At 42.9% G+C, this 532,057-nt stretch overlaps 6 protein-coding genes, 3 long non-coding RNA genes, 1 other non-coding gene and 1 pseudogene across 37 annotated transcripts; 5 read left to right on the top strand and 6 right to left on the bottom strand.

The window, feature by feature from the left end:
• Positions 1 to 78,208: 78,208 nt before the first annotated feature.
• On the top strand, positions 78,209 to 97,772 carry TCP11 (t-complex 11). Of its 8 annotated transcripts, none has more exons than XR_005367603.1 (10): positions 78,537 to 78,697; positions 81,391 to 81,487; positions 86,904 to 87,024; positions 93,988 to 94,208; positions 94,937 to 95,073; positions 95,356 to 95,573; positions 95,665 to 95,846; positions 96,244 to 96,407; positions 96,907 to 97,225; positions 97,308 to 97,772. XR_005367603.1 is itself a non-coding variant. In XM_038553831.1 (9 exons), exons 2-9 carry the CDS (start codon positions 81,459 to 81,461, stop codon positions 97,569 to 97,571), a joined length of 1,305 nt encoding a protein of 434 aa, XP_038409759.1. In that variant the 5' UTR covers positions 78,209 to 78,269; positions 81,391 to 81,458; the 3' UTR covers positions 97,572 to 97,772. The 8 variants fall into 8 exon arrangements, 6 of the variants coding, with proteins under 6 accessions (XP_038409759.1, XP_038409756.1, XP_038409755.1 ...); XR_005367604.1 differs by having other exon boundaries at positions 97,339 to 97,480; XM_038553831.1 differs by lacking the exons at positions 78,537 to 78,697; positions 96,907 to 97,225 and adding an exon at positions 78,209 to 78,269 and having other exon boundaries at positions 97,339 to 97,772.
• Positions 97,773 to 110,219: 12,447 nt separating this feature from the next.
• ANKS1A (ankyrin repeat and sterile alpha motif domain containing 1A) lies at positions 110,220 to 289,295 on the bottom strand. 12 transcript variants are annotated; one of them, XM_038553806.1, is made up of 27 exons: positions 288,990 to 289,295; positions 216,384 to 216,464; positions 214,471 to 214,627; positions 212,493 to 212,555; positions 205,696 to 205,992; positions 204,850 to 204,925; positions 204,459 to 204,560; positions 204,262 to 204,363; positions 202,726 to 202,922; positions 199,369 to 199,461; positions 192,879 to 193,005; positions 177,864 to 178,127; positions 177,538 to 177,788; positions 139,826 to 139,892; positions 134,561 to 134,667; positions 121,749 to 121,847; positions 120,782 to 120,934; positions 120,561 to 120,668; positions 119,191 to 119,355; positions 117,630 to 117,755; positions 117,353 to 117,424; positions 117,081 to 117,167; positions 116,371 to 116,508; positions 115,199 to 115,369; positions 114,896 to 114,994; positions 114,288 to 114,385; positions 110,220 to 112,847 (listed from the first exon to the last, which is right to left on the bottom strand). In XM_038553806.1, the coding sequence occupies exons 1-27, from the start codon at positions 289,190 to 289,192 to the stop codon at positions 112,844 to 112,846; spliced, it is 3,507 nt and encodes a 1,168-aa protein (XP_038409734.1). In that variant the 5' UTR covers positions 289,193 to 289,295; the 3' UTR covers positions 110,220 to 112,843. The 12 variants fall into 12 exon arrangements, with proteins under 12 accessions (XP_038409734.1, XP_038409739.1, XP_038409731.1 ...); XM_038553811.1 differs by lacking the exon at positions 288,990 to 289,295 and adding exons at positions 288,033 to 288,081; positions 288,209 to 288,274 and having other exon boundaries at positions 177,538 to 178,127; XM_038553803.1 differs by having other exon boundaries at positions 177,538 to 178,127; positions 288,990 to 289,294.
• An 86-nt stretch (positions 289,296 to 289,381) lies between these two features.
• TAF11 (TATA-box binding protein associated factor 11) lies at positions 289,382 to 296,483 on the top strand. 3 transcript variants are annotated; one of them, XM_038553814.1, is made up of 6 exons: positions 289,382 to 289,615; positions 290,133 to 290,828; positions 292,843 to 292,991; positions 294,626 to 294,713; positions 295,059 to 295,155; positions 295,812 to 296,483. In XM_038553814.1, exons 2-6 carry the CDS (start codon positions 290,658 to 290,660, stop codon positions 295,940 to 295,942), a joined length of 636 nt encoding a protein of 211 aa, XP_038409742.1. In that variant the 5' UTR covers positions 289,382 to 289,615; positions 290,133 to 290,657; the 3' UTR covers positions 295,943 to 296,483. The 3 variants fall into 3 exon arrangements, with proteins under 3 accessions (XP_038409742.1, XP_038409743.1, XP_038409744.1); XM_038553815.1 differs by having other exon boundaries at positions 289,382 to 289,656; XM_038553816.1 differs by lacking the exon at positions 289,382 to 289,615 and adding an exon at positions 289,684 to 289,742.
• LOC119876869 lies at positions 290,106 to 295,980 on the bottom strand. The gene is made up of 2 exons (XR_005367601.1): positions 292,780 to 295,980; positions 290,106 to 290,947 (listed from the first exon to the last, which is right to left on the bottom strand). It is a non-coding gene; the product is annotated as an uncharacterized LOC119876869 (long non-coding RNA).
• A 214-nt stretch (positions 296,484 to 296,697) lies between the features above and the next one.
• Positions 296,698 to 360,686, bottom strand: UHRF1BP1 (UHRF1 binding protein 1). Of its 4 annotated transcripts, none has more exons than XM_038553798.1 (21): positions 360,536 to 360,686; positions 338,744 to 338,906; positions 338,605 to 338,643; positions 337,774 to 337,865; positions 325,670 to 325,859; positions 325,225 to 325,365; positions 324,619 to 324,789; positions 323,781 to 323,973; positions 316,886 to 316,972; positions 316,198 to 316,368; positions 315,421 to 315,560; positions 314,472 to 314,613; positions 314,034 to 314,227; positions 312,370 to 313,826; positions 307,578 to 307,774; positions 305,951 to 306,105; positions 305,715 to 305,865; positions 304,598 to 304,860; positions 304,021 to 304,129; positions 303,792 to 303,895; positions 296,698 to 301,730 (listed from the first exon to the last, which is right to left on the bottom strand). In XM_038553798.1, the coding sequence occupies exons 1-21, from the start codon at positions 360,577 to 360,579 to the stop codon at positions 301,605 to 301,607; spliced, it is 4,329 nt and encodes a 1,442-aa protein (XP_038409726.1). In that variant the 5' UTR covers positions 360,580 to 360,686; the 3' UTR covers positions 296,698 to 301,604. The 4 variants fall into 4 exon arrangements, with proteins under 4 accessions (XP_038409726.1, XP_038409728.1, XP_038409729.1 ...); XM_038553799.1 differs by lacking the exon at positions 360,536 to 360,686 and adding an exon at positions 357,226 to 357,367 and having other exon boundaries at positions 301,605 to 301,730; XM_038553800.1 differs by lacking the exon at positions 324,619 to 324,789.
• LOC608169 (FK506 binding protein 1A, 12kDa pseudogene) lies at positions 301,992 to 303,517 on the top strand (annotated as a pseudogene).
• A 13,150-nt stretch (positions 360,687 to 373,836) lies between the features above and the next one.
• Positions 373,837 to 388,234, bottom strand: SNRPC (small nuclear ribonucleoprotein polypeptide C). Its single transcript, NM_001313863.1, has 6 exons — positions 388,134 to 388,234; positions 387,713 to 387,755; positions 382,501 to 382,609; positions 378,670 to 378,759; positions 377,020 to 377,124; positions 373,837 to 374,184 (listed from the first exon to the last, which is right to left on the bottom strand). The coding sequence occupies exons 1-6, from the start codon at positions 388,139 to 388,141 to the stop codon at positions 374,060 to 374,062; spliced, it is 480 nt and encodes a 159-aa protein (NP_001300792.1). The 5' UTR covers positions 388,142 to 388,234; the 3' UTR covers positions 373,837 to 374,059.
• A 22-nt stretch (positions 388,235 to 388,256) lies between these two features.
• LOC119874150 lies at positions 388,257 to 403,040 on the top strand. The gene is made up of 2 exons (XR_005367599.1): positions 388,257 to 390,506; positions 402,010 to 403,040. It is a non-coding gene; the product is annotated as an uncharacterized LOC119874150 (long non-coding RNA).
• Positions 403,041 to 410,142: 7,102 nt separating this feature from the next.
• LOC111098229 lies at positions 410,143 to 429,251 on the bottom strand. Of its 4 annotated transcripts, none has more exons than XR_005367597.1 (4): positions 429,052 to 429,251; positions 428,705 to 428,823; positions 410,771 to 410,801; positions 410,143 to 410,421 (listed from the first exon to the last, which is right to left on the bottom strand). It is a non-coding gene; the product is annotated as an uncharacterized LOC111098229 (long non-coding RNA). The 4 variants fall into 4 exon arrangements; XR_005367598.1 differs by having other exon boundaries at positions 410,144 to 410,421; positions 428,711 to 428,823; XR_005367595.1 differs by lacking the exons at positions 410,143 to 410,421; positions 410,771 to 410,801 and adding an exon at positions 417,906 to 418,161.
• Positions 429,252 to 429,431: 180 nt separating this feature from the next.
• Positions 429,432 to 523,919, top strand: ILRUN (inflammation and lipid regulator with UBA-like and NBR1-like domains). Of its 2 annotated transcripts, XM_038553796.1 has the most exons (5): positions 429,432 to 429,784; positions 466,775 to 466,929; positions 473,345 to 473,542; positions 504,260 to 504,588; positions 520,645 to 523,919. In XM_038553796.1, the coding sequence occupies exons 1-5, from the start codon at positions 429,627 to 429,629 to the stop codon at positions 520,678 to 520,680; spliced, it is 876 nt and encodes a 291-aa protein (XP_038409724.1). In that variant the 5' UTR covers positions 429,432 to 429,626; the 3' UTR covers positions 520,681 to 523,919. The 2 variants fall into 2 exon arrangements, with proteins under 2 accessions (XP_038409724.1, XP_038409725.1); XM_038553797.1 differs by lacking the exon at positions 473,345 to 473,542 and having other exon boundaries at positions 429,556 to 429,784.
• Positions 498,794 to 498,901, bottom strand: LOC119874341. Its single transcript, XR_005368204.1, has one exon. It is a non-coding gene; the product is annotated as a U6 spliceosomal RNA (small nuclear RNA).
• Positions 523,920 to 532,057: the final 8,138 nt, after the last annotated feature.

Below are 532,057 nucleotides of genomic sequence, written 5' to 3'. Positions count from 1 at the left end.
TTCCTCTCTCGCTCCTTCTCCGCGTCTCGGGCTCCGTCTCTTTTTCTTCGCCTTTCTCCTCCTCCTCCTCCTCTTTCTCCTCCTCTCCTCTGCTCCTTTTCGTTTTCTTCCTCCTCCCCCCCCCCCCTCCTCCACCACCTCCTTTTTCGTGCCCCTTTTTTCTTTCAAATGGGGCCTCGGCGCGGCGGCCGCTCCCCCTGCGCGCCCGGGCGCGGCGGCCCCCTCCCCAGGCTGCCGGGCCGCTGCCTGCAGGAATTTACAATCCGGCGCTGGGGGAGCGGGCCCGGTCTCCATGGAGACGGCTTCCCCGGGAGCAGGGAGGTCAGGCGCAGACCGCGCACAATCAATGGATCAATGCAAGCCCCGCTCCGCTCCAGACCAAACAGCACCCGGCTCCGGCTCGTCCTCTCTCCCCGCCGAAAGAGCGGGGAAGCTAGGGTGCGCCCCCCGCGCTCGCACGAGCTGGGGGCCGCGCGACGCAGGTTTGCACGCACACCTCTGCCCCGAGACAAAGAGAGCTCGGGGTGTCGGGGAGGCTGGGGCGGACGGAATCGCGCTGGCACCCCGGCCCGCCGGCCGACGCGGCCGGGCACGGGAGATGCGGCCGCACAGGACCAAGAAAGACCGAGAACGGCGCCGACTTCGGGCCGAGCGACTCCCTGCCAACTCTTACCTCCACCCCCCACCCCCCACACACACCCTCTGGTCTCAGTGTTCGATCCTAGTGCCGAGTCCACTTTAATTGAGGACCAAGAAGAAAGTAGTCTTCCGTCAGCTCAAACTGCCAGCCCCAGGGCACACTCCCTTGCAGTTAAGGCCTTGGAGGTAGCCCACTGAGTCACCCTACCCCTACAGAGGTGGTTTTACGGATAAAACTCTCATGCGCTCGGCACAGGGGCCAAAGCTAATCCACGGGAATATGCCTATGCGTGTAAATGCAGACACAAAGATCGGCACAACACGCTTCTCCAAACCTGCCCTCACAGCTTCAGGATGTGGCCCCGACAGTCCATTCTGAACGCTTCATATCTCCAACTGTTCAGCAGCAGAGGAGTGATGAATGATATTTGAAAAAAAAAATATATATATATATGCAAAGGGTATAAAAGGAAGTGTCTCTGAGCCCTGGACACTGCCTCCTGGATGGATTTACAGCCTGGCATCTTCTCTCCTCTCATCACTAGAGAAAAACCCCTTGAAAAGATAGTGAGGGCTTTCTTGGAGCATGGGGCTTCGTCAGCCTGAGACCATGCCAGGTTCCAGACAGTTATTTCAAAGCCAACTTTCTGCAGCGAAAAGGCAATTGGGACCCAGACTAGCCTCACAAAGCCCTCAGGGTACCCAGGGAGGAAGGGAAATGACCAGAATCATCCTGAAAATAACTCAGTTCTCAGAACCTTGACAGTAGCAGCTCACACCAGGTAGGTGACAGGTGTGATGTGTCAGAGGTCTCCTGAGCCCCCAGGGAGAAGACTTGAGCCCTTCCTTCCCTAGGGATTGAGTAGAAGAGTAGGAGGATGAAAACAGACTCAAGCACTTGGGGTATTTGTCCTGGCTGTGTCATGGGATGAAGATTGCCTTTGGGCAAATCACATCTCAATGGGCCTCTCAGTGCTATCTAGAAAAGAAGAGGATGGATTAGCCGCTTGGCTGAAAGGAGACAATGCCCTTAGGAAGCCTCCGAGAGGAGGTCTTGAGAGCCCCTGCCTGGCATGGTATGGATGATGGTAGGGATGGAAGCACACAGATCACAGGAATGGTGTGGAGGCCACAAAAGTTTGGGTCAAGTGATCTCCCAGGTCCCTTCCTGCTCTGTCACTCTAGGACTCCCTCCCTCCTTCATTCCACTGGCAAACCCCTCCCCTTGAAGCTGCTTTGCCTGCTGCCACCAATTATGTATAGGGCTGGGGGACAAGTGCAAACTTGCCATCCTCTCTGCCCCAAACAAGAGAGTGGTTTTTTTTTTTTTTTTTTTTTTTTTTTAAAAAAAAAAAAGGAGAAGAAGAAGAGTTGGAGGTTGCCAGATGGTGCTGGATCTACATGGGGTCATAGGGAGAGAGCTGAGGAGTCCCTCCAACGCAGGGAAGGGAGACTGCACCGTGCCTTGCTTTGTCTCTGCCTTGTCTTGGACACTCGTGAGAGCTTCTCTGGGTCCCTAGGGTGGAGGGCACCGGCTCACCCTCTAGACCACAGGGGAGGTGGGAATGAAGGAGTCTGTAGGGGCAGATCTATAGGTCACCTCAGACCCTCTCTCTAGTTCGGTGGTTTCCTGGCCCCCTGAGTGTGGACCTTGCCCTATCATAGCTGCTGAGTCTCTGGGAGGTTCAGTGTCCTTTACTCTGGTTTCCTCTGCCTGCCCCCCTCCATTTTGCCAGCTTTTGCTCTGCTCCTCTAGGACCAGATGAGCTTCCTCCACAACTGGCAGAAGCACAGGTCCCTGCTCTGCTCCCCACCATCCGGTCTGGTTCCAGCCCACCCCCAGCCCTTCTGAGGATTCTGTGGGAACAGAAGCAAGGCTTCTATCACTGGGCACTGTGAATTGAGGGGCCGGTCCCACGACCCTCTGCCCTGTCCACTTCTGCAGGGACTCACAACGGGGTAATGACACAGGAAGATGACAAGGAAGAAATAATGAAATGACTCTTACGAGTGGTATTACAAAAGCAGCAGCATATGCCATACCCTCACTGGCAGGAGCAAAAACGTCCCTGGGTTCTCTGGGCCTCCCACACCCTCTCAGGCCAGGTTTCTTTCAGGTTTCCCTTTCCTTTGGGATTGCTTCTGATGTTCATTTCATTCTAATTTCCCCTGCAAATGTCTAGGGAGAGGACTGGGCTGGGGACCCAGCCTGATCCTGCTTTAGGGATACCTCTGCCAGGGCTTCATCATACTCTGGGACTTCCCCTCCCCTGTCAAGTCTCCTTCCATGAGCCTTTGCTTTTTCTCTCGGCATCTCAGCTTCCCCATCTGTAAAATGGGTCCAGTGACCCTCCTCGATAGGCAGTATATTCTGATGGAGAACACTTATGTGTCAGAATTAGACTACCCCAACGACAATGTTGGGCCCTCCCATTTTCCAGCCATCTATCTATTTCTGCTAGTTATTTCACTTCTCTGAGCCTCAGCTGCCTCATCTACAGAATGGGTATGGTCACATAACCTCAAAGGTGGGGATGCATCCCTGCCTAACTACATGGGTTTGAGAGTAAAAGAAACCCTGCGGTTCCAATCTCAGCTCTGTTGGGGCACCTGGGTGGCTCAGTTAGTTAAGCATCCGACTCTGATTTCAGCTCAGGTCATGATCTTAGGGTTGTGAGACTGAGTCCAGAGTAGGGCTCTGTGCTGGGTGTGGAGCCCGCTTAAGATTCTCTCTCTCCCTCTCCCTCTGCCCCCACTCCCACTCATGTTCTCTCTCTCTCTCAAAAAAAAGCAAATCTCAGCTCTGTTAATTTTCTAGCTGTGTGACTTCAGGTAGGTCATTTAATCTCAGTGAGCTTCAGTTTTGTCTTCTGACAAAGGGAATAGAAATGCCCACCTCGAAATTATATGGCATTAATTACATGAAGCAACGAACAGAAAGCCTCTGGCACATAGTAGGCATTCAGTAGGCGGTAGCTACTGCTGTTATTTTGACTGCTTCTCAGAAAGAACAAAGGCCACAGTGCTTGATAGTAAAGGTATCATAGTGCCTGGGAAGAAGCAGTCTTGTCCTGGGCCAGACTTTGATGCCGCTGAGCATGAGTACAACAAACTGGGCTCAGTTCTCACCACCTTCCAATAGGTTCTGTGCATTATCCTTTCTTACTGGGAGGTTTCCAGAAGTGCAGTGCATTCAAACTCACCGCACTTGTCAGCAGCATTTTCAAGTTGGAGAGTAGAAGGAAGTGCACCTGCCAGGGAGGGTAGTTCATTCCAGAATCCCGCTTTCCCTATGCCCTTGCACCTCCTACCTTGCGTGAAGAAAACCCAGACACTCAGACCAATTAGAGCTCATAGCTACTGTTTACTGAGTGCTTTTCTATGTGTGCCAGGCACTGTAGCAGGCATTCCAGCAAGCCTATCAGGCAAGAATCATTATATTCATTCTGTTGATGAGAAAAACCGAGGCTCAAGTAGGTCAACCTGCCCAGATGACCAACTAAGAAGAGAAAAAGCCAGGACTTGGGCCTGGACTTGACTCTGAAGCTTGTGTACCCCCTCCATTCTCTATGCAGCCTCCTCTGAATCCACAGAGTCCTAACACATTCTGGCCACTGTTACAGTTTAATCATTTGGGACAGGCTGAGTGAGAGTCACAGACCAGTCCCTTCACACATAAGAGGGAATAGGGCAGTCATCTTGTTCTGGAGGATCATGTAGGAGTACAACTTCAAAAGGCTTGAGCCATCGGGGCTCCTGAGTGGCACAGTCGGTTAAGCAGCTGACTCTTGGTTTGATCTCGGGGTCATGGTCTTAGGATTGTGAGATCAAGCCCTTCATCCAGCTTCATGCTCAGCGTGGAGTCTGCTTAAGACTCTCTCTCCTCTCCCACATCAAGTAAATCAATAAATCTTAAAAAAAAAAAAAAAAAGGCTTTAGCTATCACATTTGTCTGATGAGAACATAGATGTCACACAAATTTAAGAGACAAAGCTAGAAGCAGAATCCATGTCTTCCCTGACTTCTGACTCATGGATGAGTGCTCCTTAGCCTAGTACCCTCAGAGTTGCCAGTCCCACCTCTTCTAATTCTCACTCTTCCTTTTCCTGATAATTTGATCAGTCATGCATCCTTCTATCAAGTGGAATATGGTACTTATAGCATACCCTCTCCCCAATATACATTGTCCTGGGCCCTTTAAGGTGTGCAAAAGAAGTAGAAAATGTGATTCCCTACTCAAGAAGATATATCAACATCAGTGCATATCGTTCCAAACCCCTCTGCATCACATGGCAAATCCCCCAAATGCTGGAATCTCACCAGGAAGGCAAGATTTGTATACACAAAACAAAGTTATCTGAATGCAACATCAAGCAATCCAGATGGAAGTGCCATGAAAAGTCAGGAAACAGAAGTCTATCATCCAAGTAGAGACTTCATGGATGAAGAGGGATTTGAGGTGAATCTTGATGACACTTAGAGAGAAATCAATGGATAAGATAGAAATATAAACAAAAATCGGTGGTTGACAGAGAAAAAAAAAGAGAACTCTCAGAATAACAACAACCAAAGAAATGGAAGAAAGGAGGGAGGGATCATATCAGGTCACTGGACATGTTGACCCTGGTCTGTCCTTGTTTCCCACCTATCTGGGATGACTCAGGAGCCATTTGGTCATATAGGCAGAGGATAGGAAGTAATGCTCTCCAAGGTCTGTTCTGGCCCTGGGATTCTAGGACTAACTTGCTCCAAGACCCTCAGTCTTGCCTTTATAAGAGAGGTCTATTTGGGTGGGGAGGCAGTACAGCCTCGTCCAAGCTGCCCAGACCTGTTCCAGTCTCTCTCCTTGGCCCCTTGGCCCCATGTCCACCCAGTCTGTCCTCCCTGCCCACCCCCACACCTGAGTCACTTTGCCACCTGCTTCCTTCCCACCTGCTCCCTGGCTGCTTCCATGAAGGAAACAAAAATACCCAGCCTGCCAAATGGCATTGACACCAATGCCTGGTTCCAGACCCCTCCACATCACGAGGCAAGTCTCCAAACTGCCCTGCGTTTGTGCTCTGTCCCTTTCCACACAGCTGCTCTTCTAAACTTTGGTTTCCCCTCTGCCAGCCTCAGCCCCCTCACTTCTCCCATCAGTACCCTCAACTTCTGTTTCACGGAGAGGGCATTGAACATCCTGTCCCCCAGCCCCCTCTTCCTTCCATTGCTGGGAGAGGGGTCCCTCCTCTTGGCCAAGGCCAACCCCACATACACGTGCAAGGATCCCATCTTGTCTTGGCCCTACGGTGAGCTAGAGCTATCTCCTCCCTCTCCTGAATCCCTGACCTCAGCTCCTTCTCCTACAAACCCAGAACAACCCGCAGCATCCTACGGTAGCAGTAGACAACAAACTTCCCCAGACCCTGCTGCGAGCACACCTGCTCTTCATCTCCACTTCGTTGCTTCCCTTAACCCCTCACCCTAGGGCAGTCTGTCCCAGGGCTCCCAACACACACCTGCTGGGGGCCCAGTGACTTCCACGTTTCCCTATCTGGGGCTGCCTGCCAGTCGTTATCTAGCCTGACCTCCTTGCGTCATCAGAAGCCTCTGAACATTTTTCTTTTCCTTCTTGGAGCCCTTTCTCTTCCCAGATCCCCCACTGGCATCTTAAGTGTTTCCAGCTTGGATTTTTCTCAGTTCTCATACTACATGACCTCCCTGGGGACTCTCACCCAGTGACAGCGAGGGTGGCGGAAAGAATACTGGCTTTGTGGTCAGAGGGTTCTAAGTTTAAATCCCAGCCCATCAGTGGGTGAGTTTGATCAAGTTTCTTCACATCTCTGAGCTTCAACTTCTTCATCCAGCAAATGAGGAGAGGAAGATAAAATTCTGACGTTGCAGGTTGTTGGACAGTTACTGCTGATAAATCTCATGGAAGTCCCAGCACACAGTAGGTGGACAGTTTGCTCTACATTGCGGGGCCCTATGGCTCCAGCTACCACAATGTGCCAAAAGCTCCCAGATCTACATCCCTAACCCCCACTTTTCTTCTAGCTTTTATGCTAGGTGTCTGATTTTCAGATCTCTATCTCTAGCTCCTTCCTCTCTTTTCTATCTAGTCCTGTATTTCTTCCTATTTATAGTGCTTTCCAATGGCATTTTTTCAAGACCTCAAGCTGAATAGACACCCAACCAAACTCACAGTTCCTCTCAAAGCATTCCTGTGAGCTGTCCTCCTCCTGTGACCTCCACCTTGAGGTTAATGGGTCCATAACCCACTGAGCAGCCCCAGGTGGGTTTCTCCGGGACCGAAGGACTCTTTCTCTCCATCTAACAGGGCACCAGATCCTGTGAAATCTCCCTCAAATCCATCCTTTCTGCCAACCCCCATTGCCACTACCTTCGTTTGGACACTCGCTACATCTCCCGTGGACCATTGCCTGACAGGGGTAAGTTCCACACCCCTAGTATGGCATACATGGCCCTCTGTGCCAGTCCTGGACCCTTCTCCCCAATGACATCTTATGTTTGTCTTCTGATCTCACCGTCACTGTACTTAGACAACACTGTGCCTGGCATATACCATGTTCTTGCCAGCTGGAAAACCACCACTACCCTTTAAGATCCAGCTTAAATGTGTCTTGTTGCTGGCCTTGAGCTCAGTGGTCCTTGTGGTGGCCCTGGCCATACTGTACTGTGATGAGCTGTTTTCCTTTGCTCATCTTCAAAACTGTTGAGGGCAAGACCCATATTGGTCACCACCGTATCCCCAGCCCTGAGCATATAGTTGTGTGCTCAGTGAATGTTTGTTGAATGAATAAAAGAATGAAGGAATGTGAGTTCATGGGAATCCCAAGGAGATTCAAGGGAATGCCAAGGAATATCTCTTGACCTGTCTCTCTGCCTCCCACCAGAGATTGCTTTGGGTTGCTGAAAGGACTGATGGCAGCAGAGGGTTAAATGGAGAGGCAGTGCAGAGACTCCAAGATGAAGAAAAACCCCAGAGATGCTGGGGCCTATGAAGCCACTCTGGCCAGAGACTCTCAGATTCTGGAAGACATAGAAGCAGAACTGGAACCTTGCAAGCCAGAGCTCAGGATCTCTCCAAAGGCCAGGGGCCAAGGTGGATGGCCTTGGTCCACAGGCAGCTTCTGTTTGGAGGAAGCAGGCTCAGGAGGCAGAACTCTCATTATCTTTCAACCACTCCATCCAAGATCTTTCCCACCGATGCTTAAAATTCCATCATAAGAGGGTCACTCCTTGGGATCCCTGGGTGGCGCAGCGGTTTGGTGCCTGCCTTTGGCCCGGGGCGCGATCCTGGAGACCCGGGATCGAATCCCACGTCAGGCTCCCGGTGCATGGAGCCTGCTTCTCCCTCTGCCTGTGTCTGTGCCTCTCTGTCTCTCTCTGTGTGACTATCATGAATAAATAAATAAAATCTTTAAAAAAAAAAAAAAAGAGGGTCACTCCTTTGAGCTAAACCTTGTGTTCCTTGGGTCCCAAATACAAATATCTCTGTGAGACAAAGTAGCTAGATTAAGCCTTTGCCGGTTAAATCTTTAGTTATCAGTTGAAACCTTAACCGAGGTGTGGCAAAGGAGGGGCAATATAGGGGTGTTCCTATATGAACCTGGAACTTTGCTGAGAGCCAGCTCAGCTTTGTTCTGTTTCCCACTGGCTGCCCTCCCCCAAATCCCCACTGGGTTTTCTCACCAGAGGAAAAGTTGGAGAGACAGAGGGGGACCTCTCCACTTAACAGTGTAATTCCTCTGGGTACCCTGGAACAAAGAAAAGGTGGATGGAGGGACTGGGGCCAAGTTCAAGGTGTTCATGTACCAATTCATAAAGCGAATGGCTCTTTAAAAAAAACCTCAGTTCTCCAATAGCTTCTATTGTATTTTCTGAGAAGGGCTCCCATAGAACTGAGAATCCTGTTAGGAGAAGCTGAAAACTTTCAGTAAGGAAGGGGTCAGAATGTTTGCTGGCTGTGTACTTATGCTGAGCATCAATATCCATACAGAAGTTTGCCTCCCTTGTCTGGCAAGAGGCTCTCCCTTCATGCCACCTCTCTTCCTCTGTCTCAGGTGGAGAGCTGTCTGGGGCATCATGCCAGGCTGGGTTGGCAAAGCTCAAGGGCATCTCAGCTAGGTTGTTATTCCTTGGTTGTCTTACTCTGGTCCTGCAAAATTATGGGTCTGCAGGAGGCTGCAGTGCGCTGGTAGAGAACGAGCCCTGGCCCTAAGTCAGGGATGCTCCTCCCCTTGACCAGTCTAAAGCTACTGAAGAGGGAGAGGAAGTCATTGTAGTCCTCTCCTGCCGCATGGCACCCGCCGCCCCACGCCCCGGTCCAGTCCTGTTGGGATTGAGGGAAAGATTGGGTGGCTCCTCTTCGGCGGACCCAGCGCTAATGCCATCCTTCGCCAGTAGGTGCCGCCATCTAACATACCATCCTCCAGCCCTGGGCAAACGCCGGAAAGCAGACCCTCGGGAGCCAACACAAGGAGCCCAGTGCCTCACACAAATTTGCAAATGGTGAAGTTAAGATGTGGAATTAATTGTATGCGTGCCTCTGTATAACCGTAATTCAATTGTTAATGAGTTTGACATTCTTTGTGCACTCACTATGTGCCAGGAACTTAAAGGATATGGGAACTCAAAGATGACATAATTTTTGCTTTCAAGTTCGTGTAATTAAGTAGGAGAGAGAAATTTGCATCTAAATAATTAGAATATAAGGTAGAACATGGTAAATGCCCAAATACAAAAGTGCCAACATAAAATTCTAATGAGGGCACAAAGGAGACAGATTAATGCCAGCTGGAATCTTGGGGACGCCCCAGAGGGGAGGGTTTAAAGACAACCTCGAAGAATACGTAGAATTCCCAGATGTGGAGTTACATGAAGAGGGCAAGGGCCTTTCTGGGTGGGGGACATGAGGTGAGCAAGGACCCAGAGGGGGGATGGTCTTCAGGGAACTAATCATGTGGTATTCAAGGGGAGGAGTGTTAGTGTGAAGATCTGAAAGGTGAGCCAGACAATGAAGAGCTGGGTTCCCTGTGATGCTGCTGGGTTGTGCGTGGGTCTGGAACCCCTCCCTGATGTATGACTCAAAAGCGAGGTGGCAGCGTGGGCAGCTCCCATCAGGAATTGGTTTTATATACTCTGGGCCTAGGTATTCTGCAGGATTTCTTCAATGTTTAGTGGACTTATTGCATTGAAAGAGAGCAGAAGAAGGGGGAAAGACACACACACACACACACACACACACACACACAAAGAAAGTAAAAGGAAGGGAAAGAATGAACAGAAGGGAAAGAAAGATGGAGAAGGGAGCAGCGGAGGAGGAGGCGCAGCTGACCCTGCAGGGGGAGGGAGGCTCCGCTCAGGGGCTGCACTTAGGGAGCTGTTCTGGCTTTTCCAGGCCCGTGGCCTCTGGCTCCAGTCCCTGGCTGACCACAGAGGACAATGTGAGACGGGTTTGTTTGGTGATGTGTTTTCTGCTGGCCCTGTCTGTTTGTTTTCCATTTTTCTGGCAGTGTACACGTCTGGGATGGAGAAGAAGGAGGAGGTCAGGGACGTGGCCAGCATTGACAATGGCCCTGGGGCCGGGCTCTGGGCTGGCAGGATCCTGTGGCGCGGGCTTGGTGAGCATTGGAGCCAGACTTTTGACATCCCGGGAAGGGCCTCGATGTGGGTGCCCAGAGCCAGGGGGCCTGCCCAGCTTGGAGATGGGTTTGCCCCAAGCTCTTTGTCCCTGTCTTTTTTTACCCTGGCAGGAAAGAATTAGTCCTGGAGGCCTGGGCTTCTTGCCTGTGTAGCCAGGATGTCATGCTGGGCTGGGGAGCCCGTGGGGGCAGCAAGAACAGCTACTTCCAGCTCGGTGCTGGGCGCCTCAGGAGTGCTCAGGAGAGCCAGCCCCGTCCCAAGCCCCGATGATGAGTCTGGCTTTCTCTCTCCTATCCCACAGCCCTTGGAAGCCAACCTAACGAGCACCATTAAAGTTAATGAAACGCAATGAGTCCTCCGTTTGCTTAGTTACAGCTCTTTACAAGATTGTTCCCTCTTGCTGAGGAGATTCATTTGAGCTGCCAGGACTCGGCCTTTGTACCCCTAATTTTTACTGGCCCATTAATGAGATCAGATGCTCTGGGCTGACCAGGAATATCTGGTACTGTGGTCCCAACAAGCCACATTGGGTCAAGTCTCAGGTGGCCTGTTGATTCCAAATTAGCCTAAAAACAGCCCCTGTTGCCTTTCCTCTCTTTTTGCTTCCCTACCTCCAAACCCAGTTTTATAGTAGGTACAGTGGGCATATGGGAAGGCTTCAGAAGTTAGGGAGATGCTTTCCCAGCCCCGTTAGAGTGTGTCTCAACCCACTGATGGAGTAGTTTCCCTAGTAAGAACTCCAGTTCCTTTGGGTTAAGGGCTTTATTCCCCATTAAGATGGAAATACAGATCCTTGTTAGTCATTCACACGTTGGTGCGAATTAGTTCCTTCAGGATCTCCTAAATTGTCAATAAACTTTTGCCTTCAGTATTCATTTTCCCAGAGAGAGGTTTTCTACAGCTTTCTTCAAAGTTGCCATGACACAAACCACACCCCCCCCCCTCAAAAAAAAGTAAAAAAAAAACACCCTCCATAGAAATGGAAGAAGAATGGTCCATAACTGGAACACAAGACAAACTCTCTTGTCATCTGCTTGGCCAACCCCACCCCTGAGGAGGTACCAGTCTCTTCCTCCTTTGAAGACATATTCTCTAGACCTCCCATTATCAGTACAGCTCAATCATGCCTGTCCTAAACCTTTTTTTTTTTTTTTAAGATTTTATTTATTCATTCATGAGAGACACAGAGAAACAGGAAGAGACACAGGCAGAGGGAGAAGCAGGCTCCATGCAGGGAGCCCGGTGTGGGACTCGATCCCAGGACCACGGGATCACGACTCCAGCTGAAGGCAGATGCTCAACTGCTGAGCCAGCCAGGCTTCCCTGTCCTAAATCTTAAAACCAACCTCAAGTTGGGGGACTGGGACAAGAGGAGAGCCCTTAACACTATGTTGATTTTCATGGTGAGGCTGTGATGACAGGCTTGCATGCCTGTGTAAATACCCATGAGCTCTCTGTAAAGTGCCAGGCATTGAGTGCTGTCAGTGCCCAGATTCTCTGCAGCCCTGTGCAGGCCTGGCATTCGCGAGGTCAGAGAGGAGGGGAATACTGAGCTGGCAGCAGCTGTCATGATGAGATCTCGGCTGTGACCATGGAGGGAGAGGGTACAGTGTGAGCAAGTCTCTGTAATCCCTTGTCCTCTCTGACAGAGGAGGTGGCCCGTGTGCAGTGATACCTCCAAAGGGTGCCTCCTCTGCTCAGCTAGTCTGATCATGCTGATGGCTCATGGAAGGCATCGTCACCGGAAGGCCCCTGTTAAAATGCAAAGGGGCCAAAAAGTTGCCCCTGAGAGTCTCTTCACCCAGCAGCCAGAGTCATCCAAAAGCAGGTTTCACAACCTCAGCACTCTGGATATTTGTGGTGGGAGGCCTGCGCACTGTAGGACGTTCCTCGGCATCCCCTGCCATTACCCAATGCCAGTAGTATACCCTCCCAAGTTGTGACAACCAAAAAAATGTCTCTAGACATTGTCAAGTGTCCCTTCGGAGCCAGGGGCAAAATTGCACCTCCCCCACTCCAGCCCTGTTGAGAATATCTGTGATAAAGTACAAATCAAATCATGTCACCCTTTGATGAAAATCTTGCAAGTTCTTCCTATTAATCTAAGCATGAAATCTAGGTGCTTGGCATGGTCTTTGAGGCCCTTGTAGGCTAGCCTTGCCTCCCTCTCCAGCCTCACCCAAGCCCCTCTGATGCCATCACCCATTGGCCATATAAACCTTTTCGACATACCTAGACAAGCTAAGCTCTTTCTTCGACAGAGTGGAAGATGGGGAGACCTTACAGATTTGAGATATGTTCATACACAGTTATGACAATGCATAAATCTTTGACTTACTGAGTTGCTTACTTTTGCTTTTCCTGTCTCCCTCATAAGAACATAAACTCCATGAGAGCAGGAATCTTGTCTGGTTTGTTCCCTGTTGTATCCCCATCATCATCCATAGTGCCTGCCTCACAGAGTCAGTCCTTAGTAATTATCTGTGGAATGAATTTATGAGGGTGGCAGGAATTTAGAGAGAGAGGATTCTTCTAGAAGGTCAAGGGAAGATTTCTGGGACACACTGAGGCTTAAAGCTTGGATAGGGCGGGTAGAAAGCAGGAAGGACAAAATGTGTTCTGGGTCAGGGCTTAGGGGATAATAATAATAATAATAATTTATGCATTCTTAGCAAAAGCCCAGAGCAAGCACAGTGGCCCAAATGTACTGCAACCGACCCAAGGCACATGCCAGCAACAGAAACTCCTCATGGGGCAGAAGGACAAAAATGTTGTGTGAATATGGTTTTTGGTCTGAGGGGATTCAGGGGTGAAATACTCGACTCCTTTGATGAGGAAGTAGGGAGAGAACTCAGCCAGGTTGGAGTCTTGTGAAATGGGGGCCAAATAAGAGAGAAAGGTTTTGATGGCTGAAAATGGAGTCTGGACTTGGCTGAGCCCCTGAAAAGTAAAGATTATTTCTCTCATGGTATCTAATGTTGATGACTGACTCTGACTGCTCTGATTCCCTTGGGCCCGTGGAACTGATTTTGTGGCCATAAGAGAAGTCAAAGCCCAGGCCAGACAAGTGAGCCTAGACCAGTGTAGAGGGCCCTAGGACCCACACGGAAGAGTCCCGGGGCCTGGTTTCACCTTCCCTCCCTCTCTTGATGTGTGTGGCCTTGCTGCAATGGACCTCCATGTCCTTCTTTTGGAAAACAGAGTTAACAATACCTGCCCCGTTCAGAGGAGAAATGAGGTCATGTTTGTGCAGCATTGTGAGCTCAATGGAAACAATGAATGTATTCTTCTTAACAGTAACAATAATAATCATTACTGCAAATCTAACCAGTAAGTACATCTCCTCAAAGCTGGAGTTGGGCCCCTCAGTAGGATAGCAATTAAAGTTTAAAAAAAAAAAATCTCTAGATGGGGGAATTCTCTGGCCCCATTTTGATCTTTGGGGCTTGCAGAGTTGATATCGCTGTGGGAGGGAGAGAGGCCTGCAGCGATCATTCATTTCACTTCCATTCAGTTGTACTCATTGTATCTCTCTTGTCCTGGAGTTATCCCCAGTGGGTTTTGCAACTTCTCACCCCTCCTGCAGTCCAAGGAGAAAGAGGTCCCCTAGACTCTCCATCTCCACACCACCCAGTGTCCCAATCACTTATGGAAGTGGTGATCTGGCTGTTAAGAGTTCCGCATTTAGGCATCTGGCCACAAACTAGCCTGCAAAGTAGGTGGCCTGTCTGGAGTACTAGAGTCTCTTTTCTACCCATCCCACTAAGTAGGCTGATAATTCCCAAACCAGGCTGTGCATTCAAAGCCCCCAGGAGGGCCGTGGATTCCCAGATGATTCTAATGCAACCTTTTGAATTTGGGAATCACCAGGTTTAGTGAAATGTTAGTTATGAAACGTGTCTACAAGGAGCAGGATGATGCTTACACAAAGGTATTGTTGAAGGTTGGGTCAAACTGGCAGAAAAGCCTCTCTTCTGCCCCAATCCACTAAATGGCAGAAAACCTCCAGAAAAAAAAAAAAGTAACTATCACAGTGTGAAGAAACAAGAGTGAACCGTCAGCATATCAGAAATGTTGGATTCCAAGGGTGCCTGGGTGGCACAGTCGGTTAAGTGCCCGACTCTTGGTTTCAGCTCAGGTCGTGATATCGGGGTCATGGGATTGAGCCCCACATCTGGCTTTGCACTCAACATGGAACCTGCTTGGGATTCTTTCTCTCTCTCTCTCTCTCTCTCTCTCTCTCTCTTTCAAATAAATAAATAAATCTTTAAAAAAGAGAAGAAAAAGAAATGTTAGATCCCAGAAAGATAAAGAACAAATAGCATCAAAGCCCTAAAGCAATCAAACTAGAGGGAACCACATCCAAACCATGTGAAGGAGAAGACCACTGTGGAAGGAAGAATGGTTTGAGGGCTCCAAGCCTGAGACAGACTCAAAATGACCAGAGGAGGTCCCAGGAATGTTCCTTGCTGCCTTATGACCAGTTGGTAGTCATGGATTTGCCCCGAGATGCTAGGGCTAGAGAGGCAGAGTAATGCTCCCCGTAGCTTCTGACCCCTCTAAGAGAGAAATAGGGAGAAGAGCTGTCAGAGGCTGCTCATCTCACACCCACTCTCAATAACCAGTGACAGGCTACAGTGAACACAAAGCTGGCAAGTAGACGTCCTCAAACACAATGATGAGCAGAACATCAAGAACCACTAAAGAGTTAAGGAAAAATAGAATTATGGTACAGAGAAACTCTAAGCCAGTACTGTCCAATAGAACTTTCTGGAATGATGGGAGTGCTCTGTAGCCAAGCTGTCCAATATGTAGTCACACACCATATGTGGCTATTGAGCTCTTGAAATGAGGCTGTTGCAACTGAGGAACTGAATTTTTAATTATATTGTGTTTTAATAATTTAAAATCTGTTTGAAAAGATTTTAGTTTTAAGTAATCTTGATGCCCAATGTGGGGCTCAAACTCACAACTGCGAGATCAAGAGTCAAATCTTCTACTGACTGAGCCAGCCAGGTGCACCCAATAATTTAAACTTAAATAGCAAGCTGTATTGGGTAGCATAGCTCTAAGCTTAACATCTAAGAATAAATAAGGATAAGAATAAATAACAACAAAAACCAGTTTAGTTGAAGAATAATTATTATCCACAAGAGATTCCAAGTAATAACCCATTTTAAAAATCAACCGGCAGGGGTATGGGCCTGGCTCAGTTGGAGGAGCCTGTGACTCTTGATCTCAGGTTGTGAGTTTGAGCCCCCTGCTGAGTGTAGAGACTACTTAAAAATGAAATCTTTTTTTTTAAAAAAAGATTTGTATATTTGGGAGGGAGATAGCAGGGGAGAGGGGCAGCGAGAGTCCCAAGCAGAGCTTGATCTCATAACCGTGAGGTCAGGACCTGAGCGAAATCGAGATTCAGTTGCTTAACTGGGTGACCCACTCAGGCATCTTTGAAAATAAAAACTTAAAAAACAGGGCAGCCGGGGTAGCTCAGCGGTTTAGTGCCGCCTTCGGCCCAGGGCATGATCCTGGAGACCTGGGATTGAGTCCCACGTCGGGCTCCCTGCATGGAGCCTGCTTCTCCCTCTACCTGTGTCTCTACCTCTCTGTCTCTCTGTTTCTCATGAATAAATAAATAAAATCTTTAAAAAGAAAACCTTAATAAACAAAGAAACAACCAGTGGTCTTAGAAACTTAAAAATCGATAATCAGATTTTGAAACTCAGTAGATAGTCTGAGTTGAATTTAATGATCTAGTTATTAGGGGAAGCTGAGCTGAAGAAGTCTCCTTAAACACAGTGAAAAGGAGAAAAAGATGGAAAGTCTGAGGGAAAAAGGTAAGACACCTCTGTCTAATACACTTTATAGAAGGCTAGAACTTGGGCAGTCCTGGTGGCTCAGCGGTTTAGTGCCGCCTTCGGCCCAGGGCGTGATCCTGGAGACCCGGGATCGAGTCCTGCATGGGGCTTCCTGTGTGGAGCCTGCTTCTCCCTCTGCCTGTGTCTCTGCCTCTCTGTCTCTGTGTCTTTTGTGAATAAATAAATAAAATATTTGAAAAAAAAAATGACTCCAGAGAATAGAAGAGAGAAAATAATTAAGGAACTAATCAAAGAAAATTTCCCAGTTGTTGAAGAAATTGTTAGATGGAATGTTCCCAGGGGAAAAAAAAAAACCCACACTGAGACTTATTGTTGTGAAATTTCAGAACAACAATGATAAAGAAAAAAGGCCTAGCAACTTCCAGAGAAAAAGCAGGTCACTAATAAAATAGTATTAAATTGGCATCAGACTGCACGTTAAAAGACAATGGAACACTATCTACAAAGTTCCAAAGGGAAATGAAGTATTCAAGTAGGAAGGGGATGATTAAGACATTTTTTGGTTTGTAAGAAGAAAGTTTACCACCCTCAGATAACTTGAAAGAATTCTTAGAGGAGGTGCTTCAATTAAAAAAAAAATAGTGAATTCAAGAAGAGGAAGACGTGGGATGCTGAAACTATGATGAACAAAGAAACTAATAAAACTTCTAGTGAACTCTGACTAACTATTGAGGCATAATGCAAACATTTCAAAAGCAACAATATGGGGGCGGCTGGCTGGCTCAGTTGGCGGAGCACTCAACTCTCCATCCTGGAGCCATGAGTTCAAGCCCCACGTTGGGCATAGAGCTTACTTTAAAAAATAAATAAATAAAAATAATAACAGTAATATGAAACCACAATCTACTCAGATGATCTCAAGTTGGGAGGTGACAAATGGAGAAAGAGGACACTTAAGTGTGCTAAAGGAAACAGAGTTCCTGATTAGCTATAGACATTGATAGAAAAGCATAAATCAAAGAATATATGGATTCATGTTTAAGTGTAACAAACAGAAGATGGAGAATTGGAAAATCAGCTTCCAAATATTTAGAGTGAATTAAAAGTGGGTGCGGGGGAGAAAAACTAACAAAAAGTCAAAAAAAAAAAAACATAAGAAGAAAGCAAATGAAAGAGGAAGCATAAAATAAAATGACAGGTTAAGTCTAAAAAAATCATTGAGATAACATATGAAAAAAGAGAAAAATTCCTCTACTAAAGGCAAAAGACTGCTCTATGCCGTTCACACAGATGTATTTAATATCAAATGACAAGAACATTTTGAATATGAACAGATGAGAGAAATGTACCAAGCATACAATGACAAAAATTAAGCAGGTATATTAGCATCAGACAGTATGGGATCCAAAGCAAAAGCACTAACAGAAACAAAGGAGATATACAGATATAAATTATAATCTTTCAAAAAAATACATAATTTTGGGACGCCTGGGTGGCTCAGCAGGTTAGTGCCTGCCTTCAGCCCAGGGCCTGATCCTGGAGTCCTGGGATCAAGTCCCACATCAGGCTCCTTGTGTGGAGCCTGCTTCTCCCTCTACCTATGTCTTTGCCTCTCTCTCTCTCTCTCTCTCTCTGTCTGTCTCTCATGAATAAATAAATAAAATTAAAAAAAATATATATATATATAATTTCTATAGTTTTTAATCCAGTTGCAAAATATAGAAAGCAGGAATGCCTGGGTGGCTCAGTGGATGAGCGTCTGCCTTTGGCTCGGTTCATGATCCTGGGATCCTGGGATGGAGTTCCACATCAGCTCCTTGCAGGGAGCCTGATAAATAAATAAATTTAAAAACAAAACAAAACCCAAAAAACAAAACAAAAACCAAAATATATAAAGCAAATGCTGATAGAAACCCAGAAAAAATGAACAAATCTCTGGCCAAAGATAAGGCTCAGAAATCTCTAGGTCAAGCAGACAAAAGTCATAATGAGAATAATGAAGAATTTGAGTGACATGATTCAGAAGAGTTTTTAAAAATTTTTTTATTCATTCATTCATGAGACACATAGAGAGAGGCAGAGACAGGCAGAGAGAGAAGAGGCTCCCTGTGGGGAGCCTGATATGGGACTCCATCCCAGGACCCCGGGGATCACAACCACAGCCCAAGGCAGATGCTCAACTACTGAACCACCCAGGCGCCCATGATTCAGAAGTTTAACTGATGTATGTTATACCCTACAAACTGAGAACACATTTTTAGCATTCATACACAAAAAAACCTTAACAAATTCTCCAAACCCCCATACACAGCATACTATACCAACCGTTTTCTCTGTCCACGTGAGAATAAGCAATTGTCATTCAAATAGAGGGCTGGGGTGGGGCTCTGTATCTGCGGTACCTGGAAAAATAAATTCATTCACAGGGAGTTCTTTGGAACTCATGATGCCTGGCTCATCTCTGTTGCAGTCTATTCTAGTGTATACTTATGGATGTGAGTCTCACACATGAATGCCACCTGTCATGGTATCCCAACGTGGGGAGAATATTATTGTGAACTATTGCTCCTGAGTGTAAAGGCTAAATTTGAAGCCCTCCAGAACTGAACCCCAGCCTACCTGTCCTCTCTCACCTTGCGCTCTTCTCCAACATGCAAGTGCCACAGATTCTTGGCATGCTCACCATCTAATGGGTGCTCCTTGGTCCATGACACTCATCCTGTTACTTAACTGTTCCACCTGTGTACATCTCACCTCCTCTATCTGATGATGCATACCAGCAAACAAACGATGGCTCATGGACCATATCTGGCCTGGCCTCTGTTTTGTAAATAAACTTTTTTTTTTTTCTCTTTCATCTGGGATCAGGAAGTCATTTGGACTCACTCTACCTGAGTGAAAGAAGTAGTGAGTTTATGTTGTTATATATATTGTCCTTAAAATGTTGAAATAGGAGCAAAGGAAGATGAAAGTGTTTGTCCAACATAGTGCTCTGGTGAAGTTGGAATTAGTAGGCACCACCTCGTGATCTAATTCCAAATGTTTTTTTAAAAGATTTTATTTATTTTTAGAGAGAGAGAAAGAGAGAGAGAGAGAGAATGCATTGGGGAATGGGGCAGAGGGAGAAAAAGAGAGAGAAATCTCCAGCAGACTCCATGCTGCGCACAGAGCTGATGTAGGTCTCAACCCCCAACCCCAAGACCATGACCCAAGCCAAAATCAGGAGTCAGACACCTAACTGACTGAGCCAGCCAGGTGCCCCTCTAATTCTTTTTTTTCTTTCTTTTGAACATCTCCTTTACTCAACAGAAGCTTATATTGTGTTTCCCATGAGTCTAGCACTCTTGTATGTATGTGTTTTATAAATTTTAACTCAGTTGACTCTCAAGACAGTCCTCAGAGTCAGATGCCACTATTGTCATCTACCTTGTAGAGGTGAGGAAACTGAGGCAGAGGGGAAATACAACTTATGTGAGGACATATTCCCAGTATGTGGCAGAAGTGATTTGCTTCTGCAATCTATACTTACCTACTGTTCTGTGGGGCCTTTCACCCTCAAATGTGAACTGCTTTTTCCTCTAGTTTAAAAACACATCAGAGGATCCCTAATCTCCCCATTCTGTGATCAGTAGAACTTATACTCAAATTAAACATATTCCATCAGTCACCAAGGAGGGTATAAATAAAGAATGTGAGCTCCAAGAAGGTGGGCGGGGGGTCGGGGGTTATCTTGTTGACTGCATTCCCATCATCTAGAACAGTGTCTGATTCATGGAAGGTGCTCAGCAAAAAATATTTTGAATGGATAAACAATGAAATGATGAATGAATGGATAAACGTATGAATTAGATACGTATGTAAATAAAGTTTTACTGGAACCTAGCCATACCCATTCATTTCTATAATGTTTATGGCTGCTTTCCCCAGAGTTAAGTAGTTAACAACGGAGGCCATATGGCCCACAAAGCCTAAAATATTTACAGAATATTTCTCTGAACCCTAGAGTATAGACACTTTCTTCCTCTTGCTGTTATCACAAAGCCAGGGCTGGCGAGGAAGCCCCTATCACTACTGCACAGCTCAAGAATGGCCTGTATAGGGGGCACCTGGGTGGCTCAGCCAGTTAAGCATCCAACTCTTGATTTTGGCTTGGGTACTGATCTCAGGGTCATGAGATTGAGCCCCATGTTGGGCTCTATGCTGAGCGGGGCGTCTGCTCAAAATTCTCTCTCTCCCTTTCCCTCTGCAACCCCTCTCAAAAATAATGAAATAAAATAATAAAAAATAAAAATAAATTAAAATTAAAATTAAAAAAATAAAAAGAACAGCCTGAGCAGGAAATAGCAAGGATATTCTCTGTGCCTCAAGAATGCCCTTACAGAGGAAGAGGAGGCAGTGTTACAGATGGATGTCACTCTTGCAGAAATGGTTAGAAGGCAGGTTTTGGAGCTTAGACTGACTTGGGTTTGACTCCCAGCTCTGCCATTCACCAGCTGTTATGACTTCAGGCAGCTTCCAGGCTCTCTTTGTTTTTGTTTTTGTTTAATTTTATTTATTTATTTATTTATTTATTTATTTATTTATTTATTTATTTATTTATTTATTTATGAGAGACAGACAGAGAGAGAGAGAGAGAGAGAGAGGCAGAGACACAGGCAGAGGGAGAAGCAGGCTCCATGCAGGGAGCCTGATGTGGGACCCGATCCCAGGACTGGAGGATCATTCCCTGGGCAGATGCTTAACCACTGAGCCACTCAGGGATCCCTCCAAGCTCTCTTTGGACTTCAGCTTGCTTCTCTGTAAAAATGTGGATGATAAAACCTAGACTAGTTCAAGGCTCAAGCAAGATAATGTGCAGAAACTATCTAGGATCTAGGGACCCCAACAAATGATCATTCCTTTTCATTGCGGACACTGAATCTGTTTCAAGGTTGGTTTCTAATCACTACTGGCCAGCTGTCAACAAGCTTTTGTGCCCAGGTAGCCCTTCATAGAGAAGACCACCACTGCCCCCACCTCCTTCTTCCTACGGTTGCCTTCTGTAGCCTTCCAGGCTCTGCTCTAGCTCTCGTCCTGTCCCAGCCCTCCCCAATTTCTGTTCCTTTGTACCCACCTCTGCACTTAACACACTCCCTGACTCTGTTTTGCAAGTCATTATCATTCTCTGTTTTTTTTTTCTGTGAATCTATACACCTGTCCAAGCAGACCTGCCCTCACAGGGGGTCCAGCGAATCCTTGAGGGCTGGTCACTTGATTCAACAACAGTGGGCAGGGATACTGCTGAGCAGAAGCAGGCCCAGCCCAGCTCTAGGCAGAGTGAGCTCACACCCAACAGTCCCTGGGGGGTGGCATCCTCATTCCCAGGCAGGCTAGTCAGCTTCTCCTGCCTGAAATTCCTGGGCTTGAAATTTCTACCACCAGACAGGCATTCCTTTGTCATTATTCTTACCCTCAGGACATTCCTCTGTTAAAATGCAGATAATTCCTAGAGGAGATCACCTGTGTCCAGGTTCTTAAGTCACAACTTCCAAGGTCTTAACCTACCAATGGTCAACTGATTACTGAGCTGTTGCAGTCCCAAATGGATGGTCTCTCTGAAAATGATTTCAACACTGTGAAGAGAAATGTATAAGCAAAGGATTATTCTTAGTGTTAAAAGGTGTTACATCCTCTCATTTTATCACAAATGGCTTTTGAAGCTGACTCCACAGGAGTGAATCTCTAATGGTGGAATTTCAGGCTATAATTTTTTTTTTTAAATACTGAAGGTGGCAAGGGTAGGTACTTCCTCTTGCAAAGGTGGCAAGGGTAGGTACTTCCTCTTGCAAAGCCCACTGCCCAGATGGCTATGAACTCAGCTGGCCAAATTCTAGGTCAGCTGTGACCTCTGGAGTCTTGGAGTGAAGGCAAGGCCTTGTCGTTGCCAAGGCTTAGAACCCGGAAGAGTCTTGGAACCCTCATACATTACAGATGAGGAAATGAGGTCCAGAGAGAAAGTTTCTCACTCATTCAGAATTAGGGAGCCTAAGTAGGAAGGAAGCAAGAGCTGAAGGAGCTGGGATGGGGCTGGGGGCTGGGAGGGGTCAGAAGACAGGATGAAACCAAAACTGTGGTAAGGGTGAAGCCCTCTTGCCAGCGGTGATCCTTCTCAGGGCTTTCCCTGTAGACGCCCAGCACAGACAGATAGACAGATGGACAGAAGAGTCCACTCATCCCCTCCCACATTAAGTGCGACTCCTCCTTGCCTGGGGCCACCCTAGGCAGGGGAGGCCTCCTATCCCAGGCCCTCGACCCATGGAGAGAAAGTCCGAAACAATGCCTCTAAACTGAAAACATTTTTGTCTTTCTCCATGGAACAATGGCTGTTAACAGCCATGGAACTGGAGCAGAAATGGAACGCGAATCCCAGGGGCCAGGGAGCCTGGAGGGCTGTGGGAGTGGGGAGGGAATCAGGGGACAAAGGTGTGGGAGAAGCCTCTCCCTACCACCTCCCATCACCCCCCTGCACCCCCGCCCCCCTGAGGCACTTTCGGTGGCCGCTGCCTTTTCTATGTGGAACCCCACCTGACCCCCACCCTTCGGGGTCTCACAGGCTCCAGGGGGCGGCCAGGCCACCCTCCCACACACCCCAGCAGTGCTCTGGGCACTCACCACATGGCGGGAAGGCCAGCAGGGCTAGCATGAGACAGCTCAGGGCGGCCCCCGCCCCCTGGAGCCCCTGCTGGGGACCAGAGGGCCATGGGAGTGACCTTGAGGCCAGTGACTGACCTCCTAGTCCCTCATGTGGAGCCTACAGCGTGGGCTCTTTTGGGGGGTAGCTGAGACAATGCGCCCCACGGAGAGTGGGAGATGACGCATTTTTCTGTGGCCACAGGCTACTTTTGACGGGTCCGCCCCATTGAGGAGCAACCGAAACCTCATCCCACCCAGCATGGCTTTTGTCTGCACCACATATTTGTCTTATTTGGAAGATTTTTGTGGGTTTTCCCGTCTTTCTCGGGAGCTTACTGCCCTGAGGGGGCCAGAGGCTACGGTGGGGCTGCGGGAAGGGGTAAGAGGCATTCCTGGGGCACAATGCCTGGTGGTCTGCAGCATTACTGGATGGGGAGAGGGAGAAATCTGCCCCCCACAACACTGTGGGCACCCCCAGTGGGCACCCGGGACCCAGGCCACACACCTCCCCTCTGTGGACCGCCCACGGCTCCTGGGCCTTCCTGGGCCTGTTTCCCGCATCTTCTCTCAGCCCCTTCTGCTCTGGCTCCCCAGTCTCTCATTCCTTCCTTCCCGTTCCCGTGCTCCAGCCTGCTCGGCTCCTTCGGTTCCTACTTCTTGGCTGGTGCCCACACCTTTCCTCCCCTTTCCTACTGCCAGTGTGGATTCTGAAGTATCTCTCAGGGCCTGGTGCCATCTCACCAACTCCTCAGTGCCCCACCCCCCACCAACCCCCCCACCAACTCTAACCCTTGCCAGGGTCTCCTCCTTCAGAACTTCACAAGTGTGTGTTCTCTATTCCTTTGCTGATTCCAAGCACACCCTGCCTCTGTCACAGCTGCCCAGTGACATGTAGGACAGAGGCTATAGCTTTTGCTCTTTGGTTCCTCCCCCATCATGCCTTCTACAAAGCAGTTGCTCCATTAATATTTGTTTGACTGGGGCTTCTCAAGGGCTGGCCATAGACCAATTTGGAGAAGCTCAGTCAGTGAGAGAAGAGATCTAACCCAATGACCCACTCAGAACTTGAATTCCTGTCCAAAGGTGTCTGTCTTCAGCTTACATGCCTCCGGAGGGTGATGGAGATCTTACTACTTCCGGTGGTAAACCATTCCCTCTTCTAATAGCTCTGACCTTAAGAAAGTTCTTTCTCATATTGAGCTAATACCAGCCACCTTTGGCTTTCCCCACTCTACTTACAGCTAGACCACATAAATCTGTTCCAATCTTCTTGCCTCACAACTACCCTTCAGATATTTAAAGGTGGCAATCTCCTACCTCTGCAGTCTTTTCTTTTCCAGAGGGACACACCTATTATTCTCTTAACTTCCAGTGTCCCTGTGACCCAATGACCATGGACTTCAAGTGTTCTCCCCCAGCCTCCATATGGAACATCTCCCCAGAGCCCTGTTGAACTCATTCTCCTGACATCATTTTCCCTCTTTCTGGATCAAAATGAATGCCATAGCTTTCAGATGGGGCTTGCCACCATGTGGTTATTTTAGGTGTCTCAAAGGAAGGACCCACTTTCTCTCCAGGTTAAAAAGGAGAAAAGAAAAGAAAGAGATTAGAAGACATTGAGCAGCTGCTTTGTCTATTTCCCTGTTTGTTCCAGAGCAGCCCTATCCTCTCCTGAAGGGTAGCTGACAAATCTGACAAACTGATTCTACGTGTTAGTGGAGGTCTGGCTTTCCATACATCCCAAAGGCTGTCAGGTCATTTCTGTGCACTTAAAAAAAATGTATTTATTTATTTGAGAGAGAGCGAGTGAGCATATTTGGGGAGACGGGCAGAGGAAGAGGAAGAGAGAGAATCTCAAACAGACTCTGCTGAGTGCGGAGCCTAATGCAAGGCTCAATCTCAGGACCCCTCCCACCGCGAGATCATGACCTGAGCTGAAACGAGTCAGATGCTTAACCGAATAAGCCACCCAGGTGCCCCATTTCTGTGCATTTTAAGACAGATATTAAAGAGGGAATACCAAACATTTTAAGCCAAAGGGGTGACTCATGGTGGTATTTCAGTCTGGTGAGATATTTTGGGAAAAGCAAGGCTTGTGTTACCTGGCTTGCCTCTCCCCTGACCCTCTGTGGGTGATGGAGAGCCCCTAGCCCCAAGGATATTTGCATTAGGACCAGAGACTTCCCTCCAGTGCCCAGCCCCCATAATTTTTACCTGAATGCTTTACTGCCTTGTATAGTTCACTATGTTTCTTAAGTGTCTGTATCTTGTAGGAAGTGAATGACTCCCTGAGGAAAATGACAGGGATCTTAAAGGATTCGTATCAATGTGCTGTATCTTGCTGTGGTAGTGCTTACACAAATGTATGCATTTATAAAAACTCATCAAATAGGGGATCCCTGGGTGGCTCAGCAGTTCAGTGCCTGCCTTTGGCCCAGGGCGTGATCTTGGGGTCCCGGGATCGAGTTCCGGGTTGGGCTCCCAGCATGGGGCCTGCTTCTCCCTCTGCCTGTGTCTCTGCCTCTCTTTCTCTCTCTCTCTGTCTCTCATGAATAAATAAAAGAAATCTTAAAAAGAAACTCATCAAATAGGGGTGCCTGGGTGGTTCAATCGGTTGAGTGTCTGCCTTTGGTTCAGGTCATGATTCCAGGGTCCTGGGATTGAGCCTTGTGTCGGGTTCTCTGCTCACCTGGTGCCTGCTTCTCCCTCTCCCTCTGCTTGCTTCTGCTCTCTCTCTCCATAAAATAAACAAACAAATAAAATATTTTTTAAAACTCATCAGGCTGTATACCTCAAATGGTTGCACTTTATTTAATATGAATTGTACTCTGATGAAGATAGTTTTTAAAAAATGTTTTTACATCCCATACAGAGTCTAGAGTCATGCCCTGCTCATACCCGGATTCACATACATTTGTGGATTGATTTACTGAGTTAAGCTGTACCTAGAGCTATAGCCAAGAGCCATCTTTACTTCTAAACCCAACCATTAACTTGAGAAGCCTCTTCAAACATAGCTGGGACATCTGGGTGGCTCAGTGCTTAAGCACCTACCTTTGGCCCAGGGCATGATCCTGGAGTCCCCGAGTCGAGTCCCGCATTGGGCTCCCTGCATGGAACCTGCTTCTCCCTCTGCCTATGTCTCTGCCTCTCTGTGTGTGTCTCTTATGAATAAATAAATAAAACCTTAAAAAAAAAACAAAACAAAACCCATAGCTGAAATGACTCTGCATTGTCTGGCCTTGACTCCAACCTGCTCTTCCTACCCAGTGATTCAGGCCCAAACCAAGCAGACACACTTGATTCCTCACCCAGCCTATCTTGTAGGATTGTAGGACCGCTTTATTTATTTGTTTGTTTGTTTGCTTATTTAAATATTTTATTTATTTATTCATGAGAGACACACAGAGAGAGGCAGAGACACAGGAAGAGGGAGAAGCAGGCTCCCCAAGAGGAGCCCGATGTGGGACTTGATCCCAGGACCCTGGAATCACACCCTGAGCCAAAGGCAGATGCTCCACTTCTGAGCCACCCAGATGCCTCTTGTAAAGCTGCTTTAATATGGCCATTGCCATCTCTAGTACTGCTGTGATTATAGTTCCCTCATAACCCAGCTCCTTGCCCCATATTGCCAATCACCGATCTGGAGGGTTGAAGGCTCCTCCCTGAAACCCTGAATGCAGGAAGACTATGACTCAAGGTTGATTTATCAGACCATGGCTACTGCTCTGAGCTTCTTAGCCAACCTGTTCCCGAAGCCACGTGGCAGTGGTCTTCTTGCCTAATGGGCTACCACCCCTGGGACAAAGTTCTAGCCCTCTTGCCTGAGATTTGGCTTACAGTGTCTGGGCCCCTTGGATGCTGAGCCCTGTCCTTCCGCCCAAGTGCCTAGCTTCCTTGACTTGCCCTGAACTGAGGGGAGTGTCATTAAAAAAAGAAGATAGAGGTTGGCTATAGGTAGCAAGGCGGGATAATTTTAATTCATCTATTTATGGTTTCTAGTCTATTCTAATGATTCCTGAATAAGTGACTTTGTCTTCCCTACCAGACTGTAAGCTCACTGAGGGCAGGGGCTGAGTCCCCCCATCCCCCTTCATTATTTCCAACTGCTGGCAGTACGCCTAGCACACAGTTGGTATTTGATAAACATTTATAGAGTGATTCATGAGTTCAGTTTCATGAAAGCTACGGGGGAGATGCTCTGCTTCATCAGACAGTACCAGGTGCTGATGGAGAAAGACCAGAGGCTTATATACAGCTGACAGACCATGGCTTGGTCCAGCCATGGGGAGGGCTGTTTGGCAATCTCTCACCAAGTGGAAGATGCCCTCCCTAGTCTTCACTCTGCACGTGTGCAGGAATGTTCATAGCTCTGCTATATGTAATGAAGCGAAGCTGCAAGTGACCAAGATGTCCATCCACAATGGACATCGTGATAGTCACACAATCAATCACAGCTTTGCTCATCAATGTGGATGATTCCCCAAAACATGGAGCAGATCAAAAAAAAGAATGTTGCCCATGGGTATATATAGTATGATACCATCTACGTGATCTTTAAGTGCAAAACATATGGTATAGTAGACCTAATATATTATGGCCCCAGAACAGGCTGAGTGGTGACTCAGGACCCAGTTCAACCCTCTGCAAAGGGTATATGTAATATGCATACACGTTTATGTGTATATTTTACTGTGTACCCATACTGGTACTATATAAACAATATATGGTAAAATATAGAGTATGATAAACGTCAGATTCAGGTCATCTCCGTAGAGCAGGGAACAGAGAGAGATATACTTGAGTCAGGTACATAGAGGATCTTTTTCTTTTTTTTTTTTTTTTTAAGATTTTATTTATTTATTCATGAGAGACACAGAGAGAGGCAGAGACACCGGCAGAGGGAGAAGCAGGCTCCATGCAGGGAGCCCGATGTGGTACTCAATCCCAGGACTCCAGGATCACGCCCCAGGCTGGAGGCGGCGCTAAACTACTGAGCCACCCAGGGATCCCCATACATAGAGGGTCTTACCAGTATTGGCAAAATGCTATTTCCTAGGTGGGGTGGCATGGGTGTGTGGTATTTGTGATGTCATTCTCTATTCCATGGTCATTATGATTGTTGTTCCCCAGACAAATGCGGCCCCTTCTAAGTGTCAGAAAAATTGTTCTTCCTAGATCGCTGTGGTTGGGGGAAGGCTGTGACTGGTTCTGGCCAACGACTTGTGAGCTAGAGCATGAAATTGCCTTTTGAGACCCTCTGGATTTCTCTTTTGCTTCTGACAATGTTTGAGATGGTGGTTGTTTTATCAGCTTGGGTCCCTGAGTGATTTCCTGAACAGAGTCCCCTGCTCATCCTTCAAGGATATGTAGCAGAAGTAGAAGTGTGGTAAACCACTAAGATATCAGGGTTGTTTGATACTGCAGCATCATTGAGAACATTCTGACCGACATATCTTTTAGTGTGTCTAGAATATTTCGATTAAAAAATGAAATGGGGGAAAACATCATGCCCTTCAGGGCCTCAGACACCTGCAGGTCACACTTGACTTGGAATAGTCTCCAGGCTTCTGAGTCCTCCCTCCTACCCCCCTAAGCTGCAGGAACATCAGCCAGAGCAGATACTCAAGACCAGAGCAGACAGGAGGCAAAATTCTCACCTTCCTTGCCCGGCAAGAATGTGAACCTGGGCTCTTAGGAGCTTGGGGCTGGATGACTGTCATGCAATCTGGAGCCCACTGACACTCCAAACACTAGCTTCCTGCCTTCTCACCTCCAGAGGAAGTGTTCCCAGATTACCTTGACTAGAAGGAAGAAGAGAAGGACCTGCAGGTTAATACCTGGATTTCTAAGCTGCTTTTCTTAAAGCTTCAAAAGACTTTCCCTACTCTGATCTCCTGGGGCCTTCCCCAGAACCAGGGCAAGGAGAAGAAGATTCTTCCATTTGCCAGTCTAGGTGAGGAAATGGGGACCCAGAGAGGGTAAGCAAATGGCCTGTGGTCACAGAGCAAGGCAAGGAGATGATTCTGATGGGCAGAATTCTCTGTCTATAGACCCTCTCACCCCCTCTCTGGGCCTAGACCCACCCTGCTGGGCTGGCTGGCCTCTCTGTGTGAGCAGCAGCCGCTGTGCTCTTGGCTAGCCCTGCAGGGGGTGGACCAGGCTCTGAGTCTCCACTCAGCTGTCCTGGGGCCTGAGCAGAGAGGAGGAGGAGGATCCGGGAGAGACTAAGGTCAGCCCTCCCTCCCACAGAGCAGTGACGACAGGTTGGCTGTAAGCCCCACGCAGTCCCACCAACTGGGAGGTCAGGCCATGGAGGCTGCCAGAAGACCGGGGCTGAAGAGGGTCCAGATAATGCAACTGGGGTAGCCTCTGTGGGTGGAAATGACATTTCTTGGCTTTAAATAGCTCCATCTCCGGAGCCCCAGAGCCCCAGTGGGACTATTAATTCCTAGACTCCCGGGGCTGCCCAGCACTGTTTGCACAAGCTGCGTAAGATCTCAGGCATTTTTCCTGCCACCCGTGTCCCCACCTCCCTTCAATTTCTCTGTGTATTTCAACAAGGGGTTAGTTTATTTCTAGTAGCAAGCCTGGGTTTCAAGCTGCCCGCATACATATTTTGTCCCTCTTACAAGTGACACGGATCAAGTCCACGGCAAACTCCTGAGGGTTTTCTTTGTAACCTGGTGTCTCCAAAAAGAAAGGTAATGTGTGTGAGCATGAATGACAAAAATAGAGACTATACCTATGCACGTATGTGTGTGTGCATGAAGTTAACTAGTCAATTAATCCCCTAGATTTTTTTTTTTATTTTTATTGCTTACTAAGTACCAGGCACTGTGCTGGCCCTGAGCATACAGGGTAAACCATGGTCCTAACTGATCAAACAGTTGTAATCACCCCCAGACCTGCCTCTAGTGGCATCTCCTGGCCCAGCTGGGTGTCCCAGCTCTGAGTCCCACACATCTCTGAATCCTGCCTACCCTCATCAAACAGAGTATGATGAAGAGGAAAAGACAGATGGGTACGGTAGGTGTTTAGTGCAGAAAACTGACAGGTCATGGTGGCTGACCTGCTGGAGAAAGAGGATGAATCTATGACAACGCCAAGGTATTTGGCCCGCTGGCAGAGAAAGTTGGAGAACAGCTAAGACAGATACATGGACTTGGGAAGGGCAATAGGCCATGTTTCAGTTTGCTGATAACAAGGTTCAATCACAGTGGCTTAAACACCCAGGGCTTTCTTCTCTCACATAAAAGTCCACAGCTCGAGGATAGGTGAAGTTGCTTCACGGTGACTAGGATCCTCCTATCTTCCTGCAGTGTCCTCCTCAAATACTCCTCATGGCCCAAAACAGCTACTGGAGTTCCACTCCTTTCCTCAGAATTCCAGGAAGAGAGAGAGAGAGGAAAGACAAAAGGACAAAAAGGGCATGTGCACTCCTGTTCTTTTAAGGCACACACCTGGAAATCCTCTGTCACCCTCTGTTTGTGCCTTTTTGACCAAAACTTAGTCACATGGCTACACCAAGCTGCCAAGGAGGCCTGGAGATGTAGTTTTTCAGCTAGGGGAGTCACCCAGGTCTCTGTTACTACTGAAGAAGGGAAGGACTGACATTGAGAAGCAACTAGCACTTTTTGCTATGGCACTCAGTAAGCATGTGCTGATTGGCATTTATTTATTTATTTATTTATTTTTTAAGATTTTATTTTCTTATTCATGAAAGACACACAGAGAGAGGCAGAGACAGAAGCAGAGGGAGAAGCAAGCTCCCTGTGAGGAGCCTGACGCGGGACTTGATCTCAGGACCCCAGGATCACGCCTGAGCTGAAGGTAGATGCTCAATCACTGAGCCACCCAGGTGCCCCCGTTGATTGACAGACATTGAATCAGCAGGAAGGATAAGGAATTATGTTTGGGAGCATGAAGAGTTTGCAGTGATGATGAAATATCCTATTTGAGGGACGCCTGGGTGGCTCAGTCTATTAAGTGTCTGCCTTCCACTGAGGTCATGATCTCGGGGGTCCTGGGACAGAGCTGCATCAGGCTCCCTGCTCAGCAGGAAGTCTGCTTCTCCCTCTCCAACTGCTCCTCCCCCTGCTTGTGCGTGCGGCTCTCTCTCTCTGTCAAATAGATAAATAATCTTTTTCTTTTTAAAGATTTCATTTATTTATTCATGAGAGAGAGAGAGAGAGAGAGGCAGAGACACAGGCAGAGAGAGAAGCAGGCTCTATGCAGGGAGCGGGACATGGGACTTGTCCCATGATCACACCCTGGGCTGAAGGCGGTGCTAAACCGCTGAGCCGCCCAATAAATAAAATCTTAAAAAAAAAAAAAAAAGAAAAAAAAAGAAAAAAGAAAGAAAGAAAAAAGAAAAAAAGAAAGAAACGTCCTATTTGAAACAGGAGTGGAACATACATGAAGCTGGGGGCTGAATATCTAGATTCTCAGGTCAGCAGCAAAGAGATAAGAATTAAAACTGGCTCAGGTGAAAGCCCAAGGCTAAGCCTGGGTCAAGTCTACAGCATGGGGGTGGAGGGATGGGAGGAAGAGAGGCAAGAACATCTTGCAAAAGAAAAAACTTACAGACCATTGTTCATCTGTCATCACTCTGTGACTTCATGGGGGCTCACTCAGCCTCCCAGTCTGGACACTGTAGCTCCTACCTGGGCAGCTTTGGAGGGCACCTGTTAAGTACAGTATGCCCGGTTCTCTCCTGTGCCCAGGCTGAGAATTATAAGGATATCCATAGAAAAAATACCCCCTGTGCTCCTCCCTACCCAGATGTGCCTTGCTCAGACCTGGCTGACATTTAGAACATTTAGACACTCTGGGAGCTGAAGAGTGGGGGACTGCCCCATGGAGAGGGAGCAGAGGCAAGGGAGGGGTTTCTCTTCTTGCTATGTAAAGCCTCAAAAAATTTCTCCCGGGGAGGGGGGAGAATTTAGATCAGTGGTTCTCAACCACAGGCAATTTTGCCCAGCTGGGGACTTTTGGCCAGGTCTGGGAACACTTTTGATTGTTATGACTAGGGAAGTAGGGTGTGCAATTGACTTTCAGTGGGTAGAGGCCAGAGATGTTGCTAAACATCCTACAAAGCACAGGGCAGCCTCCCACAACAAAGAGGTATCCTGCCCAAAATGTGAATAGTGCCAAGGTTGCAAAATCTTGGTTTATTTGAGTATGATCACTGGACCCACAGGAAACTTAAATAATTCATTTTACCCAGAGCCATGCAATGTCGATTGAGTTCAGGCTAACCCTAGGCTTCTGATAGGCCTATTTGAAGACCAGAGGAAGGTGCCTGGGTGGCTCAGTCCCGTAGGCCTCTGATTATTGATCTCAGCTCAGGTCTTGATCTCAGGGTTGTGAGTTCAAGCCCAGCATTGGGCTCCACGCTGGGCTTGGAACCTTCTCAAAAACAACAACAACAACAAAACCACTAGAGGAAAGTCTAAACCATGCTTGTCATAATTGACCAGCACTTATTGACCATCCACTATTCCCAGGTTCTTAACATAAATTACTGCCATGCTTCCAACAACCATAAAGATGTAAGCACCACTATCATCATTATCCCCTTTTCACAGATGAGAAAACTGAGACTCAAAGAAGTTAGACAACTACCCCCTAGCACACAGCTAATATGTGGCCCCAAAGTCCACTCACTTTTCATTTCCCACATGCCTCTCCTATTTGTTAAAGCCCTATTACTACAAATATCTGCTTATGGTCTCATCTTTTGAAAGCTCATAATTGGGTGTGACAAACTAGGGAACACTCTACTAACTAGATCATTCCATTCACCCTGGCGCCTCCTCCTCCAGCTGTTTCAGGTGAAGGGGAATTTCTATGCTTAACAATATGCTTTAAGATGTATCAGGAGGATGCAGCTCCCCTGCAAAGCCAAGCCAAGTAGCCACAAAGCAGATGAAAATATGCCGAAGTTCATTAAGGGTCAAGGAAGTACAAAATTAAAGTAACAGGAGATGCCTCAGGGGGTCCCACCTGTTAAGTCACCAAGCACTTGTGCCACCTCTTGCTGCTGGGTGCAGGGGAATGGGGCATCCTCACTCCTTGTTGGTGGGGAGGGGAGGTGTTCCACCTTTTGCAAAAGCAATCTGCAGTATCTTCTAAAATTAAACTCAGGGACACCTTACCCCAGCCTTCCTACTTCTAGGCACACAAAGATACCTAAGAAGAGTTTTATCACACTCTTGCTCGAGGTAGCAGAAAGTAGGGGTGCCTGTCTCAAGGAGGTATTTTAATAAATTAATAAAGGCTCATTTTATTGTATGTAAGTAAATAATAAATAATACCGCTATTCAACCACAACAGTTCCTGTGATACAGAAAAAATATGTCTAGCAAGATGCCATGTGTATGAATTTGTGTATATGTAAATGCAGAGGAAAATATTTGTATATGCTTATAAGAACATGCAGCAAGGGACACCTGGGCCGCTCAGTGGTTGAACTTCTGCCTTCGGCTCAGGGCGTGATCCTGGGGTCCAGGGATCGAGTCTGACCGAGTCCCGAGTCCCGAGTCCCCACCCCCCCCCCCCCATCGGGCCGCTTCTCCCTCTGCCTGTGTCTCTGTCTCTCTCTGTGTCTCTCACGAATAAATAAATAAAATCTTAAAAATAAATAACATGGAGAAAAATACAAGAGTTTGTTCTAGGCTCTTGATAATGGGTTTCCTGAGAGTGGATGATACCAAGGTAGACTCAAGAGGAAAGGAAAAGGGGATCCCTGGGTGGCTCAGCAGCTGAGCGCCTGCCTTCCGTCCAGGGCGCGATCCTGGGGACCCTGGATCGAGTCCCACGTCACGCTCCCTGCGTGGAGCCCGCTTCTCCTCTGCCCATGTCTCTGCCTCTCTCTCCCTCTCCGTGTCGCTCATGAATAAATAAATAAAATCTTTAAAAAAAAAAAGAGGAAAGGAAAAAACAAAAGAAAGCACGCAGGAATGTACGCGCTTATGCAGCACCCGGAGACGCACAGGTGTCCTATCAAATCCTATCAAATTGAATTCTACACGCCGCGGCTCACAAGCGGACGGAGCCTGGGGGAGGCACCGCGGGGCGCGGGGTCCCCTGCGGCGGGCGGACGGCGGCTGCGCGCTCCCGGGCTCTGGGCTCCGGGCTCCGGGCTCGGGGGGCGCGGGCGAGTGGCCGCTGCACGCCGTCGGGGCGCGGAATCCCTCCCCTCGAGGGGACCGCGCGGGGATTTTCCAGGGGGGCCGAGGCTCCTGAAAGGCGCGTTGTCGGCGGGGGCAGGCTGGCGCGGCGGCGCGGGGACGGCGGGGACCTGGGGGCGGGGGGGACCCCGGGCGGGGGAGGGGAGGACCCCGGGGCGGGCCCCCGCCCGCCGCCTCGCCCATTCTCCAGGAGCTGGGCCAGAGCCCCGGGGCCCCTGTTGGGCGCCGAGGCGAGCGCGACGTGCACGCGCGGGGGCTGGAAGCTCGCGCCCAGGGGGTCTCGGGTCAGCCCCGGAGCGGCTGCGGCAGGGCCTCGGGGTGTCGGTGTTGGTGGCTCCCTCTCCCGGAGGCCTAGCTCCGTCAAAGAGCGTCTGCGTGGTGAATGACGAGGGCCTTTGGCAGGGGATGTCTGGGGACGTCCCCTCCGGTGGCCCCATCCTCCCTCCCGAGCCCTGGGCGGTGTTCTTGTACCATCAGAATCCCCCTTGATGGGCTCCTACATTGTTTCTCCCGACCTGTATCCTGCCCCCCCTTCCCCTCCCCTCCAGCCAGACGGGGCTGCCTTGAGGACAGAGACTGTACCCGACTCGTTTGATCACTTCCCAGAACAAAACCACAGGCAGCCCAACATAGGGTAGATATCTTTTACCAAAATTTACTCTAGCAGGGCAGAAAAAGAGGACACTTTGAGTCAAGTAGTTCTCTCCATGTCCCTTGAATAAAAATCTAATTAGGTCTTAGATAGTCTGTTGTTTGTACCAAGAGAAGAACTTAGAAATGTAGCCTGAGCCTCAGGGCCACTCAGGAGGCCTGGTGGCAGGAGGGCAGAGGTGTGACAAAAGTTGTAGCATTAAAAAAAAAAGTCAAAAAAAAAAAAAGTCAACAACAATAACAAAACAGTACAAAGTACTGTTGAGTGAAGGTGGTTGAGTGAAGGTGGCTGAGTGAAGGGTTGAGTGAAGGTGGCTGAGAAACTTCTCTTGTTCTCTTGCCCTGGGCTGTTTGCCAGAAAAGAGGGAGGAAAAAAAAGAAAAGGGAAAAAAAAGAAAGCCCAAGTAGGCATTTTTAGTGGCTCCAGGGGAAAGATTTTCTACCTGGAATTAAAGGAAGAACAGGTCTGCAAACCAAATCTAACTTCTTCTATGACCAGAAGAGTTTCAAGAGAGAAAATGTATGTGCAGGTGTATGTGTTGTGTGTAAAAACCCTGGGTTTGGGGTCAAAAGTCTGATTTCAGGATTAAAAAAAAAATTTAATTTATTTATTCATTAGAGACAGAGAGAGAAGCAGAGACACGGGCAGAGAAAGAAGCAGCCTTCTTGCAGGGAGTCTGATGTGGGACTCCATCCCAGGACCCTGGGATCACGCTCCAAGCCAAAGGCAGACACTCAACCTCCTGAGCCACCCAGGCATCCCATGATTTCAGGATTTGAGTGGTGGTCTCAGCCAATTAGATCAGCCCCTTGACTCTGGGAAAGATCCTTGGCTTCCCTGAACCTCTGTTTTCTCACCTGTAGTCTGAGGATACTAATCTCACTTTATTCACCTGATTGTCTACTAATGGCGGTGTGAATACCTATCTCAGGTCCCTACACACTGGTCCTCAGTAAAAGGCATGCCAATGTTCACTGCAGCATTATTCGAAACAGCCAAAAGGTGGAAGCCACCCAAGTGTCCATGGATAGATGGATGAATAAACAAAATGCGCTATATCCTTACAATGGAATCTGATTTGGCCATTCAGAAGGAGTGAAGTTCCATGCTACAACGTGGATGAATCTGGAAAACATTACACTAAGTGACAGGAGCCAGTCAGAAAGGGACAAATATGTGATTCTACATATGTGAGTTACCTAGAAAAGACAAATTCATAGACTCAGAAAGTAGAATAGAGGTTACCAGGGCCCAGAGGAAATGAAGGATATACTGCTTAATGGATACAGATTTTCTGTCTGGGATGATGAAAAACATTTTGGAAATAGATAGTGGTGATGCTTGCACAGCAGTGTGACTGGAGCTAATGCCACTGAATTATACACTTAAAAATGGTTAAGATGGCAAATTTTATATTATACATATATTTCTACAATAAAACATTAAAAAGGGGGGGGGGGCAGTGAGCCTGATTGTGAAAAGAAAGCCTTGTTTTTAGTAGCAGCTCTTTGGGGATTGCTCCCAACTGGAAATGGCCCAAAAGTCCATCTACAGTAGAATGGTCAAGCTGTTGTCTGTTCACACAATGAAATGCTATACAATTGTGAGAATAAATGACAACCACACACAGCAGTCCAGGTGAATCTCAGAGCTGTGATGTGGAGTGAAACAGGCCAGGCACAAACGTATACTTCATTTAGACAAAGTTCAAAAACAGTCAAAACAATCTGTGGTGTGAGAGGTCAGGATAGGGTTACCCTTGGGGAGTCATTGTTAGAAGGGGGCATGAGGGGGCTTTTGGGGGCTGGCAATTTGCAGCTTCCTGCCTGCCGCTGTTATCTGGGTGTGTTCACTTTGGGAAAATTCTCCAAGCCGCTTTACACTTGCCGTGTGTGTTCTCTTCTGTATTTATGTTTACTTCGACAAACCTTCTTTTTAAGTTCTGGTTTACGTCTTGAGTGAAGGGTATGGTGAGCTAGAGAGCAGAACTACAGAAGCTTGATTTATACGCTTAATCTGTGCCAAACCAGAGGGACTATGAAACTAGATTTATAATTCTCTACGCTGCTTGCCATTTATCCCGCGCCCCCCTGCCTTGTCCCCTGGCCTCCAGGAGCTGTTCCCAATTAGTTTTTGAACTCTGAACAGCCGACTTCCCATAGCTAGCCCAGCCGGGGGCCTGGAGGGGAATGGGGTGCACCCCCGCACCAAGGAGAGGCCCCGATCTGTGAGCTCACAGCCCCTGGAGCAGAATCCACCATTGCCCTGGGCTTGTGGGTGCACAACAGGCATCAAGCAAACTATTGTGTGTGTGGACCGTGTCCTCAACATTCTTCAAGTGCACCCCTACTTTCCCACTACCCCCATTTAGGGAAGGGTTGTTTGCAGCCTTTTGGGGATCTGTTTGCAAGGACATAGGGCTTGAGGACCTAGAGAAGAGGTGGAGGTGGCCCCTTGTCCCAGCATCAGGAGACCACCTCCCAGCTCTCCTACTGGGCACCATGGGGAGAGCTGATCTAAAACATTTGACTTGGCTCGGACTGACCCAAGGTGACTCCTGACACGAAACAACTCCGCAGTTGGGGTTAGAGGGAGGGGGCGACATATATTTTTGCTTGATGACAAACTGCTAAATAATAGATCTGGCTGGGGTTTCGGTTTCTCCCCCACTGGCTTGACCGGTGTGTTGGTCTTATTGAGTCAATCAGTGAGCTATTTTGGCCCTGTGGGGACTCAGGACTTGGTTTCTAACCCCTGGAGGCCTTCCCCCCTGTCCTGGGAGTTTGGGCTTCCCCCGTGTCCTGTTTGTTTGTCTGCCTGTCTGAGGCCCTGAGGACTGAAAAAGGCAGCATGGGCCTTTGCCAGACTCCACAACCCTGGGCCACACAGCCCTGGGGAGAAAGACTCCTGCTTGCAGGGTGTCCCCCCAGTAGCACCCGAGTCTCTGCAGCATCTATTTCCAGTAGTGCTCCCTTCCCTTTCCCTCCAGGCCTCTCCATACTTTCTCCCTCCAGCCAATAGCCGGCCACTCTCGGTTCTAATGACAGCAGTAGCAGAAACCTCATTCCTTCCCTGAGACTCGTATTTTATGGTCTATGAAGCCCCTTCACAGCATCACATCACCCGATCCCTTACTGCCCCCCAGTCTGTTTGGGGCGGAGGCTCTAGGAGGTGCTAGGACTTACCTGGTGTCAGGGACTCAGTAAAGATCAGAACTTATCTTTTGATTTTCTAGTCCTGTCTTCTGTTCTCTGACCCAAGATGCTCTCTTGCCTTTGGAGCCTGGGGCAGAGGCCACTAGCTGCAGCCCCCAGCCCATTCTTCTTCCTAGCTCAGTGACGGAACCTCCATTTTAGCATTGTGCCCAGGTAAAAGGAAGATTCCTAGCCTCACTTTGCGGCCAGTGGTTTATAAGCAAAAACTTCAGGGAAACTCCTTAAAAGGGGATGGAGGGAAGGGGGGCATGGATTTTTTTTTAACCTTCCCTCACTGCCTGGAGTTCAACAGTGAGGTGACCTTGAGTGAAAAGCCATGTTCTAGGATAGTAGAGTGGAAATACAGAAGGAGCCTGAGTCTCTGAGGACCAGAGACCCACCATACAAGCTCAGATTTCCTACCTCCAGTGAATTCTTGATTTCAGCTCAGGTCATTGTCTTGAGGTCAAGAGATCAAGCCCAGCTTTGGGCTCTGTGCTGGCAGGGAGTCTGTTTGGGGTTCTCTCTCTCTGTCTCCTTCTTTCCCCCCCGCCCCCCCCCCCCGGGTGCAAATACACACTCTCTCTCAAATAAATCAATAGGGCAATTCTATTTTTAATTTTTTGAGGAACCTCCACACTGGTTTCCACAGTGGTTGCACCAGTTTGCATTCCAAGTCTTGAAAGTATTGAAAACAACGTTAGGTCCCCAAAGAACCTTTTAATGATGCCCATTATTTTAGTATCCAGGTCTTTTTCATTTTTCAGCTATGTTCTGAGGATTCCTACGGGGCCTGGAGCATGGGACCAGGAGTCCTGCCCGTGCTTTCTGAGCTTTGCACTACCTGCTGTAAGCCTCTGATCCCATGATTCCCCTGTCTTGGCCCATTTCCTCAGTTGGAACATGGGAGGGTTCAGCCAGCAGCTGTCCCCTCCCCATTGTCAGCCCCAACTCATGTGACCTCTCTCTGCCGGGGGTTTTCCCCACTCCAACCCTTCCCCATGCCATCTGGACTTAATTTCTGAGGTCCTGTCCCTTGTGGCTTTCACCCCTCAGTTCCTGCCTTCTGGTGACTCTGCCGTTTTGAAAATGCTCTCCATCCCAGCATTGTCTGAGATTTCACCATCTCTCTAGAGAAGGGGCAGCATAAAGGTGTCTGGTCTCTACAACAGACTAGACTTGGTTTCGGATCCCACCCCCCCCCCCACCCCGGTTCAGAGCACTTTCAGTGTGCTAGGCCTTGTCCGTCACATGCTTTAACTCACATCACATCAGGAGGTAGATGCTAGCGTTGTTATCCTTGTCTCATTATTCCTGCTTTTAAAAATAAGGAGAATGAGGTGCAGAGAGGTCAAGCAACTTGCCCAAGGTCACAAAGCTGGTAAGGGGCAGGAATGAATGTTTGCCTAGGCAGTTTGGCCCAAGAGCCCATGCTCTTAACCACTGTGCTAGATGATACCTGATTTCTTAACTTGGTCTCTTCTTGGTCATGCAACCTCGGGCAAGTTATTGAACCTTGTCATTTTTGTAAATGCTGAACCATTTGAGAATTTGTTGTGGACGTCATGATACTTCACTCTAAACATTTGTGCATGTGTCTACTGAGAACAGGAAGAGATATAGGACCCAAGCACCATCATCAACTCAGGACAGTGTCAACTCAATTTTTTAAAAAGGTTTTACTTATTTATTCATGAGAGACACAGAGAGGCAGAAACATAGGCAGAGGGAGAAGCAGGCTCCCCGCAGGAGCCCAATGTGGGATTCGATCCCAGGACCCTGGGATCACGCCTTGAGCCAAAGGCAGATACTCAACCACTGAGCCACCCAGGTACCCCCAGTGTAAACTCAATTTGACATTGATACAATACTAGCATCCAATACAATGCTTATTTTCACCTGTCCCTGTCTCAATGTCTTTTGTAACTGTTTTACCCCCAATATTGAGTCCAATCAAGGACCACACTGTTGCATTTAGTTACAATGTTAAAAATATTTTTTATTGAGGTAAAATTCACAGACCATAAAATTCACCCTTTTAAGTGTACACTTCAGTGATTTTTTTTACTATATGCACAAAATTGTGCCACTATCACCACTATATAATTCCAGAACTTTCAATCACCCCAAAAGGAGCCCTGTACCTATTAGCAGTTGCTCCTCATTACCCCATCTCCCCAGTCCATTACAGTGGTTACTAATCTATTTTCTGTCTCCATAGACTTTGCCTATTCTGGACATTTTACAGGCACTGAACCCTACAATATGTGGCTTTCTGTGGCTGGCTTCTTTCACTTAGCATAAGGTTTTTAAGGTTCATCTAGGTTGTAGCATGTGTCGGTTCTTCGTTCCTTTTCATAGCTTAATAACTCATGACATGGATGTGCCACATTTTGTTTCTCTCTTCATCTGCTGATAGGCACTGGTGTTGTTTCCACTTCTTGGCTATTAGGAATAATGCCACTATGACATCAACGATTTTGGGTATGGGCTGTTATTTTGCAGACTGTTCCTCCTTTTGGCTTGTCTGATTGTTTTCCTGGTGAGAACTTTCAGGTTCGCTGCATCAACTTTCATAGCCTAACGAATGGGTTTCTCTCTGCTAAGCCCAGCCACGAGCCAACATCTCTGCCCAGCTATGTTGCTGGCAGGTGGCACAGCCTGGTGGAGACAGAGCTCTTTGCGGCCCCAACAAAGCAGTGCTGTGCTCCTTCCCACTGCCCACAGTCCCTGCCACTGCCCTCCCTGCCCTGCGGACACGGAACCTCAGAGCTATTTCAGGCCCTTCGTGGTAGACCTGGCCTGGGAAAATCTGAGGTCCTGGCTGCTGGACACAACTGCCTTCCTTAGAGGCTTGAAGGTCATCCCTGGGCTTGGCTCCCTCGTTCTGGTGGCCCAGCCCCTTGTTCCTGGTTCCCACTGACCCCCAAGCAGTACCCCCCGCCCTGGGCAACCAGAGTGAGGGAGCAGAGTACGCATCACTGGGATGGGCTTCCTGTTGACAAATGCTGGCTGGCTTGTGGCATCGGGTGTGGTTAAGGCTCAAAAGAGCATCTATCTAAAAATGGGGCCTCTCTGCTCAATGGATCTGGAGCACGTGTGTCCTTGAGTCATGCTGCTTCCTTCGTGCCGGCAAAAACAACCTTTCTTCCCCTGCTGGTTTCCTCTGCACAGCCCCCAGGAGTCCCACAGCTATGAAAACCCGGAGTCTCTTCCCTCCTGGACCTCTTCCCCAGATCAACAGCTCAGCTGGCAAAGCCGCAGGGTGGCTGGGGCTGCGGCACCATAGCTGTTTGTTTATTCAATAAAGCCGCACAAGGCAGAGCTTTTGAGTCACTTTCTGACTTGCTGTGTGGCTTTGAAGAAGCCGCTTGACCACTCTGTGCTCCTGTCCTGTCCTCCCCCGCCCCCCCCAACGCTGGAATGACAGAACGGATGATGCCATGCTTTGCAGCATTTATCCACAGACTGAGGTTTGTTTATGGGTGAGATAGTGGAGCAAATGACCAGGATGGGGTGGACCTCCTCCTTGGAAGTGCAGTCATTTGACAATAGGTCAGAGCCCCATTTGGTCATCCTGTGGCTGGAGGTGGTGTGGAAAAAGCGTGAGCTGTAGGGCCAGACATTCCCAAGGTCAAAACTTGGCTCCCTGCATCTTACCAGCTTGTGGCCTCGGGCAAATTCATCTCTCCACCCCTCTGTCCTGGGGATAACAGTAGTTCTTTTGGGAGCCGATAGAGAGATTAAAGGAGGTAGCATCTGTGAAGGGTGAAGGACAGTCTCTGGAATATTGTAGATGCCTAATAAACTAAAACCAATGAATCAGAGAAAGTACACTCAATTAGGGTAAGTGAGATCATTCCTTGGGATATACCCACATCTGTACTCCTCTCTCTTGCCGCGATTGAAGGCAGGTGATTCGGCGCTGCCAGGTAAATGCCCCGGAAGGTTCTACAGTGCTGTCTTTCCTGGAAATGAAGGCCCCTTATCTCTCATCCTCCTTAGGGCTCAGCTCAATTTTCATCTCCCTGGAAGACAGAGCCAATCCGAAATAGGCTTTACAAGGTCTCAAGTTCTGTCAAGGAAAACCGTCAGGAGGGGGGACATGCTTCAGGGCAAGGCAGCGAACCCCACCTGTGGGGCCCTGTCTTCCTGGGCGGCTTGTGGGTTCCAGCCTCCCTGGTGGCACGGCTCTGGGTGGGCCACCCAGGGGCTGAGATTTTGGGGCTGCCCAGCCACAAATCCTCCCTGTCTTGTGGGCTAATTCTTGATAGTTCTCAGAGCCCGTTGACTTAAAGCTTTGATCCCTGCTGAAGAGAGATACGCTGGGAAAAGATATCACCTAATCCTCCACAAACACGTGACTCTCTGTGTCTGTAACTGTAGCGACATTGCTGCTGGCCCCCTGTGTCTATTGCCCTATGTATTCGTTTAGTAACAGAACCCCCAAGCTCTGGCTGCCCAATTAGAGCAGGGTTTCTTGACCTTGGCGCTCTTATGCACATTGTGCTGGAGAATTCTTCCCTGTTCGGGGCGGTTCTGTGCAGTGTCAGACATTCAGCAGCGTCCCTGGGCTCTACTCTCCATGACCCACCCAGATGTGACCAAAAATGTCTCTGGACATTGCCAGGTGTCACCTGGGGGGAGAGGGTGGGTGTAGAATCTCATCAGGTTGGTAACTGTCAGGTTAGAGACCATATCTCCCAGCCTCCCTTGCAGCTAGGTGAGGCCCCAGAAGGAAGGCTGGCCAGGGGCACGTGACTTGAATACTCAGAAGTGTCAACATGAGCACCCGCCACTTACCCTTAAAGGGAGGAGTGGGCCTTCTGCTTCCTTTCTCCCCTTCCCACCGGAGGGAATGTGAACGCAGTGTCAGGAGCTGGTGGCTGAAAGCCGTGGGTCAAGGGGGCAGAATAACTACAGAGGAGCCTGGGTGCCCAATGTTGTGGAGGCACCACATCTACCCTATCCCTTATGCTTCAACTGCTCTGTGAGAGACAAATAACCTCCAACTTGTCTCTGTCACAGTGGCCAGACTATATCCTCATTTCCATAATGAGTTTATCACTACTGCTTTCCTTTTTTTAAAAAAAGATTTTATTTATGCCTGAGAGACACAGAGAAAGAGGGGCAGAGACACAGGCAGAGGGAGAAGCAGATGCGGAACTCGATCCCGGGACTCCAGGATCACACCCTGGGCCAAAGGCAGGCGCTCAACCGCTGAGCCACCCAGGTGTCCCTATCACCACCAAGCCACCCAGGCGTCCCAATCACTACTGCTTTCCTGACAGCAGAGTCTGAAACAAGTGAGGAGACGTGAATGTAAATAAAGGAGAGAAATGACTAAACCTGCCCCGAGGAGCCCCTTTACATTCCAGGCATTGTGCTAGGGGTTTGCGTAGATACTGCTTTTATTTCGTTAATTATTTGAGTAGCTCTACTGGAGAGAGACTATGATCCTTGTGTTTCCAGAAGAGAGGATCAGAGCTCCAAGAGGTCCAGGTCATCCATGTCTCACAGCCAGCCAAGGAGGGATAGAGCCAGGTGTGAGTCGGAGGCCTGAAAGACTCCACTACACCATGCTGCTCCTATGATTGAGAAACCATGCCTCATGAGGATGCCACTGCCCTTGGGATCACCTGTCACATGGAGCCCTGCTCCTGTCTCCACCCCAACACTGTCTTTGCTCCCCTCATGGCCCACATCCAACCCTGCTCATCTCCCAGTGGTCCCCAGGCTTACCTGTGCCTTCCTGCCTCTGCAACCTTTATTCAAGCAGCCCCCTTGGGCTGGGCTGCCTTTAATAGCCTTGCAAATCCTTACCCCCCTGCACCTTCTGGCTCAAAGCCCTTCTGAGGACTGCTCAGACATCTCCTCCTACGGGAAGCCTTCCCTGACTATACCCTTTTCAGTGTGAGCAGGTCCCTATCCTCTGTGCTCTCTACACATCTGTGCCACTCTGTGGGGGCACCTTCCACGCTGTGTGAGAGGTGTTGTCTACAGGAGGGAGCTCTTCTTTGTCCCTGTCTCTCCACTGATCAATGTGATGTTAAAACACAGTACTTACTCTAGGACGGGGGAGGGAGAGAGGGATGCTGGGACGCTGCCAAGGGGGAGAACCAGCTCATGATTCATTCACCCCTTTGTGTGACCTCAGTAAAAGTCCGTTGCTGGTTGCTGTGAGCAGTTTTATGGGGAGGAAATGTCCTGGGTTTGGTTTTCAAAGAGAGAAGACTCTCAGAGGAAGCTAAGAAGTCAGATCTAGAACATACAGAACAGTAAACTCTGGACACTGTGCCTGCAGGTCGTTTATAGAAGGCTTCCCCGGAGGCCCTCGGTGGGCTCTGGCCCTCTCCATCCCATCAGCCCCAGGGAACGCCACCTCATACTCACAGCAGCCTGAGCGAGACCTCGCTGGAGCAATAGTCCTCTGCCGGAAGGCCATACGCCAAGGTTCCAAGGCTGAAAAGAAGGACCAGGTGGCCAGTGCCTCCCTGCCCCAACTCACTCAGAGGGTAGGAATTACCCTTATAGCTAGTTCTGGGGGGAACCTGCTGGCATTTGGGGTACGGGGCACCCTTTCCCAGCCCCCTACTCCTGAGAAGCCTCCCCAGGGAGCCAGGAAGGGGGTTACGTCTAGGACAGAGGATTCCCTCCCTCAGGTGCTCTGGGAGCTCAGAGGGGCATGTGGAGAGCCAGGGGACAGCCTGACATCTCTGGGCACTGCAGCCAGACCTCCCCCACCCAATGTGGGGGGCTGCCTATCAGCCCAGAGTTTCCGAGGGGTGTTCCTATGGCCCTCTGACAGTGGGTTTGGACATCTGGGCAAGGAGCCCAACTACAAGTCCACCCTTGGCAAGAATGGCCTTCCTTTCTCCCCAGACAAGGGAAGGTGGGGATGTGGCCTGGCTGGCTGAATCGGCCCTGAGGGTGGTGGAGGATGACACATGTCCTGGGAATGGTGATGGCATCAGTGAGGACAGCGACCAGCCCTGGAGTACCTGTCAGGTGCTATCCTAAGCACATATTTCATCCTCACAACCACCGGGAGATTGATTCTGGCCTTGCCCTATTCATTATCCAAGTCACCTCAAAGCCCCCCTTTCCTGGGCAAAACGCTCCCACAGAAGCACCTGCCCGCTCTGCAAGGCCTTGGGGTGGGAGTTGGGAACACAGCAGCCCTGCTAGCCTCCTGGCCAACATGCACATGGGCTCGAGAACCCTGTGCTGCTATTCCTCTCCCCTCCTTTTTTTTTTTTTTTTTTTTTTAAGGATTTTATTTATTTATCTATGAGAGACACACAGAGAGAGGCAGAGGCAGAGGCAGAGGGAGAAGCAGGCTCCATGCAGGGAGCCCGATGTGGGACTCGATCCCTGGACTCCAGACTCATGCCCTGAGCCAAAGGCAGACGCTCAATCGCTGAGCCACCCTGGTACCCCGTTCCTCCCTTCCTTAGCAGGCCTGGCCCTGCACACAGGCCGGGCACCAGGGCCTGCCAGCGCTTTCCAGGGAAAGATGCCGATCCTTCCATACTTGTGGTGTCCTCTGTGTCCTCCCTCTTTTTCTCGCTGACCACGCACCATTCTGTACAGCCTGAGGATAGCCTGGCCTGTGCGGCCGAGAGCTCCCAGCACTGGTTTTGCCCCTCATTGGCTGTGTGACCTCAGGCAGATCGCTTCCCCTCTCTGGGTCTCAATTTTCTCATCTGTGAAACCAGGGGGTGGGATGGAGCTAACCCTTTGAGCCCTATCATCCTACTGTCTGGTGATCAAAGGCCAGCAGAAAGGCTAGCAGATCCAGCTTGGAAGGCCCAGCCCCAGCTCAGGTAGCCACATTAATGGCTTTGCTGAAGGGAGGCTCCGGGTCTCGGAAGCTGCTATATCAAAACCTGTCCCAGCTCACTTAGATTACACTTCACTCCACTGAACTTCCAAAGAGGGGCACAAGGGCTCCTCTGCAGACAATTGTGGGTGGAACGTCGACACAGCCAGTCGGGCTTAAAGGGGTCACCTCATTGGGCAGCCAGGTGGGCTTTTATGGGCCTGCAGCCTTTGTGGTTTCCACGTGGTTCTTGTCTCCCCCACTCTGCACATCACAGGTCCTGAAGGATGGTCCTGATGAGCCACAAAGACAGATAGACGGCCTCTCATAGGATAGAGTACAATCTGAGAAGCTGCCAGCCTGCGTGGGGAGGGAGACAACAAAGCAAGACTGTGAGTGTCATAGGTCGTGGGTGAACTGTATTAGCAGCTCTGTGTGAGGACGAGGGACATGGGTTGTAGCTGATGATGAAAGTTGTCCATGTGGTGGTGGCTTTCTGAGAAACTGAAGCTTTGGTGTTGCATTCAGAGAAATCAAGTCTGAGGTTGAAAAGTGAGACTATTAATGTCACAGTTTATGAATGCTTCCTGTACCAGACCTGAGTTGGTTATTACATGGGTTACTTCATCGTATCCTGATAATATCCAACAAAGGAAACACTCTCATGCTCTCCCCATATTTCCCACGAGCCAAGTGAAGTTCAGAGAGGTGAAGCAACTTGTCTGAGGCCACACAGCAGAGAAAAGTTGGGGGCCAGCTTCAGGTTTGGGTCTCTGCACCTGTTCTGCGCCGAAGCAACATCATGTGAAGAATAATTGACAGAGCAATGGTTTTCTGGATGTGGAGGAGTAGCAGGGTCACATTTGCCCTACGTCCAGTCTTTTGAGGGGAACCAAGGCTGAAGAGTGAAAGGAATCATCATCATCCACCCAGGACAAGGAAGACATTTCTAGTAGCCCGTGTCTGAAGACCACAGGCCCCTTTGGGAGGGGTGGTTTCTTTGACCTTGAGTGTGTCTGTGTGTAACCACCTGGCAGGGCGGCAGGCAAGTAGATTCAGTCAGGGATCGAGTGAAGGACCCTGCTGCTAACCCTGAGATTTTGGCAGATTCAAGGTCTGAGGGAAATGGGCAGGGCAGACACATCTTGGTCTCCAGCGCCCAACAAGTTCATCACATGAACAACTTCTCCTGGGGGGACTAGGAGTGTCGCACACTGGACAGCCACAGGCCAACTTGAGGACCAACCCAGCTTGGAAGAACACCGGCCTCAGGGTTGTGAGACCTGGTCTTCTGGCTTCAGCTTTCAGCTCTATGCCCTTGGGCCAGTCACGTGACTTCTTGGGAACTCAGTTTCTCTCTGTCTCTCTGTCTCTCTGTCTCTCTCTTTCTTTTAAAAGATTTTATTATTTATTTATTTATGAGAGACACAGAGAGAGGCAGAGACACAGGAAGAGGGAGAAGCAGGCTCCATGCAGGGAGCCCGATGTGGGACTCGATCCTGGGACCCCAGGATCACGATCTGAGCCAAAGGCAGATGTTCAGTCACTGAGCCGCCCAGGAGTCCTGGGACTTCAGTTCCTTTACTGGTAAAAAGGAGTTTGGATTGAATCATTTCTGTGGTCCTGAAACAGACAGCTGGTTCACAGGAGCTTGGAACGACAGGCAAGCCCTTAAATGTCTCGGGGGCAAGTGTTGGAGAAACGGAAGAAATGGAGAGAAGACTGAGGGTGGGCCCCAGGGCAGTCTTCCTAGGGAAGGAGGTCCTCTTAGGGGGGTGGGCTAACGTGGTGCCGGATTGCAGGCTCGGGTTCAGAAACTGGGCTGGTGGTCCAAATGGGGTAGCCAGTTCTTGCATTTTTATCATGCGGGAGCTGGGAGAAACACTCAGCAGACAAAAAACACCAAATTGGGTTGTTGGTGAGGGTGTGTTTTGTCTGCTGAGCCTGACACCACTGATGTGCTGCTTCCTGCACAGAGACACACAAGGCAGCTTCCAGAGGCTCTAGGTTGGGTGTGAGGCGGCGCAAGCAGGCATGCAGCTCCCAAAGGGCTTGTCCTGTCTGGAGCTTTGCAGTTAACACCTCTGACAAGCTTTGTTATTGTGAATGAGGAGGAACTCCCCCAGCGTCTGCTTTTTGAACCAAAGAAAACCCAGGTTCGAATCCCAGTTCTGCCACTCACCAGCTGGGTGGATTTGGGCAGTTCCCTTAACCTAGATGTCCATATATAACTTATCATCCAAATGGGGGGCATTTTGGAGAAAGGGGGGGGAAGCTATCATTAATTATGCTGGGACTACAGCATACACTGAGACTGTTTGGGGCAAGTTGGGACATAGGTCGCACTGCTTGCCCTATATCTACGTGGAGAAAAGGGACATTGAGGCATTAATGCACATGTTTCACACTGCTGTGCTGCAGATGCAGTGACTGGCCTGGCAGTTAGCGGGTGCTCATGCAGAAGACTCCAAGTTGCCATTCTCAGAAACACAGAGAAGTGGGGCAAACCGGGGTCCCAGAGAAGCCATGCTCAGACTTGCTTCAAATCCATGGGTTCTTCCCTGGAGGGCCTGTGCTCAAAGCCAGCTAGGATTTGGGCCTCCGTTTGGGATCTGTTTACCTTTTCATAAACACAGACGCAGGGTTTTTCTTGGCGAGGCCCCTCTGCTCACAGCTCTGGGATCGTACCTTAAAGCATTTGCTCCCAAGTGATTTGAATCAGGATCTACCAGGATGTTTGTTTTCCAAGGCCTTTAGTCAACATGTGGGTGTGGAAACACCAACTAATTTCAATGTAGAGTCAACTCTTTTTTAAAAAGGGACTTTGACATTAGACTTTTCAAAATAACATAGTATTTAAACAAAATTCCATTTCCACCTTTCCATCACCAGCAGCAGTTGCTGAAGATATTTCTGTTCTAGCCAGAGGCTTCCCCAATTTATATTTTAGCTGGTTCCTTTCCTGTGTCAGCGCCCGGACTGTGATGTCACATGCTGGGGTGTGAAATCATGCTTCCACAGATTACGGTTTACTCTCTGGCAGAAGTCAAAGGACTTCTTGGGCCAGAGTCTTATTTTGCTTCTTTCTGGTCCCTTGGTTTGTTGACTGCCTGAAACAGCAGCCTACAGCCCACACCCTCCAACATCCTCTTCTCTTCAGCTGTGGTACGATCCCAGGAGTTCCTATGCATACTTCACCACTTAAACCTCATAGCTCCCATGGCCTTTGAGGTACCAGGATCCGGCATAGCTACTTTTGACCAAGTATCACGGGTCCCAGATGTGATCACTCTGAACAGGCCTTTACTAAAACCTGCAGGTTGGCTGGGAGCATACACACCTGGCATCCTCCCGTTAGTTACCTACTTTGGTCCCTTCCCTCCCAGCTCCTTCATTCCCAGGGCCTATCCTGTATCATGCACCACCCACCCCCAACTGGGGTATCTCTCTGCCGGCTGGGAAAATCAGGCAAAGTCTGAGAAGCCCTCAACCTATTCATTGTGCACTTGGGATGTGCGCATTGCTCTCAGTGTAACACACAGTATTGCACTTCAAGAGCAGTGGTCTAGCCTGGTTGTGGGGCTGGAGGAGGAGGTGGAGAGATACAAAGAAAAGAACTGAGCCTTGCATAAGTTATCAAGTAACCCCTCTCTGCCTCAGTTCTGTCACTTGTAGAATGGGGTTGACAGCAATAGTTCTTCCTTGGACCGGTGTGAGAGCTCAGTGCATTCGCAGGTGTAAAGTGCTTAGAGCCTGTCTGACATTTAGCGAGCGCTCAATGCTCTTGGCCATTTTTATGATAAATCTTCATCGCAACCCTAGGAGATCGGGACTCTGACTATCCCCATTGGAATCGAGGAGCTGAGATTTGGAAAGGCCCAGGAGCTTGTCCAAGCCATGTGCTAGAATGATAGGCAGTCAGCATGCTTCGGGAAGTCTGACGCCCTGCTCTCTGTGACGTGAGAGTCTGGGTTAGATCCCAATTCAGTTCCTTCATGTATATTTATAGAGACCAACATGCCAGGAGCCAGGGAGCCAGCGGGGAGCGCCACCCAGTTTTTACGCAGCCCATGCAGGCAGGCTCTGGACTAGGCACAGTTAATCTTCAGCCATCCCCACTGGCTTCATCTGGCTCATTAAAACCAGACACGTTCTGAGTTTACTTAGCATCTGCAGAGAGCCTCTTTCATCTTCAAACACTTCCCGAAGCACCAACCAATTAATCCTTACAACACCCTCATCTTTGTAGACAAATATTTATCCTCATTTCATACCTAGGAAAAGTAAGGCGCAGGGAGGAGAACAGACTGGCGGGGAGGAGGAAGAGGAAGTGGCAAGAGCTCAGCTGAGATTCTGAGCCGAGGCCCCTCTGGCTGCCCAGTCCATCTGGAGGCTGCAGGGAAATTCTTCCTGTAATACCCCTCACCGCCCCCCACCCCTTTTTATATAAATGGAAGCAGAACCTTTTGCAAGTTCAGAAGAATTAGATTTCTTTAATAGTAACCTGCAGGAAACACATTAAAAACACATTCTATCGGTTACAAATCTTAATGTCACCAGCCAAGGATGAGGGAATTAATGCCGGGCCCCAAATACATATAGTCAGCAACTCTGGGGCAAGGGCAGAGACGATTTATAGAGTGTGAGGTCTGGACGTCTGGAGCAGGCAGGCTGAGCTCAGCGATGAAATTGAAACAGGGCTGTTTTCAAATGGGGGCGGAATGGGGGAAGCAGCAGAGGGCGGCTTTGATTCAATCATTCTTTCCCATTGCTTCTCAATGTGATTTTTTTTTTTAATGCTATGAAGACCAGGTTCTGATCTGTCATGAGAAGGCTGCTTTTGTTAACTTAAGCTCCCAACAAGGGCAGCTGTAAGAGAATCAACCCCCCAAAAGTACATTGCCCCACCAAAACAATCTAGTCCTGATTATCTAGCCCCCCTCCTGCCCCCACCTGGCTCAAACAAAAGGGAAATGCCATGCCTCGGCTGGGGAATCTGTGCAGCAGAGACAAAACATATGTATAATTAATGTGGTTTTAATTCTTTTAGCAGCAGAGAAAAATTTCTTTACCTTTATATTGTACAGTAAAACACAATTACAGAAAACCACACCAGAAAAGGGGGGGGTGGGCGGTGCCTTGGATGGCTCAGTCAGTTGAGCGTCTGCCTTCGGCTTGGATCGTGGTCCCTGGGTCCTGGGATCGAGCCCTGCATCGGGCTCCCTGTTCTACGGGAGCCTGCTTCTCCCTCTCCCTCTGCCTGCTGCTCCCCCTGCTTGTGCCCGCGCTCTTTCTCTCTCTGTCAAATAAATAAATAAAATATGTTTTTAAAAATGGTGTAGGGTGCCTGGGTGGCTTAGTGACTGAGAGTCTGCCTTTGGCTCAGGGCGTGATCCTGGGGTCCTGGGACCGAGTCCCACATCAGGCTTCAGCGGGGAGCCTACTTCTCCCTCTGCCTGTGTCTCGCCTCTCTCTGTGTGTCTCTCATGAATAAATAAATAAAATCCTTTTTTAAAAAATGGTTAGCTTAGTAAATTGTGGTGAGGGGCACAGTGCAGGTCTTTTAAATTGTTTTAATTTTTGGACTGAACGCTCCATAGTGCCATACTTGAATCTAACACAGCCTTGGAAAAGAAAAGTTTTGAGTCTCAGGGGTAGAATGTGCTCATTTTAGGAAGGATAGTGGCCTAAAGAGCTATGTGCATCGCTCTGCTGTTCCGAACAGCCCCATTCCCCAGCCATATGTTCGCTGCTCACAGAGAAAGGGCACAAAAAGACTCAGTGGGCCACTAGGGGCTGAGCCCCACAAGCAGAAACTTGGGTCCCCAGCATGTTCCCACTACTGGCCCCTTTTGTTGAAAACCACCCACCATCCCCCTGGAGGCTGGGCAAGTTTCTGGAAAAGTTCTTGTGGTCTTTTTTCCCTGGAGGACAAAAAAGGTGAAAAGGGGTCACATCACCCCCACCTCTTTTTACAGCTGGGAAAGCTGGGGCCACAGGGCTGATTTGAGATCAGCAGATGGTAGTAGAGCCAGGAGCAGGAGCTGGGTCACAGGACTCCCTGCTCAGTGCTCCTCTGCCACACTACGGGGCCTCTTGTGTCCTGATGCTGGGTTCTGCTTGTCAGGAACTAGTAACAACAGTCTCTCACCAGTCCTGGCACCCAGTAGGCTGACCCAGGATTGAGGTGGGGGTTCCTGGCACACAAAAGTTTTAGTGCTAAACCTGAGACAGTCTCAGGCAGACTGGGACGAGTGGGTCACCTTACTGAGCTGTGTCCTCATAACCGATGCTCCATTGGGTTGACTGATGAGCGGGCACTGAATATGTTGAGGGCAATCAAAGAGTCAGAGAGGAAGAAGGCATTCCTTGAGTGGAATGAGTTGGCTTGGAGAATAATCATCCAATAACTGGGGTTTTTAGGAGTTACTGAAAGAAAGAAGGATTTGTCCTGAATTATAACAGCTAACACTCTAAGCATGCTTTATAATAATGTTAGTGCACTTCACTTCCAGATCTTAATTATTTGGGCCCTTAAGGTAAAGATGTCTGATTAAAATAATTTTTACAAAGCGGGAAATTGAGGCACAGAGCAGCTCTCAGTGAATAGATGGGACTCGCAGAGGCCCCAGTTCTCTGACCCCTGGCCGATGCTCTTCCGCATGCCTTCTCTGCTCAGGAACCCTGGCTAGAGGCCAGACCTTGAGTTCTCTCTTTAATTGTTGGGAAGCAGGAAGCCAGAAGCTGGGGGTTTCTAAATTCAGTTCCAAGGACCTTGGATTAACACCAAAATAACTCCCTTACTGGAGACTTGCTCTCAGAAAAGCACCTTCGTGGAGACAAAGAATGATCTCCATTTGGTTCGATCAAGCAAGGTTATTTGTTTACCTTTAGCCTCCTAGATCTGAAAGCCCAGCTCCTTCAGAGAGATGGTTGGTTTGCAGGCTCTCCCTTCCCAAATGCCATTCAGACAGCCTCAGTCCTGGTCATAGCTTTCCACTCCCACTGGAGCAGCCCAACTCCTGTCTGCACTTCTTGAAATTAGAGCTGGAGGTGAAAGCTTAGCCGAGCTCTGCATTTCAATGCCTTTCTTCTTTCTTGGGCTTTAACTGCTTTTTTCTGGCCTCAGGGAATCCCTTGGAAGTTAATAAAATTTACTACATCAAAGGGCTCCACAGCCATTACCCAATTAAAACCTCACAGCACTCCTGCAGCAGGTAAGCATTATTAACCCCATTTTACAGATGGGGATACTGAGGTTAATTGGTTTGCCCCTGGCTCCTGAGGAAATGAGTGTCCCAGTTGGCAGTAGGACTGGATGATTTGTTCACATCACTCCTGGGGAGAGGGGAGGGTTGTCTCTGCTGAAATCCGTTTTCCAAAGGACCTTGATTTCTGAAAGATTTTCTTTTTCCTTTAGGAAACCGATCACTTACCAGCTGCACCAAGGATGAGGAATTTCCCCAAAGCTCGCTCCCACCTTCAACCAGGAGAGGCACCATAAAAATAGATGAAAGCTAAGAGTTCAGTGCAGTAATTTAGGAAACAATTTGGGCCTTTCAGAAATTAATGTTATTTAAAGATGCAGATTCATCCACCCCAGTGGCCTCCTGGGAGTGCTTCCTGAACCATCTGGTTCAATCAGCTCATTTTCTTTCCTCTAATCCTCCTGGCTCTTGTGTGTGTGTATGTGTATGTGTATGTACAGTGAAGGTTCCCGAGGAACTCACAGCATGAATAAAAAGCAAAGACCTTTCTCTTTCAACCAGCCACCTCTCCTCTTTTCCAAACAGCATTAAATTCCTAATCCTGTTTATTCTTAGTGGGGGTATAAAATTCATGTCCCGACAGACAGTGAGGAGATCTGTGGAAGCCTCTACCCCAGGGCTCATGTCCTCTCTGTGTGGGTCCAGCCAGGATGGCTGGGGTATCTTTACCCCATTTGCCAAGAGGACCTACAGAACCTGGTGGTGTCTGGGGATAAATTTGTCCAGGCCTGCTGAAAGAGGAAGGAAAAAAAATTTTGTTTTTGGTCTGGTTAAAGCTATCCATGAACCACAGGGAAGATTTCAAAGACTCAGGTGAGAGTTTTCAAAAGAAGGGTTTCAGCACCGTCCCAATGGTGTAAGTCCCTACTTCTTGCTGTTCAAGTCCAATTATAATCCACAAAGGCAGATGCTGTGTTTACATAAATAATTACGAGATTTTGTACAGCCAGACGTGTTGCAGCACACAAGAGGCAAGCCCATAAATTACATTGGGGAATTAAGGGTCAGAGTGATCTTATCTCTGTAAATCCGGCCAAATTCCGGCAAACTAAAGGCACATCCGATTGACTTGAGCCTTGGGAGGCACAGGTCCCAGAAACCAGTGAGCCCGAGGATGGCACTACCCACCCCCCCCCACCTCCCTTTCTGCTCCTCCTCATTCAAGTTTGCTGGCTGGCTCTGAGAGCTGCGGGGTGGCAGGAAGAAGAATTGTCCCAACTTGCTTTTTGCCCAACCTGCAAGGGAGGAAGGCAGGAGACGGGTGTAGGCACTTCACTTGCATCCTCTCTTTTTCGTCCTGGACCACACAGGATCTTGCTCCTAAAACAACAGCAACAGTACAGGAGTGATGATGGGAAACAGTAAGGCAGTGAGAGTAACAGAACAGAGCTTCTCCAGAAGTTTCCCTCCTGCGTAGGCCAGACCTGCACGTTTACATTCATTCAACAGAGATGTATTGAGTTCCTAGTAACATCCCCCCCACCATCCCCATCCCCAGTGCTATGGCACAGAGCAGGGCTGAGGGCCCAGGCTCTGAAACTAGAATGCTTGATTTTAATCCTCACTCTGCTGGCCACCCTGGGGAAATGATTAAGTGTTGGGGCCTCAGCTTCCTTATCTGAAAAGCAGGTTGGTGATAGCGCCATCCCCTTGGAGTGAGGTGAGAATTAATCGAAGTCATGCATAAAGAGCTCTTAGAACAACCACTGGCACACAGTAAGTACTCAATATGTGTTGGTTGTTGCTAGTATTATTCCTGGGCTAAGCACATGTGGGGCTCTGTTCCAAAGGTGGTGATGGGCTGGTTGAGACAGACATTCCCACGTAAACACAAAAGATATGACAAGGAGTATGGTTGATGAGGTACCAAGTGAATTGGGAAAGAATTAAGTTCCAAGGAGCAGACTGAAGGCAAGATTGCTATGGCAGGAGGAAGCCTCACAGAGGAAGGAAGGCTTAAGCTGGGTTTGAAAGATTTGCAAGATTTGGCCGGACCACAGAAAGGCATGACAGATGGGGGGAGAGCTCCAGGCAAGTGGCTAGAGCCCCAAGAATCCACAAGAATTAAGCTAGAAGTCAAAGGATTATGCAATTCTGACGATTTCAAGACTACAAGCCAAACCTCTTCAGTTAAGATTTCCAAATCAAAATGTTGGCCTCTCTTATAGAGAAAGAAATATTGATTTGTGTTAACTTCATTTGACAAAACAATGTTACAAAGTAAGGGCAACAGAGCTTATTGTGAAGAGAGCAGAAGAGGCATAGATCTACCATAAGTAGAGCTGCAATTTATAAAAGAGGAGGATAGGTATACCTGATAGAGATGCTACTGAAATAATATTGTTTGGTGAAGTAAAAAGTATTCTACCCAAAAAGTGTTCTATTCTTTCAGTCATTCTTTGAATACGTATTGAGTATTTACTGTGTGCCAGGCACCCAGGGAGACTCTCGTAGTGACAGTAAACATGGATCCTGCCATAAAGGTGTTGAGCTCAGATTTGTCACTTTCTAAAAGTTAGGAAATAGTCTAAAAGAAATAAAAGCAAGTCTACATGAAGCAAGAATTTCAAGGACATTGCTATATAGTATATTTCCAAAAATTTTTTGATCTGCCTTCATGCAATTTCGTAAATGAATTTGGTCTTCATCTGAGTAAGAATTACAAGAGTTTGTTACTGAACATGTAAAAAATTAACCCAGTCACCAACAACTGAATTTCTTTTTTTTTTTTTTTTTAAGATTGTATTTATTTATTCATGAGAGACAGGTGAGAGAGACAGAGACATAGGCAGAAGGAGAAGCAGGCTCCCTGCAGGGAGCCCGATGTGGGACTCAATCCCAGGATTTCAGGATCAGGCCCTGAGCCAAAGGCAGATGCTCAACCACTGAGCTGCCCAGGCATCTCAACAACTGAATTTCTAAACAAACTTTTCCTTGGATACCACTGCTTACAAAAATGAATTAATTCAAAATAAATTTAAAAAAATTTTTAAAATGAATTAATTCAGGAAGCCATAGATGACTGAACCAGCCACGTGCCCAGCACTGTTCTAGTTGCGACAAAGGATAAGAAAGAAGGATTTTTGCTTCCCGAACAAAATGGAGCACAGGGACTGCATTTACTCTCCTTCCTGAAACAGCCAACCAACCAACTAGACAAAATGTATGAAACAATGGTTTTCAAACCATATCAGGCAATATAGGACAGTTACTGAGAGGAAAGTAAAGCAAAGCCCTATGATTGCCCAAGCTTACTGTCTTAGGGTTTCTAGGCTGCAGCATGGGCAGAGAATCTAGATGGAGCTCAGCACATTCTTTGCATTGAGAATTCTCTGTCTGGGACAGAGCTAAAAGTCTGAGGAGATTAAGGTGGCCAGAATTTGTAGGACAGAGCACTGAAGAGGAGAAAGCTGCAGAGAGATCTGGACATCTGCAGAGGGTCTCCCTCAGGCGTTCAGCATGATAGACCCATAAGTGGGAGGAAACTACCCCAGGCCGGGGAAAGAAGCATCCGAAAGCTAGGTGTTCACACAGAGCTGGGAGCAGCGTCTGTTCCCCCCAGCCATTCGTGGAACATTGGGTAGAATACTCCATAGGTATAGCTTCAATAGTAGGAAATGAAATGATAAGCCCTGCACTAAACACTGCTCTCGTCCCATCTAACAGCTCTGAAAAGTAAGACTAAAAGGAACAAACTGTTTCCAAGCAATCCAACTGGCTCCCATAACAAAGTGCAAGAATATGGAACTGAGCCTGAGTGGCTCAGTGTTTAAGCATCAGGTCGTGATCCTGGGGTCCTGGGATCGAGTCCCACATCAGGCTCCCCACAGGGGAGTTACTGAGTCATATTTTGCATGCCTGATAATCTTTGTTTACATTCCAGACACTGTAAATTTTACCTTGGTGGGTGCTGAATATTTTGATATTTCTATAAATATTCTTGCACCTTTTAAAAATTTTTTTCTTGCACTTTTTAAAAAGATTTAATTTATTTATTCATGAGAGATGCAGAGAGAGAGGCAGAGACACATATGACTCATAATGAGGAGAAAAAGAAATCAAAATTGACCTGAACTGGGTCACCTGGATGGCTCAGTTGGGTTAAGCAGTCCACTCTTGGTTTTGGCTCAGGTCATGATCTCATGGGTGGTGAGATCAAGCTCTCCATTAGGTTCCATGCTCAGTTGGAGTTGGCTTAGAGATTTTCTTCCTCAGCTACACCCCCAACTCGTGCATGCACATACTCTCTCTCTCAATCAAATCAATAAATCTTTAAAAACAAATTGACCTGAATTGACATGGATGTTATAATTGGAAGTCCAGGATGTGAAACCAGCTATAATAACTGTTTTCCATTCGTTCAAAACCATGTATGATTTTTAAAAGATGCAAATCAAAGTTGTAGAGATAGAAACTATAAGTGAGTTGCCCAAGATTCATAGCAGATCAGAATTTGCAGAAGAACATTTCAGTGAACAGGAAGACATAACAATAGAAACTATTCAAAATTTTACAGGGAAAAAAAGTTAAAAACACAAAGAAAGCATCAGTGCACTATTGGGCAATTTTGAACAGCCCAATATATACATAATTGGAGGCCCTTGTTTAAAAAAAAAGGTGGGAATACAGAAAAATTATTTGAAGAAATAATGGCCATATTTCTTCTAAATTTGATGAAAACTGGGCAGCCCCGGTGGCTTAGTGGTTTAGTGCCACCTTCAGCCTAGGGGGTGATCCTGGAGGCCCCGGGATCGAGTCCTACGTCAGGCTCCCTGCATGGAGCCTGCTTCTCCCTCTGCCTGTGTCTTTGCCTCTCCCTCTCAGCCTCCCTCTCTCTCTCTCTCCTCTATGTGTCTCTAATAAATAAATAAAATCTTTAATAAATAATAAATAAATAAATTTGATAAAAACTGGTACACAGATCCAAGAAGCTCAGTGAGGCCCGGGTACAAGAAATCCGAAGAGAACTACACCAATGCACATATGATCCAAGTGCTCAATACTTGTGGTTAAAAGAACATCTTAGAAGTGGCTAGAGAGAAAAGACATGTTACATACAGAGAGACAAATATAAAGATAGCTGCAGATTTCTCACTAGAAATGGTGCAAATGAGAAGCCAGGGGAGCAAAATAGTTTAAATACCAAAAGGAAAAAGGAAACCCCTCAGTCTAAATCCTATACCCAGCAAAAATATCTTTAAAAATGAAGGTACCATACAGATATCTTTGGGCAGAATTCATCACCAATAGAACTAGACTCTAAGAAACGTGAAAGAAGTCCTTCAGGCAGAAGGAAGATGATATCAGATAGAACCATGAGTCTCCCCTAAGGAGTGAGGAGCACTGGAAAAGATATATGCTAAGGGAAATACACATACACATGCACACACACACACATATTTTAATTGTGTATATATCTTTTAAAGGTAATTGCTTAAACAAAAAGATTGTGGTTTAATACACACATATTAGGAAAAAGTATGACAATAGGGGCACCTGGATGGCTCAGCAGTTGAGCATCTGCCTTTGGCTCAGGGCGTCATCCAGGTCCTGGGATCGAGTCCCACGTGGGGTTCCCTACATGGAGCCTGCTTCTCCCTCTGCCTATGTCTCTGCCTCTCTCTCTCTCTCATTAATAAATAAATAAATCTTTAAAAAATATGACAACAAAAGCATACAGCCCAGGAGGGGAGAAGTGCAGATATATTATAGTGGAATTCTTATATGTGAAGTGGTATAATATCCAAGGCTGACTGTATTAAGATAGATCCTGAACCCTAAAGTGGCCACAGAGATAATAAAACAGAATTATAGTACTAGGCCCAACAGAGGAAATAAAATGGAATCATAGAAAATACTCAGTCAAAAAGAAGGTAGAAAAAGAGAAAAAAAGGAACAAAAAAAGAAATGAAACAAATGTAAAATAGCAGGACTATAGACTTCAGTTGAATCATATTAATAGTCGCTTAAAAATAAATGGTCTGCGGGGCACCTGGGTGGCTCAGCGATTGGGTGTCTACCTTCGGCTCAGGGGGTGATCCTGGAATCCCGGGATTGAGTCCCATGTCGGGATCCCCGGCAGGGAGCCTGCTTCTCCCTCTGCCTGTGTTTCTGCCTCTCTCCGTGTCTCTCATTAATAAATAAATAAAGTCTTTAAAATAAAAAAATAAATACAAATAAAAAATAAATGGTCTATACTGTATAATTTCACTTATATGAGGTTACTAGAGTAGCCAAAGTCTTAGAAATAGAAAGTACAGGGGCATCTGGGTGGCTCAGTGGTTAAGCATCTGCCTTTGGCTCAGGGCGTGATCCTGGGATGGAGTCCCACATCAGCTTCCCACAGAGAGCCTGCTTCTCCCTCTGCCTGTGTCTCTACCTCTCTCTCCATGTCTCTCATGAATCAATGAATAAAATCTTGAAAGAAAGAAGAAAGAAAGAAAGAAAGAAAGAAAGAAAGAAAGAAAGAAAGAAAGAAAGAAAGAAGAAAGAAAGAAAGAAAGAAAGGAAGAAAGGAAGAAAGGAAGAAAGAAAGAGAAAGAAAGAAAGAAAGAAAGAAAGAAGAAAGAAAGAAAGAAAGAAAGAAAGAAAGAAAGAAAGAAAGAAAGAAAGAAAGAAAGAAAGAAATAGAAAGTAGAATGATGCTTGCCAGGGGTTGGGGGAGGGGCAAAGAAGGACTTAATTGCTTATGGGTAGAGTTTCAGTTTTGCAAGATGAAAAAGTCCTAGAAATTGTTTGCGAAACAATGTGACACTGTTAACGCTACTGAACTGTATATTTAAAATGGTTAAGATGTTAAATTCTCTTTTGTGTATTTTACCACAAAACCAAACCAAATCAAACAAGAAAAAAATCCATGTATTTCTCTGAGGTGAAAACAAGTCTAAATGTTTTAATTAAAAGGCAGAGGCCAGATTGGATAAAAAAAACAAGGCCAAATTATATGGTGCTTATAAGAAACACACTTTATTTTATTTAATCACAAATGTGTCTGTATTTTTATATTTTGGTATTTGCATTTCAGTATTAGTACTCCTTTTGTAATGCAATATATTATTTAAAATAGTTCAAAGGAAGGTTCCAGGCAGGGATCCATTGTCTTTTCCAGATGCTGAGAGTATCTCTCTACACAGTGAGTTTGGAAGTTCTGCCCTATGCCTCACCTCATCCCTAGCTGGCCCTTCTTTCCTCAGATGACTCATTTCCATACTCACTCATAACAGATGTTCTGAGTGCCCACTGTGTGCCAGTCATGCTTGAGTCCCTAGAGACACAGACACATGTGCACTGACATCCACCTGGTCAGTCCCTGCCCTGATGGAGTCCTGCCTGTGGCCACCACACCCAATGCTGAAAGGGTAAGGTCATGGGGCTCAGAAAGTTTACAGTGGGGGGAATTACCTTGTCCAAAGACAGTGGGCCTTCCTGGGAAAACGAGGTTAGCAGTATGACCAAGGGGAGAAGGAGGAGATGCCTCAGCAAAAGTGGCCAGGTAAATGCCTCTGGTGGAGGAGCCCTCAGGCAGGCCTGGGTACAGGTCAGTGAGAGAGAGGGCAGGGGGCAGACAGGGGCAGGGCAGAGCAGCAGGATCATGCACATCTTGTCAGGGATTTTGTTTTTCAACCTTGGAGGTATGGGGAACATCCTAAGCAAGGGAAGACTGTGGGTTGCCATGGGATCAAGACAGTCATATCTACATTTTGAAATGATCACTATAGCAGGCAAGGAGAAGGGACTGGAGAGAGTAAGAGGGAGCAGGGAGATAAGCCAGGGGCTGTTACAGGTGGAGGGATCCAAATATGCCACTGTGGCATGAAAATTATTTTGAGCTGAAAATAGGCTTTTTCCTGAACTCCCTTAACTAAAAGCAAGGCCTCCCAAAATAACTCAGTTGTCCTAAATCCCCTTCTCAGGAGCAACCAGGGAAAGATTGGCTTTTATCACCTGATAAACCCAGACATTGTCACCAAACCATCAATAATACCTCTCATCAGTTCTCCTGTGGGTCCATTCATCTTTCCTAAATGTCATTTGTTTTCCTTGTAAGAACCTTCACCTTCTCTGCTTCCCTTATTAAGTTGGTAATAAGCTCTCAAATTCTAACTGCCTAGTACTTGAATAAAAATCTGTCTTTTTTGTTAGTCCGTCTTTTGTCAATTTAATTCATAGTCCCTAGCTACTGAAGCTAAAAGGGTAGAGGAAAAGTTTTCATTCTGCTCTGATGTAGGTATATCAGGAGAGAGATGGTCTTGAGTGCGGATAGGGTGTTGGAGATAAAGAAAAGTAGGTTCAAGACAATCTTTAGGAGATCATATATCATTGAGGTCAAGAGCATGGACTACAGGGATGGCCTGATTGAGCTCATAATCCTCGCTCCATCACTGTGTGGCATAAACTATGTGATCTTGGGTAAAGGAAATACACTTTAAATATAAAGACACAGATATGTCAAAAGTAGAAGGGTATCTCTCTCTCTCTCTCTCTCTCTCTGTCTCTCATGAATAAATAAATAAAATCTTAAAAAAAAAAAAAAAAGTAGGGCAGCCCAGGTGGCTCAGCGATTTAGCACTGCCTTCAGCCCAGGGTGTGATCCTGGAGACCCAGGATCGAGTCCCACATCAGGCTCCCTGCATGGAGCCTGCTTCTCCCTCTGCCTGTCTCTCTCTCTCTCTCTCTCTCTCTCTCTCTCTCTCTCCTGAATAAATAAATAAAATCCTAAAAAAAAAAATAGAAGGGTAGGAAAAGATATACCATGCTAACATTAATAAAAAGAAAGATGGACCTGGCAATGTAATGTACAGCATGGTGACTATAGTTAATACTACTGTACTGTATACTTGGAAGTTGCTAAGAGAGTAGATATATTTTTTTAAGATTTTACGTATTTATTCATGAGAGACAGAGAGAGAGAGAGGCAGAGACACAGGCAGAGGGAGAAGAAGGCTCCATGCAGGGAGCCCGACGTGGGACTCGATCCCGGCACCCCAGGATCAGGCCCGGCCGAAGTCGGTGCTAAACGGCTGAGCCACCCGGGCTGCCCATAAGAGAGTAGATCTTAAAAGTTCTCAGCATGAGGGGCACCTGGGTGACTCAGGTTAGGCACTGTTTAGGCATCCAACTCTTGATTTTTGTTCAGGCCATGATCTCTGGGTCATCAGGCTCTGTGCTCACCAGGGAGTCTGCTTGGGATTCCCTCTCTGCCTCTTCCTCTCCCCTCACTAACCCCCCTAAAATAAATAAATAAATCCTTTTAAAAATTTCTCAACATAAGAAAAAAATTTATAACTGTATGATGATGGATGTTAACTAGACTTAATGTGGTGACCATTTTGAATTGAATCAATATGTTATATCATGAAACTACTATAATGCTATATGTCAATTTTATCTCAAAAAAGAGATCTATGACTTGGAAATATGTCCATGATCTATTAAATTTAACATAGTTGTGCAACAAAATAAAAAGAAAAAGAAAGGAAAGAAGGAAGAAAGGAAGGGAAGAAGGCTGATTAACATCAGAAAAAGTAGGTTTCATGGGCTCCTGGGTGGCTCAGTTGGTTAAGCGTCTGCCTTCAGCTCAGGTTGTGATCCCAAGGTCCTGGGATGGAGCCCCACATCAGGTTCCCTGGTCAGCGGAGAACCTGCTTCTCCCTCCCCTCTGCCCCTAACTCATGTTTGCTCTCTCTCTCTCTCGCTCTCTCTCTCTCGTGCTATGTCTCTCAAATAAACAAATAAAATCTTTTAAAAAATGAAAGAGAAAAAGTAGATTTCAGAACAAAGAATGTTGCCAGGTATAAAGAATATCAAATATATATATATATATAATTTCATATGATAAAGGGGTCAGTTCATCAAGATTACTTAATTCTAAAAGTTTATGCACCTAGTAACAGAGTTTCAAAATACATGAAACAAAAACTGACAGAATGGCAAAGACAAATAAGCAAATCACAACTATAGTGAGAGATTTTAACAGTCCCTCTTAATAAATGATATTGACAGGTAGAACATAATCAAGGGTATAGCAGAAAAAAAAAAACATCAATCAACTTGACCTAATTGATATTTATAGAACATTCCATCCAACAAGAGCAGTATGTACATTCTTTTGAAATGCGTATGGAACATTTACCAAAATAGGCCATATTCTGGGCCATAAAACAAATCACAATAATTTTAAAAGACTCAAGTCATAAAAAATATGTCCTCTCATCATAATGGAATTAAGTTAGAAGTCAGTGACAAAAAGATTCCTGGAAAATCTCCAAATATTTTGAAACTAGACAATACCCTTCTAAATTCCCATGGTTGAATTAAAATACAAAAGGGAAACCAGAATGTATATTGAATGGAATGAAAATAAAATAAAACTCATCCTACCAAAATTGGTACTTGAAAGTTCTCAAGTCAATAATCTCAGCTTCTACCTTAAAGAACTAAAAAAAGAAAAGCAAATGAAACCTGATATGTGCAGAAGTAATGAAATAGTAAAAATCAGAGCAGAAATTAATTAATTAATTAATGAAATTGACTACAGCAAAGCAATGAAGATCAATGGAACCAAAAGATAGTTAGGTGAGAAGATCGGTAATAATTGATAAACCTTCAGCCACATGGATAAGGAAAATGGAGAGGAGACACAAATGACCAATATCAGTAATGAGGGAGATGACATCCCTACAGACTTTATAGGTTAAAAAAAGGATAAGAGAATATTTTGGACAACTTTGTCATTGTCAACAATGAACAATAAATACCAACACATAAGACAATGGACAAATTCCTTGAAAGATAAACTACTGAAACTCATTTCATAAGAATCAATAATCTGAATAATATCTAAATTGAATTTCTTTTTTTTTTTTAAGATTTTATTTAATTAGGGACGCCTAGGTGGCTCAGTGGTTGAGTGTCTGCCTTTGGCTCAGGTTGTGATCCCGGTGTACCAGGATCGAGTCCTGCATTGGACACCCTGCATGGAGCCTGCTTCTCCCTCTGCCTATGTCTCTGCCTCTCTCTGTGTGTCCCTCACAAATAAATAAATAAAATATATTTTTAAAAATTTTATTTATTTATTTGAGAACGAGAAAGCACAGAGGGAGAGGGAGAAGCAGACTCCCCACTGAGCAGAGAGCCCAACATAGGGCTTGATCCCAGGACCTCAAGATCATGACCCAAGCTGAAGGCATGTACCCAACTGACTGAGCCACTCAGGTATCTCTCTAAATTGAGTTTCTAATTTAAAACTTTTCCCTAAAGAAAACTCCAGGCTTAGACAACTTCACTGGTAAATTCAACAAATATTAAAGAAGGAAAAAAATACCAATTCCATACAAATCCAAAAGACTGAAGGGGAGAGAAACTTCCCACCTCATTTTGAGGCGAGTATTAACTCTGATACTGAAATCAGACAAACACATTTATAAGAAAACTATAGACCAACAGCCCTCATGAACATAGAAAAATTCCAAACAAAATTTTATCAAATCAAATCTAACAATATGTAAAAAGATAAAATATATCATGATCAAGTGGGGTTTATTTCAGTGGGGTTGATTTAACATTAGAAAATCAATACACTTCACAATATTAACAAAATAAGAAAAAAAAGCATACAAGCATCTTAACAGATGAAGAAAAAAAAAAACTTGACGAAAATACAACATCCAGGGGCACCTGGTGGCTCAATTGGTTAAGCATCCAATTCTTTTTTTTTTTTTTTTTTAAGCATCCAATTCTTGATTTCAGCTCAGGTCATGATCTTAGGGCCATGAGACTGAGCCCTGTGTTGAGCTCCATGCTGGGCACGGAACCTGCTTAAGATTCTCTCTCTCCCTCTTCCTCTGTTCCTCCAGCCCCAGCTTGTCCTCTCTCCTCTCTCTCAAAAAACAAAAACAAAAACAAAAAACAAAACAAAACAAAAAAAACAGAGAGAGAGAGAGAGAGAAAAGAAAAAAGAAATAGAAAAACAAACCGAATTAAAAACTCAGCAAACTAGTAATAGAAAAGAACTTCCTCAACCTGATCAGGACCATCCATGAAAAACCTATGGCTAACATCATACTTAATGGTAAGACTGAACGCTTTCCCTCTAAGATTAGGAGCAAAGAGATCCCTGGGTGGCGCAGCGGTTTGGCGCCTGCCTTTGGCCCAGGGCGTGATCTTGGAGACCCGGGATCGAATCCCATGTCGGGTTCCATGCATGGAGCCTGCTTCTCCCTCTGCCTGTGTCTCTGCCTCTCTCTCTCCCTCTCTCTCTGTGTGACTATCATGAATAAATAAATAAAATCTTAAAAAAAATAAGATGAGGAGCAAGATAAAGGATACTGCTCATATCACTTCTATTCAACATAGTTTGAACTGGTTTTAACCAGTGCAATGAGGCAAGAAAAAAAAAGGCATTTATATTGGGAAGGAAGTAGTAAAACGGTCTTTATTTAAGCCAAGCATGATTCTTAAAGAAAATTTGATAAGCCAGACTTCAAATGAAAAACTTCTCCTCTATGAAAGATGCTATTAGGAGAATAAAAAGCCAAAACACTGAGAGAAAAACATTTACAAAGCATTTAACCGATAAAGAAGTTGTAGTTGGAGCATGTAAAGAGCTCTTATAACTTAGTAATAAGAAAACAACGCAATTTTAAAACCAAGCAAAAGCTTTGAATGGACATTTCACCGAAGGAGACATGTAGGTGATAAATAAGCACATTAAAAGTTACTCAACAGGGGATCCCTGGGTGGCGCAGCGGTTTGGCACCTGCCTTTGGCCCAGGGCACGATCCTGGAGACCTGGGATCGAATCCCACATCAGGCTCCCAGTGCATGGAGCCTGCTTCTCCCTCTGCCTGTGCCTCTGCCTCTCTCTCTCTCTCTCTCTCTCTCTCTCTCTGTGACTATTGTAAATAAATAAAAATTAAAAAAAAAAAGTTACTCAACATTATTAGTCATCATGGAAATGCAAATAAAACCACAATGAGAAACCACTACACCCTAGAACAGCTTTTAGAAAAGAGAGGGATGAACAATATCAAGTATTGGTAAGGATGTGGAACAATGGAAACTTCTGTACACTGCTGGTGGAGGTATAAAATGAGACAACCACCCTGAGAAATGTTTGACAGTTTCTTATAAAATTAAACTTATTTACCATGTAATCCACCAATTCCACTCTCAGGTATTTACCCAAGGGAGAAATAAAAACATATATCCACAAAAAGACACGCTGGGATATTTATAGGAGCTTTATTCATAATAGTAAAAAAAAAAACAAAAAAAAAAAACTAGAAATAACCTAAATATCCATCATAGATAAATAGATAAACAAACTGTGGTATATTCATACAGTGGACTACTACTCTGCAATAAAAAGGAAAAAACTACCAATGAGTGCCACAAAATGGATGAATCACACAGACATTATGCTGAGTCACAGACATTAGACACAAGACTAGTGTTATGGACTGAATTGTGTCTCCAAATTCATATGTTGAAGCTCTAACCAATGTGACTGTATTTGGAGACAGGGACTTTAGGGAAGTAATTAAGGTTGAATAAGGTCATAAGGATTGTGGGACCCTAATCCAATAGGACCAGTGTCCTTAAAAAAAGAGGAAGAGACACCAGTGATGTGCCCATACAGAGAAAAGGGCATATAAGGACATAGCGAGAAGGCAGACATCTGCAAGGCAAAGAGAAAGGCCTCAGGAGAAACCACACCTGTCAACACCTTGATCTTGGTCTTCCAACCTCTAGAACAGTGAGAAAATAAAGTTCTGTTGTGTCAGCCTCCCAGTTTATGGTATTTTATGGCAGCCCCCAGGGACCTCCCCCCTCCTCACTCCCATGTGTTTCTGCCCCAGTCATTCCTTCTAGAACCTGTGTTCTCCCTTGAAAGTATATCTTCCTCACAGTGCACCCCCAAACAATTCTTTTAAATAAAGAAACATAAAAAAAAGGAGGTGGCTCAGTCGGTTGGGCGTCCGACTCTTGATTTCTACTTGGGTCATGATTCTTGGATTACCTCCTCATGGGTTCCACGGTAATACTGAGCACTTACTGCGGCGAGCCAGGCACTGTACTCAGAGGCATCACCTATATTATCTCATTTAGTCCTCTCATAAATCCCATAAATCTCAAGGTCGTGAGATGGAGCCCCAGGGCTCAGCGCTCAACAGGGAGTCTGCTTGAGACTCTCTCTCCTTCTGGCTGTCTCCTTGCTCTCGCCCACACACATTCTCTCTCTCTCTCTCAAATTAATCAATCAATCAGTCAATCAACCAATCAATCAATCTTTTAAAAAAGTATCATGGTACCTGGGTGGCTCAGTTGGTTAAGCCTTGAACTCTTGATTTGGCCTGGGGTCATGATCTTGGGGTGGTGGGATTGAGCCCTGCTTCAGGCTCCATTCTCAGCCTGGAGCCTGCTTAAGATTCTCTCTCTCTCTCTCTCTCTCTCTCTCTCTCAATATGCCCCTAACCCTCTCTGCTCGCATGCATACACTCTCTCAAAAAAAAAAAAAGGTACTTGACTAATACAATTATATAAACTACATTTATATAAAGTTTTAGAACAGGTAAACCTAATCTATAGTGACAGAAAGTAGATCAGTGGTTGCCTGGGGCCTGGGATAAAGAGATGGGTATTAACTGGAAATGGGCTCAAGGAAATTTTGGATATAATAGAAGTATTCTGACTGTGGTAGTGGTGGTGGTGGTGGTGGTGATGGTTACCTGGTATATATATTTGTCAAAACTCATTAAACTGTATAGTTAAAGTTGGTACATTTTATTCATGAAAATTATACCTCAATAAAGCTGATTTTATTTTTTAAAGATTTGTTTCTTTGAGAGAAAGAGCCCATGTGAGTGGGGGAATGGGGAGAGGGAGAGGAAGAGAATCTCAAGTAGACTCCCTCCCTGCTGAGTGCAGAGACCAACACAGGGATGAGTTTCACGACCCTGAGATCATGACCTGAGCCAAAATCAAGAGCTGGATGTTTAATTAACTGGGCTACCCAGGTATCTCTCAATAAAGTTGATTTTAAACAAAATATTATGTGAAAAGGACATGCAATGTGAGAGAGTCATGAAGTCTACCAATGCTTCATGTCTTTCATTTTGTAATTTTGGAGTTTTGCAGAGGTGTGTCTCCAGCAAAGGGATCTGCGGGTAGTCTCAGCCTATGTCCAAAGACACAGATGGAGCTCCCCATTCTAAAGGCCCATAGAGTTATAACCATGTATTTCCCATTGTTTATTCATGAAAAATAGTCAACAATAAATATTAACCAACACTCAGAGATATTTTGTACTTAAATTTATAATGTAAAATTTGGTATCTTTCTTGCCAAGTCCCCATTTCCATCCTCAACAGATGTTGGTTTTATTAACCCTGGGGATGAGTCCTTCCTGATGTCTTGTTCTCTAGCTTGGACTCGGCACCGCATCAAAGCCCCTCCAGGATGCTTGCCTAATGGAGAATGAAGGCTCCTGCTGCAGGCACCAGAGTGTGTCTGCCCTAATTAAGAGGGAAAATTACTATTAACCTAACACAGCAACTCTTGCTTCTTTTCTCATCACAGAGTAGAAAGAAGAGAGGGGTGTGTGGCTGGCTCAGTTGGTGGAGCTGGAGCTTGTGATTCTTGATCTCAAGGTTATGAGATTGAGCCCCACACTGGGTGTAGGGATTACTTAAAAATAAAAAAATCTAAAAAGAAAGAAAAGAGAGAAGACTTGGATTCAAGATTTTAAAAGTGTTTTCCAGGGACGCCTGGGTGGCTCAGCCGTTGGGCATCCGCCTTTGGCCCAGGGTGTGATCTTGTGATCCCAGATTGAGTCCCACATCGGGCTCCCTGCATGGAGCCTGCTTCTCCCTCTGCCTCTGTCTCTGCCTCTCTCTTTCTGTGTCTTTCATGAATAAACTAAAAGAACTTTTAAAAAATGTTTTCCAGCTATTTTATCATCTGAGATTCTTTCATTGCTCCTGTCACACACTCATTCAAGTACATAATGAGTTCTACCTTTGTGCTAGATGATGTAGTAAAGGCTGGGGATACAGCAGGTAAGAAGGGAGATGTGATTTATGCTCACACTGCTTACATTCCAGTGGAAGCTGGGAGCTGTCAACATCCCAAGTCTAACTGGCTTAAACAATAAATGTATTGGCTTGATGCTGAGCAATCTTAGACAGGAGGCAGGGCTTCACGGGTTCCCTGTGACCCTCTGAGGGAGAGGCTTGGTAGTGACACTGCCGCCAGGGCCAGTTCCCTGGCTATCACCCCAGCCAGACAAAGTCTGGAGGAAAGACCCTCCCTTCCAGACAGAAGCGTGATGAAGTGGACTTAGAGGGATTACTCTTAGACAAATCAGGGTGCTGCTTAAGAAATGGGGGTGGCAGGACCTGGCTGGGTTTGTCTCCCAGATCAAAAGGGAGAGTCCCTGCTTTCTTCTAGTTGGGCCAAATTAACTCAAATATGCACATTGTAAACTCAAACATGAGTTCCAGGCAGCTGATAACCCTTTAGCAACTTCCAGAATCATTGACTTCAAATACAGTTTTCAATTACAAACTAATTCAAGGGAGTAAACTTAGACAAACGTTTCAGAAATGTCTAGTGGTTTCACTCTGTGACTGTTGAGAGGCAGTCAGGAAGGACCTCTGAGTGCCTGGTCCTGAGCCTTTTTAGCTGGGTAACATCCCTTAAGCCCTTGGGACCCCCGTTTCCTCTCCTATGAAACGGGCACCTTCTTCATGGGATTTGTGAGCGGACAAAATGCGATGACAGAGGTGATGCCTCTGAGGACAGTGCCTGGCTCACAGGAAGCGCTCAGTATCGCTGTGGAGCCAGTGCAGAGCCAGACCAGTTGACAGCATCACTAGATACACCTGGATGCTTCTCAGTTTGTTTCTGACCCACATCTTCATCTTCTCAGAATCTGATTTTAGGTCACAGTCAATCAAGAATAGAGAGTACTACTTACAGGTATTTGTCAAAGTTCTGTCTTTCACCTGCATTGCTATTCTCTTGGGTTCCTCCCCCTCCCCTTTTAGGAGGTGTGAAAGACTGGTCCAGGGGCGCCTGGTGGCTCAGTGGGTTGAGCATCTGCCTTCCACTCAGGTCAAGATCTCAGGGTCCTGGGATGAGTCCTGTCTTAAGTTCCTCACTCAGCTAGGAGTCTCCTCCTCCCTTTGCCCCTCCCCTCCCCCTGCTCGTTCTTTCTCAAATAAATAAATAAAACCTTAACAAACAAACAACTGATCAAAGGCTCTGAGGTTAGACTCACCAAGTTCAAGTCCCTGTCTTGCTACCACTTATTCCTTGTGTGACCTTGAGCAGGATACTAAAGCTTTCCTCATCTGTAAAGCAGGTGTAAAAATAAATCTTTTAACAACCTCATACGGGTGTTGTGAGAATGGTAATAGCACATGCATGTGAAGGGCTCCCCAAGGTCCTGGCACATGCTAAGCATTTGATTTGTTTCTGGTATTATTAAGACTATTTCATCTATTAACCATCTCTCTGGACTCTGTTCTTGTTATCCATTTGTTTCAATCTCTCTCCCTAATTCCAGCTGCTTAGTCCTGCCTACCTGTTGAACATTTTCTCATAAAGATCCAACCAAAACTTTATTCTCAACCTGTCCTACAATATACCCATCCACTGTTCTCTTTACCGAAATTTCCTCCTCTACCTCCCTGCAGCCATACTTCCATGAATGTCAGCGCCAATGAGAAACAATGGATTTGGATTCCTATTTTGAGAATTCCAGATATCAGGAAGCCTTGTTTCTCTCTCTTATCACAAATTCTCATAGTTGGAGGGCCCTCCCACACAGCTTGAGGGAAATGAGGACAGAGCTGTAAAATTGACTTGCCCCAGGTCACCAGCAAGTGGGCAGTAGAAGGAATTCAGGCCTCCTGCTTTTGAGGTGATTCCCCTCTCTCCACCCCATAGCTGTTTCTCTGTGCCAAGAACCACTTTGCTCCAGTTGCCCTAGAGGCCCTGGCAGGCAGACTCACGGTTCCTGGAGTTAGGGAGGCAAGGCTGGGGTCCCCAAGGAGAACTTGAACCAATTGCAAATCAGATTTCCTAAGCCAAGTCTCCTCTTATCCTGGGTTGTGCATTTGGGGAAGGGGGGAGGCAGAGTTGGGGGATGTGGGGGGAAGAGAGGGGGTGGGTAAGTGCTAACTTGGAGAATTTCTAAGCATGGCCAACAAAGTAAACCTCAAACTGTAGGATGGGAATCATTCAGAGTGTGCCTCTATTGGCCACCAAAGGATCCAAGAAATGTAAATTCTGGGGGAGGGGGGGTTATGAGTGGTTTAGCCAGTGTTTTTCAATGCAAGAAATCCCAAGCATGGAGTTTGAGGATACCCAAGGGAGCCCTTATGCCTGCCCTTGCAGTCCCATCTCTCTTAGCCCTGACAGATCTCAGATGTGTGTAAGGCAGGAGTTGATGGGTGCTCAGTGGAGGCCACATGCTGCCTGCGGAGGCCAAAGCAGCCATCTACTCATCCTGTTCCTACTTCCTCAGACTATTGAAGTCAGAAAATTCTTGCCATTCCTGAGCTAGTAAGGGAGACTTAGACCCAGTGACCTCCTTTTGTTCCCACTGGGGGCTGCAGCCCCTCTGCAAGTTCCACCATCCAAGTGAACTCCTGCCGCCCGCCTGCCCAGCCCGCCGCCCCACAGCTCCTAGCCCGGGAGGTGGAGGAAAGGGGAGCAGCGAGGCAGCAATGGGAAGAGTTTATGGGGTGAAAAGAGGGTGGCCATACTTTCTCTCTTCTCCCGCCACACCACAGCACAGGAAGAAAAAGAGGCCCAAAGCAGAGCCAGAGTCTAAAACTATCCCCCTATTCATAGACCCAAAAAGTAGAATAGAGGTTATGGGGTGCTGAGAAGGACGGTTGGGAGGAGGGGCGGAAGAGTTGTTGTTTAATGGGTAGAGTTTTTTGTGGGGGATGATGAAAAATTTGGATATCAATAGTGGTGTTGGTTACACAACATTGTGAATTTAGTTTATTTAATGCAACTGAATGGTACACTTACGAATTGTTAAAACAATAAATATCATGCTGTGTATTTGGCCTCAGTAGAAAAATCTACAAGTTTTTTTTTTTTTTTTTTTTTCAAAACCCCATTCTTTGCATTTCTTTTGAAACTGACTTCAAATAGACTGGCCTTCGAATCTAAGCAGCCGGATTCTTTGTCAGGAGATCATTATACTTTGCTTTAGGCTGGTGGTTCTAGAGAATTATGGATGACAGACAGGAATGATTGAAACTGATTTACTTCTCAAGTGTTTGAGATTCCTTCATCCCTACCCAAGACTGTCTATTTAGGAAGAGCTCGTCTTTACCAAAGACAGAAAAATCAAAGAAAACGTACAGGCCTCCATCTCAAGTGGGCCTGGTTTAAGAAAATCTCCTATGTGAAATCTCTGATTTGGAAAACAAATTGGTGGCTGATGATTTGCCTTACAAAAGACTGATTCACTTAACAAAAGAGTTTACTCAAAGGTTCCTTTAAAAAGTTAGCTCCCTGGTGCATTTAATGATATTATTGGATTAAAAAAAAAAAAGCCATCCGACCATTCAAGGACACTGCACTGTAAATACGTGAATGCATTGTATTGTGTTGTAAGGGTGGGAATAAAGGAGTCAGGACTCTTTGACAAATGGACCATTTTGGCCCAAAGTAACACAAGGGGGGGGTGGGTAGCAAGACGAGTTTTCTTGGCCTCAAATCTGGGCAGCTTTCTGGGAAGGCTTTGGGAGTTTGTGATTTATTTAAGACCAGCTAAGCCCAAGGTCTGTGATGTGTCCATTTTGAGAACAAAGTTCTACCTCTGCCCGGGCTGACCCCCCATCACCTGCCCTCATCATAAAGGCTCTCAGGTGGGAGCTCAACTCTGTCCTGTGAAGGTAGGAAAACATATCTATTGCCAGAAAGTGGATTCTCTGTGGTGATGAAGAATGATCCTTATTTACGTCTGCATAGGTACATTCTGGGACCCATAAAGGTTTAATTGTCCCTCTAACTAGTTTTTTTAAAAAACCCACAAAGAGGCTGCCAGCTTTCCCCAGAGTTTAAAACCAACTGAATGCGGTTCTGTGGAAACTGCTTTAAGTGTGTAACTCTGCGCCGTGTCCTGGGGCACAAGGCAGGATTGTTTTGGGGAGTCGAAAGACGTAGCTCTTAGGAGGACTTTTAAAGTCAGTTTTTGTGGCTTTGGGCTGCTGCTGACCCTGGCTTGCTCTAGAGAGAGAGAGAGAGAGAGTCCCTCTCTCAAACCAGGAGCCTCCTTCTGGAAGTTACTCCCAGGGTGCCACTGCCCTCTACTGCCACCTTCCGGTCCAAGTTGGGGGAACCTCCCTGTCACAGGACCCTAAACACCCTTCCTTTTCTCTCAGAAGTTGTCTGAGGGTTTCAAAGATTCAAGGGCAGAGAGATGGAAAGAGAGGAAATGTGTCTGTGACATAAAAAGAAAGACATGCTGGTAACTGAAACTGGGTCCAGAGAGACACAGTTTGCCTGACTTCTCCAGCGTGTGGGGGAGCAGGGGCTCATGCTAGGTGGCCCCGCCACCCTGCCGTGCCCCTGTTTGCGCCTGCCTGTTGGTGCTACCGGTCGGGATTGGCCATCTCCCCTGTTCCAGGCAAAGCGGTAAATGGAGTGCACAGGGTCCCTACTCTCAGACAGCTTACAGTCTCGTGGCGGAGTTCAGCACTGAACAAAGGCAATCATGCCAACAAACACATAATTACAAACTGCAGTGAAGGCTATGAATGCAACGTAGGGGGTGTTGAGAGAAGCTCATGAGGTTCATAGAAGTTTCTCTGAGGAAGTCAGGCCTGGTAAGCTGGAGCTGAAGAATGAGAGGGAGTCAGTGAGGTATGAGGGGGTAGAGGAAGGGGAAGGATCCCAGAGGGAAGGGATAGCGTGTGCAAAGACCCTGAGGCAGGAAGGAGCAAGGGCCTCTTGGGTCTTGCTGGTATGGTGAAATGATGTGGCTAACGAAGTAGGATGTTTAATGCGGCTCCAGAATTTTCTTTGTCCTCTTTCCTTAAAACATTTGTAATGGCTTCCCCATCCATCACACTTCACTTTGAGCTTCAAAGGGCTATGTCCAGACTGCCCTCAGATTACCGAAACCTTTCTCACATTCCTCTTGGGTTCTATGAAGAAAACACATTTATCAAAAGACTAAAGTCAATAGTTTTGACGTGCGGTTCTGTACCATAAGGGAGGCTATAATGAAGTCAGTCCCGGTTTACATGACTCCAAATGGTTTCATTTAAATGTCCCACCCTGTATTTACGAGTCCCTGCTTTAGTTGACTGTTTATCTTCCAGTGTAGTCTACTGAACTTGCAGGCTTGGCCTCTATGTAATTCCGTCTCTTACTTTTTCCGTTCCGTGGCCTGTCATTTACATTTTTCGTTAGGAAATGTGAATATTTATTTACAGTATTAGTTTTTACTCTTGCTGAGCCCTATATGTCAGAAAGCACACAGCCTGTGATATGGGTTCTAGTCCTGAACTTTTCCATAAACTGGGGATGACCTTAGTCAAGTCATTTAACCTCACCAAGCCTAAGATACTTTGTAAAACTAGGTGTTTTTTTTTTTTTTATTTCCGTTATTTTGTTCTGTTTTAGGAAGCTAGCGGATCCATATTCAGGATTCCTCTGAAATTCTGAGGTTCTGTGCCTCTTACAGTCATCCAGTACTATTTTTCTTACATTTTTGTCTCGATCCACCCTTCTTTCAGAGTGTCTTTGAGGGTAGGACCAACTCTCTGTATAATTGCTTTAGTGTGGTAGCACACCCAGGATAGTATTTAGTAAATGAAAACACAGCATACTGTTGAGCATGGGTTAAAGCTCACATATGAGGTACACCTGGGTGGTTGAGCGTCTGCCTTCAGCCAGGGTGTGCTCCTGGAGTCCCAGGATCGAGTCCCACGTCGGGCTCCCTGCATGGAGCCTGCTTCTCCCTCAGCCTATGTTTCTGCCTCTCTCTCTCTCTGCCTCTCATGAATAAATAAATAAAATCTTAAAAAAAAAATAAAGCTCACATATGTGAGGAAGTGGCTGAGAAGCAGGGACATTCTAGCTACAGGCCTGAGATTTCTTTAGATGGCTTCTCAACCTGGGATGTATGAACCCATACGGGTATATGGAGGTGTGCCAGCGAGAAGGAAACCCTTCCTTCTGGAACAAGAATTCTACTCAAAGATTTGAGGAGCGAAAATATCGAGATGAATATGGATATATTGTGAATGGAAGATAAAAGTCATATGATATTTTAATATAAAAGAAGAACCTGGAGTTGGACAGCTTTGGCACACTGCAATGTGAGAGAAAATTGTCTTATAGGTCTTTTGAGATGTGCACACTATCAGAGTGTGAAGTAAAGGTGCAAAGTCACTCAGGAAGGGCATTCCTGATAAATAGTGGTCATGGGTGGAAAATCCAATTTCATCCATTAGGAGAGTTCAAAGAGAGTCCTGAGGTTGAGAGGGAACCAGGCTGAACAAAGAACCCATTTCCAAAACCCAAATTGGTTACATAATCTTGCTTAGTATCCTGGCTACAGGCTGGGTTCGAACTGCTCCAAACATCTAGAAGATCTCTCACCCTTTCTCTGACCTCTGCGATTATTTCACGTCTGTACCCCCAGCTCTGGTCCTGAACATACCATTTCACGTTAGTTATATTTTCTTGTTTATACAGCTTCTCAGCTAGAGTCAGGGAGGTAGGGTGAATTAAGAAAAAAAACATGTAATTGAGAGTCAAGACCTTGCTTGCCATGTGACTTTTGGTTACTTCCTGAAATCTCTCTGGTTGCCAGTTTGCTCATCTATTACAAGGTGCAAAGTAACACCCACCTTGCCCACCCAACTGGGTAGGATTGTGTGCAGAGCATATGGATTTGCAATGTAAGAGTGTTTTGTAAATCATTAAACAAAAATCAGTTATTATTAACTAAGACCCCAAAGAGAAGGAGGGCATATCTCTCACATCATCTTTCTATTCCCCTCAACTTTTAACTTTGCCTAGTTGGTTCTGATAACTATTAGTGATAAAGACCATGAACTGCTGTCCCCAGGTTGACCCTGGGAAAACTCTAGCTCTGGCTTTCTCTCCTACCCCCATCCTTTACTCCCTTTCTGGCTTCAGTCCCTACCCCCACCCACCCCCACATGCTCCCACACTGCTTTTCTTCCCACTGCCCCTTCCAGAGCATTCGGGTATTAAGAGGGCACTTAAGGAGGCTGTGTAATGTATATCAATGAACTGCTGGAGGTAATTTCAGACATCAGCAAGAAAAGCTTTATGGCAATGCCATTTTTGTGGGCAAATGAACTGGTGTTATTCTGGAAACTTTCTCCCAGAATAAAACGCCCAAACAGAGATCTGTTTTTTGTTTTGTTTTGTTTTGTTTTGTTTTGAGGAGACCCAGCCAAAATAACTCCTATGTAATAATGAAAAATCATATTTTCATTGAATTCTTTGGTGAACTCAGACAATTCCCCTCCCTTCTGAGTTTGCGGTGAAGACCTGCCTGCTTGCTTCACAGTTAACATCTCTGCGGGAAATACCAGGAAAGGTTGAGGAGGGGGTAAGGGGCAGGTTTAACATGTACAGGATTAAGAACCCTTCAGCTGAACGGTAATTTACTAGGCCGTTCCCCTCATATCTTCTTTGACCTCAGAGTGGACTTTTAAAAAAAAATATTTTATTTATTTATTCATAAGACACAGAGAGAGGCAGAGACCCAGGCAGAGGGAGAAGCAGGCTCCGTGCAGGGAGCCAGAAGCAGGACTCGATCCCAGGACTCCAGGATCACAACCTGAGCTGAAGGCAGGCGCTAAACTGCTGAGCCACCCAGGGATCCTAGAGCGGACTTTCTTATGCAGAAATGTGTGTTCAGGGACCCGCGGCTGGTTCAGTTAGTAGAGCACGCAACTCTTGATCTCTGGGGTTATGAGTTCAGACCTCATGTTAGGCATAGAGAGGAAGGCAGGCAGGCAGGCAGGAAGGAAAAAAAGTGTTCTTGGGCCTCTTCATGATCCTCTCCCTCAAAACGCGTATGTTGTGCAAGAAAAATCCACATTGCACACTAACAAGGCAAAGGTTATAATAAGAACTTGATACAGGCAATGATTTCATCTTATGTTTTAGCTTATTTATTCATGAGAGACACACAGAGAGGCAGAGACACAGGCAGAGGGAGAAGCAGGCTTCATGCAAGGAGCCCGACTCGGGACTCGATCCTGGGACTCTGGGATTACGCCCTGGGCTGAAGGCAGAATGTTTAATCACTGAGCCACTCAGTCGCTCTATTTTATTCATTTTTTTAAAAGATTTTATTTTTTTATTAGAGACACATACACACAGAGAGGCAGAGACACAGGCAGAGGGAGAAGCAGGCTCCATGCAGGGAGCCCGACGTGGGACTCGATTTGGTCTCCAGGATCATGGCCCAGGCTGAAGGCGGGGCTAAACCGCTAAGGCACCGGGGCTGCCCTATTTTATTTTTTTAAAGCAAGCTTTTGTTGTAAGAAATCAAGTCCGTTAATAAAAAGGGATAGGAGAGTACAGCGGACACTTCTTTTCGTCCCCCACCCCCCGAAGTACAGTGATCGTTGGAGGGGACAGGGGTCCTAAGTCACTCCAGGGGCAACAGCCGACTCGGGACCGAGACAGGCCCGGGACGGAGCCCGGAGTCCGGGGGGCCAGCCTGCAGGTCCAGGTGAGCCCAGCCCAGGAGTCCAGTGGACGAGCCCACGCTGCCGCCCCGCCGCCACCAACCGGGACCGGCCGGGGCTGGGTTTCCGCGCCTGCCGAGCGCCAGGTAGCGGGGCCTTGCTGGAAAGAAACGACCCTCCCGGGTGCGCTCGTTTCTCGGGTTAGCTGAGCCGCGGCCTCTCCCCTCCCTGAGTGGTTGCAGGTGATCTTTCTCGCGGCGGCCCCGAGATACCAGGCAGGGCCCGGCCGCGGAGCCCACGGCACCCCGGGCCTCAGGGGCTACGCGACACCCAGCCTGAGCCCGGCCGCCCGGGTCCCAGCCCCCGGGCGCGCGGCGGAGCGCGGGGCGGCCACGTGACCCCGCCGGTTGCCCGGGAGACGGGCGGCGCTTTGTTCCCCAAGCCCCGACTGTGCCACCCGGCGGCCCGGCGCGGCGGCGGGGGTGCGCGCGGGGTCGGCCCGGGGCCTCCGCGTCGCCGCGCGGCCCCTCGCGGCCCCTCGCGGCCGCCCGCCCCCCGCCGCCGCGCCGCGGGTGGTACGGTCCGGGCCTCCAGGCCGCGCAGCCGCCACGCCTACCCAGAGCCGGCGGCCGGTGGCCCGGGAGGAGGTGAGCGGCGCGGGGCCGGAGCGCCGAGGGCTCCCCCTGCCGCCGGAGCCGCAGCGGGCTCGAGCCGGGGGTCCCGGGCCAGGAGGGCCGCCCCCCGCGCCGCCCCTCGGGCCCCCGCACCCCGCCGCCCGGCTCCCCTGTCCCGCTGGCCCCCGAGCGGCCCCGGAGCCGCCCGCCTGCTCCCGCCGCGTGGCCAGGCCGGGCGCGCCGGGCGGGGCTCCGCACCCGCGGCGGCAGGTGGAGAGCCCCCTTCCCCGACGCCCACGGCGCGTCCTTTCTCCCCAGTCCAGATTCCATCCGCAACATGCCGGACGTCGAGGACAGAATGCCCCTGACGGACCCGGGCGACGCCGAGTGCAGGTCCTGCAGGCCCGAGACCTCCGCCCCGACCCGGGACGGCGCGAGCGGCGTGGAGGACGCCCCCGCCTGTAGGTCCCGCGCGCCCGCCCGCCGCCGCTCCAGGGCGCCAGGGGTGCGGCCGGGCGGAGGGGAGGGGCCTCGGGCCCGGGGTTCGCCCTCGGCCCCGCCCGCCTCCGCTGCCCCCGCCGGGCGTCTGCTCACGGCTCCGGCCTCCCGCTCGGCCCGCGGGGAGCAGTGACCCAGGCGGCCTTACTTGAGTCGGACGGGGTCTGGGGCCCAGTGCGTTCGCAGCCATCCTTGTCGTTTGAGTTTGCAGGTGGAACTTGAGGGTTTTTAGAGACCCCCGGTGATCCCTGATGGGAATCGCTGGGCGCTTCATGGACTCGCAAACGACTGCCCCGGGCTCTAGTATTTCAGCGTTCCTTCGGGTCCCAGGTCTCTTCCATGCTTCCGTAGGTCTGCCCTCCCCGGGACTCCGGCATCCCTCTTACAGCAGTGCCTCTCGCGAACGTAAACAGGCCTCAGTCCGAAGGCCTCTCTCCACAGGCAGAGTTGACCTCTTGAAGATTGAAACGGCAGAAAGTAGTTCAAGGTCCCGGGGCTACGAGGTTGAAGGACACCGGTTTCTCCTGTAGCCGCATGGGGTCGCTGCTGGCTAACAAAATGGCCCCAAAGTGGCACATCGGGTGCCTGAGGATTTATTTAGATGTGAATGAACCTATTGTAGGGTGAAAGCCAATTTTTTGGTAAATACGGTGTAAACGACTTAAGTTCTTAAGCGGCTGTTTAAATGAATCCATAGGCAAAACAGCCCTAAAATGAGTAACGAAATTCCCCCTTTAAATAAAAAGGAATTTGAAATTTTGTAGGTGAGGTTGACTTGGTTCAGTTACTATATATCGTGTTGAAAATTTCTTTGTTCTTGGGATATGGATTTTAGAAATCTACTTTAGTTGTATTTTACCTCTCATTTCTCTTTGGTCCCTCCCCTTCCCTGAATTTTTATAGAGTTGAATAGTACCGTTCTTGTGAGCGGCCAAACCATCTTGTCAAAGGAGGCTCTGGAGTTTGACTTATAGTTGGAAACTGTTTCTGTGGATAATTTTTCCTTCAGTCCTTCAATAAGCTGCTATATCTCAGTTTCCCGTGGAAGATTTTCTTTTATTTCTGATTAATGAAGTAATGGATTGTCTCTTTACATATTTGACTGTGTTTTGCCATTTTAGCTGAAACCAAAGGCTTCCAAGAGGCTTCAAAAACAAAGGGAACTTCAACTGTCCACTTGAGGCTCAGTTCATCTTTATTTTTACCTAAGCAAGGGCTCAGTGGCTTTTTGGTAAATTTTCAATCACTTTTTACCCATAAATTTTTATTTTAATTTCAAAATATTCAACTTTGTTGAAAAGTAAACTAATCAGTGAATGCCCACATTGTTAACATTCTGTGACATTGCACTCTCTCTCTACATATATGTATAATTTTCCTTTCTTACTGAAAGTTGGAGTCATGGCTTCAAAAATGTGATCATGTATCTCCTAAGAATAAAGGCATTCTCATGTAACCTCTTTTCAACAATAACGCTTTTTCCTTTTTTAAATCTTCTTACTTATGGACAATTTAAACATTTACAAAAGTAGACTAGCGTGAGGAACCATGTTTACTCATTACCCAGCTTCAACAATGATCAACTCCATGGTGCATCTTACTTCATCTATATCCCTTCCACATCTCGGAACCAGATACTCTTCTGTGGACAAATTATGAAGCGCTACTGAAAGAGAATGAGAAAATACAATTTACTCTGTGCAGCTTTGTTCCACATACCACGTGGTCCTTATAACTATGTTCTGCCTATTACATGAGAATGCCCTCAGCTGGGTCTTTACTAAGAACTTAAGGCAGTGGTTCCCAAATGCTAGTGCTGGTTTGTGACAAAATTCTTAGCAATATTTAGTGAAAGGAAATAAAGATGCTGTAATGAGTTTTTCCTAAAGCTAAATTGATTCAATGTAAAGGACTACTCTTTATTCTGACAACAGTCCCTTTCTGTTTGTGTGTGTGTGTGGGGGGGGGTTTTGTTTTTTTGGGCAGTTAAGTTCTTCTTTTATGAAATGATGGTAGAGTGGATTTTTTTATTTGCTTATGTGCTTGTCTCACTGTCCAAAGTTGGCAAGTTGTCGGTTGCTCAGAATCTTTTTGGAAATGTTAGTAGCCTGTGAAATTCCAACACCTGGAACTGTTTTCTGAGACCAAGTGACACTGGTGCTGTTCAGTCCCATCTGTATGGAGAATTTAGCTTTCATCAGAGGCAGGACGAGGAAAGTAGAATCAGAATAACCCTAGAGAAATGCTTATTTTTGCAACTCACAAATTATTGTTTCTTTGATGCCTTAATTATTATTTTACTTTTCAAGAGAAAAGCTTGTAATTAGTTTTTGTTATTTGTAAAAGAGATGCTCTGTCTTCCCTTACCACCACACAGCACTACTATGCATCCAGGCCAAGGACTGCTGGCTACTATGTGCTGGAGTACTCTAGGCCCAAAGTTCAGAAAATATAAATGACTAGAACAGTTGAATGAGTTTGTATAAGATCAGTTTGATGAATCTAAATTTGGGGCCTACTCAGAGGGAATCTCTGAATAAAATAGAAATTCAGAATGACTTGTGTCCACTGTAAGTTCTTTTTCTTTTTTTTAATGGAGGTAAAATTGATGTTAACATTAGTTTCAGGTGTTCACCCAAAGTTCTTTCTGTCCCAGGTCTGATAGACACGGTTGATGATGTTTCTAAGCTGAGCAACAAGGTTGGAAAGAATCGTGGTTTGCACATGGAAGAAAAGGTTTCGCCTCCAAGCAGGTACCGGCTCTTCTGATTTTCCCATTTTATTCATCCCGGCATAACTATTTAGCAATAATGGCTTTTGACCAGACTCGAAGCATTTTTATTTAATAATAGTCAAGAAAACCGGGGGGGGGGGGGGGGGGGATATGATGTTTGACTATAAAACTTAAAAGATCTCAACAACTTAAAAAATAATAGTTTTTAGTATTAGAGGGTCAAGAAGCAAATGTTATTTAATGAGTGAATAAGCCAAAGTGATTATTATTGGAATGTTCACTTTGCAGCCCCCATTAATAATAAAACATCAGTCTGATGGATTTCAGATCTTCTCTGATAGATGTGGAGGAAGTAGCCTGAGTAGCTAGCTATTGTGGCCATCAAGTTATCCCAAAACTTAGTGGCTGAAATGGTGTTCATTATTTCACGGTTTCTGTGGGTCAGAGATATGGGCATGGCTTAACGGTGTGCCTCTGGCTCTCGGTTCCCCACGAGGCTGCAGTCAACGTGTTGAGTGTTGGCCAGAGCCTCCTCAGCTCCTTGCCACACTCAGAGTGAGTGAGAGAATAAGGATGTGAGGAGATGGTGCCCAAGACAGAACCCACAGTATTTTTGTTGCCTCATCTCAGAAGTGACATCCCATCACCTTGGCTACATTCTGTTTGCCAGAAGGTAGATGCTAAACCCAGCCCACAACTCCCAGAGATGAGACTATACACCAGCGTGAATACCAGGAATCCTAGATCTTTGGGATTATCCTGTTGGCTGCCTGCCTCATAGTTCCCTCCAGTTACTCTTTTAAGTGACCATAGATGAAGCAGGCACAGATAAAATGTGAATGTTCGAATAGTAGTGTTTTCATTTCTTTTCTTTCCGACTTCATAAGTCAGTTTAATTTATGAATCAGGATCAGAACTCTGTTGATAAATAATGCTCTCCCACCTCCATCAAGCTTTGCTTTGGTTCTTAGTTATATGGAAGGTGTCACAAATAAGAACCATTTAGGAAGTATGAATTCAATGGCTGTGCTGGTTTATTGGTGGTTGAATGGGTAAATTCAGTGTCAGGTTTTAAAAACAGTTCTAATTTCCCACCAGTAGCTACATGAGGGCAGCTCGTGATCATTCGGCTTCCTTGAATGCCTTTGTTATCTGGCAGCAGTTACTAAGTGCTGTTCTCTACCACACTTCATTCCCCTCCTCTCCATGCCCTTGCCTGCTGCCAGCAGGTTGTCCATACCAAGCACAGCTTCTGTGGGACCAGGTTTTCACCTAAACCCACATCCCCTAACGTCTCTGTCACTGCTTAGGTATGTTGTTGACGGCAGGAGAGAAGAGCAAAACTAAAACCGGGAGTGAAGGTCTGCTAAAGGGGTGCTAATGAGGGAGTTGGGGGGGCAGGTAGAGGTGATGAGAGAGGGAGGAATGAACAGAGTAAATAGTACTAGTCAGAGCTGTGTTTTCACATAAGGTAATACAGAATTTAGATCAAGAAAGAGGTTGAAATAGAGTTTGACTCATTTTTGGCAATTGGCTCTCCTTTGTGCAAAGGACAGTGCTAGTGACAATTGCACACTACAAAGGGAAATCCCACATTTGAGCATTCACTCATCAGGCATATATTGAGCACTTATGTGGCGGGCAAAATGCTGGGTGCTGGGGATAGATAGAGATATAGCTATAGATAGATAAGGGACTGTCACCGCTGTCAGGAAGCTTTTGTAGGGGGACAGTTGAATAACAGAAAAAAAAATGATCAGTTCACTCATAGTTGTGTCTATAGAGTCTCATGAGAGTGCTCAATTGCTTAAGGAGGGTCAGAGAAGATCTGCCTAGAGAGGAAGACCTGAGTTGCTTATGAAGACTTGAGTTGATTTTAGAGGAGGAATAGATGCTGTCCAGATGGTCAACATGAGAAAGAATGCTCCTGGTAGAGGAAGCTATGTCAGAGGCAAGAATATGGTATGTTTTTTACAGGTACCTTGGTGTGGCTGAGCATGAAATGTGAGATAGGAGGAGATAAACCAGAGTGGGAGGCAGAGCAGTATCCAGAAGGGTCCTGTAAGTGGTTTTTGCTATGGTGAGGACTTTAAATGAGCGTGGCATCCTGATGAGAATCACACTTTAGAAGTCCTTGGTTTTAGAATGAATTGGTGGAGAACCGATTGAAAAGGGACAAGACTGAAAGCAGGGGGACCAGTGAATGGACTATGGCAGTAGTCCAGGTAAGAGATCATGGAAGGAAGGGATGGATTCCGGAGGCACTTAAGAAGCACGATTTATGAAACTTGGAGATGGATTGGATAGACAGGATGAAGAGAAGAGTTGAGAACAAGTCTAGTACACTTTAGATCATTGGGCAGATTATAGTTGGTTACCTCTGATGAGTGAAAGTGGTGTATTGGGAGAGGAACTTTGACTTTTTGTTTTATTCATCCTCATATTGCTTGTTTTTTGTTTCTTTCACAAGGAGCATGTGTTACTGCTGTATTTTTTTTTAAGGGGGATGTTTAATTCAAGAAAACCAGTAGCTACTTGGCAATGACTAGGTACAGACTTGTACTTTTCAAATGCTTCTTTTTCTTCTTACAACTCTCACCTGTAGACAAGAAACATTTTAATAAACTTTGAGAGGAAAATTCTTGTCATTTCTTTTTTTAAATTAATACACATTAAATGGGGATCCCTGGGTGGCGCAGCGGTTTGGCGCCTGCCTTTGGCCCAGGGCGCGATCCTGGAGACCCGAGATCGAATCCCACATCAGGCTCCCGGTGCATGGAGCCTGCTTCTCCCTCTGCCTATGTCTCTGCCTCTCTCTCTCTCTCTCTCTCTGTGTGACTATCATAAATAAATAAAAATTAAAAAAAAACACATTAAATGTTTAGTTTTTAAATTTTCTATTAACATATTTTCAATTTAGTTAACATATAGTGTATTATTAGTTTCAGAGGTAGAGTTTAGTGATTCATCAGTTGAGCATATAATACCCAATGCTCATTTCCTCAAGTGCTTGTCACCCAATTACCCCAATCCCCCACCCACCAGACACATTTTTAAAAGTAGTTTTGTTTTACAGAAAAATCAGAAAGTACAGAGTTCCCACACACCCCTCCCTCTGCAGCACACAGATTCCCTCATTGTTTACGTCTTGCAGTAAGTCATTTATCATAGTTGGTGATCCTAGTATTAATATGTTATTATTAACTCAAGTCCATAGTGTACATTAGAGTTCGTTTTTTGTATATTTTGTGGGTTTTTTTTACAAATGTATAATGTTATGTATTCATCATTTTTGTATCCAAAGCAGTGATTTCACTGTCCTAAAAATCTCCTGTACACCTTTTTCTTCCTGCCCCATGATTCCTCAGCAACCACTGATCTTTTTACTGTTTCCATTGATTCCCAGAATGTCCTATAATTAGAATCTTACAGTATGTAGCCTTTTCAGGTTGGCTTCTTTCATTTAGCAGTATGCATTTAAGATTCTTCTGTGTCTTTTTGGGGCTTGATGGTTCATTTCTTTTTAATGCTGAATAATATCCCATTATCCAGATATACCACAGTTTATTTACCACTCACCTACAGGATGACATCTTGGTGGCTTCCAAGTTTTGGAAATTATGAATAAAACTGGTCTAAACCTCCCTGTGCAAGTTTTTGGGTGGATATAAGTTTTCACCTCATTTGCTCAAATACAAAGGACAATTGCTAGACCATATGACAAGAGTATGTTTAATTTTCTAAGAAACTGCCAAACTGGGATGCCTGGGTGGCGCAGCGGTTGGGCACCTGTCTTAGGCTCAGGTCGTGATCCCGGGATCTAGGATTGAGTCCTGCATTGGGCTCCCTGCATGGAGCCTGCTTCTTCCTCTGCCTGTGTCTCTGCCTGTCTGTGTCTCTCATGAATGAATGAATGAATGAATGAATGAATAAATCTTTTAAAAAAAGAAAAGAAACGAAACTGCCAAACTGTCTTCCAGAGTGGCTGTACCATTTTGCATTTCCCCCAGCAATGAGTTAGAGTTCCTAGAATTGCTCCATATCCTCACCAGCATTTTGGTGGTGTCAGTATTTTGATCGGGGCAGTCTCATAGGCTTATATGGGTATGTCATTGTTATTTTAACTTGCAGTTCCCTGATGACAAGATGTTGAACATCTTTCATATGCTTATTTGCCATCTGTATGATGACTTTGGTGAAGTGTCTGTTCAGAGCTTTCCCCATTTTAAAAATTGAGTTGTTTTCTTCTTGCTGAGTCTTAAGACTCAGTATTTTGGATATTGGGTCTTTTTTTTTTTTTTTTTAAAGATCTTATTTATTTATTCATGAAAGACAGAGAGAGAGAGGCAGAGACACAGGCAGAGGGAGAAGCAGGCTCCATGCAGGGAGCCTGATGTGGGACTCCATCCCAGGTCTCCAGGATCAGGCCCTGGGCTGAAGGCGGCGCTCAATCGCTGAGCCACCCAGGCGTCCCTTGTTGTTGTATTTAAAACGTCACTGCCAAACCCAAGGTCACCTACTTTTCTCCTGTGTTGTCATCTACATTTTACATGTAGGTCTGGGATCTATCTGTGGAAGCTATAAGATACATTTTTTTTGTTTGTTTATGGAGATCCACTTGTTCTAGCACCACATGCTGAAGAGCCTATCCTGTCTAAATTGAATTGCCTTTTGCTTCTATTTTTTATTTTATTTAAAGATTTTATTTGTTCATGAGAGACACAGAGAGAGAGCAGAGACACAGAGGGAGAAGCAAGCTCCCTGCAGGGAACCCGATGCAGGACTCGATCTCAGGACCCGGGATCACCCCCTGAGCTTAAGGCAGATGCTCAACTGCCTGAGCCACCCAGGCATCACTATTTTTTTTTTTAAAGGAGAAGAGATAACATCTTTCTGGCCTCCATCACTGGCTACCTGGTAGTGCCACTACGATTGGGAATACAGGAGGGACAGGTTTGGAAGGGGAAGATACTGAATTGAGTTTTAGACCTGCTGATTTGGAAGTACCTGTGGATATTTCAGTATTAGCAAGGAAGGAGAATCCTTTTCCAGATTTTAGGACTATAAGAGAATAAAAGATCCTTTAGTTTCTTGCTGTATGTATGCATAAATGGAAACTAAGTCATGTATTATCTAGCCTAGTTGCAAAGTCGGTACTAAAGCTGGCTTGACCTCTCTTGAGGGTTCTTCCTGCTGCAGAGGGAGGGCTGCTTGGAATCATGAGAAGCCCTCTTGAGAGCTTTCACTAATGTGCTTGGCATCCAGGTCTGACCCCAGCTTGTTCAACTTTGCTGCGGCCCAAACATAGTTCCTGGCCTTTTCCTGTCAGTGTGATTGTCTTTGTCATATCAAATATGTTTATTTGGGTCTTGGGAGAGAATGACCTTATAACAGTTTTTAGAGAAAGTAATTTGCTCATTTAACCCTCTTTACAGTTTGGAAGATAAGGTCAAGGAGACCATGCACAATGCCTTTTGGAACCATCTCAAAGAGCAATTGTCAGCTACTCCCCCAGACTTCAGCTGTGCTCTTGAACTTCTGAAAGAAATTAAAGAGGTGAGTGACCGATCTTCCATCTGTAGATGTAAATTTCCTACACATCCCCAAGGTCATTGGGTGGCAGTGGCTAACAGATCCAACCTGAACACAGTCCAGGACTCAGTCAGAGTCTCATCAGTAGACAGAAATCACACAGTAGTTTCAACATAAAAATGATTATAACATGGAATCAAAGAAACAAGAGCTTTGAGCTAATAAAAAGCAAAGAAAACTCTAAAGTGTGCTAAAATATCAGAGAGGAGGAAGATACACCCTACCCCTAGGGCTGCGATAGAACACTCACAGCAGTGTTTGGGAGGGTGTGGGTGTGTTGCTTCTGCCCATCCTGCGCTGCAGGATCTGGTGCTGGGACAGCTGCCTGTGCAGGCGGAGCCTGGCACTGGACAAGTAGCCACTTGCCCTGCAGGAGCTGAACACACTGGTGAAGGTGCTCAGGCTGCAGGAGCCAGCCACAGGCAAAGCCACACACCCATTTTGCAGAACGCGAAGTGAGTATTGCAGAACCGTGAAGAGAAGCTCTTGCCTCTTCCAATGTCTTTGTAGTATGTGGTGGGCACACCCTAGGGTGACCCCCCAGTGATCCACACCTTTGTATATAGTCCGCTCTCCTTGAGTGTGGATGAGATCTATAATTTGCCTCTAACCAATATGCAAGGGTGCTGAGATGCTGCTCCTAGAAATACATTTCGCTAGGTGAGACTCTGTCTTAGCCGACTGGAGAAACTCTCTTGCTGGCCTTGAAGAAGTGGATGGGTGTATAGTGAACTGCCTCTGGAGAGGGTCATGGGGCAGGGAAATGCACGGCCTGTAGGATCTGACAGCAGCATCCATCCAGCAAGTCTGCTGTAACGAACTGTGCCATTTGAATGAGCTTGGTAGCAGAGTCCTACCCAGTCAAGCTTCCCAGTGAGAATGTACCTCAGCCAACACCTTGACAACACCTTGCGGGATGCGGGACAGAGGGCCAAGTTAAACCATGCCTGGGCTCCTGCCCCACAGAAATTGTGAGATAAATGTATGTGCTGTGGTAAACCTGTTTATTATTTTATTTTATTTTATTTTATTTTATTTTATTTTATTTTATTTTAATTTAATTTAATTTAATTTAATTTAATTTTATTTTATTTTATTATTTTATTATTTTATTTATTTTTTAACCTCTCCGTTTATAGTAATTTGTTATACAGCCCAGAAAACTACTAGTGCCCTCTACAGATTAAACTTAACCATTGTGCCACCTGGTAAAGAAAAGATATTGCAAGGGCTTCATTTTCTCAGAGCAGAGACATGAATGATGAATTTGGAATTGAGAGACAGTTGATAACTGTCACATTCCCCTCTGCTGGCTGCTCAGCTTCTGTATGCACCTGTCCACACGCATTTCAGTTTATGAAAAGATCTCTATTTCTGCCTGCTAAGATGCAGTTGTCTTTCCAGACATTTCCTCATTTTCATTCTTTCCAGAAAATGAGGAGACTCACGGTCCCAACAGTTGCTGTGTCTTTTGTTATCAAATTCAGAGTGCCACCAAATATTCTGTTACTTAAAGTCTAAATTGTACAGTTAGCTTACAACAACCAATCTGTAAAATAATAGTGGGAAGAGGAGGAGAGAAGAAAGTGGTTAACGTGTACAGATAAACCTGTGCCTGTGACAGGCAAAGAGAAAACTTGTAGTCATCATTTCTGTAATTGGTCACAAGTCTATGGTGGATATCCATGGCTTCCTTCTACTTTTTATTCCATATTTCCCTTGCCCTCAGCCCAAGCCTTAGCTGGGTTGGATGTCTTTATATGGTGAAGTGACCCAAACCTTCACTGCCAAAGAGTCTGAGTCCTTAAGCATTTTGCTGTTGTTTGTTTGCTGTGGTTTTCCATTAACTTTTGTTACTGGATGTGAAAGCACTGAAAGAAACCTAAGAGAATCATCTTGCCTTCATTGTGTAGCATCAACCTGGTTTCTCCTTCATACTCAGGATCATGTTTTTTTAAAAAGATTTTATTGACTTATTCATGAGAGACACAGAGAGAGAAGCAGAGACACAGGCAGAGGGAGAAGCAGAGCTCCATGCAGGGAGCCCAATGTGAGACTTGATCCCGGGAGCCCTGAGCCAAAGGCAGAAACCCAACCGCCAAGCCACCCAGGTGTCCCCATACTCAGGATCATTTACTCTCACCTGTAGAATAATCCCTTTTTCACCATATTGGTTCAGTGGTATAAGGAGCACAGAATGAACATATGCAGTCTCATCTTCTAATTCACTGGGACCAGTGCAAGCATTCCTCCCAAATCAGCAAAGCCTAAAGTTGGCAAGATGGGCAACAAAAATTCTGCAGAGAGGTTATTAAGTATAATAGTAAAAGGAACCAGTCCTCTTTCCACCCCTAGATTCCTAGGACCCTGTTTTCTGGCTTTGGGAAACTGTACCATGGAATGGCCTTTGATTCAAAGAATATATTGCATCTTATAAGATAGAACCTCTTCTTTTCAAGATATTGTCCCTCAACTCATGCTGTAATAGAGTCTTCAATAAGCCATTCCACTTTTCAGTTAAGGCCTGTTGATTCAAGGGGTATGAACCCATTGCTGTATTTCCTGTGTTATAAAGTGCTCTGTGATCAGGGGCAATGGTATGGGGCATGCCGAGACGGTGGATCAGGCAGTCTGTAAGTACACAGATGTTGGTGCTGATAGAAGCATTGCAGAGAGAGAAGACAAATCCATATCCAAAATATATATCTGTTACAGTGAGAGTGACTGCTGCCTCCATAGTGGTAGAAGGTCCAAAGAAGTCATCTGCCACTAGGTGGCTGGCTCATCCTTCCTGGGGAATGGCTTAGTCATTTGTGTTTTTTAGGATTTTTTAAATTGTAAACATACATAAAATTTTTACCGTTTTAATTATTATTTTCTTTTTAAAGTAGGCTCCGTGACCAACGTGGGGATTGAACTCATGACCCTGAGATCAAGAGCTTTAGGCTCTACCAATTGAGCTAGCCAGACACCCCACCATTTTAATTATTTCTCAGTGTTAAAATTCAGTGGCATTAAGTACATTCACAATGTTTTGTGACCATCATACTATCCATTTCCAGAACGTTCTTCTCTTCCCAAGCAGAAACTGTACCCATTAACAGTAACTCTTCATTCTCTTCTTCCTCCGGAGTCTGGTATCCTCCATTATACTTTTGTGTCTGTGTGCTTGACTACCCTAGGTACCTCCTATAAGGGGAATTGTATGATATTTGTCCTTTTGTATATGGCAGATTTCACTTTAGTATAATGTTTTCAAGGTTCATCCCTGTTGTCAGCATGGGTCAGAATTTCATTCCTCTTTATGACCCCATAAAATTCCATTGTATGGAGATATTCTGTGTTTTGTTTACCCATTTATCTGTTGATGGATGTTTGTGTCGTTTTCACATTTTTGCTATTGTGAGTAATACTGCTATGAATATTTGTGTGCAAGTTTTTGTTTGAACGCCTGTTTTCTGCTCTTTTGGGTATATACCAAGGGGTGCCATTGCTGAATTTGAGAAACTACAGTGGCTGCGCCGCTTTACATTCCTGCCAGCAAGGTATAAGGGTTCCAGTTTTTCCCACGTTTTCCCCAATGCTTTTTTTCTCTTATCATTATAGCCATCTTAGTGGCTATGAAGTGGAATCTCACTGTGGTTTAGGTCTGCACTTCCCTGATGGGTGGTTAATGGTGTTGAGCATCTTTCCCTGTGCTTATTGCCCAAGGTCTGCCATCTTTGGAGAAAGGTTGACTCAAGCCCTTTGTCAACCTTTTTTTTTTTTTTTTTAAGATTTTATTTATTTATTCATGAGAGACACAGAGAGAGGCAGAGACACAGAGAGGGAGAAGCAGGCTCCACACAGGGAGCCCAATGTGGGACTCGATCCAGGTCTCCAGGATTATGCCCTGAGCCAAAGGCAGTGCTAAACCACTGAGCCACCCAGGAATTCCCCCCCCCCCCCCCCCCCCCCGCCTTGTCCATTTTTAAATGAGGTTGTTTGTCTTTTGTTGAGTTGTAAGAGTTCTTTATATATTCTATTCAAGGAAAGTAGCCCCTTGTTAGGTAAGTGATTTGCAAATATATTCTCCCATTCTGTGGGTAGTCTTTTCACTCTCTTGATAGTTTCTTGGGCACAAAAGTTTTATTTCTGATGAAGCCCAGTTGATCCAGCCTGTTCCTTCTGCCTTTGGTGTCCTGTCTTACCAGATCCAGGATTATGAAGATTTATCCCTTTATTTTCTTTGAAGAGTTTTAGAATTTTAGCTCCTCTGTTTAGATCTTTGATCCATTTTGAGCTTTTTTTTTTTTTAAATTTTTATTTATTTATGATAGTCACAGAGAGAGAGAGAGAGAGAGAGGCAGAGACACAGGCAGAGGAGAAGCAGACTTTTGCACCGGGAGCCTGACGTGGGATTCCATCCCGGGTCTCCAGGATCGTGCCCTGGGCCAAAGGCAGGGGCCAAACCACTGCACCACCCAGGGATCCCCCATTTTGAGCTATTTTTTAAAATAAGATGTTAGATAAGGGTCCAACTTCAACTTTTTTTTAAGATTTTATTTATTAATTCATTCATGAAAGACACAGAGAGGGGCAGAGACACAGAGAGGGAGAAGCAGGCTCCACGCAGGGAGCCCAATGTGGGACTCGATCCCGGGTCTCCAGGATCTCGCCCTGGCACCTCCAGGCAGGTCTAAACCGCTGAACCACCCAGGGATCCCCCAACTTCAACTTTTAAAAAAATATTAATTTACTTATTTTAGAGAGTAGGGAAGGGGCAGAAGGAGGAAGAGGGGAAAAGTCTTAAGCAGACTCCATGCTTAGCACAGAGCCCAATGCTAGGCTTGATCTCATGACCCAGAGATCACAACCTGAGTTGAAGCCAACTCGCAGCTGACCCACCCGACTTCATTCTTTTGCATGGATAACTACCCAGTTTATTCACCATTTGTTGAAGATACTGTCCTTTTTCCATTGAATGGTCTTGGCATTGTTTAAAAACATTTGACCATATCTCCAGGTTTTATTTCTGGGCTTCCTATTCTGTTCTTCTGTTCTGTAGATCTGTCCTATTCCAGTATATGCTTGGTCACCTTTGGGCCATTTCATCTGGTAATAGATTGCTGTGGGCCGGGCCTAATCTTATGGTTAGGTAGGCTGGACAACACATAGTTCCTCATGGAAAGCTCAGGCCACGTGGCCACCCATGTCGTATGTGAGGTGTTTACTTCTACAGAAGCCCAGGAGCAAGCCAGAAACTATTTCTCAAAAGGCAAACCATGATTGGCAGAAAAAGGCATAGATTTGCTCTAAATTCCTAAAGGTCTTGTTGTGATGCTCTCTTTGGAACCTGCCAGAGGCTGTATTACAGCAACCTTACTTGCCGCAGACACTGTAAGTATCATTGAACCTGCTGGATTATAAAGCCCAAATGGCAGAGCCTACTTTTGCTCTGGTTCCCACTTGAAACTGGAAACCTTTTGAGTGACTCTAAATGAGTTCTGCAGGAGTAAACTCAAAGGTGGCCTATGTTGCCTCAAAAACCCAGAAAGGCCTACAAGTATTGTGCCTCTTCTTTCATGGTAGGTGGTCTGAGGTACAGCAAGTTGACTCAGCTTGGAGGGGGATAGCTTGACAAGGTGCAGACCACTGAAGCTCTGGCACCTTCACTGAGGTGAGAGGCTGCTGACATTTTGTGGGGATTATCTGCCATCCTGTAATTTGCACATTTCCCTAAGGCATCTAAGGTACTTGCTACTCGTGCTACTCATGCTCATCAGAGCCAGTGGATATATGGCCTTTGAGTCAGGCCTCACCCGTGGTACGATACGATTTTGTATCAGTCAGGGTCCGATCAGGAGAAGGAACCCACACTTTGCTTCTGAGTGAAGCAAAGCTGCAGCAGCATAGGTGGTGCCACAGAGGAGCTCACCAGAGCCCAGGCAGGGGGACCTCTCCCTTGGGCAGTTTCTCTTTAGCACCCTCTATTAACAAAACTTAACCTCATGCCAGCCAGCAAGGGAAAAACAGATGAAGGGCTTGGCTCTGTTACCATTGCGTAGGCCCTGAAGGAGGGTAGAGTTGGCACAGAGGGCCTTCGACTGCTAACCGGTGAGCTGCACCATTTTAAATAGTGCAGAGAAACTTGTATTTAAGATGAAGTGAAACAGCTGGGAATCCTGCTCTGACCACACAGTAGTCCATTCAATTAAAAACAACTGGTAACTGGACCACACCACTGCATCCCCCGGCATGGTGTTACTGAGGCACAGAAATGAATAAGAGAGTCTCTCTTCACAGGGAGCTTATGTTTTGGAGTTAAAAGGCTATTTCCAATGCCTCTTAACTGGTCCTTGGCCTATTTCATCCTTGCCATTTGAAGTAAAATAATCTTTAAAAATGCCTGCTTTGGGGCATGTGGGTGGCTCAGTCAGGTAGGCGTGTGACTCTTGCTTTCAGCTCAAGTTATGATCTCAGGTCATAAGATCAAGCCCCATGTCAAGCCCCACACTCTGCAAAGTCTGCTTGAGATTCTCACTCACTCTCTCTCTCTGCCCCCCTTCCCCTAAGCACTTGCTCTCTCAAACAAATAAATAATAAAGCAAACCCACCTTTTAAAATTAAGAGCACCTCATCACCATGTGATATGTGTATTTTATATTTGTTGTACTTTGCATTTCTTTTTTCCACATTCCTTGATTTTACTTATCTCTTCATCTCATTCTGCCTAGAAAATGATGCACTGTGGTTGTACTGACCTAAAGCCCTGAACTATCATTGGCCTCTCAACAAAGATAAATAATATTCTCGGGAAAATTTAGTGACCCTGCTTCTCGGTTCCTAAGAGACAGGCTGATGCCCTTGGCTAAAGGGGTTGTGCGTTAGAGAAGGTTTGGGGCTCCACACAGAGTGCAACTCCCTCTGACTTTCTTTCTTGGGCAGATCTTGCTCTCACTGCTGTTACCACGCCAGAGCCGCCTAAGAAGTGAGATTGAAGAAGCACTGGATACAGAGCTCCTCAATCAGAAAGCAGAACATGGAGCCCTGAATGTCCCTCATCTCTCTAAGTACATTCTCAACATGATGACTTTGCTGTGCGCACCAGTTCGAGACGAAGCAGTACAGAATCTAGAGAACATTACGGACCCTGTTCGGTTGCTGAGGTGTGAAACTTGGCTGCTGTCCTTGGAAACCTGCCTCAGCCCCTGGGCCAGGAAAAGCAGGGCCAGACACTCAATTACAACCCCTGTCTTGGCTGGCTCTTCCCTCCTGAAGACCTGAGCATTGTTCTTTGCTCTTCACTGACCTGTTAGCTTCTTTTTTTGTCCCAAAGATGGCCTTAGGTTGGTCAGGCCTCCTGTAGAACATCATATCATAAAACGTTAGAGTATGTGATCCTTCCAAGGTATTCAAATACCCTGTCCCCACATTTTCTCATTGCAGTTTATACAGCATGAGGGGACAGGGATGGGAGGCTATCCCTACTTAATAACTGTAGGAACCAAGACCCAGAAAATTAGAAGAAGGGTGGGGGGACAAGCGATTGGCCTAGAAATTGCTTCAGATACAGCATCACCTATAATCCCTCTTTCCAGACAGATTAATTAGCACGCGGGTGTGTTTCCTTTCTCTGACTCTACCTTTTAAAAAGACGATAGAATCATCCTGTGGAAAGAGAGCTAGCCTGGAGGCTTCAAGTTCCAGAGACCTCTCTGTTCCTTGCTCTGCCATCACTTACTCTGGGGCCTCGGGTCCACAGAGCCATCTTTTGTAAATTTAGGAGATGGGACTAATTTTCAAGCCCCTTCTAACCCTGGAATACAGTGATTTAATGACACTTCCCTCTCGCTGGATTTCCTTTCATGGTATATTTTATTTTCTTTTATGTCAGAGGGATCTTCCAGGTTCTGGGGCTGATGAAAATGGACATGGTGAACTACACTATCCAGAGCCTTCAGCCTCACCTGCAGGAACATTCCATCCAGCACGAACGGGCTACGTTCCAGGAACTCCTCAATAAACAGCCAAGTATGTAAATAACTTGAGGGCAGAAGTGAGAAGATGTGATCTTGTTTGGATCTGGCTTCTGTGATGTTAGAGAATACTCTGTCTCTTGGGAACAGAAAATTTCTTCCTCAGGTGGGGTTGGGGTAGGGGAGACGGAAGAGTTGTCTAAGACAAACCACTCCCCCTTCCCCCCAACCAAAGCATTTATTTATTGACCAGGAGCAGATCTTGAAAAGAACGTTAGTCTTGAAGCTTTAGGAACATGGATGCTGAAGATGCCTGCCCACCCTCTTCCTACCCTAGGTCTCCTAGATCACACCACCAAGTGGCTGACCCAAGCAGCAGCAGACCTCACCATGCCACTCCCGACTTGCCCCGACACTTTGGACTCCACCAGTATGGCCTCCTCCTCCCCGAACGAGGCAGTCAGCAGCCCAGAGCCCCTTAGCCCTACAATGGTGCTATCGCAGGGTTTCCTGAACCTCCTTCTCTGGGACCCGGAAAATGAAGAGTTCCCTGAGGTAGGCCTGTGGAGGGCATCCCCTGACAGTGTACTCGGCACTCCCTCATGACTCTCCCCTCCTGACGGCCTCTCCTTCCTGGCTTCCCCAGACACTGCTGATGGACAGGACCCGGCTGCAGGAGCTGGAGTCTCAGTTGCACCAGTTGACCATCCTGGCCTCAGTTCTGCTAGTGGCCAGTAGTTTCTCAGGCAGTGTTTTGTTTGGCTCACCTCAGTTTGTGGATAAGCTGAAACATATAACCAAAGACCTGATGGAGGAGTTTAAGTCCAGGTGAGCTGCATGGATTTTTGGTGACAGTAGGACCAATGACCATGGAAAATGTCCAAGAAAGTCTTAAAAATGTATATATACACATATATAAATAAATTCCACAGGGCTGAAGAATTGAGTGGACACCAAACTCTTACCCAGAGTTGATTTTATAATTTATCTTGTTTTCTAAGAAGTAGAACATGGTATCATATATAGAGAGTAGTCAGGATCTGGAGCATAGCAGTGAGGAGGGTGAACCTACCTACTTACAGGGACTGGGGTGAGGGCAGGGAGATGACTGAGAGTCTCCCTCAAATGGGCCCAGCTTTTGGCATGGAGCTTCCCCGGCTCTGTGGCTCTGGGTCTGTGGCATTGCCATCTGCTGGGTCCCAGCTTACTCTCCTTCATGGTCTAGGCCTGAGGAGGCTCTGCAGACTGTGAGTGAACAGGTGTCTCAGGAAATCCATCAAAGCCTCAAGAACATGGGCCTTGCTGCTCTGAGCAGTGACAACACAGCATCTCTGATAGGACAGCTCCAGAACATTGCCAAGAAGGAAAATTGTGTCCGCAGTGTCATTGGTGAGCGTGACCATGGAAGTGGTGAGAGTGTTTTGGGGAGAGGTAGATCCCATCCCTGGAAGTCAGTTACTGAACCATTTAATGATAGAAAGCATGATTACTAGACAAGTCACTTGTTTAGGCTTTAGTTTTTTCAAAATGCTGGGTTGAAAATATATTTCTTTCAGTTTATTTTTTTAAAGATTTTATTTATTTATTAGTGAGACACACAGAGAGAGAGAAAGAGAGAGAGAGAGGCAGAGACACAGGTAGAGGGAGAAGCAGGCTTTATGCAGGGAGCCCGATGTGGGACTCGATCCGGGGTCTCCAGGATCATGCCCTGGACTGAAGGCAGTGCTAAACCGCTGAGCCACCGGGGCTGCCCTGTTTCTTTCAGTTTAAAGACTGATTCTGGTTCTAAGGAATGTTTGCACCCAGGATTCATGACTTCTGGGTATGACATCCTGTTCAACCAACCTGGTTAAGTCATCCCTGGCCTTCTGGGTCATTTTCTGATTAGTCCAAGACATGACATAGCCCTCACCTACCAGCAACAAGAAACTGATGCTGAATCAGCTAGAGGACATGTTCCTGCAGCAAGGACTCATCCCTGTTGGAATGGACGGCATGAACCTGACCTTGCTCTTAACCTCAGCCATCCAAAGCATCAGTCTAAGATCCTTCATGTTAGATACTCACTCAAGATCTACTGGTGGAAGCTTAAGTCATCTTTTGACTAGTCAGGAATTTACTAGCCCACTAGTCTGTGACCTTTGCTTTGTCCTTGGGAGCTAGATAGCATCCCCCTTCTGGAGCAACACAAATTTCCTTATCTCCAGGTGAGTGGGTAGGCTAGTGAATATCTTGGTTAACTTAGAACTTGAGTGAGTGGAGTGTAGAGGCTGTGTTGCTTCCTGAAAGTTGTTTGCTCACTGTCTTATCCTGCTCATAGATCAGCGGATCCACCTGTTTCTCAAATGCTGTTTGGTCCTCGGTGTGCAGAGATCTCTCTTAGACCTCCCTGGAGGCCTCACTGTCATCGAAGCAGAACTGGCGGAACTAGGCCAAAAGTTTGTCAGCCTAACGCATCACAATCAGAAAGTGTTTGGCCCCTACTACACAGAGATCCTAAAAACCCTCGTCCCTCCAGCCCAGGCCCTGGACACAGAGGTGGAGTCCATCTGAATGCACCAGCTCAAAGCCCTGGCCCCTGGATCCCAGGAGAGAAGCTCATCGTTCTCTGGGGTGGCTGACCAGTGACCGTCAGAGCAGGAAGCCCTCCTCCCTCCTGCAGCTGGCACACCAGGGCTGTAGCAAGCAGCGTGTAAATACCCGCTGGCCCAAACTCCCTTACTAATAAACTTCTGAACCCCAGGCAAACCTCCACTCCTCCTGTGCTGTGGCTGTGTCTGGGCCCTGTGCCCTGAGCCCCCGACTAGCCGAGAAGCCAGAAGACCCCCAGTCTTCCTCCACGGGCTGGGCACTCCCTCTGGCATGTGGAGCTGAGAAGCTGAGACACCCAGGCCCTAGTGTTCTTAAGGGTAAAACATTTATCTCAGGGCTCTGAGAAGCCTGTAGAGGTATCCAAAGTGTGAGTATAAGGGCTTCTCTGAAAGCCAGAAATTCATTTTGTCCAGTTCAGCTCAGGATTGGGCATGTGAACAAAGTTTTTGGAAACTTCATTTCTAGGACCAGATTCCCCTGAAGGTTTCCAATGATGCAGCAAGAAATCAAGAAATAGTAAGAGGCTCAGCTGCTGCTTCTGTGGGTGGATCTGTGGGGAGCAAGAGCAGGGGCGCAGACTAAGGGCACAGGAATGGGTGTTGGCTGTGAGCCTGCGATTCATAGAGGGCGGGTCTTGGGGTTCCTGGGACTCCTCTCCAGCAGTCAAGGGGTGGGCTTGAACGGTTTGCTCTGTGATTGACTTCCATCATGTCTGCAGTTGGTCCTATCCTACGACTGTGCCAGTTTCCTGTTCCCTCGTCTCTAAGCTTAGACACCCCGCTCTGACAGGCCAAGTGGGCACTTAAAGGTGCTTCAGCCTCTGTCCTCCTTCCCTCTTCCAGGCTGGGACTCTGTCGGTTGGTTCTGGGGAGGGCCAGCCCTTGCCTGCTGGCACTGGAGAGATGCAGCCTACCCTCCTCCAGCTGACTGCAAACCGACCAGTCCCATCTAGGGTGGCAAGGTGAGGAACATGTTGCCCTTAGGCTTGGCCCCCTTTAAATATCAGTCAAGGGGAAATGAACATTCCCTTATGGGCTGTCAAGGTAATGTGAAGGGAACAATGTTCTTACCATTTTGAGAATGGAGGGAGCCATGTGTGACACAGAATCCAGGAAGGACGCAGAAGAGGCATCTGAGTTCCATCAGCCCCGGGTTTGTTCTTAACTGACTTCCTTTCTAGAAGGATAACCCAGAAGGGGGATGCAGCCGGGTCACCAGAGTGGCTGTGACAGGCTGGAGGGCCTGGAGAGACCCCCCTCAGGATGGGGAAGCCTAGGAAAGGGGCGTGTTTCATCAACAGCAAAACTTGCCCAGATGGGTTCTCCAATCTGCAATGATGGGTTTGAATTTCTTAAAAGCCCAGATCTTAGGGATGTCTGGGTGGCTCAGTGGTTGAGTGTCTGCCTTTGGCTCAGGCATGATCCTGGGGTCCCAGGATCGAGTCCCACATCGGGCTCCCTACAGGGAGCCTGCTTTTCCCTCTGCCTGTGTCTTTGCATCTCTCTCTCTGTTTCTCATGAATAAAATCTTTTTTAAAAAAATCCACAGTTTGGAAGCCTCTTCATAGAGCCAGAGGTGCTCTGCAGGGACATCTATGAGAAGGACTGCTGGGCGGTGGCTGCAGACACTGAGCGGACAGTGGAACCTTGCTTTATGCTTCATCGTTAAGATCTGGAATGACCCATTTCTTACAAATTTTGAGTTGATTTTCTTGTGCTTCCACACAGAGGACACAGGGATCCTGAATAAGGAAAGCTATTTTCCTAAATAACGAAAGCTAGCTCCATTTCATCTTGCCCCTGGCTTGACGGATATATATTTTTAACATTGTGGGGAAAATACACATAAAATTTACCATAGAACATTTTCATTACCTCAAAAGGAAATCAAATACCCATTAACCTCTCACTTTTTATTCTTCCCTCTTCCGAGCCTCTGGCACCCACTACTCTGCTTTTTGTTTCAATGAATTTTTTTTCTTAAAGGTTTATTTGAGAGAGAGAGAGCACATGCAGGTGCACAGGTGCACACCAGCAGGAAAGGGGCAGAGGGAGAGCGAGAATCTCAAGCAGACTCCCTGTTGACTGCAGAGCCCGACACGGGGCTTGATCCCATGCCCCTGAGATCATGACCTGAGCTGAAACCAAGAGTCTGACAACCAACTGAACCACCCAGGCAACCCTCACCTTTTGGCTTTTTGTGAATAGTGCTCCTGTGAATATTTGTGTACGGTATAAGTTTTTGTTTGAATACTTATTTTCAGTGCTTATACCCAGAAATGGAATTGGTGGGTTGTATGGTATTTCTTGGTTTACTGAGAAACTACTAACCTGTTTTACACAGTGGCTGCATCATTTTTACATTCCCACCAGCAGTGTGTGAGGGGTTCCAGTGTCTTCACATTTCCACTAACACTGATTTTTTTCTTTAAATTACAGAAATTTTGGTGGGTGTGAAGTGAAATCTCACTGTGGTTTGATTTCCATTTCCCTGATAGTTAATGATCTTGGGCATCTTTTAATGTTTTCTTGGGTGTTTGTATCTCTTCTGGGGGAAGATGTTTATTTTAGTTCCCCCCCCCTTTTTTTTTTAAGATTTTATTTATTCAGGAGAGAGAGGAAGAGATACAGGCAGAGGGAGAAGCAGGCCTCCTGTGGGGAGCCTGATGTGGGACTAGATCCTGGGACTCCAGGGATCATGCCCTAGGCAGAAGGCAGACTCTCAAACCCCTGAGCCACCCAGGCATCCCTGCCCATTTTTGAATTGGTTTTTTGTTGTTGTTGTTGGGTTGTAGGAGTTCTTTATATATTCTGGATAGTAGACGCTTGGTAGGTAAATGATTTGAAAATATATTCTCCTGTTCTGTGGATACTTTCTTTACTTTCTTTATAGTGTCCTTTGATGCACAAAAGTTTTAATTTTGATGAAGTCCAATTTATCAAGTTTCCTTTTTATGGATTGTGCTTTTGCCATCAAGCTTAGGAACTCTGTGCTTGGCCCTAGATCTTAAATATTTCCTTATTATTATTATTTTTATTTATTCATAGACACACACACACACACACACACACACACACACACACACACACAGGCAGAGGGAGAAGCAGGATCCAGGAAGCCTGATGTAGGACTCGATCTGGGGTCTCCAGGATCACACCCCAGGCTGCAGGTGGCGCTAAACCACTGCGCCACTGGTGCTGCTCAGATTTCCTTTTATGTTTTTTTGCTAAAAGTATCATTTTGTGTTTTACATTTAAGTTTATGATCCATTTAGAGTTAGTTTTCTGTAAGGCATGAGACTTGGTTGAGTTACTTTGTTTTCCCCCACTTGTCTATGGATGTCCAATTGCTCCAGTATCATTTATTGAAAAGGCTACCTTTTCTCTCTTGTTTTTGCATTTAATAAGGTTGGTGTGGGCAGACCCTGTGGTGCAGCGGTTTAGCACTGCCTGCAGCCCGGGGTGTGATCCTGGAGGCCCGGGATCGAGTCCCACGTTGGGCATGGAGTCTGCCTGTGTCTCTGCCTCTCTCTCTCTCTCTGAATAAACAAGTAAATAAATTAAAAAAAAAAAAAAGGTTGGTGTATTTGTCTGGGTCTCTTTCTGGGTTTTCTATTCCATTCCACTGATGTATGTGCCTGTCTCTCTTCCATGCAACACAGTATTGATTACTGTAACTATATAATAAGTCTTGAAATTGAGTAGAATGATTCTTCCCATTTTATTCTTTTTCAGTGTTTTTTTTTTGTTGTTGTTTTTTTAAGCAATTCTAGTTTCTTTGCCTTTCTATGGACTAATCTTGTCTATATCTACCAAAAAAATACAACCTTGCTGGAATTTTGATAGATATTATATTAAACCTGTGTATCAATTTGGGGAGAATTGACATTTTTACTAAGTTGAAAGTTCCAGTCCATGAGTATGGTATATCTCTCAAGTTATTTAGATCTTAAAGTCTTTCATCAGGACTGTGTAGATTTTTTTTTAAGTTTTATTTTTTTTTTAGTAATCTCAACACCCAGAACTTAAAATCCTGAGATCAAGAGTCACATGCTCTTCTGACTGAGCCAGCCAGGAACCCTAGGACTGTGTAGTTTTTATTATTTAAGTCTGGAACATGTTAGATTTACATCTAAGAATTTCTTTTTTGTGTGTGTGATTACAAATGGTGTTTTATTTTTAATTGTGGTGTCCACATGTTCATTTCTACAAATAGAATGGACTTCTGCATGTTTATTTTATATTCTGTGATCTTAACTCATTCTAATAATTTTCTTGTAGATTCTTTGGAATTTTCTACATAGATAATCATGTGATCTGCAGATAGGGACAGATTTATTTCTTTTTTGATATTGATGCCTATTATTTCCTTTTCTTGCCTTATTGCACTGACAGAACTCCCAGAATTTTAAGACTGATAATAGTGGAATCCCTTTCTTGTTCCTAGTTTTAAGGGGAAAACATTCAGTTTTTCACAAAGAAATATAATATTGGTTGTAGGTTTTTGTAAATGTTCTTAAGTTGAAGAAATCCCTGTCTGTGTTAAGTACCACAAATTTAATGTCTCGAGACAAGGCAAATTTATTATCTACAGTTCTGGGTGTGAGAAGTCCACAGTGAATCTTACAGGCTAAAATTAAGCTGCATGAGGCTCCAGGGAGGAATTAGTTTCCTATGGTAGCTGCAACCAATTCACACAAACTGAGTGGCTTAACAAAACCAGAAATATAGTCTTTCACAGTTCTGAAGGTCAAAAATCAAACTGTGGGGAAAGCTGTGCTACCACTGGAGACTTTAGGGGAGAATCTCTTCTTGCTTCTTCTAGCTTCTAGTGGCTGCTGGCATTCCTTGGCTTGTGGCTGCATTACTCTAATGTCTGCTGCCATGGTCACATGGAGTTACATGATCTTCTGTGTGTATCTAAACTCCCTCTGCCTCTCTCTTACAAGGATACTTATGACTGGATTTAAGGCCCATCCACATAATCCAGGGTAATCTCCCCATTACAAGATTGAATCAGATTTGCAAATTATCTTTTGCCATTTAAGGTAACATAATCATAGGTTCTGTTGACTAGGATGTGGACATCTTTAGGGAGCTATTATTCACCCTCTATTTCCATTTTCTTGAGAGTTTTTTTTTTTTTCATCATGAATAGGTACTGAATTTTGTCAGTGTTTTTCTCTGCATCAATAGTTAATGGGAATTTTTTTCTTTAGATTGTTAATATGTCAGATTATATCGACTGATCTTCAACTATTGACCAGCCTTGTATCCTCAGAATTAACTTCCTTTAGTTATAGTGTATAATTCTTGTTATATATTTGAATTCTTTTTTAGAAAAATATTTTATTGGGACACCTGGGTGGCTCAGTGGTTGAGCATCTGCCTTTGGCTCAGGTTGTGATCTTGGGGTCTGGGGATTGAGTCCCGCATCAGGCTCCCTATGGGGAGCTTGCTTCTCCCTCTCTCTGTGTTTCTGCTTCTCTCTCTCTATGTCTATCATGAAGAAATAAATAAAATCCTAAAAAAAGATTTTATTTATTTGATAGTGCACATGCATGCACAAACAGGGGGATCAGCAGGCAGAGGGAGAGGGAGAAGCAGGCTCCCTGATGAGCAGAGGCATGGGGCTCCATCCCAGGACCCTGGTATCATAACCTGAGCCAAAGGCAGATGCTTAATGGACTGAGCCACCCAGTGCCCCTATATATCTGAATTCTGTTTGCTATTATTTTGGGTTTTTAAAAAATATTTATTTATTTGTTTATTCATGAGAGACACGGGGGAGGGGGTGGCAGAGACACGGGCAGAGGCAGAAGCAGGCTCCATGCAGGGAGCCCGATGTGGGACTCGATCCCAGGTCTCCAGGATCACACCCTGGGCTGAAGGCAGACGCTCAACCGCTGAGCCACCCAGGGATCCCCTGTTTGCTACTATTTTGTTACTGATTTTTTTGTGCCTATACTCATGGGGTGTATTAATCCATAGGGCCTTTTTTTTTTTTTTTTTTTTTTTTTGTACTTTGGTTTAGTATCAGGGTAATACTAGCTCATTGAATGAATTAGGAAGTGTTCCTCCTCTTCTGTCTTCTGGAACAGATTGTGTAGTGTTGGGTGTTAATTATTCTTTAAACATTTGGTAGGAGTCTCCAGCGAATTTATCTGGTTTTGGAAATTTTTAAAAATTATAGATCCAATATTTATAATGCTATTTGAATTATCTATTTCACATTGAGTGAGTTATGGTAGTATATAATTTTTGAGGAATTGGTCTATTTTGTCTAAATTCCCAAATTTATGTGTAGGGTTGTGCAAAGTACTCACATCCTTTTGGTGTTTATAGGGTCTGTAGTGAGTCCTTGTTTCATTCTTAATATTGGTAATCTCTCTTTTTTTTTTTTTTTTTTTTTTGGTCAGTTTGGCTACAGGTTTGTCAGTTTTATTGGTCATTTCATTTAAAAACCTCTGCTTCGTTGATACTTTCCCAATTTTTGTGTTTCATTTTCATTGATTTGGGTTTTTTAAAGATTTTATTTACTTATTCATGAGAGACACACAGAGAGAAGCAGAGACAGGCAGAGGGAGAAGCAGGCTCCAGGCAGGGAACCCAGTGTGGGACTCAATCCCGGGACACCAGGATCACAACCTGAGTCGAAGGAGACATTCAACCACTAAGCCCCCCAAGCGTTTCCGTTGATTTGTTTTTATCTTTCCTTTTCTTTCCTTTTCCTTGCTTTGGCTTTATTCTCTTTTTTTCAAGGCTCTTGAGGATAGAGGCTTAGCCTATTGATTTAAGACTTTTCTTCTTTCCCAATGTATGCATTTATTTAGTGCTGTGAATTTCCCTCTTGGTACTACTTTACCTTGTTCCACAAATTTTGATTTGTGTACATTTGTGTACATTTTCATTCAGTGTAATGTATATTCTGATTTCCCTTGAGGCTTTCTTTTTGACTCATGTGTTTTGTAGAAGCGTATTTATTACAAATGTTTAGAGAACTTCCTGTTATCTTCATGTTACTGATTTTTACTTTGATTCTGTTGTTGTTCAAGAGCACATTGTGTATGATTTCTAATTCTTTTAAATTTGTTGAGGTTTGTTCTGTGGCCCAGGATCAGTTTATCTCGGTATGTGTTCCATGGGCACTTGAAAACAATGTGCAATGTGCTTTTGTGGCCAAACTGTTTTATAAATATCAGTGAGATCCTGTTGGTCGATGGTGTTGGGTTCTAATATATCCTTGACGATCTTCTCTCTAGTTGTTCTATCAGTTGTTGATAGTCTCTAGTTGAGTTGAAGTCTCCAGCTCTATTTATTGTATTCGTCTTCTCAGGCTGCCATACAAATTAACCATAGACTGGGTGGCTTAAAAAACAAAACTTTGTTTTTCACGTTTGGAAAGCTGGGAAGTCCCAGACTGGCAGGGTCAGTTTCTGACAAGGACTCACTTCCTGGCTTGTGGATGGGACGCTTCCCACTATGTCCTCCTGGGTCTTCCCACTGTGCCTGTGCCTGGAGATCTCCCTCTCCCTTCCCTGCCCTCCCCCCGCCTGCAAGGCCAGCAGTCCAACTGGACTGGGACCTCACCCCGAGGAGCTCCTTTAACCTTAATTACCTCCTAAAAGCTCTATCTTCAAGTACAGCCCCCCCCCCCCCCCCCCCCCGGGTTAGGGCTTCACCCTAGGAATTTTGGAAGGACACATTTCCACCTGCAGTGTTTATGGATCTGTCCACTTCCCTTTTCAGTTCAGTCAGGGTTTTGCTCTGTGTACTTGGCAGTCCTGGTGTTTGGCGCTCTGCCCCTGTATTGTTAGGTGACGCTCCCTCTCTCTTGTAATTTTCTCCCGCTCTGAACTCTATGAGATACTAACACCACCACGCCTGCTCTCCTTTGATTGAGGTTTGTGTTATGTCTCTTTTTCTATCCTTTTGCTCTCGGCCTGTTTATATTATTATTTGCGGTGTGTTTCTTGAGAGCATATAGTTCATATTTTTTAATTTACTCTGCCAATCTCTTTTAATTGGTGTTTTTAGACCATTTAATTAGGTGTAATTATGATGTTAGTGCTTACATGTGCCATTTTTTGTTTTCTGGCTATTCTGTTCTCATATTTGTATTTTTTTCTGACTTCCTTTGAGTTACTTGAAAAAAAGTGACACTTTTTGATTTACTCATAGCGTTTTTGAGTTTATCTCTTTGTGTAATTTTTTTGGTGTCTTCCCTAGGTATTACATGTATGCATAGCTCACCACAGTCTCCACAGTCTACTGGTCCCTTTACCTTCCCCATTTAAAAGATAATCATTTAAAATATTTCTTCTACGTATATTTAGAAACACAATAGACTGTATTTCGATTTTTGCTTCAACTATCAAACACTTTAGAAAGCTGAAGAGGAGAGGGAAAATCTTTTGGGTTTACTCGTATCTTTGTTTAACGTTTGGTCATCTTTCCAAAGCTCCAAAGCTTCCAAAGATGTTCCAAAGCTCCTTCCTACATCATTTCCTTTTTCTGTTTGGAAAGCTTTTTCATCATTCTTTTAGGGTAGGTCTGCTGGCAGCTAAGTCCTTTCTTGTCCTTCATCTGAGGATGTCTTGATTCTTCTTCATTCCTGAAGGATATCTCTGGAGGCTGTAGGACCTGGCTCGTTTTTTTCAGCACCCGAGAAATACACTACTTCCTTCTGGCTCCACAGCTCTGCTGAGAAATCCACCGTTATTCACATTACTTGTCCCTTGTAGGCAACGTAACGTGCACTCAGAAATGTTTTGTTTTTCATTTTCAGAAAGTTAAGGTTGATGTATCTTGGATATGATGTGTGATGGATTTTTTTCCAGTTTGTCTGGCTTAGGGTGTACTCAGCTTCTTGAATCTGCAGGTTGACTTCTCCCACCAAATTTGAGAAGTTTTCAGCCATTATTTTTTGGGTGCTTTTTTAACCCTCCCGCCCCCACCCCACCTTTTGGGACTCTGATGACACAAATGTTCGATCTTATGTTAAGAGTTCTGGGTCCCTGAGACTCTATATTCATTCCTCCCAGTCTATGTTCTCTTTCTGTCCAGATTGGGTCGTCTCCATTGTTCTTCTAGTGGGTGGATTCTCTTTCCTGTCCGTCCACTGGGATTTCAGTTTTGGTTATTGTATTTTTCAGGAATAGCCCTGGTACTGCTGGGCAACAGTGGGTTTCTACCAGGCCTCCTCTGGTACCATCCTGGTGGGCAAGTGGGCCCCTATGGTAACCTGGTGAGGGTAGAAAGTGAGGTCTCTGCTGGCCTCTGGTGGGCACAGCTGTTTTTCTGTCTTGTTTGGATGGAGTACAGCAGTTAGTGTCTTCATATTTTTTAAAAAGATTTTATTTATTTTATATTTATTTATGAGACACACAGAGGGAGAAGCAGGGAGCTTCTGTGGGGAGCCCAACACAGGACTCGATCCCGTGACCACGCCCTGAGCCAGAGGCAGTTGCTCAACCACTGAGGCACCTAGGTACCCAGTGTCTTCACATCTTTCTGTCCTGCCAGGCTGCCTCTCTTCTGGTCCTTTGGCTAGAGAGAGAAGACTGTTGTTTGGGCTTTGTCTGTGCCATTGTCTTGGCTGGGGCTTTTATTTGTCCTTCGCAAGAAGAATAGGGAAAAGTATGTCTACTTGATCTTCCTGGAACTAAACGTTCCAGTTTACTTTTTATTTTATTTTTTTTAAATTTTTATTTATTTATGATAGAGAGAGAGAGGCGCAGAGACACAGGCAGAGGGAGAAGCAGGCTCCATGCACCGGGAGCCTGACGTGGGATTCGATCCCGGGACTCCGGGATCACGCCCTGGGCCAAATGCAGGCGCCAAACCGCTGCGCCACCCAGGGATCCCATTAACCCAGTTACTTTTTAATAGCTATTGTCAAGTTTTGTCCTTTGTTACATGTGATAAAATATTATTTTCAAATTTTTTAAATGTGCACTGGGCTTTGCAGAAATGTTTGATTTTTATATAGTTGAATATATGAATCTTTTAAAAAATGGATTCAGAGTTCTGTAGCATGCTTGGAAAGAGCTTTGTTGTACTAAGATTATGAAAAAAGTCTCCATTTTCTTCTAGCTTTGTTGGGATTTTTTTTTTTTTCTACATTTTAAGTATGTGAGCCACCTGGAATTTATTTTGTTGTAAGTAGGCCTAGGAATCTCCCTGTACTGTCCCCACCAGCCTCATGGCCATGCAGTCGTCCCAGGCCCATGTACTGGATAACAACTATTTTGTGGTGTTAGGGAAATTCTTTTACCTGATAAAGAGTTGCTGGGATCCCTGGGTGGCGCAGTGGTTTAGCGCCTGCCTTTGGCCCAGGGCATGATCCTAGAGACCAGGGATCGAGTCCCACGTCGGGCTCCCGATGCATGGAGCCTGCTTCTCCCTCTGCCTGTGTCTCTGCCCCCCTCTCTCTCTGTGTGACTATCATAAATAAATTTTTAAAAAATTATTAAAAAAAATTATAAAAAAAAAGACTTGCTTAAAATAATGTTCCTAATAGCAGAGTCCGGAAGGACGGAATGGCAGAGGTGTAGACACGGCCCTGAGCAATGGCCAGTTTGCACCCCTGTACTCCTTGGGTGTTAGGTGATGGCAGCTGGTGCTGTGGGAGCCACACAGCTTGGACCACGTCCATTCTGAAAGTGGCCGCGTGCCAGGAGCCGGTGGGACCCGGCAGCCTGTCAGTGTAGGAGGCCAGGGGTGGCCAGGGCTGAGGGCGTTTGGAGCTGCCCTGGGACGTGCTCCGGTCCATGCAGTTCTGCTTCCTCGGTGGCCTGGCCACTGCTCGAAGGGCCACCCTGCCGCCCGGCTTCCTGGGCCACAGGGTGTCTGAGGGGAACCACTGAGGACCTGGGGGTGTGATGGCGGAGAGGGGAGGCCTGGGAGGCTCTACCTCACTCCTCGCTGAGATGACAGAGGGGGCGTGGGGGGCCTGCCAGAGACGTGTGTGTAGAGCCCTTTCTAGACGGAGGCGCGGCGAGCAGGGCGGGCAGCTCGGGGGCCGCATCCGTTCCTTTCTTGGAGCTGCCTCAACCCACTCCTCCTGCCAGCTCTACCTGTGGCCCGACGGCAGGAATCAGTCCGTCTACGCACCCGGCAGGCTCCCGAGGCACGATGAGCCCCGCAGTGCTCGGCCTGGGCGGCCCGAGTCACAGCTGTGAGGCTTCTGAATGGTGCCAAGGGGATGGAACACATCCTGCAGCCCTGTCCCCCAGAGCAACAGGGACCCCGATTATGACCAGACCTTTCTCTCCTAGCTGTAGGGTTTCTTTTGCGTAGGGAAGAGCGCCAAGGCCCGAGAGCACGGGTGTGTGTGGGGGTGCGGGGGCGGTGAACTGCCTGGGCTGGAAAGCCAGGTGGGGCCGTCCACGGCCAGGCTTCCGTCTGCCTGATGGCAGTGCGACCTGGCCTCAGCGGCTAGGACTGGTCGCCTCTCCATTAGCTGGCTGGCTGGGAAGGAGATTTCCCTGCTCTGGGCCTTGTTTTCTTCATAAATATACAACGGGATATTAGATTAAATCAGTGATTTTTGCTTTTAAAGCCCTTGACAGTATTTCACAGAAACTTATAAGCGCTCAGTGCCTGGGTGGCTCAGTCTGTTAAGCATCCAACTCTTGGTTTTGGCTCTGGTCATGGTCTCAGGGTCCTGAGATCAAACCCCAAGCCCCATGTCTGGCACTGTGCTCAGTGCAGGGTCTACTCGAGAGTCTCTCCCTCTCCCTCTGCCCTTCCCCCGAGTCTCTCACTCTAGTCAGTCCGTCCTCCTAAGTGTTCAGTGCTGGGCAGCTTGGGTGGAAGCCAGCATGGGGCGAGGGGCTCTGAGGACGCGTGAAGCCAGCTGGCCCTGGGAAGGTGCGGGACTTTCCGAGCCTCTGTTGCTTACTCTATAGAGATCACACCCAGAAAGTTGTCAGAACAAGATGGGTGCCTGCAAAGCTCCCATCTTTGGGGTTTGGGGCACCGTGGGGGGGGTTAGTCATATCATCTGTGCCTTTCTAAACCCTTGCCTTTAAATACCAGCTCAGGTGCCTGCCCCTCCTCCCCTGCCCCCTCCCACCCCGCCCCCAGCTCCGGGAGCACTCCTGCCCTTGTGGGTGCTCACAGGACCATACATCGTGGCCTCACGGTGTGGCTTTGGGCCAGTAGCTAGTTGTACGTGTGTCAAACTGAATCTCCACAATTGGATGAAGTTCCTTGAGGGGGACACTCTTCTTCCACAGCTGTCAATCCTCCACCCTGGCCTTGGAAGCAGACATTTGATACATATTTGTGGGTCCAGGAGCCCAGACCAGGACGCAGAGGAGCCACAGCCATAACCAGCATATGGCCCCTGCTTGGGATTCACATGAGATGTTCTAAGGAGGAGAAGGGGACCCACAGGGGCCTTACAGCTAAAAGAGTGAACGGGAACGGACGAGCCTTGGCAGCTTCCCCCCTGGAAGCGTGCTGGACAGAGCAGGTCCCCACACTTACCCCAGACAGTGCGGATGCTCATCAGTGAGCTGGAGCCAGCGTACAGCCTGTGCCTGTGCTTCTGCCAGAAAACTGCCAAGAAGCTAATTCAAGAACTCCCAAAAAGGAAGGCTGATTTCGTGTTGCTTCTCATTTATTATTAATCGTTCTAAGTTGTACAGTTATGAAAATAACAAAACCAAAGCCGGAAGCCCAGGAATATTTACACTCTCTCCTGTGTAGTGAGGTCAGTCTATGTCGTTGCACAGAGTGGGTATGTTTGGTACCACAAGATGTTCGTAAATCGGACAAAATCAGACTAACAATTATATGTACAGTAAAATAAAAGGGGAATTCATTCAAGTATCAAAATACAGAGACAAAGATTAAATAACAGTTTTATTACAATTCAGTCCCATTGCCACCCCATTAGCAAGCAACAACACTGTTGTGAACCGCACCTGACCAGCCTCCCGCAGGCCCAGGCATCTCAGGAGTGGGCCCGGATCAGGCTAACTCTCTCGTGTGGGACCGATTGCAGCCGTGTTTGCTGCCTATGCAGCCCGAGGCTTCTCGGGGAACTCCTGCTAGAACGTGGTGCTAGAGACCAGGGGGATGTGGGGCACTGTGAATGTGGAGCAGCGGGAAGGGTCCTACGAAAGCAGGAGAGGGGCAAGCGGAGAACCTGTGGCTGGTGAAGACACTGGGTCCCCTGAAGTCCGCCTAGAAGGGGCCTTGCACAGCTCGGAGCCCGCTCGGAACTCCGACAGGTGCAGAAGCCGAGGCTTTTCTACCTGAAGCCTGTCCTTGGAGTCACACCACTGCTGTCTAGGGAATAGGGAGTACCTGCCCCAGAGGAGAAGTAAAGAGGAAAGAAAGATCCAGTTCCTACCCTGCTTGACTATTCAGAAATAAACCAATCTCAAAAGCAAACCCAGAGCCAGAGCCACTAGCCAAGGCTTTCCAATACAAAAACACCCTGAATAAATATATAGCAGCTTCAAGGGGAGGAAACACCTACATATGATTTAAAAACAAAAAGACAGCTCGAGCAGCTCATCGTAGTGTCTACAGTTTGCTGTTTGGACCTGCCGCCTCCAGAGAGGTGCATGTAGCCGGGGCCAGGCCTCTTGCAGGGGGGAGGGAACTGTGCCAGCACCGCATGGTGGCAGCTGATGGCAGGCTCACGGGCCTTGAGAGAAGCAGGAAGCGAAGTGATGCGCAGGCATTGAGGTCCTTGTTTAGTACCGGAGAGTGGAGGGTCCCCTACCCTTGCCCAGAGAGGGGGGTGCCACCCCTGGGGTCCAGCCTCAAGTTGGCGGGGGCCAGGCTTTCCATGTCTGGCCAATCGCAGGGGTTGTGAGTGCGCCTAAGAGCACTCTCCCTGCACAGAACCCACAGGGAAGGTCAATTCACAGCCTTTGCTGGGAAAGAAGTCCCACGAAGCTGAGGATGTGGGCCCAGGGAGCAGCGTGCCCCATGCCAGTAAAGCAAGAGGACTGCTCAATTACCCACAGGAGGAAGGGCTCCCCTCTGTTCCCTACTCTGGAAGGTACCAGACAAGCAGCTGAGCCGCCTCTGCCCCTTGGCCTCACGGGAATGACCCCGGTTGCCTCTACCAACTTCAGGAGTACAGAGCAAGATTCCCAGTTAAAAAACCAAGCAAGGCAGCAGAAGGGTGGTGGCAGTGGTGCACCAGGACCCCAGCCCACCCCGAAGGCCACACTGGGGGAGACTCGAATCAACTGTCACCTTATTTAGCCTTCTCTACACTTGGAGCCAGGGATGAATCCAGCAGCTGAAATACAACAGTCAAACCAATAATTCAGAGAATCAAAGTGAGTCCTAATCACACAGACCTGATCAGACAAATCACAGATTGGCAGGTAGCAGTCTTAGCGACCTACCTGTTAATGCCCGAAACAAAGCTGCTTTTCTACTTTCTGACTGAACTCGGGCGACCCGAGGCTGCCGGGCAGCATGGGCAAGTGCCTGGCCGCCAGCAGGGCAGGCACCCAGGGGTGGCCCAGGGCTCTGGTGCCGGCTCAGACTTTGTGGCACCAGGAACTGCTCCCTCAGCTCTGGCCTCGGGGCCTGCACATTTGGAACCCCTGAAATGGGCCGGGAGCCTTTGCTTTGCCACGTGTCTCTGCGGCTGTGTTCTTACCGCAGAGGCGGTATCCAGCTCCGGACGGGCACGGGAAGTTGCGCAGCTCGTAAGGAACAGCGACAGACGTGGTTGGGTTTGAAAGGTAGACTCGAACAAACCCGCTCGATTTTGCCCACTCGTGCCTGCTTTCAGTGCACCCAGAGGCCGGCGCCTTCCTGGAACACGCCAACATCCTGTCCTAGGACAGAAGGCTTCTCAGACTGGCCTTATAGCCATGCTTGGGTCCCCTGCCCTCTGATCCGATGGCCGCCTGTCTAAAGGTTGGCAGTTTAACCTGGAGGTTTGAGCCAAGTCTTAAAAATTCATTTTATAGAAAAGTTGTTTTCTATTAAAAAATGTCTTCTGGACAAGTCACTTCTTGACTCTCTGGAGTTCAGTCTCGTCTGCTCGAGGCCTGGAGTGCGGCTTGCTCTGTAAGACCTGGTGGTGGCAGGTCCAGGCCAAGCAGCCCCAAGGGGCTGCGACAGGTAGAGGCTGGGCCTGGGTCTTCAAAGCTGCAGGTGACACAGTAGTGGTGGCGGCGGTGGCAGCGGCGGGAGCCTGTGCTCCCCACGTCTGTGTCTCCGCAGCACGGTTGGCTCCTCAGTGGCTCAGCTTGGCAGAAGCAAACACAATGGGGGGAGGAAAGGGTTAACCGTGGGGGCCTGCACAGGGTGGAGGAAACTGAAGGGAAACGTGGAAGCAGCCTGACCGTCCCGCACAGCCTCCCCCGAGCGCCCAGCGCCCACTGCGGCCTCTGCGCGGGAGGCCCCAGGACAGGCGGGCAGACAGGACACCCTCTCTGCTTCATCACCTGGGGCTTCTGCTCTGAACTCGCTGCTGGAGCTGCCCGGCTTCTCTACTGGTCTACGCTTCCTCCCGGAACCGTTGCTCCCGGTTCCTGCCTCTGAGCTGATCTGCCCTTAGGGGCGACTGTGGCTTCTTCAAAAGCCTCAGCTCCACCATCCCAGCTGGGCAGCCCGTACGGCCTCCCCTCTCAGGGGACGCAGGGGGCCGAGGGTGGCCAACCGGGGAAGGAGTGGGTGGTGGCTGCCTAGCTCTGACCCCACACCGTGGACAGGTGTCAGCCCCCAGAGGGCAATGGGCTCCCTGTCCTCGAGCGGCTCCGTTCTGGGAGGGAAGAAGGCAGACCGTGTGTGCTGGGACAGGCCTCCCTCTGGCCGGGGCCTACGGAAGGGCCTGCCCCTTGGCGAGCTGGGCCCCGGAGCCAGCCTCCTCGTGACTCGCTGGCGAAGACCTGAGGGGCCGACCGCACACCTGCCGTCCCATTCCTCGGAGCGGAAGGCCCAGCGGGACAGGAGCCCTGCTGAGGGAAGCCAGCCCGCGGGGTCCAGATGCGCAGAGCTCCAGGCTGTGGAGTCAGGCATGTGCCCGAGGCCCTTGGGCCCCTCACAGAACGCAGTCGGACCCCAGTCAGGCCACACCGCTGAGCTCGGGCTCTCCTGTGGGGAGGCCAGCACCATACAGCAGAGGACAGAGGGACAGGGCCGCAGGCCAGCGTGAGCAGAGTGCAAGGGGTTCTGGCACCAGTGGTCACAGTGGTTGGTTGTGTCAGGAAAGGTGCAAAAAGACAGTTTTCTCTGGGCAGCGGCAGCCAGCCACGGCTCGGCACAGAAGACGGGAGAGGGGAGCACACAGGCCCGCCTGCTCAGAGGGAGTGGTCACTGGCGCTGTCTGGATGCTGCTTGAAGACTGCCCACCCCTCAGGACTCACAGCACCTTCCCGCTGAGGCCTCCTGGGCACACCAGGGCACCCTCAGCCCTCGGGGCGCCCACTTCTGGGGCAACTCACCCCCCTCCCCGCCAAGCTGTTCTTGCCCAGGGGGGACTTCACAGTGTCCGGTGGTGTTGGGTACAAGCTGTGAGTGGAGAGTGTCTAGAGCTGCCGCCCGGGAGGAGAGCAGGTCCCCCCAGGACTGCGGCCTTGGTGTCAGCAGCCGGAAGGAGAGCTGAGAAGAGTAGAGGTCGGATGGCAAGGCACAGTGAGACTAGTGGAGACAGGGAGCGAGCAGTTAGAAGATAGTGGTCTCATACTTGGTGCTGAGGCTCCGCTTAGAGTCTGGCTTAGGGTCCACAACCCAGGAGACGCTGGCATGGGACTGGGTGTCCGGGTCCAGGTCGGGCGGTTCCAGCTGCCAAGAAGGAGGGCAAGGGGTCAGAGAGGGAGCGCCGGGCTGGGCCGGGCCGGGCCAGGGTGGGCCAGGGCCCAGCTGTCCCTTCCTCCTGCCGGGGCCATGCTGATGTCATGCCAGCACAGGGCACATGAGGGGCAGCCTCCGTTCTCCTTGAAGAGCAAGCTCCCTAGGGCTGGGGTGGCAGGAGTGGCACCCTCCCGGAGCTTCACAGGAGGGCTACCTCTAGGCCTCTCAGGGGCAACTTCTCAGAGCTGCTCAGGTAAAGAGCCTCATGCTCTGAGCCCCAGACCTATTCATGGAGGCAGGAAAACACCAAGCCTCCGGTTTCCTGGGCCAGGCTGAGGGCGCACCCCGGGTAGGCCTGTGCAGTGAGGACACACAGACAGACAGCTGAAGCAGATGCAGGGACAGCAGGAGGGCAGCTCAGGGAAGAGAGGCACTAGCATCTCAGGAAGCTCACAGTCACTTCGGGGAGACTGACACACAGACAGCAGGAGGTGTAAAGACCTTGACTCCGGGACTAACAGACGGCAGCGGTAGGTAGGAAGGACGATGGGTGGTGCAGGTGTGACAGTGACAACAGCGACTATCGGGGGGCAGCGGCACCTGGGGTGCAGAGCAAAGCAGACACAGACACGGGGTGGTGTTACCAGGGGTGCCCGGCGAGGGAGGGGATGGAAGCCCGTGGGGGACAGTGGGGGCTCATGGGGGAGGTGCTGGCTGCTGCGTGAGAAGCCCCTCCTGGTGCCCGCTCCACCCCAAGCCCCCAGAGCCCGCTGGGGTGGGGGGTAGGGGTCTGGGCCCACGTACTGCTGACTTCCTCGTGCCAACCCGAGGCTTAGGCACCGGCTTGGAAGATTTTGTTTCAATCGTCTCGGCAGCGGAGGCCCCTAGCGGCCGGGACTTTTGGGCCTGCAGGGCCAGCTGGTAGGCCACCTCAAACGCCTGCCCCAGCGTCAGGATGATCTCGTAGGTCAGGTTCTGGGAGGAGACAGAGCCCAGCTTCAGCACCAAGGTCGAGGAGCCACCAGACGGACCCCTTTGCCCAGACCCCCAGCCCAGCCTCACGGCCCTGAGCACAGGCTGGTGGTGGTGGTCAGGGGCGCGGGGGGTTGCTGACCGGAGCAGCTATGGACTTCTCAACCAGCAGATGTGAACAGAGCAGGGCCGGTGTTTTTATTAGGTTCCTGTTCTAATGTGCCACTGACGAAGTTTCTGAGTGTTGTGCCCCCAGCCCTGTCTCCCCACAAACCCTGCTTTTTACTAGGTGAGCTGTAGCCTTTGATCTTCAGGAGCGTGTGTACTGTGTTACAGCAGAAATGACTGGGAAATGTGAGCTCTGGGTAAAAGTGGCAGGAACTACAAGTATGGGTAGAGGACCCCCTTTACCTTCAGAACAAACCCCATGAAATTGCTCACATTATAGCCCCTTTTCAGACGCAGAGCCCAATTCTAAGACCACACAGCTAGCAAGTGGCAGAGCCAGGTGTCTGATGCCAGGCTGGAGCAAGCATGGACTTCCTGGGGCTGAGAATGCCTGGCCAGCTGTGTTCCAGAAGCCAGAGATTTGGGAACTAGCTATTCTCCCGAAGGATGGCAGAGCTCTGGAGAGGGGCCTGGGGGGAGGCCCCCCTCTCAGCACCACTGTGAAAAGGAAGCCGGCTGTCAGGAGGGCACTGCTGCCCCCCAGAGGAAGCTCCAGGGCACTTCAGGGAACCGGCCCCTGCAGGGTTGGGGGATGGGGTGGCGAGTGGACATGCAGCTGCAGGGAGGAGACCCCTGGCTGGAAGCGGGGAAAACCTGTCCCTAGAACCCCAGGTGAGCCACCCTCCACCTCTGTGCTTCAGTTCCATCACTGTCTACAGGGGCCTAGCCCAGATGGCCGCTGGGACCTCACCCTGAACCAGATGCTGGCCCAGTGCCACCCGCGTGCTGAGACAGCACGGCCCTGAGGCCCCCCCTGGCTGCGGGTCGCCACCCACCACGTCCACTGTGCTGAAAACATGGCAATAGTGGTGGCTGGTCTGCAGGTCCTTGGTGATGTAGGCAAAGGTACAGAGGTCCTCTGGGTCCTGGGCCGCACAGGAAATGTTCCGGATCTCGTGCTCCGCAATAACATTCTGCCAGGGAAAGTGGGGTCTGGAATCCTCGGCCCGAGGCACACCTCGAGCCTTCTGCACCACCACCTTTTCTTTGTTCCAGCCCAGGCTGTTAGCCCAATGCCACGACTTCTCTTATCAGTCTGTCTGGTGGTGGTGGGGGTGGTGTCTAACCTTGCCCAATTTAGGTTTAGGGGTCTCCACCCTGGACCACAGCAACCGAGGGGTAAAACGTTCACATGTGACCACCAGCTCTCCAGGGTTGGGGCAAGGTGGGGAGGGCATCAGGTGGGTGGGGTACCAGGTGTGGAGCATGGAGGGAGTCCTTTGCTCCTTAAGAGAATCACATCGCTAGGTGTGAACAGGTAAGAGGAACCCACGCTGAGGAAGACCAGGGGCACCTGTCACTTGGGCAGGGCCCCAGGATCAGGACGTGTGGCAGCTGAGAGGCAGGCACCTGGGCAAGGCAGTAGGAATACAGAGGAAGACAAAGGGCTGGGAACACACTAGGCAGGATGCCCAGCTGCCGGGGGCTGGGCACTGAGGGTAGGGAGAGGGATCCCCTCCCACCGACAGTGCTGTGAGAAGCGCACCTTGTTGGAGGCATCGATGAACTTGACACCTTTGTATGTGATGGACAGGATGATAGTGGGGATCTTCTTCATGTGCTCGGTGGATTTCTACAGGAAACGAGGAGTGGGCCTGTGAATGTCCCTTCTCAAGGCCACGCCCCTCGGGGCCCCTAGGCCCCAGCCTCCCCCCAAACCTCACATAATGTGTAAGGGCCAAGAGGCTGCAGCAGGTGCCCCTAGCGAAGCCTCCCAGCCCTGCCAGCCCCCATCCACCACACACACAGACAACCTACCCGCATCTTGGCACAGGCATCCTGTGTGGATTCTGTCCCTCGGAGATCTTTGATCAGCATGGAGCCCAGATACTGAGGGAGCAGGGCAGTAGCCAGGCTGGGACCACAGTCAGACGGTTCCCTCTCCCAACCTCCTTCCCCTAGCCTGGCTGGGAGGCCCCCGTCCCCCAGGTGCTGGGGTGTCTGGGGAGCAGAGAACAGCACTGGAGCCCTGGACCTGGCCCCAGGGGCAGGCAGCAGGGAGTCTGGCCAGGCCGGGAGGGCACGGGCAACTCACATTGGCTTCGTAACCGCAGGACTCGAAGATGAGTTTCTCTGGCTGGTGTTGCCAACTCTGCACTGGGGCGTAAGGCGCAGCCAGGCTGGGGGGCCGAAGGGTCAGTTTGGCTTCGCGCTGCTCTTCCTGTACAACGGGTGGGGTCACAGATCTGCCTACCCCCTCCAGAGGAACTCCTGGGTGCTCTGCGGGCTCCAGCACACTTGAGGGCACAGGAGCCAGCCACGGGGGTTCAAGGGTAGTGGGGGAGGGCGGGAGACAAGCCAAGCAGATGCACTGTGGCGGAGGGGAAAGGTGGAGAGGCAGGGACCTAAGCCACCTGAAGGCAGGCTCTGTGGGGAAGGCTCTGAGGTAGAGATAGGAAATGACTAAAACCAAAGAGGGGAAAATAAGTACAAAGCAGGAAGGATTCCAGATCCCTGGAAGCCCCACCTCCAAGTCAGGGCCTCTGGATCTGATTCTGGGATGGGCAAGTGTCCAGTGCTAGGGAGGCATTTTATATTGTCTCCTGAGGTGGAACCTGGTGCAGAGGAAGGGGCAGGAAGCCACCGAAATGCAGGTGCCAGCTGACGGGTGCCCTAACTAGGATACAAAGAATGGGGAGGCGGGAAAAGAGGAAATATTTATGATTTCTGTTCCTGGCACTGTGCAGAAGTCTGATATGGAACAACTGAAACTCCTGGAAAACATGCTTTTTCAAATCTTGTCAAATTCACAGCTGTGACTGTACAAAGGTGAAGGACATCCCCAGGTACTGGAGAGGAGGAGTATGAGTCAAGAGGAAAAAGCAGTGAATGGGGTGGGTGTGAGGGACAGGTGCCAATCCTGTGTCCAGCTGGCAAGATGGGGGACAAGAGACAAAGCCCGGGATCCATGTGTAGGGCAGGAGGAAGGGCAGGGAAATACAACCAGGAGCCCGAATGCAAGGCCCCGTGCGGGTGAACCAGGACTGTGGGCCGGGGCCGGCCTAGGGCAAGGGCTGCAGGGCACAATAGGGGTTGAGGGGCTTCTGTGAGGGGAGATGGCACAGCTAGATGTGCCTCCCTGTTGCACCTGACCCTTCCTGCAGAAACGCAGCAGGAAGAACGGAGTCTAACCTGGGCTGTGATTTTGCTGGGCAGGTGGGGTACAGGGTGTGGAGCTGTGGAGGGGAGAAAGCTGCTCTGGGGAATAGGAGGGCAAGCAACTGGGGACCAAGAAGCAGCTGAGAGTGGGGCAGAAATGGGACTGGTGGCCTGAGGGGCTGGAAGGTAGAGGCTGTAGTCAAAGAACAGACAGTGGATCTGAACTTCTGTGGCCACATGCAGTGACAGCTGATGACAGTCATGTTGTTATAGCCCTGGGAGTCTTGGGGCTGGATGCCAGACACAGGCTGGGTGGGGCTGAGGAGAGGAGGCGGTGGCTTCCTCCTGCTGCTGATCCTGGCACCTGGATCATAGTGGCCTCCTATCCCCCCTTCTCCCACTCAGGGTCTGCCTCAGGGGACACAAGGACAGTGAAGGGTTCTGGGGGCTCTGGCCTGGTCTGGGGACCCCCGTTCACAGCTCCCCGCCTGCCCCACCTGGACTCTGAAGCGCTCTGCTCGGGAAGGTGCTGCAGGGTCATGAAGACTGTCATGCCTCCTCTTGCCTGTGTCCCCAGGAGGCAGCAGCAGGTCAGCAGAACGGCCAGTGCAGGAGTCATTTTGGCTCAGTGGGGACGATGTCTGGGAGAGCAAATCTTGGCACTGTGGTGGGGAGAAATCCAGGTAAAACTTGGAACCCGTTCAGCCAGTCTCTAAATTGTAGATGTCAGCCAGTGCTGGGGCTACTTAGGGCCCAAGAGGGGCAGGTGTATCAGTGAGAATTGGGGTGAAGCTAAGGACCGACACCAGTGGGCACCAAATAGATGGCACGCTGGCCCACAGACCTGTGGGGAGCCTGGCCCCTGGGCCCAGCCCAGGTACAGTCAAAGCAACCAGCTCTGACCTGCCAGGAGGCCCTGGCGTCCCAGTCCTGCGGGCACACAGTCACCATGGCACCCTCACTTTACCAGCACACTCCTCGGCCTGGAGCCGTAGGGGAAGCTGCTTTTATATTCATCAAAGATAGAATCATCTGTCATAATTCACTGCAGCTTCCTGGGGCACACGACCAAATGCAAAGCATTTCCTTGAGAAAACACACAGCGCTGTCAGCACCCTGAGGTCCTGTCTCCTCAGCTTTTATAACTGAATACCAGCCCTGCATTTGCTCCTCAGACCGGGCTCCTGTGTACAAGGGGGATAAGATGACACCCACTGGGTGAGGCTGCCGGGAATGGGTGGAGGTGCAGCACCTGTCGGGCACTCTGGCTCAAGAACAGATATAGTCCCAGACCTCCGTGGGGCCCTGACTCTAACCTGCAGTCAGGGATTATCTGGCTTGAGCAACAAAGCATCTGTGAGGTTTTTAAAGTCGCTGCTTCTCTAGTCCACCCCACTGCAGGGATTTTACTTCAGAGGACCTGGGGAGGATACAAGTCCTGTCATAGATTTCCAGCTTGGTCTCGGGTTCATGTCAGACTATCTGGAAGGGGGTCCTCCTGCCCCTCACCTGAACTGCCACTCATGCCTAACAGCTGGGATTTGGATATTTGTTTTCCTACTTTTTCTAACATTTTAGTTTCTACTTATATTTCAACTTGACGCTTTATCATAGGCCCCGCCAGACTTCTCCGATGGAGATAGGAGGCACGTAATTGATAAATAATCAAGTCTTAACAACTCCTGCCCCATGCTCCTCTCAAGATGTGCACCGGGGACAGACTGGCCCCAGTGACAAGAGGTATCAGATTGTTCGCACCTCTTCTATGGAGGTCACACTGTCTCCAAAGAATTCCTCAAGAATTATTTTTAATTCCTAGCAATACGAAGAACACACATCTCTCCCTTTCCATCCCTCTCCGACTCACCCTCAGCTGGGAAAACCGTGGGGGCTTCTGGGGTGGTTCCTCATAGGGCCTGTCTGCGAGCGAGGCGATGATGCGCTTGCGATGGCCAAGGAGGTGCACCTTCAGGACCTGGACGGGGGTGGGAGGAAGGGTCAGGCTGTGCCTGCACCCACAGCTCCTCTCCCACCCCCAGTCTGCACCCTTGGGGGGCCAGGCCAGGCCCAAGCACAGGCTACACTCACGTTGACAAGCTCCAGTTCCCAGAGGTTCTTCACAGTATCAATAGAGCTGTAGCCACTCGACAGGAAGGAGTGCACATAGTCCTGCAGCCCCAGGGAGTCCAGCCAGGAGGGCACTGATGGGGGGCTGTTGCCATCATAGCCCAGAGCTTTCACCTATGTGCCGAGAAGGGGTGGAAGGACTGACATCACAGCCCTCATGGGACAAAAGCCCAGGGGCCCCTCCCTTCACACAGCCCCTTCTTCTGCTGCTCTGGTTTCGGCTCCCCTATCTGAGAGGCAGGGCTCTGAGAGCACACCAGCCTGGGGCAGACAGCCCTAGAGGGTATGGCTAGCGGGGAGGAAGGGTTTGCAGAAGGGCTCTCACTGAGCTCTGGCAAGGTCACAGACTTGGTGGCACCTGTGAAGTGGGTACTGGGCTCACTGGTGGGACTTGTTTGTACTTCCCAAGCTTGGGGTGAGTGGAACGAACAAGGGTACACTGGACTTATTAGCACCAGTGAGGTCAAGGGAGAGACCTGTGGGCCTACTGGCCCCTGGCTCTCCAGGGAAAAACTGCCTCGTCTGCTGCCCTGAGCATCCCTCTGCCTTCCTGAGGAAAGTGTGATGTTGGGGGTCAGATGCAGGCTGGCCTGGTCTTCAAAGTCAGGAAAGAACCCAAAGAGGCTCCAGGTGACAGGTCAAGCCTGTGGGTACCAGCTCCTGTGCTGGGCAGAAGCCTGGAGCCTCCCTCCGGACCCTGGACTGAGTCAACTGTCCCTAGTCTCTGCTGCCTTTCTGGGGCCTTAAGACTGGGCAACAAGGCAAACAGGCCTCTATGCTGCCTGCTGGGTCCCCCAGGATGCAGGGCAGACACCTTGCAGTAATCTGTATGCCCTGGAGCTGAGCACTTTCCCTCTTCTGGGTCCAGGGGGCATCAGGGAGGGGACCCGGCTCCAACCCAGGCTGAGGCTACAGAGCTGCCAGTCACCTTGGGCAGGGACTTTGCTGCCTGGAGAAGCTTTCGCCGGTGCTGGGGGTCAGTGATGCCAATATCCCGCAGGTCTTGCTCCTCCATCACGTTAGACCCCTGCAAGCAGAAGAGATTAACGTAAGCACCCTGCCGAACGGATGCAAGCCTAGTGGCAGCTTCCTGTGGCCCCTTAACCAAATTCTCCTCCTTCCCCAAAGGCACTAAGAGGAATGCAGACCCCAGCAACCCACAGAGGCCAGACCAGGCAACGAGAAGTCTTGTGCAGGTAGGGGGTGCGGCAAGCAGCAGACAAGTCTGCCCAGACAGCCCACTCCTGCCTGAGCAGCCCCCAGGTGAGCTCTGCAGTGCTGCGTGCCAGTGCTGATGGGGCCTTGGGGGGCACAGTGTGCCCTGGCTCACCCTGAGTGCATGTGCCTCAGGTTCACAAGCATCTGAGAGCTTCCTCACAGACATGCTTTCCTAACTTGAAGGGAAGGCTGTAGCAGCCAAGTCAGATGGGCAGCCTAGGAACCAGACTTATCCCAGGGAGGCAGGGAGCCTCAAAGCGGAGCCCTTAGAAAAAGGCGTCTGGCTGGCCAGGGAACTGGGGAATGCTAGGGCTGGGCCACTGAACGTGATGGGGAGGAGGAGGGCTGGTGCTCACAGGGCCCCAGTGCTTTGACTCGGATTACCCCATTTCACACTCATGACCTTGGGGGTTGTCTGCATCCTTATTTTGCGGATGAGGAAAAAGAGGCACAAAGGTCAGGAACGTACTGAGGCCACGCATCTCGTGGTGGAGCTAAGACCTGGCTGCTCCCTGTCTCCGGCCTCTAGGAGGATGTTACACCCCTCACAGTAGTGTTGCCTTGTAGGTTTTATCAGATTATGATCCACGAAAACTCACAGGTTCCATTCCGCTTTCAGCCCCAGCATGCCCCCAGAAGCAACTGATTGCTTTCTCGAATGTCCCTTCGGAGCCAGCTTCCCTTTCCCACGAATGGAATTCTTGTACATGTTGTTTGACACCTTATTCTTACTACTTAATACACAGGCATGCCTTGGAGATATTATGAGTTGGGTGAATATTGCAATAAAATGAGTCAAATGAAATTTTTGGTTTCTATCTCATACAATACTGCAGTCCATTGAGTATGCAATAGCAATTATGTCTTTAAAAATTATAAACATACCTTAATTGTAAAATGCTTCTAAAAAATGCTAACCACCATCTAAACTTTCAGTGAGTTATAATCACAGATCATCGTAAAAAATAATAAAAAAATTTAGAATATTGCAAGAATCACCAAAATATGACAGACACTAAATGAACAAATGCTGTTGGAAAAATGGTGCCCACAGACTTGATTGACACAGAGTTACCACAAACCTTCAATTTGCAAACAAACAAACAAACAAAAAAATGCGGTATCTTCAAAGTACAATAAAGCAAAGTGCAATAAAACAAGGTAAGCCTGGACACAGGAGATTGCTCCCTATCAGTACAGGTAAACTTGCCCCTTTTTTCCAAGCTGCATAATCATTGAGATTAGAAGCATATTGATATTATAAAGTATTTAACCAGTTCCCCACTGAAGGAGGACTATTTCCAATTTTAGCTTTTACAAGTAGTATTGTAGGAATACTTCCATATGTGCGTCATCTCAAGGATGGTTATCCAAGAGACTGCTTGGTCACAGCGTATTTAGAAGTCTAACACGTATCTATACTCCCATCAGTGATATGGGTGCTAGATTCCTTGCACTGTCAGCAGCATGGCGGAGAAATGGCTCATCACTGCTTATTTCTTATCGTAAGAGCGTCCTACTCATAGGGGCACCATGGCATCTCTCCAGGTTTTATCAATCAAGCATTTACATAACAATTACTATCCCACTCCACATTCTTGATGCTTGCTAACCCACTTAATAAAGTGGACTGTGGTTACCTCCACTTTATGCTCAGGAAGTTGAGGCCCAGAGAACATGAAGACCTTGTGGGGGTCACATATGTAAGCATGGAGCCAGGATTCGGCCAGGGGCTCCTGTCCAGATGCTCTAGGACCACACGTGTGGGAGCATCCGTAGCTCCTTTTCCAGGAATGACCCCCTGATAGCCTTTGTGTGTTTATCTCTGGAGGTGCTGATCTTTTCTGTATTGGATTTGGAGAAATTCTTTATAAAGAAAATTAATGCCTTTTATCTATGAATAAGAAACATTTATAAGACATTTGTTTTTCAACATGACTTTCATGTTGGCTTTATTTGTGCAGAAATGTTATTGGTCTGTACCTGTACCTTGTAGAGCTTCCCTCAGTGCTATCAGACTTAGAAAGAACTCTTCTCTTCCCCTCTCCAAGATTTATAAAAACAATTCTTGCATATTTTCTTGCTGTAGTTTTAATTTCATTTTTTTAAAACTAAATCTTTAATCTATCTGGATTTTTAAAAAGATTTTTATTTACTTATTCATGAGAGATACACAGAGAGAGAGAGAGAGGCAGAGACATAGGCAGAGGGAGAAGCAGGCTCCATGCAGGGAGCCCGACGTGGGACTTGATCCCTGGTCTCCAGGATCACTTCCTGGGTTGAAGGTGGTGCTAAACTGCTGAGCCACCCAGGCATCCCAAGTTGTCCATTTCTTGAAGGAGCTATCTTTTCCCTACCAATCTGAGATGACCTCTGATGTTTCCTCAATTCCTGTGTTTCTGAGATTCTTTCTGGACTACCTATTCTACTGATGTGAGTATTTCTATGCCCACTTTACAGATAAAAGAGGTTGAGTGACTCATGGCAGCTCACAGAGACCATCACCTGGTGGCCTCACCTTTGTACCTGAGCTACACTGAATGCCACTGCGGTAGCCTCCCCGGAGCCTGTGCATGGTGACAAAACCTTTGCCCCACAGAGGATACCTTCCAAGCGTTAAGCTCAAGGGAGCCCAGGTGGAGGGAGCTTTGAAGCCAGGCTGGAAGCTCCCTCTGCTCAGCCTGCAGATAGAACACACTCCTTTGCAGGGACATCAGGGAGGCCTGGGCCTACGGAAAGGCCCCTGTGAAAGGGCACCACCCCAGGTGAGGGCAGCTCCTTAGTCACCCCAAGCCCAGGAGTCAGCACCCAGAGTTCCTGTAGTCCCTCTGGGCCCAGGTTTAGCGTGTGCTGATGGGAAAGGCAGAGAGAGGCAGCTACCCGCACAGACTCTCTGCCTGATGATGAGGACACTGGTGAGTTCAGTTCCTGCACAGAACAGTGCAGTTCAGGAAGTTTCTGAAGTCCTGCTGAAGCTCCAACATTTACTCCCAACCCCTCACAAGCTTTTCAGGCAACATTAATGCTGAATTGAAGACAACCAGGAAGCCCAAATCCAGCTGGAGACAGGGCCTTCATTACCCAGTCAGGAGGCCCGGGGGCTGCATGTGGCTTTGAGGAGACACAGACAGAGGGAAACAAAATAAAAACAAAGGATGTGACAGAAAATCAAAGTGGGCAGTTGCCAAGCTCATCCTGGGGGCAGGCAGGGTCTCCTGATTTCCTGCACATGCCACATTGACATCCTCCTGGATTAGTTTATGGGGGGACTCTAAGGTGCTCCAAATCTTCAAAGGCCAGAAACATTCTAGAAGTTTCCACACCTCTTTACTAAAGGGAGAAAGGGGCCCCTGCCTTTCAGAAGCATCTTCCTGAGGAGGGCTATGGGGTAGAGACTAGAATTTCTATTTCACCTTCTACCACGAATGTTTATAACCAAGGGCTACTATGAACCAGGCACTGCGCTGAGTTCCTAATTAGGGAGCTAAGAAAGTAGAACAGCTCATTGACCTAAGCATTTCAGTGAATAGAGGTTATTTCTTAGATTAAAAAAAAAAAAGGCTTCTTAGTCTAAGAGAAATCTGAAACCCATAACTAGTTGACACTCTGCCTGGCTGGGTTCAGTTCCAAGGAAGGAGGACAGAGGTGGGACAGAGTGTCAGGGCCTCCTCATTCCAGACTCTGCTTCAGCCATTCACTGTCCTGTCACTCCGTGCTCACAACCTGGCAGGTGTTTACCCTGTTCCTCCCTTTACAGGCCAGGAACCAGGCTTCACGGCCAGTGGTGGTGCCAGGATCCTGCCATCTTGGCCACACCTGCTCTCTAGACATCTAAGGAAAAGCACAGCAAGCATTAGTCCTCAGGGTCACAAGAGTTCCCCGGGCACCGTCTGCTGGTCTTTGTGGGGGAGGTGACACACAAAGTGCCTGTGACCACGGGTCCTGACTACATCCTGACACTGTGCAAGGACTGTGCATTCATCACTTGAAAAAAAGCTCTGTCAACAAACCTTTGAAATAGGAACTGCCCAATTATACAAAGAAACTGAGGCTCAAAGAGAAGTGGCTTATCCAAGGTCACAGAGCTTTTCAGTGACAAAGGGACAGTTAAACCTCTATCTGACAAACCCTAAAGTCGTGTTCCAGGCTCTTTCTTCTTGCTTAGGTGGGGTCTGTTGTAGACAAAGCAGAGTGTGGAAGGTGCAGGGAGCAGCAGCCAGAGAACCAGAGCAGGGAATCCATCCTAGGGCCGGGGCGCACTTGGGCTCTAGCACTAATGTCCCTACCGCAGAACCTCCCTCTCACCCACCTGCTCTCCACCTCTGGGGCAGGGGCAGTGATTACTTCTTTACCGATACAGAATCCCAACTCTTAGCACTGCGTGGACCTCTGGAGGTGGGTGAGGGGAGGGCTGGCCATGGCCTCACAGTGAGGGAGAAGCAGGGTCAGGACATGGCCCAGGCCTTGGTATATGCAGCCCAAGCACCGGGCCCAGGGCCTTCAGCATCTAGGGGCCTAGAGCAGGCTGACTCAGGGAGAGGCTGACCCGTCAGAGCTCATGCAGGACAGCTTGAACCTGCTCAGTGGACTGACTCACACCACCACACAGCATCTGGGTGTCCTTCCTTGAGAATGTATAAATGAGAAATTGTGCCTGCTGTCGCAGCTGTAATTAATTTTACTTTCCATTTGAATGGTTTCTCCTTCCTGCCAGTATCCGTCATTGGGCTTCACCAGTGTGGGCACAGAAAGTTATCTCAAACGGGGCTTGTTGGTGCCGAGTGGGGATTCCAAGGCCCAGAGCCTGGGCATATAGCTCAGTGGATATGTGGAGAGGGGAACAGAGATACCTGCAGCCAGGGGCCAGGGAAGGAGCATGGACAGCAAGAAATGCCTCTGGGAGTCCAGAGGAGAGTCCTGGCAGAGGTGGAGGGAAGGGCTGTTGCAGGACCCACAGCCCTTTCTCCCTAGGTTTCCCTGGCCCTCCAGGGCTCTGGTTATCTTCAGAGTCTTCCTGACCATATAATTTTAGCAGAAGGAAACATTCTTTTGTGTCTTGAGAGGTATCTCACTTGTTGATATTTTGCTGGAAATTTCTTTAACTGTTGGGCATGTCTTCAAAAAATAGCAGAAAGGCCTAAGAACGAACATTTGGGAATGTGGCACATTGGGGTGGACCCTTCTCAGCCAAAGGGAAAAGAGGCTGAGAGGCTTGCTGAGAGGGTTCCAAGGCTGTTAGAGGCCAGAGACCTCTGCCTGTTTCACTCATAGCTTTGTCACCTACATCTAGAGCAATGCCTGGTATGTTGTCCGTATGCAATAAAAATGTTGAGTGACCAAGGGAACTTATGGTTGGAGGGGACACCACAGATATAAAAAGAAGAGTCTGAATAGTCAAAATAAGTGCTGCTGACTTTACAATTGTGACCTTTTGGAGACCTCTGTGAGGGACAAGGATGAGGACTGGGAGAGGTGGGGATGTGCTGGGGTGGGGAAGGGGAGCCTCAGGGATGTGCAGGCCTCGGGGGCAGGGTGGTGGCCGGGTCCAGGGGGGAGTTTGACATGGAGGTGGGAAGAGGGCAGAGAAGTGGGTCATGAGCCTCCCCAGCTGAGGGCACAGCACAAGCACAGGTAGCTGTGACAGAAGCCACCATTCTTGAGGGCAGTGACAAGTTGAGGGCAGTGACAAGTTGAGGGCAGTGACAAGTTCCGGGCAGTGGAAGCGGGGATGTGGGCCTGGGCTCGGGGGCTATGCCAGGGAGTTAGCTGGTCCTGCTCAGGGCAGAGGGAAGCTATCCTGTTTAGTCACAAGAAAGCTGAGGTCCAGCAAAGGACTAACTTGCCTGAGGTCACATAGCCCCGTCCCTGCCATATTCAGTTCACAGAGCTGCTTCTTTCCCATAGCCCTGAGCATGGACCTGCTGGCAGGAGCCAGGTGCTCAAGGAGTCGTCTTGTGTTTCTCTGTTCACTGCAGTCTGGCCCAGCCAATCTGTGCCTCCCGGGGGCTGTGTCACAGAACTTCCCGAACTGACACCTTCCCTCAGCTCAGTGCCCTGAGCAGCAAGAGCAGCTTATCTCAACCCCACACTCCCTGCTCTCCTAGTGATCCCCTACCCCGCTGCAGCACAGACCTGTCCTCACCTGGAGAGAGAGCTTGATGGTGACAAGTGCAGTTTCATAGAAGAGGAGGAAGAAGCACAAACATTACCAGTTCTGTTTCCGAAGCCAGAGGCCCTCTCCACCCGTCAATCTTCAAAGGGCTCCTGAGGATGGGTGCCAACAACAGCACCTCTGTTGGGCCTCACCTCCCAATTTCGTGGAAACAACACCCCTTCATGACCCTTGCTTTCCTGGTCAGGTCTTGGCATCCCCATTCTCTTCATACCAGGCACAGCATCCTGCCATCCATCTGCTACCCATTACCTCCGAACATCTGCCTTTTTGAAGCCTTAGTAGAGGTTAAGGTGCTGTATTCACCCTGCCCCCCAAATCAACAGTGGAAGTTAGCTAGGCCCAAGGCAATCTGGAGTCAAAGGGCTCAAGTTCCAAGACCGCCTCAAAGCAAGCTTTACACCATGCATCTGAGGACAAAGCCAATCTGCATCCTGCAGAGAACAACTGCTATCTGCCCTCCATTGCAAAGAACATGCCACCTTACTGCCTTATGCTAGTATGGTCATGGTTGGTCTCAGTGGCTATTCTGCATCACCACAGGGAACAGTATGTCCCCTGCAAGAGCTAATGCCCCCCTAAAATAAGCAGTCAAATGAGATGCCATGGGATGGGATTAACAGGGCAGCTGAACAACCTGTCCAAAATCTTATGGGGGTGCCTAGAGGAAAACTCAAATTTCCTGACTCCTAGTCTGGTTCTCTTACAAGTAAGTAGAACCTCAACTTTTCCTTTGAGGCTTTCTCCCCCCAGTTCAATTTAACTGTGGCCTCAGCCAGCTGCTGACCTTCGCTGAGAATGCAAAGCAGGGGCACCTACCATCACTGACCTGTGCTGGTGGGAGCTGCAGAGCCAAAGGGCTTCTGTGGGGCCCCTAGCCAAGGCCAAGAGCTTACTGGGATCTGATTCCCATGGGCTCCTTTTCCCAGCCTTCTTGGGAGTGGCCCCCAACACACAGTAGATAGATGGAATGGTCTGCCTGACTCAGATTGGCACCTGCAAGGGATGGCAGTAGCACTAGCCTAGCTCACTGGCTCACACACCAGGCCCCTTCTTTGAGGCGATACACTGGAGCACAAGGCCCAGGCATAGCATGTTCCTGGGAAAGGAGGTGTGGAGACTAGAGTGGTCAGTGGGAGACGGCTCTGGGTCCCGGAGAACTTCTAGTTACGCTCAGCCATCTGTTTGAGGAGTAACCTTGGGCAAATGACTTAATCCAAGAGTCCTCAGTGGGAGTCTATGGACCCCAAGAGTCTGCTGACGGGCTTCAGGGATGCCAGTGAACACCTGGATTTTACCTGACACTTGGTGTGTGAGGAGGTCTGTGCCTCCGATAGAGACATATGGGTCCCTGGGCCCTGCCTCGCTGGCTTCACTTTCTGCACATGCACATGGTACAGACTGGAATACATAAACACTCGGACAGTCTGAGACACCAACACAGAACCCCCTGTTGCTGTTCACATTGAGGTGTTAGCAATCAGAAGCCACGGAACAGTCCGAATCCATCTTAAAGTGTACTTAGTTAATTTCACAGCCATGAAAACAGTTCTCAATTTCTTCTACTGTAAAGGGGACAGGACAAAGCCAGAGTGGAGTTACTGGGGATGCCAGCTGATACCTCAACCCCGAAGAACTCCACATGGTCTGGCAGAGAGAAAGGAAGAAGAAGAGCAAGAGGCTTGGTCTGGAAAGGGCCCCAGAGTAAGCCTGCTTTGTCTCAAGGTTAAAGGGCCCAGCAGAGATGAGGAAGCATTTGGTGGTGTGTCAACCCTTGACCACCACCGCCTCCGCCACCCCAGAGTTAAGTGGTCACAGAAATTAGTCCAGGAGGCAGGAGCCACACTGACAGTATCCCTTTCAAAGCCCAGCTCTATGGACCCTCCAATGTCCCTAGTTGAGGAAAATTTCCCTCTTGGGTCCTGCTTCACACTGGGGCACAGAAAATTCTGACACAGCAGCCAGCAGTTAGAGTGCTATGTGGGGAGAAGACAGGGCTGGGCAGCTGGAGAGGAAGTCGGGGCAGGGAGGTGTCCAGGCAGCAGTGCCATAGCACTTCTGCCCAGGCCAAAAGAGGCCCTTTGGAGCCTGAGAGGAAGAAGGCAAAGGGAAGGAGCACAGGAAGCCAGGGTAGGAACCCAAGGGCATGGCCTCACTATGCACAGAATGCTGGCTTCCGGGGCTAAAGAGTGAGGAGATAATCTAGGGACAGAACAGAAAGAGAAGCTCCAGGGTCTGAGGACCAGGCTGGAAACAATAAAGAATGACCTCCTCCCTGAGCCTGTGCCTTTTAGCTCTTTCGGGGACTACTCCTATTTGTCAGTCATCTCTCCCCAATGCACAGGAACAAGCTGGCCATGGTCTCAGAAACAGACAGGAAAACAGTAGGAGCCTATCTTCACGTGGTAGAAACCTGTGGAGAAATAAATTGACAGGAGGAGCTAGAGGCCTCCCTGACGATGCTGTTCGAGGTGACAGGCTTGTGGCTCAGTCTGTTTCTAACCCATCCTGAGCTGGCTCAGACTCATTTCCACATTCCATTTGTCCACCCAGCGCTGCATCCACCAGTGCCCGCTCTCCACTGTGCCCTGCCATCTAAGGTGCACCCGGACTCCGGGGGCTCTCCATCTGATGAGGGCGTAACCAGAGGGCCTCCTGTAATGTGGCTGTCAAAGTCCCTCACGGTCGAGCCCAGCCCACCTCTCCTGCCTAGCCAAGGCCCCCTCCCTCACAATACTCACTCCACTGGTCTCCTTACTCACAGCAGGTCGCTCAGCCCCACACTCGCCCCTCCTCTGTGTGGTCCCTCCAAGTCCCACAGCCTCTGTAAACTCTCACAGAGCAAGCACAACCCAGAAGTTCAAAGCTGGACAGATCTGGGCTAGCATCTTGACCCTGCTACTTACTGGCAGTGCCTTCATCCTCTGGACCTTACAGCTCCATCTGAAGACTCGACCAACAGTATGCCCAGGGTTGTGAGCCAGCTCAGCACCCAGCACACGGTCCATGCTTGGGAAGGTGGGTTCTCCTCCCCTGTGCTCCTGCAGCATCTATATGCCTCACCACAGCACTTGACACCTAGCTGGTCTATTGTTTTTAATTGCTTTATGTGTCTTGTTTTCCCAGCTAGACCATCAAGTTCCTTCAGACACATGCATTATTTGCTTTTCTGACTTCTGATCCATTCATTGTAGGAAATGCAGAACAACTATTACATTCTAAAAAAGAGAGGAAGTCAACTACAATCCTCTTTAGATAACCACCGAAAATGTTTTGGCTTACACCCTTGCACCTCTCGTGCAGAGGTTTTCTTTTTTGGAAATTAAGATTGTGTCGCATATGGATTTCTGTGTCTTGATTTCTTCACTCAACATTCCGAGGTGAACGTTTCCCCTTGGTGAACGTCAGACGTTCTTCAAAAACATGTTTTTAACACCCACATGACATTCCAGCACGTGGAGCACCATCCCTGATTCAACTATCACCCTCTGAAGGAGGTCAGTTTCAGTCCCCAGATGTGGAGACCTCCTGCATCAGCATGCATTGAGCCACAAACTCGTCCACCACCAATTACCTTCCTGCCATGTTGATACAATACACTTTCACTCTTCTCCTAAGAAAGCCCCCTTCCTATGGGCAGGACTTGTGAAAAATGGACTGGCTGTGATGTGTGAGTCAGGGTTGGGGGCTGGCCAGCAGAGGTGGGAGCTACATTCCTGGCCCTGTCTCTTAGGCATCAGCTGGATCAGCCTCGGGAACACTTGGCAGCTCCTGCTGCCCTGGCCCTGACACCTGCAAATCAAAGGTGCTTTCTGCCAATAGGCAAGAGGATGTGAATAAAGTTCAAGGTACAATGTTTGCCCAGCTCAGTCCTCACATCACAGGAGGAACAGCCTGGAGTAAGAGGATGCTGGACCTAGACAAGACCAGACCCAGGGGGACAGGACAGAAAGTCTTCAATTTTCTAAAGGGCTTCAGTGTGTTCTATTTGGCCCAAAAGGTAAACCTGGGGCCAGGAGACAGAAACCACAAGGAAAGAGATCTTGGCTCAGCCTGAGCAATGCAAAGAATGAGAGGCTACTACTTTGTAAGATGGTGAATTCTGTGTCACTAGAAAGCACCAAAGCCAAGATTATCTGGAAGGGTTAAAGGCACAGATGATTAGAACATGTGATGGTAAAGTCCCTCCCACCCTGATTGGGACCCTTGTCACAGGGAAGTGATACAGCAACACCTTGTCTGTGAAACACTCTTCATGTCCAGATGACCAACATCTAGAGCCTGGCTCCCTGGCAGTTACTTGTGTATCTTGTAGAAGAGTCTCCCGGGCATTTCAGAACCGAGAAAAACATTTACAATCTACCGAAAGCCTAACTACATGGGCACATACCATAGCTAATGCGACGGAAATTATACCATATGTACCAAGAGAACGTTTCTAAATAAATATGTCCCCTTCTTGTGTATTTTTTACCCTTTTTCTGGTTGCTAAAACAATTAGTCTTCCAGTACATCTGGCAATTTACATGCAATTACCCAGGATGCTTTGCATGGCTACTTAGGCCACTCTAGGTATCAGAAGTAACATGTTCAACTGAGGTGTAATCAGCATTTCTTCCTACACAGATTCCACCTGCCAGCACCCCACCCGAAATGAGAGAGCAGTGAGGACTAACAGACTCTACCCAGGGCAATGGGAGGGGCCTAGAAGGGTCCTGGAAAGACTGAGGTACCTGCCTCCCTCAATGAGTATCCTTCCCCAAAAGAAAGAGCCGTTCTAACAGAGGCCCTATATCCTGCATGGACATTTGGTTCAGGGCCAGACTTAACCAAGATGCCCGCCTAGCTACTTTCTGGGTCTGAGCATGGGGAGGGGCAGGGAAGCGGTTTTAAAGGGAGTCTTGATGTTCAAGGGTTGGGAACCTTACCCTTTCCAAAATTAGCAGAAGGGGTGAGAAGTTAAGAGCTCAGCCTCTAAAATCCTGAAGCAAAAGGAAGGGACACTGTGAAGTCCACAGCTCCCCTCCCTTGCCTGTCTGACAGCTGGTCTGGTGAAGAGGGCGTGCTCGGAGAGGGAAGGTTCCTCAGTGCTCAGCACCAGGAACCAACTGCCCAGCTCACTGGCTGAGCCACCACCTCTATGCTGGATTTGTCAGCCTTCCCCCAGGAACATGGTGAGTCAGGGGTTAGGTTATAAGAACCATAAACATATCCAGTTTAACTTTAAAAAATTGCTATTTAAGAACCTAAGAATTTTAAAGGCTGAAAAATAACTGGCTGTCAGCTGGCTTTGGAAGGGTTGTTTGCTGCAAACTTTACTGTCTGCCCTGGAGATGGAGATGGCCCAGGTGAGGTGAGTCTGTCCTTGTCAGCGTTGCTCCCGGCAGCCCCAGACTAGCACTCGGGGCAAGCTGCTATTTGGGAAGCACCAAATGCAAGCCCATCAGTGGGAAGCCCACAGGAACCCACACTGGAGACAGGAGCTCTGGGCTGACTGGCCCTGACTCCTTTACTTTACCATTTCCTGGAGGGCCTCCAGGAGAGGGATGCTCGTGGGTACCCTGCCTGAGCTACTTTCTGGACCGAAAAAAGGAGCACTGGATTCTACGCCCAGGATCACAGCCAGCCTGTACTTCACAGGCAACCTGAGGAAAGGCACCTAGATTTTTCTTTTTCTTTGGCACCTTGTGCTGTATAAAAAGATAGTACAAAATTATACCTCGGAAAAGCAACCAATCCTTCAAACCACTAATTCAGCCTCTCCTCTGGGCCATCCCTGAGGTTATGATTCCCTGAGGTTTCATGGCCACATTTCCCAGCCCTGATGCTTGGCGTGGGGTAGGCAGGGAAGAAGCCTTTCTGTTGGACAAGGCTCCTTGCTTCAATGACTACCTGCCTGACAACAGCACTCTGGAAGGAAACTTCCAGATAAAGGAAACTTCTGGTATCCAACAAAGATGGGACAGGGAGTCATCACAGGAAACTTGGCTGTCTTGCCCTCCCAAACTCCTAGGGTCTGACCCAGAACAAGACAGCCTTGAGGCCTCACCGCACAACACTGGGTCTGAAAGCCGAGAAGGGGACCAGTGCAGGGAAAAAGTCTGCAGGCAGGGACCCTACCCCTTCAGACACAGACTGGCAAAGAGCTCTCACTACAGAACTGTTTCAGGGAGCAGAGCTGAAGGGAACAGAGTTTAGAAAGAAGGCACAAGACACTCAGGCTGACTTCCCAGATGTCGAAAGTCACTTTAGAGAACTCTACCTACTGTTTCTCACATGCCCACAGGGAGATCAGAGGCAGGGTTCCTCGGGGCTGCACCCCGCCCCTGAGGAGGCCTCTGGGCACTTACCAGGAAGCGGACATCGTCAAAGCCATTCAGAAGCAACTTGCTCTCATACTGCTGCAGCCCCACCGCCTCCAGCCACTCCCCAACGCTCTGCTCCAGCGTCCGCGAACCTGACGAGAGAGGAATCGGCAGACGCTTGAAAAGGGAAAAACCATTAAGGTGGTAGCAGCGGCACTCAGAGGAAGACAGGTGGCACTGCCACATCATAGTCATTACCATAAAGCAGCCAGACTATGTATAAGAGACCAGAGAGCAGAGGACCCGCAGCTCCTCTTCCGGGTGCAGGCCAAGGGCAGGACAGCCTGGGCTGCACACACACCCACCCCCTCTGTCCGAGCTGCTCCAGGGCCGCAGTGGCACATGCACGGTCTCTGCCCACAGATCGGGGGGACTCCGTGTCAGCGTTCACACTGAGGTATTTCAGGAAGTCTGTTCCCACGGGCACTAGAGGGGCTCAGGGGCTCCTCTCATCCATGCAACTTCTGGAGCCCCCGTGGGGCTGTGGGCGAGGGGCAAGTCCTGCAACCTGGCAGCACACACTGGTCAGGAGAGCACACACATCTTCATGCAGCTGAGGGGCACAGGCACACAGCGAGGGCTCCGAGGGCCAAGCGGTGGCGGCGGCGTTCACAGGGACCCGGCACATGCAACGCAAGCAGCACAGAACCCGGCAGTGGGGAGAAAAGAGACTTTTACTTGTTTTGCCCCAGCAGTCCCGGAATAAGCACACCATGGCCACCGGCCCTTTGTGCTCAGAGGCTCAAGGCAGAGGGGCCAGGAGTGGCGCATGGGCCAGGGGCCCGGGGGTTGGGCTCAGGTGTGGCTCGGCTGTGACGGTGACATGGCACTCCTTTGGGCTGCGTGGCCAGCGGAGGCCAGGAGCCCAGTCCCCAGCTAGACTCTGGCTGCTGGCGAGCGGGGCGTCTCCCACGCCAGGACGCTGTCTGAAGGGTTGCCTTCCCGGGCCGGGCTCTTTTGCCGGGGCTGGGCATTCATTTTCCTCTCCTGATAGTGGCTGCTCCTGTGACTCGCCTGCCTGCTCAGGTGGAAAGCCGGCAGGCAATCCAGTCCTTGGCTAAAGATGACAAAACCCAGCCCGGATGAAAGAAAGGGGAAAAGGAAGCAGTCCTCTGTCAGCTGAGCTGTGGCAGCTTAAGTCTATTCACGTTCGGCGCCGTCCTCTGTTCGGCTGAGTGATAAAGACAGCAACTGTCCTCCCTGGGTCTCCTGATCTTGACGTTCTCCTCTGAGGGCAAGTGGGGAAGGGACGACATGTATCTGCTCTGCTCACGGCGGACAGGGGCGTGTGGTGGGGTGGGGAGGAACCGAGTTCAGCCCTCCCTACAGACCTAGGCTGAGCACCTAAACCCCACCTGCTTCTCCAGTTCTCCTGGGTAAGAACGGATGAAAGAAGGGAAAAAGAGCAAGGAAGGAAAAAGAAGAACCAACTATGAAAACATCACCTCCAGAGAACTCTTGACACGGTGAAAGTCATTCTGTTGTTCCTGGCACTTTCTGCCCTTCGAGGCGGGCCAAGGCCAACTGGCCTGGTTATCTGGGAGCCCCTGGCAACCCACTGTCCTAGGCTCCCCTTCCTCTGTCCTCTGCAGAACAGCTGGTGGTCTGGGACCCGGCGGCCTCCCGATGCACGCTGCAGCAGCCCTCCGAGACGCTGGGTGCCCTGCCCTTGAGTGGGGCTGTCTGCTCCAGGGAACCTAGGCGGCAGGCTCTTGTGTGTCTATGAAGTCAAGTGTCCCCGGCTGCTGATTCATTCCTGCTTGTAATCCCCCAGCCAGGCAGCTGTGGTCCTGCTGCCGGTGGATGTGTGCCCTCACAGAACGGCAGCAGAGTGCTTTGTCTGGAGGCTCCTGGGCTCCACGCTGCCTGCTGCCGGCCCCACAGCCCTCGCTCGCTCTCATAATGTCTGGCCCTCCCCCTCTCCCCTCCCCATCACCCTCCTCCCTTCCACGCTCAGGAAAATACATCAGGGATCGGACATCGGAGCAGAAGCTGCTGCTGCCGCCACCAAGAGAGAAGGACACGGCAGCACAAGCACCAGAGCAAAATGACAGGTTCCTCAGCATCTCATGTCGGCTGACACACATGCGTATGAAAGGCGGAGATGGAGGAGACTCTACCTGCAGCTCAAGGGGCTGGAAACAGCTTATCGGGGGCAGAAGGCACATTCCTACAGTTTGGGCCATTAGCTTCTAGGACAGCCAGAGAAGGGGACAGAGGAATGACACGGCCCTGAGGGCACAGCCCACAGGTGAAGTGACCCCCCTACCCCACTCACCATGTAAGAAAGAGTGTGCCTCCCTGCCAAGAGGAAAAGCCATGGGGCATCACAAAAACGGCAATGAAATAAAGATGTTACACCTAATATTCCTCAGGTGAGCGAGCGTACTCAACAACTTGGCAAGAGACTTCTCTTGGGGCCTCTCGGAGCCCAAGGGAGAAGCACCAGGCCCAGAGCAGGCTCCTCACAACCTAGAGGAGGACATGGGAGGGGAGGTGCCAAGGTAAAGGACCAAAGCCCAAGTACAGCTGTGAAGACAGCGAAGGGAACATGTAGAAACAAAGACCCTGGGACCATAGGTCACCTCTAAACATGCTGGGGGGTACCTACAGCTCAACAGGCTGTAGATGGCCCTGGCGAAGAAGGGGGCTCTGTGTGCAGGGAGGTCAGGCTCCGGAAGGAGCCTGCATTGAACGGCTACTCAACAGCTAAAAGGCTGGCTTTAGCAAAAGAAAGCAAGTGATCTCTTCTGCTGCTCCACACACAAGCTTTTGTTGAAAGCAGCCAGGGGGCCTGGGCCAGGAGGAAGGCATCCCTTCCTGGGACTCCTGACAGCAGAATGAGTTGTGAAACCTGTCTGTTGGGGATTTGGGTAACTAGGTCCATTGCTGGCAGCTGAGGTTCCCAAGGCCCAAGACAAGAATAAGACTCCAGTTCCTCTTAGGGTCTCATCCTTCAGGACATGTCCTCTGCAAAACCAGTCACACTGAGCAATACTATGCTTGTTAATGGCTTCCTGCTGGAAGGCCTGCTCCTCTTCTTCCTAGGCTGGCAACCCCAGAGCCCAGGCCTCTTCTAGATCCAGAAATCTAAGGACAATCTGGACCCTGCTACTGACCATTCAAAATAAATAAGAATTCTGCTCTGGTCTGAGATGAAGGCTAATGCTCCCTGAGGTCCTGGGGAAAGCCTCTTCCTGACTCATCTGGTAGAAGACAGAGTTCATGGGCAGACAGTTCTACTCTCTCCATGCTTCCTGGCCTGGTAGCAGTACACACACAGTGGGCCAGGACTCTGCAGCTTGGGTGGACGCACCCTCTGTTCAGGTAGCTGTTCTTTTGTGCTTGCCCTGGACTCTCCTAAGGGGCTAGATGGAGGATAGCTCAACTCCACAGTGCTAAAACAGGACCACTGGTTGGGATCCAATGATGTAGGCAGGTAGCCAGACCAGCTCTCACCACTCATATGGGTTTGCAGGGGTAAGAACTGCTGGGTGGGACCCATGGGGCAAGGAAAGAGCTCAGTGTCACCATCTCCGAGAGGGGCTCTTCCAGAAATGTGTTTTTCAGAGGTGCTGCCCCATCTCCTGATTTATCAAAGTTGAGAGGTAATGGCCTACTCTGACCCAAACTCGCAAGCACATGCAGTCCTGGACATGCAGGGGTACAGGGAAGCAGAAAGCAGCTTCAACTGAACTGAATGCTATCTACTCCATTCTTGGCTGCCCCCAAAGCACAGCTTGGAAAACAGGCAACGGTGTTTGTCTCAGTACTGAACATCTATTCCCAACAAACACTTGACTCTTGATAAAGCCCGCATGCTACAACAGAGTGTGAGGTTGTTTGCCTGAGCATGGGGAAACAGAGCCACAAACTCTTAGCCAGCAGAGCCACCTCTGCAGACCCCAGCATGATCCAAGACCAACAGAGACAGACCAAACCCAGCTGGGCCCTCTTTGCTAGGAACCAGGGAAAGAAGGCTGCTGGAGGGAAGAGGCTCCAGGAATCCCAGGTGGAAAAGTGGTAGAGGGAGACAAGCCAGGGGAGCAGATGCCCCTCTCCTTTAGGTTTTTCAGTACAATTAAGTAATTATTTCATGGACAAAAACCAAGCAGATCTACTGTTTACCTCTTCTGCTCAAGTATTTGTATAGAGTACTCATTCCCAACAAATCCATGAGGCAGGTACTCTTATTCAAATGTTGAAGATAGAGAATTGGGGGCTTAGGGAGACTAAGTGACTCGCCCAAGACCTGTATGTAACCCATGCTCTTTCCACAAGCACTGATATACTTGTCCCCACCCCTCAGACTTCCTGACACGGCCAGAGGAATGAGAGGGGTCACAGGTCAATCCTGGATGCAGCCTCCTGAGTGAGCAGGGAATACCATCCCTTCAGTTAGAGAGGCATTTCCTCAAAGATAGGGAGAGGCCAGGCCCCATGAAGCTGTTCTCAGCAGGGGTTCTGGCAGCAGGATGGTCTACAGATGCTTAAGGATAAGGTGTGAGATTTGCTCTAGCTAAGAGGCACCTTTAGAAAGGTCACCTCACTCGAGAAAATAACACAACCACAATTCCATTATCAAAGAAAACAGCTCAGATATGGCCTCTCTAGCTGCCTGCTTCAAACAAAGGAAAATGAGGCAGGCCTCACCCCATAGGGCTTTGAAAAGAAAACAATGTCCAGAGTAGCAGTGATCTGGAGTAAAAATGATGAATGACTAAATAAATGTAAAAATGAAGAAAAAGACAAGGAGGAGCGGCAAAGCCACTCCCTCTGGGTGATACAGGCTAACAGTCTGAGCCCACTGATCCAACCCAACACTGCCACTGCCATGGAGCAGGCAAAGGAGAGCCACTTTCTCACGAAGGGCTAGTGCCAGACCTGTCTGGGAAGCTGGAGAGACCAACGCTGAGGTACACTCCAATATGGGCCAATTGAAAAAAGCCTATATTTACAGAAATAATTATGGATAAGTGACAACCTTTAAAGAGAGAGAGAGAGAGAGAGAGAAACTTTCCTAAAAGGCCCGCCAAAAATGCAATTTCCCCTCCAGTATGTAAAAAGTGTCATAGCCCTAAAGTAACAGCTCAATAGGCCATATAGACACATGAGATTCTGAACTGCAAGAGCATGATTCGGGGCTGAGGCTGACCTCTCTCTCACACACCAAATGTCTGTCTTCTGAGTCAGAGGAAAAAACCCAAGCCAGAAAAGAGTCATGGCAAGAACGGCTGCTTGGTACAATACCTGAGATCTTCTTCTGTTCCTGAGAAAAGTCAATTCCTTCTCCAATAGAGCTCATGATTTTCTCAATCTGAAACAGAAGAGGAACAAAGAGAGGCTGTCAGGTTCAGGTTAAACATTGCCAGCTCACCATCAGCGCCTGGGGCGGGGGTGGGAGGGTGGGGAAGCCCTCCAGGTCTCTTCCAGGGAATTCCAAGGTCCAGCACCAACCTGCAAGGGATCAGAACTCTGCCGCACAGACCAAGGCTGTTCTGTGACCACAGCCTAACAGGGGGGTGAAAGACACGCTCCAAAGAGAGGAAGTGGGAAACAACCTGTGCTCAGCTGCTGGAAATGCCAGAGAATCTTCCTTCCAAGGCATTTATGTATCATTCCTTGCAGCAGTTCCCCCAGCCCAGCAGAGACAGGGCACTGGGGCCAACAGCAGGCCAGACCTGGCACATTTCACTGGTCACACCAGAACTTAAATTCCATGAGTAGAGACTTCGCCAACTTGGTCTCGTGCAACACCCCCAGTGCCTAGAGCAGTGCCTGCCAAAATCCTAAGGATTCAACATATAACTGATATTGCCTGACTGCTGGCTCTGAGGTCTGACAATTTTGAGAGCTGGGACCAGCAGAGAACCTGAACACAGGAACCTCTTAGAAGTCAAAAGGAGGTAGGCATGATTTTTTGATCCCTGAAGGTACAGACACGTATCCTTCCTCTGGATCTCAGCAGAGAGAGCTGGTCTCAAAGTACACAATGTCTCCGGCATTGCCCCCTGTGTGGACCACCTGTTCCAGCCATCTGGCTTTGGTCACCCTGAGCCAGATCCAAGACCCCCCACTCCAGGAAATCTGGCCAGGGGCAGGACACAGCAGTAACAAGGAGGCCACCTTCTTTTCCTCTCCTCCCCCTCTTTTGGGTTTGCTGTGATAATGAGCTCATTTGTAGCTTTTTTTCCAAAAAAAAAAAAAAAAAAGAAAAAAAGAAACGAGAACCTTTTGTACCAGAACTTGGATGCCTTTTCCCTCAAGTGTAAGTAAGGAGCCTGGGTCTGACAATCACAACAAACAAACAAACAAACAAAAAACCCAACAACTTTCCAGCCAGCCTCCAGCTGGCAGATAAAGATGGCACATTTGACACCTAGCAGAAGAGCACAGAACAAGCACCGTTGTTCCCTTTGCAGCTGGGAGCTGAGGCTGTTTTCCTCCAGCCACAGAAATGACTGCCTACCCAGCAGTCACCTGATGGCCTGTTGACAGGCATGGTGAACTCCATCCCTGAGCTCAGCAAGAGCCAAGAGAAACACAACACATCTGACCTGTGGAGCACAGGGAGGTGTGCCTCTGCTTACTGGCCCCACAGTGCAGAGGCTGGCAGAGAAATGGGCGGTACCACAGCAGGTCTGCCCTGTCCCTGGAAGATAATGCCCTCCTCCTTCCCTTCCTACTGTATCACTTTCTTTGGCCTCCCCTGCCCCCATTTCAAGAGCTGCTTCCTTCAACGGACAGCATGGTGCAATGTCCACCCATGTGGACAGGCTAGCATGTTCACCCTTTCCCAGCCTCAGTTAAATCTACAAAAACAGGCATGGGTCTTGCCTCCGGTAAGTGGTTGTTGTATGGATTAAAAGTAGCATCTGGCCAAAGACCTGGCTTAGTAGATACCCAGTAAAAGGCTCATTTGTTTTCCACTTCCCTTCTGTTTTTCTCAGAACTCTAATCTAGTAAGACCTTGTTATTTTTAAAATGTTTTTACTTGTATGTTTTGACAAGTCCTACATCTATATGTTCAAAGTTCAAAAGGTACAAAGGTTATTCAGAGAAAAACCTCCCTATCTTTATCTCCCAGCTGTCTAGCTCTCCTCTCTGCAGAAACTGGTATAACTAGTTTCTTAAGTATGCTTCCAGATGACTGTTGCAGTCACATGTAAGTAAACATATAAAGATATTCTACTCCCATACTAAGAGGATGTCTATATATGCTGTTCTGCATCTTGTTCTCTAATAATACATTGGAATTCTTTCCACGGTTCATAAGAACATCTTTTTTTTTTTTTTTTTTTTAATGGATAAGGTATGTCTTCCAGTGTGTGGCTATTTATTTAACCAGTCCCTTGGTGGGCACATGTGTAGTTTCCAATCTTTTCGATTCTCAACAGTGCCATGACTATTCTATACACATTTGTAGAACAAACACATGTAAGGGTATCTGTAGGATAAATCCTAATTTCTCTCTTGACAGTTCTTCCAGGCACAAAATCTGGAATTTGCAGCAGGGACCCCACAAGTCATATAATCTCAACTCCAACTCCATGTCTAATTTTGCTAAGGGCCTTCTAGAGATGGGACACTTGTTATCTCTCATCAGTTTGTCCTATTTGCAGAAAGTGCCAAATTTGTAACATCTGTCTTTTTACAGATTCAAACTTTTTTTTATCCAACTTCAACCCACTGGTCTGGTTATTCCCCTAGAGCACCTCCTCTTTCACAGGGAAGGCTTAGGGATATTGGTAGACAGCTTTTAGTTTTACAGACCAAGATGCTCCCCCACACAGAGGCTGCACTGAAAAGCCTGGGTTACTCAGATCACAGAACCCTCCACACTGGGCAAAGAGCAGGTACTCTGTAGATATCTGCTGATGTGCCTTCCTTGCCCTTTTCTATATTTATAGGAGAAAATTAGGGTCCTCGGAGGGCACTTGGGTGGCTCAGTCAGTTGGGTATCCGTCTCTAGATCTCTAGATTTCGGTTCAGGTCATGATCTCAGGGTCTGGAGAGATTGAGCTCCAAATCTGGCTCCACAGGGAGCCTGCTTCCCCTCCCTCTTTCCTTTGCCCCTCCCCGCCTGCTTGTGCTCTCTCTCAAATAAATAAATAAATCTTAAAAAAAAAAAAAAAAAGTATGGTGGTCCAGGTGAGAAAACTTTTTCCTACATGGTAGTGGAGAGGGGATGATGGGTCCTTTTCCCTGGAATGGCTCCACCAGGCTATGGATCCCTCTTTCAGGCTAAAGAGGGTATAGGTGGGAAGATCACCACTGCAAGAACCATGAGGGTTAGAAGAAAGCATGTTTTACTTGCCCTTTTACTCCCTTGGCTTGGCTCTTCTTAAATAGGCAACCTACTGAATGAATGAAACAAGTAGGATGGGGGGAGTTTCCACTTACTTAGAGCCAGTAGTGAAAAAGCTGTTTTCCCAAGGCCATGCAGAGTGTCAAGGGAGAAAGAGTTGAAATAGAGGATGATCCCAAGTAGCTTTTCATATAAAGTCAAGTCACCTACAGTACATATTTCATTGTCCTCATAATCACCTGACATCCAAAGCACCTGCAGACCTAACCAATCAATGCCTCCTGGCCCAATTCATGAGATTTTGCCAAAGGGCCTTTTGAAATCACAATGAACAGAACACCCTGCTGCTTCTTTGCTCTGTTCCTTCCTGCCTGCCTGCCCCAGGAGTCACTCTCACACCAACTACAAAGGGCTAGGGACAGCCCATGTTTCCACAGCCTACCCTCTGGTGGGGGTATGCAAGGACACTCACAACTGTTTCATTGAAACTGTACACTATGCTTTGTTGTCCTGTGAACTGTAGTAGCTAAGTCAAACTGAGAAGATTCTAGTTTATAGAGGAACTAGGAGTACTCAGCAACTTATTGACAGTTTATAACCAAGCACCCCTTCCTGTCTTGGTGGAGACACAGGCCTAGGAGGAATATTGGTAGTGAAGGGGTCCTATTTGGGCAGAGACTGGCAGATGCCCACCCGGACACTAGAAGCACTGAGCTGTCTGGGGCTGTGATCCTATCCAGCCCCTCAATCTGGGCTGGGGACACAGGAAGAAGCTGCACCTCATTTTCTGTCTCTGCCATACCCTCCATGGCCTAGAACCAGTAGAGACAGAATATGGTCACTTCAGTCTAGACAAAGAGGAGCTGTCACAGAAAAGAGATTCCATTCTGATCTATATGCTTTGTGTAGTTTCACCATTTAGGCTTGAGTTTAAAACCAATCTGATTAGGCTGTTTTCCCAGAAATGTTCTGCATCTCAAGGAAGAAAGAGACAGGTGGAATGTCATGGAAAGGCACAGTTCAATGTTCTCTTTACTGGTATGTTGGCGGAGAGATAGACAATGGCCACACTTTAATATTGCACTTCACATAAGCTCTATAGGGAACTTGTTTGTGTTTGGTAAGGTAATGCCTGAAATTTATCACCATGATGGATACATGTATTTTAAAAATGCTTGGAAATATTCCATTTCAGAATGCATTCAGGATCAGACTCTTCCCTCCCACCCCCACTAGGGATGTATAATCATATTCCCCATGTGGCTGAAAAATAAGAACAAACACTAGAGATACTGCTGTTCAGGTCTGCTGACATGTGCTTGTTTAGAACACAGGATCCTGGGTGCTCAAAAGCTGGCAATGGGAGGTGATATTCTATATACAGATAAAGAGGCCTCCATACCCTATCACTATGCCCTGGCTTCCAGGAACAAGTCAGATTATACTACTCTTTTTATTGGAGTGAGGGGAGGGAGAAGACAGCTGTTGGGGACAGAAATACTTCTCCAGGCACAGGAAGTCCACAGGAGGACCACAAGCCTTGGTGCAACTTGGTGCCAAGGCCTATGTGAAACCTCCCTTCCGGAAGGTGGTACAAGTTAGAAGCAATGGGGCTCCCATTTGTGCCATAGTCAAATATCAGGACAGAGCAATTAGTCTGGTCAACATGCCCATAAGTTTGGGGCTAATGTAGAGGAGAAAGGGAAAGGAATCACCTTTCTCCTATCTTCCTTTGGGGCAAATGGGAACACAAAGGGAGGGGTTTCTGAGATTCACCAGCCACATTTGGCTCCTGATGTCAGACATTCCCTCCCAACCCTCTTTCTGCTGCCTGGGTAGTTCTCAGCTCCCTATGACTCTCCTACCAGTTGGAAAATATGTACTAGTCCCCTTGGGCCTGTACCACCAGAGCTGGAGACTCCTTCTACCTCTCCTTCTGTGCCCCAATGTTTAATATATTATTGGCTCAGGAATACACTCTTGTTTGCACTGTTACTTCCCTGATTAACTGTTCTATGATGTGTCCCAGAGACACATAGACTATAGAATCACTAATGGTAAGGACCCGTATATTGTCTCTTTTAGATTCCACATGGGGCCATGCACAGAGAGAGCTGGCCCACTGGAGGTGGCCGGTGACAAAGAACAGCTACACTGTTAAATGCCCACGTCAGGCTAGTCACCTCACTATTAGAGTAGGAAGGGAGAGGCAGCCGACACTTCTGGACCCCAGCCTCGATTCTCCAACTTCCCTGCCTTCATGTTTCTCTTTCTCCAACTTCCCCAGGTTGCTGGCACAGCAATCTCACACCCTCCAACTACCAGCTGGCCCTTTCCCTCAAAAGTCCTGCAGAGCCTCAACTCACTGCCAAGCAAACGTATTATCCCATTTTTCAGGTGAGGGAATTGGAGCTTTACTCTGCGGGCAGACTCCCAAACTCCTCATGGATGCCACAGCTCTCACTTCTGCTAAGTGCCATCAGTGGCTGAGCCTGCTCCCCCGGTGAGCTCGAGTTCCCTGAGCTGGGGTACCTAGGGGGCAGGCCTTCTCCTCCGGCCAGATGGCTTTGCTTGGACAGCGCTCCCCATTCCCAGGAGCACAGGGCTAAGGAACTGAGCCTTAACCATCTCCATCTCTCTGGCTGCTGTGTCCATGCCATCAGGTGACTGCTGACGTGCAAGTCGGCTGGCTCACTCGTCCAGCTGGGCAAGGAGCCCTAAAGATTGCTGACAGCTGCACTCCTGGGCCCAGAAACCACATAAGAATTCATCACCATCTCTGTCTTATTGCCTCTCAGCAGCAGACAGACTTGCAGCCTAGAGTGGGCTTTGATTCCACATTTGAAAAAGGGTCACTGACCAGGGTCTGAGGTTACTCTTTTCCCTCTCGCCCCACCCCTGAGCAAATTACACACGGCCTCGGGAAAGACAGAGATGGATTGAAGTAAATTATTTGTCCTGATTTTCTAACCTTGCCAACTGCTTTTAGGAGAGGGAGGCAGGAGAGGATGGGGGAGGAGAGAAGAGGGCAGGGAATGAATAAAAGTCTGCCAACAGACAGGGCTGCCTTTTGAGGCAGGGAGGAGGCAGAGGTTGTGGTGGCAGCTCCGCTAGCAATGAGACTTCTTTTCCGCAGAGCACATTGTTAGTGGAGGCTTTAATTGTCTCATCTCAGGGGGGCACACAGATTGCTGCTGTATTTATGGTTGTACCCCTACCCACACTTCCACTTGAATCCCCTTTACATTGTTACCTTCCTTCTCAATCCCTCACTTTTGACCAGGCTGGGAGACCACAGAGTGGTTCTGTTTCAGAAGTGTTTTATACTTGTGTTGCTGACCATCTCACATTAAAGCTGGTGTGCACTTGCCCCAGGCTAGGCTGGTAGAGATGGGAAAGCCAGAGACACTCCTGCTTCCCCACTGCACTTCAGTCCCCAAACCCTCTCTTCCTTCCTCATTCCTACCTTTCACACATCTCTTGGGATACTGACTGGGCCTTGCCCTCCAAAGTAGCTCCCACTCCACTTCTTCCAGCACACTCCAGACCTGGCATCTTTGACAGGGAGGAAGACCTTATGGGCCAACAAGCCTTGCCAACGACCTTCTCATTCTAGAGCAGCCTGCTACCCAGGCATTCTTTAACTCAAAAGGCCCCAAGAAGCTGCTGAAAGAAGAATAAAGTTGGGAGACCTAGATTCCAATTAACTTTATTATTGCTTACCACATAACTCTGGGTTATGTGCCAAATACTGGCTTTAATAAGTGGGATGAGAATCTGAAAGATTAATGAGGATTATGTATCTGAGTTCTATTCTAATCTTCTTTCTATTCAAGAGGAGGCTTATATTCAGGGAGTGGGGAGGAATGAGGAGGAAGTACACACACCTCAGAGACGCTGCAGTTCTCTCACATACCAGGCAACCAGCTTTGAGGACCTTCCTTGGTTTTTCTTTCACTATCACCAAGTAACTAACCTTCCCTTGCTCCCATTCTTCCATAATCGAATTTCATGATTGCATGCAGGCTGTACTGTCAGCCTGGCTATCGATTAAACCAGCCCAAGGAAAACACTCTAAATTTCCATTCAGAATGGATTTCTCCTCCCTAGTGTGGCCCGGGAAAGGATCCTACAACCACCGGCTCCTCAGATTCTGCAGGGGAACATCTGGCTCATAATATGAGGGGAGTCAGATGTAAAACTTGGAAGCACCAAATGACATACACTTAAGATGTTAAAAAAAAAAATTCATATATATTTAATACACTATATTTAATACATTTAATTCATATATATTTAATACCCATCAGCTGCCCTAGATATTATATTTTTATATTTTATAAAAAATTCATATATATTTAATACATTATATTTAATACATTTAATTCATATATATTTAATACCCATCAGCTGCCCTAGATTTTCGGCAAATCTGCAGATTTTTCTGTCTCTGATGCTACAAAATAGGAAGAAGTTAGATAAATTAAGTTGACAGAATTCTCAAAATTCATTTTAAAGCACTAGTTAAAATCCTTCAGATAAGCCTGTTAAAAAACAAAATTCAACTGAGTAAATTTAAAGGTCTAATTGGCTTTACTAAATGATTCATGAATCGAGCAGCATCCCATCTAGCAAGTAGATGAGAGCTCCAAAGAGCTACAGGAAGGGAAAGGATTTTAAAGACAGGACGAGGAAGTCAAAAAACAGAAAAAAGGATTATTTCAGGTAAGGTCACCTTCTTTGGGGGACCAAAGGGTCTTGACAGGTAGATTACCTTGTCTTTCTTTGGGGAATGTCATAGGTTAGCTTATTGGTGCTGACCAGAAAAATTCCAGACTGATCCATTAAGAGTACATTTCTAGAGGAGGTTCAAAGTGCAATTAGGTTAGGTTAATGAAGCCCCAGTCTATGGGCAGCCTGGGTGGCACAGCGGTTTAGCGCCTGCCCTCAGCCCAGGGTGTGATCCTGGAGACCTGGGATCGAGTCCTATGTCAGGCTCCCTGCATGGAGCCTGCTTCTCCCTCTGCCTGTGTGTCTCTGCCTCTCTCTCTGTCTCTGTCTCTCATGAATAAATAATTAAAAAAAAAAAAAAAAAAGCCCCAGTCTGGTGACCTGGCCCAGTGGATGCCATTTTGGGCCTGCCTGTGGTTTTGTTTTTAACAAGCCTTACACAAAAGCACACACATGCATTGATTCCATTTATAAAGTTCTAGAACAGGGAGAACTAATCTATGGAGATGGAAAAATTTCAGAAGAGTAGTTGTTGGGTGTAAGGGAGTGGTAAGGAGTACCTGGGAAGGGGCATGAGGGACTTTCTGGGTTTATGGCAATATTCTGCATCTTGGTAGGAATTTGGGCCACACAAAGATAGGTATCTATCAAAACTCAGGGAATGGTAGAGTTGCCTCTCCCCCCAAACCCTATGAACAAGTATCTCTCAAACTCTAGTTAGTGGTACACATGGTTAAACTGTTTAGGGGTGAAATGTATGACGTCTGTAAGTTACTCTAAAGTGCATCAAAAAATAGGCAATTTCTAAGTGGACTGGGGGATGGGTTGATGTGAGATAAAACAAGTATAGTAAATTGCAATTGTAGAATCTAGGCTCCGGGTGGTGGATATACAGGTATTCACTATTTGAGTCTCTTTCAAGTTTATGCAAGTTCAAAAATTTTCAGAATAAAAGACTGGGAAAAATATTTCTTTCAGGATCACATCTTTTAGAAAACAATAAATTTTAAGATCAACACTGATGTGAGTTTCATCATTTGTAATGAACTCCACTCAACATGCTAATAAGCAGAGACATTGCCCAGCAGGCAAAGGAAACAAACAGAAAGGAATGTGGGAAAGCTGACTTTACCATTATTCCGTGTCACCAGGCTTTCAGGGTGAAGGGCTCTCAGCATAGCTTCTCTGTTGTGGTGTGGCTTTCTCTATTCTGGAACCCAGGCTAACCTCAGTCTTGACAGTCTGAAAGCTCAATTATCAGTGTTCCCAAGGATGAGAGCAAACCCTGGGAAACTGGTTCATATTAATCTGACTCAAAAAGACCCTGATCCCTCCATCGTTGACTTACATCGGCATGATAAGTAGTACATTAGAATACTCAGCTAAGAGAATGCACTTGTATCCTCTATGGCCTGAATCAATAAAATGAGATCAAATCCGCCCTCAGAACACTGACAGGACAAGGGAAACGGGGGTGGATTGTGTAGAGAGCTTACTTACTAGATGATCCCTTTCCTACTTCGGGAGGTCGTCTTTCCTGAAAATCGAATTTGGGTGCTCACAGTAAGGTATCCTTTGGAAAGTGTTTTTTTTTTTTTTTTTTTTTTAAGATTTTATTTATTTATTCATGAGATACACACAGAAAGAGGCAGAGACATAGAGGGAGAAGCAGGCTCCTTGCAGGGAGCCCAATGTGGGACTTGATCCCTGGACCCAGGATCACTCCCTGAGCCGCAAAGGTAGATGCCTAACCACTGAACCATCCAGGCGTCCCTGGAAAATACTTTTGATCAACATTACCACTCGGGCCTTCTAGGGTTGTTAGGTCCCAGGGCCAGGTTCTGTCAGTGGGGGCACTCTGCTCTGAGCATTGACTAAGTACACTGCCAGTGGTTTGCTTCGTCCTGACAGTCAGCCCAGGGTAGAGCTCTCATTCTGCCCACTTTACAGAAGAGGAAACCAAATATTTAGAGAAGTTAAATAACACCCATGGTCAGAGTTCTAGAAATACAGAACCAGTGCCCAACTCATTATTTTTCTAGCTCATGCTGTCCAGCTTACTTAAGGCTTAGCTTCTGCTCTATTAAAGCTCAGGGCACAATTTCAAATACACGGGACTGGGAAACACTAAATGGGGTTTGCACAGTGGAGAAAAGAACCAAGACTTTGGAATAAAAAAAATTCTGAAGATCCTCTTAAAATCAGTTGCAGAACCTTAAGTCATTTAACTTCAATTTCCTCTTCCATTAAGTGTGGAAAAATTCCTCATATATGGGATCACCGCCACGAGCAAACTACTTGACCCCTCTTCAAGCCTCGGTTTCTTCAAAGACAACAACATGAAGATATCAGCACAGGGCCGCTTCACAGTTGCGGGACATTGTACAAGAAGTCTGGTTCCCAGGGGAAGCTGTGATGAGGAGTTCATTTATTATGATACTTGAGCAAGCTCTGCACTGTCTAAAAGAAATGGGGTCCTTGTGTGATTCATTCTTTCCCATCCTGTAGGTGAAGACAAGCTTCTTGCTACTGTAAGCACAGAAAATGAGATTGCTCCTTCTCCCAAGGCAATGTCTGTCTGCCCCTGTTACTGGGAAGCTTTGGTGTCCTTGTCCTGGGGCCATAGCAGAAACTACCAAGGAGCATTGTAAAGTTAAGTCCTTGGAAAAAATAGGGTTGAGCCTAAGAGTCATTTAGATTCCACTCTGGAACCCACTTGGCCAGATGTAAGGATTGCTTACATTGAGAAATGTCTGTGGATCTTATAAAAGCACAGATGCCAGGCAAACAGCCCAGACAGTCCTACTCTGTTGCTCATTTCAGTTTATAGAGATTAGAAGGGGTCTGCACTCATGATTCACATTCATCTGGTTCCAAAATAAGCAGAAGTCTACCTTAAAAACAAGTTAATCAAAACCCAGGTTCCTCTGTTTGTTTTGTTAAAAAAAAAAAAAAAAAAAAAAAAAGAAGGGACAAACCAGAGGGAAAGGGCTTCCTTCTGGCAGAAAATGTTTAGAACGTGCTGTGTGAACAATAGCTCACTTCCTGGACACTCAGCTGGAGGCTGCTTCTCCATTCAGGACAAAACGTTTCATGTGAGGGAGGTGCCGCTTTTCTATAAGGGAGCTCTTTGGCAAGAACACGGAGGACCCAAGACAACACTGGAAAGAGGAGAGGGAGGGAGAGGAAGCAGGGTCTCAATTCAGCCTGGCAGAGGTAGAGGTGAGGCCTAGAGGCCATGGTGCTGCCGGCATGCCCTGTGTCTCTGAGGAAGCTGGCTCCCGCAGGGCAGGGTCAGCAGGCAGTAAAGACAGGCAGATTGTGGAATCAGCAGGGCCATCTGCAACAGAACTAATGACATCTACCTCCCAGGTCCGTTAATGACCTCTACCTTGCTGACTGAAATGCACACTGGCTATTCCCCTCAGTAAACTCATGCCCACATTCCCAGCCCGCAGGATTCTCCTGAGCGCACCTGCAGGTCTTCTGCTTCTACCCACTGGGTGTACCACTTACCAAGGATCAGTTGGGATCTTTTCCTAAACTGTTTAGGACGGTTGTATATTTGTTGATGAGAACAGAAAATTTAATTAAACGTTACATAAATGATGGAATGAGCAGAGAAATAGCAGTTTCTGTGACAATCAAGTGGAAGCTTTGAAGAGACCCAACAATAGAATCATTTTTAAAAATACGCTCTTGGATTAGGCATCGTTGGAGAAATAAACTACAAAACATCCTAAAAGGATTCTATACTCCAATTGTTTCATAAATGGCTAAATTCTTGCTTTACTTTTAAGAAATTTGAGCTGGAGGTATTAACCAGTGATGTTTTAGGACTGTGATTCATGGAACAGAGTGGACAGAGAACTCCAAATTAGCAGGTCAATAGGGGAAGAAAAGTCTCCAGCTCCACATCAAAAAATGGGGACTCCCACCTATCCGTTTTGGGTTAAATTAAAATGTTTGTATTCTCTTTAAAAGTGATTTCCTCCTTTAACAGAGTTTTGTAATTACTCCCGTCCCAAGTCTCCACATAGAAAGCCTCTGTGGGGAGCCAGCAGCAGTGCCCGATAAACACTAGCGCATCATGGATACTGGGAGCCCGGACACACCGTAATTCACAAACTGCTTTCATTATCAAATAAGTCTAAACACCAGAGACCCAGAACCCCTCTCTGGCTTCTTCTTTCTGAAAAGCCTCTCCACTGAGGGCTGGTAAACAAACCTAGGTGAATCCCAGAGTACTCTCAGCCCTTCCTTCTTCCTCACTGCAGTTCCTGTTTGCACAATGCCTTATGCCTTCACTAATCACTGCCAGGGGCCAGGGCCAACCAGCTAGGGCCGTGTGAGTTACAGATCAAAGGCAATAGCAAGTCATGGCCTCTTACATTCTATCCACTCAGAGGCTATCTTAGGCAAGTCAAATTTCCAGCCACCATTCACTTGCACACAGCACTTGGTAGCAGGAATTCCTGGCAGCCCAGATCTCAAACTGGAGCTCTGAGACAGAGAGTCACCAGGCTAACTAAGATCCTTCCCCTCCACATGGTACCCTTTACCTACCCTGAGTCTTCCAAGTCTTTTACATGTTTTCTGAAGCTCAAGGGCATCTAAGGTCACCCTAAAGTAAAAACCTGAGCTAGGAACTAGTCTGTGCCCTGCCCTACCCATCAGGGAGTCCAAAAAACTATGGGAATGGCATCCTTATATCCCCCAAGTATACTCATGGGGGTAAGATATGTGGAACAACCTCATGAGGAAGAAGTCAGTCAGAGGAGCCAAGGAAAGAACTGGTTTATTAATGTTTGAGTAATACCCAGGATAATTATTGCCTTAAATATTTCCAATAACTCTCTTATCCATGAGAATAAGGACATGGAGGATGATTACTTTCTGGGTAGGAAGGCAGAATTTGAGACCAGGGACAATGGTGCACCTGGGATATCTGACCCTGGTCGGAGGCCTAATGGTGGTGTCTACCTCTTACCCCACCCTACCTACCAACCTACATCCCTGCTGCTTGAGAGATCCCAAGCCCGAGCTGGGCAGGCCTCTTCTCTCTCAATTTCTCTGTGGTCCCCAAATCCTCACCCTATGATTCTGTCCAGGACTAGCTCAAGTCATCCATGCTTATCCACATTGTGTGCAGTCTAACATAAACAAGTTTTGGGGGTCAGAGCAAGGCTCTCTCCTTGGATTGTCCCTCTGGCAAAATGCAGAACCTACCTGAACCTCGTCTATAAATTTGGATGATGACACCTGCTTCACACTAAGGTATGGGATTAAATGTGGTAACATGGGTAAGTGGCTGGCACACAGCTGGTGTTTGAAAAGCACGGTTCCCTGCCAGCACCCTTTCTGGACTAATTGCATCTAAGGTCATTGTTTTAGGATCTCTGGGCAGAGGCAGCCCAGCTATACTATACTAATGCAAACATCTCACATATAGTCTGAGGATGATCCCTGGTCCTTCAACATGTGCACGCCATGCCCCTTCAGCTCCTTCTGTATTTCCCATGGGGGTTCCTAGCCAGTACCCAGCACTGAACGGGTGTAGTCAATACCCAGTGGAAAAACAGATGAAGAGCCTTTAAAGTGGTTACATCTAACCGATTCTTAGGGAGGGATGGGTTTAGAACAATCCATCTCTCTTGGATCTGAGATTTTTTTTTCCCCAAAGAGAAAATGAGAGGAGGAAAGTGGTAGCTTTCCCAGATATGTGGAGTCTTTCCACCTAACATGCCTCCATCTGCACCCTCACTGTCTCACTGCTAAACTCCTCAGTCAACAACCTCTATTATCAGTCCTAGGCTGGCCTCCACAAGTAACTGTGTTCTTTCCTCTTGAAAAAATGAAGTATTTCTTAAATTCCAAAGGGTCTATTTTATAATATTATGATTTCAGACATCAGGAAGAAATAACTCATCCATAAGCCCACCACCCACTGTAGGAAATAGAACACGGTCACTAAACAGCATGCCTTTCCTAAGCCACTGCCTCCCTTCCATGCTCCTCTGGGCCATGGGCCTCTTGGATTAAATGCTATCACCCCCTTGGCTTTTCTTTGGAGTTTGCCATCCATGTCAGTATTCCTAAAGCATGTCAGTTGCCATCTCACTTGATATCCTTGAATTAGCCCAATAAATTCTGAGACGCTGGCTCAAGGTCAGATGCTCTCTTTGACTGCAGGGGGAGTGGGAGGCCTTGGAAAGGATCCAGCAGCTGAAGAAAGAACACTGGTAAAGGGAGAGCCATAAGCCCTTGCTTCTCAGTGGGCTGGCAGGGCAAGGTCACAGTCTTCTGGGACTCCTGAGAGAAGCTATTCCCTATATGGGCAGCAGCATGAAACTGTGTGGGCTAAACTTACATGTTCAAATATACAACCACATCATATAACCAGAAAAAACACAGCCTTTTCAAAACAGTCTCACTGAAGACTGCCTGCACCAGAAGAAGCCCTGTGGACTTGCACCCTTGGGCCTGTTACCAAGGGAGCTTTGCAATTACAGAGTGCACGAATATTCTCAGGAAGATCATCAATAAAAGTGGCATACAGGGAGAAGAAAGGCAGAAAAGATGGACATGCTGTACTCTCCACATTGCAAAACCTTTGGTCTGGGAGATCCCCAGGCCACCCACCAAAGACCATCTCTAGCCTCAGCCTGCACCGAGATTCCCGAGCAACCACAACCAACCAGGCTCAACTCTTTTGCAAGCATTTATCACTGCCAAGAACTGTTCTCTAGGGGCTTTGCATGCAGGCCCAGGAGGTAGGGAGCTATGCATAGCCTCAAGACAACAACCTCATGAGGAAGAAGTCAGTCAGAGGAGCCAAGGAAAGAACTGGTTTATTAATGTTTGAGTTAATACCCAGGATAATTATTGCCTTAAATATTTCCAATAACTTTATAACATCTCCATTGTTGGCCACTTATTGGCTATTTCTTCTGGCCTCTGAGTTTTCCATTTTTGTTACCAGCAGTAAAAAGAGGACTGTGTGGCTATTTCAGTTATAGCAAAACTGGGGAGACCCTGGAAAACTTTGTCATTTCCTCATAGAGTGCTGGAATAAGACGAGAGAGGGAAGAGACAGAGGGCAGGCCATCTAGCCTGAACAGGCGTGCCAATCCCTTAGGCCTAGAGGAGAGAATGAATGGGACAAGGAGAAGCTTGTTGAGGCCCCCAAGAGTCCCTGGCAAAAGATCAGGCAGGGGTTCCAGGAGGGGCTTCCTGGTGCTACCATCAACTGATGTACAGGATACTTTGTCATCTAAGATTCTACCTCTTATCCAATTAAAGGATTGGGCAACACATGAACTGGTGTAGAGAAAGTGTAAGTTTAGACTGAAGGAAGTGTAGTATCCACTGTAGCCATGATCAACAAGAGATTTGTTTTTCTCAAACGTCTTTGAGCTCAGGCTGTCTATGTGTGAGTGTGTGTTTCTGTGTGTGTGCACATGCATCAGAATCTCAAATATGCTCCTACACAGTTGAAAATAAACAGGATGGTTCTAGTCAAAACTGTGAAGTACAAAACTTCTACCCCTTTTTCAAAAATGCTTTGCTCCCAGAAGTGGGAATAAGTGAGTACAGCTGGTACAAGGATCAATGAATTTAGCCGTCTGGACTCATCACCATGCCAGTGGTGACAAAAGGACAGGAAGACATGGCTCTCAGTTTGGCAAGTAAGGAAACAAGGGCTTGGAGAGGCTAAGTAACCTGACCAAGGCAAGGAGATGGGCAAGACAGGGCCTACAACCTTGCTTCCTGCCTCTCTGCTGAGATACCCACTGATTTTGCAAGTTGGGGAAGTGTCAGAACATGGAGCAACCTTTGGGGAAGATACTGAAGCCCCTAGAGGCTGAACCCTGAAGGCAAAGGCCTCAGGTAGAGATGAGTGTTCTTATCCTTAAGTCTCTGCATCCCTGGACACTTGCCTCTGGAAGGAAAATGGCTTCTGGGCAGAGTGTTGCGCTGTCTCACTCCAACAAGGGACACAGGGCAGTGGTCCCTAAACTTAGCAAGTTTGTAGGCCATTTTCCCTCCTAACTGGGATCAAGGGAAAGTTATATGGTTGCCATTTTATTTCTCATGGTAAACAAGGACTTTAGAAATGAACATGATGGAAGTACAAGGGAGAGCTTTATGACAGAGCAGTTCTTATCTTGATTGTGGTGGTGGTTATTACATGAACCTACTACCTAATAAAACCATTAAGAACCATACATGCATGTGTGTGTGCACACATGAACATGTTAAACTGGTGGAATGTGGGTAAGGTGTGTGGATTATACCAATGTAATTTTTCTGGTTCTGATATTGTATGAGGGTTATGTAATATACTACCATTGCAGAGGCTGGGTGAAGGGCACTGGGTGAAGGATCTCTCTGTTATTATTTCCACAACTCCCTGTGAATCTATAATTATTTCAAAATAAAAAACTTGAATATGGGAAAAAAATTAAGTTAACATGAAAATTATCTCCTTCGTTTTATAGAAGAAAGGACAATGAAGCACAAAAAAAGAATAGACATAATCTGAATAAAGACAGCTGGTAACCAAACCCTATCAGTGCTACCATGACATTCCTCATTGTCCTTAGTTTTTTCCTTTTATCATTGACCGGTCAAAACTAGGTTAGGACTACCTCAGTAAGAGTGCAAAATTCTGGTTCCTCTATCCTCTGCAGTCTGGCAAGCAACCACAATGTGCCAACAGATCCACCCAAAGGGAGGCCTGGCACACAGCTCCCTTTCTTCTCAGCCTGGCTGGCTTCTGATCATTCTTTGTAGCCAGGAGAGACTAGAACCCAAGAGTGGGCAAGTCGAGAGTGCTGTTCAGGGTTGGGGGAAAGGGCATGTTAGGCTTTGCTGACAAGAAATTTAAGTTTCTCTTCTGCCTTCTACTCCTCTTACCTAGAATCCTCTGCTTTGCCTTTTCGTCTTTGCACAGTGCCAGACTTTTTTCATTTACTCTATCTTGCCCTCTCCCTGGCTCAGACTCTAAGATCCAGAGTATTCTCACAGCACAGTCTCCCTTCCTCCTGACACCATCCTTGGTAGCTGCTTTTAGGTCCCCTCCAGGACCGGGACCCCAGGAGCAGGTCTGTCCCAAGAAGTGCCAAGAGGGATAATGGTGGTGCTCCACAAAGACCTCCTGGGGGTGGGGAGGGGTGCATGCAAAAAAACCTGGGACCACTGATGGGTGGTGTCACAGGTACCATCAGTACTGGCCTATATTCTCTCAGCACTCATCATTTCTGAGCCTGCTTCATCAGAGAGTGTGCAACCACAAGCACCTGCAACCCTCTGTGGGTTTTCTCTGGCCACCAGAGCCCTCCAGGCCCAAATCCTGAGTAGACTGGAAGTGCCAGGGCAGTAATGTCTTGCCTCTCTTCCAACTATGGGGGCAGCTCTCACCCAGACTGACTGGAGGTAGTGAACACCCTGCCCCCTCGACCCTCCACTGGGATAACTGAAGCCATCTGTCAGAGTTTCCCAGTGGGGCTGAGCTGCAGGGTTCAGAGAGGTAACCCCGAGATCACAAACCTTTTCTTGCTTTCTTTTCTTTCTCACGACCCCAACCCCTACCAGTGCTTCTGGAGATCACCTCCCAAATAAACTATTTGCATCTAAATCCTGCTTTTGAGGGGAACTCAACCTAAGATAGATGGTCACAGGGAACTGCAACAATTGAGAAATTAGAGCTAGCTTCAAATATGAATGAGTGTTATTTCTGTGGGTGTCTGAAGGATGTAGATCTGTGTAATGAGGGAAATTGCCAACAGCATGGCCGCTATCAGATACTGGAGAAAGCTAACAGAGGGGGGGAAAAAAACTATAAAAACTTGATTTGCCTGGGTAATACTCCTAATAGCCATTTAAAAGAACTGCTTTTCATTTGCCTAATTACTGCTAGCACACTAACTACCACGGATATATTAAATGTGTCAGATAAAACTTGCACTAAATTTTATTTGATTACTAATGTTATACAACCCTACATTAGAGGAAACTCTGCCAAGACAGCTCTTGAAGCAGTGGTTGTCAAACTTCGGCACCAAGGGAATTGCCTAGAGAGGCTGTTTTTGGTTGCTGGGCTTCACCCCCAGAGGGGTCAATTCAGTAGTCCAAGATTCTCATTTCTACTACGTCCCTATGTGCGGTCTGTACTCACACCCTGAGGACCACTACTTGAAAGTGCCATAAATGAGGGAAAGAACAATGAGGAGTTAAACTTTCCATTTGGCATTTGCAACAGGAAGGGTGATCATCTGTTTCATGAAAATAGGTGTAATCTTCTATCATTCTAGATCAGTCATTGAACCAACAGATTTGGTAGGCTGACAGTTTAAACCAAAAAAGGAAAAATGAACTGTTACTCAAAATCCCAGGAGATCTGGGTGTGTTCATTTATTCAACAAGTAACAGTCCCTACTCTGTCCCAAAGATGTTGCTAGGCAACAGAGGTCTGGGCACCGTCAAAGGTCTTGCAAGACTCTGGATAGGTCGCATCCTTTGTGGGCCTCAGTTTACTAATCTGTAAGGAGAGGAACTACTATTTGGGGAACTATCTGGCTCAAACATTTTACAATGAATGAAAGCAAGCACTGGAGCTCAAAGCAAAAATGTTCTGCCCGGCTGTCTGGGCAGCATGATGAGAAATATGGATAACATCTTAGCTGCTCCAGGGGGCTGACTGTGACAGGGCAGGTGAAGCCCTCACAGCAGTCCTGGTCCTGAGATCCTTCTGGCTGGTCAGTCCAATTCAATTCAACGAATGCCCCAATTCAAGGTGCTGCCAAGGTAGGTCAGTCCTATGCCCCAAACCAACCAGGGAACGTAGAAGCACCCAGCATGAAATCCATGTTCTTAAATGGTACTCCCCTGATATAGTGTGACATTTAATCACTCCAACTGCTGAGGGGAAAACTGGAGCCTCTCACTAAATTAAGGATCCTATGATAACCTCCTCAACTGTGGTTTTAAATGAGCCTAGTGTGAACAGCTTTCCTGCTCTGAATGCAAAGCAGGATGCGAGTGGAGAGAGGTGGGGCAGCCACCTGTGAAGGGCAGCCACTGATGACACCACTATATTTCTGAGAGGCTGGGCTTTTGAACAAATCTCCTGATGTGTCCTAGGCAAAGCACTGACCTTTCAGATTCCATGGGGAGAGCCTGCCGGAAAATTCTCATTTTATTTTATTTTATAGAAGGAGAAACTGTTACTCAGAGTTGGCCATAATTTGCTCAAAATCACCAACAGATCAACTGTGAGACTGGGAAGAGAGGTGAAGTTGTCTGATCTCTGACAGACCCAGGATGGCAACCTCTAGGCCGGTAGGTAGCCAGGCTTGAGGTAGAAAGGAACTCAGCAAAACAAACAACTACCTTAAGACTCATATGTCAATGTGGCATTAAGATTAAACATGTAGAAATGGGGCCTGGCAATGGCTGCCTCAAGGAGGGGCACCTTGGAGCTGGGGCACATTTATCCACCTGTGATTTCAACAGTCCCTTGACAAGCCAACCCAAAGAAAAGATTCTTTAATGTATAAACAACTAACATTTTCTTAGTCTTACATACGACATAAATAAAAGCATATCTAGAAACGATTTTTGTTGATCTAACACATAAAACTTAAGTGAAAACAGTGAAGTATATCATTAAGACAAGCCTCTGCTTCCAATCAGACTGCTGCCTCCAAACCTTCCTTATACAAAATTCAGAAGCCACCCCTGATATCCTTCAAGAAAGTGCCCTAAGAGAAAGAGCTGTGTCCTTATCTATACCTCCTGTACCCAACACCTAGCACAATGCCTGACATGTAGTTGGCATCTTATAGCAAACTGCTGATAAAGTGTACCCTCTCAGCCAGCCTGGATGGCCACAGGCAGTGTGGCTAGGAACAGGGCTCCAGGGAGGCCAGCCCAGACTATGCCTTTTCATCTGTTACTCATGGCAAGACAGTTCCTAAGCAAACGTATTCATGAGGGTAATGAGTCCCACAGGATTACTACCACCCAGGGAACGTGAGTGGTTTCGTTGAGCTGTTCTAACACACCACCTTCAAGTTTCCACATCTGTGTTTTACCTCATTATGCTAGGATTTGGGAACGGGGCTGTGACTGGCCTCTGTAGTCCTGTGATTTTACAGGTGTCAATCACACTCTCAGCTCAGGCTTCCTTTCTTTGAATGTGGAGCCCTCACCTTTGTAGATTTGATTGCTTCTCACTAAGCTCCCCTGATTTATGATGCTGCATCCTTTCCCAGCTCAACACTGAAGAAATATAGACACAATTACCATAGTGAATAAAATTTAGCAAATGATGCAATGACCCAAGAAATGTCAAGCCTACAAAGACTTGGAAATATATTTTCATTAATCCAAGTAGGAAGCACTGTCTAAACTAAATTCAGTAAAGTGCGCAGCCCCAAACTTGGTAGAGGCACACAATGCTCCCCAAATGCAGGTGGCATTTTCCGCAAGCTGTGTCAAGACCCAGTAGATGTTGCTTTGTGTACTGACAGACCAAAGGAACTGGGGATGTTAACACCACTGATGGCTTTGAATAAAACACCGAATTAGTGGACCTCTTTCCCAGTTACAGGGTCTGAATAGGCAGCAAAATCCAGCCTGCTTGGGCCCACCCTAGCAAGCGAACCCTTTCCAGAGCACAGAGAGACGTTAACGCATCTCAGCGTGAGGGCCAATAGACTTGTTCCTCACTGAGATCAGTCTCTGTTTCCACCCTCAAGGGCCTGGGACATTATACATTGAAATCTTTGTCAGCAGTGAGACAAATGCATCCATCACTAAGCTCCGGCCTTAGAAATTGGCAGTTTTCCAGTCGTTGCCCAGGATGAATAAAGGCCAAATCTAATTGAACCTTCAGGAGGAATTTAGCACAGAGAAACAGCATTATCTGAACTGGAGCATGGCCAGATCTCTGGGTTAATACCCCAATGGGGGAGACTCATCAAAGACCTTATTTCTAAATTAGCAGCAATATTTCTGATTTTTAAAAAATGGGCGTCGGGAAATTTTCTCTTTAGCCAAATCAATTCCACCAGCATTCATATATGTCAGAAATGCTAACTTAACTCTTCTGCTCTATCGACTAAGTGCCTATAAAGTCTGTAAATGGCTTTAAACACACGGACCCAGCTAAGGATTTGTTTAGTTATGCATTCACTCCACCGCAGCGAGCCCTTCTGGAGACTTACAGGGACAGATGGAGCTACCTGGGCAGAAGCTGGTATTTTAACTGAAATATCCCATATCTGGTTTGGTTCTTTTCTGTTCTCAATCTAATTTAAAAGATGAAGGGCCAAGAACAGTCCAAACCTATTTTTGTTCTTGACTTAAATATATGCGATTTGAAAGTAGAAAGGGTTGTAACATCCACTGTGACATTTCCAAGGGGGCTTCTGTTCTCAACATTCTTTATAAATGTTAACTAGTTTATGTATGAGAGGGCAGGCAGTAAATGGAGTTAGCTTAAAACTTATACTGGCATTTAAATGTCAAATTCAACCCTCCCTTTCAAAAATCAAAATGTTTTAGTAAAACATTTTCAACTTAAATTAAGGGGGGGGAGCTAATCTATCAAACTGAGAAATCCACAAAACATTAGCAATAAATCTTTTCTGAAACCCATAAATTTCTATGCTCTCATCTGTGAAGCAAATTATATCACATATTTTCTAGAATCCCTCAGTGGTAGTACAAAAGGCCTATGATTTATTACTAGAGAATGAAAAAAAAAATTCAAAATTTAAGGGGGAGATGGAGAAGGACTTAATTATTATATTTCCCTTGAGAAGAAAAAAAAAGAGATCTATGCCCAAACACGGCAAGGTCTTTAGCAATCCAAACCTTGAGCTCTTTGGAGTGAACATGACATTTTATGGACTCAGGACCTCCAACATCTGAGGTCCTTAACCACTGGCTCACATTTCTAAGTGCCCATTCTGGGAAGGGGAACCTAAGGGCTTGTAAAAATGAACTGTGATTACTATCCTTGAAATGTCTCTGATCCCATTAGGGAGATAGGCCATGCACAAAAAAATAAGATCAGCAATGCCCATAAGTGCAAATCGGTGCCTTGAGGAGTCAACAGCCAAAGGGGATGCCTCTGCGATCTTGAGGTGCCCACGGGTGGGTTTGTAGTAGAGACTGGACCTCCTTCTCTCCATCAACTGGGCTCTCTGGTCCCTACCACTGTTCATCATCAGGCTAACTCCTTCGATCTAAACGCAGCCTACCCCACCTCTCATCCCTCACAGCACTGTGTTCTTCTTTAAGAGCATTTGTCTTCATTTGTGAAATATTTTTGTTTGTGCTGGTTTAACATCTATCTTCCCCTTGGACTGTAAGTCCCTCAAAAGCTGAGTGTTTGTTTGCTATTTCACTTCTGTACACCCAGCTCCTAAACCAATCTCTGCTGTGCAACAGGCTCTTGATAATGTGTTGAATAAATGAATGAGCGGGCCTTTAAGGAAGGGTAGAATTTCAATAAAACGTTGACAGCCATTCCAGCAGGAAAAAAAAAGGTGTAAACCAAAATGTAGAGGAAAATTGTGGGTAAAGGAATTGCCTGGAGCCAGGAAAAAATAGAGTGAAGATGAGAGAGAAAGCCAGGTATAGAAGCTGGACCCTGGGGTCATTTTCTCTGGAGTACGATGAACTCTATTTTTTTTTTTTTAATTTTTATTTATTTATGATAGTCACAGAGAGAGCGAGAGAGAGAGGCAGAGACACAGGCAGAGGGAGAAGCAGGCTCCATGCACCGGGAGCCCGATGTGGGATTCGATCCCGGGTCTCCAGGATCATGCCCTGGGCCAAAGGCAGGCGCCAAACCGCTGTGCCACCCAGGGATCCCTGGAGTACGATGAACTCTAGGCGAAGAATGTGGACTCTGTACTGCAGAAATCAGGGACCAAAGGTGGTTTCTAGGTAATACAAACTATTCAGGATTGTGAAAAGCAGCCACAAGAAAGAAGGACTAGAGCAGAAGCCCAAAGGTGAGCAGGAGAATCCCAAGGAGGCAGCTGTTGAGGGGGTACCAGGACGGTGGGTGGGAATGGGAGAGATGGCGGGGAGAAACCTGGTCACTGATACAAGAGGGAAGAAGAGGAAGAGTTTCGAGTCCAGGGAAAGTGAGGGTTTTAGACACTCTTTACAGGGCCTGCTAGGGGGTCATTTATACAACATAGGCTTTCCTAGTTCCCATCTCTCCTATTGACTTCAAGTGAAAAATTGGTACCAAAGCAGCTTTCCCTGCAAATTAAGGGTATGGGGAGTTCAACAATGCCTGAGAAAGGTTCGGGGACCGAGAGCAAGATATTCTGCCGGCAGGTGGAGAACAGTCACAAGCATTGTTCCATAATGGAGTGCCAGGAGGACCTACATTGAGTCTGCACAACAGGGGAGAGGCTCAGCTGTGTCTCACAGGCAGAAGCTTCCCAAGGCCACATGCAGCTCAGTCACTTCACAGAGCAGCTCTGTGTAAGGCATCCTGAGGAGGGTGTAGGGGCTCTGGAGAGTACCTGCGTACAGTCCTTGATTTGGGCTCACAGACACATTTATCCCCTTTAATTTTTCAGGAGGGCAGGAGGCAATCACACTCCTTGATGAGGCTTTATCAGGGGCCATGTGACAAGTAAAATCATCATACTGTATAATTAAATCTGCAATGACGTCATACAACTTCAAGAGGACCTGATGACCTGGATGCATCAACAGCCAGGACAGATGCAGTTTGAGAACAAGTCAAGTCATCTGAGGAAAAGGAGAAGGAACTGGGGTGCCTGGCAAGGAAACAAAAAGGTTTGAGAGCAGCAGGACATAACTGCAGCTTCAAATATCAAAACAGCCATTAAGCACAACAGCGTGCATGACCCTCAAGGTAGAACTAAGACTGATGGGGTGGAAAGCACAGATCTTAGTCAGAAATGAGAAAGGATTTTCTGAGATTTCACACAAGTAATGGTGGACCACAGAGGTAGTCACTTGGAGTTTCTATGGAGAAGTTTGCTTTTAGACAACACACAGGTGACTGTGTTTAAGGCAGGTGGGTGACAGAGTAACTCAGGTTTCCTTCAATCTCTTAATTTGAGAGTTTGTTTGAAATCACCACACCACTCTGCAAGTCCTACACAAAATAAAAACAAAAGCAGAAAAGATCCCAAACCTAAGTAAGAGTCCTCCATCTTGGACAGCAGGAAGGGGAAGAAATGATTCGAGCTTTAAACAGTGAAATGGAAAACTCATGTTTTCTCTCAGGAGTTCCCTCTCCCAAGTCACTTTCCTTTATATACTGACAACATTTTTGTCTGGAGTTCGGGGTGAGCAGGGAGCGGAGGGGGGCAGTAGGATAGCGCTGTAATAAGTTGGGTTGAAAAAAGAGGAATTGAAAAGTAACTGTAAATTAATGTGAAAACAATACTTTAACTCACCTCTACTTTAAATTCACTCTTATTAAGACTTAGAAGCGATAGCTCCAACTGGCCTCCCTCATTTATCAACTCTAACACCTTAAACAAGTTCTTTCAACTCTTAGAAATTTAGTTTCCTTACTTGGAAAATGGAATCAAATGGTGGGCTAGATCGAATAGTTGCTAAAAATGAGCAGGAAGTTTGGTCTTGGCAATTTTTTGGATTTGACACCAAAAGCAATAATAAAGAAATGGGAGTACATCAAACTAAAAAGCTTCTGCACAGTGAAGGAAACTATCAAGAAAACGAAAAGGCAACCTATGGAATGGGAGAAGATATTTGCAAACTACATATTTGATACTCAAAATATACAAGGAGCGCTTAAACTCAATAGCAAAAAAACAAACCCCCTCCCCCACCAAAAAACCTAACCTAAACCGAACAAACTAAAAAACACCAATTCAATTTAAAACGAGCATGGGCTAAAGAGGAGCGCCTGGATGGCTCAGTCAGTTGAGTGTCTAACTCTTGATTTCAGCTTGGGTTGTGATCTCAGGGACATGGGGTTGAGCCCCACACTGGGCTCCACATTCAGTGTGGAGTCTACTTGAGATCCTCCTTCTCCCTCTTCCTCTGCCCCTTCCCCCTTCTTACTTGCTATTTCTAAAATAAATAAGTTAATAACTTAACTTAAAATAAGATGGGCAAAAGATGTAACGAAGTATTTTTCCAAAGAAAATATACCAATGGCTAACAGGTGCATGAAAAGATGCTCCACTTCACTCAACATCAAGGAAATGCAAATCAAAACCTCAGTGAGTGATCACCTCACATATGTTAGAATGGTTATAATCAAAAGACAAGAAATAACCAACGTTGCCAAGGAAGTGGAGAAAAGGGAGCCCTGCAACCTGTTGGTGGGAATGCAAACTGGTATAGCCACTATGGAGAACAGTATGGAAGTTCCTTAAGAAATTAAAAATAGAACTACCATATGATACAGCAATTTCACTTTTGGGTATATATCCAAAGGAAATAATCAGTATTTTGAAGAGATATATGCACCCCCATGTTTACAACAGCATTATTCACGATAGCCAAAGTATGGAAACAACCCAAGTGTTCATTGATGGATAGAATAAGGAAATATAGTAATGTACATTTATGTATGCATAACTTATACAATTTATACATAATTATGCATATAGTATGTATATATACAGTGGAGTATTATTCAGCCTTAAAAAAAGAAGGAAATCGGGATCCCTGGGTGGCGCAGCGGTTTGGCGCCTGCCTTTGGCCCAGGGCGCGATCCTGGAGACCCGGGATCGAATCCCACATCGGGCTCCCAGTGCATGGAGCCTGCTTCTCCCTCTGCCTGTGTCTCTGCCTCTCTCTCTCTGTGTGACTATCATAAATAAATAAAAATTAAAAAAAAAAAAAAAAGAAGGAAATCCTGTCATTTGCTGCAACATGAATAAACCTGGAGGGTATTAAAAAAAAAAACTGGAGGATACTCTGCAAGGTGAAATAAATCAGAGAAGGATAAGAACTGTATGGTATCACTTATACGTGGAATCATAAAAAAATTAAAACAACAAAACTCCAACTTATAGAAGAAGGGGCTGTAGGGTGGGGGGGAAACAGGGAGAGGCTGTTAAAAGGGTACAAGTTTTCAGTTATAAGGTCTGAAGATCTATACATTTTACATTAGTAAAAACTGTGTGTACAGTCATACACAATGACTATAGTTGATAACAATGTATTATATAATTGAAATTTGCTGATAGAGTAGAATTTAAATGTTCTCACAAAACAGGAGGAGGAGGAGGAGGAGGAGGAGGAGGAGGAGGAGGAAAATATGTGAGATGATGGACATGTTAATTAACTCAATGAGGAGAATTCTTTCATAGTGTATACGTGTATCAAATCATCAACTTGGGGCAGCCTGGGTGGCTCAGCAGTTTAGCACTACCTTCAGCCCACGGTGTGATCCTGGAGCCCCGGGATTGAGTCCCTCGTCAGGCTCCCTGCATGGAGCCTGCTTCTCCCTCTGCCTGTGTCTCTTTCTCTCTCTCTCTCTCTTTCGTTTCTCATGAATAAATAAAATCTTTAAAACAATAAGTAAAGTTAGAAATAAAGCTAGAAAAAAGTCAACAGGATGCTTATCCTCTCTTGTATAAAAATAAATTCCAGAAAAAAACAAAAACTTAAACCTGAAACATAAAACCATGAAAGTACTAGAAGAAAATAAGAAAATTATTTTTTTAAAAATGTGAGTAGGAAAGATCCTTTTAACTAGGACACAAAATCCAGAAGTCATTAAAGAAAAGATTGATTCAACTGTACAAAATTTTAAATTTCTGTGTTAAAAAAATCCAGTGTTATATGTCAATAATAACTCAATAATAATTTTAAAAAATCCATTGAATGCCATAAACAAAGCCAAAAGACAACTCATATTCTAGATAAAGGGCTAATTTCTTCAAACATAAAGAGCTTCTATAAATTCAAAGAAAGAGGGATCCCTGGGTGGCGCAGCGGTTTGGCGCCTGCCTTTGGCCCAGGGCGCGATCCTGGAGACCCGGGATCGAATCCCACATCGGGCTCCCGGTGCATGGAGCCTGCTTCTCCCTCTGCCTGTGTCTCTGCGCCTCTCTCTCTCTGTGACTATCATAAATAAAAAAAAAAAAAAAAAATTCAAAGAAAGAGATCAAATCAACAACAGCAATTAAGAAAGAAAAGAAAGGGAATAATGAGAAAAGAAAAAGAAAAGGAGGAGGAGGGAGGAAACAGAAAGCAAAGGAACAAGCAGAGCCCAGAAAAGAAAAAGTGTTTTTTAAACATGTGAAAAGATGCTGGCCTCACTCATAATAAAAAAGACACCCACTTTAAAACTATACGAAGATGGGGCTCCTGGGTGGCTCAGTGGTTGAGCCTTGGGCTCAGGGCGTGATCCTGGGTCCTGGGATCAAGTCCTGCACCGGGCTCCCCACAGGAAGCCTGCTTCTCCCTCTTCCTATGTCTCTGCGTCTCTCATGAATAAACAAATAAAATCTTAAAAAAACCCCAAAACTATACCAAGATAACATTACCAATCTGTTAACCAAAAAGAGATTAAAAAGCTGACCACCTCCAGGTCGGTGAGGTGTCGAGAAATTTATCTTAAAAATGACTTTATATGAGGATAAGCATTGTAGTTCTACTTATAATTAGTAAAAACTGAGTAACATCTAAAATATCCATCTAGAGAAAACTTTTAAAATAAATGATTAAGTATATCTATACTGTAGAATCCTATGAAATATAAAAAAGAAAAGGAAATACTTTATGTACTTAATTAGAATGATTTTCAAAAATATACTATTTTTTTTAGTTTTTTATTTATTTATGATAGTCACAGAGAGAGAGAGGCAGAGACATAGGCAGAGGGAGAAGCAGGCTCCATGCACCGGGAGCCTGATGTGGGATTCGATCCCGGGTCTCCAGGATCGCGCCCTGGGCCAAAGGCAGGCGCCAAACCGCTGCGTCACCCAGGGATCCCAAAAATATACTATTCAATGAGAAAAGGAAGTAGAATATGGCACCACTTATCCTAAAAAGAAAAATATTTGATATGTCCAATATGCTTATAAATGCACAAATATTTCTAGAAGGATACTTAAAACTCAGGAAAGGACCTGGGTGTCTGGAGGACTGAGAGAGAGGGAAGCATTAAAACAATTATATGTTCTTTGGTACCTTTTAAATTTCAGCCATATAATACTGAGTATTATGGCTTAAAAAAAATCCCCAGTGTACAAAAATTCCATTACCAGGGTTGGCTTTGCCTGAACATCTATACGCAGTTAGATATGAAGGCTGTTTAAGATAACTATTCCCTCCCACAGCACAGGTCAACGCCTTGGGTTTTGGCAATTCCTACCCTTGAAGTACTCTCCTCTGCCACTACACCCCAAGTTGCATGGTTTTCCCTCCTATCCTCTGGGTCAGCAAAGAGGGAACAGTGAGGCCCTGGAGATAAACTTCTCCAGGGTCATTCACCTTCCAGGAGTCAGTGAGGGAAGCTCTTCCAGGACTGCACAATGACTGCATAACAGACACAAGGCACTCCTCCCGTGGGTTTTTGGGGTGGCTCTGCTGAAAATAATTAGCTCCAAGGTGGAAAAGCACCAGAACATTTACACAAACCACACCATTTCATCTGAGTTTACGATGGCTTCCTGGCCATCTAAATCAGGACAGGCAAGAACAGACTGCCAGACAAATTGTCATTTGTAGGCCCCTGGTGAGCTTGGGCAGTTTTCCACCTGTCCAGACAAATAAACATGCTGCCTTGAGTTATGGACAGGTGGGCCCTGTGGCGCCACGGACTCGGTCATTAGAGCATGTGAGCAAGACAGAACAGGATGCCTGAGAAAGACTGCTTAGCATCTTGGCCCTGTCCAGGCCACAGGCATTCTTCTTACCCACTGGCTACTCACCTGGAAGCATCAAAAGGGAACATCCATGGGAAGAAAGCAGGACAAAAAAGTAAAGGAAGTAAAGGCAGAGAGCCATCCACGAAAACACAGAACTGAAAGCAGAGAGCACATCTCGAGGGTGGTGGGATAACACCACGGTCCAGGAAAGAGCTCTGCGTTACAGGTGAGGTCCAGATTAATTGCATTCTTCCAGTCTTACGTTAATTTATTTATTCATGAGAGACACACAGAGAGAGGCAGAGACAGGCACGGGGAGAAGCAGGCTCCCAATGGGGAGCCCGATGCAGGACTCGATCCCAGGACCCCAGGATCATGGCTGGGCTGAAGGCAGGCACTAAACTACTGAGCCCCCAGGCGTCCCTAAATTTTATTTGTTTAAGCAATCTCTACACCACATGTAGGGCTCAAACTCATGATCTCAGATCAAGAGTCATATGCTCTTCTGACTGAGCCAGCCAGGTGCCCCCAAGTTTGAGAAATTCTTGTAAATTCATATTTCATTTTACTTTAGTAGCTTAATAAATATATGTATGCATGTACATACATAAATATGCACATATGTACATACACATGTATGTATAAAACATCCCCCAACACAAATTACCAGAAAAAAAAATCAGTGAGGGAGGGGGGTAAACAAGAGAAAAGAAGCAGGTGGTAGTAGTGGTTAAAAAGAAAGAAAGTTAAAAGTAAAAGTCAAGTAATAAGTTACACTTGTAAGACAACATAAGTGTAGAATAGAATTTCAAATTTGTCTGACAGGAAAATTAATCACTAACAGAGAAAGCAGCTTGGTGGCTCAGCACAGCCCGCCCTGTCCCTCCTTTTAGGAGCCCCCTCCCCCGCAACCCTACCCCCATACCACACTATCCCTCCTCTTAGCTTTATTTTTCTCATTAGCACTCTTATCACCAACTAGCATACTAGGATTTTACTTCCTGTCTTCTCTCTTTCCCCTCTAGCTTTCTAGTGTGTCAGTTACTTGAGGCAGGGGATTTTTGTATGTTTTGTTCACTGCTCATCTCCAGTGCTTGAATAATAGAATACCTGGAATTTAGCAGGTATTCAACAAATTAATTGAATGAATGAAAAATTCTAATAAAAGTATACTCCAATTTTATATTGTCAATCTTGTGAAAATACCTCTACATGATTTTCAAACACAATTGCTTAGCATGTAAGACCAACTACTATTCCTTAAATTACATAAAATCAGTCTGTATCCAACTGGATGTCATTACTAGAAAAAAAGAAGGAAGAGAGATATAAAACCAGAAGCAAAGTATATAAAAAGAATGTTTCAGAAAATGTTCCTGTGATTCTTGGCATCTGTATGCACTGGCATTAAAGATCAAATTCTTCTCAGATTCACTAACATTCACTGTCACCCATACTTTTGGTCTGGTGTTCAAAAAAAACAAAATGTAAGGAAACAAAAAGGAGCAAAGAAGGAAAGTTCTCATATTCTGGCAATTTCACAAATACCACAAAATCCCTACCCAGTCCTTTTTTTTTTTTTTAAATATTTTATTTATTTATTCATGAGAGACACAGAGAGAGAGGGAGAAGAGACACAGACAGAGGGAGAAGCAGGCTCTGTGCTCTATGCAGGGAGCCTGATGTGGGACTCGATCCCCAGACTCTGGGATCACACCCTGAGCCGAAGGCAGACGCTCAACCGCTGAGCCACCCAGGCGTCCCCCTACCCAGTCCTTGATGGTGCTGTGCTGATGAGGCTAAATGGAACCAGGTTGTTTCTGAAAGGACAGGGGGACAGACAGTGTGGATGAGTCTCCTGTGGGCAAGGAAGAGCTGATTGGTTTAACTCCACAGAGTTGCTTTTAACCCTTGAGGGTTGAATATGCTAAAAGAGTGGCCTAGATGTGAAATACACACTGGACACTGAACACTAAAACTCTGAGCACTAAAATGCTCTGTAGAATATAGAAATGAATGGATGCTGGTGAAAGGGTTAAAAAGAGAAAAGAAAAGCCCTTCAGGTGGTGAAGGCTGAGGAATGGCTATCAGAAAAGCCTCTCTTTGATGCCAGCAGGAAGGATAAGAATGAAAAGAAAAGTCAATGAGGAAAGTATGGAGGAAGAAAGTAAAAAAGACAGGAAAGAGCATAGAGGAACAGAGAGGAAAGAGTAAAGGGGAAAAAAGGAAATGAAAAGAAAGAAGCAGATGGGGTAAAAAGGTAGTAAAGCAGTCAGGAAGAAAGCTGGAGAGGACAGGAATGCTGGGAAATGAGAACAGGGAGGATAAAAGCCAGGCCCTCCAGAACCCCAGGCTAAATGAAGTGGCAGCAGCTGGGAGGGTACCCGTCTAGACTGGGTGCCAGGCCCGCCCTTCCAGCACGGCATGGTGTCCACTCAGAGGCATGATGTGATCAAGGGTGGTCCTGTGGGTTGTGGCGGGGGTCAAGCACACCAGTCCTCCCCTCACTAACTGTACAGCCAGGACTAATGCTGGCTTATTTATAACACTATGTATGGTGTTCTGTTAGCATCAAGGCCATGGAGATGTCCTTTTTAAATCAGAGCCAACCAAAATCACCTGGATTTAGCAGCTAGAAAGGCAAAACTGTTTATTCAGGAGTGCCTAAAACTAAGTGAGTTTCTTTTTAAAATACGGGGGAAGGGACGCCTGGGTGGCTCAGTGATTGAGGGTCTGCCTTTGGTTCAGGATGTGATCCTGGGGTCCTGGGATCGAGTCCCACATCGGGCTCCCCACAGGGAGCCTGCTTCTTCCTCTGCCTATGTCTCTGCCTCTTTGTATCTCTCACAAATAAATAAATATACAATAAAAATAAAATATGGGGGGGAAAACCCCCTCAATTTTACCAAGCCACTTAAAACCAAGGGAAATTTTGAGGTTCTAGGACAAAAGTTATGACTCCTGTGTATACCAGGAAACAACTAAACAGACATTCCAGGCTCCGATTTGTCTCTAGAGGTAGGAGTCACATTCTTGTCTAGCTAGAGTGGGCAGGCAATGCTCAGCCAGAAAGACCACACAGCATCCTTGTTTACATAATAAAGAACAATACAAACTGCAGGCTATGGGATGGAAATTTTAGTCATTGTCAGCAGAAACTCCAGCTCCGATCTCTTTATTTCACATCTAGGCCATTCTTCTTTTAGCATACTCAACCCTCAAGGGTTAAAAGCAACCGAAGAAAAAAAAAAAAAAAAAAAAAAAAAAAAAAAAAAAAAAGCAACCGAAGCCTCTGTGGAGTTCAACCAATCAGTTCTTCCCTTGATGACATCATGCTTCCAACTGGTGTGCCCGGAAGGGTGGGGCGGCTGGGACCCGAAGGGAAGGGTGCCCTCCCTGCTGCTGCCACTTCACTGCTCAATGAGGGATCTGAGGGCCAAGGGTTCCCTCGGCTACTATTTCAGGTGAAACCAGGGCATTCCTCAAATCCCTGGCCAGAAATTTTTCTCAGCTCGTACAAAATGCACACAAAACACATGACCTTGCTCTTCACCCATTTCCCACTTGTGAAAGCTGATTACAAAACACAAATTAAAAAAAAAAAAACAACAAAACACAAATTTATCACTTAAGCGTTCAGCCAAGTTTTCAATTACTCAAATGTTTATGCTAAGTAAACATGCAGCCTTCTGAGGTTTTGTCTCCCATAAACTTCAATCCCGTTCAAAGGCTGATATATGAGAGACCTACCTGACCCCCAAGACTATATACATCCAAGCCACAATCCAACCAGAAGGTAATTTTTGTTCTATTTAGGAGCTATGTATTTCAGACACTAATTGCTGCTGCTGCTGTGTGCACTCGGGGGCATACCACACAGCAGCGCAGCAGAGATAGGATGGAAATCCATCAGGGGATGGTGGTTCTGGGCACACCAACAACTCTGGAAAGGAGAACAGGCTTCTTCCCTACAGTCAGAGGTGGAAACATTTCAAGTTAGATGATGAACTTCTCCTGCATCCTAAGTACGCTGAATATCCACACCTCTGGCTCATCTGCAAATGAAGATTCATTCACAATTTACATGCAGGAGCCATGTTTACAGCTCCAGCACACAGCCATCTATGCTTGCTTACCCTTGACAGAAATAGTGCTACAAATGGCTGTACCACTCAGTGTCCCCTCAGGAAAAAGATGACACAAACTGGGCAACCAAAGGAGCTTAATAAAGGGATAATTTACACAGATTTGGATAGAGGAAAGAGAGAAAAAGAGAGAGCAACAAGGGAGGAGAGTGACAAGCGAGGAGAGGGAGTCATAGCCAAAAGCCCCAGGCTGGAAGTATCAAGGGGAGGGACTGGTTACCAGAACCCAGAGATAGCAGCTTTCAGGAAAGGTCCCCATAGGAGAGCAGGTCTTAAGTAGGGGGACACGGTCAACCCAAGATTCCTTGGCTTTGTGATGCAGGCCACACAGATGAACCTTCTGGGGTGCATGGGCAGGCAGAGAAAGGTAAGAAACATCCCAGGGGCAGACAGAAGATGCCCTGCAAGGTGCCTTGACACCCAACTGGAGGATAGCTTCAACAACAACAAACTAGCCTTCTGACACAGCCACATAACAGGATACTGTGCCTTTCAGAATTCAGATTTGAATCCAGATCTTATGGATGCTGCCACGGTTAGATACCCACAAAATGTAGTAATTAGGTAAGAAACACAAACTACAGTTTGGTAAATACACTAAGAGCTCAAATTTGGATATACATAAAATGTTAACAGAGGTTAACAACCTGTAGAGAGATGTAGGTGATTCTCCCGTTCCTAATCTATGTATTTTTAAAGTTATATTTGGTGGATAGCTTTCCAATTTGCCTTCTATCATGCCCCTATTCTATTGCCCATCATTAAGATAACAAGGAGTGCTTTGACTTTTGACTGGTGAACAGAGAAAAGTATCTACTGAAGCTTGGATTTAGATTTCCTCCTAGGCTGAACTCTTTTCAAAGCAAACTCTATTATTTTTTGTTACTAAGAATCTAATGGAAAATAGGGAGAATGCTAGTGTCATAATGGATACCATCTCAGAGGTTCATCTTAACCAGGCTAACTTTTCAAAGTCCTCTCATTCTGGGTTATCAACAAGGGCTGGCTGAAGCACCTGCAAGGAGCAGTCTGTATTTGGAAAAAGTGACTCCTAACCTACCAGCTGTGCAGGTTCTCCAGCTACATAACATCAGCTCCAACAAGCAACCGATCAAGCAGCCACTGCCAGCCCTTATACAGAAGACTACATCTGAAAAATAAACCACAGAGTAGGCCACAGATTTCTCTCCTACTTCTCTCTTCTCCTGGGAGTTGGCAGGAAGGCTCATTAATTTCTCAAAGAACAATGGGGGGCTGCTGCCCTACTTTCCCAGGCTGGGCAGGCCCTTCTATCTCCAGGGCGGGCCTGAGTCACGCAATAGGTCACCACGTGAGGGGCTTGAACTCCACTGCTTCCCCAGCACTCTGCCAGCACCAGACAAGCCTCCCAACATTCTGCCTTTATTTCTGGAGACACTCTGAGCCTCAGGTGCCATTCTCCCAAGCTCCAGGCATAACAATCAGAGGAAGAGCTACCATTTACTCAATACTTTATGCACAGTAGAAACTGTGTTAGGCACTTAAACACATGTCTAACTGGTCAAAATCCCTCTGAAACACAGAGCTGACTGCCTGTCTCACAGGAACTGGTAACAACGTGACGGTTTCCTGAGGCCACTCATGCGACAAGGTGGAGCTAATGGTGGAGCCGGGGCTCAAAGCTCCATCTGCTGACTCTGGAGCCTGAGTCCTGTGTATCTCCCTGCACTGCCTTCTAGGAGTAACCTGGCAGACTGGCCTGCAACTCCATCTGTGCAGGGATCACAGCTGCCTGGGCTCCACAGTGAGGAGCTGAGCGGGGACCCAAGCTCCTTCAGGGCAGCTTTCCCCAACCTCCCAGGGATCTAGGGAAGATAAAGAAAAGATCTCAAGTACAAGATAAGGCAGAGCAGCCTTCAGGCATTGGTCAGGGGTAGGGCAGGGAGCAGCCATTAACTAATGACCTGTTTTAGGAAAGTCTGCCAAGGGCTTCTCCGGTCTAGGGCCAACCCCTGCGGAGAACACTTCTGAAGTTTCTCTTTAGACAGAGGTATCCACCAAAACCAAGTATAATGTGACTCAAAAACAGCAATGAAGGATTACACATGGAGGGCCCTGCTAATATACTCTACACAAGCAAATCTCATGAGCAAATCTCAATCTTCCGAATTTTTTCCAGTAAGATCTCAGTTGCCTTAGGTTTTCAAATTTAAAGCGTAACAGTGCTTCTGGTGGTTCAGTCACATTACAAACTGGTCCAGGACATCCAGACCTCAAACAGTCCCAGGGTTCACTATAGCCACCTGCAAGCTCTACCAAGAACAGAAATGTAAACATATGAACCTCCTGTCGCTAAGGTGCCAAGGGACAACTAGCATGTTAGCCTGAACAGCCAACTTCAATTAAGCTGGGCTGTGCTTCAGTGATTTCATGTTTCTTCTCCAGGAGGAAATAGTGAGGCTATAAGCCTGCCTGGCAAAGCTGCATGTTAACAGAGCATGGAAATCCTGTGGCAAATCACCCAGCATTATTGACCTCTTGGGTGGAAGGTACATGCTCAGGAGATAGAGCCAAAAAGAAGAGGTAATTCATTCGATTGGTAAAGCTGTCTTCCAGCCCATTTGAAAGATTCTGAGATACTGCCTTGATCTCAAACCAAATACACACTCTGAGCCTCACGTTCAGACTACTCCCACTAGGTGGTCCCAATCTCACCCTCTACCCTTATTTCTTTTTCTTTTAGATTTTAATTCTTAAGTGATCTCTATATCATGGGGCTCGAATTTAAAACCCTGGGATCAAGAGTCACTGTTCCACTGACTGAGCCAGCCAGGTGATGCCCCTGTTCCTTATGCTCCCCTATGCGACCTCTACTCTCTATGGAAACCCAATGACCCAAGCTTTCCCAGCTTGATGCCTTTGCTTACACTATTCTCTCCACCAGAACTCTTTCTTCATTTCAACTAGTTGCAACCTGCTTCAGGGAAACCTGAAGCACTTGGTTTTTTAAATCCACATCAAATTCCATGTCTCTGGGATCTTTCCTGAAGCCTCCTCCCACCCTCTGTCTTCAAACTTATCTCCACCCTCCCACCCCCACTGATGTTTTTCTCCGTTGGCCCCTCCTCCCATTTTAGAGTACACTGGACTTCTCTTACTCTTAAGCTGCCTTAGCCTATATCCTTGTCTGTAAACAAGTAAAACCTCTGTTTTGAAAAAGCAAAGGTAGGGATGCCTGGGTGGCTCTGAGGTTGGGCGTCTGCCTTCCGTGCGGAGCATGATCCCAGGATTCTGGATGCGGAGCATGATCCCAGGATTCAGGATCGAGTCCCACACTGGGTTCCCTGCAGGGAGCCTGCTTCTCCCTCTGCATATGTCTCTGCCTCTCTGTCTCTGATGAATAAATAAATAAATCTTTTTAAAAAAAAGTTAAAAAAAAAAAAAGAAAGAAAAAGCAAAGGTAGAGCACACAGACTCTTGTGTGTAATCTCCCACGGGCCAGGAGCTCTGTTAACTCAAACTGATTCTCCTTAAGTGGTCTAGCGTCTGTCTAGTCCAGGCTCACTCAATCTCGGTTTCTGAACCTGTAAAAACTTTCTATTGCACAGGATCCCTCAGTCCCTGAGTCCTAAACCACATCTTATCTGGAGATAAGAGTGCCGTAGGAATTGCCCCCACTCTGTTCCCACGCTGGGAATGGGATTCGCTTTGGTTTATATAACTTTGCAGCTGCAACCTGAATAGATTTGGGTAGGGCGTTTTGTCTACAGACTGCTCAAATGGACACGGCAGCTGCACTGTTCCCCTCCAATTTGCAAGCTAAATTCATCTCCTAAGAATGTTCCTGGGAGACAGACCCAGTCCCCTTCAGAGGCAGCTCCCTTTCAGCAAGAAGCCTGCAAAGGTAGCACTTGAACATTCTCTGGGTATTTACCAATCTTTGACAAACACATTCTTGTGCCTAGTAAGACATGTCACAGGTCACTGAAAAAATATTCAGGTACATATTTCTAACTATTCTCTAACAATGGTTGTGAAAGGAACCCGGGCCTCAGACTCCAAATGTTTTCTCCTCTCTAATCTCTCCTTGTTTTTGGAACCACCTAGCCCTCTGCCTCATCAACCCGGGAATGTGGGACGGGCAGAATGTTTCTGTTGGGAGAGACGTTTGGTCTTCCAGGGGAATGCAGTATGAAAAATCATGGAGGAGTGGAGAATAGAAAAGCCCATCTGATCCCTTTTCAGCAGCTTCTCCCAAAGCTCACCCTTTTTTTTTTTTTAAAGATTTATTTATTTATTCATGAGAGACACAGACGGGGGGGGGCGGAGGGGGGGAGAGAGAGAGAGAGAGAGAGAGAGAGAGAGAGAGAGAGGCAGAGACACAGAGGGAGAAGGCTCCTCGCAGGGAGCCTGATTCAGGACTTGATCCTGGATCCCAGGATCACGACCTGAGCCAAAGGCAGGCGCCCAACCGCTGAGCCACCCAGGCATCCCAAAGCTCACCCTTCTTACCCCCTCCTAGCTGACCCTGGACCTTCCTTCTTCCTTCTGAAGACTCCTACTAGGTTTTCTAGCTCTTCTTAAGCAGCTTCAGGGTATGTATGACTCCCTGGATGGTGGCTAATGGGATCCAAATATTTCCAAACAGCGTGTCATTTCTAGGAACTGCCTCACCCTCAGACTTGCTCTGCTTGGAGCCGCCACCCTCTAGTTTTAACCATGAATGGGCCTATCCTTTGCCATCTGGACAGTAAGATCCCCTGCCCCAGCAACTTGGGCTTGCCTCATCACAGTTGTCAGAAATGCTCTAGTCACAGTATGAAGGAACCAGGGCAACCCTGGCCCACATGTCCTGGGCCCGGGAGTCAGCACACAGGGTAGCTGTGGTGGGCTGTGGCCAGCCCAGCTCCCTTTAATGTCACGTGGCCTTACCTCATCCCACTCAGAGGCAAAGGAGGGCGATTTCTCCAGCCTCTTCTTCCCGATGCTGCAGTTAGACAAGGACTCGCTCCGGCTCCCCATTGTAGTGTCCTCCGTGGGTGAGCAGGTCAGGAGATCAGAGTCAGACTTGGACAAGCTGCGGCTGAGTTTGAGTTCAGCTTTGGGTTTGCTGGTGGGAGGGGCTCGGCTCCTAGTCCCACTCCGGTCTTTTTCTTCCTCGGCACCACCAGGGTGTTGCGATGCTGTGTGAGTCAAAGTTTCGGGGTGCGATTGGCTGGTGGTGGTGGGCAGGCCGGCCGGGTAACCCACTCTCTTACCCTGGTCCAGGACACTGGGTGGGGAGGCTCCAGGAGCGTGTACACCCGTCTCCTCCAGCTGCATGCTGGCCTCGTGACAGGCGCCCTGTGCGGGGGACCCTTCTGGATGGCTCTGGCCAGTGGCAGAGAGCAGCTGGAAAGGGTCCTGCCCCACCTCACACACCGGGGAGGAGCCGTGGAGGAGACCTGAGAACTGCTCTGGGACCTGCCCGTCCTGCCCCTCCGCAGAGTCCTGGCTCCGGCTGCTGCTGCTCCGCCTGTGGTCTTGGAGTGGACGGAGAGACAGAGAAATAAAAAATTAAATGTGGCAAAAATCAACAAAGTTCCAGTGCAGCGAGTGTACGGCAGAGCTGAGGAATTCAAAAACGGGGAAAGAGAGAAAAGCTGGATGGGCTGGAGAGAGGGCAGAGGGAAAGAAGAAGAGAGAGGAAGGAAGAAAACAGTTTCATATTGTTCTTAATGTTCAATTTGTACCCAAAGTCAGAGCATTTATGAAATTCCAAACACTGGCCTGATTAATGCTAGCTGGCAGCCTTCCCTGTTGTTAAGTTTCTGTTAACATTAACGACCAGACCTTGCTATATAAGGCGAGAAGTACTAACTATATCCTACAGAAAGGACACGGGTAAGGAGACAGCAAATCTGGAGTAAAAGTGAGAAAGAGAAAGAGAGAGAGAGAGAGAGAGAGAGAGAGAGAGAGCGCCAGGGAGCAGGCAAGACTCACTCCTGGAACATCTGATACATTTCCATAAAGGCCAAAGTGTTATTTAGAGCCACCCGCCCTCCCTTCCTCTGGCAAGCAGCAACAGAGGGTGAAAAAATGGAGGTCAGGATCCACAACCTGCAACTTCTGGAATTCTTTGACTGAACGTGCAAAACAAAACAGCAGAGAAATAACTGCTTCCTTCCTCACAGGGGGGCTGCTCAGGGCTCCACGCCTCATCCTTCCTTCCTCAGGGAGCACAGACTTTTTTTTTTTTTTTTTTTTTTTTTGAGAATGTGCACATCTCACTCCTTCCAAAGCCTCCCAGCTGCTCCTATTTGCTTAAGTTTAGCCTCAGCTGATCCACTGAAAACAGGATGGTCTAATTTGTCAATGCCCAGAAACATTTGCAGTTCTCTCAAGGCCTCCTCAACATCCCAGAAATCTGACACTACCAGCTCATGAGGCCAACTACGACTGTATACTCACCCAAGATATCAAATACCCTGCCCTGGAGTGGCATAAATAATTGACCAAATCAGAGTCCAACATCAGTATCACACTAGGACACCTAAGGGACTTGCCCTGAATGAACTCAGACCCATGAGAGATTTTCACCCACATAAGCAGGATAGATGAACAACCCTGTGCCCAGCACTAGCTCATGTTCCTAAGCTGATATTCAGTGTTATTTTCTCTATAATTGGAATCTACAGTATAGATACTAAATTCCCTAGTCTGCCCAAAGTTCCTAAGTACTGTTCGTGGGTTCAGAGAATCTTAGAACCCAAAGGATCAAGTTCAATTATTTTTACAGATGAGAAATCTAAGGCCCTCAGGCCTTTAGTGGTTTGTCCAAGGTGGTGGGGGAGAAGACTTTAACCTAGGCTTTTCTGAACACCTGACTCTGGTCCTGGTTATGCTCCTCTCTAGCTGTGTGACCTCATCCTGCTGAGCTTCGGTATCTAAAATAAGTAGGATGGACTGCATAGTTGTTAAAAATCCCTTTTATGCTCCAATGGTGATGAGTATCCAAGTCTTAACCACACTGTGATGGCAAATTTCTCCCCTTTGGGGAGTGCTGCAGATCCCTGCCTAGGGGCTTCTCTCAGGAACTTCTTACATAGCACCCACTCTCCCTCAATAGCCTGCCTGCAGCCCAAGACTCCTTGAAGCTCAGTTCCACAACTGAACAGGGTCGTGAGGTGAGGAGGGGGGTGCTTTATAAACATGATGCGTTAAGACACAGTGTTTACTGCCCATGCCCAATGCCAAAGTCCCACAATGCTGGCTTTTCCAAGACCGCCTTTAAGACCGCCAACAACCAGTTCTCATATTGAGCCCATCACCCTGAGGCCTGAGCATGGACATGGTTCCACTCACCTCACTTTCTCAAGAAAATGGTTCAGTCTCCACAGTCTGTTTAGCTTTTGGTAAGCCTGCTGGGGCTTCAAGGAGGCAGCCAATTAGCTCCACTTTATGGCACTGATTACTTATCCACAGGAGTCCAGGAGTATGAACTTTGGAATCTCCTTCCTCTACACTTGACTGCTTCGGGATTTTCACACCCCTAACTCACAAACTGTATCCCCCAAAGGTCAGGTCCAGCGCACTGAACAAGCCCTGAACAACTCAAATCATTTCTCTAGGAAGAAAAAACGTTGTACACACATACATAAGAGTTCCGTCCAGCTTAACTCAGCCCCAGGAAGCCATGACTTCACAGCTATGAATTCCGCGTATGACAACTGGCAGCCTGAACAAAACTGCCCTGTAGCGTTGCAAGGTGGGGCCAGAGAGGATGACACATGACCATCTACTGGTGGTTCAGACCAACAGTGCTTCCTAGGAGAGGCTGATGGGGAGAGTCAAAATTGGTACCTCTCAGACCCTACCCAAAATGGCCAATGTCCTAGAGTTTGGCCCAAGGTGCAACGTTCCTCTGACTACATTTGAATACAAAAAGAGGACTCTGGTAGCAGGAACACAGGCTTCTAATCCTTTGTGCCAGCATCTAGCTCCTTATTTCACAATATTTTGGGGAGGGAGAGGAGTCCAACAACAAAAGAGAAACACTGGAGTCCAGAACTGGGAGTCAGCCTGGCTCATGCTGCCTGGGTGGACCTCAGAAGCCAGGCCATGGAGAATGTTCTGACTGCTGCTGTGGGAGCTGACAATGAAGGCCTTGTCTAACAGCCACCCATTCATGCTAGCCATCAATGAAGAAAGAGAGACCGATGCCAAGAGCTTAATACCAGACAGATGCCGGGGGAAGGAAGTGGGCAGAAAGAAGGAATGGAAACTTATGGAAGGAGGAAATAAGTGAAGAGGAAGAATTCCTGAGGGCCATAATCCCATTAGGGGAAACATAACCTACCAGTACTTTATGGAGTATAAGAAAGCTTGGGAAAGGATTCTTAGGATTATATGACTTACCCAGGCAATTCTCTAGGAAAGATACCTTGGTGGTTGAAAAGCTTGTCAGGATCAAAGATCTTCAGGATCTTAATAAGCTAGTGATCTCTTCCCCATAGAAAACCATATCCAAGACTAAGCTAGATATCCTGGCAAATTGTAGGTAGGAAAAGAACTACTCAGTGATCCTTTCCTTCTGCAAAGTCAGGATAATATTAGGTCTCTTAGGAACAAGGTGGCAACAATATAATGTACTGATCATGAACCAGATCTTGAGCAAATTACTTAACTTCTCTGTGCCCAGAATTCTCATCTATAATTTTGGGATCACCACAGCACTGACTTCATAGAATTGTTGTGAGAATTAAATTATACATGTCAAGAACCACACCTGGCACATGCCAGCTCTCAAGAGATGTTAACAATTATTATTATTCTCCACACCAGATCCATTACAATATACTTTGCTCACAGATCAGACCAACAACTAGTCTGTTGCTCATAGGTCTGTCGAAAAGATCACCAAAGACAGTATACATGATGTGTGAGAGTATCCATTGCCTTCATTATCCTTACAGCTCTGGACAGCAGAAGGAGGAGATAGAAGATAATACAGTGAGAAGGCTGAAGTGGGAAATGGGCCCCAGAACTGTGGCTGGGCATGTGCAAAATGTTTGCCTTCAGGGAGCACCTAGGAGCTAAAAAGATGAAGACTCTGAGTTTCCCCAATGGGCTTACCAGCTATCAGAAGAAATGACTAGAATTCAACGCCAAAATTAATAGATGCTTTTAGAAAAGTATAAACCAAAAACACAGTGAGCAGGAGGGAGAGTGATTACTTTCAACCAGAAGGATTCTCAGAAGAGTATCAGCTGGGTGCTGAAGGACAAGTAAGACCTTGACAGGCTTCCAGTTTGGCAGAAACACATTAGAAAAATCAGGGATGTGAACCTCGTGTGTGGGCACTCCTGGGACTCCCAGACTTGCAGAAGAGGACCATCAGGCCTGAGGCTCTCCCTCTTACTGGGAATCACTGCACTCCCACCTCAGAACTATGCAGCTTCTGATCCTCCTCCTGAGCTGCCCTCAGCAGTCCCACAGCCTGCCCTTCTAGGAGAGAAACAATGGGCCGGGACACAAGGACAGCTGTTTCCTTACTCTCCCCACATATCAAGGCCAGCTGCTCTACTGAATGGCACACACCAGCATGCTAATTACCAGCCCCTTCAACTTTCAATCTTTATTCATTCTGAACATTCATTTTCCTTTTACCCTGTGAACTGCTGAAGCAAGGGGTCTTCTGTGTTGCATTCTAATTATGATGATGATCCATGGGGATCTCAAGGGCTTCTGAATAATAACATTTTAACATTTACACATTTTCAGTCACCCCCCTGTCTGTTTAGATTAAGGTTAAAAAAATGTGGCTTGTATGAGAACTTGCTAAGTCAAATCAACCCTCCAACCTGAAGAAGGTTACCCCAGTTACCCAGACTGCTCCACTTTCTTTATTCCATTAGGATTGGAACCCTCTAAATGCCCAGTCACGGCAGTGGGAACCAGAAAGTGTGTGTGTCCAGGAAAATGCCCAAGTACAGGGCTACTTATGGAAGGTCACTGTGTTTTCCTCAGAAGGAAGGTGCTAACTAGGTTATGCAGACACTTGCCAGCCACTGTGATCTGATAAGACAAGTAGACCTAAAGTCCATTTTCTGGTCCACGGCAACCAGAGAAACAGAAAGAGGTCTGGACTGGGATTCAGGAGGTCCAAATTATAGTCCAAGCTCTGTGATTTTTTTTCTCCCTCTCTGGGAAGGGAGGGAGGGAGAGAGGGAAGGAAAGAAGGAAAGAAGGGAAGAAGAAGAAGGAAGGAAGGAAGGAAGGAAGGAAGGAAGGAAGGAAGGAAGGAAGGAAGGAAGGAAGGAAGGAAGGAAGGAAGGAAGGAAAAAGAGAGGGAGAGAGAGAGAAAAAAAAGGGAAAGAGAGAAAGAAAGGCTGGGATGCATTTCTCTAGGGCTGTGAGAGTTAGTAAGATTTGATTTTTATTAGATGAACTAATCTTCCAGTTCTAGGACTTTAAGAATGTGTATAGCAGCAGGGCCCTGGATGAAAATGGTTTAACCTCATGGCTAAACAGGCTTTGGATTCAGCCAGACTAGGGCTGAAGACCCAGCTCTAACGTTGAACTTCTTCCTCATCTATTGCACAGTGATAAAAATAGCCCCCACCCGGAAGATTTGTCATGAGATACACAATGACCTAATCAGTGTAGACGGGCTCAGCACATGGGTGTCCCTGAGAAGCACTCATTAAGTGGTAGCTACAATCATTATCATCATTCTTCATTTACAACCATTTCCGAACTGCTCTTCACACTAACACTGCACACAGAGGCTGGTTTCCTTTCTCCCAACTCTGCAAAGGAGGCTGGTTTCTTCTCTGTGGGCCCTGTGAACTAGACAGAATAAGACTCCACTGATGGGGACTGTCCAATAGTCTTGCAAGTTTAGTGCAGGGTGACGTGTAGCAGCACAGTGGGGAATGTTCAGGTCAGGACCCATCTCTACCCACTGCAACACCCATAGGTACAGCCCAGTTTGGGGACTCAGGACTGTCCTGCCTTGACTCGGTCCTGATTACCTTACAGCTCCCCCATTTCCTTCAGCTCCTCTTGGGCAGTCTGTTCACTCCTGCTGGGGGACCTCTGGCCCCTGAACCTCCCCCACCCCCGCCCCAGTATACCAGCTCTGCTTGGATCGGTTTCCAACCAGCCATGATACTTAACCGTGCCTAATTTAACAGCACACTTGACATCTCTGTCCCCTTGATCTTCTGCCAGTTCCAACACTGGGTATCGTGACCATTTGCCTTCTCTTCTCCAGTTGCTGGAATGTTGAGCCCCACTGAATACTCAAGAAACAACTGACTGAGTCCTCTACCAATTTCTTTAGCTCAGCCAGCGTTCAACAGCTACATGGTGTTAGGTACTAGTTATTCTATGCTGGACACCCGGCTAAGCCTTTTCTTAATATTCACAGCAACCATGAGGTAAGAATCTGTATCCCTACCTTACATGTAGAAAGTCAGGCTCACACAGGTTAAACGGCTTCCTCAGGCCATAGAGCAAGGATCCAAGTGGACTAGCAGGCCTACCCACTCTTGTATCTATCTCTGGAAAACTGTGCTGTCACTGTAGGATGAATTCCTCATCTCCCCCACTTTGTTCAGATTGTCATCTTTCCCACAGCACCTCCACTCTTGGATAGAATCACACCAATTTCCTGAGAAGACTCTGACCAGAGAAACCTCCTTAACTACTGTCAATAACACGTTAAAACCTGGGGACAGATTGATCTTTTCCCACGTACCTCCGAGAAGTATCTCCCCATCCTGAATTTACCAATGGCCTTCTAACTGCTGAACCCTTTTGCTAGTCTTCATTCGCCTAGTTCTTTCTGTATCATTTGACACAGTTTACCAGTTATCCCTGGTACTCTCTCTCTCCTTCTTTCTGGGTCATGGGATTTTTTTAGATTGGCTCACAGCCACTTATATTGAAGACTACATTTCCCAGCTTCTTTGTAGGTGGGTATAGTCACATAACCAAATTCTGGCCTATGAGTTATAAGTGAAAGTGGTGTGTGCAATTTTTGAGAACTTTAAAGCACCCTCCTTTCTCCCCTTCCTTCCTTCCTGTGCTGACAGTATGAACCTGAATAGTCACCTTGAACCATGAGATGGCAGAAAAAGACTGGTTCCTTGACCACCATGAATTGCCATGCTAGCCCTGGATTCCTTGTTTATGGACTTCTATCTTGTTTAAACAACAGTTATTTTGGGGTTCCATCTTTTTCAGCCTCAGCTCGAAGGCACTGCATTATCCTGGTTATCTTCCTGTGTTTCTTTACCCTTGTGATTCTAAATATAGGTTGTATTCTTGACTTCTTCACTCTTTCTAGTTTTTCTCTCAGCAACTGATTATCTTTTACATTAACCATCACCTCAATTTGGATGATCAGTGAATCTGCATTTCTAACCTTTCTATCTCTCCTGAAAACTAGACTCACATTTCTAAGTGTTTATGGAGTGTCTTTAGCTGGATGTTCTCCTAGGACCTGAAACCCTCAAACTCAAAACTGAACTTGACATCTTCCTTCAAGCATATCCCTCCTCAATCCCCCATTTGTTAGCTGCACATTATTTTCCCAGGCTCAAAACCTCAGAATCATCCTTAATACCCTCTCTTCCTGATTCTCCCATATTTGATTGTTGGACCCTAATTTCCTTCAAGAGATTCCTTGAAGTCTCTTGACTTCAAAGTATTCCTGCCTCTAGTCTCCCCCAACTGCAATCTAAGATTCCACAATGATAAAAGCATGGCTTCTATCTTGCCATCTCACTCAAAAAGCTTCAACAACACTGCACTGTCTTTGGAATAATGACTGACATTTGAGATCCAATACTCTACAACCAGTTCTTTGTTCCAGCTGAACTGGATTACTTACCATTTTCTAAACATGAGCTCTATCATCTCCCAACACCTTACCGTTGTTTATGCCACTCCCTCTGGCTGGAATGGCCTCTTCTTCCTCCTTACTTCTGCCTAGCAAGAAGAATTCTCTATTTTGGGGTTAAGCTCAAATGCTATTTCCTTCACAAAGCCATCCCTGATCTCCTGCACTAACATAATTTATTCCTATTTTGAACTCCAAAATTACTTTGTACCACTTTATAGAATTTTAACATATTCTGCCCTTTTATGTATTTTACATATGTCTCATGTATACATATGTATATAAATGGTTGTCAATACATTTCATGGGAGAAAATATGAATGTACAGTTCACAAGGTTTGGACTTTCCATGTTCCACAATGGAAAGAAAAGCAACTATTTCAACTCAGAAATATAAATTGATAAGAGCAAGACAGTTATACTGTAGGGCTTTTGGCAGGAGTTCCTCTAATGCACAAAGGTGAGAGAAGAGGAAGCTGCTGAAGATAAGGCTTAATTATTAAACTGTGTCATTTAATGTTTTTTTTGCTTTTGGGAAAAGCATCCAAACTTATTCCTTGGAATAGATCATGAGAATCTGGCCTGGGCTTCCAGGTGAGGATGGTAGATTGAACACTTATCTGGCCTTCTTCCTGAAGTCTTACTAAACCAAATGTAAAAATGGGGCTGCACATGGATGTACACCTAAGAATCCCAAGCTGGCAAAAGGAAAAGCCAAGGCTTACACTATAGATTTCCCTATAGGCTCGGGATTGGCAGCACTCTGGATGTGGGAGTAGAGGAAGAAGCGAAGAGAACATTTTCCTCCCCTCCAAAACGATAGACGTCTTCATCATGCTCATGCACAAACTTCACTTAGGTCTAAATGCATGGCTCTCAGGAATATTGACTTACTTGCTTCTTAAAAACCTCAGAATGTAGCTGTGTGCCAAAGAGTCCACATGTATCACTGTCCTCAGCTAAGTAACCACTTCACCGGGACCTAAGCACTATTAGTGGATGCTGCAAAAGAGCATCACAGAGAACAACGATTTTTAGAGCTCTTGGCTACTTTCCCATTTGCTATCAAACCTGGAAAGTTGTCTACTGTTTCTCTGAACAGTATGTCCAGAATGTCCAGTGGGCAAAGAGTTAAATGCCAAAGGGAAATTAATGACTATGCCACATGAAACTGGAGAAACACTGCTTTCATTGCTAATTATGCTAGCCCTGAATAATATATTTCAGAAGACTTCTATGTTGGAAATCATTTAAATAACAGAGGAATACCTCATTGGAAAAAACTATCATAAAACCATCTGGGCCTAGTACCTTTCTGGAGGAATGAGTTTTCTACTTCATGGGCTGCTTTCTCCTTCTGTCAATTTTTGTTATATCTACTGACATAAACAGCAATCCAGCAATTGTGGAATTAGCATAGATAGTGCAAGATGCTTAGTCACTGAGCACTAAATGCCACCAGAAACTCTACTGCAATTGGTCATTGTGATGGACGAGTAAGTCTCCTAGACAATTCATCCTGGAGGATGGCAGCAACTCAAACTAAGCACAAAAATTTATTTCTATAAAGTCTTACTATTAATTTTTAAAATCTCTAAATTGTTTGTATGTGTTCATTATGTTATTCCTCCATGTTGTGTTTTTTCCCCTCTTTTCTTGATTAAATAATCAAAAAAAATTTTTAAGCAAACAAGTTTTCATTATAATGGTCAAATCTACTGGTTTGTTTTTTTTTTTTACTTTATTATTTCTGCTTTTATTTTCTTCTTTATTTTTTCTTTAACTAAATGAGGTGTAACATGCACACCATAAAGTATGCTTTTATCTTTATTAATTCCTCTCTGCTACTTTCTTTTGGTTAAGTTTTAGTTTGTTTGTTTGTTTATTGGTTGGTTGTTGGGCACAGAGTCCATTACAGGGCTTAAACTCACGACCCTGAAATCAAGAGTTGAGCTGAAATCGAGAGTCAGATGCTTAACCAACTGAGCCACCCAAGTAACTCTGGTCTTTCTTGATTTATAACAAATAAATTTAAGGATATAAACTTTCTTCTGAGTATCACTTTGGCCAAATATTATCAGAACATGAACTGTTTCCACCACCATTAATTACTTTTCTAAGTATAAAAATAGGAAAAAAAGATAGATAACTCACAGACTACCTAACACTAATGACCAAGATGCTCAATTTCACTGGGGATCAGGCAGAGACCAATTACAAAAGACATTTCTTTGGCTTATCATGGTAAAAAAACCATTAAAGAGTGCTAATATGCCATGTTGGTGAAGGAATGGGAGAGTGTATTCTCCTTTACCATCTAGAGAGGGCAATTCAGCTTCACCAGTTAGACCTAGACATGTACCTAAACTCTGACTAGCTAATTCTACTTCCTATCAATGTCTTTTAAGAAATACTCTTGAGGTGCCTGGGTGGCTCAGATGATTAAGTAAGTGCCTGTCTTTGGCTCAGGTCATGATTCCGGGGTCTTGGGATTGGCTCCTTGCTCAGCGGGGAGTCTGCTTCTCCTTCTGCTCCTCCCCCTACTCATGCTCACTTGCTCTAACAAAGAAAATAAAATCTTTAAAAAAAATTTTTTTTTTAATTTTTTATTTATTTATGATAGTCACAGAGAGAGAGAGAGGCAGAGACACAGGCAGAGGGAGAAGCAGGCTCCATGTACCGGGAGCCCGATGTGGGATTCGATCCCGGGTCTCCAGGATCGCGCCCTGGGCCAAAGGCAGGTGCCAAACCGCTGTGCCACCCAGGGATCCCTAAAAAACTTTTTTAAAAAAGGAAATACATTTGGAAGCATGTAAGAATATGTGTATAGAAAGCCCATAGCAGTTTCATTTAAAACAGAGAAATACTGGAGGAAATGTAAACATCCATCTACTAGAGAATGGAAAAATTAGTCACGGGATAGTTAACGACCATTTGAAAAGAATAAGGTAGATCTTTAAGAACTAAAAATTGTACCCATGATCTATAGACAAGGTAAATTAAAAAAACAAAACAAGAATGCAAAACAGTTCATTAAATATGGTCCTATTTTAGGTTAAAAACAAAATGATCTCACATAGTCACTTTTTGAAAAATAAAGATAGCAAAAGGCCTGAAGCAGACACTACACTTTCAAACTATGGTCACCTCTACCAACTGTGAGTAGCCAAGTGGTGACAAGACTTGACCATTTTACTTGTATTCACTTCTATATTGTTTGAATTTTCTTTTTCCTGTGAGCTAATACAAATATACTTTTTAAACTTACTTTAAACAATCTCCCATCCTACTCCTAACCTTAAGTTCTTGAATTATAGTAAGGAGGGCTGAAAGCTCTAGTAATCTTATTAACACGGCCTTTTGAGAATTGATGAATTAATTCATAAAAGCTGCTTAAGATAATGACATTAGTGGAAGAGCAGATAAGATTGACTGTGTACTAATCTATAATATCATCTGCTGACTGGCTCAGTTATCAACTCTAGCAGGCATTTCTTCCAGGCTACTGAGAAACTGGCAGAGCCTATTTTCATATTTAATGTCTCAACTCCTTTGTCTAAAAGCTCTTTGAGTGATCCAACAGCTTGCCTGGGGGCAGGCACACCCCACATGCTGTGGTCCAATTAAATCTGCTTCCTGCACCACTACTTTTAACAGTTAGCCCAGTATTGCCACGCTGGAAGGAACCAAAGCAAAGGAGGAGGAGATGTGAGGCCTTAAGTCCTCTGTGGCAGTTCCCTCCTTAACCTGGAGATCTCTTGACTTGAGGATTGAAAGTTCCTGGAGGGGCATCCCAGGTGGCTCAGTGGTTTAGAGCCGCCTTCAGCCCAGGGTGTGATCCTGGAGACCTGGTATCGAGTCCCATGTTGGGCTCCCTGCATGGGGCCTGCTTCTCCCTCTGCCTGTGTCTCTGCCTCTCTCTCTCTCTCTCTCTCTCTCTCTGTCTTCTCTCTCTCTGTCTCTCATGAATAAATAAAATCTTAAAAAAAAAAAAAAAGAAAGTTCCTGGAGTTGGCAGCCAAGGAGACCAGCCTTATGTATGAAGTTTGTCTGACTTTCTCTTTTTCATCCTTCCAAATGCTGAGCCAGCTATCTTATAGTGGGTCCAGAATAAGCCTTTGAAAGAGAGAAAGAATCATAATCTACTTCCTCCTTGATGCTAAAAATTCTTCCCTAAGAACAGCTTTCAAATAGAGCATTACATTAACTAGGTACTTGTTATTTAAGGGTTAATTTCAGTATGATTTATTCTTAAACAACTAGAGAATGCATTGGTGCTCTACTACACTCTCTCTAAATGTTTCTTTTTTTTTTTTTTTAAAGATTTTATTTATTTATTCATAGAGACAGAGAGAGGGGCGGGGCGGGGGGGGCAGAGGCACAGCCAGAGGGAGAAGCAGGCTCCATACAGGCAGCCCGATGTAGGACTCGATCCAGGGTTCCCAGGATCACACCCCAGGCTGCAGGCGGTGCTAAACCGCTGCACCACTGGGGCTGTCCTCTCTAAATGTTTCAATTAAAAGCCTACCAATATGATTAGAAGACTCACTACAGTTAAGATAGCTCTCCAAATTGCTATACAGATCCAACACAATCCCAATAAAAATCCAGCAGGACTTTTTATAGAAATCAACCAGCTCATTCTAAATTTTTGTATGGAAAGATAAAGGAAATAGAATATCTAAAACAATTCTGAAAAAGAATAGCAAAGTGACCAAGGCAAGAAAAGGATGGTCTTTGACAGATCATTCAAACAATTGGCTATCCATATGCAAAAAATGAATCTCTACCTATACCACATATCACATTAAAAAATTACCTCAAAATGGGTCACACACCTAAATATATACTTGAACCTACAAAATTTCTAGAAGGAAATATAGGAAAAAATATTTATGATCTTATCCAAAAGAAAGAATAAAACAATAGAAAAGGTACATGGAATGTCATCAAAATTAAGAACCTCTGCTCTTCAAAAGACACTGTTAAGGGAATAGAGACAAATCACAGACTAGGAGAAAGTTACATATCTGATAATGTCCAAAATATATAAAGAACTCTTGCAACTCAATAATCAGAACACAAACAACTCAATTTTTAAAAATGAGTAAAAGAGTTCAACAGACACTTCACTAGCTATATGGATGTCAAATGATCACATTAATAGATGTTCACATCATAAGTCATTAGGGGAATACAAATTAAATCCACAATGAAATAGTACTACACACTCACTAGAATGACTACAATTTTTAAAAAACTGACAATATCAAGTGCTAGGGAGGACACTAGCAACTGTAACTCTGATGGAAAAGCAAAATGGTATAACCACTCTGGAAAATGGTGTGGCAGTTACTTTCTTTTTCTTTTTCCTTCCTTCCTTCCTTCCTTCCTTCCTTCCTTCCTTCCTTCCTCCCTCCCTCCCTCCCTCCCTCTCTCCCTCTCTTATTTCTTTTCCTTTCTTTCTTTCTTTCTTTCTTTCTTTCTTTCTTTCTTTCTTTCTTTCTTTCTTTCTTTCTTTCCTTTCTCTCTTCCTTTCTTCTTCTTCCCTTTCCTTCCCTCACTTCCTTTGCTTCCTTCCTTCCTTCCTTCCTTCCTTCCTTCCTTCCTTCCTTCCTTCCTTCCTTCCTTCTTTTCCTTTCCTTTCCTTTCCTTTCCTTTCCTTTCCTTTCCTTTCCTTTCCTTTCCTTTCCTTTCCTTTCCAAGATTTTTATTTATTCATGAGAGACACAGAGAGAGGCAGAGAGAGAGGCAGAGGGAGAAGTAGGCTCCCTGCAAGGAGCCCGATGCGGGACTCGATCCCAGGACCTCAGGATCATGACCTGGCAGTCTCTTATAAAGTGTGACATATAGTTACCTAGGACCTATGGTTACCTAGGACCCAGCAATCCCAACTTTAGTGTTTTTCCAAGAGGTGTGAAACAATGTTCACATAAAACCCTGCAAATGTTTATAGTTTTATTTGTAATTGCTAAGAACTATAAATGACCCAAATGCCCCTCAACTAGAGGATGGATAAACTGTGCTACATCCACACAGCAGAGTACTACTTGGCAATGAAAAATAACAAATTACTGATATACACAACAACATGGATGAATTTTCAGTGAATTATGCTAAGTGCAAGGTACCTGACTCAAAGAGTACATACTGCACTATTCCCATTTATAGGACATTCTGGAAAAGGCAAAATTATTGGGATTGACATAAAAACAGTGGTTGCCAGAGGTAAGGGAAGGGTGTAGGACCAATTATAGAAGGACACAAGAGAATTTTTGGTATGATAAAACCATTCTATATTTTGACTGGGGTGGTAGTTATATAACTGTACTTGTCACAACTCACGGAACTGTACACAAAAAGGGTAAATGTTACTGTATTTAAATTATAACTTTTTAGAGAAAGCTCCAAATGGAAACCTAAAAAAACCAAACCAAAACAACTACTATAAAAATGACCACAAAGTTTCTGTGTGCTGGAAGAGAAACCTTTTAAACCCGATCGTTAAAAAGAATATCTACAATGTCATACACATACTATGCACATGTTCTCTTTGTCACCCCCTACCCTCCGACAGGCCCAGTAAAAGGTGGTTCCAAAGAAACCATTGCACCCCCCATTCTTACCAAACAGTGACTGTCAGGATTGAGGGGAGGCGCCAAATAATACCCCATGGAGGACCTAGTACCTGGAAGCTATAAAGAGCTGGAAGAGGCCACAGTAGTTCCTTCAAAGTGCAGTGGGAATGGCACTGCCCCTTGTTCTTTCTGAGAACAGAGGCTGTCGCCCATCCTCCGGTAGGGCAGCATGCTCACCTCTGTTGTGACTGCGTTTAGGTCGGTGGCCTGGCTCTCGGTCCTGCAGCACTCACTCCCTCACAGAGGAAACAGATTTTTGCAGAGGCAATAAAAGTAGGCCAAGGCGACAGAGCATTCTAGTTACCGGATGGCAGCCAATCACAGGCCCCTCCCCAGGAGCATCTCACTCTGAGGTCAGGACTCAAAGCAGAGCCTGTGCTGTCAGCCTAAACCCAAAGGGACCGACTTGTTGGGCTGGTTTTTCCACAGCATTCACTTGAGGGTTTCTGACTTGAGACCCCAAATCAATCTTTGTAACACTGTGGTCCATCTCTCCTTCCACAGGGACCACCTGGTCTGTCTGACCTAACACCACCTCCTTCCTTTGCGTGCTAAAGGGGGGCAAGCCAACTCTGACACGGGGTATTAAAATGAAAGGTCATAATATACCTGCCACCTCCAACGCTGTGACACCCAACTTCCCCATCTCAAGGACTGTCACCCTCTCCTTCCCACCCAGGATCACACATTTAAAAAATCCTGTTGAGGTTGCTTCTGTTGGGAGCAGGGTGGGGGAGGGGGTGTACCTTTTGGTTTTCCGTCCCCATCCATGGATCCCAGCTTCTTTGTTTCTGCTGTTAACAACAGCTCATAAGGATGCTCGTCCTCCTCCCTGGCTGCACTTCCCTGAATCCAGGGCCTCATGGCCAAGACCTAAGAGAGAAAACACCATAGAACTTCTTATGGGGTAGCTAATACCAGGACAGGTTGTGCAGAACAAATTCGAGATTATTGGCTCCTTTTTCACCAGAGAAGAAGGGAGATGGGGAGAGAAGGTAAACAGCTCCAGGGTCACAGGGAACCACATCTGCTTCTCTGGATATGCACCTGTACCTCAAATCTCAATGGCCTTTGATTAAAACACTCTCCTTTTCTTACCTCATTTTATCCTTCAAAAAGCCATTAAGAAAATCTAAGATCCACCCTTCCCTTGCTTCCTCTCCCATCATCACAGTGGTCTACACGGTCTCTTTTCAGTGGATAGTAGCTTCCAAGCAGTTTTTAGCTAGGGTGCATCACAAAGGCCTTCTCTCTCCATGATTCTTTCCTAATATGCACACATACTACTCCAAGGCTGGAATCCTTTCCACCTTCTCAAGAAGGAATCAAATGACTTCTGACTGACCCTGAATGACTGACATTTACCAGAAACAAAGTACCCTGTGTATCCTTCTCTATTTTTGTGAGCCTTTCTTCATAGGTCCCTGGGGGTTACAGGGAAGTTTCTCTCAAAAGCTGGCTTCCTACTACACTTATGGCAATACAAGTTTAAATTGATTCCACAAAACCTCTTCTTGTGCAGTTTGGCTAGGAGAAGGGATAGATTATGAACAAAGGGGTTCAGAGGAACTCGCAAGTCCACCTAACAAATAATGGTAGCCTAACAAATGTGATTCTCTGGTACATGCAGAAACCTCTTCCTTCAGATATGCCTCACAGCTCACTGGAAATGAATCGGGTTTGTGACTCATCAGGGTTTTGCTTCTGGGAGATGTAGCTCACAGTATTACAGCCTAATGAGACAACAAGGATTCTAGTGGCCTCAGACTAAATGAGAGGCTGTGGCTCCTGTTTGGTAACAAGACTGCCACTCCAAAGGCAGAATGATAGTTCCTTTCTGAAATTCTGCTAAGCACAGCAGGGACCTCCACTTACTGAAAGCCACCTGGAAGCTAAAAGCTATTTCATTACAACGAGCCATTTGCCTGTATTAGTTACTCCTTTCACCTCTTCATAGGAACACAATTAAAGGAACAAAGAGGGACCATTAAGCAGTTCATACAGTGTCAACTTAATACCACAGGCTTTACAGACAGGAATTTGTGTTCTGCAGGTTTACACACCCATAGCTATCACTTAGCCAGAGCCCTGGAAATCTGATTCCAGTAAGTGTTCTGCACACAGCAAGGGCCCTCATATAGCCCCAGGCATGCTTGTCTGAGAGGTAGTTGACAGTCTGGATACCCAGCCTATAATATCCTTTTTTCTTAAGCAGGACAGCTGATGACTTCCATCTGGAAAATCAGGTCCACTCGACCTTCATTCATTCTGTGCCTGGCTCCTTGCACAACAACTGAAGCATAGAAGCAACAAATGCTGGGAGAGACCCAAACCATTAAAATCACAGCTCAAGAGCACCTGGCTCTGTCATTTTGCAGATGCCCAAACCAGGTTCCCAGGTGGGTCTAGGGACTTGCCCAAGGTTACATAGAGAGCAACTAGCAGAAAGAACCAGGGCCATAAAATTCACTTCCCCTGATTCTGGACCAAGATGGCCTCATTTTTTCCTGGGAAATAGGACTTTCCATCCAATTTGTAACTCTTTCCCTTCTTCAGACTCTCTAGTGAGAGTCCCCTGCTCACACCCAGACAACTTCTAGGGTGATCTTTTCTGCTTTAGTCCTGGCTCCCACCAGTTATGGGGATTAAAATCTCATAATAAAGCAATAGACTGCTTTGCTTTGAGCCTTCCTAACTCCCACTCAAGAAGCCCTGTGTCACACTGAATATAGCAATAACGGATTTTCAATAGAAAGGATTCTGCTCTTTACTAGATTATTCCCTAATCTTTTCTGCCCCTTTCTTCTAGGGCTGGCAATAAATCAAAGCCAAAAAGCCATATTTTCTGCTATAAGTAAAGCAATATTTTTGCACCAGAGAGAAGCTACTACCAGTCACCACCTAACTGTAACCAACTGAGTGACTGGTCGGGGTGTGGGCAGTTTTCTGGGAAGAGATACCATAGTAGCTGCACCTTCCCATGAATGTTTAACACATCTGAACACTGAAAAGACCATGGTCAGTATGATGCAGCTGGCAGCCCATTTGGCAGGGCAAAAACATCTCAATAGCATGTGTGCACACACATGTGTGTTTAATTTCTTTAAGCCAGTTTCGTGACCTGGTCATTAATCTAATAAGCTCTCCTAGGGCCAGCCATACTCAGCTTCCTTTAATGGCTTCTCTTTCTTAAGATTTTATTTATTTATTTATTAGAGACACAGAAAAAGAGGCAGAAACATAGGCAGAGGGAGAAGCAGGGTCCCTGTGGGGAGCTTGATGCAGGACTCAATCCAGAACCCCAGGATCATGACCTGAGCCAAAGGCAGACGCTCAACCACTGAGCTGTCCAGTTGTCCCCCCTTAAAAGACTTCTACAGGTCATCTGACAATGGCAAGTCTTGGGAATAGGACACAAACACTGAAGCTGATTGCGTGCCAAATATAAAAGTCTAAACTGTGATGAGCCAGTGCTTCCTAGGATATGAGTGTTACGGTAGTAAAGCTATTAGAGTATAAGAAATCGAGACAAAGAAGACTAGAGTCAAAACAACAACAACAACAACAAAAAAAAACAAATCAAAACAAAAAAAAAACCCTTCACTTTTGGAGAAGACCTATTCATTCAAACTATAGCAAAAATAATCTATCTTGATCATTAAAAGGATAATGATGTAGACCACATCATCTCTTTATTTATGCACTTATAATCACTAAGTAAGCAAAGCCGGGGTTCTCATGGTCTTCTAACTTCTGACTGCAGTGGTCCAACTGATTCAGACTCCCAGGCTATTCAGAAATAAGTCCTATAAGTATCTCAGAGTCCCTTATCCAGAAGAGTAATATGGAGATTTCTCCATCCATCTCTTGACACTGTTTTTATTTTTTTTAAGATTTTATTTTTTTAATTTGAGAGGACGGGTAGAGAGAAGCAGACTCCCCACTGAGCAGGAAGCCTCACATGAGGCCAGATCCCAGGACCCGAGATCATGACCTGAGCTGAAGACAGATGCTCAACTGACTGAGCCACCCAGGTACCCCTCTCTTGACACTTTTTTGACAAATTTTATGCTCTGAAAAGCCTTGGGAGAACAGAAAGTCCTCATTATCTAATATTTCTTTAAGAGCCTTGCCCTTATCCTTGGACATTAGGAATTCTAATCCAAGTCATTGTTAAAGAGGTGGCATAAGCTCTGCAATCAGGCAACAAAAAGAAATAAAAGACGTTCAAATTGGCAAAGAAGAAGACAAACTCTCCCTTCACAGATGAGATGATACTGTACATAGAAAACCCAAAAGACTCCACCCCAAGATTGCTAGAACTCATACAGCAATTCGGCAGTGTGGCAGGATACAAAATCAATGCCCAGAAATCAGTGGCATTTCTATACACTAACAATGAGACTGAAGAAAGAGAAATTAAGGAGTCAATCCTATTTACAATTGCACCCAAAAGCATAAGATACCTAGGAATAAACCTAACCAAAGAGGTAAAGGATCTATACCCTAAAAACTACAGAACGCTTCTGAAAGAAATTGAGAAAGACACAAAGAGGTGAAAAACTATTCCACACTCATGGATTGGAAGAATTAATATTGTGAAAATGTCCATGCTACCCAGGGCAATTTACACATTTAATGCAATCCCTATCAAAATACCATGGACTTTCTTTAGAGAGTTGGAACATCATCTTAAGATTTGTGTGGAATCAGAAAAGACCTTGAATAGCCAGGGGAATATTAAAAAAGAAAACCATAGCTGGGGGCATCACAATGCCAGATTTAAGGTTGTACTACAAAGCTGTGGTCATCAAGACAGTGTGGTACTGGCACAAAAACAGACACATAGATCAATGGAACAGAACAGAGAATCCAGAAGTGGACCCTCAACTTTACGGTCAACTAATATTCGACAAAGCAAGAAAGACTATCCACTGGAAAAAAGACAGTCTCTTCAATAAATGGTGCTGGGAAAATTGGACATCCACACGCAGAAGAATGAAACGAGACCATTTTCATACATCCAGACACAAAGATAAACTCAAAATGGATGAAAGATCTAAATGTGAGACAAGATTCCATCAAAATCCTAGAGGAGAACACAGGCAACACCCTTTTTGAACTTGGCCACAGCAACCTCTTGCAAGATACATCCATGAAGGCAAGAGAAACAAAAGCAAAAATGAATTATTGGGACTTCATCAAGATAAAAAGCTTCTGCACAGCAAAAGAAACAGTCAACAAAACTAAAAGACAACCTACAGAATGGGAGAAGGTATTTGCAAATGACATATCAGATAAAGGGCTAGTATCCAAGATCTATAAAGAACTTATTAAACCCAACAGCAAAGAAACAAACAATCCAATCATGAAATGGACAAAAGACATGAACAGCAATTTCACAGAGGAAGACATAGACATGGCCAACAAGCACATGAGAAAATGCTCCGCATCATTGGCCATCAGGGAAATATAAATCAAAACCACAATGAGATACCACCTCACACCAATGAGAATGGGGAAAATTAACAAGACAGGAAACAACAAATGTTGGAGAGGATGTGGAGAAAGGGGAACCCTCTTGCACTGTTGGTGGAAATGTGAACTGGTGCAGCCACTCTGGAAAACTGTGTGGAGGTTCCTCAAAGAGTTAAAAATAGATCTGCCCTATGACCCAGCAATTGCACTGCTGGGGATTTACCCCAAAGATACAGATCCAGTGAAACGCCGGGACACCTGCACACCGACGTTTATAGCAGCAATGTCCACAATAGCCAAACTGTGGAAGGCGCCTCGGTGTCCATCAAAAGATGAATGGATAAAGAAGATGTGGTCTATGTATACAATGGAATATTACTCAGCCATTAGAAATGACAAATACCCACCATTTGCTCCGACGTGGGTGGACCTGGAGGGTATTATGCTGAGTGAAATAAGTCGATCAGAAAAGGACAAACATTATATGGTCTCATTCATTTGGGGAATATAAAAATTAGTGAAAGGTAATAAAGGAAAAGGAGAGAAAATGAGTGAAAATATCAGTGAGGGTGACAAAACATGAGAGACACCTAACTGGGAAATGAACAAGGGGTAGTGGAAAGGGAGGTGGGCGGGGGGTTGGAGTGACTGGGTGATGGGCACTGAGCGGGGCACTTGGGATGAGCACTGGGTGTTATGCTAAATGTTGGCAAATTGAACTCCAATATAAAAAATTGAAAAAAAATAAAAAAGAAGTGGCATAAGGCATTTATAGAGACATAGCTCCAATGAATCTGCTCCAGGTTTCTCCTTTTAAAGATTTTATTTTATTTATTCATGAGAGACAGAGAGGCAGAGACACAGGCAGAGGGAAAAGCAGGTTCCATGCAAGGAGCCCGACATGGAACTCAATCCCGGGACTCCAGGATTATGCTCTGGGCCAAAGGCAGCGCTAAACCGCTGAGCCACCCAGACATTCCCCACAGCTGATTTTTAAATTAAAGAACAATAGGCCACTGAATGAGCTGTAAAGTAACCAAATTATGTAATATTTTAAATAAATACTGAACATTTTCTGCACAGTGGGAAGTATTAAAGGAGCATTCTGAAAATGAAAGATCATAGAAGATATTTTCTTCATATAACCAAGAGGTAATATTGAACTATTGACTCTATGATAATATTTATTTTTTAAAAAAGATGGACTAGACTTCTCAAATAAACTTCTTTGATTTCTCCCACCCCCACAACTCCCACTTCTCTTCTAATTGAGTCTTTGTGACATTTTCCATATTTGTCTTGGTAGATTCTTCACGTGAAATGAAGAAGAAAAATATGAAAACAGAAATATGACACTTGGGGCAGAAGCACCAAAGCTTGCTAATGTGACATAGTCTCTACAACAGTGATTAGGGGCATAGTCTACATTTTGTGTCAAAAGATGACACAGGAAAAAAAAAAAGCAAAAAATCAAACTCTTTAGCTACTGGAGCCAGAAGAAATTAGGCATGGTTATAATTAATATGCAATGTAGATCAATAATGCCCGTCTGCTAGACAGCTCCATTAAAATTCTTTGCTTAATACTTCTGAGTGAGTTGGAAAGGTCTTGTTCCAGATTACTGACATACACAATACAAATTTACTGATCCAAAGAGGCGATAAGAAAATGAAAAAGCACAGTCGTCTTTAAGCACACATCAACGTATTTTCCAAAAAATCATATTTCAGTGATGGCAATAAACCCTCAACCCTCTACCTCAGAAGCTGTCAAGGGAAAATACTTCTTATCTATGCGCTCTTCCTCCTCTTCATCGGGTGGTGGCTTTGCAGGAGGTGGTGGACGTTCCCTCTGTAGAAGAGAAAAAGTATTTCACTACCTCTTTTTTCAAATATCTAACTTTCTGTTCTTATCTTAGCCCTTGGAAATGAAAAAGAATACTGTAAAGAACTCCCCTGAGAGACTAAACTCAAGGATCTGTATCTAAACAGATGGCTTAGTATCTGCACATATACCACCTCCTCCACACACATACACACGTAAAATTCAATCAGCACGCGCCTCGCTTTTTGATGTTTGTGGCGGAGATTGTAAACACTTCTTTCATATTCTACACCATGGTGAGAAATATTAGCACTGAAACCATGGAGCTGCATCATCAGAAAATGTCCTTCATCATATCCATAATAAAACTCTAGCCTAGGAAGGCCAATGGCTCAACTTTCTGACAATGTTAAAAAGAGGAAGTAAATCAAAAGAACCAATTTGTCTAAGTTCTAACAAACCCAAGTTATTAAGGAAGTAATGAGGAAAGTAATCAAAGATAAAAATATCAATTTCTGTTCAAACTCAAATGCTACCCCCATTTATTCATCAAAGCTCAGAACAGGTCTCTAATCCTTGGTCACCTCCTTCAATGATTACTATTATGTATCATTCATATATGAAAACCTTTCATCTCAGCTTATTTAAAAATGGAGTATTTGTCAGTTATCTGCCCTATAGCAAGGACTGGTAAGCTCTTTCTCAAAGGGCCTCTCCAAGAGAGGAAATATTTTAGGCTTTGTGGTCAACCCTGCCACTGTAGTACAATGTAGACAGAGAAGATATGTAGATGAGTGTGGCTGCATTCCAATAAAACTTTATTCACAAAAATGGGCAGCTGTCTGTGGGCCATATGTTGCCAATCCATGCCCTAGAGCAAGAAGCACCCTTAAGCAGAGATTCATGAGGTCAAGCGAGGTAGATGACTTTAGGAATACACACAACATCTGGTGGCAGAAAGCTGGAGAGGTTTGCCGTTGTACCTGCAATATCGTCAGCACTATCAACAGTCCAAAGTCCAAACCATGCTTCATAATCAACATTCCTACCACAAACCTGAACCAGAAGTTGGCTTGTAGCCTCATTCCCTGGCTTGTAGGTTAGTGTACTGTGTTGCTAGAACAGGAATATTTATAAAAGCCAGGGTGGAGGCACCTGCTGAATTATGCAAGAGCCTCAGAGAAGTCTGCAGGATGTCTCCCATGTCCCAGGAGCCACCAGGGTCAGTTAGCATTTGGTTAGCATTTGGCATCCATGATCTCTCTCTGTTAAAATATGCCTCGGCACTCAGTATTCTTGATAAATCAGCCCTTCCAATAGTTACTGGAACCAGATGGATGCCCCACGGCAACAACTTCAAAACAGATTCGTCTTTTCAAGCCAAACAAAACTATTAGATCAGATTGTCCACTCGGATCCACTTTTCCTAGCTGTCTAACTGCAGGAGTGCAGAAACAAGCTTGGTTCCTTCCAGGTGTCACCTCCACAAGGAAGGGGATGGGAAAAGCAGCAGGCCTGTAATCTACACCAGTTATCCAACCCTGGGGTAAAGATAGCTGAGGAAAAATGAAATGAAACACAACAACAGCAAAAAGGGTCCATCCCAGAAGCCTTCTCAAGACTAAAGGAGCCTAGAAAAAACAATACGAGCTCTTCTTGTGCAAGAAGTGATCACCAGGGACTCTGGAAAGAGAGAGAGAAGCAAAAGCCTCTGCTTTTCTAATGTGAAAACCCTGACCCAGGTCCTGTAAGCACCAGGCTGATTTATGCTCACCGTCCATTGCATTTGTAAGACACAGAACAGTCAGTCCCTTGGCCACAGTTAATTACCAAAGGCCAGGAAGGTAGCACAGCCACAACATAGTAAAAATAGCAAAGCACGCAAACGCCCCCCCACCACCACCCCCAAATGCGTCAGTTTTTACTTAGCAAGACCACCAGAGGATAGATTCCTGGAGTGGGACGGAACAAAGAGACTATAAATCAGCGAGCGGCTAAACCCACAGGAACTGGGTCATTCAGAGCTTACTTCAGGAACCCTGCGTTCTTCTTGTAAAGCCTCCAGCTCCCTCTAATGGACATCACCTGTAAGGACCATAAAGCGATGCTCTTCTCCACAGGTGAAAGTGAAACAAACCAGCTCTGACCACGGAAGCACCGTGCTGGTGGTGCTTGGCATGTATGTGTGCTTCCACCGCTCACGGGGGGTTTTATCAGCCCTTGATAATACCCACTATGGCGGTCTACTGCAAGACTGGTGGGCTTTGCCAAAATCCATACAGAAATGATGGGACTATTCTAGGACAAGGCACAGAGCCTAACCAAAAAAGAACATGAAGAAACATCAAGCCATCCCCAGGCACATCTGAAAAGGATCACCTGGTAGCCAAAGGGTCATCCAAATAGTCATGGGGAAGATTCAGACCAAACAGAAAGGCCAGCCTCTCCAACAGGAAGAATTAATATACACCTGAAAATATGCTGCAAGTTGGGATCACTGGGATTCTGTTAGAGCAACGGCAAGTTCGGCAAAAATGTGGTGCTCTAAGCCTGAAATTCTTGTGCCCGGCAATGCAGAAAGGAAGGTTGATGGGACTATGGATTCAGGCTTAGGCTCAGAGTAAAACCCTGAGGGAGAAAAAGAGAGTAAAACATCTTGAGAAGGATGGACAAGACTGGAAGCAGAAGCAAGTACTAGAGAAAGAAGCAGTGAGATGGGAAGGTAGACCTTGGGAAAGAAATGGCTGGAGAGATTGTAATTGGGAAAAAATGGGAATGCTGCATGCTAACACATATGATGTCTGATTAAGCCTTGCTACCGCCCTGCTGAAGGCAGAATCTGTCCAGATCCAAATGGATAATGCTCCGAGGGCAAATGGAAGGTGCAAATGCACTCCAGGTAGTCAAGAACTTACTTCACTGAGCTCTTTCACCGTGGAACTGCTCTCCAGAGAGAAAACTAACAATACACAGCAGAGACCCCAAAGACAGAAGTAGCAGATGCCAAAGGGGAATAAAATGCTTCGATCTGCTCTAAGGCCCAAAACTAACAGGACAATGCACACATATTATGCTGAAATCAGAAAAACCAAAATTCGACCTCAAGGCACTCTATACGATTTAGCCACACTAAGCAAGAGTGAGATGTGACAGTGCCCAGAGGGACACGGAAGCAGGGTGCAGGCCTCTGGAAAGCGAGCCACCCTCGGAGCACAGTCCCTCTGCCATGCCCCAGTGAAGCACAGGCTGACAACACAGTCCCCAGCTTGGTGAGGGCCCCAGGCCACATACAGGCCTCACTCCAGCAGCCTTCACTCCTGCTGCCTCAGTCTCCTTGTTCACAGAGTCTCGGTCAGACGATCGCCCACTGGCCATGCTGTCCAACGAATGGCAGGAGACGGCATTATATAGCGCCTCGTAGGGACCCTCCTCTTCAGCATTTGTGTCAAAATCAATGATCAGTTCAGTCACTGCTTTCTCCACATCACCTGAAAAGGTCAGAGAGTGAGAGTCAATGGCTGGAGAGCAGTTTCGGATTTCCAACCACTGCAACCACCCAAAGCCCCTCATCAGCCTGAATTTGATGAACAGTAGCTGAGAGCAGGAAAAGAAAATGACTGCTTTGCTCCAGGGACAGGAATCAATACAGAGAGTTTCAGTTGCTCTTTATACCCTGAGACTTAAAGAGATTTTTCTCTAATTCACTATAGCAAATCCTTGACGTCTATGAGGGATACCTCCCCAAGACCTTTATGAATTCCCAAGGACCTCAATGCCATCACAGCATAACCTTAAACCATAGAACGTAGCAAAGTATAACTGCAAACTTAAGTAATCCTTTAAATTCTGTGATGCCTTTCTGACATCTTGGAGGCTGTGCAAGGTTAAACTCACTCACCAGAGACCTAGGAACCTCAGACTACCTGGGATCTGAGTCTGCGACTCTGAAAAGTTACGGACTGTTGTGGATCAGCCATCTCCGGGTCTCTGGCAAATAGTCAAAACCGTAACTGTAAAATCCTTGAAAGCTAACATCTTAGTGAACTACTAATCCCATTACTAGTAGATTATGAGGTCAAGAAAATGTATGGGGGTGGTGGAGGAGGGGGTAGACGAGGACTCCACAGTGAAGACAGGCCGAGCACCCTCTAACCTCATCCTGCACTCCTCTGAAAAATCCCTTTCCCCTTCCAGTGTCTGGTTTTGTTCTGTTCCTCTGGCTGTCTTTACCGTGCTTTGTAAATACCTGAAGGAAGGTGTCAGTCAGTATTTTGTCTTTCTTGTTCATCATACCTGGGACCCAAAAGGCTGCTCGATAAATCTGAAATGGTGGATTTCAGGGGCTAATGATGGAGAGGCTGGACTGCCCAACCTAGTGCCCAGACTGCATTTGTTAGCCAAATGATATAGTATCAAAATCTGCCATATACTGTCTACCAACCAGATGACACTCGTTTATTATTTATTGAGGGCCAACTGTGCTTAAAGCATGATAGCGTGTGTATAGAAAAAGGTTTCCTTGAGATTTGAATTCATCTTGAGATCACCCTGTCTATGACACATCCCAAAACAGACCTCACAGAGCCAACTATAAATTAGAGAATAAGATAAAGTAGGAAAGAAGAGGTCCAAGCTCAAAGGCCTAAGGTATATCCAATAAAAAAAAGTTCATATACTAGCTGGAAACCAATACATTTGATTATGAACTTATTAAGTACTCCCAACCCCCTGAAGTTATTATTTAAATGAAGCTTTTTGCATTCTACCAAAGCCAGTTCAACTCTTCAAGGTGAGAGCCCATTGGTTGGCAGAGAAAGGCCGCCTTACCCTGAGACTTCTGGGATATGGAGTCCATATTGGAGATGAGAGGTCCCTGGGACCTGAGGGTTTTATCAACCTCTTTTGCACTTCTTTTTCCAGTCATGTGATCTACGTGGAAAGACAAAAAAAGCTTCAGCAAATACAAATTCCTTGGTTTGGCTAGTGTGTCCCCAGGCCAACCCGACAGGCAGATGAACGGGTACCTTCAATAAGTGCTGCTATCTGCTGGCTCTTTTGAGAAGGCAGTTCCCGGACAGTGTCTAGGGCAGTCAGGCCACGGTTATCTTTGATGTTGACATCGATTCCTAGAAAGGCACACCAGGTTGAACAGGGGGAGTGAGCAGTTGCAAGACAGCCTTAAAGGGGGTCCAATTCCAGGACTCCTAACGCTCCCAGTAGCACAACCAACATTTTTCATCCAAAGACATTTAATCCAGCTCTTGTAGAACAATTTGTACACTTGCAATCAACCAATGGAGACATACATACATTGGGTTGGAGGGCAGCCAGCAAAAATCCCCCTCCAGGGAGGCTAGGGAGAAACAAGCCCACCCCGGGCATGCTGTGTAGACGAGAGCGCTGCCGACCTCTCACCTGCAGCCAGCAGGATTTGCACCACATCAGTCTTGCCAAACAGAGCAGCCTCATGCAAAGCACTGCCCTTCTCCGTCTGGAAAGCAAACGAGAGCGCAGAGCAGCATGTCATCAGAACAGTGACCCAGGTTTGGTGTGGCTCCACACGACAAACGGGATATAGACAAGAAGGGGCAGGAAAATAAAATAAACCACACAAAGTCCTCTGTCATTATCTTTCCTACTTTTCTTGTCTGTATTCCGGAACCACAATTGTGGCCCAGACATGAAGTGTGTTTGAAATGCCACCATCAGGCCACACAGGAATAACTGTGTAGCAGCTCTTGGAGCCACCTATTGGTGAGAGCTCCTCAAAGCTCCCCCTTCCTGGCTGAAAGGAGTAATGAGAAGAAAAGTACCAGGGGAAAAACAAAAAACCACCTTGACGTCCCATGTGGTTTGGTCAATGCAAATCCTAAAGACAGCAGGGAAATGCCAAGTCTCCTGCTGGCAAGATCAAGTTGAGGGGACTTTGCAGGTGGCCAATGCGTGCGGTGGGAACACCTGTATAGGAAGATAATGAAACTGTTCTAATTTTGAGAGGGAGTCCGCAAGCACATCTTTTCAGGGCATAATGACTATATGTTACCCCTGAAAAGAAAAACATAAAAAATAACAATAAAACAGTAATGGACTCACTTGAGGAGTTTCCCTGAAGTTTTCACATTAAAATGAGTCAACAAATGGAAGCATTTGACACGTGGTGAGAAACGTGCTAAATGAGAACACAGCCCAGCAGCATGGTACTTGTGCCTTCCCTAGAGAGACCAGGCCCCCTGAGCCCAGGAGGTAGATGTGCCCCACTACCTGGTAGTTGCTATCCATGCCGGCGTCAAGGAGGACCTGGACCACAGCTTTGTGGCCATTCCTTGCTGCCAGGTGCAGAGGGGTGTGCTTTTTAGTGTTGCAGCTCAAGAGGTTGGGGTGTGCATTGAGGAGCATCTTCACCACCTCTAGTCTCCCGTACAGCGCGGCCAGGTCCAGAGGGGTCTCAAACTTGTTGTTGCGCATGGTGGGGTCCGTCAGCTCCTCTAAAAGGACCTTCACCACCTCTGTGTGGCCGTACTGTGCCGCACAATGCAGGGCCGTCTCGTTGTCGTTGTTCTAAAGAGTTTAACAAGCAGATCCTGTCAGAAAGGTAACTGGCAGACTGGCATATGACTTGGGATGCACACGTGGAAAACCACTGAAATTTAAATGAGAAAAATAGCAGCGATATTTGGAGGCTACTAGAAGTCGGTCAGATTCCAGATATACTCCCCAGCAAATAAGCCTGGCCACTCCCATCAGCCACACTGTGCCCCAGTACTGCCAGAGGGGAGCTGTCATCAGAGACTATCAGATTTATAGTCTCCTCCTGTGTGCCATGAAGGAAGTATCTCCTTGCAAGGAGGTGAACTGAGGGAAGGTGGCAGGCCTTGGGCCGAAGCCCTGGAACACATGAATGCCAATAGTATCACTGCCATTGACTCATTTTAAACTTCAACTGGTTTTACAGTTTATATTCAGTTAGCCCTGCAGTACTGATTCTAGATTTGTTGACCATCCACTGCCTTATATGAAAGCTTTCTTGAAAGAGTGTGTCATTTGCATAGCTTCTTGCATGCAAATCAACCAGCCAACAATCAAAGTAACAGAGTGGAGCATCATGCTCATCACGCTCATTCAGATATCAGCCACAGCCATTTCCAGGGGGAGGGAGGTACTGGAGCTCTGTCACAGAGGAACTTGGGGGAGAGGGGGGCCTGCTGTCACCCTGTGCCTACTCCCAGAGCCTGCACCAAACAATGCATGCACAAATGACAACACAGGGAAGTGTTTCTTATGTAGGAAAGATTCAATCACAATCACACACACGGGAATGTTTTGTGAGAGGTGCAAAATATTCAAAGTTGTAACAGGACCATCAATTCAAATTCACAACCCCATGGTCCTTTAATGCCAATTTTGTTTCAAAACAGGTAGAACCTGGGATGAAATAGGAGAAGTTTGTGCTTCAACCATCAGGAGCAAAATGTTAGTCATTCCAATTGTGCTCCTTCTTTTACTACTACTGCCAATGTATAATTAGAGCAGGAATAAAGTAATTTCCATGACTTCTCCCCTTTTTTAGATGCACTAATGAAAATAATTCTCCCACAAGATTTTGAGATTCCTAAGTTTAACCAGGAGTCTTCTGCCACTTTAGGGAAACAAAGCTTAGAGGGTGATGTGTCCATCAAGTCAATATTGTGCACCTTTCAGTGATCAAAAGGTAAAAATGCAATGTTTCCACAACTGCTTTAATTCTATTAATTACATTAAAAGTAAGTCCAGGAGTTACCCAAACACACATGCAATTCCATCTGCTTTCAATCTGGCATTTGACTGCATCACTTTTTCCAGCTACACCAAGTGTACCAGAAAGATCCAGAGCCACTGGGAGTGAAGCCCCCAAGGTCAGAATGATAGAAAGAAGAAATTTTAAATGAAATAAGGACAGAAAAGGTGGTAGCAGGAGCCACATGCAAAGATAAATGCACACAGATAAATAGAGGAAGCAGCACTGAGCTCAAACACAGCTCAAAGAGAACAGCAGCTGAAGTGCAGGCAGCCTTCACTGGCCACAGGACACAGCTGGTTAGCAATGGCCTCCTAGGATACAACTGGGCCCAAGGGGTGGGTTACATGTCAACCTAAAAGTCTGAAGGGAAGGGGAAACTCTGGGCAGAAAGCAGATCTTTGGGGTTCCCAGTGCCAAACCAACCACTTAAGACCCCCATTTGGAATGCCCATTTCCAATTGAACACCAGGTGCTCCCTGAGCCAACTTAGAGCTGTCACTTCATGTTCTCACCATGAAAGGCAGCTACATCAACAAAATACACAGGAGCTTTCTTTACAGTGGTTCCAGGGCAGAGCAGCAACCCAGAGAAGTTTTAAGAGGATTCTCAGGGTTTTACATCTCAAGATTAGCATGACAGCAGGGCCAAGAAAGTCAGCTTATTCTTATTAAGACTCCAATTCAGAAAAACTTGTTTACTCTGAGGCAGACACTGCTGTCTCTTTTATATCCAAGTTGTCTCCCAACAACTCGAATAATCTGTCCTCGATTTTGTTAAAAAAAAAAATAGTAGTATACCGTTAGGGCCTGAAGAACTGTAAAACTCTAAACTATCCAGCAGGAGAAAAAAAAAAAAGAAAAGAAAAGAAAAATTTTCTGTTTTTTTTTTTTTTGAGAACTAAAGCAACTACCACAAAGCTGCCTTACTGAAAGCAAAGTCTTGATCACTACCAGACAAATTTCCTGCTTCTGTTAAAAATGGCCTAACCACATCTCTGCAGAATGTTGTACTCAAATTCACAGTGTAGAAAGCATCTTTTTCATGCTTCAGTCTTTGTCAAACCTGGTCTGGTAACTATAATACTCTTGAGTTGAAGTCTGTGGTGACCCCATCTCTCGATTATTGAACACAGGCCATTATAATGAGCTCTTCCTACCTGCTCCCCTTTGAACGGGACAACTATCAGGGCAGGAAGCCACTAAGTGTTGATTCAGGGACCCAAAGGAAGGGAGGATTCCAAGGAAGTACAGATTTGTCATGACCTGGAATCTTCCTCTTTCACACCTACCAAGTCACACCACAGGTGCTCACCATATACCTCAAGAGTTCCCAGAATCATATTACTATGTATTTGGACTGAGGAAGGAGACTAAGATCAAATACCCCAATTTTCCCCAAGGTCTTTGCACAAACTCTCCATTCCTGCCCATCTTGAGGATACTCACTTTCATTTCTCCTTGCTACAGTTAGTACCTCTAAGAAAAAAGATACCAATATACTTTACATATGGAGACCCCATTTAACGTGTAAATCCGTTATATTTCTGCATTGTCTACGTCTATTTATCTAACATATGCATAAACTACAAGCAATAGAAAACTATACAGAAACATTTGGTGGCTTTTCTCGTCTTGAAACTATTCTATTTTTTTTTTTTTGAAACTATTCTAAACCATCACTTCCCAGTGCTTAGATTTTAGCCCAACTGTACTCTTGTCCACTGTTGATAAATACTTAAGTTAGAAACAACAGAGATCTCTGTAGCAGCAGAGGTATAGGTTTCAGAAATATACTAAAATTGGAACAAAAGGACAAACTGGGCCTCCTGAAATTTAGCAGACAAAGGAGAAACGTGAGAACAGAGTCCACATGGAAGAAGAGTTAGACTTACTCTGCAGTGCTCTGGAAGGCAGAACCCTAACCAACAAGATGGAATGTTTAAGAAGACAGGTATCAGTCAAGTATAAGAAACCAAAATCAGTAGAATCCAAAAAGATGCTGCCAAGTGGTAAGCCTGGTCGTTACCAAGAGAAACAACCAACCAGATGAAACAAAGGGTAGATGGCTCATCTTTCAGGTGAGAGAAGAGGATTCCTATTCCGGATGGAAAGTTGGCCTAGATCAGTAGCTCTCAAACTGGCTTCATCCTGGAATTACATGAGTGCTTAAAAGTAACTAAGTCCCCAGGCCTGCCAAGGTAGCACCTCAGAGGGTAAAGCCCAGGAAGATTGTTATTAAAATGCTTACCAACCTAGCAGGTACCAACTTGACCAAGCAATCATCTATCATGGTAAAAAGCAAGACAAACTGACATCATGTGCCTTGTGACGTGAAGGAAGGATATAACATCACTCCTGTGGCATTCCTGAATCTAAACTGTCAATGTTGGGGGTCTCTGTGGCAAATGGTTAGCGTGTTTAGCTGTTACTGAAAGGTTGGTGGTTCGGTCACAGCCAGAGACATAATGTTTGTATTTCTTAGTCATGAAACACTAAGAAGGGTGAAAGAATTGTTCCAGATTATATATGATCCTAGGTTGTATCCTGGGCCAGGAAAAAAATTGCTCTAAAGGATATTATTGGAGAAACTGGTGAAATCTGAACACAGATTCTGTATTAGATTCTAGTATTCTATCAATGTTGAATTTTCTGATTTTGATAACTGTACTGTGATTACACAAGTGAATGCCCTTGTTTTTAGGAGACACATGCTGAAGTTCCAAGGTTAAACAGTCATGATGTCATGACTAAGTATCAAACAGTTCATCATCAACTATAGCAACAATATACATATATGTTTGAGAGAGAAAACATGCATGCAAATGTGATAGAATGTTAACAACTGGTGAACCTAGGTGAAGAGTACAATGCAGTCTACTGAATCATGCTTGCAACTTTATGTAAATTGAAAATTTTTTCAAGATAAAAAGTTTTACAAAAGCTTCAGGTGCAACCAGATAAGCTCACCAGAATGTGGAGGCAATTGGTCAAGACAACTTCCAGGTCTCTTCCAGCTCTGAAACTTAATTATTTTTAAGTGTGCAGGAAAATAGATCTAAAACCAAGTTGACTATTGCTCATCTTATGATATTCAGAGTAAGTTAAAATTATTTTTAAAGGGGGCAAATAAACAATTTTAGTAGTTGCACCTTAGCTATGAATGACCTACATTTTGGACTGATTTATGCTGAGTTGCTGAAAAAGAAAAGGCTCCATATGTCAAAGAAGATGAAAGCTCATGAAAACCACCTCTGCTCCCAGAACTCCTAATTTCTACAGGTGCCTGAATGGACTTAGCACACAAAACAATTCCCAGACACAATCTAGGTCAATAAAAACCTGCAAATTAGGATAAAACCTAGTGAAGTTAGAGTCAAACTAGCTCAAGGAGAATTTGCATTTGTAGTAAAATCCAAACAACTTTATCTCTTTGTGCAGTTTGTATCATTTGGTCTTTGCGGGGTGGGAGGGAGGCAAAGGGCAGTATTTTCAGAAAGAGAAGTATGCTCTTATTCCATTTAGACCAATTTTCTTTTTTGTGTGGGAAATCAAGGGGTAAGAAAATGTGCTTTTAAGAACCAAAGGCCTACCCTTTAATCAGAGCTTTAGAAGCTAACTGAACTAACCACCGAGTGGGAAAACAATCACTTCAAGGTGCCTCCCCACAAAACAAAACCCTAAATAGACTAATTGAGCAATGTTTCATTAAGCTTCAACCCACCAGTAACAAAGAACAAATTCCAAAGTGCCGTTTCAGAAATACCACAAGGTATATACCCTTTAAAAGTCAGATTTCAAATATTACTAGTTACTAGATAGTTGTACTTAATGTACATTCTCTTATTTTTAACTTCAAATTAATCCAGCAAGGTAGACAGATAGTACACTGCACTTTACAGAAGAGGAAACTGAGGCTTACAGAAATGTAACTTATAGAAGTCAACAAAACCAGTAAGCAGTAGCACAGAATTCAAACTTAGGCCTGACTTGAAAGGCTGTGACATTTAAGAGTTTTCTCCTCTACTACACTATGTCCCAAAAAAGAAGAAAACAAAGTATCTTCCTATTTTGAATATTAGAAAACAGAATTTATAGAGAAAGGGCCAAACAAAAGCTAATGGATTCCACTATTCCCAAACTGCTTATCTGCCATTCCCATCAAGGCCAGACAGCTGAATAAATGGCCCACAGAAGCTGTGGAGATCCAGCCCACGGGGAGGTCCATTTGCTAAATCAGTATTTCTTAAGGAATATCTGCCTTGTATCTGGCAACATGCAGAAGTACCTTATGTTTCTCTTCCCTGAGGTTACTATATTCAGAGCAAGGGAAAGGAGCTAATGTGAATAATGCACTGACTCAACCAAACTCCAGACTGATGCCAAAAAGCAAACCTCAACGTGAATGGTTCAGATCAAAACCAGCAGGTGAGAGCACTGAGGAGAGAGGCTAACCATTACCAACGCACAAGCTCTGCCTCTTGATGTGGCCAAGGCCAGAGGGGCTGAGCCGTTCATCACCAGGCCTACCAGGCCACTACTCTCCCCAGCCTCACAAGGAGGGAGACTTGAGGCCAGTGCCCTGCTTGACCCTGTGACTTCCTTTTCTATTTCAGAGCCCTTCCAAGGGCCAAGAATGAGCAAGCAGTGAGAGAAGCTAATGGCTGGGGAGAAGCAACTGAGGCTTTCAAGTCCTAGGAAGAAAGGCACGAACTCTAGGAAATATGGAGGGAGTCACAAGGGACAGCTTTTAAGAGTAAAACAAGAGTCACCATATCCCTTCCCCAACATCTCCACTACCAGCTATTGAAAATTAGATTCTACGTTAAAAGAAATAAAGCAGAGGAAAAAAAAAAAAAAAAGCTAATCCAGCAAGTACAATTTAACCATTTTTCTATGCTTATTAAAAAGCTAATGTGTTTGACATTTCTTAATTGAATTTTTCTTTTTTGAATTTAAATGAATTTAGCAATCACAATGGTAAATTATGTGTATATTATGGTTCCTTCTCTTTCCCCATTTCGGCCATTTCTAAGCTCTTCAGACATTCTAGGAAAAGCACCCAACCTTTCCAGAATTAGCATGGGTTTTAAAAATAAAGCCCAAACCCACTGAAGCTGCACTTTCCCATTCCCAGACAAGCCAAAAGCAGATGGGCCGAAGCAGACAATAGCCAGGGTGATGATGAGGAGCCTGAGTGGACAAGAGTAGAAGCCAGAGAGGACCAAAGAGGGAGCGCAGCTTGGAGAAATGATGCAGAGAAATCCTGGCAGCAAAGTACACACCTTGGCATTGATATAAGGGTCAAAGGGGCCGTACTTTTTGAATTCTTTGATCTCAAGAGTATTCTATAAAAAGGAGAGGAAAAGAAAATGTGATGATAAAATGGATGAAATATATCAAAGCAATGCCCAGCTCCGAGGGGGCCCAACATGAGAACAACTCGGATCTGCCTTCTGGGTGCCTGGAAAGGAAGTTAATGGGGAAGGCAGGTTTGAGGGCACAGCACTCATCACCCCCTCTTATCCAAGCATCCAACTGGAACCACATTAATGGTTTTTAAATAGATCAATGTGGTACTACTATCTCGAGCCATTAGGTTCTTCCAGCTATTGCAAACGTCTTGCCCAGCCCCTGCCCCACCCACCTGCCTGTCAGATACTCAGAACACTGGGCTGGTGTCCCACCTATCAACAGGATACTCCAGGGGGGAGGCAGCTGTGAGCAGGACAAGCTAGCACATTCAAGTGGTTCAAAAATCCAAGCAGCTGTGTTCCAAGGCAAAAGTGAGCAAAGACAGGATTAGAAATGGTTGCCGAAAATTTCTTAAACGAGAAGGACTTAATGGGTGTTTAACACCCATTAATAGTTTGTTTAACATTGAGGAATATTAGATTAAAAGCAAACCTCCTTGTACATTTCCTCCAGATAGGAGAAATTATAATCACTTTAGCCAGGAGGAGTAAAACTGCATTTAGATTCTAAAGCTGCAATTCTAGAGACAATTTTCATTCTTAAAAACATCCTCATCAATGATCTTAAATTTCTGTGGCTTACCTATCCAGAAAAAACAGCCTGAGAGGGGAGAGGGAAGCTGATTAACAGCTACAAACACACAATCTCCAAATTGAGAGATTTGGGCACATTGCTTTAATTTTCTTAAACAACTCAGAGTAAAGCTCCCCTTCTGAGTCAGTCATGCTCTTAACAGCTCAATGAGAATGTGCATAGCCTTGCTGATAGGTGGGCTCGCAAGAGTGATTTCCTATTTTTTGAGGAATAACCTTGATCTAATCCTACAGGTAATGTAACAATCTCCTCTCAGCAAAGTCATTAGGAGAATAGTCCCGAGCTCACTGAGAAAGAGCAGCATCTCTCTCATTCAAGCAACTAAAAAAAGTACCTGCTTTAGTTCAGAGCACAGAGGAACACAGAATGGCTTGTCACACACAGAAAGCCCACCTCCTCTCAAAGGGACACATGATCTCAGATCCAAACTACAGGAAACGATATTTTATCAGAGGACTGTCTAGAACTTGCATTATGGAAGTAGAACTTTTTCCAAAGGAATCAATGTAAAAAAGAGGAAGTATGGTCTCAGAGTACCTAATCCATGGCCATTTTAAGGTATTTTTGCTCAAATGCTGTCTTTTTTATTTTCTAAGAATTATCTCTGCTTTGTCAAAGCATGGTCACTCTGAAGTTGACATGACACTCTGAAGTGTAAATGATTTTCACTCTGCTGAATTACCTCTGACCTCTGAGGTTACTCAGATGTTTTTGTGAGTTCCTTTTTCAGTCCCGGTACAAGTCTGTCCACTTCTGCCAGCTGTGATGTAGGTAAGACAACAGCATGGTCCACAGAGCACTGATACATACTGGGAGGATTGCTATTTACTGGCTAACGTTGCACTGCCATGTGAATGGTCTAAACACAATGTATAATTAATTAAGCCTGCAGGTTTGCAATGGCCTCTAGGCAATTTTCCGGGATTTGCATTATTTCCCATTTTGCATGTGAGGTATTTAGATCTTCATTATAGCATGACTCCAAACCTGCACAATGTAAATGCATGTAAAATGCATCCTTGGGGTTTAAGATCTCCCTGGTGCACTCACAAGCATAGTGCTGGGATGAGGGGAACCATTTGTAGGGCCTGGAAGAGCTGGTTCCCTGAGATCTGTGCTATGGAACTGAAACAGTGCTAGGCCCACCACGGTCGGGCTATCACCGAATGGAAGAACACTTCTCTTCCTTCCAACCTGTTCGTTGACTCTGGTGTGTGAGGGCCCTTGATGGATGAGCAACCGCACTATCTGGGCATCTCCTTTCCAGGCTGCCAAGTGCAGAGGGTAACAGCCTTTAGAATCAGCCACGTTGGTCAGCGCATCGTTCCTCAAAAGAACCTCAACCACATCCCTAGAAGGCAAAAATCAATGATGAGTTTGCAGAACAGCGCTTCACATGTGAGCAGCATGAAGCCCTTTCAGATACTAGCTCACTTGGCCCCCTTCTACCTGAGCTCATCACCCAGTCTCCTCCTTTTATTCCATGAGCTACATGTACAGCTGCTGATATGCAGCTGAAACATCTTGAGCCAAACCGATACTGCCTATCACCTCCTCATTTCTCTAGGTTTTCTAGACAATCCATCTATATTCCATTATTTTGAATATGTCTGGTCCCCTTGTCTAAACCTTGCAATGTTTCCTTGCTTGTGATGTTTAAACAGCATATGGGGATAAAATTTACATAAAGGTAGTCATGCAAAACAAGTATCATTATTCACCACATCATTCAGAGCATTTGGTTATGTGGGAGCTAAGAGCAGACAGGCAGAGCAGAATTAAAGTCGCTGCAAACATAAGCCAGACACATATGGTATCATTTGATACATCCAGAAAGAAGGGGTTGGCTTTCTTAGTGGTGACACCGCTAATGAAGCAGATACAAATGTATAATTATTTCCATGTGCATGGGGTCAAAGAAAACCCCCACTGTAAACAAAAACAGCATCTGGAGATAAACTTGGCTAACAAGCCCTAGTCACTTAAGTTCAAGATTCGCTTTAATTTGGGTGACCCCACTAGTTATTGAGTGGGTTGGGAGGGTTCACTACAGAGTCCTTGTTAGCTTTGTCGAAGATGGCCAGAGAGAAGACATAATGAGCACATCTGATATATTTCAGAAAAGTTTCATGTAGGAGGAAACAATCATCACCTCTTTTTGGCACATCAGAGTCCATTAGGCTGGGCCAAATACTGTACAAGTGATACAGAATATCACAAGGTGGCAAGCACCCTGCTCCTGGCTCAACAGAATCTAAAAGGGTTCCAATAATCCCTCCTTATAAAAATGAAACTTCTTTGTATCTCCTAGAGCATGATGCCTCAAACTCTCCTTATCACCCTCTACACTACTGCACTCTGGTTTCCATTCTTCCAAGTCCTGGCAATTCTACTCAATGTCCTCCACTACAGTGCCTGCCCTTGGGCTGAGCCATCACATTCTCTCTCATTTGGAGGACAGTGCCCTCTGGAAAAGGCTGCCAAACCATTTATACCTGTGTCATCTTCTTTTAGACTTCCTCCCAAAGCACAGCTTCTCCAGAAAACTTTCTGTAGAAATCCCACCCAACAACTACTAACCAACACCTAAGAGAATTAAATAGGCCGTATGATTTAGGTATTTTTCTCCTTAAAAATGGTCCTTTGTTTACAAGGCTAACTGTACGAGGGAAGAATGGCAAGCAAAAAGACAGAGTAAATAAATAACTACTTTAATAGGAGGGACGTTTCTTATGACCACTTAATCTATTTTCAGGTTACAAAGGTGCTGGTTACCTAAGAGATTATCCAGCACCTTTATGATCTGGCTGCCCAAATATGACCTTTATATTCAGATCATCATGTAGCCCTGCACCATTTTCCAAGTAGAAAAGGACAAACAGAAGAAAAGGTAAAACTTAGCTTTTGAAGTTTTTTAAGGGGTGGAGTAGGATGCTTAAATTATACACTAAAAGAGACTCAGAAACTCTGGTTGGACTGAATTTAGTTTTGTTTTTCCCCTGTTCCTCAACACTACTGCTTGGTAATTCTTTATAGAAACCCAAAAAGACCACCAAAAGGCCTGGGTTCTAGAGAGTAGGACAAGAATATAGCACATTAATACTTACTTATGGCCATTCAAAGCAGCATGGTGTAGAGGTGTATAGCCAGTGCTGTCAACACAGTTCACATTTGGCCCTCTCCAGATGCTATAGAGGTGGGGGGAAAAAAGACTGAAGTCACAAACCAAATTTAGAGCCAGCTAATCGCTTAGAAAATAATTCTCTGTGGTGTTTAACCAAACCAGTTACATCCACATGACTTCTGATAAAGGACAGTAGCTATTTACTACAGAAATGCACAACACCAAGGATACACAATTGTTTGCTGAACAGGGTGTCAGGTGTCAAGATAATAGTGTCATCATTTAAGAGCTTGCTCTTCGGTACCCTTCTCATCTTTTTTTTTTTTTAATTTTTAAAAAATTAAATCCATTTCTCTTCATATGTTTGAATTCTGCTCCATGACAAGCCATTGAAGTGTTACATCTTCTTTTGTGCATTTTCCTCTAAGTAAACTCTACCCACAACGTAGGGCTCAAACTCACAACCCTGAGAGGAGTCACATGCCCTCTACCAACTGAGCCAGCCAGGCACCCCATGTACCCTTCTCATTTTTAACCACATTATTCACTCAGTCTGGGACTTGTGCCTCTGAATACTCCCAGGATTGTAAAAACAGTTCATTGAAAGATCATCAAAAATAGCACAGAATCAACCATTCAGTCACAGGTATTTAATACCAAGCTCTGCACTGGTGACCGAAGACTTAAGAGAGACTTCAACACAGACCTACAGATAATCTGGATGACTTAACCAGCAAGAACCAAGATGAAAGAATCCACATTAATAAAAGCATCAGGACGTGTGTTAAGATGCAAGAGACAATGGGTCTTTCCTTTGTAAATGTCTTATTGTTAAAAAGAAGAGTAAAAAGATCTATAATTTGAATGCTTTATTTGAATCAGAAAAACTATGGGGATGCCTGGGTGGCTTAGTGGTTGAGCATCTGCCTTTGGCTCAGGGTGTGATCTCAGGGTCCCAAGATCGAGTCCTACATTGAGCTTCCTGCATGGAGCCTGCTTCTCTCTCTGCCTCTGTCTCTGTCTCTGTGTGTGTGTGTGTGTGTTTCTCTCATGAATAAATAAAATCTTAAAAAAAATACTGTACTATGAAAGCTGAAGTGTCATCTAACTTAATCCTCAAAGCCTTAATTTTTACCTCTGTTTCGCACCTTACTGCACTGCCAGAGCAGCTTTTTTTTTTTTTTTTTAAGAGGGGGGAAGGAGAGAACCTCAAGCAGGCTCCCTGCTCAGTGTGAGCCCGATGCAGGCTTGATCTCATGATGGTGAGATCAGGACCCAACCAAAATCAAGAGTCAGATGCTCAATTGACTGAGCCACCCAGAGGCCCCTTGGCCAGAATTTCCAAAATAATATTAAATAGCAGAGGACAGTCTTGTTTTGTTCTTGCTTTTAATGAATGTCTCTACTGTTGGCAGTTGGTTTGAGATACTCTGTAACATGTAAAGTAAGTATCTTATTTTTTTAAAAAAAGATTTTATTTATTCATTTGACACAGAGAGAGAGAAAGAGAGAGAGCGAGCGAGCACAAGTATAGGGGAGAAGCAGGCAGAGGAAGAGGGAGAAGCAGGGAGCAGGGAGCCCAATGTGTGGCTTGATCCCAAGACCCTGGGATCATGATTTGAATCAAAGGCAGATGCTTAACCAATTGAGCCACCCAGGCACCCCAGAAGTATCTTTTTTTTCCTTTTAAAAATGTTATTAAAAATAGTCATTTAGGGGTGCCTGGCTGACTCAGTCAGCAGAGCATGTGACTCTGGATCTCAGGGTTGTGAGTTTAAGCCCCACATAGGGTATAGAGATTACTTAAAAATAAAAAAAAAAAAAACACTTTTAAAAAAATAGTTAATTTAAATGCATTTTCTGCATCTGTAACAATAATCCCAGTTTTTCTACATTTAACCAACTAACATGTTGTTATCAATAGGTTTAATACTGAGCCATTCTTTCATTCCTCTAATTTGGCCATTATCTATTATGTCTATCTTGGTGAACTGTACTTAAGAGTGTCTACTTAAGAGTATTTTAATTAGGATTCTCACAACTGCATTCATAAATGAGGCTGATCTAAAGTTTTTGTTTGGGAGGCCCTGGGTGGCTCAGCGGTTGGGTGCCTGCCTTTGGCCCAGGGTGTGATCCTGGAATCCCAGGATAGAGTCCCGCATCGGGCTCCCTGCATGGAGCCTGCTACTCCCTCTGCCTGTGTCTCTGCCTCTCTGTGTGTGTGTGTGTGTGTGTGTGTCTTTCATGAATAAATTAATAAAATATTTAAAAAAATAAAGTTTTTGTTTCTTGTGGTATGGCTATTGGATATTAGTATTAGGTCTGGGTCACAGATCAGCTGGGCAGCCATCTACCCATTTCTATATTCAGGAATCATTATTAGCATAGAGCACCTAAATCATAAAGAATTACCAGTAAAACCATTTGGGCCCAAAGCCTTTATGCTTAGATGTAGGACACAGCATTAGTTATAACAATAAATTTTGGAAATAGCCCAAAAGTCCATCAATAGAGAAATGATTATGATAAATAACTAAGGAATATAGTAGAACATCACACTGATATCACAATTTATATTGCTATGTAATAAGAAAGAAAAGAGATTATAATATGATGTTAAGGAGAAAAAAGAAACAAAACTATTAATACCATATAGAAAGAAACTATCCGGGAAACTGACCAGGATACTGGATTCAGTACACAAGTTTACTCCATTCCTATCTAAAGTTCTATGAAGTATAGAAACAAGTCCCACCCTACACCACAGATGGATAGATGATAAGACAGACAAACAGGTAGATTCAGGCAAGAAAAAGAGAAAGACTCATCAAGTAACTGACAATGTTGAGGAATTCCTAAAAAGCAGAAATTAGACAAGGTCTGATCTACAGAGGTACAGCCTAGAAAAATGAAATTAAAATAATCACACTCTACGGCATCTGGCTGGCTCAGTCAGTAGAGCATGTGACTCTTGATCTCAGGGTTATGAGTTTGAGCCCCACACTGCGTTTAGAGATTACTTAAAATTAAAAAACTAATCACACACTGCTTTTCACCAATCAGACTGACAATAAAATGAGAATAACAGTATTTATAAAGATCAGGAAAACAAGCACTCTTATATACCACTGGTATGAGTTTGAATTGGTGAATTCCTCTGGGAAGACAATTTGGCAGCATCCGCCAAACCAAAAATAGGTATTCAGTTTGAGCCAGCATTTCCACTTCCTGGCAACTATTCAACAGAAATACTTGTACACATGCACAAAGATATTTGCTTATAAAGGACTGCTTCACTGTGAAAGCAAAAACTACAAACTTCATGTCTGTCAACAGGTGGGCAGTTATATACCAGGTATGCCCATATGATGAATTATTACATAACCATTAACAATAAGAACCACAACAAAGGGGAAAAAACAAGTTGGGACTATGTGTCCTGACACAGAAAAATTTCCCAAAACATACTGTGTTATGGGTAAGCAAAAAAAAAAAAAAAAAGTAGTCATTGTGTAGTACACAAAATATGAGTCCTTGCTTTAGAAGTATGAATGTACATACACATATAGGGTGGAGAGTGATGGGAAAAGTGGTTGCCAAGAGTTGACAGTGGTTACCAAGGGTAAGGAAATGTGTATTGGGGGACACTACAGATGGTGAAGAGAGATTCTCATGTTCTGCTCTGTATTTCAACACACTGTTTAAAACACAATGAGAAATGCATTCATGTGTTTTTATACTAATAATTTTTTAAAAGAGGGGAAAGAAACTATGCACAGGGAAAAGAGAACTGTTAATAATAAGTGGTTATATATGTGTGACCTGGGTCACTTTAATGAGCATGTCTACATTAGGTTTAAAATCTTAAGATAAATTTTAAGTGAAAAGAGAAGATACGTATGCTTTAGTATCCAGGTTATTTGTTGATTGTCAATTAAGGATGCTGGTAACAGCGTCAGGAGCCTGAGGTACATCCTGGCATCCCTATCCTCCATTGAGCTTGGATTCGTACAGCACTTTCCAAGCAAAGAATTAAAAGCAATTATATCTCTTTGTCACATGTATATGATAACCTCATTTTCTAAACCAAAAATTGTATGCCTGTACCTGACAATGAGAATGATAGAAAGTGAAATGGGTCTGGAAATCTAGGATGTATGATTTTCATACTCATACTCATTTTCAAAGTGACCCACCAGACAAAACATCGTCATTCTATTAAGAAATAGATGACACACTTAGAATCAAAAAACAAATAATTGGCCCCAAATCGGTGGCAGATCCCAAACTTCACATTTGGAGTCTGGCATTTGGCCACACAAGGACTTTATGACCTAACTGGGATGACAAGAGGACATAAAGATGTCGTAGTACAAGGCTGGAATAACAATCCAACAGCAAGATGACTGGAATAAACCAACAGGAGTTGGGAAAAAGAAAATACCAGTACTGGGTCAGGTGGTCAGGAGCACAGGTCTGTGGGCTCTGAGGACTCGTTCAGGAACCTGTTAGCTCCACAATGATCTCAGTCCAGGTCCCAAAATAACCTGAATATAAGACTTAAACTGCCCTTGCTTTTAACAGAAAGGCAGGACTGAGCAAGCTTTCTTTCACTCTCTAACACCTACCTCCATGTCTCTGGTCTAGAGGTGGTTACCCTTGTATATCCCTAAAAACAATTCCAAAGGACAAGGAAGAAAGAAAAAGACTTCCCTGCATAAAGCTGCAACATCTCCAACTAATAAGATCTTCCCCGCCTCCCCTGCTTTTTTCCCTAACTAGCATCTCCTCTGAATATCCATCTAGAAATTTGGGCGAATGGGGAATATATTAAATAACATCTAAATGAAAACAGAGAACTGAATCTCTCTGCTTAGAATTTTCGCTTCACACAGGATGGTAGTAACATCCCCCTCCACCCAAGTTTCTTCCTTTATGGCAGCCCAAGAAAGAGCTATTTACAGTCTGGGTCTTCCTCTCTATCACAGCTGTCCTATTAGGTTTTTCTGATAGTAAATACCAAAGGGTTGTTCACCAATAAACAAAAGCAAAATACAATGCACCAAGAAAATGGGTGGCGTGACAGAGGGACAGTCCAGGAGATTCTGAAACCAAGTCTAACCTGTATAGATCGTACAGAAATGCAATTGCTGCCCTTGATTTGTAAAACAAACCCTCACACTACCCTTGATGGGTCTTAGAAGAGTGCCAGTGACCCTGAATGAAGCAACTATAGTACCCAGGCTAAGAGTTGAGGCTCTGTAGTTAGCTACCTCTGCCACTTGTCAGTTGTAGGACAAGTCCCTTAATCCTTCAAATCTTGTTCTGCATCTGTTAATTCTTCTGTGATAGGCTCCCCAGGACTTAACTGGCTCATGAAAACGAGAACTGGTTTGAACCAGTTTAATAGTATTAGGGTTGAGAAGCCTAAGCTGTGTCACAGCAACCCAACCACACAGACAGCAAGTCTTGCCTTCTGGGACTCAGAAGTGCCTACATTTGGGATGGCATCTAAAGACACTGGAGAGGGCAAGGAAGAATATGGCTGATGAGAACCTGTGGCCTTTGAGTCCCACCTGAAAGGCCTCTCTCCATCCATTTACAAACTGACTACACATTGATCCATGGCAGGTGGCATGCTGGCTCTGGAAGTAGTGATGAAGAAGAACAGGCCAGCCATATAGACACAGTCCACTCTCTACAGTGGGACAGGTGCTGACGGAGGGCCTGCTCATGAGGCTACTTTGCATGTATTCAATAGATAAGTGAAGTGGGCCTCTATGTGCCGGGCCCTGTTCCATGGCCTGGAAATGCAAATGGGAAAAGACAAAGTCTCTGCCTTCATGGATCTTGAATCTAGAGGGAGGTAGAGTGAGCAAATAAACAAATAAATAGAAATATGGTGGTGGGTAATGATAAGTACCATAAAGAAACAAAGCAAAGTAAGAGAATAAAATGTGACAGGCTGACAATTTAAATAAGGCTGACAGGCTCAGGAAAGACCCCATTAAGAAGGTGAACCTCGGAGAAGAGATGTGAATGAAGGGAAGAAAGGTGCAGTGTGTGTGTTGGGGAGGACAGGTAGAGAAAACATCATATGCAAACAGCCTGAGAAGGAGCAGGCTTGATGTGTAACTGGAGAGCAAGGAGGAGCAGGGGGCTCTGAGTGCAGGGGGCTCTGAGCGCAGGGATCAGGCTCACAGAGGCCACCCAGGTGAGTTAAGGTCAGCGAAGTAACCATAAGCACCTACTATACATCAGGCTTGGGGAAAGACACAAAGTCCACACTAAAGGAGAGGGGGAGCACTTTCAAAATAAGTCCAAACCATGGGGATCAAACACAAAATCTCTAAAAGGGAATCAGAGTTCCTTCAATTTGAATTAAGAGGTCCATTGATGACACCCATATTTATTTTTTTTAAAGATTTATTTATTTATGAGAGAGAGAGAGAGAGAGAGAGAGAGAGAGGCAGAGAACACAGGAGGAGGGAGAAGCAGGCTCCATGCCGGGAACCCAATGCGGGACTCGATCCTGGGTCTTCAGGATCACGCCCTGGGCCAAAGGCAGGCACCAAACTGCTGAGCCACCCAGGGATCCCCGATGACACCCATATTTAAAGGTACATATCGCTCTTCAGACCTAGCAAAACTCAGGCAAAAACCGGAAGTCTCTGTGAAATCAAGTAAGAACAGAAAATACATGGAGACACTCTATCCAGTACAGAAAGTGGCCCATTCAAATGTGCCCTCGCCCATGACACCTTTCCTGACTGCACTGGCTGATATTAATCTCACTCACCTCAGATTTTCCAGATCATCTATGGCAGCTTCACCACGGCATTTATCATTTTTGACCTTGAACTATTGTGAATTCTTTATGCTGCTCATCTGCACCATATATATATATTTTTAAAGATTTTATTTATTCATGAGACACACACACACACACACACACACACACACACACACACACACAGAGGCAGAGACACAGGCAGAGGAAGAAGCAGGCTCCATGCAGGGAGCCTGATGTGGGACTCGATCCTGGGTCTTCAGAATCAGGCCCTGGGCTGAAGGTGGTGCTAAACCGCTGAGCCACCCGGGCTGCCCTGCACCATATATTTTAAGCTCTTTAGGGAAATCCCTCATGTTTCCAAGAGCACAGAACTATGCAGGGAATTGACTTGGGGCCACCACTATGCAACTTCTAACACTGGGTTTTTACCAACCTGCTACCTAAATAGACAAGGTCTCTTTGCAGTAACAGACTTGCTACACCTAATCATTAAAAATGGCAACAGTCTCTTGATGGGACCATAAGAATACTGCATTTGAGATGTCTGTCCATAAAGTACAGAGAGAGAAGAACCATAGTTAGCACCAAAGTACCCAGCACATTTTCATCTGTGACTACTCCATGGAATCAGGTCTCAAGACCCAATGATACCCCATAGTGGTCTCTGCTGGCAGTAAGCTTGCTTCGTGTGGCTGCCCAGCTACTTGACTGCTTACTTTACACAAATAATGGCATCTCGATGCGCCAGCAGTGTTCAATCCAGTTTAATTCAATAAATGTTTATGCACTATCTTCCATATGCCAGGGTGCTACAGAGTCTCCATCCTTGAGTAGACTGGGGAAGTCACACAAGTAAACAAATGACAATACTGAACAGTGTGTGACATTCTGGGAAGGAAGTAGCTTACATACATACGCAAAGGGCAGCTTATAGGGAAATGGAAATATGAGAGGCTTTACAGAAGAGAAGATCCTTGGACAGAGCCTTAATGTTGAGAAGGAATCTGCCAGACAGAAGAAACAAAGAGGAAACACCTCAATTCACGGTCTCCCAAGTTGCCCCAGTTTGCTGGGGCAACACAAGTAACTGGAAGTGGCCGGAGCACAGAAGTGAAAGGATGGTGAATGCAAGCATGGAGAGGCAGGCAGAGCCAGCTATGAAAGGTCACGGAAACTACTGAAGTTTTGAGGAGAATCAGATGTATGTTTTAGAGAAATCCTTCTGTTAACAGCTAGGAGATGGGAACCTCAACAGCTAACTTGCTATTTACCATGCTGTTGTGATGGTCTTATATATTTCAGAATTTGAAAAAAAAAATCATTATGCTAAGCAGTTGTGTAGATGATGGAGAGGAAGAAGTGTGTGACTAGATCCAGGGAGCCTGGCTGGAAGTTAGCAATTCAGGCATGAAGTGAGGACCTGAATGAAGGCAGTCATAAGGAGGACAGAGGAAAAAGGATAGAATCAATGAAAAGAAAATCTGGTGGCTAAATCAGGGTAGGAGCATGAGGGTGGGTGAGAAGGGAAAAATTAAGAGCCAAATGAGAGTAAATTCGGGAGGAAAACCAGGGTCACTTTGTTTTGTGATGGTGATGTTGTCAGGTAGGGGAGAAGAAAAGAGGGGAGGGAGAGAAAGTTTGAACCAGATTATTCAGGGTTGAAATGGATTTGGACTCCCACACATAGATGTCTAGTCAGCAGGTGGGTCGATGAGGGTCCCGAATGCCCTGTGTTGGTTACGTAATTAATTTAAAATGATCATGTTCAAGTGTTTACCTGCATGTGTGTTCCCCACATTTGACCCCTACAACCATATTATGGAGTACCAAAGTACAGAGTGTTATTTCCATCTTTATAGGTAAGAAAACTGAAGTTCGAATGACCTGCTAATCATCATACAGCTAATTCATGCAGCCCTGAAACAAAATCCCATGTTTGACTGTCAGTGCATGTTTTTCCCAGTTTCTCCAGGATCTTGAACTTGACTGTTGAAACAACTTGGAGCTCTGTCCACCTCCTGTGCTAATTCTCAGGAGGTCAAAGGCTCTCAGAGTGCTAAGCCAGGAAAGGGCCTTCTCTAGCACAGCTCTATGAAGAGAGAGCAATGGCAATAAACATGAGGGGTAAGAGGTTCTGAGCAGTTTTCCATACAGTTTCATGAAGTCATTAAGGTCTAAATAGCAGTTTTTCTGCCAAAGGCCTTTGCTGTTTTCCTCTTTCAGTTATCCTAGCAAAGGCATATTTCTCTCTGAACTTGAAGTGGGGCTGGCAGTTTTTCAATATAATGAAACATTATCCAAAGCCAGTCTAATTTTAAAAAGACTTCATGTTACTCAAATTTGACACATCCTCACTAAAATGCCTTCTACATACTTAACTATTAAGGTTTAAACGAAGAGGTAACAAGGAGCCCCTGAAATCATCCCCAATGTCAAAGAAGCTTGTGATCTTTGGAAAAAGACACAGCTCACCAACATGAAGCAATTAGACACATAACTCCAGAAACAGTGCAACCTCCCCTAAAATCAAGTTAAGGGTGAAAAACTGAACATGTATTTTATTTCTGCTCACTCCTGAACCCCATTAAAATGCAAGTAAAAACCAACAAGGGACAGGAGAAAGAGAACAGTGAACATAAAATGTCAACATTTTTTGGAAAATGAAAAGTATAGAAGTTAGCAGAACTGAGAAAGTGAATCCCCGTGGCCATAAAAGGGGATGCCTTTTTTGCCTTCACACATACATAGCCTGGGAAGGCTCAGGGATTAGAGATACCAGGTGGTACATGAAGCCAGGGGTAAGGAGCAGTTAAAAACAAGAACTTGATACAAATTCTGTTTATATGGAGGTGTTAGAGCATTACATCTCTGGTTACATCTAGGGCAGCCAGTAGATGGTTACTCCCTGTATCCAGGCAGGAGAAGGTAGATCTGTTCTGTGAAGAAATTGAACTAGATGAGCTCCAGAGGTGGGGACATCAGGAACAGCAGAAGGCAGAGAAGCACGGTACTGAAAACAGAAACCCTAAAAGGAAGTCTATATCCTGAAGGATGTGATCTCAGCTCTGCTCCCAGAATGCTGGCAGCCCCACTCCCATCCCCAAACAGAAACTTGGAAGAGTCTTTCCTGCAGAAGCCAAAGGACTCCCTGGAAAAATTCAACAGATCCTGACTTTGGGGGATTCCCCATCAAAGCAGGTGGGTTCCTGCCCAATCACTCTATATGATATAAAACCTATCCTTGTCAAGTTCTTCCCACCTCTATACAGACCATGCAATTGGTTCTTTAGTGACTTGCTCTTAAATGAAAATGACAACCAAAGACATTTGAGGAGGGTGTTTAACATGAAATTAAACAGCACAAAACAGAATAAAGGGACTCAAAGGAATAGAAATCAGAAAACCAAATAAAATCTCAACCCAAAACAACAGCAGCAACAACAAACTATTATCACACAAAAACAGGACCAGAAAAAAACTGCAATAATCAGTGCAAAGTTTTTGGCAACTAAAAAAGGACAGCAGAAATAAAGAGCTAGAAGATACATCTGAGTAAGTCTCACAAAAAGTGTAACCAAAGAAAAAGATGGGAAATACAAGAGAAAAGATAAGCAGATTATAAGACCAAGAGTTCCAGAGAGAAGAGAAAAGCAGAAAGGAGAATATTATCAAAGACAAAACTTGAGAGATTCTCCTAGAACTGAAGGATACGAACTTCCAGTTGAGAGTCCATCCTATGCTCAGTACAATGAATAATTTTTAAAAAGACCCATCCCCAAGGAACACTGTGAAATTTCTGAATACATTTCAGAAGTCATGGGATAAAGAGAATACATTTTCCAGGAATAAAAAACAGTTGGCACACAAAGGATCGAGTGGCATCAGAATTTTCAATAGTATCTCTGGAAGCCATAAGACAAAAGAGTGATGATTTCAAAATTCAAGAGGTGAAATGATTTCCAACCTAGAATTCTATAGCAGACAAATTATCAGACAAGTATGAGAAGAGAATAAAGTTATTTTTAGACATGCCGGGTCTCAAATTTTACCTCCCACACACCTTTTATCAGGAAGCAACTCGAGGATATGCTTTACCAAATAAATGAGCAAACCAAGAAAGGGGAAAACAGACATCCAGGAAATGGGGCAAAAAAAAAAGGCAAAGGGGATCAGCCATGCAGCAAGCCTCAAGCGTGGCTAAAGGACGCAGGGCTCCAGAGGCCTGCCTGTAGGAGAAAAAGAAACTGATAAGATCTACAGATATGTCTGCCCGGGATGTGGAAAATAGCATTTAAGGATTTAAAAAATATGGTTGTAGTTTGGGAATTAAGAATGAGCTGGGCATAGGAAACTAGAAGACTGACAAGATAGGTAGTTAGTGGACTGTATAGGAAAAAAAAATCAGATTGTAGTATGCTAATTGGGCCAGCAGGTGAATAATACTAACAGCCATTATAATATCAACATAAACATTAGTTACTGCTATAACTAAAAATTGTGAACTATCTGATGGGTGAAGAGGCAGTGGATTAACACAGTGCAAGAAGGCTAAAACCTCTTCACAACAAAGACTGACAGAGGATGCCTAAAAGTTAAAAATCCAGAAACAACAGCAATAAGCATAATAATCCAAAATATGGATGATACAGCTACAGAGGGCTATGAGCTGGAAATGGTTACCGGAAAGGAACTCAGGTGTGTGTAAATGGCCTTCTGGTAAAAACGTCAGAAACAATTCTGACACTACATGACAGATTGGATAAGCCCTAATAAACTATGAAATGTATAATTCTGGTAACTGTGGCTTTTTGTGGCCATGTGTTTTATGTTTTGAGCACAATGAGAGGCAGTGACCTTGAAGGCTTTATTCCCTCATGAGGGAGAAACACCAGCAGAAAGGCAATGCTTCCTTTTAACTTCCCAGCTGACATGACTGACACCCTCTACCTTGGAAGGATGGCCTCCTTGGTCCACAAAGCCAGCAAAGAGTGCTCCTTTGCCTTCTGCCAAGAACAACGGTGTTCAGAAGAGACACACTGGTTACGTCCAGTGTTGCTCTCTACGGCATTCTATTCGGGGCCCTTCTGCTTCTAGACCACATACACACACATGTCAGCAAGTTGCATTATGGCAGGGAGACAGTCCTTGGACATTCACTGCAAGAATGGCTACTTTCTGAGGTAAGCCTAGCACTGCCTCCAATGTCTACAGCAGGGGGCCAGAATCTGAGCTGGCAGCATGAGGGGGTGCACAATGAAACTGCTGTCTCACTGTGGACTTGGACATGACACCTAGGAGGTATGCTGCCATGAAGCGAACGCCACTAAAGGAGTTCTCTGCTGTTACTATAATGTATTCAGAAGGATTGATGTATAAATGAAATTTTTCCAAGCCATAGCTCCCCCATGGTTTACACTATTACTTTGGGGCCCTTATCTTTTATTTGATTCAATTTACCTTGACATGGCTTCTTAACACTGTTTCTGTTCCATAGCTGCAAGAAAAGTTAGTACTAAACTGCATGAAAATGACCTCTAGAGTTCAAAATTCTGATTCGAACTGGCGAATCAGTCAATGCGTTCAGTCCCCGAGCAAGACAAACAGCTGTCACACTGTATGCTCTATGACAGCAGGGACTGTGCCTGTCTCGTGCCACCTTCCCAAGCAGCAACTACATAGTATCTGGAGCCCAGAAGGAAGAAAGAGAAATGCCATTGTGCTTTTCTAGGTACCTTGCAGTAAATGAGACCAAGTCCCTGCTCTAAAGAACTTCAGAGACACAGAAACAAAAAGTATAATGCAATGTGATTTGTGTTATAAAAGAACTGTGCGGGGGATCCCTGGGTGGCTCAGGGGTTTGGCGCCTGCCTTTGGCCCAGGGCGTGATCCTGGAGTCCCCGGATTGGATCGAGTCCCACGTTGGGCTCCCGGCATGGAGCCTGCTTCTCCCTCCTCCTGTGTCTCTGCCTCTCTCTGTGTCTATCATAAAAAAAATAAATAAATAAATCTTCTAAAAAAAAATAAATAAAGAACTGTGCAAACGCTAAGGGAAGAAGGCTGGGATGAATGGCATTCCATTAGCAAGAAAAGGGATGAGCAGGATTTGCAGACAGCAGGGAGAATGTGTGATCACACTGCAGCCAAGGTGATCTTGTAAAAGCAGACACTTCATGGTTTTCTGCATTCTTCCACTCAGGGTCTCCTGTCCTAGAAGGCCAGGCTCCTTTGTCCCTCCTCTTCAACTCCCCATTCCAACTGACCTCTTTAATTCCTATCCAGCTTGAGCAAAGCTCTCCTCCTCAGGGAACTCCTTTCTTTTCTTCCCAGGCCAGGCAAGACTGGCTCTTCATGAGCTACTTATAGAGCTTCTTTTACTTTGCCCTTATTGCTCCAATTTCAGTTTGTGGAGTTCTGTATTTGTCACTATTTGACTGTCTTTCTCACTAGAATACAAACAACTATGCTTACCACTATATACTCACTGCCAAGAAAGCAGTGCACCTGCCACACGCTGCAAGCTCAAAGATTAAGAGAAATCTACATCTAATGGCATGAGGGGGGACTAGCTACTCAAAGAAAAGTATGGTAATTTTTAGATTATAGAGACTATAAGAACTCAAATATCTTCTGTCAAGTTCCTTCTTTCCTTTCTTAAATATTTTATTTATTAGAGAGAGAGAGAGAGAGAGAGAGAGAGAGACTGAGCAGGGAGGGAGAGGAAAAGCAGACTCTGAGCAGGGAGCCTGATGTGGGGGCTTGGCCCCATGACCCTGAGATCACGACCTGAGCCAAAGGCAGACACCTAACCGACTGAGCCACCTAGGCGCCCCTGCCAAGTGATTTCTTAGGTAAAAAAATACTGCACAGGGCAGCCCGGGTAACTCAGTGGTTTAGCGCCGCTTTCGGCCCAGGGTGTGATCCTGGAGACCCGGGGTCGAGTCCCACATTGGGGTCCCTCCCTGCATGGAGCCTGTTTCTCCCTCTGTCTCTGTGTGTGTGTGTGTCTCTCATGAATAAATAAATGAAATCTTAAAAAAAAAAATACTGCACAAATTTTACTACATATGCATGCAGATTCATTCCACCCTAAGATAACATGTTACCTAGAAAGAAAAAGCACTATTTCTTCTCTTGTTTAGTGAAAATGTGTGTGTGTCTGTGTCTGTGTGTGTGTCTGTGTGTGTGTCTGAATAAGTGCTTATAAGAATGATTTGCTCCCTGGCTTGTCAAAGTCCAGGGGCTTCACTGGGCTGAGGTGGGAAGGTAGGGTACCTTAATCAGTCACATTTGAGGACAAAGATGCCTTGCCTTAGAGAAATCATAAATCTTGACTTATATCTGTTGTCCCAGAATAATTATTAACAGCATCCTGACCTGGACAATAAATTATATGGTCACTTTACTCCATCCAGACTTTGAGACCCATTTCTTTAATTTTGACTCTAAAAGGCCTAGAAACAACAGCAAACATTAAATGTTTACCTTGACCCAAGTAGACTTTAATTAAGCGGATTAAATAACTATTTACTTTTCACCAGAACTCTAAAAGGGAGTCCTAGGAAACTGACAAGTTGAGAGGTAAATAACTTAACCGGGGGTATAGAGCTAGAATGGGTGACACTGGGTTTAACTCCAAAATCTTAACCACTGTGCTATATGCAACTTCTTGAAATATGCTCTCCCCACTATTTTTCTCATTCATGAATAAGATGACTCCCCCATAGCTCATACTCTCTTATTTCTGCCCTGCTTCACATTCCCTACTCCTCATTCATTCTGTCTTGCTCCTTTTCTTTCTCACCAGGGTCATAGGAAACTAATAAAAAGGGCTGAGAGAGAAAGGCACTACGTTCTAGGTAGAAAATAAGTCCCAGAGGGCAAGGAGTAGAGGCAGTTAACTGAAAGACTCTTAATAACATTTTCAGAAATCCAATTAGTGACAAACTTCATTACTTAAGGTAACTATTGAAAGTATCAACAGTATAAAGATACAAATTGACTGAATTCATTTAATCTAAAGGTATTTAAGATGACTACCGTTGTTTTAAGGAAATTAAAATGACAAAAATTTCAATATATGGAAGTTAATACCTGCAAAAGGGATGAACACCTCAAATGAAATTTATTATGAGATTCCAGGTCCTACATACACCATGTTCCTAAGGGCCCAAGCACCACAGACAAAAATAGTATTATGGATGTGGCTAACATGAAATCTTAATGTCAAAGATCTCAATTTTATTCACACATGCAACTGACCCATATGTGTAAAGCCTAGACTTCAAACAGATTAAGCTGCAAAATCTCTAGTAAATAACCTAACCCCTATGTACAGTAGAGATGTCACTTGCCCTCTCCCTAACCTGAGAGGGTTATTTTTATGGAATAAATGGGAGAATGTGGGTGAAAAACCCTGTAAACTGGTTATTTTTATGGAATAAATGAGAGAATGTGCATGAAAAAACCTGAAAAAAATATAAGGGCTTGACTCAGGATCTAAAGTGAGGCAAGGCATTCTAAAGAATGAGAACAGTCAGTATATACGTGCTGACACGAGAAAACATGCAAGATATATGATGTGGGAAATGCACCTGCATAACAGTATATAGAGTATGATCTCATTTCTGTTGGAATGGTGTATTTTTCTAATCCTTTGCTTATATATGGAAGGCTATGTACCAAACAGTTTAGACTGATGAGTTCTGGGGAGTGAGTCATGCATTACTTATGTAATAGAACACACAAATATATACACAGACGTACACACACACATACACAAACTGATAAAGACTCACTTCTCTCCTTGACCAAACTTTAGTCAGGTTCCTCTGAGTATTCTTTTCAACTAGGCCTTGACTTTGGTCCTCATCCTGTCTTTGGACTGCTGAGGTAAGTTTTAGCAAGAATCCTGTTAAGTTCAACAAGAGCTTTCCCCACCCTATCTGATACAGTTTCTCATCCCCCACCTTTGCGGTTTAAGTCCTTGGCCTGCCTTTGGCAAGAATCCAGTTAGGTCAGTTTAGCAAGAATCCCCCTACCCTGCTGCTTCCTCTTAGGAATGTTTCATCCCCTGACCCTTTACCCTCCCTGCTCCTTGGCTATAAATCCCTACTTGTCCTTGTTATATTCAGAAGGGAGCCTCATCTTTTTTCACTTGCAGTGGTCTTCAACAAACTCTTCCTTACTGTTTTATCAATAGTGAGACAATTTTTAACCCCTCCCCAAATACACGCCTACCTTTTCTTTTTTCTTTTTTTTCTTTTTTTAAGTGAAGCCAGATCTATTTCAGGGACACAAATTCTGTTTATGAGATTCTTAAGAGTTCTTTTAAGAAGGAGTATGGAGAAAATTGATTTCTGGACTTGGCCTCCTTTTTAAAAAAACCTCTTGTGGTGTTTGATTTTTCCAGCCTCTGGCGGATGAAAATCAATTATTCCCATTTGCTTCTGAATGGAGCTCTTCAATTACAGAGGCTAAGAACAAGCTTGCCCAAAAGAGGGCAGTACCAGTCCCCAGGGGAAGGGAACAAATGAGTCAGTGATTTCAAAGGCTAGTGGACTTTAGGGGATGTTGTAGGAATTGTACATAATGGCTCTTTACCTCTAGTTTAAGTGACAGTGAGGTTAGGGGAGGTGAGTGAGTCAACAGGGGGTTACCGAATCCCAGATATTCCACATCCTAAAACTGTTCACAAATTTGTCCCTTCCTCTCCACTTCCAAAATTGCTATCTTACTCCTGAAATAATCTCCAAAATGATCTTGATTGCCTTAAGTCTCTCTCTCTCAACAAAAAATAAAAAACACTTTTGGGGTGCCTGGGTGGCTCAGTCGGTTAAACGTCTGCCTTCGGCTCAGGTCATTGGGCTCCCTGTTCAGCGGAGAGTCTGCTTCTTCCCCTCCCATTCTCCTTGCTTGTGCACACTCTCTCTCTTTGTCAAATAAACAAAATCTTAAAAAAATTTTTTTTTCTACAATGTTGTCACTATTAACTTTCTAAAATACGTACACAATCAGATATTCCTCCCAAAGAGCTTTTGATGGCTCTCTCTTGCCTATGGGGAAAGCTTCGTAGTCTGCCATGCAATAAGGATCTTCCCAAGCCCTTCCCAGTTACCCAGTCACCTGACTCTACCACCTTCCACACTCTTGTACACATCCTGGACACCAGCTACGTGTCCCCTGTCTTTATGCTTGCTATTCTGACTCATCCTATTTTAAACTCTGTGAAATCTCAAACATCCTTCAAAGCCCCAGTGAAATGTCATCCCACTTTTCAGACTGAATTAACTTCACCCACAGCTTTTCTTTATAGTCCTCTATTCAAAACCTTCCAATACTCTGTTTTATTTGCTTACAACAAACCTGTCTCCTTCATCAGAGTATGAACTCCTCAAGGGCAGGGGCCTTGTTTTTATTCCTCTCTCAATCTCCAGTGCCTAAAACCATCTTGCCCAAAACTTTTAATTTAGAGACGGGAAAACTGCGGAAAAGAAAACAGCCAGTAAAAAAAAAAAAAAAAAAAAAAAAAGAAAAGAAAAGAAAACAGCCAGTAAATAGCTGAACTAGACTGAAAATGGAAGCCGCCTATCTTCCTGTGAAATGTTCTTTTTACTATACCACCTGCGAGGAGAAACCTTCCTTCCTTCCTCATATGACATTTGTCCTGAGCTCTCTCCTTCCATCACCTTCCCTGCCTTCCTTCCCTTACTTCTTCTCTTCATGAAGTGACCAAGAGGTTTGAACATTCAGTCCAGCACACAATTAAACACTCTCATTGTTAAGGCTCAGAGTCATTCTGCGAATGGGTAAATCCCAGTGTGAGGAATGGTCTGGTACTGTAAGGCCAGGTGAAAGGAAAGGAGGTGAGGTGAAGTCCATGAGGTTTGCAGATGAAGCCAGAGCACTCTGAGGGGGCTAAGGGGCAGCAAGTAATCTCTCGGCTGTGGCTAACTGTGCCCCCCCACCCCACCCCCGGCATCTGGTCCATGACCAAGACTTCTTATTCAAGTGCCACCATCTACTCTGAACCAAGAGACTCAGGATATAAGTAACTATCTCCTTCTCAGAATCACTTTACTAGTAACCCCCTCCCTGCTTTCATTCTACATAGCCAAAGTAACTTCCCCCAAGCAGATGGTTTCATATCTAAAAATCACACTCTGTTCTTAAAGAAAACAAGGCAATTATTTCTGAAAATACATACTTAACAGGTTATACAGATGAATTTTGCTGTGTTAAGCTTTTCTGATTAAACTTATTTTTAGAGGGCAGCCCGGGTGGCTCAGCGGTTTAGCGCTGCCTTCAGCCCAGGGCGTGATCCTAGAGACCAGGGATTGAGTCCCACGTCGGGCTCCCTGCGTGGAGCCTGCTTCTCCTTCTGCCTGTGTCTCTGCCTCTCTCTCTCTCCTCTCTGTGTATTCTCATAAATAAATAAATAAAATCTTTTAAAAAATAAAAATAAAAAATAAACTAATTTTTAGGGACACCTGGGTGGCTCAGTGGTTGAGCATCTGCCTTTGGCCCAGGGCGTGATCCTGGATCCCGGAATTGAGTCCGCATCGGGCTCCCTGCGTGAAGCCTGCTTCTCCCTCTGCCTGTGTCTCTGCCTCTCTCTCTCTCTATCTCTGTCTCTCACTAATAAATGAATAAAATCTTAAAAAAAAAAAAACCCCAAAAAACTAATTTTTAAAGTCATTTCTCCCTAACTTAGTAAGTGCTGTAGCCACCTAGTTGCAATTTCCATTAGTGAAAACAGCTAAACAAGGCACATTACTTTGGAAAATTAAAAACAAAACAAAACAAAACAACAACAGAACTTTTGGCTTTAACTAAGTCCACTCACTTTTTTGTCTCTATTTGTACTATGTTTCAATCTAGTTTAATCCCAGAGCCTGTCTCAGGAACTCTGCTGCGATCTGCATTTAATCAGCCTCCCAAATCTGTGCTATTTGCCCAATTCCTTTCCTACCTTTCCCCAAAAGCACCCATTACCCTGTCCTTGGAGTCTGGCCAAAAATCAGCACTCACACTGGATGACTAGGAACCATGGCAAAACACCTGACAGAAAAAGCAAGGCCATGCTGTGTCCAGTATCTACCAAATCAGAAATAAGAGACTTGACCATAAAGGCTGGAAAATAGTTTCCCAAACTGGATGGCTTTCCCACAAACAACTTTTTCTTTCTCAAATTTTAAATGTACAAGTCAAGAGGCAGCCATTTACAAAAACCAAAAACTCTCTATGGGAAGAAATACAGCTTCACATATCAATGAATAAGAGGAAAGCCCTTATCACTTCCCAAAGACCTAGAGTATGAAGAAACCCAGAGAATCTTTTTTTTTTTAACCCAGAGAATCTTTAATGAGTCTAAGATGTGTTTTAGAAATACAATAGCTGCAAACAGAGTCTACTAGGTATATATTAGACACTTTATGTTAGCTCTATTTTTCATTCTAAACAGTAAAATAAGAACTTGCGCGCTACAAGTTTTAACATGCTCAGAGAAGCGATTAGTACATAAAACTAAAGACAGGTGAAGTCACTTGCCCAGTGATACATAGCTAGCATAGGGAGCCAGCAAGCAAAGTTGTTCTCCCTGACCCACCATTCTGTTAATAATGAAAGCCTTAGTCTTATTAATGAAAGTCCTTAAAAAGTTCTAATGATATCTCTGTATTAGATCTTCATACTTATGCCTTTGTGCACACACAAATACAGCGATTACTGGCAAAAATTTAGAGACTGACTCAAAGTCAAGATTATGCCTCTTACCTATAACATGAACCAAAAATCCCGTCCTTCCAACTGGTTCTTTGAAAAGATTGATATAATTAATAAATGTCTAGCCAGGCTAATCAAGGAAAAAAAGAGAAGACACAATTACTAACATCAAAAATGAAAGAGGAGTCATTATTACTGATCCCATGGACTTTAATAGGATAATAAAAGATTATAAACAACTCTATATCCACAAATTTCATAATTTACATGAAACAGACAAATTTTGGGGGCACCTGAGTGTCTCAGTTAGTTAAGTGTCTGACTCTTGATTTTGGCTCCAGTCATGATCTCAGGATCCTGGGATAGAGCCCCATGTAGGGGGGAGGGGTCCATGCTCAGCGGGTAGTCTGCTTGAGATCCTCTCCCTTTCCCTGTGCCCCTTCCCCCTTGCTTGTGAATGCTCTCTCAAATCAATCAATCAATCTTTAAAAGGAGAGGGGGTACCTGGGTGGCTCAGTCAATTAAGTATCTGCCTTCAGCTCAGGTCATGATCGATCTCAGGGTCCTGGGATTGAGCCCCGCATCGCGTTGGGCTCCCTGCTCAGCAAAAAGTCTACTTCTCTATCTCCTTCTGCCCCTCACCCAGCTTATGTGCTCTCTCTCTCTCAAATAAATAAATACAATCTTTAAAAAGAAAAAAAGGAAATAGATGAATTCTTACCAAAATTCACACAAGAAATAGATCATCTGAATGGTCTTATATCTAGTTTAAAAACTGACATAAAAATTAATAACCTTACAAAACACAAGGCACCATGCCCAGATGGTTTCACTAATTAATTTTACCAAACATTTAAAGAAATGATACCAATTCTCTGCAATCTCTTCCAGAAAAGCAAAGCAAAGGGAAGACCTCCTAACTCATTTGAAGAGGCCAGCACTACCTTAATACCAAAACCAGACAAAGATATTACAAGAAAAGAAAATTACAGACCACTTTCTCTCATGACATAGATGCAAATATCTTCAAAAAAAGACTAGTAAATCAAACATAACAATACATGAATAGAATTATATGCCATGACTGAGTGGAATTTATTCCAGGTATACAAGAGTGGTTCAACATTTGAGAATCAATTAATGTAACCTATCATATCAACAAGGTAAAGAAGAGAAATCATATGTTCATATCAAGATATGCAGAAAAAGCATCTGACAAAAACCCAACACCCCCTCATGATAAAAATTCTCAGAAAATTAGGAATAAAGAAGAGCCTCCACATTTGATTAAGAATAAATATACCTGTAGCTAATATCATACTTAATGATGAGAAACTAGATGCTTTCCCCTAAGATCAAGAACAAAACAAGGATGTCCCCCCTTCATCACTCCTACTCAGTGTCCTAGCTAATGCAGTAAGAAAAGGAAAAACAAAGGGGTGGCTCAGATGGTTGAACATTCGACTCTTGATCTCAGCTCAGGTCTTGATCTCAGGGTCGTGAGTTAGGGTGAAGCCTACTTAAAAAAAGGAAATAAAAAGTATTCCAATTGAGGGGTGCTTGGCTGGCTCAGTCAGAGAAGTGTGCAACTCTTGATCTTAGGGTCATGAGTTTGAGCCCCATATTGGGATAGAGATTATTTTTTAAAAAAATTTTTAAGTATTCAGATTGGGAAAGAAATAAAACATAACATGCAAAATCCTGAAGAATCAAAAAATAATCCTCCTAAAACTCAGTAATTATAGTAAGGGTGCAGGACACAAACTATACAAAAGTCAATTGCTTTCCTAGATACTAGTAATGAACCACTGAAGTTGACATTAAAAACATAACACCACTTACAATAATTAGCACTGCAAAATGAAATACTTTAGTATGAATCTAACAAAATATGAACAAGATCTATATGAGGAAAATGATAAAACTCTGATGAAAGAAATCAAAGATCTAAATAGAGAGGCATTCCATGTTCATGAATAGGAAGATTCAATATTAGTAAGATATCAATTCTTACCAAACTGATCTATAGATTCAACAATCCCAATCAAAATCTCAGCAAGTTATTTTGTGGATATCAATAAACTGATTCTAAAGTTTTAATGGAAAGGCAAAAGACAGAATAGCTAACACAACATTGAAGGAGAAGAACAAGTTGGAGGACTGACAGTATCTGACTTCAAGACTTACTGAAACTGCAATTATCAAGACTGTTTGGTATTGGCAGAAACAAAAACAAACAAAAACAACACTACCACCAAACAGACAAAAGATCAATAGAACACAGAGCCCAAAAATAGTCACAGAAATATATGAATCTTTGACAAAGGAACGAAAGTAATTCAATGGAGAAAGGATAGCCTTTAAAACAAATGGTGTTGCAACAACTAGACATCCATATGCAAAAAATGAATTTAGACATAGACCTTATGTCTCTTACAAAATGAACATAAAATGGATCATAGACCTAAATGTAAAATGCAAAACTATAAAATTCTAGAAGATAATAGGAGAAAATCTAGATGAGCTTGGACTCTATGGATACAGCATCAGAAACATGAGCCATGAAGGGAAATATTAATAAGCTGGACTTCATTGAAATAAAAAAAGTCTGCTCATTGAAAAAGACTGTTAGGAGAATGAAAAGACAAGACACAGACTGGGAGAAAAACACATATCTGATAAAGGACATGTATCCAATACATACAAATAACTCTTAAAATTCAGCAATAAGAAAACAAACAATGCAACTTAAAAACAGGCAAAAGATCTGAACAGACACCTTGCCAAAGAAGACATATGGGTGGTAACAAAGCATATGAAAAGATACTCAACATCACATGTTGAATTAGGGAATTAGGGAACTGCAAATTAAACTACAATTAAATAAAATCAGAAACATAAAACAAAATATTGGTGAAGATGTGAAGCAACAAGATTCTCATTCATTGCCTGTGGGAATGCGAAGTGATCGGGAATGCGAACAATCACTTTGAAAGTTAAGTTTGGCAATTTCTTACAAAACTATAGACTTACCATATGATCTAGTAATTGCACTTGAAGTACTCAAATGAGCTGAAAATGTATGTCCATAAAAACTTGCAAATGAATGTTTATACCAGCTTTATTCATAATTGCCAAAACTTGGAAGCAACCAAGATGTCCTTCAGTAGGTGAATGGATAAACTTTGCTACACCCAGGAAATGGAATATTATTCTGCTAAAAGGAAATGAGCTATCAAGCCTAAAAGACATAGAGGAAACTTAAATGTGCATTACTAAGTGAAAGAAGCCAGTCTGGAAAGGCAACATATAGTCTAACTACAGTTGACCCTTGAACATACAGATTTGAAATGAGCAGGTCCACTTATACATGGATTTTTAAAAAATAAATACAGTACAATAATACAAATATATTTTCTCTTATGATTTTCTTAACTCTGGCTTACTTTATTGTAGTAATACAGTATACAGTACAAACAATATACAAAATATGTGTTAATCAAGTGTTTATGTTGTTAGAAAGGCTTTTGGCCTACTGTGAGAGATTAGTATAGGTTTGGGGGGAGGCAAAGGTTATATGCAGATTTTTGACTGTTAGTACCCCTAACCCCCATGTTATTCAATGGTTAACTGTATATGACATTCCAGTAGAGGCAAAACAATTAAAGACAGTAAAAGATCAGAGGTTGCCTGGGACTCAGGGGGGTGTGGAGGATAAGTAAATAGATGAAACACAGGTTATTTTTAGGTCAGTGAAATTATCTTGTATGATTATTGTAATGATGGGTATATACATTATGCATTTGTCAAAACTGTGCAACACAGAGTGAACCCTAGTAGAGTAGTTAATAATGGCATATCAATATTGGTTCATCAATTATAACAAGCGTATCACACAGTCAGAATGCTAATACCATGCATATAGCATGTTAATAATAAACTGTGGGGGTGAGGGAGTGGAAGGGGTATATAGGAATCTGTCCTTTGAGCAATTTTTTCTATAAATTTAAAAATTAAGTCTACTGAAAAAATCCCACAGTCCCTAAAAAATGAACACTAATGCCAGAAATAGCAATGTATAGTCCAAAACCTGGGAAGACAAAAATCAGCATCAGAATGAAACGGGGCATAAGCCAACAAGGGTGACACAATTTAAACACAAGCCAAGATGCTAACTTCCCACCCCTGCCTGCAATCTTCAGTTCTCAACTGAGGGATGAGTCTAAGAGAAGTGGGTGCGATTACACAAAATTGAAATATTATGGAGATAAAAGAAACTGTAGAGATCACCCATTCAGTCACTCTTTAGATTGGGAGCATGAAACCTAAATGTTTAAACTGTCTTAGCTCTGAGAAGCCAACAGATCACATCTCTTTCAAGCTACTAATCTTAAATCTAGACCATATAAACCCAAGAGTACTTGAGCTCTGGCACTTATGATGACTGTTCACAGCACATCTCCAATTACTCTGTCATGTACTGCTAAGTCACCAGTTATTCTAGAAAGAGCTGGTAAAGCAGAGAAATTTACCCTTGGAATCAGATTCCTCGAAGAAATGAAATGACCATGGTTGTGACCTAGTACTTGAAAGACACCCAAATATTTTAATTGCAGAATGGCATGAGAAATTCCACCTGGCCACTAAGACATCTCCCCAAAGGACTCTGAAAGAAAATTAGACATAATAAACTCCAAAAATTGAAAGCAGTCATAGTGCTAAAACCTCTCTGTATGCAAACTCCTCAAGGTTACAACTAGGACAATGTTCCTTAGATCCAATACTTTGTAGACTGATGATATTATTAACCCCTAATAAGGTATCACTTCTTTTCTCTCTCTCCTTCTTTTTTTTCTTAATAAAGGTATAACTTCTAACCACCAACAACTACACTGAGAACAGCTCCCAAAGTGTCGGATCTCAATTCAATTTCCTGACTCCTACACTGTGTGCTCAGCCCTATTTCCAGCCTAAGTCAGACCACGCCCCTCTCAGGTATCCTAGCCCAGGTCACACACTGCTGCTTGGTGACATCTCTGAAATGTCTTTAAAAAAGAGCAGCTGTTCATTTTAAGGACTGACTAAAGTGATACTAAGAATGTCAGGAGTGGGGATCCCTGGGTGGCGCAGCGGTTTGGCGCCTGCCTTTGGCCCAGGGCGCGATCCTGGAGACCCGGGATCGAATCCCACGTCGGGCTCCCAGTGCATGGGGCCTGCTTCTCCCTCTGCCTATGTCTCTGCCTCTCTCTCTCTCTGTGTGTGACTATCATAAATAAAAATTAAAAAAAAAAAATTAAATTAAATTAAAAAAAAAGAATGTCAGGAGTGTTGAACATCAAATCTGATGTATCTATTAACATATTAAAGAGGAAAAATCATATGTTCCTTTCATTAGATACAAAATATTTGTTGACTCAATACTCATTGGTGATTTAAAAAAATCCTTCAATTAACTAATGTCAATGTGTTAAGTAAAGAAACCCAACCTGCAAATTATGTATCATTATCAAAACAAAAATGGAATATATTTGTAAAGCATAGGAAAAAAATTTAAAATATATATATTCATAGAACTGAAAAAACTGAAGGAATAAAGAGACATTATAGATTTTTATACTGCAAATTATGTATCATTATCAAAACAAAAATGGAATATATTTGTAAAGCATAGGAAAAAAATTTAAAATATATATATTCATAGAACTGAAAAAACTGAAGGAATAAAGAGACATTATAGATTTTTATACTGACTTTTCCCATCATGAAGATGCATTATCTTAATAATTTTAAAATTATATTGTTTTAGAAAAGTTAGGATTAGTAGCATTCCTAATCTTGGCTCAATTTTATATCAAATGTATAGAAAAGACTGTCTACTAAGAATAATCAGAAAAAAGTATTTCTCAGTTATATAGACTGATACAATGTAAATCATCTCTCATTTCCATTTTTCCTCCAAATCCTCATCCTCATCGTGTATGTCACATACAGACTCCCATAGGTACCTCAAGGATAAAGGTCATACCAAGTGTATTGCCCCGAAGGCTCTGCACATTGATCAAATACATTTCTCAAGAGAAACAATGTGAAACAGCACATTCCAGACTTCTTGGATCCATCTTCAGGTCAGTGAACTATATCGGTCAGCTCAGGGTGCTCAGTGAGATAAGGAATGTATAATTAATCTTTTCAGTATCTTCTAAATTTATGGGCAGTTGTTTTCCAGAGCTCCCTTTGTGGAATCTCAACTTTAGAGACACAAAGTGCTCATTAGATGGTGCAAAATGCACTCTGTTCTTAATCCACATAACCTCTTATCTTAGGACTATTCTTGGCTCAAAAGATAAGTGAATAGTCCCTGCGAAGTCAAATCTGGAAATGAGAGCATTAGTGGCCATCTAAACAGGATCAAGCTGACTAAAACTCATTATGCTTGTACCACAGCACTTCCTTTAAAGTCTAGTCAAGCAGCTTCAGCCACCGCCCACAAGTGCTGGGAGCAGCAGTCACGTTTCTTAGATGAGCAAGACATGAAAAGGGCAGAGAAACAGAAAATACTCCTGACTGTTCAAGCTTGCTGTGGTTGACTTTTGTACTGTCATATACTTTGCAGATATTTCTTTGAAGCAGAATGAGGAAGCCATTAACAAACACTATTCAAATAAATGCAAAGCATTTATTGTCCTTAGCATATTCTTTTTATTTTTTTAAAGATTTTATTTATTTATTCATGAGAGACACACACACACACAGAGAGAGAGAGAGAGAAAGAGAGGCAGAGACACAGGCAGAGGGAGAAGCAGGCTCCGTGCAGGAAGCCCGACATGGGACTCAATCCCAGGTCTCCAGGATCACGCCCTGGACCAAAGGCGGCACTAAACCACTGAGCCATCCGGGCTGCCTTATTCTTTTTACTTCTGATTGCTTGAAAGCAAATAGCAAAAGGCAACTAAATCCTTACTTCACCATTGTGCCTATCATAATATTGCTAAGGCAAACTGGACTAATTTGTGATAACAATATTTAACAAATGCATACTGCAACCTAGATGTCCTCTCAAGCAACAAGATCTGCAAGCAAATTCCACAAATCTGATGAAACATACAGGATCAAATTAAGTGAGTTTGTTGAGAACACTTGTGAACTCAGTTCAGTGAAGCTGTGAAAGAGACTTGTATTCTCAGTCTGCAGGAAGCATGTTTTCTGATCTGTCCCATCCCAAGAAGTAAAGAGCCTGCCCTTCAGGGAATGGCTCCTGTGACACTTCTGCTAGTGATTAGTCTGTAAGCCTGTTGTCCACTTCAGATGTTAAAATGAGTGCGCTCATTTGGCTGCAGCTCAAGGCCACAACTGTCAAACACTTTTATTGGTAATAAAAGTGGTATATCTAGCTCCCCCTGTTTGTGTTCTCTCTCACTGGCTCACTCTCTCTTTCAAATAAATAAAATCTTTTAGAAAGGAAGGAAAGGAAAAGAAAAAAAGAAAGAAAGTTCAATGACAAAGGAACATGTCCATGATATATATATATATATATGACCAAATATATAATATATATAATATATATTATATGATTATATTATAAAAGTTATATATATATATATATAATATATTATATATAAAAGAGCAAATTCTAGAAGAGTACAGGCTACAAAACAACTGACTTATTTTAGGCCCTGGGACTTTGTCCTTTTTTTTTTTTTTTAAGACTTTTATTTATTTATTCATGAGAGACACAGGCAGAGGGAGAAGCAGGCTCCATGTAGGGAGCCTGACATGGGACCCAATCCTGGGTCTCCAGGATTACGCCCTGCCCCGAAGGTGGTGCTAAACCCAGGTTGCCCCCTAGCACCTTGTCCTAATTTAGTTTCCCCACGATGAACACTATAAAGATTTTTGCCAGGTTAATTTTCCTAAAGCCAGAGTCTAATCATTCCTAAGCTACTCTAAAACCTTCAGTGGCACCCCTCAGACTTCAAAATGAGGCCAAAATGACTCAGTGAAAGATTGGTTACTTGTGTGGTCCAGTCACAACTTATACTTCCCATTCTTACTTTCTTTTTCACTGCTTCATATCCCCATTGATTCAGCAAAATATCACCTTTCTCCAAATATACACTGCCTCTTCCCTTTCAATGCTTTCCTCATCTACCTCTCTCCCTATGATGCATACTTCTTGGATGCACACTACAGAGTAGGGCGTGCTGAGCACTTGAAAACAAGTTCCTAAAGCTCCCTTCCCAGTTGCTGGGGACAGGATAACTCCATCACCACTTCACGGGGGAGTTATTTTTAAAGATTTATTTATTTATTCATGAGAGACACACAGAGAGAGGTAGAGACATAGACAGAGGGAGAAGCAGGCTCCTCACAGGTAGCCTCATGCAAGACTCGATCCTAGGACCCCGGGATCAAGACCTGAGCTGAAGGCAGATGCTTAACCACTGAGCCACCCAGGTGACCCAAGTTATTTATTTTAAATAAGTAACTTGCACCTTTTTTCTTTCATGGTTCTTCTTACACAGTTGGTGGTGGCCAGAGATCTACAGGAGGTATCGATGACACTTTTTTTTTTTTTTAGATTTTATTTATGTATGAGAGAGAGAGAGAGAGAGAGAGGCAGAGACAGGCAGACGCAGAAGCAGGCTCCATGCAGGGAGCCTGACATGAGACTCGATCCGGGTCTCCAGGATCACGCCCTGGGCTGAAGGCAGCGCTGAACCGCTGAGCCACCGGGGGTTGCCCTCGATCACACTTTTAATATTAAAATGTTAATGTGGGCAGCCCCTGTGGAGCAGCGGTTTAGCGCCGCCTGCAGCCTGGGGTGTGATCCTGGATGCCCAGGATCCAGTCCCACGTCAGCCTCCCTACACGGAGCCTGCTTCTCCCTCTGCCTGTGTCTCTGCCTCCCTCTCTCTCTCTCTGTCTCTATAAATAAAAAAAAAATAAATAAATAAAAATAAAAAATAAAAAATAAAAATAAAATAAAATAAAATAAAATAAAAAAATAAAAAATAAAATAAAAAATAAAATAAAATATTAATGTGTATTTTATCCAGTGGGGCTTTTAACAACATATATTAAAGAGTTTTATGCCTCCATGATTTAGTTTTAACACAGCAGATGTCAAAAACCCCAGGAATGAGGATACCAACTTATTACTGTAAGCATTTTCCTTTCACCAATTCAAGTACAAAAAATAAAGTCCAACAATGTCAGAAAGTCCCAGCTCCACATTTAATCTTGGCAGTTTTTAATGCAAACACTAGGTAGTCTTACTTCGGATTCAGAAGATGGGCATTAAAAAATGTAAATCAGTCCATCCCCATGCATGAAAACAGGGTCAGATCTCCCAAGCATATTGAAAGGACAAAACTCAAAAAGATTTTCTTATATTAGAGTGAATGCAAATGGCCTAACATGGCCACTGCTCTAAGGGAGATAAAAACATGCGACAGAAGAAACCTGAGCAGCCTGCTCTTTGAATTAACTGGAAAAAGTGAGCCACAGCAGTCTTAATAAATTGGGAAGGAAGAAAGAGGGAACAAGTTTAAGAGAAGCGGGGTAACGGAAAGGGAGGAGAGTAGGGCAAGATTGTTTTAGCTGAGATGTAGATACTTTTTTTTCTTTAAATACCTTAGCCAAAAGAAACAGGTTTCACATGTGTAAGAGCAAGGAAGCTTGGTTCAGAGCCAACTTGTCATGAAGCCCAGTTTCCAACACTCACTAAGCGGCAAAATTGCAAGATTTTTTTTCTTCTTGTGTTAAGTCCCAAGGGAAGGAGCACAGGGAAGACCCCTGAGCTATACCCACATGCAAATGAAAACATGGACAATAACTAGACAGGGTCCTTGAATAAGGCCAAAATAATTTAAAGCTAACCAAGCTCTAGGCAAGCTCCAAAGACTTCGGTGAATAGAAGCCCATTTCACCTAGTGTTGTAAGTATCCTGGGAACTAAGATGAGAGTTTCCTTTCTCATCAACTTTCTTAAAAATGCTTCAATTTTAAGGAGAGCAAAAGAAAAAACAAAGCTTTCAATCTACCAACATACACAGTTATTTGGTTGGTTCTTCCATTCTTCTCCCTTTCTCCAGCTCATTCCTCCAGATATCACAGTATACCAGTCTAGAGCCACACTTTCTGGAATAACAAGCCATAAAATATCAGCTATTGACTGCCTTTTTTTTTTAAACCCACAATATCCTCAAATGAAAACAATGTTTGATTGCATTAATTTCCATCTAATTCATTAGTATTTTTCAAAGCCATTAGCCCTGAAAATGCTTTTGGAAGATGTCAGTCAAAGCCACAAGGAGGTGGGAAGAAATCAGGCATGGTATGCTATCAAAGGAAGTCAAATGTTTGAAGGAAGGGCAGTTGCTTCCAGAAAACTTAAAGTTTTTCCATGTATAAACACAAAACAAAACAAAAAAACAAAACAAAACAAAACAAAAAAACCCCACAAAACAACCTTCTTCCCATCACTCCATGCATGACCCTTCGGCCACCCTGCATTTAAAATCTTTTCAAGCTTCCACTTCTAATATTGACTTCAAAAAATCCATTTAACCAGTGATATTTAGTCTACCAAAGTAGTGCTGGAATGATCAGTGACACAAATTTAAATTCCACACTGCCAAAAAAAACTTTAAAAAAGGACTCACTCTTCTCACTCAACAATAAAAATAAAAATAACTAATCAGATGTGGCCAAAGGATTTTAAAAGACAGCTCTCCAAAAAAGATATACAAATGGCTAATAAGCACATGAAAAGTTGCTCAATATCATTAGCTATGAGGGAAAAGCAAATAAAAAATCACTTTATGCCCACTAGGATAGCTAAAATAAAATGTACAATAACAAATGCTAGCAAGGATAAGAAAAAACGGGCACCCTCAAACACTGATGGGACTGCAAAAACGGTGCCGTCATTTTGGAAAACAATTTATCAGGTCCTGAAAAAGGTAAAGAGAGTTACCATAGAACTCAGCAACTCACTCCAAGAGAAATGAAAGCCTATGCCCACACAAAATTTGTACATTAATGTTCAAAGTAGCATTATTCATAATGACCAAAACATGGACACAATCTAAATTTTCATCAGCTGAATGGATAAGTAAATCTGGCATCCCCATACAATGAAGTATTACTTGGCAATTTAATAAAATGAAGTACCGATACTTGCTATAATGTAGACGAACCCGGAAAACATTATGCTAAGACTCCAGGCACAATCCAGACTGTCATGGATCACTTTTTCCGCTTATTTCACACACCAGGTTGCTTGAGTTTCTTCATTCATTCATTTATAGATTTTATTTATTTGAGAGAGAGAGTGCATGGGGGCGGGGAGGGGTGGAACAGAGGGAGAGGGAACAGCAGACTCCCTGCTGAACAGGGAGCCCAATGACATAGGACTCCATCCTAGGGCCCTGGGATCATGACCTGAGCCGAAGGCAGACGCTTAACCAACAGAGCCACCCAGGTACCCCCAGGTTTCTTCTTTTATCTGTTTTTATCTTCCATTTGTATGAAATGTCCAGAATTGGCAAATCCATAGAAAAAGAAAGATAGTAGTTACCTGGGGAGATTGGAGGAAATGGGGAGTGAATTCCAATGTGTATGGGAGTTTCTTTTTGGGAATGATAAAAAATGTTCTAAAATTAAGACTATGTGATGAGGCACCTGAGTGGCTTAGTCGGTTAAGCATCTGCCTTAGGCTCAGGTTATGATCTCAGGTCCTGGAATTAAGCCCTGCATTGGGCTCTCTGCTCAGTGAGGGGGCTGCTTCTCCCTCTCTCTGCTCATGCTCTCTCTCTCCAACTAAATAAATAAAATCTTTAAGAAAAATAAAAATAAATAAGACTATGGTGATATCTGTTCAAGGCTGTGGCTATACTATAAACTACTAAACTGTATACTCTAAGTAGGTGAATTTTATAGCATGTGAAATATACCTCAATAAGCTTTAAGAAAAAGCACCACCACCACACACCATTTGGTCGATATGACCAAGTTAAAGAACAAGAATAACACACACATTATGGCCTATGAACCTGTATCTGTCTTGTCTCTAATACAAGCAGAAAGCTGCTAAGAATCAGAAGCTTTGGAGCTAGAAGGGACCCTAGGAAGCATCCAAACCAACTCCCTTATATTATATATGAAAAAAGCATGGTCAAAAGGGGAGAAATGACTCTAAGGCAGAGTTGAGGCTAGAACTGAAGGCCTAATTCCATTCCAGATCCTCAGTTTCTCTCTGTTATCTTAAACTGTGTCAGAACTACCCACAGTCATCCAACTGGCTGCTGGAAGCCTCAGCCTATAACAGTTCACCTCATCTCTTCTCCAGAAGCTATTGATTGTTTTAGGGTAACACACTCTTCTGCAATATATGTTTATTAAACTTTGAATACAGACTCAAATACAGTCAATGTTCCAAGCCTCTGATCTAAAGGGTATGCATACAGATTCTTCAGTTAGAAAGTAATACATAAAACGAAGGAAAAGATAAAGATAAGTGTACATTATCTGAAAGTGTGAGAATAGTAAAATGTTGAGTCATCATTCAACACTACCTATTCTGCATAGTGGCTATTACCATGGAATTGCAGAAATAAATACAGGTGGTTCTCCTACAGTCTCTATTTTACAAACACAACAGATTCACTCATAAAAATATATTATTGTGAAAAAGAGATCTTACAGAAAAAAAAAACTTTGATTATTAATCTTCTATTTTTTGCTTCTTACACAACCATTTCTCTACCCGTTAGCTCTTTGGAAGTGTCCAGAACATAAAGGGGTATTATTTGTCATACATTCATCTGAGTGTGGATTTTCCCAGGCTTGCATGTAGACTATAAGAGACTTTCCTAAATGAAGGAAAAAGAACTCAGCAAATTGGCTTCATCCTCAACCTAGACTGGTTGGAAGAAAAGGTACAGCAGTTCCCTCCTTCAACCATTTTAAGTCATCCAGGTTTTTATAAGATTTAAATACTTCTTAAGACTTGGTGGCTCCATGAAATAATGTCATTTGTAAGGAGCAAAAAAAGCAGAAAGGGAGGGGATACAGATTCTTTTTACAAAGATAAAACATGTTTCTGAAAAATCTCAAAGCTAAGAAAGCATGAAGGTCCAAGCCTTTATTTGAGATAAGCATAAAACCGTCCCCTATACCAAAGTACTAAGGAAGAAGGGTCACTTCTCATGGGTAGCTTACCAACTAGGAAGGGGACTTGGCTACATCTGTGGTAGCTATCAGGGTATGAAGCAAATGATACTTCTTAGAAGACATAACATTCCTAAGTTTGCAAAATTGCTGTTAATTTCCATGACAGGAAATTGTGCAAAGGCAGAGAAACTGGCTTCATTAGAGTCGAGCAGAAGAACAGGGAAGAAGGCCAAAAGAAGGGGGAAAGACAATTAGGGCCTGCCACAGTCATCTTCATCAACCCTAATGGAATTCTGTGCAGTAAACATTGACATCCCTATTTTATAGGAATCTGGGATTTAAAAGAATTCAACAGCTTGCCCGAGTCACACAGAGAATATGTGGTAAGGCTGGAGTATGAATCCTGTTTTGCTGGGCTCTGCAGCTTGCGCTTGTATTGCCTCCAGGACCATCCACTTACTTTCCTTCTCACAGAAACTTCTCTCTCCATTCCTTTCCTAAGCTTTACCTACTTCAGTTGTTGGCCTTCCAAACACAGCCTTGGAGAGATGAACCTACCACCCCTCCTCCCTTGCTAAGTCCTCCCCCTAAAAGTAATGAAAAATGAGTAATCATCCAGATATCTATCCTAGTAGAGGTAGTTTTGTTCTTTACCATTGTCATTGGAGTATTTAGCCATCTGCCAGTTTGCTTAAAATTTTTTCTTCATTTTTTTTATGCTTTTGAAATATTTTCTCTCTCTCTTTACTATAAAGATTGTATTGGTTAACCATTACTTTCATTATTTTAAAGAGGTGTTTTGTTTTGTTTGTCTTGTTCTTTGAGAAAGAGTGCACGCATGTGATGAGGGGTGGGAAGAGTTAGAATGAGAGAATCTTAAGCAGGCTTCATGCTGAGTGCAGAGCCCAATGTGGCAATCGATCTACGATCTATCCTGAGATCGTGACCCAAGCTGAAATCAAAAGTTAGACACTTAACTGACTGAGCCACCACGCACCCCAAAAAGTTTTTTTAATTGAAGTATAGATACCATACAATGCTACATTTGTTTCAGGTATATAACCATTACTTTTAGTTATGAGACCCAGAGACCTAAAAAGTCTCTATTAGGCCTCACTTTTACCTTTTTCCCATATAATTCTGGTTTACTCTCTGTGTTGCTGTTGTAGGACTTCTGAAATCCATGAAAGAGATTTTTCTTTTTTAGTTATCTGTCATTGATATCTCTCTCTCCCTCTCTATACAAAGATCTCTTATGAGGAGAGTACAGTTGTTACCCTATTTTACAGATGAGGAAACTGAGGCACAGCATGGTGAAGCCCCTTGTCCAGAGTTACACACCTAGTACTGTGGCTAGGGTTTGAATCCTGTGGGCTCAAGACCCCGCAACTGCTAAATTCTAGGCACTTTACAAAAACTGTCTTACATCTTCATGACCAGTCTTATCTTTGTTACATAGACTTAGAAGCTGAGGCTAAAAGAGGTTAAGAGACCTGCCCAAGGTTACACAGTGAATAAGGGAGCACAGCTAGTCTTCACAGCAGGTCTATAGGACTCAAAAAAGCACCCATTCCCTCTTACATTATATGTGACATTCCTAAAACAAATTCCTCTAAAAGAGGAAAGAGAAAATGCCACCTTAAAAACGATGGCCCCAGCTAACCGATGAGAGCCCAGGAGACAAGGTAACGAAGAACAGAGACCCAAGAGCTAGCCTGCCAGGATTTGAACCCCAGCCACAGTACTAGATGTGCAACTGTGGGCAAGGTGCTCGGCCATGCTGTGCCTCAGTTTCCTCATCTATAAAATAGGGTAGCAACTGTATCCTCCTCAAATGGGATTGTTGTGAAGATTCAATGAGCCAGTACCTGGAAAATATTAGAACAGTGTCTGACACAAAGCAGGGAAGGAAAAAAACAGAAAACAAAGACAAACCAAAAATCTGTTCAAAAAAGAATCACTGAAACAAAGCAAATATGGAGAAGGTCCTTAGCCCAATCCCCCCTGCTGGGATAATGCCTTTATTTGGGCTTTTGGGCTATAGCCCTGGCCTGGGGGAGGCCAGGGCCCTTCCTTATCAGAAGACTGCAGTGTCATCTCTGTGACAGAGTGCTCCTGACAGAGTGATTCCAAGCATGAAAATCTGAGACCTTTCAGACAATCCTGTGGTGCCTGGGGCTCTGCAAGTCTGCTCCCCTTCTTCCACTATGTTTCTTCCTTTGCAATCTCAAAAGCAATCATATCACCATTGGTGCCTTATCATGGTAACCGAGTTTTTTTTATAGATATTTGAAACAGCAGAAGTCTGTGGTTTGTGAAAACAGGGAAGGGGAGATAGTATCTCCAACCTCTATCAAGGTTCAGAGGCTCCCTCAGGGAAAACAGGGCTGTGGCCCAAATACCACTCAATTCTCTGAGAAGCCTGTGCTCAAGAGTATCTGGGGGAACTGGCAGTCAAGTTGAACAGTAGCCACTAAGTGCTACGGTAAGTGCCAAGTCTGGGCCATGCTTACAGCAGACCAAGTTAAGCTGAACGCCCTGAACAAGCAGGGGAAATGCTAATGTTGCCTACTGCTCCTGCATGCAAATTGCAGCCCAAAGGAAGTCCTCTCAGTTTGGGGAATGGAGCTGCTCTTAGAGTTGCTCTTGGTTGTGAGGGGTAACTACTTTCTTGTTTCTCATGAAACCTTCCCCTAACCTGCTCCTCCTTTTCATTCTCTCTCTGACCAGATTTTTACACAGCCATTCGTACAGGATGGAAGATTCAGCTCACCTCATACTTGTCTCCCCCTGTGTCTCCAACAAGCATCAAGTCCTATATGTTAGCACTACTTCAAAAGACTACCTACACCTATCCTTTCCTCTTTATTCCCATGGCTATCACTTAGTCTTGACCCAGATGAGATAATTTACAGAACAGCTTCCTAGCTGGCCTTCTGACCCTTGTCATTCTCCTTACTTCAACCCACTCTCTCAGTTTACCAGACTCATCTGTTTGAATTTCTGGGTCCTTATGTCATTCCACAGCTCAGAAATGCCTTGTGACCCAAATTGCCCCTGGTGCCCTTCTATAGTAATGAACCCTTAGAATAGTGTTAGATTTTATCAATCTCTCCCACCTCCCACACATAAAATCACATAACCCAAACTAAATTCCCATTACCTTAATGTTTCCTTATAGCTTCTAAAACACATCAAGTCCCTTCTTACCCTCATGCACAATGTTCTCTTTGCCCGACTCAAACCTACAGCTCATGTCAAGGCCCACCAATGAAACCTCTTCTGACCACATCTGCCTCAACTTACCTCCTCCTCCTCTGAATTCCTCTAGTTCCTATATTTTGTACCTCTTCATGTAAAAAAAAAAAAGTCATTGAATACTTAGTATGTGCTAGGCACCATTCCAAATATTTTATGTTAATTTAATCCTTACAACAACCTAATGGAATTATTCTCATTTTACAAATGGACAAACTGAGACAAACTTAGCCTATCTGCCTCAAAATACACAGCAGAAAGCCCTGGAGTCAGGATTCAAGCCTGGTGCCAGAGCCTGTACTCCTAATCACTATATAATAATTACACACTGCTTTATACTGCACCATGATTTTAAGTTACTCGCTAGCAGGATTCATGTCTATATGCCCTACAGCCCAACCCCAAGCTGCACACTACTAATACCTGGTTAATTGATGACAAGAAACAAGGTCAAACCCACAATCAGGGACTGGTTCTAGTGTCTAGCAGCAGCTGAAAGAGGAGATTTTCTCCTCCTGGGAGGCTGGAACCAGGGTAACAAGGCCGTCCATGAGTGAGCCATAAACTCTTTAAACTAACATCTGACTAATGTGAGTGTTCCAATATAAAAATCCACCTCAAGTACGGAGATAGAACACATTTTGTCTCCTTGTCTACACACTCTGCACCTCAAAGTCCACAGTTTTGGGATCTGGGATTCAATGGTAAGAAATACTTGTTTTAAGAATTCGAATAAGTGCTATGACACAAATTAGAAGGGAGTCACAAAACAATTCAAAAGGTTCCATTTTGGAAACTACGAATTAAATGATGATGTCTCCTTAAAGAAAGGATCTTTGGCATCATCAACATTCTCCCATCCCTGCACTAGTATAAGTCAAAGACAGAAATCACACATCTAACATCATTAGCCCCAAGAGGAATGGCTCTAAGAGGCTGAGAACACTGTACTTTCAGAAAATCCTAGAAACATTTGAGGGGCTGTCTTTCTTCCTCAAACCAATCCAATAGAAGGTTATGGATGGTCAAGGGAGGCCATGAGCCATCAAAGAAGTTTCTCAACTACCACAAGTAAGTTTCCCAAGCGGCCGTCACCCAGAGACTGCTGTGGAGAGTCCAAGACTCCAGAATGTTCTGCCACTGTTACTGATGAGCATCCCTCACCTATGTCCTCTGCAGGATAGCACACCAGTGGCTAGGAACATCAAAATTTCTTTTCTATAACTTGTAATCATCAGAAGACAAAACTACACCAGAGCGAGAAATACACAAATACAACCTTAGTCATAGTTTTGCTTCATGTTAGCCTGGACACGTTAGTGCATATAATAAGATCCGAGTGTTTTTACAGCCTCCTCTAGTCTTCCTAATTCTAATCCCTCCTGGTGAAAAGCTCTCAAGACTCTCTCTAAAGCAGGGTTTCTCAACTTTCTCACTACTGATATTTTGGCCAGATAATTCTTGGTTTGGGGTAACTGTTTTGTGTATTGTATATATTCATAGCATCCCTGGGGTAACTGTTTTGTATATTGTATATATTCATAGCATCCCACTAGATACCAGTAGCACCACTCCCCACCCCTGCATCGTTGACAACAAACATCATCAATGTCAGAGAATGGGGAGGATCATTCCTGGTTGATAATCACTGCTCTAAAGAACTAAAGACAGCTCCATTTGGTCTGAATCCCAAAGAGCACTCCCCACCCCTGAACCCAGCTTCAAGCTAAAATTACTTTTTCCTCAGTTTTCTCATTTCCAGACACAGTTCACCAGAATTCTATGAACAAAATCACCCTCAATAAAATTCTCGGGATCCCTGGGTGGCGCAGTGGTTTAGCGCCTGCCTTTGGCCCAGGGCACGATCCTGGAGACCCGGGATCGAATCCCACATCGGGCTCCTGGTGCATGGAGCCTGCTTCTTCCTCTGCCTATGTCTCTGCCTCTCTCTCTCTCTCTCTCTCTGTGTGACTATCATAAATAAATAAAAATTTAAAAAATAATAATAATAAAAATAAATAAAATTCTCTAATTCTTGGGGAAAAGGCTCTTCCTTCATGTTTTATCACTGAGGCCTCCATGGTTTCTCAGCTATTTCTCTAGAAAGGTGCTAAGTTTCTTACTCTTTTAGCCCTGGGTCCATAGGGCTATCATACACAATGTGTGAAGGCCTTTGCTCCAAGGCCTAATTACATGCTCAGTATCTGGTCATGACCAGGGACCAATGAGACTCCTTTTTCCTGCACCTTTCATGTCATCTATCATATAGGACTTCAGTAAAGCCATTCTACAGAAACTAGGAGGAGAAAAATATATTAAAAGAGGGTTTACCGAAGGCCCCAAACAAATGGATTTTATTAAGAAATAATCATTTATGGGGGACAGGAAAGAAATCAAGAGTCTGCTAAGACAGTCAAGGCTTCTGAGAAAAAGAAAAGAGTAATGTGTAACTATAATTCATACAGACTGGTAAGGTACTAAGAATTCAATGTCTCCTTGTAAATAAATGCAAGGAAGAAATATGAGAACACTTAAAAGACTAAGAGAAATAAACAAAATAGTAACTGCTGAGCACCAATTTTTAAAAATTAGTCTTCAACAACAAAGAGGCAAAAAAGATTGACATAATTAGGAAAAATAAGAATGACACTAGAGGCAATTAAGACTCTTCTAAGATCGGATAATATTGATAAATATACTAGCAGATTCTTATGCCTTTGTCTCTATCATTTTGCCTCCTCCTCCATGTCCTTGATTGTTTCACACAGATTTTCTTGAAATAGCAGGAGCCACCCATTTGGAAACCCAAAAGTCCCTTTGTCAGTGGTTGCCAAACCACATTCAGAAATAGCAGTGCTGCAGAGAAACACGAAACTTAACAACTTGCCCCCAAAGAATGTCTCCTTTAGGAAGGGTTAAAGGTTGGAAAAACAGGGAAACTGCACTTGTAGAAGCTTTTTTTAAAGCAACTATGTTCACCACTGTAGAAGCTTTCTGAAGTAAAAAATTTGTACAAATCTTCAACGACTTTATGAGGACTGTAGTGAGTACTGAGGACACAGGTCTCTGGGGCCAATAAATGCATAAGGATTTTGTTGAAAGAAAAACTAGAGGAAAACTTATCTAAAACCAAACTCTGACCAACCTCTATCAGACTTCATAGACCTGGCTGAATGGTTCATATTAACATCCATAAATACACGAGAAAAGAAAATACACACACCAAAAAAACCCTCCATTCAATGCCAAGTACAAATAGATCCTGGGAGGCTGTGGAGCCAAGCCAACATTCCTAGTGTATTCACTTTTTTTTAAACCTCCTCTAGATGTCTGAAGATCCTGCCTCCGCAAAAGGGCTTGGACCATAAAAAAAAAAAAAAAAAAAAAAAAAAGCAGACATCCTTCAGACAACTTGCAGGCTTTTTGTGTACGAAGCTATGAGGAGCATATGGAGCCTGCCACTGAGCACAGCACACGTAACTAAGAGTCAGAGAGTTAGTTAATCCGTCTTCCTCTCTCTACCAGAATTCAGGAATCCTCTCCCAGGGTCTCAAAAGAAGAAAAGCATCTCCCTTCTCAGACTCTATCTCCCCTATAATCTGCTCATTCCATCATACCCATGATGTAGCCCAGCAGACCTCAGTTTCAAACTACACAACATAGCAGCATTCTGAGTGTGGACAAGTGGCTTAACCTTATTAAATAAGAATTAATGTGACATTAAAAAAGACACAACAGGAAATATGCTTATCCAGTACCCGGCACCCAGTAAGCGTTCAATATGTGCGATTAACATTACTGTAGCAGCATCTTCAATTGCTCCCTTCCCCCAGGTTTTTCTACTGCCTTTGGATATAGTTAGAACAGAGAACCACACAGAAGAATAGAGCTTCACTGGGTTCCATGGCTCCAAAAGCCATCCTATTTCAATTCTTACTGTCCTTGCCAAACTCTGGAAGTCAGTGTTCCATATACAACAGCCTCAGAGTGGACTCCCTACACACTCGTGCACAGCCTCACAAGGCCACCATCAGCATTTCCCACTTTAATGGAACTGCACCCTCAAAGATCAGCAACTCATCTGATTTCTGTTTTCATTTTGCATGATCTCTAAAGCACTTGATACAGTTGATCAAACTTTTCCTTGGTTTCTCTGTCATGGCCTTCTGAGACTTCTCCTTTAGTTCTTGCTGGTTCCTCCTGTGGTGGCTTTTCTGGCTGCTCCCTGGAGGAACACTTGGGCCTCCGTACTCTGGACCCTCTTTCTCTGTCTTCCATTGGGGTGGGCCCCAGAGCTACAAAGGCTAACTGTGAGTGGGCCTGAGCAGTCTTATATGTGTGTAAAGGAAACTTCAGTCCTATGAGGACAGATTTCACCTCTGCAAATCTGCTGGAAAACAAAACCAGGTGTGCTGATCACAATGGGAAGGTGATGTCTGTGGCCAAAACAATGTATGAAAATAACAGCTTCAATTGGAAAGTCTACATTTCTCATGATGCCTCCAGCCCTGACAGGAACAGTGTTGTGGTTAGGAATGTGGGCCAGAGCCACATCGAATCCTGGCTCATCCATTAGCTAGCTCTCTGGCCTTAGACATGTTACTTAGCTTCTCTATGACTCAGTGTCTTCATCCATAAAATGCGGATAACAGTACCCATTCATGAGGTTTTGGGAAGATTCAATGTAAAGTGTTGGCACAGTGCTTCAAATACAGTTAAGTGTGCTTGAAATTTTAGCTGCTGTTGCCTTACCCTTACATTCAGAGGCTTAGTCAAAAAAAGAATGTCAATTACAAGGACAGAGGGGAATAATCCACACAGGAAACAGAGCAAAGAACAAGGTTTTAAATGATCTGTATGCAACAACCTAGAGGAGGGTATCGATTTATTCAAAAGATCTTAGATACGTTCTTCTGAGTCTCCCCACAAACCTCTAATGCTCATAACATTTGTTTACAAAAGTGCCTGATTCTTTCACTAGCCAACAGATGCTAACAACACTGAGTCTGCAAGTTTGACTAGATGGATCCGCGTCCCAAAAGAACTCCCCAAAGTGGCTCACGCTGTTGTGAACAACAAACATCAGTTGTCTTGATAAATAAGTCGTTACCTTCACCATCTTCTGATCAGAAAGCTTTAAGTTACACTTGGGCTTTTTGAGAAGAGAAGTCATTGCACAGGTACCTACCATTAGAAAAAAATTTTAAATAAAATTTGTTGAAGATGTTAACGTTGAAAAGATGTGAACATTTCTGAAGGACTTAAAATGAACAACAAAGATTTTCCTTTCTTCTGTATCTTCAGAGTTCTTATACAATTTCATAGCTAGAAGGAGCCTTCGATATTTTTGAAGCCAAGGCTTTCATCAGCAGCTATATTAGGAAGCTCCTCTGAGTGGTCCTTGTGTAGTCAGTTTGGGTGAGGGACTGAACAAACCAGAGGAGAAGGGGATTCCTTTAGGTGGCCATGCAAGTTGGCAGGCCTATTACACTAGAAACAGCTCAGCCCTGGGGCACTAATTAATCACCTAAGAGCATGCCATTCCCACTCTGTTGTTTTTTAATATTGCAAATAGAAAATTAAAATTTAACAATATTACAAAAGGCTGGTACTCTAATGTTTCCTGGAATAAAAAACAAACACTGTATTATTCTGATTAGCTTATCTTACCACTTAAATCATCTCTGTCCCCAGTAAACCTTAGTTTCCAAGCCCATCTGTGTTTTGTTGTCCAAAAAAAAAACATATTCAGAAGAGAGGTAGAACCTATTCTTTGACAATGGCCTATTTTGATAGAAAGTCTATAAGACTATCCTTTGGATACACTAAGTTTTTTGTACCAACCAAAGATCCAGGGGCCTAGAGGGCATGATTAGCTCTATTTTTAACTCTTGGAAAACTAAGAAATGAAACTATAAAAATAGATGATTCTCTGCTCTCTTCTCCCTAATGTTCCCAAGCTTGTTTATGTCCAAAATCTTTATCTGCTTGCAGGACAGTCTCAACGTTTTATGCTATTAAAGTACTGCAGTTGCTCAATATATGAGATCATATCCAACTCAGTATCTTCCCAACAGAATCAAGCCCTTTGATTAGTTTTGAAGTCTACTTGTACTGCTCCTTAAGAGTAGAGACAATAAGGCTCTGCAATGGTTTAACTGTGGGCTAGGGAACAATCAGACTAGGTTTAGAGCCCAACTCTGACATTTACTAAAGCTGAATGATGCTTGAGCACCTTACACAATTCTTTTTTTTTTTTTTTAAGATTTTATTTATTTATTAGAAACAGAGAGAGAGAGGCCAAGACACAGGCAGAGGGAGAAGCAGGCTCCATGCAGGGAGCCTGATGTGGGACTTGATCCCAGGCCTCCAGGATCACGCCCTGGGCCGAAAGTGGCGCTTAACCGCTAAGCCACTGGGGCTGCCCACCTTGCACAATTCTTAAATGGGTCTATTCACACCTAACTCAGAGAAGCTGAAGAAAAATTCATAAGAATGTATCTAAAGAGCCTAGCACAATAGGCTTAATAAATGTGATTTTTCATCCCCCAAATTTGATGCATCTTTAAAAACTGCCCTAATGAGGGTATAGGGAAACATTTGTACCTCTTGGCTCATGACAAAACAGGCAAGCAGACCCATTCATCAAAAATCAACAGTGGGGAGGATCTCTGGGTGGCTCAGCGGTTTGGCGCCTGCCTTTGGCCCAGGGCATGATCCTGGGGTCCCGGGATTGAGTCTCGCGTCGGGCTCCTGGCATGGAGTCTGCTTTTCCCTCTGCCTGTATCTCTGCCTCTCTCTCTCTCTCTCTCTCTCTCTCTCTCTCTCTCTCTCTATGTCTATCATGAATAAATAAATAAAATCTTAAAAAAAAAAAAAAAATCAACAGCAGGTCAGCCCAGGTGGCTCAGCAGTTTGGTGCCTGCCTTTGGCCCAGGGCGTGATCCAGGACACCGGGGGTCGAGTCCCGCATCAGGCTTCCTGCATGGAGCCTGTTTCTCCCTCTGCCTTTATCTCTGCCTCTCTCTCTCTCTCTCTATGTCTCTCATGAATAAATAAAAATCTTTTTTTTTAATCTTTTTTTATAATCTTTTTTTTATTGGAGTTCAATTTGCCAACATATACCATAACACCCAGTGCTCATCCCATCAAGTGCCCCCCTCAGTGCCTGTCACCCAGTCACCCCACCCCCTACCCACCTCCCTTTCCACCACCCCTTGTTCATTTCCCAGAGTTAGGAGTCTCTCGTATTCTATCTCCCTTTCTGATATTTCCCACTCATTTTTTCTCCTTTCCCCTTTATTCCCTTTCACTAAATAAACAAAATCTTAAAAAAAAAAAAAAATCTACAGCAGCTGGGGAGCCTGGCTGGTTTGGTTGGAAGTGTGTGCAACACTTGATCTCGGGGTCATGAGTTGAAGCCCCAAGTTGGGTGTAGGGATTAAGTAAATTAAAAAAAAAAAATCAACAGCAATTTAGGTAAGGACTCCTTTTTTAAAATACAAAAGAAGAAGAAGAAGAAGAAGAAAGCACCTACCCTAACATTTTAGAGCAGGGAGAAGAAAAAAATAATGTATACCAGGTAATGAGGATACAACTGTAGCCAAGACAGAGACCTTGAGTATCTGAAGGGGCTTGCAGTGGACAGAAACAAGACAGCAAGGAAATTACAACACTGCATGACAAATGCAACACCAGAAGTTACAGAACAGGTTCTGGGAGCACAAAGGAAAGGCTCCCTCCCCTTCACATGTAGAATTGGAAGACTTCCCGCAGGAAATATTTATGACAACAACAGCAATAATAATAGCTACCACTTGCTGAGAAGCTAATCTATGTACCTGGAACATGCTAAATGTACTATGGATCACCTCTTGTAATTATCTGAACAGTGTGAGACACTCACTACTATTACTGCCATTAAAGATGAAACAAAGAGGTTAAGAACTTTCTCCAAGGTTATACCATTTGCAAGTGGCAGAGCTAGGATTTGAATCCATGCTGTCTGACTGCAGAGTCTAGGCACTTAACCACCATAACTACTGCTTTCCCTAAGATGAGACCAGAAGCTGCAAAAATCAGACCATGAAGGTTTTAGAGGAAGAGGTGTTATGTACAGCTCTAGATGTGAGTCAGTACAGGGCCCAGGTCCAAGGGAATTGCAAATGGGCATTTAATATTTGTTAAATTAAATCATGCTGAAGCATCCAGTACAGAGCCACCAGTGGTGAGAAATGAAGAAAGAGAAATGAGCCATAAAGCACAAGCCTCACACATTAAAGAGACTGGGCTCAAGGGCAAGCCACGATCCTGAAAAGGTGCTCCAAGCCAATATTTAATGTTTTCTAGAAACAATAGTCTCCTGAGGGAACCTTTCCAAGGGACTAACTTCTAACTTCTTGCATAAAGAACTACAAACATTACAGTTTACCAATCATACCTGATATTCATTCAGGATCAAGTTTTTTAAGGTGTATATAAACTTCAAAATGAAACCGTAACGTGTCAAAGTCACATTTAATATGCAAAATTACATGGTGTTCTGTTAAAAAAAAAAACTTCTTATGCTTGCATCAATTTTTTCTTTCAATAGATCAGAAGGCAACAGAATAATTTTCGTTGGACTGTAAAATTCAGGAAACAGATTTAGTAGCCAGCTTTAAGGAGATCTTGAGACAACATGCTAACACATGTGATAGCTTTTGTGAAAGTCATCCAGAGATACCTTTTGCCACTTTCTTGTCCTCATCATAATGTTCTACATAGAAAGCACAGAGGCAGGTCGGGGATGAACCTGTTGGCAGCCACTTCAGCAGCCCCACAGCCTCACCTTGTGTAACAGTCATAAAGGTTTCATTGAATAAGCATCTACCATGTGCCAGGTGCTGTTCAAAACATCTCCATACATTAAATATTAAAGATCCTCACAAGGACACTATGAGGTAGGTAGGTACTATTAATATTCCCAATTTGGAAGTAAGAAAACCGAGGCACAGAGAGTTTAAATAACTTACTGCTATGCAGAGAGCTGGCATTTGGACCCAGGCTGAGCAGTCCCAAAATCTATATTCCTGAGCACCGTGCACACTGCCTCTCCCAAGTTATGCCTGCCTTGAAACAGAATCGCCAATCCCACTCCCCAACTGCACGGAATTCCACATCCTTTGATTCTCAACCAGAAGGTTGTTCTACAACCACAAACTCTCAAGGCTTTGAGTTCAATGCTGGCTAAACTTGGTCTCTGGAAGGAACAAGTCAGGGGCTGGTTCTAGGCACAAAACAGAGAGGGCAGAATGAGAAACAGGGAAACATTTCTGGAGTGAGCCTGAGACAGAAAATTTGAGGGGAGCAGAAAAGCCTTCTCAAGGAGAGCCAGTTGTATGTGATACCAGGTACAGGGAGCTCAGCTGGAGACCAGAGACAGCCTCTTCCTCTCTCTAAGGACTGTAGAGTCTGGGATTTCTGGAAGTTGCTTATCGGCTCCCTCCCACCCACAGCTCCACCCTCATAAACTGTTGTGACCCTCACCAGAGCGAAACACCTACAGGGAAGCCACAGGGTGGTGAGGTGGGGCCCAGCTGGGCCCAGCCTTAGGTCCAGAGAAGAGGTCAGTGAGCAAGGAGGGCATACAGAGCAGTCAGCTGTGGATTCCGTAGGGACAAAATGCCCCTTTATTCTACCCAGCTGGAAGAAAGCAAAGAACCTCTATCTCAAAGGTTTTTTCCTGCAGCACACCATCAGATTTTTTGGTTAGTTTAACAGACAAACATAGTGGGACAGGGCAGATTGCCACTTCATTTGCACTTTAATGTGAATTCTGATTTTCTAACACCAAGTCCAACCTAGCTATGTTAGAGGGGTTGTGATAGGTAATTTGGAACATTTAGAGGGGCAGGGGAACTTGGATGGATGCAAAGTAAAGAGGTCACACAAATGAAAAGGTGCAAAAGAAAACATTACTGATGTCTAAATGTACCTCAAGTGAAAGCTGCCTTTCCATAAACCACACAGGAAGAGCCTCTCCACTCAGCCAAGGACCTACTCCCGTATCTCCCTAGGCAGCCCTGCCTGCCATGCTTGGGCAAAGCAGGAGAGGCTGCTCAGCTAGCTCCTTAAACTTCTCTGTCTTCTCTCCCTTGCTCTTCATCTGCCAATGTACACGGGACACTGAGACAGCCTGCAGGGAGAGGTTCAGCAGTGGATCAAATTAAGGAATTCGCAGAAGTGTTTTATGTTGTACCCCCAAAAGAGATGCCCTTTAGAAAGTACTTTGTCTTCTAACTATAAAAAGGAAAGCCCCCTTGAACCATAGCCATTCTATTCTGTTACCCCAGGTAAGGTAGGAGGGCTGTCGAGTATACCTTTAATGAGGGACAACCACACTGCAGGCAGCAGTGATGTTGCTGCTTGCTGCCTTAAAGAATGAGAAGTGTCTGTTCACAGCTGGTGCTCAATAAATGTTGAGCCAAAGACCAAGACTGTATATACTAAATAACTTAGGAAAATTTCCCAGAACTCTGTAGTCCAGTAGTGTAGTATTTTTTTGCCCTTATTTTTATGCAATGCAATTCCCAGCTGAACCACACGGAATTATAAGACCTTCAGAGATGGGATTCTGAACATTGTGAAACTTTTTAAGTTACATGGGGGCAGAACATATTTCAGTGCCAAAGGGAAGACTCTTACAAGAGACCAAATGAGGAAAACTTTCTTTAAAACGAGACATCTGGCAAACCTGGCAATTCAGTTTTTGTTTGCTGATGAACATTTCTTGGACCTGAGTTCCTCTTTGAATCATTCTTCTTAAAATAGATGCTTTATAGAGAGCATTTTGTCTAATTATTCTTCCACGGTAGGCTCCATTGAGAACACAGAGGAAGCAGCAGTCTCAATTCAAAGTAATTTTTCATTTTCATATTAATTAACATTTTAACTCCAATTCAGCAATATTTGTTGAAAAGTGTCCTGTGATTGACTCTGGGCTCACCCTTTCATAAATCTCTGTGTCCAGATTTCCTTAATGTGTCAAAAAGTAAGATGCAGACACGATGCTCCCTTACCCTCAAATCCCTCAGAAGCTTTTAACAGACTACAAGAAGGAAAACAGCTCAGTCCTGGAACTAAATACATTCTCTGAGAAGACGAGAGTGGAGAGAATCAGGCTCTGCCTTAAGCCAAGAGTGGACCCCAAACCACTGAGGGGCTCAGAGATCAGGGCTTCAAGAATATGCCAGTCACCTCAAAACAAAACCATAGCCAGTATTTTCTTTCACTTCATTATTGCATTTTTTAAAAGAGAGTTATGTTGTTGTTGTTGTTATTGTTGTTTTAGACATTTTATTTATTTATTCATAAGAGACACAGAGAAAGGCAGAGACATAGGCAGAGGGAGAAGCAGGCTCCCTCTGGGGAGGCCAATGTGGGACTCGATCCCAGGACCCCGGGATCACGACCCAAGCTGAAGGCAGATGCTCAACCACTGAGCACCCAGGCATCCCCATTATTGCATTTTCATCAAACAAGCTGACTTAGAAGAAGAAAATCCCCCAGAAGGAAATAGGAAATCTTGGGAATACAAAAACCCAAACTGTACCTCATCAACCAAAAAAGAAAAAAAGAAAGACCTACAAAAACAAAACAAAACAAAACAAAAAAACAAAAAACAAAAAACCCCAAAACCTGCCTAGACCTGAAGTGCCCAGATGCTAACAAATATAGATCTATGCTTATTGACAGCAGGTCTACATTTTTTCTCAGATGCTACAGTACTGTGGGGACTCCTTCACTTACCAAGTATAGAAGTATCTACTAAGCTCTAGGCACTGCCATAGGGACAGGGATACTTGTTAGCAAACCAGACAGATATGGGCTTGGCCTTCATGGAATGTATATTCTGATGGGTGAGACAGACTTCAAATGATCCCAGAAATAAACATACATAAAGAGCTAGTTAATACTTCCCACTGAGGACCTTCTAGATACAGGATACTCTAAACTTTCCTTTCTAAAAAAGTTGTATTTATTTATTTTCTAAAGGATTTATTTGTTTGTTTGTTTGTTTGTTTATGAGAGACAGAGAGAGGCAGTGACAGAGGGAGAAGCAGGCTTCCCCCCGGGGAGCCTGATGTGGGACTCGTCCTGGACCCCAGGATTATGACCTGAGCTGAAAGCAGACGCTCAAACACTCAGCCACCCAGGTGCCCCAAGATCATCCCGATTTTATGGCTGAAAAAACGAGATACAATCTGTCAAGCAATCTGTCAAGATCATACAACTAAGCACCTCAGTTCAGCAAGGTCTCAAGTCCATACTCTCTGACTATACCGAGCCACCTCAGCCCTCTTACTGCTGCTGCCAGAAGCCCTCACTAAGAGCACCAGGAAAAAATAACTCTGTGACACATCCTGTTGCCATACTCAGAGCCTTCAGACAGGCCTGTGTTCAATAAACACTGTTTTCTTGGAGTCTACAATGCAATGTTTAATGCTCTTCTCTTCTCACTTCACTTGTGAGGAAATTTTCCTTCCTAAGTTCTTCAGAAACTGAAAAGAGTCAATAACACAAAGAACCCAAAGGCCTTTTTCACAGAATAAACCTCAAATGGCTATTAGACCCTGGAGGATTTCTAGCTGCGCAAGAAAATGGGCTGGCACATTACCTTACTTAGCTCTGTTTTTCTCATCCTAGCCAACTCAATATTGGCTAACCGAATTTTCAAAAACATTTCCTCCTCAATCTTAGAAGAAACCTACGATCTCCCAAACCAATTTTTTTAAAAAGATTTTATTTATTTATTCATGAGAGACACACAGAGAGAGAGGTAGAGATATAGGCAGAGGAAGAAGCAGGCTCCATTCAGGGAGCCCGATACAGGACTCGATCCTGGGACTCCAGGATCATGCCCTGGGCCGAAGGCAGGCACGAAACTGCTGAGCCACCCAGGGATCCCCTCCCAAACCAATTTAAAAATAAACTGAACAGTATCTTCCTGAAAATACATATAAATCAAAAGGTGATGACTATATCATTCTAGGCCCAGGGTGATTTACTAGGTGATGAATATTTTTGTTGAGCAAACTATGAGGTTTTTTTTTTTTTTTTTGAGTTTTTAAAATTTACTGTCTAAATTCTGAATTTTTTTTAAGATTTATTTATTTATGAGAGAGTGAGTGAGCATACTCGCACAAGCAAGAGGGATAGAAGGAGAGAGAATCCCAAGTAGACTTCACACTGAGCCCGGATCCTGATGCAGGGCTCAATTTCACAACCATGAGATCATGACCCAAGCCAAAACCAAGAACTGGACACCCAAACAACTGTGCCATCCAGGCACCCCTAAATTCTGAATGTTTTTAATTCTCAAATTTTCAAAAGTATGTCTCAATCATTTGTATGAATTTTTTAAAAATGTCTGCATAAACTTCTCGGAGAAGATGCCATCCTTCCTGACTGATTGGTTTTAGATTCAAAGACTGTTTATTTAATCTTTCCTACCTAGTGAATACTTGGGGGGTCAAGAGACCGAGGCTTCAGCTCAGCCACTATTATGATATGCAATCTTAAACAACTTGGTTCATTGCTCTGTGATTACTTATCTTTATTGTGGGTACATGAAGAGCCTTTCTGCATTTTACAGGGGTAGTTGAGGCCAAAAGAGATTACAGAGGTAAATGCAAAAGGTATTATTTAAAGTCGAGATATTTGATCATCTTTCTGTACCTAGCTCCTAGCACAGAACCTATCACAGCACAGAAAGTCAATAAATGTTTGAAGAAAGAACAAAGTTCACTTCTACAGAAGCTGATAGCATTCATCAAGTACAGGAAAGGAAATTCTAACCTTAGGGAACCAAATGGCGGGTCAGGTTAACCACAATAAAAATAGACAATACACACTCAGGCAGCAGGACCACAATAAAAGGCTCTGCATCTCACCACCAAAAACTGAACCACCCATCACTACATGCCACATAGATACACAAGGGTAGATTAAAAACATCACTCAAAACCAATTCTGTATCTCATTCCATCTAAAATGTATCATTTCTTTTCAATGAACCTCTAACCAAGATATCAAAGTATTCTTAAAAAAAAAAAAAAAGAAAAGAAAGGGCAGCCCTGGTGGCTCAGTGGTTTAGCGCTGCCTTCAGCCCAGGGTGTGATCTTGGAGATCTGGAATCGAGTCCTGCATCGGGCTCCCTGCATGAAGCCTGCTTCTCCCATTCCTCTGCCTGTGTCTCTGCCTCTCTTTCTCTCTGTGTCTCCCATGAATAAATAAATAAAATCTTAAAAAAAAAAAAAAGATTTATTTGAGAGAGAGAGCAAGAGCGCATAACCGGGGGGGGGGGGGGGGAGGGACGGTGGAGCAAAGGCAGAGTGAAGATTTCAAGCAGGCTCCACTGAACATGGAGCCAGACACGGGGCTCAATCTCACCACCCTGAGATAACGACCAGAGCCAAAATCAAGTCAGCTGCTTAACTGACTGAGCCACCCAGGTGCCCCTCACACTACTCTTGTAAGCGCACTCTTAAAACCTAAAATCAACTGTGTGGTAGAATAAGATAGTTCTATAAATAAATGTCTATTAAATCCTTACTATCTAAGTGAGAAGTTTTCAGTTATTTCAATCCTTACTCTTTAATATGTTGTCAACTCCTCTCAGATGTGAAGGAGTCTCTCACCCCAACAGAGTGTGCTCTCCTACCCCTGGGCAGGCCACTCATTCTCAGGAACTGGACCTTCAATTCTCTAAAGACCCCTGACTTTCAAAATACCTGAGATCAGGGAGATGTTGTAGGAGTTGCTCTGAGGTTGAGGTTGGTTGGGGAGAGAGAATGGGACTGAGGACAACTCTCTCCCTCCAGGGGGTTCTATAGAAGAGAATCTAGACTTCTCTGTTTTAAACACAGGGGAACCAAAGCATGCCAGTGATGAGAATCAGACTACATGAGGTATCAATGCAAAATGCTGACATTGATGCTAATTATAGATGCTGGAGAACCAACAAATTAATAAACAAGAACCTGTGAAAATTGGATTTGGCCACATAAAACTTAATACTAACTACAGCCACTTATGTGAACTGCTTATAATTACCATGCAGCACAATAATGATCATGCATATGATCAAAGGTGTTAGATTAGCATGTGATTATTAGATTTCATCAAAACACTCCACTGAAGTCACTCATAAATTGTTCCACACCTAGCATGCTTGTTCACTCTACAACTTCAAACTGCAATGAGCCTTTCTGGGTAAACAAGAACTTGTGTTGTTGTAAAAGCATTAACAGTCCCTGGGCACAACTTGTAAACTGGAATAGCGGAGCTTCATGGTGGCTCAGAACACTACATAGTGATTCCAGAGGCAAGAAATGTATCTTGCAGTTTTATTATAGAAGTCTCTGGAGCCAAACTGCCGTTTCTCTTCTGTTCATCTAAGGATTCTCTGCCCCCACACAACATCTCTTGCTCTAAGATGCCAAGAATTTATAATAGAAAATTTGGAGTTGGGGCAGGCAGATGGCTGGATTTTGGCTGACTGGAGAGAAAAGCTTCCCCTCAACATAAAGGGTGTGGTTTGGGACCATTCAGGGTTGGAACTCCAGATGCTGCCAATCACAAGGCCCAGGCAGCTTGTGTTGCCTTTTCTAGAAGTTTTCAGTCCTATGCACGTGGTCCCTGAGCTTCAGGAGGATACATTCCCATAGCTAAGGACCAGGATTGTGAGTGAGGAAGTCCTGGGCATCTAGATAATAGCCCGGTGGGTTTAAGGATCCCCCTTGCTGCTATCCTGTGCACAGAGAGGAGCTTGTTTTAGCAGGCAAAAGCAAAGACAGGGTTGGCTCTAAACTGCATAAAACCCTTAGAATCAAGTCTATACACCATTTCACAAGAGGTGCTGGTTTGGCTTTCTGCACATGTCTCAGTAAATAAATAACTGAAAATCCTGAAAGGAATAAGGTCTGCCTTTTCTTCTTTCCATATCACTGGGCTCCTTCCATTTAGGGATTTGTGGGTCTTCTCTGGAAATACCCACTTGGGATATTTAGCTTTCATTACAAGGAACAAAGGATGAATAAAACAAACCAGAAGACTAATTTATCTGTCTGATTTTTAAAAAGGTATCATACAACTGTAGGCCTCCATTTACAAACTGCTATGACCCCCAAATAAGTAATGGGGCTGTTTTAAAGCAAACAAGGTCCTTGTGCTGAGGAGGAGGAAAAGTAGGTCATTTCAGTTGTGACTTACAGAAATCCAGTCCTAAAAAAATCCATTCTCTTTACATGGTAACATCGTATTTAAATTCTATGTAGTAGTCATCAACCTCTCAATTGCAAATCAACAACTACCAAGGCCTGTTCAGGTGACCTCCTAAATATCTCTCCAATTTGGCCTCCTCTCCCTACCCATAGTTACTAGCCTTAATCGAATTGCCGTCCTACTCAATTTCAACCCCATGGATCCATTTCCCAAAAACCTGAAGTGATCTTCCAAAATTGCAAATCCATCATTACTTTCAGGACAAAACCCAGCTCCTTAAGAGGGGCATGAGGGCCTTGCCTTTGCCTGCTATCTCAGATTGTCTTTCCCTACTCCATAGCACCCCACCACTATCACTCCCACCAGGCAATTACCTGTAGTTTCCTGAATGCACCATACTCTCCATATACTCATTCCCTGAATACACCATACACTCTCACTCCAGCTAAAAGGAGCCCCCGCTTTCCCTCTTCTTTGCCTATACAACTCCTATGAGCTCTGAAACTCCACTCGAACTTCACTTCTTCTAGGAGGCACGTTTCCCTCACACCTGGAGCTGCCTCCACCCGCAACCCTGCCCTTTTAATTCTATGTGATCTCACAGCATCCCTCTGCTTCACAGGACTTATCACACTATTATCTCCGTCCCCCCTTACAAGATTAGAAGTTGGAATTGAGATTCTTTTTCTAACTCCACTGACTAGCACATGGTCTGGCATCCAGTAAATGAAGAAACTGCCATTGTTCTTTGGTTCCAAATCAGCACAACTCCCCCTACATCCAAGAGAGTTAGAAAAAAAAGCACTGAAAGGGGATTGGGTGTTAACTGCTGCTTTATGACTACCATGTAAACTACTGAAAGGAAAAAGAAAAAGGGGCGCCTGGGTGGCTCAGTTTGGGCATCTGCCTTCAGCTCATGTCATGGTTCCAGGGTCCTGGGATCGAGCCCCATGTTGGGCTCCCTGCTCAGTGGGGAGCTTGTCTCTCCCTCTCCCTCTGCAGCTCCCCCTGCTTGTGCTCTCTTGCACTCTGTTAAATGAATAAATAAAAATTTTTAAATTAAAAAATTTAAAACTATTAAAGTGACTTTACACTAATGATGATGATAATTATTATGGCAAATGTCAATTGAAGGCACAGAGCATGTTGTCATGGAAAAAGCACAGACTCTTCAGTCAGTGAGATATGGGATTGAATTTAGATAAGTAACACAAAGCCTAGGTCTGTGGTTTTATGGGAGAATTTATTTAAGCCTGGAAATCTGTCTAGTGTAGTATTTGGCACATACACACCCATCCCTGTTCCAGTTTCTCTGTACCACATGGACTTACGTATAGGGGGAGAAAAAGAAACACATTCCCAGGCAAAAACTGATGGCAAGAGAAGTCAGAATAGTGGTTTCCTCAAGGAAGGGCATTTTTGGCTGGGCAGTGACCAAGAGAGCCTTCTGAAGTCTTGGATATGTTCTATATCTTGATCTACTTGATAACTACACAGATATATACACTGATAACACTACACTGTTCTGTACACTTAATGTCCATGTACTCTGTACATAAGTTAAACCTCAAGATTTTTTTTTTTTTTAAAGAAACACACTCTCTGTGTGATGGAAGACAGCCCCAAAGACAGGGCTCTGAAGTCAAAGTATGCTTGCACACTGAAGACTCCTGGTCACCTAGAGCAGTGATTCTTAGCCTTGGGGCCAAAGTGTTACTATAAAAGGTCAGTGGACATTGTCAGGAGGCAGAATAAAGGTCTCACCCACACATATTACAATATCCTAGAGGTACAGAGAAGCTACCACACTTAATAAAACACACTTACTGCAGATTATTACTACCTTCACAGTCATTCTGTCATAATATATTTCCTCAATCAACAGATACTCAAAGTACAACCACAATCCTGTTGGGACTGAAACAATTTTTCAATCTCTCTCTCTCTCCCTCCCTCCTTCCTTCCCCCTTCCCTTTCTCCTCTTTCTTGCCCATTTCCTTTCGTACTCCCCCCCTCCCCACCTCTCTCAGGCCTAGAGCTAAAGCCTACACCTGATCAAGCCAGCATCCAAGCTGGCACTCACCCACCCTGCCACTGCCAGCCTCCCCCTCATTGGTTCCACAGGCAGTCTTCACTCTCCTGGGATGGTTTACTCACTGCTCAAACAGATCTTTCCCAATACAGTTTCTCTACCTTTGCCCCTATCTGTTCCTTTTCCTCCTCCACAGCAATCTCCCATCAGCTACAGCTTGGGCTTTCTTCAAGGGCAGGGCTCAAGTCCCACCTCCCAGGAGTCTATAGGAGGAGGGATCTCCAGGCCACTCTAGCCAGATATCCCCCTCACCATCTTCTCCTCTTCCAAAATCCTTTAGCAAACATTGTTTATATCCATGGCTACATACTGAGTACCTAAGGAGGAGGAATTATTATTACAGATGAGGGAAAAGGCAAAGAAATTAAGAAAGTCATTTAGTATCTCTCAATTGGTAAGTGGCAAAGGCAAGACTTGAACCCAGACAATAGGATTCCAGAGCCACTATCTGATACTTCGTCTATTTAGTTTTTATTTTGAAATAATTTTAGGCTTACAGAAGAATGGCAAAGATACTATGGAGTTCCTGTATACCTTTCACCCACTTTCCCCTTATGTCAACATCTTCTATATCCATGGCACACTGACCAAAACTTAAGACATTAACACTATATTGTATATGGTATATTGTAATAGTACAATATACTATTAACTAAACTGCAGACTTTATTCAGATTTCCCCAGTTTTTACACACATGCCCCTTTCCTGTTCCAAGATTGATCTATACACTTAGTTCTCATAATTTCTTACAGTTCCATAGTCTTTCCTTGTCTTTCATGACCCTGTCACTTTTAAAGAATACTAGTCAGGTATCTTGTAGGATGTCCTTCAACTTGAGTTTATCTGTTTTCTCAAGATTACACCGTGGGGACAGATTTCGGAGAACCTAAGAGGTCAAGTTACCCCCTTACCACATCCTAGTAGGGGTAAGTGATAGCAACATGACTTACCATCGCTAATGGTAACCTTGATCACTTGGTTAAGGTGGTGTCTGTCAGGTTCTTCCACTGTAAAATTACTTTTTTCCCTTTCCATGCTCTGTGATTTGGAAGCCAGTCTCTAAGTCCAGCCTACACTCAAGAGGAGGGGAATCAAACTCCACCTCCTGGAGAGAAGAGTTTCAAAGAATATGTGAGCATAGGTTGAAAGCGTAACAGCAATCAATAGATACTTTAGGGAAGATGCTTTGAGGCCATGCAAATATTGTTTCCCCTTAAACTTTTACCCACTAATTTGAGCCTCCATTGGAGATCTTGCCTGCAGCAATTATTACTGTGGTGCACTAAAGCGATTTTCTATTCATTCCCCTCATTCCTTATACATTTATTATTTGGAATTCTTATGAAAGGAAGAGCTATCTCTTCACCCTCATTTATTTATTCAAAACTTGTGGGTATTTATTTTATTCTTTGGTTTATAATCTAATACTACTGTTATTTATTTTGTTGTTCAAATTATTCCAGCTTTAGCTATTGAGAGCTCTTTTAGGTTGATTTCTGTGTCCTTTTGATGTGTCCCTGTCTTTTTTCTTTTCCCTGCCCCAGTCCTGGAATCAACCAGTTCTCTGAGAAGTTGATAGGGCCACTGTATCATTGTTTGAATCAAGCCAATTTCTTAAGGGAACTGACAAATTTTGTATTCCTAAAAATCTCCTATGTGAGTCTGCATAACATACAGTGATCAGTCACTAACCAATGTTTGTTTATGAAAGCTTCAAGGACAGGAGCAATGGCCTACTTACACACTCCCATAGACAAGGGAGGGGACAGACAGACTTCCTCCTCTCCTGACCTACCCTTCTGGACGAGGTATATGAAAGGCCTGGCCCCGTTCCCACACACAGTGAGAGGACATCAAGCCACAGTCTGACTCTGCAACTCCTTTAAGACTTGCTAACGCACCTTCCTTAGGACCCCTAGTAGGACCCAAACATCGCCTTGTTTCATGGATGAGAAAACAAAGTACAAAAACATTCCCAAGATCATTCAGCTAGAGTGTGGCTGAGGTGGTACTAGGTGGGAGGCCCTGAGGGACTACTCTCCAAGCACTCTCCCAGAGGCAGTGTGCACTTGGGAGGAGGAAGGTTCCTGGAGACAATGTTTCATGCAGATTGATTTTTCTGTGTAGCCCATGGAGAGACTAGAGGATTAAGACTAGGAGACCTATGTACTTTTCAGATCCCAGGGATCTAGAGAGGGCCTAGACCAAGCTAAAACTCTAGGGACATGAGGGCAGCCAGGGTGGCTCAGCAGTTTAGCGCTGCCTTCTGCCCAGGGCCTGATCTTGGAAACCCAGGATCAAGTCCCACGTCGGTCTCTCTGCATGGAGCCTGCTTCTTCCTCTGCCTGTCTCTGCCTCTCTCTCTCTCTCTTTCTGTGTGTGTCTCTCATGAATAAATTAATAAAATCTTTAAAAAAATAAAATAAAATAAAAATAAAACTCTAGGGACATGAAGAACTTAAAGCTTAATTTGCAGGTTTTGTCCAGGTATCTACAACAACAGATCAAAAGCTAAAATTAAAATCCATGAAGGAAGGAGAGACAAGACTTAGATTTTGCTCTACTCAAACCCAGATGGCCACACGAACCCAAAGATCAATTCTAAGTATAAATACTAAGTGTGGAATGAGAAACAAAGAGGTTAAAACAACTGTGAATCAAGGGGCATCTAAGTGGCTTAGTTGGTTGATTGGCCGGCTCTTGGTTTTGACTCAGGTCATTATTTCAGGATCATGAGACTGAGCCTTGAGTCAGGCTCCAACCTCAGTTGAAAGTCTGCTTGAGATTCTCTCCCTTTCCCTCTGCCCTTCCCCACAATTCATATGCATGCTCTCACTCTCTCTCAAATAAACAAGTAAATCTTAAAAAAGCAAAAACAAAAACAAATGTGAATCACAATCAAAACAATAATAAAAAAGCAGTCAGTTAAGCCTCTATGTGTCAATATCTCACGAGTCCCAGTACCTGGTAATGAGGAAATGTGATACCAGTCAGATTCATTATCATGATGACCCCAGTAACCTCATTATTTCATCACCAAAAGAAAATCAGATAACACCTTAGCAATAGGAAAGCATTCAAAAAAACAAAACAAAACAAAACAAATAAATACAAATATAAATATAAATATAAATATAAATATAAATATAAATATAAATATAAATAAAAATAAAAATAAAAATAATTCAGACCATTTACCACCAATTTGGTAAAATGGTGGTCATTATGTTTTTAGATAACATTCACAATTTTTTAGAGACCCAGACTGTGGTCTGAACTCACAGCTGATTTGATCCACCAAAAAATGTACTTCTATCTGGTGATTTGGCTTTTAAAGAAGTGGCTTATTGGTAAATTGGTTTTTCTGAATGATGACCAAAACCAACAATAAGGCAGTTAGAAAGCATAAATATCAAGATAAAAAACACACAAGTTATGAGCAATCAATTTTATAGATTACAGTGGGACCTCCTCTCTATCCACCCCCCCCCCACACACACACACAAAATAAATCTTGGATTTAGACCATTTTGCTAGTACCAGCAGCTTATACAAAATTTACAATTACATATGCATTCCTCTCAGGAAACATAAGTACTTTTTTTTTAAAGATTTTATTTATTTGAGAGAGAGAGAGAGAACGAGTGGGATGGAGCAGAGGGAGAGGGAGAAGTAGACTCCCTGTTGAGCGGGGATTCCCAACATGAGGCTAGAACCCAGGACTCTGGGATCATGACCTGAGCCAAAGGCATATGCTCAACTGACTGAGCCACCAGGTGCCCCGATAGATATTTTTAAATGATTATGAAAACTCACTCACAAGAATTACCTCTTCATAAACACCTGCCAATTGAATGAGCAGAAGCTAACGTATGCCTCGGCTGCCATTTTCACCAGTTCTCTCTGTAACTTAATGATATAGTAAAAGTAAAGAGTAAATATTAAAGAGAGGTAAAAAGAAGTGATGGTAACTGAAGACAATGCATCTAACAGATCATAATGGGTACAGAAAAGACATTAAAAAAAGACAGCTCTATCAATCTGATTGACAAAACATAGCAAGTAAACTTACTGGATCCTAATTTCTTATACACTCTTTCTTTTAAAAAACAAATAAGAAAAAAATAAATAAAAAATAAAAAATAAAAAACAAACAAGGATGCCTGGGTGGCTCAGTTAGGCGTCCAACTCTTGATTTCTGCTCAGGTCATGATCTCAGGGTCATTAGATCCAGCCCTACATTGAGCTCCACACTGGGCCTGGAGCCTGTTTAAGATTCTCTTCCTCTCCCTCTGCCCCTTCTCCCCACCTGTACTCTCTCTCTCAAATAAATTAAATCTTAAAAAATAAATTTAAAAAAAATAAAAATTAAAAAAATGAATCAAACAGTTCAACTTTAAAATGAAGCAGTAAGTCCTGAATCATTTACTTAAAAACCTTTTTGAAAATCTGCTCTGGGTCTGCTAATGATAGCCAAAGGACTGCTGATGAGTGACTAGCAAGAGAACTATTCTCCAGCTAGGTCTTAAATACACAATTATGGAGATAGAAATAGATTAAAAAGTAGCAAATCTGGAATCTCTGCCAATTTCAGTATCTGAGGTATTGGTATTTGTAGGTAAAAAGTAATAGAGCTCTTCTATTACTGCTAAGCGTATAGGACCCATAGGTGTTTTCAGAGCTGTTTAACTAGGATATAGAATACTACATTTTCCTTCTACTTCTACAACCTGGGAGCTCAGACGATTTTCTTTCTGGTAGCCATGATCAGACTCTAAAGGCCCAAATAGAAAGCCTCAGTCCTGGGCAAGTCACTTAACCTCTCTGAATCTCATCAGTAGAGTGGTCACTAATACCTCTACCACAGGATTGTGAAGATTAAAGCACCAAGGATTATGGAAAGTAACATCTCCTATCCCCAAATCCCAGGCTTCAAACTAGTATCAATGCTCATTTGAACTGGTCAGGTAATATTCTCTGAAAATCATTTTATGGGTAAACTAATTATTATTTGAGATACAAAATTTGGTCATAAGAGGCAGGAGGAGAGAGCTGCAAAAAAGCAGAGTGGGTAGCAAGAGTTTGAAATAACTTCAAATATACAGGCCCCTGGTTTCTTGCCAATTGTTTAGATTTACTTCCCTTGCACACACTTTGGCCTTGGTGGTACATCTGGCAGTCACGTGTCCAAAACAAATCTTTATCACTTTGAACTTGGGGAAGGAGTTGGAGGAGGCTGAATTTTCTCCCAGATGAAATTCATGAACATATTAACCTGCTTTAGAGGAAGATGGGAATTTTCTAGAAGAAAAGTTTGAAAGAAACAATATGGGAGGCTTTTTCCTCTTCATGAGCTGCGGGGCATTCCCCTATATCCTCTAAACTAATATATTATTTGGCATAAGTTTAAAGACATTCCCCTCATCTAATTTTCCTATATTCCAGGGAAATTGCCAATTTTTTTTTTTTTAAATAAGCCTTTCACTTTATGTAGTCAAAGTGTTCCAAAGGGATCTTGTGTTACATTCTTGGATAAACAGAAGAATCCCCAGTTGCATAAAAAATAAGGGCAAGGACTCCAGAGCCAGTCTGCCTGTGTTCAAAACCAAGCTCTACCACTTCCTAACTTACTACCGGGGGCAAGCTATGTGACTACTTTGTTTTCTCATCAGTTTTCTCATCAATAAAATGGCAAAGATACTAGTGCCTTTCCCAAAGAGTTGTCACGAGAACAAAAGGAGTCAATATTTGTAAATATTAGAATTTTAATAGAACCAGGGATCCCTGGGTGGCGCAGCGGTTTGGCGCCTGCCTTTGGCCCAGGGCGCAATCCTGGAGACCCGGGATCAAATCCCACGTCGGGCTCCCAGTGCATGGAGCCTGCTTCTCCCTCTGCCTGTGTCTCTGCCTCTCTCTCTCTCTCTCTCTCTCTCTGTGCGACTATCATAAATAAATAAAAATTAAAAAAAAAAAGAACCAGTTCACTGTTCTAAGAACAGTGCATGGCACAAAGTGTCATAAAAGTAACTATTAAATTTAAATAAATCCCTAATTCATCTTTTTCGGTAAGATATTACTTAAGCATAAAGTATGTGATGTTTGAATCTTACCAAAGAGATGGAATTCTCCAAGTGGTCCTGTATAGTTCTACACAAGCAACGGTTTGGAGCCAGAGAAACTCTTGGCTCTGTAACCTCTGTATAGCCCTGTGCTGGTCACTTTAACCTGTCCCTGAACCTTTGCTTCTTCATCTGCAAAATGGGAATAACAATAACTATCTACTAGGCACGTTTTAAAGGTAAACTGAGAAAATATAGATGTAAAGTTCCTGGCACAAAGTATTAATTGCTCAAGAAGTGAAACTATCCCTCTCCCCGGTACACATGTACATACTCACCTACAATACAATCTATAGCAACAACTCTGAGCTATTATGAATTCACTCGTAAGTTCACTACCCCAAATACTGTAATATGGGCTGGCTTTTGCACGTTTTATCACGACAGTGGGACGACCTCAAGAAGCAAGAAATCAGCTAGCTGGACCCAACCCAGGGAAGAGTCAACCGATGCACAGGCTTTATCAAACAGCATCAGAGGAAGAGCAGGGAACAATGCTCTGTTACAAACTAAGCCAGGACTAGGGCTCTTCTCCAGGCCCCGCAAAGAGCTACAGATCCACAAACACAAGAAAGCCTCAGAATCTTGCAATGATTCATGTAAACAGCCCTGAACCGATCTGTTTGGTAAGCTTTCCTGGTGGTTGAACTTCTTTTAAGTGGATCCTGACTATAATCCAGAAGGAAAAATAATTCGAGACACAAATTGTGTTTAGAGGAAACAAAGGGAAATCACAATGAATGCTTACTCGAGTGAAAGGAAAACAAAGTCAATAAGTTGGTTCACTCAGACAAGAGCTGTGACACAGGCAGAAATCCCCTTTAAGAAGGATCTTTTTCTGAGGTTCAATAATAAACTAGCTTGTGTTTTCTTATAATAGCTGATACCTCAAGTAACAGTACTACTTTGTCTACCTTTCACCTATAAGAATTTCTTAAAAAAAGAAAAAATCAAAATCCCTGAGATTTTAAACTTCCGCTATGACTGAGAACTACTGTAATTAGTAGATCTAATTGTATGCATTCAAAGCTGAAAGTCATAAAATGCATGACAGGATGGACAAAAAAATTTTACTTTCTCAATCCTAGTAAAGACAAGCACCTGGTAATGCCTTCCAAATGTAAAAATCAATGCTGCTAATCTAGGATCAATGCATATTCAATGAATGCTGACTACCGGTCTTATTAGTGGGATATCCATTTGGAGCTACTTTTCCAGGCACAGTAAAAAGTTTGACTCACCCCATACATCATGTCACCTCTAGTCACTACAGGCAAGGATAAGCATGCAGTGTAATCATGACAAAGGACGGACCCCATCACAGGGAGACAGAGTCACAGCCTCAGTCTTGCAAGAATCATGCACCATCCAATTCCAAGGTATTGATAACTACTTGGCACAATGAAACCGAAGTGTTTTAAGATACATTTGCCTTTCTGAGTAAAGAAGTTCAGTATATTTCTCTTACTTTTCATTTTTCATCTTAACTAATGAAAATGCTCTTTAAGGAATCTGAGAGCCCAATGTGAAAGTGCCAGGAAATCAGTCAGTATAATGGCACTGGATGCTGTCATTGTCTAATAGAGGTCAAAATCTCTCTAAAGTAGAACACAGGGATCCCTGGGTGGCGCAGCGGTTTGGCGCCTGCCTTTGGCCCAGGGCGCGATCCTGGAGACCCGGGATCGAATCCCACGTCGGGCTCCCGGTGCATGGAGCCTGCTTCTCCCTCTGCCTATGTCTCTGCCTCTCTCTCTCTCTCTCTCTCTGTGTGACTATCATAAATAAATAAAAATTAAAAAAAAATAAAATAAAGTAGAACACAGACTGTCCCAACAACTGTCAAAAATAAAAAAATAAGTGGTTCCATATGCTGCTTTTATCACTTTTAAATTGACTCTAAAATGTAGCATTTGAATGACTAGCCAATGGGGGAATCTGGGCCAATGCAGAAGGACCCAGACCCAAACCGCCCAACCTTACTCCAAATATGTAAAACCAATGAATAAAATATAACAAAAGAAATGCTTTTGTATATATTTGAGCTCCAAACTAAGCAAAGAAAATACACAGACGTCAGAACAGGAACTCAAAATCAGAGCTGTGAATGGGAATTCCCAATGCAGTAACAGAAATCAACAATAAGTACATGGAAAAATATGCTTGGTACACTTAATAAAAGATAACTCAGTGGGCTCTTCAATATTCATATAAAAAGTATAACACCATGAAATCAGAGTAACAAATGAGGCTGAATAATCTAAGTAACTCAGTTTGACACATCTAGCTTCTTATCTAGAGCCAATCCATAAAGCTGGTGGGAAAACACCATTTAAAGTTGGTCTTCCAGGGGCAAGCCCAGGTGGCTCAGCGGTTTAGCGCCGCCTTCAGCCCAGGGCCTGATCCTGGAGACCTGGGATCGAGTCCCATGTCAGGCTCCCCGCATGGAGCCTACTTCTCCTGCCTATGTCTCTGCCTCTCTCTCTCTCTCTCTCTCTCTCTCTCTCTCTGTGTGTGTGTGTGTTTCTCATGAATAAATAAATAAAATCTTTAAAAAATAAAAAATAAAGTTGCTCTTCCAAAAGTAGAAGCTAAGAAATTTGATTATTCAAGTCCCCAGAGCATCTTTTTTACGGCTTTGTCATCTATAGGGCTATCTATGACCCGCACAAAATTTAAAAGAGAAAAAAGATTGGAACCTAGCTGAACTAATCTACTCTCAAAGATAAGAACACTTGATTTGCAAATGGCCATATGAACCAGCACAAACTGGGAGACTGAGTAGAAATATCACTCAAGTAAAATACACAAACACACAACACTTCTTCCTTATAAACCAATTCAACTGCTTTTCATAGTAAAGTAAAACTGACAGTCTAAGTGTAACATTTTTAAAAGGTTATTATTGGGGGCACCTAGGTGGCTCAGTCAGTTAAGCATCCAACTCTTAATTTTGACTGAGGTCATGATCTCAGGTTGTGAGATTAAGCCCCACATCTGGCTCAACACTGCGCGTGGAGCCTGCTTAAGTTTCTCTTTCCCTTTCCCTCTGCCCCCTCCCACGCTCCACCCCAAAAAGTTTTTAAGAAGGTTATTATTGAAGCATAGATATGTTTAAATACATTTCATAATAACATTTACAAAAAACTCATTAGACACCTCTGAAGACTACTAAGTAACCAACTTGATCTGAAAACTGGCAAATAACAGAAAAGAAATAAGCATTTAACTCATCTTTCCTGAATAAACTGTACCTCCTGATAGCAGGAGGCTTCTTTACAAAGTTTCTCTCTAAAAAGTATTCCAGAGGTGCCTAGGTGGCTCAGTTTGCTAAGCATCTGACTCCTCATTTGGGCTCAGGTCTTGATCTCAGGGTCATCTGGCTCCGCACTGGGCATGGAGCCTGCTTAAGATTCTCTCTCTTCCTCTCCCTCTGCTCCTGCCCTGCTCCTGCTCAAGTTCTCTCTCTCTCCCTCTCTAAAAAATAAAAATAAATTTAAAAAATACCTTTTAATAAGTGAAGAAGGCAAAACAGAAACGAAATATCACCATTTTTCCAACTTTAATTAAATCATGGATCTAAGTAGTAGTCCCCAATGGCTGCTGACATCATGATAAAGAAAGACTGAATGAATGAAGGAGTACATGACGCCCCCAGGAAGAAATCCTACCAAAAACTTTGAACCTGAATCAGATCAAGTCTCTAGATCTGATTTCCAGCTTATAGAAAATATAAGGTACAGATAAACATGTTAAATGACACCTCAGAGATGCAATCAGCAAAACTGAGATTGTGGGAAATGGGGCAAATACCCTTTTTTCTTCAACCGATAAACTGGAGGGCAGCCCGAGTGGCTCAGTGGTTTAGCGCCACCTTCAGCCCAGGGCATGATCCCGGAGACCCAGGATTGAGTGCCACGTCAGGCTCCCTGCATGGAGCCTGCTTCTCCTCCCTCTGTCTGTGTCTCTGCGCCTCTCTCTCTCTCTCTCTCTCTCTCTCTCTCACACACACACACATAAGTAAATAAATAAAATCTTAAAAAAATAAAAAAATAAACTGGAGAAAAAATAACAAAGATGAAACCCACAGATTTAAGGAGACTAAGAGCTATACCAAGTGAATACAATGTGAATACAATGTGTAGGGGGCAGCCTGGGTGGCTCACGCCACTTTGGGCCTTGGCCATGCCGTGATCCTGGGGACCCGGGGCTGAGTCCCACGTTGGGCTCCCTGCATGGAGCCTGCTTCTCCCTCTGCCTGTGTCTCTGCCTCTGTCTCTCATAAATAAGTAAATAAAATCTTGAAAAAAAAAAAAAAAAAACAATGTGTAGACCTTGTTTGGATACAGATTTGAACAAACCAACTGTAAAATATAAAATGTTTTAGACAACATGGAAAATTTTAACTGTAACTAAACATTTGATGATTTTAAGGAATTGCCAGTTTTTAGATGTGACAACAGTATTGTGAATATTTTTTAAAGAGTCCCTATCTTTTAAGGATGTACTTAATATGATATATAGGATTCTCCTCAAAATAATTTAGTTGGAGAGATGATATAAAGTAACAAAATTGGTCATAAGCCGGTAATTGTTTGATGAGTATATATGGTACACAGGGATTCATTATTTTATTCTCTTGACTTCTTTATGTTTGAAATTTCCCCTGATAAAAGCTAGAACAACAAAAGAAAATGGCTTTTGTCTCATTTTGCTTGGAGCATACTGTTCCATGCATTTGTTATTAATGGCCCTCTTCTAAATATTAGCCTCTGAAGGAGGACCCAAGAGGTCCCAACTTGACCATTAAAAATCTAATGCCTGCACAAAGATAACTTTCTAAATATAAGTAGTGTTTAGCAGCCATAGTTCAGTACATTGCTTTCCAATCAGAAGGACCCAGGAGATTTAAGGGTCCTTAGAATGACTATAAAGTCCTCAAAATGCAAATCCATGTATGATTTTTTGCAATAGCTGAATACTCAAATTACATCTACTATCCTGTGTATAAAATGTTACAAGTATGAGTATGCACAAAATGTTAGATACAAGATGGTACATCCCAGTGCCGTTCCAATAGCAGAAAACTAAAACTCCTATCTAACAGCAGAGGAGGGATTAAACAAATTAGTTCATAACCACTATGGAATATCACATTCATTTAAAATGAGGTTGAAGAGAAAATGGTAGGAAAGTGTTTATAATATACTAAATGAAATTTTTAGACAAAGTGGGTACAGAACAACGTCATTTCTGCCAAAAAAATTGCAGGGAAGAAAGACCAAAGAATATACACCAAAACTACAACAGTTAATTCCTTTAGGTGGTGGAATTACAGATGATTTTATTTTCTTCTTTGTGCTTTTATGTGTCTAGTAATTTTTCTATAGTAAATATGGAGATCCATAATCCTTTATTTACAATCCAGATATCCAAAAATCTCTGAAAATAAATTTTTAAAAGTTTAGGTACTAAACCCGTCCTAAACTGATAAACTGCTTCATATTTATCCCCTTTAGTGTGAATATTGACAGATTTCACTTCAGTAATACAATGTTTCAGAGTGTTGACCCAGATTCCACTAGGGGCTCGCTATTCCTCTCCAACAACCCCAAAATTCTGGATACTAAATCTCAATGTTTCCAGCCAAAGATTGTGGACCTGTATCAGCTTGTAATTTGCCACTATTACCATTTTTAGGCTTCTAAAAATGGGACTACATTTGAAAAGGTTGGGAGTTTCTGCTATCAATTATTATACATTTTGAAAGGGCATCAATATAAAATATGTCCTTTAACAACAGGATTATCATTCCAGTTTATCAAGCTGTCAAGCATCGGGTTCCCAACAGATGATTTTAGCAGCCTAGGTACCAAGTCCCTGGCATGTACCAGGCATTATGTGCCTTTCATATTTCAGCTCATGTGATGCCGCTTCAGGAAGTAGCTGCTATCCCATGTCCATTATACATATGAAGACACAGATGTTCAGAGAGGTTATATAACTTGCCTAACTCACAAGACAGAGTTGGGTCAGAGCCTGACCTTCAACAGCCATGCTAAACCTCTGCCAGTTAAGCAACCCGGGGGGGCAGTTCAGCTTCCTGGACCATCTCCACCATTTTTAATAGTGGTAATAACATCACAAATGAAGCAGAGAAAATGGACTTGTTTGAAAAACTCTTTTTTGATTTGTAAACTAAACAAACTTGATCTACAAATTACTAAGAAAGGATAAATATGAAGCCATAACATATAATTTCTAGTATTACCACCATTAACTCTAACCACACCAAAGTTATTTGAAGATGTTCTATGAATTTAACAATATAATTTTCTGTACCACAAAAAAAATCTCCCAGTAATCTTTTGGAAATCAGTGTGGGGAACATTTTCTGAGAGCTGTCCAGAAGAGACCAAGTTCCTACCCACAGGAGAGCCTGACATTTCCAAGAACAAACTCTCCACTATCTACTTTTGGGGTTTCCTTGGTGTCTCTGAGCTATAAAACCCAGTGATTTACTTTCCCTGCTGAAAACTAGGGTAGAAATAGCCTCGACTTCCTTTTTGCAAACCAAAATTCACAGCTGTTTGGGGTGAACAAACCAAGAAGAAAAAAAGAATCTTCTGAAGGGATTTTTCTGGCCACCCATGCAACTTTCACTGGGACCATAATCTCCCAGGACAAGTGAACATGCTGAAGTTTACTGGATACAAATCAAATTCTTTAGACCACAAGATTGTTTCACTGTACCCAGTCTCTAATTTGTAACTAAGACAGTAAAAACTGAACTTCAATTGGAGAATTCAGAAAAAGAGATGTCTGACTTTTCAAATTTCTGTTAAATTAGCTTTTTCTACAATTACATGCCTTACTCAGTTTAAGATTAGGCACTATTTTTGCATACAAAATAATCACACAAAGTCATACTTTGCTTTAAAGAAAGCAAAAATGCACAGCAATTCCAAAATAAGGAAAAGGACTCCAATCCCAATAAATCATACTTAACAGATATATATTAGGAAGTTCTTAAAAAATCATTTTTAATGAATTAGGAAGGCTTAGTGTAAGATCTAGAAAATGGTTATCCTAATGGATAATTGTGTTTTGTTTGTTTTGTTGCATTCTCTTGGAAGAATTAGAACTTAGATCACACAAGCCCATGAGATTCTCCTTCAGGACTTGACATTCTACAATTCTTGGTCAGCACTGTCCTACTCCTTAGGATGTTAAAATCATTTTTGCTCAACTTAGGCATATTCAAAAGAAATCTGGCACCAGAGAAGGGCAAAAGTAGCAGGGCCAGCATGAGAAAACCTGTCATGTCATTATCATTTCCAAGCAACACATCCACTCGAGGGGGTGAATGAAGGACCACTGTAATGGAAGGGTTATGTTAACCATTCTTTCTTTTTTTTAAGTCTGAATTCCTGACATAAACATTAGGAATCTTTCTTAAAAACAACGAATAAGTTGTCATACATTCTGATATTGGAAGAACTTTTTATGGTTCCCAAAGTGGGGTCCATTTTTCAAAAGTTTTCATTCTTCATTCCTTATTTCAAAAAATATTTCATATTTTTGGCAAACTCGTGACTATTTCTGGATAGTCTCCCCCCATACACACCAAATGGTAGAGCAAAAACTAAAATTTATAGCCACATTTATTGCTACTGTCTATAAATTTTCCAATTTCTCCACTAAGACTCCTTGGCTTCTTTTCTTGTTCGCTCTTCTCATGCTTGAGAAATTAAGTATAGAATTCTCCTAAACCATGACACAATCTACTCCTCAATCCTAGCCTTTGGTTTTGTTTCTCTAAGCTTCTGAACCCTTGGGAATGCATTTCACTTTACATTGTTCATATATATCAGTATTTAGTTCATAATTCAATACAGTTTTAAGGTAATACATGATGTTTTCCTGTAACATTTCCTTTTGTCAGGTCTTTTGGCCCTTTAGTTGATAGAATTCACTTCTAAGTCAAATCTTACTGCCTTCTCATTTAAAATTTGCTTTCCTTTCCTGGAAATCAGTAGTCTCAGTATGACCATCAACATATCAAACTCTGCATTACACAAAAATTTGTACCCAGGGCTGAAAAATACCATGAGTTAAAAAGAAGTTTAACAAAGTGTCTGTCTCAGGGTACCAACTAAAGGCATGCATCTGTTCAACAATCAGAAAATGAGGTAATATTATATAAAGCAAAATCCATGCCATCCAGAGCCTTTCTAGGACTAGACATTATAGATAACTATGCTTTCTAAATAATCTATTGCTTGTCCTTTTAAGTAATAAAATTTTTATTTGAATCATATTGGATAAAAAAACTAAAATCTGTCTCTCCTAGTTTCATTAACATGCTACACTGAACATAATTTAATCTGTATTTGATGGCTAAGAGCCATAATAAACAGCAGTTACAGCACTAAATTACAATACAATGATGCCTGGGGCTTGGGCAAGTGTATAAGATATGCTCATCTATGTTAATAGTCTCAAATTACTGAGGTGGGAAAAATTATGATAGATTTTAATTGCTTTTTCTGTCTCTTATTTTGTCGATCTGTCACACAGACATACTGCTATAAATGCTGTAAGGAAACAGACCACGTATCAAGAGAGGGGGTAATTTTCATAAAGTTCCTACTATGCGCCAGGTCTGAGCTAAACTTTGCAGTGCATCTAGCAATCAGCCTAGCACAAAGTAGATGATGGATAAACACTAGATAAATGAACAGCACTGATGTGCCTACCTAAGCAGGCCCTCTTCTTTATTTACTGTTTCTAATCTGCCATAGTCCAGAAAACACATATCCAAATGTGAAAGAACACAATTTATAATATGTCTGGAAGAGTACTTTGCACACAGCAGGGGCAGTACAGCAAAACTGTATGTGCTGAACTGAAGATGGTTAACAGTGAGCACTTACAATGTGCCAGAACTGTGGAAATGTCTTACACACAGTATCCAAGATGATACCTATAAGGCACACAATAATGTCCCCATTTTACAGATAAAAGAAATTGAGGCTTCAAGTGGCTGAGCAATTTGTATAAACTCAAGCAGCTAGGCAGCAGTGGCAGTACTCTGTGAATTCATGCAGTCTGACTGCAAAACAAGTGGTCTTGAGCATTATACTATCTGCCTCTGAATAAACGTGCAATAAATAAGTGAAGGGCAGAAAGATATGAAGTTTGTAACAGCTTTTTTTTTCCTAGTAGAAGTTTTTGCGGACTATCTGATTCTCAGGTACGTTCTCCGTTGGTGAGGGTTACTATATGCAAACATTATACTGATAGGCCACAGCAATAAACTATGAAAGGTAGGCAGGTAAAGTATGAGCCAATAAGCTACTGTACACTAGAGATGATAGGTTCCAAAGAAGTAGAAGCCTGAGAGATCTGTATTAGGGCCATTAGGGAGGGTTAAGACCTAAGTCCAAGAAGTGTAAGAGTAAAGAAATGGGGTGAGAGAGGGAGCATTTTGTAGCTTAAGAATAAATACAAAACCTTTGTGGAACTGGGGTGGATGAACAGAAAAACACACATGTGGTTTAGAACATTTATATCCACTACAGCTGTAAGCTCCCATTCTTGCCAGCCTTACTTGGTCACTCAAACAGCTGGACAAACACAGGTTGCAGTTAGCTGCACTAGTGAGGGTAAGACATGACAGCTAATGCAAAGGCCAGATCTGAAGCTATGATTCCACAGCTTTTGTGAGGTCCTTAGAGGTGGGGAGTGTGGGCACAGGGAACCTACCCTCTACTATTTCCAAACCTAAAAAGGAAGGACATGCTGACCTGGGGACTATTTAAATACAGAGTGTCATTTGCTCAGAAATCTTTCACTAGGTTGAACCAGAATCATCTCTAATTAATGACACACCTAGTGTAACTAGCGCCTGCAGATCCTCCCTGCCCATAGGAATCACAGGGATGAGAGGCTAAGGCAGCTCTGAGGCCATCTCTACAAGAGATACAAGAGCAAGTCAGGAGTCAACTCTCTTATGCATGGAAATGGAGCCACCATCTACACTTTATGACAGAGACCGGATATATTAGCATGAGGCCAAAAGTAAAAACACTGTAGTCAACAAAGATTTCCCAATCTTGATTAACCACAGGGCAGCTAAATCTTCAGCAAAATTTCAAGTCTCTGAATGTCACCAGTAAGAGTAATCTGACCCATCCTTGAAGGTGGGAGATATGTGGAAGTTTCTCACTTCAGCAGGATATATTAAGGGTTAAGGTTATCTCTGGCAAACTTCCAAAAGTTACATTATTCATCTAATTAGAGATAGGCACCTCCAAACTTGTATAGTCTTTCTCTCATCTCTCGGACATCAGAAGTGCAGAAATATCAAAGTAATCCAAGAAAGATTCCAAACCTAATGCATGTGTTCAAAGTACATCTATTGAACACCCATGAGTTGTCAGGCACTGATCTAGGGACTGGGACTATAAACATAAGAAAAACTAAGTCACTCTAAAAGATGGAAGTGTAACCATTCATTACTATTACCCTTTATCAAGCCCAACCACTCAAGGCTCCAGCAGGAAGTTCTTCTAGTGCCCCACTAGCACCAGATAAGTTTCCTTTCCTGCTTCTGTGCCGCTGATCATGGCTTGCCAGCCTGGAATGCTCTCACTGTAACTTCACCTAATCTAAATCCTCACATCCCTCAAAGCCAGCTGAAGTACTTCTCCTGGAAGCTCTGATCTCCACCTCCCTCCCAAAGTTATGTCTCATTTCTCAGAACTACTAACAATTACTGCCAGTACCACCATGAGTCTATTTAGAAAGTTGTCATCCTTTAACTGATATTTCTATTTGTTCAATGAATCCTGAGTACCAACTGTGTGGCAACATTGTTCTAGGGGCTAGAGAAACTGTGGCAAATAGCACTGGTTTTAGCTTCCACGAAAGAACTCCTGGGGAGAGTTCTTCTCTTACACTGCTTTTTATTCACTTATTTTTTTAAAGACTATTTATTTCAGAGAAAGCGCGAGAGAGCGAGAGCGCGCGAGCATGAGTGGGCAGAGCAGGGAGCACAAGGTGGGACCGGATCCCTGGATCTTGACCTGAGCCAGAGGCAGACATCCAACCATTTGAGCCACCCAGATGCCCCTTACACGGCTACTTAAAAACCTTCCTGTGTAGACCTGGGTTTGTACTTAGTGCTTAATACCTAACATTTATTACCTCCTTAGGTTGCTTTGGTCCAAGCTCACTCGAACTGAAGTTACGTAAACTAATAGGGAACAAAAGCCAACGAAGCCATTTCTAAATGAACTTCCACTTCTTGAAAACCTCAAAAGAACAAGGAAGGAAAAGAAAACAGGCAATGAAAGTGCTGCTGACCAACACATTTTACTCACACTGACAAAGCGCCTCCAACTCCCCCTCCAATCCAGGCAAAAGTGACCTTCTTCTCTGAATCCAGATAGCTCCAGATCAAGTGTTTAACAACAAACCTCGGAAAAGTTTAAAGCACCCCTCAGTTTCCGAAATCACTCTTTCTAAAGCTTTGTCTCTTGACGAATAAACCCCTTGACGAATCCTGCGTACGCCACTCAGCAGACTAACCCAATGAGCTTCATTACAACGCACTAGAATCTAAGCTCCGAGCACAAGAGGGGCTAAAAGAACACTCGGGACGTGGTAAATCCAGACACAATTTTAACGTAAACAACAAAAGCCAGGTCCCGTGGGGCGTGGTGGAAGATTCCAAGTTCCCAAAAGAAGGAAATCATGAGAATTTCCTCCAGGGGAGCGGCGAGATTCTGCAAGGCGTGGGAGTTTCTGCACGAGGTGAGGGAGATTTAAAATGAATATTCCTTTGCTCTGAAGTGCCGTGTGAGAAGCGGCAGCTGGCACCCGAGGCGGGCGAGGTGAAGCCCGGCCGTGCCATGCGGCGGCGGAGGCTGCGCCTGGGCACTCCCACCATTCTCCACAGCCGAGTCGGGACGCCAGACGGCAGCCCGGCGCCGCGCGAACCTGCACGGGCGCCCCTCGCCCCGTGGGCCGCCCGCCCTCGGCCCGGCGTGCCGCAAGCCCACCCCGACGGCTCTCCGGAGCGCGGACCTCTCTCGACACCCAGGGGACAGGCGGGGGAGAGGGGATCCCCGGGCGGCGGTCCCGCCCCGGCGCGTCACTCACCTGAGCAGACTGGAGAGCGGATGGCTAGAGGACCCGAGGCCGAGGCCGCCGCCGCCGCCGCCGCCGCCGCTCCCGGAGGAGCCGCTGCCGCCGCCGCCGCCACCCCCGAAGCCCGAGGAAAGCCGCTTCCCCGACAGCAGCTTCTCCACGGCCGGGAGGTGCCCGGTGCGGGCCGCCTCCAGCAGCTCCTGCTCCTTCCCCATCCCCAGGGCCACCGCCCCCTGGACCCCCTTCCCAGGGCTGCGGCCGAGCCTGCTCCTGCTCCCAAACTTTCCGTCTCCGGGCAACGCACCCCCCAAACCGGCCGGGGACACCACCCCCCTCCCCCCGCCTTTTCGCCCCAGGAGCGCGTCACTTCCGGGATCTGGCGTCACGCGTCACCGCGCCCCCACGCCCCGCCCCCTTGCCCACCTAGCTGGGCGGGGCTCGGCCGGCGGGCGCAGGTGGCTTTGGGCCGCGGGAAGTGGACCCGGGAGTGCGGAGATACGCCTCCAGCGGCAAGAGGAAAGCGACTTGGAGATTCCCGCTGTACGGGTGGAAGGGGACAGACGGAGTCCACCTGTAGGCGCCTCCCGAAGTGCGCTCCTTCCCCAAAGGTTCTGGGAGCCCACAGGACAGGAAATACGGTAATTCACCCAGGCAGCGTGCAAACAAAGAGAGAAATACGGTAACGCCCACCTACATTTCCAAGTCCATTCTTTGAGCACGCATAAATTAAATCTGTGGTGTCTGTGGGGGCCTAGTGATACAGAGGTGAATAAAATGCCCCACTCTTACCTCAATCACGGGAGAGAGGAAAATTTTTAAATAAAAATCCCTCCACTTCTTGATGGTCCCAATCTCTGACATGGCTCGTTAAAGTGAAATATGCAAAGACGAGACCTCCCTTCCCAGTAGAATCCGTTTCCTCTCCTTTTGATGAGATTAACCAAACTGACCTAAGAAGTCAGGTTTGTAAAACCGACCTCGATCTTTAGGACCGGTGAATTGAAAAATCACTTATGCGGGTAGAAACTATGTGTTGTTGCTACTAGAACTGTCCCTAGCTCGAAGTAGGCGCTCAACAGTTGTGGCGTGAATAAATGGGTTGGATCAATTCTGTTCGAGCTATATGACTTTTTTTTTTTTTTTTTTTTTTTTAAGGTGCATAAGGAACCGAAGAGAAATGCTGGCGATTCACACAGGCCCACGATCGCTAACCAATTGAAATGTACGAAGCTGTGTCCCCGCCTATAAATTTACCAGGTAGCCGCATCCCACCACACCCGCGTACAATGGAATGGAGTTTTCTCCCGTCCCCAAACTTGACTCTGAGAAAAGCGGATTAAGCAGTTAACTTCGTTTTTGGAAAGGCAGAACGGAGGGGGAAAAAAGAGAAAAAAGTCCTTCAGTAAGCAACACAACTCTTCTTTCCCAGTGTGGAAAATCCACAAACTGAATTCTGTAACCTCAGTCTTCCCTCTCCAACCGTCACCGAATCAGAGTTAAAAGGGAGTCCTGAAGTACTCTAAACGTGCTTCAAACTGTCCCCTCCGAGGAGCGGTAGGAGTGATGTCATCACAGAGCGACGACAGGAAGTAAGCTTCGGGGCTGCTGTGCTCCAGTAGGTCGTGCGTGAGCTCCAGGATCTGACAGGAGGGCGATCTCTCCGCTCTTTTTCTTACCGCTATGGATAATGCCTGCGAGTCGCCCACGGAAAAAGGTGGAGAGGCAAGGGAGTCAGATGAAACGGCCCCTGCTCCCGGGGTCCCCGGGCCTACAGATACTGACGGAATCCCGGAGGAAACTGACGTGGACGGAGATGGGGACTTGAAGGAAGCCACGGCCGAAGACGGCGAGGTAGGGAGGGAAGTGTTGATGAGGCTAGAGGAGTATTCCGAGATTTTTAGTGCTCTCCCGACCGCCTTCCTGGTTGGTCCCTCCAAGCTAAGATAAAACTCTTAACTCACCATAACTCTCTAGATATGAAAAGGTGGGCGGGGAGAGGGAAGAGACAAAACTTTAATGCTGCTTCGGTTCCAGAGACCTAGCCATTGGGTTTAATACTTTTAATCCTTGCCCTTACCTGTCGAGGCTACTTATAAGGGATTTTTTTTTTTTTTTTTTTTTTTTTTACGTAAACTCTCCCCCCCCAAGGTGGGACTTGAACACGACGGTGAGATCAAGAGTGCCTCCTTCCCCACTCAGGAAGCCACCCAGGCGCCCCTCAGGGACTTTGGCATAGCCTCTTGGTTTTCCTGGTGAAGAATTGGGACCTGATGTCACACTAAGACTTTATGCAAGAGCTAGAAGCCAGGATTCTAGAACCCCTTTGACCGAAATATGGTTTCTCCTAGATGTTGCTCAAGCATAACTTTGTCATTACACGCTGCAGAATCGTTCAATGGAGACTGTGAGGGACTTACTGGGTTAGTCACATTTTTACCTCCTTCCAACATTTAACTACTGCATTGACCAAAGAGAACGTGACATCAAATCCTATGGGCTTTGGCCAATACCTTATTTACAGAAAAATTCATAGCTTTCTATATTTTTGTTAACAAACAGGAGATAAGCACCCAACTCAAGAAACGAGAAGAACAGAACAAACCAGAAATATTTGATGTTCAAGTTTAGGCCAAATAAATTTTAATGTCTAAGAAAAATGGCTCATTTTTAAGGAAAATAGAAATCACCAAAATTAAAGCACAGAGAGGTTAGAAAATGTGTATTAAATAACTAGAGAAGAAATGGAAAAGTTTTTTAAAGATATACTACCTTCACTTTCACCTGTCCCCTCATATTCCTGTATGAGTTTATGTGAGTTCCTCTTTAGGGAAAACAGATTAAATCCCATTAATGAGGTTTGTTGTGTCTTTTGATCTTACATTAAGATGGAGAGGATGAATTTGGATTTTAATTGCTATTAAACATCTAGTACAAGTAAATTTATGTTAAATGCTTATGTGGGGAGAGATTAATAAGAAATCTATCTTCAAAAAGTTTTCAGTCTAGGGGACGCCTGGGTGGCTCAGCAGTTAAACATCTGCCTTTGGCTCGGCATGATCCTGGAGACCCGGGATTGAGTCCCACATTGGGCTCCCTGCATGGAGCCTGCTCCTCCCTCTGCCTATGTCTTTGCTTTTCTCTGTGTCTCTCATGAATAAATAAATAAATAAAATCTTTTTAAAAAAAAGTTTTCAGTCTAGCAATGGGAAATAAATATTAGTATGATACAGTAGAATGAAAGATAGGAAGAGAAGAGCACTACGTGTTAGAGAAGCTCACTTTTAAGTTCCAAATCCAGGGGCGCCTGGCTGGCTCAATAGGTAGAACATGGGACTCTTGATCTCAGGGTCATGAGTTCAAGCCCTAGCTGAGGGTAGAAATTACTTTTAAAAAAATTATTAAAATTTCCAAATCCAAAGAAACACTGTTTTGATGAGAAGGTGCCTCCTTTTTAATGTTCTTTCCAGATGGAATCATCAGCAATAAAGAGTTCTATAGATTTAGAGGCAGAAGAGCTGGCTGGTTGGAGAGGACTTTTCTGACATCCCCTCTAAAGAATGAGGTCAGGAAAGTGGGCTCAAGGAGGCAGAGTGGTTTTCATGATCTTTGGCACATCGTTTCTTTTGTAAATACATACTAGAGCTATGTTCATAGCTAAACTGGAAAACTGGATTACACAGCTGAGCTATAAACTTCTCTAGGAGAGAGAGTGTGTCTTACGTATGATGGCACAGCCAGGGCTTGGGACCAAAAAACTACTGAATAATAAGTTTGTTGTGTTGTAATGTGAATGAACTCTTACCTTGCCCAAGTCTGGAATGTAGGCTTGAATATATATGTAATAGGGTTTCTTTCATCTTTTCAGCTCAAGAATCAGGACATCTCAGATTTAACAGCAGTTGAAAGGGAAGACTCCTCTTTGCTTACTCCTGCAGCCAAAAAAATAAAAATAGATACCAAAGAAAAGAAAGAGAAGAAGCAAAAAGTGGATGAAGATGAGATTCAAAAGATGCAGTAAGTCACTTTGTGATTTTTTTTCCCCATTCCAAGGCTCTACTTTGACCACACAAAGTTAATAAGTTTCTTTGGCCTTTAAATTTTTTTTACTTTTTTATATTCAAAAGAAAATAAAGCAAATATCCTATGTTACATTTTAGGAAATATAAGTAAAAAGAAAGATATCACTTTATTACCAGAGATAAACACTGTTCATATTTTGGTATATAGTCTCCAAGATATTTTCTATACATACATATCTAGAATTTTTTTCAAAGATACTACTATTTGTAACCTGTTTTTCATATTATATATGGTGAATGTTTTCCATATCAGTAATTATATATCTAGGTCATAATTTTCTTTACTTGGAAGTAGCTTCATTGTAGTGTTTTGGGGTTGTTTTCTTTTTAAGATTTTATTTTTAAGTAATCTCTACACCCAACATGGGGCTCAAACCCACAAGCCCTAGATCAAGAGTCACACACTCCCCTGGGCTGAGCCAGCCAGGCACCCCTCATTGTGTTTTCTGATTATAAAAGTAGTATGGGCTCGTTGGAAATTATTCAGAGAATACAGAAAAATGGAAAAAATAATTACCTATAATCCTACCACCCAGAGTAACCCCGGATATATATTTGATTATATACTTCTTCAGATTTGGGGGTTTTGGTTGTTGTTGTTGTTTTCAGATTTTTTTTTTTTTTTCAGATTTGTTTTTAATGTTTGATATGTGTAGCTAAATATTTTCCTGTCAGTAAATATGCCCATAAATCCTCAGTTGCAATGGCTTCGTTATATTCCATTATGCAGATAAATAACCCCTATAGTTCCTTTTTTTTCTTTTGACAACATTATGACGAGTATCTTTGAGCACATCCTTCACATACTTGTCCATCTATTTCCTAAATAAACTCCTAGAAGTGAATTGCCAGTTCAAACAGTATGAATATTTTCAAATATTCCTCATACACATTTCCAAATTCTTCTCCAGAAAGGTTGTTCACTTCACACTCTACCAGCAGGTATGAGTTTTTTTATCCTCCCATTCTTACTAATACTGTGCTTTATAATACTTGTCTGATTCATGAAAATGTTATTTTATTAATTTTAATTTCTTTAGTTAATAATGAAGGTTAATTTTTCTTCTGTATTGGCCATTGGTATTTTTGCAAATTCCCTATTCATGTCATTTGCTCGTTTTCTAAATTAATATAGCCATCTTTTCATTTATTTGAAAGTATTAATCATTTTCCATATATTTTACAAATATTTTCCCCCAAATCTAACTACTGGTTTGAATATAAATTTATGTATCAAATGTTTACCATCAATGTGTAGTAAAGGTATAGAGTTACAAGGAGAGAGCAAAGTGCTGAAAATACAATCTAGATAGTATATTATATAGTGACCCAACATTGTTATTCAAGTTTTTATGCTTAATGAAGTAGAAAGGAAGTTGTATTTTCACTTTTTTCTCAAGTTCCTTAAGAATAAAAATATTTTATCTTCATTCCTTGTATGCACAAAGCCTAATGCTATTGACCCCTTGAAAATTCACTAATTGTCCGAAACTTGCTTTTATTGATGTAATAATATATCTTAAGCATTCATTCTTGTAAGCCACTTTAATTACCTGAATCTTTGTCTAGAATCCTGGTTTCTTCTTTTTCGGAGGAGCAGCTGAACCGTTATGAAATGTATCGCCGGTCAGCTTTCCCTAAGGCAGCCATTAAAAGGGTAAGAATGGACTACCACACTTCATTTCCATCAAATATGAGAGCTGAACTAAATGCATGAGCTATGTCCATTGGCATTTTGAGTGAGGTGTTAGTCAAACGGGTGGATCATTCATGCAGGAAAATAAAAGTAACATGCCCCTCAATTATGAATTGGGAGTTTTATATTATAAGGATACGGTCTCTACATACAGAATAAGTCACTGTACACCCAAATCCTTGTTTTAATAGTCTTAATTTCAGCATCCAGCCTTTAGCACTTTTTTAGAGAAAAACTCTTAAGGGTACTGTATTCCAAAACCAGTTCTTGACTATCTTAATTCATGGTCTTTGTCCTTCTTTCAAGCTGATCCAGTCCATCACTGGAACCTCTGTGTCTCAGAATGTCGTTATTGCTATGTCTGGTATTTCCAAGGTCTTTGTCGGGGAAGTGGTAGAAGAAGGTGAGTATTATTGATACTCTGGTGGTCTTATTTTCAAGCAGATCTATACTAAGGGACCTATTAGAGTACTTGTGGGAGTCTCCATTTGCATTAGTTAGGAGTTAACCAAGTGGGGCACCTTGTATTCAGGAGGGCATGACCATTATTCCTCAAAAGTTTTAATACTCAGAGACAAGGAAGCATCTGGGAAATCTCCTTTGATTCTTGTCCTCAGCCCAGGGTGACAGAAGCAAACTTATTTTTCTCCAATGGACTTTGTTCATTTCTGATGCCAAATTAAAGACACAAGAAAAGCAATCACGGGGGCTCACCAGTGTGGTGGATGAGGTATAGTCCCCAGTGTTATGACCCATGGGAACTGCCCTCTCTCCGTCAGGAAAGAACCTGGCCACAATGTATCGCTAATCTTGTCAGAGGAATGTTTTATTTTTTCAAGCAGAAGATATGTTTTAAACTGTTGCCTATGACAAAGCCTGATATGATATATTATACTAAAGTTAACATGACCTGTTTCACAGCATTCTCTTAAGAAGGGAAAATGTCTTATTTCCTTAGCAAGCTTAAGAAGGGTTAATGGGAATTACAGGATTCAAATGGATTGTGTGATATGAAGTCTTTGTGTGACAATGAAGCTTTCTTCCTGTCCTCTTTTTTAGCACTGGATGTGTGTGAGAAGTGGGGAGAAATGCCACCACTACAACCCAAACATATGAGGGAGGCTGTTCGGAGGTTAAAGTCGAAGGGACAGATCCCCAACTCAAAGCACAAAAAAATCATCTTTTTCTAGATCAAAGCCTAGAAAGGCCTGGTACTGAAGGAGGAAGTACTGGTTCTGGACTTCCTACTACATGAGACTTTTGCACTGGTGCTTTAGTATCGCAGTCCTCCAAGGATTCCATGATGATTTTTAATGTCTTTCTCAGAACTCTGATATTCATCACATCTAAAAGGCATGCAGCCTGTTTCATACATGCTTGACTAAATATTGGGACCTCTTTGGGTATTTTGAGGCATTTAACTGTTTCTTGGCTAGTTGGAAGAAGGTACATGGGCCTTTAAGCATCTTCTAGACAGGGAAGCTACTTTCAGAGAGAAAAACCTTTCTAAGAGAGCTTTGATAGTTTCACACTGAAGCATGAAGTTGCTGACTTAGGTTGTTTCCTCCATCTGGTTTTAAGTAAATGAAACTACCAGAAGCTTTTGACACGAGATATTTTACCATGAAGAACACAGTGATAATGGAAGTAGCAGAAAAGTTTGCCCTTGTAAATGTGTAAAGTTCTCCTATGGATTTTGGTGAGTGATCATTAAACTGTTTTCCAACTTGCCATATGTGTATTCATTTTACGTCTAGTTGGTTGGAATGGGGAGAAGTTCATCATTCTTTTTTGGTGTCAGAATAAAACTGGTCTTGGCTTTTTTCGAAAATTTGAGCCCTTCCCATTTTCTACTAGAATCATTAAAATTAAAGAGTATTTAAACCCTTAAAAATAATGTAAAAGCCCATATATTTCAGGTTCCTATAAACAGAAATACCACAACCAACGTTTAGTAAGTTTAATTTGCTTTTTTCAGGCGGTTCACAGAACCAGTACGCTCAAGGTTTGATTAGATAATGCAACATTAAAACTTCCCAACACTGACCAGTATTCCAGTTCATTAGATACATTCTCATTGGTTTCCTCAAATAGGGGGGAATGGAGTGACCTTTTATTGACAGTGATTAGCAGTAATAAGGCTACTTACTGTATATAATTGGCAATCCCCAAGAATTCTTTCCTCTGTCATTCAGTGTTATAGGAAGAAGAGTTTTAAAGCTGTTCTCTTTTGATGCTTTCCTGAGCACATCTTAAAAGATGTCAATCTGTTCAGCACCCTGATGGAGGGGAAACAGCTTGGACTCACAAAGTTGAGCAAATCTGACTTTTAGTATCTTACATTAAAACCAGTCTTTAAACATACATGTAGCCAGTGAAGAAGACATTTCAGTGGGGCATTCCACAAAGAAATGCTGTAAGACTCAGGTTAAATCTTGACTGAAAACTAATAAACTGGAGAGGGGAAAGGCAGATAGTCTCTCAGCTCTAACAGGAATTTTTATTTATTTTTTTAACGATTATAAGAACTGTATCTATTGCAATTTGAGATACTGGATGAGGCTGAAATTTAAAAATAATAAGGGAGAAAGGTCACATCTCAAGTCTAGCCACCTAACAATAAGATTCTCCTAGAGTGTTTCTCCTTATGTCTGTTGTAAGATAGGGAAAATAATCCCCACTCAACAAGAGCTACCATCCATACCTATCCAGAGAATGGGAATATTCCTACTCTAGTAGAAGGTGGGGGAAGATCGAGGTGAGGGCTGTAGTCCGCTAAAGGATGTTTCAGCACACCAGCTTCTCTTGAAACAGCAATGACTATGGTAAATCGCAAGGTAATGACAGCTTTTGCAGTTCACAAATAACCAAATGTCTATTAGCACTTCAGCAATGTTCATTTGTTTCCACAGTGTTGTCACATTACTAAAACTGATTTTAGAAGTATAGGTGAGTATTAAATGATAAAAAAAACAGACCTTTAGTGTAAAGGTTTAGAATGGCAAATTCCTATATCACTATGGTAATACTTCAAACTACCTGCCTTCCACTGCCCCGGTGAACTGGGCTAAGGGGGAACTAATGTAAATGAGCTAAATGCAAGCATTTAAATTATGGGGTATGTTGAGGGGCAGTGTTTATCCCTTATATATATTCTGTACACAAAAACCATTCCTTTCAGAACCACGAAAAGGGTACATAGAATTTGAGGCCCATGGCAAAATGAGGGTCAGTTTACATAAAACAGCAAAAGCAGCCATCACAAGAATAGAACCCATTCCTTTGGACTTAAGTCAAAGAAATGAGGTTAATTATTCCAGTGAGTTGAAAACAAATTTGAGATCAATAACCACCCTGCAGCTCAGCTAAGAGATATTTAAACTAGTCCATATGCACTAACACCTATCTCCAATACACCCATGTAAACAGGAAACCTTGACAATCATAGATGATATATAGTTGTAAATGCTTCACAGCTGAAATGGTGATGTGCAGCAGCTGAGGTCTTTGAGGGATAGTGGTGCTATCACTCCAGACATTTTCTTGAGGTATTGTTATTTCTTGTTCAGAGTCTTAAAGCTCCAAGACAGAAATCATAGCAGTCCAAAGCACTACTGTTTTCCTTTCTTTTTTTTTTCCTTTACATTATATCTATCCTAAGGACTAACAACCAGATCACATTTCTTCATTATGCGTATTTCCTCCAACAAACAGGAGTATGAAATTATACAAGATATTTGTTAATAAAATGCATTGAGACAATGACCCCTACCATTTGCTGCAGGAGGATTTCAAGACACAGGGCCAAGGATGCCACATAGGAAAGTCAGAAATTCTAGAGCTCCATCTCTTCATATGGACAAGAAATCCAGAGAACCTGGAACCTGACTGAACTCTGGCCACTGAAGGGCTTCGCCTGGATGTTTGCCAGATTTGCTTGTATTGCATATCAGCAAGCACAGGCTTAAAGTGAAGATATATCAAGCAATGCCCATTAGGCATTTTCTTTGCATGGAGGGATACGAGAGGGACCAGAGGGACACTGGGGAGGTGGGGGGAGGAGGGAAGGGAAAGAGAATCAGAATGTGATTTTAAACCAATTCAGGGGGCAGCCCAGGTGGCTCAGCAGTTTAGTGCCTGCCTTCCACCCAGGGTGTGATCCTGGAGACCTTGGATTGAGTCCCATGATGGGCTCCCTGCATGGAGCCTGCTTCTCCCTCTGCCTGTGTCTGTGCCTCTCTCTCTCTCTCTCTCAATCTGTGTGTGTGTGTGTCTCAAGAATAAGTAAATAAAATCTTTTTTAATAAAATAAAAAAACCAATTCGGGTGAGTCTAAGTTTGAATGATTCTATTTTCCGGCCACTGATCTCCCTCCTCAAGGCCTCCTCTAAGAACATTAGAAAGGCCGTACCTGAGAGGACCAGTGATCATTTTGTTCAATATTATGCCTCCAAAGGAGCATTAAGGGGGAGTGCGTAGAGGAACACAGTTACCCTCTCAGTTGTGGTGTATCAAATAGCACTAGTTTTCCATGATTCCTTTGGAAGGCCACCATACAAGGATTCCTCTAAAACCTCCGCCACTCATATATAGCTCTGCCAGCATCACTTGCTGAACAATGAGCAACTTAAGTTTCTGATTTACTATGAGAAGTGCTTTCTTGTACCTAAGGCCATGAGGCTAAGCCCCAGAGCTAGTATATCAGGACTTGGTGAGCATGTCCTTCCTCTCAGCTGGATATCTGATTTCACACTACCCTCAACTTTTATCTTTCCAGAGTCAGAGCCAACATTCTACACGTGTCCTTGTGTGGAAGTATCTCCACCCCCTTATAATTTTTGCTATTCTCTGGACCTTTCCTCCCTTTACCACGTATTTTATAAATAAGGTCACTATCAGTGCACAGATAATCTAAGCCATTGAAATGGTTTTCTATGAAGCCCTATTTTCTGTGTTGTCTCTGTGAGCCCTTCCTGATAACTCATTTGGGCTTTGAGCCAGAGCAGCACATTGACCCCACCTTCTCCTCAGCAATGGTTAGGTTACTGTGCTGAGTTCTAACAGCTTGCTGCCTTGCTGATTCTTCTATTACTTTATACTTCCCTAGACTGAACCTTACCTATCCTTTTCCTGTGTTGTCACAGTTTGGCTTGTGGGCCTTCTGTGGTTTTGTTTTGTTTTTTTAATCCCTTCTGGTTTATCTTTACTGACTGCATTATAATATCCTACTTTCAGGTAATTTATAAAAACCTTAAGGTTAAACTAAGCATCAACCCACAGGAAACTTCCTCTGTTCCTCTGTTAGCATTATCTCCAGAAAGATGTTTATTCTTAAGTCTCTAAGTTGTTTCCTAAGCATGACAAAATATTCCTGTATGTCATAGTAACTGGTGTTTTTAAAGTTGCTTTAGTGAAGACCTTGACAAAAGTTCTTTACCAGTCTGAGAAAATTGTATCTTGTTCATTCTTGGATGTATGTTTCTTTTTATCCTCAAAAAACTAGAATATGCAAGTCAGGCATGATTTCCCATAAAGGAAAACATTTCTCTTTCTCCAATATGTCATGTGATTAAGACTTATGTGACACCACCGAATCACTAATTTTACCATCTTACCAATTCAAGGTAAGTTAGCTGATGAACTTCTGTCCAATAAACATAGGTTGAAGTATATTACAGAGCAGTATGGATGAAGGTAGAATGCTGGGGAAGAATCAGATAGGAAAGAAAGGGGGGAAATAGCTCTTTCATGGGGCAAGGAGAAAACCTAGGTAGGTTGAAGGGGTTTTGTTTTGTTTTTTTACTTAAGCCAAAATTACATGATTTTAAAAAGCCACAGTGATAGAGGGTTATGAGAGGCAACAAGTTGAGATGTTTACATTACAGTTTAAAACACATTTTCAGCTCCCAAACCGCCAAGTGCAAAGGAGAGTGCTGGTAGAAAGTCCCAGAACTGGGAGAGCAGATGTGCCAGGGAGCCCAGGGAGACAGAGGAAATCACTTCTGAAGTACAGCTGTGGAAGACAGAGAGCACTCCAGCAGACAACAGTGGGCTCAGGACAAGCTCCCCTAATGATTCTTACACATTATACCTTCAGCCTAGCTCGTATTTTTTTCTTGATTTAAATTTTCAAATAAATTATGTTATAGAAAGGTAAGATGACACAACTGAGCCAGTACCATAGTTTACTTTCTACCATAGCATCACAATGATATAGTATAACAAAAGAACCTTAACCCTGAAAAATGTGATTGCGGTATCAGCCAAGATGGTATAAGCTTGGCTCCTTTCCCAAAAAAGGCAGTTTCCAAGTCTCCCTTACTCCTGTGCCTCTCCTAGCCCCTGCCCTGCTGGCTATTTCCTATTCCACTCTACTACCATGGCCAAAGCTCAGGCCAGAGACTTTTCAGGTCGGCTACAGGAAGCTCTGGGACATAGAATCTTTGGTGGCTCTGTGGGTGACTGAGGAGTGGGTACTTTCTCTTGTTCGCACAGGTTGTAGAGGAAACAAATGTCTCTGCCATGAAACCAAGTGGTGAAATGGCCCTATGGTGTTGAGCAGATCCACCTAGTGTGCAAAGGGCCAAAAGGCTTTATATAGGCATGACATGATGCTTGAGCCACGTGCAAAGCTGCCCCCCATTCCTTAGAACGTAGTCGTTCTTTGCCCTGTGTTCCGCCCAGATCAGAACAGCTAGGAGGAAGGACAGCATGAGGAGTGAGTTGAGTGCTCCCCAGTCCCTCTGGCATCCTTAGCAGATTTCAGTGCTGGCTGCTGCCTTCTGTCATAGGTGGTGCTATTGCTGGTGACCTCCTCCTCTCCCCTTGGCACACATGGCTGAGCCACTGTTATCACAGCTCAAAGAGGGGATTATATTTCCTAATCTCCTGAAGCAGTCTTTCTTTATCCTGGTTGGCATTGGCCAATGCTTGTTTAGTTTCTGTAAGTTCCTTTTGTAGGGTATGCAATTCTTTCACCTGGAGAATAATAAGTAATTTACAGTTAATAAATAAAGTAACACGCTTTGCAAAAACATCTGGTAAGGGAATAAGGAGTCAGAATTCAAGCAGAAAAATCCACAAATTCGGTGATCAAGAGAACCCAACCAGAACTTTCTAAAAGCCTAATCCCGATCCCGAGGCAAGGCGAGGCGAGGCGCCGAGGGCCGAAGCAGAGCCGGGCCGCGCCGCCAGGTCCGCCGTCGGTCCACGCCGCCCGCCGCCCGCCCAGCGCCTCCCCCCCCCCCCCCCCCCCCCCCGCCGCCATGGGAGTGGTGCAGGTGGAGACCATCTCCCCCGGAGACGGACGCACCTTCCCGAAGCGCGGTCAGACCTGCGTGGTGCACTACACGGGGATGCTTGAAGATGGAAAGAAATTTGATTCCTCCCGGGACAGAAACAAGCCCTTTAAGTTTATGCTAGGCAAGCAGGAGGTGATCCGAGGCTGGGAAGAAGGGGTTGCCCAGATGAGTGTGGGTCAGAGAGCCAAACTGACTATCTCCCCAGACTACGCCTATGGTGCTACTGGGCACCCAGGCATCATCCCACCAAATGCCACTCTCGTCTTTGACGTGGAGCTTCTGAAACTGGAATAACAGGAATGGCTTCCTCCCTGAGCTCCCCATTCTTGGATGTGCCATGGAGGGATGTGGCGCCTCCAGATGCGCACACGCGAGTCCGTATGGAGCTTTTCCTGATGTTCCACTACACTCTTTGTATAAACATCGACCCCGACTGAATGTGTTCTGTCACCCAGCTTTGCTCTTTCCCTTTCTCCTCGTGTGTGTGTTGACCTAAACTATATGCCATAAACCTCAAGTTACTCATTTGATTTCGTTTTCATTTTGGGGTGAAGGTTCAGTTTCAGTCTTTTGGATCTAGGTTTCCACTTAAGTATTAGTCAAGTATTAACAGCACAAGTCATGGGTTAACTTTAGAATAGGAATTGATGTTTGGGGGGGATTACAAGAATCTTTATTTTATTTATTTATTTATTTTTGATGAAATTTTTATCTATTATATATTAAACATTCTTGCTGCTGCGCTGCAAAGCCATAGCAGATTTGAGGCACTGTTGAGGGCCGAAGTAACTCTCCCAGTTGAGAGATGTCCTTGGGTTGAATTAAAGCCCTACCTGCAACTGAAGTGGGGAGGGGGAGAGCCTCTGCCTCCACTACCCCTCCCCTGCTCTCCCCCCCCCCCCCCAATAATAAACCCTCTGCCTTTTGGAAGCAGATTGTTCTCACTGCGATATTGGACACTACAGGTATCTGTCCCCAGGCCAGCAGGGACCTCTGAAGCCTTCTTCATGGCCTGGCTCTTTGTTTTGTTTTGTTTTGTTTTCCATCCTGTGGTTTTTCTAATGGATATTCAGGACTTTTGTAATCTCATAGCTATTTGAGCTCCACTTTCCAAATTTTAAGAACTTTAATTGAAAGTTTAAATTGAAGGTGCTGTTTGTAGACACATAACACCCAATGAAAGCCCAGCCATCATGACAAACCCTTGAGTGTTGTCTTGAGAAAATGATGCTGGTCATCACAGCTTCAGTATCTCCTGGTTTTTGATGTTCGGCTCCCCCGGCTGATCTCAGAGTTTCCTGGCTTTTCCTCCTCCCCCTCTCACCCCTTTGCTGTCCTGTGTAGTGATTTGGTGAGAGAAATTATTGCTGCCTACCCCCCCACCCCCACCTGCCCGCACTACGTATGAGTTTCAAGTTTTATTATTGCAATAAAAGTGCTTTATGCTGGCTTTTCTCAAAAAAAAAAAAAAAAAAAAAAAAAAGCCTAATCCCATCTTCAGAGTTCATCAGTTGTAAGGACAGCAACAGGTGGAATATAATATGATCACTAACCATTTACCTACAGTTCCTGACTTATATCCTCTATTAAGCACTTCTAGAAGTTGCTGCTAGGTGACAGGAACCCCAACCACCCAGCTGTACACAGCATAGACAACCTTTTCAGCCCTCTGAGTTTTACCAGCTTCTGTAATTACAGCCATTAAGGGTCTGTGGGTACTGTTCAGTTAGGTCCCTACCTGCTGTCCAAAAGCTTCTGTGGGCACCAGAAACATCTGTTCTTTTGGGGGCTGGCTCTTCTCAATTTTATGGACTTCAGCCGATGGTCTGTCTTGAGGAGCAGCTGGAAAAAAGTAAAGGTTCTGAATGGCAAACTGCTGCAAACACGCAAACAGTTCCTCGTTATCACCTATTCCCTTATAGGAGAAAAAAGGCAGAGAAGCCGGGAGGTTGACAAGCCCAACTCACCGCCTATGTGGAACACACCATCATCACTCCGCTTCAACACAATATGCTCCATGGCTAGAGTGATGGGGATAGGGCCTGGAGATGTTGGATAGATGGGGGGGATATCATCCTGTAGGAAAGAAGGAAACCACATCCTGTAGGAAAGAAGCCGATGCCGCCAACCAGCTGAGAGCACTTCAGATAACAATCTATGCTTCTACCATTCAGCTTAAAGCAGCTTTATGCCATTAATTATGTATCCATACACTCTTGCAAGGTAGAGAAGCATAACTGAGTACCTCCTATTCTAGAGATGGTTAAACTGAGGACTAGATAATCTAATGGGCTTATTTACAGTCATGCTGCAAGCCAGAGACATGGTCAGGGCTAGAGACAAGGTCTCCTCACCTAAATCCAGAACATTTTGATGCAACACACATTTATGTATTATTATAACCTTCACTAACAATGCTAATATGCATTTACTCACTTGATAGTCACCATGTTGTACCATGACAAGGGAAGAAGTGAATAGCTATCACTGCCAGAATTCTTTGCCTGACAGAGTCTGAGGTAAAATCCAAAAAGCTCCTCTCACCTTTAGGGTGATCCTGGAGTGCAGGAGCTCAATCTGCATGGGAACTACCACTGGGATCTCCTCATCCTCCAAGAAGGGCCCCAGGCCATTGAGCACCGAAGTGAACAGCTCAAGGTCACAGCCTTGAAGCAAGAAATGCAGGAAGCCGTTCTGTGTGGCCAGTGAGGAATGAACAGCTGCACCAGGCCCCACCTCAAAGCGAAGGCCCACAGCTGGTCTGATGTGGTTAGTCTTCAAAGTTGAGGATTCCTGAAAACTTGTACCTTTGAGGAGAGAGACAGAAGGAAAAAATTAATTAGCAGGGACTATTCTAAGCACTTTACATATATTTAATATTCATAGCAATCCAATGCCAAAAGTATTATCATCAAGCACAAGCAGGGGAAGCAGCAGAGAGAGACGGAGAAGCAGGCTCCCCACTGAGCAGGAAGCCCAATGTGGGGCTCGATCCCAGGACCCTGGGATCATGACCTGAGCCAAAGACAGACACTTAACCCACTGAGCCACCCAGGTCTGCCATAAATAACACAAAATTCAGAATAGGGATTCTCTATGACAGGTGAGTGGTAGAGAAATATTCAAGAGAGGGGCTCCTGGGGACTTCAAAGTTAATAGTATGGTTCTGTTTATTAAACTAGGTGGTAGTGTACATGGGTTCACTGTATTTTTATTATTTCATACCTTACATATATTTTTTAAGTATTCCTTGGTATCTACCCAACATTTTAAAAAATATTTTTTAAATGCTAAGCTCAGCTCTTTCCTGTTATCTCCTAATTTACAAATATAAAAGGACTGAATATGAATGACAGAAATTCCCGGATCAGATATAGTTTGATGTCAGCAGCTACACAAATGAAGAAGTGGACAGTGGCTTCCTGTATAAGCTTAAGGAGCACCTGGGTAATGAAGATGATGAACAGCCATTGAATGCAAAGAGCTCTGGGAGGTTCCCTGCAAGAAGAAGGCATCACTAGAGTTTCTCCTCCTAACTGCTGCTGGACAGGACCATAGGCTTGGCACAAGGACAGCTAACCTTGGGACACAGTGACAGGAGCAAGAAGCTAGAGCTGCCCTAGATAAATCCCAGTTCTCCTGGAATGGCCACCATCCTTACCTGAGCACTGTCCATGCAGGAATTGCCAGAGTCCAACGGTTCCCAGCTGTTGGAGGGTCAGTTCTTCTGCCTGCAGGGCTACAGTCAGATCCTCACCACGTACCTCAATCCCCAAAGACACTTCATTCACCTTCAGGACCAGAATGGAGACCTGTAGAAGGATACTCTTTTAGATGAGCCCCTTGGAAGCTTCTAGCTACAGCCTTCCCTCTGCAAAGAAGAGTAGAGCAGCTGACCGGGTGAGGGCTGAGGCCTTCTCCACTGGGTGAGACCAAACTGTTGGCCTCTGGTGACCCCTGGCCATAACTCTCCATAACAGGGCTCCCTTGAACTCCAGCATTGTCTAAGTCATTTGGAAGAGCTCCTGGTGGAAGAAATTCTGGACCAGACTCTGCATAAGAAAGACAACAAATGAGTTTGAAAGTCAAAAATTTCTGTTCAAATTCAATCTCTAAATACAATGACAACTGTGGGAAAAAAAAAAAACACTTATGACACTTATGATGCAATTGGGAATTTGAAAACTGGTAATTTGATAAATTTAAAGAATTGCTGATTTTTAAAAATGGGATAGTGATATTTGGGCACATTTTTAAAAACTCTATAAATGAGTCCACAGAGTCCACAGACAGAGTCCACAGACAGATGAATGGATTAACAAAATATGGTATAAACATATAATAGGGTACTAGCCTTAAAGGAAGAAAATTCTGACACATACTATGAAGTGAATGAACCCTGAGGCCATTATGTTAAGTGAAACAAGCCAGTTCCAAAAGGACAAATACTGTATGATTCCACTTCTATGAAGTACCCGGAATGGTCAAATTCTGAAATACGAAGTGGAATGGTGGTTGCCAGGGGCTGGAGGAGAAGGAAATGAGGAATTATTATTTAATGGGTACATATTTTCAATTTTACGAGATGAAAAAAGTTCTGGAGATGGATAGTGATGATGGTTGCACAGTGATATGTAATGCCACTGAATTATAGCTAAAAATGGTTAAAATTGTAAAGTTTAAATAATATATATTTACCACAATTTAAATTTTTTTCAAATATTTTAAAGTCTATTTTCTAGAGATACATAATAAAAATATTTATGGATAAAACTGTATGTTTGGAATTTGCTTCAAAATAACATGAGAAGAAGAGAAATGAACAGAAGTATATATGAAATAAGAATGGCCATGAGTTCTTAATATTTGAAGCTAGATAATGGGTACATGAGGGTTCATTATTATTTGATTCCATCTACTCTTTTGCATATTTGAAACTTCCCATATTATTCCATATTCCAGAATAAAACAAAACAGAGGTACACAACACCCATCTTAAGAAACAGTGTTTTCATTTTATTTTTATTTTATTTTCACTTAGACACTCTTAAGGGACCATTTAAAAAGTCTCCAGTTCAAAAAGATGAAAAAAACCAGTGTAACTTCCAGTAGTGAGTGATTCAATTCTCAGTAGTTACTCATTGTACCAGAGACAAAAGCTCCTATTTTCCAACAATAAAATACATAGTTAAGCAAAAAAACAAAGAAACACCAGACAACAAACACACACCACTGACACCAGCCACCAAACTAATCCTACTGCCATAGCTACATGACTATAAGACTAGCACTCTCTCTTTTGGTCTGAGTCTCATTCTGTGATAAAGGTCAAGTGTTAATCAATAAACTAGAAGATGTGTAGATAAAGCCAGAGCCACAAATCCACTAAAATTTCTCTGGTTTTTGGTTTGGTTAAGAAAATGTCTATTTTATCAAATCTCAGCTCCTTTTGTATCCTGCCAGTATATAGGGAGCAGAAAGAACGCTTTCTGGACTTCAATGCCACATGGTTGCTTCCACCTACCAGACTCCAAGAACATCACAAAGCTATCACTGCCATCACTGTCCACGGAAATCCGGTCTTCAGGACCACTGTTATCCAATGAAGCGCCATCAAATGACTGCTGAGATACTGTCCTCTTCATGGAGAAAAATCGGAGTCGGGCAGCTCCTCCACTCAATGGTGCTACTGCCCCCTCATCTATTTTGGCCATGGGCTCCCTGTTTAAAAAACAAAAACCACAAACGTGGTTTAGAAGATATGTTTTGTCCCTTGCAACGCCCAACACTTTCAGCCCAAATAGTTATTTATACATAAATTTTGGTATCAATTATTATCTGCTATAAGGAGGTCATATAATTTTTCAACGGCTGGCCTTTCTGAATCTGGCATTTCAAACTGCGTAAGTGCCTCTGCCATATCAACATTAAATGCCAAACTTTCAAGGTCATCCCATATACAGAGGAGACCAACTACTTACAGCCCCAGCACAAATGAATGACACCTGAAGCCACCCACACCCATTCCACAAGTATTTACTGAGATTCTTCTGCATATAAGGCACCATACTAGGCACAGGGTGGGGGTGGGAAGTGAATAAAATAATGAATAAGGTATCCCCTGTCCTCAATGAATGTATAGTCTATCAGGAGAGAGGAAATTTAAATACAACTATCACTGTATGGGAGTAAATCACACACACCAGAAGAGAGGGACAGCAGTACCAGCCAAAGGCTAGGCCATATCAAAGAGGGGAAAGGATGACAAGAAGGATATCAGTAATGGCTTTATGGAAGGAGATGGCATTTGAGCGGGCCCTTGAAGGACTGTGAAAGAGACAGGGAAGTGGCATTTTATTGGGAAGAAACAGCATGAGCAAGGACATGGAGCTAGACAACAAAAAGTACCTTTGGAGACAGCTAGAGCTTAGGTTTTGTTGGGGAGAGCAATGGAAGATAAAGTTAGAAAGGCACAACACACTGAAAAGAAATCTTTAAAGATCTTTTGTTCTTACCTTCCCATATTATAGATGAAGAAACTGACTCAAGGTCATAGTTAAAGACGAGAATTAAGAAAAATCCAAGTCTCCTAACTTCCTGCTAAGTGTTTTTTCCTGCCACTTTCACCACACGGATTGCAGCCAGATTACAGAAAAACGTGGATAAAAGGTTATATATGAAAGTGCTTTTAAAACTATAAAGTAGAGAGGGTATATGGGAAATCTCTGTACCTTCTGTTCAATATTGCTATGAACCTAAAACTATTCTAAAAAATAATCAATTAAAAAACCATAAAGTGGGGGCACCTAGGTGGCTCAGTCAGTTAAGCATCCAACTCTTGATCCAGTTTAGGTCTTGATCTCAGGATCATGAGTTCAAGCCCCAGAATGCAGCCTACTTTAAAAACAAAGCCAAAAAGTGGTATCTATATCTATATATAGAATTTTTGGCATAATTGTGTGGCATAATTGATTATGTCACAGAAGTAGGTTCAAACTAAAACTAGAGGGTGTAAGGAAAAAGCCTGAAAGTTTTAGAATGATGAAATAACAAATCAGACCTGTGTTTTAAGAAGGTTGACCTGGCTCTTTCAAACAAGCTAATGAGGAAAAGAGCTCCAATGAGGAAATCAGTTAATAGTTTACTGAAATAGGGACGCCTGAGTGGCTCAGTGGTTGAGGGCCTGCCTTTGGCTCAGGATGTGATCCCGGATTCCTGGGTTTGAGTCCCACATCGGGCTCCTTGCATGGAGCCTGCTTCTCCCTCTGCCTGTGTCTCTGCCCCTCTCTCTCTCTCTCTCTCTCTCTGTGCCTCTCATGAATAAAGAAAATCTTTAAAAAAAAAATAGTTTACTGAAATAGTCCACATGTAGGAACAGACAGCAGAAATGGATACAAGACTCCATAAAGTAGTATTCTCAAAGTGTCACACAGGTAGGAGCATCAGCATCAACAGGGAGAAAAAAGGGGCTTAGAGAAATATATATTCTCAGGCCCCATCTCAGACCTACTAGATGAGGAACTCTGAGGTGGGGCTCAGCCGTCTGAACAAGCGCTCCAGGTGATTCTGCAACATGCTTCAGTTTGAGAACCCCTGTTCTAGAAATTACAGTCAGAGTCTGACAAATGACTGGAACAGGCAGGAGAATGATATTACTGAAAAAAGAAAGAACTGGTCTGGGAGGGATAGGGAATTTAGTTTTATGTATGTGAGGTTCGCCATATCCCTAGGAAATCCATGGGGAACCACATGCAGTAGATGGTTTTTAACGAAGAGCAGGGGAGGGGAGAAAAGTCAGAACCGAAAATACAGACTTTACAGTAGAGGAAGAGATGAATAAAATAACCTTGAGAGAAGGTATGGAAAAATGCACTGATATAAACCTTCCTGAAGTTTGGCAAATACATCAAGAACCTTAAAAATGTTTGCAGCGTTTGACCCAATAATAACCCACTTCTAGGTTTTTATTTTAAAGATTTAGATATGCATAAAGACTAATGTGCACATTGGGGCGCCTGGGTGGCTCAGTCAGTTAAGCATCTGCACTGGCACAGGTCATGATCCTGGAGTCCTAAGACTGAGCCCTGTGTCAGGCTCCTTGTTTGGCAGGGAGTCTGCTTCTCCCTCTCCCTCTGCTCCTAGCCCCTCTCGTGCTCTCTGTCTCAGTCTTACTTTCTCAAAGAAATAAATCTTTTAAAAAAGAGTTATGTTCACAAAAACAAGGGCATTTAATAGAGCTTTGGTTCTGAGAAAAACTGGAAACACACTAAAGCCCTCTCCCATAGTGAGATGAATGAATGAATTAGGATACATCCATTTGCCAGAATATAATAGAGCAATTAAAAATTATGTATTCAGATACCTAACGAATGGGAAATAATTCACAAACATTAAGTGAATAAAACTAGAAATTTTCTAGATGATAAATAATTGTATTATTGTAAAAATAATATTCGTGTAAGTGTACGTGTATACACATAAAAGCATTCACAATGGGTATCCAAATATAGGTATGAAAATTGGAAGAAAACAGATCCAGATGTGAATAGTGGCTATCTCTGCATTGTCACGAATGACTTTCTTTTCTTCTTTATTCTTTTCCTACATTGTCAACAAAACGAACAAAACTAGTTTTTATAATTTAAAACATAAAGATTGTAATAAAAGTGATGAGAATACGGACAGCCCGGTGCAATGGAGCAGTTAGGTTTATAGAACTCAAGGCAGAAGAGAGCAGCCAAGGAAGAAGGAAAGACTCCTCCTGCCCAGAAGCATGAGCGGCCACACAGGTTGATACCTGTAAGCGTTCAGAGCGACTGCAAGTACAAACGCCACAGAGAAGCCGAGGACAGGGAGGACTGCGAAGAGACCGTGGGCTGGGCAGTCAGCATGTCAAGGTTGTGAGTGAAAAAAAGGGCTTGCGTCACACACCTTTCTCTTCCCTTTATCACCTCTCTCTCCTCTTTTCCCACCTCCCTTATGCTTCTCCATTTGGAAAAAGTAGCACATTTGGTGTCTGGGACTCAAGGCTTTCAATCCTTGCCCCGCCACTCAAGAGTTATGTGACCCTAAGCAAGTTTCTTACCTCTTTGAGCTCAATTTCTTCGTCCGTAAAATGAGGACTGATATTAGTACCTGCCCTACAGGGTTGTTACAAGAATTCAATGGATTAACATTGTAAGCACTCAGGACTGTGCTTACACACACTGTAACACTCTGTAAGTGTTGCCTCATATTACTATATCATTTATCCCTGAAAGTTTTCCCTTCTCCTTCCTTCTAGGCTTTCTGCACCTAGCAAGTACTAGCACTGACATTGCTCAGACACCCACTTAGACCCACAATTCACTTAGACAAAGCTCCAAAGCCACTGTTCTTCAAACCATGGTCCCCAAAGCACAAAGAGTCCCAACAAAGATTTCCCATAATCTTCATTATCATTCCTAAAACCACAAGGCACCAATGGAAAAATCCATACCTTTTCCACTCTTCTAACTATGCATTTCTGTATTTTTCTGCTTACTCCCTACTGTTTCTTCAGTGTCTGACACAGAGCTGGGCACAAAGTAGGGGCTCCAAAATTTTTTGTTGAATGAACAGATGAAATTCTTCCTTCTCTATTACTCTGGCAGACATTGATAAGGTGTACCAGAAAGAGCAAATCCAAAGCCCCAGCTTCTCTATTTATAAGATACAACATCCATGGGCTCATCCTTTTTGAAACTTCAGTTCCCTCAGTTATAAACTGAGGATACGAATTTTTATCACTATCTCATAGGGCTGCTGTGATGATCAAACAAAATGTTATGTGAAAGGCCACTAAAAAGAATAAAATATCATGCAGATGCCAGGTATTATTATTATTATTATTCTCACAGAGCATAGCTGTATCTATAAGAGCGAATCAGTGAAAGAGAAGGGAAGATCCTATGAAGCAATAAATGTTGACTTGAAAACTGCCCAAGAATAGGCTAAGCTAAAAAAAAAAAAAAAAAAAGAATCGGCTAAGCTACATGGAGGCATGTGCAAATCCAATTTCTGGTTCTTCACCTATCACAGAATTAGATGTAGTCCTGAAAATAAGTCTCTCCAGTTGGTATACCTATATCTTCTAAGTAGCCTGAAAATTCTTCCACTGCCCTGCAGGCAGCACTGAAAACTAAAGGCTTCGCACATTAAAGAGGCCATTCTATGCATTCTCCTGGACTACATGGCACTTCCCAATCTAACAGCACACGCAGCAGAAGGCCTTAAGCCCAAAGACCAGAGCTAGGAGGAAGAGACAGGATGAACGAAGGAGGCAGAGAGCCACTCACTTGGCTGGGGGCAGTGACAGCATCTTGTGCATGGTGGAGGTCATTCGGTCTCTGCCCAGACTGAAGGCATCCTTAGTCATGGATACAGCTTCCTTGGTAAGGTCCATAGTGGCATGTATGGCCTCCTTTGTGGCATCCTTGGTCATGTGAATAGCACTTGACAATTCTCCCTCAATGTTCTTCAAGGGCTTGAGCTCTGCCTGTCCATTCACAGCGGTATCCCTACCACATGGAGGCTTCACCACAGCTGGTGAGGTGGATGTCTGGGTTCTGCTCAGTCTCTTCGCCTGTAAGGAATCGACTGCTTCATGGCCCTTCCCTGCCTCCTGCTGTGCAAGAGAATCTGAATCCTGTAGTATTTCATTGCTATGAAGAGGCACTGACCTGTCATGGGATGCATCTAAATTTTCAATGCCACTATCCTCCAGAACCTTCTCAGGGCTTGCTAGGCCCTGGTCTGAGGAGGCATCAGATTTCAGCTCCCTATCCTCTGAAGGAGACAGCTCTGAATCAATGAGACTGGTGGTATCTGAACCTGCAGAGTCAGCTTCAACAGCCCCAGGGGCAGGATGCATGAGCAGAGCCACCTCAGCACTGGGGAAGAGGACCCCAATGCAAGCTGTCTGGTCCTGCAGTGGGGAGCCAGTCATAGCCTCTGTATCCTTAGTCAGCTGTTCTTGAAGACCTTGTAGCACCTCCTTCAGGCGGAGTAGAGCCAAGTACTGGTAATGGTCAAGCCTCACACGAACATGTGCAGGGGAGTGTACAAGCATGTGGACATCTGCTGCATCCTCAAGTTCAGTCAGAGGCCCTTTGTTGTCCACACTACGGCTGTCTTCTTTCAAAACATCCATGACTTCTGTGAGGCCTGATAGGCTTTTCAAATCATGCTCAGTCTTTGACCGCTGATGGGGCACAGCATCAGAGGCAAGGGCCTCAGAATGGACAGGACTGCCAAAGCTAGCTGATGGTTTCAACCTCCCTTCTGTGGCCAAAAGGAGCTTCCGTGCCTGAGCTTGCTGCCAGCGGAGGGGTAGGCAGGCCCAAATGGACAAGGGGAAGGGGGCCACGAAATTCAAAGTATGACCTTTGAAGTTCTCTGTTCCCTCAAAGTCCAATGAGATCTGGGTGAAGTGGATGGACCACAGATCCTGGGAAGCCTTAAGCCTCTGGGGAGGGAGGGTACTGGGTTGAGGGAGTCGGGAATCCATCTGGAAAGCATGATGTAAAAAAAGCATGTGCAGAAGGCTAAAGCCACCTGGAACCTTGGGAAAGTGAACATAATTGGAATGAAAGAACTCAGCAGCCGCAAAACCTCGGAAGAGACTTTGGAGGTCTGGACAACTACAATGTGGGGCATGACGTGTATTGGTGGCAGTCATGCCCGACGCAGAAAAGACGAGGGCCTGAGGACGATGCAACCCAGCCTGCTCTCTCTTCTCCAGCGGGAAGCTAACCTTCAGAAAGAAAATGAAACCCAATTCAGAATGGATATCTGAGTAGCTCCACAACCTGTTTTTAATACACATGTAAAAGACCAACCATTTGAGCTGTTATAGTTTTTCTTATTTCTATCAAAGGGGTGAGTAGAACCCAGGATTATAGCCATGGAAGAAATGCAGCTAGGGCTGCCAACAAGGAACAAAAATCCCACTCTCCCCTACCTTCAACCAGAAGGCATCCAGTCGGATATCCAAGTGTTCATCTTTCTGGCTTGAATCTTCCAGCTTGTAGATAGCTTTGAACTGCTCTAAACTGCGATATAAATCCAGGCAGAAGAGGTTTCCCCAGAGCAAGCTGACAGGATCCATAGTAAATGTCAGACCATTTAACTGAATGTAGAGATTGGGACAGGGAACTAGAAAGCAGGAAAAAAAAAAAAAAGAATCATCATATATAGAGTAGCAAGTCAATTCCTACTTACCAGCTGATATTCATCTTATTATGAAGAAAGCAAAGATACATGTTTATAAAGGGAGAATTTTTAACAAAAGTGTGCTAAACTAACTCAAACACCTAAAATTCCTAGCAACAAATGAGAATACAAGCCATGGCCCCAAGGCTGGCTGCAAAGTAAGAAGTGACCAGATGAGATGCTTTACCTGGAAGCTCCTGATTATCGGGGAAGTAATACTCTGTGAACTCAATATGAATGGCAGAGACCTTAGTGGGTAGGTTGTGAAGCTTCCGACTGCAGGAGAGGAGTGTAGATGGCTTCTTACTTGGCTGTCCAGCTGAAGAAACCTACACAACCACACACAAGTTGCTGTTAGTACCCGTACAGCATCTATAATAGAATTTCCTCAATTTCCTCTGAGGTCATATAAAAGCCACTACAATCCTTGCAAAGTCTCTCACAGGAAACAGAGTGCTTTGCACACTTACTGCAGGCATTCTCACACCTGCCTCACATCATCTGCAAGTTTATTTTTCTCAGGGATCCCTGGGTGGCTCAACGGTTCAGCGCCTGCGTTCAGATAAGGGCGTGATCCTGGAGTTCCAGGATCAAGTCCCACATGGGGCTCCCTGCATGGAGCCTGCTTCTCCCTCTGACTGTGTCTCTGCCTCTCTCTCTCTCTTTCTCTCTTATCTATCTCATGAATAAATAAAATCTTTTTTTTTTTTTTAAGATTGCATTTATTTATTCACAGAGACACAGAGAGAGAGAGGCAAAGACACAGGCAGAGGGAGAAGCAGGCTCCATGCAGGGAGCCCGATGCAGACTCCATCCAGGGTCTCCAGGATCACGCCCTGGGCTGCAGGCGGCACTAAACCACTGAGCCACCAGGGTTGCCCGAATAAAGAAAATCTTAAAAAAAAAAGTGCATTTTTCTCAGGGGAACGGTTATAGTAGGGTATCAGAGGAAACTAGGGGAATTGCAGGTCCTGATCTCAGCAGCCATGCTCAGAAAGAAACAGACCAGTGTTATCAACCCATTCAGAAGTCAAGTAAGCAGTCCCCAAATTCCACAATCTTGTTCACACCTGTTGCCTTCCAAGTGAACTGCTCCACCCCTTTCCAACCATGTCTCCCTGCATTGGGCTTCTCACCTGGTGGATGTCCAAGTCATCCACTCGTATTACCATGCAACTAGAGCGTAAACGATTCCAGGCTGGAGGCCAAAAGGGAGCCTGTCGGCCCTGAGAGGGGCTTCTCTCAAGGGGGTTCTTTCGAGGACTGGAGAGAGAATCTAAATAAAAATAAGAAGGTAGGAAAGAGAATCAGATACATTCAACTCTCATTATTAATAGAATAAGGAAAGTAAAAATCCTAAGATCATCAAGGCTATAATTAGGAAAGACTGATTAATACCATCTAATTTTTGGAAGAAACTAAAAAATTGTATTCTCCTTAAGACCAAGGCCACAGCCTATGGAATAAAGGGGACGACAACCTCTCCTCAACATTGCGGCTAGTTCTAAAGACAGCTAGGACTCTGTAAAGAAAAAAAGTCACTGGGACACCTAGGTGGCTCAATGGTTGAGTGCCTGCTTTCAGCTCAGGTTGTGATGTCAACCAGCAGTTAAGTGTCTGCCTTAGGCTCAGGGCGTGATCCTGGAGAACCAGGATTGAGTCCCTCATCAGGCTCCCTGCAGGGAGCCTGCTTCTCCCTCTGGCTATGTCTCTGCCTCTCTCTGTATCTCTCATGAATAAATAAATAAAATCTTTTTAAAAAAAATAAAAGAAAAAGAAAAGAAGTCACTAACAACTCTCCATGGGATGAGGTTGGGATAATTAGTTAGTCCAGGGCTTTATCTTCACTGGAGAGTCAAAAGTAAATAGCAAAAGGCTAAGCTATGGGAGTCTTCCAGTTCCTTATAACCTACCTGCTTTCTTCTGGAAGGGAGACTCTACTCCCAGATGCCAAGGTGGTTTGAAACCCATCTCCTCATGCCACTTCTCCATTTTACTCTGAAACTCCATCACCAGCTTCTGGGCCCACTGGCCTCGGGTCTCCATGGCCTCACAGTGCCGTACCCAATGTTTGCAGCTGTCACCTATACAACAATAAAGCAATAAGATTTTAGTTCAAGATCATAATCCAACATTCTGATTTTTATCTTCCATTGGTATAGTCCTACTTCAGAATCTGATCCCTCACTCCAATCCAGAGTTCTCTGAGAAAAGTAAAAATCTAGTGAGAACATTCAAGTTCTTCTGGATTCCATATGTGATTTTTCCCTAAGGTTCCGAAAAAGGCCAGCAAACATGCTGTCACCATCTTTGACCATGGACTACTAGAGAGATCTAAAACTAGTGGAAGTAAGGGGCAGAACACGGAATCAAAAGCAACATCTCAAGCACTGCCTCTCCTCCTACTTCTTTCCATCACTGATAAAGAATCATCGATAGCAGACCTACAAGTTTCTTGAAGAGGGCTATTCCCAATACCTCTCTGAGCTGCAATTCCTGGTACCCTCCTGCTGGGCAGACAGGAATGAACCCATGGAATATGTCCTCAATACATAGGTACAAGGGACACACTAGAACTGCTGTCATTCAGGGCTGTCCTACCTGCCCAGTGGAAGGGGTAATAGTCAAATGCCATCTTGCGGAAAGTAAGCTGCATTGCACCACCCGTCAGTCTGTTTGCAGAGACACCTATAAAAGAAAAATAAAGGTGAACAGCAGCAGAAGAAACAAAGAAGCCTAAACACCACTTAAAGTACTTAGGTCCTCTTGAGGATCAGTTCCAAAGCCTGGGGGCGCCTGTCAGTTTAGTGACCAACTCTTGATTTTGGCTCAGGTCATGATCTCAGAGTTGTGAGATAGACCTGCATCTAGCCCTGTGCTGAGCTTGGACCTGCTTAAGATTCTCTCTCAATCCCTCTCCCTCTGCCCTTCCCCACCCCCTCCTCGCTCTCTAAAAAAAAAAAAGCCTAGTTGATACACAAGTGCAACTGCAACTGAAAGGCCATGATGTCAAGGATTTGCAAGGTTGAGGCCCTCCTCTCTTCATCTCTAACAGTCAATGGATAAGACCCAAAAAAAGTATATTCCATTATCTCTGTAAATGGCTGCCAGATTTCCAGAAAGGCAAAAGAAACTGCAAAACTCAGGATTCAGGAATTAGAATCCTAGGTAGCCTACTAATACATTCTAAAACCCTAATTGATTGGTTCCCCCCAAAACTAAAAATGCTAGGAATGCTATTCCTCGGCCCAACACTTGGAGAAGCATAAGCCAAATTCCCCCAAAACAGAACCCATATTATTTACTTTCATATTCTAGCCTCAGAGCTAATTAGATAATCATTCCATACTGTACATACACAGTACCATGAACACTAAAACACTGCACTAACAAGGACACTGTAAATGACACATATAGGATATTGTAGGTAAACTGGAATTTTTAGTGTTAAGTCAAACAATGTATTATGTTTATCTTGAATTTACATTTAATGCTTACTAAATGAATGAACTTTCCCTATTTCTACCTATCTCTCCAACTACACTCTAAGAACTGTTAGTAGAGTAGTTAGAGTAGAAACTTTCTCCTACATATGCATGAACTATATGTCTGAACTATACTGTTCTATACTTCTCTTATTAGGGTGAAGGGAAATACCATGGGATCCTCAAGGGGTAAGCTAATACATTTCTGTCTAATCTAGATTTTACCACCCCAAATTCTGGACTAATCACCATCCTACATTCACATTCCTATTTCTCAATCTTTGTATTTATTATCACTACCTCTAAGCTTGTTTAGACATTTTTTCCCCAATTGCCCCCTCTTCATGAAATTTTCATACCACAGATACACTATGTATCTGCTTATGTACTATATGCTACCTGTGCTTTATACATAAAAAGAATAAGTATGAAGTTTACTCCTTTTATTCAATGCATGGTTATGAAAGATTAAATAATTGTTTTAAATCAAAAGTTAAATTTAAGACTTAAAGCTATTGGGAAGCCTGGGTGGCTCAGCAGTTGAGTGTCTGCCTTCAGCTCAGGGCATGATCCCAGAGTCCCAGTCCTGAGATCGAGTCCCACATCAGGCTCTTTGCATAGAGCCTGCTTCTCCCTCCGCCTGTGTCTCTGCCTCTGTCATGAATAAAAAAATAAAATCTTTAAAAAATATAAATAAATAAATAAATAAAAGTTAAAGCTATTAATATTTAACAACTTTATATGTATATTTGCTGAATAACCTTTAATGAAATTTATTTTATATAAATCATAATGTATCAAATTACATATGCAAATCAGAAATACACAACAGCAATATAATCAAATTTTTAATTATTCAAAAGTATTTTTCAGCAAAAAAATGGAAAATTTAAATAAATTTCTTAAAATGAATTTTAATGAACTTTTTAAAGTAAGCTCTATGCCCAATGTGGGGCTTATTCACTACCCCGAGATCAAGGGTTCATGCTCTACCAACTGAGCCAGCCAGGTGCACCTCAGTAAACATAACTTTTAACTTTCACTTATTATGAGAAAAAATCTTTTAGCCTATGTAGCTTCTAGGTATTCATTAAGACTAGGTCATATTTTTTCTTTTCACACTTAATGATTTGCTGAATAACTTGTAGAAATAAATAATAAAATAAAAACTATTTTTATTTCTTTAAGTTCAAATCACAAAAGCACTGAGGCTCAAATATAACACCACCAACAAGGCAGTCAATGGCAACCAACAGGCATTTATGTGCAAGGCCACTCCCACTGCATGATTTTCAAATTAAGCAATCAATAGGGAAAAAGTACTCTATTCACAGCCATCTATTCACCATATCTTGTGCTTCTTCCATGAATTCAATGTCAATGCTCCTCATGTGATAACCAAGAAAACCCAATGAAAGAAATTAAATATAAGGAATAAAATTTTTTCATGCAGGGTTAAGCTTTGGAAGGGCAGAAACCATGTTATAGCTAAGACTATTTTTTGCCCCCACATCTCACCAAAGAACTCATTTTTTAATGTCCAGAATAGGCAAAATTCAAAACAGAAGGGAGATCAGTGGTTGCTTAGAGCTACAAAATGGAAAGTGACAGCTAATGGGTACATGATTTCTTTTAGGAAGGACAAAAATGTTCTTTTTTTTTTTTTTTTTTTTTTTTTTTTACAGATTTTATTTATTTATAGAGACACAGAGAGAGAATGAGAGGCAGAGACACAGGTAGAGGGAGAAGCAGGCTCCATGCAGAGAGCCTGACGCAGGACTCGATCCAGGGTCTCCAGGATCACGCCCCAGGCTGCAGGCGGCGCCAAACCGCTGCGCCACCGGGGCTGCCGGGACAAAAATGTTCTAAAATTAGATTGTAGTGATGATTGCACAACCCCATGAATGTACTAAAAAATGCTGAGTTGTATATTCTAAATGGGTGAATTGTATGCTATGTGAATTCAATCTCAATAAAGATGTTTAAAAGAGCCAATTTTTCTCTGCCGTTGGGTGATAGCATCCTAGTTAAAAATGCATGACTGGGCAGCCCGGGTGGCTCAATGGTTTAGCGCCATCGGCCCAGGGCGTGATCCTGGAGACCCAGGATAGAGTCCCACATGGGTCTCCCTACATGGAGCCTGCTTCTCCTTCTGCCTGTCTCTGCCTCTCTCTCTCTCTCTCTCTCATTCTCTCTCTGTGTCTCTCAAAAATAAATTTTTAAAAAAAATCTTTTAAAAAAATGCATGAGGGATCCCTGGGTGGCGCAGCGGTTTGGCGCCTGCCTTTGGCCCAGGGCGCGATCCTGGAGACCCGGGATCGAGTCCCACGTCGGGCTCCCGGTGCGTGGAGCCTGTTTTCCCTCTGCCTGTGTCTCTGCGCCTCTCTCTCTCTCTGTGACTATCGTAAATAAATAAAAAATTTAAAAAAAAATAAAAATAAAAAAAAAATTAAAAAAATAAAAAAAATGCATGAGTGAGACTACTGGAAGGAGAGGGTTTCACAGCAATGCTCCCCTCATTGGAGTTAGTTAGACCTAAAAGAAGAATAAACTACACAGACTGTGCATATTAAAGTAGGGTGTAGAATTAAAATCAAAATCTAATTATATTTAATTATCAATTACCAACATGGTTAATTATATGCACATAATGATATATGGGACATAAATAATAAGTAGTATCCATAAAAGACTAATTAAAATTCTCCAACGAACTGGTGGGATGAGGACCGTGTGGCCTTAAGAGGGAAAGAAAGTTTTTGGCTCACAGGCCTCATCCTAAGGAAAAAAGATTAAAGAGGCAGATGACACTCTTCCTCATCAACTGAAGGCTGGAGTATACACTGCTCCGTTTTATTTTTAGAGATAATGCTGTCCCACCTCACACTAAGCTGTCCCCGAGGACCCACCCATTTTCTAATAATTTCACTTCCAATACCAAGGGAGAGAGGTAAGAGAGAGGTAGGTTGCTCAAGGACCCAACATCCCAGCCTATGGTGTCCCCTGATGAAAAAGCAGATAGATCTAGCCTTTAACAAGCCTCTAGAGCAGCACTAGAATGTTCTGTGATGATGAAAATCTTATATGGTCTATAGATTGTACTGAACACTTGAAATGTGGCCGTTGCAAGTGAGGAACTGAATTTCTTTTTTAAAGATTTTATTTATTTATTCATGAGAGACAGACAGAGAGAGAGAGGCAGATACATAGGCAGAGGGAAAAGCAGGTTCCATGCAGGAAGCCCAATGTGGGACTTGATTCTGGGACTCCAGATCACGCCCCAAGACAAGGCAGACACTCAACCGCTGAGCCACTCAGGCGTCCCAGAACTGAATTTTTTAGTTTATTTAATTCTAATCTTAACAGCCACATGTGGCTATTGGCTACCATACTAGACAGACAGTTCTAGAGCAATGCTATCCAGTAGAAATAGAATGTAAGCCACATAAGTAATTTTAAATTATCTAGTAGCCATACAAAAAAAAGTTTTTTAAAAAAGTGAAATTAACTTTAATAATACATACTACTACTTAAATGAATATAATCAATATTTTATCATTTCAAGATATAATATGATAATTATCTATTATATCTTCAAAATCTCATGCATATATTAATTTGCAGCCCATCTCAATTTGGATCAGCCAACAATAATCACATGTGGCTCCATGTTAGATAGAACAATTCCAGAGAATTATAGAGCTCTTGCTGTGCCAGCTAGTTCTCCTTTCCCCTTTTCCCCAAATCCCAGAAGAGTCAAGTTCACAAAAACTTGTTCTGTTTCTTGCTCCTTTAAGAGTCATACACCAAAAAAAAAAAAAAAAAAAAAAAAGAGAGAGTCATATACCATACTTTGGTAAGGTAGGTTGGGAGTTATCCCCATACCTAAAAATATCTCATTCAAAAATTCCCTAAATTCCACCAAGTAGAGAAATTTAGTTTAATAAATAAATATATGAGGGCTGCAGGAGAGGCTAATCATTCATATCTTCCTTTGGATTATGGGTCCTGGCCATATGAAGAGGACAGTGCTCAATACCTCTCCATCAAGAAAGAGTATAAAACTTTTTTTTAAGATTTTATTTATTTATTCTAAGAGACACAGAGAGAGCGCCAAATACATAGGCAGAGACAGAAACAGGCTCTCTCCCGGGAGCCCAGTGTGGGACTTGATCCCAGGACTTGGGGATCACACCCTGAGCCAAAGGCAGATGCTCAACCATTGAGCCACCTATGCATCCCAAAAGGATAAAACTCTTAACAATATACTCTTAATAAAGACCTCTGAAAGGATTCAAGATAAAACAAGAGAAAAAACCCAAAGCCTTTGGAGTTACACTTGGAAAAAACAACCAAACAAAATAATAATCGTTTTAGGAAAGAACTTCCAAAATAACTGGTGGCAAACCAGTGAGCAATTTATTTCTTGTAGTCACAAAAGCAATCTATGTTGTCACTGCTTCTTTTAGCTCTCTCAGAGTGGGAGTAGATTGGGACTGAAGTCACTTCAACACCAAGGAATAGCTAAGCAAGAGAGACAATGCTGCCTGAAGCCCCAGAAAGGAAAGGTAAGATCCCCCAAGAAAATAGTATAGGTGTCATTAAGAGGCAGACATAACCTTCAGAAAGGATAAGGCAGCACAAGAAAAAAAATCTACCATATGAGAGCATCTCAAGCCAAAAGGTGGTGCAAAGGGGAGTATAAAGGGACTATAACTTGATGGGATGAGCACCGGGTATTATACTATATGTTGGCAAATTGAATTTAAATAAATAAATAAATAAATAAATAAATAAATAAAATACAGAGTATTAAAGGAACAGGCAGCAAAGGAATAATAATACCGAGTATGTGACTATAATTAGGGTCCCCCAAATTCAGTATATTATTTCAGTTGAGACCGACAACCAATGCAGTAAAGGAGTCAGATATGATTTAACTCAAGTTCACAAATGAAGAAACTCAGAGGTTAAGCAGGAGGTTAGGTGATTTTCCCAAGGTTCGTGAAAGAAAAAAATTAGTCAATTCCTTTCTCACTTTGAATAAACATATATGTGTATGTAATACTAACTGCCCTAATGAATGTAAAAGCATGAAGAGAATACAACATAACCTCTCTGCTTGGGAAGAGGGCATTTACACATAAAAAATATTTAAATTGGGGTCACCTGGGTGGCTCAGTCGGTTGAGCCTCTGCCCTCAGCTCAGGTCATGGTACTGGAGTCCTGGGGTCCTGGGATTGAGCCCTGTGTCAGGATCCCTGCTCAACAGGGAATTACTTCTCCCTCTCCCTGTCCCTTCCTCCTCCCTGTTCATTCTCTCTCTTTCTCTCTCTCTCTGTCTCTCAAATTAATAAATAAAATATTTTTAAAAAATACTTAAATTGGGGCAGTCCCAGTGGCTTAGCGGTTCGGTGCCACCTTCAGCCCAGGGCGTGATCTTGGAGACCCAGGATCGAGTCCCATGTCAGGCTCCCTGCATGGAGCCTGCTTCTCCCTCTGCCTGTGTCTCTGCCTCTCTCTCTGTGTCTCTCACAAATAAATAAATAAAATCTTTAAACAACAACAAAAAAAAAGTAAAAATAAATAAAAAATACTTAAATTGACTCAAAAACCTGAAAATCCTGGTGTTTCCTATACTTGAATTTACTTTCCTACAAGGTTAAACCAGTGTTCAGCATTGCCCAAGACACACTGGGGAGAAAAAAATGTATACACTGCTTGAGGTCTGCCCCTAAAGATTCTAACTTAGTGAAGCCTGGGAGAGTGCTGGCCTCTGTATCTCATTAAGTATTACCAGTGGTCCCACTACACCCTAAAGGCTGTAAGCACTACCTCACACCAACAGACAGAGGTGCCACAAAGACTGAGGCCCAAGGAATGCCTGGAATTAAGGGAAGCCAACTAAATTACTCCACAGCATCTTGCAAAGAGCCTTCCATCCCAAAGCTTTGTCTGGAGCTGAAGGAGCTAACAGACCAGGCAGCCCAGGCTCAGAACCGACAGGGTACCTGGCTCTCGGGACTGGCTATCATCGCAAATGTGCAGATCCAGGCGGGAGATGAGCAGATGGTAGGAAGACTCTTTCACATCAAATTTCTCAAAATACTGGCTGAGGCGACTGCTGCTGCTGTTGCTGCTGCCCTGGCCACCACTGAATGCCTGGGCCCAGGACTGCTGGGCACTGGGAGCAGGTGAGGTGATCTACATGTGACAGAGAAAAACAAGAAGTCCAAACCCAGAGAGGCTCCGCACAGGCTTTCTTAAGCTTTAGCTCAGGCTAAAGAAAGCCACAATTTAGCAATATGCCCCCCTCCTTTTCATAACTATTCACCTGATAGCTCACTTAGGTCTGTCCCACCTAAATAACCCAAACTCCAAAAAGCCTAATTATAATTAGTCTAGTAACTCAAGTCAGAGTACTGTTCTGAGGTTTGAACTGCCCCCAAGCTCTCATCCCCCAGGACTTAGCTGACTGATGCTAAGCCTGTGTAGTGAGGTCCCTCTTTTTTGTGCTCTCATGGCATAGTGTCTACCTATAACACAGCACTTACTACCTCCTATTGTAATAATTTGTGTACAGTCCATATTTTAAGACAGTGAGAGCTCCAAGGACAGGAATAAGAGGCTTATTCTACTTTTCCTTCCCAGTGGCTAGTACTATATAGTTAATACACTGGAGGTACCCAATGAACAGAATAAATGAATAAATTAGAAGCATAACAAAGCCTATCCAAATGACAAATGCCCCAAATAAAGTATCAACTCCATCTATGTTGGTATGAACATGAATTAGGTCTGGCCTACCATCTCCCTAGCCCCACCAAGGGTATCTATTTTGCCTCTAACCTGTACAGGTTCAGGGGCCAGGCTCTTTCTCTGCTGGGCTGACTTCTCCATGGCCTCACTCAGCGACTCTGCATACTTCATCATAGCTTTGAGCTGTGAGTCAGTTAGCACCCACAGCAGGTCATCCAACAGGAACATCAGCTTGGAGGCTACCACATTGCAATCTTTGGTCTGAAGGAGCCACATAAAACATGGGGTTCAACATCTGGTCTCATTCCAACTCCTCCATGTGATGATTGCCCAGTTAATTCCAGAAATGGCTTTTCAATCCCCAGAACATGAAAGGAAAGCAGCAAACACTATGGAGAGTCAATTTCTTACAAAACTACTAATGTTTTCTGGATTAACAAGAAACAACAGTAGTCAACTGCTAGGTACCTATGTCACAGTCCCTATATATGGGTAAAATTTGTGGTTTCCAAAATTCAGGTGACAAGGAGGTGCAAATGTTCACAGAAATGTTCTGTACAACACTGAATTACAGGTCTGCCCCTTTCGATGGTTATTCCTGGAGCCAATATATTCAAAAAGGAAAGAACACCAACTCCCAGGCTATCTAGGAGAATAAAAGATGGAAGTTTTCATGGAGTCAGAAAACATACTCACTCTTCTCTTGAGGGCTATTTGGATCCTGCCTTGGTTGGTAATAAGCCTTAGTGGAGTGGTAACTGGATCCTGATCACCATTGTCTGTAGCATCTGCCTCAATGCGAAGTGTTTGCCAAGTTATTTCCTTAAATGTTAAAACCTAGAAGGAAAAAAGGTAAAATCCCTTAATTCTATGGAAATTAACCAAGAAGCAGGAAGTCCAAGGGGAAAAGATGAGCAAAGCAGGAACTCCCACCATTCTCAGTTGGGATCCTACCAATAGAATAGAATGGATCAGAGATCCCTGAGAGAAGAAAAGATGTAACAGTAACGCTGGGATTCTTGGGTTCACAGGAATGGGGGACATATCTGAGGAAATCCCCAAAGCAGGAATAATATCCTTTAAAAATGAGTCCCATTTTGAATCTCCCCTTTCTCTCCTCTTGTAATACTAGGGCTGTCACCTCTCCTCGGTGGGGGTCAGTGATGCGGGTGAGGCGGAGGTCACTCTGCTGCCAATTGGGGTTGACACTGTAGCCCTGGAGCTGCCACAATTCAAAAGAAGCGTGGAAGGCCTTGGAGTGAATCTTGACGGTGATAGAATTGACGATGATGAACATCCCTTCCACCACCTTCTCAGCAAAGCCATACTCACTACAACAAATGAGGCAGACCAATGTTCAGAATCAGGTAAGACATGGTACACACTCTTTATAGTGGAAGACATCAGACAAGATTATTAACACTATCTCTCTTTGGGTACTAGGAATTGTGGGTGACTTCTTTATTTCTCTCTTCCTATTTCTACTTAAATTTTTTTAATTTTGAAAATTTTTTGTACTCTTTTTAATTGGATTTTTTGAAGAATGAAATGAAAGAAAAAAAGTTGACCTGGAAATAATCCCCCTTCTGTTAGAAAGAATAAATTGAAAAATATATTTTTAGGAATGCCTGGGTGGCTCAAGAGTTGGGCATCAGCCTTCAGCTCACGGGATCCCAGATCGAGTCCCGCATCAGGCTCCCTGCAGGAAGCCTGCTTCTCCCTCTGCCTAGGTCTCTGCTTCTCTGTGTGACTCTCATGAATAAATAAATAAATCTTAAAATATACACACATATAAATATATCTCCTCCATTATATTCAAAAAATATAAATATATATGTATTTTTAAAGATTTATTTATTTATTTGAGAGAATGAGTGGGAGGGAAAGGGAGAGGGAGAGAGAATATGAAGCAAGACTCTGCTGAGCACAGAGCCTGACTCAGGGCTCCATCCCACAACCGTGAGATCGTGACCTAGCCCAAACCAAGAGTTAGTCACTTAACCGACTGAGCCACCCAAGCATGCTGAAAAATATTCATACAGTCCACAAACTACCTAAATGTGAATGTTGTGTGAGAGGAAAGGAAATGCTAGGTCTCTATAAAATCTTCAAAGACACAAGCATACTCTGCAAAGGTAGTAGAAAGAGGAAAGAACTACAGCTAGGTGAGCAAGAGGTCAAGAACAATCCCAACTAGACCCTGTCTAGTTGACCCTGTCAAATATATCCCAAAGATTATAGCTATACTTCCACAGTGAGAGGTCAGAAATGGTGAGGAGAAGAATGAAGGCCATGTTAAAATCCTTCTGAATGTAGAAAACACAGACATTCCTGACATGTAAATGAAATCAGTTCTCATTACAAGAGAAAAAGAAGGTATGGAAATTATAAACTGGAAAAATACATATATTTGCAATTTATATCACAAAGGACTAACATCTCAAATGTATGAAGAGTTTTAGGAAACTGAAAAGAAAGAGACCTACAGGCCAATAAAAATGGGATAAAATATGGACAGTTCACAGAGAAGTAAGTGCAAATGATATTAAATATAAAAATGTTGGGATCCCTGGGTGGCTCAGCTGTTTGGTCCCTGCCTTCGGCCCAGGGCGTGATCCTGGAGTCCCAGGATCGAGTCCCACATTGGGCTCCCTGCATGAAGCCTGCTTCTCCCTCTGCCTCTGCCTCTCTCTCTCTCTCTCTCTTTGTGTCTCTCATGAATAAATAAATAAAATCTTTTAAAATATATATATATATATAAATGTTCTACCTCATTTATAAATCAAAACTAGACTGAGACACACTTAATTTATAATAAAGGTGACAGAGCAGTTGGGAAAACATGGTCTTTCAATAACAGGGCATGGTCAATTTGAAGATGCCGACAGGGAAAAAATAATATTGACTCCTATCTTACACCAAAAAAGAAAAATAATCAGTTTTAAGACTGATTGTATCTAAATGTGAAAGGTCAAACAATAAAACTTTTAGAAGAAAACAAAGGAGAATATCTTCATACCTAGGACAAGAAAAGAGCCCTTAAATAAGATACAAAAAGAGCTAATCCATAAAGAGAAAAAATAGGTATACTGTACTACATTAGAATTAATCATTTCTGGGGATCCCTGGGTGGCGCAGGGGATCCCTGGGTGGCGCAGCGGTTTGGCGCCTGCCTTTGGCCCAGGGCGTGATCCTGGAGACCCGGGATCGAATCCCACATCGGGCTTCTGGTGCATGGAGCCTGCTTCTCCCTCTGCCTATGTCTCTGCCTCTCTCTCTTTCTCTCTCTGTGACTATCATAAATAAATAAAAATTAAAAAAAAAAGAATTAATCATTTCTGTTAAAAAAAACACATTAAGAATGATATTGGTGATCCACATCACTCATCCTCAGTGAAGCAAATGAAAACCACAATGAGATATCGTCTGGCATCTGTCAGAATGGCTAGTATCAAAACACCAAGAAACAAGTGTTGGTGAAGATATGGAAAAAAGGGAACTTCTATGCACTGTTGGTGGGAATAGCAATTTGGTGCAGCCACTGTGGAAAATAGTATGGAGGTTCCTCAAAAAACTAAAAATAGAAGTATCATACGATCCAGTAATTCTACTTCTGGATATTTACTTAAGAAAAATGAAAACACTAATTTAAGAACACATCTGCACCCCTATGTTTATGGCAGCATTATTTACAGTAGCCAAGATATGGAAGCAACCCAGGGGTCTATCGACAAATGCATGGATAAATATATGTATGTATATATAAAAATGTATATATGTGTTTATATATAAATGTATATATGTATATATGTATTTATATATAAACACACACATATATATAATGAAATATTACTCAGCTATAAAAAGAATGAAATCTTGCCATTTGTGATAACATGGTTGAACCTAGAAGGTATTATGTTAAGTAAAACAAGTCAGACAAAGAAAGACAAATACCATTTCACTTAGATTGGAATTTTAAAAAACAAAATAAAACCAAACTCATATATAGAGAACAAACTGGTGGTTGCCAGAGGGAAGGGGTAGGAGAAATGGGCAAAATAGGTGAAGTGATGAAGAGGTACATACTTCAAGTAATAAATCAGGATAAAAAGTACAACATAGGGAATATAGTCAATAATACTGTAATAATATATGGTAGCTACACTTATCATGATGAGCATTACATAATGCGTAGAACTGTCAAATCACTATATTGTACATCTGAAACCAATAAAAACATTGTATATTAACTGTACTTCAATTAAAAAGAAAAAAAGGAAACACCACCAGGGATGAGCAGGTACAGAGAAAAATCCATGTGAGAAAATGCTGATGAGTCAGGTCTACAAGCCAAGGAGAGAGGCCTCAGGACCTGCTGACACCTTGATATTGGATTTCGAGCCCTAGAACTGTGAAAAAATTTTAATTTTAATTATTTTGGTGGCCCTTCTGTGGTATTATGTCATGGAGTTATAGCAAACCAATACAAATGGATACAGAGTTCCAATTTCAGAAGATGAAAAAAGCTCTAGGGATTTGCTGCAGGGTGTGAATACAGTTAACACTACTGAACGGTATGCTTAAAAATGGTTAAGATGGTAAATTTTATATTGTGTTTCTTAGCACAATTTTTAAAAATTGTTAAAAAGACATGAAATAAAGGGGCGCCTGGGTGGTGCAGTTAAGTTTCTGATTCTTGGGCAGCCCCGGTGGTGCAGCGGTTTAGTGCTGCCTGCAGCCCAGGGCGTGATCCTGGAGACTCTGGATCGAGTCCCACATCGGGCTCTCTGTATGATGCCTGCTTCTCCCTCTGTCTCTGCCTCTCTCTCTGTTTCTATGAATAAATAAATAAAATCTTTAAAAAAAAAAAAAAGTTTCTGATTCTTAGTTTCGGTTGGGTGGTGATCTAAGAGATGTGATACTGGGCCCCATGTCAGGCTCTTATGCTCAGTGCAGAGTCGGCTTGAGATTCTCTCCCTCTCTCTCCACTCCTCCCACTTGTTCTCTCTCTCTAAAAAAAATAAATAAATAAATCTTTTAAAAAGACATGAAATACAGAGGAGACAATTTACAATAATTATAATAGAGCAATTTAAAAGGGACAACAGGTGGCGCACCTGGGTGGCTCAGTGGGTTAAACATCTGCCCTCGGCTCAAGTCATAAACCTAGGGTCCTGGGATAGAGCCCCATGTCAAGCAACCTGCTCATTGGGGAGTTTGCTTCTTCCCCTCCCTCTACCCCACCCCATCAATTGTGTGTGCTTTCTCTCTCTCTCTCTCTAATAAATAAATAAAATCTTTTTTTAAAAAAGTAAAAAATAAAATAAAAGGGATAGCAGGTGTGCCTGGCTTGCTCAGTCAGTGGAGCACACAACTCTTAATCTCGGGGATTGTGGGTTTGAGCCCCATGTTGGGTGTGGAGATTACTTAAAAATAATATATTTTTTAAAAATACAATGAAATAAATAAATAATAAAAATAAAAGGGACAGTGGTAATGTATAGTGATGGATGTTGACTAGACTTATCCTGGTGGTCATTTTGCAATATATACAAATATCAAATCATTTTGCTGTACACCTGAAACTAATATCATGTTATATGTCAGTTATACCTCAATAAAAAAGAGAAGACAAAAGGAGCGACTCCAGGATATATAAAGCACTTCTACAAATTAATAAGAAAAAGACAAACCACCCAAAAGATAAATAGGAAAAATACTTATATCAATATTTTATTAAACAAGATATTCAAAATTCCAATAAACCAACCATCAAGAAAATGCAAATTAAAATCACAATGTGGGGCAGCCCAAGTGGCTTAGCGGCTTAGCGCCACCTTCAGTCCAGGGCCAAATCCTGGAGACCTGGGATCAAGTCCCACATCGGGCTCCCTGCATGGGGCCTGCTTCTCCCTCTGCCTATGTCTCTGCCTCTCTCTCTCTCTCTCTCTCTCTCTCTCTGTGACTCTCATGAATAAATAAATAAAATCTTAAAAAAAAATAAAATAAAATCACAATGTGATACAACTACATATCTATCAGATGGCTAAAATTAAAAAATAGACAATACTAAGTGCTAGCAACTGGAACTCTTATGCATTGCTAGTGGGAAAAGTGGCACAAAAACTTTGGAAAACCATCTAGCAGTATCTACTAAAGAACACACGCACAGCCTATGACCCTGCACCTCTTCTATATAAAACAGAAATGTGTACACCAAGAGATATGTACAAGAATATTCATAGTAGCATTATGTTTTCTTACATATGTTTAACTTACATACAGAAAAATTCATTCTTTATGGTGCCCAAGTCAAGGGTTTCAACAGATGCAGAGGCCACCACAGTCATGATAGAGACAGTTCCATATAGCAACAGTATACCTAATATCCAGAAACTAGAAACAAACCACATGTCCATCTACAACAGAACACACTGTGACATGCAACGTAAGAATATACAGTAATGAGGATGAATGAACTACAAATACATGTAACACGGACAACTCTCAGAAACATCACATGAAGCTAAAGTAACTAGACAGAAATGATGACATACTACATGACTACATTTATATAACTTTAAAAATAGAGAAAACTAAGGTATGATGTTTAAAAATCACAATAAATTCCCCTTGAGAGCAGATAGGACTAGAAAGGGCACAGGAGGCTTCTGGGATTCTCAAAGTCAGTAGTCTGCTTATTGATGTGTAAACTTTGTAAAAAATCACTAGGCTAGGGGCACCTGGGTGGCTCAGTCAGTTAAGTATCTGCCTTCAGCTCAGGTCATGATCCCAGAGTCCTGGGATCAAGCCTTGTGTTGGACTCCCTGCTCAGTGGAGAGCCTGCTTCTCTCTCTCCTTCTGCCCTTCCCCCTGCTTATGCTCTCTCACTCTCTCTCAAGTAAATAAAATCTTAAAAAAAAAAAAAAAAAACCAAAACAGAATCACTAGGCTATCATATACACTTATGATAAGTGATAAGGCCATTTATTGCTGCACTATTTGTAAAAGCAAACACCCTGAAAATAACTCAAACATCAATAGAGAACTGGCTATGCAAACTATGATGCCTCCCTATAATATTCTGAATATTCTATAAATTCAAAAAGGAGTAGGGGAAGTGCCTGGCTGGCTCTGTCAGTACACCAGGCAACTCTTGATTTCAGGGTCATGAGTTCAAGTCCCATATGTTGGGCATAGAGCCTACTAAAAAAAAGGGCAGGGGGGATAAGGAACATTGCTGTATATACTTCTATAGAGTGATCACCAGGACATAGTTTTTTTAAAAAAGCAATGTGGAAAGTGTTTATGATATACTACATTTTGTGTAAGAAAAGGGACAACACAAACAAACATGCATACATATACCTTGTATTATAGTTTTAACTTTGGAACTTTAGTTTTGTATCTTACATAGTTAAAATTATGGGGATCCCTGGGTGGCTCAGCGGTTTAGTGCCTGCCTTTGGCCCAGGGCGTGATCTCGGAGTCCCAGGATTGAGTCCCGTATCGAGCTCCCTGCTGGAGCCTGTTTCTCCCTCTGCCTGCTTCTCCCTCTGCCTGTCTCTCTGCCTCGCTCTCTCTCTCTCTCTCTGTCTATCTCTATCTCTGTGTGTCTATCATGAATGAATGAATGAATGAATAAATATTTTTTAAAAATAAGTTTTAAGACAATTCAAAAATTTAAAACAAACTGATATAAAAACTCCTAGAAAGGGATCCCTGGGTGGCGCAGCGGTTTGGCGCCTGCCTTTGGCCCAGGGCGCGATCCTGGAGACCCGGGATCGAATCCCATGTTGGGCTCCCGGTGCATGGAGCCTGCTTCTCCCTCTGCCTATGTCTCTGCCTCTCTCTCTCTCTCTCTCTCTCTGTGACTATCATAAATAAAAAAAAACAAAAACAAAAACAAAAACAAAAAAAACTTTAAAAAACTCCTAGAAGATAGCATAAGAGAAAACCTAGATGACATTAGGTATAGCAATGACTCTTTAGATTTAACACCAAAAGCACAATCCAGGGAAGAAATAATTGATGAACTGGACTTCATTAAAATTAAAAACTTCCCTGGGTGGCTCAGCGGTTTGGCGCCCGCCTTCAGCCCGGGGTGTGATCCTGGAGTCCCGGGATCGAGTCCCATGTCGGGCTCCCTGCATGAAGCCTGCTTCTCCCTCTGCCTGCGTCCATGCCTCTCTCTCTCTCTCTCTCTCTCTCTCCTCTCTTTTTCTCTCTCTGTCTCTCATGAATAAATGAATAAAATATTTTAAAAAATTAAAGTTGTGCTCTGCAAAGACAGTGTTAAGAGAATGAAAAGACAAGTCTCAGACTGTAAGAGTATTTTGCAGTATATCTGCAAAAGACACATCTGATAAAAGACCGTTACCCAAAATATAAAAGAACACGTATTCACAATAAGAAAACAAACAACCCAAATAAAAAATTGTACCAAAGGCCTTGAAAGACAACTCACCAAAGTAGATCTACAGATGGCAAATAAGCATATGAAAATATGCTCTAAACTATATATAAAGAAATGAAATGAAAATAATGAAATTCCACTACACACCTATTAGAATGGCCAAAATCTGGAACACTGACAACACCCAATACAGGCAAGGTTGTGGAGCTGCACTGCTGGTGGGAATGCAAAATGGTGTAGCCACTTTGGAAGACAGTTGGGTGGTTTCTTCCAAAACTAAACATACTCTAACCATATGATCCAGCAATCATCATGCTCCTCATATTCACCCAAAAAAGTTGAAAATTTATGTCCACATAAAAACCTGCACATGGATATTTACAACAGCTTTATTCATAACTGCCAGAATATGAAAGTAACCAAGCTGTCCCTCAGTAGGTAAACAGATAAACTGTGGTACATCCAGACAATGGAGTATTTTCAATTCTAAAAAGAAATGAGCTATAGAATTGCAAAAGACATGGAGGAATCTTAAATGTATATTATTAAGTGAAAAAAGCCAATCTAAAAAGATGGAATCACACTGTATGGATCCAACTATATGACATTTTGGAAAAGGAAAAATAATGGAGAATGAAAAAAGACCATTGACTTCAGGGGTTGAGGGCAAGGATAGAGATAAATAAAGGAGCACACAGAATTTTTAGGGCAGTGAAATATACTGTGATATCGTAATGGTGGATACGTGTCATTATACATTTGTCCCAATCCAGAGAATGTACAAAACCAAGAGTAAATCTTAACATAATCTATAGACTTTGGGTGACTGTGACGTCAATGTAGGTTTAACCACTGTAACAAACGTACCACACTCTGGGGGGGATGTTAACAATGGAAAAGGCTATGCATGTGTGGGGGGAAAGGGGATATGGGAAATCTGTGTACCTTCCTCTAATTTTATTGTGAGCCTAAAACTGCAAAATTCGTCTTAAAAAAAAAAAAAAGAACTACTTTGTAGTCAAATTGGTATCCCAACCGCATAAAAAATGATTTCAAGTGACTTTAAAACACAGCATTTGACCATTCTTCTCTATGAGACATATTATAAGTTTAAAACACACACACACACACACACACACACACACACACACACACAGAGAAATCTACTGTACAGTAATCTAGTTGTATTGATAGTTATAATACTGGTTTTGATATTTTTTAAACAATTTAAAAAGTAAATCATTTATTACATTATTGTTGTTAGGAACCAAGATTCAGCATGTGAACAAAAATACAAACATTAAATCTAAAAAGTTAATTTAAAATTCTCTTTTTTAATTTGAATTGAGAAATATCAGCATATTATCTTTATTCTTCTCTCTCTCTTTTTTTAAAGATTCTATTTATTTATTTATTTGACAGAGAGAGCAAGAGAGCATGAGCAGGGGGAGGGGCAGTGGGAGAGGGAGATGCAGAGTCACCCCTGCAGGGAGCCTGACACAGGACTCAATCCCATGACTCCAGGATCATGACCTGAGCTAAAAGCAGATGCTTACCCAACTGAACCACCCAGGCTCCCCTATTCTTCTCTCTCTTAAAAATAACTTTACTCTAGAACTGAACACTTAAAAGTCCTTATTCAATTACAACTCAATGAATACATTTTGCCCAGATTGTTCTCTCTAAATAGCATTTCTCACTAAAAGGAATCAGGGTTCTTTGGAGTAATGTCAGATTCCAGGTCTGAAGTAAGGATGTATATGAGAAGCCTGAAACATCTTGTTCTGTCTAAAAGAAAAAAGATTATTGGGGTCTTCTCTAAAAGACATAGGAGGTGTCTCCAAAAAGCTCTCATTGGCCAAAGATAAGGACATCTGAATATCAAGACAAATGAGGACTATAGATGTATGAAAGACAACAAATTTTTTTAAAAGTAAATGGAAGAGTAGGATGTTAGAAAATTTAAATGTAAAAAAAAAAAAAAGAAAGAAAATTTAAATGTAAAATCATGTAAAAAGAAAAAATAAATAAATAAATAAAATCATGTAAAAAGAATGTAAAATGCAAAAAGAATGTAAAATAGTAAACCACTCTAGAAAAGTTTGATTGTTTCTTAAAAAGCTAAATCTTGGGACGCCTGGGTGGCTCAGTGGTTGAGCATCTGCCTTTGGCTCAGGTTCTGATCCCAGAGTCCCAGGACTGAATCCCACACTGGGCTCCTTGCAGGGAGCCTGCTTCTCCCTCTGCCTGTGTCCCTGCCTCTTTCTGTGTGTCTCTCATGAATAAATAAATAAAATCTTAAAAAAAAAAAAAAGTTAAATCTTACCTACCATACCACCTGACCATTCCATTCCTAGGAATTTACCCAAAAGAAAAGCACATGACCACACAAAAACTTGTATATGAATGTTCATAGCAGCATTACTCACAATAGCCAAAAACTGTAAATAAAATGTCCATTAACAAGTGGATAAACAGTGATCTACCTACACAATGGAATATATTAATCAATAATAAAAGGAATGACACTCAGTAACATGGGTGAATCTCAAAGTAATTATGCTGAGTAAAAGAAGTCAGACAAAAACCAGTACATTCTATACGGTTCCATTTATATAAAATTATAGAAATTGTAAACTATAGTCACAGAAAGCCATGTTTGGGGATAGGAGAGGGTGTGAAAGGAAAGAGAAGGAATACAAAGGAGAATAGCAATATGTTTAAGGATTAATGGATATGTTCATTGTCTTCATTATGTTGATGATTTCATGGTGTATATACATATGCCAAAACTTATCAAATTGTATACTTTATATGTGTAGTCTATTTTGTATTGATTATACTTTACTAAAGCTATCCAAAAAAACCACATAAATTCAAAATGATAAGCCTCCTTCATACCCCCCACACACACCCATAAAAAATCTCCTTGGAGATTATTAGGATGTCAATTATAATTCTTACATTTGATAAATAAAAGTAAAAAATTCAGCAATTATCCTAACATTCTCATACAAACTGTACTTCAGGGTAATCAAATAGTTGGTGAAAGAAAGTTTCTTATAAAAAAATCACAGCTGGGGGATCCCTGGGTGGTGCAGCGGTTTGGCGCCTGCCTTTGGTCCAGGGCGCAATCCTGGAGACCCCGGATCGAATCCCACGTCGGGCTCCCGGTGCATGGAGCCTGCTTCTCCCTCTGCCTGTGTCTCTGCCTCTCTCTCTCTCTCTCTCTCTATGTGACTATCATAAATAAATAAAATTAAAAAAAAAAATCACAGCTGGGATGCCTGGGTGGCTCAGCGGTTCAGAGTTTGCCTTTGGCTCAGGTCATGATCCTGGGGTCCAGGAATTGAGTCCTGCATCAGGCTCTGCAGGGAGCCTGCTTCTCCCTCTGCCTATGTCTCTGCCTTCTCTCTCTGTCTCCATAAACAAAATTTTTAAAGAAAATAAAAAAATAAAAAATCATAGCTAATAAATGCAATAGAAAGAAAAGAATTATAAAATCCCTGTTTTGCACCCTACAGTGAAATAACAGATCTAGACAAATATCATCAACAGTCCTTACATCATGAGGTGAAAGGCAGATGAGGAACTTATCACAATGTACAAATCAGGCCATCACCATCTGAATCCACTGATTAATCTTAACCAAAGGAACATTTTGTGCCTCCTGATATGTTACCATAGGAAATACATGGTACAATTTCTAAAGTATTCTTACCAAGAAAACAAAAAGCATGCATTGAAATCAAGCCTTTAAATCCTACTACCAGGGATCCCTGGGTGGCGCAGCGGTTTGGCGCCTGCCTTTGGCCCAGGGCGTGATCCTGGAGACCCGGGATCGAATCCCACGTCGGGCTCCCGGTGCATGGAGCCTGCTTCTCCCTCTGCCTATGTCTCTGCCTCTCTTTCTCTCTCTCTCTGTGTGACTATCATAAATAAATAAAAATTTAAAAAAATAAAAATAAAAAATAAATCCTACTACCAGGTTAAATGAGAAACATTTAAAATATCACCTTGACACAATCAATTGAAATACAAAATGTGGGAAATTCTTTAGAAAAAACTACCTAGGGATCCCTGGGTGGTGCAGCGGTTTAGCGCCTGCCTTTGTCCCAGGGCGCGATCCTGGAGACCCGGGATCGAATCCCACGTCGGGCTTCTGGTGCGTGGAGCCTGCTTCTCCCTCTGCCTGTGTCTCTGCCTCTCTCTCTCTCTCTGATGTGACTATCATAAATAAATAAAAATTAAAAAATATATATAAAAAAAAAAAGAAAAAACTACCTAATTTCTACAAAGAATAAATGGTATATTAAAGAGTAAGGGTGGGGGATGGTTTACAATTAAAGAGCTTTGAAAGGCATATCCCCAAATGTAATATATGGAGCTCTTTGGATCCACACTGCACTGGAAAAAATATTTGAGAGACAATTCAGGAAACCTGAATATGAAATAAATATTAACAAATTCCTAGTAATTTTATTGATTGTGATAATAGTATTGTGTTTTTTCTTCCTTTCTTTACAATCCCTGTCTACTAAGATATAGTATCCAGAAGTATTTACAGATGGAATCATGTACTACCTGGGATTTGCTTTCAAATACACACATGTGTATGCACACAAACCCAGTGTTAGGGAAAAGGTGAAAACAGAATGGCAAAATGTTGATAATTGAAGTCAGATCTTGGGTGCATGGTGGTCGATTACACTATTCCCTCTACTTTTAGTGTATGTTGGAAAATTCCTGTAAGGAAAGTTTTTATTTTTCACTGAAAGTTGATATGAACAGTTAACATGTTGGAAATAATAGGGACCTAAGCAACTAACCTCTGTCCTGAAGCAAGAGCAATGGGAGACTGTCCATTCGGGGGCCGAGGCTCCTCACATGTCTTCATTTCCACCTCCACCTTATCCAGACACTGAAATAAAAGCCATAGAGAGCTAAGCAACTCCACAAAACCCCACACAGCACACACTGCATCTATTCATCCCTATGCTCTAATTCCTAGTAGAGTGCTGTGACCACAGTGGGCAAACAATAAATGTTTGTTGAATGAATGAACAAACTGAAATGCAAGGAGAGGCCTCATCTTCCCTCTTCTATGTCCATTAGCAGCAGAACTCCAGGACAAGCACGGGATTAGCTCACAGCAGAAACATAAATCCAAGTTACAGAGGTATTACTATCCCTGGGGATCCTAATCTTTGGATAAAGATATGCACTGATCTGTTCTTTTTTTTTTTTTTCCACATTACAGTGTACATTTATTGCATGCTATTTTTCTTTTCTTGAAGGGCTTTCAGCTGATCATCACTCAATAGTCAACATGAAGTAAATTTCTAATTTTTTCTCTGTCAGGATTCCAAAGAAAATCTAAAAGAACCTGGACAGCAAAATTTGTTATAAAAAACAAAGGCAAAACAACCAACTCAGGACTCCTGGGTATTGTGTCTCGGTGCTACTATACATCACAGTAATTTCAGAATAAGCCCAGACAGTGGTCACTCTGTCTCAGAGGGAAGCTCACAAGCAAGACAGCAATCACCACTCCCAAAAGGGCTAACCTATCAGGACTCTTCCCCATCCTTTCTCAGATCTATTAAAACCCCATCCCAGCCATTCCCATTTGATTACTTGCAATCAAGAAAGGTCATTACCAAGCAAATGGGGTGTGTCTTCAACTTTGTCCACTGGATCTGAAAGAGGAAAGCAAGACTCAGGGCTGTGGGAGCTGCCCCTCCAGAAAGCATGCCTGCTGGCCAAGGACAGCAACAGCACTCTGACCCCCATTCTCACCCGGATAGAGGCCCTGTTGCAGTAGACCCGAGTAATGGCTAACCAGGTGGGCAGCTCCAGCACATTCTGCAGAACCTCTTCATCCAGCTCCAGGTTGGTCAGCTGACCCTCTCCTTTCAAGGTGCTCAAATTGATTTTGTCTGGGGAAAGATTCTTGGTGAACCTGAAAAGAGTAAAGATAAGAAGCTATTATTTCCATGGAAATCCACTAAATGGTCATTATAGCCAATAACACTTTTCAATTTGGAAAAAAGAGAAAATTAAAGAAGTGCTGATTAATAACCACACTGTCTCTATGTCAGATAAGATGTTAGGTCAGACATATTATTATTATTATTGTTATTTCCTTCTAGCAACCCTTCCTTTATTCTTAAGTATTCAGGGAAGCCATATCAGCTCACAAATTCAGGTGAGGCATCCTTCAGAAGTATTAAGTCTTAAAAATAATAATTTTTGAAAATGTAAAATTAGTTTTGAAGACTGTATGTCCCTTCCTCCCCTCCCCAAAAATTATGATAAGACCCTACCTCCCTGCTTCAATTGGGAATCATGGTAGGGTGAGTCACTGTCAGAGATGAGAATAAGGACCCTTTAATATGCAGGAGAGAGGGGTGCCTGGATGGCTCAGTTGGTGAAGTGTCTGCCTTCAGTTCAGGGCATGATCCCAAGGTTCTGGGATCAAGCCCCATGTTGGACTCTCTGCTCATCGGGGAACCTGCTTCTCCTCCCTCTGCACCCCCCTTATGCCCCCACTTGTGCTCTCTGTTCTCTCTCAAACAAATATTTTTAATAATAATAATAATATGCAGAAGATAAAAGGCTGGGAATCACTAAGACAATTTACTTTTCTTTATAATAAAAACCATTTTTAAGAAAAGAAAGTAACAGGGACTTTTTCAAGTACATTCCTCTAAAAAAAATAAAAGGAACATATTTTGAATGAAACATAAGCACAGTCAATAGTAAGTTATGCCACATATTAGCACTGACATTCTCAAAATGATACTATATAAGCACCATGTATCTAATTTCTACATTGTGCTCTATGCAAAATCTATTTACAGCTCCATATAAAATATGTGTCATTTTTCAAGCCTTGAAAAAAAAAAGTATGAGATTGTGTTATATTTCAACCTAACCTTGCCAGTATATAGGGCACTGTGTCTCAAACTATGGTCCTGTGATCACATAAGCAGAATCACTTTGGTGTATGTTTGTATTAACATGCAGATTATTGGACCACACTCCAGAAACGCTGAATCACAATGGGGAAGGGAGTAAGGGATCTGCAATTTTTATTTATTTATTCATTTATTCATTTATTCATTTATTTGGGACCTGCATTTTAAACAAACTCAGGGTGATTCTTCTGTTTTCTCAAGTTTGAAAATGGTTTTAGTTTTCAGTTAACCAGCTAAGGTGATTCAAGGAAGGGAAAATGAGATGGAAAAGAGATGCACAAATCAATTCTTCAAGAGCAGAGAAGTTTTCAACTTCTATTCTTATTATGGCTTGGTGTTTAAGAGCACAGGCTTTAGAGTTAGACTTGGGCTCAAAACCTGGCTCTCTCACTGACTAATTGCTGTGACTTTAGGCAAACTGTAAAGCCAACTTCACAGGACTGCGGGGATTAACAGAGCTAACTAACATATAAATATTTGGCATTTGTTAAGTGCTCAATAAATAAATCATAATCATTATTATTTCTGGATTCCACTGCTCTCTGCCTTTAGACAAGGATTAAATTATTATCTTTTTCAAAAAGGTTTAGGAGGAAAAAAAAAAAAAAGGTTTAGGAGGCTTATATTATTATCCTGGGACTCAAGATGTCAAGAGACAACCCCTCAGCTATCTTTCTATCACAACATATGATCCCTTATTCTCAAGTATGCCTATTTCTATCCTTTCCACCCAGGTGTCTACAAATTGATATCTAGACAAGGTTAAAACTAAATTAATTTTCCCCAGAAAGCCTTTCTTTCCATTATATCCCACTCTGGCTCCAATAACAGATTTTCATCTCTTGTCTCTCTAGTACTACGGGGTCACAAGAGAACTGAGGACAGGGAACAAAATTATCAATGAAGGTAGTCAAAATCAAGTGCGTAAAGGCAAGGCCAACCAACTAAAAACAAAGGCCTACAGTTGGTAACCAGCAGAGTTATATGAATGTCATAATCATGTCATCTGGCAAATGACAGCACTGACTGCTTCAGGGTAGTTCTGTGGGGGAGAGAACACTGTGCCCACTCTATTCTGATAGAAACCAGGTGAACTGATCTTGGAAATAAGTGCAACTGTATGAACAGCAACCAGCCAGGATCACAGACTAATCTCAGTGAGGACTGCTCACCAGCATCTTGACATCCTGCTCTTCAACAGCGTTTACACGGAGGAACTAGAAAAGCACAAAACCCAGAAGAACCTGTCTTCCTACCCCAAAGTGTGATGAGGCCCCAGATGAAAAGTGATCATTCATATTTCCAGGTAAGGCACAGAAGAATAACCAAGTAAGAGGATAAATTTCCTTTTATTATATAATTTTGGCTATCAGAATAAAGAATCTCTCTAGAGATTACATGCAGGTTTGCTGGACTATAATGGCTATTCTCTCCAACAGTAATAATGATATATAATTTGCTTTTTCATATATCAATTTACTTTTAGTATTCAACAAAAGGTGGATATCATGTTATTCTCTTCTCAAAAAAGGCAATAAGAATTTCTCAACTGATTTTGACTGGATTTTACAGTAATAACAAAGAACAGGTGAAAAGGTAATCCGGGGCCTGTTGTGGAGGATTGTGGAGGTTTGTTCAAACAAGGAAACCAGATTGGAGATCTGATCTGAAACCACTTTATTTAGCACCTGTGTTCCTGATTATGAATGGTATCACTGATTCCAGGGTTGCTGAAAAGGCTAATGGAAGCTTGCTATTTATTCCATTTCAAGTATGTCACGAAACATTTTTCTAGCCATCTGTTGCTGTTACAGAGCATTGAAACTAAGATGAAATCAAGCTGGAGAAACAGATTTTGATCAGGTTTCATTTCTGCCAGGGGACTGCAATCTGCCAAAGAGACAACAGAGAAAGACTCTCAGACATCTTTGTGAAAATGTACCACAATGTTAGGAAGTGAGAATTCTTAGATTTTTGGATTTGCAGAATTTCAGAGTAGAAGGAATCTTAAATAATCATTTAGTCCAAATCTACAATTTGCAAATGGCCAGAAAGTTAAATGACTTGTCCAGCTAGCCCGTGGAAAACCTGCAACTAAGTAAATGGCAGAAATGAGATCTTACCCAGCATTCATTCAATTCTTCCACTACCCTGTACCCTGTAATTCAGTACTTTTATTGTTAGTAATACAGTCAGTAAGTTGCAATAAGCAGTCTGCTTCAGGCTCCATAGAAATTGAACCCCCACAAAAACAAAAATGACTGCAAGCACACTTTGCTTCCTTTACTACTTTTTCCCCTAAGGTGATCACAGCTCAGGCCTTGGTTTCTAAACTTTCTACCCAAAGCCATATCAAGTATTTTCACTGCTCAGCCACACCACAGGCATACCTTTTAGCAAAAAAAATAACACATCAAGCTATTGATTTAAACATAGGACCCCCAAATCATCTAAACAAAACATCTCAATCACTAAAGTAGCTATCAGTTTTTCCATTCTGGATGTGATGGAAAGTAAAGTATAAACCTCATTTTGCCTCTTTTCCCAAGATTATTTTGGCCATTCTAGGTCCTTTTCATTTCCACATAAATTGTTTAATCAGGGGATCCCTGGGTGGCGCAGCGGTTTGGCGCCTGCCTTTGGCCCAGGGCGCGATCCTGGAGATCCGGGATCGAATCCCACGTCAGGCTCCCGGTGCATGGAGCCTGCTTCTCCCTCTGCCTGTGTCTCTGCCTCTCTCTCTCTCACTGTGTGCCTATCATGAATAAATAAAAATTAAAAAAAAATTGTTTAATCAGACTGCGACTTTATAAGGGGGGGGAAGCACTTGATGAAATTCTGATTAGGATTGAATAGCTCAGTTTGTGGGGAGATCTGACATACTAACAAAACTGAGTCAGCCTATTCTTGAACACAGTATACAATCAAAGTAAGCATATTTATTTGGGTCTTTTTTAACTTCTCTAGGCAATGTTTTATAGTTCTCAGTATACATCTTTTCTTCAATTTATCTGTATATCTATCTATGTAGTAAAGGAATATTTAAAAGGAAACTTTAAAAACTTTTTCTAAATGTTTAGTGCTAGAAGACAGAAATCAAAGTGATATTTTCATATTGACCTTTTTTTTAAGATTTTATTTTTAAGTAATCTCTACACCCAACATGGGGCTCAAACTTACAACCCTCAGATCAAGAGTCATATGCTCCATTGACTGAGCCAGCCAGGTGCCCCTACATTGACTTCGTATCCTACAAACTTACTAAAAATTCCGTTATTATCTCTAGTGGTTGTTTTGTAGGTTCCTTTGGATTTTCTACGTAAAAAATTTTATCTGTGAAGAGTTTTACTTCTTCATTTCCAATCTTTTTGAAACTTGATATAAATTGATCTTGTATGTCGCAACCTTGCTAACATATCAGTTCTAGTAACTTTAAGAAGCCGCAAGATTTCTATATAGACATTCATGTTGTTGTCTGCAACATCTCTGTCAAGCTTCTGTTACCAAGGTTATGATGGACACATGTTAAACAAGATAGGAAGTGTTTCCCTTCTCTATTTCCCTAAGGAATTCGTGTTAAATGAATCTTATTTCTTACTTAAATGTTCTGGTAAGTTATTTTTTTCAAATCATTATGTACATTTCATCTAAGTTGTTCAATTTTTTTGACAAAAGATATTCATAATATCCCTCAATACCTTTTAACATCTGTAAGATCTATCTATATCCTCTCTTTCATTCCTGGTAGTATTTATGACTTTTTTTCTTGATCAGTTTCACTAAAGGTTAATTTTGATATTCAAAAAAAAACCTTTTGTCTTTATTAATTTTCTCTATTTTTGTCCTATTTTTTTTTTCCTATTTTCAATTTCAGTGATTTCTACTCTTTTTCCTTTATTCTACTTACTTGGGTTTATTTTGCTCATCTTTTTCCAACATTCTTTTTTTTTTTTTTTTTAAGATTTACTTATTTATTCATGACACAGAAAGAGGCAGAGATATAGGCAGAGGGAGATGCAGGCTCCCTGCAGGGAGCCTAATGTGGGACTCGATCCCGAGACCCTGGGATCATGACCTGAACCAAAGGCCGATGCTCAAACACTGAGCCACCCAGGGATCCCTTTTTCTATCATCTTAAGTTGGAAAGTTCAACCACTGATTTTTAAATTTTTCCCTAATAGAAGTGTTTAAAGCTACTCACTTTACTTCATCCCACAGGTTTTAATATGTTGAATTTTTATTGCCAACTAGCTAGAAATATTTTCTAATTTCTTTTATAATGTTTTTCTTTGATCATCAGTTATTTAGAAATGTTATTTTAAATATTCCAAATTTGGGGGTGCCTGGGTGGCTCAGTCAGTTAAGTGTCTGCCTTCAGCTCAGGTTGTGATCCCTGGGTCCTTGAGCCCCAAGCTGCACTCCCTGTTCAGTGTAGAGCCTGCTTCCCCCTCTCGCTGCCCCTCACTTGTGCTCTCTCTCAAATAGGTAAATAAAAACTTTAAAAATAAATAAATATTCCAAATTTGCAGCCCTTTCCAGTTATCTTATTGGTATTGATTTTTAATTAAATTCCATACTTCAGTTAGGGAATACACTATGTAACTTCTCAATATTTTGAAATGTGTTGAGACATATTTTATAGTTTAATGTATTGTCTATTTTGGTGAACATTCCCTGTACACTTGAAAAAGAACATATATTTATTCTTCAGTTGTTATGTGCAGTGTTCTATAAATGTCAATTAGGCAAGGCAATGCATGTTATTCAGATCTTCTACATCTTTTTTTAATAAACATTTTTTGTTTTGTCTTAAAGATTTTATTTATTTGAGAGAGAATAAGACAGAGAGCACAAGCAGGGGAGAGGGAAGAGGAGGAGAGAGAAAAGCAGCTTCACCACTGAGCAGAGCCCCACAAGGCTTGATCCTAGGACACTGGGATTATGACCTAAGCCAAAGGCAGATGCCTAAGCAACTGAGCCCCCCAGGCACCCCAGATCTTCTGTATCTTTATTGATATTTTTCAAGTTGTTCTATCAACTACCGAGAGAAGAGTATTAAAAACACCCAACTGTAATTGTGGCTTTGCCCTTTTCTGCTTTTAATTGTTTAATTTTGTTTCGTGTGTTATTTTTTTAACTGTTCTTTCTTAAAGATTTTATTCATTTTAGAAAGAGAGAGAGAGAGCACATGTGCAAGTGTGAGCAGGGAGTAGGGACAGAGGGAGAGGAGAGAGAATTTTAAGCAGACCCTCTCCATGAGCATAGTGCCGGATGCAGGGCTTGATCTCATGACCCTGAGACCATGACCTGAGCTGAAATCAAGAGTCAGACACTTAAACAACTGAGCCATCTAGGTGCTCCTTGTTTCATATGTATTGAAACTTTTATTAAGCTCATATACATTAATGACTGTGTTTCTAATGAAATGATCCTTTTACTGTGAAATGTTTATCTCTAGTAGTAAACTTTGTCTTGAAGTCTACTTTGTCTGATGATAATATAGCCACTCCAGCATTCTTGTGCTTACTGTTCACATGGTGGTGTACCTTTTTTCATCCTCTCACTTTCAACCTGTTTATCTTTCATCCAGTCTGACAACCTATGCCATTAAATTGGAGTGGTCAATTCACTTACACTTAATGTAATTCTTTTTACTGGCTGGATTTTGGTTTATCATTCATTCTGTTTCATTTGATTTTTTCCCCTCTATTCCTCCTTTGCTGCCTTCTTTTTAGGTTAACCTAATTATTTTTAGCATTTCATCGTAATTATTTTACATACTTTTTAGCTATACATCTTTATACATGTGTGTGAGAGAGACGGAGAGACTGCTCTAGGGATACAATATGCAAACTTAACTTATCACAATCTACTCACAGTTAATATTGTAATACTTCACATAAAAATGTAAGAACCTTTGCAACAAAATAGTTCTTTATTTCCCTTCAACTTTTGGACTATAACTGTCATATATATTACAGTAGTCCCCCTTTATCCACAAGGGCTACATCTCAAAACCTCCAGTGGATGCCTGAAATTGCAGGCATGTTGTAATTAATGCCTGAAATATACTAAATCCTATATATACTGGGGTTTTTTTCATACAGAACTATTATAAAGTTTAATTTATAAATTAGGCAAAGAGATTAACAATAATAAAATAGAACTATATACACTGTAATAAAAGTTATGTGAATGTGTTCTCTCTCTCAAAATATCTTACTGTACTCACTCTTCTTGTGATGATGTAAAATGATAAAATGGCTATGGGATGAGTTGAAGTAAGGTGACTGACATAGGTACTATGACACGTGTCAGGCTACTACTGTCCTTTTGATATGTCAGGAGGATAATCTGCTTCTAGACTGCAGTTGACCACAGAAAACTGAAACCATGGAAAGCAAAACTGTGGATAACGGGGACTACTGTACATATGTTACAGACCCACAAAATAGTGTTAGACCTAAGTCTTGACTTTTAAAGAAACTGAGAATAAAAAATATACATATAGTCTTTTACACCTACATTTCCAGCATTCTTCACTTTCCTAAAGATCCAAACTTCCCTCTGGTATCAATTCTCTTCAAAATGAAGAACTTTCTTCATTATCTCTTGTACTGCTAGGATTCTCTCAGTTTTCATATGTCTAAAAATGCCTTTACTTCCCATTTTTAAAAATCATTTAAGCTGGATATGGAATTCTAGGTTGAAAGCTTCTTTCAGCATTTTAAAGATATCATTCCATTGTCTTCTTGCCTCCGTTGTTATCAATGAGAAGTGAGCCATTAATTTAGAACACTGTTCTCCTTTATGTGATAAATCATTTTCCTTTGGCTGCTCCTAAGTTTTTCTCTTTTAGTTTTTAGCAACATGACTATGATGTGCCTGGAGTAGTCTTCATTGCATCCATCCTGCTTAGGGTTGACTGAGCTTCTTGGATTCTATAAATGTTTTTCACCAAACTTGGAACTTTTAGCTCTTATTTCTTAGTAACAGCTCTACTGAAATTCACATGCTATATACACATTTAAAATGTACAATTCAATGGCTTTTAGTATACTCACAGAGATGTGCAACCATAAGCTTAATCTATTTTAGAATGTTCTCATTACCCTCTTCCAAAAAAAAAAAAAAAACTACCCTTCAGCTATCATCCCCATTTTCCCTATTTCCCCTAATCTGGTAACCATTATTCTATTTTCTGTCTCTATATATTTTCTAATATAAATAGAATTACATAATATGTGGTCTCTTGTGACTAGCTTCTTTCATTTAGCACATTTTTAAGGTTCATCCATGTTGTAACAGGAATCAGCACTTCTTTCTTTTTTATGGTAAAAAATATTCCATTGTATGGATAGTCCACATTTTGTTTATCCATTCATCAGCTGATGGCCATATGGGTTGTTTCCACTTTGGGGATATTATGAATAACGATGCTATGAACGTGCAAGTACAAGTCCTTGTGTGGACATATGCTTTTATTTCTTTGGGGTATATATGTAGGAGTGAATTGCTGGGTAAAATGGTAACTCCATTTTACTTTTTGAGGACCTGCCCTGCTGTTTTCCTAAGTGGCCACACCAGGTTATAGCCCTATCAGCAGTGTTTGAGAGTTCCAGTTGCTCCACATCCTCACCAACATTTGTTATTATTTCTCTCTATCTTCACCAACACTATTATATTATCTTTTTTATCAGTCATCCTTGTAGCCATTTTAATTTTGATCTGCATTTCCTTGATGGCTGATAATGTTGAGTGTCTTTTCATATATTTGTGGCTATTTATGCATATTCTTTAAAGAAATGTCTATTCAGATCCTTTGCTCATTTTTAAATCTTTTTATTGCTTAGTTGTCAGCCATTGTTTCTTCAAATATTTTTGTCTTGTTTTAGTTATCTACTACAGCATAACAAATCACTCCAAACCTAGCTCCATATAACAGTAAGCATTTTATTAAGTTCACAGGCTTTATGCATTAGAAATTCATCCAAGGAACAACTGAGATAGCTTTACTCTGATTCATGAATTCTGGGGCCTCATCTGGGACACCAACGAATGACTGGCAGCTGGGATCACCTAGTGGCTTCCTCACTCACATTGTTGGTTCCTGGGCTGAAACGTCTTAAAAGCCAGGGCTATTAACTGGAGCACTTACATAAGGTTGCTCTGTGTAGCATGGATGTCATTTCCAACTAGATTCTATTGGCCAAGAGAGGAACATGTAGGATAGTAGCTACTGTTGCAGCCATCTTTGGAAAATACAGTCTGCCAGATGTCTTCTCTTTTACCACTAGGACTCCAATTATGTATATATTAATAATGCCCCACAGTCATTGTGGCTGTTTTCGTTTTTTAATCTTTTTTTCTCTTCAGAGTGGATAATTCCTGCTACTCTGTTTTCAAGTCCACCAACTCTTTCTTTAGCTATCTCCAATCTGCTGTTAAGCACATCTAATAAATTTTTCATTTCAGATATTATACTTTCAAGTTCTAGATTTTACATTTGGTTCTTTTTATAGTTCCCACTTCTCTGCTGAGATTCTCCACCTGTTCATTTATTAATACCAAGTTTAATGTTCTTGTCTGAAAATTCCAATATGAGTCACCTTGGAGTCAATTTCTATTGACAGCCATTCTCAACAATGAGTCGTATTTTCCTTCATTGCACATCTAGTCATTTATTATTGTATACTGAACATTATTAGGATTCCAAATTCTGTCTATCAGCCTCTGAAGAATGAATTTTATTCTACTGGGAAATTAACTTGGCTAGATTCATACTCCAAACTCTGTCTCCCCCACAAGGGGCAACAGCTAAATCTCAACTCAATTCATTCACCTTTCCAACTACCCCTTTTCTAGGCTCCATGAAGCCTTTCCCCATGCATGCCAAGGATTTCGACAGAATTTAAAAGCAGATTTTAGGACTCCCTTTTCTGTTGTTCCCTCCTTTCTGAGAATTCTCCCCTCATTCTCCAGTCCCTCTTTTAGTCCTAAACTCAATCCTCCAACTCCCCAAACTATAAAACTATAGACTTTTGCTTGAGTTCTAGCCACCACCCACCATGACAAACTGGGGAGTATCCTCAGGCAAAAGAATTGTACAAATGAGAAGCATGCCAGTACAATTCCCATCTTTCAAGTTTCCTATCAATTTCTGCCTGATTTGGTCACTTTCCAATGTCTTCAACTAGTTATTTTTTTACATACTGTCCAGAGTTCATAACTTTTATCTGAGAAAGAGCTAGATCAATATAAGATATACCTATATTACTAGGAGAACCCTTTCCACTAAATCTCAGTGGTATTATATCCCAAGAGGCAACCATGATGTGAGTTACCAAAAAATACATATGACTAGATGTGCACAAATGTACCATCTCAAAACAGTATGACAGACAGTAATAGAGAAATCACCGTCTTGATCTGCTGGTGAAGTGTTTACCATAAAAAAATTGAAACAATATATAAAGGTATAAAGGAAAAGATGAATTTCCAATACATGGAAGTAATTATATATCTAGATAGATATATAAAATAGAATTATTCCATACATACTCTTTTAAAACTTGTGTTTATTTTCAATAAACAATATATCTTGGGCATTTTATACTGTCAAATTTTTAAGTACTTTTTAATAATTGACAAAAATAATTGGAAAGTTATTTACAAGCAACTCCTCTGTATGGAATATCATAATTTATTTAATAAAGTCCCTACTGATTGCTCTTTTACATTAATTTCACTAAATAGCCTTCTAGGTTTTGCTCACTTGTTTGGTTCCTTCTGTAGGATGAATTCATAAAAGTAAAATTGTACATTTTACATTTTAACATATATTGCCAAATTTCTCCCTATAAGTATGATACTGATTTACACTCTCTACACTGTAACCAATTATACAAATTTCCCCACATCCACAGTAGTTATGTAGCCAATGACTTGAAGCACTGCCATTTACCCTAACTTCCCATTCCAATACTAGGCCAGTTGACGTTCTGGAGACTGTGAAGCGCGCTTTCCTTAATGCTCAACAGTAACCTGATGAACATTCTAATTCCCTTCCATAAGCCTGGAATCTTGCTAAAACTTAGCCTATTTAGCTGAAGTCCTAATACTCTGGTTTGAGCCAGTCTTTTTTTTTTTTTTTTTTTTTAAGATTTTATTTTTTTCAAAGTAATCTTTATGCTCAACATGGGACTCGAATTCACAACCCCAAAATCAAGAGTCACATGCTACACAACTGTACCAGCCATGTGTCTCAAGCCAGTCTTCTTCTGGAACTGAATACTTGGGCACCTGGGTGGCTCACTCAATTAAGTGTCTGCCTTCGGCTCAAGTCATGATCTCAGGGTCCTGGGATCAAGACCCATATCAGGCTCCCTGCTCAGTGGGGAGTCTGCTTCTCCCTCTGTCTCTCCCTCTGCCCCTTTTGTGCTCTCTTTCAAATAAAGTCTTAAAAAAAAAAAAGAAACTGTAGTTGTTAATGCTCAGAAAAGGACCGTTCTAACAGATATTGTTGGTTATTCAATACTGAATGTTAACATATTTCTTCATGGCATAGCGTCAATTATTTAGGGAAGTATGGCATATAAATTATCTGAGCTTTGGAAATTGCTCAAGGAGGAAACTGAGGAAAAAAGATTGCATACACAAGGCTGTCTTTAATTTTTGAGCAGAACTGGCCCTAACATAGCTTATTTAAGAGGCAGAGACTGCTCTGGGGCATCTAGGTGGCTCAGCTGGTTATGTATCTGACTCTTAATTTCAGATCAGGTCTTGATCTCAGGGTTGTGAGTTCAAGCCCCACACTGGGATTGAAACTGGGCATGGAGCCTACTTTTAAAAAGTGGAGGGGGGAGGGACCGGGGGGGTGCAAAGACTCCTCAAAATGAGCCATCTTTCACATCCAATGGTGAAAGAAAAGCCCTGGCAAACCTTTGAGTAGTTTCCCCTGCAGAGATCATTCAATGAACAAATACCTAAGATAGTAGCACATTCACTCACTTAAATAAATAGGTACAAATCATATAAGTAGCTGTGGAGGAAACAAAGAGCTTAAAATAAAAATGAAGGTCTCTAACTCCAAGAAGGACGATGTGTTCTTCAAAAGCTAGAACTGTTTCATTTAGATCTGTGTCTGGCACAAAGTCTAGGATAAGAATGCTTAATCAATGTTTATTGATAATACAGAGCAAATAAATGATAATTGTCGAACAGATGGAATGAACTAAAGGGCATATCCAACAATCCATCCACATTCTTTCACACACTGTAAACCAACTATAATACTCTGATAAACCAGACGTGTTAAACCAGGTTTAAGAATTGTCATATGTGGGATCCCTGGGTGGCGCAGCGGTTTGGCGCCTGCCTTTGGCCCAGGGCGCGATCCTGGAGACCCGGGATCGAATCCCACATCAGGCTCCCGGTGCATGGAGCCTGCTTCTCCCTCTGCCTATGTCTCTGCCTCTCTCTCTCTCTCTCTGTGACTATCATAAATAAATAAAAATTTAAAAAAATTTAAAAAATGATTTAAAAAAAAAGAATTGTCATATGTAAAAAAAAATAAAAAATAAAAAGAATTGTCATATGTAAACACGGAAATAAATTTATCTGTGAAGCTGAAGTAGAAGGCATACCCTTCCTGTTGGAGACAATTAGAAAGTGCAAGGTTTTTAAGGAGAGAGAGAGATTAGTATATTCTAAAAGCTCTGTCTAGAAGCTTTTATAATAAAAAAATAAACAGGAAAATGAAAAAGAAGGATGATATTTCTCTGAGAACAAAAACTATTTTTAAAATAGTAGCTAACAGGAGACAGAACATAAAGACTCCTAACTCTGGAAAACGAACTAGGGGTGGTGGAAGGGGAGGAGGGCGGGGGGTGGGGGAGAATGGGTGACAGGCACTGAGGGGGGCACTTGACGGGATGAGCACTGGGTGTTATTCTGTATGTTGGCAAATTGAACACCAATAAAAAATAAATGTATTATTTAAAAAAAATAAATAAAATAAAATAAAATAAAATAAAATAAAATAGTAGCTAACATTTAATGGTTGCTTACTTTATTCCAAACATGATCCTAATAAGTACTTTAATATACATTTTTAATTAATTTACTTCTCTCAATGACCCTATGATATAAAAGACAACTATTATCTCCATTTTATAGAGGAGAGAACTGAAGCATAGAAATGTTAAATAACTTATCCAAGATCATAGCAAGCCAGGATTCAAAATCAAGTAGCATGACTCAAGAACTTGCAGCCTTAACTACACTATACCATCTCTCTTTTTCCTCCATTTCTCTCACTTTTAACAAAGTGAACAGAATCACAGAGTTTTGGAGAAGTTTCAGTTGCCTAAGACCCAGATCAATGGGAATAGAGAACAAGCTGAGCCATATCTAGATGCCTATACATAGTTTACAGGCATCTATGATTCAGCCTCTATCTTTCCAATATTATCTCTAGCTATGTTCCACCCTCAAATCCTACATACAAGTGACACAGAACCATATGTAGTCTCTTAAAGATCCCCTAGTGTTTCTCAACTCTGTACCATTACTCATGTAACTCCCTCTGCCTGGCATCACCTTTCAGCCCCTGACTACCTGTGCCCCCCCACCAGGCTCCACAGGTACTTCTTAATGCCTTACTGGGCTGTTTACAGGTCTATTACTTTAGGCAGCGGAGTCCCTGAAAGGGAATCTTTTCTCATTTGTTTTCGAGTTGTTAGTGCTCTTACCATAAAATTAAGGTGGTCAGTAAAGTTTCCTGATAGAATCAATGAATAAATGGTCTCAGAAACAGAGTCCCCAAAGGCAGCCCAGAGTATGGGGCTATTTGGGGGAAGGCTAGACTCCCTTTGAGAATGGCTGACACACCAACTGCAGCTGACCATCCAACTATCTTGCAGCAAATCTTCCTCAAAGAGACTGAGGAAACTCTCCTGTGGGCTCAGAGAACTAAGGAGCCACAGCCAACTCCACCTGAAAGGAAGGGAGACAACGAGGACTCTGCTGAGGTTCAGGAAAAGGGTATCTCATAATACACTGCCATCCATGCCTGTAACTTCCCATCAATCTAGTAAGACATAATTCTCAAATGAAATGTATTCCTGAACTGCAGACCCTTCTTTCATAGACTTCAAAGAGAGAGAAAGAAAGAAGTAAATAAAGAGAAATAGAAAATAAAAACAGATTTCTCTTAGAAAAGGGAAATACATGTTTTCAGGTCTGCCTGAGAAAGCACTAAACCAGAGGGCTGGAAACACTCAGCTTGAATGAAATTAGCCAACTCTTATCTGGATTTTCTATATATTGGAATTCTCCAACTTTCAAAGGGCTCATACATGCCACAAATGGCTGCCCAGCCCCCTGCTCCATCCCAAATAGAATGGTTCCAATTAGAAACCATTTTTGGAAAACTAAAAGCAAACTGGGAACTTCCAGAGCATCTGTGGATTTAAAAGCTATGAAAGTAACTGTAACTTAAGAAAGCTGACCCTGTGGGACATATTCTGAATTAGAATTGGTCTAATTAGAGTAGCATTCCTGCTCCAAAAATACTATCTCCATATCCCCTGCTGACTTAGCTGAAATCATATAACCTAAAGAACTGGGAATTTTGGTGTAAAAGTGAGGAGGGCTAAGGGAAGAATTGGGGTGATGGGGTCCATGAGGAGGGCTTTAAGAGGTAGGAAAGAGACATCAAGGGAAGAGAGAGTATATCAAGAGCAAACTTCAAGTGTTGCAAAATTTAGTGTAAATTGGTGTTTCTCAACCCTAACAGATTCAATTCCACGAGCGGTGCTGCCCAGAGTAACAATATTTTCTAAAATAATGACAAACATTTGGTAAAGTTCAAAACAATTTTCCCTCATGGTAGCTGCTGTCTAGAACATTCACTATAGTTTAAAGCTTACAATATTGTGTGTTTATTACAACAGAATTAGATTCTAGGTTTACATAAACGGGTAATTCACCTATACATCAAACAAATATTCAAAATTCAAAAATGACAAAGGACAATGCTTCTTTGTGTGAGATTATTCAGCAAACTGGATATCAGCATCTCAAGCCTGCTGACTAAATGCTGGTCACACCCCTTAATCACAAGCATAAAAACTCCTTGCTGAGATAAAATGATCTCAATAATCTAAAAGATCTTACTCCAAGAAATGGGAGAGAAAAAACGTTTTTCTTCCTCTCCTTCACCTCCACCCTTCCTTCAAATGTTTCCCTAACAACCAAGACCCAGAACTCCATCTACTGAGCTGATATTATAGTTAACCCATTATGGGTTTTGCGGACTAACTTGAAACCTAGTCAACATTTAATACACTATTTCTACTGGAATACACACTCCAAATACCAAGTTTAGAATCTGAGAACATACTACATCCATAAGTAAGAGACTTAAACATACTGACTTCTCACCATCAATGTTCTATGGCAAAAAGGTACAAACAACCTATCTTTTACCTAAATTCTAATGTGTATTACTTTACACCTAAGTTTTCCCCTTTACTATAGATACTGATTGACTCTACTGGAGTATGGGGCTCCCATAAATACTGGAAAATGTTCTTCATGAAGTCCTAGTTTTTTCTGCTACATTGATGTGCCTCTCAATCAATTTTTCAAAGCAGGTAATTTCATTCTTTGTGCACCACACATTAAGCTGTTGTGTGTCAGATACATATACAAGCACTGCTTTGAATCTGTATTGCTTTTAAATGCTACCTTTTAAGATGTGAGACAACATCTTACAATAGACCCTAGAAAGGTGTAAAGATTGTAATACAAAAGCTATGAAATTCAAATTTTAGTTTCTTTAGTTTCTTTAGTAAAGATAAAAAAAATTTATGCAAATGGGGTGCCCAGCTTACAGAACTGAGTGTAACTATTTCATATCCAGGATAGTCTGCAGACCAAATATTTAACAAAAACCCAAATGCCTGAAGAATAGCACCCCCTTTTTCTTAATGTACATGACAGCTATTTTGACAGGGAACTAAGCCTCAGATCCATTCCAAGTAAGAAATGTTATGGGCTAGGGGTGCCTGTGTGGCGCAGTTGGTTAAATGCCCAACTTTTGGTTTTGGTTCAGGTGGTGATGTCATAGGTAGTGATCTCATGGGTTGTGAAATCAAGCCCCAGATCAGGCTCTGCACTCAGCATGGAGTCTGCTTGAGTTTTCTCTCCCTCTGCTCTTCTCCCCACCCCGTGAATGCTCTCTCTTTCCTCTCTGAAATGAATAAGTAAATCTCAAAAAAAAAAAAAAAAATGTTATGGGTTTGTAGTTATAAATTACCCTAATTATTTTTATTGAACCTGCTTAATTTGAACATTGCTCCAAAAAGATCTTGTTTTCAGTGTTCCGACATTTGCTTGTGACTAAAATTTACAAATAAATCAGAATTTTAAAACTAAACAGAGGCAAAAACAAAGTGGCCATCTGGTTTACTGCTGAAGTAAATAAATTTTCAAAACACATCCACCAGAATGGCTAAAATGAAACAGATGAAAAATACCAAGTGTTGGCAAGGATGAAGAGTAAGCAGAACTCTCAAACACTTTCAGTGGAAGAGCAAATTAGTATAGCCACTTTGGAAAACTGTTTAATAGTATCTATTAGGGATCCCTGGGTGGCACAGCGGTTTGGCGCCTGCCTTTGGCCCAGGGCGCGATCCTGGGGACCCGGGATCGAGTCCCACGTCAGGCTCCCGGTGCATGGAGCCTGCTTCTCCCTCTGCCTGTGTCTCTGCCTCTCTCTCTCTCTCTCTGTGACTATCATGAATAAATAAAAATAAAATCTTTAAAAAAAAATAGTATCTATTAAAATGTAACATATACATATCCTATAATCCAGAAATTCCACTCCTATGTATATTCCCAACAGATACGTGTATACTTGTTCATCAAAGAATATATACTAGAATGTTCCTAGCAGCACTATTCATGAGAGCCCTAAACTGGGAAACTAACCAAATGTCCATCAGTAGTACATTATATAAATAAATTGAGGTATATTCACATAATAGAATGCCATACAGCAATAAAAACGCAGGATCTACAACTTAATTCAACAATAGGGATTGATCTCACAAAAATAATGTTGGGCTAAAGAAGCCAGACATAGAAGCATACATACGATATGATTCCACTTATATGAAGTACAAAAACAGACAAAACTAATATGTGTTGTTAGAACTCAGGACAGTGGTCATCCCTCAGTAAAGATAATGACAGAAGAAGACACAAGAAGGCTTCATAGCTGCTGGCAATATCGTTTCTTCACATGGATGCTGGTGGCAAGAGTATATTCAGTAGATGAGAAGCAAACAGCAGCAGAGTCATAAAGAGAATTGAAGTGTTTATATATGAATCTCAGTTCCACCACTTAATAGTTATGATTTGGGGCAAGTTGCTTAACCTCTCTGTGCTTCATTTCTTCAACTATAAAGTAGGACTAGTAACTACCTCATAAGATTAGTCTGAGAGTTACATCATCATAAGACATGTAAAGTGCTTATTTGCAGTTGGTTATTATTATTTGCTAAGAAAAAAAAAGCTTTATTCTGAAGCAACACAAAAAAATGCAGAAGGGAAACAAAAACATATATGATTTGACCATCACTAGGAAATGAACAAAATAATTATTTAGGAAATGAAGGTGATAATAAATAAAGTCTAGTACAAAGAGGCATGACCTAGAAGTTGAGACTACTCCTGCAAATCTTTCCCTACACAGACCCGGGGCTAGCAGTCAGCCTCTCTGAGCCTGTAGCTCCCCTCTGTTCACTGGCAGCTGGCCATGAAGATCTCTTCAGGATGAAAAATAATAATGAAGGGAGGCACTGATCAGGAACTAAGAGGGCTGAGCTCACAGCAGGCTCTCTTATCCTCCAAGAGGACTCTGAAATATTGTATGCTTCTGGATTTCACCAAATACTTATGTCTTTAAAATATCTATCATGTCTATCAGCTGTGTTTCTGTCACTTAGAGTCACATTTCCTGCTGCTATTTAAATAATCAAGACTTCTGGTAGGTTTCTAAAAAAGCCAGTCAGGTAGGTTACTGTCAATAACACCATGGCAGTGTCCCTAACTTCTCTAGTCATGTTATAATAGCTACTCTTTATTAAACCCTACTTACATGCTACTTATATGCTATAAAGTATTATAATAAATACTTTATCCCTAATTCTCAAAAAACTTTGCTAGCTACGTAACATTCTTCCTTATTCTCATCTTTCATGGATAAGAAAACTAAGGCTCAGAAAGGCTGACCTGTTCATTAAGTGGCAGAGCTGGAGGGTGAATCAGGCTTCTCTGGCTCCAGAGTCCACACTCTTCCCATGAGCCTTAGTCCCTTGACTTACTTGACAATCAATCACATTTCTTCTTACGAAAGGTCATTAGTTAAGGTAAGCTAAAACAAGAATAATCCAACTTAGTGAAAAATCAATTTTGGCTATTTTTTAAATGATTACTTTGGTTTCTAAGCAAAGGTCTCTTCCTGGGTCTATTTAAAAGAATACTGTGCATTGCAGCTACTTGTACTACACAGTAGTCATCCAAACGATAGGTTAAAGCCCTTAAAAGATGTTTATATTTCTTCCCTGCTGAATCCCCGGTGCCCAGATCAGGGCCTGGGCCTAGTGCAGGAACTTAAAGAAAATATCTTGAAGACCACCTCCCTCCAATCTTGTTTACCAGAATACTACTAACGAAGATGCATTCCAACAAAACATTAGTAATGTCCGAAACTTCATGACCAAAATTAAACACGAGAGTCACTGGGATATCCTTCCTGCTGTTAAAACACTCTCCTCCAGGTCAAGTGGCACTATCATCATCAAGTAATTATTAAACACCTACAAATGTTTATTTAACATAGTAACTCCATATACCTTCTCTTCTCTTTCCCCATGAGATTTGGCAAGCCAAGGAAGCTATAATTCCGCCCCAGGTGGGCCAGCCTCTGTAGGTATCATAGAGACCATACAGAGATACAAATGTCATACATGATTAGGCCATTTTTCCAGGATAAACAAATAGAAAGGCCCAAAGAGTTTGACCGTCCATCTTCCAGGTCCATGTCCTACCACCTTTTCCCGGAGCCCTGATGCTGCAGCCCAAAATAACCTTCTCTTCCTCTTCCTCCTCAGTCAACCACACAACACTGAGGAAACCAGAAATTTCTCCCAAAGAAATCATATTAAAATTTTCCCTTAAAAACTCTATACTCATAGCGAATGCAGAGAATACATGTGCACTAAAGGGGAAAACATACCAGAATTAGAAACCTACGTTCTAGGGGTGCCTGGCTTAGTCGGTGGAAAGAGCAATTCGATCTCAGGTCTATGATTTCGAACCCTGGATTGGGTATAGAGATTACTTAAAAATAATAAAATCTTTAAAACAAAAAGAAAGAAAGAAAAAAAAAAAAAGCTAGGTTCTTTTTCACTACCTTACCTTCCATTGCAACTTGGGCAAGTTGTTTATCCTTTTTAGGCTTTAGTTTCTTCAGACATAAAATGAGGGAGTGGAACTAGTCGGGGGTTCTTCACCTAGTTCCAGGATGCCTTGCAGGATTCAGGCATGTAATGTTGAAGTTCAAAACTCTCCCCCAGAATTTACATAAAAAACTACCTATTTGCATATGTGGATTTTTCTGGAGAAGTCTATGGCTTATATCAAACTGTCAAACAAGTGGTAGCCCCAAAAATAACTATAGCTCCTGTTTTATTGGGCACTTTCTATGTGCTAGGCACTGTGCTAAGTCTTTACATATATTTATTCATGTAACCCTCAAAATAACACTTTGAGGGGCACCTGGGTGGCTCAGTGGGTTAAGTAAGTGCTTGCCTTCTACTCAGGTCATGATCCTGGGGTCCTGGGATCGAGCCTGAGCTGGGCTCCCTGTTCAGCAGGAAGTCTGCTTCTCCCTCTCTCTCTAGCCCTCCCCCTACTCATGTTCTATCTTTCTCAAATAAATAAATAAAAAATCTTTAAAAAAATAATAACCCTGTGAGTTAGATTATTATTATCCTCATTTTACAATTGAAGAAAGTAAACCAGAAAGAGTCTGGACTCTAAAACACAACGCTATGTTAGCTTAGATCATCTCTAAATCCTAAAATGCTCTGACTCTATTCAAATGAACAGTTTTCCTTTAAATTTTCTATACAATTTCACAATCACTAGTCCTACTTTTAAATCTTTCTACAACCAAATTCATGGAACACCCAGATGAATGCTACCTAAGAAAGAATTTATTAGATAGTCAATCAGAGTAAAGGGTCTGAAGGCACCTTCTGGCTCCAGCCTCCAATTCGCTTTTACTTTTATAGGATGGTGATTAACCAACAGGTGTATCTGAATCTAATTACTAATTAAAGTCTAAAATCAAAGCAACAGTAAATAAGCCAGAGTGTCAGCCAAAAAAGGGATGCAGTGGCAGCAAAAGTGTCTCACATATCACTCACGGAGGCAATGAGAACACCAGGAAGGCAGATTAGTGCAAGGCCCCTGTGTCCCCTGTTGACTGGCTCCAATCCCCTATTCCTACCTCAGGGAAAGCAGCGTGGACAAGGCTAGAATCACCCTCCCCTTGAGATACAAGGCTGGCTAAAAGTATTAAGGCATCTCCAACACCTGCCTGGAATAAAGAGTGGAAACGAAATGGAAGGCTTGCTTCCAATTTTTGTGGACACGGTTCTGACAACCTGCAAAATCGCACAGGAGTCAGCAGTCACCCAGGCACACCTGAAAACGGTTTTGACCGACAAAACTACTGAGAGACATAACACAGCTTAATAAATGGCTGCAGAGAAGTGGACTTGGTTAATTCTTTTCACAGGCTGTCAAAAATCCTCCACATCTTAAAGGGAAGGTTGTTGAAACTTTATGCCCAACTCTCATGACCTTTCTCCATTTAGTCTGTGTAACGAGAAGAGAAGCAAAGGAGAGAGAAAAGAGATCAGGGAACGGCCCTGGGTGTAAGGATCGTATCCACTTCAGGGGTGAAGCAACAGGGTCGGCCAAACCAAGAAGTGGAGGAGCTGGAGCTCCTCGGAGGCAGAGCACCAGTGCTGGAGTTGGAAATCCGAGCAGAAAATGGGTTATTTAGAAGGGGCCGGAGCATGAAGAGTCTGGTGCGGAGCTGGTACCAGGAAGGAGAGGAAGCAGCGGAGGGGGTGGTGGGGCGGGCAAAGAGGCGGGCAGAGGGGCCGGCGACGCGGAGAGGAAACGAGGGGGCGCGCAGCCGGGGGAGACCTCACCTCCCCGGGGCCCGTCTGGGCGTCTAGGAGGCGCGCGGCGAGGAGGGGGTGACCCAGCGCGGGAGGCGTCGGGAGGCTGCGGGAGTGGAGGGAAAGCCCGGCACCCCCGCCCCGCAAGGGCAGAGGCGCCCAGCACCGCAGGGCCGGGGCGAAGAGGGGCAGAGCGGCGCGGCGGCCGGCGGGGGGCGGGGGGCGGGGGGCGGTCCAGCTCGAGTCCCGGCTCGGGCCGGCAGGAGGGCGGACGGGGGGGGGGCGGGGCGGCGAGGGTGAGGACGGGGCCCGGGACGGCGGGGGGCCGGCGCTGGCGCTCTCACCGGGACAGGTGCTTCAGGATCTGCTTCTTAATGATCCCGGCCATGCCGGAGCCGCGGCCGCGTGGAGGGCAGGCCGGCAGCCGTGGCCTCCTCAGTCGGGAAGGGGCGGCCCGTCACCTCGCCGCGGCGCGGGGACCAGATGGCGCCGCCGCCGCCGCCGCCGCCGCCATGGTGCCCCCCCGCCCCTGCCCCGGCGCCGGGAGCTCCGCCGCGAGCCCAACCCCCGCGCGGCGCCGCGGCCGCCAGCCCGGAGCGACGCGGAGATGGCGCGCAGCCCGCCCGGCTCGCAGCGGCCCGAGGCGCGCGCGGCGACAAGGGCGCGCGCACGCGGCGAGGGGCGGGGCGGGCGGAGGGTGGGGGCGGGGCGGGGCGGGGCGGGGCGGGCGGAGGGCGGGGGCGGCTCCGGGCTGGCTCCCTGCGCTGCGTGCGCGGTCCGCCTCTCTCTCCACCCACCGAGACCAGAAAGTCTTCCCCTCTGAAGTGTGTCAGGTTCCGGCAGGTGCTTTGAAGCGTATGGGAAAGGCTGCATGTTTGTAATTTTTTGCAGGAATTCTCTAGACAATTGCGCAGTGCCCCGTCCATTTCTCATTCATTTCCTTCGCACGTTCATCATTGCTTGCTGAGCACCGACTAACTCTACTCCGGGAATCGGGCTGAGGAGTGACAAGTGGTCTCAAGAACCTCCCCGGCCCTTACAACCACCTCGGTCTGCTGCTCTGTGCGAAAGAGCTGGGGAGGGAGCACCTCACCATCTTCTCTCTGCCCCTCTTAGCCTCCGCCAGGCGAACCAATAGGCAAATGTTTACTCAATACATAAGGAACTGAACCTAGGAAAAATAGTTGAAAAACTCTGCCCAAGGCCACAACTACTTAGTGAAACTCAGGGTGAGGACTCAAGGATTCTTCCTCTGGATCCAGAGTTACGTCCATTCTATGTCGTTCATACACTTTCAAGTGTAATCCGTATGCTGGGGACACCTGTAAAACCTGTCAAAAGGTGAAAAGGTGGCAGCTTTCTGGACTTGAATCTTATGACAAAAACCTGAGTAAAATACTGAGATATGCTTATCGGAAATCTGGCCACCTATTCATTTTTGTGACTAGGTAATATATGCACATAATACAATGTTACCTGATTCCAGAGGCAGTTCAAGCATGGTCAACTATATAAATGTTAAATTTTTTAAACAATCTACAAACTTCGTGCATTCCTATGTGTATCTTATGGAAAGTTCAATTTTCCCTACAAGTTATCCCCAAATTGCTTTTTTAAACAATTTATTTAATGAGAGACACAGAGGCAGAGACAGAGTCAGGAGAATTACTTAGAGTATACTCTAACCTATAGTTTGAATGTGTTTATCTTTCCCTGCAATACTAAGACTGCAAAGCATACAAAAATAAGAGGAATTTGGGCCCAATCCGTACATTTTTTAAACTTAAAACACTTTATTTTGAGATGATTGTATATTAACTCTTAGTTGTAAGAAATAATACAAAGAGAACCTTGTGTCCTTTACTCAGTTTCCCCAAAGGGCAACATGTTGAGAACTTTTAGTATATCACAACCAGAACATTGACATTAATACACTCAGTATACAGAACATTTCTTCCTTTCTGATATGAATGCTTTTTATTTCCTTTTCTTCATCTATTAAGCAGGCCACAATTCCTGGCACTTTGTGTAGCAGAACTGGTGATAAACTGAGAACCGGTTCTGAACTCAGGTTCGGCTGCTCACCACTTGAAAATCAATACTCAGAAGACAAGTCATGGTGGGAAAGGAAAGGTTGCTTTATTCAGGAAGCTGGCCCCCTGGAAAGATGGTGGACTAACATCTCAAAGACCGAGGCTCTCCACCGAGGGGAAACTGGAGGTTTTAAAAGGAGAAGTCATGGGTAAAGGGAGGAGGGCTATGTGCAGAAGAAACAAGTGCCCAGCCAAAGGTTAGTCCTTTGTTGACATGACCCTGAACATATTTACTCCCATCAGTGGCAATTGTTTTCAAATTTAGTCAGACTTTATCTTCTGGGAAAGTTGCATCCTTCACTCAAGGCCAGTGGTCTGCAAATCTCAAGATTATGTTAGGTCTACTACAGACCAAGGGACTTCAGTCAGCAAGCAAGGGGTGCATGAACTGGAAGGAAGTTAACCCTTAAGACCAGTTGGAATGCTGTTACAGTGACAGTAGATATACTCTGTGTTCTCAATCTTAAGGGAAAAAGCACTCATTCAGTCTTTCACCATTAAGTATAAAGTATAAATGTTAATTGTACATTTTTTTGTGGATGCTCTTTATCAAATTCAGGAGGTTCTCCACTATTCCTATTTTTGAGTTTTTATCAAGAATTTAATTTTTTCAAATGCTTTTTTCTGCATTGAATGTTATGTTCATGTGACTTTTCTTCAGCTTGTTAACATGGTAGATTACATTGATGGATTTAAGATTTTATTTATTTATTCATGAGAAACACAGAGAGAGAGAGGCAGAGACACAGGCAGAGGGAGAAGCAGGCTCCATGCAGGGAGCCCGGTATGGGACTGGATCCTGGAATCCCAGGATCACACCTGAGCCGAAGGCAGACGCTTAACTGCTGAGCCATCCCGGAGTCCCGTGATGGATTTTTAAGATTTTATTTTTTATTTTTTTTAAGAATTTTATTTATATATTCATGAGAGGCACAGAGAAAGAGAGAGAGGCAGAGATATAGGCAGAGAGAAGCAGGCTCCATGCAGGGAGCCCAGTGTGGGACTCCATCCTGGGACTCCGGGATCACGCCCTGGGCTGAAGGCAAACGCTCAACCGCCGAGCCACCCAGGTATCCCTTTTTTAAGATTTTATAGATATTTATTTGAGAGAAAGAATGCAAGAGTGGAGGGGGAGGGGCCAAGGAAGAAGGAGAGCAGACTTCCTGCTGAGCAGGGCACTCAATCCTAGGACCCTGAGATCATGACCTGAGTTGAAGGCAGACATTTAACTGACTGAGCCACCCACACACTCCTACACTGATGGATTTTCAAATACTGAACCAGCCTGCATCCTTAAAATCTCATTTGGGCCTGGTGTATATTACTTTCATATATTGCTGAATTATATTTGTTAATGTTTGCTTAAGAATTTGCGTATATTTTCTTGATGGCTAATAGTGTGCAGCATCTTTTAGCTTATAGGCCATTTGTATATCTTTGGAGAAATGTCTATTCAGGTCCCTTTTAAATTGGGTTGTCTTTTTATCATTCAGCTGCAGTTTTATATTCTAGATACAAGTTCCTTGTCAGATATATTATTTGCAAAAATGCTCTCCAATTCCGTGAGTTGTCTTTTCATTTTCCTGTGTGTCCTTTTAAGTACACACAAAAAAATTTTTTTTAGTTTATGTATTTATTCAAGTAATCTCTACACCCAACATGGGGCTTAACTCACGGCCCTGAGACCAAGAGTCACATGCTCTTCTGACTGAGCCAGCCCTGAAGCACAAAATTTTTTAATTTTGATGATATCCAGTTTTTTTGTTGTTGTTGCTGTGCTCGTGGTGTTACACCTATGGAATAGTTGTGATCCAAGGTCAGGAAGATTTACATCTATGTTTTCATCTAAAAGTTGTACAGTTTTAGCTCTGACATTTAGGAATTTTATCCATGTTGAGCTAACTTTTTTGTATATGATGTGATGAATGGGACCAACTTCATTTATCTATCATGTGGATTTCTAGTTATTTTAGCATCATATGTTGAAAAGAATAATCTTTCCCATTGGAATGTCTTGGTGAAAATTAGTTGCTGATAAAAGCAATAATCCATTTCTGGATTCTCATTTCTGTTCCATTCATCTGTATCTATCCTTACACCAGTAACAGTGTTTTGATTACTGTAGCTTTGTAAGAAGTTTTGAAATAATTTTGAATCCATAATGTTTTTGTATAGCTTTGGTAACTTTTAGGTGCACAGCTTTTAGTTCTCTAGTTATTACATTATTTCTATCATAATCTGATCACAGCCTACTGTATTGCCAGTTACCAATTTAAGTGAAGTACAGAAATTTGACCTCTCTTTCGGTCTCTTTTCCTTCCCAGAAGTATAATTGCTTTAAATATTTTCTCTACATACATTTGGAGCTACATTAATCAATATTACAATCTTTTGCTTCAACCATCCAAAATAATTTAGAAAACTCAAAAAAAGTAAGGTCTATTACACTTACCCATACTTTTGCTTACTGTCCTTTCTTCCTTCCTGATGTTGTAAGATTCATTCATTTATTGTTTCCTGTTTTGAGACATTTTAGCCATTCTTTTAAAGTAGGTCTGCTGGCAATAAATTCTCTTAGTTTTCCTTCATCAGAGGACATTTGTTATTTCCCCTTCATTCCTGAAGCTCGTTTTTACTGGATATTGGACTCAGTACTTGAAAGAAGTGCTGCACTTCCCTCGGGCGTCCATAATTTTTGATGAGAAATCTGTCCTTCAAAAATGTTTTCCCTCAAGAATAAGGTGTCGTTTTCTCTGGATATTTTCTTTTTTTTTTTTTTTTTGTCTTTAGTTTTCAGAAGTTTGATTCCAACATATCTTGATGTGTGGATTTCTTTGAGTTACCCTGATTGAAGACTGCTCAGCTGGCTGAGTCAGTGAAGCCTGTGACTCTTGATCTTGGGATTGTGAGTTAGCGCCCCATACTGGGTGCAGAGGTTACTTAAAAATAAAATCTTGAAAAGTACAAGATTATCCTGATTGAGGTTTACTCAACTTCTTATATAGGTTTATGTTTCTTGCAAATCTGGGACATTTTCAACAAATATTTGTTCCAGTACCTTCTTTGGTTATTTCTTCTCCTGGGACTCTTACAACATGAATGTTAAATCTTTTTTTTTTTTTTTTTTTAATTTATGATAGTCACAGAGAGAGAGAGAGAGGCAGAGACACAGGCAGAGGGAGAAGCAGGCTCCATGCACTGGGAGCCCGACGTGGGATTCAATCCCGGGTCTCCAGGATCGCGCCCTGGGCCAAAGGCAGGCGCCAAACCGCTGTGCCACCCAGGGATCCCTGAATGTTAAATCTTTTATTTATAGTTCCACAGGCCCATGAAGATTTGCTTTTTTTTTTTTTTTTTTAGTCTATTTCCTCTCTGTTGTTCACATCAGATATTTTTAGTATTCTATCTTCAAGTTCATTGATTATTTCATGTTACTGATTGTTTGCTGTTGAGTCCATCCACTGAATTTACTTAATTTTTGGTTCCAAAAGTTCCATTTGGTTCTTCTTCACGTCTTCTATTTCTTTGCTGAGATTTTCTATTTCTTCATGTTTCAAGCATACTCATAATTGCTCATTGAAGCATTTTTATGATGGCTGCTCTAAAATCCTTGTCAAATAGTTCCAGCATCTATGCCATCTTGGCATTGATATCAATTGATTGCCTTTTTAAATTCAATTTGATTCTTCCTGATTCTTGGTATGATGAGTGATTTTAGATTGAAACCTGAACATTTTCATATTATGTTCTAAGACTTGGGATCTTATTTAAACCCTCTGTTTTGCTTTTTCTCACACTGGTCTGGCAAAAGGGGGAGGGGACCTCTTGTTATGGTCAGGTGAAAACAGAGGTCCAGGTTGACAATTAGCCTCCTTGGACACCCAGGGAAGGGTTCCTTATTACTGCTAAGATGGGAGTTCTGACTCTCTAGTAGGACTCAGCTAATTCTTTCCTAGCAAGGTATAGCAGACTGCCTTATTAATGCTTCTCACAAGGCCTCCACTGACATGGGGGTATATGCAGCCTCATTACCACTGGACATTGCTGAAAATCCTTAAAGTCCTGATTAGCCCTCTTCTGACTCTCGGGAGGGCTTGTTATTGCCTAATAGGGGATGATAATCTCAGCTCCCTATTTGGCTTTTTCTGATACCACCCTAGGAGTTTGGGGAAGGGTGGAAGAATAAGCTTCCCACGAGGATGGCATGAGTGGGAGTATGTATATTCCCTGGGTATCTATATTGTATATTCCCTGTGATGTTTGGCTGGAGCAGAGTGATTATTATCTAAAAGTTTTCTGTCTTGCTAACCTCTTTTCTAGTCCTTTGACTTCAGAAAGCAGGCTCTTCTTGGGGTGTTTTTTGTCTGTGGCCCATCACTGTTTCTTGGTTGCCAGCTCCTTCAGCAACAAGTCTGGTATATATGAAGCAAAAAGAAAATCCAGAGCTCATTTAGTTGTTCCTTGGGTCCCAAGTTCTCTAACAGATCTCACTTCTTTTCACCTTTCAGTCTTCTTATGCTTTTCATACACACACACACACACACACACACTCATTCCAGTGTTTTAGCTGTACTTAGCAGTAGGAATAGGGAAAAGTACATCATCAATTCTATCTTTCTGGAAGCATAAGTCCATGTTTCTAAAAATGTTTTAATGTTTTATTATGACTTACAGATTCACAAGAAGTTGTAAAGATAATACAGATTAGTCCTATGTACTCTTCACCCACTTTCCTGCAAGAGTTACACCTTATATAACTAGAGTACAACATAAAATTCAGGAAATGGATACAAGCGTATCTCATAGATATTGCAGGTTGAGTTTGGTTCCAGACCACCACAATAAACGAAGTATCACAAGACAAGTCAAATAAGTTTTTTGGTTTCTTAGCACATGTAAGTTAAGTTTATACTGTACTATAGTCTATTAAGTGTGTGATAGCATTATGTCCAAAAAATTATATACATACCTTATTTTTAAAAATACCTTACTGCTGGTTTGTGTGGGTGCTCAGCGTTAAAGCATGGTGACTCTCAATCTCAGGGTTGTGAGTCCCCCATGTTAGGCATGGAGCCTACTTAAAAAAAACAAACAAAAACCTTATTGCTAAGAAATGCTAACCATCCTTGTCTTTCAAAGAGTTATAATCTTTTTGATGGTGGAAAGTCTTGCCTCAACGCTGATGGCTGCTGACTGATCAAGGTGGTGGTTGTTACTGGAGGGTGGAGAGGCTGTAGCCATTTCTTAAAATAGACAACAATGAAATTTATCACATCAATTAACTCTTCCTTTCACAAATGATTTCTCTGTAGCAGGCAATGCTCTTTGATGGTGTTTTACCCATAGTAGGTCTTTAAAATTGGAGTCTGTCTTCTCAAACCCTGCCTCTACTTTATCAACTAAGTTTATGTAATATTCTAATCTTTTTTGTCATTTCAACAATCTCCACAGCATCTACGCCAGGAGTAGATTTCATATCAAGAAAATATCTTGCTCATCAGTAAGAAGCAACTCCTCATCTGTTAAAATTTTATGAGATTTGTAGCAATTCAAATATTACAATAATGAGTTTTAAATGTTGAGAGAATTAACAAAATGGACACAGAGACACAACGTGAAATGGCACCAACAGACTTGCTCAACAGTTGTCACAAACTTTCAATTTGTAAAAAACACAGTATCTGCAAAGCACAATAAAGTGAAGCTAATAAAACCAGATATGCTTGTACTGATATGTGTGTATAATTCCATCATTTTATCATATGTAGACTTGTATAACCACTACCACAGTCAAGATACAGACTACTCCATCACTACAAAAATCTCCCTCATGCTACCCCTTTATAGTAATTTCCTGCTCTCCTCACCCCAACACCCTAATCCCTGGCCACCACTAACCTCTAACCTCTAGCAACTGCTAACTTGTTCTTCTTCATGGTAACTGATTTTAGAGTGCTGAATAGCAAAGATAGGTTATTACTAATGGTTCTTGAGAGTAGTCTTTTAGTTTGTGGTAGTTATGACTTTTTTTTTTTTAATTTTTATTTATTTATGATAGTCACACAGAGACAGAGAGAGAGAGAGAGAGAGAGAGAGAGAGAGAGAGAGAGGCAGAGATATAGGTAGAGGGAGAAGCAGGCTCCATGCACTGGGAGCCCGACGTGGGATTCGATCCCGGGGTCTCCAGGATCGCGCCCTGGGCCAAAGGCAGGCACCAAACTGCTGCGCCACCCAGGGATCCCTAGTTATGACTTTTTAAAACGACTCTATTGAGATATGATTGATATGTATCAAAGTACACAACAAAATTTTTAAAGTTTTGATCAAAATTATCATCACCAATGAAAGGCAGATGGATCCTGTGAGCCTGCCTACAGATGTGATATCCTAGGGATACAATGAGGACATGTCCAGAATATAATCACGGAGAAACATCAGGCAATCCCAAAATGAGGAATGAGGAACAATATATTGAACAGAAGGTTGTTAAGATTGTCAGCGTCATAAAAGACAAAGGCTGAGAATTATTCTAGATTAAAGGAGACAAAGGACATCTGACCAAAAAATAAAGTACGTGATTCTGCAAAGAATCCTGTACAGAAAAGGGGGAAAAAAAAATACAAGGACAATGTCAGACCACTGGACAAAAATGAAATGTGACTGGCAGATTAAATTACTGAGTCAAGGTTATATTTGCTGGACTTGAGAACTAAACCACAGTTGTGTAAGAAAATGTGTTTATTCTTAGGAAATACCGACTTAAGCATTTATGGTAAAAGGTATGATATGAGCAACTTTCAAATAGTTCAGGCGAAATACATACATACATATATATTGCGAGAGGGAGAAAACATGCGTGCAAATAAGCAAATGGAGTTAAGATGCCAATAGCTGACAACAAACCGGTGATTCTGGTCAAAGGGTATATAAGTGTTCTTTGTACAGCTCTTGCCAACTTTTCTTTAAGTCTGAAATCCCTCATGCCTAAAGAGTAAGGACAGTAAGCAACATTCAGATTTACCTTATTCCTGCAGCTGACAAACTACTTTAGATACTGTATTTGATTCTGTGCCAGAAAATCTAACCCTTAGGCTTTCAATTGAGAGGCAAAAAAATTACCCCAATTAGCTAGCATTTATTCAGGATACTTCTATAATAAAAAACTAAGGCAGCCAGGCTTTTTTCTTTTGTTCACTAAATATATCTAGGAGCCTAAATAAGAGATATCATCTGACTGAAGCTATTTAATTGGGACAAACACTTAATCACCACTGGACTTTTTCCATATAGGATGACCAAATTAGCCTGTGGTTCTATGCAAGGATCCCGTTTCTTGTGCAGCTGGGAATTGAGGAGACTGGCATTCTGACAAACCACTAAAGCCAAGACAGTGGAAATGATGCTAGCTTGGACTTTAAATGCACTCCTATGACTTTGGATTTGCCTACAGAAAGAAAGCAAGTGTGTTAAGCCCACATCTAAACTAACTTTGATTCTTGAGATCTAGTGGCATTCTTGTTTGCACTATACAAATTCCCACATTATAGTTGATTCATATTTTACAATTAAAACCAGATGCTTAAAGGCATAGACCAACAGCATTGTTTGTATTCTTCATAGCCTCTTACAAAGGAAGTATCTTATATTCATTAACTATAAAGTTTGACTTAAAAGACAAAAAGAACCTTATTAGAACTATTTATCCCTACATACATTCATTGTAAAGTTTGTTAAACTTTTAAGTCATCGTATTGTTTTTCTAAAACTATGTAAAATACTTTCTTCAAAGAAATGATTCTGGGCACCTAGCTGGCTTAGTCAGTGGAGTGTGGGACTCTTGATCCCATGGTTGTCAGTTTGAGCCCACGGTGGGTGTGGAGATTACTTAAAAAATGAAATTTTGGGGGGATCCCTGGGTCGCTCGGTGGTTTAGCACCTGCCTTCAGCCCAGGGCGTGATCCTGGAGTCCCAGGATTGAGTCCCATGTTGGGCTCCCTGCATGGAGCCTGCTTCCCCCTCTGCCTCTCCCTCTGCTTCTCCCTCTGCCTGTGTCTCTGCCTCTGGTGTGTGTGTGTGTCTCTCATGAATAAATAAAATCTTTAAAAAAAAAAAAAATGAAATCTTGAAAGAAAAAAATGTTTCTGGAATGGATAGTCAACCTTAAAAACATACTTTGGAAAAAGCTTCCTTTTAGGAAGACCTGGGTTATTCCTTTTAGGAAATACCTGAGGCTATTTTAAAAAGCAAAATAGGTACCTGTAAGCTTTCTATGTATACACTAAAGACACCCTCTGCACCTTGAGTCTGACAGAGCATCAAGCCAGAAACTTGCTGAGTCAATGTAAGCTCAGTTGGCAAGGTTTCCCATATCTTAAGTCTACAAAGATTTTATAACAAATCTGAGCCACAGAACTCAGATATATAAACTATCAATTTCTAGTAAGTCCTTCTTTAAAAGATGTAACAATGAGATATTAAAAAGCAATTAAGTAGTCCTAGCAAAGGCTCAGATTTGGAAGCTGACTCAGCTTTATAGAGGCTGGGCATAAAATCACCTGTCAGAATCTCTATTTCTAGCCTCTTGTTTACCTAGAGGAGGTTGTTCATTTGCCTATAGTAGCCCTTTTACAAGTTTCTAGGAAAAAAAGCCATCCACCTATTGCCATTTCAATTTCTACCGCACATCTATGAAAAATTATAGACACACATATACATCCAGTATTACATTCCTTGTAGAATAAATCCTAAGAGTTTGCTAAACCCACTAATATTAAAAATTTCCTAGGGAGCTTTCCCAAAATGCCAACTTCCTTTTTTTTTTTTTTCACTTTTTTTTTTTTTTATTGGTGTTCAATTTACTAACATACAGAATAACCCCCAGTGCCCGTCACCCATTCACTCCCACCCCCCGCCCTCCTCCCCTTCCAACACCCCTAGTTCGTTTCCCAGAGTTAGCAGTCTTTACGTTCTGTCTCCCTTTCTGATATTTCCCACACATTTCTTCCCCCTTCCCTTATATTCCCTTTCACTATTATTTATATTCCCCAAATGAATGAGGACATATAATGTTTGTCCTTCTCCGACTGGCTTACTTCACTCAGCATAATACCCTCCAGTTCCATCCACGTTGAAGCAAATGGTGGGTATTTGTCATTTCTAATAGCTGAGTAATATTCCATTGTATACATAAACCACATCTTCTTTATCCATTCATCTTTCGTTGGACACCGAGGTTCCTTCCACAGTTTGGCTATCGTGGCCATTGCTGCTATAAACATCGGGGTGCAGGTATCCCGGCGTTTCATTGCATCTGTATCTTTGGGGTAAATACCCAGCAGTGCAATTGCTGGGTCGTAGGGCAGGTATATTTTTAACTGTTTGAGGAACCTCCACACAGTTTTCCAGAGTGGCTGCACCAGTTCACATTCCCACCAACAGTGTATGAGGGTTCCCTTTTCTCCACATCCTCTCCAACATTTGTTGTTTCCTGCCTTGTTAATTTTCCCCATTCTCACTGGTGTGAGGTGGTATCTCATTGTGGTTTTGATTTGTATTTCCCTGATGGCAAGTGATGCAGAGCATTTTCTCATGTGCATGTTGGCCATGTCTATGTCTTCCTCTGTGAGATTTCTGTTCATGTCTTTTGCCCATTTCATGATTGGATTGTTTGTTTCTTTGGTGTTGAGTTTAAGAAGTTCTTTATAGATCTTGGAAACTAGCCCTTTATCTGATATGTCATTTGCAAATATCTTCTCCCATTCTGTAGGTTGTCTTTGAGTTTTGTTGACTGTATCCTTTGCTGTGCAAAAGCTTCTTATCTTGATGAAGTCCCAATAGTTCATTTTTGCTTTTGTTTCTTTTGCCTTCGTGGATGTATCTTGCAAGAAGTTACTATGGCCGAGTTCAAAAAGGGTGTTGCCTGTGTTCTTCTCTAGGATTTTGATGGAATCTTGTCTCACATTTAGATCTTTCATCCATTTTGAGTTTATCTTTGTGTATGGTGAAAGAGAGTGGTCTAGTTTCATTCTTCTGCATGTGGATGTCCAATTTTCCCAGTACCATTTATTGAAGAGACTGTCTTTCTTCCAATGGATAGTCTTTCCTCCTTTATCGAATATTAGTTGACCATAAAGTTCAGGGTCCACTTCTGGATTCTCTATTCTGTTCCACTGATCTATGTGTCTGTTTTTGTGCCAGTACCACACTGTCTTGATAACCACAGCTTTGTAGTACAACCTGAAATCTGGAAAATGCCAACTTCCTAAGCCTCACCTCAGATGTATTGAATCAAAATCTGCAATCCTTACTTTTAAAAAAGATCCCCCATGATTCTAATCATCAGCCAGGTTGTAACTGCTGGTTTAGGGCACCTTTGCCATAACATCACTGTAACAATAACATCAGATGGCAAAGATAATTTGTTTTATAAGTAATGATTCAAAATCTAAAAGATATAAAAGGTGACAAGCCTTTTTCATTCATCCCTGTCCCCACCCAGCCATCCATTTACTCTTCACGGGCAACCAGTATTACCAATTGCTTATCTGTCCTTCTAGAGAGCCTTCATGCATCCACAGGAACATATGGGTATTTCTTCTAAAGATAGCAAACAATACATTTTGAACAAATCAATTTTCAGTACAATGTGTATCTTGGAGCTCCTTCCCCATCAGTATATATAGGCTTCTTTATTCTGTTTTAACCTGCTTGGCGTATATGCCATTTTGCGGTTGTATCATACTTGATAAATCAGTCCCCCTTCAGTAGGCATCTATGTTACTTCCCATCTTGTGTTACAATGCAGTCTTATACTCACGTCATCTTGTACATGCGCAAGTCTACTTGTATGATAAATTCCTAGGCATGGAAATGTTAAGTCAAAGGTACTATAATTGTTACAGATATTGCTAAGTTGCCCTCCCCAAGTATAGTAATTTTCACTCCCATTTGCAATGTGAAAAAGCTTAGCTTTTACACTGAGCAGAATATAAACAATATCAATGGCTTACTTTCTAGGTGTTTCTCTGATATCCTACTTTTATAGCCCAGTAATTTAACAAAGGACATTCTGAAGACAACTTCTTTACCATGGAAATCTGTATAATTTTACCATTGCTATTAGAAAGTTTTCTGATTATTGAAGCCCAAGAAAAAGAGGAACTAAGAGAAAGGAGAAGCTGAGGTTAAGGCAGTTCTTGCCAACTTTAGCTGACATATACAGACTGGAAAGTCTTTTTTCCTACTGCGGCATAAAAGATTTTAAATTTTCCACTTAATACACCAAGTGTTGTTCATGTGAAAAAGTAACCAATTGTGCTGTTGTTTTAATCAACAAAAAGTTCTACAAGTGTTAGATTTACCAAGTCTTGCACAAGAGAACTTTACTAAATAAAGGCAAGTTGTCCAAAAGAACCACTATAGCTAAGGAAAAAGAATGTCATGTGGAGGGCATGCTGCAGAGATAATGTGCTAGAGAAACACAACTGAAGTACTTTATCTCTTTTATAATACACAAGGAATACAGAGGAGAGAAAAAAGGGAACATGTTTTTAACTAAAACAGTTGACAATTTTATTTTCACATTTCACAATACAAATGAAAATTGCCTTTTTTTTTTTGTCTCACTACTCCCCTGCAAAAACTATTCTCAATAGGAAGGGGAAGCAAGTCTTCCTTGTCATGCTGTTAGAAAACACCCAGAGTCACAGCACCATGATCTCCTGGTGAAGTAGAACAAGTAATATAAAATGAATATAAAGAGGTTCCTGTCTCTCCTTATCTGTCTGGTCGAGTCATTCCTGGCCGAGTGGGCACCATCATGGGACGAGCAGGAGGTCTCATCATTGGGGGCCCAGGCATCATTGGCATATGGCCTCCCATAGGTGGCCTCATTCCAGGAGCTGCAGGACAAAACAAAGAAAAGGAAAAAAAAAGTCAGAAAATATTACTTATGAGCAAGCTTGATGGGACTTCAATTAAAGACAAAAAAGTAGGCCCCCCCCCCCGCAAAATGCTGAAAGAAAGACATACTTGACAGAAGAAATGCAACAAATTCATCACATCTGTAAATTAGTTAGACATTCTCAAACAAAAAACAAAGGTCAACAGAAGAACCATATGGGAATCATGATATAATGATAGTAAAGGGGGAAACTATTAATAGACTGCTTTTCAGAAACCACCAGGGATACTAGTTCCCTACATTGACCTTTTCTCACTCAGGGAAATTCACAACTAAATCACATGTTACTCAGTCAGCATTTTTAATCAGTTCTATTCACCATAAAACCAGGAGCTATTTCATGAATGTACACAGGCACGGAGGACAATCTTACCACTAAGCGTTTGTTCGGAGTTGTAGGAAAGGTGAGCAGGAGGCCCATGCTGAGAACCTGTTAGTAACCATACTTAGCTCAAGTCAAGAAAGATAAGCAATAATGTGATTTACAACAATTAGCACACACACAAAAATCTGGTTTTCTAATGCATTTTAGAAACTGTTAAGGAATTTTTTGAGGTGTCCCATCAATATACCAGCCAAATATATGAGCTAGGGAAGGGAGGACAAGATGGGGAAGAGCATAGGTAGCTTCACAGATATTCTACTTCCTCAGCTGAGTGGTGGGTTCACGGGTATTCATTTTATTATTATGCCTCATAATTTTCAGGTCTTCTTTTAAATATAAAAATTTCCCTAATTACTTATTAAACCATTTTAATTAAAGGCTTGCAATAAATGGTTCAAGAGAAAACTATATTCAAAGTCAAATACAGTCTTATCATAAAAAGTAAAACACAAGTATATGCAAAGACAAAACAGGTACAGAATTTTTTAAGATCAACAGGAACAGAGAATACTACTAAACTTCTAAGTATCTTACTTTAAAAACCCACTATAACATAATTCATATTCTGCATTTCCTAGAGGAAACTCATCCAGGCCAAAGATTGAAAACAAGGCACCTGAAAAGTTGTTTACTTTGGTCTCCACAGGGCATTTACTTGTAATTAATTGCCAACATTAGCAACTACTAAATCTAATCACTAGTAAGCAGTAACTCTAGATTCTTTTTTTCAACTTATTATGGAAATGTTCAAACATAGACAAGAATAGAAAAAAAAGAGTATAAAAAACATCCATGTACCCATCATCCAGCTTTAATAATTATTCACTCCTGGCCAACCTTCTATCTTTTTTTTTTTTTTAATTTTTTTAATTAACTTATTTATTTATGATAGTCATCAGAGAGCGAGAGAGAGAGAGAGAGAGAGAGGCAGAGACACAGGCAGAGGGAGAAGCAGGCTCCATGCACCGGGAGCCTGATGTGGGATTCGATCCCGGGTCTCCAGGATCGCGCCCTGGGCCAAAGGCAGGCGCTAAACCGCTGCGCCACCCAGGGATCCCCCCAACCTTCTATCTTATACCTGCCCACCCCCAACTACTTAATTATTTTAATTTAAATAATCTTATTATTTTATCCTGGCTGAAAACAACAACAAAATACTCAGGAGAACTGGCAATACCAAGCCTGCATTCTCAAATATCAACCACAGGCTGAGGCTGAGTTTCTAGAAGCCTTCTTTAGGTGTGTCATGCATTGACCAGTTGACCACATTCCTAACCCCTCAAAGAATCTGAATTTGTGATCCTGATATAAGAATGCAAAAGAAGCCAAGTCACCTTGTTTTGGGTTCACAAGGCAGTAAGGCAGGAGCTCTTATGTAGACTCTCCTAACATCTCTCTAAATGATACCCACAGTAATAAGCACACTGAATGCTTCTGGCTGGAAAGCTACTCTAATACTTTTGCACCTTGTCCAACCAGTTGAGTTGTAGGTTTCTTATGGGCATTGGATTTACTCTAATTACATAATTTATTCTGCAATCAATAAAATGAGTATAAAAAAAGAACTGTTTCCATGAAAACTAAGTAGATATTTCAAAAAACTCAAGTAAATCATCCCAAAAAGTGCTCACAAATTTAATGGATAAGAGGATCATAAAAGATCAGAACTAGACTGCCTCACAAGGGTTTTAACATTGAAAGAAAATTAAAAAAAGTTGTTAAAGAATATATTATGGATATGGATTATTGATTTAGGAAAGAAATATATGAAAAAAAAAAGGGAAAAAAATATATGGTGCTTAAATCAGTAGCCTCATTTTCAAAGCAAAGGCCCTGACCGGCTTTCAGATAAATCTGCAAACTAATGTACATTCTTATTTATATTAAAATAAAATGTTTGAGGTATCTTTACACCCTTCCTGACTAACTACAGTGCTAAGGCCCTCTTCATATACTAATTTGGCTTATTTAACCAGCAAGATTAAATCAGCAACAAGGTAGCTCTGCTCTAGATCAAAACTGAAAAAAGTAGCAGCACAAGTATTTACCTACCGTGCCCTTTATCCACCCCCCCCACCCCCGTTGGAACAAACTCATTTACTTTTTTCTCCATTGTAAATGGCCAAAAGTCAGGAGGAGGCAAGTAAGCAGTAGGGAGGAAGAGAAGAAAAAAAAAGGCAGCTTTATCCTGGTTTTAGTAGCATAGGTCTTTGGGTAGCATTCAATTATACTGATAAAACAATTATTTCTTTTCATCATTACATATTCACCAAATATAATTTGTTGCAATAATACTAAACCTATTATTTACAATGAATTAAGAATTACATTTAAATGGAGAACTGAAACACAATGGAGCATCCTAAAAGGAAAGAGATTCAAACTCACCAGGTCCCACTGGCATCATCCCAGGAGGAGGAGGGCCCATCATTGGCATCATGGGAGGGCCCCCCATATGGGGGGCTGGCATCATACCAGGGCGAGGAGGACCCGCTGGAATATCGAACGAGGGTGGAGGTTAAGATAGGCTTACATATTAATATTTTTTTTCTCTTCTATGAAACTAGTTGGGCTTCATGGTCCTGTCCAAGTTCTGGAACAATAGACTTCTTATGGTTTCTTTTATAACAGTAAAGCCACAAAAATCAATATGCCACAAAACTTTAATCACTTTATGTCTAAAAAACAAGAATAAGACTGTCTAGACAGAAGTATAAAATGAAGTCAGGTTCTCCAGGTTAAAAAAAAAAATCCCGAAAATTTAATGTTTTAAATTCCTTTTTAAAAAGAATTATGAGAATTATTATTAATATTCTAAGCATAATTATTAAGAATTATGCCTTCTATAGAGTTCCTGTCAAACTAAAACCAGAAGTACCTAATTTCAGATCTGTTTTTCAAAATATCAAAATATTTAAAATATTCTTTAGAAATATGAAAATGGGGATCCCTGGGTGGCTCAGCAGTTTAGTGCCAACTTCACCCCAGGGTGTGATCCTGGAATCCCAGGATTGAGTCCCTCATCAGGCTCCCTGCATGGAGTCTGCTTCTTCCTCTGCCTGTGTCTCTGCCTCTCTCTTTCTCTGTGTCTCTCATGAATAAATAAATAAAACCCTTAAAAGAAAAATCCTTAAATTATGAAAATACTTAAATTATGAAAAACATATGTAGAGATATTCTTGACGAAATTATTTACAACAATTTGGAACTTAAGTGTCCAACAATATGAAAATGGTGAGGCTAATTATGGTACATTAATAGTATAGATTATTTCACTACTAAAAATAATGGAGTTGGGTGCCAGCTAGCCAAAATACAGAGTAGGACAGAGAGGTGACCTGAGAGCTGTTGTGACTCAAGCAAGGCCTAACCTGTTCCCAGGATGGCGTAAGTACATTAGTGGTCTAGTTACATTAGTGTGCAGCTACTATAAACAGACTACTCCAATGTTCATATCCATGGTTACTTACAGGACCAAGTTTAGGTTTTTGAATTCAATTACAGTCTAAGCCCTCCCAGGAGATCAATGAAACTTATAGCCTAGTTACTCACTCTTCTGTCATTCAGAAACAAAAACCTTCACAGAGAGGAGAGGCCACTCTCCACTCCACTTTCAACTGTCCAATTCTTGTCCAATTCTTGTCTTTCCAAAGGAATATATATTGGTCCCAGGTGGGTTAGAAAATAAAGACTGAAGAGTTTTAATCCTCCAGTGTGGGGTTCACAGCAGTAAATAATTTAATGTACTCATCTATACCTTTTCATATTTTAGGTCGTCTAATCACAGAGACAGTCTGACCTTTCCACTGAATTTCTCAGATCCACATGGGATGTCACAAATACAATATCCTAGTAATAACCTGATCAGAAGGCAACTCTGATGATATTTCAGAAATGATACCACTGAAGTTGTTTTTTTTACTACCTATATATTCATTCAATAAGCATTCAAAAGTCAACTGTAAGATAATCTAACAAAATCAAAGGATAATCTCCCCCCTTAAGTTATGGCTGTTAAGATAAAAACTGTAAACTTACGGAGACTGGGGGGAGGTGGGATCATTGCCCCTGCAGGAGGAGGAGCAGAGAATGGAGTAGGAGGTATCTTTCCTTGTTGAAATGCAGCGGCTTTGGAGAGAGTGAGATAAAAAACACCACACGGTAAATAAGAACTCAACAACCCAATTGATAAAATAACACTTTTCTTTTACATCTTTAACGGTCTCTTGGGTAGCCCTGGTGGCTCAGCGGTTTAGTGCCGCCTTCAGCCCAGGGCAGGATCCTGGAGACCTGGGATCGAGTCCCACATCGGGCTCCCTGCATGGAGCCTGCTTCTCCCTCTGCCTGTGTCTCTGCCTCCCTCTCTCTCTCTGTCTCTCATGAATAAATAAATAAAATCTTTTAAAAATCAAAAAATCCTTAATGGTCTCAATTATTTCACTTTACCTACAGAGTATTCATTTAAGATTATTATTTCATGGCCTCTATAGTTCTTAAATCAATCATAGAAATTCACCAGCAAAAATTACAATTGATTGGTTTATTGATTTGGGTTTTTTAACCTATTTTTATTTAGTCAGCATTTCTATGGCTGAATTATCAACAGGAGAATGGAATGAAGACCTCCAATCTACCAGTGTCTAGCAAAGAGACGCAGTCATCTTTAATCAGTAGATGTGGTTTACAAACAGTGTGAACCATTCACAGTTTTATTTGAAAAAGAGTGTGTATCTGCCCAAAGGCCAGGCTTTGTAAAACTTCATATGTTGGTTTAGGTTTGAAATTAATATACTGAGCTAAGAGACATAAAAAAGAAACAAAAAAAAAAAAAAAAAAAAGAAGAAAAAAAAAAAAGAAACAAAAATTTTAAAGCAAGAGCCTGCCCAGAAGGAGATTCTGATCTGAAAAAATATCTAATACAGACAATATGAGGCACAAATGAAAACAAAAGAAACTGAAGATATTTTATATATAGCTTTACAAAGAAGTCACGCATAAATACTAAAATATATACTCAGTTAACTATACTGAAACTAAAATTAAGAAATAAATTTTTTAAAATTTTATTTAGGGTATCCCTGGGTAGCTCAGTGGTTTAGCGCGTGCCTTCAGCCCAGGGTGTAATCCTGGAGTCCCACATCAGGCTCCCTGCATGGAGCCTGCTTCTCCCTCTGCCTCCCTTCTCTCTCTCTCTCTCTCTCTCTCTCTCTCTGTCTCTCACGTATAAATAAATCTTTAAAAAAATAAAATAAGGGGATCCCTGGGTGGCGCAGCGGTTTGGCGCCTGCCTTTGGCCCAGGGCGCGATCCTGGAGACCCGGGATCGAGTCCCACGTTGGGCTCCCGGTGCATGGAGCCTGCTTCTCCCTCTGCCTGTGTCTCTGCCTCTCTCTCTCTCTGTGTGTGTGACTATCATAAATAAATAAAAATTAAAAAAATAAAATAAAATAAAATAAAATAAAAAAATAAATAAAAATTTTTTATTTATTCATGAGAAACACAGAGAGAGAGGCAGAGACATAGGCAGAGGAAGAAGCCTGCTCGCTGTGGGGAGCCCGATGTGGGACTCAATCCCAGGACCCCAGGATCACATCCCAAGCCAAAGGCAGGAGCCCAACCGCTAAGCTACTCAGGTGCCCCAATAAATAAAAATTCTAAATGAAAGTAAAATATAGGGACTCCTGGGTGGCTCAGCGGTTGAGCGTCTGTCTGTGGCCTGGGGCGTGATCCCAGAGTTCCAAGATGGAGTCTTGGAGGCACCTGCTTCTCCCTCTCTCTGTCTCTGCCTTCTCTCCGTGTCTCTCATGAATAAATAAATAAAATCTTAAAAAGAAAAGAAAAGAAAAGAAAAGAAAAGAAAAGAAAAGAAAAGAAAAGAAAAGAAAAGAAAAGAAAAGAAAAGAAAGAAAAAAGAAAAAGTAAAATATACACTCAGAAAGCTATTCCTAAATATAAGCCCTTTCCAATTCAGTGCAATCTGCAGTCCAGTCCCTTTCTACCCGACCAGTACAACGTAGGTCAAATTACTCAAGCAAATCACTGCCAACTCCTAAAGGTCAGATCCCAAAAAATGACCTACAGTAGAGATTTACATAAAGCTAGCCATTCATATGCCTCTGAATAGAGCCTGTGCTCTATAGGGGATCATAGCTCAACAAAGGCTTTTCCAATCAAAATGTCACTTCCCACACCCTAAGCAGAAGAACAACTTGTAAAGATTGAGGAGTAGACAGCGGACTCAAAGCCAACATAATCATGGACAGCAGCACATGGTGTCCCTGATGGCTTGCCTTCTCTCTTCCATAATCCATCAAAAACATTTACTCATCCTAAATTCTTTTGCTTCATACAGAAAATAAGTAAATGAATATAATTCTAACCTTTAATACCAAAAAATTTCTAACATATTTTCAAATAGAAAAAAAAAGATTACATTATAATATATTTTTTTCTAATGAAATGGGACAATATCTGAGTTTACTCCTTAGTAATCCAGGATGGAGAAAGGGAGAAGATAAAAGTATTCTCAACTATGGGCACTTTGACCCCCTGGGGACACCGGGGAATGCTTGGTGACATTTTTAGTTGTCACAACTGGGAACTGCTACTGGGAACGAGTGGGCAGATGCCAGGGCTACTGCTAAACATCCTAAAATGCTCAGGACAGCCCCACAACAAAGAATTATCTAGCCCCAAATGTCAGCAGTGCTAAGTTTGAGAACCTACATTTATTTCTTTATTTTTTATTTTTTTTAAAGATTTTATTCATGTATTCATGAGAGACACAGAGAGAGGCAGAGACACAGGCAGAGAGAGAAGCAGGCCCCATGCAAGGAGCCTGACGTTGGACTCGATCCCGGGACTCCAGGATCATGCCCAGGGTGGAAGGCAGGCACCAAACCGCTGAGCCACCCAGGGATCCCAAGAACCTATGTTTAAACAAAACAAGACTGTTACAACTAGGTGATGGAAATCAGGGGTGGGGGTCAGCCATGGGAGTCTCATTCATTAACCTTTCTACTTTGAGATTTTCCATAAGCTTTTTTTTTTTTTCCTTAAAATCGCAACACCATCAAAGCCCACATTTGCCTGCCAGCTCTGAATAACTAAGAAAGGCCATGTGTCAAACACACCAGAATGATCTAAGATAGAAATGCAACATCTTCTGTCAGTGTCTTGAACTCAACTAGCCTAAACAAAAATTTCCCTAAATAAACAAAAAGAGGAGCTCCTGGGTGGCTCAGATGGTTAAACATCTAACTCTTGATCTCAGCTCAAGTCTTAATCTTACGGTAGTTAGTTCAAACAAGTGTTGGACTCCATGCTGGCACGGAGCCTACATAAAACAAAAGAAAAAGAGTATGGAATGTCCGACAGAGGTCAAAACATACTCAGATCATTATGTCATATCCATTACTTCCTTCTTGACTGGTTATCTTTGTCAGAACTATAAGAATAAGAAACTCAAAGTCTCTCAGACTCTCTGAAGGTAACGATAAACCCACCTCCACCTTTTTCTACTATAAAAAGAAAATAGTTCTAAAAACAACGATCACTACAAAGGAGGTTTCATACAAATTTGCTACAAAATCTAGTCCATGTGAATAAAGAAATATTAGGTAACTCATTCTCCTCTGCCACCATTCCTAATCTAAGCAATACATTTTGCTCTAATCTCAATAATATTAATGTGTTCCTATATTCCCTGAGAAACCGACAACCTTCTAATCCTTTTGTTCAACACATCAGAACGCTATTTATCACTCAGAATGAGTTGCTTCTGTGAAAAACAACAGAGAGACGGGGATTTGAGAAAGAATGGAACCATTTTACCACATCAAGAACATCAGAACAAGACACTGAAATGTACTTGTTTTGTCGATCAGGCTCTGAGCCTGCTCTTCCATCCATTTCTGATAGTAGTCTTTCACATTCTCTTTGTGTTTCCTACCACTGCAGTGTGTCTTTCTCACAGATGGCTGTAAAACAAAAAGGTCATTATCAGTCATAGAAACAAGTTTTCCAAACTAGAAATTTTATAAACCCTTTCCTTTACATAGGTGGCCTGGGTACCTTTAGCAGCTTTAGCTGGGTGCTAAAGCATCACTCACAAACATTATCCAACAATGCACTGTGGTCATTTAACTACTATGTCATCTAAACCAGAGATCAGCAAACTATGGCCTACGGGCCAGCCACCTGATTTTGTAAAACAACATAGTAGAACACAGCCACATTCATTTATTAAGGTACTATCTATTTCTTTCCTCTACAAGTCATCAAAACAAAGATGATATGGTCCACAAACCTAAAATAATTACAATCTGACACTTTAAGGAAAAGTCTGCAAACTTCTGATCTAGAATATGCCTTTTGATGCTCTAAGATTATCCTATAGCAAAATAATATAGTTTATATATATTTAAATTATACTGTTTATGAGAATATCGTCTTTTAAATGACTATGGGTCTAGAATACAGACTATGTGAGTCACATACAGACTTGTGTCTCTAGCCCACTAATCCTTTTGTTCTTTAACAGTTTTACTCAGGTAGAATTGACATTAAGATAAACTCCACACATTTAACCATTGTTAACAAGTTAACATTTATTTAACACTTACTACATGCTAAACACCATGCTATTTACTTTACAAGCAGTGTCTCAATTGTCATAATAATCACATGTGCATGGTACAATGGAATGTTAATCAGAAAGAACCAATCACTGAATCACACAATTATGGACAAATCTCAAAACTATGCTCAGAGGGGCCTGGGTGGCTCAGTCAGTTAAGTGTTTGACTTTGGCTCAGGTCATGATCTCAGGGTCCTAGGATTGAGCCCCACATGGGGCATCTCACTCAACAGGGAGTTTGCTTGTCCCTCTGCCCCTTCCTCCACTAGTGCTCGACTGCTTGCTAATAAATAACCTTTAAAAAAATAAAGCATGCTTAGCAAACAAAATGAGGTACACAGACTAAATACTCTAAGATTCCATTCATATAAAGTTTTAAAACCAGTAACACTAATCTTTCATAATAAAACCCAAATCAACTGGGGCCAAGGGTGTAGGGGACTGACTATAAAAAGACACAAAGGAACTTTCTGGGATGATGGAAATGTCCTGTATTTCAATGTATACACTGAACTGTAATTATTTGCCAAATCATCAGACTGTATGCTTAGAATGTATGCATTTAATCAAAATATAATTCAATGAAATTGATTAAAAAATCACAAGCTTGGGATCCCTGGGTGGCGCAGCGGTGGCAAACGCCTGCCTTTGGCCCGGGGCATGATCCTGGAGTCCTGGGATCGAGTCCCACGTCAGGCTCCCTGCATAGAGCCTGCTTCTCCCTCTGCCTGTGTCTCTGCCTCTCTCTCTCTCTCTCTCTGTGTCTCTCATGAATAAATAAATAAAATCTTAAAAAAAAAAATCACAAGCTTACTATCTTCAATTTGTGCTTAAAGACTTGTCTGATAAAACACAAAGCTGGCAGGGGTACCCGGGTGGCTCAGTGGTTGAACGTCTGTCTTTAGCTCAGGTCGTGACCCCAGGGTCCTGGAATTGAGTCCCACATCAGGCTCCCCAACAGGAGTCTGTCTCTCCCTCTGCGTCTCTCATGAATAAATAAAATCTTAAAAAAACAAAACAAACAAACAAAAAAACCCAACTAGCTGGTAAGTAGCAAACGAAGGCCTGGAGCCCAGATCTTACTCAGATGCTCCTCAGGGCTGCCTAACTACCTCCTACTGATAGATCCTCTCTTCATAGGATTGCTTCACTAGAACCAGGTATGACCAATATCACATGAACAGAGACTGTCTTTTCATGGTCTACATTTCAAAATATTGTTCCCTGACTCCTCAATGACTTATTATGTAATACAACAATGAGGCCTTAAGCCTAATAACAAAATCATGCCTAAAAGTCAGCAAAAACTCAGAAGTTGCAGCACTGATTGTTTACTGCATATCAAAGTCCACCACAGAGAACCGGTTCAATCACTATGGAATTTTACTACATTCACAAACTATCATGTTAGGACAACAATATCACAAAGGCACCTGGCATTTCTCACAAAGAGACATGCATTTTAAAGAAATATTCTTCAATTCTTCAATTCTCTAAATGCTGGCATTAGCAGATAAGCTATAATTAGCCTACTCGCTATATCAGAAAATGATGATGAGGGGTTTGACTAAACAAAAAGACTGGGGTTCTTTTTTTTTTTTAAGATTTTTATTTGTTTATTTCATGAGAGACAGAGAGGGAGGCAGAGACACAGGCAGAGGGAAAAGCAGGCTCTATGCAGGGAGCCCAATGTGTGACTCAATTCCGGAACTCCAGGATCACACACTGAGCCAAAGGCAGACACTCAACCACTGAGCCACCCAGGTGTCCCAAGACTGGGATTCTAAAGGCAAGCTACCATAATACCAACTTATTGGAGGAGTCCCATCCAGGACAAACTATAAGTAATATTCAAAACTATTATTCCTTCAAGAGGGACCATCTTATTTCAATATTCCACAAATGAATGCTGAACTACATCTGACCAAGTGTTAGAATTCCAAATGAAGTAACAACACAGAAATCATGGGCTAGGGTCCTTGAAGCTACATTTCAAGAGGACAAGATGATCAAAAGTTCTGGTTTAATTAGGTTTCTGCAGAGGCAGCAAAGTATAGAGCTGTAGTCTTCAAGGTGCAGCTCACGAGCATCTAAGGGTGTCTCAGACCCACCTTTTGGGAAGATGTGCAAGGTCAAAGTAGTTTCATAATACAAAGACATTTCTTTTTCACTGTATTGACAATTCCAGATGATGCCAAACTTCTGGCACTTTAGAATGACCTGAGGCAATGGCAACCCAATTCATTAGGGATTATTGTATTTTTTCAACGCTATGCACTCACAGGGGGAAAATATCCAGTTTCATGGAGACTGTCCTTGCTGAAGCAGCAAAGTTATTAATTCTATCATACCTACTAATATATAACTGTTATATATACTCTTGTGTTCATGTCTTTTGAATATTCTGGGTGAAAATGAGATATACAAAGTACTTCAGCCACATGCCAAAATATGGAGCCATTCCAAAGAAAAGCAGGAATGTAAATGGTTCAAGTTGTAAGCTCTACCAGCTGCCTCTTCAATGGAACATTTTTATCTGACAGAGCTGAGACACAAACTGGAAATTTAAACTTCTTAGAAATAAATCAAGTGAGCCTGTCACTTTAAGGAAGCAATTGGTACTATTTACTGCCAACAATAAAATTTGAGCTTTCAAACAAAACTAGAATTTTATTTTATTTTATTTTAAAGATTTATTTATTTATTCATGATAGACAGAGAGACAGAGACAGAGAGAGAGAGAGAGAGAGAGAGAGGCAGAGACACAGGAGGAAGGAGAAGCAGGCTCCATGCCGGGAGTCCGACGCGGGACTCAATCCCGGGACTCCAGGATCATTCCCTGGGCCAAAGGTAGGCGCTAAACCGCTGAGCCACCCAGGGATCCCCAAAACTCAGAATTTTAGAAAACCTTATTTACTACCATGAGCTTGTCAGCTTCCTAATACTTAGGAAGTATTTTTTTTATTAGATTGTGACATTAATGTGAATATTTATATTACATAATCAAATGTGTCAACATTTGGAAGACCTGTAAAATTGAGTGAACCAATATTCCAATATTCATTTTCCAATTGACCAAAGCATGTTACAAAATCATGTCTGGTAAAATATTCACTCAAAGTACAAGACAGATCAGTGAAATTTGGTGGGGGGGGGGGGGGGGGGGGGGGGGGGGAGAGAGAATCTTAAGCACGCTTGATGCTCAGCATAGAGCTGGACACAGGGCTTCATCTCTCACAACCCTAAGATCATGACCTGAGCCAAAAGAGTCAAACACTTAACTGACTCAGGCACCCACGCATCCCCAGATCAGTGAATTCTGATGTAACAGTATGAAAAATTTGATATGGTTTCAAGAGCCCACACTGAAACTAGTTTGGATATAGTAATATAAAGTATTAAAGAATATCCACAATTATCTAAAAAGGCTAGTAAAGTACTCCTTATGCTTGTGCGGTTGAAGTCTTCATACAATTCAACCAAAATATAGTGCAACAAATTTAATGCAGAAAAACCCAGCTGTCTTCCATCAAGTCAGACATTACAGAGGCTTGCAAAAAGATTAAAGCAATGCCATTCTTCACACTAATTTTTTTGAAAATTGCTATTTTTCACTTTTAAAATGTTATTTGTATTACAATTAAAGCGTCTGTTAATACTACTTTCAAATGAATCAATAAGTATCTTAAGTTTTAACTTCAAATACAACAAATATTAATAGCTAAACCAATATAACTCATGTAACTGTTTTTTTGTTTGTTTGTTTTTTAATAACCCAGTAATTTTTAAGAGTGGAAGGGACCAAAGAAGTTTGGGAACTGCTGGCACAGAAGCCCTGGACTTAGACTGCTTAGGCTAACCTTTTAGCTCTGTACAACTTCCTGGTTTAGCAACACACCCAGTCCTGTATCCATACTCTGCCTCAGTTTCCTCCTCTGTAAAATGAAGATAATACTAACTTATCATAAGCATTAAACAAAATGATATATGTTATGCATCTGGAACACTGCCTGACACACAGTAAATATTCGATCTTAATTTTGGGGGGCAGCTTTTAATCAAATCAAAGGACAGTACTCAGGTTTCAAATCTAGGCATTTCTTTCCAGTTTAGTCAATCAAATGTGTGAGTGCCTTGTCACAATCAAATATTTGAACTTTAGATCTCCCTGGAATTTTCACTTGTCATAAACTTTTTTCACCTTCAATTTTCACCTTTATTTTGGGTCTCAACTGAAAACACCAACCGCTGGAAGACTCATAACTACAAATTACGAAAACAGTTACAGGAAGGATGGGGGAAAAGAAATCCAGATTATTTTCTCCAAGCAGACGCACTTAAACTCCCACAGGATGGAAAGCACAAATTTACACCTAAAAAATAAATAAATACATCTAATTTGTCACACACAGGTGCTTTGAAAATGAAAAGAGACGCTACTTACAGAGTCATGGGTGAGGTATGTGTCGCAGTAGTCACAATAAAACCTGGGAAGAGATAGAAAGCAGAGAAAAAGAGAAGACGACAGCCAGTTAACAGAGCCCACCCACCGACGTGCTGTTCAATGAACGTAAACTATGAAAAGATCTACCCGCGATTCCAAGACTTCCGACAAAGCGACCTGACACAAGCTGGATGGGGGGGGGGGGGGGGGGGGGGGGGGAGGGGAGGGAGGGGGGTTGCCTTGCGCGGAGTCGACCTCCACATTCCGAAAGACGGCAGCGTCTAGAATTCCGGGGCTCCCTCGCCCAAGCCTGCCGCTCTCCGGGAAACCTCAAGAGCTAGAACCCGCTCTCCACTCCCCCACTGGGCCACAGTGATTGCCCGTGAGCGCCAACACCCGCAGATTCGGGCCCCCGACTCACTTAGGCATGTTGCTCTGCAGGCCGTTGGCCACTCCGTCCCGCGCCGCCCGGAAATGACGCACACAGCAGGCGCCGACGCCGCGGAGCTGACGCGTCAAACGCGACTCCAGAAACTCCCGCTAGTCCTCCAGTCCGCGGGGCCTGCTGCGGCGCGCCGGCCTTAGGCGGGGCTTTCCTCCTTCTCCCCCCGCCTACAGGAAGGCGGAAGGGGGTGTATGAAGGGTCCCTGCGAGGTTCAATCCGCGCCGCTGCACTCTGGCTCCCTGACGTTTCCGAAAGCGTTTTTCGTTTGTATACAACTTCTTTTTTTTTTTTTTTAATTTATTTATGATAGTCACAGAGAGAGAGAGAGAGAGAGAGGCAGAGACACAGGCAGAGGGAGAAGCAGGCTCCATGCACCGGGAGCCCGACGCGGGACTCGATCCCGGGTCTCCAGGATCGCGCCCTGGGCCAAAGGCAGGCGCCAAACCGCTGCGCCTCCCAGGGATCCCTGTCTACAACTTCTTAAGCGTCGTCCGCTGTGTGCCAGGCACTGCTGTAAATGCTAAGAAGACAGCAGTGACCAAAACAGACAGAACTCCCTGCCCTCATGGAGTTGGGGAAGACGAATGAATGTCGGTTAGGGGGAGTCCTGTGCAGGGGCGTTGGGGGAAGGGAGTGACGCTAGGAAGAGAGGAGTTCAACTTGTAAGACCCAGAAAGCCTGCTGAGAAGGTGACAGCAGGGAAGTCATAGGTCTCTTAAAGCAATAAGCCCGATGCAAAAGTTTTTACGATGCGTCTTCTTCTTGGGTCTCGTGGACCCGAGGAGATGGTAGTCCTATCTCGGCTTCCTGGCGGTGCCACCTGAGCAAGTTATTTGATCTTTCTGAGACTCAGTCGCATCTGAAGAGTATGGGTGATAATTCTCACTTGTGGAGCTTAAGAATTAAATGTGAAAATGCTTGTAAAGTGTTTGGTGCAACGTCTGTACATGCTAAGTCCTCCGCATATGGCAGTTACGTATCTTGTCCACAGACCTAACCCGCGCAACAGCAAGGCCAAGCTCCCAGCGTGGCCTGCCAGACTCCAGAATGACCCGACCGGTCTCAGAAAAGGGAAGTAATTTTTTTTTTCTTAAGGTTTTTATTTATTTATTCGTGAGAGGCAGAGACACAGGCAGAGGGAGAAGCAGGCTCCGTGCAGGGAGCCCGACGTGGGACTCGATCCCAGGTCTCCAGGATCAGGCCTTGGGCTGAAGGCAGGCTCTTAACCGCTGAGCCACCCAGGCGTCCAAGTAATTGTTTAGAATGGTGAGTTAGAGCTTTTGATTCTTCTCCATATTCTCCGATGGTGGCGTTGCAATCAAAATAATAATTGCTGCTTTATTTGAATGTTTACTATGTCCTAGGTGCTTTGAATGCATTAATTTATTTGATCTATTCAAAAACCCTATTCACATTTCAGGGTGCTTGGCTGGTGCAGTCAATAGAGCATGCCACTCTTGATCTCCAGGTTGTGAGTTTGAGCCCCTGGTTAGGTGTAGAGATTACTTAAAAATAAAATATTTTTAAAAATACTTATAAAAAGCCCAATTCTATTATTCACATTTCAGATGAGGAAACTAGTTTTAACAAGGGAAAGTGTACCACAAGAACTACTAGCCCCGTCTTAAAAGTTAACTGCCCAATGAAATTATCAGGCTTTCATCACTCTAACAATAGTAAATCCTAGCATTATTAATGGTAGAACAATCATATTATGTGTCTCCTGCTAGGATGTCAACATTCAATAGGCATCATCAAGTATGACCTATTCTTACCAAAAAATGTTTCAATTGGATCTACTCAAGTTTATAGGCTAGGCAAGAGGATCAAGCTAAAGTAAAGCAAAAGGCAGCAAACGGATTCAGAAGTTGGGATATTCTATAGGACAAATGGCCTCTTTCCTTCACCAAATCAAGAAAAGATGTCATTCTGGATTTACGTGTTTTTGAGAGACAGAACAATTAGACATAGCATATAGCTCAGGGTTAGATCCTAGTTTGGAGAACCAGCTCTAAAGAACATTTTGGGGAAATTATCTGGGCCTTAATGTTGCAGTTCTAGAAACCCACCTTTGTGTAGGCACCCTGAGTTGATTCTTTTCAAAGGAGATAGATTTGTCAACCATGTTTTTACCCACCACCCCACCCCCTGTCCGATTTCCTTCTGTGCTGATCTTGGGCCTGCTTTACCCTCAGATCCATTCTTCACCTTTCCCTTGCTCTTTTCAGTATGGCAGTGATGCCATGAAGGCTGTGTGTCTTGCACTCTTGTGCTGTTTTGCTTCCAGGCTGTTACTGGGCAACATCCGAAGAGGGGCACTCCTGGAAATTGGAGAGATGGAGGAAGAAGGTAGAGTATCCCCACCTCCACCCCACCCCAAACTCAAGCTGTCTCCTCCCACCTACCTGGCTCGGATTTCTAGCAGCAGATCCTCAGCCCCAACTCTGGTAACAAAATGTCTTCCTTCTGTTCCTCCAGTGTGAGGGCGGCAGTAGTTTCTTCCTATTGCTTGTCTCTGGACTGTTTCACTTTTCTCTGTTTCACTTTTAATCTCTGCCAAAACCTATATAAACCACTCATTTGAATTAAATTCCTTCTGCTTTAAAAACTTAGAATTGTCTGTTTTCTAGAACTCAGAAAGTAACTTTACTTCCGAGTTCCAAATGGTATCTCCCCTGAGTCTTGCATATGGGCCTTATTATCTAGAAAGCAGTGCTTTTCACACTTTTCCTGAGTGTCCCAAGCAATTGAGAGAGTTCATTTTTTTACCCTCATTGCCGTAGGTCTCAGGTGAAAATCCCAAGTGCCTACCTGAGCTTGAAATGCCCTGGAACTTTCTAGATGATATCTTAAAATATTTGCAATCTACTTTATACATAACATTTATATTTTTCAATTTTTCTTAAGGTATTTTATTTTATTTTATTTATTTTTATTTTTTTTTAATTTATGATAGTCACAGAGAGAGAGAGAGAGAGGCAGAGACACAGGCAGAGGGAGAAGCAGGCTCGATGCACCGCGAGCCTGATGTGGGATTCGATCCTGGGTCTCCAGGGTCACGCCCTGGGCCAAAGGCATGCGCCAAACCGCGGTGCCACCCAGGGATCCCTCTTAAGGTATTTTAAACATAAAATGTATTTTGCTTATGTTTTAATAAGTAATAAGTACACATGATGCAAGATTAGGAAAAGACAAAAGTATGTTCCCAGACACACATCCCCTTGTCAGTTTCTTGCATATCCTTTCAGGGAAAAACCACACATATGCAAATATAAGCATATGTTTCCTGATTCTATTTCCCAATATGGCACAGTATTTTGTTGTATAGATGTACCTTAATATATTAACCAGTCCTTTATTGATGAACACTTAAATTATTTCTTGTCTTTTGCTATGACAATGATGCTGAAGCACACAGTTAATTGGCATATATATATATTTGTAGGATGGATTTCTAAAACTGGAATTACTAGGTTAAAGAGCTTTGCATCTATCATTTTGAAAAATATTGCAAAATTTCCCTCTATTGTGATTGTATTTAAGAGTGTTTCTTCATCTTTTCAATCCAAAAGTGCCACTGTATTATAATTTTAATTTCTCTTATGAATAAAGTTGAGCATTTTTTTCATATGTTTAAGAGCCTTAAAGAATCTGCGGCACCTGGCTGACTTAGTTGGTGGAGTGTGCAACTCTTGATCTCAGGGTTGTGAGTTCGATCCCCACATTGGCTGTAGAGATTATTTAAAAATGATAAAATCTTTAAAAAAAAAAAAAAAAGAAGAAGAAGAAGAAGGGGAGCCTTGGGTGGCTCAGCAGTTTGGCACCTGCCTTCGGCCCAGGGCATAATCCTGGAGACCCAGGATCAAGTCCCACATCGGGCTCCCTGCATGGAGCCTGCTTCTCCCTCTGCCTGTGTCTCTGCCTCTTGCTCTCTGTCTCTCTTATGAATAAATAAATAAAATCTTAAAAAAAAAAAAAAAAGAGAGAGAATAGGGTGCCAGCATGGCTCAGTTCGTTAGGCATCTGCCTTCACTAGGTCATGATCTCAGAGTCCCGAGATTGAGCCCTGTGTCAAGCTCCCTGCTCAGCAGAAAGCCTGCTTCTCCGTCTCCTTTTGCTCCTCCCCCCGAGTCCTGTATGAGCGTGCTCTCTAAAATAAATAAATAAAATCTTTTAAAAGAAAAGAAAGAATTATCTTAGTTACATGTGACAAAACCAACTTAAACTAGCTTTGGCAAATAGCTCCCTACAGAAGCCCAGAAATTGGGACATCTCAGGGTAGATTTATCTCCAGGTATGGTCTCAAAAAATGTTGTTACTTTGTCTCTTTGTCTCTCCATCTCTCATCTCATCTCTGCTTGTCTGCTTCTCTTTGTACATTGGCTTCAACTTCTCACATTTCAGCCTGGCTTCCTCTACACAACCAGGCAAGATACCGTCAAATATTTCCAAAATTCCATTCTTCTAGCACCATAGTGCCAAAAGCCAGGGAGCGGCCTGAATGGCTAGGCTTGAGTCAAGAATTTTCCTTGGATAGGGATGGGTGGGGAATTGTAATAACGGTCCCACTAAAACCTGAGGGAATGAGACAGGAGTATCCAGAGGTGATGGGTGGTGGGTACTGTTTTCAAGGAAGAAGAGAAAAGCCTCCCGGGCCACAAATGGCGTGTACAGCTGCCACCGTTGCTCATATGTAACCCAGTTTGCAAAACCCAGCTCAAAGGAAATACCCAGTTTAAGGTGGTAATTTCCATTGTAACCACCAGAGGACTTGAGTCCCTAGTGCCTTCAATGACCAACATTGTACTTCCCTTCCTCTCACCCTCATCTTTTCCCAATGCTAAGGCACAGGAAGTAATATTCAGTTATTTAATATTTATTCAATAAATGTTTGCTGACTACCCAGTTGTTGTTCAGGTCAGTGTTGGCCACCATCAATGGAAAATGATTAAACATGCTATGTCCACCATTAAGTTTAGTGTACACAGTAAGCATTTAAACAAAGAGCTATAGAGCATTATATAATAAGGACAATGATAAGACAACTTCATCAAGAAGAAGTACCATGGGTGGCTCAATGGTTGAGTGCCTGCCTTTGGCTGAGGTGGTGATCCCCGGGGGTTCTGGGATCGAGTCCTGTGTTGGGCTCCCTGCAGGGAGCCTGCTTCTCCCTCTGTCTGGTCTCTGTATCTCTCATGAATAAGTAAATAAAATCTTAAAAAAAAAAAAAGAAGTAATAAGCACAATTTCTAGACCCAAAATGCCTGGGTTTAAATCCCAGTACCACAAGCTATTGCTTGGACCTTGGGAAAGTTGCTTAACCTCTTTCAGTCTTAGCTTCCTCATCTGTAAAAGGGGGACAGTAATAATGCCTACTTCATGGGGTCATGGTTGTAAGGACTGAATAAAATAATTATTACAAAGCACTTAGCACAGGTTAGCCCTGCAATAATTGACAAATAGTGTTGGCACTGTCAATAGTAAGACTCAGTATTAAAAACCAGGTCTCCTGAATTCCACACACATCTAGGAATCCTTCCAGGCCTCTTCAGGGCCACACAAGAGATGAGCTGCAGAACTCAGAGTCATTTTCCGTCTCCCTTCCAATAAAAGACTTCAGATCCACTTTGCAGCTGTCAGTGGCTGCTGACTCTTCTATCTATGAGGCACTCTTCAGAATTCACCTTTTTTTTTTTTTTTTAAGATTACTTATTTGAGAGAGAGCAGAGTGAGTGAAAGAGAACATGAGTCAGGGGAAAAGGCAGAAAGAGAGGAAGAAGCGGGCTCCTCACTGAGCAGAGAGCCTGATGTGGAGCTCAATCCCAGGATCCTGGAACTCTGGGGCCATGACTCAAGCTGAAGGCAGATGCTCTACTGACTGAGCCACCCAAACACCCCAGAATCCGCCATTCTTATTTCCTTCCCAGACCTCAGGGCCCCAAAATGTGGGGGAGAGGCTGAATCCCAGGTGGACGTGCCTCTGCACTCTGAGTTGTACTTCCAGTTCAGAGAGAGCTGATCTGTTGATAGATACCTCCGTGGGGAGGATCATACAACTGTGACTTTATCCCCTAACTTTTCTTTTTGAACTGAGACCTTGCTACCATGAGGTAGACTCAGAAGGCTAACACTTGACCTTTCTATTTGGAAACAACAGAAGGACAAAGGGCACCAGCTTTAGAAGTTCACACCGGGTGTCCCAGATGGGTATAAACATAGCTATGGCTGAGGACTCATGACCATAACTGGTAGGAGGAAGGGAAGTCCTTCTGAGGACTTCACCCAATCTTTAGCCCAGTCTACCCTGCAAGTGAAATCATTGAGAGGTGACCTAGATGCTGCTTTCCAAAGCCAGTGCCTGGAGGCAAGGCTTTTGCCACCTAGCCTGGGCAACACTAGAACCTCAGTGAGTATGAGCATCTGACACCTTCAGGATGGCAGCAGACCTCATCCATTTTTGTCTGGCTGAGTGGGGAGAGAATGATTATTCATTAGTTCTGCCGTGATTGTCTTGTCTCCCTCACAGTAAACAGAGGGTTCACAACTGGGAATAGGAAAAGCCAATGCCCCAGGATCTGAGGAGCAAGTTCTTTTTTTGAAACTCTAATCTAACGCTGTTGGATGAACAGGTGGAAGCCTGGTTAGGCACTAATCAACAAGGCAGAAGAACAGGTTTGGCAGGGTGGTTTTGAGTAACTCTACTGAAAAGGAGTTATTACTCTTGGAATGTCCTCTCTTAGGTGTAGTATTTTCTTCCTGAGCCCATTTTATGAACACAGGAAGCTTTCAGCCTGATCCTAGAAGTGCCACGTTGGAAAGCTGGAAACAGAAACATAAGTGGCTTTTTCGTGGCTTAATACTTTAATAGGATCTGAGGTCATGGTTGGGAATGGTGTGCGCAAGCACATGTACATGTGCACGCTCACACACACAAACATGCGCACACCATTCTGCTGCCCCAGGGCATGTTGTCTCTGGTGACTGGCTTTCCCCGCAGAAAGGGAAACATATTTATAAAGCACCTAGTTTGTGTCAGCACTGGACAGTGTGCTTTCATTGTGTTATCTGATAGGATTTGATTTTGAGGGTTTTTTACTGATGAGGACACCAAGACCCAAAGAGGTGACATAATCTGAACAAAATTGCATAGTTAATACATGGCAAAGATAGGATTTGAACCCAAATTACTAGATTCCAGAGCTTAACTTCTTTCTGTTAAACACACTGCCTGTGCATATGAGACTTTTGAAATTGTGGCCTGAATGTAACCTGCTCCCTATAACTCTCTTACTGCTCTGGAGTTTTTCAAAAAAGTACTTCAAAACACCATTGTGTGGCAAGGCCTCCCACATACAAGGGACAGTCCTTGGAAAGTTGAATCTTATTGTATGCAATTTGAACTTCAAATAATATACGGCTTTTAATGAAGACACTGGGGATAAAAAGCATCTGTAAAACAATAATAAAATGATCATCAACTCCGTTAAAAAGTACAAATGAGGGGCACCTGGCTGGCTCAATTAGTAGAGCATATGACTCTTGATCTTGAGGTTGTGAGTTCAAGCCCCACACTGGGTATAGAGCTTACTTAAAAAAATAATAATAATAAGTAAATATTGAGGCACCTGGGTGGCTCAGTCAGTTAAGCGTCTATCTTCAGCTCAGGTCATGATCCCAGGGTCCTGGGTCAATGGGGAGCCTATGTCTCCCTCTTCCTCTGCCCCTCCCCCTGTTCATGCTCTCTCTCTCTCAATTAAATAAATAAAGTCTTTTAAAAAATAAATCTTAATGAAAGTGAAATATAAAGTGTCTATTAAGCACATGAAAAGATACTCCTTACTTAATATGAGTTCAAACTAAAAGTCACTGAGATTTATTTATTATGTATTGGACTGATAAAAATCCAAAGGATTGATAACACTTAGATTAGCCATAAATGTGGATAAATAGGAGCTATCATACATTACCAGTGTTGAGATAATTCCTATTAAAGGCAATTTGGTCATGACTACCAAAATAATATATGTATATACCCTCTGACTCACCAAGCTCGTTTCTAGGAATTTGCTTTACAGTTATAGTTGTGGGTATGCAAAATGATGTATATACAAGGTTTTTCACTGAAGCAGTACTTGAAAGAAACATCAAAAATCTGAAAAGTTAAATATCCATCAATAAGGGCCTGGTTATGGGGCACCTGTGTGGCTCAGTTGGTTAAGTGTCTGCCTTCAGCTCAGGTCATGATCCCAGGGTCCTGGGATCAGCCCCTGTGTCATTGTGTCATTGGGTTCCCTGCCCAGTGAGGAGTCTGCTTCTCCCTTTCCCTCTCCCTCTGCCCCTCCTCCTGCTTGATGACTCTCATCTAAGCTCCATCAATGACACTTGAAAAAGCGGCTTTTAGTCCTGCTGTCATTCCTTATCTCTCGGATGTCCTTTAAAATCTTTCATTGGCTCACCAACAAAGTCTGTTTGGTTTCTAGCTACTTGAATTTATAAAAGAAAAATTTGTTCACATCACTCGATGTCTCTCTCTCTCTCTCAAATAAATAAATAAATAAATAAATAAATAAATAAACAAACAAATAACATTTTTTTTTAAAAGGGCCTGGTTAAATAAATTATGGGACATCCATACAGTGGAACACTATGCAGCTGAGGAAAAGAATGAGAAATATTTTTGTGTACTGATTGGAAAACATTCTAACACATATTATTGATTTGAAAAAAGCAAGACACAGAACAGTGTATACAGTAGATATCATTTACATAAAAAAGGGAAATACCATGTATGTGTATTATCTTGTAAATGCATTCAAAATCTCTTAACAGAGATGCAAGAAAACTAGTGACTGGTTATCTATTGTGGAAGTAACAGTGGGAGGGATGTATTTCACTGTATACCTTTTTAAAATTTTGATGTTTAAACTTCATGAATTTTTAAAATTAAGAATGATTGTTTTTACAATAAAAGGAATAAAGAAAAGCAATGTGGTATTGGGGCACATCATATGTATTCTGGCTGCACTATAGGACTGTCACTCCAATCCATCTACAAACTGCCTTCTTGAGTGGACAGACTCTTCATTAAAAGAAGTGACTCAAATTAACATGTAGTCTCCTAAACTGACACCCTTCAACACCCTCCCCCCAAATCCCTGGGATCGTGGGAAGGAGTATGGCTGCTTTGTTAGGTGTTCTCAGACTGCAAGTGATTCAGCCTGGTTGATGACTCTCATCTAAGCTCCATCAATGACACTTGAAAAAGCAGCTTTTAGTCCTGCTCTCATTCCTTTTCTCTTGGATGTCCTTTAAAATCTTTCATTTGCTCACCAACAAAGTCTGTTTGGTTTCTGGCTTCCTGAATTTATAATTTGTTCATTTGATTCCAGTACTCATGTAAAGTACTTGGGATTCACAACCTGGAGGTAGGCCGACATTTCTTAAGACATAGAAAGCAAATAACCATTTAAAGATTTTATTTTAAAGATTTTATTTATTTATTAATGAGAGACATACAGAGAGAGGCAGAGACACAGGCAGAGGGAGAAGCAGGCTCCATGCAGGCAGCCTGATGTGGGACTCGATCCCGGGACTCAGGGGTCACGCCCCGAGCCAAAGGCAGACGCTAAACCACTGAGCCACCCAGGGATCCCCATATTTAAAGATTTGATAAATTAGACTTTTTCAGAATTTAAAACTTCTGCTTATGACAAGATATAGTTCAGAAAATGAATAGGAAACCCATAGCCTGAGACGCTATATGTTCATAAAACATTTGTTTCACAAATGACTTGCATCTGAAGTGTATTTTTATTTTGATTTTTAAAAAGATTTTATTTATCTATTTGAGAGAGAGAGAGTGTTTGAGAGAGAGAGAGCACAGCACGGGGAGGGAGAAGGAGAAGCAGGCTCCCTGCTCATCAGGGAGCATGACTTGGGGCTCAATCCCAGGACCCTGAGATCGTGACTCAAGCCAAATGTAGACACCCAACTGACTGAGCCATCTAGGTGCCCCTGAAGTGTATTTAAAAACATTTTTTGAAAATTTTTATTTATTTATTTGAGAGAGTGAGGAAGAGAGAGAGAGAGCAGGGGGAGGAACAGAGGAGCCCAACTCAGGGCTCAGTCTCAGGACCCTGAGATCATGACCTAAGCTGAAACCAAAAGTTGGACACTTAACTGACTAAGCCACTCAGGCACCCTGAAATTTATTTTTAAAAATCTATAAGAAAAGGACTCCAAAATATTTAATGAGCAAAAGACCTGAACACTCGAAAGAAAATGTACAAAAGGCCAATAAGCCCATAACAAATTGCTTAAAAGGGATCCCTGGGTGGCTCAGCAGTTTAGCACCTGCCTTTGGCCCAGGGCGCGATCCTGGAGTCCTGGGATCGAGTCCTGCGTCAGGCTCCCGGCATGGAGCCTGCTTCTCCCTCCTCCTGTGTCTCTGCCTCTCTCTCTGTGTGTGTGTCTATCATGAATAAATAAATAAGTCTTTTAAAAAATAGCTTAAAAATGTCATGCATTAGGGAAATGTCTATTAAAATCACAGTGAGGGATCCCTGAGTGGCGCAGCGGTTTGGCGCCTGCCTTTGGCCCAGGGCCCGATCCTGAGGACCCAGGATCGAATCCCACATCGGGCTCCCGGTGCATGGAGCCTGCTTCTCCCTCTGCCTGTGTCTCTGCCTCTCTCCCTGTCTCTGTGTGACTATCATAAATAAATAAAAATTTAAAAAAATAATAAAATAAAATCACAGTGAGATACCTCCCTAAATTCACTGTAATGGTTAAAATTAAAAAGACTGAATATACCAAATGTTGGCAAGGGTGGAGCAACTAGCATACTCATTTGTTGCTGGAAGTAGTGAAAAATGGTACAACTACTTTGGGGAAATGTTTGGGTTTCTTATAAAATTAAATACACACCTACCCTATGACTCAAGAATTTCATTCTTAAGCAATTACCCAAGGGAAATGAAACATATGTCCTTTCAAAAACTTGTACAAAAATGTTCAAAGAAGTTTTTTTCATAATAACCTCAAGCTGGAAACAACCCAGTGTGCATCCTAGTACAATGGTTAAACAAATTCATACAATAGAAAATTAGTCAACCACTAAAGGGAACTAACAATATACATAACAATGTGAATGAACTTCACAGATAAAATCATTATGCTGAACCAAAGAAACTAGATACAAAAGAGTGCACACAGTTTATTTTCAATTATATGAGATCTAGAACAGGAAAATCTAATTTATGGTGGAATAAAATTTAAAAATTGGTTGTGTCTGGGGGGGTCAAATTGCTGAGGCAAGGAAGATGATGAAACTATTTTGTTTTGGTAGGGATGTGGGCCTCATAAATGTAGGCATTTGTCAAAACTCATCAAATTATGTACTTAAAATGTCTGCATCTCACTGTCCATTCCCCCTGCCAAATCTATAAATAAATATTGACCTATACTTGGTAGATTAGGCTTGAGTAAATAAGAAAATATACTGAGGGCAATGGGAGCCAGTTTTCTCACAGTTGGTTAAAGGGAGTTACAAAAAGAGGGAATATACCATGTGATGTTGGATTAGAATTGGAGGTATCAGTATGAACTTAGGGTTTTATACAAATTTTCTGGTTTTGTCCACTGAGGGAGCCTAGAGAAGCAACGACATACCAGCTGCAATGAGCTAGCTCTTGGTTTCTTTTTGGTTTAAGATTTTATTTATTTATTTATTTATTTATTTATTTATTTATTTATTTATTTATTTATTTATGAGAGAGAGAGAAAGCATGAGCAGGGTGAGGGGCAGAGGGAGAAGCAAACGCCCTGCTGAGTGAGAAGCCTGATGCAGGGCTCCATTCCAGGACCCCGATATAATGACCTGAGCTGAAGACAGACACTCAACTGACTGAGCCACTCAGGCACCCCTCCAGATTTTGGTTTCTAAATACCATTTTCCAAGGAGGGAAACCAGGGTTTCTTGGAGAACAGACTTCTGCAAAGAAAGAATAAGATGAACCTGAAATACCTTCTTGTGCCGGAAAGTAGGAAAGTACTCCATAAATTCTGGGGATATATCAAAAGAACACAGGAGGGGCGCAGAGGTGGCTCAGTCAATTAAGCAGCCAACTCCTGATTTCAGTTCGGCTCATGATCTAAGGGTCCTGGAGTTGAGCCCCATGTCAGGGTCTGTACCCAGCATGGAGTCTGCTTGAGATTCTCTCTCTCTCTCTCTCTCTCCCTCTCTCCCTGCCCTGCCTCCCGCTCACCGTCTCGCTCTATCTCTATTAAATAAACAAATCTTAAAAAAAAAAAAGCACAGGAACCAGCCTAAGGGGGCTCCCACCAGCCAAATCTGGGATGATCTGAGCATCAAAAATAAATAATGATGTCAGTAGATTATAGCCCATTGCATTAACTAAGAATCTATGAGTCTATTCTGAAATAAATAAATATTTACTTATTTTTAAAGTAGGCTCTATGCCCAACATGGGGCTTGAACTCACCACCCTGAGATTAAGAGTGGTGTGCTCTACTGCTGCACCAGCCAGGTGCCCCTGAAATAGATAGATAGATAGATAGATAATGAAGAAGAAGGAGATCTTCCTTACAGTAGAATCATATCTGCTAATACAGAAGGAAATGATGGGGATAGAAAATAATCATGGGGGGAATCCCTGGGTGGCTCAGCAGTTTGGCGCCTGCCTTTGGCCCAGGGCGTGATCCTGGAGTCCCAGGATCGAGTCCCACATCGGGCTCCCTGCAGGGAGCCTGCTTCTCTCTCTGCCTGTGCCTCTGCCTCTCTCTGTGTGTCTCTTGTGAATAAATAAATAAAATCTTAAAAAAAAAAGAAAATCATCATGGACATGGAAACTTGAGAGTTAAAGTGTAATGAGGAAAATTCTCAAAGTATCTCCCCACAAATTACTTTTAGCTATAGAGGGGGAAACTAGTAAGTTTAGAGTGGAGGGATCTAGCAGTGTCTAGGTTAACCACTTGATCAAAATAAACATTATTGATCTTGAGACAGAGCAACTTCATATACTTCCTGATATCATATTATATTCCTGTCAAAATGCATAATCTGAATTTAAGGTTGAGGGAACATCAGCTAAACAAAAAACGAGTGACATTCTACAAATAAAAAGCTGCACTTTTAAAAAATGTCAAGGTCGGGGATCCCTGAGTGGCTCAGCAGGTTTAGCGCCTGCCTTCGGCCCAGGGCATGATCCTGGAGTGCCAGGATCAAGTCCCGCATCAGGTTCCCTGCATGGAGCCTGCTTCTCCCTCTGCTTCTCCCTCTGCTTCTCCCTCTGCCTGTGTCTCTGCCTGTGTCTCTGCCTCTCTCGCTCTCTGTGTCTCTCATAAATAAATAAATAAATAAATAAATAAATAAATAAATAAATAAATAAATAAAGTGTCGAGGTCAAGGAAGGCAAAGTAAGGCTGAGGAATTGTTTCATTTTAGAAGAAAACTAAACACACCAAATAAATGCAAAGTATGGTTCTGAACTGGAGATTGGATTGAGAACCAAAGCAAGTGTAATGGATTCTATCTGGACAAATATATTTTTTAAAGATTTTATTTATTTATTCATGAGAGATACAGAGAGAGAGAGAGAAGCAGAGACACAGGCAGAGGCAGAAGCAGGCTCCATGCAGGGAACCCAATGTGGGACTCGATCCCAGGATCCAGGATCACGCCCTGGGCCAAAGGCAGGCGCCAAACCGCTGAGCCACCCAGGGATCCCTGGACAAATTTTTTGAATATGGACTGTATTAGTTTCCTATAACTGCTGTCACAAATTGCTACAAATTTGGTACATTAAAATAACACACATTTATTCTTTTATAGTTCTGAAGACCAGAAACCTGAAATCCGTTTCACTGGGCTGAAATCAAGGTGTTGGCAAGGTCGTGTTCCCTCAGTAGTGGTAAAGCACATAATGTCTCCAATTTACTTTTGAATAAATCAGAAATGGGGCAAGATGTAAACAATTGGGAAATCTGGGTAAAGGGTTATACAGGAGCTCCTTGGACTATTTTTGCAACCCTTCTGTAAGTTTGATTATGCTAAAATTTAAAGGTACCAGAAGAACAACTATTAGAGAAAACAGAGGCAGGGCTACAAAACTAAAGTTTCATGCCAATTCTAAGGTCAGTGGAATAGTTTCCTAATCAGAGGTGGGAAAATGGGCCAGATAATAACACTTCGTTGCTCTTGTACGGTGCTCGTTTTTTAAGTTATTTCGTAGGAATGGTTTTATATTCTCTTTGCAACAAGTCTGAAGGATTAGAAGGGCAGACATTTTTATTCCCAATGGACAAATGAAAAACCGAGTCACTTAAATGACTTACTCAAGATCCTTTGTGAGGTTAGTGGCAGATTCAGGGATTAGAGTCTTTCTTGATCCTTCTGTGCTCATTTAAGGAATTGGTTAAGAGTGGTTTGAAGTCAGACGGACCTGCGCTCAAATCTTGGCTACTACTCAAGGTAGGTAGGTTACACAATAATGACAAATCAACCCTGAAATGTCAACTGCTTAGCACAACCAAGCTAAGGTTTATTTATTGTTCCCATTACGGTGTAACGTAAGCCAGTCAGCTCCCTTGAGACGCTCTCCACCAGGTAGTTATTTAGGGTATCTGGGCTGTGTCCTTGGGAGGGAGAGGGAAGCAAGGTGGTCCTGGGCTTCCAGCTGTGTGAATAAGGAAGAGATAGCAGAAGTGCCCGTGGAATGTTTTAAACCGAGAAATGGGGTATATCGCATCTACATCTAATTCACCAGTATTCAATCACATGATCTCATCTAAATGCATGGAGATCTGGAAAATGTAGTCTTTCTGTGTGGTCCAAAGGAAAATAAAAAGTTGTGTGAACACCCAGCTTTGGCTCTGCCATAATTGCTATGTAAACTCGAGCAATTTATTTAAACTCTTTCTAGGTTTTCTCATTCATTGAATAGAGACGATAAGACTACATAGGGTTGTTGTATTAAATGAAGCAACTAATATACATGACATGTGTAGCACAGGGCCTCACACATAATGAACCTAATTGCATGTTATTAGGATTCCACAACTTCTCATGTCTCTTATAGTCTTAGTTATATCAATTCCCTGGTTAGTGGTGGAGTTATTCATGCCAATCCTTTCCACCTGCTGCCCATTTGTACCTTGCTCTATGACCACAATGTAATGGACATTAGTCTCTTCAAAAAGAAAGATCAAGGCCTTAGAGCAGGGCCCACATGGCAGGATGTAATAGAAGAGCAATGGGTCACAGGGTGTCGTTTTTGCAAAATATATCTTAATGCAGATACATAGTAGCAGTGCAGGCACCCCTGAACTCCCTGGGGTTGCTGAGATGGCCCCTCTGATTATTCTGAACAAACAACAGGTGTTGACAAACTTCCAACAAAGCTGGCTAAGGAGCCTATTCTCTACTCTGGAATTTAGAGGGAAAGGAAAGAGTGATATTCAGGAGACATCAGATGTAACATCTGTCCAGAGTTCACAACTTTCCCCACACTCAGTGCCACAGTAGGTAGTCCTCCAGAGAGACCCAACTAGGGACACTCTGGGCCTCCTGGTGACCTGAAAAACAGAACACTGGGATTCATGAGCCTGAGTAGGATGGACTCCAAAGAGTCATGCATGACCACGTCTTTTCTCCCAGATAGAAATGTCCCTTTCAGTTTGGAAATGGGCACCTGGGACCAGAATTTGAGACCTGCAGCTTACATAGACCTTACTCCATTTCCTCCTATACATAACCAAACCAGAATTTGGCCCACCAACACAGACTGTGGTTTCACCTTCCACCAATCTTCCAGAGTTGAGAAATTTTCACATTTCATAAACAATGTAATTCAGTGGTATAGCCAAATTAATCCTCTCTTGGATTAGTTGATGTCCCAGATTTGAGAATACAGTAAAGTAAAAACTCCAGACTCCAGATCAAAATATGAATCCACTTGAAACAAATAGCAACTTTTACCGAAGTCTTAACTCAAACATACAATTTTAGTCATTCTTACAAGAAGTTCTCTGAGTATTTCTAGTGGTTATTTGCAAGCCCTGGACTTCCTTGTGGCTGAAATCAGCATGAGTGGGTTCAGAACTCTTCTCATCTCCACACAAGACCAAAGTTCAGACAGCCTTCCCCCAGGGTCAATGTGAGGCCCTGCTTAATCATGTTATGTTTGCTGATTGAACTCCCTGACCTCTGGGACTCTGGACCTTACCGGTCTCACCCTATGGTCCTATTCCATTTCTCCCTTGCTCTTGTGATCTCTGTGGACTTGATCCTTTCTGCTGGTATCTCCCAGATCCTGGGGAGTCCTGATTTCCTACCACTTACCAAAAACAAAGGTGGATCCAGAATTTCTGTCATGGGGATTCTTAAACAGGGCAGACTCTTTGGAAGATGGTTCGGCATATCTTCCCTCTTGTGCAATTCTAGGGGCATCCCTTAGCTGGTATTTCACATAAATGACACTTCTTGGGGCTATGGGGTTTAGGAGTCTTAATTTCCGGAAGTTGTTATGAGGCCAAATTTCCCTAGCACTTTTTCTACTTAAACTACATTTTTACTTGGAGTGGCTTGATGAGTAAGGAGGCTAAAGCTCTCCTCGCACCACCTCTTGTTGTCACCACTACCCACCCATGACTAGAGGTGAAAATAAAGTGTGGAGAAAATTTGAAATCAAAGGTTGTGGTAGTTTGCAGTTGCTACCAACACCTTCCAAAGGTTCAAGAGGTGACACAGCACAAGTAACACTGAACTAAAAACTAGAAAAGGAGAGAAAAAAGAGAAAGAATATTCCAGAGGCAATTCTGCATGTACTGGCTCTTCCTCTCTGCTGGTTCCAGGAAGGACATTTCATGAACCCATGTTGGTGAAAAGGCTTTTCTGGAAGAGGAGAGCAGTGTGGGGTCATGATTCAGATGACTCAAGTTCACATTCTGACCTGTAGCTCCAGTTACTTAATCCTGTGAAAAGTGCTTCTCTTTCCCAATCAGTCTCCTGGTCTGTAAAATGGGGTCAGTGACCCAGACCACCTCACAGGTTGTTGTGAGACTCGACTACGATAATAATGTGAGAGTGTAGTGAGGGATTTGATTGCTACAGATTTTAAGTTTCAGTTTATCTAAAAGTTTTTGGGCTTCTTGGAATTCCCTCAAAAAATTTTAAGGAAACTGACAATCATTTCAATTGTGACTTGTTTTTGTAAACTCCCTTTCTTCCTCCTGCGTATTTTTGTCCACAGTGTCTGTAAAGTCCCCTTTTGTAATGCAAGTGCCCCTGGAGGAAAGGAACAGCTGACACTTCTTCAGGTAACATCTTCATTGATGAATTTTTACCCATGTTTATACCTGTGTAATTCTAGATTGGTTTATAGTGAATGTTTACAGCACTTTAGAAGCTCTCTCGTGGATTCCACCCAGCCTTGTCCTTCCTCTCCATCTTCTCAGGTAAACAACAGTCCAGCCTCTATCAGCAGAAATTAGTTTTGCCAATCTTATCAATGCGATCAGAGACAATATGCTGCATATGCTCTTTCAACATTATGTATGTGCCATTCATCCATGTTGTCGCACATAGCAGAAGTTCAAGTTTGTATGTAGTATCCCACTGTGTGGAGAGGTCACAATTTATCCTTCCAACTGTTCATTGGCATTGGATGTTTCCAAGCCTAAAATCAGTAGGGTTTTAGTGATTATGAATTGCACTGCTATGAACATCCTTATGTCTGTTAGTAGATATAAGCTCTCTTCCCTCAGGTCTGTACTTAGGAGAGAAATTGTTGGATCAGAGTGTAAGCATGGGTTTAATTTCAATAGTTACCTATTAACAGTTTTCCTTTTTTAAAAAAGATTTTATTTATTTATTCATGAGAGACACAGAGAGAAAAGCAGAGACACAGGCAGAGAGAGAAGCAGGCTCCATGCAGGGAGCCCAATGTGGAACTGGATCCTGGGACTCTGGGATCACGCCCCAAGCTGAAGGCAGATGCTCAACCACTGAGCCACCCAGGCGTCCCTGACAAACAGTTTTTCAAAGTGGTTGTACCAATTTATTCCAACCACAAATGTATGAGAGTTCTAATTGTTCCACAACCTTCTTAGTATTCAGTATGGCCTTTTAAAAAAAACTTGTGTTATTCAACGTATTAAAAAAAAAATCAAAAAGCCTAGGAACAGGGATGCCTGGGTGGCTCAGCAGTTTGGCACCTGCCTTCAGCCCAGGGCGTGATCCTGGAGCCCTGGGATTGAGTCCCACGTCGCGTTCCCTGCATGGAGCCTGCTTCTCTCTCTCTGCCTCTCTCTCTGCCTGTATCTCTGCCTCTCTGTGTCTCTCATGAATAAATAAATAAAATCTTAAAAAAAAAAAGCGGCCTAGGAATGAATCTGGCTGGTTCAGTTGGTAGAGCATGCAACTCTTGGTCTCAGGGATGTGAGTTTGAGCCCCATGTTGAGCCTAGAACTTATTTTTTAAAAAATCAGAAAAAAATTGTACCATTCTAATGAGTATGTATCTCATTTGTATGTTTTAATTTGCAACAGCATCTTAAAAGGTATATAGGATAGGCTTATTGGAAATTTTGGATATTCCCTTTTGTGAGTGCTTGTTTCAGTCTCTTTTCTAACTATTGAGTTGTCTATCTTTTACTTAGTTATTTCTAAAACTTTTTTATAATATATATTTTGGATTCAAGTCCATTATTGGATGCATGTATGAATATATTTTTCCACTCTGGGACTCACCTTTTCATTCTCTTAATGATGTCTTTCATAATTTTAAAATAATTCATTCATTCTGTCAATTACTTATTTTATACCCAGTATTTTTTGTGTCCTATTTAAAAATCATTTGCCTACTCTTTTTTAAAAATACAAAATTATTCTTTTCAAAAGTAAATTGTAAAAATATTATAACGGGTAGATTATCACAAAGAAGAAGAAAAATAATTACCCACAATGATACCATCCAGAGATATAACCTCTGTTAACATTTCAGTACATATTCTAGTACTTATAAATGTTTATACATATAGTTTTTTGCTGTTTTTTTCCCAAAAGAGTGGATTGTACTGTACTTTTTAGTTAACCTTTTAAAACACATTTTATATAAATATCAATAAATACTCATCCTCATAACTTTTTTTTAGATTTATTTATTTGAGAGAGAGAGAGAGAGAACGATCAGGAGAAGGGGGCAGAGGGAGAAGCCAGCTCCCTGCTTGGCAGGACTCCCAAGGTCCTGGGATCATGACCTGAGCTGAAGGCAGATGCTCAATCAACCGAGTCACCCAGGCGCCCCTCATCCTCATAATTTTTAATGATTATGCAATAATCCATCGGATGGATATGCCAAAAGTATGGAAAAGTTCACATAGTAATATATTAACAAGCAATATCAGTAACACTAAATGGAACTGCCTCAAGGATAGAGAATCATTTGAGACATTTACCAAGGCAATGATACATAGTGTCAGAAATTCAACTTCAGTTCTGCTGCTAACTCCACCACCAAGGGAAAGTCATTCAACATCTCCCCACCTTGGAATGCTCCATGTTTGAGAGGTCAGAACACATATTCTATAAGGTTTGCTCCAGCTCTGAATGTCTGAGGATTTACCCATCACGGAGGCTGCTGCTATCTCTGGTATTTTGAGTGACTCATTTGTAATCCAAGCGATCTATTAGGTCAGAGTAAACAAAAACCTTTGGGAACTGCGTGACAAGGTAATCATGTCTTGGGGCAGAACGAGTGTAGGGGATATACATCACATCTCTGCTTAAAATCAGCCGTGGTTGTGTGACCCTAAGGGACTTCCCTGGGAGCTAAGAAATGAAGGTTTGCTTTTTATCAGAAGACAGGTAGTTTAGAGAATTAAGTATTTTCAGAGAGGAAATCACTGTTGTGTTTAACTCTCTAAAATTGGGGAGAAAGAATCCTAAATTTAAAAAGACATGAAAAAAGGTAAAAGCATGAAGACCTTTTACCAAGGGACACCTGAGTGGCTCAGTTGGTTAAGTGGTTGCCTTCAGCTCAGGTCATGATCCCAGGGTCCTGGGATTGAACCCTGCATGGAGCCTCATGTTGAACCCCGTATAGAACCCCATATTGAACCCCGCATCAGGCTCCCTCCTTGATGGGCAGCCTGCTTCTCCCTCTCCACCACTTGTACTCTTTCCTGCACTTCCTCAAATAGATAAAATCTTAAAAAAAAAAAGACCTTTTACTAAAAGAGTTGAGCAGAAGAAATACTATTGGATGAACTTCACTTGGAAATATCTCTTTGAATTACTGGAATGGAATGACAATTAGGAGACTGATTTGGAGAATGAAGGTGAGAAACTGAAATTTTGCTTGGTGCTTACTGGTTGCCACATCACTACGGACTGATCATCTGTCTGAGCCTGTGTCCCCATCTATAAAATAAGGAAATTATACTATCTCCTAAGTTTGTCAGGATAATTAGGTGACATAGGTGGCTTGAACCAAGTAAAGCCCTTTCTCTTGTCTTAGCACATGGTGAGTACCATTTTTTTTTTTGTTCTGCAATTTAAAAAAATCAGTGAATTTTTAAAAATTCACATTCCATAAAACTCACCAGTCTAAAGCATATGATTCAGTGGTTTTTTCATATATCCACAAAGTTGTGCAACCACCACCACTATCTAACTCCAGAACTTTTCCATCACCTCAAAAAGAAACCCCGTCCTCATTAGCAGTCACTCTCCAGGAGCCCTTCCTTATCACCCCTGGCAACGAGTAATCTCTACAGATTTACCTATTTTGGACAATCATATACATGGAATCTATAATATGCTGTCTTTTTGATTAGCTTTCATTATCATAAGACATTCAATATGATTGCTATTATTGTTGTTATTCTTATTTCCTATGACTAAGATAGTTTGAGAACCAAATAGCATAATGGATGTGGAACCTCTTTATAAAGAAGAAATTCCTCTGGAAATCTAAGGATTGATTTATCCATAGAGGTGTTCACTCTTTCGTGGGAACAGATGGATGATCACAGGGACTTCTTAGAGGGAAAATAAAATCATAAAATTCAGAGTTATGACAGAAGTAAAAATATCCTCTATCATCCAAAAATAAATTATCCATTTGAAAAATGGTCCCCTAACTTCCCCCCTAAAGCATTTTGCTTGCTCAGTTAAGTTCTCTTTGCTGTGAGACTTGCCACCAGCAGTCCAAGTCATCAGCCTCCCCAAACCTTTGAACCACACTATGCCTGGATGCGGAACATGGAGGCAGGGCTATGGAAGATCTTTGGAGGAGGCTGTTAGCCATCTTCCACAGGCCAGCTGTCCATAATGGCCTCTGATCCACCCCAAAGGGTTGGCAGAGGCTACCAACAGATCTGGAAGCAGATTATTATATTTGATTTATAATCTAGTCTTAATTGTGCTCTGGTGTAATACAGCAGAAGCTTGGATTCCACTTTTATTGTATTCGTGTGGATTTTGACTCATTTGGGAATTTGCCCATTCAACTGGTCCTGCCCAAATGCAGACAGTAATTTAGCAACACTCAAAACTCTCAGGATTATTATCTCAGACTCTAAATAAAAAAAATTTCTTCACTATGTGGTACATGTATACAATGGAATATTACTCAGCCATTAGAAATAACAAATACCCACCATTTGCTTCAACATGGATGGAACTGGAGGGTATTATGCTGAGTGAAGTAAGTCAGATGGAGAAGGACAAACATTATAAGGTCTCATTCATTTGGGGAATATAAAAAATAGTGAAAGGGAATAAAGGGGAAAGGAGAGGAAATGAGTGGGAAATATCAGAGAGGATGATAGAACATGAGAGACTCCTAACTCTGGGAAACGAAAAAGGGGTGGTGGGAAGGGAGGTGGGCGGGGGGTTGGGGTGACTGAGTGACGGGCACTGAGGAGGGCACTTGATGGGATGAGCACTGAGTGTTATGCTATATGTTGGCAAATCGAACTCCAATAAAAAAAATACAAAAAAATTTTCTTCACTCATAGAATTATCCTGCTTGCATTGCCTTCCAGGGAATTTCTTCCAGGTGTAAGACCTCCAAAGGGTCTTCTCAGAGTTTATTGTTTGACTTATCCTCCTCTTCCCAAATTAGAGGTGACTTGGCTTTTACTGTTGTGTTACCACAGTCTTGGTGATGTTGTATGGTCTATGGGTCCAGGCAGCGCTCTCTGGCTTTGTTATGTGGTCTGGTGGAAAATTTAAGTATTTCCTACCAAGAGCAGAAGTAGGTTAGGAAAGGTTGTTGAAATGCCTTTTCACTGACCTGTGTGATGCTAGAGGGTTTTACTTCCTAGTTTGTCCCATGACCTCCCTCTTATGTGAAAAAAAAGTTTTTTGGAGGGGGGCTCCTGGCTGGCTCAGTCAGTAGAGTTTGTGACTCTTGATCTCAGGTTTGTGAGTTTAAGCCCCACTTTGGGGGGTGGAGTTTACTTTAAAAATAAAATTAAATAAATAAAATTTAAATTTAAAAATTTTAAAGTGTTTCAAGGGTCAGTAGGGTATGGTTGTTAAGAGATCAGACTCAAACCAGATTGCCTTCAACTTCCAGGATTACTTACCAAAAATGTGACGTTGAGCAAGTTTTCTCATCTGTAAAGTGGGGATAATCATAGTAATTACCTTACAGGTAGAAATAATTACATTAGTTAAGACATGTAAAGAACCTAACAGTGCCTATGATATTGTAAGCACTGTATATTTCCTGCTTATAAACATATACATATCTATGTATGAAGAATAATACAAAAAAAGAATAATAAACATCCAAGCCCTTACACACAAATCCTAACATTATGATCTTTTTACTTTAGATACTTTGATTTTTTAAAATTTTCTTTTTAAAGATTTTATTTTTAAAAATTTTTTAAAAGATTTATTTATTTACTTATGATAGACATACAGAGAGAGAGAGGCACAGAGACACAGGAGGAGGGAGAAGCAGGCTCTATGCCGGGACCTGACGTGGGACTCGATCCCGGGACTCCAGGATCGCGCCCTGGGCCAAAGGCAGGCACCAAGCCACTGAGCCACCCAGGGATCCCCTAAAAGATTTTATTTTTTAAGTAATCTCTACACCCAACATGGGGCTGGAATCCACAACTCCAAAATCAAAGAGTCTTACACTCCAGCGGCTCAGCCAGTCAGGCGCCCCTAGATACTCTTAAAGATATAAAATATTACAGAAACAATTACACACACATGCACATATATATCTCCCCTATTACATTCCCTCCTTTTTCTTTCTTGAGGTAAGCATCCTCCTAAATTCATCACTTATTATGTATTTTTAAGTTTGTTTATTTATTTATTCATTCCTTCATTTCTAAACAATCTCTACGTACAGTGTGGGGTTTGAACTCATGACCCTGAGATCAAGAGTCACACGTTCTTCCAACTTAGCCAGCCAGCTGCTCCTGCTTATTATTTTTAAAAGCTGATATATATGATTCCATAAAGATTGTATACTATTGTTTCACCCATCTTTAAAACTTATAAAAATCACATCATATTTTTTTTAAATCACATCATATTGTACAAATTTTTCCACCACTATTTTTTTTAACCTCATGGTTTTGAGATTTATCCATGTTGCACATGTAACTAGTTCAGTCATTTTTTTTAAAGATTTTATTTATTCACGAGAAACACAGAGAGAGAGAGAGAGTCAGAGACGCAGGCAGAGGGAGGAGAAGCAGGCTCCATGTAGGGACCCTGATGTGGGACTCGATGCCGAAACTCTGGGATCACGCCCTAAGCCAAAGGCAGGCACTCAACCACTGAGCCACCTAGGCGTCCCTAGTTGAGTCATTTTAATTGCTATAGGTGTTTCATTTCATGATTATATCACAATTGATTTAAACATTTCCCTGATGATGGACGTTTAAATTGCTTCCAATTTTTGGCTCTCATAATCATTGTTACAATGAACATTCTCGCGTCTGTCTCCTTCCCACACATTTTCTAGGGCATATACCTAGAAATGGACTTGCTGGAATGCAGGGAAAACCGCCTCTTCATCTTTCCTAGACACTGCCAAATAGTGGCTGTGCCGAGTGCTTGTCCCTATTTTAACTTTTCCAGTAGCAAATGAGCATCATCTGGCTCCACACTCTCAGCAATACTAATTAAGTTTGTCACTTTCTTCATTCATCCAAAGGAAATCAATGTTATGGTATGCTTCTTAAGGGTATTCTATAAATGAAGTGAGTATCTTGTAAGATGTCACTGCCAATCCACTATGCGTTTGGCATCATGTTAAGTGCTTTTATATACATTCTCCTATTTGGGTCTCTTACTCATTGTCAGAGGTAGAATATAAGACGTCGAAAGAGTAATTCACTTTTCCAACATCACGTGGGTGATAGGTGACAGGGCTGGAATTTGAACTCAAGTGTGTCAGGCTTCAAGGTCTCTATGATTATCCTAATGCTGAGATGCACGCTTAATCTTTAGGAATGGCATTAAATCAACTCATCATGGTGGTGTCGAATTTCTGGTAGAATGCCTTCCAAGAATGAACAATCTGGAGAGATAATATGGCTGGCTACCATTTTGGGTATTTTTTCCCCAATTTAAGTGGCATATATTTTGAATCATACAAGATTTTAATTTAAGTCATAGAGGGTTTCCATATATATTGAGGGGGAAAATGTCACTCACAATCTCATGACTACATTTGACACAATATTGTCACTGTTACACTCTAGTTGTTTTTTAGTGAGTGTTTTTTTTTTTTTAATTTTTTATTCATTTATGATAGTCACAGAGAGAGAGAGAGGCAGAGAGAGAAGCAGGCTCCATGCACCGGGAGCCCGATGTGGGATTCGATCCCGGATCTCCAGGATCGCGCCCTGGGCCAAAGGCAGGCGCCAAACCACTGTGCCACCCAGGGATCCCTGTTTTTTTTTTTTTTTTTTTTTAATTTTTTTTTAAATTTTTATTTATTTATGATAGTCACAGAGAGAGAGAGAGAGAGGCAGAGACACAGGCAGAGGGAGAAGCAGGCTCCATGCATGGAGACCGATGTGGGACTTGATCCCCAGTCTCCAGGATCACGCCTGGGCTGAAGGCGGCACTAAACCGCTGAGCCACCCGACCTGGGCTGCCCTGAATTCAAGATTCTGATGTGAAAAATCAACACAATACACTAACTCTATAAAACATCTTATAGTTTACAAAGCAATTCCATATTTAACACTTTTTAAAAATGTATTTATTTATTCATAGAGACACAGAGAGAGGCAGACACAGAGGCAGAGGGAGAAGCAGGCTCACTGCAAGGAGCCTGATGCAGGACTCGATCCCAGGACCCTGTCTCCAGGATCACGCCCTAGCCAAAGGCAGACGCTCAACCACTGAGCCACCCAGGTGCCCCCGTATTTAACTCTCTAGTAATGTCTGAGGTGGGTAGTGCAGGTGTTACCATCTTCATTTCAGAGAAAAGAAGAGTGAGGTTCAAAACAGCAGATCTGGGACTTCAACCCAATTTTTTAAAAAAAGATTTATTTGAGAGAGAGAGAGGGTGAGGAGGGAGAGAGAGAGAAAGAGAGAGAGAGTGAGCACAGGAGCATGAGTAGGAGGAGGGAGTGGGAGAAGCAGACTCCCTGTTGAGCGCAGAGCCTGACATAGGGCTCAATACCGGGACCCTGAAATCATGACCTTAGCCAGAAGTCAAATGCCCAACAGACTGAGGCACCCAGGCACACCTAACTCAATCTTCTGACATGGAATTCAGTGGCCTACTACCCTTTTATTTGAAATGAATACAGCCTTGTTTTTTTTTTTCCTGATTGAAAATAATATATCTTATTTTAAAACAACTTAGAAAAGTTACAAAGAAGAAAAATGTATGCTCCTTGTAATGCTACCACTCAGAGATAATTACTGTTAACATTTTCTTATCTTCCAATTCTTTTTAATTTTGTACAAAAATGAAATGTGTAAAAATTTTTTGGTAATCTTTTTCTCTTGAACAATATGGTATTGTAAACATGTTTCCATTTCTATAAATATCAATCTGGATTTATTATATGATGCTATCATAATTTATTTAACTAACCTCCTGTTGTTAGACATTTAGATGGTGCTAGTTTTTCACTATAATGAACAATAGCAAAATAAACATTCTTGTACATATCTCAGGTCTCTTTAGGTTATTTTTTTAAGATACATGACTAAGAGTGGAAAATCTGGGTCAAAGCATTTGGAAGGATTTTGATACATATTGCAACCAATCTCAGAAAGGTTGTGGTGGATTTACATTCCTAACCATCAATGTTTTTTGTTTTGTTTTTTTCTGGTCTGCTTCTTCACCAATTCATAGTTGCTTTTCTTGAGACAGTTGTAATTCAAATATACCAGTGAAAATACAGTTCAATTTGTGAACCTAAAATCGAGTTGTACTATTGAGCAAATCATCAATAAACAATTCACTGTTTGTTTAAAGCAATGATATTCAAGTTTTAGTGTTCATAAGGATCACCTGGTGATTCCTGGGCTCCACCCCAGACACACTAACTCAGGTTTTAGGGGCCTGAGACCCAGGAATGGACCATTTTAAGAGTTCTCCCTCCCCCAAGTGACTCTGATCTAAGTAGTGCAGGAAATTACACTCAGAGGAACACTTGCTTAAGAATACACACAGAGGAAGAAAAAAAGAATACACACAGAGGAAGGTTGGGAATTCGTTGGTTATGGACCCAAGTACCTTTTGGTCATGTGAGGTCTGGTAAGAAATAAAAAATTCACTTTCTCTCTCTCTCTCAGGCTCATTTATAGCATTCTCTCTCTCTCTTTCTCTCTCACTTACACACACATATATACATCATGCTTTTGCAGAGAAAACAAACATTTTGCTTTGGCTGTTGTAATCAGTTACAGAGACACATTTCTTTATAGAGATTCTTCTTTAGGGCTTTTCAGTTTTGTTTTGTTTTGCTCTCTTTCCAAGCAAGTACCTCTGACATTCCTAATCAATTGAGCACCTGCAATTCACTTAATTTCCCCTTTTCTGTAGAAACTGAGATAACCTTAAAACTGGTCTCCAAGGTTCTGGCAGCCCCAGGAGATAGACTGAAGGAGGCCAGCAAATTCTATTGCCTTTCATGCAGGGCCCTTGAGGTGCTCTCACATTTGAGTCATTACCATGGCCCTCTGAAATTCAAATTAACTTTTGAGGCATTTAACTTTCCAGGAAATGCTCACCTTTGCCCAGCTTCAGAAAATGGCTTTTGTTTTTCCCCTTGAAAGTTAATTTTTTTTAACACCAAGGCTTCTTTCTCAGGGAACCCTTCAGCTTTTGCATGGGCGGTGGCTTGCCCCGGGCCTTTAGCAGGTGGCCCTCCTAGACAGGTCTGCCTGAGAAGTGTATGCTGAGGGGAGGGCTGTGTCCCTGAGGCCTTGCTCCTACTCAGATGCCTGCCTGAGGCCTATTGTTGGGGATCCTCCCGTCTACGAAGGGCTAGGCCAAAGCAGCAACACCCATAATCACGTATGGCTAAGTGGGGTCTCATCTCTTCAGGGTCAAGTCCACGAAAGCAATTTATTCACCTGATAGGTTGTAAATCCCTGCTCCTGTGAAAGGTTCAAACAAGTGTCTTTCATCCTCTTCTTTTAAGCAGCAAATATAGTCATTCATTCACTGACAGCCATTTATTATTTATGCCAAATGCTTATCTCTACCGCCTGTTGTAGACAGGCTTGTTAATAAAACCAGATGGCCAGTTTTAAAGAAAAAACCTCTATTGAGGTATAGTTTACATACAATAAAATTCACCCATTTAAAGTGTACCATTGGGATACCTGGGTGGCTCAGCAGTTGAGAGTCTGCCTTCGGCTCAGGGCATGATCCTGGAGTTCCAGAATCGAGTTCCACATCAGGCTCCCTGCATGGAGCCTGCTTCTCCCTCTGCCTGTGTCTCTGCCTCTGTGTGTGTGTGTGTGTGTGTGTGTGTGTGTCTCAAGAATAAATAAAGTCTTAAAAAAATGAAGAGTATCATTTGAGGGGTCCCTGGGTGCCTCAGTCAGCTAAACGTCCAACTCATGATTTCGGCTCAGGTCATAATCTCAGGGTTGTGAGACTGAGTCCTGCATCGGGCTCCATGCTCTGCGGGGAGTCGGCTTGAGATTCTCTCTCTCCCTCTGCCCCTGCCCACCTCCCTGTCTCTAATAAAAAAAAAAAGTAAAGCATACCTACCATTTGATGACTTTTGACAAATGGATACACCCATCTAACCATTACTGAATTAAGATCTAGAACAATTCTATGAATCCAACCCCAAAAGTCTGTTTATGCCTCTTCCCAGGCAACCCCTCACCATCCATTCAAACTTCCCTGCAACCCTAGGTCTCACTAGTCACTTTCCAATGCTATAGCTTACTCTTGCCTGTTGAACTTCATATAAGTGAGATATGCAGTATATAGTCCTTTGTGTCTGGCTTCTTTTGTTCAATATAATAGTCAAGATTCATCCATGTTGTATGGCCAATAGTTCATACCTTTTTATTGCTGAGTACTATCCCATTGTAGAGATATATCAGAATTTGTTTAGCCATTTTCCTGTTGATAAATATATTTAGGTTGTTTACATTATTTGAATACTAGATATAGCTGCTATCAACATCTATGTAAAAATATTTGTATGGACATATGCTTTTGTTTATTTGGGGTTAACACATAGGAGTGGAATGGCTGGTTTTTATGGTAAGTATATACTTAATTCCTTTTTTTTTTTTTACACTTAAGTATTTTATTGTATGCTGCTGCCAGTATATATAAAATAATTACCCTTGTGAAATAGAAATTTATGAAAATTCAGGGATCCCTGGGTGGCACGGCGGTTTAGCGCCTGCCTTTGGCCCAGGGCACGATCCTAGAGACCCGGGATCGAGTCCCACGTCGGGCTCCCGGGGCATGGAGCCTGCTTCTCCCTCTGCCTATGTCTCTGCCTCTCTCTCTCTCTCTCTGTGACTATCATAAATAAATAAAAATTAAAAAAAAGGAATTTATGAAAATTCCGAGAGGTAAATGTTAAGGACTGACAAAAGTAGGAGTTTATATAGTATGGCACGTGTTATAGGGATAAGCTTTTGTACAGGCTTCAAATTTAGTTCTCCTTTGAATATTCACTTGTTCATGTAAAGTGGCTTAGAAAACCATCAAAAGATTCGTTTTACTACAAAAAGGAACAGACTTGGGGCAGCCCTGGTGGCTCAGCGGTTTGGCGCTGCCTTCAGCCCAGGGCATGATCCTGGAGACCCAGGATCGAATCCCACATCGGGCTCCCTGCATGGGGCCTGCTTCTCCCTCTGCCTGTGTCTCTGCCTCTCTCTCTCTCTCTGTCTCTCATGAATAAATAAATTAAAAAAATAAAAAATAAAAAAAAATAAAAGGAACAGACTTTCTGGGGTCTGAAGGGATTCGTACTTGAAGATACACCAGTTAGCAGGGGGTCGTGTTGGGCATTCTGCAGACAGAATTGTTTCAAATCTGCAGCTGCCTGGGAAACTTTCACGCGGTTGAGCCCCGCTTCCAGCCGGAGCTGCTGAACCACTTTCTTCATCGTGGCGATGCTGGAGGAACCATTCATGGCGCTCGCAGGTGCTGGGCAGGCTCGTCCCCGGGTGGATCCGTCGCGCCATATACTTAATTTCTTAAAAAATGGGCCCGTTATTTAAAAATCTCATTTCTAGTTATCAAATCCATATATATGTTAAGAATTCCAGTTTCCTGATCTTGGTAGTTTAGTTGAAAAAAGCACTGTTTTAAGAGTCAGAAGTCAGTGGGATCCCTGGGTGGCGCAGCGGTTTGGCGCCTGCCTTTGGCCCAGGGCGCGGTCCTGGAGACCAGGATCAAATCCCGCGTCGGGCTCCCGGTGCATGGAGCCTGCTTCTCCCTCTGCCTGTGTCTCTGCTGCTCTCTCTGTGTCTCTTGTGAATATATAGATAAAATCTTAAAAAAAAAAAAAAAAAGAGTCAAAAGTCAGCAGTTTAGCCTAAGCATTTACTTCCAGACCTGGATTTTTAAAAAGAGGTCATAGAGCCCAGTTCCCTCAGAGCTTCAGTTCCCTATGAGGGAACAATTTCTTTTTTTTTTTTTTTTTTTGGACCAATTTCTTTATATGGGGGTTAACAATTTCTTCCAACAATAAAAAATTGAAAGTAGTCTCAGAGTTCATCAATAGATTGGTCAAGTAAAGTACATTCCTAAATTGGAATACCATATAGCCATTAAAAAGGATGATGTAAATATGTATTTATTGATGTGAAAAGCTGTTTTCAACATACCGTGAATGAAAGAAGCAGGCTAGGGGCAGCCTGGGTGGCTCAGCGGTTTAGCACCACCTTCAGCCCAGGGCGTGATCCTGGGGACCTGGGATCCGGTCCCACATCGGGCTCCCTGCATGGAGCCTGCTTCTCCCTCTGCCTGTGTCTCTGCCTTTCTCTGTGTCTCTCATGAATAAATAAATAATAAAATCTTAAAAAAAAAACAAAGCAGGCTAGAGAGGCAGATACAGTATACTATCATTGAGGCAAACTATACAAATGGAGAGTTATATGAAAGACATATTCTAAAATATTAATAATGGTTATCTCTGGGTAGTGGGATTTAAGGCATTATTTTTTACTTTCTTCTATGTAATTTTCTATATTGCTTAGTTTTATTTGCAATAGGCAGTATGAGTCCTTGCAGAATAATGAAGCTGTTAAAAAATAAACTTATACAACCTGTTTTTCTTGAGAATAAGATGAGAGAATGGATGGCTCTGTTGAGAAATTATGAGATGTTATCACATAAATTGAAAATATTAGTATTTAGTATTTGTTACCCCAGTCTTTTCTGGCAGTATCCTAGAAATTATTGAAGAAACAATTAGAAGCAGGAATGACTGCTCAATGCAAACACAATCAAGTTGAACATGGTGAAAAGGAAAAATTCCTAGAACTGGAAGAAATCTGGGGCAAAAAGGAAGGCACAAGTTCCTTTCTGAGCCTTGGGCTTAAATCCTGGCTGTCCCCTTGGGTGCATTATTTAAACTCTCTCACTCTCTATTTCCTTATCTGCAAAATGGGAATAATAATAATATTGGTTTCATTTGGCTGTGAGGATTAAATGAGTTGAAGTAGTTAAAGTGCTGGGCATTGGGCATATTGTAAGGGTTCATTAACTATGTTTCCTCATTCTTACTGCTAGCTTGGATGCATATAGCAAGATGATTCACACATGGTAACCCAGTTGGAGAGTGTGTAAAGAGTGATCATAGTAAAACAAGAAGAGTTGTGAGGTATTTTTGTTTGTTTTTTACATGAGGGAGAGGTGAGGAGTTGGTGTTTCCTTAGATAATGTTTTGGATCTGGGAGATTAAAGGGGCCAAGAAAAGATGCAAGAAAAAAGACAAAGGAAAGAAAGAGGAAGGAGGAGTGAGAAGGAGAGGGGGAGGAGAAGGAAGAAAAGAAAAGAACGGACTACTTCTGGATATCTAGGTTGAGGGACTGTGGGATAGGAGATAAAGACAATCAAGTTCCCCACCCTTCACCCCCGCATTGTCCCATTCACCACAGTAAGAACAGGGAGACCCAGGGCATCAGATGCTCTCTCTAGAAGACAAGATAGTACAGTGGGTTAGTGCCTTCTACTTTTTTTAAATCTCTTCAATAGGGAAATAGGATAGAAGAACTGGAAAAAGGGATCCTCAAATGTAGGGGATCTGGTTCTTTCCCTTCACGCTCTGGGATGTTGAAAGCAGAGGTACCACTCACTGTCATAGGCTGCTCTTCAATCTCACCCATTCATTTTTAAGGGAAATGAACCTGTACCCCCTCAGGTACACCTTAGATTTTATTTCCTTTACCTGAATCCACTTTCAGGTATATTTCTGTGATCAGCATAGGCAGTGATCAGCATAGGCAAAGAGGAGCCTGGGTCTTATAGATGTGAATGACTCCCATTTTGAGCAAAAGAAGGAAGTTGGATTCTTATCTTACAACATATATGAAAATTAACTTAAAATGGATTAAAGACCTAAATGTACAACCCAAACTATACAACTTCTTAGAAGAAAACATGGTGAAAAAAACTTCACAACATTGGAACTTGGCAATGCTTTCTTGTAAATGACGCCAAAAACATAGGCAATGAAAGCAAAAATAGACAAATGGGATTACATCAAACTTAAAACTTTTGTGCATCACAAAAATATTGTATGATTCCACCTATATGAAGTATCTAAAAATTCACAGAAACAGAAAGTTAGAATGGTGGTTTCCAGAGACTGGGAAGAGGGAGTTGGGGGGGTTGTTATTTAAAGGGTACAGAGTTGGGGCAGCCCTGGTGGCGCAGCGGTTTAGCGCCGCCTTTAGCCCAGGGCCTGATCCTGGAGACCCAGGATTGAGTCCCACGTCGGGTTCCCTGAATGGAGCCTGCTTCCTGTGTCTCTGCTTCTCTCTCTCTCTCTCTGTCTCTCATGAACAAATAAATAAAATCTTAAAAAAAAATAAAATAAAAAAATAAAGGGTACAGAGTTTCAGTTTTACAGGATGAAAAAGTTCTAGAGATTGGCTGCACAACAATGTGAATATGGGTAATACTTCTTAACTGTACACTTAAAAATAGTTAAGATGGTAAGTTTTGTTATGTGCGGGGTTTTTGGTCACACTTTAAAGAATAAATAAATGTCTAATGACTTTGTTTTTAAGATTTTATTTATTTATGCATGAGAGACACAGAGAGAGGCAGAGATATAGGTGGAGGGAGAAGTAGACTCCCTGAAGGAAGCGGGACTCGATCCCAGGACCCCCAGGATCACAACCTGAGCCAAAGGCAGATGCTCAACCACTAAGCTACCCAGTCCCCTAAATGACTTTGTTGTCATGTGTCACTTCTCTAGCCTGTTCCTTAAATCCTGTGGAGAATCATCCAAGGCCTGGTCAAGGAATCTTAAAGGTCTCTATGGGTATCCCAAGCCACCGTTGACCCCTCCCTCCTCCCAAGTCCTACTCAGTCTTTGTCTACTGCTCATTTGGCACTTGAGCACATGTTCAATATAACAAATATATATATATATACATATATATATATGTATATATATACACACACACATATGTATAATATATAAACATATATACAAGTATAATTATTTATAGAAATGTATGTCCTTGTATCTCCCCTCTTGCCATGTAATACCTTAATATTCAACAAGCAGTTATGCCTACTTTGTTGGAACTTCCAGTCCTGGGGAATAAGCATAGAATGTAAGATTTGTTTCACAGTTATGTTTATGCAAATTCTAATTGTAGCCATAGGTTAAATTCCAAAAACTTTTTTTCTTTTGTTTGACTTACTATTTTACTCCACTTCAGTGATCTTTTTGCAGCATTCTTTATACAGAAATGAGTAAACTGAGGTCTATAGAGAGACTCAGTAATTTGTTCATGGTCATTTGTTCATGGTCATATAGCACAAGGCCCCTAATTCATCCTTGCTGATAGTAAGTCAGCAGACATTGCTTGCTCAACTGGATAGTTCATTGGACTGTTAGCTGCTTCCTAGCTTTTGCAGTTTACAAAATTTAAGCCAGCTGACATGGGGAAGAGAGTGTCCAGAACTAAAATGAACACATGTTTGACAAACCCTTAGGTCACCTAATTTTCTTTTCTTTAAAATGAAGTGTCTCTTGATGTTTTATGACATGAGCATTTTATTGAAAGTTTAAAAATGTAGATTAAAAATGTAAAAATACCCATAATTTCCCACACTCAGACACTGTCATCATTAATACCTTGAAGTATAACCTTCTATACATCTCTTGCATTCACTCATTCCTGCATCTGTTAGAAATTGGAGCATAGGTAATAGTACTGTTTTCTTACAGCTTTTATCATTTTTTAAAATATTTTATTTATTTATTCATGAGACACACAGAGACATGGGCAGAGGGAGAAGCAGGCTCCTCATGGGGAGCCCGATGTGGGACTTGATTCTGGGACTCTGGGATCACAACCTAAGCCAAAGGAAGATGCTCAACCACTGAGCCATCCAGGTGTCCCCCAAAATGTGTTTTCAAAGAGCCATATAAAATTCTACATTACCAACATAAAATTATTTTAAAGTGTTATTTAAAATTTTTATCTTTTAAAAATGAATACATGCTCAGTGTAAAAACTCAAGCAATACAGAAATTTAACATTAAAAGTGAACATTCCCCATAAATTGGATTGCTAGATTTAGCAAATAAAAAAAATACAGGATACCCAGTTAATGCTTGTGACATACTTATGGTAAAAAAAAAATTGTTTACCTGAAATTCAAATCTAACTGGATATCCAGTTGTTATATGGCAACTCTACCATAAACCCACCTTCCTTAACTATTGATATATATCTCCCCAAATATTTTGTTATGTGTATATTCCACACACATGCATAAACATATACACTTACTATGCTTTTTAATACAAAAGAGATAATATATATATACTGTTTCACAGCTTGTTTTTTTTTTAAGATTTATTTATTTGTTCATGATAGACATATATATATATAGAGAGAGAGAGAGGCAGAGAGAGAGAGGCAGAGACACAGGCAGAGGGAGAAGCAGGCTCCATGCTGGGAGCCCAACGCGGGACTCGATCCCGGGACTCCAGGATCACACCCTGGGCCAAAGGCAGGCGCTAAACCACTGAGCCACCCAGGGATCCCCCACAGCTTGCTTAAAAAAAATCTACATCTTGTCATGTTAGTTCATATAGACCTACTTCATTTTTTAAATGGTGGTGTAGTATTCTATAGCATAAATCTAGTATAATCGAATCAAAACTTTACGGTTGGTCATTTAGATTGTTTCCAATTTTCCAGCATTACAAATCTGTAGTGATCAGCCTTCAACATATATCTTTGGCCATCTTTTTTAGTTATCTATATGAAATCTAAGATAAGGTGCACATTTAAAATTTTAATAGCCATGGCCAAAATATCCTCCAAAAAGGTTTCTACCAATCTGTAATCCTATTAATATTGTATGAAATTGCCTTTTTCTTCACATCTTATAGAATACTGGCTATGATCAATCTTTGCCAAACTGACAGATAAAAATGATATTGTGCTTTTAATTTGCACTTCTTGATTATTCATGGTATTCAAAATATTTTCATACAGTTGTAGGCCATTTATAATTTTTCTTATCAAATGCCCATTCATGTCCTTTACCAATTTTCCCTTTAGATTGTTTTTTCCTTGTTGATTTTATTCTATTTTTTAAAAAGATTTTATTTTATTTACTCATGAGAGTTACAGAGCGGGAGAGAGAGAAGCAGAGACACAGGCAGAGGGAGAAGCAGGCTCCATGCAGGGAGCCCAACGTGGGACTCGATCCCGGGTCTCCAGGATCACGTCCTGGGCTGAAAGCAGCCCTAAGCCACTGAGCCACCGGGCTGCCCAAAGAAATTTTAAATTTTTTATACTATCAGTCTTTTCTTTGATTTCATAATTGGATATTTCTTCTTCTCTCTCAGATTATTAAAATATTCATTTAAGTTTCTTTCCAGTTCCTTACTTTTTTGGTCACAGATTCATGTAAAATTATATTGATGAAAAGAATGATTCACCCCTTCATGCCATTTGCAATGATGTGGATGGAACTAGAGGATATTATGCGAAGTGAAATCAGTCAATTATCATATCAGCTCACTCATATGTGGAATTTAAGAAACAAAAGAGAGGATCATAGGGGAAGAAAGGTAAAAAATAAAACAAGATGAAATCAGAGAGGGAGACAAACCATAAGACACACTCTTAATAATAGGAAACAAACTGAAGGTTGCTGGAGGGGAGGAGGCAAAGGGATGAGATAACTGGGTGATGGACATTATGGAGGGTACATGATGTGATAAGTACTGGGTATTAAATAAGACTGATGAATCACTGACCTCCATATTTGAAACTAATAATACATTATATGTTATTTAATTAAATTTAAATAAAAAAAAGAATGAATCCACCTCTGCTACGTTTTTTTCAATAGCTCCCCTATTGATGGACATTTGGGTTATTTCCAACTTTTTATTATTATATGTATTATAATACTTCTAATAAAAAAGCTTTTTGGGGATTTGGGGACTATTATATATAAATATTATTAAAGTTCCTCATATCAATTCATCTAAATTCACATCTACTCATCTTTAGGAAAAATTATATCAATTACATTCCCAGAAGCAGTGGTATTTGAGAGGACATGTTTCTCCATACTCTTGCCAACAAAAACTATTATGTTATAAAGCATTAACAATCTGATTAGAAAAAAGTGATGCCTTATTGTTGTTTTAATCCATTTATTTAACTATGAGTAGCATAATACATCTTTCAACATGTTTATTGGCCATTTGTATTTCTTCTTTTGTGAATTGCCTTTTTGCATCCTTATTTTTTTTTCCTACGGGAGTTTTCATTATTTCTTTTAAAGATTTATTTATTTTAGAAAGAGAATGCATGTGCAAATGGTAGGTGGGTGCAGGAGGAGTACGGGCAGAAGGAGAGACAGAGAGAGAATCCTAAGCAGATTCCCTGCTGAGCATGGAACTGGATTGATCTGAGCTCGATCTCCCAACCCTGAGATCATGACCTGAGCTGAAATCAAGAGTCAGATGCTTAATTGATTGAGCCACCAGGTGCCCCCATTAATTTTTTAATTAATTAGTTTTCAGAAATCTCTATACCCAATGTGGGGCTTGAACACCAAATCCTGAGATCAAGAGTTGCATGCTCTACCAATCTAGCCTCAAGTTTTCATTATTTTTAAGAGTAGGATGTCCATCTCTATCTAGAAATCAAATACTGTATTCACTTCACTTATTTATTAACTTGATTCTTTTTTAATTTCATCTAAGAGGGATCCCTGGGTGGCGCAGCGGTTTGGCGCCTGCCTTTGGCCCAGGGCGCGATCCTGGAGACCCGGGATCGAGTCCCACGTCGGGCTCCCAGTGCATGGAGCCTGCTTCTCCCTCTGCCTGTGTCTCTGCCTCTGTCTCTCTCTCTCCCTGTGTGGCTATCATAGATAAATAAAAATTAAAAAAAAAAGATTAAAAAAGAATAATTTCATCTAAGAGATAACATATTTTGAATGGAACCTGGAGATTCTCATGGAATCTAAAGGAAGCTGAATAATCAGAACTCAGGATGATTGAGGAACTTCTCTCTCAAGTCTTTAGGTCTCCCATCTTTGTTTCTCTGTTTTTCTCTGTTTCTGTCTTTCTGCAGATAGGCATTTTCTCGTTTTCATGGGTGCTCCACAAAGATGGACCTTTTTCTGTATTTCTCTCACTTTCAAGTAAACAGGCCTGTTCCACAAACTCACTGAGTTCAGTTCGAAATTCCTGAGAGAGAATCTGATTGGCTGATCTAAGTTAAGCATCTCCCTCGCCTCCAATCAATGGGGGCTAAAGGACAGGGCCATGTAGGGCAGATATGGCTGCTGGAGGCCACATAGAGGGTCATTAATGATTTGCAGAAAAGGAGGTCATCACAGTTTGGATATATACCTAAAAGGTTTTGACTACAAGTTGCTATTATCATATAATGTACCCTAATGCCAATTTGGACTCTGTTCTCTTAATCAGTTATGCTGTGGCATAATCTTAGTATTAGCTGGTCTTGGCAATTCTGAATCTTAAGGACTTAGAGATCTGGACACAATCTCAGCTGCCCTGGTAAGATGAATCACTTTTCTCCTAGACTTTCAACTTCTAATGATAGAATGGCTTAATTCCTTTAAGAAACTTTGGCTTCATCTGGGGACTTGGGATTCATTTAAAAATTTTTTTAAAAATTTATTTATTTAGTTGAGACTGAGAAAGAGAAAGAGAGCAGGGGGAGGGGCAGAGGGAGAAGCAGACTCCCCACTGAGCAGGGAGTCGCATGCGGGACTCAAACCCAGGACCCTGAGATCATGACCTGAACCAAAGGCAGACACTCAACCAACTGAGCCACTCAAGTGCCCATTTAAATTTCTCAATCGAGATCACCAGCCCAAGAAATTCAGAAAGAAACTGGCTCGTCTTGGGCATATTCCAGGCAGTGGCCTTTCCAGGCATAGCTCCTGACACTGTTCTGACATAAAACCTAAAAGCCCTTTGGGAATATTGCCATCAGCTTTTCTTCCTTAGGGTGGCACTCAGCAATTTGTCCCTTTGTCTCTCAACCAGTCCTTCTCCATGCCTTCTTCCCAATAAAACAAAACACAGCTACAGAGCCATTATAGAAGAACCATATGTGTTATTAACCCCTCAGATTTAAGTGGAAACTCACATTTCTGTGAGTGTCCTGATTGGGTAATACCTCATTTTGGTCAGTGTTTTTGCATAGTGTATTGGAATGGGTCAGTTCTTTATTGTGTGTGGATGACATAAGAATTGCAGATGTTTAGCATTCTTGGTCCTCAAGGAATTAATGGCTGGGGTACCACTTCCAATCTCATGAGAACTAAAAATGTCCCCACAATGTTTCAGAAGTAATTTGAGGAATAGTTGCGCTCCTTTGAGATAACTTCTGCCATGAACTGAAGTTCTGAGCTACTTGGGTCTCTTATTTGCCAGGATCTCTTTGCATTTTATGGGCTATTTATATGTGAGCTAAGACCCTAGTATTGCATGGGGCTGGCCAAGAGTTGTTTGTTCTCCTTGGGTCAGCATTCTAAGGGAGTTGTCAGGTTCCAATAACATTTTCTTCTTTTGGATCCTTGGTTAACACAACTTTAATTCATAGGTATTACAAGTTAACTTAAATTTTAGTCAGTAGACTAACATCAATTTCTGATTATTTTGTATGTAAGGCCAAGTTGAACTCAAAGCATAAAGGGAATTGTAGCAGGATATAGTGGATAGAGTGCTAAACTGGGAGTTTGGAGATCCCTTACTTACTGCCTAATTTTGAGTGAATCAGTTCCCCTCTTTTGGTTTCAATTTCTTCATCTGTAAAATGGGGAGGTTGGGCTAGACAGTCTGGTTCTTTTATAGGTCTAATATTGGGATTTTTTAATAATCTGTGTTCCCATTCCATCACCCATAAGATAGGGACAATATGTGTTTACCTCTGAGAGAGACAGAATTTTCCTTAATATTAGTAAAATATTTCAACATTGTGGCCATTCAAAAGTTAGGTCCTGGCAATGATCTAAGCTTCCACAGGTATTAGAGGCCTAAAACCAGTTTCTTATAAAATGTTTATAACTACTGTACAGTAGGAGTTTGTAAATAATGTATCTGTATGCTGATACAGTTGTTTCCCATAAGATAGTCATGTTGGAGGGGAAAAAATCATTAAAGAAGAGAAAGGGCATATAATTCAAATTTTAATAGAGGACAAGGAAGCAAAATGAAGTAGAAGGGGATCCAAGTGAAGTAGTAACGTAGGCTACTTGTACCATTGTCTATTTCTATAGTCATGTTTATGGCCACAATAGTCATCATTTCTCGAAGTGTTTTTTAAGGAATAGGCACTGTGTTGAGCTTACATATTTTATCTCATTTAATTCTCACAGCAATCCTATGTGGGCAGGCACTGTGAATACCACTTATTGGCAGAATGAGAATTTGAATCTTACAGATATATGACCCAGAACCCAAGCTTTTAAAGCCATCATATTTTACTAACTCTTATTTTTTTTAATACTTTATTTATTTGAAGGTTTTATTTATTCATGATAGACATAGAGAAAGAGAGAGGCAGAGACACAGGCAGAGGGAGAAGCAGGCTCCGTGCAAGGAGCCTGATGCGGTACTCGATCCCGGGACTGCAGGATTGTGCCCTGAGCCAAAGGCAGGCGCCAAACCGCTGAGCCACCCAGGGATCCCCCTACTAACTCTTATTTGGTACTGGGACATAAGGAAGTAGAATGCTTTCCCTTTCTAAAACCTCCTAGAAACCCAGACACTACTGGTGACTTATTCTAGTGCTGTGTGGCGTTGAAATCGTCATGGAAAACATACCCCAGGGGGATCCCTGGGTGGCTCAGCGGTTTGGTGCCTGCCTTTGGCCTCAGAACGCAATCCTCGAGTCCCGGGATCGAGTCCCGCGTCGGGCTCCCTGCATGGAGCCTGCTTCTCCCTCTCCCTGTGTCTCTGCCTCTCTCTCTCTCTATGTCTATCATGAATAAATAAATAAAATCTTTAAAAAAAAAAAGGAAAACATACCCCATTAGGAATCTGAAATTGGGGTTTTTTTGGACAAGATATAAGCTTTCTGGATCTCACTTTCCTTATTCGTAAAACAGAGAGCTACTGAAAGGTAGAAGGCCATTTCTTACTCATCTTTTTCCCCTTTGGATATAGCGGTGTTGGACAAATAGGAATGGAAGGGGGTAGACAAGATCGTCTCTATGCTGCCTTTCTCAATCTCTGATCTTCAAATGGGATCTTGACCAGGCAGGTGTACCATTTGTACAGCAATATTTTGCTTTCTATTTTAAAAACAGAAGAAGGCATGCCCAATACTCATTACTTAACCTTTACTTTGAGAGGGTTGGTCTTGACAGAATGAGCAGGAGATTGCGGGTGCTGCGGTCTGGACCTGTGATTGACGTTCGTATCCAAGGCCTCCTTTACTTTCCAGAGACTTGATACCACTGTTGCATAACAGAAACAACACTGATAAATTGTAGTAACCCTTACGAAGGATGGCTGGAAACCAGGGATTCACGGCACTGCCTATCCGGGAAAGCAGCTCTTAAAACTTAACGCAAACAAACCGTTTCAGGGCGAGGGGCAAACCCCTGACCGAGAAGACTGTCCTGCGTACACCCTGGTACTTGACCTTGCCCTGGTCGCTTCTCCTCCCAGACTGGTTTCCTCACCTGCAAAATGGTGGAATTGCCGCAGACCGACATCCCCGAGATTCTCCCCAAACCCCGAGCTCTAACTCCTCCCCTTGAGGGTGGGGGTGGGGCGAGCAGAAGGTCAGACCAGGAGTCACCCCCAGCCGCGGGGCGGTCCCTCTCCTCCTTCCCACTCCCCGCTCCGTCGCTCCACCGCGGTGAGGTCACGCGGGGGACGTCACGGGGTTGTGACGCCGCCGAGGGGCGGGGCCCCTGGAGAGGAAGGGGCGGGGCAAGGCGGGCGGCGCTTGCGCAGTGGGCGCGGCGCGGGAGGAGGCGGAGGCGGCGGCGAAGCGAGAGGCGGCGGCGGCGGAGGCGGCGGCGCTGGGGGGGGTGGGAGGGGGGGGAGCGAGAGTGTGAGTGAGTGGCTGAGTGAGTTTATCCCTATGAGGCGGTGAGAGGCCCGGGGCCTACCTCAAAGGAGCGGGGTCGCGGCGCCTGCTAGCAGCGGGCCCCCTCCCTGTCCCCGGGCCCGGCGGCGCGGCGGCGGCGGCGGCGGCGGCGGCGGCGGCTAGGTTGCGAGGAGGCGGGGAGGCGGGTGTCCGGCCCCAGCCATGGAGGGCATGGACGTGGACCTGGACCCCGAGCTGATGCAGAAGTTCAGCTGCTTGGGCACCACCGACAAGGACGTGCTCATCTCCGAGTTCCAGCGGCTCCTCGGCTTCCAGCTCAACCCGGCCGGCTGCGCCTTCTTCCTGGACATGACCAACTGGTGAGCCGGCCCCGCCGCGCCAGCACTGGGGCCCGCGGGGAAGGGAAGGGACACCCGAGCTCGGCGGTAGGGCGGGCCGGGCGGGCACTGAGGGGCACCCCCTTCCCAGGGCGTGGACGGCGTGTGGGGTGCCTCGGGGACTGGGGAGAAATTGGGGGGCTGAGCAAGGCTAGAGAGGACGTTCGAGGGGAGTGGGGGGCCACGGGTGCAGGAGGGGCGGAGGGGAGGTTGGGGAGGGGCTCCTGAGGTTCTGCGGAGAATTAGGGGCCGAGGAACGTCGGGAGAGACTTGAGTACGGAGGCACAGGAGTAGACCTGAGCGCAAGAGGGCTGTGGTGTTGGTTAAGAGTAAGCAGAATAGGAAATAGGAATTTGGGGAGTGGGAAAAAAGCTGGGAGTATGGAGTTAGGGTCGAGGAAGACCGGGATAAGGGGGAACTCCGGGAGATAATTCGGTGTTAATGGAAGAACCTGGGGCACGGGAGAGACTTGGGAGTTGGGAGCTGAGAACACATATTGTGTGTGCGTGCGTGTGCGTGTTTGTTTGGGTTTCTCCATTCGAGGAATGATAGGGAAAAAGGAAAACAATATTATGGGGGAGGACAAGTGAGTACGGTAAGAGAGATGACTTTCCTGAAGAGTTGTGCCAGAGAGGAGTGGGGGGGGTATGCTAGTAGATCTACTAACGGAAGGCCAGAAAAGTGCTGGACCTGGGGCTGGGTCCGGGAAAGCCTTAGGAAAGGTGAAGGAAAGGAGATCATCTTGGACGAGGGAACTTTCTGAGGGGACTGGAGCCCTGGACCCCAGGATGTCAGAGTGGGGAGGGGCTTATCTGAAATAAAGCTGAGTTATTTGGGATGTTTGGGAAAATGGAGAGCTTGGCTTAGGCTGGGAACCAGTTTTTTGGCTTGGTGTCTCCTTGTAGAATTAAGGCAGAAGACCATGGCACTTAGACTAAAGGAGTGTTTCTTGGCTTTGAATGTAGCACTTGCTATTTTTGATAAGCAGGGCTTCTCCTTGTTCTAGGAGAAGGGGTTGTGGAGTTCACTTAGGGTGAGTGATGAAGTAGAGACCATCAGACTTACTTTGAAAGGATTTCAGGTGAAACAACTCATTTTTCTTTGGTCAGAAAGCCATGGGATGAGTGCCCTTTGCTCTCTGTGTTTGGGCATTCAGTCCCCTGACATGTGGAATCTTGTTTCTCTTGGCATCACTTATACAACCAGCTTTCCCTTTATTCCATGTCCACTGAATGCCTCAGGCAATGCCAGAAAAAAAAAAAAAAAAAGAGGCTGTAAGCCTCCTCTTTATCTCATTCTTCTTCTAGTCCTTTCTGGAATGATGCTCATCTTACTTGTAGCTGTGGTCACACCAAGAGTGGTGTGTGAATTTTTTTTCATTGTTGCATCATTGGTAGGTCTTGTTATTTTACCTTTAAACTTGATTGTTGTAGCAAGAGTGGAGTTTTTTAGATTTTAGAAAACTTTTTGAGGCATTGAATGCAGGAGAAAGTCTTTATAATTGAAGAAGCATTTGTGATCCCCACTTCTATCTTTTATGTCTGGGATTATCTAAGAGAGGGACTTACAGCTTCTAGTAGTTTTCTGAACACCAACCTATGGTGTTTAAATAGTCCGTGGTAGAGGTTATTGAAAACATTGAGAACAAGTATTACACTAGTGAAATTTGGAAGTAAAGCTGTATCTTGATGAGGGTTCTCTTATCTACCTACTTCTGTACCTCCAGCTCTTTTTCTTCCTTGTTTATACTACTTTAGCATAGGAAATGGCATATTGTTGCTACCAGTTTGGTAGGGGAGGATCATTATTTCTCCCCACTGCTTTTTGAGTTGTACCACTGAAACCCTGCCCTTATAAGTTTTTAGTTCTTTAGAGTCAGTATTTATTAGTATAATTATTATGGCTACAGAACCAGTGTAATGAATTTTATATGTTTGAGGTGTGTGTGTTTAACATCTAAGATTGTTTTTAGGTGTTGTGAAAGATGAGGCCCAGTGTGGATAAGAAAAAAAATAACTTAAAAATTATAGTTGCCTTATAAAAATTTTACTTGGATTTTTAAATAAAAAATTATTAAGCTCAAAGACACCATGTATTCTAATGAGATGACATCTGTAAGAAACAAGGTGTGATAGGGACGCCTGGGTGGCTCAGTGGTTGAGTGGCTGCCTTTGGCTCAGGGTGTGATCCCGTAGTTCTGTGATTGGGTCCCACATCGGGCTTCCTGCGTGGAGCCTGTTTCTCCCTCTGCCTATGTCTATGCCTGTCTCTATCTCTCTCTCTCATTAATAAATAAATAAAATCTTAAAAAAAGGGAGGGGGGGAACAAGGTGCGATACACTTCTGAACAAAGCAATGAGCCATTAAAAGATGGATTCAGGTTTTAAAGTAGTTAGAAGTTAGTAGCTTCTTAGAAATCCAGGCAATTAAGTGATAACTCAGCTTTAAGCTACACTACCTTATTTTTTGGCTGTAAAGTCATATCAGGTTTTAAAGTGGTTAGAAGTTAGTAGCTTCTTAGAAATCCAGGCAATTAAGTGATAACTCAGCTATAAGCTACATTACCTTATTTTTTGGCTGTAGAAGTCATATTTTTTGTCTTTGATTATAAAATGAAAAACTATTTCTGAACTGAAAGGAGGCTTGGTATTCTTTTCTTTCTAATGAAAGTAGTTAGCTGCAGTATTGTATTTTGATTGCTATTTTGACCTGGCTAAATTTGTCTTCTTAGATTTTTGTTTTAAACAAATATTCATTATAATTAATAAGATCTAGTTAAAATAAATGAAATTGTACATTTGTACTTGGTCAAAACATTTGTGTGTTACATAGTCTAGGGGCAACTAGGTGGCTCAGTGGGTTGAGCCTCTGCCTTTGGTTCAGGGGGTGATACTGGGGTCCTGGGATCAAGTCCCGCATCAGGCTCCCCACAGGGAGCCTGCTTCTTCCTCTGCCTATGTCTCTGCCTTTCTCTCTGCTTCTCATGAATAAATAAATAAAATCTTTAAAAAAAAGAAATATATGATCTAGATACTTATTATTTTTAAGTATCGTTTAATATCCAGTTTTGTAAACTGTTGAGATAATCCTAATACAGGTTAGCAAAATCTCTCTCAAATTGTTGTGATTAACCTGTTGAATTTGAGATGATTAACTTTACTGTGACTTCATAAGTGCCTGCTGTGCATTTTAATAAATAACCATCATTTAGTTGTTTGATAACTGTTAGAAAATAATATGGTAAGTTAAAAATTATTTTAAAATGTAGGCCATAAGTTTTCTAAAATGAAACTCAAGTTGGAAAGACTATGCTTCTGTTTTCAAAAGTATTTTTTGTTTTCAGTAACAAACAACTTTTTAAGAAGCTGTTGAACTAAATTGAATGTTTTGGCTTTGTAAATTATCTACCCTAGAATTTTTTTTTCTAGTTGTTCCTTGTGCAGTATGTAGATATATTTATTTGTTTAATTTGGAACCAAGTATGTTTCAATGTAAGCATTTTTTTGTAGTGATAAACCTGAGTTGGCAGCCATGCTGCTGGAGAATTGATAGAACTGCCTCTTAAAAAAAGTAGTCAATTTTCAGTTCCTAAGTGAGTACATAAAATGAATAAATGGTGTGAAAAGACCCAATATCTGAAGCCAACTGGAATGGCTTATAGATTAGTATAACTTTCTGTAGGAAAAAAAAAAAAAAAACTTTCTGTAGGTATAATGTCTTGCAGAGAGATACTACTGGGCTTTGAGTATAGAATCTGGAATTCTAAAACTGGAAGCTGCTTAAGAGATCCTCTAGTTCATTTCAGTTTTTCCTGAAGAATTGAGTATAATACTTCCAAGATCGCTTATTCTTACATCCCTGAGGGCAGAGATTTGCATGATACCTTATTATTGTGTTTAATTACTTTTCTAGTTAGAATTTTGTCAAAACTAAATCTCTCTTACTACAGTTTAGACTTTTTCATTGCTTATACCCTCCTTGGAGATGGAGAATATCTAATAAACATCTTCCTTAAGAGGTCAGAAAGTTTCTGTTAATCAAATCACTAAAGCTTTTTAACCTTTTATAATTTAAGCACATTCAATTTAGTGGTTTCTCATCCTTTAATGTAGTCTAATACATTTTTTGTTTTAAGGGGAAACCAGCATAAAAATTTAACGTAAGCCATTTTATTTAAGTGTACAGTTTAACGTTACATAAGATTTTAAATTCACTTCTGGCCTTCAAAATCTTTTGTCTCGTGTTTTTAAAGTGAGTTCTTTAGCATTTGTGACAAGAGGCAAATAACACTTTTAGATTTTATTTTTATTTTTTATTAAAGTAGGCTCCATGCGCATCTTGGAGCTTGAACTCAAGACCTCGAGATTGAGAGTTGCATGCTCTACTAACTGAGCTAACCAGATCCCCTAGATTTTATTTTATTTTTTAATACTTCTAGGTTTTTAGAGGACATTAACTTAGGAGTTACAGGTATAAATACAATAATTTTGACTAGCATATAGCCTGTATTGACTGTTCATTTGGCTAGTGCTTTGCAGTTGTGGTGTTGCAACATCCTAGGTTATCTGCAGGTATCTTCAGGAAGTATTTTGTATTTTTTGGAACATTACATATGCCCATCATGGATGGAACAGATGTTTTCTAGAAAAGTAACTTGGAGGAAAATGTTTTTATCAGTCTTGTCCTGTTGACTTTGTCAACATTGTCAGAGGCACCCAACTGAATAAAATAAAGGTATAACTGACACAGTGAAGGAAAATCAGAATCTAGACATGAAAATCAGTTGTACCTCTTTTTTTTTTTTTTTAAAGATTTTATTTATTTATTCATAGACACAGAGAGAGAGGCAGAGACACAGGGAGAGGGAGAAGCAGGCTCCATGCAGGAAGCCCGATGTGGGACTCGATCCCGGGGTCTCCAGGATCACACCCCAGGCTGCAGGCGGCGCCAAACCGCTGCGCCACCGGGGCTGCCCTCAGTTGTACCTCTTATTTCACAGTACCTCTCCTGCCTGATCTTAATCCATTTCTCAGTCACCTGCATGGTAAATGAGTTTCTGATCCATTCTCTGGTTTATATGCATGAGTCTAGGAAAAGTCCCTTTATAACAGATAAACCATGATATTAATACTGGGTTTCTTGAAAATAATTTGTGCCAAGCAGCAATTTTAGGAAGAGGGTAGGGAAGGATTGCATAACATTCTATGACCTTTTTAAAAAATATTTATTTATTTAAAGTGGGAGAGGGGCAGAGGGAAAAGGAGAGAGAGAATCTCAAGCAGATTCCCTGCTGAGCACAAGCCCCACTCACTAGATCTCACAACCCTAAGACCATGACCCTGATCTGAGATCATGACCTGAGCCGAAATCGAGTCGGATTCTCAACAGACTGAGCCACCCCAGTGTCCTACACTCTATGACATTTTCAAGGAGATTGGGAGTTCTTGCTTTGGAGTTCTTCTCTTCTACTTTGTTCTTACCTTTTTTGAGTGACACATACAAAGTGGGACTCTGGGTATGATATAAACAAGTTTACAAATAGAGCATTTAGATTCATTTTAGTTTTAAAAGGAGCACAGTAAAACATACATTGTTGCCTTACAGGAAGTCTTTACAAACGGTATTGCTGTGGGACTTGTATTCCTGATCATAGATGAAGTCAAAACTAATCTCCATTATAGCTAGGGTGGGTGGAAGTGGTTTCTTTACCATATCTTATCTTCCCACTCCTTCCACACAAAATTTGTGTAGCACATAACAGCAAAAACTATCAACCAGATAGTATTTAAATGAATGTATTTCGGATAGATCCTTAGCAGACAGTGTAATACAAAAAGCAGAAGACAGCTACTATTATAATTTGTGCTCTAGTAGGAAAAGAACATGTCTGAAATGATCAGAGAAAATTTTCAGGATAATGCAGAAACATTCATATATCAATACCGAATTAACTGTATAAAATTTCAGACAGGTAGGAATGGACTGAATCAAATACAACCAGTGATTCACAAAGATTGAATGGCTGCCATAGGCAAGTTGTGTTCTTAGAAGTTTTGAAATAATTAGTGGATTTGAATTGATGGAAAAGCAGTATATTGTAGGTAAAGTCTATTTCCTGAGTGAAACCAGGAAGGAGCAAGTGGAGCAGAGCCATCTAGGAGCTTGGCTTGGGTAAAATGTGGTTGGTTAATGGACTCAGGAATGACAAGACATGGATTTATTTTTATTTTTTGTTTGAAATATTGTTGATTTTTTAAAAATTGAGATGAAATCAACATAACATGAAATCAAACCATGACAAAGTGAACAATTCAGTGGCATTTACCACATTCACAATGTGGTAGCTACCACTTCTTTGTAGCCAAAACATTTTCAACACCCCAAAAGGAAACCCTACACCTGTCAAAGCAGTTGCTCCTCATTCCCTGGAAACCCAAGCTCTGGCAATCACCCGGGTCACCATTTTCTTCCTTTGCCTTGACAACCATCAATCTGAAGTCTTTATCTATGGATGTGTACCTATTCTGGATATTTCATATGAAGGGAGCCATACAATATTAGTCCTTTTGTGTCTAATGTCTTCTAAAGGTTCATCCATATTGTATAGCATGTATCAGTATTTCATTACTTTTTGTGGCTAAATAATATTTCAATGTATGCTGATACCACAATTTATCCATTCATCTGTTGATGGATGTTCAAGCCACTTCCAGCTTCTGGCTATTGTGAATAGTGCTGTATGAGAATGCATGTACACATATTTGAGTACCTGTTTTTACTTCTTTTGGTTAAATACTTAGGAATTGAATTGCTGGGTCTTAACGGTAATTCTATGTTTAACTTTTTGAGGAACCATCGAAGTATTTTCCATAGCAATTGAATTATTTTATATCCCCCAGCAATGAACAAAGGTCTGTCCCAGTTTCTCCATAACCTTACCAACCACTATTATCCTTTATTAAATTATAGCTATTCATATGAGTATGAAGTGGAACCTCATTGCAATTTTTATTTCTATTGCTCTGATTACTAATGATACTGAATGCCTTTTAGTATGTTTTTTAGCCATTTGTATACTTCCTTGGAGAAGTGTTTTTTCAAGTCCTTTTGTTTTTTTTTTTTTAATTTGGGTTGTCTTTTTTGTTCAGTTGTAAGAGTTCTTTATATGTTCTGTATACTAGACCCTTATCAGATATGTGATTTGCAAGTATTGTCTCCCATTCTATAGGTTGTCTTTTCATTTTCTTGATAACATCCTTCAATGCACATGTTTTTATTTTGGATGCCATCTAGTTTATCTAATTTTTTTGTTGTTGCTTGTGCTTTTTGCATTGGATATAATAATCTATTGCTAATCCCAAGGTCATGAAGATTTATCTCTATGTTTTTTCTTAGAGTTTTAAGATTTCATGTTTTATATTTAAATTTTTTTTTTTTTTTTTTTTTTTTTTTTTATGATAGTCACCCACACACACAGAGAGAGGCAGAAACACAGGCAGAGGGAGAAGCAGGCTCCATGCACCGGGAGCCCGACGTGGGACTCGATCCCGGGTCTCCAGGATCGCGCCCTGGGCCAAAGGCAGGCGCTAAACCACTGCGCCACCCAGGGTTCCCTCATGTTTTATATTTAGATGACTGACCTATTTTGAGTTAATTTTTGTATAGAAAGTGAGGTAGGAGTCCAACTTAATCCTATTGTAGCTTAATTTTGTTTTGTTTTTATAAAAGATTTATTCAGAGAGAGAGAGAGAGAGAGAGGCAGAGACACAAGCAGAGGGAGAAGCAGGCTCCATGCAGGGAGAGCTTGATCCCGGGACTCCAGGATCATGCCCCAGACCAAAGGTGGCGCTAAACTGCTGAGCCACCTGGGCTGCCTTGTAGCTTAATTTTAATTTAGCTTAATATGCTCTGTGACTGGCTTCTCATTGACTCTGTATTAAATATATCCTTTACTTGTATAGGATATATACTCTCTTTGGCTAAACCTAAAAATTGGGCCAGAAAAGGGTGCAAGGTTTTCTCATGGTGGAATATGTTATGGATGTTATATTGTTGGCAAAACTAAATGTGTTTTTAAAAAGTCAATCTATCCTTTTCCCCATCCTACTAGCCCGCTTTTCATTCTGATTTTTCCCTTTTCTGTTAATAGCTCCATTGGTCTTCCAGACATTAGGCTCGAACTGAATTCTATCCAATGCCCTCTTGTTCCTGGAGACCTCAAATCATTTGCCAAACCCCATTCGTTTCCACTCTGCAGTGCACTTCCCAACTCTTTTTTCCATTCCCCTTGCCACAACCTTAACAGGAACACTCTCCAAATTGGCTTTCTACACCTGGCGCTCTTCCTTCTAATCCATTTAATGGACACACCACTACCAGATAAATCTATCTTTCTTTTTTTAATAAGATTTTTATTTATTTATTCATGAGAGAAAAAGAGGCAGAGACAGGCAGAGGGAGAAGCAGGCTCCATGCTGGAAGCCCAATGTCGGACTCGATCCCAGGACTCCGGGATCACGACCGGAGTCAAAGGCAGACGCTCAACTGCTAAGCCATCCAGGCGTCCTTTTTTTTTTTTTTTTAAATTTAAATTCAATTTGCCAACATATATCCAGTGCTCATCACATCACATGCCTTCCTTAATGCCTGTCACTCAGTTACCCTGTCCCTCCACCCACCCAGATTAATCTTTTAAATCACAGCTTTATTTTGGTGCATTTTTTTTCTTCTTAAAAACCTTTAACAATGCCCTTGTTGAATACTAGAAAAAGAACAGAGCTTGACATTCAGGGCCCTCCAAAGATTGGTCCTGGTTTATCTATCTCTACATTTCTGGCGTATCTTTTCTTTTCTTTTTTTTTTTTTTAAGATTTTATTTATTTATTTGAGGCAGAGGGAGTGTGCACATGCATAAGTTGGGGGGGGGAGCACTAGGAGCAGGAGAAGCAGGCTCTCAACTGAGCAGGCAGCCTGAGAACCCTGAGATTATGACATAAGCCAAAGACAGACAACTGACTGAGCCAGCCAGGTGCCCCCAACAAAAACCTTTCTGGTATATCTTTATTCTGGATATCTTCTTTCTCTCTGTTCCATTCAAACTGATTTGTTGGTCATTTTCCACACCTACTTTTGTTTTCCCAATTTTAAACTTTTTCTTCTACCTAGAATGTTCTTTCCTTTTCTTATGCCTCATGAGATCCTTTTTTTTTTTTTTTTTTGAAATTGGGACACTAATCACTGTAGTAGTGCTGTCTTCTCTAAACTCCACTCTTGCCTTTTTAATATCATTGATCACATATGATACGTACGCAGGAGAGGAAAATACACCCTAATAGTTTTTGGTTCTCCCAGAACATCTGCTGCCATGAATGGTATATATTTGGTGCTCAGTAAATATTTGAAGTAAGCTGTTTAGGTAAATGGAGTAAAGACTTCGTTTTTATAGAAATCTTGAAGAAATAAGTTCTATAATCTAGGCTCTTTTTAAGGCTTTTTTTTCTTTGTGGATTTCATTTGCCATAAGATTTAAATGTTGCCAGTATATATTCCAAACATGACGTGAAAGAAATTAAAATTAAACAGCAAGAATATTGTATCTGGAAGCAATTTGAGCCCTCTAAATATTGGCCCACCTTATATACCTACCTTTTCAGGCATATTTCCTTGAACTGAATATTAGGTAACATTTATTTAGATGTGAATGGAGAAAAATATTTTGTGGGGTCTCTAAAGTTTTTCTGTATTTCATTGAGGAAAAAATTTAAAAAGTAATATAAGCACATAGTAAGTTCAAGTAGTTTAGAAAGGCCTTCACAGGGGTTGCAAACTAAAATGTCTATAGATGTCAGGAGGCGAATCTGAACAGTTGAAGTGTTGGAAAGAAACAAGCGCTAGAAAGTACTTGTCTTTTTTAAGAAGGTTACTTCCCTTAATTCAAATATTACCAGGATGGAATGGCGTCCTAGTGTTCTTAGATTTTTCCATTTTTTCAAGAGAAGCCAGTAAATCAGAGTTTTATGGAAAATTTCCTGATTTTCAAATGTTGGCAACTAATTCAAATATTTTTAAAACACTGTATGGGCCAAATAAAGCACATCTATAGGTAGGATGTGGTCCTTGGGCCACTAATTTGCAAACTCTGGGCTAAAAGTGAGAAGCAGAAGTCCCCTTTCCTTTCCACATATAGCAACTACTGTCTGTTTTTTTCTGTACCTTTTAGAAAATTTCTATGCCTTTAGAATTTTGCATGCATATATATACACATATATACTTAGAGAAGTGTGTGTGCATATATGTATTTTAACAGCAGTGGTATTGCAATTTGAATAATTGTTCTTCCTATCCAGTATAATGGATACCACAGCCCTTGAACTGAATTAGTTGTCATGATACTTGGATGGGATGATCAAATAGATACATACTTTTCTAAAAGTGCAGAGGTAGATTTGATCTCTTCAAGTACAGTAGAATTTCTTCACTGTATTGAGCAACAGCCTCTCATCCAGTAATTACATATAATTATTAAAAAGTTCTTTTGCTATGTTAAGAGCAAAATGTGTTAACTAGTGAGTTCATCTGAATTTGCTTATGAGAGATTGTCAGGGAACACATTTTATGAGTTAAACTTTTTAGGAACCTAAAACACAAGACTGAAACTCACAGAAGAGGTTTAGCTCTTATTATTAAGTTGCCTTGTGCAGATGAAACTAATACATTTTTCACTTGTAAGCGTAATTGATTTTGTGAGTGGTTTTCTAATGATTTGCCAAAGTTAATATATGTCTTGGGAGGGAACAATTTATTCCAAATATGGAACTCAGGCCCACTGAAATTACTATGTACTGGATTTTAAAAGACTCACTTTAAAAAATGAACAGTGGTGTTTTCTTATGTTTGAGCCTTGGCTCTGTGAAGTGTTTCCAAAGGTTCACACTTGAATTATTGTGCTTGAGGTCAGTGATTCACAGCCTATTATGGAGCAACAGCCTACTACTCCATTGAATGATACACAGTGTGCTTTCTAAAGTGCTTTCTGGTTAGCTTTCCTTTCCTTTGCTTTGGCCTCTTTCCTCCCCTCCCCTCCCCTCCCCTCCCTTCCCCTTTCCCTTTTCTTTCCCTTTCCTTTCTTTCAATGGAGCACAAGCAGAGGGAGAGGGAGAGGCAGACTCCCTGCTCAGCAGGGAGCCTAATATGGGGCTTGATCCCCACACCTTGGGATCATGATCTGAGCCAAAGGCAGACACTTAATGGAGTGAGCCACCCTGGCACCCCCGCATTTCTGTTCTATAGTAAATTTTACTTTTTAATTTTTTGTAATACTTTGATAATAGGGTTTGGGAAAATGGAGATCACTGGCTGCAGGGTGGGTTTTGCATATAACTACAACTGGAAACCAACTGCCTTTAAAAATTTTAAATTAAAAAATAACTATTTTATTATGATATAAAGTTTTATTGTTACATAAATCATTGCAGATAAGCTAGAAAGTGCCAGTCAGCAAAAAGGGAGCAGAAATAAGCCATACTCACAGGAGCCAGAGATAAATAATTTTAACCTTTTCATCTCTATTTTTCTCATACTACAGTATGTGTGTGTACCTGTATGTTTTACAAAAGTGGAATATTTACTATATTCCAGATACCTTTCCAAGTAATTGTTTACTCTATAATTTAATGTTCACAATAATTTTAGGAAGTAAGTAACATTATCCTCATTTTACGAAAAGGAAAAGAGATTCAGTAAGGTTAAATAATTTGCCTAAAGTTACATGGATAATAGTGGTAGAAGTATGATTCAGATTTAAGCAGTGTGCACCCGATTGCTGTTTTATACACTAGGGACGTTGCTAGGGCTGCCATAACAAATTATCACAAATAGGGTGGCTTAAAACAAAAAGTTATGTTCTTACAGTTCTGGGGAGGCTAGAAGTTGAAGTCAGGGCATCAGTATGGCTGTGTTCCCTCTAAGGTTTTAGAGAAGAATCCTCCCTTATCTTTTAGCTTCTGATGACATTTCTTGGGGTTCTCTAGGTTTGTAGCTGTTTTCACTCTGATCTCTGCCTCAGTAATCACGTGGCCTTCTTCCTTGTGTATGTGTCTCCAGATTTCTCCCTCCCCAAAAAGACACTAGGCAGTTGGATTTTGGGCCCAGCCTAACCTGATCTCTTCTAAACTGCAGACTCTTTCCAAATAAGACCACTTTCTGAGGTTCTGAGTAGATGAGAATTTTGGTGGATACTCTTCATCTGCTACACACACTATTTGTAATCTGCTTTCACTTAAAATCTCTTATGGCTGTTCTTAGTTTTTAATAAATACGATTCTACACTTTTAAAGGCTTCATAGTATTCTGTTACATGGATATAAAATAATTTAATAATCCTTTTTCATTGGATATCAGGGTTTTTAATTTTTTGTCACTATAGCCTCAGTATTGAATATCCTTGTAGGTAAGTCTTTGCTTGGCATTCTTAATTATTTCCTTAGAATTTTTTCCTAAAAAAAAAAAAAAAAAAAAAAAAGGAATTTTTTCCTAGAATTAGGTTGCCGAGCTAAAGATAAACATGGCTTTTAGTGCTCTTAATATTTAATTGCCAAATTCTCTATCTCATAAAGGTCAGGCTAATTTGTATTTCCACCACTACTGTGTGAGTAATAATACCTCATCAATGCAGAATATTACAATTAAAATTTTTTTTCAGCTTGGTAGATTAAAAAAAATGAGACTTGTTTTAATTTGTATTTTGTCATTTCTGATGAGTACTTTTATGTCCTAAATATCCATTGTATTTTTTTATGAATTGGCTGAACATGGCCTTTGTCCATTTTTTTAAAAAAGATTTTATTTATTCATAAGAGACAGAGAGAGAGAGAGGCAGAGAGAGAGAGACACAGGCTGAGAGAGAAGCAGGCTCCCTGCAGGGAGCCGGATGTGGGACCCTGTCCCGGGTCTCCAGGATCACACCCTGGGCCGAAGGCGGCGCTGAACTGCTGAGCCACCTGGGCTGCCCTGTCCTTTTTTTTTTTTTTTTGTAACGAAGTATGCTTTTTGGAAAGTGGAATTTTTCCCCCCTGACTACAAAAGTAGTAATACTGAAAACCAACAAATTCAGAAATGTTGAAGGAAGACAATAAAGAAATAAAGCCACTTGACAATACTACTCAGTTGTCAGTTTGTGTTCACAAGTATGCATATGTAGATATTTGTACGTGAGAGAGGTATATAGTTTAAAGATTTTATTTATCTGACAGCATGCAGAAGCAGGGGGAGAGGCAGAGGGAGCAGGAGAAACAGGCTTCCCACTGAGCAGGGACCTCAATTTGGGGCTCAATTCAAGGACCCCTGGGATCATGATTTAGGGAAGGCAGACACTTAACAGCTTAACTGACTGAGCCACTCAGGGGCCCCTAATTTGCATTTCTTTGTTTGCTTGGTGAGATCTTAAGTTTTATGTGTGTACATTGGCTATTTTTTAATAGACTTACATTTTTAATTTGAAAAAAAAAAAAGTGTAATGAAGCCTGAGTACCCATCATTCTGATTTCACAGTCATTAATCTTTTTGTCTTTTTTTTTTCTTCATTTTTTCTCACCAGAAGGACAGTATTTTACTCCCTCCCCCCCCCTCAGAGAGCCCTGGGGGGTGGGGGTAGGGGGCACTGCTGAAGCTGGGAGGGAAGGAAGGAGAATCTTAAGCAAGCTCCACCCCTAGCGCAGGGATCGCACAATCCTGAGATCCTGACCTGAGCCAAAATTAATTAATTAATTAGTCAATCCCTTAACCAACTAACTGAGCCACCCAGGCACCCCCAGTTTTAGAACATTTCTGTCACTCCAGTGAGGTTTATGCCAATTTGTGGTCAGTCCTGTTGCCTTCAGCACCAGCTAACCACCATTTAAATGTGCAGTATGTGGCCTTTGTGGCTGGCTTCTTTTCCTGAGCATAATGTTTTCGAGGTTTATCTGTGTTATAGCATGGATCTTTTATGGAAATTCATTCTATTCTGTTTTACTGATGAATAGTCTAGATACATAAAAAAATAATCATTATTGTTAAAAAAATATTCAAACAGTACCAAAGTTATTTCAATGAAAGGTAAGTCTTCCTTTGATTCTAGATTTTATGTCTCTGTCAGAGATGGTACCTACTATCAGTCTCCTGTGTATCTTTCCAGATGTTGTTCTACATAGTTTTAATACCTGTAAATGTCCTCTCTTTTTGGTATCTTTGTCATTTTATTATATTTTATTTTATTTTTTATTTTTTGTCATTTTAAAAATTGGTATTTGTAAGTTATATGTTACACATGTTTTTTGTGTCTTGTTTTTTAACTTAAAGTTTTATTTAGATAATTATAAAACCAATACACGTTTTTTGTGAAAAGTTAGTATGTAAATCCTTGTGTTTTGTCTCCCTTGACTGACTCTCCAGAAGTGGCCGTTATTCTGTTTCTTCAGAGACGCTATGTACCTTTGTAGGCCTGTATTTGATCATAGTGGTCACAGAGTCCATATGTATGCTAATGAAGATTATAGCTATATCTCCTCCATTCTACACACAGATTTAAATCCTTCCTCCTACAGTTTTTTTTCTTTCTTTCTGAAAAAGAACTGTCTTCTGTATAGACAGTTAAAAGTCAGTGTTCGTGATAGTAGTCTTTAAGTCTTATATGTTAGGTCTTGGGAAATTTTTCTCCTCCACGGCACTTTAAAACAAACTTTGAGGGCAGCCTGAGTGGCTCAGCGGTTTAGCCCTGCCTTCAGCCCAGGGCATGATCCTGGAGACCTGGGATTGAGTCCCACGTCAGGCTCCCTGCATGGAGCCTGCTTCTCCCTCTGCCTGTGTCTCTGCCTCTCTGTGTGTGTGTGTCTCTCAGGAATAAATAAATAAAATCTTAAAAAAAAAAAAAACTTTGATATGTTAAGTGTGGACTTTAGGCCAGGTCATTTCAGATCTATCATCTACTTCACTTGTCAAGAGTTTTTCCGACAGAGATCATGATCTGTAGATGCACCATCACTTGCATAGAGGTCTTATCTCCTACCCCATGCTTGAAAATACGCATACACATGCAAATGGAGTCATACTATACATACTGTTCTTAGATTAGCTTCACGTCAAAATAATGCTGAAGACATCATTTATTTTAATGGATGCATGGTATTTTTTTCATTGTGGCTGATGATATTTTATTTAAATAGTTCCTTGTTGATGGACAGCTAGGGTATACGTATTTGCTTTAAAAAGCTACCCTGGTATGGGTACAGTTCTAGAAGTGTAATTACTGGGGCTGGGTGTATGGGCAATTTAAATTTTGATAGGTAATATCAAATTCACTTCAAAAATATTGTGACATTTCATTTTTACTGTCAGTGTACAAGAGTGCTTGTTTGCCACACACTTTTTTCAACCCAAGAATGATCTTTATATTTACATTGTTGCTGATCTGATGGGTTAAAGGTGTATTCATTTTATTTTGTATTCCTTTAATTATGAACGAGGTAGGACATCTTTCCATATCTTTATTGGCTATTTGTATTTTCCCCCAGATTTATTGAGGCCTTTTGTGCTTTTCTATGACTTACTAGTGTTTTCTTGTCTACCTTAATTGGATTGTTATTTTTTTCTCTTGTTGACTTGTTTGCATATTAAGGAAATTAGCCTCTTATTAAATACTTGCTTTTCCTCTAGTTTGTCTTTTAACTTGGTTTATAATTTTTTTTTTTTTTACTCTGTGGTACTTTTTTTGTGAATTTTTATGAAGCTGAAACCAGCAGCCTTTTTTGATTTCTGCTTTTGGTTTCATGCTTAGAAATCTTTTCCCCTCATAATTGTTAATATTAATTATTACTCACTTCTGTTTTCTTTATGATTTCAAAATTTACATATAAATCTTTTATATAGTTGAAATATATTTGGCAGTGTGGTGGGAGATCAATATCTAATATATTTTTCAGATAATTGGTTATTTTCCCCTACTTTTTTGAGAAATTCATATCCACACCCTCGTCCCCCCAAAGATTTGAAATGCTATCTTTATCATGTATCAAATACTTATTTATATTTTTGGTCTTATTTTTTCACTTTTTCTTCTGTCATATTAGTGTTTATGTCCAGTTTTCTAGGGTTGAAAAAGAGTTTTAAGGTTTACTTAAAAATTTAATTTTCACTTTATCCAAGTTATAAATGCACAGTTTTCAAGAGTAAAGTAGTTCTACAGGGATTAAGAACAAGAATTCTAGACCCCTTTTTCCTTCTTTCACTCCCCAAAACAAACAGTTCTTTTGACTGATTTTGAGATTTTTACCTCTCTACTGATTTTTTTTTTTTTTTTCCAGTTTTAACCATTACCTGTTGATTTCCCGCTGGGAGATGGAGATTTCATTCTTTGATAGCCAATGTGATGGTGAAGAGCAAAAAAGTTCAAAGTTCTTCTGCTACTTACTATTTGTGTGACTTTTGGCAAATTATTACCCTGTCTGTGCTTTGGTTTCCTCACATATAAGGACAATATCTGTTTTTATCTGATGATTAGACAAAAGATAGCTGTGCCTGGCACATGGAAATTTTTGATGTCAGTCACCCTATCTCCCATTCTCCTATCGTTATCATTTGTAATTTGGTTAAGTCAGTCTTCAGTTTTGTATTTTTTTTTTTTTTAATTTTTATTTATTTATGATAGTCACACAGAGAGAGAGAGAGAGAGGCAGAGACACAGGCAGAGGGAGAAGCAGGCTCCATGCACCGAGAGCCCGATGTGGGATTCGATCCCGGGTCTCCAGGATCGCGCCCTGGGCCAAAGGCAGGCGCCAAACCGCTGCGCCACCCAGGGATCCCCAGTTTTGTATTGTTTTAATTGTTTAAATGCTTATTGACACTTGAGTTTATTAGTATACTTAAGATTCATTTTCCTTTCCTGTACAATCTTTTGCTACCCCAAGGATAATAAATGTGTTGATTTTTGGTTTGCTTAGTCTCTTAGGTATTTTTTTCCTAAGTTACCCTCAAAGTCCTTGCCAACTATGAATCCCTTGGTAAGTTCAAACTGTTATATTTGTTTTACCTTTTTGAAGTTTCTTGTAGAGAATTTGACATACTCTGATCTGGACTGATTGAGCTCTGGGTGTGCTACGCAGCTCTTAACATCTTGGGTACCCCGGGGATTTCTTTCACACTCCTACTCCCCACCCTTTGTTGGAAACCTTGTTTCCTGGACCCCATTTTTAAAAATTTCCTGAGAATGTAGAGGAGATAAAATTTGAGACTTTTATATTCTGAAACTATATTTTACTCTGATGCTTAGTTGGTATCCCAGTTTTGGTTAGGTAGCAATTTTAAGGTTGGAAATATTTTTCTCAGAATTTTGAAGGCATTGTTCCTTTATCTTCTGTTTCTCAGTAGAAACGTTGAAATGTGATGCTGTTCTGATTCTTTGTTCTTTGTATGAATCCTGTCTTTTCCCTCTCTGGAAGCTTTTGGTAACTTTGCTGTGTCCTGGTGTCCTGAAGTTTGATGGTGATACATTTCAACATGTATTTTCTTACCTGTGCTCAGCTTTAGGGAGCCCTTTCAATCTGGAAACTGTCCTCCTCTTGTTCTTGGGAGATTTCTTGAGTTAATCCTTTAATTTTCTTCTTTTCGTTTTCTGTGTTCTCTTTTCTTAGATCTTCTATTTTTAGATTGGACCTTCTGGTCTGGTTGTCTCTCTATCTTTTCTCTTTTCAGCTTCTGACGGTTTTTGTTTTGTTGCTGTTTTCTGGGAGATCTCAGTGTTGTTTCTTCAAGTTTCCATTTCTGTGTGCTTGTTATAGTCTTTTTCTTTCACATTCGATGTCTTCTTTACCTTAAGTATTTGCTTGTTTTTGTTTATCTACTTCTATTTAAAAATCGGACACAGAAAGTGAATTGGAAGCTGTTGGACCTGAACATAGTTTTTGTTAAGTGAGAGCTTAAAAAAAACCCACCCGTTTCCTCCAGGGTGAGGCATTCACCAGGCTGCATACACAGTGTTTAGACAGGTCTACCTGTTGGGTTTAGGTAAATGCATAATCTCTCCTGTTTTTATCCATATCTTCACCTTCACTTGTAGGGTACCGGTGCTGTTAATTCCTGAACCTATTGGGAATCTTCATTTTAAGTCGGGTTGTTGCTTCTCTACTTTTCCCCACTGCTGGCTGAGGAGGATTCAGCTTTCTCAGGTTGGCTAAGTCATTTACCACTTGTCTGTCTACCTTCCAGGGCCCCAAATATAGCTTCCTCACTTGTTCATTTTGTCCTTGTGAATTTATGACTTTTTCTCTGATTTGTCTTAGTTTGTTCGGGCTGCTGTAACAACATCATAGACTGTGTGGTTTATAAAGCCCAGAAATTTATTTCTCACAAGATCTAGAGGCTTGGAAGTCCCAGATCAAGGTGCCAGCATATTTGATGTCTAGTGAGGGCCTGATCCTGGTTCATAGATGGCTGACTTCTTATTGAAATCCCACATGGTGGAGGGGGTGAGGGAGCTCTCTTATCTCATTTATGAGGGCTCCACCCATATGACCTAATCATCCCCAAAGGCTCCACCTCCTAAAACTGTCACATTGGGGGTTAGGTTTCAATATGTGAATTTTGGGGGTTACAAATGTACATTGTTACAATCTGCAGCATCATATCTGTATTTTAGAAGGGTTTGGGGGGAGACCTGAGGCTAGTACATGCATTAATTTTTTAAAGATTTTATTTCTTTATTCATGAGAGAGAGAGACAGAGACATAGGCAGAGGGAGAAGGAGGCTCCCTATAGGGAGCCAGCCCGATGTGGGACTTGATCCTGGAACTCTGGGATCATGCCCAGAGCCAAAGGCAGATGCTCAAACCGCTAAGCCACCCAGGCGTCCCAGTGTATGCATTTTTTTAATTGAAAACTGAAAGGAAGCATTGGATTTCCATCTAAATTTTTTTATTTTGCCTTTTCATTCTTATTATGATTTATGTGATTGGGTGCGATATAAAATTTCAGCATGCCAATTGATCAAGTTGTGATGATGTCATATATAGATAGCTTGCTTTTGCTGAAATGGAACTGTTACACCTGAAAGCTGAGGAACAAATTATTAATAGTTATCTTTGGCTATGAGATTATAGTTAGCTTTTATTTTCTTTTTTATACTTTAATTCTAAATCTTTCCTTTTCACTTTAATTTCTACAATAAATATGCATTACTTGTGTAATTAGGAAAAAAGAACACCTAAGTTGAGAAAAATTATTAATCAAATCCTTGGATAAAAATTGGCCCTAGATTTCAACATACTGTGTTCTTTTTTACACAGTTAAATACTTTAATCCTAAATTTATCACAGTTGTGGTACACATGTCCTTTACTTCCTTTAGGTAATCTGCAGTTACAAACACTAAATTTTGAGTGTGTGTGTTTTGCAGAATTCATTCTAATCTAACCCTTAACTTTTTATTTTGAAGAATTTCAAAATTGTAGAAAAGTTGAAAGACTAGCACAATGAATACCTATATAATCACCATTTTACCACACTTGTTTTATTTTTATATACCTTTACTGAAGCATAATTTACATACTATAAATAACCCATTTAATAATTGAATGATTTTTAGTAAGAATTGAGCAACTATCAGTATAATCCAGTTGAATAATACTTTCATCACTCCAGTAAGAGTTTTGTCTGTTTTCTGTTTTTGTTTTTTTTTTTTTTTCTTTAAAATTTTAATTTTAGGGACTCCTGGTGGCTCAGTTGGTTAAGCAGCTGCCTTCAGCATGGGTCATGATCCTGGGATACTGGGATTGAGCCCTGCATCAGACTCTCTGCTTGGTGTGGAGTCTGCTTCTCCCTTTCCCCACTCCCCTTGCTTTTGTTGCCTCTCTCCCTGTCAAATAAATAAAATCTTAAAGAATTTTATTTTATTTTATTTTATTTTATTTTATTTTATTTTATTTTATTTATTTTTTATTTATTTATGATAGTCACACACACAGAGAGAGAGAGAGGCAGAGACACAGGCAGAGGGAGAAGCTGGCTCCATGCACCGGGAGCCTGACGTGGGATTCGATCCCGGGTCTCCAGGATCGTGCCCTGGGCCAAAGGCAGGCGCCAAACCACTGCGCCACCCAGAGATCCCCAAGAATTTTATTTTTGAGTAATCTCTATACCCAACATGGGGCTGGAACTCACAAGCCCAAGATCAAAAGTCACAAGTTCCACCAACTGAGCTGGGTACCCCTGCCTATTTACTGTTAATTCTCATTACTACCCCCCAACCTCAGGCAGCCACTGATCTTTTTTCTGTCTCTAAGTAGTGTTTTTCTCCACTTTTTTTTTTTTTTAAACATTTTATTTATTAATGAGAGAGAGAGAAGCAGAGACACAGGCAAAGGGAGAAGCAGGCTCCCTGCAGGGAGCCCTATTTGGGACTTGATTCCAGGACTCCCAGGATCATGCCTTGAGCCAGGCGGACGCTCAACCACTGAGCCACTCAGGGGTTCCTTCTTTCTTCACTTTTATATCAGTAGAATCATATAATATGTGATCTTTTGTATCTGGCTTTTCTTACTTAGCATAATGCTTGTGAGGCATCCCTTTATGTATCAGTATTTCATTTTTATTTCTGAGCAGTATTCCATTGTATAGATATGTAGCATTTTGTTTATTCATTTACCAGTTGATGGACATTTGGATTGTTTCTATTTTTGGCTGTATGAATAAAATTGCTGTGAACATTCTCTAGGAAGACTTTGTGTGGATGTAGGTTTTAATTTCTTTTGAGTAGATACTTAGGAATGGATTGCTATTTTGTATTTAACTTTTTATGAAACTGCCAGTCTCTTTCGAAATGTAACCATTTACATTCCCACCAGCAATATATGAGAATTCTCTCTGTATCTCTTGAATCATTTGAGATAAACTGCAGATAGCATGGTATTTCAACCCTTGGCCCTTCAGCAAATATCTGTTAAGAACAGTGACATCATTACATTGCTGCAATATTATTGTCATTCTCTAGGAATTTAGTGAGGAAACTGTAGTATTAATCCAATATATATGCCATATGTAGATTTTCCTATTCCCCAAATACTCTTTATTTATAATGTGTTTACTTTGTGTTTTTGTTTAAATCCAGGATCTTCTCAAACATCTCATGTTATATTTGGTTGTCATGTCTCTTTAGTTGCCATCAACCTAGAAAATGTATCCGTCACCTTTGTCGTTTGGATGTTTTATGACATTAAAAATTTTTAAGATTCCATTTGTCCTGTCTTGATTAGTCTGATTGTTTCCTCACAATTAGGTTCAGGTCAAACACTTTTGTTGTTGTTGTTAGAAATAATGCATGAGGGACTCCTGGGTGGCTCAGCGGTTGAGCATCTGCCTTTGGCTCAGGATGTGATTCCGGAGTCCTGGGATCGAGTCCCACATCTACCTCTTTTTTTTTCCTTTGTAATTTTTTCTTTTTTTTTTCCTTTGTAATTAATAAGTAGTCTTTGACAGAAAATATCCTTTTCCCCATCAATCTTTCTCCCAGGTGTATTTTTTTTTTAAGATTTTATTTATTCATGATAGACACACAGAGAGAGAGAGAGAGAGAGAGAGAGAGGCAGAGACACAGGCAGAGGGAGAAGCAGGCTCCACGCAGGGAGCCCGAAACGGGACTCAATCCTGGGTCTCCAGGATCAGGCCTTGGGCTGAAGGCAGGCACTAAACCGCTGAGCCACCAGGGCTGCCCTCCCAGGTGTATTAGTATCCATTGATGATCCTTGCCCTGAGTTTATTGCCTGAGTGGGTTGCAAAAAGGTAAATTTCTAATTCTTTTGTTACTTGATTTATTAGTTGGCAAATCTTTTGTAAAGATATTGCTGATTTTTTAAAAATTTTTATTTATTTATGATAGTCACACAGAGAGAGAGAGAGAGAGGCAGAGACACAGGCAGAGGGAGAAGCAGGCTCCATGCACCAGGTGGGTGCACCCGATGTGGGATTCGATCCCGGGTCTCCAGGATTGCGCCCTGGGCCAAAGGCAGGCGCCAAACCGCTGTGCCACCCAGGGATCCTGATACTGCTGATTTTTAAGTGGAACTTAGAAAAATAGAGTCGTGAAGGATTTTATGCTGAATGAACAAAATTTTTGGTTGTTTTTTAGTGTGTGTTAATAGTGTGGAAAGAAGTGTATTTGCTTTGCCATCAGCCACAGAGGATCCAAAGAAAAGGTGCTGCAGAGAGACAGATCTCCTTGATTTTTGTAAAGCCAGAAATACATAAACTCCTGTACTGTGTTATTATTTTGGTGTGTTTGCTTGCTTTTCTCTCTTTGAGAGACCACTCTTTTTTTAGAAAGAATCAGAAAAAGCTACAGAAAGATTTTTTTCTGTTTTTATTACTTTTTCTTTGTAAACCAATCAGGTCGATTTCTTTCCCCTGGTTTTGTTTTGTTTTGTTTTGTTTTGTTTTCTTTTCTTTTTTCTTTTTCTTTCTTTCTCTCTTCTTTCTTTCTTTCTTTCTTTCTTTCTTTCTTCTTTCATCATTTTATGACTATTTTTGATAACAGTCTAACTGGTAGCAAGTATGCAGTGTCATGTAAGTAGCTATTTTTAAAAATACTTTTCTTTCGTAATGTATAAGAAATGCCATATTTGGATGAGCTGTCTAGACTTGACTACTTGTCATTTGTAGCTAGTTGCCCAGAACATTGAAATATTAATAGAATATGTGAGATTGTTTGCCAGTGTCCTAGGACTTTTAAAGGAAATTGTCTTTATTTATTTATTTTTTTAAAGATTTTATTTATTCATGAGAGAGGCAGAGACACAGGCAGAGGGAGAAGCAGGCTCCATGCAGGGAGCCTGACATGGGACTTGATCCCAGGTCTCCAGGATCACAGCCTGGGCTGGAGGCAGCTCTAAACTGCTGAGCCACCCGGGCTGCCCAGGAAATTGTCTTTAAATGTTGTCTTACTTTCTTGTTCTCTGTGATTAGTTACTGAAAAATGGCAGCAATCTCTGACATATTTATACTGTCATTTTATTATTGTGTAAAAGAAAAAGGTCTTCTCAGGTTTGTGAGCTATCATAAAATCTACCTTTATCATATTTCTACAAGTTCCATTTAATTTAGTCTCCTAGGGATCCCTGGGTGGCGCAGCGGTTTGGCGCCTGCCTTTGGCCCAGGGCGCGATCCTGGAGACCCGGGATCGAATCCCACATCGGGCTCCCGGTGCATGGAGCCTGCTTCTCCCTCTGCCTATGTCTCTGCCTCTCTCTCTCTCTCTCTGTGACTATCATAAATAAATAAAAATTTAAAAAAAAAAAAAAAAAAAAAAAATAATTTAGTCTCCTAGCTGTAAGTATGTAAATAGCGTTTTAAAGGTACCTATCTCATATGTACCAGGGAGTAGCCAAATGTAGCCATAGAGTTTTGGAGATGGGTTGGTTGAAGAGTAGAGTTGGCATTAACGCTATGTAGCATTTTTTGGTAGTGATGATAACATTGCATTGGTTTTGTTTATCATGTTACACAGAACTTAGTCAAGGTTTATGTACCTTTTTGTTCTTACGGGAAAAAGTAAGATTGATAACATAAGGGCTTTAGATTCTCTCTTAGATGTGTCTTCAGTATGTGTTTTTGGAGATGAGGTATACCGAGGTCTTCTTTTGAATTATCTCCAAAGATGGTATGGTTGGCATTGTTCATTAGGGGAGATGAAACTGAAAAGGCTTTGAAGCTGGCCTTGGTAGCATGCCATTAAGAAATCTCAAAGGTTGGGCAGCCCAGGTGAAGGCTTTAGCACCGCCTTCAGCCCAAGGCATGATCCTGGAGACCGAGGATTGAGTCCCATATCAGGCTCCCTGCATGGACCCTGCTTCTCCCTCTGCCTGTGTCTCTGCCTCTGTATGTGTGTGTGTGTCTCATGAATAAATAAAATCTTAAAAAAATATATCAAAGGCAAGACACTTAGGTATAGAGCATTTTAATCAATAGTGTATATAAAAAGATGTGTAGTATTTCTCTTCAAAGTTCATGCATTTTCTTTTGTATGTGGAAACAAAACTAGATTTGAGAATAGAATATTTACAATTTAGCCTCTAGGCCCTTTGTCCTTTTTTTTAAAAATAAAAACCCCATAAGTTCTAGTATTAGCTCTCTGACTAGGCTACAGGATAAGACACATTTGACCACTGCTGGTGTATTGTAAGTTTCCTGTTAGGTAAACATGCTTTTGAAAACCATACTTACTTATAGATTTACCTGATCATTTCATAACTGCTACTTAAAATTATGTCCCAAAGAAAGTTTCGTGAATAACAATAAACCACAGATGTTTTGTTTATGAAGATAGCTTTGTCTATCTTTGAATCACCATTTTTGTTTGTCATTCTGGGACTTTTCAGATATCATACATTTTCATGTCTCCTCTGGGCTGTTCTAGTTAAGTATCTTCAGAAATTTCAGTTAGCGCTGAAACTAGTGATTGTTACCTTTTCAGGAACTATTCATGACTGTTAAATTGGGGGCCAGAAAAATGGGAGTTATTTCTAAATATACATCTTTAATGGTTAGTTGAGTTCTTGAAAGCAGAGTTATGATGAAAGAAATGACTCAGTACCTTATTGTGATCTTTCTTTAGTCTCCTTTCATATTCATAGTTTTTTTTCTTTAATGAGTATTTTCAAATATATAGTAAAGGAGAAAGAATAATAAGACAAATAGCCAGCCATTCATAGTTTTTTGCTACTGTAATATATTATCACAAACTTAGTGGTTTAAAAATATATCAGTTTATTATTTTACAATTATGAAGTTCAGAAGTCCAAAATGGGTCTTACTGGGCTAAAATTAAGGTGTTATCAGAGCTGTGTTCTTGCTGGAGAATCCATTTCATTACCTTTTCCCCGCATCCAGAGGCCGCATGCGTTCCTCAGCTTATGGTCTCATTTTTCCATCTTCAAAGCCAGCATGCTTTGAGTGTCCTCATGTGGCTATCACCCTGGTTCTCTCTTCCAGTTCCCTCAGTCCTCTCTTAGAGAAGTGACTACATTGAGTTCCCCTGGATAATCCAGGATAATTGCCCCATTTTCAGGTCAGCTGATTAGCAGCCTTAATTCACATACCTTAACTTTTACATGTTACAGAGAGTAGGACATTTTGGGGTTGATGAAAGTGTTCTAAAACATGGTGATGGTTTTACAATTCAGTAACTTTACTAGAAAATTATTATATTTACAGTTGAAATGGGTGAATTTTATACTATGTAAATTATATTTCCATGAAGTTTTTTTTTAAACCTTTAGCTTTTCTCCTTTGCTTTTAGAACTCCAAATTTATTTTCTTTTAAGATTTTATTTATTTTTTTGAGACAGAGAAAGCACAGGTGGCGAGGAGATTCAGAGGGAGGGGGAAAAGCAGACTCCCTGTTGAGCAGAGAGCCCGACATGGGGCTCCATCCCAGAACCCTGGGATCCTGATCTGAGCCAAAGGCAGGCACTTAACTGACTGAGCCACCCAGGTATCCCTAGAAGTCCAAATTTCTTAATGAAACATAATGGTTTCATACTAATTAAATTTTTAAAAATTGTGACAAAACATAACCATAGTAATCATTTTTAAGTATATAGTTCAGTAGTGTTAAGCATGTTGTACAACCAACCTTCAGAACTTTTTCATCTTGTAAAACTGAAACTCTATACTCATTAGACAGTAATTCTCCATCTCCCCCCTCCCATCAGCCCCTGTTAGTCATCCTTCTACTTTGTTTCTATGAATTTGACTACTCTAGATACCTCATATCAGTGGAATGATAAAGTACTTGTTTTTTTGTTATGGCTTATTGTAATCCAAGTTCATCTATGTTTTAGCATGTGACTGATTTTCCTTTTTAAGACTTAATAACACTCCATTGTATGCATATACTATTTTTATTCACCCATTCACCTGTTCAGATGGACACTTAAGTTGCTTCTACCTTTCAGCTGTTATGAATAATGCTCTCAGCATTGATGTGTACATATCTCTTTGAGACTCTACTTTCAGTTCTTTTGGATATATATACCCAAATGTGGGATTACAGGATTTGAATTGAGTTTTAATTTATCTTTCCAGCTCCTCTTCTGCCTCTTATAACAGACACTTTGCCCCTACATACAGATTCTATCCCTGGACACACTATGTAATTTTGAATTCATCTGGGCCTATTATGTTGCAGGTAACAAACTCACTTCAGACTAGATAATGCTAAAGATGTGTGTGTTGGAGTGGGGGGAGGTATTTTAAGGATGTCGCTATGTTACACAGAACCCAAAGACTGGAATGTGTTTGGGCTTTAGGAAAAACTGGACTTTAAATATCTTAGGTTTCTTTCTCTTTTTCTTTTTCTTTTTCTTTTTTAAAATTAGGCCCCACGTCCAACATGGGGCTTGAACTCACATCCCTGAGATCAAGGGTTGTATGTTCCAACACTGAGCCAGCCAGGCACCCCCTCAGGTTTCCTTTTATGTATGTTCTGTGTAGGTTTTCAGTGGTCTTCTATCTCTGCTGAAGAAAACCATCACTGTCAGAAGCTCCCAGATGTGTCATTTGCAGCCCAGACACTATGGGAAAAACTCTCGGTTCCAAATTCCAGGGTGCCCTCACCCTTCTGTTAACTGTGCAGTGACCTCACTCTGTCCCTAAGGAGTCATATGTGGAAGTGAGGCCATTTGGCTAAACAAGTAACAGCTACAGATTCTCTCATCTCCCTCCCCAATGGGAGATGACTCCTACCTAGTCAGGTCCAGCTATCACATGGTGACTTACCTTCAAAGGTACCCCATCCCACCAGCTGAAGGTCTCAGGATGATAGCTTTGCTTTCCCTAGTTTGGTCTTGATTGGTCCAGATAAACACTTGCATGATCCTGCAGCTTGTGGGCTGATAGATTTTTTTTTTTTAAGATTTCATTTATTTATTTGAGATAGACAACACAGGCAGAGGGAGAGGGAGAAGCAGGCTCCCTGCTGAGCAGGGAGCTGGATGCGGGGCTCAGTCCCAGGACCACAGGATCACAACCTGAGCTGAAAGGCAGATGCCTATCCTAACCTGCCGAGCTACCCAGGCACCCCTAACTCATAGATTTTTTTGGTTCTCGTCATTCCTCTGGCCTCTGTCATATAGTCCCAGTATATAATCTTGAGAGGAAGACCAGATAAAAAGGAGAAAGGAAAAATACTATATTTTGGTTTCTAGTTTATTTCATTTATTAAGCACCTTTTGTGTGTCAGGCACTATTCTCAACCTGGGGTATATAAGCAGAAGAAAACAGAGCATATACTGTCTTCTACAGGGCAGGAGCAGTATAATACAATCAGCAAGTTTCATGGTCCCCTGTTAACTCATTTCACTGGCAGAGGATTGAAGGCTTTAGCCTGGCTTGCCCCAGAAGATTCCCCATGTCTGATATTCTTCAGGACCACCCTTGAGAGGAGCACAGGGGATAGAAGGACAGAGTGGAAGATTGTTCCTTTTATGAGGGCCATGCTGGTTTAGCTTTTTTCCCCTTCCAATAAGATGCAACCTTTTGGACCTAGGGTTTGACCAGGAGTATAATAATTACAGCCTCCTGCTGATAGACTCCTTTAAAACTGTAGTCCACTGCTCACCTATTTCATATTGGATCATTCCCTTTGATAACCAACTCCAGTAGTATTTAGGCTTTTTCATCTCTAAGATTGCTGAAGAGAATAACTAGGACCAGGTTTAATTCTCCTTAGTTTTGCTTATCTTTCTACCTCAGGGCATAGGTGAAAAATTCTGGATTTAGAGTTTTCTCAAGTCTTCTGTGGAGTCAGCCCTGAATAATTGTCCCCCCTCCCCAGCTGCATTTCTGTCAGATAATACTTTATGATGGGGGGAGGTGGGGGACACGCTTGGGTTGCTCAGTGGTGAGCATCTGCCTTCTGCTCAGTTCGTGATCCTGGAGTCCTGGGATCGAGTCCCACATCAGACTCCCTACAGAGAGCCTGCTTCTCCCTCCACCTATGTTTCTACCTCTCTCTCTGTGTCTCTCATGAATAAATAAAATCTTAAAAAATACTTTATGATGAGAGGGTATAGCAGTTAAGGGGAACCCTTTCAGAACACCTCAGTGTTCTGAACGGGGCTGTCTACATTGTATTTATCCAGAGTCTCAGTCTCTTAGTGGCACAAAGAATTCAGTTGCTGAAATTCAGCAAAGTAATTATTTGACCATTAGAGGTTTTGGATCTCTGGCTTTAGCAGAAAGGGCTTTGCTTAATTGTTATATTCTTGTCTTATGTGTCACAGCTCTCTAGTAGGCAGGATTGGGCTGGATTGTGTTTTGCAGATTGGATTGTTTTGCAGAACCTTACTGAGGTTAGCACAAACTTCTGTGAGCAATTTCTTTTTTTTTGTCCAAAGCTCCTTTGGAGTGTAACCAACTGTTTTGCTATACCTACAACAGGACTGCTAGGTTTCCCAGCCTGAGATGGAGGAAGCCCCATTTCACTTTAACTTTGTGACACATTTTGGGTTTGTCACTTTTGCAATACTTCAGTCTCTTATCAGGACTTTATTGGTGATTTTTCTTCATCTGTGTGCCTTTGCACATTCTCCATCTAACTGCCTCTTTACTTCTCCTCTAGGTGATTAATGAGTCTATCAGTTTTGATACTACCTGGCTGATGAAGCTTTCTCTCGATGCCTTAGTTTGAATTAGGTATTTCCTCCTCTGTACTTTCATAGTTGTTAGTTATATTTCTCCTCTGACATTTATCACACTGAATTGTGATTAATTGTTCCCAAATCTTTCTTAATAGACTTTGCAAATACTTTGTCTTATTTATCTTTATGTTTTCAGTACCTACAATCATGAATAAGTCAAAAAATAAATGAGTAAATATTCTATACTGATAGGCAGAGAGGGAAAAACTTAGTGCTTATAATGTAGTTTGATCCTTAGATATATGTTGTTGCTTCCTTTAGTCCTAGAAACTGGTGGGAACAGGAAATACCATTTAGGGTGATCTTGAGCATAAGGATTACAATACTTAAGATGAGGTGCCATGCATGTCTCAACTTGTTCTCCCACTTGATTTCCCAAATCTGAGCTTCACACTGTTGATTGGACTTGTCCTGTAAGTGTCACCAAGAGCTATGATCTTAAATAGAGCAGGATTCCACCCATACCCAAGAGTTTGTCCAGCTTTTTTTTCTCTTAAAAATGTTTGATTTTCTTCAACATGTGGTGCTGGGACAACTGGATAACCAAAGGCAAAAGAATTAAGTTCAACCCCTACCTTACTCCTATATAAAAAGTAACTAAAATGGATCAATGGTTTAAATATAAAAGCTGGGTAGCTCAGTGGTTAAGCATCTGCCTTCAGCTCAGGTCATGATCCCAGGGTCCTGGGATCAATCCTGCATTGGGCTTCTTGCTCAGCGGGGAGTCTGCTTCTCCCTCTGCCCCTCCCCCTGCTTGTGTGCATGTATGCTTTCCCTCAAAAATAAATAAAAATATTAAATATAAAAGCTAAAATAAGCTGTTTAGAAGCAGAGAGGGTTAAGGGTTAAATCTGTATGACCTTGGATTTGATGACAAAAGCATGAGTCACAAAAGAAAAACTAGATAAATTGGATTTCATCAAAATTAAAGCTTTTGGTTATCAAAGGACAATATTATTATTTTTAAAGATTTTATCTATTTGAGAGAGTGTGCATGAGCTGGCGGGGGAGGGAGCAGATCAGAAGGAGAGAGAGCCATGCTGAGCCTGAAGCCAGATGCAGGGCTTAATCTCACAACCCTGAGATCATGACCTGAGCTGAAATCAAGAGTCAGATGCTTAACTGACTAAGCCACCCAGGTACTAGTGTCCTCAAGGACATTATTATTAAGAAAAAGAAAAACCAGCCTGTTTGCAAATCATCTATTTGATAAGGTCTACTGTCCAGAATATATAGAGAACTCTTACAGGTTAGCAGCAGGATAGTAAGCAGCTTAGTCAAAAAATGAACAAAGGATTTGAGCAGACATTTCTCTGAAGAGGCTATACAAATGGCCAAAAAGTACAAGAAAAAAATGTTTAAGGTCATTAATCATTAAGGAAATGCAAATCAAAACCATCAGATATCAGTTTGCACCTGGTAGGATAATTATAATTGGAAAAAAAGAAAAGTGTTAGCAAGGTTGTGGAGAAATAGGAACACTTATACATTGTTGGTGGAAAAGTAAAATGGTTCTGCAACTATAGAAAACAGTTTGGTGGTTCATCCAAGACTTAAGCATTGAATTACCATATAACCTAGCAGGTTTACTTATAGGTGTATACTTAAAGAAATGAAGCCATATACTCACAAAGATAGTGTATATAAATGTCCATAGCAGCATTACTCATAATCAAAAAGTAGAAACAACCGAAATGCCCGTCAACAGATGCATGGATAAACAAAATGTAGTGTGTACATATCATGGAATATTATTCAGCCATTAAAAGGAATGAAATACTGATTAACATGCTACAATTCTAGATGAATCTGGAAAACATTGTGTAAGTGAAAGAAGCGAGACACAGAGGGTCTCATATTGTATGATTCCCTTTATCTAAGTTATCCATAATAGGCAGATTTGTAGAGAAGATTAATAGTTGCCAAGGAATAGGGGGGAATAGGGAGAAGGAGGAATGAGTAATGATTACTTAACGGGTATAGGGTGTTCTCAATAGGTATTAGGTGATGAAAAAGTTTTGGAGCTGGAGAGGCAGTGGTTGTGCAACATTGTGAAAATACTAAATGCCCCCGAATTATATACTTTAAAGTAGTTAATTTGCTATGCTAATCGCACCTCAATTTTTTAAAAAAGGAAAAGTCGTTTGATTATGACCTATTAGTCAAAGGCACTTAGATACTAAACTTCTACAATGCCAGTGTTGAATTTTCTGTGTCCTTGGAATCTGCTTTTTTAAACAATTAGCCAGTTTAATTATCTCAAGATGACAAGAATACCCAATGTAACATGGCTCTAGAGTTGCCAGATTTAATTTAGTGGTTTATATCTTCAAGGACACAACAGTTTTTCCCTCTTTCTGGATGGTTACTTTTTGTATATCAGCCACATCCTCATTAGGTACCCTGAGGCTCCTGCTGGATCTCTTCATGTTCTGAAGATAGTTGCAGTAATTCTGTTCACTGAATTTTCTTGGTATCTTCCAGTGGCAGGACAAAAGGATACCTTCTCTCCCCTTCTCTCTCTCTTTTTTCCATTGGCCTTTTTATCATAAACTTTTCAAACCTACAGAAAATTTTGAAGAATTGTAGTGTTTACCTAGATTCAACAGTGGTAAACATTTTTGTCATAATTTGTTTTCTCTGTATAAACTTTTTTTTAATCATTTGAAAGTTGTAGACATCACAACTCTTCATCCTTAAAGATTTCAGCATGCTTCTCTTAAAAATAGGCATTCTCTTAAATAACCACATACTAAGATATGAAGATAATTTACAAAAATTTTTTACTAGTAAAAATTATCTAGTCCATGTTTAAATTTCCTTAGTTGTCCCCAAATGTATCTTTTATAACCTTCTTTTGTGTTTTTAAAGAGTCTGAATTCAATCAAGGACTTCAAGACCATGTGTTGTGTTTGGTGGTTACATCCCTTTAAATCTAGTGCTGGGTGCCTGGGTGGCTCTCTGCCTTTGGCTCAGGTCGTGATCCTGTGGTTCTGGGATCAAGTCCCATATCAGGCTCCCCAGAGGGAGCCTGCTTCTCTCTCTGCTTATGTCTGCCTCTACCTCTCTGTCTCTCATGAATTTAAAAAAAAAAAAAAAATCTTAAAAAAAATCATCCACCTTGCCTTTTCATGGCCCAATGCTTGTTCTTTACTTTCTTTTTGGAAAAAGTATAACTACTGATGCTAGTTAGAAGGATCAGTTCTAAAAGTAATAAAATTAATGGATCAATAAATAGCCAGGAAAAAAAAGAGAGAAGAAATGATCTTGAACTTACTAGGGCTCTAAGAAGTGGGTGAATGCTGGTGTGAACTTGCTCCTTTTGATGAAACTTTTCACAAGTTCTTCCACTACCCCACCAATCTTAACATGTTAAATAGTATCTTCCTTGAGTTATTTTTTAGGTTTAAAAATACTGAGCTTTCTTCAGCCCATCTCCTGTTGCCTACCTGCAGTCATCTTTCTCGTTTCATGAAATTCTCAGTTTCTTCATATAGTCACAAGTACTTATTTTTTGACTTCTCTTTCTGGTCTTCCACATTTGATTCCTGTCGAGTTGATGTTGGAAAGCCCTAGTAAGAACCTTCTCTATTTTGCTGATCCTTTTTCTAGTTTGGTTTTTCAGTTACATCAGAGACTGCCACTGGGCTTGTGGCCTTAGCAGCAGCCTGTCCAGAGGTGAGAGAAGCTTCTTGTGGTTTGGAATAATCATGGCTCACAGCCCAAAGATGCTGTTGTTTGTGCTTAACTGGTTCGGTTCATTATTCTGATTTCCCATTTTCATTTGTGTCCAAAATTTGGGTAGTTTTTTTTTTTTTCCACCTCATAAATAATTTGGGTCTTTTTGAATTCTTGTTCAGAGAACAGAAAGAGAAGGTATCTGATTTTATTTTCCTTAGAATCTAAGCTAATTCTTAGTCTTCTGACATTCCCTCTTTAATTCTGATTTCCTGATTTTCTTAACTCTTTTCTACTCTCATATACATTCAGCAAATAGATTATTTTTCCTCATAAGATCAGTAATCTGACCTAAATATGTATACATAGTACAAAAATAAATGTTCTGTGTTTGTGAATTTTTGCAGGATTAGATACTTGGCCATAATTCAGCTTAAGGGAAGGTTACAACTAATTTGTTCATAGAATTCATGATGGTGGGGGTGACTGGGTGGCTTATTTCGTTAAGTGTCTGACTCTTGATTTCGGCTCAGGTCATGACCTCAGGGTGATGAGATCAAGTCCTGCATTGGGCTCCATGCTCAGTGAGGAGTCTGCTTGAGATTCTTTCTTTCTTCCTCTGCCCCTTCCTCCACTCATACGGGCTCTCTCTCTTTATTTACTTTAAAGTTAATAAATAAGTAAAATCTTAAAAAAAATTCATGATGGTAATTATTATGTTCTTAAGAAAATCAGGTGTTCGGAAGGTTATTAGATAATTGGAAAGTTCTAGGTAAGTGAAGTTTTATGTCTTTGAATAAATCTTCTAATAGTCTAGCATGAGACAGGTTATTTACCTGTTACTGGATTTGTAGCCTCCTCTATAAAATTAATGTTGGACAGTATTGCTTCTGAGTTACAAAATTGCATTTCATCAGGGAACACATATCAACATCACCAAATTTTTCTACTCTGAATCAGGTTAACCTGATTATCAGTGCAGTAGAGACTGTTTTGTGCACCAAGCCCGTTTTTCACACAGTAGGAAAAGCTGCCTTGGGCTGATAAATTACCTCAGTGTGAGAGACAGTTGGGAGTTACCCTTTCTGAATGTCCCTTGTTTGTGAAGTCTGCTAAACTAAGCTGTGTAGAGGGGCCTTGCCTGTCTTCCTATCTGTTCTGTCCCCTAGTCTCTGTTTGAGTGCTTAACATGTGGATAAATGCTCATTATTAGTTAAATATTGGTTGAATGCCAGCCCTAGGGCTTTTACACACATTGTCTCATACAGTCTTTGCAGCTAACCTTATCGTGCCAACTTTGTAATATAAGCCAGCCTTCTGATAACAGAAAACTCAGTTTTGTAGATGAGTAAGATGACATAGATTCCTAGCCACTTGTTCAAAACCCCACAGCCAGGCATAGGAGCTGCCTCAGAGCCATTTTAAATTTTACTATTTTAACCATTTTTCAGTGTACCGTTCTGTGGCATTAAGCATATTCATAGCCATCACCATCGTCTTGGCCTGTGCCTTTTTCCTCAGTTACACTGCCTTCCTTTGTTCTTTAGGGTGCTCTTGGTTTAATCTGAAATCAGATTAAAGACTTTTTCTGAGCAAAAATGCTGGAGGAACCTGAAAGTTTAAACTTTCAGCTTGGGTTGAATACAGAGTCTGTGTTCTTCCTTTTCCCATTTCCTCAGCCAGCTCTGTTTCATGTAGAATTTCTTGTTGGCTAATAATAACTGAGTATGTTGATTTGAACGGGGATACATGCTCTCATATCTACTTGTTCTCACACTGAATTGGAGCTGTTTGGTCTATTTCTGCCATTGCTTGGCCCAGCACGGCAGTGATATAAGTGATTTAAGTGCCAAAAAGCTGCGTACCCACATTTTAAGCTGTGTACCTGCCGGATGGGTTAGAGCAGCATTGGGCTGAAGTCCACACTTGGCTTTGTACTTGGGAAATTAATTTGCTTTGTCATCCTCCACTCCTGCTTCCTGCCAGAAGTCCAGTTCACTACTTTTGGTTTCATTTTGGGCTTTAAAAGTGCTTCTTAATCTTTCTCTGGATGAATTACCTATATAATACAGGTACAAATAAGTAGTTTTGTTGGCTTGGCCATGGGATGAGTTGGGCTGTGTGAAACAGGATTTGAGGAGGGGGCCAGCTCTGTCTCAGTAGGGTAGCTGAATGTGCTTATGTTTCTACTGGAGTGGTCTTGAAGTCCTTTCTGATATCAGGCAGAGCCAAGTGGTGAAATATGATACATGCTGGGGATGAGAATTGGCAATTGTCCTGAGTGCACAAATAGTTTCTTCCTCCCAAGCATATTTTACAGCCAAGTGAACAGAAAACAATTCAGCAGGCTGTTTGCTGAAGTTCCTGCAGCAGAAAATTATCTTTATAAAATGATAGACACATAGCTTTTATGAAGAGTTTTTAGAAGAACAAAAGGCAAACTGGGCTTACATTTCATTTTTTCATTCCCTGATTCCTAAGTGTATGGCTGGTTTCAGATACACTCCTATGGCCTGTTTGTGGGTGGTAGTGGCTGGGCGTCCCCAAGTTTGGCCAGTCACATTACTCATTTTGCATCACAGCTAGAGAAGGAAGTTGCTGGGAAGACTAAAGTCCAAGCCTTCCTATTGAATAGTCAAGCAAACAGGCAGTTTGGCCCCTGGCCCAGCTCAGCTCCATGTAAATTTTATCTAGTACACACACAACAGGCAGGCAGTTGTTAGTGGTGTAATTCTAGTTATTACTGACTAATATGACGGGCCACCATTGCGTGAGGCTTGACCTGAGGCAGCTGCTCTAAATATAGCCTTCCTTTCTGGCAGCTGCAAACACCTGGAGGAACAGGCAGGCCCCCAGCAGAAAGTATTTGCTGTCAATAATATGTCTGTTGAACAATTGTATACTACTGTTGGAGCTTTTTTCATGCTATGTTTATGCATAATTAAAAACAACCCACTGGATCCATTGGCTTATGGTTGGGTTATGTTTAGAAAAATTCAATTTGTATTGCTGTCTACTGTGGGGACTGGAGATGATGTCACTAGTTTAAGTAAGACCTTAAGAGGAGCAGTTAATGTAATTACTAGCAATTTCTTTGGTCTCTCTAATGAACACAGCTTGCTTAAACTAACCCTTAGTGGCCTTTGGTTTCTGGCATGAATGAACCTGCTGTCAATCATGTGTTTCAGTTTAATTAGAGACTCGATTTGTGTGGTTGGTAGTTCCTTCTGACATAAGGGGGTTTATGAGTAATTAAAAAGAACACTAACATTTACAAAATGGTGGTTCTAAAACAGAAACTTCAAATGGCTCCTAAACAGGTAAAAGATACTTAACCTTTTATGTAACAAGAGAAAACCATTTTAAGGGCTCACTGAGATCTTATTTTTTACCTATCAGATTGACACAAATCCAAAACTTTGGATGAACACTGTTGATGAGCAAATGGGGAAATAGACACTCTGATACATTCTTGATGGGAGCAGTAAGTGTACAACTTTATGGAGGAAGGTTTAGGATATATCTATTAAAACCACAAATATGGGGGATCCCTGGGTGGCTCAGCGGTTTAGCACCTGCCTTTGGCCCAGGGCGCGATCCTGGAGTTCTGGATCGAGTCCCACGTCGGGCTCCCAGCATGGAGCCTGTTTCTCCCTCCTCCTGTGTCTCTGCCTCTCTCTCTCTATGTCTACCATAAATAAATAAATAAGTAAAATCTTAAAAAAAAAAAACAAAAAAAACACAAATATATACTCTTTGACCCAGCACTATCTCTTAGAGGAATTTATCCTACAGATACACTTGCATGTTTATAAAAACAATATGTGTTTAAGCTTATTTATGGAAGAACTAAAGACTGAAAACAAACTCGCAAGTGGACTGGTTACATAAATAATGATGTATCTGTACAATGGATACAGCTATTAAAAACAGGATATTCATTATGTACTGACAGGGAATATCTTCACGAGAATAAAGCAAAGGGAAGTGTATAATATGTCACTAATTGTATAAAAGGGGGAGAAGTAAGAATATATATCATTTGCTTGTATATTCATGAGGAAGTTCTGGAAGGTTACTGAAGAAAGTAATATGAGCAGTTACGTGTGTGTGTATGTGTGTGTGTAGGAAAGAAGAGACAAGATGATTACTTTTCATTTTACAAAACTCTTTAAACTATCTGCATGTGTTGCCTTTTCAAAAAATTAAATAATTAGCTTGTCTTTTAAAATAGAGGGGTTTTTAGAATTCCAGTCAAAAGGTTGTAGAGGGAGCCCTCTCTTAATTGACTTCCTTACCCATACTTGCTCTCCTTGTGGGTAAGAGGAGATGTTGCTGATGGTGCTAATGTTTCTTATTTTTTGTGTGCACACCTTAGGAGGAAAGTGATGCATAAGTTTATCAGTCCCAGGCGTGCCTCAGCCAGAATCAGTGGCTCTGAAGATTTATATACCAGGAGCCTTAAGTTCTATTCCAAACCCTAAGAAAAAGGCTTTTTTCATTTATTTTGACAATCAGGATCATATACTCTGGCCAGGACTAAAGTAAAGTCTTTTGCCTTTTCTTTTTGTTTGTAGGAACCTACAAGCAGCAATTGGCGCCTATTACGACTTTGAGAGCCCAAACATCAGTGTGCCCTCTATGTCATTTGTTGAAGATGTCACCATAGGAGAAGGGGAGTCGATACCTCCTGATACTCAATTTATAAAAACATGGCGGATCCAGAATTCTGGTAAATACATAATGGTCAATTCTTCATTGCCCAGTTTTCTTTTTTTTTTAGTAGTAAAAGAAATAAGGAAATGTTTTAGCTTAAGTTATGTGCTTTTGTAACTGAACTTTTTCTTATATATGATGTAGTACTTTTTTTAAAGATTTTATTTATTTGACAGAGAGCACAAATGGAGGGTGGGGGTGGGGGCAGAGGCAGAGAAGAGGGAGAAGCAGGCTCCCCATTGAGCAGGGAGCTCAATGCAGGGCTTGATCCTAGGACCCCAGGATCATGATCTGAGCCGAAGGCAGACGTTTAACTGGCTGAGCCACCCAGGCACCCTGATGTAGTACTTTTTTATACTGGTGTGATGACGAGAAATCAATGAAAGGTCCCCTGCCATGGATCAGGAAAAATGATTTAGATCTTTTTCTTTCTTTCTTTTTTTTTTTCCAGGTCTTGATGGCCTCTAAACAATTCAGTATTCATTTGATACCAGCAACTAAGCCTGTGTGTGGTGGTAGTATTATCTCCACCTGTACAGTTCTACTCTGTCATTTTAATTCTGCTCTAATTAATCTTCCAGTTCTTTCCAGAAGGCTAGAGGAGGTACATCCTTGAATAGAACAAGGTGGTTAGAAAGAGCTGTGAGCATCTGCTCTTTTGAAAGCTCATTTCTTTGAAACCACAGGGATGATTCTTTATGAAATTTCTTTTTTTTTTTCTTTATGAAATTTCATTGAGATATCTCTCTGAAATGTTAATACCACTTTGAAAAATAGGGTAAGAGGTGTGGACATTTGCTCAGAATGGGAAATATGGAAAGATTGAGAAATTTTTTTGAAGCATTGTTGTAATGTACTGCCGACTTTAAGAAAAATTAAAAATAAGTTAGTGATAGTTCTTTGAAAATAGGATCTGAGTATATGTCTGGTAACAATTATTCCTTTTGCTAGTAAAATTCTTTTTAATGACTTTAAATTTGAGTGGAGTTAGTATTGCTTTTTTCATGCAGTAGTTATTCATGCGGCTGACTAGATCAGGGCGCTTTAACTTCCTTGTTACTGAGGACTTAACAGAGAAATTCTGAGAGTTGGGAATCTTGGCAGAAGGCATATTTAGCTAAAAATCTGTGTATGTGGGGGAACTCTGTCTAGCAAGGTGATCTGATGTGACGTGATAAAAAAAACTCTCAGGGCTCAAATAAACCTGTAAAAGTGACCTTTTATTGACTGTTTACTTTTAAGTTTTTGTACTGTAATTTTCTAATGATGGGGAAAGACTGGCTAAGCTAGCATTTTCTTTTTTAATTTTTATTTATTTATGATAGTCACAGAGAGAGAGAGAGAGGCAGAGACACAGGCAGAGGGAGAAGCAGGCTCCATGCACTGGGAGCCCGACGTGGGACTCAATCCTGGGTCTCCAGGATCGCGCCCTGGGCCAAAGGCAGGCGCTAAACCGCTGCGCCACCCAGGGATCCCCTTATATACTAACTAATGTACCAAAGTTTTATTCTTAGTTTTTCTGACTTTTTTAGGAGTAACTCTCCTTTGGATGAAAGTTCAGTGTATAATCCGGATTGACCCGATGTTGTAGATGACTGGAGATATCCATGGCTTTATAAAATTTTCATTAGCTTCTTTTCCCTTTTGGTTGTAACTGTGTAGGGCATTGTTAGTTTGAGGGACACATGGTGGTATGGGAAAATAGCCATGTTTTCTGTTTTTCTTGAAATTCTTTTTTTTTTCCAAAAAAGAAGCTTTTTTTCAAAGCTTAATTATTTTTGCCTGATTTCTTTCCCTTTTATTGGTCTGATTTCTTTCTTTCTTTTCTTAATGTTGTAGGCCCTTTTTTTTTTTAAGATTTTTATTTATTTATTCATGAAAGACACAGAGAGGGGACAGAGACATAGGCAGAGGGAGAAGCAGGCTCCCTGCAGGGAGCCCGATGTGGGACTGGCTCCCAGGACCCCGGGATCACACCCTGAGCCCAAGGAAGATGCTCAACTGCTGAGCTACCCAGGCGTCCCAGTGTTGTAGGCTTTTAAAAGTATTAAAACAATTTCTTTTTTAAAGATTTCATTTATTTTTTAGAGCGAGTGAGAATGAGCTTACATGGGGAGGGACAGAGGAAGAGAGAGAGAATCCCAAGTAGACTCTGTGCTGAGCACAGAGCTCAATGTGAGACTTGATCCTTTGATCCCAGATCATGACCTGAACCGAAATCAAGAGTCAGATGCCCAGGTGCCCCTAAAACAGTCTCTTTAGTTCAGCTTCTGTTCATCATGTTTCTTCTTTGAATTACTAAAACGTGCTAGTTGCTGCTCAAAACTGCTTTTGAAGCTTATTCATGAATTCAGTTTTATTTTTTAAAAAATTAAGACCTTGTTTATTTATAGTGAAACTACTGAAAATAGTCTGGCTTGCTGTGAATTCTTTATAGTGTTTTTAAATATTAAAAGTTCTGAGAGTACCACTGAAATATTTGAGCTACTCTTTTTTGCAGAAACCGATTTGTATGTCAAACATCCTCTTGATACATCCATTCACTTACCACACAGCTCCTTGAGTTAATGGGGAATTGGGAGGGGTTGATATAAAATTGTTAAATGTCAGATCAGAACCCCAAAGAGCCTGCCTTTCTTTCACCTTGACTTGGAGAAAATCTGTATCGGTGGGGCTCGCTGCTCTTTCCGCCTGCTTTTGCATGGTAACTCCAGTTTAAAACAGCCTCTGGGTCTGCATTGTTTGTTCTTTGAAAGGCCATTCTTGTGCCTGAACACTTTTTGAAGAGTTTGGGCAACAGTTGGCTGGAGTTTTTACCATTTAAGTTACTTTGAACACAAAGATTTTTTTTATCCTTTTGGAAATTGTTCATCCATTTTTAAATAGTTTTGTATCTATAAGCTGCATGCTTTCCATTCGATTAAGGAGAAACTGACCTTCCATAACTAAGTAATAGATATTAAAGAGGGAAAGCATGCACGTGTACTGGCATCGGCGTCATCCTAATCTGGCCTGAGTTCTTCCTGGAAATATAGTAACAGAAATAGGGCAGGCCTTAGCTATTTCTCCTTTGGCTCTTTTACTTTCATTCATAACCTTCTCCACGAGAGAAGTGCTCACTGAAATAGTTTCATAAATAATTTTCATGGTATCTCTCTGCTGTCATGTTTCAGGCATGTCAGGCATTCAAATATACAACAGATGAGATGTAAAGGAATTGCATATAGCTGTCCCAGCAGTTTCCCCAAAGAAGATAAATGTTACACATTGTTTAAAATTCAACTTTTAATATTGTTTAAATCCTTAGATACAGACCATGCAAAAACAGAAGTCAGACATTTCATGACATAGATGCAGAATCCCAGGATCCAGACTTTTGGCACTATATGAGTATTAGAAGCTTGGGAAACTTGAACAGGAAGTCTTATAATCAAAATTGAAAGTAAAAATTTGAAACTGCCTCTCCAAGGTGAAAATAGACAGTTTTCTTTACCAATACTTTAGCTTCTGAGTTTTTACAACCATGCTCTGTTTTCCAGTCATAGTGAATGTTAAGCTGAGTATAACTCTGGTGTTTCTTGGACTTTGGCAAAGTATGTGTGATTGTTGTATGAGAAAGTGGCTTCACAGTCAACTTTATTTGTGAACATAAGAGTTGAGAAAAGAACTTAAGAAAGAACAACTGTTTCCTCCATTTTTCTTTTGGCTCCTTAAAACAGTTAATTTCTGCCTTTCTCTTCAGGACGACTATAGAAAAGGCAATTCTGCTTCATCCATTCAGCAAATTTTATTATATTCCAGTCACTTTATATCAAGTACAGGAAGAAAATAGTGACAAGATCAATGAAGGTCCCTGTTCACATGCAGCTTAATTTGAAATGTAGTCTCCAGACTTTTAGGGCTTAAAAAGAATAGGTCTTTATCAAGGTTTGTCTTCCTCATTGGTCTCTGGATGTTCCTTACTATCTTCCAACTGTTTCTGTAATCACTTATACCTAGTAAATCCAGGCTTTCTGGAACTGGTGGACTTTTATTTCATTTTTTGCCGTGTTCTCTATCATCTCAAGTTGCCATATGTCAGGATTTTTTGTTTTGTTTTTACTTTTAATTTTTTTGAATAAAATTATATTCTATGATAACTGGAGAATCATAGCCTTGATCAAATGTGTGCTTGTGATACTTAAGTCATAAAACACAGATTGGTCTTTCTTTTCTTTTAGATGTATCTACCCTCCATTAAGCCAATTTGTAACTGAGACTTAATATGAAGGTCTGTTGTATTATACTTCTCAAATCTAGATTTTAGATATGCTGGTGGTCCATGCCCCTTACCAGTATTTCCTTTCCTTCTGTGTTAAGAACTAGTATCTTTGACCTTTTTAGAGTTACATGACTTACCAGGCTGTAAGAACTAAATGTCTTAGTAAACACTATTGGTAATTCTTATAAGGTAAATGATTGGTTCTTCACTTTATAGTAAATTAATACTTTAGGGTTGATGGTGGATAACTCATCAACTTTTTTTCTCCAACAAGCTCCCCAGGCACCATACGAATAGAGTATCTGGCATATTAAAAAAGATCAGGACAGTAGCTGCATAATTTGTTAATCGCTTCATGTTTACCAACTAACGCAGTCTCCCTAGAGAATATTGGCACTCCTCTTTTGCATAGCTGAGAGCTCTGTCCATCTCAGCTGCTTATGGTTGTCTGTGCAGGACAGCCAAGTATTTCCCACACCCAGTCTTGGTTTTCATTTTCTTAGAAGTTCAAAATCAGACATTCTTGGGTTTTCATACTAACATGTCTTGTTACAGGTGTGTGCATGTGTACGTGTGTGTGTTTGAAAGAATAATTGTGAATTCAACCCTAATATAGCAGCTTAACTTTTCTCTTGGATCTTGGTCTTTAAAGAGACTGGCAATTTCCAAGGTGCTCCATGCCAGCTGCTACTATTCTTGACCTCAGACAAATACGCTTTTGCCAAGACCATGGGCTCCAGAAATGAGAAACAATTTGCATGTATTGCCAGGGTATCATCACAAGCTTTCCACCAGCAGTGGTTGCCCTTTATAATGTTAACTTAAGGAGAGCACTTTGCTAGCAGGTATGTTTTTAAGAGGGTCTGACAAAACATTGTGCTTACTGTTTCATCTGCTACCCCTTCAGATCCAAGAGCCACAGAATGTGCCATTCGTTATGGGACTGAGATCTCAGCAGTAGAGCTGTAGTTACCTTTCTCTGTGATTCCCTTTTCAGTAGTAAGTCATCGAGTATATCAAAACCAGTCTCACACTTTGAGAACAAGGTATTGAGGCATCCTAGAATGCTCTCAGGAGTTACATTTCAAGCATGCTTTGTCCTAGAGTCCTGCCATGCCCATTTTTTCACAGTGATTTATTTTTTATAGTGAATTTATGTATCCCCCCCAAAAGATATATAGAGGTTTCTGTCTGTAGTAAAAAAGAGTATACTGGAGAGATTTCACCAGAAAGATAGCCTCTAGTCACTGTGTGGCCCTTTGGCTCTCAGAACTAGTCCATATATGGATTGCTTATTTTGGATTAGTTTACAGGTACACAGGAGGAGGTACCCAAATAAGATCTTTGTCACTTCCAAAGGAGGAAAGACCAAAGAAGGAAAGACGTTTCTGCCCGTGCCTTGTCTTTGTATTGCTATTCCTACTCTTTGTGCAGGTACCTCTTGCTGGTGTCATTCACCTCTGAGACCACAGATCAGTGTGTTGTTACCAGGGGAGTTCACCCCACTGTTCCTGTTTTCCCCACTACTTGTTTGAACCTGAAAATGAAACTTTCACTTGACTCCTCTCTCTCGAACTTGTAGGGTCATTTGCACCTTGGTCTTTTCATAGTTAAGGACTCCAGAAGGAAAAGTCATACATCAGGGGAAAAGTTTTAAAAAGAACATAATATAGAAATTATTCCTCATGTGTTTCATCAGCTTGCCTTGATAGAAAAACTGGTGACAATCAAATATGTTTTTACTTAGAATTAGCTTAAAAAGTTCTAGTGAAAATGGGCATGTGTAAGTAACCTTAGTGAAGAAAGCAGGCCTCCAAAGATGTGGCCTATGCTTCATTTCCACAGCTCTTCGCAGACATCATTCTTAGTTAGGTTCTGCAGATTCGGTGTGATGGGTGGCCTTTCCTGGGGTCTCTTAAAACACATTTTCTTGAGGAACTGCCTTGCTTTGGTCATATGTGCCTTATCTTAGGGATAGACTGTTGGTCAGAGGTTGTTAACTCTGATAATTCCTTCTGGTCAGTCTTGTGACATTTTATAGCTCAAGGATATGTGGCTAGGTTCACGTATGTGTGAAAGAGAAAAAGGGCTCTTCTACAGTTTTGTAATGAACTGCACCCAGCATAGGACCACTAATTGCCTAACATTTTTTTCTTTTGCTTGAACTCAGGGGCAGAGGCCTGGCCTCCAGGGGTTTGTCTTAAATATGTCGGGGGAGACCAATTTGGACATGTGAACATGGTGATGGTGAGATCGCTAGAGCCCCAGGAGATTGCAGATGTCAGCGTCCAGATGTGCAGCCCCAGCAGAGCAGGAATGTATCAGGGACAGTGGCGGATGTGCACTGCTACAGGACTCTACTATGGAGGTGAGTATGTTCTTATGCAGCCCGGGGTGAAGGAATTAAGGTAATATCTTACAGCATTCCCAGTGTTGCTCACAGAGCCTGTCAAATTACATAACAAGGCATGACCTCTTTTAAACAGTCACCCCATGCAGGTAAATGATTTTCATTCAGTGACTATCTAACAGATTCAGTCTAGTGCTCTCCCTTTTACACTAGCAGTTTAGTTAAAATTTAGTGAAGTGTGTGAGATATATATATAGATAGTGTGTGAGATATATATATAGATAGATATAGATATATAGATATATATCTATTGTGCATTCTAAACAATGATTTAGTAGTTCTGCTCTTTTTATTATATAATCTAGTAGGTGCTATAGAAATGCTAAAGGCAGTCCTTGTTCTCAGAGTCTCTAGATATAAGTCCTAAAAAAGATAATGCATAATGTGTGTACTTCTCCCAACCTGAGGACCTGACGACACCTCTCTCCACTCTTTATGGGTATACTTTTTGAGCAGAGTAAGCTAAACTGCCTCTTCTTCCCTTTTTCATTTGTTCTTCAACCTAGTCTATTCTTTCTCCACTCTAGAGAAATGAAAATCAGAGACTACCCAGTTTCCAAATTCAGCAGCCACGTAGTCTTCATACTAGCTTACCCCTCTGTCATTTGGCACCTGCTCCAAGTGTTTTTTGAAATCTATATCTTCCTAGGCTCACATGATACCTGTCTTGTTTCTCCTCTTCTGAATGATCTCTCTCTGTCTAGTTTCATCTTTGCCCCAGGATTGCTAGTGTCTGAGCTGGGTCCTCTTCATGCTCAGTGACCTCATCCATCCATGTAGGTTCAGCTGTCACCAGTTCAGTGTACATGGCAATGTTCAGATTCATCTCTGTGTCTGCAAACTCTTTTTGGAGCTCCAACCCTATGTTTTAACTGCTTTTGGACAGAACATGTAGACATCTTGTAGATTTCTGAATCTTATTATCTTCCAGGCAAAACTTACATTCTTCTCAACAACACCCCACCGAGGTGATCAGTCAGGAACCTTGGAGTCATATTTTGTTCAGTCTTAACCGTCCTTTGTCACAAACTGGTTCTTCTTGGTTCCACTATATCCCATGTCCTGGTAATCCAAAAAAATATATATAGTGAATAGTTCCCACCCTCTGGGAGCTCCTAACTGGACCCAAGGCCAGTGGGGCCTTTGGAGTGATTTCAAGGGGTCCTGGAATTAATGTTCGTCTCTGTGTTTTTGCAACCAGGGGAAACTACATATTTTTAGTAGCCTCAAAAAAAAAATCTTAATGTTAGAAAGGGTGTCTCATAGTGCTTATATGACATCATTCTTTGCCTGAAACCTCCCTGCTTACTGTCCTGAAGCCCAGTTCCTTGGCGTGGGGCTTAAAGCTGCTCACGATCTGGCCTCATTTTCACTTTCATTGTCAGTCTCCTCTTTACTCCCCCACAGCCAGTCCCCAAAGACACCACATGCTTTCACTTCACCATGTCCTTGCTCATGTTGTTCCTATCGCCAGAAATATCTTTTCTCTTTCCAGTAAATTCATCCTCAGGGATGAAGTCACCATTCCTCCTTCCCTCCTTGCTTACTCTCCTCACTACCCCATGGAAATTCATCCCTCCTTTTTTCATTAATATTATGCACGAGCTTGTTATTACGCTTGACACATTGTATTTTAGGTGTTTGTTTACTTTTTACTCATCCTTCTCTCCTGCTAGACTGTGAACTATTTGTTGAATGACAAATGAATATGCAATCATGTATCAGAATGCAGAAATTACTTGTTTTTTCCCTCTGGACTCCCTTTTCAGGCTACTTTTTCTAAGAACCTTTGTACCTGTACAGTTAACCCTTGAACAGCATAGGGGGTTGGGGATGCTGACATGTGAAAATCCAGCATAACTTTTTTTTTAAGATTTTATTTATTTATTTTGAGAGAGAACGAGAGAGAGAGAGAGAGAGACTCCCCTGCTGAGCAAGGAGCCTGATGTAGGGCTCCATCCTAGGACCCCTGAATCATGACTTGAGCTGAAGGCAGATGCTCAACCAACTGAGCCACCCAGATGCCCCCATAAGTTTTTGACTCCCCGAAAACTTTACTAATAGCCTGTTGACCAGAAACCTTACCAATAATATTAACAGCTAATTAACACATGTTTTGTAGTTATATGTATTATATACTGTGCTGTTCTGTTCTGGTAAAGTAAGCTGTTTTTCAGAAAATTGAGAAAATACATTTACAGTACTGCGCTATATTTATTTTTAAAAAAATCCATGTATAAGTGGATCTGGGCAGTTCAAACCTATGTTGTTCAAGGATCAACTAGCTTCTTCCACTGCTGAGATCCCATTTGCATTTTCTCCCCGCCAGCCATTGCAGTTTCTCTGCACTTACCCCCTTACGTCTCTTTGGCATTTTTCCTCTTTCTACCCAATTAAATTCGATGAATCCCTCACATACCTTTAAAACGTAAGGTGATACATGTCTTATTTATTTTGTAACTTCAGAAAGCTGAGCCCAAAGCAGAGTGGAGATTTTTTTTAAATGAATGTCAGTGTTTTTAAGGGAGGGATGTGACTTTAAAAAAAATCCCTTTGATGCAAAGATACTGCTTCTTACTGTTCTCTAGTGTTTCAAAACTCTGGTCGTGTGGTGTGTTTTAGTGGTAATATAAAAATTATCACTATGTGGGACATTAAAATTTGTACCTATAACATCTGTCATCAATTCTAGAGGTAGGTATAAATATACTAGCTTTGGAGGCAATAAAGAATTTAAAGCCTTTTGTGGTCATATAATCTGTGAATTGTTTCTCAGGACTTTGTGAAATCTAATACCTTCAAGAGATCTTAATAATTGATTTACTTCCATGATTTTCAAAGCATTTTAAAAAAATCAGTAGAACCCTTTCCTTTATAAGAGCATTTATGAATGCCCCTTCAAAAAAAGGGAAAACCTAAAAATGAAACTGATCTTGTTGAATTAGGAGCCTCCTTAAGCTTTGTTTGCCTTCTTGCCTTCTCTGATGACCTCTGGTGCTGTGTGACCTAGAGTTTGTAAACGGTTCATCTTCTCTAGTAAAGAATATAATTCTGTAATATTACAATATTTCACTGAATCCAGATTACTATTGATCATAATACATGCTGATAGCAGACATGGTAGATTGCTGGCAGAATGTGATATAGTATACATAAAACCATAGCTATGAGCACATGAAAAAAAACCTGCCTTGTTAAGCATTCTTTACCCTTCCCAGTTTTTCTGCTCTCACCTTGTAAGCTCATAGAGTATAGTATAGTGGAAAGTGTTTGGAAAGTAGGCCTAGGTTGCCTGGACACAAACTTGTACAAGTTAGGTAACTACCTTGGGTCTCATCTTCCTGTCTTAACAGCAAAGTTTATTTGTTTTGTTTTTGGTGGGTGGTCTCTTCTACAGTCTTTAGATGGTCTTCTCTAGAAAGAATAATTTTCTTTATTTTTTATAATAAGACTTCTGTTGTTTCAGTTCATTTCTTGTCCTCAAAGGGAATTTTTGCTATATTGAATAATTTATAAAGTGGGGCACCTACCCATTTTCAGTTGGCTGTGCTCTGAGAATCTCTCAAGAGAGGTGCTGTTGGTGTGTTGTATGGACAGTTCTTCATTATGTGGGGTGTGTGTATATGGCCCTTGGCCCTTACTAAATACCTTAGCTTCACATATTTATCTTTACCAGCAATCCTTTTTGACCGCACACATTTCTAATCATATCTGATTCCTGGCAGCTTTATTTTCAAACCCAAATATTTTCTTTTATCTTCTTTTACAGATTTGCTTTTTAGATAAAAGCAACCTGTTATTTAATACCTGCTGTATGTCAGACACTGTATTGGGCTGTGTACATATAAATTACTTTTTATAAAGGAAGTATTGGCTACATTTTATGGATGAGGAAACTGAAGACAAGAGATAATAATATGGTGTTCAGTAAAAGTTATAAATTATAGCTATAAATTAAGAAAAGTAGTTTTATCATTTTGATAAAATGATCTTTGTCATTAATTTGGTCTTCACTACTACATGGGGTTCACAAAGAAACTTTGACTGCAGGGTATTGGTTCCTGTCAGAGCTTAGGGTAGATGGGGTATTAGTCCCCAAGTCTTCTCTACATTTCTAGAGTAAGTTAGGGATGAGGATGGGATTAATATTGGTGAGGCGACTCTTAGGTAGTTGGGTAAATATCAGTGTTCTTCAAAGGAGTTCCTGCCTTCTAGAAGATGGCACACTTTTTTTTTTTTTTTTAATGATAGTCACACACACACAGAGAGAGAGAGAGAGAGGCAAAGACACAGGCAGAGGGAGAAGCAGGCTCCATGCACTGGGAGCCCGACGTGGGATTCGATCCCAGGTCTCCAGGATCGCGCCCTGGGCCAAAGGCAGGCGCCAAACTGCTGCGCCACCCAGAGATCCCAGATGGCACACTTCTTAAGAACACTTAGGACACTTGACTCTTGGGAAGCAGTAAGCAGCATGAGTGGTTGTCACCATTTTAGTCTTGATACCAACAGTAATATGCTTCCTCTCTTCCAATAATAGAGTACCCTCTTCCCAGTTCTGTAAGAGAGATTTACTCCTGTGCAGGCATTCTGGTTGTGAAGTAAGCTAAGATGAAGTAATAGTGTGGTCATCATCTGCTAATGAAGGTTTCTCCCGCTTGAAGTAGCTCTTCTTTTTAATAGTTCACATGGGTTCCTAGGGACATTGCAAATGTACATTAAATACTTACATGTTATTCATTTCATTTTTCTGAGGTAGAAATGGAACTTTCCTCATTTTTTAAAAGATGTATTTATTTTAGGGAGAGCAGGTGTGGGAGAGAGAGAGGAAGAGAGAAAAAGAAGATCTCCAGCAGACTTCTTGCTGAGTAGGGAGCCTGATGCGGGGCTCCTCACCACCCTGAGATCACGACCTGAGTCGAAACCAAGAGTCAGATGCTTAACCGACTGTGCCACCCAGGTGCCCCTGGAACTTACCTTATTAAGTTCCTAAGCCATAATAAGTCCCACATGCTAGGAAACTTATTGGGTGCTCTATATAAACCACAGTTTATTTCCTAAAACTTTTTAAAGTTCTTACATCTTCTCCAGTTAAAGAATGACTTGAGGTCGTGAGTTTGAGCCCAATGTTGGGCATGGAGCCTACTTTACAAAAAACAAAAAGCCTTGATATTTCTTATCTTTTGATAATAACCATTCTGACAGGTGCGAGATGGTATTACATTTTGGTTTTAATTTTCATTTTCCTGATGATTGGTGTTACTGAGCATCTTTTCATGTGTCTGTTAGCCATCTAGATATCTTTGGAAAAATGTCTATTTAGTTGACCTTACCATTAGAACTTTTCTCTTTTATATGTTATACTCAAAAGGTTGCCTCATTTGCTTCTAGAAGATCCTCAGTAAGGCATTCTTTGTTTGGATTCTGGTCTCTAGAATTCTGTAATATCAGAAATATGAGTAGCCCTTCTAGCCTAAGCTGATTGTGACTTGTGTAGGAAATGTTTTTATTAGAAGGGACGTCTCAAATGTAAATGAATCTGGAATCCTTAAATATGTTTATGTTGTAAGATTAATATTAAGTCTATCAGGTGATTTGCTATTTCAGCTTCAGAGAAGAAAGCCTACTGTTGGTGGTAGTGTTACCAGATGGTGGTAATTATTTGGTGGTTGTGTCTAGGTAGTTCCAAATGAGTCGAAGGCAATGTAAAATGGCTGTAGTGTTCAGATTAGCCTCTAAAATGCACATATGTGTCATGAACCTGTTTGGAACATAGAAAATCAAGAAATCAGAAGAATATACATATATATATGTATATATATACGTTTAATACATATATGTGTGTGTGTGTGTATATATGTTTGATAGAAGGGCAAAATATAATTTGAAAGCAGCATCTATTTTTCTTATGGTAGCTAAAGCCCTTTTGTTGTTAACAGAAACTTCTCTGATCTAGAATGTTAGGTTTCAAGGATTCAAAATTTAGGGATTGACATGACAGTTCCTTAAAAAATGTTGTTTTATTTTGATTTTAAAGATCTTATTTATTTATTTATGAGAAACACACAGACAGAGACAGAGACATACGCATAGGGAGAAGTAGGCTCCCTGTGGCAAGCTGATCCCAGGACCCTGAGATCACACCTGAGCCAAAGGCAGACACTCAACCACTGAGCCACTCAAGAGCCCCCTTAAAAATGTTTTTAACCAAATATAATTCTTTCTTAAAATATGAATATATTTCTTATTAAAAAGAAAATAGTTATAAAATCCCTGACAATTTTAAAGATTAAATACTTAAGCATAATTTGCTTTTAAAAAAATATGTATATAGGGAATCCCTGGGTGGCTCAGCGGTTTCGCGCCTGCCTTTGGCCCAGGGCGCGATCCTGGAGTCTCGGGATTGAGTCCCGCATAGGGCTCCCAGCATGGAGCCTGCTTCTCCCTCTGTCTGTGTCTCTGCCTCTCTCTATGTCTATCATAAATAAATAAATCTTTAAAAAAAATACGTATATAGAATCCCTCTTTTGTGTGTATGCATTGGTAAGGGCTGTAGCTGGGGGCTGGATCTAGTTTAAAAGTGTTTTTAGTTAGGGCAGCCCTGTGGCTCAGCAGTTTAGCGCCGCCTTCGGTCCAGGCTGTGATCCCGGAGACCTGGGATCGAGTCCCATGTCAGGCTTCCTGCATGGAGTCTGCTACTCCTTCTGCCTGTGTCTCTGCCTCTCTCTCTCTCTCTCTCTCTGTGTGTTTCTCATGAATAAATAAATAAAAATCTTTAAAAAAAAGTCAGATAGAAAATATTTTTTTTAAAAAGTGTTGTTACTTAGCATAACCCTATCATAGTAAAACACGTAAAAACTGCATTTCTTTGATCTTATGTGATAGCAATTTTAATATACATCATTCATTTAATGATTACCTTTCTTGCAGGGAGGGGAGGGTAGAGCCATTATATTAAATGAACACATTTGATTATATGATACTTTTAATTTCAGAAATAATAAAAATGAGGAAAAAAGGACATGACGGGATATGTATATTTCCACTTCTCAAAAAAAAAATATGTCCATATATGTTGAAATTGTTTCACGTGAGAAATTCTTAAGGTTTTACTGGATTATCATATGATGGGAAGTTTTAGTAAGTGCCATTGTGTGCAGTTTCTACTGAATTAGGCCAGATCATATCTCTTATAAAAGTAAGGAAGCAAGCATAATTGCTTTCCATTCAAATCGTGAATACCTACTTTATCAGTATGTGCTATAAACCTGCTGAAAATTGTGTGGTTATTTTGTAACAGATTGATGATTAGTGTCTAAAATGATCCATGTATTGGTCTCTTAAGCTTTATCTGATATCTTAGTTTTTCAGATGGAATTTATATTCCTCAATTACTGCTCAGAATGTAGCCATTACTGTATTTTTAGAAACCTCCCATTAGTCTTGTAGTTAAAGGTGGGAGTCTTTGAAAAGGGTGTCTCCTTACTGAAAAGCAAATGCATTCTGTTCCTGTAAATGATGCTTTGACTCTAGCCCCATAATACTCTAAGGGGTTTTTCCCTGAAACAGCAAAGATACTTGTCATTTAGAAATCAGTTCATTCTAAAAAAAAATTACATTTTTTAAAGCTTTCTTTATTTTTCTCCTTTTATCTCTAAAGAGCTTGTACTTCCCTTTCTTTACAAAGAGAGTTGTCAGTATTGGACCTTGGGGCTCTAGAAAGGAATGCTATGTGTACCTGTTAACCTCTGGATTTTGATTTGTAGTGATCAGTGTTCTTCCAGTTCCTCTTGATTTCTTTCTTTTTTCTTTTTTTTTTTTAAGGTGTATTTATGTATTTGTGAGAGAAAGAGAACACAAGCAGGGAGGGAGGGAGAGAGAATCCCAAGCAGGCTCCACATTGAGCATGGATCCCACACTGAGATCATGACCAAACTGAAGCCACGAGTCAGACACTCAACCAACTGCACCACTCAGGCGTTCCCCCCTCCCACTTGATTTCTAAGAGTTTTGCTTGTACTTTGTTTTGAGATGATTTTGAGAGCAATTGAATTCTAGAGTGAGTTAAGCTGTGGCTTAGTAGCCACTTCAAAGTCATTTTTTCTTTTTAGTTTTAGTTTCTGTTTTATGTTTAGAAATCAGAAGTGATTAAGAAAACAGATCCTACCTCTGACCTAAATCTTATGTGAGGACTTTTAAAAATGTTCAAAGTAATATATTTTATGTTAGGATAGCCAAAATAGGGTCATTTCAACATGAGGCTGTAGCCACATTTTTGGTAATCAATAGCTATCTGTCTGTGGCCAGTAGCCTGCCTCATGGACAATGCAGTTCTATAAACTAATATGTTGTGCTAATTTTTTTTTCCTTTAAGAAATTGTATAGAAATGGGGGTGTTTTTCTTTTAAGAAATTTGCCAGTGAAATCATCTGGGAGGGTTCTCTTTGGAATTAAAATTACTACAGTATATTGTCATAGTTATAGATCTGTTCAAGTTGTCTATTTCATCTTGGATGACTTTGGTTAATTTCAAGGAATTGGTCCTTTTCACTAAATTGTCAAATTTTTGTGTGTAGAGTTGTTTGTAGTACCTTTGTTATTGTTTTAATGCCTTCTGTCAGTAGTAATAATCTCTTCTCTCATTCTTTTTTTTTTTTTTTTTTAAGGTTTTCTTTCTTCTTTCTTTCTTTCCCTCCCTCCCTTCCTTCCTGAGAGAGAGGGAGCTCATGCGTGTGTGGACGCACCTGGGGGGGGGAGGAGCAGAGGGAGAAGGATAGGCATACTCCACACCAGGCTCAGAGGCCCACGTGCAGCTTGGTTCCACAACCTGGAGATCATGACCCGAGCCGAAATCAAGTCAGATGCTTAACTATTGAACCACCCAGGCGCCCCCTCTTCTCTCATTCTTGATGTTTTATGTTTTTTGTCCTTTTTTCTTTTTGCTTTTTTTTTAAAAAAAGAGATTTTATTTATTTTATTGAGAGAGCACAAACCAGGGAGGAGAGGGAGAACCAGGCTCCCATTGATCAGGGAGCCCAGTGCAGGGCTGGATCCCAGGACCCTGGTATCATGACTGAACCAAAGGCAGATGCTTAACCGACTGAGCCACCCAGGCACCACTTCTCTCCTTTTTTCTTGCTAGATTTCTTAATTTTATTGGTATTTTCAGAGAACCAGTCTTTAGTTTCATTGATTTTTCTTTATTTTTCTGTTTTCAGTTATTGTATTTCTGCTTTTAATTGTTTAGCCCTTCCATCTTAAGATGGAAGCTAAGGTTGACCCGAGACCTTTCTTTTATAATATAGGTGTTTAAAACTATTTTCTTAGCCCATTTGGGCTGCTGTAACAAACCTATTATAGATGAAGTGTGTTGTAAACAAATTTATTTCCCACAGTTCTAGAGGTTGGGAAGTCTGAGGTCAAAACTCCAGCAGATTGGGTGTCTGCTGTTTGCTTCTTAGTTCATAGAAGGCTGTCTTCTATGTTCTCACAAGGCAGAGAGTAAGGGCTCTCTCGGTGGTTGTTTGTTTTTTCTTAAGAGCATTCTTAACCCATTCTTGAAGACTCTACCCTCAACCTAATCATCTTCCTAAGGCCCCACTGCCAAATACAATCACATTGGAGATTAGGTTTCAACATAAGAATTTGGGGATGGGGGCATAAACACTTACTTTATAGCAACTGTAAATTTCCCTCTAAGCATTACTTTTAGCTACATAGCACAAATTTTGAAATATTGTGTTTTTATTTTTATTCACTCAAAAATATTTTCTAATTTCTCTTGAGAAATTTCTCTTTGAGCCATGGGTTATATAGAAATGTGTTGTTAAATTTCCAAATGTTTGATGGTTTTCCCATTACCTTATTTAATCATTTCTAGTTTCATTCCATTATGGTCAGAGAACACAATTTATTTTGATTTTGGTTCTTTGAATTTGTTAAGATGTTTTTGTCCCAGAAGATATTGTCTGTCTTGTTTGTGAATATTTTTTTTTTGGGGGGGGGGGGTTGTTCGTGAATATTTTATGCATACTTCAAAAGAGTGTTCTGGTATCTTGAGTGGAGTGTTGTATAACTGTCAGTTAGATCCAGTTGGTTGGTATTGGTTTTTCAATTTCTCTGTGTCTTTATCATTTGCTTGTTTTAGTCTAATAGTTCTATCTATTATTGAAAATGAAGTGTTGAAGTCTCTACCTACAGCTTTGGATTTGCGTATTTCTTCTTTCAGTTCTGTCAGTGTTTGGTCCATTTATTTTGAAGGTCAGTTGTTAGGTGCATACACATTTAAAATTATGTCTTCTAGGTGAATGACCCATTTATTTTTGTGTAATGTCCCCCTTTTCCCTGATAATTTTCTTCACTCTGAAGTCTACTTTGATATTAATAGAGCCATTCTAGCTTTCTTTGATTAGTGTTTACGTGATATATCCTTTTCCAGCCTTTTACTTTCAACCTACCTGTGTCTATATATTTGGAGTTTCTTGGAGACAGCATATAGTTAGACTAACTTTTCACCCAGTCTGATCATCTCTGTCTTCTAATTGGTATATTTAGATTACTCACATTTAATGTTTATTGATATATTTGAATTTATTTCAATCATTTTATATGTTTTGTGTTCTCTTATTTGAGGGACTTTTAAGTCTGTTATATCACTAAACTTATTAGGTATTTGCAATTAAATTCTTTTATAAGTGTATTTTTTCTGATAATAAAAGAAATATAGAACTTAGAATATACAAAAAATATAAAGAAGAAAACAAAATATTTACTCTTCTATATGGATATAAACACTGTTAATGTATGTGTCCAAATATTTTTTTAAAAATTTATTTTTCAAAAAAATAAATAAATAAAAATAAAAATTTATTTTTCAAATTTGATGTTATGCTACACAGTTGTGTAACCTACTTTTTTCCCTACTCACTAATATTTTAGGATCTTTCCCCTTGTTAAATACTCTTCAAAAACACAATTTTTAGGAGTTGAATATCATTCCATTGGATTATTATTAATCAAAATATTGTAGATAATTCTTTTCTTTTCTCTTATTTCCTTCTTGGTTGCTTGCTTGCTTGCTTTCAAGAGGGAAAGAGAGAGACAGGGTCAGGGAAGGGCAGTGGGAGAGAGAATCCTAAGCAGACTCCATGCCCGGTGCAGAGTTCGACACTTAACCAGTTGAGCCACCCAGCCTGCCCTAGATAATTCTTCTTTTAAAAAATTGTGGTAAGGGATGCCTGGGTAACTTAGCGGTTGAGCGTCTGCCTTCGGCTCAGGGCGTGATCCCGCAGTCCCAGGGTTCGAGTCCTGTATACGGCCTCCCTGCATTGAGCCAGCTTCTCCCTCTGCTTCTGTTTCTGCCTCTCTCTGTGTATCTCATGAATAAATCTTTAAAAAAAAAAAAAAGAAAAGAAAAAAAAAGATGTCCCATTTAAATAAATAATAATAAATAAATATATATATATATTGTGGTAAAATGTTAAAGTGTACAACTCTGTGGCATTTAGTACATTTGCAATATTGTACAATTGTCATCTATTTAGCTCCCACACATTCTTATTACACCAAAAGGAAACCCCATGCCCATTAAACAATCACTCCCTATTGTCATAGCCTCTGGCAACAACTAATGTGCCTTCTGTCTCTGTGGGTTGCTAATTCTTTTTGCTGAGGTGGGGCAAAGTGTATAAATAATGATAAAATAATAGATGTATTAGACAGCCATCTGAATAATAGAATCTGGGCTGCTTGCTAAGAATGAGTAAAACATAACTTTTTTGGCTTACTTATAGTTAAATTCATAAATTTTATATTAGTAACATATAGGGCAATAGAGTCGTAGTGTGGGCTCTGAAATCATACCATCTGGTTTTGACTTCTGGTTAATAGTAATTAGGAATATGACTGGTAGGAAATTATTTTATCTCTTAGTGACAGATTTTTTTAATCTATAAAATAAGGAAAACAGTACCTACTTCATAGGATTTTGAGGGAATTAGAGAGTTAATGCATGTAAAAGTTTATAAACCAGCATCTGGCATGATAAGCATTAATTGTTAGATGCTGTTATTATTTTAGCATTTTGTTATTATTATTAAAAGACCTGACTATATTGTGAAACCTGTAGTACAGTAGTCACTCCTCAACTGTTAACTTGTTTTGTATTAACTACTTAGTAAAGATTCCTTAAGGCTTCTGTCATCTCAGATATCCCAGGGATCTGTTTTTTGTTTTTTGTTTTGTTTTGTTTTGTTTTTGGAGTTCTCGTGGGATCTTAATGGTGAAGTCGGAGATTCTAGGTCCTAAAATCAGAAAGGTGTTGAACATTTGTGTTGAATACCCAAGGCAGAAGAATATTCAGCTTAATGTGAAAAAAGGCCTAAAATCTATAATCTTAAAAGCTTTTATCTTAAGAAACTAGAAAAAGAAGAGCAAGTTAAATCCAAAGTACACAGAAGAAAAATAATAAAAATTAGATCAAGAATCAATGAAATTACAAATAGAAAGTCAATAGAGAAAATCAGCAAAACCAGAAACTGGTTCTTTGAAAAGATCATTTAAATCAGTAAGCCTTGGGATCCCTGGGTGGTGCAGCGGTTTGGCGCCTGCCTTTGGCCCAGGGCGTAATCCTGGAGACCCGGGATCGAATCCCACGTCGGGCTCCCAGTGCATGGAGCCTGCTTCTCCCTCTGCCTGTGTCTCTGCCCCCCCCGCCCTCTGTGTGACTATCATAAATAAATAAAAAAATAAATAAATCAGTAAGCCTCTAGATAGGCTAAGACAAGACCCAAATTACTAAAATAAGAAATGAAAGAAGGGACATTACTACAGAACCTGTGAACATTAAAAGGATAATAAAGGCATATTATGAGCAACTCTGTGCCTAGATGTAATGGACCAGTTCTTTGAAAGATGTAATCTGCCAAAGCTTACACAGGAAGAAGTAGAAAATATGAATAGGCTTTTATCTTTTAAAGAAATTTATCCTTGGGCAGCCCGGGTAACTCAGCGGTTTAGCGCCGCCTTCAGCCCAGGGCCTGATCCTGGGGACCTGGGATCGAGTCCCACGTCGGGCTTCCTGCATGGAGCCTGCTTCTCCCTCTGCCTGTGTCTCTGCCTCTCTCTCTCTCTCTCTCTCTCTCTCTCTCTCTCATGAATAAATAAATCTTAAAAAAAAATAATGGTGAGAAATTAGAAACTTTCCCTCTAAGATCAGAAATAAGGCAAGGAAAAGACCACTGCTTTTCAGCATCATAGTGGAAGTTATAGCTAATGTGATAACACAAATAAAGGAAATAAGGTATATAGATTGGGAAAGAAGAGCTAAAACTGTACTTTTTTGCAGATGACTATCTATATAGATAATTTAAAAAATGACTAAAACTCCTGGAACTAATAAGCAATTATACAAAGTTAATATGTAAAAGTCAATCACTTTCCTGTAACACTAGCAATGAACAACTTGAATTTGAAATTATGTTAGCATCCCTCCAAAATGAAATACCAAAGTATAAATCTGTCACAATATGAACAAGATTTATATGAGGGAAAACAATACAACTCTGATGAAAGAAATCAAAGAATTAAGTAAGAGGAAAGGTTTTCCATGTTCACAGGTAGGAAGACAGTGTTGTCAAGATGTTATTTCTTCCCATCTTGATCAATAGATTCAACACATTCCCAGTCAGAATTACGGCAGGTTTTTGTGTCGATATCAACTGATTGATTCTAAATTTTTTGTGAAGATGCTACCCAGAGTAGCCAACTCATATTAGAGAAAGACAAAGGTGAAGAAATGATACTCCCTGACTTCAAGACTTATTATATAAAGCTACAGTAATCAAGACCACGTGGTATTGGTGAAAGAATAAACTAATAGTTTGATAGAACAACAGAATAGAAGGTCCAGAAATGGATACAGATACAGTCAGCTGATCTTTCATAAAGAAGCAAAGACAGGGGCGCCTGGGCAGCTCAGTCAGTTAAGTGTCTGCTTTCAACTCAGGTCATGATCCCGTGGTCCTGGGATTGAGCCCTGCATCAGGCTCCCTACTCCATGGGGGGCCTGCTTCTCCCTCTGCCTGCCATTCCCCCTGCTTGTGCATGCTTGCTCTCTCTTTCTCTGTCAAATAAATAAATCTTTAAAAGCAAAGACAATGGAGAAAAGATAGTCTTTTCAACAAATGGTGCTGAATCAACTAGATATCTACATGCAAAGAAGTGAATCTAGGGATCCCTGGGTGGCGCAGCGGTTTGGTGCCTGCCTTTGGCCCAGGGCGCGATCCTGGAGACCCGGGATCGAATCCCACAACGGGCTCCCAGTGCATGGAGCCTGCTTCTCCCTCTGCCTGTGTCTCTGCCCCCCTCTCTCTCTCTCTCTGTGAGTATCATTAAAAAAAAAAAAAAGTGAATCTAGACACAGATCTTATATATCCTTGGCAAAAATGAACTCAAAATGGATCATAAATCTAAATGTAAAAAAGACATTGCACCAGAGAAGATATATAGATAGCAAATAAGCATTTGAAAAGTTGTCATTATCACATCATTGGAGAATTGCCAATTAAATTAAAACATGATAGTTACTCTTTACCTATTAAATGCACCAAATCCAGAACATTGACACCACCAAGTGCTGGTGAGAATGTGGAGCCACAGGAACTGTCATTTACTGTGAACGTGAGTGCAAGATGGTATAGTTAGTCACTTTGGAAGACTGTTTGAAAGTTTCTTATAAAACAAATACTCTTGCTGTGTTTATAACTGTTTTATTCATAATTGCAAAAAATTGAACGCAACCAAGATGTTATCAATAGGTAAATGGGTAAATAAACTGGTACATCCAGACAATGGAATACTTCTAGCACTAAAAAGAAATGAGCACTTATTCCATGAAAAGGCATGGAGAAATTTTTAATGCGTATCTTTTTTTTTTTTAATTTTTATTTATTTATTCATGAGAGACACACAGAGAGGCAGAGACACAGGCAGAGGGAGAAGCAGGCTCCATGCAGGGAGCCCGATGTGGGATTCGATCCGGGGACTCCAGGGTCATGCCCTAGGCCGAAGCCAGGCGCTAAACCACTGAGCCACCCAGGAATCCCCCTAATGCATATCTCTTAAGTGAAAGAAGCCGATTTGAAAAGGCTACATCCTGTATGATTCCTATATGACATTCTGGAAAAGGCAAAACTGGAGACAGTAAAAAGATCAGTGAAGGCCAGGGGAGGGAGGGATGAATAGGCAGAGTGCAGAGGATTTTTAGGGCAGTAAGATTATTCTGTATGATACCATAGTGGTGGATGCACATCATTATGCATTTATCAAAACCCACAGAATGTACAACACCAAGAGTAACCTCTAATATGAAGTATGGACTTGGAACATAATGATGTGCCTGTGTAGGTTCATTGATTATAACAAATATTCCCTTGGTGAGGGATGTTGATAGTGGAGGAGGTTGTACATAGATGGAGGTAGAGAGGATATATGCATCTTCTCGGTGTTGCTGTGAACCTAAAAACTGTTCTAAAAATAAAATCTTGAAAAATAAAGTCTATTAAAAATACTTCTCTTCAATAATAAATATTAGAAAAAAACTTTCTAGATCAAATGGTCTAGAAAGGCTTGCCCTAATATGTGGTATTTGAACTAAATGGATTCAGATTGGTGACAGGGACAAGGCATCACATTTTCAGACTGCAATAAGTAAGCATAAACTCTGGTTAAGTGTGACTTGTGCAGTTTGACATGAGTGAGAATTTTGTGTGGGAAAGAATGGAAAATGGATTGGAGGTGATAGTACTCTGAGGAATATTTACACCATCAGTCATCTGGAAGAGAGATGAGTAGCAGCTATCATGGCCCAGACTAAGGGACCTAGGAGAGGCGTCTGTATATGCTGTACACCTCAAATGTGTGTGAGTAGTGAGATTGACTTTCTTTTAGAGGATTGACAAGTCCAGATGGTCATAAGTGAACCCTAAGATCCCACATGTGTGGATTTTGCTAGACCTTCTTCAGCTTAGGAATGAGTACTTATTCATTTCTCCAAAGGTCTGTGCCCAGATTTGAGCCAGGAAAATAATTTGGCCTATTAGGAGGCTGCAATAGGAAATGAAAGAGGACAGGGTGCTTGTGCAAGATATGCCAGACCAAAGAAATGAAGGAGAAAGTAAAAATGTGAGGAGGAGAATGAAGAAACATTTAGGAAGTTCTGCTTTGTCACTGTCTTTGACTCTGACTTGTCAGTGAATGTGAGGTCTGTAATGTAATTCTGGAGAGAACATTGAGGAGGAAGGGGTTTTGTTTTGCTAGTTCTTGCATTGGTCCTGCTTGGATGGTGATGTTGACTGGCAGCAGTTTCTCTGAAGCCAGAAACAAAGCCTGTCCTCTTTTAGGAGGAGGGGGAAGGGAGAACAGAGTTAATGTAGTGTGTTACCAGATCTCTAGGACAGAAAAGCTTTCACCAGGAATAACTAATTGTCATCTGTAATGCTGTTTACTACTTTTTGTCCATAATTATGTCAAAGATACAAGATTTGAATTTCTAAAAAAGACAAATGGGGCCTATGTCTTGTTATGCCTTTAAGTATTCAGAACATACATAGTAACTCTATAGAAAGGTATCATAGTCCTAAATTAAACTTCATCTTAGAAGCATGTGTACAAAGAGGAATGGCCTTTTTAAAAATATATGTATATTTAAGTTTGAATTAGGTAAATCAGTGGTTTAAATTTGACTTTCTGGGGATCCCTGGGTGGCGCAACGGTTTGGCGCCTGCCTTTGGCCCAGGGTGCGATCTTGGAGACCCGGGATCGAGTCCCACGTCAGGCTCCCGTTGCGTGGAGCCTGCTTCTCCCTCTGCCTGTGTCTCTGCCTCTCTCTCTCTCTCTCTCTGTGACTACCATAAAAATAAATTAATTAATTAAATAAATTAAAAAAATAAATTTGACTTTCTGATGAACTAAATACTTAGTTGGAAGTATTTCTGCTTAAATATTCTATTTTAAATTGTCCTTTGATGAAAATACTACAGATAGCAAGAAGTTCCAAGTGTGTGCTAGTCAAACTGGTTGAGAAATTCAGCAGTAGTAGTGAAAGAAAAAGAACACCAGGGATCCCTGGGTGGCGCAGCGGTTTAGCGCCTGCCTTTGGCCCGGGGCGCGATCCTGGAGACGAGTCCCACGTCAGGCTCCCGGTGCGTGGAGCCTGCTTCTCCCTCTGCCTGTGTCTCTGCCTCTCTCTCTCTGTGTGACTATCATTTAAAAAACAACAAAAAAAAAAAACAAAAAACAAAACAAAACAAAAAAAAAACACCAGCTATCTTTCTACCTATTTGCATATAAAATGGATAATATTTAAATATTAAGTCCTTTTTATCCAGCATTATGTTTAAGTGCTTTTCAACATAACTGCCAAAATGATTGTTAAAATGTCCGTTTAATCTGTATTTTTATGCCACTTGCATAAGTTTGGCTCTTGGTGCTGTAGCTGTAGTTTTGATTCCCTGCATTATTCTTAAACTTAACTGTACTCAAATTAGTATTTTAAGTTGCTTCAGTGTACTTGTAATCTATCTTAATTTCCTGCAGTTGTGCTGTTACCCACTCAGATTATGCTTTATTTGTAGGCTATAGAAGTTTAAATAATGAGAATGTTAATATTTCCATCTTTTTTTTGCCAGGAATAGTTGTCTGTGTTAACTGTTATCTCTTTCCTGATTGGTGGAACATTCAAAACTGACCAGGGATGGGAGTGCTACATGGTATTATAGATAAGCACTAGATTAGGATTAAAAATAGCTGACTTCTGTTTTTGTTTTTCATTCTGCCACATAATGTATTACTGATTTGGCCTTGAAGAACTAAGGTTTTAGGGTTTTTAAAAGATTTTATTTATTTGAGAGAGAGAGAGATAGAGATAGAGAAAGAACAAGCAGGGGGAGGTGCAGAGGTAGAAGCAGGCTCTCCAATTGAGCCATGCACCCAGGTGCCCCTTGGAGGACTAACTTAAAGTTACTGGGCTTCAGGGTATTTTTTGTATGTTTTAATTGTGGTGAAATACACATAACAAAATTTATCATCTTAACCATTTATAAGTATATGATTCAGTGGCATTAAGTGCTTTCACGTTGTTATTCAACCATCATCACTATCCACTTCTAGTATTTTTATCTTGTGAAACTGAAACTCTGTACCCATGAAATAATAACTTCTCATTTCTCTCTCTCTCTCCAGCCCTTGACATCACCATCCTACTTTCTGTCTGTATAAATTTGACACCTCTAGGTACCTCATATAAGTGGTTTCATACAGTATTATAGGATTTGTCTTTTGGTGACTGCCTTATTTCACTTAGCATAATGTCCTGAAGGTTCATCCAAATTGTAGCATGGATCAGAATTTCCTTCTTTTTTAAGGCTGAATAATATTCAATTATATGTATATACAACACTTTTATTTTATTTATTTATTTTTATTTATTTTTTTTTTAAATTTTTATTTATTTATGATAGCCACAGAGAGAGAGAGAGAGAGGCGCAGAGACACAGGCAGAGGGAGAAGCAGGCTCCATGCACCGGGAGCCCGATGTGGGATTCGATCCCGGGTCTGCAGTATCGCGCCCTGGGCCAAAGGCAGGCGCCAAACCGCTGCGCCACCCAGGGATCCCTATTTATTTATTTTTAAAGATTTTATTTATTCATGAGAGAGAGAGAGAGGGGCAGAGACACAGGCAGAGGGAGAAGCAGGCTCCTTGCAGAGAGCCTGATGCAGGACTCGATCCCAGGTCTCCAGGATCACACCCTGGACTGAAGGCAGCCCTAAACCCCTGAGCCACCCGGGCTGCCTATACTGCACTTTTAGAATGCATTCATACATCAATGGATACTTGGATTGCTTCTGCCTTTTAGTACTATGAATGATGCTGCTATGAACAAGGGTATAGAAATATTTCTTTGAGAGCCTACTTTTAGTTCTCTTGGGTATCCATCTAGAAGTGGAATTGCTAGACCATGTGACAGTTGTATTTTTAATTTTTTGAGGAACCGCCATACTGTTTTCCATAGTGGCTGTACCATTTTACTCTCCCATCAACAGTGCACAAGAATTCCCATTTCTCCCCTCCCTGCCAACACTTGTTATTTTCTGTTTTTTTGATAGTAGCCGTCCTAATGGGTAGTAAGTTTTACAGTTTTGATTTGCATTTCCCTAATGGTTGGTGATGTTGAGCATCTTTTCATGTGCTTTTTGGTCATTCAGCTTGTCAATTCAAGCCATTTTTTAATCACATTTTTCATTTTTTTAAGATTTTATTTATTTGAGAGAGAGCAAGTGAGCACAAGTGGGTAGAGGAATAGAGGGAGAGGGAGAAACAGACTCACTATTGAGTAGGGAGTCTGATGTCAGGCTCCATCCCAGGACCCTAGGATCATGACTCGACCCAGAGGCAGATAGATACTTAACTGACTGAGCCACCCAGGCACCCCAGGCTTTGGTTTTGTTTGTTTGTTTGTTTGTTTGTTTTTTAAGTAGGAGTTCTTTATATATTCTGAGTATTAACTCCTTATGAGATATACAGTTTGCATATACTTTCTTTATTCTGCGGGTTGCCTTTTCACTGTTGTGTCCTTTGATGCACAAAAGTTTTAATTTTGATGTAGTCCAATTTATTTTTTCTTTGGTTGCCTGTGTTTTTTTTTTTTTTTTTTTTTGGTCATGTCCAAGAAATGATTTCCAAGTCTAGTGTCATGAAGCTTCATCTCAGTGTTTTCTTCTAAGAGTTTTATAGTTTAGGCTGTGATGTTTAGGTCTTTGATCAATTTTGAGTCAATTTTTGTATATGGTGTGAAGTAAGGGTCCAACTTTATTCTTTTGCATATGATGTTCAGTTTTCCCAGCACCACTTGTTGAAAAGGCTGTCCTTTCCCCTTTGAATGGCCTTTCTAGTTTTGTCAGTAACCATTTGACCATATATGTGAGGGTTTGCTTCTGAACTCTCTCTTCTCTTCTATTGGTCTGTCCATCTTTTTAACAATACCACACTGTTTTGATTACTGTAGTGCTATAATAAGTTTTGAAATCAGGAAATGTGAGACTTCCAACTTCCTTCTTTTTCAAATTGTTTTGGCTATTGAAAATTGTTAGGGTTTGAGTGATGCTAAAAGTAATCAAAGGTTTTAGGTAGTGATAGCCTGATCCTTCAGTTGCAGAGGTCCTCCCTGTCAACCAACCTTTTCCCTAATGGTTTTCATTCATTGATAATTACTGCCGGAATCATTTCATCAGGGGTCACAATGTGATTATGTCTTCCTCATACATTAGCTGGAGTAGTTCTGGGATAAAAAGAAAAATTTTATGGGGCACCTGGGTTGACTCAGTGGTTGAACATCTGCCTTTGGCTTGGGTCACGATCCCGAGATCCTGGGATTGATTTCGGCATCAGGCTCCCTACAGGGAGCCTGCTTCTCCCTCTGCCTATGTCTCTCTGTGTGTCTCTCATGAATGAATAAATAAAATTTTAAAAAAAAAGTAAATTTTTTTTCATCAACAATGACAACTTGAAATTCATGTTTTTATAATAAGGCTAGGTTAAATTCTTTACCTTTAATTGCCAGTTTTTAGAGGAAGGAGTTGGTGCTCTGATTGCTTTCAGTGAAACTAATACGTGAGGATTAAAAGTTAAAGGGTTATATACCCTTCTTAGAGATATCATAAACACTTAGATTTCATATATGAAACCCATTTTAGTTCATTGTAGTTAGGGACCCAGGAATCTGTATTTTTCACATACAAACCACATGGTCTTTTTTTTTTTTAAGATTTTATTTATTTATTCATGAGAGAGAGAGAGAGACAGAGAGAGGCAGAGACACAGGCAGAGGGAGATGCAAGCTCCATACAGGGAGCCCCACGTGGGACTTGATCCCGGGTCTCCCGGATCAGACCCTGGACTAAAGGCGGCGCTAAACCGCCGAGCCACCAGGGCTGCCCCCCACATGGTCTTGATATAGGTGGTCTGCAGAGCAGACTGCTTATAAAGTTACATTATCAATTGAAAACTGTTTACTGTTTTGTTGTGTTGTCTTCCATACCACAGGAGGTGTTCACTGACAAGATAATGCCCAATCTTACCAAAGTATTTGATTTTTAAATTACGGCATTAAATGTTAACTTGCTTAAATAAGGTCTTTTCTGCTTTTTGTTAACTGTCATTGTTACAATCCTTCAGCTATAGTTACTCTTAACATTGACTGACTTCCAACAGGGCAACAAAATAAACATTTTTTTGTTTGTTTTTTAATGCAAGTAGTGTTGTGTAAATAATTGGCTGTTTATTGTGCTCCTATCCTATGCCAATCACCATCCTGCAAAATTTATCTCCAGCGCTTATTCCATCTCCTTTTGACCTAGGTTTTTTTGTTTCTGTTTTCTTTTTTTTTTTTTTCTGTTTTCTTTTTGTTGTTTGTTGTTTGTTTTTTCAGTATCTAGGGCATTTCTACTAATCTTAAGTCACAATTTACTAATGATATAATTAGAAGAGTCTCCCATTACTGCCTCCTTCAACGAGATACCCATTTTTATTTATTCATTTATGGTTTATCTGTACACTGTTGTTTTGCTTTGTCTTTCAAATGCTAGCCAATATATGTAAGTCTGACCCTATGCTTACACAAAAGTCCCATAACGATAGATACTGATCTGCATCTTTTTCTCCCCACTTAATAATATATTCTAGAGATCGCTCTAGAAACCTTTTTTATTTTTTTATTATTTATTTATTTATTTTAAATATTTTATTTATTTATTCATGAGAGACACAGAGAGAGAAGCAGGCTCCATGCAGAGAGCCCGACATGGGACTTGATCCCGGGACCCCAGGATCACGCTCTGGGCCAAAGGCAGGCGCCAAACCGCTGAGCCACCCAGGGATTCCCTAGAAACCTTTTTTAAAAATTTAATTATTTATTTGACAGAAAGCACAAGCAAGGGAGTAGCAGAGAGAGAGGGAGAAAGAAGCACGCTCCCCACTGAGCAGGGGGCCTGATGTGGGGTTCATCCCAGGACCTTCAGATCATGACCTGAGCCAAAGACAGACACTTAACTGAACCACCCAGGTGCCCCACTCTAGAAATCTTCATTACTTTTTATGGCTGTGGAGTGTCCCCTCTCGGGTCGATGTGTCATCATTTTTCCAGCCGGTCACTACTGATGGACATTCAAGTTTCTAAAAATTTCTTGCTGTTACATATAATATAATGCTGTTATTTCCTCCAGCTTCTCTCCCATTTTGCTGCTCTCCTTCATAGCAAAACTCCTTGGAATATTTTGTGTCAGTAATGACTATCCCCACCTCTTGATTTCTGTACTCCTGAATTCTTTCCATCAGGCTTCTGCCCCCACCACTCCACTGAAACTGCTCTTTTCAGTACCAGTAGACTTACATAATGCTACCTCCAATGCTTTGTTCTCACTTCTCAGCCTTACTTGGATTATTAGCTGCACTGGACCCAATTGATGAAACGCTTGTGACTAGGCTTCTAGAACACCATATACTCCTGGGTTTTCTCTACTCTTGAGGCTGTTCCTTCTCTCTTTTCTCTGACCCTCTTATCATTGAATGAATGCATTCCTCTTTCCTGTGGTATCAGCTGATGGCTGGGCCAACCTGGCCCACTTCATGAGAGGGCAGTCTGTAAGAGAAGGGAAGTAGGAAGGGATGGAGTCTGCATCTAGAAGTTGAAGCTGGGAGGGGAAAGAGAAAGCCAGAAGGTTTCAAAGGTCACCTGAAACAAGCCCCTAGCCTGATACAACCAGAATTTATTAATGTAATTCGGTGAGGGCAGGCTTTCTAGGGGGAATTGTGGAATGCCACACAACGAGAGGGAGAAGGGAAGCAGTCTTCATACAGTTTGGGTTCCTGCTGAAGGATTCTGAGAGGGCTCAACGGAAAGTGGGGATCAATTTTGGATTGGTTGCTATTTCTGAGGCAGGATTAGAAGGGAGGATTAATTAAGGTTTGGGTGCTATCTTGAGGCAGGGGCATTTTAACAATCAACAATCCTCAGTAATTGATGCTACAACAAAATGAGTCTGGGGGTATCGTTGGTAAGAAAGCAGTAGTCAATCCGAGGGTTGTTAGAGCATTTTATAGCAGCTACATGATCTTGGGAGAAATCATGTTTTCTCTTAACTTTGCACCTGCCTTTGTAAATAAGTGTCTGTCCTTCCAGCCCAGTTAATAGGGTTGTTTTTTTCTTTTTCATTCTGAGCTTATTTTCATCTTTTTAAAAAATATTTTTTAAAGGTTTTATTTAAGAGAGTAAATGAGAGTGAGAGCACGAGCAAGGGGAGGGGCAGAGGGAGAGGGAGAAGCAGGCTCTCTGGCTGAGCAGGATGCCCCACGCAGTCCTCTATCCCAAGACTCCAGGATCACGACCTGAGCCAAAGGCAGATGCTCAACCAACTAAGGCACCCAGGCACCCTGATTTTCATCTTTGATCTCAGATATGTTTTGACTCTTTAACTTCTATGGCACTGATTTCCTAGATTTGAGAGGTTGAAATTCTTGTTTCCTAAAACTGAAGCCAGTAATTAAATGGTTAAATGATCACTGTAGTCCCCCATCCTATCCCCAAATCAAGGTAGAAGCTCATAATTTTTAAATAGGGCATGATTTAGGAAAATTGTGAAGTAGGAATAGTTACTTTGTTGTTGCCATTTCAACTTTTCTTTGTGGACCTCTATCCCTATTAGGGGCCCCAGGGACCCATCACTGTCTCGTCTCATCCAGGCTTTCATTGCTCTTAGGCCTTTTTCTTTTCCCCTATGTGAACTTGGGCCTAGTGGTTGATTTGATAATGAGTTTAAGGTAGCTTACTATATTCCTTTGAGGGGCATTTGCATTTTAATTGGAAATTCCTGAGAATAATACTGAAATCCAGGAACAAGGTTTTAATGCATTTGTGTTAAGATGAGGTGGGGAGTAAGGGTGGGTAGGGAACAGAGTTTGAGCAGAGGCAGTCCTTCAGGTGTCACTCGGAGCACCTCATGAACTGGATGGAGCCCAGTTCTACCCTCTTCTCCCTTCAATGCCAAGGTAGGTAGGTGGTGTGTTGATAGATATAGTGAGTGTCTAAGTGCCTGGCCATTGTCATGGGAGCTCTGTGTTGAATAAATAGTGTGGAAATGTAGACTGGAAGTTGAGACTAGTTAGATTAGTGCTGACAATTGGAAGTACCTTCTTTTCCCAGTGGTACACAAACACTGCCGCCTTAGTAGTTCCAAGAGACAGACACAAATATGTTGAGACTTGCTCATAATGCTGTCCTTTGCACTACTTACTGTCTGGGAATGTTTCAGGCATAGACTAGCAGTGCTCAGACTAGGCAGTACATATCCAGCCTTCCTGTGGGAGATGAAATGTGAGCCTACAGCCTTTAGCTGAGCAGTTGACTGGAGCCTGTGCACCTGTCTGGATCCAAGTTGTTTCTTTTTTTTTTTTTTCCAAGTTGTTTCTTAATCCTCAGGGCAAATGTGAGTTTCTGTCATGCTTAGAAGATGGGTGGAGCTTTAGGAAGGATTTGAATCTAGCACTCCCAAACCTAGGTGTGACCTCCATCGTAGTCTTCCATGTGCATGCTGACAGAAGCCAGGATGTGTCTCCTGGTGTTGGGGCCCTCTGGTCTCATTGCTCCCTGGGACACGCCCAGGGCATTTGCTCTGGGGATCAGAAGCCCATCAGATTTCAGTCCGAGGCACAGTTTGAACCATTTTGAGGTGTCTTCGTAAACTGAGTTTGTAAAAGTTGTGCTTTCTCAAGTCCCCTAGCCTTGTCCCTTGGGAAGCCTAGACCCAAGTGGAGCATACTGATATGGCACATTATTGCTTTCTTCAAGTGACTTGCGTTTGTATTTTATGCATGCCAGAGGCATGCTCTGGAAGTCATTGGGCAGCTTCAGCCCAACATGCACATCAAGGTGATGGCTCATTTGTATAGCTGTTGCTGTTACATCTGTTTGAAGACTGTTGACTGGCCCTTACTGCTGTACTGAAATAGGGTAGCCCAGGAAGAAAAGAGCCATCACACTGCATATAGGAGTGAACTCCTGTGTCTAGTTTGAATGGACAACTTGTTAGAATGAAGACCTCAACACTGTGGCACATGTTGAGTTACTATTAACTGAACTCCAGACTTTATTTAGATTTTTTAAAAATATGGACCGCTTCATGAATTTGCATATCATCCTTGTGCAGGGGCCATGCTAATGTCTATAACATTCTAGTTTTCATGGATGTATTGCTGAAGTGAGCATAGACTTTCTTTAGATTTTATCTTTCTTTAGATTTTATTTCATCGTTCCATTCATGACTTTCTGTTCCCAGCATCTGGTCTATGGCACCACATGACATGTAGTTATCTTGGCTTTAGTCTCTTGACCTGTGACAGTTTCTCAGAGTCTTTTCTGTTTTCATGACCCATGACTGTTTGGAGGAATAATGGCAGGTATCCTTCATAACATACCCCAATTTGAGCTTCTTCTGATGTTTTCTTAAATTTATTTAGACTAATGTTATAGATTTGGGGAATACTACAGAGATGAAGTACCTTACCAGGGGGCACCTGATATATACATAACATCACTGGTGATATTAACATGGGTCACTTGATTAAATTGTTTGTTGCCAGTTTCTCCATTGTAAAGTTACTGTTTTTCTCTTTCCCTATTCTTTTTTTTTTTTTTTTAATATTTATTCATGAGAGACACAGAGAGAGAGGCAGAGACATAGGCAGAGGGAAAAGCAGGCTCCTTGAAAGGAGCCCGATGCGGGACTCAATCTTGAAGGGAGCCCAAGGCAGACGCTCAACCGCTGAACCACCAGGCGTCTTTCTCCCTGTTCTGTTCCTTGGAAGCAAATCACTAAGTCTGTCCCACATTCAATATGGATTGGGGGATATATAGAATTAAACTCCATCTTGTAGAAGGGGAAGTAACTACATATATTATTTGGAGTTCTTATGTAAAGAAATTTATCTCTACTTACCCATTAAGTCATTTATTTGTATCACTATGGACTCATGTGTATCTAATATCTATTTTATATTTTGAGTTATAATCCAGTACTATGTTATTTTATTGCCTAAATTGTTCCAGCTTTGGCCAGAAGGAGCTCTTTCAGGTTGCACCTGTATCCCTGTGACATACTTCTATCCTTTTTTTTGAAAGTGTTTTTTTGAACACTTTCTTAGTTTCTGATATTACAAAGATATTCCAGGCTCATCTTATATTTTCCATGTCTTAGCCCAGAATCAGCCATTTCTCTTTTTCTATTAGCGAATGCTATTCAGAAACCACTGGGCACTGGATATGTTCAGTACTACTGGGCTGTTATTACTTCTAGGCCTTCTCAGCAGACAGAGCTAGGTCATGTGTGTATACATCCTAACCTCTGTAAACAGACATATCTATCCTTGTTTCTGTGTTTCCTCATCTGTATATATATTAAGATAAACATGAGTTTATACTTCTGTCTCTGACTTTAATCCGGTACCACAGAGTTCATTTTAGAATGTTCCTTTCTTGATCATCTGTAATATCCTTCTTCAACAATGAGAAACCTTGCTCTCCCACATTTCACAATTCATTTACTTATTCAACTCCAGTTAACATGTACCCATGCTATGCATGTATTATAACCCATAACCCTACAAGGAACAAACTTACCAGTTCGAATATTGTACTGATTTTTTTATTATCACGTGATTTGATCTGTGATGCCAGCCTTTAGACGTATGCAATGTTTCTAACATTCCTACCATAATCTGAGATGTCTTTGTACATCAGTATGGTTCCTTAAGATTATGGAGTTGGGCTTCAAGTAAAGTATTTTCCTCTTTTTTTTTTTTTTTTTTTTCCCTAAACATGGGGCTTGAACTCATAACTCTGAGTTCAGGACCTAAGCTGAGATCAAGATTTGGATGCCCAACTGACTGAGCCATTCAGGCACCCCAAAATACTTTCCTTTTGCTCTGCATTTCTAATAAATCTAAACTAAAGAAGTACAGGGATCCCTGGGTGGCGCAGCGGTTTAGCGCCTGCCTTTGGCCCAGGGCGTGATCCTGGAGACCCGGGATCGAATCCCACGTCGGGCTCCCGGTGCATGGAGCCTGCTTCTCCCTCTGCCTATGTCTCTGCCTCTCTCTCTCTCTCTCTCTCTCTCTCTGTGTGACTATCATAAATAAATAAAAATTACCAAAAAAAAAAAAAGAAGTACAAAGTTTGTGTACTCTCTTTAGTAATTGATCATACATTTCTACAAAAGGAAGTTTATACTTATTATTAAAGTTATATACTTATTAAAGGTTTTATATGTAAAAGGGACAAGCTGAATGAAACTATTTATAGTACCATTTATCTCAAAAGTCCTGGCTCAGATTCTTTTTGTAAAACACCTTAAGGCAAGACATTCTAAAATCAGTTTCTCCATTGGCTTTACTAACCCATAAAGTATAGGCTTGGCACTTGATTCTACTTTATTGGCTACTTTTCTAGGACATCCTGTTGGCTCATTCTTGTTATTGGTACCAAAAATCATATATGTTTGTTGGTAAAGATATTATAGCCTGGGAAATGGGACTGACTTAATATAGCTGTAGTTCCCTGAGTTCTTGGATTCCCAAGTTCCTGTTGAGGAGAAATAAGTATGAGTTGGAAAAGCTATTCTGAGAGTTGAGTGTTCTTAGTCATCAGTACAAGTTGGCGTTTAACTTGAAGACTGATATCGGGTCCATCATTTCTGTCTCCAGACCTCGAATCCTGTATCTAGAAGGTGTAGCCTTTCATTTGATGACCCCTACGATTCCTTCCATCACAAGTAGTAAAATACATGGCTGGCAGTTCTTACCTCAGTAAGTAAGGCATTCTGGCAAGAATCGGTGGTCAGCCTCTCTGAAACAAGCTTATTTGGTCCATTTTGATCACTTTTTTCTCTTTGTTTAACACACGCTCATTCTCGCACATTCTGCATGGGACGAACACATTTTGAAACATGAGGGCTGGGGATCCCTGGGTGGCTCAGCAGTTTAGCGCCTGCCTTTGGCCCAGGGCGTGATCCTGGAGTCCCAGGATCGAGTCCCGCGTCGGGCTCCTGGCATGGAGCCTGCTTCTCCCTCCTCCTGTGTGGGCCTCTCTCTCTCTCTCTCATTCTCTCTCTCTCTCTCTATCATGAATAAATAAATAAATAAATCTTAAAAAAAAAAAAGAAACATGCGGGCTAGTAGTGCTTATTTAGATGGCTTAGATTATACCATGTAGAAGGTGTACTTTGCTGTTCATAATGACCCATCATGGTAATAATAACTTGGGAGGATCAGAGCTGGAGTGTTCATTGTTGGATGTTTATAAATCAGTGGTTTCTTAAATGACCCTCTCTTTATAGCTACAATGTAAAATCTGTGAACAGTATGGAAGAATAGCCACAGTAAAGAGAGTGCAGTGGCTTACGTATGATATGGCCCAATGAGTTACACGAAAGAAGTTTTAGTTCTTAAAGCCAGGGGAGAAGATGTCATTAGTCTTATATACTGATAATAGTCTTCAGAAGACTATCTTTTCTCTGCTTGTAAGCATTTAGTTTCCTGAGCAAAATGAAGGAAGTGTATGACCTGTAACTGAGTATGTGAAACATATCATGTGCTTAAAAGAACTTTGGAAAATAGATGGGTGAAAGAGAAGTAGTACGAATTAATGTACTGTAAGATAGGGCATATCTGTTTGAGAAAAACAAAAAATAAAGTGAAAAAATGTTGACTTTGGTTAGAAAGATAGGCTAGGAAAGCATGGAATGAATCTTCCTTAGCTGCCTGCCACTGAATTGTTCTTTAAGGCCTACGTCATGTTGGTTTATGAGATTGACTTAAGAGCTCTGAATCAAAGTCCTCTGACCTAGCACCATCCCATATTTCCAAATGAAGTGGCATGCTGCATATCCTGTGTTAATCAACAGATTGAACTTTTCTGGCACAAGTTTACATGAGGATTCACATTTGCTTTAATGAAAAATTGTGTCTGGAATGGATTCCCATTCCTAGGAGTCCTGCTAGTGCAGCTAGTGGCTGCAGAGGTGCTAATTCCAGAAGTCAACAGCAGATGTCACTGCATCTCTGCTTACTACAGTTCTGGCTCCTAGCTGGGTTCTGGCTCCTAGCTGTTTAATGAAGCTCCCAAACCACCTAATGCAAATGGGGTATTTATGGCCTTCATCAGACACAGAACCCAGATTGAAAATTGAGATTAAGCACAGCCCAAGAGTGTTTTCCCCAGTTTCTTTCACTATTCCTTTTAGTATTGGTAGGGCGGGGGGTTCCCTATTCTTAATATTATCTGAATTTCTGTGTGAGTAACTAATGGAATTTATTAGCCTTTTTGTATCAACCATTTAGCAGTTATTCAGGAGCTTTGGATAACTTTTCACATTTGCTTCAGCTGGATTCATACTTAAAAGCTTCTTGACCTTTCTGTAGCTTGCTTTTTAAAGGCCTTCCTAGCAGGAAAGTTGATGTCACTGTTCTCTGAATTGAGGTGCAGAACATCAAAGGGAACTCTTTACTCTTCTATTTGAACCTTTTGCTTTGGCAGTTGAGAAAAATAACTGAATTACGACCAAAAGTCCTCTTTTTAAGACACATCCTTATGGTTTCAATGTAGATGGTAAGGCTTCTATATGACAAAGGCAAAGTTGGTGTTAAATTGGATTATTTTAGAAAGTCTGGGCATACTGAATTTTTGGTATCTTTTGATCACATAGATCATTAGAAAAAGAAAACACCCCAAGTGATATTTGTCTTAATATACTCATGGTTAATGCTGGTTTACATGTGTGTCCTGGTGGTCATTATTACTAGCTCCCCTCTTTACTCTCCGTTGTCCTATTTGGACAGTATGTTGTCATTCTAAATTGCTCAAAGAAGTAGAGAGGAGGTAGTTGATAAGTTGCAATTTTAGTAATTATAAGCATTTTTTGGCTCAAGAATTATGCCTGCCCTGAGTTTTCTATTTTTTTTTTAAGATTGTTTTAAAATGAATTTATTCAAGGGAGAGAGAGTGAGACAGAGTGAGAGAGAGAGAGAGCACAGGGTGGGGGAGAAGGGGAGAGGGAGAAGGAGAAGCAGACGCCTCGCTGAGCAGGGAGCTCAACACAGAGCCCAATCCCTGGACCCCAGGATGAAGTGGAAGGCAGACACTTAACTGACTGAGCCACTCAGGCACCTCTGCCCTGAGTTTTCTAGTTACATACATTCAAACCAAAGCAAAACCACGAGCTTATAATTCTGGGAAAATAGTTTTTAGGTTTCTATCTATAGATCATTGTTCTCTGGAACAGTGATTTCCAAATATGGCTGTGCATCAGGATCAACTGGTAACCTTTTAACAGATACTTTCACAGGTCTTACCATAGACCTATACTGAATGTGTACTGGAGTTTGAATGTGATATTATCAAAAATGTAGAAATGCATGCAGTGCAAATGTACTGGACTACTTTGTCAGCCAGCTTTTAAAGGACATTCCTTCCTAAGATTTGGGTGGCTTTGAGAGGCATTTTGGAGTAATGGTGGTGGCTGCTTTGGGTCTTGAAGGAATGCCTGTCACTGACATGAATTGCCCTTTTGTTTCAGATGTCATCTGGGTGATTCTCAGTGTGGAGGTGGGTGGACTTTTAGGAGTAACGCAGCAGCTGTCATCTTTTGAAACGGAGTTCAACACACAGCCACATCGCAAGGTAGAAGGAAACTTCAACCCGTTTGCCTCTCCCCAAAAGAACCGACAATCAGATGAAAACAACTTAAAAGACCCTGGGGGTTCCGGGTTCGACTCGATCAGCAAAAACACATGGGCTCCTGCTCCTGACCAAACCGAGCAAGATGAGAATAGACTCTCACAGAACTCTGTAAATCTGTCCCCCAGCAGTCACGCAAACAACTTATCAGTAGTGACTTACAGTAAGGTAGGTGCCCTCGGAGAAGAGGAGAAGGGGTAGGTGGTGGGCCTTGGGATTTGTGATACCCTTTCATGGCAAACCTAGAAGCCTAGAATGTTCTTTAAGACTGCTTAGCTCTCCTGCCAACAGCAACAATACAAAAACCTACCCCTTCTCCCCTCCCCCTCCCCCATCTTCATGTCCTGTGGATTACTTTATCCACATTTATAATTTACTACTGTCTCTCTGCTCTGGTTTGGGTGTTGAAAGAACAAAGTTTTTTACATTTAGCATTTAAAAAAATAAAGTCAAAATATCACCAACTGTCCTTCCAGTGTAAATGTATACTAAACCTAGACCACATGCCTTTGGAATCTCTTCCTGCTTTGTTGTTTTTGTTTATGTTTTTACTTTGGCTTTGGGTGGGGCTTTCATTTTTCCAAGGAACAAAGACAAACTCAATTATATATCCTAAATATTGTTGTTGGGCTTTCGCTTTATTTACCTTATTTGCATGTCTTCTTGTTGATGTATTTTCAGTCTATTACGGCCTGTCTACCTCCTCACCCACAACCCAGAGTGGCCCAAGTGATATTTTGACTTTTTATGTGTGGGACAGTAAGTGAGAGAATTGTTGAGTTCACCATGAATTTAAATATTTTGATAGTTCTGAGACACTCTTCTCTGTGTTTGATTTATTGATCTGCTTCTCCTTGCTAGCTGATTAAACAGTGTCTTCTACCCTCTGCTAAGGTGATGATGGTTCTTGGTTGTTGGTTTTGGTTGGTTGAGTAAAGTCTTGATGCTGAGCGCTCACAGTTACAGATGTTTCATATGGTACGGGCCTGTGAGCATTCCTTTTCATTCTTCTCTGGTTAACAATGCTATGTATTAGGCCCAGCACCCCACCCTATACAATCATATAACTGTTAAGTCTGCCCTTGCATCATGTTGGGATTTACCCTCAAATTTTGAAAAATAAAATTGATGTTTATTTGAGGACAAATTGTCTGTTGTAAGAATGGTATTTTTCTGACTAATGCTTTATATATGGTTCAGATCAAGAGGCAAATTAAGAAAAGAAACCTGGTGATGTGAATCCTATTTCTCCACACATTCTAGTTAGTAAGAGAGACTTCATTCAGTAGTGGTGTAACAGAGGATTAATTTTTTTTGTTGTTTGAATGGTTGTCATAAAGGATTCTGTGGAGTCATGTTAGTTGCACAGGATATAAGAGAAGTCAATTGGCAAGACAGTAAAATGCCTGTATTTGAGTTAAGACTTCATATTGTAACACTATAATAAAAGGTTTTTTCCTCTAAGCTCCTATTTCTCCAGATTTTCCTCCTTAAATTTAACCCTCCAGAGTATAACCATTCCAGGTAGTTAAGTGAGCCAAGCCCTAGGGTAAGCATGTCCTGTTAGAATTGGAATTTGCAGTTGAATTCAATGGGAAGATGAGAGTCAGAGGAGGCAAAACGAGTTGCTTTGGTGCTTTGTATAATACAAGCCCCTCTCCCAACTGTGAATTACTTGGATCAGTAGTTCCTGTGGTTTAAGGAGGCGGCTGTTCTTGGCCACAGCACTGCATTCATCGTCCTAAGTTGTGAAACTGTTAGTTGTTTGCCACTCCTTTAGGGACTGATGCCTTTTCGCCAATTCTGTGGTGATTGCCCAGGCCTAGGGGGTGGGAGCTAGGGTGGGATTGGCAAGGGGTCAGAGTGGATTACCTACCAGCCTTAGTTGAGGTCCTACCATGTTGTCTTTTTTTTTTTTTCTTTGAAGGACTAGGCTATGGTGAGGGTAGAGACTATTGAGATTTCTTGAGGTTGATGAGGTTGATGAATTCATGGTATGTTGCCTTTTTTTTTTTTTTCCATGAACTCTGTAGGATCATTTAGAAGTAATATTTGCAAGAACCACAGTGAAAAGGTTCTCATTGGAGATGATATTCAAGAAGACTATTGGCTATAATGCATTGAGAATGTGGCACTTAGGTCCCAAAGAAAAACTGGAGCCTCCTTGTTTCTTTCTCTCTTTTTTTCCTTCCTTCCTTAAAGATTGATTGATTGATTGGTTGATTGATTGATTTTTAAGGTTAAGGGAAGGGCAGAGGAGAGGAGGAAGGAGAGAAACAAGCAGACCTCCGTTCTCACTGAGCAGGGAGCCAGTGTAGGGCTCAGTCTCATGACCCTGAGATCATGACCTGAGCTGAAATCAAAAGTCAGTCACTTAACTGACTGCACCACTCAGGCACCCTTCTTGTTTCTTAATTTAAGGAGAATCTTATTCAGAATGCATTTATGTGTGCATCTAGCAATTGCTCTGAAAGGATTTCTGGTTAAAGTTGAGTCAGCTCCACCTCTTAAGGCAGTAAGAGAACAGGATAGGGTATAGACAGACATCACTAAGTATTTATTAACACATCTGTGCACATTTTAGATCAGTGTACATTGTTCAGATGGAGACTTGAAGAATAAAAGAACTTACCCCTATCAACTAGCAGCATACAGTGCAGTAGGGGAGATGAAATATGCATACAGCAATTAGGAAACAATTTAGTTAAGTATGGAGAGACAAAAACAGTCAAAATGTGCAGTTTGTGTGTATGGCTGTGGATTAAATTTAGGGCAGAGAGGAAGAAGAGATTGAGTTGGTCTTTTCAAAGGATAGATTTGGAAAGAGGAAGGACAGTGAAGAACACTTTAAGTGCTGAGGGCAGAATGAGTAAGAGACATGTTCTCAGGAGATGTGGGTGACAGAGATGGGTTCAGGTTGCGGTGCTTTTCTTTGAGGAGCAGTGGATGAAATAGTCATAAATGGCTTTGAAAAGAATTGAGACTGTACTTAAATGGATATCTTAAAGCAGAGCTTATTCATAATGCTAAACATTTGTGTTTGGCTTGAGAATACAGATTTATCTTTATTTGTTTGTTTGACACAGAGCACAAGCAGGGGGGAGCTGCAGGCAGAGGGGGAGGGAGAAGCAGACTCCCTGCTGAGCAGGGAGCCTGATGCAGGCGCTATCCCAGGACCCTGGGATTATGACCCAAGCCGAAGGTGAAGGCAGACACTTAACTGAGTTAATGTATACTATACATTATAATATACATAATGTATACTAACATGGCACCTCCAGATTTATTTATTTTTGAAGGCAGGCATGCTTGAGTCAGCTCGAGAGTATGCTTGACACAGTGATGAGATTGGGTATACCAAAGTTATGTTCTAACTATTCCTATATGGCAAGTGTGTTGCCACGTACTTTACATGTTTGATCTCATTTTTTGGACAAGAAAACAAAGCTCCAAGGGACTCAGTAACTTGCTCAATATTACATAGCTATTGAGAGGCAGAGTTGGAATTCCAATCCAAGGTGCCACATTATTAAAATGTAGTATTAGTAGGTAAACCTGGGCTCTCCCTAGATCCTCCTGTTGGGCTGGAGGCTGTATTTGGTTAAAGCATTTACTGAGTTGATGATCGGTATCATCAAAGAGTGAAAAAAAGCAGAGTTGAAATAAGATCAGTGGCTCTAATGTAAACTGAAAATTGCCTGTGGCATCTTCTTTTTGAAGAGTTCCCTTGTTTGTCTTTAAAGTAGTTTTCCTGGTTAATAAAAATAAGAACTTAGGGTGCAAAACCTTTGTGGTGTTTATAATGATTAGCACCCTTTTGTTTATTAAATGAGTGGAAAGAATGAAGGGAACCTCTGGGCTTTAGACTTGGGTTGTGTGTTTGCAGTTCACCCCAGGTGCCACCTTTATTGGATAGGGAGGAGGAGTACCTGATGCCCCCATGTCAGGGATCAGAGTAAACAGTAGATTTGACTTACTCCCTGCCTCCCATTAAGGCTGGGAAAGAACATGATGCTCTTGGAAGCCCATGACCACAACTATAATAGATACGGTTTCCTACTGCCTCCATAGTTACAGTTTAACTTGGTGAGGTTGGTAGGATGAAATGAAAAGATTGCTTCATGCATCTGCTCTAGGAGGGCTGCATAGGTATGTCATCATAATGACACATATGGCAGTGTCAGGAACTGGACACCCCAGGAGCCCTTCCCCAGCTGTACTTGAATAATCATAAGCTCTCTGGACTCAGTGCTCCATGTCTGGGGGGAAGCTCTGGGTGAGAATGCCAGCTCTAGTTCCATCCCACAACTCAGAAGGCCTGGCCCCTCCCTGTGTGAGAGCTGTCAAAGAGAGTCAGAAAAGTAAGTATATGCTGACCTCCTCCAAATATTCATAAATCTGACTCCCTGCTTTTTGTTAGAAATTAGCTGGTCTCATTGCTCAATTGTGGCTGACCTGTCCCATGTGAACAGTCAGATCAAGTATTGATGAAGGTTAGGTGCTGTTATAGTGAACCCTTTTTATGTGATTAGCTCAAGAGCCTCTGAGGACAAACAGTCACAGTAGGATAGGTGCTTACTCTGTTGACTCAAGGCTAGTGTTGCCATGCATTCTAGCTCTCTGACTCATCTCTGGAGGCCAGGATAGCTTCTGTTTGGACAGTGTGAGAATAGTTTAAAAAAAAATTTTTTTTGGGATCCCTGGGTGGCGCAGCGGTTTAGCGCCTGCCTTTGGCCCAGGGCGCGATCCTGAAGACCCGGGATCGAATCCCACGTCGGGCTCCCGGTGCATGGAGCCTGCTTCTCCCTCTGCCTGTGTCTCTGCCTCTCTCTCTCTCTCTCTGTGTGTAACTATCATAAATAAATTAAAAAAAAAAATTTTTTTTTATAGAGGTGTGGAAGGAGAAAAGTCCTGTTAAAATTAGATGGCTTTTCCCCCTTATTTGCCAGTAATTTTTTTAATATCTAAATGTTTTCTAAGAAGGCTTTCTTACAGAGGAAAAGCACGCCAAACAGTCTGATGCAGGACAGATGGTAATAGGCGTGTGGCTGTCAAAAACCAAGGGGCTGTTCTTAAGGAAGGCCAAATGCTTCACTTCCTTTCTCTTAAAAAAGTAATAATTTACACTGAGGGAGCTGAAAAGAATCCCAGATTCATTTATTTTGTTACTTGGCCTATGGCTCTTATTTTGTATTTGTTCTTACTTTAAAAAATGTTTGGAGCTGGTATATGTCATATACTCCTCCTTTAAACTGGATTACAGTCTGAGCCACTGTTATTACTTCCGCCAAGTGCTGGTTCAGAAGGAGAAACTTGTTATTATCTTTGTGGGGAGGTTCATCGTGCTCCTCCAGTGTCAGCCACTGCCGAGCGCCATCTGCCCTGCCTGCCCACATTCCCACCTGCTTCTCTTCCTATCTCTCTCTGACAGCCAACCTTTAGTATGTTTTGGCTCTGGAGATAGAGCAGGAGTCAGTCTGCTTTTATTACATCGGAAGTCAGCTCTCTCTAGATCTGCTACAATCTATGTTGACTAAGGCATAGAGGAGTTATTTTCCCTCCATTTAGGTGAGAGTTTAGAAATCTTAGTAGAGGTTGCCTGGGGAGGTTTGGAAAAGGCAAATCTTTTGCTATGTGGGCCTGAGGATATAAGAGTGATGGATCTTCTTATCTATTTTGAAGTAGCCAGTTTAACATAATAATAGGGGGTGAGTTTGGGGTGACATAATGGAATTGGGTTCAACATTTGCCCAGAGCAGAGGGCCCTGAATTTGACCAGAAGGCAGGTGGTTGGTGTCTATAGCTGGGATAATTGGTTTTGTGAGGGAGTAGAGGGCAGTGTGACCTTCCCACTGCCATGGGACTTGAGTTTTCGCTCTCAGATGCCTACCCTTTTGTGAAAGGTTTAGAGATGATTCAGAGAGAAACTAGAAGGAAAACTTGAGTCACTTGATATTTTATCCAGTTTTTGTTTTCTTTTGGCAGGGGACAGGTAGCAAAAGCACAGGACACTCAGGTAGAGGCCAATCAGAATGCCGTAATTAGAGCTATAAAACTACCATTTATTGAGCACTTACTATGTCCAGGCACTGTGCCGAGAACTTTTTAAATTTAATTTTTGTTAAAATTATCAATGTATATAGTTTAAAGAGCCAAGTAGTTCTACAAAGTTTATTACAAAAACACTGGTCGCCTCCCTTCCTCCCCACCCCCAGCATTTGCTCCTCAGAGGCAGCAGGCTCAATGTTTGATATGCATTACTTCATTTAGTGCACACAACAGTACCATGGTTCAGGGATTGCTCTCTTCCCTCCTTTGCAGTTGCAGAGACTTGAAGTACACAGGTTCCATGATTTGCTCAAGGTCATGCAGCTAGGAAATGGTAAAACTAGGATCTGAACAAAAGCAATTGTCTTTGACTCTTGAGCCTGCTTTCTTAACAGTGTACTGCATTCATAAATCATAAATAGTGTTCAAGTACATATTCTTACCAGTTTAGCTAACAGCAGTGGGTTAGGAGAGAATGCTTTCTATACTATAGTGCTACATTTCAAATGAGGATCAAGCCAGTTATTAACTAAATATTATGTGACTTCTCTACTACTAAACCCTCTCCCCTCACAAGCTCTTATGGAAACTGTAGAAACCAGTTTTTCTCTCTAGCCTCCCAAAGAAAAAGATTCCCTAGACCCTCCATAGTTACTTGGGTTTAGATCTTTGCTGACATTGAAATTTCCATTAAATCACTCTTGTGACGGCAACATCTGTACCGTCTTGAAGCCACAAAACCTGTCTGTATTCCTCTATTATGGCCTAAAGATATAGTCTCTGAAGTTTTACTTTTCTGGAATGAATTTAAAATCTCTTTTTGAACATGCTTATTCCCTTTAAAGTCAGATTTTATTTCTGTAAAAGCTATCTAGAGAAAGCATATTTTAGGCAAAGGGATAGCCAGTACACACCCTGAGGTTGAAGTTTACCTGGTTTGTTTAAGGAACAGAGTGGAGGTGAAGGAGAGTAGAGAAATATGAAGTCAGAGGATGGAAACTAGATCGTGGGGGGGCTTTGTGGGCCCTTCCAAAGCTTTGGGCTTTCTCTCTTAGGAGCAGAGGAAACCATTAAAGGGTTTTGAGCAGAGGGGTGATAAATAAACCCCTTGCCTTTGGAAGGGGGTTGTAAAAGACAGTGGAGTAAAGATGACACCAAGGTTTTTGGTCTAAGCAACTAAAAGGATGGAATTGCCATCAATGGAAAGGGAAAAGACTATGGTAGAAATGGGGAGAAGTCAGGAGGTCCATTTGAGGCACACTGGAGATTTCTTTAAATATCCAAATGGAGATGTCAAGTGGGCTGTTGTATATCCAGGTTGCATTTAAAGTTTAGGAGAAAGGTCTGGGTGGAGATACAAATCTGAGAATTGTGACATACGGATTATATGTAATGCTATAAGACTGGCTGCAGTCCACTAAGTGATGAGTGTAGAGCAGGATTTCTCAGCTGAAGTACTAAGACTATTGACATTTTAGGCCAGATCTGTCTTGAGGTGGGGAGTAGGAGGGGGTGTCTAAATGCATTGTAAGATATTTAGCAGCATTCCTGGCCTTTACCCAGTCCCAGTACATGGCAGTAGTACCTTCCCAACCCCAAGTGTAACAACCAAAAATATCTCCAAACATTGTCAACTGTCCCTTGGGCAGGAAGATGACAAAATCTCCCTACTTGTGAATCATTGGTACAGGTAGAGAAGAGGTCCAAAGACCGGACTGGGCTTAATACTGTCTAACATTTAAACAAACTACTTCATGTTATTCAAAGCACATTTACTGTACTTATTCTCAATTTGTAACAGTCTCATGACTTCTGTAGTTACACCCTTCATTTGACAAAATAGGGAAGTTGTAAGTGACTTGTTCACCCTCACATAGCAGATTAGGGGTGGGGCATGGGCTGGAACCCAGGAACCCAGTTTGAGTCTAGTGTTCTTCTAGACCACACTATGATGAGGTTTGCTGGCAGAAGCAACGACCATTGGTTGTTCACTGAAAGTAGTCTACACTTACTGTCAGGTCGTAGGGACTTTCCCGTTCATCTTTTGGAGCTCCAAAAGAATTTATGACCAGGGAGGAAGCAGTGCAAAACTGAGGAACCTGTCCTGTTCATTGCCCAATTAGTACATTCTGTACCAGAAGGGAATTGTCAGGAAACTCTGGTTTAATGATATTACCATGACTCTCTTTTGAAAACCCAGAGGAGCCAGGAAAGTCCTCCCAGCCCTGCTGGTGTTTGCATTGGCATGGGTCATGTGTGCATTTTAAAAATAAATTAAGCAAACACTATGAGCCTTAGAAAATGTCTTTTGTTGTTTGTAACGTTACTGTCTGACTGAAAATAAAAAGTATCTCCAGGAACTCTCCCCTTTGTCCCTCAAGAGCTTCAAAGTTGTTCAGCTCCATTTTATTTGCTTTGGGGCTCTGAGCATTGTTTTAAACTGGTTTGATGCTGGGCAGTCTTGTAGCTAAAATGCAGCCAGTGTTCCCAGGATTGCCAGAATATTTTATTTTGGTTATGAGGGTGTTTTTCTTTCCTATGTTCTGAATTTAGCATTTTAATTTCTGATGGAAGTTCTCAAAGTGTAGGACTAGTGAAATCACAGGTTCAAACAGATAAGCGAAATTCAGAAGTGTGAGAAATTTCCCCCTGGTGTGTTCTCAGCTAAGTCTGCTGTAACTGTGTTCTAGCAGGACAGGTGGGGAATTCAAGGTTAGAAGCTGGGAGCTGTTGGACTTCAGGGGAAATGGGGGCTTCCTTAGAGTTCAGCTGCAAGGGAGGTTTTTTCCAAAGCTTTGGACACATCCACTTGCAAGGCCTGAGAATCTTGAACTTTTTGCTGTGATTTCATTGCCCAAAGACCAATTAAAACTGCTTTATACAGAGAGATAGCTTTGATACTATTTAGTTCATAAATGAGTGCTCAACCCATGCTAATCCTTATCTTCAAAGTATTTACTGTCTGATTACATACATGTGACTAGCTCATGGGAAAGAATAACAGCTAGTAAAGGAGTATATTGAGTTCCACTTGACTTTTAAGTAAGTGTTCATATGAATTTTGAGGACGGAGAAGGCACTGGTACCTTGGTACTTGTTAGGTTCAAACTGAATTGGAGGAAGAGGAATCACACGTAGGAAGGCCCAGAGGCATCCACAGGTGGTGTGTGTTCACGGGACACCGGCCAGCCTGCTGCAGAGTACGGTGTGCTTAAAGAGGGTGGGGCGAATTTTGAAGGAAGACCTTTGAAAGCCAAGCAAAGGAGAGCCAATGTTTAATGTGGAAAGAAGCAGAGTAACAGCAACACTCTTGAGCAGGATCATGGCAAGATGACAGCAAGTATGGCTGAATGAGACCAAGGAGAGACCATTTGTTTTCCTACCTCAGTTAGCCAGACACTGGAGGGCGGCAAGTGATTCTGTGAATTAATTGTAAAAGAGGTGGGAGACTGCAGTAGCCTGTAAGGAAGGGTATAGTTGACAGGTTACAGAAATTTGGAAGGAAATTCTAAGAGGAAATGGGACCAGCCGCCTCCCCCAGTGCTACAGCAGAATCCCCGCAGTGCAGCCAGCACCAATGGTGAGAGGGCTAGGAACTTGAGTAAGCTTCTCTCCCTTTGGGTGCCCTCCCCAGTGAGACTCCTGTCAGTTCTTTCTTCCTGTTTAGGAAGTTCCTCCGCCCTAGGAGGTGACCATGAGAAAGCTCTGTGTGCTAGCCCCCCAACTGGATTCTAACACACCTGCTGTTACATGGGATTTGGCAGCTAGAATGCCAAATTGTAAATAACTTTTTCTGAAGTCTTTACTGAAAGGGAAAGTCAAACCCAGCCAGTGTTCTTCATCTCCTTGTTTTAGAACTATAAATTATATGTTTAATTCACAATCTTGTTTGAGTTTTATTCTTTATGGTGATTTTCTTGAGTTGCCACACAGTAGGGTAGGTGAATGCTCTGAGAGTTGCCTTTGGCCATAGGGAGCTCTAGATAGATAGGAGGAAGACTGGAGGGAGGATGGGAAGAGGGATGATGAAGAGAGGAAGAATAAGAGTTGCATGATGAGGGGCACCTGGGTGGCTGGCTCAGTGGTTGAACCCCTGCCTTTGGCTCAGGTCCTAATTCTGGGATCCTGGGATCAAGTCCCATATCAGGCTCTCGCAGGAAGCCTGCTTCTCCCTCTATGTCTCTGTATCTGTGTGTCTCTCATGAATGAATAATAAAATATTTTTTTAAAAAAAGAGTTGCATGATGAAGGGTTGGATGGATGGGTAGAGGGAGAATGGATGGATAGATGACCAGGTCCCCAGCAGGATTGTAGAAGTTAGTTAAGAGCAACAGAAAAACTGTTACAGAGATAAGTATAAAAAATTGGTTTTGCAGGGCTTTAAAAAAAAAATCATCACACTTCGACTGAGTCAAGCTTTGAGCAGCTTTGGCACAAGCAGAAGGCTGTGAACTGAGCCTGCCCCATGATCAGCCCTCATGCATAAAAATAGGTTTATTTTCTTTCCTTTGGCTGGTTCTCATACTCATCCTCAGCCAGTGCATCAAATATATCTTTGAAATTTTGAGGACTGCCACATGAAAGTGGCTTGAACACCAGTGTGGAAGCATCTACAGAAGTACCTCTCCTGCTCACGTGGCCCTGCTCTTCCAGTAGGAAACCTCCTGGAGCAGTCAGCCGCCATTGAGGGAAGGATCCTGGTTTGAATTTTCTTGAGAGAGTCCTCATTACTCTGCCCATTATTCCAATAGAGACTTTATTTCTAATTAATAAGAGAAGAACAGGTTTGATCAGGGCGTGGTCAGTCAAGCCAGCCTTGTGAGCAGGGCCCCACCACACCATGTTTGCAGTACAGGATCAGGACAGAACTTAGTACTAAATCTTGTATTCTTCTGTGTTTGCATTCAGTGTAGTTAGTGATACAAAAGGAGCACTAGGCAGAAGCAGCGCTGACCAGGACTGGCTCAGGCAGTAAGGCGGAGGAGGGCTCTCCCGATGTTATCTGATGCTGCCATCAGTATACACCGGGAGAGCATGTTATTTCACAGCCCTGCAGCATACGCTCCTTTTTGTTAATGTGTGTGAACCTTTTTATTTATTTAAATCACAAATAAAAGCAAAATAAAGACAGGTATGTGAAAGTGTCCATGTTGTGGTGCTTTATCTACACAACTAACTTCCAAATAGAAAAGGTGTACCCCAAAAAACCCTTGTAAGACACACCGTTGTTTCAGTAGGTTTTTCAGCCTCCTTTTTTTCTCCCTGGAATGTTAAAAACCAAATGGCTCATCAGTGCAGAGTAGTTCACCGTCATTCACTCATTTGTGTTGCTGCTATTTGAGACTTAACTGTATGGAAGGCATAAAGAATTGGCAGAAGCAGGTTCCACCCTCTTCAAGGGCAACTTACTCTCCTCATAGCCCCATACTTCCTACTGTTGAAAATTGATGAGGAAACTTTTTAAAAATAGTCCAGCTGAAACAGAACTCGTGTCCTGTCTTTTTAGTACCTTAACATAGAGTTAATGTTTTCTCTGAGTGACAATTTTTAGTACTCTTCAAAAAGTTACTTTGATTTCTCTGTATTTTAAGAGAACTTTTGCAGGTCCACACTCACATAAGATTAGTGATAACCAGATCACTGGCTGAGAGTGACTCTGCTAGTCCACAGGGGGCAACTATAAACTATTGTGAAAAATCACAGATTATTTTTAGGTTTGTTTGAGAACAGATCACAAGTACTGGATCTTAAATTGTCTTTTTTAGGAGATTGTGGTAAATGGGACTGAGTTATGTTTTGTCCATAAATGTTGTCTTCTAAAAATATTTAAAAATATTTTAGAATTTTAGCTAAGTTATGGCTCTCAGTAGTTTTTCCATCATGGAAGTTCAGTTCAGGACCTGGTCCAACTACTGTGATGATTCAGCTGGCCTGAGGCCGAGGTCTTTTTCCCAGACACCAAGGAACAGAGAGGCACCTCTGTCTTAGCTGGTGGGTATGGAGCTTCTGTGCTTTAAGAGAGCTTGCCTGCCCTGGAGCCAAGTAGAATTTAGGTCCCAGGGCTCATAGCTACTGCAGCTGTGCAGTGAAGGGCTTAGGGAAGGCTGAAGCACACAGGCAACACCTCAGTCCCTGTGGACCTAAAGGCTGTCTCTCCTTTGCCAGGAAAACTTTCCTGTCCCCTTAACAGATGTAGCCTTTGAAAGCCTTGAAAACTGTGCAACTCAAATAGGCCCTGGGGAACTGGCCTTTAGACTTGGAGTCAGATACAGGACTTCTTTTCAGGGTTTGATTATTCATACCCTCTCTTAGCATGGATAAATCCAGCCTTGTGGTTGGTCTCTGTGTGATGAGGAGTGATTCCTCAGAGAGAGAAGGGCAGCCTTCTGCACCAGACTCCTGAGCTTTGCAATCATGCTGATGGCCACAATTTTCACTTGAGTTGGTTTAATTCAGGGCTCTGTACTAACTACCACCTGATGCCTCTGTCCCTGTTTTTCTTATTAGTAGAGTCACAGCTGTTTTAGGAGAGGTGTCAGTTGAAGCCAGTTTCTTGTTCCTCTGGATGGAGGTTGAAGAGTTGCTAGGCCCAGAAGAGAATGAACGTTATCTCTATTGCCAAACCCTGCTTTTAGGCTGGGGTTGGAGACATGAGCCACTAAAACCTGTTACACTGGGCCTTGGAACTCCAGTGGAACCTGAAATGTGGATGGGCCTCCTGTTTCAAATATACCTCCATCCCACTGCTAGGAAAGGCACTTCCTGCGTAGCCTCCTGCTTGGCCTCCTGCCATTGGATGCCCTGAACAAGCTGTTCTTGGAATCTCTGCCAGGCTTTTCCTCCACCACTAGTAATGCATTGCCTGTGTTCTGTGATCCATCTATGACACCTATAATCCTGCGTGTGGGGAGTCTAGATGATAAAGTGGTTTTGAAATAGAATTGGTTCCCTCTCCCTTCCTGGAAGTGATGGTAGTTAATTTGAAGGGTAGGGTGGGTGGGACTAGAGTTTGTTCTTCAAGCCACCTTTCTGCACCAATAAAACATCAACAACTTCCAATATGCCATTCTCTGGGTAAAAAGGGATTAGGTAGCATTTTTTTTCCCCAAAAGACACAGAACTTCAGCCACCAAGCTAAAGGCCAACAAATCCATAATCTAAGCTAGTTATATACCACACTGAATGTCCAAGGGCCAAGGCAGTCAAAAGTGGAAGTCTGAAAATGCTCATCGTGCTTTTGTTCCTCCCTCTGCCGGTTGCCCAGGACCCATTCTATTTATCTGTAAAATGGGAATGTGCAACAGCTCCTTAGCAAGGTCACGAACTCCCTTCTCCAAGCATTCCAGGCAAGTCACACGGCTATTGGTTGGATATTAAGGCCCATGTTGAAGTGTGTGGAGGTTTGGTCTGGAAGACAGTTAAATTTAGGGGAAAATATTTCATAGAAAGCAAATGCTGTTTGTCTTTTGGTGTCTTTCGGTTTTTCTTTTGTCTGTGCATTTTTTCCTGCACAGAGACCTTTGAGCATTGTATTGGTTCTAACTCTTGTAGGAATCAAGGCCGTTACTGCTTTCCTTGGGTTATTCCAGATGAACAAATACTGGGAAGTACTGAGGACACCTTGTTGTAAGCTTTCTATACTTTCTACTAATGGTGTGTGTGACCTCCAACCAGGCCCTACAGAATGGAGTCTGAGAGCCCTTTGGCTCCCCAGCCCACCCTTGTTAATCAGGTTGTACCATGGTAGCTGAGATGGTTACAGCCTTAGCCTACCTGCTGGAATGTAGTTCACTTGGGGACTGGCAAACATGTGGCCATTTTAAACACCACTGCTCTTACCAGTTATGTGCCCTTGAAGTTGGTCACCTCTCTGAGTTTGGAGATCTTGGTTTGTCTCAGTGAATCTTTGCAAGAATTACAGAGAATATGTTAAAGTGCCCCAGCAGCATCTCGTGTGTAGTTGATGCTCAATCCATGAAGGCCTGCCCATCCTCCAAATTCACCTGGTCAGGATTTTTTGTTCAGTGATAACCACCAAGCAGCTAGAGACATACTCCCGGTCTTTTGAGGCATTATGTAGGGGAGGGGAAAAAAGCGAAAGCAGTTTCAGTGCCTTCCACTGAAAACACTATAGAAACTTTAATCTCATGTTCCCTATTCTTGTCATCTTTGACCTCTGGCCTAAACATGACCAAAGGGCATCCTTTCTTAGAGTCCTATTTTTCAGTCTCTTGAGCCAGGCAGTATATTGAGTCAATACTCCTAGAGCTTGAAATCCTGGAAAGATTCAGAGAGGAACCCGAGACCCTCTGAGGAGAAAGGACCTTATGGTCACTTTGTGAGCTGGTGCAAAACTGGGAGTAGAACCCAGATCCCCTCCTCCCAGTTCTGAGCGGCCTACATCCCACAGCAGTGGAAACAGGGAGGGTCTTGCATCTCCAAGCTAACTACCTTCAGAGAGCCCTGCCTCTCTTGGGACCTAGGAGACTGTGACCAGATAGATGGTATGACCCCCAGGCACTTGTGTCGCCAGGCCTAAGCAGCTATTTTAAAACTTGGATTTGGAATGGCCAATATTCCTTCGACTCAGAGGTGTCTGACACTCCAGATAGTAGTCTGGGAAATACCTGTCCTCTTTTAGTTATTAATTCAACAAATGTTTATTGGGTACCTCTTGGGCCAGGCATCATGCTAGATGCTGGGGAGATGGAAGCAAACAGGACAAAGTTATACCAAAAAGGATTCTAATCACTGCCAACCCAGCAAGCAGACACTGTTTTCCCTCCTCAAAGAAATGTGTCATATTTTAATTTTTTTAATTTATTTTTATTTTTTTTAAAGATTTTATTTATTCATGAGAGACACAGAGAGAGGCAGAGACACAGACAGAGGGAGAAGCAGGCTCCCTGTGGGGAGCCCAGTGCAGGACTTGATCCCAGGACCCCAAGAGATCATGACCTGAGCCAAAGGCAGATGCTCAACCACTGAGTCACCCTGGTGCCTCTGTGTCATTTTTTTTTTTAAGACAATCAAATTCTGACTGCCCATATCCCATCAAGCTAATAGGAAATTTCATGTCAGTCATTCTTGTGCCTTCTCACTCTCGGTTGTGCCTAGTTTCAGGATTCTTAACCTAGTTGTCAAGCATCAACACTCTCCAGTCATTTGTCACAGTTATGGTTGAGGCATCTGCTCTTTGTACCCCTTTGGTCCATTTGGTCCAAGGGTCCAGCTGCCCATAGGCCACTTTAGGGTGTAGGACCCTAGGGAGGCTGGTCACCAGTTAGCTTTTGCCCTCCTAGGTCTTGGCATTGACCAACTCTTTCCAAAGAACACACTCCAGGAGGAGGGTGGGAAGGTGGAGGGAGTCACAGGGCATCCTCCAGCAAGTTCATGCCGCTGCTTTTTGGTGTCGGCACATCTTGGTGTCTCATTCTGAATATAAGGGAAAAGTGAGACTATGAAGCTTTTTCCACCCAAACAGTACTGAAAATAACTTTGGGAATAGAGAATAAACCTTATTATCACGTGGCAAGGGAGAGGCAGTGTGGGAGAGCAAAAATCAGACTTAGTTTTAAACCTTGGCTCTGCCTTATTCTACCCATGTGACTTGGAGTAGGTCTTTTACTCTCTGCAGTCAGATGGGCCCGAGTTAAATGAGCGTCGTAATACTCACCTGGCTTTCAGGTAAGGTTTAAAGACAATGTGTGCAAAGCTGCTAGTACCATGCCTGTTATCTACGTGCTTAGACAGTTGCCATTTCTGCTGCAGTGCTGTTGTTGGTATAAGGGGCATTAGCCAGAAGGTTAAGGTGCAGAAAATGGTGCACTGGGATCTTTAGCAGAAAGGTTGAGACGTTGTTGTCCAGCAGAAAGGAAGGCTTTGTGACCTGGATGGAGGAAAGTTGACACTGATTGATGTAGCAGTTGAAAGATGAGGACTGCCCCCACTGCCTCCCATCTCTTTGGTTGGTGTGATGGAGTGGGAACACTTAAGGGCAGAAATGCTGATATGTGGCCCCTTGAGGTTTTGGGTAGCAAGGACAACCCTCAGGCTTTGTCTATGCCTTGGGGCTTCCTTCTGGCTCACTGGGGACCATAGATTCTTTAACTTGGTTTAATTGTCAAGTTGTACCTGCTTTGTTTATCATCACTGACTATGTTCACTCTCTTCCAGGGGCTCCACGGGCCTTACCCCTTCGGCCAGTCTTAAACGGACACCGGCAAGAAGAAAAATTAACAAAAGACAGAAGGCCTGACTTTGGGGTGGGGGGGAGGGCAGGGGGTTCCTCTGGATTGCAGACCATACCGCATGGACCCCTGGCTCTGACCCCCCTCTCCCCCAATCCTGGAAGAAGAGGAAGAAGCAAAACAGACTAGTTTTGAGTAAACTCAGTATGCATGTGTGAATGCTGAATCGCAGGAATGGTGTTGAGGCTACTAAGAAGAAACCCATGCAGCCGCCTTGGGTTTTGTTTATTAGGCATCAGTCTAACAAGTCATTAGGTCACTTGGGAAGGAAAACAAAGTTTCAAATGGGGGAAAAAAAGCCATCTTTTTAAACAAAAATTACTTTGCCTACAAACAGGTTGTAGTTTTGAGCACACGTTAATTTTTTTCCCTCTTTCCCCACTCTTTTTTTCTTTTTTTCTTTTTTTTTTTAAGGTAAGGGATAATATACCCTTTCTAGAATAGCTGCTTGCTCTGGAAGCGATTCAGGTTACAAGCTGGTGTGGCATGTTTGGGGACTCTGTGGGTCTGTGCTACAGGTGGACATCTCCTGTGCCACCTGACTCCAGCAGTCTCTGACCCCATTTGTTTTTAATGGCATCAGCCAATGAGTTATCACCCTTTTCCTCTTCTTTTCTGCTTAATCTTCTGTTGATTTACACCTTTGACATTTGTATTCATCAACCCTGTGGCTTGTTACCATCAGAACCTCTCTGAAGACCAAACTTCCCTGTGTGGCCAGCAGAGGAAGTCTTGAAGACAGATCTTGGGCAACATGGAAGTTTCTGAGGCCGAGAGGTGTCCTTCTGCACACACAACAATTCAGATTGCTTTTTTCCATGTTTCTCTTGGCAGAGAGAAATGCCATCACGCTTACTGCTCTTTTGGATTCTTCATACACAGTGGCTCCCCGTTCGCGCTGGAAACAGTGCCTCTGTGTGTGTGTGTGCCACATGCACACACACACACACGAGTGTTGGTGCAGCTCACCAGCAAACATGCGGCAGGCAGGTGGAAAGGTGTCCAAGCTTCTCTGTTGTTAACAAACTCCCTTCCCTTGTTTCCCTCCCATTGTCTTTTGTGCTATTTTCACAGCCTGTTAGTGGAGGCTGAGCTGTTAACATATGAAGTTACAGCCCCAGATGGGGAATTGACCATGGGGAAGGGCTACAGTTACTGACTATGTGATTTGGGAGACCACACTTTGATGAAATGAGAGCACCCCCACCCTCAGCAGAATGCTTGGCTCTTGGGAGGTGGTGGGCGAGGGGCAGCCCAGCCAGAGCAGAAGATGATCGGCTGGCTGCCCACTTGGGCATGTGGCCCCACTGGCATCCTGTGGATCCCAAGCAGATTGAGATGTGGACCTCTCCATGGGATGCTCGAACCAGGCTAGAACAGCTGTCTGCCAAAGATACAAGAATATGCAAAGTCCCTCTTCTCTTTTTTTCTCACCCCCTCCTTCCCTTGAGTCTTGGTTGGTGTGATAGTCGGGGATGTGGATCTAGGGTGCGGTTGCAGGGTCACCTGCCTGTTCTCACACCTCCATCCACCCCAGGGGTGAGAGACAAGCAGAGAGACCAGGTGATGAGCGGCTGCAAGGGGTCATATAGCCTGGGTGTGGGTGAGGGTCTGCCTGCCTGTCTGTCTCTTGAGTGTCTGAGTTCCAAAAATGTGTGTTGTTTGTTCCTCCTCATCCTCTTCTGAGACTGTTGTTTTTTAAAGCTTGACTGTGGGAGAAAAGCTTGTATGAAGTTCCCCCTTTACCTCCCCACCTCCCAGAAAATAAAAGGATAAGCTTTGGTCCAGTGGAAAAGTGCTGGGGGAAGGTGGGGCCAGCCTGCCAAGGAGAGCAGTGCAGCTGGGTCTGGGGTGAAACTACGGCTCACCCCAAGCAGCCGCTTCCAGTGCACACAAGTGCCCCGCTCCTGAGCAGAGGGAAGTCCCTCTGGGTGCCCAGGCCATCACCGGCCCAAGCCAGGGGCTCACCATGGCTTTTTGTCTGAGGGCCCTCTGAGGCCCAGATTGCCACTACTGTTGGTGCCAACCTCCTGGGACACTGCCACCCTGGAGCCCACAGACACCCCAGCCATTCTCCTGGTTTGATGGCCCTCAAGACAGCACGTCTCCAGCTACTGCTGGCAGGATCATGGGAGGCTTTACATCACCTGGTTTCTTAGCTTCCTCATCAGCCCCACACCAGGTGTCCCTTCCCCACTTCCCAGGAGAGGCTGTCTGGCTTGATTCAGCTGGGGCTTTAGTAGGTCACCATTAGTGAGTCTGACCCTGCCAGAGGCATCCCACTCCTCCTCTTGCTTGGAGGCAAGGTGACTGTCCCAAGCACGTTGACTCCCCTCCCAAGAGCAAACCATTTCTGTACACATCCTTGGAGAGGTGAGCTCCTTGCAGAGGGCCAGAGCAAGCATAAGCCATGCGATAGGAGTAAGGGATTCCATGGCTGCCCCAGGACCATTCAGTCCCCTCTCACTAGTCTGAGTTCTGAGCAGTGCCTGGAGCCCCTTCTCCTCCCCTGCCTAGTGTGGTGATAGAAGTGACTCTCTCAGCCCCAGTGTGCTCTGCTCCTCTTGGACTCTTCCCCAAAAGTCAGGCTGCCTCTAGGCAGGACCACCAGTGTCTGGCACCCGTGAGAGGAGGCAGACAGCAGCATCCTTAGGGGCCTGAGCCCAGCGAGGGAGGCAGAGAGACTCAGGCCTGGGAAGAACCTATTGTGTGCATGGAGTGAGGTGTGTGTGGATGTGTGTACGCGTGCATGCCTTTTTTTTTCTTTTTGCCATGGGGACAGTTGAATTTGGGGTATTTTTCTACAAGAAACAGCCTTCTCTCCCCCAGTAAGGATTGGCTGTAACCTTAAGCTCATCATAGAACCTCACCAAGACAGCTTGTGTGGCTTGAGGATGGCCAAGATGGGATCCCCAAATTCAGCCGGAGCCCCAGCAGGAGAGGACGGTGGGGTTGCCAGGGCTCAGAAGTGCAAGCTGATTCCCCACCCCACCCTGCCTTGCCTTTCCTTCATTTCCTTGGTTGAGTGCTGGAGCAGCAGTGGCTGCCCGTCCAACCTGGACAGTGGTGTGTAGCAAGCAGGCTGGGTGGGTGTTTGTGGTGGGGCCTCTTGGTGCCTGGGAGGAGCTGAAGATGGGGAGGTTTTTCCTTACTGTATAAATGAATATTTGTATGATTAAATTAACACACACACACACAAAATCCTGTTTTCATGTGTGTTATTTTTATCGTGCTGTCAACTGCTACTCGCCATGTACTGCTCACCCCCACAGTGACTCTGTGATATGTGCTTTTTAGTCCCTGGGTCTTCTTTTTGCAAATGGGAAAACTGATTAGCCCTGGGGTTATAATTAGATCTACTGCCTTCCTAGCTTCAGTGACCAAAATGGTGAGGAAGCTCTTTCCAACGGCCTTTAGGTCCACAGAGTACTGTGCATCTATTGAGCATCTTGCTATCCCCAGCACATAAGCACCAGCCAAGTTAGTGTTGATCTGCCAGCAGACATTGTTTGGGCATTTACTGTGTGTTGGGTACATAGCACAGGTGTAGGAATAGCACAGGGAAATGCAGAGCATCACGGGCATCTTCCCTACGGGGAAAAAAGACAAGGCTTAGTTGAGGAGTCGTCCTCAGTCCTAGCTGGGCCCCTGGCATCCTAGATTTAGATAGAAGAGGGAATGCATCTTCTCTTAAGGTGGTTCCCATGGTGGTTGGGTTATAGTTCTTTGGTGGTCTAGGCACTGCTTCTGGCATATAATGAATTAGATAAGTTTTTGTGGACTGGCCTGGCAATCTGAGAGTCAGGTAGGGACCATGTTCTAGGCAATTGGCAAACAAGCTTGGAATCTTCCCCCAGTACTTAAAAGTGATACAGGCCTATGGTTACCTTGTCGTCAGATAGCATGTAAAGCTATTTGACGACTTAACTGGCATGATGGCAAATGGTGGATTCACTGGATCCATCTCTTCATGTCGGTAGCACTTTTAAGAGCTCAGAACTCAAGTTTGTCCTTAGTCACAATCACCCCTGTGGTGAAGAGATGAGATCAGAGGGGGGGGTTGCTTGAATCGTACAGGCTCAGACCCATGGCCTTGTCTCCCAGATTCTGGCATTAATTTCACTTAATTGCAGATCCTCAAATTGGCCTTCACCCTTGGCTGGCAAAGCTGTGTGTCCTAAATGATGGTGAGGCCATTTCCCTGTAGACAGCTCAGTGAAGGAACGGGTGGCCCTAGATTCATGAGAGAAATGGGGGTGCCACAACAGAACTGGCCTCTGCTCCAAGGGCCTAAATACAGGACTCGAGGAGTGTCTCTACTTAGCCTGATACCAGAGCCTCAAGGTGTGGGCGCCTGGCCCAGAGACCCCAGTGGTGGGTGCCCTCAGCCCCGCCCCCACGTGGTGCGTGACAGTACACCAGCGTCCTGCTTCCTTCCAGGCGCCCCAGGCTGTTTGTTCTCTTCAGGGGAGGGCCCCCACCCTGAACCTGGGTATCTGGCAGCGCAGACCCACTCCCAGGCCCTACTCGACACCCCTACCACTGGACACCTATTTGCTTGGCGGAATCTGTTTGTCTTTGGGGCTGTAACCTGTCAAGAAGTGACCAGGCCCTGGGAGAGGGGAGCAGCTTTGATGGCGGCTTCTGGCTCAAGCTATTCCCACGGGGGCTGGGTGACAGGGAGGGGGCTCTTGCCTGGGGTGGGGGCGGAGGTGCTGGGGAGGCCGTTGCAGTGGTCCGGGCCCGGCCCTCCTGCAGAGCAAACAGGTCCTCAGGCCACTTCCCTGCCCTAGCTCAGGTTGAACCTGGGTGCCTCCCACCCTGTTCTCCAGAAGGCCCCTCCCTCACCTGCTTGCTGTGACTCGGCTGCTTTCCCAGACGCCAACTGGTGTCCAGCCCTGTGTGGCGGCCAAGAGAGCAAGGCGCCCTGGGCACTCATGGGAGTGGAGTAGCAAGCAGGCAAGGCTGCTTTGAGCCTGAGAGTGTGTTCGAGTTTGGGGGTCAGGGTGTCCAGAGAATGGATTCTGACAGGTTAACATGACTGATGGATCGCAGATGCCTTCTCTTTTGTAAAACGTCCATGGCCATGTTTAAAAGCCAGGACTTAGATGGAGCTCTGGGGGGTGGGGGTGAGGTGCTTAATATCCTTCTTAGCCCTTTGAGATGCTGTAATCTAGGGCAGTGCTTCACAAGTTGAATGTATTAAATGCAACTTCTGATTTAGCAAATATTGGGGAAGCAGGCAAGATTCTACATGTCTAACAAGCTCCCAGGTGAGCAGACACTGCTCCCTCTGGGGACTGGAGTTTGCATGGGGACAGTAGAGAATGGCGTGAAGGGATCGCAAGCCCCCCACCTGCTGCAAGCTGTGAGATCGAGCTAGAGCTAGCCAGGGCTGTGGTGGCCAGACCCACTAGAATTTGGGGGTGTTGAACAGTAATACTCAGAATCTAGAACAGTGATACTCAAAATGTGGGCCATGGTTCCCCAGCATTTCCCAGGGATTATCCAAGGCTGTGACTTCTGGCTTACACGTTCCTTCTAGTGTATTGCCTTTGTCACAAACAGCAAATGTCAGAGTGTCCACTGTAAATGTGGCTATATTGGCTGACTGCTGTTGACCAACTCCTATTAAAACTATTTACATGAATTCATTGAATCCTCACAAGCGTGAGACAGTGCAAGGCAGGCCAGTCTGATGCTCATTTTGTGAACAAGAAACTCCTAAGTGTCACCACTCACGAAACAGAAGTGCAGGCACCACAAAGCATGTACCCCCACTTAGTCCAGGGGTGCCTGGGAGGAAGTGGCACTTCAGCCCAACTTGAGGATGGAGGATTGGGAAGGGAGTGGATGAAGCCGTCTGTGGGAAGGTTGGGGAGAGGGTAGTATGCTGAGCCCCTGACAGGAGATCAGCGCCTCTGTGTGTTCCTTCCTGTGGCCCCGTTTGTATCTTGAGGAGAGGAAGAAGGATGGCCTTCCCAGTCACTGCTTGGGAGAGCTCTGCTGCCCTCACCCCTGTGCACTTCATGTATTCACTCTTACTGAGCATTGCTTATATGCAATGCACTAGTCTAGGTGCTAGAGATAGGGCAGTGGCCAAAAGAGACGAAAGTCCCTAGTCTCATAGAGCCAACACTCCAGCCAGGGTTAACAGACAAGAAACACAGATGCGGTATGTCAAGAGGTGACGGGTGCTATGGGGAGAGAGAAAGAAAGGACAGGGAGTGCTGGTGTGGGAGAAAGGACTGCTAGAGAAGGCCAGAGAGGCCTTCGCTAAGAAGATGCATGAAGAGCATCTTGTGGATATGTGGAGGAAGAAGGTTCCAGGCAGAGAGAACAGCAAATGCAAGGGCCCTGAGGTGGGAACATGGTAGTTGCAGACTGAGCAATAAGAGTAGTAAGAAATGAAGGCACCTGGGTGGCTCAGCAGTTGCTTTCGGCCCAGGGCATGATCCTGGAATCCTGGGATCGAATCCTGCATTGGGCTCCCTGCGTGGAGCCTGCTTCTCCCTCTGCCTGTGTCTCTGCCTCTCTCTCTCTCTGTCTCTCATGAATAAATAAAATCTTAAAAAAAAAAAAAAAAAGAAAAGAAAATGAGGTAAGGGGCGCCTGGGCGGTACAGTTGGTTAAGTGACTCTTGGTTTTGGCCCAGGTCATGATCTCAGGGTCATGAGCCCTCCACTACCACCTCTTCTCTCAAATCAATAGAAACTTTCAAAATGAGGTCAGAAAAGTGAGGGGTGTGAAGTCAGGTGGGGCTTTGAGGTGACTGACATGGCTTTGGCTTTCACTGGAGGAGACGGAGGGCGGTGAGCACATCCTCTAAAAGAGACTACACTGTAGGTGTAGACAAGGGCAGAAGCGAGGGGCCCCAGTGTTGACCGGGTGCTGTCAGTGGGATGGTGAGAAGTGGTTAGGTTCTCAGAACACTTGGGAAGCAGAGCCGAGAGTCTGTGCCTCGGATAGGATGCCGAGTGCTGGGAGAGGGATGGTGTGCCAGATGGGGGCATCGCTGCTCCCCGAGACAGAGGACTGCCTGAGGAGCAGCTCGCAGGTCGGCTCTGAGGCAGGTGCACACCTGTGCCCGTTGGCATCTGTAGGATGCGCGGAGCAGCCAGGTGGAGACGCAGGTCTGCCACGTGCTAGGGAGACGGGGGGGTCGGAGACGAGGCAGGAGTCGAGCTGCAGGACTAGAGATGTCCATCACAGGAGTGCCCCCAGCTCTGACCTCATCTGTCCGCACACCCCCTCCAAGCCAGCTCGTTGCCCCCACTCCCTTGTGATGATCCTCCTTGACCCAGAGCTCCGAGTCTGCAGTTGACTTGTCCCGTCTCAACGGTCCCTTCTGTCCAGCTCTCTGTGCTCATCGTTCCTGCAGATGCGGGTAGAGGCATGTGCGGCTGCAGGCTGTCCAGGCCGGGGTGGCCTCACCCAGGAGCCAGGTGATGCAAGGGCCCCAGTGGGTTGTAACTTCATTCCCGTGGTCCCCTCCTCCCAAGGAGAGTCCAGGGCCCGGAGTCAAGTTCTAGGAGTTCCTCCTGCCAGGCTGTGGGACAGGGAAGTGTGGAGAAGATGGGGGCTATGTCTGAGTGGGGGACCCCAGGCCAGGTCAGCAGCTGGGACCCCCAAGATCCCTGAAAGGCTGGGCTATCACTACTTGGGCTTCTGAGCAGCCGAGGCCCCCCAGACGGTTGGAAGGCAGTGCAGTGTGGAGGGCAGTGCGACAGCAAGTGCCAGGGAGGGATTGCAGCTGAACCACGAGGAAGGCCCTCTAGGGGGGCGTGTAGGGAACAGGATCCGTATCCTTGGGGCCTGGGAGTGGAGCCACCTTGGAGCTGGTGTGGGGTTGGGCCCAAGGCCAGCAGAGGGCGCCCTGTGGCCCAGGCCTTGTCCAGAGGGATGTCATGCTGCCCTAGGCTGGCTCCCCTGAAAGTATGTTTCCCAGATCCGCACTGCTCCAGGGCATGTGGCCCCTGCTCTCCATTGCAGGTAGGTGAGCTTGAGTCTTGGATTGAGGCTCTGCTGCTCTTCCATGGTGGGCCCGGTCAGGGTATGCTCTGACAGCCTCACTGTCTCGGTCTGTAATGAGGACAGCTCCAGAGGTGTCATGAGAATTGAAACCCATCACAGAAGTTTAGCCAGCACCATATACCTGGCACATGGTAAGTGTCCCATGAAGCTGTTGTTATATTTTTGTGACCCGTCAGAGGTGGGAGGTCCAGGCTCCTGAGGAGAGGGGACTGGGACGCTGGGCATTTGGCAGACAGAGTCTAGAAAATCCACAACCTGAGCGGGAGTCTCCCTGCACCACAGCTCTTATTTCAAGCAAATCCTTGTGGCCGTTTCTTGGTCTGGGGTAGGGGCTGGGTTGCAGGAAAGGATCATTCTGGAAAGGAGTCTAGGAGATCCTAATTCTAAGAGGCTCTGTCCACAGTTGCAGGCAGTAGGCTCCCAACACACCTTTGTTGAGTGGAGAAAAAAATAAGTGTGTAGGAGAGGCAGCCTTGCGACTGGCCTGGTTTCTGGAGGTGGACACTGCCCAGCCCAGCCCAGCTCAGACCCCAGACGATGGTAGGGCTCCTAGAGGGAGAGGGTATCACAGGTGTGCCTGAGGTTGAGAATGACAGCTTGAAACTTATGCCTGAGAACTGGTTTGGCCACTGTGGTTTACCACTTCCGAGGGTGGAGCAGTGGGGCTGACACGTTTGCTTCCAGGTGCCTTCAAGGGCCCATATCAATACCAGGGCCAGGGATGGAGGCCAGGCCACAGGTGGGCACTGCAATGGTGTTTGCACCCCATCCTCGTGGGATTTGCTGGTGTCAGAGAGTGCAGAAATCTCTGACCATCTCTGGCTCTGACCCCTTTCCTCCCACACAACCTGGCTTCCTGATAGTTGAGCATGCTTTATCCAGAAGCCATGGGGGTGAAGGCTTGGATTGGGGGCAGTTGTTACCAAGCCAGGTCAGAAGGGCAGTCTGTGTATCTATTGCTCCCTTCCCAGCAACCCCCCATTGTGTGTCACCCAGGGTTGATGAAGACACATGTCCCTGTGGGGAGACAGGACCTAGGAGACAGGAAAAGTGAGCACCAGTGGGCCACTGGATAGGCCAAGTCCTGTGAGTGGGTCCCACAGTGAATACACAGTGCAGGAGAGTCTGGGACAGCCAGGCCTCTCCCCAGCAGCCTTGGGTTGGGGACAGTGACCATTCCAGAGCATCCCAATCATGAGACCAGGAAGAGGGGTAGAGCCTAGTCAGAGAGGGCACTGGCCTTCCCCAGAGTCCCACAGCCAGCATGGCCACACCCAGCCCGGGCTCTCTCCAGGACACCTGAGCCAGCAGAGACAGCCAAGGTCCCCCAGGGGAGAGAAAGAATCGGTGACTGGGAAACAGGAACCGACTCCAGCTGGCTCGGATCCTCAAGCTGGGCAGCCAGGCATCCGGTGGGGTCCAATCATAGTGGCAGTGGTTGGGCCTGAGGGGAGGCAGCCTTGGCTCTCAGGACTCTTTTGCATGGAGTGAAGAGGAATTTGCATCTTTGAGAAGTTACAGCTATGGGAAGGGAAGGGTGGCCGGGAGCCCTTGGCCAGGCCTTCAGTTGCCTGCCACCCCCTGCATGGGGTGGGTATGGGGGAATAGGCCCTGTGCCAGCCAGCCTCCGCCTTACCTGGTGTGAAGAGCACCACTGCATCCCAGTCCCACAGGCTCAGTGTTTGGAGTCCAAGGAACAGAGCCTCTAACACCTGAGTGTGCACAAGCACATTCACAAGCGTGTGATCCAGCGTACCTGTGCACCGCTGGCTCCGCTCACGCAGGAACGCATGCACACCACACACGTGCAGGCACATACTGACACAGGTGCCCACCCGTTACCACCCCTTGGGGCATGCAAGCTCACACCACCACATGCCCACCTGCACATGTCCGTACTTCATAGTTGGTTTTTTTTTTTACTAGTTTTTGCTATCGTTCAGGCGTATTTGAAGTTGCTCTGCTCAGCCTCACTGCTATTCTGTTACTGTCGTATATCTTACATACATAAAGAACACAAAGCATACAGGTGCAGCTTGATGAACTCGTTCCTATCAACGCCCTGCGTCACCATCACGCAGGCCAAGGTCCAGAGCACGTCCGGTGCACCCTCCCAATCAACAGCCTGCACAAGAAACCCTACTACTCTGATAGGGTAAGCACCGCTATTATTCCCATTTAAGCGGTGGGGAAACGGAGTCCCACGCTGAGAAATGGCCAGGCTGGCAGCTGTTCGACCCCAGACTACCACGTTGCCTAAATACCCCGCAACGCACACGTGCACACTCTCACATGCAGAGAGGGCTGTGGTCACAAAAGGGGTGGAAGGGCCTATTTTGTTTTTTCCATGAGGAAAGCAGCAGAGACAATTTAAGCTTTGTTTTCAATCGGCCCTTGAAAGGGTGCTTCTTGGCTCACAAAGACTGGGCGAGCTGTGTGCTGTGCTGGGCTGGGCTGTGCTCCCAGGGGCTGCAGCTCCTGCCCTGGGGCTTGTGGTGTCCGTGGGGGCAGAGGACGCATTGGAGGTCACTTCTGCACAGGTAGAGGCCGTTCAAGCATCTTCATCGTGCCCTCCATCTGTGGAAGCACTACTGGTGAAGCTTGATGTTTCTTCTTTTATTCACCCTGTTAATAAATAAGTATTGGGCACTTCCCTACCTTGGGCCCAGCCCAGTCTTCCATGCTGAGGAGGCAGCAGTGAGACAGACTAAAATCGTGGGGCTGAGAAACGTGAAATATATAGTATATGGGATGAAGAGGAGGGACATGGAGACTCAGAAGGGGATAGTGAAGGGAAGGTGAAGCGCGACTCTGAATGGGAGGTCCCCACTGAGAAAGTGATGATGTTTGAAGAAAGAGGTGAAGCAGCCGAGGGAGTGATCATTGTGATGTCTGGGAAAAGAGCATTCCAGAAAGGGAGAACAGCCATAAAAGGGAAAATGACAGAGATACCTGTTGTATTTTAGAGGCCGGGGTGGATTCTGTGAAAGGTAGACTCTGGCATTTCACCTGGTCCCGCCTTTGGGGCTGTGTGACTGCTGGAACCAGCCCCCCTCTCTGGGCTGTCTCTTCACCCACATGATGGGAGCTAATGTGCTGCAGTGTCCACCTGAGCACTCTGTCCTCAAGGGCCTGGCCCAGCCAGAAGAATAGCATCTGTGCTCACGCCCAGGTCTGCTCACGGCCTCTGGCCTGGCTGCTCTCACTCCCCGGGCTGGCCACAGCCTCAGTCCCTGGCCCTGACCCTTCTAAAATGCAGTGGGCAGGGCTGCCATAAAAGAGAGCCTGGCGTAGTTCCTGGCTAT

Source organism: Canis lupus, chromosome 12 (assembly GCF_011100685.1).
Source record: "Canis lupus familiaris isolate Mischka breed German Shepherd chromosome 12, alternate assembly UU_Cfam_GSD_1.0, whole genome shotgun sequence".
In the NCBI taxonomy this organism is placed as follows: Eukaryota; Metazoa; Chordata; class Mammalia; order Carnivora; family Canidae; genus Canis; species Canis lupus.
This window is presented reverse-complemented; position numbering and strand designations above follow the sequence as displayed.

Coding starts and splice junctions, on each gene's coding strand:
- TCP11 (XM_038553827.1), top strand. CDS start 78,574: ATGCCGGACGTCGAGGACAGAATGCCCCTGACGGACCCGGGCGACGCC. Junction 78,698..81,390: donor CGTGGAGGACGCCCCCGCCT/GTAGGTCCCGCG, acceptor TTTCTGTCCCAG/GTCTGATAGACACGGTTGAT. Junction 81,488..86,903: donor AAGGTTTCGCCTCCAAGCAG/GTACCGGCTCTT, acceptor CCCTCTTTACAG/TTTGGAAGATAAGGTCAAGG.
- ANKS1A (XM_038553802.1), bottom strand. CDS start 289,192: ATGGGGAAGGAGCAGGAGCTGCTGGAGGCGGCCCGCACCGGGCACCTC. Junction 178,128..192,878: donor TGGGGACGGAAAACCAAAAG/GTACACCCCCTC, acceptor GTCCACTCCAAG/ACCACAGGCGGAGCAGCAGC. Junction 139,893..177,537: donor TTGCCTCTGAGTGGGATGAG/GTAAGGCCACGT, acceptor CTTCTGTTTCAG/ATTGAGAAAATCATGAGCTC.
- TAF11 (XM_038553814.1), top strand. CDS start 290,658: ATGGATAATGCCTGCGAGTCGCCCACGGAAAAAGGTGGAGAGGCAAGG. Junction 290,829..292,842: donor CCACGGCCGAAGACGGCGAG/GTAGGGAGGGAA, acceptor TCATCTTTTCAG/CTCAAGAATCAGGACATCTC. Junction 295,156..295,811: donor CGGGGAAGTGGTAGAAGAAG/GTGAGTATTATT, acceptor CCTCTTTTTTAG/CACTGGATGTGTGTGAGAAG.
- UHRF1BP1 (XM_038553798.1), bottom strand. CDS start 360,579: ATGGCCGGGATCATTAAGAAGCAGATCCTGAAGCACCTGTCCCG. Junction 316,369..316,885: donor TTACCCCTTCCACTGGGCAG/GTAGGACAGCCC, acceptor ATTGTTGTATAG/GTGACAGCTGCAAACATTGG. Junction 314,228..314,471: donor CGATAATCAGGAGCTTCCAG/GTAAAGCATCTC, acceptor CCTGCTTTCTAG/TTCCCTGTCCCAATCTCTAC.
- SNRPC (NM_001313863.1), bottom strand. Junction 378,760..382,500: donor GAGCCTGATCGACAAAACAA/GTACATTTCAGT, acceptor CTCTCTCCAAAG/CCGCTGCATTTCAACAAGGA. Junction 377,125..378,669: donor CCCACCTCCCCCCAGTCTCC/GTAAGTTTACAG, acceptor TCGATATTCCAG/CGGGTCCTCCTCGCCCTGGT.
- ILRUN (XM_038553796.1), top strand. CDS start 429,627: ATGGAGGGCATGGACGTGGACCTGGACCCCGAGCTGATGCAGAAGTTC. Junction 466,930..473,344: donor ATGGCGGATCCAGAATTCTG/GTAAATACATAA, acceptor GCTTGAACTCAG/GGGCAGAGGCCTGGCCTCCA. Junction 473,543..504,259: donor TACAGGACTCTACTATGGAG/GTGAGTATGTTC, acceptor CTTTTGTTTCAG/ATGTCATCTGGGTGATTCTC.